The 576,716-nt window shown below is 44.1% G+C and overlaps 1 protein-coding gene across 7 annotated transcripts; it reads left to right on the top strand.

Annotated features, from left to right (window-relative positions):
* The first annotated feature begins 99,586 nt into the window (after positions 1-99,586).
* On the top strand, positions 99,587-569,735 carry GHR (growth hormone receptor). Of its 7 annotated transcripts, XM_077285649.1 has the most exons (18): positions 99,654-99,905; positions 151,480-151,559; positions 152,580-152,668; positions 238,962-239,033; positions 357,148-357,205; positions 416,801-416,881; positions 540,628-540,751; positions 540,866-541,023; positions 543,291-543,466; positions 548,789-548,948; positions 550,594-550,671; positions 551,920-552,043; positions 553,915-554,072; positions 556,581-556,759; positions 558,860-559,007; positions 559,188-559,278; positions 559,982-560,051; positions 562,250-569,734. In XM_077285649.1, the coding sequence occupies exons 6-18, from the start codon at positions 416,812-416,814 to the stop codon at positions 563,192-563,194; spliced, it is 2,481 nt and encodes an 826-aa protein (XP_077141764.1). In that variant the 5' UTR covers positions 99,654-99,905; positions 151,480-151,559; positions 152,580-152,668; positions 238,962-239,033; positions 357,148-357,205; positions 416,801-416,811; the 3' UTR covers positions 563,195-569,734. The 7 variants fall into 7 exon arrangements, with proteins under 7 accessions (XP_077141756.1, XP_077141739.1, XP_077141764.1 ...); XM_077285641.1 differs by lacking the exon at positions 152,580-152,668 and having other exon boundaries at positions 99,587-99,905; XM_077285624.1 differs by lacking the exons at positions 152,580-152,668; positions 357,148-357,205 and having other exon boundaries at positions 99,628-99,905; positions 562,250-569,735.
* The last annotated feature ends 6,981 nt before the right edge of the window (positions 569,736-576,716 follow it).

Below are 576,716 nucleotides of genomic sequence, written 5' to 3'. Positions count from 1 at the left end.
AGTACCGGGCCCCAACTGGCGGTGTTAGAGCCCAGGGTCAGCAGGAGGAGGAGCAGGAGGAGGAGCAGGGAGAGGGGAGTGTAGGCCGAAGCCTGCACTGGCGGCAGCTTTGGGTCTGTTGTGCCTGCGTGGCGGTCGCAGGACACGTTGCCGGCTACACAGCAGGGGAACAGCTGGCGGTGCTGAACCCCACTGACACATTGGCGAGGTGTTTGGCTCTGTGCAGCCAGCACTTCCGGACAGCAACTAGCGTTGTTGGAGCCCGGGCTCTGCCGGTGGAGCAGAGTGTAGGCCGAAGCCTAATTGAACCGATTTCAAAGGTAACCTTTAACCCCCCCTCAGGGGTTACAAACTAGAAGAGCCACAGCTTATGCAGCAGTAGTGCCGCACAAGTCAAAGGTTGCTCTTTTAATTTTTCTCCTTGCACACGCCGAATGAAACACGTATAACATTTAGCCCTTTATACAGTCAAACTGTGTTGGAGGCGTGAGTTCCCTTCGTAATGAGACGCAGCACAGCTGACAAAAATGCCACCTTGGTGCTTTGCGCGGCCTCCTGAGGTTCGTTATTTGTTGCACAGGAGTCTGCGCTGTCGTGTTATCCCTTGGCCTTGCGCTGTTAGCGCTGCCCGTCCTCTGACAACATTTGATGTCGGCCGGTGCGATTCGCGATGACCATGAATCCCAGCCCCGCAGTGTCTTAACATTGTTAAAACACTGCGGGGCTGGGATTCATGGCCTGGCGCAGTACATATGTTCGCCTCTCGCTTGGGTTCTTACACCTGCTTCAGACTATGCGGCGTCAGCTGATCCCTTATCGCATGCCACGGCCATGAAGCCGCACAGTCCGAAGAAGGCGGAAGGAGATGAGGGATAGGCGAAGAAATGCACCGTTCATGCCCGTCAATCACACCCTCGCAGTCAAAATAAATAAGACACCGAGGGGCGTTGTGTGGGGCAAGGCGGCGGCAGAGGCGCAGCCAGCCAAACAATGAGGCCAGAAGACGGGCAGCGCTACCAAGGAGCTTGTTGCGTGTCAATACAAAGGAAAATCACACCTGAGGGACGTTTTAATGGTCCCAGAGGACTCATTTTAGACGTGTTCAGTTCCCCATGGGCAAGGAGAATAAGTTTCCGAGCCACCTTGCACACATGCAGCATTACTGCTGTACAAGGTGGCTGTAAAACATAGAAACACCTGGGGGAGGGGGGACAGGTTCCCTTCAATTTCAGTTCTTGTGTCTGCGTGGCTGTCGCAGGACACGTTGCCGGCTACACAGCAGGGGAACAGCTGGCGGTGCTGGACCCCACTGACACATTGGCTGGTGTTTTTCTCTGTGCAGCTAGCAGTACCGGGCCCCAACTGGCAGTGTTAGAGCCCAGGGTCAGCAGGAGGAGGAGCAGGGGGAGGGGAGTGTAGGCCGAAGCCTGCACTGGCGGCAGTTTTAGGTCTGTTGTGCCTGCGTGGCGGTCGCAGGACACGTTGCCGGCTACACAGCAGGGGAACAGCTGGCGGTGCTGAACCCCACTGACACATTGGCGAGGTGTTTGGCTCTGTGCAGCCAGCACTTCCGGACAGCAACTAGCGTTGTTGGAGCCCGGGCTCTGCCGGTGCAGCAGAGTGTAGGCCGAAGCCTAATTGAACCGATTTCAAAGGTAACCTTTAACCCCCCCCTCAGGGGTTACAAACTAGAAGAGCCACAGCTTATGCAGCAGTAGTGCCGCACAAGTCAAAGGTTGCTCTTTTAATTTTTCTCCTTGCACACGCCGAATGAAACACATATAACATTTAGCCCTTTATACAGTCAAACTGTGTTGGAGGCGCGAGTTCCCTTCGTAATGAGACGCAGCACAGATGTCAAGAATCCCACCTTGGTGCTGGGTGCAGCCTCCTGAGCGTTGTTATTTGCTGTACAGGAGTCTGCGCTGTCGTGTTATCCCTTGGCCTAGCGCTGTTAGCGCTGCCCATCTTCTGACATCATTTAATGTCGGCCGGTGCGGTTCGCGATGACCATGAATCCCAGCCCCGCAGTGTCTTAACATTGTTCTTTACAGTGTTTCACACTGCGGGGCTGGGATTCATGGCCTGGCGCAGTACATATGTTCGCCTCTCGAACTCGGGTCCTTACACCCGCTTCAGACTGTGCGGCGTCAGCTGATCCCTTATCGCATGCCACGGCCATGAAGCCGCACAGTCTGAAGAAGGCGGAAGGAGATGAGTGACAACAGGCGAAGATATGCACTGCTCATGCCCATCAATCACACCCTCACAGTCCAAATAAATAAGACACCGAGGGGCGTTGTGTGGGTCAGGGCGGCCGCAGAGGCGCAGGCAGCCAAACAATGATGCCAGGAGACGGGCAGCGCTACCAAGGGGGTTGCAGCGTGTCATTACAAAGGAAAGTCACACCTCCGGGACGGTTAAATGGTCACACAGAGGACACATTTTAGACGTGTTTTCAGTTCCACATGTGCGAGGAGAATACGTTTATGAGCCACCTTGCACACATGCAGCATTACTGCTGTACAAGGTGGCTGGAAAACACACAAACACCTGGGGGTGGGGCGACAGGATCCCTTCAATTTCAGTTCTTGTGTCTGCGTGGCTTTTGCAGGACACGATGCCGGCTACACAGCAGGGGAACAGCTGGCGGTGCTGAACCCCACTGACACATTGGCTGGTGTTTTTCTCTGTGCAGCTAGCAGTACCGGGCCCAAACTGGCGGTGTTAGAGCCCAGGGTCAGCAGGAGGAGAGGGAGCAGAGTGTAGGCCGAAGCCTGCACTGGCGGCAGCTTTGGGTCTGTTGTGCCTGCGTGGCTGTTGCAGGACACGTTGCCGGCTGCACAGCAGGGGAACAGCTGGCGTTGCTGAACCCCACTGACACTTTGGCTGGTGTTTTCCTCTGTGCAGCTAGCAGTACCGGGCACCAACTGGCGGTGTTAGAGCCCAGGCTCTGCAGGGGGAGCAGAGTGTAGGCCGAAGCCTAATTGAACCAATTTTAAAGTTAACCTTTAACCCCCCCTCAGGTGTTACAAACTAGAAGAGCCACGCCTTATGCAGCAGTAGTGCTGCACAAGTCAAAGGTTGCTCTTTTAATTTTTCTCCTTGCACACGCTGAAAGGGACACGTATAACATTTAGGCCCTTACACAGTCAAACTGATTTTGAGGCGTGAGTTCCCTTCGTAAAGAGACGCAGTACAGCTGGCAAAAATGCCACCTTGGTGCTTGGCGCGGCCTCCTGAGCATCGTTATTTGCTGCACAGGAGTCTGCGCTGTCGTGTTATCCCTTGGCCTTGCGCTGTTAGCGCTGCCCATCCTCTGACATCATGTAATGTCGGCCGTTGCGGTTTGCGATGACCATGAATCCCAGCCCCGCAGTGTCTTAACATTGTTAAAACACTGCGGGGCTGGGATTCATGGCCTGGCGCAGTACATATGTTCGCCTCTCGCTTGGGTTCTTACACCCGCTTCAGACTATGCGGCGTCAGCTGATCCCTTATCGCATGCCACGGCCATGAAGACGCACAGTCCGAAGAAGGCGGAAGGAGATGAGGGACAGGCGAAGAAATGCACCGTTCATGCCCATCAATCACACCCTCGCAGTCCAAATAAATAAGACACCGAGGGGCGTTGTGTGGGGCAAGGCGGCCGCAGAGGCGCAGGCAGCCAAACAATGATGCCGGAAGACGGGCAGCGCTACCAAGGAGCTTGTTGCGTGTCAATACAAAGGAAAATCACACCTGAGGGACGTTTTAATGGTCGCAGAGGACTCATTTTAGACGTGTTCAGTTCAACATGGGCAAGGAGAATAAGTTTCTGAGCCACCTTGCACACATGCAGCATTACTGTCGTACAAGGTGGCTGTAAAACGTAGAAACACCTGGGGGAGGGGGGACAGGTTCCCTTCAATTTCAGTTCTTGTGTCTGCGTGGCTGTTGCAGGACACGTTGCTGGCTGCACAGCAGGGGAACAGCTGGCGGTGCTGAACCCCACTGACACATTGGCTGGTGTTTTTCTCTGTGCAGCTAGCACATCTGGGCCCCAACTGGCGGTGTTAGAGCCCAGGGTCAGCAGGAGGAGGAGAGGGAGCAGAGTGTAGGCCGAAGCCTGCACTGGAGCAAGTTGAAAGGGAACCTTTAACCCCCCCCCAGGCGTTTGTAGCTGAAAGAGCCATCGTGTACAGCAGTAATGCTGGAAAAGGTAAACTTAGCTCTTTTAATTATGGTCCTTGCACATGCTGAACCTAACACTTATGAAAAGTGTCCCCTCCTACCGTGATACCGTCCGGTAGGTGGAACTTTCCTTTGTGATGTGACGCAGCACAGCCGTCATTCTTACCCCCTTGTCGCCGTGCGCCACCTCCTCAGCGTTGTTTGAATCAGTCCCGGAGCCTGCGCTGTTAGGTTAGCCCTTGGCCATGCACACATTTTGCGCTGCCCGTCTTCTGACATCATTTGGTGTCAGACTGGCTGCGCCTGTGCGGCTGCGCTGGCCGAGATCCCGCCTCGCAGTGTCGTTTAATGTAATCCCACCGCGGGCCTGGGGGGGGGGGACAGGTTCCCTTAAATTTAACTTGTTGTGCCTGCGTGGCGGTCGCAGTACACGTTGCCGTATACACAGCAGGGGAACAGCTGGCGGTGCTGAACCCCACTAACACATTGGCGAGGTGTTTGGCTCTGTGCGTACAGCACTTCTGGACAGCAACTAGCGGTGTTGGAGCCCAGGGACAGGAGGAGGAGGAGGAGGAGGTGGAGGAAATAGGAGGGATTGCCACACACACAGCAGGGGAACAGCTGACGTTACTGAACCCCAATAACAGAGGAGGGACTGTCGGGACTGTGCGTACAGCACTACCAGGCAACAACTAGCGGTGTTGGAGCCCAGGGACAGGAGGGGGAGGTGGAGGAGATAGGAGGGATTGCCACACACACAGCAGGGGAACAGCTGACGTTACTGAACCCCAATAACAGAGGAGGGACTGTCGGGACTGTGCGTACAGCACTACCAGGCAACAACTAGCGGTTGGAGCCCAGGGACAGGAGGGGGAGGTGGAGGAGATAGGAGGGATTGCCACACACACAGCAGGGGAACAGCTGACGTTACTGAACCCCAGTAACAGAGGAGGGACTGTCGGGACTGTGCGTACAGCACTACCAGGCAACAACTAGCGGTGTTGGAGCCCAGGGACAGGATGGGGAGGTGGAGGAGATAGGAGGGATTGCCACACACACAGCAGGGGAACAGCTGACGTTACTGAACCCCAATAACAGAGGAGGGACTGTTGGGACTGTGCGTACAGCACTAACAGGCAACAACTAGCGGTGTTGGAGCCCAGGGACAGAAGGGGGAGGTGGAGGAGATAGGAGGGATTGCCACACACACAGCAGGGGAACAGCTGACGTTACTGTACCCCAATAACAGAGGAGGGACTGTCGGGACTGTGCGTACAGCACTAACAGGCAACAACTAGCGGTGTTGGAGCCCAGGGACAGAAGGGGGAGGTGGAGGAGATAGGAGGGATTGCCACACACACAGCAGGGGAACAGCTGACGTTACTGAACCCCAATAACAGAGGAGGGACTGTCGGGACTGTGCGTACAGCACTTCTGGACAGCAACTAGCGGTGTTGGAGCCCAGGGACAGGAGGGGGAGGTGGAGGAGATAGGAGGGATTGCCACACACACAGCAGGGGAACAGCTGACGTTACTGAACCCCAATAACAGAGGAGGGACTGTCGGGACTGTGCGTACAGCACTACCAGGCAACAACTAGCGGTGTTGGAGCCCAGGGACAGGATGGGGAGGTGGAGGAGATAGGAGGGATTGCCACACACACAGCAGGGGAACAGCTGACGTTACTGAACCCCAATAACAGAGGAGGGACTGTTGGGACTGTGCGTACAGCACTAACAGGCAACAACTAGCGGTGTTGGAGCCCAGGGACAGAAGGGGGAGGTGGAGGAGATAGGAGGGATTGCCACACACACAGCAGGGGAACAGCTGACGTTACTGTACCCCAATAACAGAGGAGGGACTGTCGGGACTGTGCGTACAGCACTAACAGGCAACAACTAGCGGTGTTGGAGCCCAGGGACAGAAGGGGGAGGTGGAGGAGATAGGAGGGATTGCCACACACACAGCAGGGGAACAGCTGACTTTACTGAACCCCAATAACAGAGGAGGGACTGTCGGGACTGTGCGTACAGCACTTCTGGACGGCAACTAGCGGTGTTGGAGCCCAGGGACAGGAGGGGGAGGTGGAGGAGATAGGAGGGATTGCCACACACACAGCAGGGGAACAGCTGACGTTACTGAACCCCAATAACAGAGGAGGGACTGTCGGGACTGTGCGTACAGCACTACCAGGCAACAACTAGCGGTGTTGGAGCCCAGGGACAGGAGGAGGAGGAGGAGGTGGAGGAGATAGGAGGGATTGCCACACACACAGCAGGGGAACAGCTGACGTTACTGTACCCCAATAACAGAGGAGCGACTGTTGACTGTGCGTACAGCACTACCAGGCAACAACTAGCGGTGTTGGAGCCCAGGGACAGCAGGAGAAGCAGAGGAACACAATGTAGGCCGAAGCCTGATTGGAGAAAGGGAACCTTTAACCCCCCCCCCCCCAAGGCGTTTGTAGCTGAAAGAGCCACCTTGTGCAGCAGTAATGCTGCACAAGGAAAAGGTAGCTATTTTTGTTTAGCTCCTTGCACACGCAGAACTTAACACACTTATAAAATGTGTCCACTGATACCGTAAAACCGTCCCGGAGGTGGGACTTTCCTTCGTAATATGACGCAGCACAGCTGTCATTCCTACCCCCTTGGCGCCGTGCCCCGGCTCCTCAGCGTTGTTTAAATCTGTCCCGGAGCCTGCGCTGTTATGTTATCCCTTGGCCAGGCACACTTAGCGCTGCCCATCTTCTGACATCATTTGGTGTCAGGCTGGCTTCGCCTGTGCGGCTGCACTGGCAGAGAGCACGCCTCGCAGTGTCGTCTAATGTAATCCCACCGCGGGCCTGGGATCCGTGGCCATGCGCAGTGCATATCCTCGTCTCTCACTCCCCTCCCTACGGCTTCTTCAGACTGTGCGGCCTCACGGCCGTGGCATGCTATTAGGGATCAGCTGACGGCGCACAGTCTGAAGAAGGCGTAGGGAGATGAGTGAGAGGCGGAGGTTCAGATATGCACTGCGCATGTCCACGGATCTCAGGCCCCCAGTGGGATGAAATCAGAAGACAATGCGAGGCGGGCTCTCGGCCAGCGCAGCCGCACAGGCGCAGCCAGCCTGACACCAAATGATGTCAGAAGATGGGCAGCGCTAAGTGTGCCTGGCCAAGGGATAACATAACAGCGCAGGCTCCGGGACAGATTTAAACAACGCTGAGGAGCCGGGGCACGGCGCCAAGGGGGTAGGAATGACAGCTGTGCTGCGTCATATTACGAAGGAAAGTCCCACCTCCGGGACGGTTTTACGGTATCAGTGGACACATTTTATAAGTGTGTTAAGTTCTGCGTGTGCAAGGAGCTAAACAAAAATAGCTACCTTTTCCTTGTGCAGCATTACTGCTGCACAAGGTGGCTCTTTCAGTAACAAACGCCTTGGGGGGGGGGACAGGTTCCCTTACATTTCAGTTGTTGTGTCTGCGTGGCGGTCGCAGGACACATTGCCAGCTACACAGCTGGGGATCAGCTGACATTACTGAAACCCAATAACACTGGGTCGTATGTTTTGACTGTGCAGACGGCACTTCTGAGCCTCAACTGGCGGTGTTGGAGCCCAGGAATTTAAGTTCAGGTGGTAGAAAGATGAACACAACAGGAGACCTGGATAACGTAGACAGTCACCTAATTATTTAATCAGGAAGAGGAGTGGCAAATTCCTGCGAGATCCAGGCCTTGTTCATTTTCAGGAAAGTAAGCCGGTCAACGTTATCGGAGGATAGTCGCATGCGACGGTCAGTTAGTACACCACCTGTAGCACTAAAGACGCGTTCCGATAATACACTAGCCGCAGGGCAAGCCAGCACCTCCAATGCATACTGGCTTAGCTCTGGCCATGTATCCAGCTTTGAGACCCAAAACTTGAAAGGTGAAGAGCCGTCTGGGAGAACAGCAAGAGGGCAAGACATGTAGTCTGTCACCATCTGACGGAACCGTTGCCTCCTGCTGACTGGAGCCGTCTGTGATGGTGTTGACTTTTGTGGCGGGCACAGAAAACTGTGCCACAGTTGGGCCATACTGCTCTTGCCTTGGGCAGAGGCACTGCTTCTGCTCCCTCTTTGTGCAGAGCCTCCACCACTGCCTGGACGCACTGAGCTGCTTTGTAATGCACTAGCAGCACTTCTCTCACTTGGAATGGAGAAGATGATGGAATTCACCAGTGTGTCTTGGTACTCCCGCATTTTTCGCTCCCGGTTCAACGGTGTGATGAGGCTTTCTACGTTGTCCCGGTAGCGAGGATCGAGGAGGGTGAACACCCAATATTCAGACATGTTGAGAATGTGGGCGACGTGGCGGTCGTTTCTCAGGCACTGCAGCATGTAATCCACCATGTGCTGCAGACTGCCAACTGCCCAAGAAACGCTGTCCCCTGCTGGAGGCGTGATCCCTGCCCGCTCGTCATCACCCCACCCTCGCTGTACACACTGAGTACTGGACAATTCTGTAACTCCCTCCTCTGGACGGATGTCTTCCTCCTCCATTGACTCCTCCTCATCCTCCTCACAAACTGTCCCCTGCCTACGCGTTTGTGAGGAACCACGTGGCGCTGACTGTCCAGAAGATGATGGAAATGGTGAATCCTCATCCTCCACCTCTTCCACAACATCATCCCTTAGCGCTTGCAGTGATTTTTCAAGCAGGCAGATAAGGGGGACAGTCATGCTGACTAGTGCATCATCTGCACTCGCCATCCGCGTGGAATAATCAAAGGGACGCAAAACCTGGCAGACGTCATTCATAGTGGCCCACTCTGTGGTTGTGAAGTCTGAACGGCGCTGAGTGCGACTTCTTTGCGCCTGATGCAGCTGGTACTCCATTACAGCTTGCTGCTGCTCACACAACCGCTCCAACATATGTAACGTGGAATTCCACCTGGTAGGTAGGTCACATATGATGCGATGTTCCGGCAGGCGGTGTCGGCGCTGCAGAGCCGCAATGCGCGCTTTTGTCGTGGTGGAACGCCGCAAGTGAGCACACTCTAGGCGGACCTTGTGCAGCAGTGCATCAAGATCCGGATAGTCCCTCAAAAAACTCTGCACGACCAAATTGAGCACATGTGCCAGACAAGGGATGTGAGTGAGGTTGCCGAGGCCCAGAGCTGCCACCAGATTTCGGCCATTATCACACACTACCATGCCTGGCTGGAGATTCGCTGGCACAAACCACACATCGCTCTCCTGCTTGATGGCATTCCAGAGCTCCTGCGCTGTGTGGCTTCGATTCCCCAAAGAAATTAATTTCAAGACGGCCTGTTGACGTTTGGCCACGGCTGTGCTCATGTCGGTCGTAACAGGTAAACGTTCATCACGGGTCCATGTGGAGGTGGACTGTGACGGCTCCTGCAGCGATGATTCTGAGGAACTGGTGTAAGAGGAGGAGTCAATGCGTACAGAATGGATTCCTGCAATCCTTGGAGTGGGCAGGACACGTCCTGCGCCACTCGCACGGTCTGTACCCGGCTCAACGACATTAACCCAATGGGCAGTGAGGGAAAGGTATCGCCCCTGTCCATGTTGACTGGTCCACGCATCGGTGGTGAGGTGGACCTTGCTACTGACGGCGTTCAGTAGCGCGTGTTTTATGTGTCCCTCCACATGCTTGTGCAGGGCAGGGACGGCTTGCCTGCTGAAATAAAAGTGGCTGGGCACATTGTACTGTGGGACTGCCAATGACATCAAGTCACGGAAGCTGTCAGTCTCCACCAGCCTGAATGACAGCATTTCCAGTGACAGAAGTTTGGCAATGCCTGCAGTCAGAGCCTGTGCTCGCGGGTGGTTTGCCGAGAAAGGCCGCCTTTTCTCCCATGCCTGTACTAGTGATGGCTGTACACTGGGCTGGGAGTGTGTGGATGACTGGGAAAGTGGTGCTGCGGGTGGAATTACAGCGGGTCTCTGGACAACAGGGCCAGAGGTTCTTCCACGGCGATCCTGGGAGGAAGCCGAACCAGCTGCGTGTGAGCTGGAGGAAGAGGCAACACGAGCTGAAGAGGTGGTAGCTGCCGCTGCTGGTTGCTGCCGCTGCTGGTTGGCCTAGCTCTTCAGTGTGTTTTTCTAACAACGCCGCGTGCCTGTTGCGCACATGTTTCCACATGTTGGAGGTATTGAGGCTGCTGACATTTCGACCTCTTTTGACTTTCTGATGACACACCTTGCATTTGACATAGCAAATGTCATCTGCAACTGTGTCAAAAAAGGCCCAGGCACTGCAAGTCTTGGGAGCGCCCTTTTTGGCTTTTGGAAGAGACATGCTCCTAACGGGTGCCAAAGCGGAGGCTGCAGGATCCGCAGTCTTCCCCCTCCCTCTCCCTCTTTGGGCCGTACGGGGAATCTCTTCCTCAGAGCTGCTCCCACCACCTTCCTGTCCCTCACGCCAAGATGGGTCAAGGACCTCATCATCTACACTACCCTCTGCCCCCAACTGCTCCTCCTGGGTACTCAGCAGCAGAGCACGCACCAGTAAGTGGCACCTGAGTGTCATCATCAGCGGATGCGGCCTGCGATGTGGTGACCGGAGGCACTGGCCCACCCGCCTCTTCAGAGGAAGAGAGAAAAAGCTGTTGGGCATCACTGCACCCTGCCTCTTCTTCCATTTCTCCAATGCTGCTTGGCTGGCCCCCTGTTTCCAAGCCAAGAGATTCAGAGAGCAGAAGTAGAGACGGCTCCTGTCCTGGGCTCTCTGTCTGCCTGGGCAATTTGGCAGGTGGTGAAGAGACAGATGGCTGCTCTCCAGTGCTCTGTGTCTGAGAGGATGTGGCACTAATTGAAGTTGATGCATTAGCTGCCATCCATCCGACAACGGCTTCAATTTGGTCTTCACGCAGCAGCGGTGTACGGCGCTCTGCGACAAAGCTACGCATGAATGACTGTTCCCTGGTGAAAGTGGGTGCTGATGAGTCACCGGTGCCCGCAGCAGGCACAGAATCCCCACGTCCCCTCCCTGCTCCGCGCCCACGCCCACGTGCCTTACTCACTGCCTTCTTCATCTTGGTTGACTGATAAAGATAAGCAGAAAAGTACTAACGGCTTTGTGTGCTTATTCCTGAACAACTCCTAACAGGTATAAGAAACACTAATTTTCTAAAGTGTGGACTACACTTTAATATGAGCTAATGTGGCCTACACAAATGTAAAGTGGTGTCACTGGTGTGTTTGGTGAACTTTATTATTTTTTTATTTTTTGGGGGCTGAACTGACAACAGAGAGAGCTGCAGTCACACGGAGACCGTGCAGACAGCCGTAAACGGCGCTGCAAGGCCCAAAAACCCTCCTCTACGTTATCCTATGTAGTGTTTTTCCACAAATTAGCTGGAGACGGGTGGAAAGACACTAATAGGATTTTTTTGAAAAAATTAGCAGCAGACTACACTACTTAAAAGAAAAGGAAAATTGATTTTACGGTATGACGCAGTGAAGAACCCTGGGCTGGAGACAACCAGGCTATGGCTGCTCACAGACTACAGGGCGAGCTGCAGTCACACGGAGACCGTGCAGACAGCCGTAAACGGCGCTGCAAGGCCCAAAAACCCTCCTCTACGTTATCCTATGTAGTGTTTTTCCACAAATTAGCTGGAGACGGGTGGAAAGACACTAATAGGATTTTATTGATAAAATTAGCAGCAGACTACACTACTTAAAAGAAAAGGAAAATTGATTTTACGGTATGACGCAGTGAAGAACCCTGGGCTGGAGACAACCAGGCTATGGCTGCTCACAGACTACAGGGCGAGCTGCAGTCACACGGAGACCGTGCAGACAGCCGTAAACGGCGCTGCAAGGCCCAAAAACCCTCCTCTACGTTATCCTATGTAGTGTTTTTCCACAAATTAGCTGGAGACGGGTGGAAAGACACTAATAGGATTTTTTTGAAAAAATTAGCAGCAGACTACACTACTTAAAAGAAAAGGAAAATTGATTTTACGGTATGACGCAGTGAAGAACCCTGGGCTGGAGACAACCAGGCTATGGCTGCTCACAGACTACAGGGCGAGCTGCAGTCACACGGAGACCGTGCAGACAGCCGTAAACGGCGCTGCAAGGCCCAAAAACCCTCCTCTACGTTATCCTATGTAGTGTTTTTCCACAAATTAGCTGGAGACGGGTGGAAAGACACTAATAGGATTTTTTTGAAAAAATTAGCAGCAGACTACACTACTTAAAAGAAAAGGAAAATTGATTTTACGGTATGACGCAGTGAAGAACCCTGGGCTGGAGACAACCAGGCTATGGCTGCTCACAGACTACAGGGCGAGCTGCAGTCACACGGAGACCGTGCAGACAGCCGTAAACGGCGCTGCAAGGCCCAAAAACCCTCCTCTACGTTATCCTATGTAGTGTTTTTCCACAAATTAGCTGGAGACGGGTGGAAAGACACTAATAGGATTTTATTGATAAAATTAGCAGCAGACTACACTACTTAAAAGAAAAGGAAAATTGATTTTACGGTATGACGCAGTGAAGAACCCTGGGCTGGAGACAACCAGGCTATGGCTGCTCACAGACTACAGGGCGAGCTGCAGTCACACGGAGACCGTGCAGACAGCCGTAAACGGCGCTGCAAGGCCCAAAAACCCTCCTCTACGTTATCCTATGTAGTGTTTTTCCACAAATTAGCTGGAGACGGGTGGAAAGACACTAATAGGATTTTTTTGAAAAAATTAGCAGCAGACTACACTACTTAAAAGAAAAGGAAAATTGATTTTACGGTATGACGCAGTGAAGAACCCTGAGCTGGAGACAACCAGGCTATGGCTGCTCACAGACTACAGGGCGAGCTGCAGTCACACGGAGACCGTGCAGACAGCCGTAAACGGCGCTGCAAGGCCCAAAAACCCTCCTCTACGTTATCCTATGTAGTGTTTTTCCACAAATTAGCTGGAGACGGGTGGAAAGACACTAATAGGATTTTATTGATAAAATTAGCAGCAGACTACACTACTTGAAAAAAAAAAAAAAAAAAGAACAGTATGAGGCAATGAACCACCCTCCCTGAACTGAATACAACCAGCTATGGATGGCCTATGTGGCTGCACTCAGACTAGAGAGTGGGCTGCACTCACACACACACACACACACACACACACACACAGACCTTGCAGATCGCTGTGAAAACAGCGCTGCAAGGCAAAAGCAAGGTGAATAGTAGGTGAACGCAGCGGTTGCTAAATTAGCCTTGGAAAAGCACAAAGAAGCAAATCGCTATCTCTAAACTGGCCCTCAGTCAGCAAACAGCGTCCTGTCACTAACTGAATTCACAGCAAAGTGATCGCAAAATGGCACCAGCGACTTTTAAACTGCATCATGACATCATTTCAGCAGCCAATCACAGCCTTGCCAGTAGTTTCATGCCCTCCATGCTGAACAGGATGTGCCCACACTTGGAATCAGTCTCATTGGCTGATTTCGTGCAGTTTGAATCTGGGAACTTCCGATTCCGGTATCCGATACGCGGCAAGTATCGGAATCCCGGTATCGGAATTCCGATACCGCAAGTATCGGCCGATACCCGATACTTGCGGTATCGGAATGCTCAACACTAGTGATAAGGCATCTTCCCAGATTTTTCAATCTGATACTGGCGATGCAGTTCCTCCATTACTTGCCTCAGAATACAGGCACCTTGATCAGAGTGGAGTGGATTCTCTTCGGGCAGCCATAGACTTGAATGAAATTCTTGCAGATAGCATGTGCTGCTGATTCTGCAGTTTGGTCACGGGTCGGAGTCACAGCGGTGAACTTAGTGAAGTGGTCTGTCATTACTAGACAATGCTCATACCCTTGGTGGGCCGTACCTATCATCAGATAATCTATCATCAGCACTTCGAGAGGAGCAGAAGTCATGATGGTCTGTGTGGGGGCTCTCTGCTCTGGAGGCTTTGGAAATTTGCAGCTTCTACATTGCTGACAGACCTCTTCCACTATGGCTTTCAGGCGAAGTTGGTAAACTAGCTTTTGCAGCCACTGAAAAGTCTTCTCTTGACCGAAGTGGGCTCCTCTCTCGTGTGCTTCTGTGGCCACCTTAGGCAGCAGCACTTTGGGGATCACCACCTGCCAGGTGACACCCAGTTCCCTTTGTAACTGACTCTTCTGGTACAATAGTCCATTCTTCAGTTGAAGCCTTTCCCACTGTCGCAGGATATGCAGAGTCCCGGGGGACAGGGCGTCTCTCTCTTTTTGACTGGGGTGTGGTTTCAGAGTTACCCACTGTCTCAGTTGATGGAGTTCCCCACTTCTTGTTGTAACCGGACCCACTCATCATGGGATTGTCCCAGTATGCATTCCCGAGTCACTGTCTGTACCTGTTCTTGCGCAGCTGCCAACGTCCTGGCAGAATCTCAGAACTCAGGGACCTCTTCAGATTCCAGCTCTTCGTCATGATTGGGCCCAGGCTTTCTGTGCGTCAGTCTGGATAAGGCATCGGTGTGAGTATTCTCAGCTCCTCTCTTGTAAGTGGTTTTATATAGAAACTTCGGCATACAAGCCAACCAGAGCTGCTCCAGGGCCCCGAGTATTACATTTTCCAGATGGGCCAAGAGGTTATTATCGGTGTGCACCAGGACTTCAGAGCCAGACAAGTTCTCTGCAAGCTTCTCAGTCATTGCCTACTCCATTGCCAACAGCTCCAGCTTAAACGAACTGTAATTGTCCGGATTCCATTCAGAGTCATGTAAGGACCGGCTTGCGTAGGCAATTACCCATTCTGTTGCATCTTGAATCTGAGACATCACAGCTCCGAGTCCATGCAGGCTTCCATCAGTGTGGAGAATAAAGGGCTGGGAGAAGTCTGCATAGGCAAATACTGCCTCAGTCAAAGCCATCTTCAAGGCTCGAAACGCTTTCTCCTGGCGTTCTCCCCATGAAATAGTCCTGTTCTTTGCACCAAATGGCACCCTTTCAACAGTTCCAGCAACGGTTTCACAATGCAAGTGAAGTTCTTTACGAATCGCCGATAATACCCGGTGAGCCCCAGGAAGGCCCGTACATCTTTCACAGTTTTTGGGGTAGGCCAATCCTGTACTGTGGAAATCTTCTCACGGGTCGGTCTCACCCCCTCTGCAGAGACGACATGTCCCAAGTACTCAATCTGGGTGTGAAATAAATGGCACTTCTGAGGCTTCACTTTCAAACGTGTCTCTGAAGGGGGATCAGCACCTGTTCCAGTCTTTGCAGGTGTTCCTCGAACGTGTCGGCATACACAATTACATCATCCAGATAGATCAGAGGGGCCTCAAAGTTTAACTCACCTAGACACCTCTCCATAAGTTGTTGAAACCTACTAGGAGAGTTAGCCAGGCCAAACGGCATATGGTTGAATTTGTACAGCCCCATCGGTAGTATAAAAGCCATCTTAACTCGGTCATGCTCGGACATAGGTACTTGCCAATAGCCACTTGCCAGATCCAGCGATGAGAAGATTTCATGCTTCCCAGAGCAGACAACGATTCCTCAATCCTCGGTAGGGGATATGTCATGAATCCCCAATGGCTAGGGATAGCACAGGATAAGCAAAGTAAAATAAATATTGGACGAGCTCTAGGGTGATGGAACCTGGGCTGACCGCTGCCCTACGTGTTGTGAATTTATCTTTTTGGCTCCCTCTAGTGGTTACTAGTGATTTGACTCTGGGAATGTCTGTCATCCCTTGTATGCTCACCTGGGTCGTTAGGTCAGGGGTGTTTCTATATAAGCTCCCTGGACCTTCAGTTCAATGCCTGGCAACGTTGTAATCAGAGCTAATCTGTTGTGCTCTTGTCTACTGATCCTGGTTCCTGCTAAATTAAGCTAAGTCTGCTTTCTTGCTTTTTGCTATTTGTTTTTGTTTGCATTTTTGTCCAGCTTGTACATTATCTGTATCCTAACCTTGCTGGAAGCTCTGGGGAGGCTGGAGTTCTCCCCCCGGGCCGTTAGACGGTTCGGGGGTTCTTGAATCTACAGTGTGGATTTTTGTTAGGGTTTTTGTTGACCATATAAGTTATCTTACTACATTCTGCTATTAGTAAGTGGGCCTCTCTTTGCTAAACCTAGTTCATCTCTGTGTTTGTCATTTCCTCTTACCTCACCGTTATTATTTGTGGGGGGCTTGTATCCTACTTTTGGGGTCTATTCTCTGGAGGCAAGAGAGGTCTTTGTTTTCCTCTTCTAGGGGTAGTTAGTCCTCCGGCTGGCGCGAGACATCTAGCGACCAACGTAGGCATGTTCCCCGGCTACTTCTAGTGTTGGCGTTAGGAGTAGATATATGGTCAACCCAGTTACCACTGCCCTATGAGCTGGATTTTTGTACGTCGCAGACTTACTTGTTCCTCTGAGACCCTAGCCATTGGGGTCATAACAGTTTGCCAGGCCCGTATTAAATGTTAAATGCATTGCAGAAGCGGGATTATAAGAAAGAAAGTTCTGAGTTTTTTTTTCTCTCTCTCATTTTTTTTTTTCTTTTCCCCTTTACCTCTGAGTGGCTTGTGTTTGCTGCAGACATGAATGTCCAGACCTTGATTACAAGTGTGGACCAGCTTGCTGCTCGTGTGCAGGGCATACAAGATTATGTTATCAGAAATCCTATGTCAGAACCTAAGATACCGATTCCTGAACCGTTTTCCGGAGACCGATTTAAATTTAGAAATTTCAGGAATAATTGTAAATTGTTTTTGTCCCTGAGACCCTGTTCATCTGGAGACTCCGCTCAGCAAGTAAAAATTGTTATTTCTTTTTTACGGGGCGACCCTCAGGATTGGGCCTTCTCGCTGGCGCCAGGAGATCTGGCATTGGCTGACATTGATGCGTTTTTTCTGGCGCTCGGTTTGCTTTATGAGGAACCCAATCTTGAGATTCAGGCAGAAAAAGCCTTGCTGGCGATGTCTCAGGGCCAGGACGAGGCTGAAGTGTATTGCCAAAAATTTCGGAAATGGTCCGTGCTGACCCAGTGGAACGAGCGTGCATTGGCTGCAAATTTTAGAAATGGCCTTTCTGAAGCCATTAAGAATGTGATGGTGGGTTTTCCCATTCCCACAGGTCTGAATGATTCTATGGCCCTGGCTATTCAAATCGACCGGCGGTTGCGGGAGCTCAAAACCGCAAATTCCCTCATGGTGTTGTCTGAACAGGCACCTGATTTAATGCAATGTGATAGAATCCTGACTAGAAATGAGCGGAAAATTCATAGACGCCAGAATGGCTTGTGTTACTACTGTGGTGATTCTACACATGTTATCTCAGCATGCTCTAAACGTCTTACTAAGGTTGTTAGTCCGGTCGCCATTGGTAATTTGCAACCTAAATTTATTCTATCTGTAACTTTGATTTGCTCACTGTCATCGTATCCTGTCATGGCGTTTGTGGACTCAGGTGCTGCCCTGAGCCTTATGGATCTGTCATTTGCCAAGCGCTGCGGATTTGTTCTTGAGCCATTGGAAAATCCTATCCCTCTTAGGGGTATTGATTCTACGCCATTGGCAAAAAATAAACCGCAGTTTTGGACACAGGTTACCATGTGCATGACTCCCGAACATCGGGAGGTAATACGTTTTCTTGTTCTGCATAAAATGCATGATTTGGTTGTTTTGGGTTTGCCATGGTTACAGACCCACAATCCAGTCTTGGACTGGAAGGCTATGTCAGTGTCAAGTTGGGGCTGCCATGGAATTCATGGAGATTCCCTGCCCTTGTCTATTGCTTCTTCTACGCCTTCGGAAGTTCCGGCGTATTTGTCTGATTATCAGGATGTCTTCAGCGAGTCTAAGTCCAGTGCACTGCCTCCTCATAGGGAATGTGACTGTGCAATAGATTTGATTCCTGGCAGTAAGTTTCCTAAGGGGAGACTGTTTAATCTGTCGGTACCTGAACATACCGCGATGCGTTCATATATCAAGGAGTCTCTTGAGAAGGGGCATATCCGTCCTTCTTCTTCCCCTCTTGGTGCGGGATTCTTTTTTGTGGCCAAAAAGGACGGATCTTTGAGGCCTTGTATTGACTATCGGCTTTTAAATAAGATCACTGTCAAATTTCAGTATCCTTTGCCGCTGTTGTCGGATTTGTTTGCCTGGATTAAAGGTGCCAAGTGGTTCACCAAGATAGACCTTCGTGGTGCGTACAACCTTGTGCGCATTAGGCAGGGCGATGAATGGAAAACCGCATTCAATACGCCCGAAGGTCATTTTGAGTACTTGGTGATGCCATTTGGGCTCTCTAATGCACCTTCAGTTTTTCAGTCCTTCATGCATGACATTTTCCGGAAGTATCTGGATAAATTTTTGATTGTTTATCTGGATGATATTCTGTTTTTTTCTGATGATTGGGACTCGCATGTGGAGCAGGTCAGGATGGTTTTTGAGATTCTGCGTGAAAATTCTTTGTTTGTAAAAGGCTCAAAGTGTCTCTTTGGTGTACAGAAGGTCCCCTTTTTGGGGTTCATTTTTTCCCCTTCTGCTGTGCAGATGGATCCAGTCAAGGTCCGAGCTATTCATGATTGGACTCAACCCTCGTCAGTTAAGAGTCTTCAGAAGTTCTTGGGTTTTGCTAACTTCTACCGTCGTTTTATCGCAAATTTCTCTAGCGTTGTTAAACCGCTGACGGATATGACCAAGAAAGGCTCTGATGTAGCTAACTGGGCTCCTGCTGCCGTGGAGGCTTTCCAGGAGTTGAAATGCCGGTTTACTTCGGCGCCTGTTTTGTGCCAGCCTGACGTCTCACTTCCCTTTCAGGTTGAGGTGGATGCTTTGGAGATTGGGGCAGGGGCCGTTTTGTCGCAGAGAGGCCCTGGTTGCTCTACTATGAGACCTTGTGCCTTTTTCTCTAGGAAGTTTTCGCCGGCAGAGCGAAATTATGATGTGGGCAATCGAGAGTTGTTGGCCATGAAGTGGGCATTTGAGGAGTGGCGTCATTGGCTCGAGGGTGCTAAGCATCGTGTGGTGGTCTTGACTGATCACAAAAATCTGATGTATCTCGAGTCTGCTAAACGCCTGAATCCTAGACAGGCCCGCTGGTCATTGTTTTTCTCCCGTTTTGACTTTGTGGTCTCGTATTTACCAGGTTCTAAGAATGTGAAGGCCGATGCTCTGTCTAGGAGCTTTGTGCCTGATGCTCCTGGAGTCGCTGAACCTGTGGGTATTCTTAAGGAAGGAGTTATCGTGTCTGCTATTTCTCCAGATCTGCGACGTGTGTTACAGAGATTTCAGGCTGGTAGGCCTGACTCTTGTCCACCTGACAGATTGTTTGTGCCTGCTAGATGGACCAGCAGAGTCATTTCCGAGGTTCATTCCTCGGTGTTGGCAGGGCACCCGGGAATTTTTGGCACCAGAGATCTGGTGGCCAGGTCCTTTTGGTGGCCTTCCTTGTCAAGGGATGTGCGGTCATTTGTGCAGTCCTGTGGTACTTGTGCTCGAGCTAAGCCTTGCTGCTCTCGTGCCAGCGGGTTGCTCTTGCCCTTGCCTGTCCCGAAGAGACCTTGGACACACATCTCTATGGATTTCATTTCTGATCTTCCGGTGTCTCAGGGCATGTCTGTCATCTGGGTGATATGTGATCGTTTCTCCAAGATGGTCCATTTGGTTCCTTTGCCTAAGCTGCCCTCCTCTTCTGATCTGGTTCCTGTGTTCTTCCAGAACGTGGTTCGTTTGCACGGCATTCCTGAGAATATTGTGTCGGACAGAGGATCCCAGTTTGTTTCCAGGTTCTGGCGATCCTTTTGTGGTAGGATGGGCATTGAGTTGTCGTTTTCATCCGCTTTCCATCCCCAGACTAAGGGACAAACGGAGCGAACTAATCAGACTCTGGAGGCTTATTTGAGGTGTTTTGTCTCTTCTGATCAGGATGATTGGGTGACCTTCTTGCCGTTGGCTGAATTTGCCCTTAATAATCGGGCTAGTTCCGCCACCTTGGTTTCGCCATTTTTCTGCAACTCTGGTTTCCATCCTCGTTTTTCCTCGGGACATGTGGAGCCTTCTGACTGTCCTGGGGTGGATTCCGTGGTGGATAGGTTGCAGCGGATCTGGAGTCATGTGGTGGACAACTTGAAGTTGTCACAGGAGAAGGCTCAGCGTTTTGCCAACCGCCGCCGCGGTGTGGGTCCCCGACTTCGCGTTGGGGATTTGGTATGGCTGTCTTCTCGATTTGTTCCTATGAAGGTCTCCTCTCCCAAATTTAAGCCTCGCTTCATTGGTCCTTACAAGATATTGGAAATCATTAATCCTGTATCCTTTCGCCTGGATCTTCCGGTGTCGTTTGCCATCCACAACGTATTTCATAGGTCCTTGTTGCGGCGGTACGTTGTGCCTGTGGTTCCTTCTGCTGAGCCTCCTGCCCCGGTGTTGGTTGAGGGCGAGTTGGAGTACGTGGTGGAGAAGATCTTAGATTCTCGTCTCTCCAGGCGGAGGCTTCAGTACCTGGTCAAGTGGAAGGGCTATGGTCAGGAGGATAATTCCTGGGTGGTCGCCTCTGATGTGCATGCGGCCGATTTGGTTTGTGCTTTTCACACCGCTCATCCTGATCGCCCTGGTGGTCTTGGTGAGGGTTCGGTGACCCCTCACTAAGGGGGGGGTACTGTTGTGAATTTATCTTTTTGGCTCCCTCTAGTGGTTACTAGTGATTTGACTCTGGGAATGTCTGTCATCCCTTGTATGCTCACCTGGGTCGTTAGGTCAGGGGTGTTGCTATATAAGCTCCCTGGACCTTCAGTTCAATGCCTGGCAACGTTGTAATCAGAGCTAATCTGTTGTGCTCTTGTCTACTGATCCTGGTTCCTGCTAAATTAAGCTAAGTCTGCTTTCTTGCTTTTTGCTATTTGTTTTTGTTTGCATTTTTGTCCAGCTTGTACATTATCTGTATCCTAACCTTGCTGGAAGCTCTGGGGAGGCTGGAGTTCTCCCCCCGGGCCGTTAGACGGTTCGGGGGTTCTTGAATCTACAGTGTGGATTTTTGTTAGGGTTTTTGTTGACCATATAAGTTATCTTACTACATTCTGCTATTAGTAAGTGGGCCTCTCTTTGCTAAACCTAGTTCATCTCTGTGTTTGTCATTTCCTCTTACCTCACCGTTATTATTTGTGGGGGGCTTGTATCCTACTTTTGGGGTCTATTCTCTGGAGGCAAGAGAGGTCTTTGTTTTCCTCTTCTAGGGGTAGTTAGTCCTCCGGCTGGCGCGAGACATCTAGCGACCAACGTAGGCATGTTCCCCGGCTACTTCTAGTGTTGGCGTTAGGAGTAGATATATGGTCAACCCAGTTACCACTGCCCTATGAGCTGGATTTTTGTACGTCGCAGACTTACTTGTTCCTCTGAGACCCTAGCCATTGGGGTCATAACACCTACGCCTGACAAACGCAACTAGAGATAGCCAGGGAGCGTGCCTACGTTGGTTCTAGACGCCACGCACCAGCCTAAGAGCTAACTAGTACTGCAGAGAAAACAAAGACCTCACTTGCCTCCAGAGGAATTAACCCCAAAGGTATAGTTGCCCCCCACATGTATTGACAGTGAAATGAGAGGAAGGCACACACATAGAGATGATGTATATAGCTTTAGCAAATAGAGGCCCGCTGAAAACTAGAAAGCAGAATGACACAAAAGGGGACTGAGCGGTCAGCAAAAAACCCTAATCAAAAAAACCATCCTGAGATTACAAGAACCCATGTGCCAACTCATGGCACATGGGGAGAACCTCAGTCCACTAGAGCAACCAGCTAACAAAGAGACATTCTAAGCAAGCTGGACAAAAAACCAAACAACTGAAAATCAGCACTTAGCTTATCCTGAAAGATCTGGGAGCAGGTAGGCAGGAACCAAACAGAGCACATCTGAACACATTGATAGCCGGCAAGGGAAATGACAGAAAGGCCAGGTAAAATAGGAAACACCCAGCCTCTGATGGACAGATGGAAACCAAAGGCCGCAACCCACCAAAGTCACCCAGTACCAGCAGTAACCACCAGAGGGAGCCCGCAAACAGAATCCACAACAAGGATATGAATCTCGCACAGTGCAGGCATTCAGTTTGCGGTAGTCCACATAGAAGCATAGAGTTCCATCTTTCTTTCACACAAGCACAATGGGAGCAGCCCACGGGCACTGACTCTCCCGTATAACTCCATTCTGCAGCATCTGGGTCAGCATCGCCTTCACCTTTTGGTACAATTGCGGTGGAATTTGTCGGTATTATAGGCATGGCATTTCCAGTTGGTATCTCGTGGGTGATTGCCTTAGTACAGCTGAAATTGTCCTCATGATGTGCGAGAACATCCTGATATCGCCCTAAGAGAACTTCTACCTGCTGGACCTGCTGTGGAGTGAGTTCTGTTAATTCAGCCTGCATTTGCTCCAGAATATGCATCCCTCTCACAGTTGATGAGGTTCTGTGTTATGACCCCAATGGCGAGGGTCTCAGAGGAACGTGGAAGTCTGCAGAATACAAAAATCCAGCTCATAGGGCAGTGGTAACTGGGTTGACCATATATCTACTCCTAACGCCAACACTAGAAGTAGCCGGGGATCATTCCTACGTTGATTCTAGATGACACGCGCCAGCCGGAGAATCTAGCTACCCCTAGTAGAGGAAAACAAAGACCTTTCTTGCCTCCAGAGAAGGGAACCCCAAAGCTGGATAGAAGCCCCCCACAAATAATGACGGTGAGGTAAGAGGAAATGACAAACACAGAAATGAACCAGGTTTAGCACAGAGAGGCCCGCTTACTGATAGCAGAATAAAGAAAGGTAACTTATATGGTCAACAAAAACCCTATCAAAATCCACACTGGAAATTCAAGAACCCCCGAACCGTCTAACGGTCCGGGGGGAGAACACCAGCCCCCTAGAGCTTCCAGCAAAGGTCAGGATATAGATATGGAACAAGCTGGACAAAAATACAAAACCAAAACAAATAGCAAAAAGCAAAAGGCAGACTTAGCTGATATAACTGGAACCAGGATCAGTAGACAAGAGCACAGCAGACTAGCTCTGATAACTACGTTGCCAGGCATTGAACTGAAGGTCCAGGGAGCTTATATAGCAACACCCCTAACTAACGACCCAGGTGCGGATAAAAGGAATGACAGAAAAACCAGAGTCAAAAAACTAGTAACCACTAGAGGGAGCAAAAAGCAAATTCACAACAGTACCCCCCCCTTAGTGAGGGGTCACCGAACCCTCACCACGACCACCAGGGCGATCAGGATGAGCGGCATGAAAGGCACGAACTAAATCGGCCGCATGAACATCAGAGGCGACCACCCAGGAATTATCCTCCTGACCATAGCCCTTCCACTTGACCAGGTACTGAAGCCTCCGCCTGGAGAGGCGAGAATCCAAGATCTTCTCCACCACGTACTCCAACTCGCCCTCAACCAACACCGGAGCAGGAGGCTCAGCAGAAGGAACTACAGGCACAATGTACCGCCGCAACAAGGACCTATGAAATACATTGTGAATAGCAAACGACACAGGAAGATCCAGACGAAAAGATACAGGATTAAGGATTTCCAATATCTTGTAAGGCCCAATAAAACGAGGTTTAAATTTGGGAGAGGAGACCTTCATAGGAACAAAGCGGGAAGAAAGCCATACCAAATCCCCAACGCGTAGTCGGGGACCCACACCGCGACGGCGGTTGGCAAAGCGCTGAGCCTTCTCCTGTGACAACTTCAAGTTGTCCACCACATGATTCCAGATCTGCTGCAACCTATCCACCACAGAATCCACCCCAGGACAGTCAGAAGGCTCCACATGACCCGAAGAAAAGCGAGGATGGAAACCAGAGTTGCAGAAAAAAGGCGAAACCAAGGTGGCGGAACTAGCCCGATTATTAAGGGCAAACTCAGCCAACGGCAAGAATGTCACCCAATCGTCCTTTTTTGCCACAAAAAAGAATCCCGCACCAAGAGGGGAAGAAGACAGACGAATATGTCCTTTCTCCAGAGACTCCTTGATATATGAACGCATAGCGGTATGTTCAGGTACCGACAGATTAAACAGTCTTCCCTTAGGAAATTTACTGCCCGGGATCAAATCTATAGCACAGTCACAGTCCCTATGAAGAGGCAGTGCACTGGACTCAGACTCACTGAAGACATCCTGATAATCAGACAAATACTCCGGAACTTCCGAAGGCGTAGAAGAAGCAATAGACACAGGCAGGGAATCCCCATGAATACCACGACAGCCCCAACTTGAGACTGACATAGCCTTCCAGTCCAGGACTGGATTATGGGTCTGTAACCATGGCAGCCCCAAAACAACCAAATCATGCATTTTATGCAAAACCAGGAAACGTATCACCTCGCGGTGTTCAGGAGTCATGCACATGGTAACCTGTGTCCAATACTGCGGTTTATTTGCTGCCAATGGTGTAGCATCAATACCCCTAAGAGGAATAGGATTTTCTAATGGTTCAAGAGTAAAACCACAGCGCTTAGCAAATGAGAGATCCATGAGACTCAGGGCAGCACCTGAATCTACAAACGCCATGACAGGATAAGATGACAGTGAGCAAATCAAAGTTACAGACAGAATAAATTTAGGTTGCAAATTACCAACGGTGACAGGACTAACAACCTTAGCTATACGTTTAGAGCATGCTGAGATAACATGTGTAGAATCACCACAGTAGTAGCACAAGCCATTCTGGCGTCTATGAATTTTCCGCTCATTTCTAGTCAGGATTCTATCACATTGCATTAAATCAGGTGTCTGTTCAGACAACACCATGAGGGAATTTGCGGTTTTGCGCTCCCGCAACCGCCGGTCAATTTGAATAGCCAATGCCATAGTATCATTCAGACCTGTGGGAATGGGAAAACCCACCATAACATTCTTAATGGCTTCAGAAAGGCCATTTCTAAAATTAGCGGCCAGTGCACACTCGTTCCAATGTGTCAGCACGGACCATTTCCGAAATTTTTGGCAATACACTTCAGCCTCGTCCTGCCCCTGAGACATAGCCAGCAAGGCCTTTTCTGCCTGAATCTCAAGATTGGGTTCCTCATAAAGTAAACCGAGCGCCAGAAAAAACGCATCAAGATCAGCCAATGCCGGATCTCCTGGCGCCAGCGAAAAAGCCCAATCCTGAGGGTCGCCCCGTAAGAACGAAATAACAATTTTTACTTGCTGAGCAGAATCTCCAGATGAACAGGGTCTCAGGGACAAAAACAATTTACAATTATTCACGAAATTCCTAAACTTAAACCTGTCTCCGGAAAACAGTTCAGGAATCGGTATTTTAGGTTCTGACCTAGGATTTTTGATAACATAGTCTTGTATGCCCTGCACACGAGTAGCCAGCTGGTCCACACTTGTAATCAAGGTCTGGACATTCATGTCTGCAGCAAGCATAGCCACTCTGAGGTAAAGGGGAAAAAGAAAAAAAAAAAAAAAAACTCAGAATCTTCTTTCTTATAATCCCTCTTCTGCAATGCATTAAACATTTAATACTGGCCTGGCAAACTGTTATGACCCCAATGGCGAGGGTCTCAGAGGAACGTGGAAGTCTGCAGAATACAAAAATCCAGCTCATAGGGCAGTGGTAACTGGGTTGACCATATATCTACTCCTAACGCCAACACTAGAAGTAGCCGGGGATCATTCCTACGTTGATTCTAGATGACACGCGCCAGCCGGAGAATCTAGCTACCCCTAGTAGAGGAAAACAAAGACCTTTCTTGCCTCCAGAGAAGGGAACCCCAAAGCTGGATAGAAGCCCCCCACAAATAATGACGGTGAGGTAAGAGGAAATGACAAACACAGAAATGAACCAGGTTTAGCACAGAGAGGCCCGCTTACTGATAGCAGAATAAAGAAAGGTAACTTATATGGTCAACAAAAACCCTATCAAAATCCACACTGGAAATTCAAGAACCCCCGAACCGTCTAACGGTCCGGGGGGAGAACACCAGCCCCCTAGAGCTTCCAGCAAAGGTCAGGATATAGATATGGAACAAGCTGGACAAAAATACAAAACCAAAACAAATAGCAAAAAGCAAAAGGCAGACTTAGCTGATATAACTGGAACCAGGATCAGTAGACAAGAGCACAGCAGACTAGCTCTGATAACTACGTTGCCAGGCATTGAACTGAAGGTCCAGGGAGCTTATATAGCAACACCCCTAACTAACGACCCAGGTGCGGATAAAAGGAATGACAGAAAAACCAGAGTCAAAAAACTAGTAACCACTAGAGGGAGCAAAAAGCAAATTCACAACAGTTCTGGCACCGAAGACATGTCTACAGCCATGTTCCATGGATCTCCCTGTTTCACCTTCAACTGTACGGCTTGTGGTGGTATCAGCTCCTCCGGCATGCTCAGAATTTGTGTAACTTCACTCCGGAGTGGGAGCATGAGTTTGACTTCTCCCAGATTAACACATAGCACTGGGACCGTCCTGTCATGCACAATAGCTAACATCTGCGCAACAAGGAGCCTTGGGGGTAATTGCTCCATACAAGCTGGCTCTATCTGGATCTCAACTCCTTCCATAGATGTACAAGCTCGGATGGATAGAGTAAGCATGGTTTGCCCTGGTGGTAGAACCAGATTGGCTGCAGCTGGGACAATCACTTTTCTCAAAATCTTCCAGTCACTAGAGGTTTCCTGTGCTTGGGCCGTACGAATTAACTGCTGGAATACTCTCCTTTGGGGAGGGTGAGGGCTCCACTGATTTAGGAACACATCAGGGGACTCACTGATGAGTAGACTTCTGAATTCCTTCAATATATTCATTCCTAGAGTGACAGCATGTCCATTACCTGCATCTCCGGCAGTCCGCACTACTCCCTTTTGACCCAGATCTTTACCACATATGGTGATTTGCATCCAGACCACCCCTGCAACCGAGATGGGTAAGTGAATAGCAGCCATCAACTTTATCACCGGGACCCACTCAAACGGCATTGCTTCAGGGAAATGTCGTCGGAAGTACGTTTCAGGCATCGTGGTCACCTGTGAGCCGGTGTCAACCAAGCATCGGACGGCCCGACCATCAATCTCGGCCAAGATGAGAGGGCATGTGGAAACTACATTTTTGGGATGTCTGATTCTCCCTCTTGTCTGTTCATGCTCCAGGCGGCATCCCCCAGCCTCGAAGCCTCCTAGTTTACCGGACTGCGCCGCAGAGGTCGGCTTCGTCGTATACAACCCCAAGCCAAATGTCCAAGCTCACCACATTTATAGCATGTAGGGATTTCTTCTCTGTGGGGCATTCTTACTTCGTGACAAGTTTCAGGTCCAGTTCTACCCCTTGGTGAGGTGGATGTTGTGGGTTTCTTCTAGGAATCAGCTAATTCTTCTCATATGCCCTGGATTTCTTTCTGCAACTCTTCCATCCATCTCGGTTCGGTGGCCATTGTGACAGATATCTCCCAGCTCCGGACCTTCCCCATCGAGACTGTCACCCCCTGCTCGCGTGTACGTGCTTCACTCCCCACTTCAGAAAAGGTCATGCGTGGATTTACCCGCAAGCACTCACATAAGGCCTGTTTCAGCATTATGTCTCGCAAGCCTGTCACCAACTGGTCTCCCAATACTATGTCAGTAGACCCTATGCCCACACCATCTTTTCTAGTTATGGCAGTGTGAGTCTCCTGTAGTGCGTTCATGTACTGGGTCACCATCTCCCTGACCCTTTGCACCCGGCAAGATAAACGCATGAGTAATTCCCCTACATCCGTGGGGTCTCCGTGGGTTTCTTCCAGCATCTGCAATTATTAAAAGTGTTGAGGAGGGCGTAGTATAACAAAATCCCTCTCCTCTCCATCTATAGCCATCATGGCAATCTCCGCCTTTAATGCAGTAGTCTTGGGGTGCATCCTCATCATTCCCCGAATTTGCTCAGTCAAGCTCCATAGCATTGTGTTGCTCCCAATAAACTTCAGGAAGTTACTTAACATTACCCCCAGTGATGTGCTGAACCTGGGCCCCCCATACTGACTGTTGCAGCCTCCGTGCTGTTGGACTGCATCCTGCATCAAGTATGAGCAGATTGCAGGATGCAGTAAAGGACAGGAGGCAGAGCAAGGGTTAAAGTTAACTTTACTGATACAGGGAGGTAAAAGTAGAGGCAGGGGCATGGCAGGTGATAGGAACACAATAGGTGTGCTGGGGGAGGTAATGAGGGCAAAAATATAACAACTGTTCATTAAGGGTAAACTTATCAATCTGACTGCTTCCTGACTGCAGAGTCTTAAGTTCTAATGGTGGTGCCCACGTGGTTGGCACTTGAAGAATCCGGTGTCATTCTGCAGGTGTTGATGATCTGGTTTCTGGCGATGGCAATGGTTACTTGACATCTTGCACGGGATCCTGGGTCCAGGATGTGGGATGAGAGTAAAGAGCGGTCTCCAATACTGCTGTGGCTTAACGAAGCTCAGCAGAAATAGGCGGGTGAAAAAGGGAACATTTCACGGTAAGTCACCCGGGGTTTCTTAGGTGTCACGCGCGTAATTTACTGGCACATAACGTCGGGTACCTGGAGTAGTGGGAGCCGAAGGGCAAAATACAGTTCTCTAGTCACAGTGTCTGTAAGTGACAAAAGGGATAATATAGCGTGGGCCTGCGCTGCTACGGTGCTCAGAGGATGGAGCACCAAACTTCCCCTGCTGCATGCTGCATGCTCCCGTCAAGTCTCCTCTCCTTTTCGCACGCTCTCTTTTTTTATCCTAGCTCTGCGCCGCAGAGGTCGGCTTCGTCGTATACAACCCCAAGCCAAATGTCCAAGCTCACCACAGTTATAGCATGTAGGGATTTCTTCTCTGTGGGGCATTCTTACTTCGTGACAAGTTTCAGGTCCAGTTCTACCCCTTGGTGAGGTGGATGTTGTGGGTTTCTTCTAGGAATCAGCTAATTCTTCTCATATGCCCTGGATTTCTTTCTGCAACTCTTCCATCCATCTCGGTTCGGTGGCCATTGTGACAGATATCTCCCAGCTCCGGTCCTTCCCCATCGAGACTGTCACCCCCTGCTCGCGTGTACGTGCTTCACTCCCCACTTCAGAAAAGGTCATGCGTGGATTTACCCGCAAGCACTCACATAAGGCCTGTTTCAGCATTATGTCTCGCAAGCCTGTCACCAACTGGTCTCCCAATACTATGTCAGTAGACCCTATGCCCACACCATCTTTTCTAGTTATGGCAGTGTGAGTCTCCTGTAGTGCGTTCATGTACTGGGTCACCATCTCCCTGACCCTTTGCACCCGGCAAGATAAACGCATGAGTAATTCCCCTACATCCGTGGGGTCTCCGTGGGTTTCTTCCAGCATCTGCAATTATTAAAAGTGTTGAGGAGGGCGTAGTATAACAAAATCCCTCTCCTCTCCATCTATAGCCATCATGGCAATCTCCGCCTTTAATGCAGTAGTCTTGGGGTGCATCCTCATCATTCCCCGAATTTGCTCAGTCAAGCTCCATAGCATTGTGTTGCTCCCAATAAACTTCAGGAAGTTACTTAACATTACCCCCAGTGATGTGCTGGACCTGGGCCCCCCATACTGACTGTTGCAGCCTCCGTGCTGTTGGACTGCATCCTGCATCAAGTATGAGCAGATTGCAGGATGCAGTAAAGGACAGGAGGCAGAGCAAGGGTTAAAGTTAACTTTACTGATACAGGGAGGGAAAAGTAGAGGCAGGGGCATGGCAGGTGATAGGAACACAATAGGTGTGCTGGGGGAGGTAATGAGGGCAAAAATATAACAACTGTTCATTAAGGGTAAACTTATCAATCTGACTGCTTCCTGACTGCAGAGTCTTAAGTTCTAATGGTGGTGCCCACGTGGTTGGCACTTGAAGAATCCGGTGTCATTCTGCAGGTGTTGATGATCTGGTTTCTGGCGATGGCAATGGTTACTTGACATCTTGCACGGGATCCTGGGTCCAGGATGTGGGATGAGAGTAAAGAGCGGTCTCCAATACTGCTGTGGCTTAACGAAGCTCAGCAGAAATAGGCGGGTGAAAAAGGGAACATTTCACGGTAAGTCACCCGGGGTTTCTTAGGTGTCACGCGCGTAATTTACTGGCACATAACGTCGGGTACCTGGAGTAGTGGGAGCCGAAGGGCAAAATACAGTTCTCTAGTCACAGTGTCTGTAAGTGACAAAAGGGATAATATAGCGTGGGCCTGCGCTGCTACGGTGCTCAGAGGATGGAGCACCAAACTTCCCCTGCTGCATGCTGCATGCTCCCGTCAAGTCTCCTCTCCTTTTCGCACGCTCTCTTTTTTTATCCTAGCTACGCCCCCTGCTATCCAGTGTAAAGGTCGGTCCGGGTCTGTAAGCTTTCTGCCAGACAACAAAGGTGACAGTCCAAAGAGTTCCGGACCTGACGTTAGAAAGGTACCCCCGGTCCGGTGCCTCTTCTTACAGGTATACTGCTGCTGTAAGCTAAAAACAAAAGTCCTTTGCAAGGCTACATATTTTCTTTTCCCTATTAATACCACAAAATTTGCAAGCATATATTATATGCCTAATTTAAAAAAGCACAAGGCGTGGGGTAAGGGACAGGAAAATTTACATGCTGCTGATGGTGCACGCAAGGGCCGAGGCCGTGGGCCAGGTGAAACTATGCGTGCTGCGGGAACACAACAAACACGCTCATTATTATTGTTTATTATTATTTATTTACAGTGGGGCAAAAAAGTATTTAGTCAGTCAGCAATAGTGCAAGTTCCACCACTTAAAAAGATGAGAGGCGTCTGTAATTTACATCATAGGTAGACCTCAACTATGGGAGACAAACTGAGAAAAAAAAATCCAGAAAATCCCACTGTCAATAGTACCATTAAGGAGAAGGAGGTCTTGGGAAGACTGGAGATTACGTGAGGGAAGATATTGAGAGATTAGTACGGAAATATATGGAGGAGAAAGGTTATGGATGGCCTTGTAGGTCAGTGTGAGTAGTTTAAACTGGATACGCTGGGAAATTGGGAGCCAATCAAGGGATTTGCAAAGAGGGGAAGCAGGAGTGTAGCAAGGAGAGAGATTAATTAGTCGGGCAGCAGAGTTAAGGACGGACTAGAGGGGTGCGAAAGTGTTAGAGGGTAGCCCACAAAGGAGGATGTTGCAGTAGTCGAGGCGAGAGATGATTAGGGCATGCACAAGCATTTTGGTAGAGTGAGGGTTGCGGAAAGGATGGATTCTGGAATTATTTTTGAGTTGGAGGCGACAGGAGGTGGCGAGAGCTTGGATGTGCGGTTTAAAGGACAGGACAGAGTCAAAGGTTACTTCGAGGCAGCGGATTACCTGGACAGGGGAGAGTGTGAATTCATTTATTGTGATAGATAGATCAGGTAGGGAAGATGTGCGAGATGGTGGAAAGATAATTAGTTCGGTTTTGTCCACATTGAGTTTGAGGAAGCAAGACGAGAAGAAGGAGGATATGACTGATAGACACTCTGGGATTCTGGAGAGCAGAGAGGTGACATCTGGGCCAGAGAGGTATTGGAAGCCATAGGACTTTATAAGTTGTCCCAGGCCAAGGGTATAGATTGAGAAGAGAAGTGGTCCTAGAACAGAGCCTTGAGGGGCACCAACAGAGAGGGGGCGAGATGAGGAGGTAGTATGGGAGTAGGAAACGCTAAATGTGCAGTTGGTAAGGTATGAGGAGATCCAGGATAGGGCGAGGTCTTTGACACCAAAGGAAGAGAGGATCTGTAGTAGGAAGCAGTGGTCAACTGTGTCAAAGGCAGAGGACAGGTCTAGATGGAGTAGTATAGAGAATTGTCTGTTAGCTTTGGCTGTAAGTAAGTCGTTCGTAAGTTTGGTCAGGGCAGTCTCAGTGGAATGGTGGGGACAGAAGCCAGAGTGTAGGCTGTCGAAGAGATAGTTAGATGCAAGGTTAGAGGAAAGTTCAGCGTGGACATGCTATTCAAGTAGTTTGGAAGCAAATGGGAGCAAAGATATGGGGCGATAGCTGGACATAGCGCTCGGGTCAAGGGAAGGCTTTTTGAGGATAGGTGTGATTGTGGCATGTTTGAAAGCAGAGGGGAAGGTACCAGAAGTTAGTGATAGATTGAAGAGATGGGTTAGGGATGGGATTAGTGTAGTGGTGAGGTTGAGGAGGAGGTGGGATGTGATGGGGTCAAGTGAACAAGTGGTGAGGTGTGATTTGGAGAGATGAGCAAGCTGTCCTTCAGTCATTTTGGGAATGGAAGTTATGGGGTTAGGGCAATGGTCAGGCATCCAAAGGGGTGTGGTGGTTGGATAAAAAAGACTTGCCTTGTTTGGTTTATCTTATTTTTGAAGTGTGTGGCAAAGTCCTCAGCAAAGATTAAGGAAGTCGGAGGGGGCAGTGGTGGGTGGAGGAGGGAGTTAAAGGTGTTGAACAACTGTTTGGGGTTGTGGGACAAAAAGAACATAGGAGGGATGTGAAATAGGCCTGTTTAGCAGAGGTGACAGCTGATTTGAATGAGAGTGTTGCTTGTTTGAGTGAAGTGAAATCATCTTGTGAATGCGTTTTCTTCCAACACCATTCTGCAATTTTGGATACTTGCCGAAGCTTTTTAGTGATTTTATTGTGCCAGGGTTGTCTATTGATTCGTCGCACTCTGTGTTGTGAATTCCGTTCTTGGGCTCTCTCCGGTGGTTGTAAATGGCATTTTTGTGAATTCTGCCCTTGGACTCCCTCCGGTGGTTTTGAGTGGAACTGCTGCTCCTTCGGTTTGGCATTAGCAGCTGCTTCCACTGATCGTCTCTCCTGGCTCTGCTATTTAGCCTGGCTCTAGTGTTATGGACCTGGTGGTTAGGAGCACCCGGAATGACCTGATGGTTAAACTATCACACAAGACAAGCTCTGGGAAGTGGGAGCTCTGCTGACCGCAAGCCTAATCCTATCACACACAACTAGAAATAGCCGTGGAACGTACCTAACTGCCTAGACGCCTCTTCACAGCCTAAGAGCTAACTACCCCTAAAGATAGGAAATAAAGCCTACCTTGCCTCAGAGAAATTCCCCCAAAGGAAAAGGCAGCCCCCCACAAATATTGACTGTGAGTTAAGATGAAAGTCACAAACATAAGAATGAAACAGGTTTCAGCAAAGGAGGCCAGACTTCACTAAACAGACTGAGGATAGAAAAGGTATCTTTGCGGTCAGCACAAAACACTACAAAAAGCCACGCAGAGTGTGCAAAAAGACCCCCGCACTGACTCACGGTGCGGAGGTGCCACTCTGCATCCCAGAGCTTCCAGCTAGCATGGCAATATCATGATAGCAAGCTGGACAAGAAAACAAAGATCAGCAAATAAACTAGCAGGGACTTAGCTTCTGCTGGAGTAGACAGGTCCTCAGAAAGATCCAAGAGAGATCTGAACCAGTACTAGAACATTGACAGCTGGCATCAAGTAACGATCTGAGTGGAGTTAAATAGAGCAGCCAGCCTAGGACTAAACGAGGTCAGCTGAGGAAGGAACCTCAGAACCAGCAGCTCCACTCACAGCCACCAGAGGGAGTCCATGGACAGAACTCGCCAAAGTACCATTTATGACCACAGGAGGGAGTTCGAGAACAGAATTCACAACAGTACCCCCCCCTTGAGGAGGGGTCACCGAACCCTCACCAGAGCCCCCAGGCCGATCAGGACGAGCCAAATGAAAGGCACGAACTAGATCGGCAGCATGAACATCAGAGGCAACAACCCAGGAATTATCTTCCTGACCATAACCCTTCCACTTGACCAGGTACTGAAGTTTCCGTCTCGAAATACGAGAATCTAAAATCTTCACCACCACATACTCCAACTCCCCCTCAACCAACACCGGGGCAGGAGGGTCAACGGAGGGAACCATAGGCGCCACATATCTCCGCAACAACGACCTATGGAACACATTATGGATGGCAACAGAAGCTGGAAGGGCCAAACGAAATGACACAGGATTGAGAATTTCAGAAATCTTATAAGGACCAATGAAACGAGGCTTAAACTTAGGAGAAGAAACCTTCATAGGAACATAACGAGACGACAACCAAACCAAATCTCCAACACGAAGTCGGGGACCAACACAGCGACGGCGGTTAGCGAAACGTTGAGCCTTCTCCTGGGACAATGTCAAATTGTCCACTATGTGAGTCCAAATTTGCTGTAACCTGTCCACCACAGAATCTACACCAGGACAGTCCGAAGGCTCAACCTGCCCTGAAGAAAAACGAGGATGGAAACCAGAATTACAGATAAAAGGCGAAACCAAAGTAGCCGAGCTGGCCCGATTATTAAGGGCGAACTCAGCCAAAGGCAAGAAGGACACCCAATCATCCTGATCAGCAGAAACAAAGCATCTCAGATATGTTTCCAAAGTCTGATTGGTTCGTTCGGTTTGGCCATTTGTCTGAGGATGGAAAGCTGAAGAAAAAGACAAATCAATGCCCATCTTAGCACAAAAGGACCGCCAAAACTTTGAAACAAACTGGGAACCTCTGTCCGACACGATGTTCTCCGGAATGCCATGCAAACGAACCACATGCTGGAAAAATAATGGAACCAAATCAGAGGAGGAAGGCAATTTAGGCAAGGGTACCAAATGGACAATCTTAGAGAAGCGATCACAAACCACCCAGATGACCGACATCCTTTGAGAGACAGGGAGATCTGAAATAAAATCCATGGAAATATGCGTCCAGGGCCTTTTCGGGACCGGCAAGGGCAAAAGCAACCCACTGGCACGAGAACAGCAGGGCTTAGCCTGAGCACAAGTCCCACAGGACTGCACAAAAGAACGCACATCCCGTGACAAGGAAGGCCACCAAAAGGATCTAGCCACCAAATCTCTGGTACCAAAGATTCCAGGATGACCAGCCAACACCGAACAATGAACCTCAGAGATAACTCTACTAGTCCATCTATCAGGGACAAACAATTTCTCCGCTGGACAACGGTCAGGTCTATCAGCCTGAAACTCCTGCAGCACCCGCCGCAAATCAGGGGAGATGGCAGACAAAAATACCCCCTCTTTGAGAATACCAACCGGCTCAGGAACTCCCGGAGAATCAGGCACGAAACTCCTTGAAAGGGCATCAGCCTTCACATTATTAGAACCCGGAAGGTATGAAACCACAAAATCGAAACGGGAGAAAAACAGCGACCATCGAGCCTGTCTAGGATTCAACCGCTTGGCAGACTCGAGATAAGTCAGATTCTTGTGATCCGTTAAGACCACCACGCGATGCTTGGCTCCTTCAAGCCAATGTCGCCACTCCTCAAATGCCCACTTCATAGCCAACAACTCTCGATTGCCCACATCATAATTGCGCTCAGCAGGCGAAAACTTTCTAGAAAAGAAAGCACATGGTTTCATCACCGAGCCATCAGAACTTCTTTGAGATAAAACAGCCCCTGCTCCAATCTCAGAAGCATCAACCTCGACCTGAAACGGGAGCGAAACATCTGGCTGACACAACACAGGGGCAGAAGAAAAATGACGCTTCAACTCCTGAAAAGCCTCAACGGCCGCAGAGGACCAATTGACCACATCAGCACCTTTCTTGGTCAAATCAGTCAATGGTTTAACAACACTAGAAAAAATAGCGATGAAGCGACGGTAAAAATTAGCAAAGCCCAGGAATTTCTGAAGGCTCTTCACAGAAGTAGGCTGAGTCCAATCATAAATGGCCTGAAATTTAACAGGGTCCATCTCGATAGTAGAAGGGGAAAAAATGAAGCCCAAAAATGAAACCTTCTGAACTCCAAAGAGACATTTAGACCCCTTCACAAACAAGGAATTAGCACGAAGGACCTGGAACACCATTCTAACCTGCTTCACATGAGACTCCCAATCATCCGAAAAGACCAAAATATCATCCAAATATACAATCATGAATCTATCCAGGTACTTTCGGAAGATGTCATGCATAAAGGACTGAAACACAGATGGAGCATTAGAAAGCCCGAATGGCATCACCAGGTACTCAAAATGGCCCTCGGGCGTATTAAATGCTGTTTTCCATTCATTGCCCTGCTTAATACGCACAAGATTATACGCCCCTCGAAGATCTATCTTGGTGAACCAACTAGCCCCCTTAATCCGAGCAAACAAATCAGACAGTAGCGGCAAAGGGTACTGAAATTTAACCGTGATTTTATTGAGAAGGCGGTAATCTATACAAGGTCTCAGAGAACCATCCTTCTTGGCCACAAAAAAGAACCCTGCTCCCAACGGTGATGACGACGGGCGAATATGCCCTTTCTCCAAGGACTCCTTTATATAACTCCGCATAGCGGCATGCTCTGGCACAGACAAATTGAACAGTCGGCCCTTAGGAAACTTACTACCAGGAATCAAATTAATAGCACAATCACAATCCCTATGAGGAGGTAGGGCACTGGATTTGGGCTCATCAAATACATCCCGGTAATCCGACAAAAACTCAGGGACTTCAGAAGGAGTGGAAGACGAAATTGACAACAATGGAACATCCCCATGTACCCCTTGACAACCCCAACTGGACACAGACATTGATTTCCAATCCAATACTGGATTATGGACCTGCAGCCATGGCAAACCCAAAACAACCACATCATGCAGATTATGCAACACCAAAAATCGAATATCTTCCTGATGTGCAGGAGCCATGCACATGGTCAATTGAGTCCAGTACTGAGGCTTATTCTTGGCCAAAGGCGTAGCATCAATTCCTCTCAATGGAATAGGATACTGCAAGGGCTCCAAGAAAAAACCACAGCGCCTGGCAAACTTCAAGTCCATCAAATTCAGGGCAGCGCCTGAATCCACAAATGCCAAAACAGAATAGGACGACAAAGAGCAAATCAGAGTAACGGACAAAAGAAATTTAGGCTGTACCGTACCAATGGTGGCAGACCTAGCGAACCGCTTAGTGCGCCTAGGACAATCAGAGATAGCATGAGTGGAGTCACCACAGTAAAAACACAGCCCATTCTGACATCTGTGTTCTTGCCATTCAGCTCTGGTCAAAGTCCTATCACATTGCAAAGGCTCAGACCTCTGCTCAGAAGATACCGCCAAATGGTGCACAGCTTTGCGCTCACGCAAGCGTCGATCGATCTGAATGGCCAAGGACATAGACTCATTCAGACCAGCAGGCGTGGGAAATCCCACCATAACATCCTTAAGGGCTTCAGAAAGACCCTTTCTGAAAATTGCCGCCAGGGCACACTCATTCCACTGAGTAAGCACAGACCACTTTCTAAACTTCTGACAATATACCTCCGCTTCATCCTGACCCTGACGCAAAGCCAGCAAGATTTTCTCTGCCTGATCCACTGAATTCGGTTCATCATAAAGCAATCCAAGCGCCAGAAAAAACTCATCCACATTACGCAATGCAGGATCTCCTGGCGCAAGGGAAAATGCCCAGTCTTGAGGGTCGCCACGTAACAAAGAAATAATGATTTTTACTTGCTGAATGGGGTCACCAGAGGAGCGGGGTTTCAAAGCAAGAAACAGTCTACAATTATTTTTGAAATTCAGGAACTTAGATCTATCCCCAGAAAACAAATCAGGAATTGGAATTCTAGGCTCTAACATAGGATTCTGAACTACATAATCTTGAATGCTTTGTACCCTAGCAGTGAGTTGATCCATACAAGAGGACAGACCTTGAATGTCCATATCTACACCTGTGTCCTGAACCACCCAGAGATTAAGGGGAAAAGAAAGACAAAACACACTGCAGAGAAAAAAAAATGGTCTCAGAACTTCTCTTATCCCTCTATTGAGATGCATTAACACTTTTTGGCCAGCTGTACTGTTATGGACCTGGTGGTTAGGAGCACCCGGAATGACCTGATGGTTAAACTATCACACAGGACAAGCTCTGGGAAGTGGGAGCTCTGCTGACCGCAAGCCTAATCCTATCACACACAACTAGAAATAGCCGTGGAACGTACCTAACTCTGCCTAGACGCCTCTTCACAGCCTAAGAGCTAACTACCCCTAAAGATAGGAAATAAAGCCTACCTTGCCTCAGAGAAATTCCCCCAAAGGAAAAGGCAGCCCCCCACAAATATTGACTGTGAGTTAAGATGAAAGTCACAAACATTAGAATGAAACAGGTTTCAGCAAAGGAGGCCAGACTTCACTGAGGATAGAAAAGGTATCTTTGCGGTCAGCACAAAACACTACAAAAAGCCACGCAGAGTGTGCAAAAAGACCCCCGCACCGACTCACGGTGCGGAGGTGCCACTCTGCATCCCAGAGCTTCCAGCTAGCAAGGCAATATCATGATAGCAAGCTGGACAAGAAAACAAAGATCAGCAAATAAACTAGCAGGGACTTAGCTTCTGCTGGAGTAGACAGGTCCTCAGAAAGATCCAAGAGAGATCTGAACCAGTACTAGAACATTGACAGCTGGCATCAAGTAACGATCTGAGTGGAGTTAAATAGAGCAGCCAGCCTAGGACTAAACGAGGCCAGCTGAGGAAGGAACCTCAGAACCAGCAGCTCCACTCACAGCCACCAGAGGGAGTCCATGGACAGAACTCGCCGAAGTACCATTCATGACCACAGGAGGGAGTTCGAGAACAGAATTCACAACACTCTAGTCTCCAGCCAGTGCCAGCTGTCAATGTTTCTTGGTTGGATTCAGATCTCTCCTTGGAATTCTCTGATAGCTTGTCCATTTCAGCAAAGATAAGTCATTGCTTTTCTTTTGGTTGTCCACTTGCTGTGGACTTAATCGTTCAGCTCATGTTATGTTTTTTCTTGTCCAGATTGTCAGTATGATATATTCAATTTAGCTGGAAGCTCTGGGGAAGCAGATTTGCCCCTCCACACCCTGAGTCGGTGTGGAGATTTTTTGTAAACTCTGTGTGGATTTTTAGCTTTTAATACTGACCGCACAGTATCCTTTTCTATCCTGTGTATCTAGTTAGAATTGGCCTCCTTTGCTAAATCTTGTTTTCATTCTGTGTATGTCATTTCCCTCTCCACTCACAGTCAATATTTCTAGGGGGCTATCTTTCCTTTGGGGTTTTCTCTGAGGCAAGATAGCTTTCTGTTTCCATCTTTAGGGGTAGTTAGCTCTCATGCTGTGACGAGGTGTCTAGGGAGTGACAGGAACATCCCACGGCTACTTCTAGTGTTGGTGTTAGGATTAGGAACTGCGGTCAGTACAGATACCACCTCCTCAGAGCTCGTCCCATGTTGCTCCTTAACCACCAGGTCATAACAGTACAGCTGGCCAGCAATGTGTTGAATGCATCTCAAAAGAGGGAAAAAAAAAGTTCTGAGTCATTTTTTTTTTTCTTTGCAGTCTGTTTTGTCTTTTTTTTTCCCTTAATCTCTGGGTGGTTCAGAATTCTGGCCCTGACATGGATGTTCAGGGTTTGTTCTCTCGTGTGGATCAACTCGCTGCAAGGGTACAGAGTATCCAAGATTGTGCTGTTCAGACTCCGGTATTAGAGTCTAGAATTCCTATTCCTGATTTGTTTTTTGGGGATAGATCCAAATTTTTGAACTTTAAAAATAACTGCAGATTGTTTTTTGCTTTGAGACCCTGTTCCTCTGGTGACCCCATTCAGCAGGTGAAGATTGTCATTTCTCTGCTGCGTGGAGACCCTCAGGACTGGGCATTCTCCCTTGAGTCAGGGGATCCTGCATTGCTCAATGTAGACGCATTTTTTCAAGCGCTCGGATTGCTGTATGACGAACCTAATTCTGTGGATCAGGCAGAAAAAACCTTGCTGGCTCTGTGTCAGGGTCAGGAAGCGGCAGAAGTATACTGCCAGAAATTTAAAAAGTGGTCTGTGCTCACAAAATGGAATGAGTATGCCCTGGCAGCAATTTTCAGAAAGGGTCTTTCTGAAGCCCTTAAAGATGTTATGGTGGGGTTCCCCACACCTGCTGGTTTGAACGAATCAATGTCTCTGGCCATTCAGATTGATCGGCGCCTGCGCGAGCGCAAGGTGGTGCACCATATGGCAGTGTCCTCTGAGCAGAGTCCTGAGCCTATGCAATGTGATAGGATTTTGACTAGAGCAGAGCGGCAGGAATTCAGACATCAGAAAGGGCTGTGTTTTTACTGTGGTGATTCTGCTCATGCTATTTCTGATTGCCCTAAGCGTACTAAGAGGGTCACTAGGTCTGTTACCATTAGTACTGTACAGCCTAAATTTCTCTTGTCTGTTACCCTGATTTGCTCATTATCGTCCTTTTCTGTTGTGGCATTTGTGGATTCAGGCGCTGCCCTGAACTTAATGGACTTAGAGTTCACCAGACGCTGTGGTTTTTCCTTGCAGCCTTTGCAGAGCCCTATTCCCGTAAGGGGGATTGATGCTACACCATTGGCCAAGAATAAACCTCAGTACTGGACACAGTTGACCATGTACATGGCTCCAGCACATCAGGAAGATTGTCGTTTTCTGGTGTTGCATAATTTGCATGATGTTGTTGTGCTGGGTTTTCCATGGTTACAGGTACATAATCCAGTGCTGGATTGGAAATCTATGTCTGTGACTAGTTGGGGTTGTCAAGGAATACATAGTGATGTTCCTTTGATGTCAATTTCCTCTTCCCCCTCTTCTGAAGTTCCTGAGTTTTTGTCGGATTTCCAGGATGTATTTGATGAGCCCAAGTCCAGCTCCCTTCCTCCTCATAGGGACTGCGATTGTGCTATTAACTTGATTCCTGGCTGTAAGTTCCCTAAGGGCCGACTTTTCAATCTGTCTGTGCCAGAGCATGCCGCCATGCGGAGTTATGTTAAGGAGTCTTTGGAGAAGGGGCATATTCGCCCGTCTTCGTCACCGTTGGGAGCGGGATTCTTTTTTGTTGCCAAGAAGGATGGCTCCTTGAGACCTTGTATAGATTATCGCCTTCTCAATAAGATCACGGTCAAATTCCAATACCGTTTACCTTTGCTTTCTGATTTGTTTGCTCGGATTAAGGGGGCTAGTTGGTTTACTAAGACTGACCTTCGAGGGGCGTATAATCTTGTTCGTATTAAACAGGGTGACGAATGGAAAACAGCATTTAATACGCCCGAAGGCCATTTTGAATACCTTGTGATGCCATTCGGGCTCTCTAATGCTCCATCTGTGTTTCAGTCCTTTATGCATGATATCTTCCGGAATTATCTTGATAAATTCATGATTGTATATTTGGATGATATTTTGGTTTTTTCCGATGATTGGGAGTCTCATGTGAAACAGGTCAGGATGGTATTTCAGATCCTTCCTGCTAACGCTTTGTTTGTGAAGGGGTCTAAGTGCCTTTTTGGAGTTCAGAAGGTTTCTTTTTTGGGTTTCATTTTTTCTCCCTCGGCTATTGAAATGGATCCTGTTAAGGTCCAGGCCATTCATGATTGGATTCAACCCACATCTGTGAAGAGCCTTCAGAAATTTTTGGGCTTTGCTAATTTTTATCGCCGTTTCATTGCTAACTTTTCCAGTGTGTTTAAGCCCCTGACCGATTTGACGAAGAAAGGCGCTGATGTGATGAATTGGTCCTCTGCAGCTGTTGAGGCCTTTCAGGAGCTTAAACGTCGTTTTACTTCTGCCCCTGTGTTGCGTCAGCCGGATGTTTCTCTTCCTTTTCAGGTTGAGGTTGACACTTCTGAGATTGGGGCAGGGGCCGTTTTGTCTCAGAGAAGTTCTGATGGTTCTTTGATGAAACCGTGTGCCTTCTTCTCCAGAAAGTTTTCGCCTGCTGAGCGTAATTATGATGTCGGTAATCGGGAGTTGTTGGCTATGAAGTGGGCATTCGAGGAGTGGCGTCATTGGCTTGAGGGAGCCAAGCATCGCGTTGTGGTCTTGACCGATCATATGAATCTGATTTACCTTGAGTCTGCCAAGCGGTTGAATCCTAGACAAGCTCGATGGTCCCTGTTTTTCTCCCGTTTTGATTTTGTGGTCTCGTATCTTCCGGGATCTAAGAATGTGAAGGCTGATGCCCTTTCTAGGAGTTTTTTGCCTGATTCTCCGGGAGTCCTTGAGCCGGTTGGTATTCTCAAGGAGGGGGTGATTCTTTCTGCCATCTCCCCTGATTTGCGGCGGGTGCTTCGGGAGTTTCAGGCTGATAAACCTGACCGCTGTCCAGTGGGGAAACTGTTTGTTCCTGATAGATGGTAGTAAGGTAATTTCTGAGGTTCATTGTTCAGTGTTGGCTGGTCATCCTGGGATTTTTGGTACCAGAGATTTGGTTGCTAGGTCCTTTTGTTGGCCTTCCTTGTCGCGGGATGTGCGTTCTTTTGTGCAGTCCTGTGGGACTTGTGCCCGGGCCAAGCCTTGCTGTTCCCGTGCTAGTGGGTTGCTTTTGCCTTTGCCGGTCCCTGAGAGGCCCTGGACGCATATTTCCATGGATTTTATTTCGGATCTTCCTGTTTCCCAGAAGATGTCTGTTATCTGGGTGGTTTGTGACCGGTTTTCTAAGATGGTCCATTTGGTACTTTTGCCTAAGTTGCCTTCCTCCTCTGATTTGGTTCCATTATTTTTTCAGCATGTGGTTCGTTTGCATGGCATTCCGGAGAATATTGTGTCTGACAGAGGTTCCCAGTTTGTTTCTAGGTTTTGGCGGTCCTTTTGTGCTAGAATGGGCATTGATTTGTCTTTTTCTTCAGCATTTCTCGCTTTATTGGTCCTTATAAGATTTCTGAAATTATCAATCCGGTATCTTTTCGTTTGGCCCTTCCAGCTTCTTTTTCCATTCATAATGTTTTCCATAGATCTTTGTTGCGGAGATATGTGGTGCCCGTGGTTCCCTCTGTTGATCCTCCTGCTCCGGTGTTGGTTGAGGGGGAGTTGGAATATGTGGTGGAGAAGATTTTGGATTCTCGTTTTTCGAGGCGGAATCTTCAGTATCTGGTCAAGTGGAAGGGTTATGGCCAGGAGGATAATTCTTAGGTTGTTGCCTCCGATGTCCATGCTGCCGATTTGCTTCGGGCTTTTTACTTGGCTCGTCCTGATCGGCCTGGGGGCTCTGGTGAGGGTTCGGTGACCCCTCCTCAAGGGGGGGTACTGTTGTGAATTCCGTTCTTGGGCTCCCTCCGGTGATTGTAAATGGCATTTTTGTGAATTCTGCCCTTGGGCTCCCTCCGGTGGTTTTGAGTGGAACTGCTGCTCCTTGGGTTTGGCATTAGCAGCTGCTTCCACTGATCGTCTCTCCTGGCTCTGCTATTTAGCCTGGCTCTAGTCTCCAGCCAGTGCCAGCTGTCAATGTTTCTTGGTTGGATTCAGATCTCTCCTTGGAGTTCTCTGATAGCTTGTCCATTTCAGCAAAGATAAGTCATTGCTTTTCTTTTGGTTGTCCACTTGCTGTGGACTTAGTCGTTCAGCTCATGTTATGTTTTTTCTTGTCCAGCTTGACAGTATGATATATTCAACTTAGCTGGAAGCTCTGGGGAAGCAGATTTGCCCCTCCACACCCTGAGTCGGTGTTGAGATTTTTTGTAAACTCTGTGTGGATTTTTAGCTTTTAATACTGACCGCACAGTATCCTTTTCTATCCTGTGTATCTAGTTAGAATTGGCCTCCTTTGCTAAATCTTGTTTTCATTCTGTGTATGTCATTTCCCTCTCCACTCACAGTCAATATTTGTGGGGGGCTATCTTTCCTTTGGGGTTTTCTCTGAGGCAAGATAGCTTTCTGTTTCCATCTTTAGGGGTAGTTAGTTCTCAGGCTGTGACGAGATATCTAGGGAGTGACAGGAACATCCCACGGCTACTTCTAGTGTTGGTGTTAGGATTAGGAACTGCGGTCAGTACAGATACCACCTCCTCAGAGCTCGTCCCATGTTGCTCCTTAACCACCAGGTCATAACACTCTGCTTTGCATGACAGGGGCGACCGAGTCGATGGCTGAAGCGAGAGTGGCATTTTAGAAACTTGTGGTAGTGTCTGTGTCATGGAGTGAAGCTATGGAGGACAGTGGCTGAATAGAGTCAGAGTGTGCGAGGGTCTAGATGTGTGAGGTTTCTGAGGGGGTGCGCATGTTGCTGGACATGGGTGACAGGTGTGGAGGACAGTGATGAGAAAGTGAGCAGATGGTGGATGGTGGCTCATCCATGAGATGTAGCTTCCTGTCCCACTTTGCAGAGGTTTACAGGATACCACTCTTAAAGCCAGAAAAGTGCAATCAGGTGGTCAGTTAAATGGCAAGATAATGCTTCCAGTATGTTTCCCAGCACTGCCTGTCTTCCACATGATCCAGTCTCACTATCCAGGAGTCTGGACCACAGAATCCTCACCCTGATCCTCTTTCCTCCCACCATGGCGAGTCCCAGGAGACAAGTGTTTCCACACTCGGACACTCAGAGGAGCTCTTTACATTTCCATTTATTGATTCTGGTCTCTTGCCAGAGAGACATGAGGAGATCATGCGTAGTGATGCCCAAATATTTGAGCAGTCATGGTCAGAAGAAGCTGATGGTGGGGAACAGCAATTAGTGTTTCAAGAGGTAGATGATGAAACATAGTTGCCAACAAGTGATGTTATTAAGTCAATAAGTCAGGAGGACCAGAGTATTGGAGTGGAAGATGAGGTGGTGAATGGTGAAGTCACTGACCCAATATGGGAAGGCGCCATGCAGAGCGAGGACAGCAGAGGGGGAGGAATCCACAGCACTGCAATAGGCAGGAAGAGGCAGTTGGGTGGCCAGAGTGTGAAGGCGGGTGTCACGGGGTTACCGCAATTGAGCAGAGTCAGAAGACCACATCATCTGGTCTCTCCTTCTACGCTGAGAAGAACATAGTAACATATTAACATAGTTAGCAAGGCCGAAAAAAGACATTTGTCCATACAATTCAGCCTACAGTATATTCCGTCACAATATATCCCCAGATCTACGTCCTTCTAAAGTTCCTAATCACTGTAAGATTCAATATTGTTACACTCCAGGAAGACATCCAGGCCTCTCTTGAACCCCTCGACTGAGTTCTCCATCACCACCTCCTCAGCCAAGGAATTCTAGATTCTCACTGCCCTAACAGTAACTATCTTAAGAAGCACTTCTCCAGTGTATTAAACGTGTTTGTTTCTTCCAGCAGAACAGGCATTAATTGGCCATGTTAGAAAACTCCTACATTCAGCTGTGGTCAGTTAGCCACTACGTTTCCCTATAAAATTTGGGCTCGATTACCAAGTCATCGTCAGAGTTAACAATAGCTACATTGATCTTGGAGTGGGAGAAGCTGGTGTTGTGAAGGAGAGTTGGAGGAGTTTATTAGCAATGGTTGCCTGGTTTGTACGCTTGGAAATTCCTTATCCTTTCCCGTTTTCCTTTCTTCCCCCTCCCTAGACAGCTCTTTTATATGTGAGTGTATATTTTGTGTGTGTGGAGTTTTCATTTTACCCTTGTCTCTCTGTCTGTCAGGTTGGTGTACTGCAGTACTGTCATGATCCAGGCAGGGTTTTGTTTTTTTCTTTCCTTTCCCGATCTGATCATGTCAGGGGTTAACTTCCCTGCCTCGTTCCCATGTCTGGTCTGCTATATCTTGGTGCTGCTACATGTGTGCAGTGCCAGTTATATTGCTTGCCTTCGGCATGCTAGCTGGCTCTGGTGAGTTCCTGATCTGTCCTGCTGCACTTTTCTGACCCGACTCGTGCCTGTTTACCTTCCACCTACCCGTTCCTGCCCTTTTTACCTTGTGTGTTTGGATTCCCCGGTATTGACTTTTGCTTGACTCTGACCTGATTTTGCCTCTCCCCTCTGGTATATCTGTTACTGACTGGTACTGATCTTTTGCTCTCGTCTGACTTTGCTTCGTGGTTTTCCCATGATACTGCGTTATCTCCTGGTCTTGACAAGGCTCTCTGACTACTCCGCTGCCTCCTAGTAGTAGCTTCGCTGTATTACTGTGCGTTTGCTTCATAGCAGGAATTTCAGCTCACTCTCCACCCTATTGCCATATAGTGGAGTCTGTGTTACTCTGCATTAACCCTCAGTACTACAGCGTGACAGGTACACAGTAGTGTCTCTCTTCCCCGGGTAGGGAAAGGGGACAAAGGGCTGTTATGGGAGATAAGGCAAGAGCGGAGGCCCCGGCATCTTTGCCATCTGAAGTATCCCGTGGAACAGGACGAGCTAGTGCGCCCCCTAGTTTTAGGGCCAGGAAAGCTGCCACCTGGTCCAAGGTCACTCGTAAGTTGAATCATGACATTAACTCTGACATCAATCAATTTTTCAGATCCATGATGGATTCTATCACGGCTCTGACAGGGCAGTTGCAGCAGCTCAATCTAGAGTTTGCGGTGTTAGGTGTCAAGTTCCCGCCGCTGCACATGGGGAATTTCAAACCATCTCCACTGCGGTCTCCCATTCTCCTCCAGCCGCAGTGGAGCCTGCTCAGCAGAGACTTCGGTCCCAGCATCTGGCTCAAGCTGATACTATGCGGCTGGTCACTGCTGTCCTTCCAGGCTCAGCCATTGTAACCAGTACTGATCAGCAGCGAGCATTCGTCCCTGGGACTAAGTCCTGCTTTTCTTCTTCTGAGCATGCCCAAGGGACAACCTCTCATTGGAGGTCAGGGGTCACATGCTCAGGTCCTGTAGCAGCTCCTATTGGACAACTAGGAAGGTCCTGGAGAGCTTCCGCTATAAAAGGTTTGCATGGCCGCAAGGCCATGCGCTAGTATAAACTTATTAACGTGTGTGTGGATGTATGCCTGTCGATGGATGAAAGCTCCGAATCATTCCCATCCCTAGTGTTGTTGACTGTTCACGAATGGCGGAAGCTACCTAGCACCTGACAGTGCTATTCCGCACAGCTAGCACACGATACAGCGTCTGATAGCAGTGACCGCCAGTGCGGCGCCGTGCGCTAATAGAGCACTTTCATGGCCCAAGTCTGGGTGGTTAGTGGCGTCCGCCAGAGCGGCACTGCACGCACTCTTGTGCATTAAATTACTATTTTCTGTTAATCTCTGACACCCCAGTAGCGGTGTCGAGTGCAAGAGGTCTAGAGGAACTCTTTCCCTGAGTCTTGGGACAGAGTTCTATGACTCTTTTCTTGCGCTCTTTGTGCGGTACCGCGGCCCTGTGATGCAACAGGGTTCGCTTCCTTCATACCGGGTGAAGCTAACCCGTTTGTGTATCCACATTATACCGCCATATAGTCTGTCATTACTCAGCAGCAGGTTCCATCTCTGCACGGTGGACCCTGGGCTGCGAATGCACCTTATACCATCCTTCTAATTATTTGGTGCATTCCGCTAGCCCTAACAGGCGGATTTAAGCACGGTGGTTTCACAGCACCCTATTACATCTGGTGTGGGGATATCGCTCTCCAGTAAAACCTTTGTGGAGCCCAAGGTCACGTTACCGGACAGGTTCGCTGGAGGGTGTGAAAAGTTTGTTGTGTTCCATGAGGCCTGCAAACTTTATTTCAGGTTGCATTCAGTATCCTCAGGTATAGAGGAGAATTGTAATATCGCTCCTCCAGGGGGACTCACAAGCATTGGCATTTTCTCTCCCGTCTGACTTACAGTCACTTCTGATGGTAGAGGGATTTTTTCAGGCTCTGGGGCTGGTGTATGATGACCCTGATCGGGTCACCCTGGCTGAGTCCTCTCTACGCCAACTCCATCAAGGAGACCGCCTGCTGAAGGAATATTGCTCTGAATTTTCAAGGTGGGCCACGGACACTAGGTGAAATGACCCGGCCCTCTATAGTCAGTTCTGTGAGGGCCTCTTAGGGAGAGTAAGAAATGTTTTAGCTCTCTATGAGACTTCTGACTCCCTTAAGGTAGCCATGTCTCTGGCGATCTGGGTTGATCCCCATCTTCATCAGAGACATAGAGTCACCTCTGGGGGTGGGAGGTCCAGGTTTGAGAGTGGTCCGTCCTGAGCCAACTGTGGAACCCATGCAGGTGGGTGTGATGTCTCAACCTGGCAAATTGACGGTTGTCCAGTGTAGAGGAGGTGTGTGTTTTTGTTGTGGCAAAAAGGGTCATTTTGTGTGCACATGTCCTTCACGACTTCAATTTAAGCAACCGCTGGAAAACTAGTAGGCCCGGGTTGCTTGGAGGTTTGTAACCCGGATGAAATTGTTACCTTGGCGGGTAAGACTAATTTTTTTTAACTTGCTACATTACAGGTGGGTGGAAATAAGGTGGATGGTTCCACCTTCCTGGACAGTGGAGCGGGTTTAATTTGGTCGATGCAAGGTTCGTCCGGGACCAAGGCCTAGTCCCACATACATTGTCCAGACCTATACCAATTATTGCTATAGACTCCACCCCACTAAAACAAGGGCACTTTATGCAGGTGGTCCGTGACTTACAGCTATAGGCGGGTGCCATACACACTGAAGTGTTAAACTGTTAAATGCTTGAGGGCTTGCCCTCACCTTGGTACTGGGACTTCCTTGGCTTGCTCTGCACAACTGGTGATCGATTAGCAGATGCAGGAGGTGACTTACGATCATAAAGGAAAATGTGCTAATAAAAACTAAGAAAATAAAACAGATTAAAAGGATTTCTTTATTCAAATAATTAATAATAAATAGTAACATAGTAACATAGTTAGCAAGTTCGAAAAAATTCATTTGTCCATCCAGTTCAGCCTATATTCCATCAGAATAGATCCCCAGGTCTACGTCTTTCTAAAGAAACTAGTAACTGTAAGATACAATATTGTTAAGCTCCAGGAAGACATCCAGGCCTCTCCTGAACTCCTCGACTGAGTTCGCCATCACCACCTCCTCAGGCAAGGAATTCCAGATTCTCACTGACCTAACAGTAAAGAATACTCTTCTTTGTTGGTGTATAAACCTTCTCTCCTCCAGACTCAGAGAATGCCTCCTTTATAGTATTATAAATAATAATATCAGCTGAATCAAGTAATGGCGCACGTTTTTCAAAAAATATATGATATTAAGCCCATAATAAGGACATATAATTTTGCAAAAATGCCCAACAAGAAGATTCCAAAATATAATGTATATATAAAAAAACAGAAGATATACTGTATATTGCTCAGAAAATGCAGGACTTTCAATATGAATCAACAAAGTCTTATATTTTCAACCCAGAAACCTAAGGTAGATGATAAGGTAAGTCTATTCACCCAATGTCACTAGCAGTGGCAGCTTATGCGGGATATTGTGTCTAAACATTTGCCAATTTTAACCCCTTAGTGACGGAGTCAATTTGCAGCCTAATGACCAGGTCAATTTTTACAATTCTGACCACTGTCACTTTATGAGGTTGTAACTCTGGAACGCTTTAAAGGATCAAGCTGATTCAGAGAGTGTTTTTTCGTGACATATTGTCCTTCATGTTAGTTAAAAAAATTTCAATATTACTTGTGTTTATTTATGAAAAAAATAGAAAAATGGCAAAAATTTTGCAATTTTCAAACTTTGAATTTTTATGTCCTTAAATCAGAGCGATATGTCACACAAAATAGTTAATAAATAACATTTCCTACATGTCTACTTTATATCAGTACAATTTTGGAAACAATTTTTTTTTTTAGGAGGTTGTAAGGGTTAAAAGTTGAAAAGCGATTTCTCATTTTTACAACAAAATTTTCAAAACCATTTTTTTAGAGACCATCTCACATTTAAAGTCACTTTGAGGGGTGTACATGACAGAAAATACCCAAAAGTGACACCATTCTAAAAACTGCACACCTCAAGGTGCGCAAAACCACATTTAAGAAGTTTATTAACCCTTTACGTGCTTAACAGAAACTGAAGCAATGTGGTAGGAAAAAATTAACATTTAACTTTTTTTTTACAAACATTTTACTTCAGAACCATTTTTTTTAATTTTCAAGTGTAAAAAGAGAAAATGAACCACAGAATGTGTTGTGCAATTTCTCCTGAATACGCCGATACCCCATATGTGGGGGTAAACCACTGTTTGGGCGCACGGCACAGCTTGGAAGAGAAGGAGTGCCGTTTGACATTTTCAATGCAGAATTGTCTGGAATTGAGATCGGATGCCATGTCGCGTTTGGAGAGCCCCGTATGTGCCTAACCAGTGGAAACCCCCACAAGTGAAACCATTTTGGAAACTAGACCCCTTTAAGAACTTATCTAGATGTGTGGTGAGCACTTTGGATTCAAAAGTGCTTCACAGAAGTTTATAATGCAGAGCCGTGAAAATAAGAAAAACATTTTTTTTCCACAAAAATTATTTTTTATCCCGCAATCTTTTATTTTAACAAGGATAACAAGAGAAATTAAACCACAAAATATGTTGTGCAATTTGTCCTGACTACGCCGATACCCCATATTTGGGGGGGAACCACTGTTTGGGCACACGTCGGGGCTCGGAAGGGAAGTAGTGATGTTTTGGAATGCAGACTTTGATGGAATGGTCTTCGGGCTTCATGGTGCGTTTGCAGAGCCCTTGAGGTGCCTAAACAGTAGAAACCCCACACAAGTGACCCCATTTTGGAAACTAGACTCCCCCAAAGAGCTGATCTAAATGTGTGGTGAGCACTTTGAACGCCCAAGTGCTTCACAGAAGTTTATAATGCAGAGCTGTGAAAATATATTTTTTTTTTTCTTCACAAAAATGATTTTTTAGCCACCAATTTTTTATTATCACAAGTGTAACAGGAGAAATTGGACCTCAAAAGTTGTTGTCCAATTTTTCCGGAGTATGCTGATGCCCCATATGTGGGGATAAACCACTGTTTGGGCACATGGCAGAGCTCAGAAGGGAGGGAGCACCATTTGACTTTTTGAATGCAAAATTAGGCGGAATCAGTGGTGGAGCCATGTCACGTTTGGACACCCCTTGATGTACCTAAACAGTGGAAACTCCCCAATTCTAACTCCAACCCTAACCCCAACACACCCCTAACCCTAATCCCAACCCTAACCATAACCCTAATCACAACCCTATCCCCAACACACCCCTAACCCTAATCTCAACCCTAACCATAACCCTAATCACTACCCTAAACCCAACACACCCCTAACCCTAATCCCAACCCTAAACATAACCCTAATCAAAACCCTATCCCCAACACACCCATAACTCTAATCCCAACCTTAACCATAACCCTAACCACAAACCTAACCCTAACCCAACCCTAATCCCAACCCACTCCTAACCCTGATCCCAACCCTAACCCTAATCCCAAACCTAACCCTAATCCCAACCCAAACCCTAATCCCAACCCTAACCCTAATCTCAACTCTAACCCTAATCCAAACCCTAATCCCAACCCTAACCCACATCCCAACTCTAACCCTAACTTTAGCCCCAACCCTAACCCTAACTTTAGCCCAACTCACTTTAGCCCAACTGTAACCCTAATTGGAAAATGGAAATAAATACATTTTCTTTGTTTTATTATTCTTCCCTAACTAAGGGGTTGATAATTGGGGGTTATATTTACTATTTTGTTTTATTTTGATCACTGTGATAGGGTCTATCACAGTGACCAAAATGAACCAATAGGAAAAATCTTCCTATTGTTGCCAGCCGGCAGATCTCGGTGGGCGCACTGTGCATGTGCCTGCCATTTTCTTCCTGGAAAAAGATGGCGGTACCCATGTGGGGGGAAGCAAGAGGGCCGAGAAGCACCAGGAGGTATCGGGGGATCAGAGACCCTATTTCTCGCACATCAGAGGAGAGAGAAATTAAATTGCACATTGGACTTTTTTTTTGCGGTCACCGTTATACGGTTAATAATGGCGATTACGAAACCGGGTCATGTTCTTTGGGGTCTCGGCTACCCCTGGCAGCCAAGACCCCAGAGAAAATCTGACTCTGGGGGGGCACTATACACTTTTTCCACAGCGCTGTTAATTAACGGTGCTGTGGTTTAAGTACCCTTAACTACAGCCGTTAAAAGGCGTATCAGCAGTCGTTAAGGGGTTAACCAATGATCCCACTTTAAAGCAATATCTTCCCAGAAAACCAAGTATTACGGCCCGATGAGCACCTGATTTGCAGGACCATTTGGTTAAAAGTTTACCCTGTCAATAATCAATCCACTTTATTCTCCATGCTCATACCTAAACCAATCTCTCGTTGGGGATGTTTTTGCGGTAATTGTATTGCCTGTTCAAATATTGAACATGCCACTACATTCTGTGCATCTGATAACAAATCATTTAAAATTACCCTATCACTTGCACTACTAAGGCAGTGATTTATCATGCTACTTGTCCTTGCTCCAAAATTTATTTTGGACTAACTATAAGACCTTTGAAACTTCGAGTACATGACCATATGAGGGATATTATTGCTGCAGAGAAAGACATGATTATTGAACAACTTAAAGGGAACCTGTCACCCCCAAAATCGAAGATGAGCTAAGTCCACCAGCATCAGGGGCTTATCTACAGCATTCTGTAATGCGCCAGAGCCGCAGCGTGAATACAAGAAGATGATGTCATCGTAAGAATATGGGAGGCCCCCGACCCGAATGTGACACCCATCGGGCCGGACCGCAGTGGGACCGCCCTTGGGTGAGTATAATCTAACCTCTTTTTCTCATCTTTCAGGATACATCGGGGGCTTATCTACAGCATTACAGAATGCTGTAGATAAGCCCCTGATGCCGATGGGCTTAGCTCATCTTTGATTTTTGGTGTGACAGGTTCCCTTTAAGCCTATTCCTATACATTTTAAAATTTACCATAATTGTGATCCATCCGGCCTAAGAGTTATTGGGATTGATCGTATTGCAACTGATTTACGTGGCGGTAATGTTAGTTGTCTCTTAGCGCAAAAGGACGCCAGATGGATCTGGACTTTGTGCACATTGCAACCTCTGAGTCTTAATGAGACACTTAATTACTCATGTTTTCTCTGATCATCTTAGTATCTAGTTTTCAATATTTTTTTGCTTTTGATATTTGATTGTTTTATTAAATTAATGATGTATTAATATTTATATTTTACTGTTTAGAATTCAAAGTTTATTACGTGTTGCCATAATATCTATATACCCAATTAATAGGATGGATGCATTTTCATGTAGTAAGGAACCTCACCTTTAATACATTTTTGCGGCCTGCATTGTGTTCACATATTAATATACACACGTGGTTAAAATTGTTTGTACCCCTCATTTAATGACAGAAAAACCCACAATGGTAACAAAAATAACTTGAATCTGACAAATGTAATAATAAAATAAAAATGTATGAAAATAAACAATTGAAAGTCAGACATTGCTTTTCGACCAGGCTTCCATAGAGTTTTTTTTTTTAAATAAAACTCATGAGATAGGCCTGGACAGAAATGATGGTACCCTAAACTTAATATTTTGTTGCACGACCTTTTGGGACAATCACTGCAATCAAACGATTCGTGTAACTGTCAATGAGACTTCTGCACCTCTCGATAGGTATTTTGGCCGACTCCTCAAGAGCAAACTGCTCCAGTTGTCTCGTGTTTGAAGGTTGTCTTTTCCAGACTGCATGTATCAGCTCTTTCCAAAGATGCTCAATAGGATTTAGGTCAGGGCTCATAGAAGGCCACTTCAGAATAGTCCAATGTTTTCCTCTTAGGGTATGTGTCCACGTTCAGGATTGCATCAGGATTTGATCAGGATTTGACGCAAGTAAAATCTGCCCCAAATCTGCACCTGAGGTCACTGGCAGGTCATCTGCGTTTTTCATGAGTTTTTTTACGCGTTTTTGACGCGTTTGTCATGCGTTTTTTGACGCTTTTTTTCAAGGGGATTTGTGTGTTTTTGTAAGCTCAATAAAGATATACCAAAAGAAAAAGGGTGATGTCATTTCTTGCCCAACCTCTTCATTTACATACTCCATTGAAGAATAATGTTCACACACACAGACAGATAGATGATAGATAACAGATAGATCGATAGATAGATAATAGATGATAGATAGATGATAGATGATAGATATGGGATAGATAGATAATATATAAATAATAGATAGATCTATCTATCTATCTATTGTATCTATTATCTATCTAGAAATATATCTATCGATAGATATATCTATAGATAGCTATATATATACATCGATAGATAGATAATAGATAGATAGATAGATAGATAGATAGATAGATAGATAGATAGATAATACCAAGCCCGATGTTTAGTATATCTATGTATCTATGAATATACCTATCTATAAATATATCTATAGATAGATTATCCATCTATCTATATAATCATCTAAGGGGTACTTCCGTCTGTTTGTCTGTCTGTCTTTCTGTCTGTAACGGAAATCCAGAGTCGCTGATTGGCGAACTGGCCCCTCCCTACTCCCCATCCCGGACCAACATTTTTACTATTGATGCTGGCTATGCAGCATCAATAGTAAAAAGATATAATGGTAAAAGTAATAAAAAAAAAAAAAGTCATGCTTTTCTGACCTTCCGTTACCGCCACAGCTTTCCCGCTCCTCCCGATGCTCTCGGCAGCTTTCGTTCCCAGAGATGCATTGCAAAATTACTCTGGCAAAGACCGCTAAGTCATCTGGGTAATTTTGCAATGCATCTCTGGGAACGGAAGCTGCCGGCCGAATCGCAAGGAGCGGGACAGCTTCGGTGGATGACAGAACGTGAGTATATAACTATTTTTTATTTTCATTCTTTTTGTGGGCTGTGTTATTTACTACGTGGATGCTATATACTACGTGGCTGTGCTATATACTGCGTTGGCTGTGCTATATACTACGTGGCTGTGTTATATACTACGTGGGCTGTGCTATATACTGCATGGGCTGTGTTATATACTACATTGCTGTGCAATATACTACATGGGCTGTGCTATATACTACGTGGCTGTGCTATCTACTGCGTGGGCTGTGCTATATTCTACGTGGGCTGTGTTATATACTACATCGCTGTGCTATATACTACGTGACTGTGCTATTTACTACATGGCTGTGCTATATACTATGTGGATGCTATATACTACGTGGCTGTGCTTTCTGGTGCGTGGGCTGTGTTATATACTATATGGGCTGTGTTATATACTACATTGCTGTGCTATATACTACGTGGCTGTGCTATATACTACGTGGCTGTGCTATATACTACGTGGCTGCTATATACTACTTGGCTGCGCTATCTACTGTGTTGGCTGTGCTATATACTACGTGGCTGTGTTATATACTACGTGGGCTGTGCAATATACTACATCGCTGTGCTATATACTACGTGGCTGTGCTATCTACTGCATGGGCTGTGCTATAATATACTACGTGGGCTGTGTTATATACTACATCGCTGTGCTATATACTACGTGGCTGTACTATATACTATGTGGCTGCTTTATACTACGTGGCTGTGCTATTTACTGCGTGGGCTTTGTTATATACTACGTGGGCTGTGTATATACTACGTGGCTGTTATATACTATATAGCTGCTATATTCTACGTGGCTGCGCTATCTACTCTGTTGGCTGTGCTATATACTACGTGGCTGTGTTATATACTATGTGGCTGCTATATACTACACAGCTGCTATATACTACGTTGCTGCGCTATCTACTGTGTTGGCTGTGCTATATACTATGTGGCTGTGTTATATATTATGTGGGCTGTGCTATATACTACATTGCTGTGCTATATACTACGTGGCTGTGCTATATACTATGTGGCTGTGCTATATACTACACGGCCGGCCGCTACCAATTAGCGATATTGGCATGGAATTTAACCCCCACTCACAGCGCGACGTACGTACATGCATACATATTCAAGAATACCCAATGCGTTAGAATCGAGCCACCATCTAGTATATACAGTATATAATCGTCTAAGGGTCTGTTTCTCTGACTGGCACGACCAATCAGCGACAGGTGCAGTCCGGCCGTGAATTGGCGCAGGATTTAAACCACGCTTCGCTGATTGCTCACGCCCGGCCGGCCGCGACCGATCAGCGATATTGCAGCGGGATTTAAACACCACTTCGTAAATAAACTACATACATATTCTAGAATACCCGATGCGTTAAAATGGGGCCACCATCTAGTAGATATGTAATAGCAAGGCCGATGTTTATGAATGAATGTTTAATTTAAAAAAAAATGGGAAAAAAAATGGCGTGGGCTCCCGCCAATTTTCTGCACCACAGGGGGAAAGCCGACAGCTGGAGGCCAATATTTGTAGCCTGGGAAGGGGGTAATGCCCATGGCCCCTCTCTAGGCTATGAATATCAGACCGCAGCTGTCTGCGTAGCCTTTACTGGCTATAAAAATAGGGGGACCCCCCAAAAAAGATGTGTGGTCCCCCTATATTTTATAGCCAGAAAGGCTACGCAGACAGCTGCAGGCTGATATTCATAGCCTAGAGAGGGGCCATGGTTATTGGCCCCCCTGGCTACAAATACAAGCCCCCAGCCGCCCCAGAAATGGCGCATCTGTAAGATGCGCCAATTCCGGCACTTAGCCCCTCTCTTCCCACTCCCGTGTAGCGGTGGGATATGGGGTAATAAGGGGTTAATGTCACCTTGCTATTGTAAGGTGACATTAAGCCGGGTTAATAATGGAGAGGCATCAATAAGACGCTTATCCATTATTAATCCTAGAGTAGTGAAAGAGGAAAAAAACAAAATAAAGACACAGCTTGAAAAAAGTATTTTAATATTCTTAATTTAACCATACTTACCATACTCGATCACCTGCAAAAAATTAAAAATAATCAACCGTATACTACCTGTCTGCCATAGTCCAATTAATAACGAGTGTCCCACGACGATCTCCCCTATAGAACAGTGACATCGGGTGATGTCACTGCTCTATAGGACCTCCAGTGACACTGACAGGAGACAATGGCTCCTGCTGTGTATCACTGAGGTTACCTCAGTTCAGGGTCTCACTTTATGGCATTGCTGCATGGGAACTTTCTCACACAGCAGTGCCACAAGTCAGACTAAGGACTATTTTTTACAGTGGCGGAGGAATAAAATACGGAAGGATAACTTCCGTCATTGTATTCCTGGAGCCCCTGGAGAGCGGTCGCATCAGCTGATGCTGCTGCTCTCCATGGGAGATCGTCGTGGGACACTCGTTTTAATTGGATTTCTGCAGATCAGGGAGTATAGTGTTTGTTTATTATTTTAATATTTTTTACAGGTGACACTGGCTTCGGGGATCAACGTGACAAGTGATGGAGAGTATGTACTCTATGTTTAATGTACTGTATGTCTATATGTATGTACTGTATGTATGTGTTGTATGGTGTATGTTGCATGTTGTATAGTGCATGTCGCATGTTGTCACATGTCGCATGTTGTCGCATGTTGCATGTCGCATGTCACATATTGCATATTGCATGTCGCATGTTGTCGCATGTTGCATGTTGTCATATGTTGCATGTCGCATGTCATCGCATGTTGCATGTCGCATGTCGTCGCATGTCGCATGTTGCATGTCGCATGTTGCATGTGGTCGAATGTTGCATTTCGAATGTTACATGTTGCATGTTATCGCATGTCGCGTGTTGTCGCATGGCGCATGTTGTATGTTGTATGTTACATGGTGCATGTTGTCACATGTTGCATGTTGCATGTTGTCGCATGTTGCATGTCACATGTTGTCGCATGTCGTTGCATGTCGCATGTTGTCGCATGTTGTATGTTGCATGTTGTCGCATGTCGCATGTTGTTGCATGTCGCATGTTGTCAAATGGTGCATGTCACATGTTGCATGTCACATGTTCCATTTTGTCGCATGTTGCATGTCACGTGTTGCATGTTGTTGCATGTTGCATGTTGTCGCATGTTGTTGCATGGTGTATGTTGCAAGGTGTATGGTGTATGTTGTGTGTTGTATGTTGTGTGTTGTGTGTTGTATGTGCACACAGTGTAGACAAGTCCAGCTCTGCTACATCTGGATGCCTGACATCCAGATGTAGCAGAGCCGGTAGATGATCGCCGGAGATAACTCTCCAGCGATCACCTACACTACAGCGTTCTCACAAACAGCTGATCAGCTGTTTGCAAGAACCAGACTACTGACCGGAGATAACTCCCGGTCACGTGCACGGCAGTTCTCGCGATAACATAAGTTATTGCGAGAACTGCAGTGGACGAGGGACTTCTGGCGGCAGGACAGGTGAGCCGGCAGACATGCGTAGTAAGCTGCGTGTACACAGTTTCTACGCATGTGACTAATCATTAGATGTGATTTTATCACATCTAATGATAGTCTATGGTAAATGTACGGCGCGGCGACGGAGCGTCGCCGCATTGTAAACAGACATGCTGAGTTCTGAAAAGATGCGCCGCATGTCAGTTTACGTGGGTCTGCCGCCTGCGTGTTTTACTGCATAGTGGAGACAGGATTTCATGAAATGCCCCCCACTATGCTGTAACATCTGGACGCTGCGTGTTTGACGCTGCGGCTCTACGCATCGTCAAACACGCAGTGTTTCCTGAACATGGAAACATACCCTTAGGGTATGTTTCCACGTTCAGGATTGCATCAGGATTTGATCCGGATTTGACACAGGTAAAATTTGCACCAAATCTGCACCTGAGGTCACTGGAAGGTCACCTGTGTTTTTCATGCGTTTTTTGATGCGTTTTTCATGTGTTTTTTCATTCGGATTTGTATGTGTTTTTGTAAGCTCAATAAAGATATACAAAAAAAAGGGTGATGTCATTTCTTGTCCAACCTCTTCATTTACATACTCCATTGAAGAATAATGTTTACACACGCAGACAGATAGATGATAGATAGATAGATAGATAGATAGATAGATGATAGATATGGGATAGATAGATAATAAATAGATAATAGATAGATCTATCGTATCTATCGTATCTATTATCTATCTATAAATATTTATGTCGATAGATATATCTATAGATAGCTAGATACATATATCGATAGATAGATAATAGAGAGATAAATAGATAGATGATAGATAGATAATACCAAGCCTGATGTTTAGTATATCTATGTATCTATAGATATATCTGGATTGCCCCCGTAGGGCAGTGGGGTACTCTGTACCAGGTCCTTCGGTTCTCAAGGGGGATGTCACGGTGGCTGCCCTGGTCCGTGGCCCTCGGGAGGTCCGTTGTAAAAAGGGAGAGGTCTATAAAGGGATAATGTTCATGATGACATCACCTGTGGTATTCGGTCAGGGTGACCGACGCTGCTTTAAGGGGTCCGCTGGGGTGATGTTATGGCAGCTAGATGGTATACCTTCCCACAGGTGAAGTATGTCCCCAGGGCTTTCCAGTGTGTAGATGGTGAATGGTGTAAGGCACAGTGAAGAACGAGGACACAAGATTGCAGTCTCTTTACCTTTACTTAAGGTTTCAGCATCCACAGTCCAGAGCACCAGATCACAGGGCAGGCAGAGTCCGGCTGGTTTGGAGGCAAATCTAGAGTCCCCTTATACAGGTGGAAATCAGTAGCTTTCCTCTAGCGCCTGGGTGTTGTAGTACCTTACTGCTGAGCCTCTCATAAGGTCCTCACAACTGTTGTAGATGTTCTAGATGTTATGTCTCTTTCTCTGTCCCCAGATGGATAGGAAAAACCCATATGACTGATGGCCTGAGGCTTTTTACAGGGACTCTAGCACGACCCGGCCCCACAAGTTGCCACCGTGCCTCCTGGCTATAGGGCGGATCAGTAACTTGGAATTAGCTGTCCTGCCGGTCTCTGGAGCAAGGCATTGAGACTGTTGCTCCCTCGGTTTCCCGGCTACCGGATCCTGCGCCTCAGAAGGAGGCAGCCTTTGCAGGGCAGAACTCCTTCTGGTTTCCTCTCCTTTTGCTATGACTTCGTTTCTCACTCTCTACAATACAGTTCTCTGTTTGTGTCTCTTTCTTAGGATGCTGCCACACGTGGGGCAGGCGCAGCTCCGTGGCCTTCTGTCTAGGCCTCTGACAGGCTCCCACCCCTGTCAGGGACCAACTCTGTCAGCAACTACTCGATGTTCCTCCTTCCTCTGTGTCTGCCTGACAGGAACTGACTAACTTCCTATCCTGGCCACCAGTTTTACCTAACTGTGAAGAGTGCCCTAATAAATAGGAGCATAGCAGGGGGGGTGGACTGGAGTGTGAAATGTGTTGCATGTTTGTGATACCTGGTAAAGAGATCTCCTTTATTGCCTTCAAACATAACATCACTCCCCCCTAGAGGAGAATGATATTACTGCAATGACCAGGACCCTGGGGCGCTGCATATCTATCTATAAATATATCTATAGATAGATTATCCATCTATCTATATAATCATCTAAGGGGTACTTCCGTCTGTTTGTCTGTCTGTCTTTCTGTCTGTAACGGAAATCCTGAGTCGCTGATTTGTCGTAGCCGGCAGGCCGAGAGCAATCAGCGACAGGCTTAGTCCGGCCACGAATTGGCCCCTCCCTACTCTCCTCCAGTCAGTGCCCCCTCCCTACTCCCCTCCAGTCAGCGCCAGTGTGTTGCCCCATTCTGGACCAACTTTTTACTATTGATGCTGGCTATGTAGCATCAATAGTAAAAAGATATAATGTTAAAAATAATAAAAATAATAAAAAATCATGCTATTCTGACCTTACGTCGCCTCCGCAGCTTTCCCGCTCCTCCCGATGCTCTCGGCAGCTTCCGTTCCCCTCGCGAGACCGCTAAGTCATCTGGGTAATTTTGCAATGCATCTCTGGGAACGGAAGCTGCCGGCTGCATCGCGAGGAGCGGGACAGCTTCGGTGGATGACGGAAGGTGAGTATATAACAATTTTTTATTTTACTTCTTTTTTTCACAGGGATATGGTGCCCACAGTGCTGTATACTACGTGTGTTGTGTTATATACTACGTGGGCTGTGCTCTATACTATGTGGCCTGTGTTATATACTACGTGGGCTGTGTTATATACTACGTGGGCTGTGTTATATATTACTTGGCTGCTATATACTACGTGGCTGTGCTATCTACTACGTGGCTGTGTTATATACTACGTGGGCTGTGCTATATACTACATCACTGTGCTATATACTACTTGGCTGTGCTATATACTACGTGGCTGCTATATACTACATGGCTGTACTATCTATGGCGTGGGCTGTGCTATATACTACCTGGCTGTGTTATATACTTCGTGGGCTGTGCTATATACTACATCGTTGTGCTATATACTACCTGGCTGCTATATACTACATGGCTAAGCTATATACTACGTGGCCGGCCGCAACCAGTCAGCGATATTGGCGCGGAATTTAACCCCCACTCACAGCGCGACATACATACATACATATTCTAGAATACCCAATGCTTTAGAATTAAGCCACCATCTAGTATATATATAATCGTCTAAGGGTCTGTTTGTCTGTAAGGGAAATCCAGCATCGCTGATTGGTCGAGGGCGGCTGGTGCAACCAATCAGCGACAGGTGCAGTCTGGCCGCGAATTGGCGCGGGATTTAAACCACGCTTCGCTGATTGCTCACGCCCGGCCGGCCGCGACCAATCAGCGATATTGCAGCAGGATTTAAACACCACTTCGTAAATAAACTACATACATATTCTAGAATACCCGTTAGAATCGGGCCACCATCTAGTAGATATGTAATAGCAAGGCCGATGTTTATGAATGAACGTTTAATTAAAAAAAAAAAACGGGAAAAAAATTGTGTGGGCTCCCGCGCAATTTTCTGCTCCAGAGTGGGAAAGCCGATGGCCGGGGGCCTAGGAAGGGGGTAATACCCACGGCCCCTCTCTAAGAATATCAGCCCACAGCTGTCTGCGTAGCCTTTACTGGCTATTAAATTAGGGGGACCCTAAAACAAATGACGCGGGGTCCCCCTATTTTTTATAGCCAGAAAGGCTATGCAGACAGCTGCGGGCTAATATTCATAGCCTAGCGAGGGGCCATGGTTATTGCCCCCCCCCCCCCGGCTACAAACACCAGCCCCCAGCCACCCCAGAAATGGCGCATCTGTAAGATGCGCCAATTCCACCACTTAGCCCATCTCTTCCCACTCCCCTATAGTGGTGGGATATGGGGTAATAAGGGGTTAATGTCACCTTGCTAATGTAAGGTGACATTAAGCCCGGTTAGTAATGGAGAGGCGTCAATAAAACGCCTATCCATTACTAATCCTATAGTAGTGAAAGGGTTAAAAAAAAAGACAGCCAGAAAAAAAGTATTTTAATATTCTTAATTTCACCATACTTACCATACTCGATCGCCTGCAAAAAATGTAAAATAATAAACCAACCGTATACTACCTTTCCTTTCCTAGTCCCATTAATAACGAGTGTCCCACGACGATCTCCCCTATAGAACAGTGACATCAGGTGATGTCACTGCTCTATAGGACCTTCAGTGACACACTGACAGGAGACAATGGCTCCTGCAGTGCATCACTGAAGAGGTTACCTGAGTTCAGGATCTCGCTTTATGGCAAAGCTGCGTGGGAATTTTCCCACACAGCAGTGCCACAAGTGAGAGTAGGGACTATTTCTCACAGGTGGAGGAATACATTGCTGAAGGATACCTTCCGTCATTGTATTCCTGGAGCCCCTGGAGAGCGATCACATCAGCTGATGTGGCTGCTCTCCACAGGAGATCGTCGTGGGACACTCGTTTTAATTGGATTTCTGCAGATCAGGGAGTATATTGTTTGATTATTATTTAAATATTTTTTACAGGTGACAATGGCTTCGGGGATCAAGATGACAAGGTGATGGTGAGTATGTACTCTATGTTGTATGTACTGTATGTCTATATGTATGTACTGTATGTCTATATGTATGTTGTATGTAGTGTATGTATGTGTTGTATGGTGTATGTTGTATGTACTGTATGTTGCATGTTGTATGTTGCATGTTGTGTATGCTGGGCATTGATTTGTCTTTTTCTTCCGCATTTCATCCTCAGACAAATGGCCAGACCGAGCGAACTAATCAGACTTTGGAAACTTATTTGAGATGCTTTGTGTCTGCTGATCAGGATGATTGGGTGGCTTTCTTGCCATTGGCCGAGTTTGCCCTTAATAATCGGGCTAGTTCGGCTACCTTGGTTTCGCCCTTCTTTTGTAATTTTGGTTTTCATCCTCGTTTTTCTTCGGGGCAAGTTGAACCTTCTGATTGTCCTGGTGTGGATTCTGTGGTTGACAGGTTGCAGCAGATTTGGGCTCATGTGGTGGACAATTTGGTGTTGTCTCAGGAGGAGGCTCAGCGTTTTGCTAACCGTCGTCGGTGTGTTGGTTCCCGGCTTCAGGTTGGGGATTTGGTCTGGTTGTCTTCCCATCATGTTCCTATGAAGGTTTCTTCCCCTAAGTTTAAGCCTCGGTTTATTGGTCCTTATAGGGTTTCTGAGATTATCAATCCTGTGTCCTTTCGTTTGGCCCTTCCGGCCTCTTTTGCCATCCATAATGTTTTCCATAGATCTTTATTACGGAAATATGTGGTGCCCGTTGTTCCCTCGGTTGATCCTCCTGCTCCTGTGTTGGTTGATGGGGAGTTGGAGTATGTGGTTGAGAAGATTTTGGATTCTCGCTTTTCGAGGCGGAGGCTTCAGTACCTTGTCAAATGGAAGGGTTATGGCCAGGAGGATAATTCTTGGGTTTTTGCCTCTGATGTCCATGCTGCTGATTTGGTCCGTGCCTTTCATCTGGCTCGTCCTGATCGGCCTGGGGGCTCTGGTGAGGGTTCGGTGACCCCTCTTCAAGGGGGGGTACTGTTGTGAATTCTGCTCTTGGGCTCCCTCCAGTGGTTGTTGGTGGTAGTGCAGTTGTCTTGGGGTTGTAATCCTGGGCAGGTGTTTCTGCTGATTTCAGCTCTATTAGGTATTTAGGTGTGCAGGATCCATGAGTCCTCGCCAGTTGTCCATTGTACTTGGAGGGATTGCTTCTCTCTCTGGCTCCTCATGCCCTGCTGCCAATTCAGCTAAGATAAGTGTCTGTTTTTTTGTCTCTGTGCACACATGCAGTGTTCTTTGCAATTCAGTGCAATTCATTGTGTTTTTGTCCAGCTTAGACTTTGTTTGGATTTTTCAGTCATGCTGGATTCTCAGGAGATGCAGATATACTTTCTATGTCTTTAGTTAGATGTAGTATATTTGTATTATCTTCTGTGGATATTTTTAGGATTTTAATACTGACCGCTTAGAATTCTGTCCTATCCTTTTCTGTTTAGCTAGAAGTGCCTCTTTTGCTAAATCCTGTTTTTCTGCCTGCGTGTGTTTTTCCTCTTATACTCACAGTCAATATTTGTGGGGGGCTGCCTATCCTCTGGGGTTCTGCTCTGAGGCAAGATAGAATTCCCATTTCCATCTATAGGGGTATTTAGTCCTCCGGCTGTGTCGAGGTGTCTAGGACGTGTTAGGTACATCCCACGGCTACTTCTAGTTGTGGTGTTAGTTTAGGGTTTGCGGTCAGTACAGGTACCACCTACTCCTGAGAAAGTCTCTCATGCGGCTCCAAGGTCACCGGATCATAACAGTACAACTGGCCAACAATGAGTTAAATGCGTCTCAGAAGAAGGGAAGAAAGAGCCATTTTTTTTTCTGTAGCCTGCTTTGTCTTTTCTTCCGTCTTTTCCTCTGGGTGACTGAGGAGTCTTGTGCTAGCATGGATGTTCAGGGATTAGTTTCTCGTATAGACCAGTTTGCTGCTGGGGTACAGGGTATTTCTGATTATATTGTTCAGACTCCGCTTTTAGAGCCTAGGATTCCTACTCCTGATTTGTTTTTTGGGGACAGGTCCAAATTTTTGAGTTTTAAAAACAATTGTAAACTGTTTTTTGCTCTGAAGCCTCGTTCCTCTGGTGATCCCATTCAGCAGGTTAAAATTGTCATCTCCCTGCTGCGTGGCGACCCTCAGGATTGGGCATTTTCCCTGGAATCTGGGAATCCGGCCTTGCATAATGTAGATGCCTTTTTTCAGGCTCTAGGATTATTATATGATGAACCAAATTCTGTGGATCAAGCGGAGAAGACCTTGTTGGCCCTGTCTCAGGGTCAAGAAGCGGCAGAATTGTATTGTCAGAAATTTAGAAAATGGTCTGTGCTGACTAAATGGAATGAGGATGCTTTGGCGGCAATTTTCAGAAAGGGTCTTTCTGAATCTGTTAAAGATGTTATGGTGGGGTTTCCCATGCCTGTTGGTCTGAGTGATTCTATGTCTCTGGCCATTCAGATTGATCGGCGCTTGCGGGAGCGCAGAACTGTGCGCGCTGTGGCGTTGTCCTCAGAGCAGATGCCTGAGCCTATGCAGTGTGATGGGATTCTGTCTAGAACGGAACAACAAGGATTCAGACGTCAGAATAGGTTGTGTTTTTATTGTGGCGATGCTTCTCATGTCATTTCAGTCTGCCCAAAGCGTACAAAGAGAATCGCTAGTTCTGTTACCATCGGAACTGTACAACCTAAATTTCTGTTATCTGTGATCTTGATCTGCTCATTGTCGTCATTTTCTGTCATGGCGTTTGTGGACTCGGGCGCTGCTTTGAATTTAATGGACTTTGAATTTGCCAGGCGTTGTGGTTTCCCCTTGCAGTCTTTGCAGAACCCTATTCCTTTAAGGGGCATTGATGCTACACCTTTGGCTAAAAATAAACCCCAGTTTTGGACACAGGTGACCATGTGCATGGCGCCAGCCCATCAGGAAGATTGTCGTTTTCTGGTGTTGCATAATTTGCATGATGCTATTGTGCTGGGCTTTCCATGGTTGCAGATACATAATCCTGTGTTGGATTGGAAGTCTATGTCTGTGACCAGTTGGGGTTGTCAGGGGGTTCATAATGACGTTCCTGTGATGTCAATCTCCTCTTCCTCCTCTTCTGAAGTTCCAGAGTTTTTGTCTGATTTTCAGGATGTATTCGATGAGCCCAAGTCCAGTTCCCTTCCACCGCATAGGGACTGTGATTGTGCTATTGACTTGATTCCAGGCTGTAAGTTTCCTAAGGGTCGACTTTTCAACCTGTCTGTGCGGGAACATACCGCCATGCGGAGTTATGTTAAGGAGTCTTTGGAGAAAGGGCATATTCGGCCATCTTCTTCACCATTGGGAGCGGGATTTTTTTTTGTTGCTAAGAAGGATGGCTCCTTGAGACCCTGTATTGATTATCGCCTCTTGAATAAGATCACGGTCAAGTTTCAATACCCTTTACCTTTGCTTTCCGATTTGTTTGCCAGGATTAAGGGGGCTAGTTGGTTTACTAAAATTGACCTTCGGGGGGCATATAATCTTGTTCGTATTAAGCAGGGTGACGAATGGAAAACTGCGTTTAATACGCCCGAAGGCCATTTTGAATACCTTGTAATGCCATTCGGGCTCTCTAATGCTCCATCTGTTTTTCAGTCCTTCATGCATGATATCTTCCGGAATTATCTTGATAAATTCATGATTGTATATTTGGATGACATCTTAATTTTTTCCGATGATTGGGAGTCTCATGTGAAACAGGTCAGGATGGTATTTCAGATCCTTCGTGATAATGCTCTGTTTGTGAAGGGGTCTAAGTGTCTCTTTGGAGTGCAGAAGGTTTCTTTTTTGGGCTTCATTTTTTCTCCCTCATCTATAGAGATGGATCCGGTTAAGGTTCAGGCCATTCATGATTGGATTCAGCCCACATCTGTGAAGAGCCTTCAGAAATTTTTGGTCTTTGCTAATTTTTATCGCCGTTTCATTGCTAACTTCTCCAGTGTGGTTAAACCCCTGACCGATTTGACGAAGAAAGGCGCTGATGTAACGAATTGGTCCCCTGTGGCTGTCTCTGCCTTTCAGGAGCTTAAATGCCGATTTACTTCTGCCCCAGTGTTGCGTTAGCCAGATGATTCTCTTCCGTTTCAGGTTGAGGTTGACGCTTCTGAGATTGGGGCAGGGGCCCTTTTGTCTCAGAGGAATTCTGATGGTTCCTTGATGAAACCGTGTGCCTTCTTTTCCCGTAAGTTTTCGCCTGCTGAACGCAATTATGATGTCGGCAATTGGGAGTTGTTGGCTATGAAGTGAGCGTTTGAGGAATGGCGACATTGGCTTGAGGGAGCCAAGCACCGTATTGTGGTCTTGACCGATCATAAAAATCTGATTTACCTCGAATCTGCCAAACGGCTGAATCCTAGACAGGCTCGATGGTCCCTGTTTTTCTCCCGTTTTGATTTCGTGGTCTCGTATCTTCCGGGTTCTAAGAATGTTAAGGCTGATGCCCTCTCTAGGAGTTTTTTGCCTGATTCTCTTGAGGTATTGGAGCCGGTCGGCATTCTGAAGGAAGGGGTGGTCCTTTCTGCCATTTCCCCTGATTTGCGACGGGTTCTGCAGGAATTTCAGGCTGACAAACCTGACCGCTGTCCAGTGGGGAAACTGTTTGTTCCTGATGGATGGACTAGTAGAGTGATTTCTGAGGTTCATTGTTCTGTGTTGGCTGGCCATCCTGGTATTTTTAGTACCAGAGATTTGGTTGGTAGGTCCTTTTGGTGGCCTTCTTTGTCGCGTGATGTGCGTTCTTTTGTGCAGTCCTGTGGGACTTGTGCGCGGGCCAAGCCTTGTTGTTCCCATGCTAGTGGGTTGCTTTTGCCTTTGTCGGTCCCTGAGAGGCCCTGGACGCATATTTCTATGGATTTTATTTCAGATCTTCCAGTTTCCCAGAGGATGTCGGTTATCTGGGTGGTTTGTGACCGGTTTTCTAAGATGGTTCATTTGGTGCCTTTGCCTAAATTGCCTTCCTCTTCTGATTTGGTTCCGTTGTTTTTTCAGCATGTGGTTCATTTGCACGGTATTCCGGAGAATATTGTGTCCGACAGAGGTTCCCAGTTTGTTTCTAGGTTTTGGCGGGCCTTTTGTGCTAGGCTGGGCATTGATTTGTCTTTTTCTTCCGCATTTCATCCTCAGACAAATGGCCAGACCGAGCGAACTAATCAGACTTTGGAAACTTATTTGAGATGCTTTGTGTCTGCTGATCAGGATGATTGGGTGGCTTTCTTGCCATTGGCCGAGTTTGCCCTTAATAATCGGGCTAGTTCGGCTACCTTGGTTTCGCCCTTCTTTTGTAATTTTGGTTTTCATCCTCGTTTTTCTTCGGGGCAAGTTGAACCTTCTGATTGTCCTGGTGTGGATTCTGTGGTTGACAGGTTGCAGCAGATTTGGGCTCATGTGGTGGACAATTTGGTGTTGTCTCAGGAGGAGGCTCAGCGTTTTGCTAACCGTCGTCGGTGTGTTGGTTCCCGGCTTCAGGTTGGGGATTTGGTCTGGTTGTCTTCCCATCATGTTCCTATGAAGGTTTCTTCCCCTAAGTTTAAGCCTCGGTTTATTGGTCCTTATAGGGTTTCTGAGATTATCAATCCTGTGTCCTTTCGTTTGGCCCTTCCGGCCTCTTTTGCCATCCATAATGTTTTCCATAGATCTTTATTACGGAAATATGTGGTGCCCGTTGTTCCCTCGGTTGATCCTCCTGCTCCTGTGTTGGTTGATGGGGAGTTGGAGTATGTGGTTGAGAAGATTTTGGATTCTCGCTTTTCGAGGCGGAGGCTTCAGTACCTTGTCAAATGGAAGGGTTATGGCCAGGAGGATAATTCTTGGGTTTTTGCCTCTGATGTCCATGCTGCTGATTTGGTCCGTGCCTTTCATCTGGCTCGTCCTGATCGGCCTGGGGGCTCTGGTGAGGGTTCGGTGACCCCTCTTCAAGGGGGGGTACTGTTGTGAATTCTGCTCTTGGGCTCCCTCCAGTGGTTGTTGGTGGTAGTGCAGTTGTCTTGGGGTTGTAATCCTGGGCAGGTGTTTCTGCTGATTTCAGCTCTATTAGGTATTTAGGTGTGCAGGATCCATGAGTCCTCGCCAGTTGTCCATTGTACTTGGAGGGATTGCTTCTCTCTCTGGCTCCTCATGCCCTGCTGCCAATTCAGCTAAGATAAGTGTCTGTTTTTTTGTCTCTGTGCACACATGCAGTGTTCTTTGCAATTCAGTGCAATTCATTGTGTTTTTGTCCAGCTTAGACTTTGTTTGGATTTTTCAGTCATGCTGGATTCTCAGGAGATGCAGATATACTTTCTATGTCTTTAGTTAGATGTAGTTTATTTGTATTATCTTCTGTGGATATTTTTAGGATTTTAATACTGACCGCTTAGAATTCTGTCCTATCCTTTTCTGTTTAGCTAGAAGTGCCTCTTTTGCTAAATCCTGTTTTTCTGCCTGCGTGTGTTTTTCCTCTTATACTCACAGTCAATATTTGTGGGGGGCTGCCTATCCTATGGGGTTCTGCTCTGAGGCAAGATAGAATTCCCATTTCCATCTATAGGGGTATTTAGTCCTCCGGCTGTGTCGAGGTGTCTAGGACGTGTTAGGTACATTCCACGGCTACTTCTAGTTGTGGTGTTAGTTTAGGGTTTGCAGTCAGTACAGGTACCACCTACTCCTGAGAAAGTCTCTCATGCGGCTTCAAGGTCACCGGATCATAACAGTGGAGATGGGATTTCATGAAACCCCCTCCACTATGCTGTAACATTTGGACGCTGCATGTTTGACGATGTGGCTCTACGCAGCCCCAGAACATAACAGAGCCTCCTCAATGTTTCACAGTAGGGACAGTGTTCTTTTCTTGTTATGCTTCATTTTTCCATCTGTGAACATAGACCTCATGCGTCTTGCCAAAAAGCTCAATTTTTGTCTCATCTGTCCATAGGACATTCTCTTAGAAGCTTTGTGGCTTGTTAACATGAAGTTTGGCAAATTCCAGTCTGGCTTTTTCATGATTTTTTTCAACAATGGTGCCCTCCTTGGTCGTTTCCCATGTAGTCCACTTTGGCTCAGACAACGACGGATGGAGCGATCTGACACTGATGTTCCGTGAGCTTGAAGTTCACCTTTAGGCTATGTGCACGCGTTCAGGATTTTTCGTGGTTTTTTTTTTGTTTTTTTGGTGGTTTTCCGCTGCAAAAACGCTTAAAAAACGCTTACATTAAGCATCCCATTATTATTATTATTATTTATTATTATAGCGCCATTTATTCCATGGCGCTTTACATATGAGGAGGGGTATACATAATAAAAACAAGTACAATAATCTTGAACAATACAAGTCACAACTGGTACAGGAGGAGAGAAGACCCTGCCTGTGAGGGCTCACAATCTACAAGGGATGGGTGAGGATAGAGTAGGTGAGGATAGAGCTGTTCGTGCAGTGGTTTGGTCGATCGGTGGTTACTGCAGGTTGTAGGCTTGCCGGAAGAGGTAGGTCTTCAGGTTCTTTTTGAAGGTTTCAATGGTAGGCGAGAGTCTGATATGTTGTGGTAGAGAGTTCCAGAGTAGGGGTGATGTGCGAGAAAAATCTTGTATGCGATGTGGGAAGAGGAGATAAGAGGGGAGTAGAGAAGGAGATCTTGTGAGGAATGGAGGTTGCGTGCAGGAAAGTACCAGGAGACGAGGTCACAGATGTATGGAGGAGACAGGTTGTGGATGGTTTTGTATGCCATGGTTAGGCTTTTGTACTGGAGTCTCTAAGTAATAGGGAGCCAGTGAAGGGATTGACAGAGGGGAGAGGCTGGGGAATAGCGGGGGGACAGGTGGATTAGTTGGGCAGCTGAGTTTAGAATAGATTGGAGGGGTGCGAGAGTGTTAGAGGGGAGGCCACAGAGCAGGAGGTTACAGTAGTCGAGGTGGGAGATGATGAGGGCATGGACTAAGGTTTTTGCAGATTCTTGGTTTAGGAATGTAAGGATCCGTGAAATATTTTTGAGTTGAAGGCCGCAGGAAGTGGAAAGGGCTTGGATATGCGGTTTGAAGGAGAGATCAGTGTCAAGGATTACCTCGAGACAGCGAGCTTGTGGGACAGGGGAGAGTGGGCAGCTGTTTACTGTAATGGATAGGTTCATTGGGGGGGTCGCGTGAGATGGGGAAAGATGATGAATTCTGTTTTGTCCATATTAAGTTTTAGAAATCTAGCGGAGATGAAGGATGAAATAGCGGATAGACATTGTGGGATTCTGGTTAGTAGGGTGGTGATATCTGGTCCAGAGATGTAGATCTGTGTGTCGTCAGCATAGAGATGATACTGAAAACCATCATCCCATTTTCCGTGAAAAAAAAAACACATTGTGGAAAAAACGCAGCATGTTCATTAATTTTGCAGAAAATCTGCAGCTTTGCCGCTATATTATTGCATTGAGAACCTCTGGAAAAAAAAGCGAAAAATCCATGAAAAAAAGGCGCAAAAAAGTGAAAAAAAAGCGATTTTGTTCACTCTTCTTTTATTTTTTATCTTCTTAATTTTTATATACTTGTGATGCACAAATAGGGAATATAGCCTGTAAAGAATATACTGGGGGTCACTATTATATATCTGATAGATTTTTGTATTATTTGTATCCCTGTCTGAATACGCGTACATATTTATTAATTATTTTTATTATGCTACCTCTACCTAATAAAGGCATTTTAAATTGATTTTCTGCTTGTGATACACTCTTTGGCTGTTTATGTCTTCGGTTGGTGTGGTTGGTCTCTTACCTTAGTGTTTAATCACTGCTTTTCACAGAACACCGCGACTATTATAATTTAGATATACATATACACTCACTGGCCACTTTATTAGGTACACCATGCTAGTAACGGGTTGGACCCCTTTTGCCTTCAGAACTGCCTCAATTCTTCGTGGCATAGATTCAACAAGGTGCTGGAAGCATTCCTCAGAGATTTTGGTCCATATTGACATGATGGCATCACACAGTTGCCGCAGATTTGTCGGCTGCACATCCCTGATGCGAATCTCCCGTTCCACCACATCCCAAAGATTTCATGTTGTTTACGCCAAATTCTGACCCTACCATCCGAATGTCGCAGCAGAAATCGAGACTCATCAGACCAAGCAACGTTTTTCCAATCTTCTACTGTCCAATTTCGATGAGCTTGTGCAAATTGTAGCCTCAGTTTCCTGTTCTTAGCTGAAAGGAGTGGTACCCGGTGTGGTCTTCTGCTGCTGTAGCCCATCTGCCTCAAAGTTCGACGCACTGTGCGTTCAGAGATGCTCTTAGGCCTACCTTGGTTGTAACGGGTGGCGATTTGAGTCACTGTTGCCTTTCTATCAGCTCGAACCAGTCTGCCCATTCTCCTCTGACCTCTGGCATCAACAAGGCATTTCCGCCCACAGAACTGCCGCTCACTGGATTTTTTTTCTTTTTCGGACCATTCTCTGTAAACCCTAGAGATGGTTGTGCATGAAAATCCCAGTAGATCAGCAGTTTCTGAAATACTCAGACCAGCCCTTCTGGCACCAACAACCATGCCACGTTCAAAGGCACTCAAATCACCTTTCTTCCCCATACTGATGCTCGGTTTGAACTGCAGGAGATTGTCTTGACCATGTCTACATGCCTAAATGCACTGAGTTGCCGCCATGTGATTGGCTGATTAGAAATTAAGTGTTAACAAGAAGTTGGACAGGTGTACCTAATAAAGTGGCCAGTGAGTGTATATCTACTATATAATTGTCTAAAGGTCACTTCCGTCTGTCCTTCTGTCTGTAACGGTTATTCGTTCGCTGATTGGTCTCGCCAGCTGCCTGTCATGGCTGCCGCGACCAATCAGCGACGCGCACAGTCCGGAAGAAAATGGCCGCTCCTTACTCCCCGCACTCACTGCCCGGCGCCCGCATACTCCCCTCCGCTCACCGCTCACACAGGGTTAATGCCGGCAGTAACGGACCGCGTTATGCCGCGGGTAAAGCACTCCGTTACCGCTGCTATTAACCCTGCGTGACTAAGTTTTTTTTACTATTGACGCAGCCTATGCAGCGCCAATAGTAAAAACATCTAATGTTAAAAATAATAAAAAAAATAAAAAAACGATTATATACTCACCTACGCCGCCTTTCCCGCTCCTCGCGATGCAACCGGCACGTTCCGGTGGCACGGATCGTCTGGCAGAAGGACCTGCCGTGACGTCACGGTCATGTGACCGCGACGTCATCACAAGTCCTGCGCGCCTGCGCGGAAAGGACCTGCCGTGATGTCACGGTCATGTGACCGCTACACGGTCATGTGAGCGCGACGTCATGACAGGTCCTGCACGACAAGGACCTGCCGTGACGTCACGGTCATGTCACGGTCACGTGACCGCGACGTCATCACACCCTGGGACTGGAAGATGCCGCCTGCACCCCACACAGGCGACAGAGCTACAACGCGCCTGCGGAAGGTGAGTATATGTTTATTTTTTATTTTTTTAACCTGTGTCATACGTGGCTGGGCAATATACTACATAGCTGGGCAATATACTACATGGGCTGTGCAATATACTACGTGGCTCTGTGCTTTATACTACGTCACTGGGCAATATACTATGTGGCTCTGCTGTATACTACGTCACTGAGCAATATACTACGTCACTGGGCAATATACTACGTCACTGGGCAACATACTACGTCACTGGGCAATATACTACGATACTACGTCACTGGGCAATATACTATGTGGCTCTGCTGTATACTATGTGGCTGGGCAATATACTACGTGGCTGGGCAATATACTACGTGGCTGGGCAATATACTACGTGGCTGGGCAATATACTACGTGGCTGGGCAATATACTATGTGGCTGGGCAATATACTACATGGCTGGGCAATCTACTACGTAGCTGGGCAATATACTACGTGGACATACATATTCTAGAATACCTGATGCGTTAGAATCGGGCAGCCATCTAGTATATATATATATATATATATATATATATATATATATATATATATATATACAGGTCCTTCTCAAAAAATTAGCATATAGTGTTAAATTTCATTATTTACCATAATGTAATGATTACAATTAAACTTTCATATACTATAGATTCATTATCCACCAACTGAAATTTGTCAGGTCTTTTATTGTTTTAATACTGATGATTTTGGCATACAACTCCTGATAACCCAAAAAAAATGTCTCAATAAATTAGCATATCAAGAAAAGTTTCTCTAAATGACCTATTACCCTAATCTTCTGAATCAACTAATTAACTCTAAACACATGCAAAAGATACCTGAGGCTTTTAAAAACTCCCTGCCTGGTTCATTACTCAAAACCCCCATCATGGGTAAGACTAGCGACCTGACAGATGTCAAGAAGGCCATCATTGACACCCTCAAGCAAGAGGGTAAGACCCAGAAAGAAATTTCTCAACAAATAGGCTGTTCCCAGAGTGCTGTATCAAGGCACCTCAATGGTAAGTCTGTTGGAAGGAAACAATGTGGCAGAAAACGCTGTACAACGAGAAGAGGTGACCGGAACCTGAGGAAGCAGTGGACTGAGTCTGGTGTGGAAACATCCAGAGCCACCGTGCACAGGCGTGTGCAGGAAATGGGCTACAGGTGCCGCATTCCCCAGGTAAAGCCACTTTTGAACCATAAACAGCGGCAGAAGCGCCTGACCTGGGCTACAGAGAAGCAGCACTGGACTGTTGCTAAGTGGTCCCAAGTACTTTTTTCTGATGAAAGCAAATTTTGCATGTCATTCGGAAATCAAGGTGCCAGAGTCTGGAGGAAGACTGGGGAGAAGGAAATGCCAAAATGCCTGAAGTCCAGTGTCAAGTACCCACAGTCAGTGATGGTGTGGGGTGCCATGTCAGCTGCTGGTGTTGGTCCACTGTGTTTCATCAAGGGCAGGGTCAATGCAGCTAGCTATCAGGAGATTTTGGAGCACTTCATGCTTCCATCGGCTGAAATGCTTTATGGAGATGAAGATTTCATTTTTCAGCACGACCTGGCACCTGCTCACAGTGCCAAAACCACTGGTAAATGGTTTACTGACCATGGTATTACTGTGCTCAATTGGCCTGCCAACTCTCCTGACCTGAACCCCATAGAGAATCTGTGGGATATTGTGAAGAGAAAGTTGAGAGACGCAAGACCCAACACTCTGGATGAGCTTAAGGCCGCTATTGAAGCATCCTGGGCCTCCATAACATCTCAGCAGTGTCACAGGCTGATTGCCTCCATGCCACGCCGCATTGAAGCAGTCATTTGTGCCAAAGGATTCCCGACCAAGTATTGAGTGCATAACTGAACATTATTATTTGATGGTTTTTTTGTTTGGTATTAAAAAACACTTTTATTTGATTGGTCAGGTGAAATATGCTAATTTATTGAGACAGGTTTTTTGGGTTATCAGGAGTTGTATGCCAAAATCATCAGTATTAAAACAATAAAAGACCTGACAAATTTCAGTTGGTGGATAATGAATCTATAGTATATGAAAGTTTAATTGTAATCATTACATTATGGTAAATAATGAAATTTAACACTATATGCTAATTTTTTGAGAAGGACCTGTATATATATATATATATAAACATTTTATTGTTCGTGGCGTTTTAACGTGTATCAGAGAGCGGCAGACAGAGTTCGTGTCAGAGTGCAGCAAGCAGAGTTCGTATAAGAGTGCAGCAGGCAGAGTTTGTATCACAGTGCCGCAGGCAGGGTCTGCATCAAAGTGCAGCAGGCAGAATCTGCACCAGAATGCAGCAGGCGGGATTTGCACCAGAGTACAGCAGGCAGGATTTGCACCACAGTGCAGAAAGCAGGATTTGCACCAGAGTGCAGAAGGCAGGATTTGCACCAGAGTGCAGCAGGCAGGATTTGCACCAGAGTGCAGCAGGGACTGGTATGCAACCTTACACAACATAGACTGCAAAACAGGAAGGTTGCTCAGGCACCTTCCCAGTGGGGAGGAAGCATTATATACATACTGCCCCACAGCCATTGGCTGGGGAGAAATAGCAAGTGCATGTGCTGGCCCTTTAAGAGGGCAGGAGCATGGACGCAAGTGCTCTAAAGACATGGCTAGAGGCCCGACTGGAAGTTTTGCTGGAAGCATGCAGAGCACGAGAAAGGGGTGAACCGACCGCAGCGGTGAGTGAAGTGACACATTGGAGGTCCTGCCTGTCAGAGCAGGGATCCGGCGTGGTGCTAACAAGGGTTGCATGAGCAGTCAGATTCAGGAGAAGGTCTGAGCTGTGAGGAAGAACTGTGACCAGCGCCAGTAGAAGACCATAACTAGTGCCACTAGAAAACCATAAGTGGCGCATGTAGAAGACCGTGAGCAGACCTGAACCAGGCGTGGGAGACTATCCGGCTGTAGCAGAGGATCAATATAATTTAAATCGTCTGTCACGGCACTCCTTATATTAAGTCTATCTGGTGCTCAGAGAAGGGATGCCAACCCCTATATCCAGTATAAAAGAAAAAAATCCGGCACTCAGAATTTCATGCAATTATATTTATTTGATGATCCCAAAAGTCAATTTGTAACGTTTCGGTCTATTCGACCTTCATCAGACATATAAATGCAGCAACAGAAAAAGACCGACAAGAGGAACATGTGACTCCTTCAGGAGTTCGCATATGAATAAAGTGGTCCAGATACTGTTATCCGCCCGAAGCGGCGTGTGATATGTCTGCATGTAGCAGAGGATCATTCCTGTGGGCTTTTACTTCCAGCGTAGATGTACTATACAGAGTATGTGCTGGGGCCGTGCTTAAGGGAACCAGCACACTGTATACCCATGGATTTGCATATCTAGGACTTTCGGTCTTGCAGGAAATATTGGTGACCCCCCGCTAGGACCAATGTAATGATCTGAGGTGTTTATGAGACTATGACAGAGAACGGGCCTATTACTTATACTGTATGTATATATATATATATATATATATATATATATATATATATATATATATATATATCAGTGAGACACATATATATATATATATATATATATATGCTGTATATATATTTAATACAGCGCTAGATAGCACAAAAACCAGTAATTCAATTGCCAGCTTTTGCTGACTCCTTACCAAACCCGACAGGATATGAGACATGGTTTACATACAGAAAACCATTTCATATTCGTTATATTTTTACATACATTTTTACATTTTACATTTTCCTCACTAATAATGTTAGTAGTTTGTGTGTGCAAAATTTGGGAGCTCTAGGTGTTAAAATAAAGGGTTAAATCACGGGGAAAAAACTGTCCTGGGCTCCTGCGCAATTTTCTCCGCCAGAGTGGGAAAGCCAGTGACTGAGGGTAGATATTAATAGCCTAGAGAGGGACCATGGTTATTGGCTCCCCCTGGCTAAAAACATCTGCCCCCAGCCACCCCAGAAAAGGCAAATCTGTAAGATGATCCTATTCTGTCACTTAGCCATTCTCTTCCCACTCACGAGTAGCGGTGGGATATGGGGTAATAAGGGGTTAATGTCACCTTGCTATTGTAAGGTGACATTAAGCCTGGTTAATAATGGAGAGGTGTCAATAAGACACATATCCATTATTAATTCAATCGTAATAAAGGGTTAAAAATACACACACATTATGAATAAAGTATTTTAATGAAGTAAATAAACATATGGGTTTTAACCCCTTCATGACCCAGCCTATTTTGACCTTAATGACCTGGCCGTTTTTTGCAATTCTGACCAGTGTCCCTTTATGAGGTAATAACTCAGGAACGCTTCAACGGATCCTAGCGGTTCTGAGATTGTTTTTTGTGACATATTGGGCTTCATGTTAGTGGTAAATTTAGGTTGATAATTTTTGCGTTTATTTGTGAAAAAATTGAAATTTGTCAAAAATTTTGAAAATTTTGCAATTTTCAAATGTTGAATTTTTATTCTGATAAATGAGAGAGTTATGAGACACAAAATAGTTAATAAATAGCATTACCCACATGTCTACTTTACATCAGCACAATTTTGGAAACAAAATTTTTTTTTGCTAGGAAGTCATAAGGGTTAAAATTTGACCAGCGATTTCTCATTTTTACAACAAAATTTACAAAACCATTTTTTTAGGGACCACCTCATATTTGAAGTCAATTTGAGGGGTCTATATGGCTGAAAATACCCAAAAGTGACACCATTCTAAAAACTGCACCCCTCAAGGTACTCAAAACCACATTCAAGAAGTTTATTAACCCTTCAGGTGCTTCACAGCAGCAGAAGCAACATGGAAGGAAAAAATGAACATTTAACTTTTTAGTCACAAAAATGATCTTTTAGCAACAATTTTTTTATTTTCCCAAGGGTAAAAAAAGAAACTTGACCCCAAAAGTTATTGTACAATTTGTCCTGAGTATGCTGATATCCCATATGTGGAGGGGAACCACTGTTTGGGCGCACGACAGGGCTCGGAAGGGAAGGAGCGCCATTTGACTTTTTCAATGAAAAATTGGTTCCAATCTTTAGCGGACACCATGTCGCATTTGGAAAGCCCCTGTGTGCCTAAACATTGGAGCTCCCCACAAGTGACCCCATTTTGGAAACTAGACCCCCAAGGAACTTATCTAGATGCATAGTGAGCACTTTGAACCCCCCAGGTGCTTCACAAATTGATCCGTAAAAATGAAAAAGTACTTTTTTTTCACAAAAAAATTATTTTAGCCTCAATTTTTTCATTTTCACATGGGCAACAGGATAAAATGGATCCTAAAATTTGTTGGGCAATTTCTCCAGAGTACACTTATACCTCATATGTGGTCACAAACCACTGTTTGTGCACACGAGAAGGCTCGGCAGGGAAGGAGCGCCATTTGACTTTTGAATGAAAAATTAGCTCCAATCGTTAGCGGACACCATTTCGCGTTTGGAGAGCCCCTGTGTGCCTAAACATTGGAGCTCCCCCACATGTGACCCCATTTTGGAAACAAGACCCCCCAAGGAACTTATCTAGATGCATAGTGAGCACTTTGAACCCCCAGGTGCTTCACAAATTGATCCGTAAAAATGAAAAAGTACTTTTTTATTCACAAAACAAATTTTTAGCCTCAATTTGTTCATTTCCACATGGAAAACAGGATAAAATGGATCCTAAAATTTATTGGGCAATTTCTCCTGAGTACACTGATACCTCACATGTGGAGGTAAACCACTGTTTGGGCACACGGCAGGGCTCGGAAGAAAAGGAGCGCCATTTGACTTTTTGAATGAAAAATTAGCTCCAATCGTTAGCAGACACCATGTCGCGTTTGGAGAGCCCCTGTGTGCCTAAACATTGGAGCTCCCCCACATGTGACCCCATTTTGGAAACTAGACCTCCCATGGAAGTAATCTAGATGTGCGGTGACCACTTTAAACCCCCAAGTGCTTCACAGAAGTTTATAACGCAGAGCCTTGAAAATAAAAAATCATTTTTCTTTCCTCAAAAATTATTTTTTAGCCCGCAATTTTTTATTTTCACAAGAGTAACAGGAGAAATTGGACCCCAAAAGTAGTTGTCCAGTTTGTCCTGAGTACGCTGATACCCCATATGTGGGGGGGAACTACTGTTTGGGCACACGTCGGGGCTCGGAAGGGAAGTAGTAACGTTTTGGAATGCAGACTTTGATGGAATGGTTTGCGGGCATCACATTGCGTTTGCGGAGCCCCTGATGTGCCTAAACAGTAGAAACCCCCCATAAGTGACCCCATTTTGGAAACTAGACCCCCCAAGGAACTTATCTAGATATGTGGTGAGCACTTTGAACCCCCAAGTGCTTCACAGAAGTTTACAACGCAGAGCCGTGAAAATAAAAAATCATTTTTCTTTCCTCAAAAATGATGTTTTAGCAAGCAATTTTTTATTTTCACAAGGGTAACAGGAGAAATTGGACCCCAATAGCTGTTGCCCAGTTTGTCCTGAGTGCACTGATGCCCCATATGTGGGGGTAAACTACTGTTTGGGCACACATCTGAGCTCTGAAGGGAAGTAATGACTTTTGAAATGCAGACTTTGATGGAATGGTCTGTCGGCGTCACGTTGCATTTGCAGAGCCCCTGATGTGCCTAAACAGTAGAAACCCCCCATAAGTGACCCCATTTTGGAATCTAGACCCCCCAAGGAACTTATCTAGATATGTGGTGGGCACTTTGAACCCCCAAGTGCTTCACAGAAGTTTACAACGCAGAGCCGTGAAAATAAAAAATCATTTTTCTTTCCTCAAAAATGATGTTTTAGCAAGCAATTTTTTATTTTCCCAAGGGTAACAGGAGAAATTTGACCCCAATAGTTGTTTCCCAGTTTGTCCTGAGTATGCTGGTACCCCATATGTGGGGGTAAACCACTGTTTGGGCACACGTCAGGGCTTGGAAGGGAGGGAGCACCATTTGACTTTTTGAACGCAAGATTGGCTGGAATCAATGGTGGCACCATGTTGCGTTTGGAGACCCCTGATGCGCCTAAACAGTGGAAACCCCTCAATTCTAACCCCAACACACCCCTAACCCTCATCCCAACTCTAGCCATAACCCTAATCACAACCCTAACCCCAACACACCCCTAACTACAACACTAACCCCAACACACCCCTAACCCTAATCCCAACCCTATCCCTAATCCTAACCCTAATCCCAACCCTAACCACAACTTTAACCCCAACACACCCCTAACCCTAACCATAACCCTAACCACAAGCCTAATCTTAACCCTATTTCCAACCCTAGCCCAAATTCCAACCCTAACTCTAATTCCAACCCTAACCCTAAGGCTATGAGCCCACGTTGCGGATTCGTGTGAGATTTTTCCGCACCATTTTTGAAAAATCCGCAGGTAAAAGGCGCTGCATTTTACCTGCGGGTTTACCGCGGATTTCCAGTGTTTTTTTGTGTGGATTACACCTGCGGATTCTTATTTTGGAACAGGTGTAAAACGCTGCGGAATCCGCACAAAGAATTGACATGCTGTGGAAAATACAACGCAGCGTTTCTGTGCGGTATTTTCCACACCATGGGTACTGCGGATTTGGTTTTCCATAGGTTTACATGGTACTGTAAACCTGATGGAACACTGCTACGAATCCGCAGAGGCCAATCCGCTGCGGATCCGCAGCCAAATCCGCACCGTGTGCACATAGCCTAATTCTAACCCTAGCTCTAACCCTAGCCCTAATCCTAGCCCTAACCCTAACCCTAGGCCTAGCCCTAACCCTAACCCTAACCCTAACCCTAACCCTAGTTCTAGCCCTAACCCTAGTTCTAACCCTAACCCTAGTGGAAAAATAAAAGAAAATATATTTTCTTTATTTTATTATTGTCCCTACCTATGGGGGTGATAAAGGGGGGGGGTTATTTACTATTTTTTTTATTTTGATCACTGTGATAGGTTTTATCACAGTGATCAAAATGTACCTGGAACGAATCTGCCGGCCGGCCGATTCGGCGGGCGCACTGCGTATGCGCCCGCCATTTTGGAAGATGGCGGCGCCCATGGAGAAGATGGACGGACATCGGGAGGCTCGGTAAGTATGAGTGGGGGAGATCGAAGCACAGTGGGGGGATCGGAGCACGGAGGGTGGGATCGGAGCACGGGGGAGCAAACAGGAGGACGGGGAAGCGGACAGGACGACGGAGGGGAGTGGAGCACCGGATGGAGGACTGGGGAGGAGATTGGTGGCGGTGGGGGGGGCAGATCAGAGTTTCCAGCCATGGCCGATGATATTGCAGCATAGGCCATGGCTGGATTGTAATATTTCCCCAGTTTCCATAGGTGAAATATTACAAATTGTTCTGATTGGCTGTTTCACTTTCAACAGCCAATCAGAGCGATCGGAGCCACGAGGGGGTGAAGCCACCCCCCCTGGGCTGAAGTACCACTCCCCCTGTCCCTGCAGATCGGGTGAAATTGGAGTTAACCCTTTCACCCGATCTGCAGGGACGCGATCATTCCATGACGCCACATAGGCGTCACAGGTCGGATTGGCACCGACTTTCATGCTGCCTACGTGGCGTCAAAGGTCGGGAAGGGGTTAATATCTTTATTGTATGCTTAATCCACCTATAGACCCTCGTTCTTCTGAAAAAAAGGAAAATAAAAAAGCAACAATGTCCCATACCTGTCCGCCGTACAGTCATTACCACGCTGTAAATCCATCTGAAGGGGTTAAATACATTTACAACACGGAGCCTGCTAATGCAGCCGCTCCAGGCTGTATAAGACAGGGGAATGAATAGAATGCAGGGAAGCTTCGGTGACTTGCGGTGCCATCACCGAAGCTGCGCCCCCTGGTGGCATAAACTCATATGAACTGTAGCGTGAGAAAATATTCAGAAAAATTCCCACGCTACAGTTCATATGAGTGTATGCCACAACAACACATTATTAATAGATAACATTTCCAACATGTCTACTTTACATCAATACAATTCATGAAGCATCATTTTTTTTCTTAGGAAGTTATAAGGGTCAAAAGTTGACCAGCGATTTCTAATTTTTTCAACAACAATCGCAAAACCATTTTTTTTAGGGACCACATCTGTTGTGAATTCCGTTCTCGGGCTCCCTCCTGTGGTCATGAGTGGTACTGTGTGAGTTTGTTCTTGGGCTCCCTCTGGTGGCCTTTAGCCTGGTCTTGGCTGGGCTCAGCTGTTTCATCTCCTGCTAGGCTGGGCCTATTTAACTCACCTGGACCTTTATTTGTCGCCTGCTGTCGGTGTATTCAGTCCTGATCCTGTGCTCTCCTGAATATTCCTTGTGACCAGTCTCCTGCTATGAGAAGCTAAGTTTGCTTGTTCAGTTTCTCATTATTTCCTTGAAAACGTTTCTCATTATATAATGAGTTCAGCCCAGCTTGCTTTTATGTGATTTTTTGCTTGCTGGTTAGTTCTGGGGTGCAGAGTGCGCCTCTCACATCGTGAGTCGGTGTGGGGGTTCTTGTATTCTCTGCGTGGTTTACTTTTGATAGTTTTTGTACTGACCGCACAGACACCTATCTATTTTCTGCCTATCTAGTATTAGCGGGCCTCATTTGCTAAATCTGTTTCATCTCTACGTTTGTGTTTTCCCCTTGACTCACCGTTATTATTTGTGGGGGGCTATCTAAAACTTTGGGGTACATTTCTCTGAGGCAAGTGAGGTCTTGCTTTCTCTCTAGGGGTAGTCAGTTTCTCAGGCTGTGACGAGACGTCTAGGTTTTCAGGTAACGTTCCACAGCTGCCTTTAGTGTGTTTGGATAGGATCAGGATTGCGGTCAGTATAGCTTCCACATCCCCAGAACTTGTCCTATATACTCAGGGTATATTTGTCAGGTCAGTTTGAGATCCTACCACCAGGATCATAACAGTACAGCAGGCCCGAAAGTGTTAATGCAGCTAAAGAGGGAGAAGAGAAATCTTAAGGTCATTTTTTTTTTTTTTCCCCTCTGCACTGAGTTTTGCCTCTCTCCTCCCCTTAATCTCTGGGTGGTTCTGTATGCAGCTACTAATATGGACATTCAGAGTCTGTCTTCTAGTGTGGATCATCTCACTGCAAGGGTACAGGGCATACAGGATTATGTAGTCCGCAGTCCTATGTCAGAGCCTAAAATACCTATTCCTGAGCTGTTTTCCGGAGATAGATCTAGGTTTTTGAACTTTAAGAATAATTGTAAGTTATTTCTTTCTCTGAGACCTCGCTCATCTGGCGACTCTGTTCAGCAAGTCAAAATTGTTATTTCTTTGTTGCGGGGTGACCCTCAAGATTGGGCATTCTCTTTGGCGCCAGGAGATCCGTCACTGCTAAATGTTGATGCGTTTTTTCTGGCGCTTGGAGTGCTTTATGAGGAACCAAATCTGGTAGACCAAGCAGAGAAGGTTTTGCTGGCTCTCTCTCAGGGTCGGGATGAAGCAGAGGTTTATTGTCAGAAGTTTAGGAAGTGGTCAGTGCTCACTCAGTGGAATGAGTGCGCCCTGGTGGCGATTTTCAGAAAGGGTCTTTCTGAAGCCCTTAAAGATGTTATGGTGGGGTTCCCCACGCCGGCGGGTCTGAATGAGTCAATGTCTTTGGCCATTCAGATTAATCGGCGTTTGCGGGAGCGCAAACCTGTGCACCCTCTGGCGGTATTTTCTGAGCAGAAACCTGAGCCTATGCAATGTGACAGGATTCTGACCAGAGTTGAACGGCAAAACCACAGACGTCAGAATGGGTTGTGCTTTTACTGTGGTGATTCTGCTCATGTTATCTCAGCATGCTCTAAGCGCACAAAAAGGGTTGCCAAGTTTGTCACCATTGCTACTGTACAACCTAAATTCATTTTGTCTGTTACTTTGATTTGCTCTCTGTCATCCTACCCAGTTATGGCTTTTGTGGATTCAGGTGCTGCCCTGAATTTGATGGATTTGTCATTTGCCAGGCGCTGTGGTTTTATCTTGGAGCCTTTACAATTCCCTATTCCGCTAAAGGGAATTGATGCTACACCATTGGCCAAGAATAAACCTCAGTACTGGACTCAATTGACCATGCGCATGGCTCCTGTACATCAGGAGGTAATTCGCTTTCTGGTGCTACATAATTTGCATGATGTTGTCGTGTTGGGTCTGCCATGGCTGCAGGCTCATAATCCAGTCCTGGATTGGAAAGCAATGTCTGTGTCAAGTTGAGGGTGCCAGGGCATTCATGGCGATGCTCCTTTGGTGTCAATTGCTTCTTCTACTCCTTCTGAAGTCCCTGAATTTTTGTCGGACTACCAGGATGTATTTGATGAGCCCAAATCCAGTGCCCTACCTCCTCATAGGGATTGTGATTGTGCCATAAATCTGATTCCTGGTAGTAAGTTCCCTAAGGGACGACTTTTTAATTTGTCTGTACCAGAACATACCGCTATGCGGAGTTATATAAAGGAGTCCTTGGAGAAGGGGCATATTCGCCCGTCCTCGTCCCCTTTGGGTGCGGGGTTCTTTTTTGTGGCCAAGAAGGATGGTTCTCTGAGACCCTGTATAGATTATCGCCTTCTAAATAACATCACGGTCAAATTTCAGTATCCCTTGCCACTGTTGTCCGATCTGTTTGCCCGGATTAGGGGGGCCAGTTGGTTCACCAAGATAGATCTTCGTGGAGCGTATAATCTTGTGCGCATAAAGCAGGGCGATGAATGGAAAACAGCATTTAATACGCCCGAAGGCCATTTTGAGTACTTGGTGATGCCTTTTGGGCTTTCTAATGCCCCCTCTGTGTTTCAGTCCTTCATGCACGATATCTTCCGAGAGTACCTGGATAGATTTATGATTGTGTACCTGGATGATATTTTGGTCTTTTCTGATGATTGGGAGTCTCATGTGAAGCAGGTCAGGATGGTATTTCAGGTCCTGCGTGCCAATGCCTTGTTTGTGAAGGGCTCTAAATGTCTCTTCGGAGTCCAGAAGGTTTCCTTTTTGGGCTTTATTTTTTCTCCTTCTACTATCGAGATGGATCCAGTCAAGGTTCAGGCTATTCATGACTGGACTCAACCTACATCTGTGAAGAGTCTTCAGAAGTTCTTGGGTTTTGCTAATTTTTACCGTCGCTTCATCACTAATTTTTCTAGTGTGGTGAAGCCTTTGACGGATTTGACCAAGAAGGGTTCTGATGTGACGAATTGGTCTCCTGCGGCCGTGGAGGCCTTTCAGGAGTTGAAACGTCGGTTTTCTTTGGCTCCTGTCTTGCACCAGCCCGATGTCTCTCTTCCCTTTCAGGTCGAGGTTGATGCTTCAGAGATTGGAGCAGGGGCTGTTTTGTCGCAGAGAAGCTCTGATGGCTCTGTGATGAGACCATGTGCTTTCTTTTCAAGAAAGTTTTTGCCTGCCGAGCGGAATTATGATGTTGGTAATCGAGAGTTGTTGGCAATGAAGTGGGCATTTGAGGAGTGGCGACATTGGCTTGAGGGAGCCAAGCATCGTGTGGTGGTCTTGACGGATCACAAGAATTTGACTTATCTCGAGTCTGCCAAATGGTTGAATCCGAGACAGGCTCGATGGTCGCTGTTTTTCTCTCGTTTCAATTTCGTGGTTTCATATCTTCCGGGTTCGAAAAACGTGAAGGCTGATGCCCTTTCTAGGAGTTTTGTACCTGACTCCCCGGAAGTTTCTGAACCGACTGGTGTTCTCAAAGAGGGAGTGATTTTGTCTCGGTGTTATGACGGGTGTTGCAGGAGTTTCAGGCCAATAGACCTGACCTTTGTCCACCGGAGAGACTGTTTGTCCCAGACAGATGGACCAGTAGAGTTATTTCCGAGGTTCATTCTTCGGTGTTGGCGGGTCATCCTGGGATTTTTGGTACCAGGGATTTGGTGGCGAGATCCTTTTGGTGGCCTTCCTTGTCGCGGGATGTGCGTTCCTTTGTGCAGTCCTGTGGGATTTGTGCTCGGGCCAAGCCTTCGTGTTCTCGTGCCAGTGGATTGCTTCTGCCTTTGCCTGTCCCGAAGAGGCCTTGGACGCATATTTCCATGGATTTTATTTCGGATCTTCCTGTCTCTCAGAAGATGTCTGTCATCTGGGTGGTTTGTGATCGTTTTTCCAAAATGGTCCATTTGGTACCCTTGCCTAAGTTGCCTTCCTCCTCCGATTTGGTGCCATTGTTTTTTCAGAATGTGGTTCGTTTACATGGTATTCCGGAGAACATTGTGTCCGACAGAGGATCCCAGTTTGTGTCCAGATTTTGGCGATCCTTTTGTGCTAAGATGGGCATTGAATTGTCTTTTTCGTCAGCCTTCCATCCTCAGACGAATGGTCAAACCGAACGAACTAATCAGACCTTGGAAACTTATTTGAGATGTTTTGTTTCTGCTGACCAGGATGATTGGGTGACCTTTTTGCCATTGGCTGAGTTCGCCCTCAATAATCGGGCTAGTTCTGCTACTTTGGTTTTACCTTTCTTTTGCAATTCTGGTTTTCATCCTCGTTTCTCCTCGGGTCAGGTTGAGTCTTCTGACTGTCCTGGGGTGGATTCTGTGGTGGATAGGTTGCAGCAGATTTGGAACCATGTGGTGGATAATTTGACTTTGTCCCAAGAGAAGGCTCAGCGCTTTGCTAACCGCCGTCGCTGTGTGGGTCCCGACTTCGTGTGGGGGATTTGGTATGGTTGTCTTCTCGTTATGTCCCGATGAAGGTTTCCTCTCCTAAGTTCAAGCCTCGTTTCATCAGTCCTTATAAGATTTTGGAAATCCTCAACCCTGTGTCTTTTCGTTTGGACCTCCCAACATCGTTTGCCATTCATAATGTGTTCCATAGGTCATTGTTGCGGAGATATGTGGTGCCTGTGGTCCCTTCTGTTGATCCTCCTGCTCCGGTCTTGGTCAAGGGGGAGTTGGAATATGTGGTGGAGAAGATCTTGGATTCTCGTATTTCGAGACGGAGGCTTCAGTACTTAGTGAAATGGAAGGGTTATGGTCAGGAGGATAATTCCTGGGTTGTCGCCTCTGATGTCCATGCGGCCGATTTGGTTCGTGCCTTTCATTTGGCTCGTCCTGATCGGCCTGGGAGCTCTGTTGAGGGTTCAGTGACCCCTCCTCAAGGGGGGGTACTGTTGTGAATTCCGTTCTCGGGCTCCCTCCTGTGGTCATGAGTGGTACTGTGTGAGTTTGTTCTTGGGCTCCCTCTGGTGGCCTTTAGCGATATGGCTGGTCTTGGCTGGGCTCAGCTGTTTCATCTCCTGCTAGGCTGGGCCTATTTAACTCACCTGGACCTTTATTTGTCGCCTGCTGTCGGTGTATTCAGTCCTGATCCTGTGCTCTCCTGAATATTCCTTGTGACCAGTCTCCTGCTATGAGAAGCTAAGTTTGCTTGTTCAGTTTCTCATTATTTCCTTGAAAACGTTTCTCATTATATAATGAGTTCAGTCCAGCTTGCTTTTATGTGATTTTTTGCTTGCTGGTTAGTTCTGGGGTGCAGAGTGCACCTCTCACATCGTGAGTCAGTGTGGGGGTTCTTGTATTCTCTGCATGGTTTACTTTTGATAGTTTTTGTACTGACCGCACGGACACCTATCTATTTTCTGCCTATCTAGTATTAGCGGGCCTCATTTGCTAAATCTGTTTCATCTCTACGTTTGTGTTTTCCCCTTGACTCACCGTTATTATTTGTGGGGGGCTATCTAAAACTTTGGGGTACATTTCTCTGAGGCAAGTGAGGTCTTTGCTTTCTCTCTAGGGGTAGTCAGTTTCTCAGGCTGTGACGAGACGTCTAGGTTTTCAGGTAACGTTCCACAGCTGCCTTTAGTGTGTTTGGATAGGATCAGGATTGCGGTCAGTATAGCTTCCACATCCCCAGAACTTGTCCTATATACTCAGGGTATATTTGTCAGGTCAGTTTGAGAGCCTACCACCAGGATCATAACACACATCATATTTGAAGCGACTTTGAGGGGCATATATGACAGTAAATACCCAAAAGTGACACCATTCTAAAAACTGCACCTCTCAAGGTACTCCAAACCACATTCAAGAAGTTTATTAATGTGGCACCCCAGGGGTCCGGGTACCACAGTGGTATTGCCTTCCTTTCAGGGAGGGTGATGCCATGCTTGGAAACGAGGAGGATCCCTTTGACAGGTAACCTGTACATGCAACATGTTCTGTCTCAGGCCAGAGGGCAGAGCTCTAAACCCGGTTTCAGGGGAGCTTCCCTAGAGATATATTCTGGCTTGGAGGAGGGGTTAGTTAGATTGTGTGAGACAGTGAAGGAGGAAGGAGCTTAGGAGAAGTGAGGAGCTGGAGGGGAGCGGCAACTGGACTCCCTCCACGCTGAAGCGCAGAGACCGGACACTGGGAGTCCGAGGCTGTGTGGGACTTCATTCCTCACAGCAAAAACCGGAGTGCAGGAGATTGAAAGTTACTTGCCTACATCTACCCCCTGAGGTACAGCAACATACAGAGCCCAGAGTCATAATAGAGGCACCTGTAAAATGGCTCGTGTTGCCTACCATGCGGGTACCATCCCAGGACAGAGAGTGAGAGAGGACCTTGAAATAAGCCATAGGCACCAAGGGACTATAATACAGCACAGAGTGGAAGGCTCCCAATCTGACCTGGCAAGGGGAATTCTAATCGTTGTCAGGCTGCCTGGACCCCACCATCACCTGTTGCCGCTACCCTGGACTGTGGCTGTAATCCACCAGTAAACAGGTAAACAGACTGCTGCAGTGCCATCACCCCCAGTGGACCCCTTTAAGCAGCGTCGGCCACCACTGGCCGAGTACCACAGGTGGCGTCACGAACGTTCTTATTCCTAAGAACCCCTTTTGAGACCTTTCCTTTAATTTGGACGCCCAGGGCCACTGCCACTGTGACCACCCGTTTAATGATGACCAGACCCGGTACCGAGTACCCCTAGGCCCTAGCGGGGGAGCTCCATTAACCCTTTATGTTCTTCACAGGAATTTTTCGAATGTGGAAGGAAAAAAGAAACATTTACTTTTCTTTCACAAAAAATTTCTTTAGACCTATTTCTTTTATTTTCACATGGGTAACAGGAGAAAATGGACCACACAATTTGTTGTGCAATTTATCCTGAGAACGGCAATACCCCATATGTGGGGGAAGTCTACTGTTTGGGCATACGGCAGGACTCAGAAAGGAAGGAGCACCATTTCACTTTTTGAATGTAAAATTTGCTGGCATAATTAGCGGACACCATATCATGTTTAGAGAGCCCCTGATGTGCTTAACAGTGGAAACCCTGAACAAGTGACACCATTTTGGAAACTAGACCCCTTAGAGAACTTATCTAGATGTGTATTGAGTACCTTGAACCCACAGGTGCTTCACGAAAGTTTATAACGTTTAGCTGTGAGAAAAAAAAATCTAATTTTTCCCAGATAAATCTTTTTTAGCTCCAAATTTTGCATTTTCATAAAGGTAAAGGGAGAAATTGCTCTATATAATTTGTTGTACAAATTCTCCTGAGTGCACAGATACCCAATATGTGGAAGAAAACAATTGTTTGGGTGTACGGCAAGACTTGGAAGCGAAGGAGCGCCATTTGACTTTTTGAATGTAAAACTTACTGGAATAATTAGCGGATGCCATGTTGCGTTTGGAGATCCCCTGATGTGCCTAAACAGTGGAAATCCCCCACAAGTGACACCATTTTGGAAACTAGACCCCTTAGGGACCTTATCTAGATGTGTATTGAGTACCTTGAACCCACAGGTTCTTCACAGAAGTTTATAACATTAAGCCGTGAAAAGAAAAAAAAACTTTCCCCAAAAAATCTTTTTAGCTTCAAATTTTGTATTTTGACAAGGGTAACAGGAGAAAATGGATTCTAAATATTGTTATGCAATTTCTCCTGAGTTCACCGATAGCCCATATGTTGTCAAAGTCTACTTTTGAGGCACAGTGCAAAACTCAGAAGGGAAGAAACGCCATATTACAGTGCAGATTTTGCTGCACTTGTTTGAGGGTGCCATGTTACATTGGCAGAGCCCCTGAGGTTCCAATACAGTAGAACCCCCGATGGATCTATTCACTATAATGAGGCAGCAGAGTTACTCTGGACTCCGTCTGGCCTCTGTCCCGCCTAGTCCTTCTATTCAGAAGTGCACAAAACTGTGGCCGATGGCACTTTTATGCAATCCTAAAAAGAAGGACACCGTCGGATCACAGGTCAGATGGCTTCCACAGTGCATCCATAATTTTTCCATATTTTGGCTGACAGAGTCATGTGATGGCTTGTTTTTTGCGGGACGAGTTGACATTTTTATTGGTATCATTTTCAGGCACATGACTTTTTTTGATAGCTTTCTATTCCAATTTTTGAGAGACAGAATGAACAAAAACTAGCAATTCAGGAATTTCTTTTTTTTATACTATTCTGTGTGTAGTAAAGTTGGTAAGGCAGCTTTATTCTTTGGGTCAGTACGATTACAGCAATACCCAATATATGTAGTTTTTTATGTTTTGCCGCTTTTAGAAAATAAAACTTTTTTATACAAAAAACTAATTCTTTTTGTTTTTGTATCCCTTTATTCTAAGAGCTATAACTTTTTTATTTTTCCGTTGATAGAGCTGTATCATTTGTCTTTTTGATTGCGTTTTATTGCACTTTTTGTTTGGCAGTATGATAATAAATAAAGCTTTGTGTTTTGCCTCTTTTTTTGTTTTATTTTACGGTGTTCACTGAACCGGTTAACTAGATGGACAGTTTTATTTAGTTGGACTGAGGTTTTTCAGTTTTTCTTTTGATAGTAAATATTTTCTTAAGTTGAATGGAGTAAGCATGCGAGCAAAATTCTCCCCGTCTCTAGCAAATATAGTAACGTACCATTAGTAAGAATGTCATATTTACAGTGATGAAAATAATTACAGTCATAATATAATATGGCATGGTCGTTTCATAGATGACCTCCTCTTTATATGGGGGGAACCCAGGATGAAGGTGCTAAATTCACTAATCATATTAATAACGATCATTTCAATTTAAAATTCACTTCAATATGTCATGACTCATGAAACAAATATACATTTTTTGGATCTAAATCTTATAGGAGATAAAAATGATGAAAGAATAATGATATCTGCATATAAATAACCAACAGCACGTAATTCCATACTTACAGCAACATCGTGTCACCCACCACACATTATAAATAACATTCCATATGGAGAATTAATTAGAACTAAACGAAATTGCTCCATAGAACAAACATTTAACATAGAATAAGAAAATACTTGCTCTAGACTGAAAAATAGAGGTTATCCCATACGGTCACTGAACAAAGCCAAAAAACTTGTTTCTGATTATGGATAGAAGGGATTTTTTGACTGATAAAAAAAGAAAATTACCACAAGATAATAATAATATTACATTTTCTACTAATTATAGTTTACAATACCAGGAAATAGTTAATATTATAAAGAAATATATACCAATGTTGAACCAAGATGACAAACTCAGAGAAATCAAAAAAACTACATTCGCCTTGTAACAAAAAAAGCACCCACATTGGGATCAATGTTATCCCCCAGTTTATTTTCCAGTCAGATGGAACAAACATCTAAAAACAAAAGATTAATAGATTATAAAGGGTTCTTTAAATGCGGAGCAAATCGCTGCACAACATGTAAACATGCGATGAAAGCAAAAGAATTCAGTTCTTTTCATAATTCATCAATTTATCAAATCGAGGACTTTATAAATTGTAACACAGCCTATATTGTATACGTCATAGAATGCACCCAATGTAAACTGCAGTATATGGGATGCACAGGTTGTCCTTTAAAAACCCGCATTCGCCGCCATCTCTCCGACGCCACTAATACCGCATCCAAGCATTTTGCCAGGGAACATAAGGGAAATACCACATTTTTTAAATGTTATGGTATAGAGAAGGTTTATAAACCTCACAGTGGAGGCAATTATATAAAAAAAAGCTATTAAATAGAGAATCCTATTGGATCTACAGTATATGCTAAACACCCGAGTTCCATATGGCTTAAATGCGAGACATTTCCCCTTGTTTTTCAATTTCTTCTGACAACCATTTTGGTTCGCAAATTCGCAGCCTTGTAGCGTTATTGTTGTGGTTTATTACAATTGTATTTTTGTTTGTTTGTTTTTCTATACTTTTAATATTTTTGGAAAATATTTACCCTTTTTTCCTTTCCTGTTATATTATTGAAATTTTCTAAATAAAGAATATATACAAAAAAAAAATGCGAGGCATGATCTAATTACTCAATATTAATTATTTACATTGTCGGAAATATGCCTTCGGTCTCTTAATCATGTATAAAATGTATATAATGTTATGTTTATGTTGTTTTTAACTATGTATATGCATTGTATATGGGCAGGTGGAATTGATTGTATGCAAATGTCCACCAATGAAAGTCTCAGAGGTTACTACTTAATTGTAATACCTTGCTTCTAATGCAGATCAAAACTAAGACCATCAGGTCGAAACGCGTAGATCGTCATTAGGTTCTATAGCCAGTGTGAACTGAGTGATGGATACTATATATATGGATACTAGATGGTGGCCCGATTCTAACGCATCGGGTATTCTAGAATATGTATGTAGTTTATTTATGAAGATTTCAGAATAATGCAATGAATACACAGGATTTGGCTGACCGGGCGCGACCAATTAGCGAAGCGTGGTTCAAATCCCGCGCCAATTCACGGCCGGACTGCATCTGTCGCTGATTGTTCGCGATCAGCCGGGTGCGACCAATCAGTGAAGCCAGGGCCAGCTCCAGGTTTTTGAGGGCCCAGGGCGAAAGAGTCTCAGAGGCCACATAGGATATAACACAGCCCACGTAGTATATAGAACAGCCACGTAGTATATAGCACAGCCATGTAGTATATAGCACAGCTATGTAGTATATAGCACAGCCACGTAGTATATTGCACAGCCACATAGTATATAGCACAGCCACGTAGTATATTGCACAGCCACGTAGTATATAGCACAGCCCACGCAGTATATAACACAGTCCATGCAGTATATAGCATGGCCCACATAGTATATAGCACAGCCACGTAGTATATAACACAGCTACGTAGTATATAGCACAGCCCACATAGCATATAACACAGCCCACGTAGTATATAGCACAGCCACGTAGTATATAGCACAGCCACGTAGTATATAACACAGCCCATGCAGTATATAACACAACCCACGTAGTATATAGCACAGCCACGTAGTATATGACACAGCTACATAGTATATAGCACAGCCCATGTAGCATATAACACAGCCCACGTAGTATATAGCACAGCCACATAGTATATAGCACAGCCACATAGTATATAGCACAGCCCACATAGTATATAACACAGCTACGTAGTATATAGCACAGCCCATGTAGCATATAACACAGCCCACATAGTATATAGCACAGCTACGTAGTATATAGCACAGCCATGTAGTATACAGCACTGCCCACGCAGTATATAACACAGCCCACACAGTATATAGCACAGCCCATGTAATATATAGCACAGCCCATGGAGTATATAACACAGCCGACGCAGTATATAAAACAGCCCACGCAGTATATAACACAGCCCACGTAGTATATAACACAGGTACGTAGTATATAGCACAGCCACGTAGTATATTGCAGCCACGTAGTATATAGTACAGCCCATGTAGCATATAACACAGCCCATGTAGTATATAGCACAGCCACATAGTATATAGCACAGCCATGTAGTATATAGCACAGCCACATAGTATATAGCACAGCTACATAGTATATAACACAGCCGCTTAGTATATAGCACAGCCACATAGTATATTGCACAGCCACGTAGTATATAGCACAGCTACGTAGTATATAGCACAGCCCACGCAGTATATAACACAGCACATGTAGTATATAGCACAGCCTACGTAGTATATAACAGCCCACATAGTATATAACACAACCCACGTAGTATATAACACAGCCCACGTGGTATATAGCAATGTGGGCACCATATCCCTGTTAAAAAAATGATTAAAATAAAAAATAGCTATATACTCACCTTCCAGCGGCCCCCGGATCCAGCCCAGGCATTTAGCGATGCTCCCCGCAACGCTCCGTACCCAGTAATGCCTTGCGGCAATAACCCATGATGAAGTACCGGTCTCGTGAGACCGCTACGTCATCTGGGGTCATTGCCGCAATGCATTCTTGGGACCAGAGCATCGTGAGGAGCAGGATAGGCTGCCACGGATGCCGGAAGGGGAGACTATAATGATTTTTTGTATTATTATTATTTTTAACATTATATATGTTGGTCACACTTACAGAGTTAATGGCAGCATTAACGGACTGCATTACACCGCGTTATGCCATGGTGTAATGCAGTCCGTTTAACGGACTGCTAAAACGCTATGTGGGCACTGACTGGAGGGGAGTATGGAGGGGGCACTGACTGGAGGGGAGTAAGGAGGGGCCAACTCGCGGCCGGACTGTGCCTGTCGCTGATTGGGATTTGGGATTTCCGTGACCGACAAAGAGACAGACAGACAAACAGACGGAAGTGGACCTTAGACGATTATATATAAAGATATTTTTAATTTATTTTCATTAAAAGTTATTTTTTACCTTCACCACTCGCTAGACATACCTGCTTTTCTGTTGGATTCATTGTGTCTACTTCACCCTGGTCCATGCAAGGTGTTTGGTGATCACACAGGAGGTCAAGATAAAAGACATGGTGAGATGATTTTTTTTTTGTCTACTTAGTAGTGTTGAGCGATACCTTCCGATATTCGAAAGTATCGGTATCAGATTGGATCGGCCGATACCGGCAAAATATCGGATCTCGCCGATACCGATACCCGATACCAATACAAGTCAATGGGACACAAATATCGGAAGGTATCCTGGATGGTTCCCAGTGTCTGAAGGAGAGGAAACTCTCCTTCAGGCCCTGGGATCCATATTCATGTAAAAAATAAAGAATAAATATAAAAAATATGGATATACTCACCCCTCCGGCGGACCCTGGACCTTAGCGATGTAACCGGCAGCCTCCGTTCCTAAGAATGCAGTGAGTGTAGGACCTGCGATGATGTCGCGGCTTGTGATTGGTCGCATGAGCGGTCACATGAGCGGTCACGCGACCAATCACAAGCCGCGACGTCATCGAAGGTCCTTCACTCTGCATTCTTAGGAACGGAGGCTGCCGGTTCCATCGCTAAGGTCCAGGGTCCGCCGGAGGGGTGAGTATATTTTTTATTTTTATTCTTTATTTTTTACATGAATATGCATCCCAGGGCCTGAAGGAGAGTCTCCTCTCCTCCAGACCCTGGGAACCATACACTGGGAACTTCCGATTCCGATTTCCGATATCACAAAAATATCGGAACTCGGTATCGGAATTCCGATACAGCAAATATCGGCCGATACCCGATACTTGCGGTATCGGAATGCTCAACACTACTACTTAGTTTTATAGAACGGGTTGTTACGGACGAGGCAATGCCAAATATGTGTATTTTTATTATTTATTAATTTGCATAAATAAATGTATTTATTTGAAAAATATTTGTTTATTTTTTTCTTTATTTGAGGATTTAAAAAAATATATTTTTACACTTTCTAATTTTTTGTTTTTACTTTTTTACGTTGTCCAAGGATGGGACATCATTGTATTACATCAGATCGCTGATCTGAGGTTCTGCAATGCATCTGCACTGCAGAACATCGGAGGAGTGACTGACAGGCAGGGAAGGAGGCATCTCAGGTCCAGCTCTGAGCAGGCACTGCGAAGCCACCTTCTCTGAAGGATTCCATGGCCATCTTGCAGCCGGGGTCTCCATGGAGACCATCAGCACAACGTGATCGCAAAGCATTGTCCTGATGGGAGCGCGCAGGGAGCCCACTCCCTGCATGATGCTCCTCGATGTTGCTGTCACTAGTGGGTTAAATGCCCATAATCAGAGTTAGCACCAATCGTGGCTATGGCTGCAGGGTGTCAGCTCTCACATAGAGCTGACACCCACACCCGATAGCCGCTGCGGTGTGACCTTCTGCTCACCAGGCCCCAGGGTATAATAAATTAGTTTGTGTCGGTGTGTCGACATAAGCAGCACACATCGCAGTGAGCCTTCCTAAAGCTGTGAGGATCAGCTGCACAGCTTCAAGGAAGTCCATCTGCTTCTTCTGTGACATGATAATGACAGCGCGTATGAATAAATATGAATGGAGCCTTATACCAATTTTGATTTTTGGGAGGCAGAATGAACAAATAAACAGCAATATAGGTACTGTTCAAAAAATATATATTTTTCGTCATTCATTCTACAGTATAAGTGATAAGGGAATCTTATTCTTCAGGTCAGTACGATTACAGCAATACTAGACTTATATATGGTTCAAAGCTTTTTTATTTATTTTTCTACTTTTACACTTTAAAAATGCTTTTTTAAAATTTTTTTATTTACATCGCCATATTTTGAGATCTATAACTATGCTTTTTGGTATACAAAAAAACTGACCAGCATTTCCTAAGTGTGAATATGTTGAAGCTACCAAACTGCATTATATAGAAAAAAGAAAGCACAGCAGCACTATGTATAAGTTTAGGCCATGTGAAAATACAGAAAAACATTAAAAACATAATATAGATTTTACTACTCAAAAAAAAATGTTCTACATTTTTTTTAAACTTACGGAAATGAATGAAAATGAAGGTTCTTAGCGCATAAATTCCGTAAGTTTAAAAAACAAATTAGAATTTGTTTTTTTTTTTGAGAAGTAAAATCTAGATTATATGTTTTCAATGTTTTCCTGTGTTTTCTCATGGCTTAAACTTATACATAGCGCTGCTGTGCATTCTTTTTTCTATATAGATCTGTATATAGGCCATTTTTTTGGGGGGTGAATTATCATTTTCCATGAGACAATTTTTACTTGCATGGCTTTTTACTGATGCCTGATCACATTTTATTTAACATTCCGCGTGTTGGTCTGATAAAAAATAGTTTTTTCCCATGTTTTTCATTTTTTTTATGGCTTTGACTGTAGGGGTTAAATAATGGGACAGTTTTATAGTTTGGATCACTCCAGAAGCAGTAATATCAAATATGGATACTTTTTGCTTTAAGACCGTTTTTCGGTCTTTATTCTTGGGGTTTTGCACACATTCATTTAAACGCTTTTTCACTTTGTCCTTTTATGGGACTTAAACATTCAGTAGTCCAATTACTGGCCTCATGCACTGGAATACTATTGTAAACTAATGTATGGCTGGTGTAGATTTCTGGGCTATACATTTCTGCTTCATATCTGAAAAAATACTTTCATTATAAGTTTGACTTTGGTTTTAAGAAACACATATCTGTTTTTATAGTTAGCTGTTTCAAGGGTTTTTTATGTACATTGTATAGGAAATTGTATAAATAACATTTTTAAAAAATATTTATGAGTTTGTTTTTCATTTTTGTGATGAGCTTTTTCTTTACATATTTATGGTAAATCCTGCCAAGGTGAATCTTAAAGACATCATGTGCACATAACATTTCGATCTGTTCACACAGTATTTTTTTTTGTTGAGTTTTTGGAGCAGAAACTTTCTAAAATCCTCCTCAAACTCTTAGTGTTTGTTTAATTTCTATTCCAAAAACTTCGAAAAAGATTCAGTTGGACTTGCCCTAATTTAGTGCTGTCTGCCGACCCCAACATTGGGGTTTCTGTCAGAATCCTCGAAATTTGTCGATTTACGTGAATGAGCCGTTGGAGTCACTGTGGACAGTGTCTGGCCTCCATACTGGCAGTATTCATCTTTTTCATTCAAGAACAAAAAACTTGTCAAACCCTGATTTTCTGCATACTGAAAAAGCCAAATACTGCCTGGACGGAGGCCAGACAGTGTCCACAGTGACTCTTTTCGCTTTATTAAAGTGAATGGTTCCTTCGGGATTCTGTTTTCCGTCAAAATGCAACTTTCACGTGATTCTGACAGAAACTCCAAAGTAGTGCTCGGTACAGTATTAACACTGTGTAAGTGTGAACCTAGCCTTAAGGAGATATCCGGTATAAACAAGCTCTCACCTCTCTGTAGTATAGGTGATAACGTGTTGATGAGTGGGGGTCTGACCAGTGAGTAAGAACATGGAATCAAAACAGGACACTTTTTTCACTGTAAGGGCTCGCTCACACTTGTGAAGAAATTAGATAAGTCTATGGGTGCTTGTGAAACATTGGCTATTACCCTAGTGCAGTGCGATTCCCGCAGACACCGGCAATAGAGGAGATGGAAAAACTACTTTCTCTGTCTCCTCCGCAGCTGAGCTCTGATTCTTACATGCGAGAGGATCGGAGCACAGAGCATTGACACTTGGCTCCCGCTGGGTCATTAGCATATCGCACCGGATGCTATATGACTTTAGGCTACACTCACACTGGTGTACAACACAGGCGAGTGCTAGCTGATGTTTCATTGGATAGCATTCGGCCCAATGTTATACTATAGGGGAGTGCAGATTTGCAGGGGGGGGGTTTATGCCAATTCGGCATGAGAAAACAATGGCAGCATTCTGCGTGTGCATCTGATAATCGATCACACACACCCATACAAGTCTCTGGGTGCATGTGAAACATCGGACTGCAGTATAATGTCAGCTCACACAATGGAGAAGATGAGAAATGACATTTTCCGCCTTCTCCGCGGCTATGCTGTGCTTCTCTCATAGGAGAGAATCGGACGACACGAAGGCGACACTCGGAACAAGCTGTAACATAGTCTGATCTGAGTGACATTACCATAATCGGCCCGATTCTCTCACGTGAGAGAATCTACTGCTATGTTACCCCGACCATAGGCCACGTTCAATATTCGGTCAGTATTTTACCTCAGAATTTGTAAACCAAAACCAGTAGTGAAACAATCAGAGGAAAAATCTAATAGAAACACGTCACCAGTGTCACCACTTCTGGATTTATCACCCACTCCTGGTTTTGTCTTACAAATACTGAGGTAAAAAAAACTCGCCGAATACTCTATCAGCTCTAATGGACTGCTGATATATGTTTTTGAGCCAGACAACCCCTTTTATATGGCTTTTCTTCCGATAACCGTCATGAAGTGGTTCTGTCAAATCAAGCTTTCACATTATTAGAATTTTGCTCCAAATTCATCACACATCTTGCAACATTTTGATAAACTTGGCATAATGTTCACTGACTAAGAAAAAAAAGCACACACCAAAAAAGTGACTTCGAAAAGTATATGTAATCAGAGAATTTCTTAACCCTTACCATCCCTTCACTGTGAGAGTAAGGGGCTGTCACATTCCTTATGTGATCATACACAGCATACGTCGCTTTACCTGCGTAATTATTTGTGCCTATGTGGTAAACTGAAAATTAAAAGTACCAAGTCATCTCCTGCTCATATCTATTAGTAATAATCAATAACTAATTTATTGCACTGAGTGAAGAGTGTGCTTCAGGGTGCAGTACCTAATACTTTCCTCTAGAGGGAGCCTGGAAGTTCCTTGGAAAGTGACACGCACCAGGCTCCTGCTTCCCCACTAGTACCGGGCAGCAGCAGCAGCAGCAGCAGCCAGCGCTGGCAACAAGGAGCTGATCCCTGTAGCCTCACCCTGCTCCGAGGAGCCCACATGACCAAGGGGACCTGGATCTGGTCTGTGCCATTGCCTGACAGTGTGCAGGGGAGCCCAGCTGCAGGGACACGTCCCATCTGACAGCTGACACCAGGGGAGAGGAGCTTGTTGATCAGAGCACAGCTGCCCTGCAAAATGGACTGATCTCCAGTGCAACCAGTACGTCAGTGCTGCTCCATGCATGGTATGTTGGCTGAGGGGCATGCTGGGGTCAGGGCAGGCTGGCAGAGGGGCACTGGTGATGTTATGTGGAGCCTGTGTATGGGGGGCTGTGCTGGGTCTGGGATCTACAGTACCCTATGATAGTAATCCTGGCACTGGATCTCATCCTGCAAAACTTTTCTTCCTGGCACCAGGAGATCTGGTAAGTGCATGCAGGCATCAGTGCCCAAAGTCTCCCAGCACTCAGCAAACTTTTCTCCATGTTCTGTGCCTTGTTACAAAGTATCTCTGTTACATTCAATATTTATCCAACATGTATAAATGGACAGTTATCATGTGCATAGCACTAACATATTCCGCAGCGCAGTACACAGAGTGTATTCACTCACATACAATGTCCATAACTTTATATCAGAGCAATGTCATTGGCGTTCGGGTATCCAATCAGTATGATATACGAATGTGGGAGGAAACCGGAGAATCCCCGGGGAAATCTGGGAAAACATGGGAACAGGAATCGTGATGGTTTATATGCCGCAAATTCTAGTGATATCCTACTTTTGGAATGGTTTATGGTTTGACAAATTTACTGTATACACCCTTTACATATCTCAAATGTGTATAATATAAATATATTTATTTTTAGCTGTACATACACATATATATATATATATATATACATATATATATATCATTTTCTTAAATATATTTTAATATATATATATATGTATATATATATGTATGTATGTATGTATATATATATGTATGTATGTATGTATGTATGTGTATATATATATATATATATATATATATATATATAATTATTTTTTTTATTGACCAAGTGTCAGTTTTATACTTGTTTGGGCTATGTTCACATGTTGCGTTTTTTTTTGTTTGTTTGTTTTTTGCAAGCAAAACCTCTCTTAACAGTAAAGAAGAAACCTCAAAAAAGGAGGTTTTGCTGAGTTTTCGCCGCTTTTTTTTTGTGACATTTTTTCAGCGTTTTTGCTCTATTTTTTTTTTTTTTTTTACTGCATTTTTGTCTCTTGTGCATATTGATAATGTTTAGTTCATAAAAATAATCTGATTCAACTTCATCAGGTTTTGGCACCAAAAAGAGCAGTAAAACCTGATACCTGCGTTTTTTGCATCACTCATCGCTTTCAATGGTGTGAAAAACTCTGCAAAAATTCTAAAAGAAGTGACATGCTGCATTTTATAAAAACACACCTTATTGACAAAACGGTCAGAAAAAAAACTAGGTTTGTGCATGAGATTTCAGTACTTTGCTGGTACTGTGTAATGCAGCTGAAAAATTGCATTAATAATGCAGCAAAAACGCAATATGTGAACATTAGCCTAATTCAGACAAGGAGGAAGAAAAAGTAAATGTGATTTTTTTTATTTTTTTTTTTACTTCTTTACCTGTAAAAACATGAAAGAGAAAAATAATGCTGAATGTTCCATGTATACTGCGTCATTTGTCAAATGTGTTCAGGATGTATCCAGGCAGAATTGTGAATGTGTATATGACTGTGTGCACGATATGGTGGCAGCACCATGATATATAATTTGTGCTCATAAGCTGAGGCCATATACTGTGCACATGTCACCAATGCAATGACTAAAGTGTTAGTAGTAGTTTTGGTAGTAGCATTAAAGGGATCAACCCTCGTCCCCACCCCCAAGGGCCCATTCAGACTTCAGTTTTTCTTGTACGAGTTCTATCTGTGTTTTTCACGGTGAGCACTCGAACCTACGATGGTCAATGGGGCTGCTGCCATGTCCAATTTTTTTTGTCCTCAGAAACTGAGACATGTATAGTTTGAGCCAAGGCTCGGATCAAAATCAACAATGTAAGATTATGTGTATGTGAAAAAAAAATTGCATACCATCACAAAGTAAGTACAACCTTTTTTTTTCCCTATGTGCGAGAAAAACTGAAGACACTCCGACCACACTGTGATCAAAGTAATCCGACCGTTTTTCTTGTACACGGAAAATACTGACATCTGAATGAGTCCTCGGCCATCTATGTGGGCATGCCAATCATAGAAAGATGAATAAAATGATACTTGGATATCTGCAATCTAATGTCTTATTTCAGAGAAATCCAAATTGTTCTTTATATGTAAATTAGCTGTTAAGATCTATGGGCCGGACATAGTTCTCACTGTGAATCTGCCTCCAGAGCTTATTGTAAATGAAATGAGGCATTGCCAGTGAGAGACATGTAGATCAGGAGAGCAGACTGTCAGTCATTACTTGTCTCACTCTGGTAACATCTTTCATTTACAATAAGCTCTGAAGGGAGATTTATGTCCCTCCCAAAGATCTTAACAGCTCATTTACATATTACAAGAAACACTGATTTCTCTCTAATAAAACGTCAGATCTCAGACAATAATTTATCATTTTATTCAGCTTTCTATTACCAATATGCCTGTATAGACCGCATAGGGGGTTTGATCCTACTGATAGAATCTGTTTAAATACTGTCCATTCATCCAAAAGGCCAACCATGTAATATATGGAGATGCTGGCTGAAGTCTATGACATTGTATAATAGGGTTCTCATTGTAAAAAAAGCAGAGTGAAAACCAACATGACAATTATTTCGGAGCAGTTGTTGGGATGGTAAATTTGCCTGGTCATCTTGTGGCTTCCATAGAGCTATACAACTAGACATAATAGCCATTCTGGAGACTGGAAAAGTTTGATAAGATGTTTTGTAGTAGTTGCATGGCTGGCATGAGGGGCAGACAAACCAGACTTTTGCCTAGGACCCCCACTGCCCCAGAGGCTCCAAGCCAGTGGCGTGCTGCTAATAGCAGCACATCACAAGGCCGCTATGGGGTCTGAGAGACAGGGGGGCTCGGTGACAACAATGGCATCACCCCCCACATCGCGCTTTGATCTGTATCAGCATCATACATGCCGATACAGTTGAAAGCAATGATGGAGGAGAGCGCGTCTGACACTCTCTCTTCCATCATTCCCCCTCTGCTTCTGACACAGCAGGCGCGATGACGTCACTTCATCGCGTGCCACACTGTCGGGCAGTGGAGCTGCTAAGTAGACGTGCTGCAGAGATCGGAGCAGCGGGGGAGTGGCGAGTATTGTATTTATTTTTTTAAATCAGTGAGTACGTGTTGGACATAATACTAGAGGGACATTGGGTGTGCAATGTACTCTATGGTGGCTGCATTATACTCTATGGTGGCTGCATTATACTGTATGGAGGACTATGGGGTGCATTATACAATATGGAGGACTATAGTGGTGCATTATACTATATGGAGGCGTATGGAGAGAGCATTATACTATATGGAGGACTATGGGGTCTGCATGATATATTTTGAACTATGGGGAGTAAATTATACTGTATGGAGGACTATGGGGTGCATTATACTATATGGAGAAGTAAGGAGAGTGCATTATACTATATGCAGGACTATGGGGGCTGCATTATATTATATTTTGAACTATGGGGAGTGCATTATACTGTATGGAGGACTATGGGGAGTGCATTATACTGTATGGAGGACTATGGGGAGTGCATTATACTGTATGGAGGAATATGGGGAGTGTATTATACTGTCGGGACCACACTCAGTCGGAGCAGCCTTTGGAAGTGGGGAATCACCAGAAATAATACACAAGACACATCTCGTATAGTATATCACTGGGAAGTCTCTGAAGCACGCCTGCCTTCAAGGTGCTATCCCCTCTTTATATAGTTGTACAGGTAGTTTCAGTGGTTATACAAGTTTTGCTTGTTTAAACAAAGAGAGAAAAGAGAAGACAAAAGAAAACAGTTTCGGCTATGTGATAGTTTCACAACAAACAAAACAGTACAGTTTCGCCTAAGTGGCAGTTTCACAAACAAAAAATAGGATTTCACACTATGGCTAAAATGTCCTTGAATGGACAGGTCAATATTGATCACAAATTCTTTTTGGTTCATTGAGGTAACCATTTTTGTTCCGCTCTTCACAATCCCCCCTTTGACATATTCCATTCAAAACCTTGTCATATAGACGATTATTTTAGTCATTCTTTTTGTGATAAAAAAAAACAAAACAAAAAAAAAAAAACTTTATATTCTCGCATCCATTACACAAAATTTATTTGTGCATACCGAGATACCCTTGAATACAACCTTGAATAATACATATATAATTACAATAACTATAACTGTATGTATTAGGCTTTGCATAATCCCGGTAACCCACCCACCGATCCCCCTGAACCAATTGGCCGGGTTAAGAAAAGAAAAGGTATCTGACCACCAGCTATCCTTATTTTGGTCTAGAAAAGGTATACTTGTGGCTGATACTGGTGAATGGGTACAGATCCAACAATCTGCCAGGGGTTGCGTATTATTTAACAAATCATGCACTAATTTTCTATGATGTTGTACGAATCTATTGTTCAAAGGGGCTAGAGAATTCAATCTTTCCCATGCCTCCGTTGAGCTTAACATTATTAACATCAATATCATGAGTCTTATACTGCTTTTTTGCAATGGCTTGCATGTATCCATGATGCCTTTCCTTCAAGCTTGACTGCTGTTGGAGTTGTTAACAGGACTTGGAAAGGTCCGTCAAATCTCGGTTCCAGAGTCTTTCTGGTGTGTCTTTTCACGTAGATTTGATCACCAGGTTCCAACTTGTGGCCTCCTTCGAGATTTTCTGGATCTGGAAGGGAAGCAAAAACTTGCGAATGCACTTTAGTTAAACGTTTTTGTAATTCTTGTACATAAGCAGTTAAAGTCTCAGTATTCAACATTAGTTGTTGTGGAAAATAACAACCCAAATTTGCTGCTCTACCAAAAAGAATCTCATGTGGTGACAGCTTAGCCTTCCCCCTTGGGGTGTTTCGGATGGAATACAGGGCAAGTGGTAGACACTCGGTCCAAGGCTTTCCTGTTTCTGCCATGGCCTTCTGGATTTTTAATTTTATTGTTCCATTTAATCTTTCCACTTTACCTGAACTCTGTGGGTGATACGGAGTGTGAAACTGGTTTTCTACTCCCAACATTTTCATAACATTCTGGAATATTTCTCCAGTAAAATGGGTACCCCTATCTGACTCGATCACCTCAGGCATGCCGTAACGGGGTATCAGTTCATGTGCTATTTTAATGGCAGTAGTTTTTGCTGAGGCTTTACGAACTGGATAAGCCTCTGGCCACCCTGAGAACATGTCCACACACACAAGCACATATTCGTATCCATTGTACCTAGGAAGCTGGATGTAGTCGATCTGGAGTCTTTGAAAGGGATACAGTGGTCTTACATGATGCTTGGTTGGGGTTTCAATGGTCTGACCTGGATTGTGTGCCAGGCATATAGCGCATGCAGCACACATGTTCCGAGCAAAATTACCAAAGCCTGGAGCCAACCACCTTTCTTTTACCTTGAGCGTCATACCGTTTGCCGATACATGCATAGGTAGGTGGAGGTCACTCGCCACTGCGGGGTACCAGGCTCTGGGTAAACACAACAAAGTTCCTTTTTTCCATAATCCTTGCTGATCTTCTGCCCCTTTTTTCTGCCACTGCCCTCTTTCTTCGTCGTCTACCTGTTTCTGAGCTTCCTTCAATCTCTCCTCATCATCTTCAGAGCTATCTAGTGTGTGGGCATGATGTAAGGGTTTACGTGCTGCCTGTTTTGCTGCTTTGTCGGCTTTATCATTACCCCTGGCTTCCTCGGTGTCGAGTCTCACATGTGCAGCTACCTTTATCACCGCTATTTCTTTAGTTTCTTGTGCTGCCTCCAGAATCTGTCTAATGAGGGAGGCATGTTTAACAGGTTGGCCTGAAGCAGTCATATAACCTCTGGCTCTCCATATTACGCCAAAATCGAAAATAATGCCATGTGCATATCTAGAATCAGTGTATATGTTTGCTGTCTGATCTTTGGCTATTTTTAGAGCTTCAACTAATGCCGTAAGTTCTGCTTCTTGTGCAGACTGATTAGCAGGGAGAGGTTCTGCTTTCAGCACTTCATGCTGAGTTACTACCGCATAACCTGTATGAAATTGTCCATTCATATCTGCATATCTACTGCCATCTATGAAAAGTTCAAATGTAGCATTACAGAGTGGCTTGTCACGTACATTACGTAAGCCCTGAGTCTCTTGTTCCATTAATTGTACACAATCATGCATTGACTCTGATGGGTCAAAGGAGTTGGAGAGTGCAGTTTCCTCAGGTATGGTACCCCCCTCAGACTCTAAAGGGAGCAAAGACGCGAGATTAAGAGTCTGAACCCTGGCAAAGGAAATGTTGGGCGGCAGTAGTAGGGAACATTGGAGACGGAGGTGTCTGGCCATTGAAATATGTTTAGGTTGGACCTGGTTAAGAATGCCATGTACATCATGAGTGGTCTGAACTAGAAGTGGGTGATCAAGAACAATCTCAGAAGCTTTATCTAATAACAGTGAAATTGCGGCTACTACTCTTACACAAGAAGGTGCGGCTCTAGCTACAGGGTCCAGATGAGCTGATATGTATGCCACAGGTCTCTGTTTGTTTCCATGTTTTTGTGTGAGCACCCCTGTAGCATGTGAGGATATCTCAGCTGCCATCAATTGAAAAGGTTTAGTGTAGTCTGGGAGTCCCAGAGCCGGAGCTGATACCAGTGCTGTTTTCAAAGAGGAAAATGACTGTTTAGCCTCTTCACTGAGTGAATATGGTGTGTTGGCAATACAGTCATATAAAGACTGCATGAGTTGACTTGCATGTATGATCCACTGTCTACAGTGTGAAACAATACCCAGGAAAGCACGCAGCTGTTTGTGATTCCTGGGTTCAAGCATGTTACGTATGGCTTCCGTACGTTGAGGTGTGAGGTGTCTGATGCCCTGTGATATGCAGTGACCTAAGAACACGACTGTTTGTTGACAAGCCTGGAGTTTCTGTCTATTTACTTTACAGCCTTCTTGCGCTAGGAAAATTAAGAAATTAACAGTTGAGGTAACTGCCGTCTGCTCATCAGGGCAACAAATAAGTAAGTCATCTACATACTGTAGAATGACTACTCCTGGTTCTGGGGTGAAATTTTTTAGCACGGTCTGCATTGCTTCAGAGTACAAAGTTGGTGAGTGTACCATACCTTGTGGCAATCTTGTCCATGCTAATTGTTTACCCTTGAATGTAAAGGCAAACAAATGCCAACAGTTCTTATGTAGTGGCACAGAAAAAATGCGTTTGATAAGTCAATTACCGTAAAATATGCAGCAGTGCTGGGAATTTGAGACAGTAAGGTATGAGGATTCGGTACCACAGGGGTGACCGGTGCCAAAACCTTATTGATTTCCCGTAGGTCGTGCACCATGCGATATTTCACCATAGTTTCTTTGGAGGAAACTTTCTTTTTAACAGGATATAAGGGTGTATTGGCGGGTGACCTGATTTCTACCAAAACACCTTGTAACACATAATCCTGAATTTGCTGAGAAATCGCCAGTTCTTGCTGGGCGCTGATGGGGTATTGCCTAAGCTGAGGTAAAATGGTTCCCGGGGCAGTTTCTAACAGTATAGGAGCTACTGATAAGAATCCTACATCAGTGTTTCCTTTTGCCCATAGGCTGTCAGGAACCCGAGACAAGTCAATTTTTGCTTGTTGAGTGCAAATTTCGGGAAAATCCTCCATTGCCTGTATTCTAACATATTGTTCCAGAGTTTCTGCATCTTCATGGATGGTCAGCATAACTGTGCCATTTTCTCTAAAATGGATGTTTGCGTGCATTTTACTTAAGACATCAGTACCCAGCAAGCAGGTAGGTGCACCTTTAGCAAATAAAAATTTGGATACAAAGGTTTTAGGGCCAAAGCTCACATTTAAAGGTTTTGTAAAAGGCAACGCCTGAATTTTACCATCATACCCTTCTGCATATGTTACCTTTGAGGATATATTGTCAGGATATGGTAAAAAGTCTTGATTTAAAATGGAGGATGTTGCTCCCGTATCTATCAGAAAAGGTACATTTTTACCCTCAACCTCAACTTGTATTATTGGTCTTCTAGAAGGAAGAGACCTGCATAACCTTCAGTCATTCTGAGCTGTCTGTTTGATCAGGCGCTGGGTTATTTATCCTATTTTTGGGTACAAAGGTTCCTGAATCTATATCTGCTTTTCTCTTCCTACATTCCCTTTGGAAATGTCCTGGCTTCTTACAGTAATGACAAGTAAACTTTTGATTAGCAGAGCCAGTATTAGGGTATGTGCACACGTTGCGGATTTCTTGCAGAAATTTCCTGAAGAAAACCGGAAATTTTCTGCAAGAAATCCGCATTTTTTTTTTTTGCGGTTTTTTTCCGTTTTTTTCGCGTTTTTTTAGCATTCAAGCGTAATTAGCTTGCAGAATGCTAAAGTTTTCCAAGCGATCTGTAGCATCGCTTGGAAAACTGACTGACAGGTTGGTCACACTTGTGAAACATAGCGTTTGACAAGTGTGACCAACTTTTTACTATAGATGCAGCTTATGCAGCATCTATAGTAAAAGATAGAATGTTTAAAAATAATAAAAAAAATACAAAAAAAGGTTATACTCACCCAGACATCTCCTCACCGGCGTCCGTTCCTCTTCCTATAGCTGGTCTGTGCGCGCAGGACCTTCCGTGACGTCACGGTCACGTGAGCGGTCACATGACCGCTCACGACCAATCACAGGACAGTGACGTCATCGGCAAGGTCCTTCACCGCACATCAGCTACAGGAACCGAAGCGACAGCATGCAGTGGAGGCGGGAAGACATCGAGGGTGAGTATAGGACTATTTTTTATTTTAATTCTTATTTTTTGACCACTTATATGGTGCCCAGTGCGTGGAGGAGAGTCTCCTCTCCTCCACCCTGGGTACCAACCGCACATAATCTGCTTACTTCCCGCATCGTGGGCACAGCCCCCTGCGGGAAGTAAGCAGATCAATGGACCCCTAGGTGTGCGGAATCCCCTGCAATTCCGCATTTTAATGAACATGTTGCTTTTTTTTCCGCGATGCGATTTTTTCGCGGAAAAAAAGGCTACATTTGCACAAAAAATGCGGAATACACTTAAAATAATGGGAGGCATATGTAAGCGTTTTTTTCGCGTTTTTATCACGTTTTTATAGCGAAAAAACGCGAAAAAAACGCAAAAAATACTTAACGTGTGCACATGGCCTTAGCCTGTGCAATTCTTACTGGCTTAGAATTTTCTCTTAAGTCCATTTCTATCCCTACAGCTTTCTGTCTAGCCAGGTGTGGGTCTTCCAAGGTTCTCCAATCAGGGGTTGCGGCCTTAAGCTTTTCCTTCACTTTTGGAGACAATACATCTATAAAGGTTTTTGTAACTAACCTCATCATTCCTGAAGCGGTTAGATCCATGCCTTCATCTCTGAAATTATTTTCTACACTTAGATAATATTCGTCTACTGATTGTCCAGATTTCTGAGCCACCACTCCCGTTGTTCCTCTCTGCCTCTGTTTTTCCCTCATGAAGACCATTAAGTGATCTATAAATTGCGTACCTGATTCTCTCGTTTGTAAGGCACCATCTCCTGCCTGGGGCCTATGTACCTGTAGATTTGCTAATAGCTCCTGGAAGAGTCCAGGAGTCATTTTCATTCTACATAATTCTTCTCCATCTGCCCAAACTCCAGCGTGAGTCTGCATAATTTGCTGTATATATTGTGCAAATCTAACTGGACACTGGGTGGGATCTGGTGCGTTATGCAAGAGAGACATGCCTTCAGCGGGGGACCAAGGGAAATATTGTAGAGTTTGGTGATATCTAGTTCCCATTACTCCGTCAGCACCAGGTTCCCTAAAGGGTCTTGGTACTACCCTAACAGGGGCAAGTACAGCGCCATGTCTAGGTGTACCACAGGCTAGGCAATCATTTCTCCAGTCTGGATTTTGTTGTCCACAGTGCGGACATACCCATCCTCCTGGTCCGGCTAAACTTTGAGGTGGTGTTTGGAGAAAAGATGGGGCATGTGGGTTAAGGTATGGGGGTGGGGTGTTCTTATATTCCACATTTTGTTTTTCTCCATAGCCTGCGGGTCTAATACACCACTTTTTATTCTGTTGATTATATGTCCATCCCTCTTTTTCTGCTACCCTAGAGACATCAATCAACGCTTGGATCTGATCTATCCATTTCTTGTCATTTCTTGTCTCTGATTATGCCTTTTTTTCTTTCCTGAATTCCTTCCCATTTTTTCCTACTAAAGGCTTCTGCCTTAGTAACTCCAAACTTACTAAAAATCTTTCTCAGCCCCTTAGTGGCATCTTCACCACTTCTCTCCTTTATGATAGTATAGATATCTAATTCTTCTGGTTCCGACTTTGTTTGCTTATTCCCCATTTTCTTATCCTGAGCTTTTTTCTTTTCTTGCCCTAGGTGGCGTTTGGGTATGAGAATACCTCGTTACCTTCTTCCTAAGGAGCTAGGATGTTTAACGGCTTCTGCGTACCGTGCTGATGTAAGAAAAATCCTGATTCCTACACCTATAGCAAACAACACAAATGCAACCAGACAGAGGATCAAAATACAACGTATCTTGTCCCAGGCTAATTTATCTGTCCTGGGCTCATACTATCATACACTTATCCGTCACCAGGTTTTCGTCAAAGACAGGATCAGAGATTGAACATAGGCGCGGAGGTCTCCCCGAAAGGACGCAACCACGTTGCCCAGTGGGACAGTTACTTCTTCTGTTTCAACACCCTGGGCGGCTTATAGGGCTATTCCCAACTTCCACACACCTTCTATTCACATTCACTCTCATTCAATGCCGTACTCCGTGAGGTGGTCAATTCCTAAGTAGTAGTAGAACCCGAGCTATAGGTATCCTCCTCTACTAGAACTACCCGCTAAAGGACACGACACAGAAAATCTTACGGACAGTGCAGGGCAGATATAAGAGATCTAACAGTGTCTCTTACCTGGCCAGGTTTTTATTCATCTGCCGTCCATTATCCCAGATTCTCTTTTCGTTCGTATTCTGCCGGTGTTCTTGAAGGAGTACACAGACCTCGGGTCCCTGTTCAGGCGCCAGGAAATGTCGGGACCACACTCAGTCGGAGCAGCCTTTGGAAGTGGGGAATCACCAGAAATAATACACAAGACACGTCTCGTATAGTATATCACTGGGAAGTCTCTGAAGCACGCCTGCCTTCAAGGTGCTATCCCCTCTTTATATAGTTGTACAGGTAGTTTCAGTGGTTATACAAGTTTTGCTTGTTTAAACAAAGAGAAAAGAGAAGACAAAAGAAAACAGTTTCGGCTATGTGATAGTTTCACAACAAACAAAACAGTACAGTTTCGCCTAAGTGGCAGTTTCACAAACAAAAAATAGGATTTCACACTATGGCTAAAATGTCCTTGAATGGACAGGTCAATATTGATCACAAATTCTTTTTGGTTCATTGAGGTAACCATTTTTGTTCCGCTCTTCACAATACTGTATGGAGGACTATGGGGAGTGCATTATGCTGTATGGAGGACTATGGGGTGTGCATTATACTGTATGGAGGACTATGGGGAGTGCATTATACTGTATGGAGGACTATGGGATGTGCATTATGCTATATGGAGGACTATGGGGATTGCATTTTTTTATATGGAGTACTATGGGGATTGCATTTTTTTTATATGGAGGAATATGGGGAGTGTATTACATTATATGGAAGACTGTGGGGAGTGTATTATACTGTATGGAGGAATATGGGGAGTGTATTATACTGTATGGAGGAATATGGGGAGTGTATTATACTGTATGGAGGACTATGGAGAGTGCATTATGCTGTATGGAGGACTATGGGGAGTGCATTATACTGTATGGAGGACTATGGGGAGTGCATTATACTGTATGGAGGACTATGGGAGTGCATTATACTGTATGGAGGACTATGGGGAGTGTATTACACTATATGGAAGACTGTGGGGCATATTATGTTATATGGAGGACTATGGGGCACATTATACTAAACAAGCAAAATGCTGCCTATTCATCAGGTAATTGGATTGTTTATGCCAGAACAAAAATTATTTTTCTCAGCAGCACATCTCCCATTGAAAACTGTGGATGTGCTGCTGACAACATGACACTGTATGGGGACACATTGATCTATTAGTGATTGTTCTGTGCCCATTATTCTTCCTCAGTCGGTGTAAAGAAGCCGAGAAACAAGTGTAGAACTACGGTACTTCAATTTTGTCTATCACACCCGTTTAAGGATCTGGCCTCTGCGCATCTAAATACATCCGAAATATTTCTGTGTGATGGTGCTATATGTCAGCATTTGGGGCCCCGCTTTAAATTTTTGCCCAGGGCCCCACTTTGTCTAAAACCTTCCCTGAGTAGTTGGAACCAGTAACTGACATAACGTATAAATGGCTGGATGGAAGTTTGGGCAACTTTATGAATAATAATGAGGGCCCCCCTAGTAGGGCCACATGTAGGAGGAGGTTGTCATCAGCTCGCCCTTGTTTCTCTGGTTTGCTTGTTATTACGTGTATCTGTAGTTTGGCTTTCAGTCTAGATGATTAGTACAGATGTTTCACAATGTGTTGGATTGCAGTCTTAGTAGCTCCGTATCTCCAGATCAGATGTGACAGCCAGACGTCTCTATATAACGATATAGTGAGTTCTGCCATCAGCTGGGTCCGCTATCACATGTGTCAGTGGAGCAGTGATTGACACGGGGTCAGGTTTAATACCTTGTGTGTGCTGAAAGGTGCTCTCTGTTCTTGGCCGATACCCTATGTTGTCCTGGCGTCTTATAACTTGTAGCTATCTTCATGGTGGGAGCAAAGGTCAAGTGAGATATTATATATGCAGACGTAGCAGAGCAACTGTTAAGCGACAGATATAGATTTATGAGGAATAGCGCAGAAAAGACATTTTATGGTAATTGTGATTTCTGACTAGTTGTGCTAATTAATAAATCCAGAGTGATAAATGCAGCATTGCCGTCTGTATGTGCACTGTGCACATACACTGCAGAGTCTGGTTCACATGGCCAGCAATTATTTCCATTTCATTATGGGATTGAAAAAATGAATATAAAACATCCCAGTACAGAACACATTCACGGCAATAGGCACGGAAGTGTAATGTAATCTAGTTATGTTTGTCTCCTTTACAGCTGCCATATGTATTTTTAGCTGGATCATAAAAGGTAGTCTTCATAATTTTTTTTTGTCAGCACCCCCGCGCCCAATAATTACCCCGCCCCCTAAAAAAAACAAAACAGAGATCCCAATAAGTAAGGGGTCCCACATCTACCTCCAGAGCAGGTGGAATTGTGCATCATGACCAGCTAATAGACTGCAATGGGCCCTTATAGTGTTCTTGCACAGGGCCCCTCTCTGCATGTCCTCCCCCGCTCCTAAGTATCCCGTACATATCACATTTGATAATTGACAGATTGCTCTAAATTACATAATCATTTAACTGTCCCTTGTGATAGCTGCGGAAATTGTGATTTATAGAATGGTAGTTTGTGAAAATAAACATACTGTATGTATCTATGACTGAGGCACTTATGGGGGACGCACGTCTACAGGGTCACATCTGCAGCTTATGGGGGACATCTGTAGCTGTACTAGAATTGTCTCAGTGTATAAAAAATCATTAAACATACATAAAATCTATGCAATCATCTTAATAATGGAGCCAGCATTCGGATCTTCACAATAACCGTAGCATGTAAACTATTCGATCAAGTTTTTTCTGTACAGATGGTCATACTAACACGTATTGCAGCAGGTAGAGAGAAATAATGCTCTTACTAAAGCCACTTGGAATTCTCAACATTTACAATACCTCTTTTTTGGCCCCCATACAGTATGATGCCCCCAAAATGCCTGTCATCTCACACAGCATGATATCCCCCACACAGAATGTACCCCCATGGCACACCACAGTGTGTTGACCTGAGAGAAGTACTTTATGATGCACCAACATCACATGATGCCCCCACAGTACTGAAATACAGTATGATGTTTCCACATTGACCCAAACACAGTATGATGTCCCCCCAGTGACACCCAAAATAGAATGATGTCCCCACATTGGCCCAAACACAGTATGAAGTCCCCACATTAACCCAAACACAGTACGATGTCCCCACATTGGTCCAAACACAGTATGATGTCCCCACATTAACCCAAACACAGTACGATGTCCCCACATTGGTCCAAACACAGTATGATGTCCCCACATTGGCCCAAACACAGTATGATGTCCCCGCATTGGCCCAAACACAGTATGATGTCCCCGCATTGGCCAAACACAGTATGATGTTCCCGTATTGGCCCAAACACAGTATGATGTTCCCGCATTGGCCCAAAAACAGTATGATGTCCCCGCATTGGCCCAAACACAGTATGATGTCCCCGCATTGGCCCAAACACAGTATGATGTCCCCGCATTGGCCCAAACACTGTATGATGTCCCCGCATTTGCCCAAACACTGTATGATGTCCCCGCATTGGCCCAAACACTGTATGATGTCCCCGCATTGGCCCAAACACTGTATGATGTCCCCGCATTGGCCCAAACACTGTATGATGTCCCCGCATTGGCCCAAACACAGTATGATGTCCCCGCATTGGCCAAACACAGTATGATGTTCCCGTATTGGCCCAAACACAGTATGATGTTCCCGCATTGGCCCAAAAACAGTATGATGTCCCCGCATTGGCCCAAACACAGTATGATGTCCCCGCATTGGCCCAAACACAGTATGATGTCCCCGCATTGGCCCAAACACTGTATGATGTCCCCGCATTGGCCAAACACAGTATGATGTTCCCGTATTGGCCCAAACACAGTATGATGTTCCCGCATTGGCCCAAAAACAGTATGATGTCCCCGCATTGGCCCAAACACAGTATGATGTCCCCGCATTGGCCCAAACACAGTATGATGTCCCCGCATTGGCCCAAACACTGTATGATGTCCCCGCATTTGCCCAAACACTGTATGATGTCCCCGCATTGGCCCAAACACTGTATGATGTCCCCGCATTGGCCCAAACACTGTATGATGTCCCCGCATTGGCCCAAACACTGTATGATGTCCCCGCATTGGCCCAAACACTGTATGATGTCCCCGCATTGGCCCAAACACTGTATGATGCCCCCGCATTGGCCCAAACACTGTATGATGCCCCCGCATTGGCCCAAACACTGTATGATGTCCCCACATTGGCCCAAACACTGTATGATGTCCCCACATTGGTCCAAACACTGTATGATGTCCCCACATTGACCTGTTGGAGCGCAATGTAAGCGTGAAACGATCGTCGTCTGTATTTGCTCCACTGTTTTATCTGCCTGCTGTTGGTATGATGATGCCACAATATAGGATTTTGTTGCACGGGACAGTATGTGCCAATCCGTTTTCTTTTCTATGGACAAACAGAATAGGTAGGATTTTTAGATATTTTTTAAGCTGGATCTACCAAACTTTAATTTTGTCTTCATTTGCAGCACATAAGAAAAAAACTGAAAAATTAAGCATAAACCACAAATCCTATGTTTGTCTAACCCACAAGGGGTGTTTAATCATGGGCTGTGATTAAGAACCCCCAGAGAGTTTGAAACGCATAGACATTTAACTGTGACTGTCTCATTCACAAAGTGTGCATGTCTATGTCATAGCCTTCTTCATAGTCTATGATTAAGAACCCATGATGGTTTTTGAAAAGCATAGGCTATGTGTTTCTTTTTTAACTTTCCATTTTTGCTATGTTCTTTTAATGAAGAAGTAAAAGTATGATTTTTATTTTTTATATATTTTTAGAGATGGATCTACAACACACACATTCTGAATTTTATCTGGTCTATGTGGGTCACTGCAAGTTGGGAACAATGTTAAGTGCCATAGGTCACGCTTCCAAAACTGACTCTTTCACAAATATTTCCTAAAAACAAATCTAAGTGAGGGACCGATGAAAGAAAGAATAAATTCTATTTACAGTGAGAAGTAACCAAATCTTTACCTACTAAGCATATTTACAACCCTCCACAGAACGCCAAAATTTGACAACATCCACTAGGTGACAGAGAAGTGGGAAAGGAAGGGTGCATTTACTTTATCAAAGTGCTTCATTGAAACAGTTTCAAGGAGAGGAGGAGGATGGGCTGCAGGGAAATATATCTGCTAGGTTAAGACTGTGTTCACATGTCCAGTGTCATCCGTTTGTAATGGATTCTGTATCCTTGAGTGAAAGTGTGTGGTGAGTGACCTTCCAAAAAGTTCTCTTTACTAATGAGGGCCCCCCTTGTTTGTTATTTTTTCCAAATAGGTGAGGTCTAGGAAAGCTGTTACTTACAAAGCAAAAAAATAAAGAATGTGCACTTTGCAAATCCCTGTTACCATCCATTTCTCAGAAAAGTATGTGCATGTCTTGGATTCAGAAGACAATCTGTGAGGAGGACTCTGATTTTGCTTTAAATCTAAAATCAATCATTTAAAGCAGAGGTTAAAGATTCCATCAAAACCCTGATGCAGAAAAGTGCAAAGAAGGAGAAAAGGAAGCCTAGGCAACTATCGCTGGATTCAGACGAATTTAGAGTAGTGGACTATTCAGGGTCCTCCTTCTCCTCTTCATCATTTGAGGATGATGTCCGTGGTAGACCATGCTTTCTTGTGAGAGACATGAACAGATTAATTATAGCAATAAGGACCACCATGGGGCTTGTAGAAACAAAAGACCCTAAATCAATTGAGGATATTTTGTTCGGAGGCCTGGAACATATAAGGAAGCAGGCATTCCCGGTAAACTTGTAGAATAAAAACTCATTAGGGAACAGTGCAAGAGATCTGGTAGCAAGGCCTCATTGGCCTTATCTCTGAAGTGAAAATATCCACTTGAGGAGGCTACCTCATTCTGGGACAAAAGGGTGAAGTTTGATGTAGCTGTAGCTAAATCTCAAAAAAATTACTCTGCCCTTTGAAAATTTGGGTATTCTTAGGGATCAGTTAGATAGGAAGGCAGATAGCTACCTTAAAGGCACCTGGGAGACATGAGCAGGCGCTTTGAGAACTGCCATAGCAGGGACTTGTGCTGAAACATCTATGATAATCTGGCTAAAGCAAATGGAGGAGCAACTTAGAGACAATGTCCCTAGGGAAAGGATCCTGTCTAATCTACACTTAGTACAGGGGGCAGCAGCCTTGGCAGACTCAATGATGTTGGCAGCAAGATCTGCAGGGCTCTCTAAGGGTACCATCACACAGTGAAATTTCCATCGCTGCGACGGCACGATTCGTGACGTCGCAGCGTCGTATGATTATCACTCCAGCGTCGTAGACTGCGGTCACACTTTGCAATTACGGCGCTGGAGCGATGCCGAAGTCCCCGGGTAACCAGGGTAAACATCGGGTTACTAAGCGCAGGGCCGCGCTTAGTAACCCGATGTTTACCCTGGTTACCAGCGTTAACGTAAAAAAAACAAACAGTACATACTCACATTCCGGTGTCTGTCCCCGGCGTTCTGCTTCTCTCCACTGTGTAAGCGCCATAGCCGGAAAGCAGAGCGGTGACGTCACCGCGTCACCGCTGTGCTCGCTTTCCAGCCGGCAGGCGCTCACACAGTGCAGAGAAGCTGAGACGCCGGAGGACTGACACCGGAATGTAAGTATGTACTGTTTGTTTTTTTTACGTTTACGCTTGTAACCAGGGTAAACATCGGGTTACTAAGCGCGGCCCTGCGCTTAGTTACCCGATGTTTACCCTGGTTACAATCGAACACATCGCTGGATCGCTGTCACACACAACGATCCAGCGATGTCAGCGGGTGATCAAGCGACGAAAGAAAGTTCCAAACGATGTGCTACGACGTACGATTCTCAGCAGGGTCCCTGATCGCTGCTGCGTGTCAGACACTGCGATATCGTAACGATATCGCTAGAACGTCATGAATCGTACCGTCGTAGCGATGGAAATTTCACTGTGTGACGGTACCCTAACTCATTGTAATTAAAAATACTAGCCAGGCGATGATCAGTCAAACTGCAGACTATGCTTCATTCCCTGCAGAGAATTCCTCCTTGGCTAAACTTTATACGATATCCAGAAGAAAGCATGGGGGACAAAAAAGTCTGGGTTCCACAGTTTGCAGGTGATCACTTTCAGGAGTAGATCCTTTCGGAGGAAAAAATACATCAAAAGAAAGTCTGCCAAAAGTAAGGACAATTGGAGAAGAGAAGGAGTCCCAGATTCATGTTTGGAGGTCCCTCCTCAGAGGAAAATAAGAACTCCCAGTGACGCCATCATCCAGGTGGGAGGAAGGTTCTGCTCTTTTATTCCAGTCTGGGACAGAATTTCATCCAGCAGCTGGATATTAAATGTAATTAATGATGGCTTGAAGCTGGAGTTTCACTCAACCCCCCCGGGGGTCCCTTATAATAACACTTGTCAGAAGGTCACGCAAAGAACAGTTGGTCTTGGAAAAGGAAGTTCAGACTCTGGTCCAGAAGGAAGTCCTTGTAGAGATCCCCAAGGAAGAAGAAGACAGGAGATTCTTCTCCACCCCACTCTCTTGATTAAAAAAAAACAGATGGAACCTTCAGTACAATTATCAATTTAAAAAGACTAAATTGTTTTTTGGCTCATCGTCCCTTCAAGATTAAATCAATAAGGACCGCCATAAGACTCCTATTTCCAGATTGCTACATGGTGGTATTGGATCTGAAGAATGCATACTACCGTCTGTTGATTCACATAGTCCATCTTAAATATCTAAGAATGACTCTACTTATGAGAGGGATGCTAAAACATTGTCAATTCAGAGCTCTACCTTTCGGACTCTCTATGGCACCAAGGGTGTTTACAAAAATTGTGGCAGATATGATGCATCATATTTGGGAACAGGAGATGCTGATCATTCCATATCTGGACAAATTTTTTATTTTATGAGGTCAGAAGAGCGCTGCAACACCTAGCTTCTAAGAGTCAGAACTATCTTAGCAGAGCTGGGATGGCTGTTAAATCTGGAGAAATCAAAATTCGAACCATTAAAAGTACAAACCTTTCTAGGTTCCATACTGGACTCAACAACCCAGATGTTTTCTTCCAGTAAAAAAAGAGCACGTTGCCCATGGTTCCAAAAATTTGATTACACACGGAGCTGAAGCATGTATGCAGTTGATTTTGTCAACGCGTTTCAAGGTTTCCAATCCTCTTCATCATGACCAAACAACAATGATATAATTTTTTATGGTCCAGCTCCATTCCTGGCGACCTTAGTGGGAATTGTTGAGAGGGTGAAAACAATTAGTAGGGCATTTGCAAGCAAGAACAAATCTTTCCTCGATCTGTCAGGAGTCCCCTGGGTAACTCGAATGAGCAATAACAGATGCAAATATGACTGGATGTGGGGAAGATCTAAGAGTGTGTAGTCCAGGGTGTGTGGATGAACCAGGAAGGAAAGGTTTCCTCCGATATGAGAAACCTGTTAACCGTGAGAATGGTATTAGAGTAGTTTCTCCTTATACTTCAGGGCTGTCATGTTCGGATATTGCCAGACAACAGAGTGATGGTGGCATATTAAAACAAATAGGGGGGGACGAGATCTCGCTCCTTAATGAAGACAACAGGGGGCATTTTCTACATAGTATAACAACACCTCTATTCCCTGATGGCACTTCACATAAGGGGAAGGAAAATGACAAGGCAGATTTCCTGAGTCAAAACCAGATAAGCCAGGGGGAATGGTCCTTGAAGCCACGCAGTGTTCAAGCAGGTTGTAGATCTGAGGGGGGTCCCGGAAATAGACCTGTTCGCCAACAGGGGGAACAGGAAAGTGGACAAGTTATGCTTTCTAGTCCCAAGAGAGGAGCCTTATGCAGTGGATGCTTTTCAAATATCATAGGGGCCCGGCCTAGTCCATGCTTTTCCTCCCATGAAGATCTGGCAAAGGTGATATTATTAGCTCTATTCTGGCAGAAGAGGCCATGGTTTTATTGGATCCTGAGATCCTGATGAAGGTTCCGGATCTGCTCTTTCAGGGCCTAGTTTGTTGCCCTCAGGTTTCAGGTCTCCATTTAACGACCTGAATTTTGAGAAGAAATTGTTGACTGGTCAGGGATTTTCCCAGGGTTTAGTGTCTACCCTTTTGAAAAGCAGAAAGTCTGTAACCACTAAGATATATGGTAGAACATGGTAGAAGTTTCTACCTAATTCAGGGGAGAAACTAGGTGGAGAAGTCCCAATAAAATCTATAATACAATTTCTCCAAAAAGGGTTAGAGCTGGGGTTGCCCACCAGCACCCTTAAGGTTCAGGTTTTGGCTTTGGAGGTGCCTTACAATATGTAATCTGGCAACCATTGGTTGGATTGTGCAATTTATTAGATCTTGTCATAGATCTACATCAATCTCTATTCCAAAACCCCATTTGAGCCCTTACAGGAAGCCTCCATCAAGAATCTCACCCTTAAGGTCGTAACACCCATAACATTGACATCAACTCGTAGGGTCAGTGATATTCAAGCCTTGTCGGTAAATACTCCATTCATTAAGATAGAGGGGTCTTGAGACCTGACCCAGCCTACCTACCAAAGGTGGCTAAAATATTCCATAGGACTCAGGAAATTGTTTTTTCCTCTTTTGTAGTACACCAAAAATTCCCAAAGAAGAACAGTTCCATACACTAGATGTTAGAAGAGCCTTAATTAAATATATAGAAATAACTAAATAGTCGTCTTACACCAAACCATGGCGCATATGAATTTGTGGACCCACTGTGCCACAGGGTCAGGCCTGCCCAGGAAGGGGCAGAGTTAAGTGGCTACTTGGTGTTCACTGGAGTTCCTAATGATGGAGACGGAATGGGCTGCAGGTAGTCTAGCCAGGTGCCACTCCACTCCAGGACAGAGCCCAGTACTGCAGCTGCTGACCCCAGGGGTCAGGTATGCTGACATTGATTAGGGCTAGGGCAATGTTCAGACACACTGATCTAGGATACTCAAACAGGAAAACGGAGCAGGGTACTATGTTCAGGCTCCTGAACCAGGGGATGAGGTTCAGGCCCTGGCCTCTCCAGGACCAGGGAACAAGGTTCATGCACTGGCTTCTCCAGGACCATGGGACGAAGGAAGGGGGCAAGGTTCAGGCACTGGCCGCTCTGGGACCAGGGGATGAGGTCCAGGCACTGGACGCTCTGGGACCAAGGGACGAGGTTCAGGCACTAGCCACTCTGGGACCAGGGGACGAGGTTCAGGCACTGGCCGCTCTGGGACCAGGGGATGAGGTTCGGGCACTGGCCGCTCTGGGACTGGGGATGAGATTCAGGCACTGGCTGCTCCAGAACCAGGAGATGAGGTTCATGCTCTGGTCGCTCCGGGACCAGGGGGCGAGGTTAATGCTCTGTCCGCTCCAGGACCAGGGGATGAGGTTCAGTCACCTGCTGCTCTGGGACCAGGGGACGAGGTTCAGTCACCTGCCGCTCTGGGACCAGGGGACGAGGTTCAGGCACCTGCCGCTCTGGGACCAGGGGACGAGGTTCAGTCACCTGCCGCTCTGGGACCAGGGGACGAGGTTCAGGCACCTGCCATTCTGGGACCAGGGAACGAGGTACAGGCAATGGCTGCTCTGGGACCAGGGGATGAGGTTCAGGCACCTGCCGCTCTGGGACGAGGGGACGAGTTTCAGGCAGCGGCCGATTCGGACCAGAGGACAAGGTTCGGGCATTGGCTGCTTCAGGACCAGGGGACTTCGGATACAAGACTGGCCACACCGGAACCAGGGGACTTCAGATACAAGACTGGAAACACCGGAACCAGGGAACTTCAGATACAAGACTGGCCACACCGGAACCAGGGGACTTCAGATACAAGACTGGCCACATTTGGACCAGGGGACTTCGGATACAGGGCCATCCACACCGAGACCAGGGATATAGGTTCAGGACACTGGCGACACCGGGACCTGGGGACCCCACAACTCACTAGCAGCACATCTTACTCACTAATTACTTTAAACATTGCTTGGCGACTCCCTAAGAGAGAGGGAGACTTTTGTATAAGATGCCTCCCAGCTATTGGCTGGGAAATATCTTGCAGGTGTATTACTTACACTAAATACCTCTCAGCTACCCTCTGAGAGCATTTAGTATACGTACACGCTGCCCCTTTAAGAACAGGGGAGCATGAGCAATAGGTGAGCCGCCGGGAGCTGCGCCGCGCACACAAACTGAAAGCAGGGGGAAGAGGACACCATGCAGGGGCGCTGGTAGCAGCTCCACAGGTGGAGAAAAAAGCAATGGTTGTTTGTGTCCTTTTAGGGGGCTAGGAAGGGGATTAAAGTCTCAAAGGGCACCTTAGCAAGGTGGATTAGGGAGACCATCAGTATAGGTTATTCGGCCAGTAGTGTGACAATACCAGAAGGCTTTAAACCTCCTTTGACTTGAGTAATTGCGATTTCTTAGAAAAATCAGAGCAGGCCATTGACCAGATCTGTAAGGCAGCACCCTTCTTTAGACACTACAGGCTGAACTTATCCTCCATAACTGAACTTTTGGTAGGAGAGTTCTACAAGCAGTGGTCCCTCTCTAAGATGGATTGTTGTTCTACATAAATCTCTCAGGTGGTGCTGTCATGGGTGATGAGAAAATCTAAGTTACTTTCCAGTAATGGGATTTTCCAGAGCCCATGACGGCAGCCTTATATGTGGTGATAATTTGGTGTAGGTATGTACTGATGATTGTTAGGAGGGCCTCTCATTCTCTGTAATCCAACTGATGCTTAGGACAGGTGCCGCCCTTTTATTTCAGTGTGTTTCCTGTCCTGGATGGGTCGATCTTCTCCCAGGTGGTGCTCTAGGTTTTTTTCTTTGTATGCAGCATAAAATGAGGTGCAGAGAATGTTTCAAATCTGCGTCAGTTTGCGTCAGTTTGAGAACGAGGCAATTTCTCTTGTGGGTATGCTGAGTTTTATGTGTGTATTTTGCCCACAGAATTGCATTTAATGGCAAAAATTTGCAGGTAAAAAAACGCATATGCAGAGACACATCAAAAACACATTTAATCTACATATAACTGGATCAATTAATTTTTGTCAAAGCCAAATACCCAGAAGTAGAAAATAACAAAGTATCTTTATGTACAACATTTCATACCAAAAAGAGACATAAACCACAGTGTCAAAAATGTGATAAAAGCACATGTAAAAAAACCCACTAAAAAATGCAATGAAAAAAACGCAAGTAAGTTAATTTACTTAATAGGTGCAGAAGTTCTGCAGCATCAAAAACTCACCAAATAGACATTGTGGGAACTAATGGTTCTGTGCTCAACACAATTATACAGGCCCATCCTCAGAGTGGCAGGTTGCACAGCTGCAGCATTTCCATGGTCCCATTTTTAATGACTGCTTATCCCTCTAGGGACATTTCCTTCTACAGCTGTTTCCATAACATATATTCATGTCATATCTATAGCATTAGGGACCGGCTCTCTTCACCTCTGACAGTTGGAGCTCGTGTTCTTCCCATCAATCAAGGGATGAAATAGCAATAATAATCCTTAGGCCACGTTCACACGTTCAGTATTTGGTTAGTATTTTACATCAATATTTGTAATAAAAAAATCAGGAACGGAAATATCAGAGGACAAGTATAATAGAAACACGTCACCACTTCTGCATTTATCACCCACTCCTGATTTTGGCTTACAAATACTGATGTAAAATACTGACCACATACTGATCGTGTGACTTGGCCTTTAAGTAAAAGGTTCTCTCTTGCATATACTGCCCACGGCCCCAATTTGTCTTTGGGTCCAGACCACCATTTATAGTTGCTTGCCTTTCTGCCTTTTTATTGAATATGTCCAGCTTGTGATGGGAATTGCTGAATGTGCGGATTGCTGATAAGAAAGGATCTTGTGGACTCCTGTTTTATGTCTTTTCAACATGATAGTTTGGATTTGGTAGTTTGGTGCGCACTGCGCAATATTGGCTCAGACTTTCCATAAATGTTTTTTATTACTTCATATACACACTGGCAGGCGCGACGCTGACCGTGCAGAGTGCTCCATCTGTGAGCAGATCTGAACTCGCTTCTCTTATAGAAGTGTTTTGTTTTTTTTCTAAAGTGAACACTGTTGTCTTTGAGAGTCTGTATTTTCCAGTTGCGCTTATCGTGAAATCTATCTGACAGGTTGCAGTTTTTCTAAGACGTCGTCGATTCATGTGAGCACAAAGCTTTTCTGTTTGCATTGACTCCTGTGTAGTCGAGCCAGGTTAGTGCTGAAATTCCAATGGATTTACAGTTGTTCTGACCCTGGAACCTAAGGCACCGAGCGGTCCGAGCTCCAGCAGAACTGAGCCCTGCACAGCATTGTCACTCATTTTCTGCAGCTCCCGTTGCTAACCAAGGATTTGAACACATTCTCAGTTGCATTAAAAAAAAAAGAACCTCTTACGGATGCTGCATTTTTGTTCTGGATGTTGTTTTCACCTCATTCCAATAACCGTATTATTATCCTGTTAACTTATGGGATAAGTTCATGTTTTTAAAATATTTACATGTTAAATTAATTCCACAGGTCGTTAGGATTGCATTAATTCCAAATATGTATTTTTTACAGAAAACTTATTCTTTCACCATGATGACAACTATTGACTGTTCCATCTAAGCGATTAAATGTCTGTGGCATCTAAGTGGTTGACTTCTGCTTCTTCCGTTCACAGCTTTTGTGTCAGTATGTAGGCTGTGAGTACTTCCCACTTGTGATTTGGGATGTTTGGAGTTAAAATATATTTATCAAAATGTGAATCTTCCATTTACATTGAAGAAGCATGGACCCCATGTGCCCTAAATGTGGGTCTGTCCTTTGCTCTCTGTATGGTCCACCAAGAAAAAAAAGGGAAGACCGCTTAGAGAGTACTGCGTGTACGAAGCTTTGTTCAGTCAGTTTTTTGACGAATTTCAACTTCAGCTTTTGTCACTAATTTATTTCATTAAACCTTACAGCAAACACAGCAGCTTTTTGAAATGCTAGTGTAGGCAATTTCCAGAATGTGACATGCAACCAAGCACCTAAACCCCTTTTCACTGGTTTTATTCCCTTCTAGCCCTGGTTTCTCACCCCCTCTGAATGTGTGTCCATTTCGATAATGAAGTATGCTGGCTCCATGCAGGTATAATCTTTAGGGAGTGCCGTTTTCTGAGAGGTTTTGGAGGTTTCTATAGAGCTACAGGGATTTACCAACTTCTCCCAAAGTTTAGGAAGTCTCCTTTTTACTAGGAGCCTCCTGGACATACTGTGAGATTTTTTAAGCATGATTTGGAGGCAGATGTTTGTTCTGTAAAACCTTCGGTAAGAGAAAGTCTATCCCTGAATGGTCCAATGTCCTTTTCTAACAGGTGGAAATAATCAGTGCATGACCCCTCCCTAGAGGAACCAGATGGTTACTAAACAAAAGAAACTGGACAAAAGGAAGAAACAATATTTTTATTGGTGGTGACGCCTAGCATCAAAATGAGGGCTTTTTTTTGCTACTATGTCCACTCTCCTATATGTACAACACTGGTTCAACTGTTCAAGATCTGACTTACAATAAGGCCTCATTCAGACGTCCATGTTGTACACACATGCTCTGTCTGTGTTTTTCATGGATACAACACATACCCATTATAGTCTGTGGGGCTGTTCACGTGTACGTGTTTGTCATGGACAGTGTGTCCATTCAAAACTCAAGATACATGCTTTTTTTCTGGCAGAATGGATGACAAGGGTAAATACAAGTCTATGGATCAATGAAAAACATGTACAGTACACGGATGGCATCCATGTGCTGTCTAGAAACAACCAGAGGAAAACCCCAAAGGATGGAGTAAACAAAGACCACCAATCAAGAATCTAAACTAAAAATCACTTTTTAATTAACATATTAAATATTCATCATCAATAAAGATGGAAACTAAGTAGGTCTACTTAGGAGAAAGAGAGAAGGGGGAACATCACAATCCAATGCAGAACATATGATGGAAAACAGCAAACACGGTACAAGTCAGTTTCACTCTATACATCAATCTCAGTAGATAGAAGCAAATCCTATATGTCAATGCCAGATATAAACCACAGATTTATCAAATAGTATGGATTAGGAGAGAGACGGAAGTCTAAAGTGACATGTGCTGTTTAGTATCCAATGTAGTGGTTACCCATAAGTGAGGGAGAATTGGATGAGCCCACCACAGTTACCCTAAGAGCGTTGCTTTCAACGATGATTAATTCTCAAGGGAAGGTGCGGGTTGTGGTTAATGGATAAGTATAAGGGAAGCTTTGTTATTTATTTATCCATACGTGAAAAACATTGACCAAACACTGATGAGATATGCACCAATTTTTTTTTACGTATGGGAAAAACACTGACTTCTGAATGAGGTTTAAGCCTTTTAACTCTTTCCTGTAAAAACCAACAGAGCAGAGAATGCAGAGCAATGCTAAATGGGTGCCATATGGGTTGTGACTTGGGATCATTCGTGCACATTATTTTCAATTTAAAGTTATCAGCTGCCGTCAGCAATCCATGAAAACAATAATAGCATTAATGTATAAACTTTGCTGTGGCAACGCTGCTAGACTCTGCTGTAATGTGATAAAATGCCTTTGCATTGCTATAGTTTCCTGTCTGCAGCTATTTGACAGATTCTCATGGCCTGGACTCAAGCAAGAGCTTGGAATTCCACAAACTCCATACACTAAAAGTCATTTACAGCTGGCAATGATCTTTAAAGATTTTGGACCTTATGGACACTCTAGATCACATATTATAGGGACCCATTGGACAATAATCTGCAAGTGCTGGGTATTCAGTTATTAAAAATTGAAAAATTATGCTTTTGGTTTGCATCAAGGTTTCTGTGTGTGGAGATATGTTTTGGATTGTTTTTTTATAGTTTGTTTTTCTATGTCCTATATTTGTGAGACCTCATTATCTGATGTGTGTTGTTGTCTCTTTTCATGAGTTTCTAGTTTGGTATTGTCTATTATCTCTTTAGATTCAAGGGTTTATATATTTTTATGACAGTGCAGCACTAATGACATGTCCAGCTCAGGCTTCAGGTGTGGTTTACTAAGTATGACATAAAAAAGTAGTTATTTAACAAGATTGGGGAGAAAGAAGAAACATAGTAGGATTTTGCTTGTTTCCCACAATACCTGTAGTGTATCCAGAGGTTACAATACAGCTCTGCCCCTACTTCCAGTATACCACCGGTCACATAAGAGAAGTGTGATCATAGCACAAGTAGAATTTACACTTCTGGTGTGATTGAGCCCTGTATATGATGAATAGGCAGACAATAGAATGGTATTTAACAGGGAGAAATGCAAGATTCTACATCTGGGCAAGAAAAATGAAAATTACATTTACAGAATTGGAGGAATAGAACTAAGCAACAGCACATGTGATAAAGACTTGGGTATACTAATAAATCACAGACAGCACATGAGTCAACAGTGTGATGCAGCAACAAAAGGCAAATACAGTTCTATGATACATTAAGAGAAGCACAGAGTTTAGATCACATGAAGTAATTACCCCCTCCTCCTTAGTCTGAAATATCTGGAATAATGTGGCCAGTTCTGGGGACCACATTTTAAAAAAGATATTGAAAAACTGGAGCAAGTTCAGAGAACATCTACCAGGACTGCAAGGACTGCAAAGTATGTCCTGCGAGGAACGGTTAAAGGGAACCTGTCACCCCCAAAATCGAAGATGAGCTAAGCCCACCAGCATCAGGGGCTTATCTACAGCATTTTGTAATGCTGTAGATAAGCCCCCAATGTATCCTGAAAGATGAGAAAAAGAGGTTAGATTATACTCTCCTGGGCGGGCGGTCCGATCAATTGGGAATCGCGGTCCAGTCCGGGACTTCCCATCTTCATAGGATGACGTCCTCTTCTTGTCTTCACGCTGCCGCTCTGGCTCCGGCATACTTTGTCTGCCCTGTTGAGGGCAGAGCAAAGTACTGCAGTGCGCAGGCGCCGGGCCTCTCTGACCTTTCCCGGCGCCTGCGCACTGCAGTACTTTGCTCTGCCCTCAACAGGGCAGACAAAGTACGCCTGCGTCGGAGCCTCAGCCTGCAGACAAGAAGAGGACGTCATCGTAAGAAGATGGGAGGCACTGGACCGGACCGCGACTCCCATCGCATCGGACCGACCCCCCAGGTGAGTATAATCTAACCTTATTTTCTCGTCTTTCAGGATACATCGGGGGCTTATCTACCTACAGCATTACAGAATGCTGTAGATAAGCCCGTGATGCCGGTGGGCTTAGCTCATCTTCGATTTTGGGGGGTGACAGGTTCCCTTTAAGGGATCTGGGAATGTTTAGTTGCAAAAAAGAAGGCTAAGAGGAGACTTAATATCTGTCTACAAATATCTGAATGGATGTCACAGTGTAGAGGTAACATCCTTGTTCTTATTTGCACGTGGAAACACGAGAAGCAATGAAATGAAACTGAAAGGTAGAAGATACAGATTAGATATTAGAAAAAAAAATTTTTTGACAGTTAGGGTGATCAATGAGTGGAACACTCTGCCACAAGGTGGTGAGTTCTACTTCAGTGGAGGCTCGACAGACATCTGTCTGAGATGGCTTAGAGAATCCTGCATTGAGCAAGGCGTTGGACAGGATGACCCTGGAGGTCCCTTCCAACTCTAACATTCTATGATTTACAGCGCAGATCATATCCATGTTTTCAAATAGCTCATCATTGAGCATTATTCTTCTGGCTTATTACAGTAAACGATTATTCCTACGGATGGTATAAATCTATTCTCAGTGATTTGTGGCTGTCAGATGAGAGCTCTGCGAACTGCCTGTCACCACCTGTGGCTCCTCTTTTGATTATCCAGCCTGGTGAAATTTTATATGTGCGTGACAGCACAGCAATGACATTACGCAAAGCCGGCTAATCAAAAGAGGAGCAAGGGATGCCATCAGGTAAGAGGCAGGTCGCAGATCTCCCATCCGGGGGCCACAGGTTACAGATGTGGCAGGGTGACCGTCTCTTGCAAATCGATTGACACCATCTCCAGAACGTAATAACTTAATAATTAGACCACCTATTCGAGAGGATCAGTGGGTTCAGACTATTGTAACCTTCACTAATTCTATGAGTAGGACTCAAAAATGCCATAATGGAGAATGGAGCAGTTGCAGCATATGTTAGCCATCTGCATTCATTCTCTGTACTCAATGTTTTTTCCGGCAGTCTTGTAGAGAATAAATGGAACCGTGGCTCACATGCTTCGCCATCAACATATTTAGACTTGGCATTTAAAGACACCATTAAAGGGATTGGTGGGGGCTCCAGCAGTTGGACCCCCATAGGTCCACAAGTTGTCACCTTTTCATTGGATAGGTTTTTAATGATGGGAATAACCCTTTTGCTGTACGGCAATAGTTGTCAGCCATAAAAAGATTAGCTCAGTCCTTAAGAGGCAGTTTACTAGACAAAACAAATATGGCACTGGGCACAATTGCCCACCGCACCTATGTGCAAATGCACCCTTGGTAAGAAGCCATAATGGCCTGTGATAAATAATTGGCTGTTAGTTGGTGTCCAAATATTGATTTATTGTATTTAAAGGTAATTATTTTCCATGGTTTATGATGGCTTTCAGCAGAAAACATTGATGGTCAGTTACCGCTTCATCTTGAGAGCTGCAGTTCAGTTCCTAAAAAGACTTAACTTTATTATCCCCAATCTTAACCAAAGAGCTATATCAGCTAAAGGGATTTGTGTATGTTTTTATAAAAAGTTACATTAATCTCGTATTAATCTTTTCCTAACCTCTTCTTTATTAAAAGTTAATGGAAGTTGTATAGTTATTTGTACCATTGTAAGGGTATATGCACACTGGGTGTTTTTTCTGCTTTTTTTTCTGCAGCCAAACCTGATTTCTTGGCAGGAAGAAGCTGCGGCAAAAATGCATGTTTTGTTGCATTTTTTTCATGCATTTTGGGGGCTAACTTGTGTCTCCTTGTATATGCTAATAAAGTTCAGTGCCACCAGAGAAAAAAAAATACTTCCTGTAGAAACATACCCCTAGATCCTTTGAAAAGCTGGCAATTCATCTGCCACGTACAGTAAAAGATTGGTGAGATCCCCTGGGAACGCAGCGTCAGTAACGTCAGCGGTAGTCACTGAAGCTGCACTCACAGCAGCTCATTCACCAGTGGTTCTCAGCCTGGACGGTTATTGGCATCTTGGACGGTCTTGGCATCGTCAAGGTTGAAAACTGTTTTGTCTCCCAGACATGGATTGCAGCGTGGGACAGAACGATGGAGAGGTGAGGGATTATTGTTGTTTTTTATTTCTGTTTTATTACAGGAGACGAGGGCTTCGGAGGAATTAGGCGTTAGGTAAGTATAACTGTGTTTGTTATTTTTAATTAAAAAATTAAAGTGTGTTTTGTTTTATTTCTAATGAAAGACTTTATTCTGGCTGTGTCTTTGTTTACCATGTGACGTATTTTTCGGACTATAAGATGCACTTTTTCCTAAAAAAAAATTTTTGGAAAATGGGGGTGCGTCTAATAGTCAGAATATATTTACCAGTAGCATGGCGGTAGCAAGAGTCGGGATTTTGCGGTGGTCCGGCGCTGCAGGGCGATGATCACACTCCCTTCCCAGGCTGGTGCTTCACTATTCGGCGGTACTCAGTGGTGTGGGGGCTCCGCCGATATTTTGTGAAAACCCGGAGCCCCCGTAACACCATTGCTGTGATGGGTGGCCTACGGGAAAATGGCCACCGGATGATTTCACTGCCGTTCAAAAGCGGTGTTCAGGCCCCCTCATTAAAGTGAATAGGGTTCCGTTCCGCTGCTCAGTGTCCCTGCTGGATGACAGGCTGTATGGTCGCATCATGCAGCCATGCAGCCTGCCATCTAGATGTAGCAAAGCTGATTGTGAGGTCACATCCTGCTGTCCTTGACTTTTCTGCAGCAAATACGCTGCATGTGGCTGCAGTGGTCATGCGGCTGACAGGGAACTCAAGGCTGAAAGAGGAGAAACGGTTCTGGTCCGGGAGTATAGATATTTTTTTAATTTATGCAGTTACCCGGGGTTTCCAACCGTCCAGAAATTCCAGGACAGTCCATAAAAATTATGTAATTTTATAGAAGCTGAAGAAACTTCTGCAAGTTATTTTGCCTGTAATTATCATAATTTTACAGATTACAGTGACTGCAGCTGATGTAATCACATCAGAATTATGGACTGTAGACACAGATCACTCATAATCCTAATGATTTATTATGGTTTTCAAATGAGTTCGTAAAAAATACTGTCCATGATTTTTTTTAAAAGTTGTCCAGAAAAAATTAAGTCAAGTTGGCAACCCTGGCAGTACCTTGGTGTCATTAATTAGATTTAACGGTTGTCCAGCAGTTGACAATTCCTTTAAGTGATCTTACTAGGATCCAGGGTATCCTATTTAATATGAAAATGTAAAGGACTGGAAACATACTGGAAAAATTAATAATTTTAGGAATCATTTTTTCTCCACACATGCCTTTGATCATTGTGGGCAAAGAGGTCTATTTTAAACTCATCGGTCCACAGGACTTGTTTAAAAAAATCCACAAGCTTGTTTAGATGTTCTTTTGCATACTTCTGACTGAATTTTATGGTGAGGAAGATGCAGGAGAGGTTTTCTTCTGATGGCTCTTCCATGAAGGCCATATTTGTGCAGATGTCTCTGAACAGTAGAACAATGTACCACAACTCCAGAGTCTGCTAAATCTTTCTGAAGGTCTTTTTCAGTCAAGCAGTGCTTCTAATTTGCTTCTCTAGCAACCGTATGATCAGCCCTTTTACTTGGTCTTCCAGACCTTATCTTGACTTCCACTGTTCATGTAAAGTGCCATCTTCTAATTACATTTTCTTATAGCTTTCTCTTGCTTTGTGGGCCTCCACCATTTTCATTTTCAGAGTGCTAGGCAGTTGCATAGAAGAACCCTTGGCTGCTATTTTTTGGCCTAAGGTTAGAAGACGCTGGGTTTTTATAAAGCTGAGAAATTTGCATTACCTGGCCATAACCCTAACAGGCTAATTAAGGTCTGTAACCTTAGTCAAAGTTATCTGAGCACACAAATCTCCAAGGGTGTCCAAACACTGGCCCATTTTTCTTTTTATAATTTTTAACAAGAAAAAAAATGACTATATATATATTTTTTGCCTGATACAAAGGAAATTTTTAGAACCCTTTTAGAGATAGTTTCATCTTCAACTTGCCTAACCGTTCACAGTGACAGCAGTTTTGACCAGAGGTGCCCAAACTTTTACATACCACTGTATATTTGCCAATTCAGGTTGTTATTGCTCTTTCCCTTCACGTTGTTTAATGACTATATGAAACCATGGTCACAGATACAGTTACCTAAGAACCTGTACTTATCCGAAAATTAGATTATATTACTCTTCCATAAATCACTAGCAGTCTGCTACACTCTGTGCTGTTACACAAGAGATAAAAGGAAAAAATATGAAATATCAGTACTGAAATAGATTACAGTCCTGAATGCAAGCAATGTAGATGCCGAATTATCATTAAGGGAAGAGTCATTTGGCATTTCATCCAGACTTTTTATGTCATAAATAAATATATTCATTGCCTTGGTCATAATATATTATGACCGATACAAAAAAGCAATTTCAGCAAATACATACCACATTGTCATGTATCTTATTAGGCACTGATGTTGACTTTTTTTTTTTTAATTATCTTCAATATGTTCAGAACTCTCCTCAGGTCCTAATAAATGAATAAAACAATAAAGAGAAGAGTAGGAGGAGGGGGATGCAGCTGCATGTTCTCCGTTTTCTATGGAAAATACTGTTTGTCTTCAGGACTCTCGTCCAGTTATAAAAAAAAAAGGCTTGCCTTTCTTAAATGGGTTGTCCACTACTTGGACAACTCCTTCTCACTCATGATGTTTCTCTGAAGTAAAATAATAATGCTTATCCTCACCTCCACCACCACTCCAGTTGTGTCAGCACCGGCTTCCCAGTTATGTCACGTGACTGCTGCGCTCAATCAGCCACCACTTCACTGACCCCTCATTTGGATGTAACTGATGCTTTCTCCGGATGTTTGATTTGTCCAAAGGGGCGGTCAGTTAAGTGGTCCCTGATTGGCAACAGGGATTGCATTACATAACAATGCTACACAAGCTCCAGGAGAGCCAGTGTTAACGTAAATGGAACGATGCCGGCACCAGAGATGAGTGTAGCTGTTATTATTTACTATTTTACTTGGAGAAAACAGTGATTGAGAAATGGTTTTCCGAGTAGTAAACAACCCCCTTTTACCTCCAGAGGCACTGAGGTACGTCTCTTTTAAATAAAGTGGAAGCTGTTATTGTCAATCGGGTTCTCGCTCATATTTTCTGAGCAATTACAAGCTTTATAGTATGGTGATTGAAGTGAGTTTATTTGACTAAAACAGAATTTTGGGGGAAAATTTGGCACAGCCGGCAAATTCAAATTTCAAAAGATCCACCGATCTTTAATAAAGGCCCCTTGGGAGATGGTAAAGTAAAATTTTAGATTACATTATGTGATCTTGCTGTAATTAACTTTTTGGAGAACACACATGCCAAACATCACTGTCTTTTTGGTGTGACGCCAATTACTGCTCAGCACATTTGCCAAAATTGCGATGAGATCCTGATGGAATTTTAAACCAAATGGCTTCTATAAATGAAGTGTTCTTGAGTTGGTTCTGCCATAGTGAAGCTACTATATGTGAATCCTTAACCTGCTAGGAGAAGATGCTTAAAATTTGCAGTTATGATTTATGACTTTCAGCATCAATTTAACATTTGTGACACCCGCTGTTTATTTCAGAACCATAATTTTTTCACATGTTGCCCTGCTCTATAAAATGACATAGTCCTGGAAATTTAGATTTTTAAATCCAGATTATAGGCATTATCATTTAATATCAAAGCCATGATTGTCATGGTATTTTCTCCTATGTAGGTGTGGAGACACGGGGGGATGGGTCAGTAGGTGCTCTCATTCACTAGCCTGGGGCTGCATGGACCAGGGCCCATTCCACCGAACGCCAGTTCTCTTTTCCTTTGGGTATAATACTAATCAGACAACACAGATTGTGGGTAAAACAGTGTGACATTATTTTATTGAACCACAAAACAGACAATAGCATATACAGTAATTCCAGCAAAATACACAAGATGGTGCAAAATTACACAGTCTCACTCTTCCGCTGACTTGCCGAGATTAGAGTAGCTGCGATTTCGGGTCTTCCATGGCCTACTACTCCCACCTGTGACACCCACAGAGAGGAGTTAACGAAAAGCTTAGGAACCTGACAGTCCATTGAGGCATGTTGCTAGGTGACTGGATAGTCACAGCCTGGCTTCTCTGAACCTCTCCATGGAGCCAGGTGACCAGTGGGTCCCAATCCTGGCTTCCCCAAATGTATCCATGGGGCTTAAGTGACTGGTGGATCCAAATCCCGGCTTCCCCAAATGTAACCATGGGTTCAGTGATGGTCAGTGAAGCGGATCTGTATTGTTTCAACTTGGTCCGTGGTCCCCTAAGCTGACATCCTGTAGAATGTGAAATCTGTGTCCCTCATGATGGAGCAATGATGTCCTGGGTGCTGTCCTGTAGAGTGTTCCTGATTGTGGTTTTGTAAAGAGTCTCTGATCCTCTTGGAAGGATAGAGAATCCCTTTTTCTACCCACTTATGTGGTTCAGGTCATCATCTACAGGTCAGGGGGAAGAAGGGATGAGTTTAACTCTTTGTTTGAGTATTTAATTAATCTGCAGAGTTTGTCCTTCTTTGTTTTGCAGGTCAACAATCTAGCTAGCCTGGGCAGTGTGTAATCAACATATTAACAAACATCTATTGTTCAATTACTTTGTGACACTGTCATCCAAGATAAACACAATATCCTACAATAAACATCAACTCATAAGTCAACGTTAAAGGCTCATACAAACAATAGTCTGTGTTTCTTGACCAACCAAAGAAAAACACACACAAATACAATAGTCAACATAAAGTTAATATTGTATGTTTGTCGGCCTACTGAATTTATATCTGGATAATTTAAGATTAAATGCTGTATTGTCACAGTAGGTTTTTCTGAATGGGCACTTAAAAATTAAATAACAAAATCTGTATCACATGTGAAATGACACTGTACGGTGCAATATCAAATCTTTCATTTGGAATGCAACTAAATAAGCATGAAAATTATACAAATGTTCTTTGACACAAAGCGGAAAAACAAGTATTTCAACCACATAACAGGCTTTGATCCACCCTGCTTCGTTAAAAAAAACAAAAACATCTAAGTGACATCTCGCACACAATGTCACTACTGCAGTCTATAAGTGGCCACTCAAGTGATGATCAAAACCAGGCTTGGACTGGCCCACAGGAGAACAGGCGATTCTCCCAGTAGGCTCCCTGTGATCCTCCCACAACTCTATATGAGCAATGTTTAGCACAATATACAATGCATTTTATTCTCTATGTCCAAACAAAGTCACCATCTCAAGGTTCATTTAACAAACTACCCAGTGCATTATTATGTAGAAGCATAGGTACATTTTTAAATTAGTATAATGTCATATTTGCATGAAGCCAAACAGTGGGATCCCAAAAGCCATTTTTACTAATGGGCCCTTGGAATCCCAGTCTGACACTAATCTGATTGAAGGCATGTAACATTATGAACTGGGACCCAAAGAATGGTACAAATGTTCTATTGACAAATATTTTTTTTATTAATTTTTACAGTTATGTGTATTCCCTTCTGAATACATATTGCTAAGGATATGCCTTCATTTAAAGGAAAACTCAGGTCCCCTAAAGCTCTCAAGCATAGGTAAATAGTGCTTTTCCACTATTACAACAAAGTCCTTTATGAACCAACCAAGCTCTTATATCTTATAAAAAAAGAAGGCAGTGTAGGTAAACTAATCAAATTTGTAGTTGATGCAAAGCTGGGAGGGATAGCTAACACTAGAGAAGACACAGAGAGGATTCAGAAGGATCTAGATAAGCTTGATAAATGGTCAGCGACCAACAAAATGGTATTTAACAGGGAGAAATGCTAGATTCTACATTTGGGCCTCATACTGTGTCCAGTTCTGGGCACCACATTTTAAAAAATACATAAAAAACTAGAGCAAGTTCCGAGAAGAGCTACTAGGATGGTGAGCGGACTGCAAAGTATGTCCTATTTGGAAATGTTAACAGATCTGGGATGGTTTAGCTTTCAAAAAAGAAGGCTAAGAGGAGACTTAATAGCTTTGTACAATTATTTGGAGGGCTCTCACACTGTAAAGAGATCATCCTTATTCTCATTTGTTCATGGAAACATGAGAAACAATAGAATGAAACTGAAAGGCAGAAGATAGATTAGATATTAGAAATACTTTTTGACAGTGAGGGTGATCAATGAGTGGAACAGGCTGCCACGAGAGGTGGTGAATTCTCCTTCAATGGAAATCTTCAAGGAGAGGTTGGACAGACATCTGTCTGAGATGGTTAATGAATCCTGCTTTGAGCAGGGGGTTGGACACTATAGCCCTGGAGGTCCCGTTCAACTTTAACATTCTATAATTCTATTCCACCTATGCGCGAGATTTCCAGTAGCTTGAGAATGATCCTTGGGGTCTAAGCTCTATGACCCTTATTATTCCTGAGAATTAAGAGTTTGCAGCTTTGCTTCAGGGCTATGTCCTATTCAGTCTTTTCTCTGCACAGTGGTGCATGCATATCTAAGCTACTGCAATGCCCTGCACATGTGGTAAGTGACATAGCAAATCAGAAGAACTATGCTACATTTCTAATTTGAGGTATTTATAATATTGTTATTATTACATCTACTGCATATTGGAATAGGATCTTGGAGATGGGAAAACCGGTTAACTCTTACCTTGCACCATTTCTTAAACTCGACAGAAGGGTTAAATCTTGGCAGTAAACATACAACCAACTTGACTCATGCACGCGTCCATTACACAAGTGTCTTTATTGTGTTTATTTTCTCTTGATCTTTTTGTCCGGACTGGAATGTCTCCTTTTGAAGTTGGCAGATTTATATTAATCCTAAACTGCCCTCATAATTATTCTGTTTCTCATATCTGATGCTTACATCTTTCGTAAAATTTATTTGCAATAAGTCTTAGGCTATGTGCACTCAGAAGTTTTTTTGAGGTGGTCAAGAACAACAAGTTTTCTAGAGAGAAATGCTTCAGGAAACTCCCAATCTTTGGGGAACTTTTGGAGGATTTTTTTTTTTCTGATGCGGCTTGGAAAACTGTTTTTTAGGTGTTTTGGAGAAGTTTTTTTTTCCCAAAGATTTTTTTTTTCCCTTTAGACTCTTTCAGTTGGACAGCTCCTGGTTTGCAACAGATTCAGGAAAGAGTGATATACATTTCTTCTTTTCCCACCAGGCGTTTTTCAAAACCTGAACCTACGAATATCAAAGGGGTTTTATAATAGAAATAAATAGGAAAAGCCTTTCAAGCGTGTTTTAGGTGAGGGTTTTTTTTTTTGGGATGGACAAGCTTCCAAAAACTCTAAAAGAAAAAATATACAGGCATTAGAACTAAATCGGTTCTCTTGGTTTGTTTTTTATCCAAATTTGTATGTAAGTTGGAACAAGACCAGAACAACAACAACAAAAACCCTAACACTCACCTCATTGTAGACCTTTCTGGGAGCCCTGCTGCTCGCTGTCCGGTCTTCTTTCTACAGTCGTGTCGCTTCTCCGGTTGAATATAGACCAAGACTTTCGGCCGTGTCGTAAAGTCATGATGTACATTGTGACATCACGACATGGTGACCTTTACAATACGCAGTCACCTCCGAGGTCTGAACACAGCACAAATTCCCGGCCTATAGTGAAGAGGCTGGAGAAGCAGCGCACAATGGTGGAAAGAAGAGGGCAAGAAAGCAGGGCGGCCGGAGAGGTGAGCGATGAGGTATTGGTTTTGTTGTTTTTGATTTTTCTGTCTTACATTTGAAACCATTAGTCGTGTGGAAGTAGGTAAGTTGGGGACTTGCTAGTTCACTGAATTTCTATGTTGAGAAAGAACATGATGGTGATTCGCTTATTATATAGCAAATAATGCCTTCGAGGAATGAGGTACTTTGGTGGCAAATTTATAAATGTTTGTACATTTTAAATTTTAAAGCAAAGGAATCACCTTTTATAAGAAGTTCATTGACATCGGGCGCACGGTAATATTTCTGATAGCAGCAGCAGAGTATTGATGTATCTCACAAAATCACTGCCGCTTCTGAAGCAAGGGGTTTATATAACCTAAATCTGCGCATAGAAGATGGAGCTTTACTACTTATTGACATAGTAGTACAATGTATGAGTGAAATCTCAACACATCCATTCAACTTAGAATTACAGGTTCTAACATGATGTAGTCTTATAAGGCCAGAAGAAGTAGTGGGTGTCTTAGCCTTCAATGTAACGCAAAAGCTTAAAACAATCACATAAAATAAGCATCAGCAAAATCTCACACCTCGCAGCAGAAAATGGGACATCATTGCCAAGAAATGTAAATCATGCCCCCTTCCCCTTAACCATATATGTTAAGCACCCTGGAATGTATGGATTGATGACATTCATCTAGACGAGCTTGTACATCCAAGTCAGGGTGCACGTATATGGAGCGAGCTCCGGAACTGAACCCGCTCCATACGGGGCAGGTGCTGGCAAGCTTTCATCACTGCTGTTTTACTATTTAGGTGCCACTGTCAATCATTGACAGCAGAATTTAATTGGTCTGGTTGCAAGTGAGCTCATGCTATGACAGCCGGGGACCTACTGAAGTCCACTGTCCCTGCCATGTGGCATGTGGTTAGGCTTCATAGGGGAATGTCAATTTCACTACATACGGCAAAGCTAAATTATTGCAGTGTATTCTAAAAGCAGTCAAACAATCAAATCAAGGACTAAAAAAAATGGAGAGAAAAATGAATGTTTCAAGAAAAAGTTACAAAGTAAAATATATAAAAGTTTAAGCTGCTCTATTTCTAAAACAAATAAATAAATGAATGAAACATAGTTGGTATTGCTGCAAATGTAAAAATTGATACCATGACAAAATATATAAAATAAATCAACCTTTTTGGAAAGGCAAACCAAATAAAGAAAAATAATCGAAATCGAAATGACAGATTTGATATATGTACCCTAATTAATATAAACGATCATTCACGGCACAAAAAATTAAGCCCCCACAGAGCTCAATCAATGGGAAACTTAAAAACATTTTAGAAAACGACAGCACAAACCAATTATATATATTTTTTGATTTTTTACAAATTTCTGATTTTTTTTTTAACAACAAAAGAAACTGCATGAGAAAAGCGCAAATAGGGTCTTATCCGATATACAGCTCTGTCAAAAATTAAGAGACCACTGCAAAATGTTCAGTTTGCTTGATTTTTCTCTTTATAGGTATACGTTTGAGTAAAATATAAATTTTTCATTTATTCTATAAACGTCTGACAACATGTCTCCGAATTTCCAAGCAATACATTTTGTTTGTTTTTTTCTGAAAAGGAGAAATGGTCAAAATTACAAAAACAAAACAAAACAGTGCTTTGAGACCTCAAATAATGCAAAGAAAACAAGTTCATAATCATTTAGAAACAACAATACTAATGATTTAACTCAGGAAGAGTTCAGAAATCAATATTTTGTGGAATAACCATGATTCTTAATCACAGCTTTCACGCGTCTTGGCATGCTTTCCACCAGTCTTTCACACTGTTTCTGGCACAAAAATGTCAGCAGTTCTTCTTTGTTTGATGGCTTGTGACTATCCATCATCCTCTTGATTACATTCCAGAGGTTCTCAATGGGGTTCAGGTCTGGAGATTGGGCTGCCCATGACAGGGGTTTGATGTGGTGGTCTCTTAATTTTTGCCAGAGCTGTAGATTCAAAATCTGTTTCTCATATAGTGCTCACCTGGTGCTTCTTTTCATTAAGACATACAAGTGCAATCAAATTATCAGCTGCCGCAGATCCATGGGTCAACAAGTGACAATGTCAGGGGCAGTGAAATAGGAAATTTGTGGATATCTTCCATTCAGATAGGAATCCAGATGTATTGGGGACAAGGAATGGTGGTTTTATTCTACGCGTTTTGAAGTCTACATGACTTTTTCCTCAGGAAATACATATGGTTATTTCCTGAGGAAGAAGTCATATAGACTTCCAAACGCATAGAATAAAACCACCATTCCTTGTCTCCAATACGTCTGGATTCCTATTTATTCATCAGCGCTGAAGATATCCACAAATTTCCTATTTCACTGAATTTTTTTAAGTTGATAAAAGTTTGGAATTGCCATCACCCTACTTACCTTTAAGAACAAGTACCACTGATACATAACTTAAATACAGATACTAGGGGAAATAACCCTCTACATTTGGACAAAAATCCTGTAAGGAGGACACTCCGAAATTATTTAACCTACAACAGAATGTGGAGTACACAGTCCCATACACAACTATGAAGGATTTGTAACACAGTTTTATTAATAAATATAGATTACATCATCATTAGATAAATATAAACAGACTGACAAAACAAGGTACATAGGTGGTGCAAATACATACAGACACAAACCAATGTAGTAACACTGGGGGATATAACGGTATCCTCACACAATCCTCCTAAGCAAAGTGCTAAGTGCAAAAGGAAGGTGCCAATAAGTATAAGGCCAATTCCCTCCACATACTGAAATGACTATATAGCGTCCCCCCAAACCTCTACTATAAAGGAGGGGGAGGTGGGAAGGAGGAATATACCGCTAGTCTTACCCATACGTATGTGCCGGTGGTGTGTCTCCAGCAGCCCCAACCCTGCACAATGAATGCCGTAAAAAAAAGAAACCCAAAAATCTGTGGTGGAATTGAGGGGTTTTAAGACAGCATTTCAAACCCTTTTTTTTTTTTTTTTTTTGCATCACATTATATGGTAAAATGAATGGTGTCATTCAAAACTACAAGTCATCCCACCAAAAGCAAGCCCTCATACGGCTGTCAACAGAACAGTTAAAAAGCTATTATGGCTCTTGGAAGGAGGAAAAAATGACAGCATAAAATTGAAAAATGGCGATGTCCACATATTTGGCTCTATTAAAATAAAAACACTTATACTCACCCCTGGTGCTGTTCCAGCGGTATTGGCACTCGCAATCCTGGGGCTCACGTGAGGTTGTTACGTCACACCAGCCCTGCACCCAACCATTTTCGGTGTATTGAACATCAACAGGAAGTCAGGCCTGTGACTGACCGCTTACTTGCTCTTGATTTTCATTTGTCCAAAGGCTGGGACAGTGACGTCGGCACAATTTTGGTGCAGAGCTCGTGTTACGTAACAACCTCATGTGATCACCAAGAACATAAGTGCCACCACTGCTGAAACGGTGCTGGCATCAGGGGTGAGTATGTGTTTCTATTTTAACGGGGCCAAACATGAGGAATGAGAGAGGTTGTCCAAGTAGTGGACAACCCCTTTAATCCTGAATTTTTATACATACATATAAATGTATTTATTTACTGTTACTAATCAATGTAGTTTCACAGCACTTTACAGTCCTCACCAATCACCATCACTGTCCCCACTGGGGCTCAAAACCTGATCGGTTTGTCTTTGGAATGTGGGAGGAAACCCACGCAAACAAAGGGAGAACATACAAACTCCTTGCAGATGTCTTCCTTGATGGGATTTTAACCCAGGACCTCAGGCCTGCAAGGCTACAGTACTTAACCACTGAGCCACCGTGTTGTCTTGAATGGGTTTAGCAAAGTAATCAATGTAATTTAGCTGTATACCTAGATTCATAGCTTGTAGCTCCAGCAGCCCTTTGTAAAATCGAAAATTGTTATAGGGTTAGAAGTAGTAGACGCACTCAAGCTCCTTTAGCCTTTTGTTAAAGACCTATTTGAGTTGCTTATCTTTGGCAGCCTTAAACACGGAGCAAAATTGGAATTACTCTTTGAGAAAAAATAATCCTTTAGCTCATAAAAAGAAAAAGGAAACAAAAACTCAATATCCAGCTAAGCATGTGATACAAAGCACAACTTAACAGAATACGTGATATGTTATCTTGTAAGCATAAAAATGTGTTCCATCAAATCAAGCGTAGTCGTGTAAATAAAGACAAATTGTGTTTTCACTGGAGGCGGCAATTTCATGAATGGCCCCTATTGTGAGGAGTGAAACTTTCAGACCGTATGGTTAATCACTTTGATATACATATTTCACGTCACTTCATACACATTAGATTTTTCTCTATGAATTGTGCATGACGGCAGAAAACAGTGAAGTCTGTAAACATCTGTATTAAAATAAACTACTTAAAAAAAAAAAAAAAAAAAAAGCATCTGGTATAAGCTTTACATTTTTTACACTAAAAGTTTATATCTACAGGGTGGGCCATTTATATGGATACACCTAAATAAAATGGGAGTGGTTGGTGACATCAACTTCCTGTATGTGGCATATTAGTATATGGGGGGGGGAAACTTTTCAAGATGGGTGGCGGCCATTTTGAAGTCGGCCATTTTGGCTCCAACTTTATTTTTTCTAATGGGAAGAGGGTCATGTGGCACATTAAACTCATTGAGAATTTCACAAGAAAAACAATGATGTGCTTGGTTTTAATGTAACTTTATTCTTTCATGAGTTATTTACAAGTTTCTGACCACTTATAAAATGTGTTCAAAGTGCTGCCCATTGTGTTGGATTGTCAATGCAACCCTCTTCTCCCACTCTTGACACACTGATAGCAACATTGCAGAAGAAATGCTAGCACAGGCTTCCAGTATGCGTTGTTTCAGATGCTGCACATCTCGTATCTTCACAGCAAAGACAATTGCCTTCAGATGACCCCAAAGATAAAACTCTAAGGGGGTCAGATCAGGAGACCTTGGTGGCCATTCAACTGGCCCATGATGACCAATCCACTTTCCAGTACGATTCTGCAGATACCAAACATACAGTTAATTTTTCAATTTTAAGCGTTGAAAAAAATCGGATATTTGTAAAAAAAAAAAATAAAAAAAAAATTTACTAATCGTTTTCCAAGACTCGTAACCTTTTTCGTTTTTGGTTTCTGGTGTGAGGACCTATTTTTTGCAACTTGAGCTGACATTTTTGATACCATTTTGGGGTGGATACAATGTTTGCAGTTGCCTGTTATACTGTGTAGCGATGTCCCAAAAAAATAATTCTGAGTTTAGATTTATTTATTTTTTTTACTCATTATGCCATTCACCAATTGGGTTAGTTTATTTTATATTTTGATAGAGCGGACTTTTAGGAACGTAGTGATAACAAATATGTGCAATTTTTTTATTGTTTTAACTGTATTTTTAATGGTGAAAAATTGGTGATTTGAACCTTTTTTATATTTTAATTTTTTTATGTTTGTAAAAAAATGTTTTTTTTTTCATTTTTTCACTTTCTACTCTTATTTGTCCCCTTAGGGGACTTGAACCTGCGATCATTCTATTGCCTGTACTATACACAGCAATACCACAATGCAATGCATAGCAAAAATCACAGTCTCATATGAAAGTCATTTACAGGCTGACTTTCATAGGACTACTGTAATGACGGACACGGAGGTCTTCAACAGACGCCAGACTGTCATGTCAACCCATCGGTGCCTTGCGATCGCATCAGGAAGATGATGACTGAACAACAAAAGGCATCATCTGCCGGGAATGATGCAAGCTTGGCTTGTGAGCCTGTATCAAAGTCAAGGAGCCAACATATGACATAGCAGTACGTCGTCGGTGTTAAAGAAGACCTGTTTTCTTCTATGTCCGTTTTAGTAAGTAATTGTATTACCCATAAAATAGCAATTTTGCATCATTATTTCATTAGAGCTGTACATTATTAATCTGTCATTCATCTGTCATTACCAAAAGAAATGTATGAATTAACTGAGATTGGGCAGTCAACAATTGTGGGTGTGTCCTTTCACGGTGTGACACTGACCAATCAGTGCTAATCTTATAAGACTGTGCATACACACACACACACACACACACACACACACACACACACACTCACACTTTGACAATGGGAATGGTAGCCACAAGTCTACTTATTTTTACGTTTCTAAGTGTTATAACAGAGGAATGGCATAACAAGGAGTTTCGAGAAAAGGTTCATCAGAATTAAAATTTTATGAGAAATACAAATATTTACTAAAACAGTCATGTCTAGAGACCTCACAAGTCCCCTTTAAGGGGAGATTTTGCCACTGTATTTTGAAATAAATTTGGATCTCAGTTCATCAAGACTACAATTTACACGTGGAATCAGATGTTTCCGGTTCATTAGGAGACGTGTTCCTCTTAATGAATCAGGAGCGCCTGACAAGCGTCACTCTCCTCCATGCATCTCACCACAAATGTTACTTCGGTTAGAAATTGGAATGAGATTTCTGGTGTAAGAAATTCCACAGATCGTGATGAAGTGGCGTCACGCTCGAGTCCCTACCAAATGTTACCCATTTTGACAATGCTAGGGAAAACCAGTGTAAAAATGGCAAAAGTTGACATTTTCGTAACTTTTCAAAGCTTTTGCCACCAGTTTTCTGACTTTAAAGCTCTGATGAATCGGGACCCTGATTGCTAAGGAATTGCTATGTCCGTAGCAACCAGATGATTATTCTAACCAGTAATATTATTTTTTATGCTTTCTTTTATAGCACCTATATATGTTGTTCACTGAACATTGTTAATTTCTTTTGTATGTTTTGTAATGGAAAAGAATTAACCACTGAATATAATGCGTCATCTCAAATACAGTGACCACGGACCACGTGGATCTTAATTTGCAGAACAGAATAAATAGCCCTCAGTGTAGATAATTATGGCATCTGCCACCAGTTACCACGATCAAAACCATCAATCACGGTAAGGAACGGAGGCAAATCATGCCGCAGATTACAGTCATGTTACTATACATATATTTCCAGGTATCATTTACGTCTATAGGCTTTATTTCCCTGCATTGCTTCTTGTACTTTGCAGTGATAAGCCATAGACTTTGGAGTATTTTCGCTCAGTCACCTGTCAGCATTGCGTGTCGTTTCTGGCAGTCGTACAGGAATCCTAACATGATCATATGTGAGATATGACTTCACATGAGGGTCATTTGTGTAAAATGTCTGCAGAGCTTTGTGATTAAGCTGAAATAACTCACCCATTGTGGTAATTATCCCTACACAGCAGGCTTTGTTCCTGTTTTATACTACATACCAGGGGTGGACAATTAATTTTCTAAAGGAGCCACCTGAGAGACCATGACTATTATAAGGGTTGAACCAACAGGCCAAACGTATTTCTGCTTATTTTTATTATTATATATTCATTTTTATCACTTAATATTGAACACAATTAAGTATTGTGACTCGCTACTTCTGCAAGTGCATGTTCTGATAGGGCATCTTGTAACATGTATTCAGTAGCAGCTAATTAATATCATATAGCTTACTGCTTTTTATAAAATTTATAAGAAGCAGTAAATTATACTTCTCCTGTTATTCAGTCCCTGTATCGCTATCAACTGTTCCAGCCACACAATATGTCTCCAGTGCCCCCCACACAGTATGATCCCCCTCACACAATATGAAGACTTATTCACACAACACAGTGTGATGCCCCCACATTCAATATGATAGACCTTATAGATCCCCGCACACAGTATAATGCCCCCTCACACAATATGATGCCCCATTCACCGCAACACAGTGTGATGCTGTAACACAGGTACATCGATGCAGTGACACAGACGCACAGAGCAAGGGTTAAACAATTATTCACTTTAGTGAATAAAGTGAATAATGGTACCAAATGGTCCTACTTCTGGCGCCAGTGAGCGGTCACCGGTTTTGCCCGCAGAGCCCCTAGTTCATCTAACTGCGGAGCTGAAGAATGAAGCTCTCCTCAATATTCCAATCGGTGTATGTGCCTCTGAGCAGCCACCGTCACCTGGATATCTGCACCGCAACGCTCTGCCTGGCGCGGGTCTCTCTGCACGCCTGCTGGTACTTGTGAATCTTTATTGTGACCGTCCTAGATCTGTGCTCGGCGTGCTCTGACCTGCACACTCGGCGACGCTCCCCGGGTCCTTACTGCACCCGACCCTTATCTCTGCCGCTCGGCCTATCGCTGCTCGCGATGCAGCGCAGGTCCTCTCTCACTCAGCCCTCCAGCGTGAAGCCCTTCTCTTTTCCCGCGCAAACCTCCTTATACTCTTCTGACTCACCACGCCTCCTCTCTGCAGGTCATGGGTCTCCTCTGTCCTCAATTTCTTCCCCCCCCCCCCCCCCACAACAGGAGGCTCGGCCCCAGCAGTTCCAGACTCGGCACTTCAGCAGCACTTGCAGCCTGGTTTTCTCCTCTACAATTCCCCCACACTCAATATGATAGACCCTATAGTATGATGGCCAAACAGCCACACACAGCGTATATTAGACCCCACAGTCCCCTACAGACAGATTGGTGGACCCCACAGCCTCCCACAACTTGTGATGGTATGATGGACCCCACAGCCCCTCACTCAGTATGATGGAAACCACAGCCCCCACACAGTATTATGTTGCCATAGCCCCTCACAAGCAGTATCATATCCTCTGCATTCCACATACAGTATTACGACTCCACATCCCCAACACAATATGTTGTCCCCACATTGCATGATGTCCGCCAGTATGACATTCCAACAGTTTCCCTCTCAAGTATTAACTGACAAAAAATAAATACGGTAAATAAAACTGCAAATCTAGCAAAATGGAAGAGCAGGGAAGATATCAAACACTCGCTCCATTCGTAGTCTTTGAGGCTGCCAGAAAATGCCAAGTGCAGCACTCTCAGCCTCATAGTGAATGAATGAATGATGCAGCAGTCAAGCAGATCCTTTCTCTGATCCTTTCTGATGAGGATAAAATTAATTAAGGGAAGAGGGGGGGCATCAAAAGTTTTATCTACATTGCATATTGCACATTCAAGGGTGAATGTGTTACTAGTGTTTGACCACCGCTGAGCTGGTATTGACCTATTCTAAAGCTAGAGCATTAATATCATATCCTAAGGAAAGGTCCATCATCAATATCTAAGGGCCCTAAAAAACATATTAAACTAATGTCAGCTGGACCCGCTGATTTCGACAGATGCAGCCAACACTTTAATGTGTATGAGGGCGCCGGCCGACTGATGGTCGACAGAGATGTCCATGGCTCATGTCCACTTTCTTACTAATGATTGCATAGTGCCCCTAAGACAAGCTGCCAGCCATTGTCATCAGCAGCTTTCTTTTAGAAAACACAGGACCGCTTGATTGAGTGAGTGCTCCTGTGTATAGGAGTGTGCTGAGATGGTAATGCATCGTTTGGCTGACAGCCATCTAATGTATATGGCCAGCATAAGTCCTGGACAACTCCCTTAACTCTTAATGATCTTGATGAATGACAGTAATCAGAGAGCCTAAAACCTGTAAAGAATTTACACTGTAAATGTAGCTGTTCTTAAACTAACCTACAAGAAAGATATCACGACACCGAACTTTAACTCTTACAAAATCTATTAAATTTGTATTGTAAGGTGGCAAGTTACACTGTTGTGCGCCAGGATATTTTTGTCATTTTAAGAATGACTACATCTGTATTTGAGAAAAAAGTATGGAGACACTGCACATTGCAGCTATAGAAATTATGACTTTTCATTCCACAACCTCAATTACAAAAAAAAGTTGGGACGCTGTGTAAATGAACAGAAAACAAGAATGCAATGATTTGTAAATTTCTGACAACCATAATTTATTCACAACAGAACATAGGACACAGATCAGAAGGAGAAAGTCGGACAGTTTTCTATTTGATAGGAAAACAATAACTTATTTAAAAATTGATGTCAATACATGTAAAAAAAAAAAAAAAAAAGTTGGGACAGAGTTAACAAAAGGCTGGAAAAGTGGTAGTAATGAAAAACAGCTAGAAGGTCTATTTTAATCTGTCATATAACTGCATAATAAAGAGCGTGTTAGAGAGGCAGAGTCTCTCCGAAGCAAAGATGGTCAGAGGGTCACCAAATTGTGGACATCTGTGAGAGGTTTGTGCTCTTATGGAGTCAGCAGAGCATTGGTACAAAAAGATTGATAGTATGGTGGCGCTAAAGTGGCAGTTAGGTCCAATAAAGCATTGTATGGCACTTTAACATTAGGGGATTATGGTGCAGAACCGAACAATGTCCGTGGTACAGCAATTTGAACCGTTCGAGATAAAAACAATCAATTTTCAACATTCTAAATAAAAAGGTATTTGATTTTTATTACTGTATCCTTACTAATTCCAGTGTCAGAGCACCAACATAACCTTTTATTGCTTTAGCGTGAGCGTTGGTGACTTTTATGCCCTCTGCTCCTCAGCACCCGACTACCTCGCTCTGTAGCTTTACATGGTCTCTATTTCAAATCTGAATTGCTGCGGTTCCTTCCACTTTACGATAATATCACTCACTATTGATGGTGGAGTATTTGGGAAGGAAGACATATCCCAAACTGACATCCTATTAGATCACCATACTAAAATTCAGTGAGATCTGTAGCACAAGGCTTTCTTTCAAAAATGTTGGTAAAAACAGACTGCATTGTGGATAGTCGGATTATATACACAGGGGCCAGAAACAAAAGGCATCTTTGCTTTTCTTAGGCTTTAGTTAATGCTGTTCGAAGAGGTTATTCCAATTTCATCAAGTATATGTTTTGCATAATGAAAAGTTATAAAGCTTTTTAATAGACACTATATGGACAAGACAACTTTGGACAAATCTCTTATTATCATTGAATCATCACGGAGTTCAACTTTTTTATATTCTTTATTTGCCACAAGATCTGACATTTATCTTCGAATAAATTTGCATGTGTTGGACTTGCTGCAGAATTTTCTTACTACAATGCAAATAGATAACTCTCGTATGAAAATTCGCAGCATGATCTGAATTCCCTGCAGATGTATTCTATTTGTTAATGAGTGTTTGAATATTGCATAGTCCCATTTTAACGTGTTATTAAAGAAGCCCTCCCATTATTTTTTTTAAAGCACCCCTCCTGAGGTTTTTTTAATCGTAGCGCTGCAGTGGTGCCACTAATCTAAGTTCCCTGCCCCTAGTTTTGTCCCTAGCAGCCCACATCGTCAGCTCTTCCCCGTGGTGCTCCAGTCTTGCACCGTCTTCTTGGGACCACATGTTCTGACTGACCGGAAGTCAAAGGTAATGCTCTGGCCTTATTCTGGCTCTCACAGAGTTGTGATTGTCGAATCACAAAGAAAACACTGAAGAGACCCGACCAGTCACCAACTGCTGGAGATCGACCATAACAGATAAACGTGGCATCTGATAAGTGTAATACTAGGGGCAGGGAACTTAGATCAGTAATACCACTCCAGTGCTGCAATAAAAAAAAATGCTGGACTGGTGCTTTCATAAATCTGTGTACATTTTTGTGTAGTGTGTACTCTCCTAAAGCGATCTTCTCTGGGATCCAGCGCCGTTCTGCTCCTCTTTTCAGTGACATCACGGCTCTTCACACTCTTCAGATCACTCTATTCTCTATGCATCAGCCAGAAGTCTCTTTTACCATATAAGCCTTTGGGACCTCTTTCTGACACTCCAAAGACTTACATTGTAAAAGTCAATGACCGTTCTCGCAGACCTGGAGAGTCTGCAGAGCAGGAATGTCACTCAGAAGAGGAGCGGAACATCGCCGGATCCCGGCATCAAAGCTAGGAGGGATAGCTAACATTAGAGAAGACAGAGAAAGGATTCAGAAGGATCTAGATAAGCTTGAACAATGGGCAACGACCAATAGAATAGCATTTATCAGGGAGAAATGCAAGATTCCACATCTAGACCTCATCTGGAATACTGTGTCCAGTTCTGGGCACCACATTTTAAAAAAATACATAAAAAACTGGAGCAAGTTCAGAGAACAGCTACCAGTATGGTGAGCGGACTGCAAACTATGTCCTATGAGGAATGGTTAAGGGATCTGGGAATGTTTAGTTTGAAAAAAAGAAGGCTAAGAGGAGACTTAATAGCTGTCTACAAATATCTGAAGGGCTGTCACAGTGTAGAGGGATCATCCTTATTCTCATTTGTACATGGAACACAAGAAGCAATGGAATGAAACTGAAAAGGAGAAGATACAGATTAGAAAAACTTTTTGACAGGGTGATCAATGAGTGGAACAGGCTGCCACGAGAGGTGGTGAGTTCTCCTTCAATAGAAGTCTTCAAACAGAGACTGGATGGACAGTCATCTGTCTGAGATGGTTTAGTGAATTCGGTATTGAGCAGGGGGTTGGACACAATGGCCCTGGAGGTCCCTCCCAATTCTAACATTCTATGGTTCTATGATTTTATGAATTAATACACTAACGCACTCACATTACACTGCATTCACATATACACAGATGTACATTAAAAAATCTTCATGGGAGGGTTTCTTTAATTACTTGAGATTATCAATACTTAATCTCCTAAAAAAAAAAATAATAATAACAAACGGGTACCTGTACATGGGTATGATTTGCCAGCAGCAAATCTGCAGTATTTCGCCACAAATCTGTGGCAAAAACTGCAAAACATGGCGGCAAATTTGCAATATAATCCAAAATGCAAAGGGTCAAATCCCTGATGATTTCCGCACAAAAAATTAACACTGCGGTTTTCAACATTTGCATTGCATGTCAGTTTCTGTGCAAAAAAATATCAGTAATGTGGAGATTCTAGTACTAAAATCTCATATACTGACAGTAGGTTATAATTTAGAAAACAGATTTTTTTTTTTTTTGCATGCGAATCCTCATGGAAAATCCTCAGAAAATGCTCAGTCACCATGTGTATTTGCTAGTGATGACCAAACGTGCTCGGATAAGGTGTTATCTGACCATGCTCGGGTGCCAACCGAGAGACTTCGGCGTACTCGGATAATATGTTTGAGTCCCCGCGGCCATAACACATGCAGTCCCAGGAACTCAAACATACTATCCAAGCATGCCCAAGGTACTTGGATAACACCCGAGCATGCTCGGATAACACGATATTCGAGCACGTTCGCTCATCACTAGTATTTGCTTTAATCGCCATTATTAAGAGCTAGAATGGCTAATACTTGATTGCTACAGCCAGTGGTTGTCAGTAGGCGAATGTAAAGCTGGCGGTTATGTAATTTTCTACATTTCCCATGGTTTTGCTGCATTATTTCCTCCAGACTCTCTGGTGTTACATTTCTGTAGCCACTCTCTTCAGTCTGGACAGCTTTATCTTTAGGCTGTGTGAGTTGCATATAAATAATGTAAAACATTCGAATTCTAAATGTAGCTCAGTTTCACTTACTGTAAACTATTATGTCTGTGCATGGCTGGAAAAATCTGTTGCCATGTAAGAAGTCCATTCACAAATCTCTCATCATAGACTTTCCAGCCATTTGAAGCATGTGAACTAAGTCCAGTTATTCCTGTTTTTCAGAATACACACTGGTGTGAAGTTGTCTTTAGCAAATACATAAATGACAACAGCGAGCGCCTACGACAGGACTTGTGGCCACGGTAAGTCGCTCAGTTGTACCTTTGCAAGACGCTAAGAAATATGGCATTTGCTTTATTCATGCCAGTACAGTTTTATGCCGGGTGCCAGTAACAACTCAGTCTTCCGTCCTTCCTCCTGTTCTTTGCTCTGTGCTAGTGACGCCTTTGTTTTGAGGTTGTTTTGTGAGACATCATCTGGCCTGTCGATAAATATTTGCTCACTGTCAGGCCCCTGCAGCAGTGACAAGAATGTTCTCAAGGTGCTTGGTATTTGCAGAGGTTTGTTTTTTTAATTATTTTTTCATATGTTCTTGGCCTTTTCTCTGACTTTGATTATCACTCACTTTGACTTATCCAGTTCCACCTGCTACAACATCATTCGCCTACTTTGGTGATCTCAAATGGATGTAAATGCCATCCGTTTTTGCGGAAAGTATGGGGCGTATTGGCCCATCGGAGCACAATAGGATCTTTTGTTGGGCCCATAATCCAGCACAACAGCCAAATTTAAAGGTGACTTTGACATTAACTTCTTCACCCCGAAGCCTGTTTGCTCCTGCCTGACCAGGCCAATTTTTACAATTCTGACCAGGCCAATTTTTACAATTCTGACCAGGCCAATTTTTACAATTCTGACCAGGCCAATTTTTACAATTCTGACCACTGTCAATTTATGAGGTAATGACTCTGGAATGCTTCAAGGGATCCCACTGATTCTGAGAATGTTTTCTCGTGACATATTGTACTTCATGATACAGTAGTGGTAAAATTTCTTTGATATGGCTTGCATTTATTTGTGGAAAAAACTGGAGATTTGGTGAAAATGTTGACAATTTCACAATTTTCTAATTTTAATTTTTATGCCCTTAAATCAGTCATATCTCTCAACATAATTATTAAATAACATTTCCCACATGTCTACTTTACAACAGCACAATTTTTGAAACATAACTTTTTTTTGTTAGGAAGTTATAAGGGTTAAAAGTTAACCAGCGATTTCTCATTTTTACTACAAAGTTTTCAAAACCATTTTTTTTTTAGGTACCACCTCACATTTGAAGTGGCTTTGAGGGCCCTATATGACAGAAAACACCCCAAAGTGACACCATTCTAAAAACTGCACCCTCAAGGTACTCAAAACCACATTCAAGAAGTTTATTAACCCTTCCGGTGCGTCACAAGAATTTTTGGAATGTGTAAGAAAAATTCAGAAAAAATTTCCTATAGGCCTATTTTTTACTTTCACAAGGGTAGCAGGAGACAGTGGACAATACATTTTGTTATGCAATTTATCCTGAGCATGCTGATACCCCATACTTGGGAGAAATCTACTGTTTGGGCACACATATAATAACAAAATCAGGCAACATATTAGATACACACGGAGAGGGGAAGAGACGACAAGCACTAAATAGTGCAAGGAAACCCCCCACCGAAGAGAGAAACCAACTCCATAACAGTCAATGGAAAAAGGAGAAAACTGGGAGCATACGGATATTTAAGTAATAAAAAAGGCTTTATGAAATAGTATATAGTTAACACGCTTAGTAGCGAAATACAAAAAACACAAAGCATACATGAATATATACATTATACAAGGATGTTTTTAAAAAGAGAAGTGGGTAACCCCCGGTGTGCGCTTGCCAGGAAACCATTATACATGGCTATGTTATATGAAGGCAGCTGCTACAAACACCTATGTCGCTATAATAGCAATACACATGCCATGTGGCATGTGATAGAAAATTGAAGAGCTGGAGGAGCAGCGCTTACCCGTAGAAGGCACCAAGCAGAGCACACCGGTTGGGGTCCACAGAACGCGACCCCCGACGCGCGTTTCGCCCGCAAACAGAAGGCTTTTTCAAGGGAAAACGACATAGGTGTTTTCCCAAATAAATCTCTTTTTAGCTCAAAACTTAGCATTTTCATTAAGATAAAAGGAGAAATTTCTGCATACAGTTTGTTGTGCAATTTATCCTGAGTGTGCAGATACCCAGTATGTGGAGAAAAACAACTGTTTGGGTGCACGGCAAGGCTTGGAAGGGATCGAGTATAAACGAAGATTTTCAGCCCATTTCTTTAGGCTGAAAGTGCTCCTCTCGGCTTATACTCGAGTCATTGTCCGAGGGGGTGTGGCGGCTGTCACGTCATACTCACCTACTCCTGGCGCGGTCCCTGCATCTCCGATGATCTCTGGGCGCCTGTAGCTCTTCCTGTGTTCACCGCTTATTAAAGTAATTAATATGGACGCAACTTCACTCCCATAGGGGTGGGGCGAATATTAACATAGTAACATAGTAACATAGTTAGTAAGGCCGAAAAAAGACATTTGTCCATCCAGTTCAGCCTATATTCCATCATAATAAATCCCCAGATCTACGTCCTTCTACAGAACCTAATAATTGTATGATACAATATTGTTCTGCTCCAGGAAGACATCCAGGCCTCTCTTGAACCCCTCGACTGAGTTCGCCCTCACCACCTCCTCAGGCAAGCAATTCCAGATTCTCACTGCCCTAACAGTAAAGAATCCTCTTCTATGTTGGTGGAAAAACCTTCTCTCCTCCAGACGCAAAGAATGCCCCCTTGTGCCCGTCACCTTCCTTGGTATAAACAGATCCTCAGCAAGATATTTGTATTGTCCCCTTATATACTTATACATGGTTATTAGATCGCCCCTCAGTCGTCTTTTTTCTAGACTAAATAATCCTAATTTCACTAATCTATCTGGGTATTGTAGTTCTCCCATCCCCTTTATTAACTTTGTTGCCCTCCTTTGTACTCTCTCTAGTTCCATTATATCCTTCCTTAATTACTTTAATTTAATGAGCGGTACCAGTGACCGCTGAACACCGGAACAAGCTGCCGGTGCCGAGACCATATGTCAGTGAGAAGCAGGGACCGCACCAGGAGGGTGAGCATTGCGATATTCACCTGGCCCCGTTCCACCGCTGGGCGCCGCTCCGTCTTCCGCGTCCTCTGGGTGTGACTTTCAGGTCAGAGGGCACAATGACATTGTGATGTGTCAGGGGCCTGAGCGACGAGAGGTGGGTATGCCTTTTTTTTTTTTTATCGCAGCAACAGCATATGGGGCATATCACTCTATGGAGCATCTTATTGGGCCATAATCAACCTTTATGCCACATTGTATGGGGCAAATGTTTATATAGAGCATCTTATGGGGCCGTAATCAACCTTTGTGCATCATTATATGGAGCAAATGTTTCTATGGAGCATCTTATGGGGACATTATTAACCTTTGTGCAGTATTATATGAGGCATATTTTAAAATGGAGCATCTTATTGGGCCATAATCAACCTTTATGCAGCATTGTATGGGGCAAATGTTTCTATGGAGCATTTTATGGGGCCATAATCAACCTATGTGCAGCATTATATATTTTTTGTGTGGAGCATCTTATGGGGCCCATCATGAACTGTGTGGAGCATTATATGGGGCTCCTGATTCAATATGGATATTCAAAAACACTTAACCTACTATCTATTTTTATTTTTGAAATTTACCAGTAGCTGCTGCATTTCCTACCCTAAGCTTATACTCGAGGCATTACGTTTTCCCAGTTTTTTGTGGCAAAATTAGGGGTCTCTGCTTATACTCTGCTTTGTTTATACTCGAGTATATACGGTACTTTTGAGGCACATTGCAAAGCTCAGAACTGATATAGCGCCATATTACAGTGCATGTCACATTGGCAGAGCCCCTGAGGTGCCAGAACAGCAGAACCCTCCATAAATGACCCCATTTTACAAACTAAACCTCTCAATAAATTCATCTAGGGTTGCAGTGATTATATTGACAACACAGGTGTGTAACAGAATTTGATATCATTGGGCAGTGATGAAAAAATAATTTACATTTTTACCACCAAAATTGTGTTGGCCCCAAATTTTGCATTTTCATACTGGGAAAACGTTAAAAATGGCACCAAAATGTGTCCCACAATTTCTGCTGAATGTATTGTATGTAATTCCACATATGTGGCTGTACATTACTGCTTAGCCATACAGAGAGACTGTGGAGGGACGGAGCGCAATTTGCCTCCTGGAGTGCAGATTTTCCTAGAATAGTTTGCTGACTCCATGTACAGAGCCCCTAAGTGCTAGAAAATCAGATTCCCCCTTCAAGTGACCCCATTTTGGAAATTATACCCCTTTGGGAATTTACAGATGTAGTGACGATTTTGACTCCATGGATGTTTTCCAGAAACAGGCAGCAGTGGATGTTGCTGAGTGGAAATTGCAAACTGCAATTGTAGTGACCGGAACGCTGTAGTGACCAGTACTTAGCAGGCATCAGTACGTTATGCACAGCCCGTGCTTCTGGAGGCACACATTAGTAAAATTGGTGGGCTCTCATCACTACATAAATGCCAAACATGTGGGCACTAAATGTTGTTTAGGCACACTAGGGCTCAGATTTGGAATTGGGAGTGGATAATTTGCTGAATTTCTTTTGGGGGCGAGGAGCCATTTCACTTTTCCAGAGCCTTTGTGCTACCAGTAACGTGGAAGCCCCCTATATTTCCAGTAACAGGTGACGGACCTGAGTGAGTGCTTGCTTTTTGTGGATTGAGTTGGAGCTTTTATCGGGAACATTTTATATAACATTTATCACATTTATCCGGCGCTGTACGCTGAGCACTTACATCGGGGTTTCCATCTAAATCTCCAAGTGAGGCAGCAAAATTACTCTGGACTCTGTCTGGCCTCTGTTCAGTGGTGTCCTTTCAGAAGTGCACAAAACTGTGGCCATCGGCACTTTTATGCAATCCTAAAACGATGGACACCGCCGGATCACAGATCCTATGGCACCCACAGTGCCTCCATCTGCCTCATTACAGGGAATCTTCCGCCAGAGGTTCCATCTAAATCAAATATTTCAGAGATTTAAACCGAAATCCCGGTGTAAGCACTCAGCGTAGAGCGCAGGATAAATGTGCGCCGAGACTTACTGTGATCTTTGGGAGGCAAAATGAAAAAATCAACAGCATGTGAAGAATTAGTTTTATTCATTTTTTACACCATTCCTCTTGCAGTATACCGTATATAATCGTGTATATTTTTCTTGTGCTGAAAATGCCCTCCTTGGCTTATACATGAGTCAATTGTCCTAGAAAGACAGCGGGGGAGGAGCGGTGGGTGACAGAGGCAGGAGCCGGCGGCTGTGGCTAAAGCCTGTGCTGCTGCTAAAGAGAAGTGAATATTCATTTCTCTTACAGCGCGCACAATGACACCCACAGCCGCCAGCTTCCAGAAGACATCCTAATCACCCTCTTGAGCATCCTCGGAGCATCTCATTGGTCCGGGCGCCCTTGCAGCATCTTGTTGGTTCCGGCACTTGCAGCTCTTCCTGTGCAGAGCGATCACATGGGCACACTCATTAAGCTAATGAATATGCACACATGACCACTCCCATAGGCGTGGAGGGAATATTCATTACCTTAATGAGCGGGGCCACGAGATTGCTCTGCACTGGAAGAGCTGCAGTCACCAGAACCAATGAGATGCTTCGAGGGGGCAGGGACCAACGAGATGCTGCGAGGGCGCGTGGAAGGTGAGTAGGATTATTTTTCTTAATACGAACCATTCATATAAGGATAGGGGATAAAGAGCCATGCATACCAGGACAGTGATGGGGGAACCATGCATACCAGGACAGCAATGGGGGAACCATGCATGCCAGGACAGGACGGGGGAGCCATGCATACCAGGACAGGAAGGGGGAGCCATGCATACCAGGACAGGAAGGGGGAGCCATGCATACCAGGACAGGAAGGGGGAGCCATGCATACCAGGACAGGGATGAGGGGACAATGCATATCTGGCTTATATTCGAGTCAATAAGCTTACCCAGTTTTCCGTGGCAAAATTAGGTTCCTTGGCTTATACTCGGGTCGGCTTATAGTCGAGTATATGCGGTTAGTGATTAGGCGACTTTATTTTTTGGGTCAGTGCGATTACAGAGATACCAGATTTATATTGTGCTTTTATGTTTTTCTCTGCTGTCACACACTTAAAGACGATTTTTATTGCGAAAACTAGCTTTTGCATCACCACATTTTGAGAGCTATCATTTTTCCATGTTTTAGCCAACAGAGTCATGTTATGGCTTGTGTTTTGTGAAATGAGCTGATGTTTTTATTGGTACCATTTTTGGGCACATGACATTGCTGAGGGTTGTCAGCTCTCACACAGTGCTGACACACACACACGATCGCCGCGGCGCTCAGCGTGAGGCCGCGCAGTTGTGCTGCCGTACATGTACTGCTCTTTTCGGGAACGCAGCTCTCGCAAAGCAGTACATGCACGGCGCATGTCGGGAAGGGGTAATCATTTAGCTCTAGTCTATTTGTATCAGTACCCTATGTACACACCAAGCTCACATGCAGCCGGTATTAATGGCACAGATTACAATGCCACAAGAGAAAAGTTGGAATCTTGAATCATGTTGCAAATTGCATTTAGGGAAAATGCGAATGAATGATGAAATTAAGAATGTAGTCTAAAACGTAATTGAATTTTTCTTAAATAAAGTAACCAATAACATAAGTAAAAACCTCTTTTTCCATGTCAAATGTGTCCATAGTCTTGAGGAACCTCAGTCTAGGATTGGATGCGAGCTTCCTTAAATTATCTCTGATCATTTCAGTCAACATAAACTTTAAGACTATGTTCATACTTTGCGTTTTTGATGCTTTTTTTCCGCAGACAAAACCTGCTCTGCTTCAAATAATCTGGTTTTGCTTTGTTTTTACTGCATTTTTTAATGCTTTTTTTATGTGTTTTTGTCATGCTGCATTTGTCTCTTGTGCATACTGATAAAGTTTAGTGCACAAAAAAAATCTGGTTCTATTTCATCAGGTTTCAGCACCAAAACGCATTAAAAACTGATACCTGCGTTTTTTCCGTGTTTTTTTTTCACAGATCGATGCTTTCAATGGGTGAAATACGCATCAAAAACACTGAAAAAAGTGACATGCTTTATTCTGCAGAACCCAAAGTTTTGCACAAAATACTGAAGGATAAAAATAACAAGCTATGTGCATGAGATTTCTGAAATTTCATAGACTGGTACTGTAAACCGCAGGTGAAAATTTGTATTAAAAAAAACATAAAAAATCAGCTGAAAAAACCAACGTGTGAACATAGCCTAATGGGAGGGTGTTTGTGGGGCAAAAAAATATGTTAAAGGAGCTGTTTATGGTGTGAAGATGGGAACGGGAAGTGGAGACCACCCAAGACCTGGTAAGTGTTGGAACACGAACTGGAGTTGGTTGACCAGAGAGTGAATTACTTATTTTAGTCACTTTTACCTCTTTTACATATATTTTTACTATTTTAACCCTTTTATCCCTGAAGGTGGTTTGCACGTTAATGCCCCGGGCCAATTTTTACAATTCTGACCACTGTCATTTTATGAGGTTACAATTCTGGAATGCTTCAACGGATCCCGGTAATTCTGAGTTTATTTTTTCATGACATATTGTACTTCATGATAGCAGTAAAATTTATTCGATATGACTTGCGTTTATTTGTGGAAAAAATGGGAATTTGGCAAAAAATTTGAAAATTTCGCAATTTTTCAAATTTGAATTTTCATGCCCTTAAATCAGAGATATGTCACACAAAAAAATTAATAAATAATATTTCTCATATGTCTACATCAGCACAATTTTGGAACCAACATTGTTTTTTGGTTAGGAAGTTATAAGAGTTAAAAGTTGTCCAGCGGATTTTTTTTTCATTATTATTTTTCCAGCAAAATTTACAAAACCATTTTTTTTCAGTGACCACGTCACATTTGAAGTCACTTTGAGGGTCTAGATGAAAGAAGATACTCAAAAGTGACACCATTCTAAAAACTGCACTCTCCTCAAAACCACATTCAAGAAGTTTATTAACCCTTTAGGTGCTTTACAGGAATTTTTTTGATTAAAAAAAAATTAACATTTACTTTTTTTCACAAAAAATTGTTTTCAGATCCAAATTTTTTTTATTTTGACAAGGGTAACAGGAATAAATGGACTCCAAAATTTGTTGTGTAATTTCTTCCGAGCATGCCAATACCCCATATGAGGGAGAAAACCACTGTTTGGGCACACGGCAGGGCTCGGAAGGGAAGGCACGCCATTTGACTTTTTGAATGCAAAATTTGCTGGAACAATTGGCGGATGCCATGTCGCGTTTGGAGAGCCCCTGATGTGCCTAAAAAATTTAAATCTTTAAATCCCCCACAAGTGACACTATTTTGGAAACTAGACCTCTCAGGGAACTGATCTAGATGTGTGGTGAGCACATTGAACCCTCAGGTGCTTCACAGAAGTTTATAACGTTGAGCCGTAAAAATAAAAAAATTCAAATTTTCCCCACAAATATTTTTTAGCACAAAATATTGCATTTTCATAAGGGTAACAAGAGAAATTGCACCAAGCAATTTGTCGTGTAATTTCTCCTGAGCATGCTGATACCCCACATGAGGGAGAAAACCACTGTTTGGGCACACCGCAGGGCTCTGAAGGGAAGGAGCGCCATTTGACTTTTTGAATATAAAATTTGCTGGAACAATTGGCGGACGCCATGTCGCGTTTGGAGAGCAACAATATCTTTTGATCTTTTTAATATAATTTTTGCGTTTAAAAAAAAAAAAAATATATATATATATATATATATATATATATATATATATATATATATATACATACACAGTGTATGTGTATATATATATATATATATATATATATATATATACATACATTTATTTTTTATAAATGTTTTACTTTATCTTAACTTTTTTACTTCATTCCACTACGTGACTATCATTTTTTACAGGCTGATTGTTTCTACAGCATGGGATGCAGCAGCATCCCCATGCTGCAGAAACTGTCAGCGCTGCACTGACAGACAAACTTGCTCATCATGCACTGCACATGATCAGCAAGTTTCCTAGCTCTGGTGATCCTGATGTCATCATGGCAACATTGGGTCACCATGTGGAACTTTCTAAGGGGGGTCTCCGATCCAAAGGTAGAGGGGCTGTCAACCCTCTGCCGGCTCCCGGAATGCTGCGATCTCATTCGAAAGCAGCATTTCGGGAGTTAAAGTCCCAGGACCGGTGCGTGACCACTCCTGGCACTTAGTGCCGGGTGTCAGCTGTCAGAATCGGCTAACACCCAGCAGCGATCGCCCAAATGAAATAATCGATCCCTGGTCAAATGGGCCCAGATCACATGGACAGATTATTCCGTCTAATGTCAGAAATGGGTTAAATAACCCCAGACAGTCCTAAGTAAATAACACACGTAGGAAATATTCCGCATGTACTAGTGGTATGTCTTGACAGGTATATATTATATAGGAATTGAGGTCTGAGTGAAAATTACATAGAAAACAGCTGTCTGGTGTTACAGAATAAGGGTAATGTAGCACATGGAAATAGTGAGGTCAGGTTTAGATATGTTGGGAGGGAAGATGAGGTGCTCAGTTTAAGAAATATGACAGCTGACAGACAATATAGACCTATTCGGTAGTAGAAGTATCATCAGATTACATTTCACTAGTCAGTACATTCTTCTTGAAACGTGAAAAGCTTCTAAGAATTTTTCAAATTGTTATTTGTATGAAGCTGAATTATCATGAAAGATCTGTCCAGACTGTTGAACTCAAAGAGCATTTTTTATGCTTGAGACTATATCTGTTCCTATGACTAGGTATGTGCAGTATGAAGACCATTAAGATGATTTATAGGTGAACTGTTAGAGGTATTCGCCTATAAATTACTTTTTGCATATCGCCCCTTTCATCTGCTGTGCGCCTCCTTTACTAGAGTACTCATACATTACGGTCACTTTTGTGGTGTAAATTTTGATAACTTTCCCGGCTGCACTCAGGCATGGCCCTTACAAGGTAAGCTTTACCCACTTTTGGACCCTTTTAGTGATTTTACTTGAGAAGACGGTCGAAAAAAGCACGGTTGTACAGCCAAATTGGTTCAGAGAAAAAAACAGTTGAACTTCACTAATTTTGTGGTGCTGAAAATGAATCTAAAGCTTACATTTGCTGATTGTCTCTAATTTTCAAGATCCCGAGATGGTTGTAATTACATTTGACACCTTTCATGCAGGCTTCTAGAAAAATTGCGGCTTTATTATTTCATCATCTTTATTGTATTGTTAGTAGCTCGTCTATTACATCATCTATTTAGTCTCTTGAGCCTTCAGTATTCTATCATCTTAGGGTGACCAATTCAAAAATGCCAACTCCGCTCCAAAGAAGTAATCGAGATTACGGTTGCATCGCCTACTTTTATAATTGTTCTCTGTGTAAGGTATTCAGTTTTATTATTATTATTATTATTTATTTATATAGCACCATTAATTCCATGGTGCTGTAGATGAGAAAAGGGGTTACATACAGCGTTATAGATATCGTTAACAGTAAACAGGTTTACAGTGACAGACTGGTACAGAGGGGAGAGGACCCTGTCCTTGCGGACTTACATTCTTCGGGATAAGTTTTAGGATTTCTTAGCTTAGTTTCTTAGCATATTGACGTGTGTCTATATGTTTTTACAGATATTTCTTGTTCTTTCATTGACATTTCATTTTTGCTCTATATATGTGGAGAAGTCACTTTTGGGTCACAATGGTGAAACTTGATTACCATGATAAGGGAAGCATACAACCTGTAGAATAGGAGATCTGCTCAAGAGTTGAGCTCCACACATATGCTGCAATAGTAACATAGTAACATAGTTAGTAAGGCCGAAAAAAGACATTTGTCCATCCAGTTCAGCCTATATTCCATCATAATAAATCCCCAGATCTACGTCCTTCTACAGAACCTAATAATTGTAAGATACAATATTGTTACGTTCCAGAAAGACATCCAGGCCTCTCTTGAACCCCTCGACTGAGTTCGCCATCACCACCTCCTCAGGCAAGCAATTCCAGATTCTCACTGCCCTAACAGTAAAGAATAGATGAGTGTAACTGTGGTCGGAGCTGATCGATTGCTCCGACACCCAAGGGTTAAATGTATTTGATCCCCATGTATGTGATAAAGGTATTGTACCCACTGGGGCTACAGTTAGCTGGGATGGTTAACTGTAATGGCTGGCCCAGTTTGGGAGGGGGATCTGAGTACTAGTGGCAAGTGCAGTAAGTGACAGTCAGTGTGAGGGCAGGAGTGAGTAACACAGCAGGTCTGAGGCTGCTTGGGTCAGAGCCTAATACTCGGGCAGTGGGTTTCTGCAAATGCGCTTCTGTATTATTCCATCTAAATGGTCTGGGGGAACCTCGAGATGGACATCGGGGGCCAGAGTCACACTCAGCTTGTAAAGCTATGGGGAAAGATGGACTCTGACTACATGGGGAGGAAGATATTGCAATCCGGATAAACTGCTAGAGGTGAGGAAGATTCCCTAGGGCTAGGAAAGCCAGCAAGAGGGACATGCCACTTATACCAATAACCAGGGGTGCAGTTGAATCCGGTACCCGTGGGAAAGATGGCAACCTGTTGGGCCTTATCCTTTGCATCTGCTTGCAAATACTGTACAGACTGTCAGTCAAAAAGTAAAAGTTTGGTTTTTATGAACCATCTGTCTCCTGGTTTTATTGCTGCCCTGGTTCCAGAAGATGGATTCCTGGAGCTTGAAGATGCCTCCAGGCCAGAAAAAATTGAAAGCACTAGGTACTCAACAGCACACCAGGACTGAGACACACCTTGTCTGTAGGATGCCAGAGCGTGTGGGGACTGAAGCTTGCCTACGACTACCTTGCTTGAGCATCTTACATGTGCATCACAACTTACCCAGGGGTTGCATGGGAAGAGGCAAACTGTTCATTTAGCAGTCCCAATGATCTGGAGAGGGCGAACCGATTACAATACCAATTGCTATTTCTTCATCAGAGGTGTCAAACTGCATTCCTCGAGGGCCGCCAACAGGTCATGTTTTCAGGATTTCCTTGTATTGCACAGGTGATAATTTAATCACCTGCACAGAATGATTCCAGCACCTTGTGGAATGCTAAGGAAATCCTGAAAACATGACCTGTTGGCGGCCCTCGAGGAATGCAGTTTGACACCTCTGTTCTTCATGATGCCTGCTATTAGGAAAGGTGTATCAAGGAAGAAGAAATGGACTTTACAGAATTCACACACACCATCTGCAATACGCTCAGTACCACATACAGAAAAAGTACCAGTTCCAAAAGCACCAGAAACATTATCAGTCAAGTCATGTAAGGAAAAATAGGGCACTTGGTGCCATGAAGCATCTTCCTCTCACAACCCAGACTTTCTGCCAGCAACCTCAACTGAACCCCACCTTATAAAACAAGGTGAACTGAACGATCTTGTTAGAGATTTGGATCTGCCCAAGAGTAAGACTGAGATCTAATGGTTCCAGGCTACAGCAGTGGAATCTCCTAGTTGGCGATGTTCGAATTTCTTTGTTCCGCAACCATGATAAAGTTCTACTCCAAAGCTTCTTAGTAGAGGGTGATCTTGTGGCATGCAACAACTTAAACAGTTTAATCAAAGCTCTGAAGATAAGTCATAATCCATAGGAATGCAGACTCTTCATTGATTCGTCCAAAACAAGACATCTTATTGCATAATAGCAATTCGCTACCTTCAATTCCAGTTGGTTATGTAGTACTCATGAAAGAAACCTCAGACAACATGGAACAGCTGTTGAGGTGCCTGAACTATGACCAACAATTGTGGCTGCTCTCTGGTAACCTATAGATGTTTACTCTCTAACTTGGTCTCCAGAGTGAATACACAAAGTGCTGCTTTCTGTGTGAGTGAAGTGGTCATACAGGAGAACATCACTACAGTAAAAGAGACTGGTCTCTACTACATTCACTTCAGCCAGAGAGTAAAAATGTCCTGCATCCAGCACTTGTTGACTTACATAAAATTTTACCACCATTGCATATCAAGTTGGGACTGATGAAGAACTTTGTAATGGTAATGGATAAAAATACAAAAGCATTCATTTATCTCATTGCTAAATTTCCAAGGTTGAGTGAAGCAAAAAAAAAGGAAGGAGTCTTTATTGGACATCAGGATCGTAAGCGTCTTCAAGATGAGGAGTTTCTCCATTTGTTGCAGGGCAAGGAAAAGGCTGCATGGGTAGCATTCAAATTAGTGGTAACTACGTTTTTGTGAAACTCGAGGAAATAATTGTGAAGAGTTGATGGAAAATTTCCTCAAAACATATACAGTAAGGATCTTTGCTGTAACATGTCCTTAAAGATTAATTTCTTATATTCGCATCTAGACTTTGTTCCACCAAACTGTGGAGCAGTGACCGACAAGCACAGTGAGAGATTTCACCAAGATACTGCAGCTATGAAGAAAATATATCAAGGAAAATGGAATCCATCAATGCTTGCAGATTACTGTTGGACAATTGTAAGGGATGATCTGAATGCAGGAGTACAAGAGACAAACAAAAAAGAGTTGACACTGATTGAGGACCAAATTTTGTAGTGCAATTTCTGGAACTGTTTATAATTCGCAATAGTGTTTAGACATGTTTTAGTTATTTACGTTGTTTATTGTTTTGTAGCAAAATATTCTTCATCTTTATATTTGCAAAAATACTAAAGTTTCAAAGTACTGAAACTTTTATGCATTAATTATATGTAGCAGTAAAAGGAGAACTCTTTGATATAGAAACAAGAGCCAACCAAAAATTTTCATTTTCAGATTTGAATTCAGGTGGTAAAAATCATTAAGAAATAGCTAATTTATAACTGAACTTGGCAAGTTTTGAAAGTATGTAGAACACTGTAGTTGAAGAATCTGGGATGAATTGTATGAGAAAGTTGTGACAAAGGGAAAATTAAAAAGTGATGACTTCTGAAAGAAAAATCTGTGTCCTTGAATGATACAGTATGGAGAGCTTCGGGAACAATTTTTTTCTATTTTTGTATTACTGTTTCATTAAAAAGTTTGCTTTGTACAACCTCTGTGTATTACTTTACATGGCAGACTTCAGACTTAGTTATAGAGTACATGGCAGCTTATTTTTGCTTCCTGCACCATGAACAGAATAAATCAATGACTGTCGTATTATTGTAAGGGTACCGTCACACAGTGAAATTTTCATCGCTACGACGGCACGATTCGTGACGTTCTAGCGATATCGTTACGATATCGTTGTGTCTGACACGCTACTGCGATCCAGAACCCCGCTGAGAATCGTACGTCGTAGCACATCGTTTGAAACTTTCTTTCGTCGTCTAGTGTCCCGCTGTGGCGGCATGATTGCATTGTGTGACACAGGTTGTATACGATGTGCGCACAGTAACCAACGGCTTCTACATCGCAAATACGTCATGAAATTATCGCTCCAGCGCCGTGTATTGCAACGTGTGACCGCAGTCTACGACGCTGGAGCGATAATCATACGACGCTGCAACGTCACGAATCGTGCCGTCGTAGCGATGAAAATGTCACTGTGTGACGGTACCCTAACTTGTATGACGGTACCCTAACTTGTATGACTTACTCCGCAATATAAGTGTTTCACATACCTTTTTAAAAGGCAGCCGAGATCCACACAACTTGGATAACTAATCCAAGAGGCTGTACCACGCTCCATTCCCCTTGACTGACATATATTCCCTGGAAGGCTTTTCAAAATATGTTTTCTCGGAAACATAGGTATGTCATGACTCTGTGTGGGCTGGTTCTGGTTCCTTCATGGTCAGGTCTGGGTTAAATTTAGTCCGCCTCTTTGGTTCTGGGGCGGCTGTTTAATGCTGGTAGTTCCTGGGTTCTGAGTCAGTTATACTTCCATCTACTCGATTTCAGATTCCTGACCCTTGGTTATTCCAATGTAATCGTTGTGCCTCTGTGCGTGTGTGCCTTGCTGTGTATGACCCGGTTTGCCCTTTAACTACTGCCCCTGTTTTCTGCTTTGGTACTTCTCTGTCATGGCTTTCTGACCCCCTGGCTTGTCTCTGACTAATCTGCTGTTTTGCCCCTTGGTACCTCTCTCCCGTCTGGCTCCCAACCCTCGGCATGTCCTTTGACTACGTCTCTGTCTTAGTTCTCGGTGTCCTGCATTTTTTGGTAGACCCTCTGTTCTTGCACGGTAGCTCTGCCCCCATCGTCCCTGCAGTGATCACATGACCTGCCTTGTTCAGGTCCTGTGTGCACAGTGTGCCTCATTCCTTACTCTCCCTGAGCTCGCGCTAGCACCACCTTAGGCTGCCTCTCTACGACACCAGGCAGCATCATTACAACATGGCTGCAATAACACAGCCAGTTTTTGATTTATGCAAAATGCATAATGCATTTGTTCGGACAGCAAGAATCACCCGTTGAGTTCCCTTTAAAGGGGTTTTCCACTACATTTATTTTAATGGCATAATATTTTGGATAGTTGGCACTCAGAATAGGTAATCAGTATAAGATCAGTGGTGGTGGTCCGGCATCTACACATCAGCTGTTAACACTCCATTGCACTGTTTAGGGGCCGCTTCCAGATACTGCCCATCAGTAACTGGTTTAGCAGATTACTTACAGCATGCGTCCCCATAACGAATAAGCCGAGACTAATATCTCGAGCCCATGTCCATAGCTATTGTACTATTTAACTTGAGTAAATTCACTGTGGCTTGGAGTTGTAGCTACATTTTTCCTGCATAACCGCACTTAATTCATGTTCCCTCCATTCTGGAGGGATTATTAGATATGGTTTGTGTTCTGTGCCCAGTTCCAACTATCTGAAAGAGCTCTGTCAAGCAGAAATATTATATTTTCCATGGTTAGAAGTGGAATCAAATCTTTTCTATGTACTTCAGATCTCATCTAGTAACTTTGCTCAATCATGTTGCAAATTGCCATACATCTGGTAATTTTAAGTACTTAGTTATAGTAAATTGGATGCCAAATGGAGAAACTTTTGTTAACAGTCAGCAGGATTCAGTTGTCGCAATTAGATTTTACCTCTCCATTGTGATATTCGGTGGGAACGCTAATAGTTGTCCCACAAACTGTTACTAGACATGAAAAAAAGCCTGAATTTATCATTTTTTTTCTATCTGGAAATTCTACAGTAAAGCAATAACATTTAATGGTATCTACTTCTGAAATTGAACTAGTATCTTATTAATTTAATGCGAATATATTTCTTCAGAAAAAGGCCTACTATTAAAAAGCTATTAAGCTGTCCTGTGTGAGTATATGAGGAATTACATCATTTCTAGCCATTATGTGAATTACATCGTGCATTCTCACCAGTTTTCCCCTTCGCATGCTATATCTGTATTTTGCATGACTAAGGGATTTATGTATTACGTAAATATTACGGATCTTCAAAACTTCATATATTACTTGGATATTATCCCTCTGAACCTTCCCTTACCCGTATATATGGCCCATGCCCATTGACTCCCTTCCACCCCTCTATTCCCAGAAAAAGGAGGATTCATACGTGGTGGAAAAAGGCCACAATAGCAGCCACCATTTATTAAAATCAAATTACAACATTGACTTTTTAAAACGGCCTTTACCATACTTTATAATAACATCTGTAAATACAAATATATATATATATATATATATATATATATATATATATATATATATATATATATATATATATATATATATATATATATATGATAACGAATAGCAAGGATTCCTGGCAGCAGTTTTTTCCTTAATTGGCCTCTCATTATGCATTTGGTGTTCCAAAACACCTTTGCCCTAGGCCTCTTCCACCTGGCCCAAAGGACACAAAACTAAAATTGAGATGCACTATTAACCTAAACTCCTGAGACCCGTACATACCACTGGGAAGCACGATACCATAGTTATGATGCTGCACACATTATAATCTCCATTTTTCATTAACGGTTGTCTCCAATGACCCTTACGCTGCCCTCACCTGAACATTATCACTAGTGGTCCACAAGAAGCATAGGTTGGCAAGGCGGGTCTATCACTTTCTCTGCCTGCCACACCATGAACTCAGATTGACACTACTCTTGCCTATATGCCTACTATGCCCCCCCCACTTAGCCAGGTGCCATGACTTCCCTAGTTACACTGTAGACTGTTCAATAACTTCACCAATAAACTCAGCAACTGAAATTGTATGACCACTTTTACTTTTCATTGATCCAAATCAGTTTGAGCTCATATTGTGTAATTTTGTGTAATATGGAGCGGTGCTCTGGATATTGCCACAGAATAGAATGTGACGTGTTCAGCTTGTTCTAGTCTTGAGTTCAGACATCCAATAGCACAGTTTGACACTGATTTCCTAGACCGGCCATGGGCCAAGGCTTTTCAGTTCTCGTCGGGAGACTCACGGTCTGTACTCGGACCATGAAGGATGGACGTCTGAATTCATTGATTCATTAAACTTGCATTCATTAATATACCTTGTGCAGTTAAGCATATTCAGTTCACCGGTGAGGACTTTGTCCTGACGTTATCTCTACTTCCTGGTTAGCAAACAAAGATACACAGCTGTATAACTTGTTTGTACTATGCTTTGTATAGGAGACAAAACTGGGCCGTCAGTTATCCCAATTATATAGCAAGAGCGACACTAGCCAAGTGATAAGTAGGCAGAATAGCTCCATGTGATGGGCATGCCACATGCCATGTTTCTACCATGTGCCTTGGGCCTGAGTCTTGTCAGAGTTGTAGGTTATATCCCTCATTAAAATTCCCAACAAACTGAAAAGTCCCTATATATTGAGGGTAGGTGCACACGGTCAGTAATTGGCAGTGGCACCGCTTTGGACGCAGCACATGTCCTCTGCATCCAAAGCGCTGGTGGCTTTTGAACGCAGGTGATTCAACATGTGGTCACTGAACCGTGCAGAATCACCGTGTCCAATACTTTCTATGGGTGATATTTATCTTATGGAGGCTCTCGTCTCCGCAAGATAAATAGACATGCTGCGGTCTGGAAAGACAAGTAGCATGTCCGTCTCCGCAGGTGATCCACTGGCGTCGGTGCACGCATAGTGGACATGGGATTTCTTGAAATCCCATACACTATACTGTAACATCTGGACTCTGTGGGTTGGACGCTGCGGAAGTACGCACTGTCCAACCCGCAGCGTTTACTGACCGTGTGCACCTACCTTAAGAGTTCTAGGGACTTGTCCTGTAAATGAAATGAAAAGATAATTTAAAAAAATCTACTTTGTCAAAATTGGCCTGTTTTTTTTTTTTTTTTTGTAGCTTATTTTATTCCTGCTGTTCTCCCTGAGTTTGTCATTTCTTGTTTTATTAAAATCTTCCATACAATTCCAGATATATGGGCCTTACTATGTAATATTGTATTTACTTAGGGGGGTGTGGCTCACGGGATGACTTTTGGCTACGCTGTTTTATTGCCCCCGTGAGCAATGCCCGCTTGGCCAAAACCCCCCATAAAAATTTGTACTAAATAAAAAGGTTTATATTTTTAGATTCATATATTAGGTTTCAATAAAACAAAAAAATTGCATACTCAGGGGAGCAGCGAGAATAAAATAAGGTGAAAAAATGGCCAATTTTAACCTTGTGGCAGATCTTCTTTAACCCCTTTCACACCTTAGACGTTTAGTTACGTCTAAGGTAAACTTCCCCTGTTTTTCTGCGAGCTTCGGCGGTGATCCGTCATCTTTACCAGCACATGTCAGCTGACTTGAACAGCCGAAATGGTTGTCATTGCAGGATTGCTATGTCCGCCTCCCAGCGGTCGGCACTCATAGCAAATGAGCATTTTGGCTACATAGAGCAGGGCTGAAGCCCTGCTCTGTGAAGCACACATGATTGGATGATCGCAGCTTCTAGTCTCCCATGAAGACTATTGAAGCAAGTGAAAAGTTAAACAAAAAAAGTTTTTAAAAATATTAATGCTAATTATGCAACTTGTCTCTTCAGAGAGGAAGAGAGGTAAAACTCTAGTGCCACCTATTGGACGGCAGCAATCCTACAAGTCAATGTTGACCCTCTAACGAGCATTGTCACATGACTTAGGATAATGGTTTGGCTATTATCCTAAGTCATGTGACAAGGCTCGTTAGAGGGTCAACATTGGCTTGTAGGATTGCTACTTCCAATAGGTGGCACTAGAGTTCTAGCTCTCTTCCTCTCTGAAGAGACAAGTTGCATAATTAGCATATTACCCAGAGGAGCATTGCGGCTTTAAGTCTCCTCAACTCGGCTTGCTAAGCATGTCGATCTCCACAAGGAGAAACGATACTTCTTGGATAAAAATCTAAATAAAATGTAACAGTTCAAATCACCCCGTTCAAAATAAAACAATGATAAAAAATACACATATTTGGTATCGCCCATTCAAAATCACCCAATCTATCAATACATGAAAAAGAATTAATCCAATCGGTAAACGGAGTAGCAAAAAAAGAAATCCAAACACCAGAATTACATTTTTCTGGTCGCCGCAACATTGCATTAAAATGCAGTAAAGGACGATCAAAAGATTGTATCTCCACCAAAATGGTATCAATAAAAATATCAGCTTGGCACACAAAAAATAAGCCCTCACCAAGCCCTAGAGAACGAAAAATGGAGACGCTACGTGTCTCAGAAAATTGCGACCTTTCTTTTTTTTTTAAAGAACCTTTGGATTTTTTTTCACTACTTAAATAAAAAATAATCTACGGTATAAATGTTTGGTGTCTACGAACTCGTAATGACATGGAGAATCATAACAGGTCTGTTTCAGCATTTAGTGAACATGGTAAAATAGCAAAACAAAAAACATTTGTGCATTTGCACTTTTTTTGCAATTTCACCGCACTTTGAATTTTTTCCACATTTTTCAGTACACTATATGACAAAACCAATGATGATGTTCAAAAGTACAACTCATCCCACAAAACCACAAAAAACAAGCCCTCACATGGCCATATTGACTGAATTTTTTTTTTAAAATGGCTCTGGGAGGAAGGGGAGCAAAAAAATGGAAAATCAAAAACGGAAAAACCCAAGGTCGCGAAGGGGATAAATAAAAACACATTTATCAATAATAAATTATTTTTGTACAATTTTTTCAACATTTTTTGTATTAAATGTATCAATATTTTGGGCAATTTTACAATTGGCAGAAATTGAGACTGAAGAGAAAGATGTCATTTGTTCACCACCGCTCAAATGCCAGAATTTTGTGCAAAAATGGTAAACTTTTTAAAAAGTCCTGATTTCGTAAAAACATGGACCCACCTAAGCCACAACGAAGAAGATGAAAACTAGTGTGTAAACAATTGTAAATAAAAGAAAACCTAGCGCAGATCAGTGATAAATATAGAACACTTACAAATCGAAAAGGTATAGTGAAGATTGGACCAAAAATAGGAACAAGTCTAGTAATAATTGTGTCCCCATGGTTCTTACCAAGGTTTTGGGCCTTAATCTGAGTCATGTTTGCTTTCTTGGAAATTGTTCTGTTCCATGTGTTTTACATTGTGTGAAAAGTACAGTGTATATATATATATATATATATATATATATATATATATATATATATATATATATATATATATATATATATATATATATATATATATATATATATACATATATATATAGTGACATGTATGTATATACAGTATGTGGGAGTAATATGGTTCTTTCTTCATGATCCCCGATTGGGTTCCTCTGGCATGTTAATATATTACTTTTTTTATAGTACACAGTGGAGTGAAGCTGCTAGACGGGGTATGATTTACTCTAAGGACTAATAACTTACTAATTGACTACTTGAGTTAGTAGTGGTTCTGCGAATGGTACTAAGAAAGGTTCTTGTGCTACACACAGTTTACTCTCAGTTGTAGCTTGATTCATAAAATGTTCATTTTAATAAGAAGATTGTACACACATTCTAGAATTGATTTCAAAGTAAATAGACCATCCACATCAGATCTAAGGTATTATTGTTTGCATTGTGAAATTGGTTGACATATTGTTTCAACCCCTTATGATCCACTTCTTGGTCACTTTCCAATAAGGCATTTTCCCACAATTCAAGTCAATGTGATATTGGTCATAATGCCTAGATTGGACCCATCTGCCACAGCAAGAGCATACATGATGGCTCATCTATGTCGTATGTATGCCCCAATAGAGCAGATTGTTGGGGGCTGTCTTCATAAGACAACACCTTATCCACTTTCCCCACGTCCATCGTACATGTCGGATGCAGGAGCCTCAGCCTCTACACACACAGCGGGTGCCGGTTGTGTAGGATAGTAGCACAGATTGGCTCATGTACCTCCAAACCGGATGTACTAAGGATCACATTCTTCTTCTGATGCTGTACTGCTAAGTCACACATTGTGAAGAGGTAGAAGGTTTGTGGATGTAATCCGCGCTGCCAATTAAAATGCAACACAACCACAATTATCATACATACATGTGGTTGTGTTCCTGAGGGAGATGTCACTTGAACTTCGAAACGCGTTAAAATAAAAACCACTTTCCTTCATTTGGATATCTTTGGTCCTGCATTTTAATCGGCAGCGCGGATTACATCGACAAACCTTCTACCTTTTCACATCTTATACGGTCACCTACGGACCCGTGGATCTGCTGCAGCTGATATTCTCAAAGAGATCTATGTCATTGCGTTAGATCTATCAGGTTAGTGCAATTTTAATAGGTCGCTTATTTTATCCATCGGATAAGACCCTATGTGCTCTGATTTCTTCTACAGTTACGTTCTAAGTCACACATTGTGTAATGACGCCGTGCTGAATATTTGCTTTGCCTTCAGTAAAAAAAAAAATGACAAGACACAAGGTAGCGAGCATTTTTAGGGCACTTGACTTTCTTTGCTTATGACAAGAGAGTGTTACATTTCTACTTCCGTCAAAATAAATAGCTGTGAAGTTGCACTGTGCGCTCCATCAGGATTGCAGGCTGTAGCCCTGGGCAGGAATTCTTTTTTATCCTACCAGGTAATAGTTCCTAGATTGGAGCGACTGCGTACAGAATGAGTGCTGGTGATTTCTTGCTGTGGTGCAAATGTGACACTTCACGATGTGGTCTCCATGAATAAATGCAGCGTAGTACAAGGCGGCGCATCTACGAATGCTTCACCTCTCCTGGGATCTGTGTATGTGACATGTGCTTGGCATGTATTCGGTTTGGGAACTTCACAGAACATAATTGATTCTTGCTTCACAGTCTTCCATTCCGAGTATCTAAATTTGACATCCGGTTACTCAAGGGCATGACCGTCAGCTTGGCCATTTCCACTGGGAATACATTTGGACAGACCTTTGCACAGTTATTGTTCTACTATTTCATGGAACATATTTTCTTGGAAGTGAAAGCACAAGTGTGAGGATAAACTGACAGTCACCAGCCCTGCCAAAAAAAAAAATGTGTGTGCATGTTCGGAATCTGGTCTATTAGTCTATACCCATCATAACTAGTAATAAAATAAACATTTCCAATTTCAATGGTAAATGAACTTTTAAAGAGATTGTCCTGTGATTACATATCTGTGAGATCAGGTGGAACAGAAGTTTTATTTTTTACAATCGTCCTGTGTAGATTTCGCTCTTCTGTAATTGATCACTCCGATCTTTGACTGCAAAAGTCATGTACCGAAATCTCATAACTAGGGTTGAGCGACTTTTGCTTTTTTAGGATCGAGTTGGGTTTTGTGAAACCCTACCTTCTCGAAAGTCGGATCGCGTGAAATCGGCCGATTCTACTGTAAAGTCGGGTTCCGGACCGGAACACGAAACCCAATGCAAGTCAATGTGGATTATTCTCTCTCTCTCTCCTCCGTGCAAAGCATATGTTGTGTTTGACTGCGGAAATCACTGCAGCCCAAACGGTAATATGGCTCTATGACGCCGCAGAAACCAGTCCGGGACCTATGTCATCACGCTGCCCACACTCCTTAATTGGCTGAAAAAATGGCGGGGAAGGCGTCATACAAAACGCGCCTTTGGCGCCAAGATCGCCGACCATGTGGCCGATCCCACGCTGGAGTCGGGTCGGGTTTCACGAAACCCGACTTTGCCAAAAGTCGGCGACTTTTGAAAATGAACGATCCGTTTCGCTCAACCCTACTCATAACAATCAGTGGCCGCAGCAGTCAAGTGTCATGCTCTACTGGCCTCACTGCTAGAGATTGGCAGATCAATCCACAGGGGATCAAGTTCGAGTATAAGTTCCTGGAATTCACTGGTTTCATGCAAATTAAAAGTTTTTGAGATTCAATTCTAGGTTTGTAAAAAAAAAAAAATGTGCCAGACACCATGTGCCACACAGATGAAGCATTAGAGAAGGGGCTAATGTCATTTTTCATTATCTTGCGAGCTTCCCCATAATGCCCTGCAGCTTTGACATCTAGCGGACTATCATACCTTGTACAGTAGTGGTCAGAACCTGGGACATCTGAGTCCTGTGTTTCCCAGTGGAGCACAATTTGTATGTTAGAGATATTTTCCATCTCCAGAGTCGTTGGGTAAGTCTCTCTGCAGAGTGTAAGCTCTTATGGGCAGTCGGGTTCTGTCTCCTCTGTAGAGTACAAGTTATGGTCATCGGGGGGGGTCCTCTCCTTCTCTACCGTAGAGTGGGAGCAATTACAAGCTTTCCAATATCGACATTTGTGCCAATTTGCCGCAAAATAGTTTTTGTTTTTTTTTGTTTTTAAATTTAGCAAAACAGAATTTCTAAATATCCACATATCTCTATTCACTGCTTATTGCTGTGCCATATTGCCAGTAATATATGCCTTCATTGCACCCACATAGTGACTGCAGCCATTACATGTGGGCTGCTAAGGGGGAGCATCAGTACATGAGCATTAGATTGGTGGGAGTCTGAAAAGATAAGTCTTTTCTGTTCTGTTATTCAAGAATCCCTTGATAATGCCTTTATGGAAGCACTCCTCTTCCCATCAGAGTTTTTATCATCTTAATATATTACAATCATCATATTATACAGCCTTTCTGCCCAGCTTATTCTTCTCTTTTATTTTATCTGTAGAAACAGGAGGTTTCCTGTCCCTGCATATATCATTCCCCTCTTCAACTCCTGACCCAGCTGCTACCGCACATCCCCCCTGTTATTGACTTTTCCAGTGACTGATGACTTGTGCAGGGACAATTGACCTCCTGTTTCTACATAGAGCTTAGGAGGATTCAGCTAGTCTGTTTTTAGTCACGTAATGTCATAGACCCAATGGAGAAAAGAGAATAATTAATTGTGTAGAAGGTCAAAATTAGCAATTGTAAGTACACAGTGCTTTTTAATATGACAATTGCAGTATATTAAGAGGAAAATAATTGTCGGAAGTGCTTCTTTAAGGGTTAGTTCCAAAATGGAAAGTTATATAGGGGAATAACTTACTGTTAGCTACAAGTCTGTTGTGATCCGGTGGTAGGATCACCAAACTGACCTGATAGGTAAACCTGAATAGTAGGACAAGCTCCGGGGATGTGGGAACTATACCGACCGCAATCCTGATCCTATCCACACACACTAAAGGCAGCCATGGAGCGTTTCCTAAAAACCTAGACGCCTCTTCACAGCCTGAGAAACTAACTACCCCTAGAGAGAAAGCAAGCCTCACTTGCTTCAGAGAAATAACCCCAAAGTTTAGGCAGCCCCCACAAATAATAACGGTGAGTTAAGGGGAAAATACAAACGTAGGAATGAAAAACAGGTTTAAGCAAATGAGGCCCGCTAACACTAAATAGACAGAAGATAGCAGGGATCTGTGCGGTCGGTACAAAAACTATCAAAAACTATCCATGCAGAAAGTACAAGAACCCCCACACCGACTCACGATGTGAGGGGCGCACTTTGCTTCCCAGAGCTTCCAGCAAGCGAAAAATCACATATAAGCAAGCTGGACTGAACACATCATATACTGAGAAACATTTTCAAGGAAACAATGAGCAAAAAGAACTAGCAAGACTTAGCTTCTCAGAAATAGACAGGTCACCAGGAAAATCCAGGAGAGGTCAGAACCAGTACTGAATACAACGACAGCAGGCAACAAATAAAGGTCCAGGTGGAGTTAAATAGGAACCAGCATAGCAGGAAATGAGGCAGCTGAGCCCAGCTCCAGACCCGCAGTATTGCTAAAGGCCACCAGAGGGAGCCCAGACGGAATTCACAACACAAGTCCAACTGGGAGCCTCTCCAGCCCCCAATAACTGAAGTTTGGAACCATGAAAATATGACTCCTGATCCAATTATTGACTTTGGGATTGGCGGAGAAAGCCTAGTACTGCGCTCTGCTTGTTCAGGAGTCTCCTAGATTATGCATGGATAGGAGGCCAAGTATGCACCTTTGATCCATTCAATATGAGGTTCTGCAGAGCCCTGTTCTCCGGGTTCTGATCACACGTTCGAGATTGCAGGTGGTCCCAGCAGTTAGACCACCGGTGGTCAGCAAGTTATCTCTTTCATTTAGATTGGGGATAAAAAAAAAAAAAAATTTAAACCTTACATTGCAATTAAGTAGTCTTCACCTATTGCTATTTACTTTCATCTTCAATCTCCTTTTTTTGGTTTTCATCTTGTTTTTTAATGCATTGTTCCCCTGAGCAATATAATTTATGGTTCATGGAATCAAAATGTTACAAAAGACATGTTGAATTGTTATATACACTGTGTGCAGATCTATTAGGCAAGTTGTATTTTGATCACAGATACGTTTTATACATGTTGTCCTACTCCAAGCTGTTCAGGCTTGAGAGCCAACTACCAATTAAGTAAATCAGGTGATGAGCATCTCTGTAATGAGGAGGGGTGTTGTCTAATGACATCAAAACCTTAAATAAGGTGTGCTTAATTATTAGGCCACTTCCTTTCTTTTGGCAAAATGGGTCAGAAGTGAGATTTGACCGGCTCTGAAAAGTCCAAAATTGTGAGATGTCTTGCAGAGGGATGCAGCAGTCTTGAAATTGCCAAACTTTTGAAGCGTGATCACCGAATCACCGAATCATGCGTTTCATGGCAAATAGCCAACAGGGTTGCAAGAAGCGTGCAAAAGGTGCAAAATAACTGCCCATGAATTGAGGAAAATCAAGCGTGAAGCTGCCAAGATGCCATTTGCCACCAGTTTTGCCATATTTCAGAGCTGCAACGTTACTAGAGTAACAAAAAGCACAAGGTGTGTGATTCTCAGGGACATGGCCAAGGTAAGGAAGGCTGAAAAACGACCACCTTTGAACAAGAAACATAAGATAAAACGTCAAGACTGAGCCAAGAAATATCTTAAGACTGACTTTTCAAAGGTTTTATGGACTGATGAAATGAGAGTAACTCTTAATGGGCCATAGGCTGGATCAGTAAAGGGCAGAGAGCTCCACTCTGTCTCAGACGCCAGCAAGGTGGAGGTGGGGGACTGGTATGGCCTGGTATCATCAAAGATGAACTTGTGGGACCTTTTCTGGTTGAGGATAGAGTGAAGCTCAACTCCCAGACCTACTGCCAGTTTCTGGAAGACAACTTCTTCAAGCAGTGGTCCAGGAAGAAGTCGGTATCATTCAAGAAAAACATGATTTTCATGCAGGACCATGCTCCATCACATGCCTCCAACTACTCCACAGCGTGGCTGACCAGTAAAGGTCTCAAAGAAGAAAAAATAATGACATGGCCCCCTTGTTCACCTGATCTGAACCCCGTAGAGAACCTGTGGTCCCTCATAAAATGTGAGATCTACAGGGAGGGAAAACAGTGCACCTCTCGGAACAGTGTCTGGGAGGCTGTGGTGGCTTCTGCACGCAATGTTGATCGTAAACAGATCAAGCAACTTTTTGGGGGTTTTGTTTTTGCATGTCAGAAATGTAAATTTCTAAATTTTGTGCAGTGATATTGGTTTACCTGGTGAAAATAAACAAGTGAGATGGGATTATATTTGGTTTTTAGTAAGTTGCCTAATAATTCTGCACAGTAATAGTTACCTGCACGAACAGATATCCTCCTAAGATAGCCAAATCTAAAAAAAAACCACTCCAACTTCCAAAGATATTAAGCTTTGATATTTATGAGTCTTTGGGGTTAATTGAAAACATAGTTGTTGATCAATAATAAAAATAATCCTCTAAAATACAACTTGCCTAATAATTCTGCACACAGTGTATTGTTCTCGAATGTGTAAGACGCGGATACATAGATGGAGGAAACTAAGTGCAGCGAGACTGTTAAACAGGAGACATCAGAACAGGAAAAAGCATAGGGGTAAAGTAGAGAGAAGGCTGGAAGTAAACGGGGTAGCGTTACCCATAAAATCTCATTCTAGTAAAGGATATAACGTGTATGGGGGATTCCGACCCAACTATTGACTACATTAAGTAAGCAGGAGCTGGTATAGGAGCAGTTACAGACATTACAGCATGCATATGGTAAACTTTATTTTCATGTCATCATTTGATGCAATATGCCCAGGAACACCCACAACATCTGCTAGAGCCACCCACTTTTTGACACATTTGCATAAGCAGGTTCATCATTGATATGCTTTTTGCTAGACCATCCTGAGAACGGTTGGGAAGTAGGTAACCTCATGTGTAAAAGTATTAATCCATCTTCATAGGAGGATATTGTCAGATACTGCTTGTAATTACAGGCAATTTTGCATTTTGCTGCATGTTAGAATTTTCAGTCATTCTTGAGATATTAGCCCTTTTATTTTTTTTTACTGTTTGTTGCCTTGAAGACCGTACATTGTCACTAGATAGCAGAACATGCGCAGTGCTTCCAAGCTGTTTTCTGTCGAGCACTGTTCTGAAGCTGGCCAGGATCGCTGCAGTATGCTGTTGCCTTTAATCCTAGCCAGCTTTAGCACAGTGTTTACAATCAGCAGCAGTGGTCGGTCTCCTAGGCAACCAGCTGTAAGCAAAAGATAAGTGTTAATATCTCAAGAATGGTTGGAAATTTTAACAAGCAATAAATTGAAAAAGTGATCTCTTCATATAGTGCTTGGATTATTATAGGGTCCGTCTAGGTTTTTTTTTTTAGTGTCAGTTTTCAGAACGGAAAAATCTTGCAGCATCGCCTTAATTTGAAATGCTCTTTGTAGTGGGGTTTCTGATTTATGATGTTATGACATACGGGATCAGTAGGATATGCTAAAACGTTTGAACAGATCGTTTTTATTTTTATTTACTTTGCTTACTTATAAAGCACAATCATATTCCACAAACATCTTGGTCATCACTGTCCCCATTGGGGCTCACAATCTATAGTCCCTCTCACTATGGCTTTGGATTGGAGGAAGAAAACGGAGAACCTGGAGGAAACCCATCACCGCTAACCACTGAGCCACCGTTCTGCCCAGCGATGAGACAAGTCATTTAGTCACCTGAACTTTTAACACATACATAGTTCCTGATTCATCACCCCAGACTTGAAGAAGAGTGTACTGGAGTAAAATGCGCCAAATTAATCTTTCAAGTACCATGCGCAAGTATGAAATGTGCGGGACTTCATTTTTTACATAATTTTTGACACTTTCAAAGTGTAATTCATGAAGAATTTGCCTCTTCACACTCTTTTTCAAACAACCAAATGTTCTGGTATTTTTGCACATCTACAAGTTGCACAGAAATGTTGTGACGCCAGAATTCTGCCAGAAAGAATCGGAACCATAGTCCCTTCCTTCTGTTCCCCTGCCCTCTCCCCTATCCATGAAGTGTTGTGGTTTTACGTCACCCTCCATTTTACTCCACCCTCCGTTATTTTACGTAAGGTACAACAACAATCATCTGGAAGTGTGTTTAGGAATTCGTTTCTAGGTCAACTGCGGAAAATGAATCGCGTCATGTTTCTCTGTGGCGGATGCTTAGTCAGGCATTGCCGGCTCTGGCATCTGACATTTCACTTTCTGAAGCTTGTAAGGCAGCCTTGACGCACCAACGAACAGCTGAGTTATGAGATGGTCAGAACAGAAATGATCTAGAACAGAAGCATCTAATCAATAGTGAGCTGTAAATATTTCATGGAGATTAATAGCCGCAGTACAGACATAGAAGTAAATGGTTATATACCACATGCGAATCGTTTCCTGACAATTCCATCATTATTTCATGTAACAAATATGAATTAAAGGGCGCTTGCTGGGATTTTAATATTGACTGTATATTTTTAGGATAGGCCTTCTTTAAGGGATTATTCGGTCCAAGACCCCCTCTGATAAGCCATTGGTTGCTATGATAGTTGCCAGATGTAAACACTTTAAACAGCTGAAAAGCACGTAACCATTCAATATGTAGCGGCTGCTGGCGGGTACTGCAGAGCAGCCTTTATATTTTCATTACTTGGCAGAGGGCGCTACACACTGAACAAAGCTGCTCCTCAAAGTATTTTCATTCAGTGGTCGCCTAAGCTTGCAACAGCCGATCAGTTAGGGTACCCGGTCTCAAACTACGGATAGGTCATCGATTTGTTTGATCTAAGTATATTTATATTTATTTTATACATTTGTTTTCATGTTATATACATTAAAACAATGCTGTTCTATCTTGACAATGCCTCTAAAGGGTTAAGACATCAACTCTGTTTGGGAAGAAATCAAGGACAGTCCAACGCAGGGGTTAAAACTTCCAATCTTTATTTCCATATTCCGTATATAAAACAAAAACTCCATAGGAAAATAGTGTTGTCACGCAGTGGCTTGGGACTATTAGCGCTAATCAGGTCAATAGAACTATGGGCGCCCTAGTCTATCCCTGTCCCCTGGATTACTTCTGAAGGTGGAGACGCCAAGTTCATGTGCCTTGCTATGCTCCTATGTCGACCCTTATCTGTCCCCTCCCCCACCCAGGGAGATGGGAAGTTGGTGTGTATAGCATAACACTAACCAGACAAACAAGTGAAGACAGACCGGGATAAATTAAAATAACTATCATGCAAAAATACACACACCAAACAGAGTGAAATACAGGGGACTTAAAGGAAGGAGAAACCAAATAAGAGTGGATGAGGATGTGTACCCATACAAAACTCCAAGCAACAGTCTCCTGAACAAATCTCCAAATGCCAACTCCAACCATGAACTACAACTCCAACTCAAAACCAGGCAGAAAGAACTAACACTGGCAATTCCTAAATTCCAGTGGTGAGCATACATAGCAGTTGGGGAGTGTCCAACGCTAAACTGCTGAGATAATCCAGGTAGGAAAGTTCCTGGAGCTTCAACTGAACAGATTAACCCTTGCACTGCCAGCAAGGAAAAAACCTGCACTGTTTAATAAGATGGTGAAGTGCTTCTAACCAGTGCAGGAGTTCGAGGAACGAGATGCCGCAATCTTCTGGCTCCTCTCTGTCACGGTATCCCCGTGATCGGTGTTTTGTACACTACATTTCAAGCTGACACATATCAGTCTCTGGATGGATCTGAAACTTGTCAGATAGGAGTATAGTGTGCTAAATACCATTTCCACATGGAGGTTTTTTTATTGAATATGGAAACAAAGCTTGGATGTTTTATCCCTTGCACTGGATTATCCTTGACTTTTCCTATGATGCCTGCAAGCACCCGAGTGCTCTGATTTGCTCTACAAGTCATGTGGAGATGAGCTGGTAATTACTCCGATAAGCATTGCAGCGCAGGTGAGATTGCTTCAGTCCAATTAAAAAAAAAAAAGAAAAGAAACCATGATATCAATAAAAAGTGATACATCATCAATCCCCCATTACTTCTATTATAATGCTTCCCATGCCCCTGGCAGTTCTCCACTCAACATTCTAGTCTTTCTTGACTCCGTATCCTCCTTTGTTAACTTCCTGGCACTATAAAGTGTCAGGATAAAACCCTTGCAAGCCAAATGTACATACTTTTCAACACGTCACAACTGTGCTGTCTGGCCTTGCTCTAAGGTCATGGTTACATATAGCAAAGTTACTGTTGATTCACAAGCTTATCTGAGACTTAGGCTGTGTGCACACAATGCATTTTTCAGGCAGGCTTTTTCAAGAAGAAGACTGTAGGAAACACTGGCATTTTTTTCGCTATAGTGTCTTCTTTTTAGCACTTTTTTTGTAGTTTTTTGAGCACTACGTTTTTGACACCTTTGTTACTGACATTTTTTGGAAAAAATATTTCAGTGAGCAATAAGTAATCCGCCATCATTTTGTAAAGCAAATATGCTGGCAAAACTCTCAAAAAGACCTCTTTTTTTTGAGCATATTTTGAGCCTTCCCGTTGACTTCTATTATAAAGTATAGAGCAACTTCAGAGCAGAAAATGCCAGAAGAATGGTCAGTTCAATTCTTTTAACTACTTGGCATGGTAATAAGTAAGCGGATTCAACAGCGCAGACAATGAGGCGACAGTGTCACTTAAACCAACAACTATTTATTTAATTAACACAATTATAGGTGTGCCTTAGGCACAATATCGGGATAGCACAAACGGTGAAAATGAAACAAGTTAAGTTACAATACAATAATTCAGATGAGCAGGATATTGACACAATGCTATGTACACACTATCGTTCTATTATTACCATTGAATAACTGTTATCATGATGCCATAGTCCTAATACCCCAACCAGGGCCGTTTCTTCAACAGGGCGGGCAGGGCGGCCACACGGGGCGCCGTGGGGCCGGGGGGCGCAGGAGAGGCCTCGGGCCCCGGTGGTCCCCTGCCCGCTGCTGCTGCTGTTTAAGGGCTGTCAGGGGCGCGGATGCCGCGCTCAGTGCTGAGCGCGGGCGCGCCCTGCCCGAACTCAGCTGCAAATCTGACAGCTGAGCGGTCAGATCATCGCCTCGCGTCGCCGCGCCCCCCCCCCCGCACCGCACATAATGGTTGCGGCCACCTCGGCGCCGCCACTCACCTCCGCTCCGCGCTGGATGAACAGCGAGAATGAACAGCCAGGATGAGGCAGCTCGGCCACTCCCACACTGATAGCAGGGGCGCCGCGCTCTCGGCTGAGCACGGGCGCTCCCTGAGACAGTGATCAAAGAGCTAAGCACACACACTATCACTGTCAGACTAGGCTGCCTGGCTGTTGCCAATTTCAATGCTGGACAGGACAGGCTGCAGTCTAGTCTGACAGTGGTAGCAGTATAGCAAAAATGCCCACCCCCTGCCTATGGATTAGTCCTTCCCTTCCCAGCAGCCCCATTTAGCAGTCTGAGCGCGCTCAGACTCAGAGGGCAGAGGGCACTGACACACTGAACAGGTGAGGGGGTCTGAGGGATGGGATGGGTTGGGCTAGCCTTTTTTTTTGGATGGGGACCCCCACACCTGCCCCCCCCCCCAACCACCCTTGGGGCATGCTGATTTGGCATGCCCCACAGCATGAAACCCGGGAGGGGGCCCAGCTGACTTACCTCATCTTTGGCAGTCTGGTGGCATCCTCACCCAGCGCACTCTTTGCACCAGACAAACATTTCAACATTCTGCTTGTATGATTGCATAACATAAAATGATATCTTTTACTGTCAAATTTTTGTCTTTTCTTTTTAAAGACCAGTTATAATGCCACCTCCTAAGCCTTCAGGAGCACAATTTCGAAAAAGAAAGCAAAAAAAGAAGAGTGAAGATGCAAAAGGTGCAAAATTAATGGCAATGTACTTGCAGACAGAAAGTGCAGTACCACACCCAGGATATGTTTCTTCAGAAACGGAACCACAAGGTTCAGGCTCTCAAAGTCTGAGCTACTTTTCACATGAAGAACGTGATCCCAAATCTGGAGATGAACATCACAAATCAAGAATGATGTCTTCAACACTGGAGTCTGAAACATCTTGTTCAATAAATACATCTGAAAATGAGCAGACTGCACCTAAACCTGCAGAGGCTGTTACAGCTGTGTCATCGCATGAGTCTGGAAGTACAAATGATGTTCTTTCTACAGACATTTCCGAAGATAACTCAGAGTGTTCAAATAAGGATGTCTTTACCTATAAAGATATAGCATTGTGGCCAAAACCAATCAAGGGTCAAGTAAAAGACCATATTGTCCTCCAAGGACCACAACCTCTGCCTGCCTCTGATTTCATATACCCCAGGGACAATGAAAAGCGTCATTTTTCCTCATTTTATGGATTCCTTGTGCTGCCAAATCGAGAGAAGGTACCCAGACGATGGCTACAATATTCTGTTTCTGCAGACAGAGTGTACTGCTTCTGCTGTAAGTTGTTTGATCACAATCCAAAATCCAAGCTTGGGACTATAGGCATCAGCAACTGGGCACATATTGGGGAATACCTATCTACACATGAATTGTCTGCTGCACATGTAAATTCACGTCATGCATGGATTGATGCACAGAATAATCTTAAAAAAAATACAGGAATTGATAAAGATTTGCAAACCCAGATTACACAGGAACATAACCGCTGGCGAGAAGTGTTGGAAAGAGTTATGGCAGTAACTGTATACCTGGCAACCAATAATTTAGCTTTTCGAGGATCGTCAAATACATTGTTTACACCAAATAATGGACATTTCCTTGGGCTTATAGAGCTTCTTGGAAAATTTGAACCAGTAATGAGAGATCATTTAAAACGAATTACTTCCCAGGAAATCCATACACATTACTGTGGAAATTTAATTCAAAATGAAATTATCTGCTTGATGGCCTCTCAGGTGAAGAAATGTATTCTAGAAAAAGCCAAAAGATCTAAGTATTTTTCAATAATGTTGGACTGCACACAAGATGCAGGTCACACTGAACAGTTGTCATACACCTTAAGATTTGTTGATATAGATGATGATCACGTAGCAATAAAGGAACATTTTATTGGCTATCGTCCTGCTACTGATACATCTGGGGAAAGTCTCGCCAATCTCCTTTTAGAAGAGATTAGTAAATGTGACCTGGACATGAACAATTGTCGAGGACAAGGATATGACAATGGTGCCAACATGATAGGCATGCAAAAAGGAGTTCAGGCTAGAATCTTAAAAAAATATCCTCGGGCATTTTTTAACCCCTGTGGATGCCATAGTTTAAACTTGGTTATAGGTGACGCTTCCAAATCATCGGTAAAATCTGTAAATCTGTTCGGTGTGTTACAAAGGCTTTATAACCTGTTTGCATCATCTTCTAAACGATGGTGTATAATAAGTGAACATGTGAAGCATCTTACGCTGAAGAAGGTATGTGCTACTCGTTGGGAATGCCGTGTTGAAAGCTTAAAGGCAGTACGCTATCAATATCCGGAAATTCACGAGGCTCTCCTAGATTTGGAGCAAAAGGTTGATGATCCCACTCTTGCTTCTGAAGCAAAGTCACTGTCAGTGATGTTGGAAGACTTTGCCTTTCTAATCACACTGGTAGTATGGTATGACCTTTTATTTCAGGTACAAATCGTAAGTAAATCTATGCAGTCAAAAAATATGGAGATGACTCGATGCAACGATTTGTTGAAGAAGTGTACCATATTTGTAAAAGAATATCGTGATTCTGGCTATGAATCTGCAAAGACCGTGGCCACTGAAATGGCTACAGACTTGGGCATCGAAGCTAAATTTACAATAAATAAAAGGCCCAGTAAAAAAAAAAAATTGTTTGACTATGAAAGTCAGGATGAGTTAATTACAGATGCAGAGCAACATTTTAAGATTTCTGTTTTCTACCCTCTTGTAGATAACATGGTTGCATCACTGGAGAGGCGTTTCTCACAACTGTCTGAGCATAATAAATGTTGGGGCTTTCTATACAACATTAAAGATTTGCCAGAAAAAGAACAACTTAAAAATATGTGCAAATCGTTGGAAAATATGCTAAGCCATACTGCAGAGGTAGACAAACTACAATGTGACATTGACGGCAATGAATTGCTGGAAGAATTAAAACATATTCAGCCAATGATTTCAAATTCTTCTATAACACCACTGGAGGTTTTGAAGCACATAAATTACACGCACTCTCATGACCTGTTTAAAAACATATGGATTGCCATGAGGATATTACTAACTATTCCGATTACAGTTGCAAGCAGTGAGAGAAGCTTTAGCAAACTGAAGCTGATAAAAACATATCTTCGTACCACAATGACAGATGAGAGGTTATCATCTCTTGCTATTTTATCAATAGAAAATGAACTGGCAGAAAAGCTGAATTATTCGGAAGCTATTAATGCTTTTGCAGCGGCTAAATCTAGAAGAGTCAGTTTCTCATAAATCTGCAACCTACAATTTTTAGGATCTGTTTCCAAAATAATTAATAGATATTATTTACCTACAACTTTGTTCTCACCGTTAATAATTAGCATACTTGTCCCTTTTCCCCAAGTTCTATATAAGTTAAAGGCAAATTATAATTTATTAAAAAAAGGGAAGATACAAGCCTGCTCTCTATTTATTACTCAAGCCCACAAAAATAATGTTTATTATTTTCGGTGCCGGGGGGGGGGGGGGGGGGGGAGAAATTTCCTACTCTCGCCCTGTGTCATTTTTGGGCTAGAAACTGCCCTGACCCCAACCTAAAGGGCATCACTGCCACTACTGAACCCGTCATCGTTGTCACACAGACTCTAATTGGATCACCAATACTACCTGCTAGGCTGCAAGTCACACATTGGTGAGTTACTCGGTACACTCGTCACACTGGCCGCCTTTGTTCCCTGAAGTACGGCCCCGGTTCCACTTTGCACCGTACATCTACACTCTACTGCTGCCTAGTGGTCTCTCGCTTGGCTCTGACCCTTCTCACATGGCCCTACTTTCCTGGTTCTGGTCTCTCTCAGGTCTTTACTGGGGTCTGGTCTCTCACAGGTCTTCATTCGGATTTGGTCTCTCTTGGGTCTTTACTCTGGTCCGGTCTCTTTCGGGTCTTCACTCAGGTCTGGTCTCTCTCGTAATAGCAGCTATAAGCCAGTTCGCTGTACCGCACGCCCTTCCTACTACAGGTTCAAGTGCCAACGCCTCCCCTTCACTGCCCTTCTGGGCCTTTTATAATTCCTAGCTAAGACACCGCTATCTTTTAACCTGGTGGAAACATGCATGTCAAGACACACAGCATTGTATCTTAATTAATCAGACGACTATTTTCAGCAAGACTATTTCTTAACAAGAAGAAAAGAATATTATCTATATGTTGACTCTTTTTGTAGGGTGAATATTTACCTCCAATATTATCTCCTACAGTTTATTTTCTGTTATCTTTGCAAAACACTAATGGATGGCCACCACTGAACAATTATGTTTGCTGATATGTTAATTAGATGCATTGTCCTTGTCTGTCAGTTTGTTTGCATTCAAACAGAGGAGAAAAAGTCATACAAATAGTTTAAATAATCGAGTAATGCTACTTGATCTCATCACCATTCTTCCCCTTATCTGTGATGCTAGACTGTATAAAGAGACTCAGAGACAGAGAGATGGAGAAAGAGACAGCCATAGAGATTCTGCCAAGACATCCATACATTCAAATGACCAGAGACAGGACAGCAGCCATTTTACATCATGGCTTCATCATGAGGGACATTGATCTATCATTCTACAGGAAACAACCTATGGATTTTCGGCCCTGGTTGGTAGAATACAGATCTGCTCCATTGACCATCGCTGAACTATGGATACGTTTGGAGAAGCCAGGTTGTGGTCCTCAGATCATCTGGCATTGTACCTTGTATGGACTCAATGGACTATCATCTTTTTACGCTTGTTGTTACAGCCTTTCTGTATGTGTGTGCCACAGGTGGAGTAACCCTGGAAGATGAAGCCAGGTTGTGATCCTCAGATCAACTGGCCTTGTATGCTGTCATCTTCTTGCGCTTGTCGTTACCTGCTCTCTGTGTGAGTGCCACAGGTGGGCTAGCGACCCTGGAAGATCTAAAGTCACAGCTGCTATTATCCCGGCACCCGCCAACACCCCTGTGTCTCCACAAAGCATATAGTTCACATGGTGCTGTTTTTGTCGCTTGTAAAATTAAGCAGCATGTCCATTCTTCAGGTATTTCTGCTTTGAAAAAAAAAAATACGCACCACATTTGCCTACGGAATGAATGAAACAAAAAAAAGTATCTTCACAAAAACAAACCGCATCAAAATTTACACCAACATGATACACCAAAATGATATGGCTTTTTCATCCTGAAAAAAGTAGATACGATCTCAACAAATCTCATTTACATGTTGCAGAATTTTTTTTGCATAAATTGACATAATGTGATTTTTTTTTTTAAATCATCAGTCAATCAATTCTTTCTGTAAAAATTAATTCTATTGCAGACTATATGCAATGCATTAAAAATTAAGGGCTTTTTACTCATCGAATTGCACTCTGACCAATGTTAAGCTGAATCACTGCTCAACTGCAATTTTTTTTTTCTCACCTCAAATCGGTCTGAGAAAAAAATCGCAACATACTGAGATTGTATGTGTACCTCAGACGAAATTCGCCAATGCAAGTCAATGGGTGCAATTAAAAGATCGCACGGCACTCTGACCATGTGAGTGCCATCCGATTTTTGCACACCCATGTCCTTGAAAACCCGACATTTCATCTGCCACGTACAGTAAAATCACAGCGTGACAAGTCAGAAAGGAAAATATAGAATAGATATATACATATTGCACAGATGGATATAAAGATGTCAATGAAATATATAATTAGTACTGTACTTGTATTTAGCTATATGATTAATTTTCTAAAAAAAAATGGTGTGTCATCCTCCAAAATTTTATTAACCAGCATGGGTAATACTCATGTAGCTTCCCAGGCTATTAACATCAGCTCACAGCTATATACTTAGCCTTTACTGGTTATTAAAATGGGGGACTCCGAAAATTAAAAACATGGGTTCCCCCCTATCTACTATATAATTGTCTAAGGGTCACTTCCGTCTGTCTGTCTGTCTGTCACGGATATTCATTGGTCGCGGCCTCTGTCTGTCATAGAATCCAAGTTGCTGATTGGTCGTGGCAAAACGCCCACGACCATTGCCACGACCAATCAGCGACGCGCACAGTCCGGAAGAAAATGGCCGCTCCTTACTCCCCGCACTCACTGCCCGGCGCCCGCATACACCCCTCCGGTCACTGATCACACAGGGTTAATGCCGGCGGTAATGGACCGCGTTATGCCGCGGGTAACGCACTCCGTTACCGCTGCTATTAACCCTGTGTGACCAAGTTTTTTACTATTGACGCAGCCTATGCAGCGTCAATAGTAAAAACATCTAATGTTAAAAATAATAAAAAAAATTTAAAATGATTATATACTCACCTACGCCGCCTTTCCCGCTCCTCGCGATGCAAGCGGCACGTTCCGGTGGCAAGGATGGTCTGGCAGAAGGACCTGCCATGACGTCACGGTCATGTGACCGCGACATCATCACAAGTCCTGTGCGCCTGCGTGGAAAGGACCTGCCGTGATGTCACGGTCATGTGACTGCTACAGTCATGTGACCGCGACGTCAGCACAGGTCCTGCGCGACAAGGACCTGCCATGACGTCACGGTCATGTGACCGCGACACGGTCACGTGACCGCGACGTCATCACACCCTGGGACCGGAAGCTGCCGCCTGCACCCCACGCAGGCGACAGAGCTACAACGCGCCTGCGGAAGGTGAGTATGTTTATTTTTTATTTTTTTAACCTGTGTCATACGTGGCTGGGCAATATACTACGTAGGTGGGCAATATACTACATGGGCTGTGCAATATACTACGTGGCTCTGTGCTGTATACTACTTCACTGGGCAATATACTACTTGGCTGGGCAATATACTACGTGGCTTTGTGCTGTATACTACGTCACTGGGCAATATACTACGTCACTGGGCAATATGCTACGTAACTGGGCAATATACTATGTGGCTCTGTGCTGTATACTACGTCGCAGGGCAATATACAGTGTAACTGGGCAATATACTATGTAACTGGGCAATATACTACGTAACTGGGCAATATACTACGTGACTGGGCAATATACTACGTCACTGGGCAATATACTACGTGGCTGGGCAATATACTACGTGTACATACATATTCTAGAATACCCGATGCGTTAGAATCGGGCCACCATCTAGTAATTAATAACCAGCAAAGGCTAGCAAAACCGCTGCAGGTTGATATTAATAGGTTAGGAAGGGGCCATGGGTTTTGGCCCCTTTCCAGACTAAAAACATTACTACTGTTATGCCCAGTCTATTGAAGCACATCTCCTCTTTAAAATATTTAAAATAATAAATTGACATCATCCTCACCTGCCCCCAACATGAAGATAATTCTCTGATGCCCATGTCACCTGTAAAAGAGTAAAAAAATAAATAAATAAATAAACAACCATATTCCTCACCTTTTCGACGGGAAGATATTCAGTTTGTCCCAGGACGCATATAGCTCTGCTACATCTAGATGGCAGGCTGAATTGTTGCATGATGCGACAATACAGCCTACCATCCAGGAGAGAGACTGAGCTGCGTGTGCTTGAACTTCGCTCAGTTTTATCACATCACTGCGAGTCACTGAGCTGCACAAGCGCACAAAGCTCAGTGTGTCTCATGGATGGCAGGCTGTCGCCCAATTTCCCTCAGAAACACAGAGACGTTTCTGAATTAGTGATAAGCGAACGTGCTCAGATAATGTGTTATCGGGTGTTTTTCAAGCATAGCATGCTTGGGTGTTATTCGAGTATCTTGGGTGTGCTGGAATAATATTTTATTATGGAGCTGCATGTTTTACTGCTGATAGACAGCTGCAACACATGCGGGTATTGCCTAACACAGACAATCCCAGCATGTGTTGCTGCTGTCTAAATGTATGTGCACAAGTTGCGGATTTTACTGCGGATCCGCAGCGGTTTTGACTCTGCGAATTCAAAGCTGTTTTCCATGAGTTTACAGTACCATGTAAACCTATGGAAAACAAAATCCGCAGTGCACATGCTGCGGAAAAAAACGTGCGGAACCGCTGCGTTGTTTATTCTGCAGCATGTTCATTTTTTGTGCAGATTCCGCAGCGGTTTACACCTGCTCCATAATAGGAATCCACAGGTGTAAAAACGCAGGTGGAAGCCACATAAAATCCGCGGTAACGCCGCAGGTAAAACGCAGTGCTTTTTATCTGCGGATTTCTCAAAACAGGTGCGGAAAAATCCGCAGAGATTCCAACTACGTGTGCACATACCCTAACATTCCCGAATCATTCAGCTGCAAGGACTCAAAACATATTTCTCAGTCGCCCATGACAGCACTACCAGAGAGAGGGGATCCGCCCTTCAGGGACAGGAAACCTATAGGATAAAAGGTCGGTACCTCTCTCCTGCGTCAGTTTTGGTTTCCTGTCCCTGACAGGGAACCCTCTAGGATCGGTACCTGAGCCCGGAGCCGGCCAGTCGATCTATGATGGCGGGGAGGCCCCTGTCACGGCTGGTGCGGTGTCCGATGCCGCCACTGCTGGGACCGAGGGGTCTGCAGAGTGCGCGGAGGGAAGCGCGGCCGCCTCCCCGGATTGAGGTAGGGGCTTCAGGGACCCGGGGTGCTGCAACATCTTCATGCCGCAACAAGCATGTCCTGATTCGGGGCGGGTGCACGCGCACGGTGTGCGAGGTGCACCAAGATGGCCGCCGCCCCGGTCTAGTGCATTTCCACTTCCGGGTCCCAGGCAGCGCGCGCATGCGCAGATGGGGATCAGCGCTTCCCGATGACGCAGCCCTGGAGGAGGGGGTGGATTGGCGCCAATTTCCTTTTAAAATATCGCTGTGGAGAGTTTCCCTTGCTGCATGCACTCCCAATAATGGAGGACAGCGATTAGCAGCTCCAGCCGCCGCAGCCATTACAGCCGCAGCAGCAGCGTCACCACCAGCGCAAGCCGGATGCGCAAAGGAAGAGATCCTCTACCGACACCCGCAGTACTCTCTCCAGCAGCCATTCCACGCCGCAGAGTAAAGTCTCCACTATGTTTAACCAGCCGACACCACCGACAACGGATCTCATACAGGATCCTATACCTCCTCCAGAACCGGTACCTGTGGCTGCACAAGATGGGTGAGTGATCTTTTTGAAAGTTCACCAAATAATTAGGGTCCCCTTTTCCGTTTATTTTTAGGCAAGAAAAAGAACGGAGAAAACTAAGCATAGGTCGTGTCCCCTGTGCAAAAAACCCTTGTCGCAAACCTGGGATAAGAAATTGTGTGATTCATGTATAAGACAAGTCCTTTGTGAGGAAACCCCTAGTTTCGCCTCTGAATTGCTATCTGTAATTAGATCAGAGGTAGAAACAGCATTTAAATCCCTTAAAGGGGAAGGGGTCAAAGAGAAAACACCTATACCCTATTCCCACTCCGATTCCTCTAGTTCTGAAGATGGAAATTCAGACAGACGAGGATCCTCCTCCTCCTCGGATTCTGAGAGAGGAGGTCGCCACTGCTTCCCTTTAAATGAAGTCGATGCCCTTGTGAAGGCTGTAAGATCGACCATGGGGGTCCTGGATCCCCGTCCTGACAAGACTGTACAGGACATCATGTTTGGAGAATTAGGTCAAAAAAAGCATTGAGTCTTTCCTCTTAACGAAAATGTTCAAGCCTTAATTAAAAAAAAGTGGAAGAAACCAGAAAGAAAAAACTCATCCGTGCCCTCCCTTAAAAGGAAATATCCCTTCGAGGAAGAGGCTTCTACGTCATGGGATAAAGCCCCTAAACTTGACATAGCAGTAGCTAAGGCCTCAAAAAAATTTGCGTTGCCCTTTGAGGACATGGGAACTCTGAAGGATCCCCTTGATAAAAGAGCCGATACCTTCCTTAAGGGGGCCTGGGAATCGGCAGGGGGATGTTTAAGGCCTGCAATAGCAGCCGCGTGTACTTCTAGATCTCTAATGATTTGGATAGATAACTTAGAGAAACAACTAAGAGACGGGGTATCTAGGTGTAAAGTGATAGAATCGATTCCCATGATTAGAGGAGAGGCAGCCTTTTTGGCAGACTCGTCAGCCGATTCTATTAAACTCACTTCCAAATCGGCAGCTTTATCTAATGCAGCTCGTAGGACGCTATGGCTAAAAAGATGTCCAGGCGACCTACAGACTAAACAAAAACTTTGTTCAATTCAATGTGAGGGAAAATTTTGTTTGGAGAGACCCTGGATGACATTTTATAAAAAGCCGGAGATAAGAAAAAAGGATTCCCTAACCTGGCCACACCATTTGTTAAGCGGCCCTTTCGGAACAGGAAGTTTTTCCGGAGACGTCCCCCAAGGGAACAGAACAGATGGGATAATGGGAAAAGGAGAGATAGGGGGTTCCTCTTTGGTAATTACCCAAGAGATAAAAAGACCCCTAAGTGACACCTCCCCCAGGGTGGGAGGGAGATTATCTCAATACCTTCCGGCCTGGGAAAAAATCTCAACCAGCACTTGGGTTTTGAACTTGGTAAAAATGGGACTTCAGATAAACTTTACTTCCCTTCCTCCCCAAAACTATGTGGTCACCCCACTAAAATCCTCACCTCAGCAACAACAGGCATTGGAACAAGAAATTTCAAAGCTCATAAACAAAGACGTCATTCAAGAAGTTCCCCTGCTGGAAAGAGGGACAGGGTTTTTTTCCCCACTGTTTCTGGTTACAAAACCGGATGGTTCCTTCCGCACAATAATAAACTTGCGGAAGCTAAACAGTTATGTAAAGAACCAAAGTTTCAAAATGGAATCAATAAAATCAACAATCAAAAACCCGTTTCCAAATTGCTTCATGATAGTGTTGGATCTCAGCGACGTGTATTATCACGTCTCCATCCACAAAAACTCCCAGAAATACCTCAGACTAGCAGTGGTCATGGGAGGAGAAATAAGGGAATACCAGTACAAAGCCCTTCCCTTTGGCATTTCAGTGGCACCCCGCATGTTTACCAAATTGATAGCGGAAATGATGGCCCATCTAAGAGAAAAAGACATTTTAATAGTACCATACTTGGACGACTTTCTAATTGTCAGTAATAAAGCCCAACACTGTCGCCAACAATGCGACAGAGTAATAGAAACTCTGACAGAGTTAGGCTGGCTTATAAATCTCCAAAAATCAAAACTAGAACCGACCAGGGTTCAAGAGTGTTTGGGTCTAACTTTGGACTCGATAACACAGGAATGTCGTCTTCCAGACCAGAAAAAAAAAAAAAAAATTAATCTTGTCTCAAGAGCTTGCTCAAGCCCTCATATGACCTTGAGAGGGGCGATGTCACTACTGGGGTCCCTTTCTGCCTGCCTCCTAGCAATCCAGTGGGCACAAATTTACACGAGAAATCTCCAGTGGGATATTCTGAGGAATCAGATCACACTAGAGGGACATCTAGGAGGACATATGACACTAAATTCAGACACTATTCGTTCCCTAATCTGGTGGTTGGATTCCAACAACCTATCAAAATGGGTTCCTTGGGTAATAGACATATCTCGGATAGTTACCACGGATGCCAGTCCCACGGGGTGGGGAGCTCACCTGGGCAACAGTATCACTCAGGGAGTCTGGACAGGTCAAGAATACGGAGCATCCTAAAACCAAAAAGAACTTTGGGCGGTGAGCCATGCTCTATCATACTTCCTTCACAGCCTGCAGGGGCATCATGTCCAAGTTTTCTCGGACAATCAGGTAGTGGTAGCCTACTTGAACCACCAGGGGGGGACCAGATCTCGAGCCCTAATGAAGGCCACTTCCCAAATCTTCACTTTAGCAGAAAACAACTTTCTATCCCTCTCTGCGCTACATATAAAGGGGGTAGAAAACCAAAAAGCAGATTTCTTAAGCCGTACCCACTTAAAACGGGGAATGGACACTAAATCAAAGCATCTTCAATCAGATCAAGAAACTATGGGGGTCCCTGTAATAGACCTTTTTGCCAGTGTAGAGAACAGGAAAGTAAAAGAATTCTGTTCTCTAGACCCCAGAGCCCCCTGACGAAGGGTTCCGAAACGCGCGTGGGGCGGACACCGGGACTCTGCAGCTGCCAGACACAAGACCTTGGGGTGATGTATTTATCTATTATTCTTCTGCCCTACTAATGCCTCGCTTTGTGTTCATATTAATGCTACACTAATGGATATGTTATATCGTGTTATTACTTCATGGCTGTGGGTTGTTTCATAGATGGGCCTTTGAGCCATTGGTCATTTTAACCCTGTTGGTAACAATTGACCCTTAAAGGTACATGGTGATACCAAAAACCTATTTGCTTTGGGTCAGCAGCTGCCCTCTCCGGGTGTCTCTATCTGCTACTTGTTTTTAAGATACTATTTGGGTGACTGTGTTGTCACCATTGCCTCCTGATATTTGCACTTTAATAAAGCAATTTTATATAAAGACATAAAGTTATCCTTTTGGATTTTTTCCTTTCTCTTTGCTCCCAGAAAACAACTTTCTATCCCTCTCTGCGCTACATATAAAGGGGGTAGAAAACCAAAAAGCAGATTTCTTAAGCCGTACCCACTTAAAACAGGGGGAATGGACACTAAATCAAAGCATCTTCAATCAGATCAAGAAACTATGGGGGTCCCTGTAATAGACCTTTTTGCCAGTGTAGAGAACAGGAAAGTAAAAGAATTCTGTTCTCTAGACCCCAGAGGGGCCCTCGGGCACTGGATGCATTCACGATTCTTTGGACTCAGGGTCTCGCATATGCCTTTACCCCTTATATACTCATTCCGGCAGTTCTGTGGAAAATCAGACAGGACAGGGCGAGTCTCTTCCTAAAAGCCCCTTTCTGGCCCAAAAGGACCTGGTTTTCCTGGCTGAGGATGCTGTCGGTCACCGATCCCTGGGTTCTCCCATATCTTCCGGACCTCCTATCGCAGGGACCGGTGTTCCACCCTCAGTCAGAGAGACTCCACTTGACAGCGTGGAATTTGAGAGGTCACTACTAAAAGCAAGGGATTTTTCGGATAAACTAGTGTCCACACTATTGAAAAGTAGGAAAACAGTAACAACTAAAATCTACGGCAAAGCCTGGAAAAAAATTCTGTCCACCTCTGGGGTAAAATTAAAACATGGGGTCCCAGTGGCTAAAATATTAGAATTCCTACAAAAAGGCTTAGATCTAGGCCTCTCGGTAAGCACTTTAAAAGTGCAAATAGCGGCTTTAGGGGCATTATACAGTGAGAATATAGCCGCTAATCCATGGGTAACAAGGTTTATTAAAGCCACTGTAAGATCTAAACCCATAAACATGAAAAAACTACCAACATGGGACTTAAACTTAGTCTTGTCAGCTCTAACAGAGCCCCCGTTTGAGCCCGTAGATTCGATACCACTTAAAACCTTATCACTTAAAACGGCCCTTCTCACAGCCTTAACATCTGCCCGTAGAATAAGTGATCTCCAGGCCCTATCTGCAAATCCTCCCTTCACGCAAATCATGGATGATAGGGTAATACCGAAAACAGACCCTGCTTATCTACCCAAGGTTGCGTCCAATTTTCACAGGTCCCAGGAGATAATCCTTCCTTCCTTCTGTCCAGACCCTAAAAATAAGAAAGAGGAAAAATTCCACACATTAGATGTGAGAAGGTGTCTAGTACAATACTTAGAATCCACCCAGCGGCATAGGAAGGAAGGGTCTCTCTTTATCTGTTTTCAGGGACCCAGGAAAGGACTCGAAGCCTCCAAAAGCACTATAGCACGTTGGGTAACAGATGCGATAGCCTTGGCGTATTCGTCCACTGGAAACACAGTTCCTGAGGGACTCAAAGCGCACTCTACAAGAGCTATGGTGACCTCCTGGGCCGAAAGGTCGGAGGTATCAATAGACAAAATCTGTAAGGCGGCCACCTGGTCATCACCTTAAACCTTTTTTAGACACTATCGCTTAGACCTAGCTTCTTCGTCTGACTTAACCTTCGGTAGAAGGGTCTTGCAGGCTGTGGTCCCTCCCTAAGCAATAATCTCTGCAATTCTCTCTGGTAGTGCTGTCATGAGCGACTGAGAAAGCATAGTTACTTACCGATAACGGTATTTCTCAGAGCCCATGACAGCACCTGCTTATTCCCCCCACTTATCACGTGTACGGCGAGCACTTAATTATATGAAATGTGTATTTTTATTATATACACGGTGTAATCCTATTAAGCAATATGTTAAAATTGTATATTTTCCTGTTGTCACTAACCTGGAGAACCTCCGATGCTCTGTAAACCAAACTGACGCAGGAGAGAGGTACCGTCCTTTTATCCTATAGGTTTCCTGTCCCTGAAGGGCGGATCCCCTCTCTCTCGTAGTGCTGTCATGGGCTCTGAGAAATACCGTTATCGGTAAGTAACTATGCTTTTCCGAGCACGTCCAAGATGCTCGGATAACACATTATCTGAGCACGTTCGCTCATGACTATTCTGCACATCTATTCCTTACATTTTCCACCAATTTTATTTTTTGCATGTTTAAAAAAAAAAAAATTAAATCTCTACATAATCTACGGTGATGTGATCGTAGCGTAAGTAGATTTAATTTTCCACATATACACGTGGTCAAAATTGTTGGTATCCCTCTTTTAATGACAGAAAAACCCACAGTGGTCACAGTAATAACTTGAATCTGACAAAAGTAATAATGAATAAAATAAAAAATCTGTGAAAATAAACAAATTAAAGTCAGACATTGCTTTTCAACCATGCATCCACAGAATTTAAAAAAATAAAATAAAACTCATGAAATAGGCCTGGACAGGAATGACGGTACCCTTAACTTAATATTTTGTTGCACAACCTTTTGAGGCAATCACTGTAATCAAACGATTCCCGTAAGGCCGGGGTCACACTAGACCGTAATACGGACGAGTCCTATGCGATAAAAAATCGCATAGCACTCGGCCCAATGTTAATCTATGGTTCAGCTCCCATCATCCGATATTTTCTCCACCGTATTTCGGATCCGAGGGAACTCGCAGCAGGCTGCGATTGTCAGCGTATCTCGGCCGAGACTCGCCAATGCAAGTCTATGGGTGCGAGAAAAAATCGGATTACACACGGACCATGCGTGTGCATTGCGAGAAATACGCGGCGGTGTTCTATAGAAAAGCCGGTAATTCAATTGCCGGCTTTGCATTTCTCCTTCACAAACCCGACAGGATATGAGACATGGTTTACATACAGTAAACCATCTCATATCCCCCTTTTTTTTGCATATTCCACACTACTAATGTTAGTAGTGTGTATGTGCAAAATTTGGGCACTGTAGCTGCTAAAATAAAGGGTTAAATGGCGGAAAAAATTGGCGTGGGCTCCCGCGCAATTTTCTCCGCCAGAGTGGTAAAGCCAGTGACTGAGGGCAGATATTAATAGCCAGGAGAGGGTCCATGGTTATTGGCCCCCCTGGCTACAAACATCTGCCCCCAGCCACCCCAGAAAAGGCCCATCTGAAAGATGCGCCTATTCTGGCACTTGGCCACTCTCTTCCCACTCCCTGTAGCGGTGGGATATGGGGTAATGAAGGGTTAATGTCACCTTGCTATTGGAAGGTGACATTAAGCCAGATTAATAATGGAGAGGCGTCAATTATGACACCTATCCATTATTAATCCAATTGTTTGAAAGGGTTAAAACACACACACACACATGATTTAAAAGTATTTTAATGAAATAAACACACAGGTTGTTTTAATAATTTATTGCTCTCTCAATCCATTTTCAGACCCTCGCTTGGCAAAACAATAAACACACAAGATACATACCTTCTGATGTCAGATCACGTCCAACGAGGTAATCCATCTGGAGGGGTTAACTAATATTACAGGCACGAGCTGCGATAAACCACTCGCTCGTGCCTGTAATCCCCGGGTGCTGAAAGGAAAGCAGTGATCTATACTTACATTGAGTCGCGGTGATGCGCCCCTGCTGGATGTTCTCATGAACTGCAGCCTGGGAACTTTTTCCCACGCTCCAGGTCATATGAGGACATCCACCAGGGGGCGCATCACCGCGACTGAAGGAAATGTAGGTCAATGACCTATAGTTACCTTCAGTCGCGGTGATGCGCCCCCTGGTGGATGTCCTCATATGACCTGGAGCGTGGGAAAAAGTTCCCAGGCTGCAGTTCATGAGAACATCCAGCAGGGGCGCATCACCGCGACTCAATGTAAGTACAGATCCAGCTTTCCTTTCAGCACCCGGGGGTTACAGGCACGAGCGAGTGGTTTATCGCAGCTCGTGCCTGTAATATTAGTTAACCCCTTCAGATGGATTACCTCGTTGGACGTGATCTGACATCAGAAGGTATGTATCTTGTGTGTTTATTGTTTTGCCAAGCGAGGGTCTGAAAATGGATTGAGAGAGCAATAAATTTATAAAGAATGTTATGGTGGGGTTCCCCACGCCTGCGAGTCTGAATGAGTCAATGGCTTTGGCCATTCAGATTGATCGGCGTTTGCGGGAGCGCAAACCTGCGCACCATCTGGCGGTGTTTTCTGAACAGAAACCTGAGTCTATGCAATGTGATAGGATTCTGACCAGAATTGAACGGCAAAATCATAGACGTCAGAATGGGTTGTGCTTTTACTGTGGTGATTCAGCTCATGTTATCTCAGCATGCTCTAAGCGCACAAAAAACTTTGCTAGATCTGTCACCATTGGTACTATACAGCCTAAATTCATTTTGTCTGTTACTTTGATTTGCTCTCTGTCATCCTACTCAGTTATGGCTTTTGTAGATTCAGGTGCCGCCCTGAATCTGATGGATTTGTCATTTGCCAAGCGCTGTGGTTTTATCCTTGAGCCATTACAGTTCCCTATTCCATTGAAGGGAATTGATGCTACACCATTGGCCAAGAATAAACCTCAATACTGGACTCAAGTGACCATGTGTATGACTCCTGCACATCAGGAGGTGATTCGCTTTCTTGTGTTATATAATTTGCATGACGTTGTCGTGTTGGGTCTGCCATGGTTGCAGGCTCATAATCCAGTCCTGGATTGGAAAGCTATGTCTGTGTTGAGTTGGGGTTGCCAGGGAATTCATAGCGATGCTCCCTTGGTATCAATTGCTTCCTCTACTCCTTCTGAAGTCCCTGAGTTTTTGTCGGACTACCAGGATGTATTTGATGAGCCCAAATCCATGAACTGCAGCCTGGGAACTTTTTCCCACGCTCCAGGTCATATGAGGACATCCACCAGGGGGCGCATCACCGCGACTGAAGGAAATGTAGGTCAATGACCTATAGTTACCTTCAGTCGCGGTGATGCGCCCCCTGGTGGATGTCCTCATATGACCTGGAGCGTGGGAAAAAGTTCCCAGGCTGCAGTTCATGAGAACATCCAGCAGGGGCGCATCACCGCGACTCAATGTAAGTACAGATCCAGCTTTCCTTTCAGCACCCGGGGGTTACAGGCACGAGCGAGTGGTTTATCGCAGCTCGTGCCTGTAATATTAGTTAACCCCTTCAGATGGATTACCTCGTTGGACGTGATCTGACATCAGAAGGTATGTATCTTGTGTGTTTATTGTTTTGCCAAGCGAGGGTCTGAAAATGGATTGAGAGAGCAATAAATTATTAAAACAACCGCTGTGTTTATTTCATTAAAATCCTTTTTAATAATGTGTGTGTGTGTGTGTGTTTTTTAACCCTTTCAGACAATTGGATTAATAATGGATAGGTGTCATAATTGACGCCTCTCCATTATTAATCTGGCTTAATGTCACCTTCCAATAGCAAGGTGGCATTAACCCTTCATTACCCCATATCCCACCGCTACAGGGAGTGGGAAGAGAGTGGCCAAGTGCCAGAATAGGCGCATCTTCCAGATGTGCCTTTTCTGGGGTGGCTGGGGGCAGATGTTTGTAGCCACGGGGGGGGCAATAACCATGGACCCTCTCCTGGCTATTAATATCTGCCGTCAGTCACTGGCTTTACCATTCTGGCGGAGAAAATTGCGCGGGAGCCCACGCCAATTTTTTCCGCCATTTAACCCTTTATTTTAGCAGCTACAGCGGCCAAATTTTGCACATACACACTACTAACATTAGTAGTGTGGAATATGCAAAAAAAAAGGGGATATGAGATGGTTTACTGTATGTAAACCATGTCTCATATCATGTCGGGTTTGTGCAGGAGAAATGAAAAGCCAGCAATTGAATTACCGGCTTTTCACAGATATCGCGCTGAATGAAATATAAATACAGAATATATATATATGTGTCTCAATGACATATATATATATATATATACTGTATATATGTTTTCCCGAACATTTGAGCACATAAATCCATTAGATGTCGGTTTTGCAAGCTTGCGAGAAAATCTCGGCATACGGATGCCATACGGATGTCACACGGATGTCACACGGATCATTTGATGCGAGGAAATCGCATCCTCGCACTGCACACGGATCACTGTTTTTGAAACATTTGTGCGATTCTCGGCCGTGAAAAACGGACCGTTTTTTTATACGTTAAGTGTGTCCCCGGCCTAACTGTTAATGAGACTTCTGCACCTCTCGACAGGTATTTTGGCCCACTCCTCAAGAGCAAACTGCTCCAGTTGTCTCGTGTTTGAAGGTTGCCTTTTCTAAATGGCATATTTCAGCTCTTTCCAAAGATGCTCAATGGGATTTAGGTCAGAGCTCATAGAAGACCACTTCAGAATAATAAGCATATAGACAAGAAAAATGTATAATGAACAAAGTAGAAAACTTTATTGGTAACAAAAACAACAAATACAAATATAATCATTAAAAAGTTGCCAATTGTGCTTGAAAAAGAGTCAAACAGATTTAGGTGGCACCACCCTGGGCCGGAAAGTCTAGAAATAACAACTAAATGGCATTGAGTAACAGCGCTGAGTTAAATGTCTATACCAAATCCAAGTTGAATAGACCGGGACACTGATTTCCATAACATTAAGTAAAAAAATAGAATCATATAGCATGCCCGTGTAGATTCAGCAGATAGTAATGAAGAGAAGCACCGAAACTGCCAGAAAAGGTTAACAAAACCCCTAAAAATATGTGGAAACAACTTACCTAAGCCCAGATGATGGTGCCACTTCCCCGACGAAGGTACGCTGCCGAAACGCGCGTAGGGGAAGTGGCACCATCCAGACGAAGGCACTAGAACAAGCTATCTTATACATCTCGCGTCCCATTTTTTAAGGATACTAATCTGGTTTCACTTCAGAATAGTCTGTTTTCCTCTTAGCCATTCTTGATTTTTTTAGCTGTGTGTTTTGGGTCATTATCCTGTTGCAAGACCCATGACCTGCGACTGAGACCAAGCTTTCTGACACTGGGCAGCACATTTGTCTCTAGAATCCCTTGATAGTCTTGAGATTTCTTTGTACCCTGCACAGATTCTAGACACCCTATGCCAGATGCTTCAAAGCAGCCCCAGAACATAACAGAGCCTCCTCCATGTTTCACAGTAGGGACAGTGTTCTTACCTTGATATGCTTCATTTTTCCGTCTGTGTACATAGCGCTGATGTGCCTTGCCAAAAAGTTCCATTTTTGTCTCATCTGTCCATAGGACATTCTCCCAGAAGCTTTGTGGCTTGTCAACATGTAGTTTGGCAAATTCCAGTCTGGCTTTTTTATGTTTTTTTTTTTTCAACAATGGTGTCATCCTTCGTCGTCTTCCATGAAATCCACTTTGGCTCATACAACAAAGGATGGTGCGATCTGACACCGATGTTCCTTGAGCAATAAGTTCACCTTTAATCTGTTTAGAAGTTTTTCTGGGCTCTTTTGTTACCATTCGTATTTTCCGTCTCTTTGATTTGTCATCAATTTTCCTCCTGCGGCCACTTCCAGGGAGGTTGGCTACAGTCCCATGGATCTTAAATTTCTGAATAATATGTGCAGCTATAGTTACAGGAACATCAAGCTGCTTGGAGATGGTCTTATAACTTTTACCTTTAACATGTTTGTCTATAATTTTCTTTCTAATCTCTGTTGTGAACTCTGTTTCTGGGCTCCCTCCTGTGGTCATGAGTGGTACTGTGTGAGTTCTCTCTTTGGGCTCCTCCTGGTGGCTCTTTTTGTTATTTTGCAGGTTTCTGGCAGGATCAGCTGTCTCGTCATCTGCTAGTTAGGTTTCCTATATAATCCACCTGGTCCTTCATTCCTTGCATGTTGCCGTTGTATTCAGTGCTATTCTGATTGCTCCTGTCTACATCCGTTATCAGTCTCTCCAAGAGAAGCTAAGTTCTGTTTGCTTATTTTTGCTCATCTGTGTTCAAGATGTTTCCTAGTATATGATGAGTTTTTGTCCAGCTTGCTAATATGTGATTTCCCTGCTTGCTGGTGCTCTGGGGTGCTGAGTTGCTCCCCCCACATCGTTAGTTGGTGTGGGGGTTCCCGCATTCTCTGCGTGGATGTTTTTGCATAGGGTTTTTTACTGACCGCACAGATCCCTTGCTATTTTCTGCTATCTAGCGTTAGCGGGCCTCATTTGCTTAACCTGTTTCATCTCTGCGTTTGTCTTTTCCTCTTAACTCACCGTTATTATTTGTGGGGGGCATCTATATCTCTGGGGGATTTCTCTGAGGCAAGTGAGGTCTTTACTTTCTCTTTAGGGGTAGTCAGTTTCTCAGGCCATGAAGAGACGTCTAGGATTTCAGGAAACGTTCCACGGCTGCCTATAGTGTGTGCGGTTAGGATCAGGTTTGCGGTTAGTCCAGTTACCACATCCCCAGAGCTCGTCCTATTATTTTCTACTTAGCTGGTTAGATTTGTGATCCTAAGCCACTAGGATCATAACAAATCTCCTGAGACAACTCTTTCCTTCGCTCCCTCTGGTCCATGTTCAGTGTGATACATACCATGTCACCAAACAGCACAGTGAGTATCTGTAGCCCTATATACAGGCCACTCACTGATTCCAAGATTGTAGACACCTGTGATACTAGTTAGCCACACCTTGATTTAACATGTCCCTTTTGTCACATTATTTTCAGGGGTACCATCATTTCTGTCCAGGCCTATTTCATTATTATTATTTTTTTTCAATTATGTGGAAGCATGGTTGAAAAGCAATGTCTGACTTTCATTTGTTCATTTTCATACATATTTTATTTATTATTACTTTTGTCAGATTCAAGTTATTTCTGTGACCATTGTGGGTTTTTCTGTCATTAAACGAGGGGTACCAACAATTTTGATCACGTGTGTAGAAGAACTGTAGCTGAATGTGTGCCAGAACTTTTGAACGAGGCCTGGTATTAAATATTTGCAGATTTGTACCAGCTGACAGTTAGCATGCCATTTTGGGCAGCGCTCCAGCTAAAATAAAACACTTTTCATTTGATAAAGACATTAAATGAAGTGTATAATAATAAATACTGTATGGCGTTGGCCTGATGTGCAGTCTCCTTTGTGGTCAGTGCTACAATATAATTGCAGTCTTATACGATCTTTGGCGAGTTCTCGACTAAGCGGTTGACATTCTCAGGATGTAACATTGCTCTATATTATACCCACTATACCGTATATCGCAAATATATCCATACTAAGTGACGTGGTGGCTGCTTTCTCACTGTATGTTCTATACTTGTTAATAACTTGTTACACGTGGGTTCAGAGCCCTTTGAAAACAGAATGTTATGATGTCGATAATATGAATTGTGCTACTTTATTTGCATCTCAGGGAGAAAAATCATAATAGGTGATGAACACTAATTGCAGAGCTAACATCACTCCTTACAGTGTCTTATAGTATTTAATTGACAGAAAAACTTAGAAAAATAAAGAAATTTATATCAATTTGTTACCCTTTTTCCCCATTCTGGTCGGCATCTGACAACCAGTGAGTGAAAAGGTGACAGCACATACAGCAGTTCTCTCCATTCATGGCTATGGGAGTTCTAAATACAACTAAGAGCATTTGCTCAGCTATATTCAGAACTCTTTAGCAATGAATGGTGGGAACTGGTGCATGCGATGCAAACGTTTCACTGATTGGTGGTGAGGTGCCAGCCATGACAAAGGATCGGTGGATCATGGTCAGGAGTTAGGTACATGATACATGAGCAAAAAAGATTCACATTACCCAAATCCAACCTCCGGTCTGGTCGTCTGTTGCAGTCAGACATCACTTCTGTAGCCGGCATCCTCAGATTGGTGTTTAGGTATCTCTCTTGCCGTTTCTGTACCTATCTTCTGTAACATTTTAGGAAAAAGGCTGCATATTATCTAACAGTACGTACTTTATACTTTATTTTGTATTTCTTGATTTATTTTACTCACTCTGGGATCTTTCTTTTTTCAGCACAGTTTTCTTTTGATAGGTAATTCACAATCTGTCCTGCCCTCCGCTTCTTTAGAAGGAACGTGACGCACTCAATGGCCTTTCAGGCAGCATAGGTCTGAGTTGCCATTGTCTAGTTTGTGGCCAGCTCATGCAGGAAGCACTAGGGACTGCGTAGTCAGGATCTCTAGTCTGTACAGGAACTGGCAGGGTCAGTTGCAGTTTTTAGCTTTATCTCATGTGAGTTGCTACTCTAGCATAACACCTTGACTCTTGCAAGTCACTAAGTTGTTTGCAACATTGACGTGTGTCATGACACAAAGTCATGATTTTTACACAGGATAAGCAAGGCCGAGGATGGTCACAAAAGTGAATTTTTTGGCAGTTTGCTACGAAGTAAAAAGTATACAAATTATCTGGAACTATGTTACTAGTGCCACCTTCTTGGTTCAACCGCTCTTTAAGTCAGTGTCCAAACATTAATCAAGCCTTACTCTACCAAAACAGGAAGGCAGCCACTGGTGACGGGAGTAATACCCTCCCTGTCTGGAAGTCTGGACAGATTAGTAACAGGTAAAAACATATGCTAGACCCGCCTTTCAAGAAGAACTGCATTGCTAACAGATAAGACAGTGGGGACTGGCTAAATGGTTAAAAAAGGTGTTTGAGTGAGTGGAATGACAACCAGGGTTTTCTTACGTAGTCTCCTTATTAGGCAACCCAGTTTGATCTCTACTATGAGAATTACTTTCTTCTGTGCATTGAGTTGTATACCACTGTTCAAATTCAGAAAATGCCTAAGCATAGATGATTAAAGGGTTTGTTTTTGTAATGGACAACCCTTTATTAATGTGCCCAGGTATATTGGCTTTTAATTAGATTTCCTAGAAGGAAACAGCTAAAGGGTTGTCTCACAAGAGCCTTATCCATAGAATATGCCTTATATGTCTGATTGATGTCTGGGACTCGTACCTATCTCCAGAACTAGGTGAAAATTAGGGAAAGGGGAAAGAGGAGTAGTCAGCTCACCATAACTTCACCGTAGCCAACGGAACTTTGTTTGGATAGTCGTTCTCTGCACGGAGCTGCCCTGGTCCGGGGCGTAGTGCAACGAGAACAAGGCAGGAAGGGATATCTCCAGCGTACGAATCTTTGGTAAGACTTAACCGGTTATTTCCAATAGTTATGAAAAACATTACACCGGCATACCTCTGGCTGGCCCAAGCTACGCATTTTAACAGTTTGTCTTAATCATGGTAAAGACAAAAATTGTCGAAACACGTCAGTTTGTCTTGGGCCAGCCAGAGGTATGCCGGTGTAATGTTTTTCATAACTATTGGATATAACCGGCTAAGGCTACGTTCACATTTGCGTTGTGCGCCGCAGCGTCGGGCGCTGCAGCGTCGCCGCATGCGTCATGCACCCCTATATTTAACATGGGGGCGCATGGAAATGCGTTTTGTTGCGTTTTGTGACGCATGCGTCTTTTTGGGCGCACGCTCAGGGCGCAGAGAACGCAGCAAGTTGCATTTTTTTACGTCCAAAATCATGCAAAAAAGGACGCATGCGTCACAAAACAATGCGTTTTGCATGCGTTTTGCATGCGTTGTGCGTTGCGTCACCGATGCAACACACAACAACGCAAATGTGAACATAACCTTAGTCTTATGCAAGATTCGTACTCTGGAGATATCCCTTACTGCCTTTCTCTCTATCTCCAGAGCTGCGGTCCCAGTGTGTGGAGAGGCAGCGATCAATGATTGAAGATATGGCGTCCCATGCACTGACACTATCCTGTTATTATTATGAATGGTGAGTATTTAGGAAAAATTTCGATACTCATCTTCCAAATTGGTACCGCTCCTCCGTACAAAGTGCTGGGCTCATTAATAAAGGGTTTTCCAATAGAGGACAACCCATTTTAACTTGTGATTAGGAATTTTTGTTCAGTACATACATATAGAACAATTTCAATTTTTCTGCGCAGCTTTATTTTAGAACCTCTCTCTACGCAATATGTTGATTGCTAAATTGTTGGCTATACAAGGTGGGCTATGACAACCAGTCCATTGTTTCCGATGTGTGGTTTGTAGAGAATGACGCTTATGTGGTCGCATTCATCAGAGCTATCTTACAGTAGAACTGTCTTCGCTGCCGAAAGCAAGCAGTCAGAGCGCAGCTTTCATTGTATTACAGTGTTCTTCAACTCCAGTCCTCAAGACCCACCAACAGGCCAAGTTTTCAGGATTTCCATATGTGACGGAGTTAATGCTGAAGCAGGTGATGAAATTATCACCTGTGAAATACTAAGAGATCCTGAAAACTTGACCTGTTGGTGGGTCTTGAGGACCGGAGTTGAGAAACACTGTTGTGTTAGAAACATTGTAAGGGTACGTGCCTACAATCAGGAATAGTAGCGGTTTGGACGCAGCGTATTTTCGCTGCACCCAAAACGCTGCGTTGTACATTATGCACTTGTCTTTTAGAACTATGCGGATTTAGCGCATCTAATGACAGTCTATTCAGGAAACGTACGAAGAAGAGACGAGCATCTCCGCTGCAGAAATTGACATGCTGCGGCTCGGAGAAGAAAGAAACAAAGTGGGCATGGGATTTCTATAAATCCCATGCAAGGAACTTGTAATGTAATGTTTTGGAAAATACACTCCGTTCAAAACGCTACTATTCCTGATCGTGGGCACATACCCTAATAAATATGGCCCAATGTATCCTTCCCTGCTGGTCGTGTGGTTCTCTCTCTGTGGAGAGTGCTGTGTTGTGGGCTGTGTCCACACTTACTCCAATCTTAGATACCTCGGGATCTGTATATACAGGTCCTTCTCAAAAAATTAGCATATAGTGTTAAATTTCATTATTTACCATAATGTAATGATTACAATTAAACTTTCATATATTATAGATTCATTATCCACCAACTGAAATTTGTCAGGTCTTTTATTGTTTTAATACTGATGATTTTGGCCTACAACTCCTGATAACCCAAAAAACCTGTCTCAATAAATTAGCATATTTCAACCGTCCAATCAAATAAAAGTGTTTTTTAATAACAAACAAAAAAACCATCAAATAATAATGTTCAGTTATGCACTCAATACTTGGTCGGGAATCCTTTGGCAGAAATGACTGCTTCAATGCGGCGTGGCATGGAGGCAATCAGCCTGTGACACTGCTGAGATGTTATGGAGGCCCAGGATGCTTCAATAGCGGCCTTAAGCTCATCCAGAGTGTTGGGTCTTGCGTCTCTCAACTTTCTCTTCACAATATCCCACAGATTCTCTATGGGGTTCAGGTCAGGAGAGTTGGCAGGCCAATTGAGCACAGTAATACCATGGTCAGTAAACCATTTACTAGTGGTTTTGGCACTGTGAGCAGGTGCCAGGAAGCATGAAGTGCTCCAAAATCTCCTGATAGCTAGCTGCATTGACCCTGCCCTTGATGAAACACAGTGGACCAACACCAGCAGCTGACATGGCACCCCACACCATCACTGACTGGGTACTTGACACTGGACTTCAGGCATTTTGGCATTTCCTTCTCCCCAGTCTTCCTCCAGACTCTGGCACCTTGATTTCCGAATGACATGCAAAATTTGCTTTCATCAGAAAAAAGTACTTGGGACCACTTAGCAACAGTCCAGTGCTGCTTCTCTGTAGCCCAGGTCAGGCGCTTCTGCCGCTGTTTATGGTTCAAAAGTGGCTTTACCTGGGGAATGCGGCACCTGTAGCCCATTTCCTGCACACGCCTGTGCACGGTGGCTCTGGATGTTTCCACACCAGACTCAGTCCACTGCTTCCTCAGGTTCCCCAAGGTCTGGAATCGGTCCTTCTCCACAATCTTCCTCAGGGTCCGGTCACCTCTTCTCGTTGTACAGCGTTTTCTGCCACATTGTTTCCTTCCAACAGACTTACCATTGAGGTGCCTTGATACAGCACTCTGGGAACAGCCTATTTGTTGAGAAATTTCTTTCTGGGTCTTACCCTCTTGCTTGAGGGTGTCAATGATGGCCTTCTTGACATCTGTCAGGTCGCTAGTCTTACCCATGATGGGGGTTTTGAGTAATGAACCAGGCAGGGAGTTTTTAAAAGCCTCAGGTATCTTTTGCATGTGTTTAGAGTTAATTAGTTGATTCAGAAGATTAGGGTAATAGGTCGTTTAGAGAACCTTTTCTTGATATGCTAATTTATTGAGACAGCTTTTTTGGGTTATCAGGAGTTGTAGGCCAAAATCATCAGTATTAAAACAATAAAAGACCTGACAAATTTCAGTTGGTGGATAATGAATCTATAATATATGAAAGTTTAATTGTAATCATTACATTATGGTAAATAATGAAATTTAACACTATATGCTAATTTTTTGAGAAGGACCTGTATGGTCTGGCTAAGGTTGAGCAAAATGTCTAAGTGATATATGCATGTGTTTATCAAGGGGGTAAAACATGCTGCATGGTCATAGCCACATTGCAAAATCTTGGATGAACATAATGTTCCTCTCTTTCCACATTTTACAGCTCACTTGCCAGTTGGCACCGATACCAATTCTGCCATATTGTGTAGAACAGAAAAGTATGATGCAAGAACCAGAAGAAGAAAATAGTGAATAACAAAGACAATGAGCCCAAGGATTACACAGCTAGAAACATCAGAATCTGTTCTGATCCAATGATTTGGGTTTGGGAATATAGAGTTTTGAAAAAATGAATCCTTAAGAGCGATCTTATTACAACATAGAAATAAATAAAAGAACAGTACAGAGATCTATATGATGATCTTTTTACATCTAGGCCTGTGATGACAAGGGGACAACCTTTACTTCTAGAGGAAAGAAGGTTCAATCATCATCACAGACACAGATTTTTAACTGTAAGAGCAATGAGACTATGGAGCTCTCTGTCGTATGATGTTACAATGAGTGATTCACTAAAAAAGTTCAATAGGGCTTGAGCGTCTTTCTTGATCAATATAATATTACAGGTTATGAGTACTAGTTTCTGTGTTGGGACGTTGATCGAGGGAAGTAGTCTGATTGCCGTATGTGGAACTGGGAGGGATTTTTTTACTCTAATATAGGGCAATTATCATCTGCCTCATGGGGTTTTGCCTCCCTATTGTTCACCATGTTAAGCTATAGTTTGAACTTTACCTTTAACATTCAAAGGAATCTGTCAGTAGGAGTAACCATCCTAAGCTATCTACTGTATATGGGCATGTAGGTCATAGGAAACTGAATAAAACAATACCTTGATATTTGCGATCTTATGTCTTTTTACAGAGAAATTAACATTTTTCTTAATATGTAAATGAGTTGTTAAGATCTATGGGCTGAACATAGATCTTCCTAAGAAACTGCCTCCAGAGGTTATTTTAATTGAAAGGGGAAGTTACCAGTGTGAGACATACAGATCAGGAGAGCAGACTGTCAGTATTTACGTGTCTCACACTGATAACGTCTTTCAATTAAAATATGCCCTGGGGCCAGATCCATCATAGAGATCAATGTCTGGCCCATAGATCTAAACAGCTAATTTACATATTAAGAATAATGTGGATTACACTGGAATAAGACATCAAATCGCAAAAATCAAGGTATCATTTTATTCAGCTTTCCATGAAATACATGACCATGTAGATGGCTTGGGAGGGTTGAACCTACTGATACATTCCCTTTAAAACTATGATCTACTCTGAAGTTTGCCTACTCTCTCATAATTCTAATAGCTGAATCACAGGCGATCACCTGAATTCTGTGACTGGATGAAACTCTGCCAATATTTATAAATAGTTGCTTTGTTGGCACTCTGAGATTACTGTGATGGCACTGCCAATGGAGGCATGGGCAAGTTCTTACAAATAACCTCTTACAAGGAGGCTAGCGCGGCTTAGACTTGTACCAGTACTAGTAAGCGTGGCCTCTGTTACCTTCTTAGCAATCAGAGATCAGTTGCAATATAAATGTCACGTCTCTTTTACAGTGTAGTTGGTACCTGACCTGGATTTCCCGCTATACCTGGGCCAAAATTTGCATAAACCGTGCCAAAAGTAGGTATTCTAGGACATTACCAGGAGGGGCAGAGGTGTTTCCAGACTGGCTAGGCCGATGCTTAAACGTCCCTAGAAATGTTGTCAAGTATGAGACAGCCACCTCACGTCGGTGTTTTTCTCTTTTTATTATTCCCAACTCTTGATAATAACAAAGGAAAATTTGAATGAAAACTGTTGAACCTTGTACTCCATGTTATTGCTGATAATATGTTGTGTGGAATATCTCATTATGTTTTTCTTTAGTTCCTGAGATAAACTCAATTACAAAACAAAAGGTCAGATTAGTATTGAAGCGACACCCTAATCTAGTGCCCTTAAATACCCAGCATTACACATTAAACTGCTGAAGGCTATGTGAGGCCTTGATAATTTTGTATATAGATATACAGTTAGATACAGAATTATTTGGACAGTGACACAAGTTTTGGCATTTTAGCTGTTTGCTAAAACGTATTTAAGATAAAATTATACAACCAATATGAGCGTAAAGTATAGAAGCTTTAATTTGAGGGTATTCACATTCTAAATGGAGTAAGGTTATAGTAAATATAGCTCTTTAATATGTAGCTGCCTCTTTTTAAAGTAATTGGACAATTATCTAAAAAGCTCTTATTCTCTCAGTAATCTATCATCAGTTAAGCAGGTAAAAATCCTGGAGCTGATTCTATAGTTGCATTTTTGAAGCTGTTGCTGTGAACCCACAACATATGGTCAAAGTAGCTCTGAATGGAAGAGAAACAGAACATTATTAGACTGAACAAAATGAAGAAATCCATCAGTGAAATAGCAGAAATGTTAGGAGTGGTCAAAAAAAGAGTGCACTGTTGACCTTGGCAATTCAGAGACCTGGATGTCCATGGAAGACAACAGTAGTGGATGATCACAGAATCCTTACCATTTCCATGGTGAAGACATCCACCAAAGTGACGAACACTCTTCAGGAAGTAGATGTTTCAGTACTTAAGTCTATCGTAAAGAGAAGACTTCATGAGAGCAAATACAGAGGGTTCACTACAAGGTGCAAACCATTAATCAGCCTTAAAAATAGAAAGAAACCAGTTATAGAAAAGCGTTCTTTGGACAGATGAAACTAAGATCAACCTGTACCAGAATCATTGGAAGAAGAAAGTATGGAAAAGGCTTAGAACTGCTCATGATTCAAAACACCACATTTTCTGGAAAACATGGTGGAGGCAGTGTGATGGCATGGGCATGCATGGCTTCCAGTGGCCCTAGGTCACTAGTGTTTTTTGGTGATGTGAGTAAAGATAGAAGCAGTCGAATGAATTCTGAAGTGTACTAGTCGATATGTACTGGTCGATACATTCTGCTCAGATTCAACCAAATGCAGCAAGCTTGAATGGACAATGATCCAAATCATACTGCGAAAGCAACCCAGGAGTTAAGGCAAAGAAGTGGAATATTCTGGAATCACCAAGTCAATCGCCTGATCTCGGCCTCATCGAGCAGCATCTCACATGCTTGTTTCAAGGCAGAACTTAAGGCAGAAGTCAGCTGCAGTAAAGGCCGGCAAAGCATCACAAAGGAAGAAACCCAGAGTTTGGTAACGTCCATGGCTTCCAGACTTCAGGCTCTCAATGCCTGCAAAGGATTCTCTACAAAGTATTAAAACTGAATATTTTATTTCTCGTAAAGTTAATTTGTCCAATTACATTTGAGCCCCTGAAATCAGGAAACTTTGTAGAATTATGGTTGTAATTCCTAAACGTTTCACACGATATTTTTCTTCAACCACTTTAATTAAACTTGAAAATCTACACTTCAATTGCATCTCAGTTGTTTCATTTAAAATAAAAAATTAGTGTCATGCAGAGCTGAAATCACAGCGATTCAGTCACTGTCCAAATGTTTGTGGACCCAACTGTAATGCGTCTTACAAGCAAACATACTATATACACATGTATGTATGACTCAAAAACCGTTAAAGGCTTATTCCCCTAAAAAATGTGTGGGAGTACTGTGGGGGACTCATGTGGGCATCATACTGTGTGGTGTGGCTGCTGTGTGGACATCATTGTGTGGGGGCATTATACTATGTGGGGGCTCTATGGATAATCATACTGTATGTGTATTGGTGCACTGTGAGAGCATCCTTCGGGAATGATACTTTGTGAAGGAGAATTGTGTGGATGCTCAAGGGCCATTAAAGGGGTATTAAACTATGTGTGGGATCATTAAGGGGCACAATTCCTGTGGAAGGGTTTAGCTGTAGGTATAGCATTTCTTTAGAGTGATGGACAAGACTCGTTAGACCTCTTTTTCTAATTTAATATATTTCACCTTGCAGGAAAATGGTCAGGTCTTCTTGACTCCTGAATTCTCTCAGTAAACTGATAAGCCACATCTAGTAATTGGAGAGTTAGGTGGAAGGCAGGGTAACGCTCTTGGGCCCTCGGTAAACACCTGCTGTGAGACCTGGCCATGCTGCAGCAAAGGAGAAAGCCTGGATCTAACTTTCAGTATTAAACTACAGATGGAATTGTGTGATATCGGCAGCTGGCATCTTTTTTCCTCTTTTTTTTTTTGTATCCAGAATCTGGGAATAGTGGCAGCTGCTGAAAGGGAAGTCGTTCCATTTCTGTCTACACCCAACTACCACATGAAGAAGGAGGAAAGCTACTTAATAATGAATTCCTGTTTGACACAAGCATCCACTACCAGTATGCAGGGCTCACAGAGGCTGTGATGTATTGTGTTTCTGTAGCGGTGATACAGTCTAAGGATATCCGAATCAATCCACAGTTTCCGACACTTGTAGTAAATTTGACCCGCACAACTAGGAGTCATGGAGCCTCTTTGTGCTGCAATAAGAAATGCACTTTGGATTTTCATCATACATGGAATAAAGACCAACCATTAGATATTTCTTTAGCTTTTACTGACCTTGGCATTTGCATTTTTATCTGTTGACTGTTTTGCAACAGTAGATTGCTTGCAGTACAAGACCGCGTAAGGCCACATCTTAGACTCTGTTCACATCATGTGTGAGACCTCTTTAGGGCTCCATTCAACTGAAAGCAGTCAAGAGTGTCATTACGGCCCCTATTGAGCAGGTATGTGTAGATATACTTTCTATTTCTGTATCAAATAGAATAGTTGACTTCACTTTTTTTTCCCTGTAGGGTGAACCCCCAACGTGGGAGTATGTGGGCGTTGTATGGCATTGGTTACATGTGTGGTGGCATACATCACAGTCCATCATCGCAAGTAGCGTATACACTACCGTTGAAAAGTTTAGGGTCACCCAGACAATTTTGTGTTTTCCAATTGAATGGGGTCAATTCTCCTTCATCATTTTTTCTGTCAAAGTGGCACTGCTGTACAGGGAGCATCTCCGTTCCCATACATAGGGATGTGTTGCACTTCCATACACGGCAGATAGATGGCAGTGCTGCTGTGCAGGGGAAAAAATGCTGCTGCCCCTGTTCTTTTGCAAGGTAATGACAATCAGACCCCTTCTGATCAGTAAGTAAAATACCATTATGTTTAATGTTGGGGGATCTCCTTTAGGCTGGAGTCACACGGAACGTATTAAAAAATCATTCCTTTTTACAGCGATGACAATCGCAGAAATGCTCCCTGATCCGTATGTCATCCGTGTGCAGCGCGAGGCTGCGACTCTGTCGCATGTAAGCATCCGTGTGAAATCCGTATGGCGAAATTTTCTCGCCGGCTTGCAAAATGGACATATAATGGATCCATGGGCTCAAATATTCGTGAAAACATATATACAGTATAGATAGATAGATATACAGTACAGACCAAAAGTTTGGACACACCTTCTCATTTAAAGATTTTTCTGTATTTTCATGACTATGAAAATTGTACATTCACACTGAAGGCATCAAAACTATGAATTATGTGGAATTATATACTTAACAAAAAAGTGTGAAACAACTGAAATTATGTCTTATATTCTAGGTTCTTCAAAGTAGCCACCTTTTTGCTTTGATGACTGCTTTGCACACTCTTGGCATTCTCTTGTTGAGCTTCAAGAAGTAGTCACCGGGAATGGTTTTCACTTCACAGGTGTACCCTGTCAGGTTTAATAAGTGGGATTTCTTGCCTTATAAATGGGGTTGGGACCATCAGTTGTGTTGTGCAGGAGTCTGGTGGATACACAGCTGATAGTCCTGCTGAATAGACTGTTAGAATTTGTCTTATGGCAAGAAAAAAGCAAATAAGTAAGGAAAAACGTGTGGCCATCATTACTTTAAGAAATGAAGGTCAGTCAGTCCGAAAAATTGGGAAAACTTTGAATGTGTCCCCAAGTGCAGTGGCAAAAACCATCAAGCGCTACAAAGAAACTGGCTCACATGAGAACCGCCCCAGGAATGGAAGACCAAGAGTCACCTCTGCTTCTGAGGATAAGTTTATCTGAGTCATCAGCCTCAGAAATCGCAGGTTAACAGCAGCTCAGATTAGAGACCAGGTCAATGCCACACAGAGTTCTAGCAGCAGACACATCTCTACAACAACTGTTAAGAGGAGACTTTGTGCAGCAGGCCTTCATGGTAAAATAGCTGCTAGGAAACCACTGCTAAGGACAGGCAACAAGCAGAAGAGACTTGTTTGGGCTAAAGAACACAAGGAATGGACATTAGACTAGTGGAAATCTTTGCTTTGGTCTGATGAGTCCAAATTTGAGATCTTTTTGGTTCCAACCACCGTGTCTTTATGCAATGCAAAAAAGGTGAACGGATGGACTCTGCATGCCTGGTTCCCACCGTGAAGCATGGAGGAGGTGTGATGGTGTGGGGGTGCTTTGCTGGTGACACTGTTGGGGATTTATTCAAAATTGAAGGCATACTGAACCAGCATGGCTACCACAGCATCTTGCAGCAGCATGCTATTCCTACCGGTTTGCGTTTAGTTGGACCATCATTTATTTTTCAACAGGACAATGACCCCAAACACACCTCCACGCTGTGTAAGGGCTATTTGACCAAGAAGGAGAGTGATGGGGTGCTACGCCAGATGACATGGCCACCGCAGTCACAAGAATTGAACCCAATCGAGATGGTTTGGGGTGAGCTGAACCGCAGAGTGAAGGTAAAAGGGCCTACAAGTGCTAAGCATCTCTGGGAACTCCTTCAAGATTGTTGGAAGACCATTCCCGGTGACTACCTCTTGAAGCTCAAGAGAATGCCAAGAGTGTGCAAAGCAGTCATCAAAGCAAAAGGTGGCTACTTTGAAGAACCTAGAATATAAGACATATTTTCAGTTGTTTCACACTTTTTTGTTAAGTATATAATTTCACATGTGTTAATTCATAGTTTTGATGCCTTCAGTGTGAATGTACAATTTTCTTAGTCATGAAAATACAGAAAAATCTTTAAATGAGAAGGTGTGTTGTTGTGAATTTGGATTCTGGGCTTCCCCGGTGGCCGCTTGTGGAATTGGACTTGTCATCCTCTTTCCTGTTTCACCTGGTTCCATCAGTAGTGGGTGTCGCTATTTAAGCTCATTTCTCTGGTGGTTTCTTGCCGGTCAACAATGTTATCTGATGCCTCTCAGTGCTTGTTCCTGCTTCTAGACTACTACTAGATAAGTTGGACTTTTGTCCTTGTTTTGTTTTGCCTATTTGTTCCAGTTCACAGCTGAAGTTTTGTTACTGTGTCTGGAAAGCTCTCGTTGATCAGGGATTGCTACTCTGGCGTTATGAGTTAATGCCAGAGTTTAAGGTAATCTCTGGATGGTGTTTTGTTAGTGTTTTTCTGCTGACCATGAAAGTATACTATCTGTCTTCTGCTATCTAGTAAGCGGACCTCAAATTTGCTAAGACTATTTTCCTGCTGCGTTTGTTGTTTCATCTGAACTCACCGTCATTATATGTGGGGGGCTACTGTCTTCTTTGGAATATTTCTCTAGAGGTGAGCCAGGTCTTATATTTCCCTCTGCTAGCTATTTAGGTCTTAGGCCAGAGCTGGGCATCTAGCGATAAATAGGAAATGCTACCTGGCTATTTCTAGTTGCGCGGCAGGCTTAGTTCATGGTCAGTTTAGTTCCATCTTCCGAGAGCTTGTCCCTCTATAGGCTTGCTATGATCTCTGCCTGCAGAGATCATGACAGTTTGACCGGCCCGTAAAGTGTTAAAGACCCAGGTTGAGAAAGGAGAGTTATAAGAAGTCTGCTGGAATTTTTTTTTTTTTTTTTTTTTTTTTCCTCCAGTCTGCCTTGCTGCAGTCTTTTTTCTCTCTCTCCTCCTAATCTCTGTATGGCTCTGTGTGCACCTGACAATAATGGATCTCCAGAGTGTAACTGCGGGTTTGAATAATCTCATCACGAAAGTACAAAATTTACAAGATTTTGTGGTACATGCTCCGGTATCTGAGCCGAGAATTCCTTTGCCGGAGTTCTTCACAGGGAATAGAGCTAGCTTCCAGAATTTCCGAAATAATTGTAAGCTTTATTTGTCCCTGAAGTCTCGTTCAGCTGGAGACCCTGCTCAGCAGGTTAGGATTGTGATTTCCTTGCTCAGGGGTGACCCTCAAGATTGGGCCTTCTCATTGCCAGCAGGGGATCCTGCGTTACGCGATGTGGATGCGTTTTTTCTGGCCTTGGGCTCGCTTTATGAGGAACCTCATTTGGAACTTCAGGCAGAAAAAACTTTGATGGCACTATCTCAGGGGCAAGACGAAGCTGAAGTTTTCTGCCAAAAATTCCGTAAATGGTCTGTGCTTACTCAGTGGAATGAGTGCGCCTTGGCGGCAACTTTCAGAGAAGGTCTCTCTGATGCCGTTAAGGATGTTATGGTGGGGTTCCCTGTGCCTGCAGGTCTGAATGAGTCCATGACAATGGCTATTCAGATTGATAGGCGTCTGCGGGAGCGCAAACCGGTGCACCATCTGGCGGTGTCTATGGAAAAGACGCCAGAAAGTATGCAGTGTGATAGAATTCTGTCCAGGAGCGAGCGACAGAATTTTAGACGGAAGAATGGATTGTGTTTCTATTGTGGGGATTCTACTCATGTTATATCAGCATGCTCTAGGCGTACAAAGAAGCTTGATAAGTCTGTTTCCATTGGCACCATTCAGTCTAAGTTTATTTTGTCTGTAACCCTGATTTGCTCTTTGTCATCCATTGCCACGGACGCCTATGTTGACTCTGGCGCCGCTCTGAGTCTTATGGATTGGTCCTTTGCCAATCGTTGTGGTTTTGATTTAGAGCCTTTGGAGACTCTTATTCCTCTGAAGGGGATTGACTCCACCCCATTGGCTAATAATAAACCACAATACTGGACACAAGTAACCATGCGTATCAATCCGGATCACCAGGAGATTATTCGTTTCCTGGTGCTGTATAATTTACATGACGATTTGGTACTGGGATTGCCATGGTTGCAGTCTCACAACCCAGTCTTGGACTGGAGAGCAATGTCTGTGTTGAGCTGGGGATGTAAGGGTATTCATGGGGACTTACCTTTGGTCTCTATTTCGTCGTCCATTCCCTCTGAAGTCCCTGAGTTCCTCTCTGATTATCAAGACGTCTTTGACGAACCCAAGCTTGGGTCGTTACCTCCGCACCGTGAGTGCGATTGTGCCATAGATTTGATACCGGGTTGTAAATATCCAAAGGGTCGTTTGTTTAATCTGTCTGTGCCGGAACATGCTGCTATGCGGGAATATATAAAGGAGTCTTTGGAAAAGGGACATATTCGTCCATCTTCTTCTCCCTTGGGAGCTGGGTTTTTCTTTGTCTCAAAAAAAGACGGCTCTTTGAGACCATGTATTGATTATCGGCTTCTGAATAAGATCACTGTTAAGTATCAATACCCATTGCCATTGCTTACTGATTTGTTTGCTCGTATAGAGGGTGCTAAGTGGTTCTCTAAAATTGATCTTCGTGGGGCGTATAATTTGGTGCGGATCAGGCAGGGGGATGAGTGGAAGACCGCATTTAATACGCCCGAGGGCCACTTTGAGTATTTGGTCATGCCTTTTGGTCTTTCTAATGCCCCTTCAGTTTTCCAGTCTTTTATGCATGATATTTTCCGCGATTTTCTGGATAAATTTATGATAATATATCTGGATGATATTCTGATTTTTTCTGATGACTGGGACTCTCATGTCCAGCAGGTCAGGAGAGTTTTTCAGGTTCTGCGGTCTAATTCTTTATGTGTGAAGGGGTCTAAGTGCGTTTTTGGGGTCCAGAAAATTTCCTTTTTGGGGTATATTTTTTCTCCCTCTTCCATTGAGATGGATCCCGTCAAGGTGCAAGCTATTTGTGACTGGACTCAGCCCTCCTCTCTTAAGGGTCTTCAGAGATTTTTGGGCTTTGCCAACTTTTACCGCCGATTTATTGCTGGTTTTTCGGATGTCGTTAAACCACTGACTGATTTGACCAGACAAGGCGCTGATGTTGCTAATTGGTCTCCTCATGCTGTAGAGGCCTTTCAGGAGCTTAAGCGCCGTTTTGCCTCTGCCCCTGTGTTGCGTCAGCCTGATGTGAATCTGCCTTTTCAGGTTGAGGTTGACGCTTCGGAGATCGGAGCTGGGGCAGTGTTGTCGCAGAAAGGTTCCGACTGCTCCGTCATTAGGCCTTGTGCCTTCTTTTCTCGCAAATTTTCGCCCGCAGAGCGGAATTATGATGTTGGGAATCGGGAGCTTTTGGCCATGAAGTGGGCGTTTGAGGAGTGGCGCCATTGGCTCGAGGGGGCTAGGCATCAGGTGGTGGTATTGACTGACCACAAAAATTTGATTTATCTTGAGACTGCCAGACGCCTGAATCCTAGACAGGCGCGCTGGTCTTTATTTTTTTCTCGCTTTAATTTTGTGGTGTCATACCTACCGGGTTCTAAGAATGTTAAGGCAGATGCCCTTTCTAGGAGTTTTGACCCGGACTCTCCTGGTAATTCTGAACCCACAGGTATCCTTAGGGAGGGAGTAATTTTGTCGGCCGTTTCTCCTGATCTGCGGCGGTCCTTGCAAGAGTTTCAGGCGGATAGACCGGATCGTTGTCCGCCTGATAGACTGTTTGTTCCGGATGATTGGACCAGCAGAGTCATCTCTGAGGTACATTCTTCTGCATTGGCAGGTCATCCCGGAATTTTTGGTACCAGGGATTTGGTGGCAAGATCCTTCTGGTGGCCTTCCCTGTCACGAGATGTGCGAGTCTTTGTGCAGTCATGTGACGTTTGTGCTCGGGCCAAGTCTTGTAGTTCTCGGGCTAGCGGACTGCTGTTGCCCTTGCCTATTCCTAAGAGGCCTTGGACACACATCTCGATGGATTTTATTTCAGATCTGCCTGTTTCCCAGAAGATGTCTGTCATCTGGGTGGTCTGTGACCGTTTCTCTAAAATGGTCCATTTGGTTCCCCTGCCCAAGTTGCCTTCTTCTTCTGAGTTGGTTCCTCTGTTTTTTCAGAATGTTGTCCGATTGCACGGTATTCCTGAGAATATTGTTTCTGACAGAGGTACCCAATTTGTGTCTAGATTTTGGCGGGCATTCTGTGCTAGGATGGGCATAGATTTGTCTTTTTCATCTGCTTTTCACCCTCAGACTAATGGCCAGACCGAGCGGACTAATCAGACCCTGGAGACATATCTGAGGTGTTTTGTCTCTGCTGACCAGGATGATTGGGTTGCTTTTTTGCCATTGGCAGAGTTCGCCCTCAATAATCGGGCCAGCTCTTCCACCTTGGTGTCCCCGTTTTTCTGTAATTCGGGGTTTCACCCTCGATTTTCCTCCGGTCAGGTGGAATCCTCGGATTGTCCTGGAGTGGATGCGGTGGTGGAGAGATTGCATCACATCTGGGGGCAGGTTATGGACAATTTGAAGTTGTCCCAGGAGAAGACTCAGCGTTTTGCCAACCGTCATCGTCGTGTTGGTTCTCGGCTTTGTGTTGGAGATTTGGTGTGGTTGTCTTCTCGTTTTGTCCCTATGAGGGTCTCTTCTCCTAAGTTTAAACCTCGGTTCATCGGCCCTTATAGAATATTGGAGATTCTTAATCCTGTTTCTTTCCGTTTGGACCTCCCTGCGTCCTTTTCCATTCATAACGTTTTTCATCGGTCGTTATTGCGCAGGTATGAGGTACCTGTTGTACCTTCAGTTGAGCCTCCTGCTCCGGTGTTGGTTGAGGGTGAGTTGGAGTACGTTGTGGAGAAAATTTTGGACTCTCGTGTTTCCAGACGGAGACTCCAGTATCTGGTCAACTGGAAGGGTTACGGCCAGGAGGATAATTCTTGGGTCAATGCATCTGATGTTCATGCTTCTGATCTTGTTCGTGCCTTCCATAGGGCTCATCCTGGTCGCCCTGGTGGATCTGGTGAGGGTTCGGTGCCCCCTCCTTGAGGGGGGGGTACTGTTGTGAATTTGGATTCTGGGCTTCCCCGGTGGCCGCTTGTGGAATTGGACTTGTCATCCTCTTTCCTGTTTCACCTGGTTCCATCAGTAGTGGGTGTCGCTATTTAAGCTCATTTCTCTGGTGGTTTCTTGCCGGTCAACAATGTTATCTGATGCCTCTCAGTGCTTGTTCCTGCTTCTAGACAACTACTAGATAAGTTGGACTTTTGTCCATGTTTTGTTTTGCCTATTTGTTCCAGTTCACAGCTGAAGTTTTGTTACTGTGTCTGGAAAGCTCTCGTTGATCAGGGATTGCTACTCTGGCGTTATGAGTTAATGCCAGAGTTTAAGGTAATCTCTGGATGGTGTTTTGTTAGTGTTTTTCTGCTGACCATGAAAGTATACTATCTGTCTTCTGCTATCTAGTAAGCGGACCTCAAATTTGCTAAGACTATTTTCCTGCTGCGTTTGTTGTTTCATCTGAACTCACCGTCATTATATGTGGGGGGCTACTGTCTTCTTTGGAATATTTCTCTAGAGGTGAGCCAGGTCTTATATTTCCCTCTGCTAGCTATTTAGGTCTTAGGCCAGAGCTGGGCATCTAGCGATAAATAGGAAATGCTACCTGGCTATTTCTAGTTGCGCGGCAGGCTTAGTTCATGGTCAGTTTAGTTCCATCTTCCGAGAGCTTGTCCCTCTATAGGCTTGCTATGATCTCTGCCTGCAGAGATCATGACAGTGTGTCCAAACTTTTGGCTCAGTGTTGTGAATTCTGCTTTTGGGCTCCCTCCGGTGGTTGTAGGTGGTAATGCAGTTGCCCCTGAGTTGCAGTCTTGGTCAGGTGTATCTGCTGATTGCAGTTCTGACTGGGGTATTTAGGCGTGCAGGATTCATTAGTCCTTGCCAGTTGTCAATTGTTTTTGGGAGGTGTAGGACCTCTGCCTGGTTCCTCCTGCCTTTCTGCCAAATCAGCAAAGATAAGTGTCTGGTTTTTTTTTCCTGTGGCACACATGTTGTGTGCTTCACAATTCAGTGCTATTCTTTGCGTTTTCTTGTCCAGCTTAGATTGTGTCAGTGTTTTCTCAGTCTTGCTGGATTCTCTGGAGTGGCAGATATACATTCCATGTCTTTAGTTAGATTGTGGAACTTTTTGTATTATCTGCTGTGGATATTTTTGGAAGGGTTTTAATACTGACCGCGTAGTAATCTGTCCTATCCTTTCCTATTTAGCTAGAGTGGCCTCTTTTGCTAAATCCTGTTTTCTACCTGCGTGTGTCTATTCCTCTCCTACTCACGTCATTATTCGTGGGGGGCTGCCTATCCTTTGGGGGTCTGCTCTGAGGCAAGCTAGCATTCCTATTTCGATCTATAGGGGTATTTAGTCCTCCGGCTGTGTCGAGGTGTCTAGGGTATGTTAGGCACACCCCACGGCTACTTCTAGTTGCGGTGTTAGTTCAGGATTTGCGGTCAGTACAGGTTCCACCGACTCCAGAGAAAGTTTCATGCGGCTCCAAGGTCACCAGATCATAACAGTACAACTGGCCAATAATGAGTTAAATGCATCTCAGAAGAAGGGAAGAAAGGCGTTGAGCCATTTTTTTTCTGCAGTCTGTTTTGGGTTTTTTTCCCTCTTTATTTATGGGTGGCTGAGGAGTCTTGTGCCAGCATGGATGTTCAGGAATTAGCTTCTCGTGTAGACCAGCTTGCTGCTAGGGTACAGGATATTTCTGATTATATTGTTCAGACTCCTGCTTTGGAGCCGAAGATTCCTACTCCTGATTTGTTTTTTGGTGATAGGTCCAAATTTTGGGGTTTTAAAAATAATTATAAACTGTTTTTGCTCTGAGACTGCGATCCTCCGGTGATTCCATTCAGCAGGTTAAAATTGTCATCTCCCTGCTGCGTGGCGATCCACAGGATTGGGCATTTTCCCTGGAATCTGGGAATCCGGCCTTGCTTAATGTAGATTCCTTTTTTCAGGCTTTAGGATTATTATATGATGAACCTAATTCTGTGGATCAAGCGGAGAAAACCTTGTTGGCCCTGTCTCAGGGTCAAGAGGCGGCAGAATTGTATTGTCAGAAATTTAGAAAATGGTCTGTGTTGACTAAATGGAATGATTATGCTTTGGCGGCTATTTTCAGAAAGGGTCTTTCTGAATCCGTTAAAGATGTTATGGTGGGGTTTCCCATGCCTTCCAGTCTGAGTGATTCTATGTCTCTGGCCATTCAGATTGATCGGAGCTTGCGGGAGCGTCAAACTGTGCACGCTGTGGCGTCGTCCTTAGAGCAAAGTCATTATGGCGACGCTTCTCATGTCATTTCAGTCTGCCCTAAGCGGACAAAAAGGATCGCTAGTTCATTTACTATCAGTACTGTACAACCTAAATTTTCTGTTATCGGTGTCCTTGATCTGCTCATTGTCTTCATTTTCTGTCATGGCGTTTGTGGATTCAGGCGCCGCCTTGAACTTAATGGATTTTGAGTTTGCCAGGTTCTGGTTTTCCCTTGCAGCCTTTGCAGAACCCTATTCCTTTAAAGGGGATTGATGCTACACCTTTGGCTAAAAATATGCCTCAGTTTTGGACACAGGTGACCATGCACATGGCGCCAGCCCATCAGGAAGATTGTCGATTTCTGGTGTTGCATAATTTGCATGATGTTATCGTGCTGGGTTTCCCGTGGTTGCAGGTACATAATCCTGTGTTGGATTGGAAGTCTATGTCTGTGACTAGTTGGGGGTGTCAGGGGGTTCATAATGACGTTCCTTTGATGTCAATCTCCTCTTCTTCCTCTTCTGAAATTCCAGAGTTTTTGTCTGATTTTCAGGATGTATTCGATGAGCCCAAGTCCAGTTCCCTTCCACCGCACAGGGACTGTGATTGTGCGATTGACTTGATTCCAGGCAGTAAGTTTCCTAAGGGTCGACTTTTCAGCCTGTCTGTGCCTGAACATACCGCCATGCGGAGTTATGTTAAGGAGTCTTTGGAGAAAGGGCATATTCGGCCATCTTCTTCACCGTTGGGAGCAGGTTTTTTTTTTGTTGCTAAGAAGGATGGCTCCTTGAGACCTTGTATTGATTATCGCCTCTTGAATAAGATCATGGTCAAGTTTCAATACCCTTTACCTTTGCTTTCCGATTTGTTTGCTAGGATTAAGGGGGCTAGTTGGTTTACTAAGATTGACCTTCGGGGGGCATATAATCTTGTTCGTATTAAACAGGGTGATGAATGGAAAACTGCGTTTAATACGCCTGAGGGCCATTTTGAATACCTTGTGATGCCATTCGGGCTCACTAACGCTCCATCTGTTTTTCAATCCTTCATGCATGATATCTTCCAGACTTATATTGATAAATTCTTGATATATTTGGACGATATTTAGATTTTTTCCGATGATTGGAAGTCTCATGTGGAACAGGTCAGGATGGTATTTCAGATCCTTCGTGACAATGCTTTGTTTGTGAAGGGGTCTAAGTGTCTCTTTGGGGTGCAGAAGGTTTCTTTTTTGGGCTTTATTTTTTCTCCCTCATCTATGGAGATGGATCCGGTTAAGGTTCAGGCCATTCATGATTGGATTCAACCCACATCCGTGAAGAGCCTTCAGAAATTTTGGGGTTTTGCAAATGTTTATCGCCGTTTCATTGCTAACTTCTCCAGCGTGGTTAAACCCTTGACTGATTTGACGAAAAAAGGCGCTGATGTGGCGAATTGGTCCTCTGCGGCTGTCTCTGCCTTTCAGGAGCTTAAACGCCGATTTACTTCTGCCCCGGTGTTGCGCCAACCAGATGTTTTCCTTCCGTTTCAGGTTGAGATTGATGCTTCTGAGATTGGGGCAGGGGCCGTTTTGTCTCAGAGGGATTCTGTTGGTTCTTTGATGAAACCGTGTGCCTTCTTCTCCCGCAAGTTTTCGCCTGCTGAACACAATTATGATGTCGGCAATCGGGAGTTGTTGGCTATGAAGTGGGCATTTGAGGAGTGGCGACATTGGCTTGAGGGAGCTAAGCACCGTATTGTGGTCCTGACCGATCATAAGAATTTGATTTACCTTGAGTCTGCCAAACGGCTGAGTCCTAGACAGGCTCGATGGTCCTTGTTTTCTTCCCGTTTTGATTTCGTGGTTTCGTATCTTCCGGGTTCTAAGAATATTAAGGCTGATGCCCTTTCTAGGAGTTTTTTGCCTGATTCTCCTGAGGCTCTTGAACCGGTCGGTATTCTGAAAGAAGGGGTGGTCCTTTCTGCCATTTCCCCTGATTTACGGCGGGTTCTTCAGGAATTTCAGGCTGATAGACCTGACCACTGTCCTGTGGGGAAATTTTGTTCCTGACAGATGGACTAGTAGAGTGATTTCTGAGGTTCACTGTTCTGTGTTGGCTGGTCATCCTGGTATTTTTGGTACCAGAGATTTGGTTGGTAGGTCCTTTTGGTGGCCTTCGTTGTCACGTGATGTGCGTTCTTTTGTGCAGTCCTGTGGGACTTGTGCGCGTGCCAAGCCTTGTTGTTCCCGTGCTAGTGGGTTACTTTTGCCATTGCCGGTCCCTGAGAGGCCCTGGACGCATATTTCTATGGATTTTATTTCTGATCTTCCGGTTTCCCAGAGGATGTCGGTTATCTGGGTTGTTTGTGACCGGTTTTCTAAGATGGTTCATTTGGTGCCTTTGCCTAAATTGCCTTCCTCTTCAGAGTTGGTTCCGTTGTTTTTTCAGCATGTGGTTCGTTTGCATGGTATTCCGGAGAATATTGTGTCCGACAGAGGTTCCCAGTTTTGGCGGGCCTTTTGTACTAGGATGGGCATTGATTTGTCTTTTTCTTCTGCATTTCATCCTCAGACAAATGGCCAGACCAAGCAAACTAATCAGACTTTGGAGACTTATTTGAGATGCTTTGTGTCTGCCGATCAGGATGATTGGGTAGCCTTTTTGCCATTGGCCGAGTTTGCCCTTAATAATCGGGCTAGTTCGGCTACTTTGGTTTTGCCTTTTTTTTGTAATTTTGGTTTTCATCCTCGTTTTTCTTCTGGGCAGGTTGAGCCTTCTGACTGTCCTGGTGTGGATTCTGCGGGTGACAGGTTGCAGCAGATTTGGGCTCATGTGGTGGACAATTTGGTGTTGTCTCAGGAGGAGGCTCAACGTTTTGCTAACCGTCGTCGGTGTGTTGGTTCCCGGCTTTGGGTTGGGGATTTGGTTTGGTTGTCTTCCCGTCATGTTCCTATGAAGGTCTCTTCCCCTAAGTTTAAGCCTCGGTTTATTGGTCCTTATAGGATTTCTGAGATTATTAATCCGGTGTCTTTTCGATTGGCGCTTCCGGCCTCTTTTGCTATCCATAATGTCTTCCATAGATCTTTATTGCGGAAATATGTGGTGCCCGTTGTTCCCTCTGTTGATCCTCCGGCCCCTGTTTTGGTTGATGGGGAGTTGGAGTATGTGGTTGAGAAGATTTTGGATTCTCGTTTTTCGAGGCGGAGGCTTCAGTACCTTGTCAAATGGAAGGGTTATTGCCAGGAGGATAATTCTTGGGTTTTTGCTTCTGATGTCCATGCTGCTGATTTGGTTCATGCTTTTCATCTGGCTCGTCCTGATTGGCCTGGGGGCTCTGATGAGGGTTCGGTGACCCCTCCTCAAGGGGGGGGGTACTGTTGTGAATTCTGCTTTTGGTCTCCCTCCGGTAGTTGTAGGTGGTAATGCAGTTGCCCCTGAGTTGCAGTCTTGGTCAGGTGTATCTGCTGATTGCAGTTCTGACTGGGGTATTTAGGCGTGCAGGATTCATTAGTCCTTGCCAGTTGTCAATTGTTTTTGGGAGGTGTAGGACCTCTGCCTGGTTCCTCCTGCCTTTCTGCCAAATCAGCAAAGATAAGTGCCTGTTTTTTTTTTCCTGTGGCACACATGTTGTGTGCTTCACAATTCAGTGCTATTCTTTGCGTTTTCTTGTCCAGCTTAGATTGTGTCAGTGTTTTCTCAGTCTTGCTGGATTCTCTGGAGTGGCAGATATACATTCCATGTCTTTAGTTAGATTGTGGAACTTTTTGTATTATCTGCTGTGGATATTTTTGGAAGGGTTTTAATACTGACCGCGTAGTAATCTGTCCTATCCTTTCCTATTTAGCTAGAGTGGCCTCTTTTGCTAAATCCTGTTTTCTACCTGCGTGTGTCTATTCCTCTCCTACTCACAGTCATTATTCGTGGGGGCTGCCTATCCTTTGGGGGTCTGCTCTGAGGCAAGCTAGCATTCCTATTTCCATCTATAGGGGTATTTAGTCCTCCGGCTGTGTCGAGGTGTCTAGGGTATGTTAGGCACACCCCACGGCTACTTCTAGTTGCGGTGTTAGTTCAGGATTTGCGGTCAGTACAGGTTCCACCGACTCCAGAGAAAGTTTCATGCGGCTCCAAGGTCACCAGATCATAACAGCTCTGTGCACACGATGCGGATTTTGCTGTGGATCCGCAGCGGATCCGCAGCAGTTTCCCATGAGTTTACAGTACAATGTAAACCTATGGGAAACCGAAAACGCTGTGCCCATGCTGTGGAAAAAAACACGCGGAAACGCAGCGGTTTACATTCCGCAGCATGTCAATTCTTTGTGCGGAATCCGCAGCGGTTTTAAACCTGCTCCATAATAGAAAACCGCAGGTGTAAAACTGCAGTGGAATCCGCACAAAAACTGCGGTAAATCCACAGGAAAAACGCAATGTTTTTGCCCTGCGGATTTATCAAATCCTCTGCGGAAAAATCCGCAGTGGACCATTCTACGTGTGCACATACCCTTATTTTTTTGAGCTGTGTATATACTGTATATATGTGTCAGTGAGACACATAAATCTCTGTGTTCACCATCTCATTAATTACATTTACATTTGACCAGCTTGATTTTCCTGAAATTGCCTGCGCCCCCGACAAGCACTGTACGAAAATTTTGCACGGGCCAATATTTATTAATGAATGTGCAACAACGAGGGGTAGAGTGGGAAACAAATGACCAAAGAGGGGACACTGAACCAGGGGATGACACAAATTTCAAAGTAATGTGGTAACATGCGAAAAATTTATAAAGAAATAGTTGGATGGCAAAATTAATATAGCCAAAGCAATCACCAGCCACATATATATAAATATATATAAATACCACAAATGAGAGGAAAATAATGGTTTAGCAAATTTGTTCACATAGAGAGGTAAATACCAAATATACCTAAATAAAGTGCCAGTGCAGAGACAAAAGTGACCGAAGCAGACACATCATAATCAAAAAGGAGGTAGGCAAAAATATGTGCTGCAGACTTAAATAAGTCCCCAATATGGCCAATTGGTATTTACCTGTTTGTGAGTATAGGAGGGCGCATGTTACCACATTACTTTGTAATTTGCGTCGTCCCCTGTTTCAGTGCTCCCTCTTATGGTATTTTGATTCCCACTCTACCCCACGTTGTTGCACATTCTTTAATAAATATTATACATTCCGCAGCATGTCAATTCTTTGTGCGGAATCCGCAGCGGTTTTACACCTGCTCCATAATAGAAAACCGCAGGTGTAAAACTGCAGTGGAATCCGCACAAAAACCGCGGTAAATCCACAGGAAAAACGCAATGTTTTTGCCCTGCGGATTTATCAAATCCTCTGCGGAAAAATCCGCAGTGGACCATTCTACGTGTGCACATACCCTTATTTTTTTGAGCTGTGTATATACTGTATATATGTCAGTGAGACACATAAATCTCTGTGTTCACCATCTCATTAAATACATTTACATTTGACCAGCTTGATTTTCCTGAAATTGCCTGTGCCCCCGACAAGCACTGTACGAAAATTTTGCACGGGCCAATATTTATTAATGAATGTGCAACAACGAGGGGTAGAGTGGGAAACAAATGACCAAAGAGGGGACACTGAACCAGGGGATGACACAAATTTCAAAGTAATGTGGTAACATGCGAAAAATTTATAAAGAAATAGTTGGATGGCAAAATTAATATAGCCAAAGCAATCACCAGCCGCATATATATAAATATATATAAATACCACAAATGAGAGGAAAATAATGGTTTAGCAAATTTGTTCACATAGAGAGGTAAATACCAAATATACCTAAATAAAGTGCCAGTGCAGAGACAAAAGTGACCGAAGCAGACACATCATAATCAAAAAGGAGGTAGGCAAAAATATGTGCTGCAGACTTAAATAAGTCCCCAATATGGCCAATTGGTATTTACCTGTTTGTGAGTATAGGAGGGCGCATGTTACCACATTACTTTGTAATTTGCGTCGTCCCCTGTTTCAGTGCTCCCTCTTACGGTATTTTGATTCCCACTCTACCCCACGTTGTTGCACATTCTTTAATAAATATTATATAGTAAATCATGGGACACTGTTTCGTTTTTTTCTTTGTTTATTAGCATTTCCAAGAGGTATAGCCGAGAAATAGTAGAACCTAGGGTGCAACCGGTGCTCCAGAAATATTATTTAATGGGGAATGCAATTACGGTACTTACAAAACGGGCATATTAGGAGAACTGATACATTATCTTGAAAGATGATATATCACTTCTTCATTAAAATGTTCAGGAAGGTTTATTAGACCTTCATAAATCGCTCAGCATAAGTAAACAAAAGATAGCCTTTTCTGACTCAATGTTAAAAAACCTAAAGTAAACAGTCCATGTATATAGTATTGTGAGTTCGCCCACTCAGGTCAGTGTTCTTCAGCAAATACACTGGAGGCCTCCACACCTCCAGTCACAGACACTGAATGAGACACTTGGTTTCCATTTTATCTGCCAAACCATGCCCTCGGGGTGGGGATATGTGAGCAGTCATTCCCACCCGTCTCTTTTGACTGCTCATAAAACCTGGCCCAGTGAAGCCCTATTAACTCTCTCAGCACTATACATTCTGGAGCATGCTTTGCCGGGTTTACATCACCGAAGCTACCAACCTCGATGAAACATATCTCCCCTCAAGGACCTGAGGGGAGACCTGTTTTTACGACAATGCACAGCATTGCCAGGCCTTCATTATCAAGTGCAGTGCAGTGATGAAGCTAAAAAGAATACATCCAGCTTCACTTCATTGCTCCACTGGCCATTCCTAAGATGGCGCAGTCAATGGAGGGGATGTCAGTCACATCTATCTATGATTATAGCATCGGAAATGGACTAGTTTAGATTAACTACGTCCACCCAGATTAGTACTTCCTAATTAGCATACAGTGAGCGGTACATTAAAAGTTATTTTAGCACAGAAGTGAATATTTGCTTCGGACATGTAGGAATAGAGCTATTTGGGGGGCCTAAATAAGGGGTCCGATTCCTAAAATGTCCTTTCTTAATATCTGTAATTAATTACATCCAAAGTACTTGTAATTAGCTTTATTATAGACTCCTTTCAAACAAATTTTAAGAGGAAATTAAGTAAAATAATATTAGGGATTAGCAGGATAGGGAGAAATTCTGTATTTTTCTGTATTTTGTAACAAAGCTAATTACAACACTGCTTATGGTGTAAAAATAGATATCTAGAAGGTCATTTTAGGTATCAGGCCATCACTTTAAAGAACTTGGCAGCTTCCCTTTCATATTAGATGGCAAGTTATATCCAGAAAACACTACTTATGCTTATGATTTGCATCTATTCATCAAAAAAGTTTGATTTTGACTAAACAAACTTATACAATGTATGTTATTAGTCACACTTTGACCTAAAGAGTGAATAAATAAGCTAAAGAGATTGCCTGGCCTTATACTCTGTTACTGCAGATTTGTGTATCTCCACATCACCCGCATTGTCTGAAGCGGGCGATCATATGACCGCAAGTATGCGATTTGTATACTTCCAGCCACATTCCAACTAGACATGTCCTGCTTCGCTCAGTTCACTTGCATTGAGTGAAGCTGCTCACGACTAGTTGGCATGTGCCCGCATTTATGCAAATCATTTACTTGCATTCATGCACCTGACGCTCCCGGTATTGAAGAATCCTCACAGTGCGCAATATGAAGATTCACAGGTTAAAGTGACTGCAGACTTGTAATTTAAGGCTCAACAACTCCTTTAACAAATCTTCAAGCACAATCTTCTTGCGTTAGATAAGGTCTAGTTTACTGGTTCACTGCTCTGTAGATAATAAGAAAATATTTTAATAATGCTACATATAACTCATAGACTGAAATAAACATTTATAGTGACTGTAAACGTAATCTTGACTGGTAATATTGCAATTAAGACAGACCTCCTGCTGATGGCAGGACAAACACCTGAGGTCTTCTTGACCTGAAGGAGAATGGGAAAAAAAATCACAGGGCTGAAGATAAATAAGTCAAGGATTCTATAGGAACTAAAGTTCAATTCAAATGAAAAAAAAATGTAGATATGGTTAAAAAGAACACAATTTCCTCCTGTTTTAGTGTGAATTTGCAAAATCAAAAATTTAAATGTTAAAAAAAAATGTTTACGTTACTTCTAATAAAACAAAAAAAAAAAGAGGAAAATTGTCTTTTCCAAAGGATTCAAGTTTTAAAATGGCTTGTATACTACCGGACTACACCATTTGAAAGTACGCAGTGTACCTTCTCTCTGCTTTTGTGCGATATGTTCCCTGGTGATTTTGCAGTCTATCATTAGCCACTGATGGGCTGCAACCTTCACAGTTCAGCACACTACTCTGTAAAGTGTAATGTGGCCAGATTTTACTTTTTAATTTACCATAATTTCAGACTGAGTGGCTTTTTCAAGAGTCAAGTTAACAATGAACCAGAGCCAGCATGGTTTTGAAGCAAACAAGTCATGCCAGACTAATCTAATTTCTTTCTATGATGGAATCACTGACTGGGTGGATAAGGGAAATGCGATAGATATACTATATCTCAACTTCAGCAAAGCATTTGGTAAAGTTTCTCATACTATCCTTATTGAAAAAATTACCAAGTATGGGATTAACAAGGCTACGTTTAGGTGGATTCAGTGATCGTACTCAAAGAGTGGTAATAAATGGTTGCACATCCAATTGGAAGAGTTTTTCAAGTGGGGTACCACATGGCTCTATCCTGGCCCCAGTGTTGTTTAACATTTTTATAAATGAAGTAGATAAAGTTACTGAAGATAAACTGATCAAATTTGCAAACAGTGCAAAGCTATGAGGGATAGCTAAAGGTACCATCACATTTAGCGATGCTGCAGCGATCTAGACAACGATCCCGATCGCTGCAGCGTCGCTGTGTGGTCGCTGGAGAGCTGTCACACAGACAGCTCTCCAGCGACCAACTATGAGAAGTCCCCTGGTAGCCAGGGTAAACATCGGGTTACTAAGCGCAGGGCCGTGCTTAGTAACCCGATGTTTACCCTGGTTACCAGCGTAAACGTAAAAAAAACAAACACTACATACTTACATTTCAGTGTCTGTCCCCCGGCGTTCTGCTTCCTTGCACTGTCAGCGCCGGCCAGCCGTAAAGCAGAGCGGTGACGTCACCGCTGTGCTTTACGGCCAGCCGGCGCTCACAGCCAGTGCAGGAAAGCACAGCGCCGGGGGACAGACACCGGAATGTAAGTATGTACTGTTTGTTTGTTTTTTACGTTTACGCTGGTAACCAGGGTAAACATCGGGTTACTAAGCGCGGCCCTGCGCTTAGTAACCCGATGTTTACCCTGGTTACCAGTGAAGACATCGCTGGATCGGCGTCACACACGCCGACTCAGCGATGTCTGCGGGAGTCCAGCGATGAAATAAAGTTCTGGACTTTCTGCTCCGACCAACGATGGCACAGCAGGATCCTGATCACTGCTGCCTGTCAAACTGAACGATATCGCTATCCAGGACGCTGCAACGTCACGGATCGCTAGCGATATCGTTCTGTGTGAAGGTACCTTAACACTAGAGAAGACCGAGAAAGGATTCAGAAGGATCTAGATAATCTTGAACAATGACAGCGACTAATAGAATGTTATTTAACAGGAAGAAATGCAAGATTCTACACTTGGGGGAAAAAAAATTGAAAATAACATCTACAGAATGGGAGGAAGAGAACTAAGCAACAGCACGTATGAAAAAGACTTGGTATACTAACAGATCAGACTCCACATGAGTCAAGAGTATAATGCAGCAGCAAAAAAGGAAAACACAGTTCTAGAATGTATTAAGAGAAGTATAGAGTCTAGATTACGTGAAGTATTTATCCCCCTCTACTCCTCCTTGGTCAGGCCTCATCTGGAATACTGTGTCCAGTTCTGGGCACCACATTTAAAAAAAAAAGACATTGAAAAATAGGAGCAAGTTCAGAGAAGATCTACCAGGATGGTGAGCGGAATGCGAACTAGGTCCCACGAGGAACGGTTAAACGATCTGTGAATGTTTATCCTGAAAAAAAGAAGGCTAAGAGGAGACTTAATAACTGTCTACAAATATCTGAAGGGCTGTCACAGTGTAGAGGGATCATCCTTATTCTCATTTGCACATAGAAATAGAAGAAGCAATGGAATGAAACTGAAAGAGAGAAGATACATCTTAGATATCAGAAATACATTTTTGACAGTGATGGTAATTACTAATGAGCGATTATATTCATTGCTCTGGTTTTCCCGAGCACGCTTGGGTGGTCTCCGAGTATTTATGACTGCTCGGAGATTTAGTTTTCGTTGCATCAGTTGCATGATTTACAGCTGATAGGCACCTTGAATACATGTGGGGATTCCCTAGCAACCAGGCAACCCCTACATGTCCTCAGACTGGCTAGAAGCCGTAAATCATGCAGCTGCGTCAACAAAAACTAAATCTCCGAGCAGTTACAAATACTCGGAGACCACCCGAGTGTGCTTGGGAAAACCCGAGCAACAAGTACACTCACTCATCACTAATTGTAATCAATGAGTGGAACAGGCTGCCACGAGAGGTGGTGAGTTATTTTTCAATGGAAGTCTTCAAACAGAGGCTGGACAGACATCTGTCTGAGATGGTTTAGTGAATCCTGCATTGAGCAATGGGTTGGACACTGACCCTGGCCATCCCTTCTCACTCTTCTAACATTCTATATAATTACTCCACTCAGATCACAGAAATTACCATAGTGCTCTCATCAGATCCAGTCACAGAGCTGCGGCAGTGACTGACTACATCTAGCAGTGAGTACAAGTTACTGGACAAAATTACCACCGCAGTGCTGGTGCCCAGAGCTCATTAGTAATTACATAACGGCTCAGCACAGATCACAGTAAATACGTGACATATGGAAATTGTAACCCATTGTAAAATGTTGGGCCACAAGAAAATGGTGCCTAGCTTTCCCCTGTTGTGTCCAGCACATAATCGATACGGCCACAGAATAGGAGATGGGATCAGATGCCAACACTGTCAATATGGCCTGGGACAGCTGAATTTGTGTTGTGCAAGACATGTTGCTCAAGACAGAGTTGATCCTATGAGTCTGTAGTATTCTATTGATACTTACCCACTAGAATATATTTTATACACTGTAGATATAATCTAGGTAAATGAAAGGAAACAACTGAATATATGTATTGATGGATATATACAGCATTGCTAGATTTAACTCCTGTGTTATCAGGTTAGAGGAAATCCCCTCCTTGGCTTTCAAAGTCTTTGTAGACATAGAGACTCAACTTGGCTTACAACTGAAGTGGTTCCTATAGTGAATTGCTACGGGCACTTTCTTGATGTGTAGTAACGCTGATAAATAACCTCAGGTATCTGCTGCAAAAAACTGAAAAATAGAGAACACTCTGCACTGCTGTCCACCTAAGGCCATCAATTGTGCTCATGTGTGGAAACCTGTACTAAGAGATGTATGACACAAAGCTCTGGAGGAACTTGTATGATGGCAGTACGTGCGTGTGAATGTCGACTTATTAGCTTCGGGTATTAACAGAGTCTTGATATGCACAGCTGAGTGTAACATTATGAGATTTATGAGCGATATAGGAATCAGCATGCCCATACTGTATATTCTTGCTCTGGGGCTCTGTAGGTGATCAGATGCAATGGGCCCTAGTTTTAGGAACCCATAGGCTACATTGTGTGGATGCTCACTTATAACCTCTTTATGACTGCACGGTGGTGTGCTCAGGATAAAAATAATTATTTAACTATTCTAATGGACATTTGGTTTTCATATTCTACCTCACGGTGCACCTAAAATATGTATGCCTGACATACTGCAGACATGAACTTTTGCCCATTGCATAAACTCCTGATACTTTCCTTAAGAGCTCACCCATACCAGCATGGTCCTGTAATAGGACACTATCATTATAACAAGTCTATTTGTCAGACTTCTTCCCTCCTACATATTCCATTATGTCCGATCAGTGGTAAAATTGAAAAGTGGAAGGAACTGCAGCAACTCAGCCACAGTTAGAGTAGGTTCACCGAGTTCAGAAAAGTCACCAACGCTCTTGTGACTCCATAATTGCACATTCCGAACCTCTTCTGGTATTATCATCAGCACAAACACTGTGCACATTGAGCTTCATGGCTTGGGTTTCGCAGGCCAGCCTTACATCACCAAGGACAATATAAAGCATCGGAGTAATGTAAATACTGGACTCTTGAGCAGTGGAAACGTGTTCTATGGAGTGATCGATCACATGCCTCATTCTGGCCTCCTAATGGACAAGTCTGCGTTTGGTGAATGCATGGAGAGCATTACCTGCCTGACTGCATTGCGCCAGCTGTAAAATTTGTTGTAGGAGAAATTATGTTATAGTATTGTTTTTCGGAGATTGACCTCAAGAGAAATCTTAAAGCTTCAGCATACCACGACAGCTGTATGCATCCAACTCCGTGGAACAGCTTGGGGAAGGATTTTTTTCTGTTTCAGCATGACTGCCCCAGTGCGCAATGCAAAGTCTATAGACACATGGTTGGGGGAGTTTGGTGTGGAAGAACATGACTGTCCACACAAAGCCTTAATCTCAACCACAATGAGGACCTTTGAGATGAACTAGAATGAAGATCGTGAACCAGGACCTCTCTCATCCAACATCAGTGTCTGCCCTCAAAAAAGCTTTTCGGGATGAATGGGCTGAAGTTCCTGCTGACATCTCCAAAATCTTCAAGGAAGCTTTTCCAGAGGAGTGGAAACAGTTATAGATAAAAATGGGGGACCTTCTCCATAGTAATGCCTATGGATTTAGAAAGGGATGTTAGGTGTAAGTCGCCTGTGTCCAAATACTTAAATAATATAGTGTATGTCCATGAAATGAATGTGCACCATGGGTGGAGGAGGAAGGAGTGAGGGAAACAGGTGCAGGCATTTGGGTCAGGCCTGATATATAACACTACTCTTTGATATCCTCAACTGCATGGCATATAAAGAAGCAAGGGAGGCTTGGTGGAGAAGGCATGTTGTTATCCTGTACGTCACTGGAAGTCAAAAACTACCTTCCTGTCTACACTTGAGGGCTTATAGTGGACTGGTAGTCAAGCTCTTACCATGTGACACAGAAAGGGGTTCAAAATGCATATCTGCAACTAAGATCAGATGAAATAAATTCCGTAGCCAAAATATTGGTGAGTTTGGGTGCTATTTTTCTGTGCTACAATTATTCACGTCCACAAAAGGGTACTTGCCCATTAGGCCTCTTTCACACTTCCATCTTTTTCCTCCCGTCGAAATCCGTCGAGTTTTGAAAAAACAGGATCCTGCAAAATTTTCTGCAGGATCCTGTTTTTTCCCATACACTTGTATTAGCGACGGATTGTGACAGATGACCATCCGTTTCATCCGTCGTGCACTGGATCCGTCGTAAAATAGCGGTCCGTCGTCTTGAAAAAACGTTCAATGAAATGTTTTTTGTCAGTGTCGGAAAAATGTGCAACGATGCATCCTGGGCATATGTCGTTGGCTTTAATGGCAGCCTATGGACGAAGGATGCGTCGTTGCCTGTGAAAAGCAGGAATCCAGCGAAGTATTGCGTTTTTCTATTCTGAGCATGCCTGGAAGGATTTTCTATTGTGAATATATCGTTGCACAGCTGAAAAGTGGTGCACAAGTGAGAGCCCAACCCGTGAATAGTATAAATATATAACTTGGCACTCAACTTTTGTTTAATTTGAAGATTTTTAATGCAGTCCATCAAAAATAAACAACGTTTCGGTCCTCACCAGACCTTCATCAGGAACGTTGCTATGGTGGGAGTAACCACTGTGTACTTGCGAGTACTATAGCGGGTCCGTGACCGTGTATAGAGCCGAAAACTCCCAGGTAAGGCAAAATGTCACCGTATTACTTTATAATGTGTCCAGAGGAACTGACACAACAAGCGGTGGATGCCGCGTTGGAGAGATCGTCACGCCGCCCACTGAATCCTTGGGGCCTTATAGCGTACATCTATACTCCCTAACAGATGGCTGGTGGGAGTGTACCCACTATTACACATGGAGGGAGCGTCTTCACCCAGGCACCAGATCTCTACCAGTTCCTCGGGACACATTATAAAGTAATACGGTGACATTTTGCTTTACCTGGGAGTTTTCGGCTCTATGCACGGTCACGGACCCGCTATAGTACTCGCAAGTACACAGTGGTTATTCCCACCATAGCAACGTTCCTGATGAAGGTCCGGTGAGGACCGAAACGTTGTTTATTTTTGCTGGAAGGATTTTCTAGTCTGGGGACAAACTCTCTCTCTCTCTCGTCCCCGGAACCTTCCTTCTACACTATAAAAATTCAGGCGGTGCATCCACCGAAATACTGGAAACGTTGCATACGTTTTAACACTATTTTCTCAACGTCCATCGCTACGTCTCGGCGGCGCATTAGGACGGGACACTGCCAACGTAAGTGTGAAAGAAGCTTTAGACCCAACAGTGCATTAAGACTTCCGTGATCACTTTATTCATATGTATCTCAGTTTTGCATGTGTATTAACAGTACAACCAAGAATATCAAACACATCCATTATCCTACAATGCCATTTTACTTACGTTGTCACTTAACGTTTGTTTATTTGATTTTTCCCTTGTAGATTCTGAGTCTGTTCTTCAAAAACTTCCCTCCATGTCTCCTGGAACCAAGTGTAGAATCCAGACAACTGGAGGTAGGGTACATGACTAATAATGTACAAATTTATGGTTTATTGAAATGTATTACATAAGCTCATGCTATATTTACTTATTATTTATTATGCTCGCTTATATAACGCCAACATATAGCATAATGCTTTACAAACATTATCACTGCTGTCACTATTGAGGGTCACAATTTAAATTCCGTATCAATATGTCTTTGGAATGTGGGAGGAAACCAGAGATCCCAGAGGAACCAACGCAAACATGGGGTGTACTTACAAAATCTTTGCAGATGTTGTCTTTGGTAGGATTTGAACCCAGAGCGGCAAAGCAAAAGTTCTAACCACTGAGCCACCATGCTGTCAACGATAGGTCCAATACAAACCATTTATTTATCAAGAATGCCTTTGGATGAAGTATGCAGACACTGAAGTCTATTATAGGGCAACTAAACTGGAAAAAAATTAGATACGTTATGGCCTGTTTTTTAATTTGTTTGATCAGTGTTGATGTGGCCACTGAGACTCCCACTGAAAGCTCAAGAAAAATGCACAGCTTATCCTCATACATACACAAAGCAGTCTACTGCTCAGTAGAAAGGCTGGCCATACACATTGTTTTGGCCATATGATGCTTTGGCTGGTCATTGACCGACAACCATCTCAGCTGACTACTCCATAGACACAGGAGCGCTCGCTTGGCTGAGTGCTGCGGTCTTTCTCCCACATGAGAAAGCTGCCTACTGACATGTTGGCAAAATCGGACATGCTCGATAGACATCTCTCCTGACCACCAGTCGGCCGGTGCCTGCATACACGTTATACCTTCTGCCGAACCCTTCGATATTGTCTAATGTGTATGGGGTCCTAAAGTCACTTGGTTGGAATATTGCTCTGCTCAAACTCAAGGATAAACTGATCTCTTCAGGTTTTATCTTTAATCATTAAGCCAAGTTCAGACTGCCATATAGAAAACCAGGCCAGTAGCGTCCGGAAGAGGGGCAGCCTTCTGTTAGGAAAGCATCCCTTCTCCTAGAGAGTTAGGCAGAGAAGTGTGTGATAAATCCGAAATAGTGGTGGGCTGCACTTTCAGTCTATTTATAAATGTTTTTCATTACTTGTGTCATATCTGCTGTGAGGGTAGTGATCATAATACCCATAATGTACCCCTTTGGTAGGGTGAGGGTCCCAATAAGCTGATCCCATGTATATGTGGATCGCCCCCCAAGGGCCGTGGGGTACTCGGTACCAGGTCCTGCGGTTCACAGGGGGATGTCACGGTGGCTGACCCAGTCCATGGCCCTGGGACGTCCGTATAGAAGGGGAAAGGTCTTTAGAGAGATAGAGTTTATGTTCGTGATGCCACCTGTGGTATTCGGTCAGGGTGACCGACGCTGCTTTAAGGGGTCCGCTGGGGTGATGTTATGGCAGCTAGATGGTATACCTTCCCACAGGTGAAGTATGTCCCCAGGGCTTCCCGGTGTATAGATGGTGAATGATGAATGGCGCAGAGAAGAATGAGGACACAAGGTTGCAGTCTCTACCTTTACTGAAGATTCAGCATCCACAGTCCAGGGCACCAGATCACAGGGCAGGCAGAGTCCGGCCGGTTTGGAGGCAAGTGCAGAGTCCCCTTGTCCAGGTGGAAATCAGTAGCCTTCCCTTGCGCTGCAGTGGTGTAGTCCCTTACTGCCTATGGCTTCACATAAGGGTCTCACAGATGTGGTGTTTCGCTCTCTCTGTCCCCCATATAGAATAGGACAAAACCCGTATGACTGGTGACTTCAGCCTGTTTTTAGGGTCTCTTAGATAAACCGGCTCTGTAGGTGTCACCATGCCTCCTGGGTGTAGGTGCGGACAGGTAACCTGCAATCAGCTGTCCTGCCGGTCTATGAAATAAGGCGTAGAGGTCCTTACTCCCTCGATGTTCCGGCTACCGGGATTTCACGCCTCAGAAGGAGGCAGCCTGAGCAGGGCTGGTCCCCTTCTGGTATCCTCTCCTTTGCTTTGACTTCCTTCACCCTCGCTGCAATACAATTCTGCCTTTCAATGTCTCTTTCTGGGAGCTGCAGCTCTGAGGGCGTGCACAGCTCCGTTAACCTTCTGTCCTCCTCAGACTACTGTCTGGAACTCACTAACTTTCCCTACAGACTACCAGTTATATATATATGGAGAATGACCTAATAAATAGGAGCAGAAGCTCCCCCTGGTGGCCTGGAGTGTGAATGTGTTGCATGTTTGTGATACCTGGATGCAGTTATCTTCCCTTGCCTCCAAATGTAGCATCACTCTCCCCGAGAGGAAAGCAATACCACTGCAACGACCAGGACCCTGGGGCGCCGCACTTGTCATAAGTATGGGACACGCGGAACGCAGTGAACCGAGCAGGTCGGGCATGGGTGGAATTAGCCTTCTTGTTGTCACATGGGGGGGCATGCCCGATGCAGTGGAATAAGCACACCTCTGTGGGTGTGCAGGGGTTAACGCAGGTAGTACTGTCCCCTCGCCTCTATGGTATTTGGTGGTGTTCCCCATGGTGTTGGTGCGGTGGAGGGAGACAGGAGAGTCAGCAGGCAGTTTTACAGTAAGCCAGGTTAAATGTACTTAACCCCTTCACGACCTTGGGATTTTCCATTTTTGCGTTTTCGTTTTTTGCTCCCCTTCTTCCCAGAGCCATAACTTTTTTATTTTTACGTCAATATGGCCATGTGAGGGATTGTTTTTTTGTGGGATTAGTTGTACTTTTGAATGACTCCATTGGTTTTACCAGTTATAGGATGTTTCGCCCCCAGCAGTTCGCCCCCGGGTACATCCTGTTCGTGACGCCAAGTTGAGTTGCCCGCCAGGGCAGTGGGGTACTCTGTACCGGGTCCAGTACTTGACGGGGACTTCATGGTGGCTGCGACCCGGTCCGTGGCCCTGGGCACTCAAATAAAAGGGAAAAGTCTTTTAAGGGTTTGGTGAATAAAGTATGTGTTCGTGATGCCATCTGTTGTATTCGGTCAGTAGGGACCGACGCTTCTTAAAGGGGTCCTCTGGGGTGATGGTATGGCAGCTGGATGGTATAACTTCCCACAGGTGAAGTAAATGTACCTGGGGGCGAACTGCTGTGGGCGAAACATCCAAATCCCCGTTTTACCATATAGTGTATCGGAAAATGGGAAAATAATTCCAAGTGCTGTGAAACTGCAAAAAAAATTGCAATTCCACAATTATTTTTACCATGTTAACTAAATGCTAAAACTGACCTGCCGTTATGATTCGATCATTACGAGTTTTCAGGTACCAAATATGTACAGGGTCTTTTTTATTTAACTGATGAAAAAAAAATCCAAGTTTTGTATGAAAAAAAAAAAAAGAAAAAAAAAATAATTTTCCGAGACCCATAGCATCTCCATTTTTCAGGATCTGGAACTTGGTGAGGGCCTATTTTTCATTCCGAGCTGATGGTTTTTATTGATTCCACTTTGGGGTAGATATGATTTTTTGATTGCTTGTTATTGCATTTTATTGCAGTGTTGCGGTGAAGAAAATGTAATTCTGGCGCTTCTGTTTTTTTTCTTGTTACGCCATTTACTGATCGGATTAATTTTTTTAACATTTTGATAGATCGGGCATTAAACACGGCGATACCAAATATGTGTAGTTTTTTTATTGTTTTATTTTGAATGGGACAAAAGAGTGGTGATTTCAACTTTTATATATTTTTTAAATATTTTTAAAAACTTTTTTGTACTTTTCACTTGCTTCAATACTCTCCTTAGGAGACTTGAAGCTGCGATCTTCTGATCACTTGTGCTACACAGAGCAGAGCTTCAGCCCTGCTTTGTGTAGCAGAAATCATCATCTCCTATGAGCTAGTGACGTTTATCTGGCGGAGCTAGTGATGTTCATCTGGTTAAATGCCGCTGTCAGAGATTGACAGTTGCATTTAACATGTTAACAGCTGCAGGTGGATCCCGAATCCACCTGCGGCTGTTAGGGGCACATGACAGCTGATCAGAAAACATTCGGGGTCAGCGCAGGAGCCCGCATGAAATGCTGGGACACGACCTATGACATACCTATACGTCATAGGTTGTAAAGAGGTTAAACAGCAGCCATAGATGGTATTACATGTTTCAGATGACCAAAGTTCCAAAAGATAGGCACATGGCGGCAGATACAGGAAACAGGAAATATGAGGCGTGATAAACAGCGAGTGCAGTCTGAGCCTAACCTGCTGTCCAAGCAGACATAATCGAGTTTTCTCCATCACATTGGGGTGGCGTTCCCCAGAGGACCCCAAAATCCCTGCTCCATCTAACCTTCATTATTTTGGAAGATGTTTGTATTCCCAGCTACAATATGGGGGTCTACCCTCTGGGCCCATACTCCTCCTGTCTCCACAGTGTGCAGTCTCCATTAGGCCACTTGTGCTCTGGAAGACCAGGGAATTTGATCTTCCCCTCGGTTGTTAGTCCTTGGGCTATCCTACTTGTTTTCTTTAGGTTAGTCCATCACCATACGGCCCACTGGAACGGGGGAATAACTCACCTACATATTTTCTGGCTGTTCACTGACTATCCTAGCTCATCTCCAGCTGATCTCCAAGTCTATTCTAAAATTGCCGCATTCTCTACACTATAAAAAAAAGTATAGTAACGTGCTAACTCTGGGGTATTACAAGTGTCAGAGGTGAGAAGATCCTTTTATATACCGTATATACTCGAGTATAAGTCGACCCGAGTATAAGCCGAGGCACCTAATTTTGCCACGAAAAACTGAGAAAACGTATTGACTCGAGTATAAGCCGGGCATACATTGTCCCCTCATCCCTGTCCTTGTATCCATGGCTCCCCATCCTCGTCCTTGTAAGCATGGCTCCCCGACCCTGTCCTTATATGCATGGATCCCTGTCCCTGTCCTTGTATGCATGGCTCCACATCCCTGTATGCATGGCTCCTTATCCCCTATCTTTGTATGCATGGTTCCTATAAAAAAACAAACACATCCTACTTAATTTCCCTGCGCGCCCTCGCTGCATCTCTTTCCAGCGCCAGCAGCTCTTCCTGCCAAGAGGTCACGTGTCCCCACTCATTAAAGTAATGAATATTCACTCCATGCCTATGGGAGTGGAGAGGGGTGAATATTCATTACCTTAATGAGTGGGGGACTAGTGATCGCTCGGCCGGAAGAGCTGCTAATGCCGGAACGAGGGCGCACAGGGAAAGTAAGTAGGATGTGTGCTGGAAGTCGGCAGCTGTAACTGTGCATGCTATAAGAGAAATGAATATTCACTGCCAGCGCAGTGAATATTCATTTCTCTTTAGCAGTGGGCACAGTTGCAGCCACTGGCTCCTGCCTCTGTGACCCGCTGCTCCGATGCTCACCCTCCCCCGCCGTCTTTCTGGGACAATGACTCGTGTATAAGTCGAAGAGTGCGTTTTCAGCACAAAAAAAATGTGCTGAGAAACTCTGCATATACACGAGTATATACGGTATGTACCCTGAGTGGATATACTGCGTATGTGGCAGAAATACAATTTGCATTGAACACATATCCAGGTATATTGTGATGAAATGTATAATATAATTCTTCTATCTCGCTATTACTACATTACATTCTACATACTGCATTACACCAGCCATTTACCATTACCCTCATATGTTATTAAATAAAACTGTATCATTACTAAGACTGACGAGAGTGATTGTGACTTGTATTCTGTGTGGATTTCCAATTTGTGACATCACCCCTGCATTGCTACAAAATACCAGGGATTGTCTGTCCTCTGTCTCTAACATCATACCCTCCATCTATCTAACACTCAATCTGTCGGAAACTGAACTCCTTGTGTTTCCTCCCTCTACTACCCTTCCCAAACCCAATATTGCAATTTCCATGTGTGGTTCTACAATAACTCCAAAACAGCACCCTCAGTGTCTTGGGGTTATATTTGACTCAGATCTTTCCTTCATTCCCCATATCTGATCACTCGCTTGTGTCACCTACACCTCAAAAACATCTCTAGAATCCAACCTTGTCTCACCTTTGACTCTGCAAAAACTCTTAAGGTACTTTCACACTAAACGATTTACCAACGATCACGAGCAGCGATACGACCTGGCCGTGATCGTTGGTAAGTCGTTGTGTGGTCGCTGGGGAGCTGTCACACAGACAGCTCTCTCCAGCGACCAACGATCAGGGGAACGACTTCGGCATCGTTGAAACTGTCTTCAACGATGCCGAAGTCCCCCTGCAGCACCCGGGTACCCAGGGTAAACATCGGGTTACTAAGTGCAGGGCCGCGCTTAGTAACCCGATATTTACCCTGGTTACCATTGTAATAGTACAAAAAAAAAAAACATTACATACTCACATTCTGATGTCTGTCACGTCCCCCGCCGGCGTCCACAGGGTTAAAACTGCTTTTAGCAGGAGCGCTTGCTAATGCTGCGCTGCTGCCGAGAGCTTCCTGCACTGAATGTGTCAGTGCCGGCAGTAACAGCTGTGACGTCACCGCTGTGCTCTGCTTTACGGCCGGCGCTGACACAGTCAGTGCAGGAAGCTCTTGGCAGCAGCGCAGCATTAGCAAGCGCTCCTGCCGAAAGCAGTTTTAACCCTGTGGACGCCGGGGGATGTGACAGACATCAGAATGTGAGTATGTACTGTTTTTTTTTTTTTTACTTTTACAATGGTAACCAGGGTAAATATCGGGTTACTGAGTGCGGCCCTGCACTTAGTAACCCGATGTTTACCCTGGTTACAAGTGAACACATCGCTGGCAGCGGGTGATCAGCGACGAAATAAAGTTCTGGACTTCTAGCTCCAACCAGCGATATCACAGCAGGATCCTGATCGCTGCTGCGTGTCAAACACAACGAGATCGCTATCCAGGACGCTGCAACTTCACGGATCGCTGTCGTTCTCGTTGGAAAGTTTCTCAATGTGAAGGTACCTTTACTGTTGCTCTAATTCATTCTCATCTGGACTATTGCAACTCTCTACTGATTGGTCTCCCTCTTCCTAAACTCTCCCCTCTCCAACTGATATACCAATGCCTCTACCCTGTGCCAGCCGTTGCACCGATGCCTCTATCCTGTGCCAGCCATTGCACTGGTTGCCCATCCACTACAGAGTACAATAGAAACGTATCACTCTCACCCACAAAGCTCTCCAAAATTCTACACTGCTGTTCAACTCTTCCCTAAACTCTGTCTATCATCGTACCTGTGCCCTCCGTTCTGTTAATGACCTAAGACTAACATCCTCAATAATACGAACCTGCCACTCCGATCTCCAAGACGTCTCGCCTGCTGCGCCACTGCTCTGGAATTCACTATCCTGGGAAATTTTGATTCATTTCCCAATACCCACAGCGCCCTAAAAATGCACTTCTTTAGACTGGTCTATGACCTCAACTTATGTAACTATTCCTATTTTGCCTATACAGCATTATCTTCCAAATCTGGTCCCGTGTAGCATCTGTTCACACCCCCTACATGCACTTAATAGCCATCTGTGTCCGTACACATACTGGCTGGTGACTGGTTCATACAGCGTTATGTGAACACCCTATTTATTATATTGATGGCTGGACTGTACAATATAAGCACCATTACCATATACCCTTCGTGTCCCCCATGTTTCTTCATAGATTGAAAGCTTTCGAGCAGGGCCCTCAGTGCTCTTGGTATGTGTTGAATTTTGTGTTTATTCTGTACACGTCGCCTCTGAATTGTAAAGGGATGTGGAAAATGTTGGCGCTATAGAAATAACAATGATTAAAATTATTAATTCTTATGCCGAATGCCATATAAGGTTTCATTTATCAAAACTGTGCAGCAGTGATGCCCGCAGCAACCAATCAAAGCTCAGCTTTCATGTTTTAAACTGCTTTTAAAAACTGAAAGCTGAGCTGTGATTGGTTGCGACGGGCAACAAATATAGTTTTAATGAATGAGTCGTAAGACTGTGTGCATCATCCTCACGGTTACCTAGTAAATACCTAAGATGCTCATTCCTTTAGGCAGAAGTAGGGTTAAGAGAGAAGATTACGTGCAGATGTACAGTAGCAGTTAGCATTATATTAAGCAAGGCGTCTCCAAGGTCTAATAAAATGGTCGCAGTATTAAATATAACAGGCTGGAAAGCTTTTCTCTCTTTTTTATCATAAATACTTGACTGCTGCACACCCACAATCCTGAGTTACTGCCACTTACTCAGCACTTGTGAATAATGGCGCTGGCTGTGCAGTACAATGTCATCCCGACGGCCTAATATCTGGGTGTAATCAGTATATAGCTGTATATAGGCTAGTAGCTTATTTCGTGGCTCCCATAAGTTGTGTCAATCATTTAAGGGCACAAATGGAATGCTGGACATTGCAAGGATCTTCTAACAATCATTTTCCAGTGGCCTTAAAACAGTGGCGCAATGTTAGTACCCAGGGACAAGGCAGTTATTGCACACCCTAACATAGTAATGATGTCCCTTGAGGGCCCCCAGAAAACAAATAATGCCCTTTAGTAAGTATTAATACCCCATTAGTGCCCCCTTAATACAAATAATGTGCCCCTGAATACCCTCTTAAACCAAAAAATGCCCCCTCTGAGCGCAAACTGTGCTCCCTCCCACAAAGAATAGTTTATGCTCAGCTACTCCGAGCGATTGAGCATAACACACTGGACACTGACATCGTATAGGAGGCCATAGGCCCGTGTCTACAGACTCCGTGTCGGACTGGGGTGCCAAGGACCCATCAGTAACCAACTGCAGGGCCCCACTTCTCGGCTACATGCAAATGTGACATTATCCTCAGTCGTTAATTAATTATCCTCATTATTAAATTCCGCCTGTGTCTGTACATAGTGATTGTGGCAAGTACTGCTCATATAAGATGGTGGTGGCCCAGTCCTGCACAGGGGCGCACCGGAGGATTCTCCTGTTCTCCTGTGGGCCAGTCCAAGTCTGTCTGCAGCGCCCCAGAGTCCTGGTCGTTGCAGTACTGTGGCTCCGCCACTAAGGGGAGCTATGGTACGTCTGATGGCACTGAAGGAGTTCATCTGAGCAGGTATCACAGACACCAATACATTTCACCGCCGGGCCTCCAGGGGGAGCTAAGGGTTCTATTTACTAGGCCACTCTCCACACACTGGTAAAACTGGGGGTCAGGCAGGAAGTTAGGCAGAAAGCTGACTGGGTTGGAGCCAGGCAACACCCTGTGGCAGAGGGTGTTGCAGGAGAAGATTCGGTAGGGTCTCTGTCAGGGGTGGGATCCTGACAGAGGCTTGGCAAACTGAGAGAACGTAACGGGACCGTGCCTGCTCAGTATAGCGGCGGTGCCCAAGGAAGGACTAGAAGCGAGATAGATTGTGCTGAGTGAGAAACGAGATCAAAGCAACAAGGAGAATACCAGTAGGGGTCGTGCTGTAAGATCAAGGCAACATCCTACTGAGGCGCAAACAACCGGTGGCCGGAACGCCGAAGGAAGTATTTCTATATACAGCTTCAGGCAATACTTCGAACCTACGGCAGGACAGTCAGTCTCAGGCGGGCTGTCTCACCTAAATCACCTATGCAGTCTTGGGGGGGCAACTTGTGGAGAGGGGCGACTCTAGGGTCCCGGAAGAGCTCCGAGCCTACCCGTCAAACGGGTGCCGTCCTAACCGTAACATCAGGGAGGGACGGAGGATTAGCAGAACATCATCTAATCGTGTTGTGAGGGAACTTAAGAAACAGACACAACAGTTGTGGGGACTTTCCGTAAGCACAGCAGGGAAGGACCGCAACACATAGCGCTAGAAGGAAGGCACAGATTTCCACCTGTAAGGAGAACTCTGGAGGTGCCATTGGACCGGTCGGACTTGCGCAGCCTGGTTATCCGGATTCCGGACTGAGGACCCAGAGATCTTCAGTAAAGAGGTAAAGAGACTGCAACCTGGTGTCCTCGTTATTTATTGCACCGCACCACTACCATCATCCATCATATCTATCACTGTACGCCCCTCGGCAGGGTCACAGACCGGGCCTAGCCACCGTGACAACCCCAGAGCAGAGACTCAGAGGCCCGGTACCGGGTATCCCTCGGCCCTGCGGCAGTGGGGGCGCTACAACTTGGCGTCACGAACAGGATCTACTTAAGCCTGAAGAATCAGGTCATGTGTGCCTTGGAACTGTGGTTTACTGTGCTTGGACTGTACTTTATTGCAAAGACTGTGGATTGTCACTTGCCGCCAAAAATTCGCGCCAAAACCGCCGCCATTACAGCGCTAAGGAGAGCGCAGGAGAAGAAGAAGGGCGTGGAAGTGGGCGTGAACAAGCTGAAGAGCGCGAAAGACAATGGCCGCCCAGTCTAAATATCTCGGCCCCTTGAGGACGTGTCCGTCAGCAGCCGAGATCCGCCTCCTGATCCTCAATGGTGGGCAGAGACAGAGAAAACGAAACCGCCCACGAAGGAGAGAGCGGGAAAAGGACCAGGAAGAAGAAGTCAGCGACATGGAGGACGCCATGGCGAGCCGCCCGGAGCCGGAGCGTGGGGTCGGAGCAGAGGACTCCCCCAGCCACCCGGAGGGGCACCGCAACCAGGCCTCCACCGCTGATGCTGAATTCCTGCAGGCCGGAGTGGACGAGCTCAGCGCCCGACCCCGGCGGACACAGCTGAGTACTGAGGCCGGGTGGAAGAAGGCCATCATCAGGAGCCTCACCAGACATCTGTCGGCAGCCTCATCTGGTCCGGAGCAGGAAAGAAGTCCCAGCGCTCCGAAGCTGGAAAGCAAGGCCCTGCAGGAAAGGGGTATGCTGCGAGCAGAGATGACAACGTCGCAGCACAAGGCCCCGCAACCAGCGTTCCAGACCCCAGCGGAGGCAAAGCAGACCGGCACCGGAGGAACCGCATCTGAAGCAGGTATGAAGGACGACCCTGCCCTGACGACCGACACCCCTCCAGTGACTGCTAGTGCCACAGCTGCTGACTCCGTTCCAGTGACTGATCTTGCAGCAGCCGCTACCTCTGCTGCAGCAAATGCCCATACTCAAGCTGCGCAGACCTCCATCGCTGCGCATGATTTAACCATACATGAAAGACGGATTAACGGCGTTTGTCCAGCACTGGGTGTAACCCTGGACCTCACTTTTCCCAGGTCGAGAAGGGTTAAGTGCCAGGTACAGCCCTGGAAGCCATCCAACTAAACCTCAGAAACCTGAAACTGTAAATAGTTAACTGTTTGTTTCCTGCTGTTTTGCTGCCTTAAACCCGACTAGAGTTATTCTTAAAGGGATCCCTTTGTTTACCCGGGATCCCTATTGCTTTTTATTTTTGCTTTCACTTTCATTTTTGCTTTTTGTTCCACAATGTTATAAAAACTGCTGAATCATGAACAGTGCATGATACAAACTGCTTGTAAATAGTTTGCACCTTCTTAAAGGTGCTCCCTGCTGGTTTTACTTAAAGAAGGACTCTTTGCGAAGATACCGCACCGGAGCCTTTGATGAGTATGGACTGGTAGCCTGAGAAGATATGCTACCTCATAAAGACTTGGTCCCCTCTTAAAGGGGATGTCTATCTGTGTACTTATGAGTAATACTGCCTTAGAACAGTAAAGTGATAACGATGCCTTGAAAGAAAATGATAATGTTTACATGTAAAAGTTATATGTATTGAACTAGTTAATTGTAAAAGAATGCTGATAATGTTTCCCGAAGGAAAGTGAAAGTTAGAAGAAAGATGCAGTGGGCCCGTAGGGGTAGACGTAGTGTCCTGCATAGTTGCTAGTAAGAAAGTAATGATGGAAGTTAATGCTTTAAGAAAATGTTGATAACGTTGATAGAAAATGAGGATAGAAGGTAAACCCTGAGTCCTCCTAGGAGCCATATAGAGATGGCTCAGTGCTCTTAAAATTGAAAGTAATGTTATGTTCTATACTGTGTATAGTAGTTGAAAAGACAGAAGGCTCGGGCTGAAAGGAGCGGTCCTGTAAGAAAGGAGAGGCAGTAGGTCTGGTGCAGTTAGGACAGGCGGTCCTGCAGATTTAAAGAAGGAGAATGAAAAAGTTAAATTGCCTTATAATGTGATTATAAGAGGGTCTTTAGCGGATATTGAGCGTATGTCCTTAAAGGCGATGTTAAATTATTGTTCAAGAGTTTGTACTAAGTAGAATACCCGGTTGGGTAAGAAAAGTTACTTATAGCATGTTGCTATGATATTTAACCATGTTTGTAACGTTCAAGTGTCCTCACCTCCCATAAAGGGAAGCTCTGTTCAAGTATACGTATTGTTATTTGCACTCAACAAATTGTATGTCTTTTTGCTAATCTGTATTGTTGTTTTTCTTCCCAGTCCCGGAGTACTGGATTTAACCGGGGGGGAGTGCAGCGCCCCAGAGTCCTGGTCGTTGCAGTACTGTGGCTCCGCCACTAAGGGGAGCTATGGTACGTCTGATGGCACTGAAGGAGTTCATCTGAGCAGGTATCACAGACACCAATACATTTCACCGCCGGGCCTCCAGGGGGAGCTAAGGGTTCTATTTACCATGCCACTCTCCACACACTGGTAAAACTGGGGGTCAGGCAGGAAGTTAGGCAGAAAGCTGACTGGGTTGGAGCCAGGCAACACCCTGTGGCAGAGGGTGTTGCAGGAGAAGATTTGGTAGGGTCTCTGTCAGGGGTGGGATCCTGACAGAGGCTTGGCAAACTGAGAGAACGTAACGGGACCGTGCCTGCTCAGTATAGCGGCGGTGCCCAAGGAAGGACTAGAAGCGAGATAGATTGTGCTGAGTGAGAAACGAGATCAAAGCAACAAGGAGAATACCAGTAGGGGTCGTGCTGTAAGATCAAGGCAACATCCTACTGAGGCGCAAACAACCGGTGGCTGGAACGCCGAAGGAAGTATTTCTATATACAGCTTCAGGCAATACTTCGAACCTACGGCAGGACAGTCAGTCTCAGGCGGGCTGTCTCACCTAAATCACCTATGCAGTCTTGGGGGGCAACTTGTGGAGAGGGGCGACTCTAGGGTCCCGGAAGAGCTCCGAGCCTACCCGTCAAACGGGTGCCGTCCTAACCGTAACATCAGGGAGGGACGGAGGATTAGCAGAACATCATCTAATCGTGTTGTGAGGGAACTTAAGAAACAGACACAACAGTTGTGGGGACTTTCCGTAAGCACAGCAGGGAAGGACCGCAACACATAGCGCTAGAAGGAAGGCACAGATTTCCACCTGTAAGGAGAACTCTGGAGGTGCCATTGGACCGGCCGGACTTGCGCAGCCTGGTTATCCGGATTCCAGACTGAGGACCCAGAGATCTTCAGTAAAGAGGTAAAGAGACTGCAACCTGGTGTCCTCGTTATTTATTGCACCGCACCACCACCACTACCATCATCCATCATATCTATCACTGTACGCCCCTCGGCAGGGTCACGGACCGGGCCTAGCCACCGTGACAACCCCAGAGCAGAGACTCAGAGGCCCGGTACCGGGTATCCCTCGGCCCTGCGGCAGTGGGGGCGCTACATGTCTACAGTATAGAGAGTGGTGGGAATATGGCTCTCGGATCTATCTCAGTATCCACCATGATGCTGATTCACTTCTAGGCTGCATTCACCCAGACATCCAGGACACCTGATCGATCTTCAGCGCTTGTGAAGCTGCTGCAACTTCTTTTTTTCTCTGTAGAAATTTTGCGTCCCTCAGAATTTAGCAGTCTGGTGAATCGTTCCTGGAGCCTTTTCCCCATGTTATGCCGCCACCTGTATGAATATGTTTTACCCACCACATACAGGTCTAAAGATGTAAGACATTTGTATATCAATGATGCTATATTTATTATCTATGTATGTGCTAACTCTCACTGTACTGGAGACTCGACCTGGTATCTGTCGGCCTACCCAAATGTTCACTTTCCAGACACTCTGGCTACTTACTTGCACTCTCCTCTTTAACGCTATCTTTCCCTCTCCATCATCCACTGTTGCCTAATACTAATCATCCAAATCAGGAAATGCTTGGTTCATGTCGCACTGAATGTAAAGTTCTCAGAAAAAAGTCATAAAGATGAGTCGCCCGCCAGGGCCGTGGGGTACTCGGTCCAGGTCCGGTACTTAAAGGGGATGTCACGGTGGCGGTGACCCAGTCCGTGGCCCTGAGTTCTCAAGTAAAAGGGGAACAGTCTTTAAAGGGATATGTAAGGTGGTGAAAGTTTGTGATGCCACTTGTGGTGCTCAGTCAGGGGTGACCAACGCTGCTTAAAGGAGTCCTCTGGGGTGATGTCACTGCAGGAAAGATGGTGATGATTCCCACAGGTGAAGCGGGGTCCCTAGGGCTCCCGATGTGAGTGGCCAGAGTGGTGTAGTGCCAGAATAAACAGAGGACACAGGTTTGCAGTCTTTGTACCTGGTTTACTGAAGATGTCAGGCAGCCACAGTCCAGGGCACCAGATCACAGGTACTGGCAGGGTCCGGCCGGCTTTGAAGCTAGTTCAGAGTCCACTCTACCAGATGGAGTTAGGAGCCTTCCTACTAGCGCTATAGCATAGTCCCTTGTTGCCTATGGCTTCTGGCAAGGTCCACACTGTTCTCTCTGTCCTCTAAAGGTGGGACACTAACCCGTATGACAGGTGGCTCAAGCCTTTTTATAGGGTCTCTATCATGACCCATGCTCTATGCGCCACTGTGTCTCCAGGTGTCAGGGCGGACAGGTGACGTGTTGTCTAGCTGTCTTGCCTGTTTCTGCTGTAAGTCTTGGAGTCCCTTACAACCTCGGTCTCCGGCTACCGGGGTCTGTGCTCTGTAGGGAGGTAGCCCAGTCGCAGCTGTCCTCCCCAGTTCTTACTCGCCTGTGCTCCACTTCTCCTACACGCACTCTACAAATTGTTCGGCTTTCTGTTCTATCTCTTTTTTTCAGGAGCTGCAGCATCCTCGTTGCTGCACGGCCCCTCTCTCATACGTTCTGCCTCAGACTGCTCCAGTCTGCTGTCTGGCACTCACTGACTGTGCTCTGTCCCTCTGACAGACTGACTTTCCCTCCGGACCAGAATATGTATATAGGGGAGCCACCCATAAGCAGGATCAGAGCTCCCCCTTCTGGCCTGGAGTGTGAACATGTATGCTTGTGTGTACCAAATAGAGAAGATCCTCCCTCGCTTCCAAGCGTAACATCACTCTCCCCGCGAGGAAAGCAATGTCACTGTAACAACCAGAAACCTGGGGTGTCACAAAGAGGTTCTGTGGCAGCTTGTATTTGCTTTTCTTTTTAATAAACGATAAATGACACCTGTGGTTACTCGTGGAGCTGCACGTTACCCAATTTCTTTACAAACATTCTCTTTGCTAGGGGATATGTAAACCATTTTTCTGTGTGACTGGAGGTACGTGGTAAGGCTTCTATGCCGACTAGCAGGAATGAATTAAGGTTCCTGTCTGAGTCTTGGACGTTAGCTGTGATTTTTATTATAATGTAGTATTGATCTTAAAGCACACGAGGCAGCAGCTTCTAGATTCCTCCGAGTCTGAGCACAGCCAACATTTGCTCCTTTCTTCATAGGATGTAAAGCTAATGATTGTTGTGGAGAGCAGGTGCAGGACATCTATAAAGGTGTCAGAACTTCTGAGCCCTCCAGATCTTTACCAATCTAATAATGTGTCTTGTAGGCTCTCCTAGTCAATAGATAAGGACGTAAAGGTCCCTGAAGACAGTGAGCATTATGAGATTGAGATCAAGACCTGCAAATCCTCAGAGGACACATTTAATAACAATTGAGATTTCTAAGGTTTTCAGGGTCTCACAGATTAGGAAAATGGCAAAATACAAGATTAACCCCCTCCTGATGTGGGGACATATTAGATCATACTTCGGGTTCAGCTGTATGGAGCAGGTTAAGGAACTGAGCCAGGATCATACTCAGCCAGTGTCGGCTGTGTTATACTGCAGCATTTAAATGGGCCAAATGCATGGAGCCATCAGTTCAAAGCCCATAGCCATCTTTTGAGAAGATTGTGAAGAGATGATGGGTTGCCAGGTCACTTGGGTGCCTTCCTAAACACCCCCGTGACAGCCATCTAGGTGTCCAGCCTGTGGATCAAAAAATGTTTTAAGCAATCTAGATCAAATAAAAAGATAAATAAAATTGTTAATTTACGTAAGGAATGGATGCGCCTCGCTAAACCCTACGTATGCTGCCCTGGAATGGATCCTGAGAACAGTAAGGGCTCGTGTTTTTGCCACTTTTCTTCAGAGCATTGGTACAACAAAAAAACCGCAGCATTTTATATTACTAAGGTGAGTGAGGTTTCTGAAATCTCATGCAGACGCTGCTAATTATTTCATTGCAAATTTGAAGCCGCTTCAATGTCAATTCTTAAAGTGTTTTTTGCAGTGTTTTTCACCCATTGTAGTGGGGAAAATATGCATCAAAAAGTGCATGCAAAAAGATTGCAAAATTGGTGCCAAGAGACACATTTTTACTGTTAAGAGACACATTTTTTAGTGTAGAAAATTCTGCTGCAAATATATAACATGTGCACAAACCCTTAATGCTATGTGCTCACGATCAGGATATCCCAACGTATTTTCGCTATATCCAAAACGCTGCATTCTAATCACGCAGGTAAATCCACATCTGTTCATTGAACCCTGCGGATTTGCCGCATATAATGAATTTCCTTGGGTGAGACTACGCGTCTCTGCTGCAGGTAATTGACATGCTGTGGCTCATAAACCTGCACCGCAGATGAGTTTATGTAGCGTAAAATAGACGCACAGTGGGCATGGGATTTCTATAAACCGCCCTTCCTATGTACGCAGAACGATTGGTAATACAATTGTGGTGTGCACATAGACAGTCATTGTTCTCGGCAGCACATGTCCTGTTTACACAGCACAATGCACTGCCGAGAACAATGATTTTTAATGATTTTTAAGTTTGACAATCTATTCACCCAATAAGCGATTAGCTCTGTTTGTTCATCGGGTGAGCCGCAGATTGCTTACACTGGAAAGAATAGGGAAATGAGTGTTCTTAGGAATGCCTGTTGCCGATGTGTATAGGGGTGTGCTCACTTTTGTTGCCAGTGGTTTAGAATATGGTTTATATATTGAAGACTATGGAGGCTGCATTATATTATATATGGAGGACTATGGGGTGCATTATATTAGATGGAGGACTATAGGATGCATTATACTATATGGAAGATTATGGGCTGTACATTATACTATATGGAGGAATATGGGGAGGTGCGTTATATATGAAGGAAAATGGAAGGTGTATTATATTATATGGAGGACTATGGGGTGCATTATACTCTACGGGGAATGCATTATATAGGAGGACTTTGGGGTGCATTATAATCTATGGGGGATGCATTATGTATGGAGGACTATGGTGTGCATTATATTAGATGGAGGACTATAGGATGCATTATACTATATGGAAGATTATGGGCTGTACATTATACTATATGGAGGAATATGGGGAGGTGCGTTATATATGAAGGAATATGGAAGGTGTATTATATTATATGGAGGACTATTGGGTGCACTATACTTTATGGAAGGTGCATTGTATTATATGGAGGACGATGGGGTGCATTACTATGGCATGTAAAAGGCCTAAAGTTAAAAATGACACATTTCCTTTGTAATTTTTCACATTTTAAAAATTACAAAAAGGAAAATGGGCTGATGCAAAAGGTTGGGCACCCTTGGAGATTTGTTTGCTCATATAAGTTTGACCAAGGTTTCAGACCTTAATTAACCTGTTGGGTTATGGCTTGTTCACTATCATCATTAGGAAAGGCCAGGTGATGCAAGGCAGCTAAGATGTTTTTTAACTTTTTGTCCAGGCAGCGGCAGGAAGCCATACAGTATATGAAGATATTTTATAAAAGTGAATTAGCACAGAATATTGGTCCTAAAAAAAGTGTCCAATATGATTGACTTTTCTCATACCCGAATTTCCTTCTTTGTAGAGCATTGAATATTCAGTAGAACACACTGAGGTTTTGCAGCCTGATTTCGTCTTTGATGCGCGGTTATGAATCTTCTGCTGTGTTGCTGATGTGATAACAGAAAGTTTGATTTTTAGTCGCGCTCATTGTAACCTTAGGAGGCGTCTAGTTTGAGAATTTTTAATAAGAAAGAATCTTATCTTTTGGATTATCCAAGGGTCGTGAAGCTTTAATTATGATTTATCTTTTTTCCCTGCCATATCCCTTCTACCATATAAGACCCTGTTCCAGGAGAAGGTTACAATCTGATTCTTCTATCCCTGAGGGGCACAAAGGTCAATTTAATATATGACCGCAATAAAAAAAAGTTGGATTGGCTTTCTGTAATAAAGGGATCGCGGTGAGTGTGATGTTTTAGAATAAAATGTTTACAAAAGTATAATTTATTCTGGCAATCTATTGCAGAACGTCCAACTATTCTAGAGTAAGACAAGTTCAGAGACAAAACAGCAGAGATAATGGATTAAGGAAGTCAGAAGGAACTCGACACTCAGTTGTCAATTGCCTATAAGGTCCAAGGATAAACCTTGTGACGTTTCGATCATCTCTTGTGACCTTCTTCAGACATGGAATTGCAGATGGATTGGTTCTATGTCAGTCTTTGCACTTGTGGGGAGGCACGTGTAATACTAATGGCACCAGTAGTCTTGGCCTCCCAAAAATGGGTTAAACATAGCAGCAAACGCAAAAATATGTCTTATATTATGGGTGGGGGATATGTAAAATGTCTCTTCAGAGAGGAGTAGAACTCTAGGGCCAACTATAGGAAGCAGCGATCCTAAAAGTCAATATCGACTGATATTTACTTTATTTTTTTTTAAAAAAAGGAAAAAACGTGATTTCTTATTATGTTTTTCAAGAAAATTTCTGCTCAAACCGGACACACCAGACATTTATTTCTTAATTTTGTGTTCGGCAATCCTGACTTTTCATTCTCTAGATGTGCATCCTACAGAGCTGTGGTTACAGTTGCGCTGAGCCTTGTATATGAAGTTCGGGGAATCATGGTTGATAAAACTTTTTATCATATTCTCTATTGTTTCATCAATTGAAAAAAAAAAAGTGTTGTCTTTATAAAAAGTAGCAGCCATGTTTTATTGGAGGTATTACCTGCGGCCGTAAATAAAGATGATGATGGGAAATTACTTGACACCTTTTAGTTTTGCATCACTGTAAATACTTATTAAAATAAGTGATGTATTTCTTTGAAATTGTTCCTGTATGTCATTGAAAAAATGAATGATGGTGATTGTTTCATACGATGAGTGATTAGCAACAATTCTCACTGTCAATCTCACATCCACTTTTAGTATCCTCTTATTGCTAATCTTGTGATTAGATCTCTAAACGCCACTTCAAAATCTACGTTGTCAATGTAGGGGCTGTGACTCTGATTCCAGTGATGTGTCACTTGCTGGCCTGCATGCTTTCATTTTGCTTTCTCTGCAGCAGACCTAGCAGTGCTCGCAATACTGAGCTCTGTATAGCCACGCCCACATCACTGATTGGCAGCTTTCTGTGTGGGGTGTGGTTTTTCCGAGCAGTTGACTAGAAGGCACCAGACACCTAGTCCTCTAGTGATAATCTCTCGCTGATAAAACACTAATTTTACTGAAACAGGAACACACAGGCCAGTAAGTGAAACATTGCTGGAATCAGGCTTTCAGCCCCTACGTCACAATGCCCTCAAACCCTACTGACAGGCTCCCTGTAATTGTGTGACATAGTATGGCATGTAATATGGTTTTACCTGCTTGAGGTTTACAATAGAGCCTGGTGATGACTTTTTCAGTGGTTATGTCTCCTCTCAAACTGATCTCAAGAAATTGGATTTGATCATTACTGGTATACTCCGTGAATTTTAGATGTAGAGCATTGTCATTCATATAAAACATGAGTGTATCAATGCGTACTACATCATGATCCTGTACTGTCACCAAATTGTCTATGTAGCGCCCATAACCAGCGGATGCATTGTATGAATAATTTTCTTTGGGAGACGATAAAAAGTTTCTTCTACTAACCCATTAAAAAATTTGCAAGGGTGGGGGAGAATTTCGACAATATTGGGTCTCCTTCCTCTCAAAAATAATACTGTCCATCAAAACAAGAGAAATTCTGATTCATTTGATATCTATACACGCTATTATATTATATTCTGGAAAATGGCCACCGTAGGCAACACATGTGCAGGTTGAGATCTCGGGAGCCATTTTTCCGAAGCCTACCGCAGTGAAATCAATGGGAAGGGGACTCTGCTCACCGCTGACCCTTTATAAAATCCCAGGGCCCTCAGCCGCGCACCACCAGGAAACCCCCTCCTCCCAGCACGGGGCCTGCAGCATCGCCCCACTCCTGATGCCGCTGGCCTCCTGCAGCAGTGACTCTGCCTCCTGTGACCGAGCTCCACTGCAGAAGCCCACTGGTAAGCTACTGTGAAATGGGACTATAAGATGCACCACCATTTTATTACGAAAAAAAATCCTATTTTCCTCCCAAAATTTGGTCTTTGGTCTTCTGGTCCGATGCTTCTTATAGTCCGTAAAATACGGTGGTTTGGAATATGCAGCCGAAATAACCTCAATCGCATGTTGGACAAACAGTATTTTCTGTACATCAGAGACATTTATTTTGCCTAAGGTTTCATTTTATTTATTTGTCCATGTAGTTAATTAAAATAGCACTTCAGGGGTGACAAAGTCCTCAAGACTTTGTTATATTTTTTATTTCTTATTATACTCCTTACTTCTGCCCAGTGTCGATTTCGACCAATCGGTGATTTTCTTTCACATTTTGCTTTTTTTTTTTTAAATTGTCAAGTTAAATGTGGTGAACTCAGTGTGTCCGTTTTTATCATCAGTGTCATCCGTGTGTCCGTTTTTATCATCAGTGTCATCCGTGTGTCCGTTTTTACCATCAGTGTCATTCGTCTGTCCGTTTTTACCATCAATGTCATCTGTGTGTCCATTTTTACCATCAGTGTGTCATCCGTATGTCCGTTTTTACCATCGGTGTCATCCGTGTGTCCGTTTTTATCATCAGTGTCATTCGTCTGTCCGTTTTTACCATCAGTCTCATCCGTGTATCCGATTTTACCATCAGTGTCATCCGTGTATCCGTTTTTACCATCAGTGTCATCCGTGTGTCCGTTTTTATCATGTGTCATCCATGTCCGTTTTTACCATCAGTGTCATCCGTGTCCGTTTTTACCATCAGTGTCATCCGTGTGTCCATTTTTACCATCAGTGTCATCCGTGTCCGTTTTTACCATCAGTGTCATCCGTGTGTCCGTTTTTACCATCAGTGTCATCCGTGTATCCGTTTTTACCATCAGTGTCATCCGTGCATCTGTTTTTACCATCAGTGTCATCCGTGTGTCCGTTTTTATAATCAGTGTCATCCGTGTGTCCGTTTTTACCATTATTGTCATCCGTGTGTCCGTTTTTATCATCCGTGTCACCCGTATGTCCATTTTTACCATCAGTGTCATCCGTGTGACCGTTTTTACCATCAGTGTCATCCATGTGTCCATTTTTACCATCAGAATCATCCATGCATCTGTTTTTAATCAGTGTCATCCGTGCATCTGTTTTTACCATCATTGTCACCCGTGTGTCCGTTTTTACCATCAGTGTCATCCATGTGTCTGTTTTTACCATCAGTGTCATCCGTGCATCTGTTTTTACCATCCATGTCATCAGTGTTTTTCTGCTATGGATAAAGAGTGAAATAAAAAACCAAGATTGTCTGATACTTTACAATGTTAAACACGAACGGCACACGGACTGTACACTGACGTGTTTTTCACAGACCTTGAGACGGAAAAAAACAGACGTGTATCAGTGTTTTTTTGCACGGTAAAAACAAGGACATGTTTATAGCACCATAGGTTATAATGGACATCTAGGAAAAAACAAAAACTACAAGTACTGGAAACACTGACATGTGAAGGGGGCCTAATAGAGACCCTGACATTTGTAAAAAAAAATAAATAAATAAGTTCCAGGATTACTGCAATTAGCTTTGGTGATTAAATTACAGCCTGATCTTACTCCTTTGATAAACTGTTGGCTAATATTTGCATCTTCTTATTGTGCAAATAAATTTAATTTATCTAACACCAAATGAACTTTCCATGACCACTGCTGGTATTTTTCCCAAAGTAAACATAAAATTACAGCAAACATTTGCAAATGATATAGGCAAAAATTAGAATGGCCAAGTAAACAATCAAAACAAAAGCAAACATCAAACTAAAAAAGATCAAGGATTTTGGAAAATTCATCATAAATTGAGCCCACTAACCTTTGTACAGACTAAAATAACCCGTTGTCTTGTCAGCATAGTTTATAACCTTTCTTTGCTGCCTTTGAAAAAGAAGCAGCCATGAAATATTCATGTTTTAGTTCATTTCTATGCCTTTGTCGTCATGTGAGGCAGCAGTAGCACTCTGGTAGTAATGAGCCATCGTATCATGTAAAGCTAGGAGCTGCCTGGGTGACCAGCAATTGTATATTTGTGACTGATTATTTGTGTACTAGATGGAGGCCCGATGCTATCGCATCGGGAGGACGGTAATGTCGCGATGGGGGCAGGCTTTGCAGCCTTTAGAATCTCTCCCTCCATGTTCTCACCCACCTATCCACTCTCTCTTTCCCCATGTGCTGTTTTTGTCCCAGCGATGCTGTTGCTCTACAAGAGTCTCATTTGCCCGATGTTGTCTTCGGCGTTGTGCCTTTGCTGCTTTCCTTTCATTGTCATTGGCGTACTTTTTATGAGGAGCCATGTTGGTGTTGATATTTGCTTTTTAAAGAGTTTTTCCCATAAACGAAAGTCCATTTTAAAAATGATCTGTGTCTGACCGTGTACAGAACATACCACATCTCCTGAGCAGGGGAGGAAGCAAAAGACAATACTGACATTACAGCAGGAGATCGCAGAGGATACATTTTGTGAGGTAAAATATTGTTTAGAAACAGTCAGTGAAATATTTTACCTGACAAAAGAAATCCACTGTGATCCCCTGCTGTAATGTCAGTATTGTCTTTTGCTTCCTCCCCTGCCCAGGAGAATGTGGTATGCTCCGTACACGGTCAGACACAGACAATTTTTAAAATGAACTTTTGTTTGTGGGAAAACCCCTTTAATGTGACAGGCTTCCTCTGCCTGTAAACATGTCGCGCATCTGCCGCCGGGATCAGCCGAATGAGTGTCTGTAGAGTGCCAGAGCGAGTGAGATCAGCAACCTACCAACGACTACCTCGCTTGGGCACTTTACTTTTGTACTGAAGCATTCACCGCTCTTTTGGTATGCTGTATAGTATGCTACCCCTCCAAATTACACCGACTTGTTTAGGTCTCTTCCAGATTTATAAAAATGCAAACAGTCAAGTGAATTTGTGAAAAAGGGCAAGAATAATTATAGTTTGCTATTGAAAGGCTGCTATTTTATTACCACATAGTAAGGAATCTGTCACCATTTTTTGCTATGTAATCTGATAGCAGCATGACGAAGAGACCAAGAACCTAATTCCAGCAATGTATCATTTACTGGATTGCCTGCTGTCATTTTCATACAATCGCTGTTTCCACTGCTGAATATCTAGCAGTGCTCAAATGCTGAGCCCTGTCATGTGGTATCTGAACTGCAAACAGGCTGTTATAGACCAGGAGGAGCTCATGAATTTTTAATTAATTTCCACAGCGCTTTACAGACAACATTACTGTCCCCATTGGGGCTCATAATCTAAATTCCTTATGAGTATGTCTTTGGAGTGTGGGAGGAAACACACGCAAACACAGGGACAACATACAAGCTCCTTGTCCTTGGTGGGATTTGAATTCGGGACCCCAGCTCTCTAAAGCAACAGTGCTAACCACTGAGCCACCGTGCTGCCCTACTGATTGATATGCATTTTTGTGCGAAAAGGTTCAGTATAAACTGATTATTATATTGCTGTTAATCAATAAGTAAGGACCGCCCACTGGACTCTTGTATACAAGCACCATGGATTTCAATGTATAAAATACAAGTTAGGGCTCGCTCACACTAGCGAGTAGCCAGCATATAACTTGGACGAGTCCTATCTAATGTTTCATTGGATTGCACTCAGTCCAGTGTTATACTATGGGGCAATGTCGACTAGCGTTTATTTTTTCTTGCCGAGTCAGCATGAGGAAAAAAATTGTTGGCGGCTGCACTTGGCAGCGTATATCGGATGAAGCGCACCCATACAAGTCTAAGGGTGCATGCAAAACATCGTCATCCGAGTGCAGTCCGATATACTCTGACTTGCAGAATGGAGAAGATGGAGAAATTAAATTCTTCATCTTCTCCGCACCTGTGATCCGATTCTCGCATGCGAGAGAATCAGATCACAATCTGTTACTCTGATCACGTTCACAGCAGAGTTTGAGCCGAGCATCATTTGCATCTAGCATCCAAATTTCTCCCATGAGAGGATCATTACATGCTACTCGCCAGTGTGAACGAGCCCTTCTGCTGAATCTTTTCCAACAATCCTATACTATGTAAACAGTTTCTCCTTCTCTATACCGTGCTGTCCACAACATGAACTACATCGACAGCATGAAAGGTTCCCTTTAAGTATATACATCTCCAGACACAGTATTCGAGAATTGCAGCATAGGTGTGGAGAAGATGGAGAAGTTATTTTCTCCATCTTCTCCATTGCCTCTGTGAATGTACATGTTAGTGTACTAGATAGATGTTTGGAGTCCCGGCTCCCCAGTCAAGGATTATGTTGCTGATGTTTTCTGTATTGCTTCTCCTGTGGTTTGTTTGCGTGTTCCCCTTCCCAGCACTCTTCCCATCCAGGATCTGGGGAGTTTCAAGTATACAGAAGATCTTTTGGGGTTCTTTTCTTTTTCTTCCATCTTTCATGTATGACTGTGTGAACACGTCTTTAGCCCTGTGTCTCACCCTCTGTGTGCACTACGTTCCGTAGTTGTTTTGGGTGTCACTGCATATACTTGAGGGTGTAGTCAAGGACACCCAGAGTAGTTGATGTTGAGTGGGGGCGCCATTGCGTAATTTTAGCCGGCCAACCTGCGCGATCAGGCCGGGACAAATCAGGGTCAGGTTAGGGATTTGTCTTGTCTGGGTTGGAACCTGTGGTGTCCAGGTTTAGTAACTCCCCTGGCGTGTTCGTCCCTGTGTGAGTGTTAGGGCTCAGTGATAACATTGGCTCCTAAATCATATCCAGTTTTAGGGGGATACTGCATAGGGATGGGAATTTACAATGATTTTCTAAACCTGCATCGTTGCATTGAGATCTTTACTTGCCTCTCAGCCTGTATGGTGGTGATGGATGAGTCTTCAGGTCCATTGTATATGACGAATCCGCAGAAATGTCAGTAATTCAGTGGATTACGTCATCGGGCAAAAAGGCAGCATTTAAGGAACCTCAAATCCTTTCCTTGCTGGTAATCTCTAATAAACGTGAAAATTGAGATCCCTCTAACGATCCTCTCACTTTAATATATGTGAGACAGCTGGGCTTGTAAAGACATCTGCAGAACGGATCACGTGGCCATGGCGAGTAATTAGAGCCTAGCAAAAAGCAGCAGCAAGAAGCTGCTATGTCAGAATCAACATGATAGCTCATAAAATGGATTATGTGCAGAGCCTTCGCTGCAGACGGAAGCATTTTTCTGTTGGATTACTATCGCAATGAGGAATCGCCATAAATACAAGCCTATTAGGTTTGTTCATGGGTTATACAGACACCGGTCTCTCAGGATCAGCATTTCTCAATCAACATTCATTGCTTGCACAATAATACCCCTTAGGGTATGTGCACATGATGATTTTTTTTTTTTTTTGGTGTGAACAATGAGCAGAAACTCCAGATTTTTGAGGAGTTTTGCATTTTTGAAGCATAATTGGAGAGTTCACGCTCAATTTATGATCCAAAAAGAAACCTAAAAAAACAATCATTCACTTTCCCTTAACGCATGTTCACACGTTGTGTTTTTGCCACATTTCTCCCATGCAGTTTTAAAGCAAAAAATGCCGCATTTCACTGCCCCAGCAAAGTGATGGAGATCTCTGAAATCTCACGCACACATTGCATATTTTTTCCTTGCAGATTTGAAGCAATTTCATATCTGCAGATTGTCAATGGCTGCATTTTTCAGCCATTCTAATGAAGAGGAAAAGATGCATTAAAAAAAAACAGAAGGAAAAGCACACTTTTATGCAGTGTTTTTCCTGCCAAGAGACAAATTTTGCTGTAGAAATCTCTAGATCTAAGTGCAGTGCTTAAAAATTGTAATGCTGCTGTCAATCATTGACCGCAGTATTTAAATGCCGGTGATGAGCAGCCATCATTCCCTACCACGACAAGATGGCAGGGGTCCGATAGCTTTCTATTACAGTTGGGTGCATTCTTAAAGGAAACCTATCATGTAAAAAAAAACCTGCAGACAAGCAGATTAATAGCGTTCTAAGGCCTTGTGTCCACTGCACTGAAAGCCCGGCAACTGGGAGGAAATAACCTTTATTCCTTCCAGCAGCCTTGGGCTTTCAGTCATTGAGATGCAGCTTCTGTCACCGTTCAGTACATAGTGAGTGGCGGCTGTAACCTGGCCCCAGCACTGACTGAAGGTTAACTGTGTACTGATGTACTGCTGAGCCGGCTGTCAGTCAGTGCCGTGATGCGGTTACAGCTTCACTCACTATGTGCTGATTGGTGACTGAAGCCGTGCCAGCTACGCCCCTATGACTGAAAGCCAGAAGCTGCTGGTAGGAATAAAGTTAATTTCCTCCCAGTACCTGGGCTTTCAGTACGGTGGCTGTATAGATTTAAAGAACTATTAACCTTCAGAGTAACTCCATATTTGCAGGTTAATAGCATTTTGGAACATGACAGGTTCCCTTTAAGGTTTCTATTCCTGTCATCTTAATGCTCCTGTGATTTGTACTATATTCTGTAATACTGAAATACTGTAGTATATACAGGGTGTGCGATTTAAATGGATACACCTAAATAAAATGGGAATGGTTGGTGATATCAACTTCCTGTTTGTGGCACATTAGTATATGGGAGGGGGAAAACTTTTCAAGATGGGTGGTGACCATGGTGGCCATTTTGAAGTCAGCTATTTTGGATCCAACTTTATTTTTTCCAAAGGGAAGAGGGTCATGTGACACATCAACCTTATTGAGAATTTCACAAGAAAAGCAATGGTGTGCTTGGTTTTAACATAACTTTATTCTTTCATGAGTTATTTACAAGTTTCTGACCACTTATAAAATGTGTTCAAAGTGCTGTCCATTGTGTTAGATTGTCAATGCAACCCTCTTCTCCCACTCTTGACACACCGCAGAAGAAATGCTAGCACAGGCTTCCAGTATCCATTGTTTCAGATGCTGCACATCTCGTATCTTCACAGCATAGACAATTGACATCAGATGACCCCAAACATACAAGTCCAAAGGGGTCAGATCGGGAGACCTTGGTGGCCATTCAACTGGTCCACGACGACCAATCCACTTTCCAAGAAACTGTTCATGTAGGAATGCTCGGACCTGACACCCATAATAAGTTTGATGTCTCACATGACCGTCTTCCCATTGGAAAAAAATAGATTCAAAATGGCTGACTTCAAAATGGCCGCCATGGTCACCACCCATATTGAAACGTTTTCCGCCTCCCATATACTAATGTGCTCCAAACAGGAAGTTAATATCGCCAACCATTCCCATTTTATTTAGATGTATTCATATAAATGGCCCACTGTGTATTACAATAGATCAGTCACAGGTTCAAATGTCCTAAGGGAACTAAAAATAAAAATGTTAAAAATAAAAAAAAAAGTACCGTATGTGTTTAAAAACTCTCATTCAGCCCATCTAAAAATAAAGATGATAAAGAAATTTAAAGGAAGAAATGAAAGCAAAAGCACGAAAACAAAAAAAGGCCAGGTCCTGAAGGGGTTAAAAAACCATGGCTGCTCCATTTGACCTTACCCTTAATTGCATGTGTCTGTAAATAGGCTTCCAACCCATTCTTGAATACTGATATAGGTTCATGTGAGTGAGACGCTGATTCTGCCCTTACATGATCCAATGCCACCTGTGACTACACTACAGTATGTACTTTTTTTTAATTTAAATTAGAGCATATTTCTTCAGAAAAGTTAATAGCAGCCATGTTTATTACTAGTGGACCTTAAATTGTGTCACCTGGTCACAGCTTCTTCACGTGATTGAAGAGTCCCTGACCTTTCTCCTACACTCCACCCTTCACGTTTCCTAGAGTTTGATCCTTCATGTCAGGGGTTACAATAAAACCCGATCTGCAGTCCATCCTTTTTTCTCAGGAATGTTCCATCAACAAGGGTGATGTGTATGTGCACGTTTTCATAAATCCTACTTTTTTGGGGGGGAGTATTTTATACCAGATTTATTCAAGTATTGCAGGAGAGGTCATTTATAACTGATTGCCAGATTCACTTTCTATATATGTGCGAAGTCTGTACAAATAAAATGGTACTAAAGCTGACAAATGGTAGCAGGCATAGAGAGGCATGATAGATGATGAGGGGAGTACGACCTGTGAAGTACAGATGCCATCAGTCAGTTACTGTCACATTCCCTGGCTTATTTAATAAAGCGTGTAAAGCCTCGGCGTGAACATGTGAATTAGCACCTACTACAAAATAGATGGAAGTGTACAGAACAGTCAATTTCCCAATGCCATATTGGCAGAAATTAGGTAACCTTGATCCTGTACCCAGAATAGTAAGTGTGTGTGTGTGTGTGTATATGTGTGTGTGTGTGTGTGTGTGTGTATATGTGTGTGTGTGTGTGTGTGTATATGTGTGTGTGTGTGTGTGTGTGTGTGTGTGTGTGTGTGTATATATATGTATGTGTATATATATATATATATATATATATATATATATATATATATATATATATATGTGTGTATATATATATATAATGTATAATCACACTGCTCAAAAAAATAATGGGAACACTAAAATACACCATCCTAGATATCTCTGAGTGAAATATTCCAGTTGCAAATTTTTATTCATTGCATAGCGGAATGTGTTCAGAACAATAAAATGTAACAATTATCAATGTAAATCAAAATGAATATCACATGGAGGTCTGGATTTGGAATGATACTCAAAATCAAAGTGGAACATCAAATTACAGGCTGATCCAACTAAATTGGAAATGCCTCATGACAAGGAAAAGATGCTCAGTATTGTGTGTGGCCTCCACGTGCCTGTATGACCTCCCTACTGTACAATGCCTGGGCATGCTCCTGATGAGGCGGCGGATGGTCTCCTGAGGGATCTCCTCCCAGACCTGCACTAAAGCATCCACCAACTCCTGGACAGTCTGTGGTGCAACGTGACGTTGGTAGATGGAGCGAGACATGATGTCCCAGATGTGCTCAATCGGATTCAGATCTGGGGAACAGGCGGGCCAGTCCATAGCTTCAATGCCTTCATCTTGCAGGAACTGCTGACACACACTAGCCACAAGAGGTCTGGCATTGTCCTGCATTAGGAGGAACCCAGGGCCAACCGCACCAGCATATGGTCTCACAAGGGGTCTTAGGATCACATCTTGGTACCTAATGGCAGTCAGGCTACCTCTGGCGAGCACATGGAGGGCTGTGCGGCCCTCCAAAGAAATGCCACCCCACACCATTATTGACCCACTGCCAAACCGGTCACACTGAAGGATGTTGCAGGCAGCAGATCACTCTCCACGGCATCACCAGACTCTGTCACATCTGTCACATGTGCTCAGTGTGAACCTGCTTTCATCTGTGAAGAGCACAGGCTGTCAGTGGCGAATTTGCCAATCCTCATGTTCTGTGGCAAATGCAAAGCGTCCTGGACGGTGTTGGGCTGTGAGCACAACCCCCATCTGTGCACATCGGGCACTCAGACCATCCTCATGGAGTCATTTTCTAACCGTTTGTGCAAACACATGCATATTTGTGGCCTGCTGGAGGTCATTTTGCAGGGCTCTGGCAGTGCTCCTCCTGTTCCTCATTGCACAAAGGCAGCGGTAGCGGTCCTGCTGCTGGGTTGTTGCCCTCCTACGGCCTCCTCCACGTCTCCTGGTGTACTGGTCTGTCTCCTGGTAGCACTTTCAGCCTCTGGACACTATGCTGACAGACACAGCAAACCTTGCCACAGCTCGCATTGATGTGCCATCCTGGATAAGCTGCACTACCTGAGCCACTTGTGTGGGTTGTAGAGTCCGTCTCATGCTGCAACAAGTGTGAAACCACAATTGTGGTCCCCACCTGCGGAACCACTCCTTTATTGAGTGTGTCTTGATAATTGCCAATAATTTCCATCTGTTGTCTATTCCATTTGCACAACATCATGTGAAATTGATTGTCAAACAGTGTTGCTTCCTAAGTGGAAAGTTTGATTTCTCAGAAGTTTGATTTACTTGGAGTTATATTCTGTTATTTAGGTGTTCCCTTTATTTTTTTAAGTGTCTCTCTCTCTCTCTCTCTCTCTCTCTTTATATATATATATATATATATATATATATATATATATATATATATATATATATATATATACACTCACCGGCCACTTTATTAGGTACACCATGCTAGTAACGGGTTGGACCCCTTTTGCCTTCAGAACTGCCTCAATTCTTCGTGGCATAGATTCAACAAGGTGCTGGAAGCATTCCTCAGAGATTTTGGTCCATATTGACATGATGGCATCACACAGTTGCCGCAGATTTGTCGGCTGCACATCCCAAAGATGCTCCATACAAGGCAGGATGGATCCATGCTTTCATGTTGTTTACGCCAAATTCTGACCCTACCATCCGAATGTCGCAGCAGAAATCGAGACTCATCAGACCAAGCAACGTTTTTCCAATCTTCTACTGTCCAATTTCGATGAGCTTGTACAAATTGTAGCCTCAGTTTCCTGTTCTTAGCTGAAAGGAGTGGTACCCGGTGTGGTCTTCTGCTGCTGTAGCCCATCTGCCTCAAAGTTCGACGCACTGTGCGTTCAGAGATGCTCTTAGGCCTACCTTGGTTGTAACGGGTGGCGATTTGAGTCACTGTTGCCTTTCTATCAGCTCGAACCAGTCTGCCCATTCTCCTCTGACCTCTGGCATCAACAAGGCATTTCCGCCCACAGAACTGCCGCTCACTGGATTTTTTTTCTTTTTCGGACCATTCTCTGTAAACCCTAGAGATGGTTGTGCGTGAAAATCCCAGTAGATCAGCAGTTTCTGAAATACTCAGACCAGCCCTTCTGGCACCAACAACCATGCCACGTTCAAAGGCACTCAAATCACCTTTCTTCCCTATACTGATGCTCGGTTTGAACTGCAGGAGATTGTCTTGACCATGTCTACATGCCTAAATGCACTGAGTTGCCGCCATGTGATTGGCTGATTAGAAATTAAGTGTTAACAAGAAGTTGGACAGGTGTACCTAATAAAGTGGCCAGTGAGTGTATATACTGTATATTATTGAATAAACGTCTGCATTTGGCCAACTACACCAAATGTTGACATCTGTATATACACTACTCAAAAAAATAAATTGACCTAGCTGTGTGGCATGGCGCATTGTCCTGCTGAAAAAAACAGTCCTCAGAGTTTGGGAACATTGCCTTAGCAGAAGGAATCAACAGTTTTTTTTTCCAGGATAACCTTGTATGCGGCTTGATTCATACGTCCTTCGCAAAGAATAACCTGCCCAATTCCAGCCTTTCTGAAGCATCCTCAGATCATTACCGATCCTCCACCAAATTTCACAATGGATGCAAGATAACGTGGCTTGTACGCCTCTCCAAGTCTCCTTTTAACCGTTAGACGACCAGGTGTTGATCTGGGGATGCTTCAACCAGGCTGGAATTGGGTAGGTTCTTCTTTACGAAGGATGTATGAATGAAGCCGCATACCAGGTTATCCTTGAAAAACAGTTGATTCCTTCTGCTCAGGCAATGCGCCATGCCACACAGCTAGGTCAATCAAGATGTGGATGAAGGACCACCACATCAAATCCCTGTCATGGGCAGCCCAATCTTCAGACCTGAACCCCATTGAAAACCTCTGGAATGTAATCAAGAGGATGATGGATAGTCACAAGCCATCAAACAAAGAAAAACTGCTTACATTTTTGTACTAGGAATGGCATAAGGTCACCCAAAAGCAGGGTGAAAGACTGGTGGAAAGCATGCCAAGACGCATGAAAGCTGTGATTAAAAATCATGGTTATTCCACAAAATATTGATTTCTGAACTGTTCCTGAGTTAAAACATTAGTATTGTTGTTTCTAAATGATTATGAACTTGTTTTTTTTTCCAGTATTTGAGGTCTGCAAGCAATGCATTTTTTTTGTTATTTTCACCATTTCTCATTTTCAGAAAATAAATACAAAATGTATTGCTTGGAAATTCGGAGACAAGTTGTCTGTAGTTTATAGAATAAAAGAACAGTTTACATTTTACTCAAAAATATACCTATGAAGAGAAAAATCAGAGAAAATGAACATTTTGCAGTGGTCTCTTAATTTTTGCCAGAGCTGTGTGTATATATATATATATATATATATATATATATATGCATTGTAACTATACAATTTAGTTCATTTTTAAAATATCCATAGTAATTATCAATTTAGAATAGTATTTGATCTGTGAAAGTGGCTCTGTCACCAGATTTTCCAATACAATGGGCATTCATTATTAAAGGGAATCTTTCACCATGAAGTGCAGTCTAATCTATTGGCATAGAGCAGGGGGAGCTGAGCAGATTGATATATAGTTTAGTGAGAAAAGATTCAGTATAACTTGTGTTTTCATCATTTAAACCTCTGTTCTTTCTAAGATCTTCAGTCAAGTGGGCGGTCACATCAGTGACTGACAGCCTTCCTTGTATAAGTGTGCATACAGAGAATAGCTGTCAGTCACTGATAGGACCGCCCACTGGATAAAAAAAACACCAGAAAGAGAGAAGGCTTAAATGATGAAAACACAGAATGTAATGAATCTTTTCTTATAAAACTATACTGTATAATAAATCTGCTCTATAACATGATGCAGATTGCCTTGCATTTTCAAGGTGTACGTTTCCTTTTTTAGACCTGATGAATCCAGTGTACCTGATTTAAAAATCTGTTTCATAATGTCTGTGTAATCCTTTTTCCATCCACTCACTTATCATCATTGACCGCTCCTCAGCGTCCCTCCTCCCTGCTGAGATCTCACACTACTTAGTACAAGCTGCATCTGTGAGTCACTGGGTGGCCAGGGACTGGATACAATTAGCTCATGGCCTATTTCATTCTATAGCTGGACTAGAATGCTCATCTTTCTATAAGATTTATACAGCCATTCTGATATGGATTTTCACAGTAAGTAAATACTCTCATCAGGACCAATTTAACAATGTATGCAGTTTATATTATGAAATCTAGTGGCAAATCTTCTTTAAAGGGAACCTGTTAAATTATACATGTAGTCCGATCTGTGGACAGCATAGTATAGAGCAGGAGAAGATGAGCAGAATGATATATAGGGTTGTTGGAAAAGATTCTGTAAACATTGTATTTTATTTATTGAATTCCCTGGTGTTAGTATGTATGAGTCCAGTGGGCGGACCTACTAAGTGATTGACAGTCTTCCCTGTATGACAGTGGATGCAGAGATAGCTGTCAATAACTGAGTAGGACCGTCCACTGGACTCATACATACTAACACCAGGGAATTCAATGAGTAAAAGATAGCTGTATGTCACCTGCATCGGCGCTGGGAAAAGCCGGCTGAGGGCGGTACTGGACTAGTCTGGTCTCTGCCTATGGTCCCTGGCTGGATCTTACAACTATATTACTAATTTATAACTTGCCACTATTTTATATATAAAATTTAGAAAAAAAGAAATATGCCGCAAAAAACTGAACAAATGACAAAGCTAGGAAAATAATCGTCAGCATTTTCCAGGGGCATCTTCTGCTTCAAAAACTATGCCAGTATGCCAGAATTAACTGGGTAGAAGGGCAAAATGAGCAATTGTAAGTACACAGTGCTGTATAATATGATGATTGCGATATATTAAGAAGATAAACATTTTCATGGGTGGAGGAATGCTTCTTTAAAGGTGTAGTCTTTTTTTGCTCCATTTTTAAAACTGAGCCGAAACTCCCAAGTTTAGAAGAGTTTTGAATTTTTGAGAAGGATTTTCAGGGTTTTCGCTCAGGTTCTGCTTCAAAAAGTTCAGTGTGAAAACAACACTAGGGATATGTACAAAAAAAGTGGTTTTTATTTCAGGCGGACTTCACCTAAAAGATGTTGTGTGCACATGACCTTGAGTTTTTTATGTGACTTTTGATCCGTATCCTCTTCAAAGCCCATGTTATGAAAACTCTATGTGAACATACCCTTTGCACAAATACAACCAGGTTTTGAATAGAAATCCATTTCAGGAATCCATGTGGTTTTTGAAAGGGTTTTCAGATCTAAAGCAGTTTTTGAAGATATTTTTTTGCGTGATTTTGAAGATGTTTTTGATGCATTCTATTACGTGGGGGATTGTTTGCTGTATTTTAACCTGTTTCATGCAAATTCAAAAATTTGTCTGAATATAACTCACAAAAATCTCCCTGTATGAGCAGCAATGTGGTTTTACATTTAAATCAACAGAAAGAGTTTTTAAAGAGCGTTTGAAGTGTAATTTGATGTGGATTCACTTAAAAAAAAACTTTGCGTGTAGCACTTCTTTCCTTACTCCCTTGAACCATCTTGCTCATCCAAGAAAGATATTCTGTGATTCTTCCCGATCTATCATCCCTAGATGTTGGAAATATTCCATAACCCCTGATACCAGAGAATGGATAGATGATCTAAACCATTTCGAACAAATGGAATATCTTATGTCACATGATTATGACAGCTGGGATTTGGATGCCAGAATCTGGTTTCTATGGTCATCTTCTAAAGACAGTCCTCGATTTAAAGAAGCGATCCACTACTAGGACAACTGTTATGATCCTAGTGGCTTAGGATCACAAATCTAACCAGCTAAGTAGAAAATAATAGGACGAGCTCTGGGGATGTGGTAACTGGACTAACCGCAAACCTGATCCTAACCGCACACACTATAGGCAGCCGTGGAACGTTTCCTGAAATCCTAGACGTCTCTTCACGGCCTGAGAAACTGACTACCCCTAAAGAGAAAGTAAAGACCTCACTTGCCACAGAGAAATCCCCCAGAGATATAGAAGCCCCCCACAAATAATAACGGTGAGTTAAGAGGAAAAGACAAATGCAGAGATGAAACAGGTTAAGCAAATGAGGCCCGCTAACGCTAGATAGCAGAAAATAGCAAGGGATCTGTGCGGTCAGTAAAAAACCCTATGCAAAAATATCCACGCAGAGAATGCGAGAACCCCCACACCAACTAACGATGTGGGGGGAGCAACTCAGCACCCCAGAGCACCAGCAAGCAGGGAAATCACATATTAGCAAGCTGGACAAAAACTCATCATATACTAGGAAACATCTTGAACACAGATGAGCAAAAATAAGCAAACAGAACTTAGCTTCTCTTGGAGAGACTGATAACGGATGTAGACAGGAGCAATCAGAATAGCACTGAATACAACGGCAACAGGCAAGGAATGAAGGACCAGGTGGATTAAATAGGAAACCTAACTAGCAGATGACGAGACAGCTGATCCTGCCAGAAACCTGCAAAATAACAAAAAGAGCCACCAGGAGGAGCCCAAAGAGAGAACTCACACAGTACCACTCATGACCAAAGGAGGGAGCCCGGAAACAGAGTTCACAACAGACAACCCCTTCTTGAGCTAATGTTTTCCCCCAATAAAATAATAAAACTATACTCACCTCCCGTGCTGGCGCTGATCCTGCGTTGTGGGCACTCGCTCTCCCGCTGCTCTCGTGCGTTTTTTTTTGTGGTGCCCGGCCCCCTATCAGCGCTGCCTCACTGTCTCCGCCTTCGTACAAATTGAACATGAAGGGGAGGTCCGGGCTGCGACTGATCCCTGACTTCGTCTTCATGTTCAATCTGTACGAAGGTGGAGACTGTGACACAAGCCCTGAATTGGCGCCGGGCACCACATGTCACAAGAGCTTCGGGACCGTGAGTGCTGACACCGCTGGTAGGGCGCCAGCATAGGAGGTGGGTATTTTTTTTTCATTTTATCAGTGCCAAACATTTAGTTCAAGAAGGGGTTTTCCTGGTAGTGGAAAACGCCTTTGTCATGGCTCTCTTAACTGTTTTCTCTAAGGGTATGTTCCCACAGTCAGTAAGCACTGCGGGAAGGACGCTGCGTCTAACCCGCAGGGTCCAGATGTTACAGCATAGTGGATGAAATTTCAAGAAATCCCATGTCCACTATGCATACACCGATGCCTGCGGATGACCCGCGGAGACAAACATGCGGCGCGTCTCTCCAGACCGCACCATGTCAATTTATCTTACTAAGACGCGAGTCTCTGCAAGATTAATTTCATTCGTCCAATGTATTGGACGCAGTGATTCCACACGGTTCAATGAACACATGTGGAATCTGGCAGCGCTTTGGACAGAGCGGACATGTGCTGCGTCCAAAGCGCTGCTGATTACTGACCGTGGGAACATACCCTAAATTATATGGGGGTTTTTTAGACCTCCTTGGTCAAATTACCGTAGCTCTCACTCCCTCACCCTACCCCCTTCTTGTCCCTTATATCTGTCCTGTTTATTCTCCCACCTTCTCGATCTTCTTTCTCTTTTTCGGTCACTTTTCTTCTTTTAAATATCATATCAATCCACATTTAAGTTTAAACTCATTCTGAAATCTCAATTTGTACAAAAGGTCAGTCCCCATTATGGATTGAAAGCAATAGTTTATTCTGTAAGATGTTTTCCTATGTTCATGATATTGTGTGTGCATTGTGTAAGTTGAACATTTCTTTTGATCATATGACTGTATTTTATACTTACACTTATCACCCAAAATCTAATAAAAACGTTCTTCGACAAAAGAAAAAACACCCTTCGTAAGCAACCCCTTTTAATGATATGTATCCTTGCAACAGTATGTAGCTCAACTTTCATTGCACACAGTGTAGCTTGGATATTGTGAAACTTATGTAATATCATTATTAAGTTTAAATTGTGAACTCCGTAGACAACAAATTGAAGTTTGTGAATAATGACACCAAAGAAAACACCTGGAAAAAGTGTTAAGAACTTTAATTTTCAAAGTTCAGCGTTGTGGAATTGCACATAACTATAGTCTGGTAAAAATAGATGTTCTGACAATGAAAAACAAATTTAATTAAAAAAAAACCAATGACATAAGGCAGTAGAAAGAACACACATTTAGGAATAAACACATTACCACGAAAGGAAATGTGAGTGTAAGCATTGAAAGTTCCAAGGGAATAAATCGGGGTAGGAGTAGACATTGCTTAAGTATTAGTAATACATTTCCCAACATCGAAACTGTAGCACCAAGGAGACGTAGTGGTGCAGTTATGGAAATCACAGGATAGACTTGCTAATGATATGCAAATGAGGAAAAAAATGGAAATAACATTTTAAAAACATCTAGATTTTTACAGTATCAGGTATGAGCCCCGTGCAGAGAAGTATGAGCGCTTTCCACTGGTTTCATGGTTGAAACGGAATGTTACATACCAAGCCCAAAGTGTCAGTGTCCACACAAAATATCAGGGGGCTTTTGCATGACATTAGGCTTCAGACAGTCATCCAGTTACAGGTGTTCCATGGACTCCACCACTCTCATTTGTCTTGGATGCAATGATAGCTGGAGATTGGTCTGGAGACCACGTGAGCAACACCATGAAGAAGCCTTTATGAAGGATCATCATACTGATTCTACTCTCGGGATTATGGTATGTGGTGGCATCATGTACGATAGCCAGACCCCTCTAGTCTTTATTCCAGGCATGCAACTGCTCGGCATTACATTGGTTTGGTTGTGGAACCAGTGGTATGGCCATTTTTCCAAAATGTCCAAGGAGACCTTGTTCAACACAACAAAGCCAGCCCACATGTTGCTCGTGTTACTGAGATCAGCCTGCGTGGCTTAAAAGTGCAGCCATAACCTGCAGCTGGTCTGGACTTTTTCTCCCATCAATTAAATATCAGTGGTCAAAAACTGCAAAGGTCGCTGCCATCAGCGGGTCTTGATTTGCATACCCAAATGCATTCAGCGTGGCAGAACATTTCTCAGACAACCATTAATAATAACCTCACTAATAGCATGAAAAGTCATTGAAGTGCATGTATAATGAATAAATCGGGATGCATTGAGAATTTTATTTCCATTTGTTATCATTTGCTTATCATTAAGCCCTTTCCGACATTGGGCGTAATAATACGCCGATGTCGGACACCCTCCCATTGATATGGGCTTCGGCGCTGAGCCCACCTCTTTTCTGGCACATGTCAGCTGTTTTAAAATCACTACCCTCACACGGATGTTAACCCATTAGATGCCTCTGTCAACCTCTGACAGCGGCATTTAACAAACACTTCCAGCAAGTGCATCGGAAATCCGTCCATCGGTGACCCCCGTCACGTGATCGCGGGTCACCGATGGGTTGGCATGACAACCAGAGATCTCCTGCCAATGGTCGGCGCTCATAGCAAGTGAGGTATTCTGCTACATACAGGCGACCTGATCATCGCCTGTATATAGCAGAGCCAGTCAGGTTATGGCAGCTTCTAGTCTCCCAAGGAGACTATTGAAGCATGCCAAAAGCAAAAAAAAAAAAGTTTTTAAAAATATAAAGAAAATAAAAAATCTATAAAAGTTCAAATCACCCCCCTTTCACCCCATTCAAAATAAAACAATAAAAAAAATCAAACATACACATATTTGGTATCCCTGCTTTCAGAATCGCCCAACCTATCAATAAAAAAATGATTAATCTGATCGCTAAACGGCGTAGCGAGAAAAAAGTCAAAACTCCAGAATTATATTTTTTTGGTGGCCGAGACATTGCATTAACGGGCGATCAAAAGAACATATCTGCACCAAAATGGTAACATTAAAAATGTCAGCTCGGAACGCAAAAAATAAGCCCTTACCCAACCAGAGATCACGAAAATGGAGACGTTACGGTTATCGGAAAATGGCGCAATTTTTTTTTAGCAAAGTTTGGATTTTGTTTTCACCACTTAGATAAGAAATAACCTAGACATGTTTGGTGTCTATGAACTCGTAATGACCTGGAGAATCATAATGGCAGGTCAGTTTTAGCATTTAGTGAACCTAGCAAAAAAGCAAAACAAAAAACAACTGTGTGATTGCACTTTTTTGCAATTTCACCGTACTTTCACCGCACAGGAATTTGTTTCCCGTTTTCCAGTACAAGATGTGTTAAAAAGAATGGAGTTGTTCAAAAGTACCACTCGTCCCGCAAAAAACAAGCCCTCACATGGCCATATTGACTGAAAAACAAAAAAGTTATGGCTCTGGGAAGAAGGGGAGCAAAAAACGAAAACGCAAAAACGAAAAATACCTCAGGTCATGAAGGGGTTAAAGTGAACTTGTTAGCTGACACATGTTGTCCAATCCATGGGCAGTATGTATCCGATACTGGCTGTATGATCTCATCCAGGCATGTTTGACTCTGTAATGCTGCGGCGAGTCAGAGAAAACCATACTTTAAAACCCGCCGGGTTGTGCTGATGACTTGTCAAACAAATGGGGGTCCCTGCTGGCTTCTCCTTACCCTCTGCCCTGGATTGACAGATCTCTGCGTTCGCATGTAAGGAGAGATGTTTCAATCCAGGGCAGTAGGTGGGGAGATGACGGCGGGGATCTGCCTGTCCGACAAGTCTCCAGCACAACTTGGTCCCCGCGGCTTCTAAAGAATGTTTTTCTCTGAAATGCTCCAGCTTCTCAGCGTCACACATACCTGACTGTGTTCATACAGGCAGTGCCTGATAAAGTGAACCAGGGACTGCATGTAACATGTCTTTCGATTCTGTGAGTTCCGTGATTCAGCAGCTTTACCATCTTAGTGCTATCAATGTTGAGGGGTGCATTTGTGGTGCTATATTATCCACATATGCCAAGATTTCACACAGATGCCAGTTTTATTTTACAACCCAAATTCTATGCAAGTTGGGATTCCGTGTAAAATGTAAAGAAAACCAGAATAAAATAATGTAAAAATCTCTTACAGCCTCGTATTTTATTCACAGCAGAACATAGCACAGAACAGAAGATGTAAATTAGACACTTTTTCCTACTTTTATGCCATTAGGGTTGTATCTGTTCATGCTCCTATCTGTTTTTCCAGGATAGCAAAATCGTTCTTCATTGTAAACAGCAATAAAATTGTCTTGGTAAAAATGATTGGTTACACAACCATGAATGTGCCTCTATTAGGGGCAAAGTCATAGGTGACAGGCACTGAGCGCTGAACTTTTTCCCTATAGTTTAACAATGAGCTTCCACATAACCCACAGTTTAGTAGAGCTGTGACATGATCATCGTTGGGCCCTGGTCGAGTATTTTGTGATACGTAGAGCTTTTTGGCTAGATCGACTTCCAAGTACAGTGGCATGTAAAAGTTTGGGCACCCCTGGTCAAAATTACAGTTATTGTGAATAGTTAAGCAAGTGTCATCCTTAACTTTAGGCCTTTTAGAGATTATGTAATCTCCAATTTGCTTAACTGTTCACAAGAACAGTCATTTTGAGCAGGGGTGCCCAAACTTTTACATGCCACTGTATACCATTACCTGGCATTGCAAAACGAATTATTTGTAAATTTATAAGAGTTTAATGATAAAGTTACTTTATTGCTTTCTATTGCATTAACCCTTATCAGATTACACAATGCTAATATTACATATTACAGAATTTAATAGAGTCATCATCAGTACTCTGGTCATACCCAATGTGTAATAAAACCTCATTCCCTGCATGGCACTTGCCGAATAGCTGAGTCACTCGGAAGGAGATTTTGCTCGCTAATGCTTTGTGTACTCAGACAGTAGTAGTTCTTGGCGGGATGACAGGATGCATTGTAGAAAAGTATTGCTTAGGGCTAAGAATTAACTCCGAGTGAAGAACGGAAATGTCATGGAGTAAAACGGCCATATGATATCGTAACTGAGATAAACATTCGGTATAATGAGCGGCTTTTCATGGTGGATCAGGAATAAGCTTGGTAATAATGGCAATATTATTATTCGGTTCTGGGTCTTATTTATGGACGGTGTCGGGGATCATGTCTCGGCTCTAGTTAAGCAAGTTATCAACTTAGTTTTTTGAAGTTTTCGATTATAAGACTTAACAGGCGTTTGGTTATTCCCAAAATCGTAAGTTATCCTCTATCCACTAGAGGTTATTTATTGATCCCTGGGGTCCGAGTGCTGGGACCTCCAGCGATTCTGACAATGTGGCTTTGGAACCCGGGAACCAGTTCTACAAAGGTTCATATTGAAAGGAGCGCAAGATTCAAGAGTAGGGTTGAGCGACTTTTGCTTTTTTAGGATCGAGTCTCGAAAGTCGGATCGTGTGAAATCGGCCGATTATTGTGAAAAGTCGGGGGGCCGACCGAAACACGAAACCCAATGCAAGTCAATGGGGATTTTTTTTTTTTTCTCTCTCTCTCTCTCTCTCTCTCCTCTGTCCCTGCAAAATTTGTGTTTCACTGTGGGAATCGCTATATCCCAAACGTTAAGATGGCGCTTTTACCCCTTGTGACGCCGCACAAAGCGAGCCGGAACCCATGTCATCACGCTGCACACACTCCTTCATTGGCTGAAAAAAATGGCAGGGAAAGCGTCATACGAAACGCGACTTTGGCACGAAAATCGCCGACCGTGTGGCCGATCCCACGCTGGGGTCGGGTCGGGTTTCACGAAACCCGACTTTGCCAAAATTCAGCGACTTTTGAAAATGACCGATCCGTTTCGCTCAACCCTATTCAAGACTGATCTCTGCAGGGCCTTTGGCAGGTAATGCAAGGATAAATTCTGATTTTGGGAATAACCCTTTGAAGAGGACGTATACCGTATTTTCCGGATTATAAGGCGCACATAAAATGTTGAGAATTTCTCAGAAATAGAAAGTGCGCCTTATAATCCAGTGCGCCTTATATATGAACCAAGAGAGAGGTTCATACAGGATCCTTTACCTCTATCGTGGGCGGCAGGGGTCGGCGGCGGCATACCACAGCACCACCACTATTGGTATATATAAGACCAACTGGCTGCGGGCCCGAAGTGAAAGTGAAAGTACAAATAAAGTGCACGCTTATATTACGCCCCTAATTGGCACCTGGTTCCACAGCACAATCTAGCTCCAACAGTATTAAAGGGAACCTGTCACCCCGTTTTTTCAGATTGAGCTATAAATACTGTTAAATAGGGCCTGCGCTGTGCGTTACTATAGTGTATGTAGTGTACCCTGATTCCCCACCTATGCTGAGAAATACATTACCAAAGTCGCTGTTTTCGCCTGTCAATCAGGCTGGTCTGGTCAGATGGGTGTGTTCACAGCGCTCTTTTCTTCCCCAGCTTTCCGTTGGTGGCGTAGTGGTGTGCGCATGTCCAAGTTCCGAATTCCCTGCGCCCACGTGAAGACACAGCGCGCGATCTGCGCTGTCATCCCTTTCATCGGTGGGGGCGGCCATCTTCCTGGGGCCGCGCGTGCGCAGAAGAGTGCTCTGCAGCGTGTCTGCTGCACGGGGCTTCAGGAAGATGGCCGCGGGATGCCGCGCGTGCGCACAAGAGATCGCGGCGGCCATCTTTCCAAAGCCGAGTTTGCATCTCGGCTTTGGGAAGATGGCCGCCGCGATCTCTTCTGCGCACGCGCGGCATCCCGCGGCCATCTTCCTGAAGCCCCGTGCAGCAGACACGCTGCAGAGTTGATGAGGCTGGCGTGCAGGGGTCCCGTGACGTTCCTATACAGCAGGTGGGGCGGAAGAGCTTTGGCCGCAGGGTGGATGTGACCGGCGTGCAGGGTTGCTGTGATACTTACAGCTCTGTGCGCAGGATCCTTGCAATATATCTGTGCTTTAGCGTTAACTATATCCACTACCCCAAAAAATGCCTCCTGTTAAGAGACATGCTTATGATGCAGGTTTCAAGCTTAAAGCTATAAGTTATGCAGTAGAGCATGGAAATAGGGCAGCTGCAAGAGAATTCAACATTAATGAATCCATGGTGCGTAAGTGGAGAAAACAAGAAGATGCCCTCCGCCAAGTAAAGAAGACCAAACTGTGTTTCCGAGGAAACAAAGCAAGGTGGCCACAGTTGGAGGACAAAATAGAACAGTGGGTTATGGAACAGAGAAACGCAGGTAGAAGCGTCTCCACTGTCTCTATTCGACTCAAAGCCACTGCTTTAGCACGTGACATGGAGATCAAGGACTTTCGAGGAGGTCCTTCATGGTGCTTTCGTTTCATGAAAAGGCGTCATCTCTCCATTCGCACCAGAACTACTGTGTGCCAGCAATTACCAAAGGATTATGAAGAGAAGCTGGCCATTTTCCGCACCTACTGCATAACCAAGATAAATGAAAAGAATATCCAGCCAGAACACATTATTAACATGGATGAGGTTCCCCTCACTTTCGATATCCCCGTAAACCGTACTGTTGAGAAAACAGGGACCAGTACAATATCTATACGTACCACAGGAAATGAGAAGTCATCTTTCACTGTAGTTCTCGCTTGTCAGGCTAATGGCCAGAAACTACCACCCATGGTAATTTTCAAGAGGAAGACTTTGCCTAAAGAAAATTTTCCTGCTGGTGTCATCATTAAGGCTAACCCAAAGGGCTGGATGGATGAGGAGAAGATGAGTGAGTGGCTGAGGGAGGTCTACGTCAAGAGACCGGGTGGCTTTTTTCACAAATCCCCATCCCTATTGGTCTGTGACTCGATGCGCGCCCACGTGACCGATACTGTCAAAGCCCAAGTGAAGAAAACTAATTCGGAGCTTGCTGTCATCCCTGGTGGATTAACCAAAGTGCTCCAGCCGCTAGATATCAGCATCAACAGGTCATTTAAAGTTAAATTGCGAGCTGCATGGGAGCATTGGATGACAGAAGGTGACCACACATTCACCAACACAGGGAGGCAACGCCGTGCGAGTTATGCCACTATGTGCCAGTGGATCGTGGATGCCTGGAAGAATGTATCAGTCTCCAGTGTCATCCGAGCTTTCAGGAAGGCTGGAATCACCACTGAAGAGCCTAGCAGCAGCAGCGAGACCGACTCGGATAATGAAGAGGAGGACCCCATGCTTGATTCCGAAATCGCCCAACTGTTCAACTCCGACACTGAAGATGACGGATTTGATGGATTTCTGGTGGAGGAATGAACTGAAAAAGTACGGTAAACGTTTTGATTTGCAATTACAGCTGAACCAGTTTCAAGTTATTGTTAAAAAGTGTAATAAATCTTGACTTGCAGTCTGAGCAATGGTTTATTTAACGGTAATGTGCTGCGCCTTATAATCCAGTGCGCCTTATATATGAAACAAAATTGCTTATGAGGCGCTCATAGAAAGTGCGCCTTATAATCCGGTGCGCCTTATAATCCGGAAAATACGGTAACTTTCTGAAAAAAAACATGAAATAAAAGGAGAGCAAAATATAAAACTTTTCTCAAATTTATATTAGTAGGGAAACTTAAAAAGAAATCTATGTAGGTGGAGTCTAGTGATTCCAGATGTTTTCAGCTGATTCATCAATTGTGACTTAAAATTTGGCACAGTTTCATTCCAGTCTTCCCCTAGTGTTTTTTCTTTTTTCATTATTTCACGCCCACAATTTGGGACATTTTGTATTTTTGGCTCCAAAAGTTCAAGACGGGGACAAAAAAGTTCTTATTTTGACTTTGCGTCAAATTCATGAATCTTGTGCGCCATTTTGATGAATTTGGTGCCACAATCTGCAACTAATATCACAAGACAAAAAAGGAAAGTAAATTAAGAAACCTGTCAGTGATGAATTGGAGCTTATTTTGGATCAGATTTGGAGTGCTGCAGATTTTCTTTGAATAGCCCAGTTTTTTTTTTTTTTTACTAGTACGACCCTTTTCTACAGGCTGCGTTAGAAACAGAACAGAATGTAGAAACAAAACTGAGGAACAGATCGACAGAGTAGCTATTTCTATGCACCGCAGCTGGGTTGGATGGGTGGATAAATATAAAGAACGAGCCAAGGATTATGTTAGTAAGAGGTTTTGAGTAGATCGGAAAATTGGCAGATGATGAAAAATGATTAGTGCTTGTTACCATCAAATTCCAAGTTGATCCGCCTTCCCTGTCATTGACTGTGTGACTGTGTGACAGGCTTAGATTTATGTTTTGCTGAGTACACTTTACTGGATTATAAATTACACATTACAAATCCAAGATCTTACAAACGAATCCAAGAACAGCACATCCATTGAAGCATATGGAACATATCAAGCACAGAACCTAATCCACACATATTCTATGTTCTGCTATGAGCACATATGATATTTTGCTTCTAGAGATGACCAGAACGCTTCACAAAACCCTGTACACGGTCCAGGTCTCTGGCCATGGACAGGAGCAGAGCAAATTCCTTGACTGCAGTATTGTAGAAGCTTCCTCCAACTGACCCCCTTCTATATCAACCCCACCCTTTTACAACCCTGCCCCGCTCCCATGGAACACCTACTTTTCCCCAAATGAACACTCATAACACCTTTTCCTTTGGATAAATTGGCCAAATCAGCCTTTTATTAACAATCATTACAATAAATAACTTTTTGTAAGGTTCTCGGAGCATCAAAACCTGGTGGAAAACAGTAAATAATAACTAACCATCCAGCATTACCCCCAGCCGTGACCACAGGCTTGGTGGCAACTTTGTTGCCGGAAAAACCTTTTCCATAACATTGACTCCTAGGGACCCTGTAGAGTCCCAAAAATGCAAACAAAGAGGAGATTACCATCCACCTGATGTCCAACCCCCCACCACAAGTTTGCACCACACCAACTCCAAGAACCTCCTCACCACCGCTCGCCGAAATGACCCAATGGCATCATCATCCAACATTTTGACATTTTACCTTACTTGAACCCTTAAATTAAATGGCGGGACCTTTGCTCTTGATGCCTCATGCCGATTGTTAGCCCCTTAAACCTTACTCAACTATAACCATCCCTCACCTTATTATCCAACCACTCTAAACTTTTGACCCCACAGAACCCACTCTTCCACCCATATTTATTTTTTAACCCCTGCTTGCCCTACAAACTAAATCATGGGTCACTCTGCCCATGGCATTGCTGAGGGTAAAGTTTATCCTGTCTTTCGGGGATCCCAAGCTCATCTTATATTTTATTAAGTTGGTATGACGTCATCTGTGCAGAGGATGGCGCGCAGATGACATCACACCATCCCAGCAGAACAAACGCCACTCCGAGGAACTTAGAAGGTCGGGAAATTCGTGCCGCTCCTATCTACGGCCAGAGAGCGTAGACTCAGATCGGGGTTCAGCCCATCTCTATTTGCTTCATCCATTTCGTGACCATAGTGACAAGGCCACATTTTTCAAATATGACCAGTGTCACTATATGTGGCAATAAATTTGGAATGTTTCGACATATCCCAGCAATATTCAGATTGTTTTTTTTTTTTTATTGTGACACATTTTACTTTGTTAACTCTAAATTCAGGTCGATGCGTTTTACATGTACAGGTCCTTCTCAAAAAATTAGCATATAGTGTTAAATTTCATTATTTACCATAATGTAATGATTACAATTAAACTTTCATATATTATAGATTCATTATCCACCAACTGAAATTTGTCAGGTCTTTTATTGTTTTAATACTGATGATTTTGGCATACAACTCCTGATAACCCAAAAAACCTGTCTCAATAAATTAGCATATTTCACCCGTCCAATCAAATAAAAGTGTTTTTTAATAACAAACAAAAAAACCATCAAATAATAATGTTCAGTTATGCACTCAATACTTGGTCGGGAATCCTTTGGCAGAAATGACTGCTTCAATGCGGCGTGGCATGGAGGCAATCAGCCTGTGACACTGCTGAGATGTTATGGAGGCCCAGGATGCTTCAATAGCGGCCTTAAGCTCATCCAGAGTGTTGGGTCTTGCGTCTCTCAACTTTCTCTTCACAATATCCCACAGATTCTCTATGGGGTTCAGGTCAGGAGAGTTGGCAGGCCAATTGAGCACAGTAATACCATGGTCAGTAAACCATTTACCAGTGGTTTTGGCACTGTGAGCAGGTGCCAGGTCGTGCTGAAAAATGAAATCTTCATCTCCATAAAGCATTTCGGCATTTCCCCAGGTCAAGCCACTTTTGAACCATAAACAGCGGCAGAAGCGCCTGACCTGGGCTACAGAGAAGCAGCACTGGACTGTTGCTAAGTGGTCCCAAGTACTTTTTTCTGATGAAAGCAAATTTTGCATGTCATTCGGAAATCAAGGTGCCAGAGTCTGGAGGAAGACTGGGGAGAAGGAAATGCCAAAATGCCTGAAGTCCAGTGTCAAGTATCCACAGTCAGTGATGGTGTGGGGTGCCATGTCAGCTGCTGGTGTTGGTCCACTGTGTTTCATCAAGGGCAGGGTCAATGCAGCTAGCTATCAGGAGATTTTGGAGCACTTCATGCTTCCCTCGGCTGAAATGCTTTATGGAGATGAAGATTTCATTTTTCAGCACGACCTGGCACCTGCTCACAGTGCCAAAACCACTGGTAAATGGTTTACTGACCATGGTATTACTGTGCTCAATTGGCCTGCCAACTCTCCTGACCTGAACCCCATAGAGAATCTGTGGGATATTGTGAAGAGAAAGTTGAGAGCCGCAAGACCCAACACTCTGGATGAGCTAAGGCCGCTATTGAAGCATCCTGGGCCTCCATAACATCTCAGCAGTGTCACAGGCTGATTGCCTCCATGCCACGCCGCATTGAAGCAGTCATTTCTGCCAAAGGATTCCCGACCAAGTATTGAGTGCATAACTGAACATTATTATTTGATGGTTTTTTTGTTTGTTATTAAAAAACACTTTTATTTGATTGGACGGGTGAAATATGCTAATTTATTGAGACAGGTTTTTTGGGTTATCAGGAGTTGTATGCCAAAATCATCAGTATTAAAACAATAAAAGACCTGACAAATTTCAGTTGGTGGATAATGAAGCTATAATATATGAAAGTTTAATTGTAATCATTACATTATGGTAAATAATGAAATTTTACACTATATGCTAATTTTTTGAGAAGGACCTGTATCTATAAAAAATATCAGAAATTTGACAATAAATAACATTTCCATCATGTTGGCTTTTCATCAGCACGTTTGTAAAATGTTATTTTCTCTTGTTAGGATGTTTAGAAGGTTTGAAAATATAGTAGGAATTTTTCATTTTTTTTTTCAATTAAATTTACAAAGCTTATTTTTTTTAGGGACCTATTTGAAGTGACTGTGAGGGGCCTACATATTGGAAAAACCCCCAAAGTGACACCATTTTAAAGATCGGCACCCCTCAACATACTCAAAACTGCTGTTAGGTAGTTTATTAACCCTTCAGTTGTTTTTCATGAAATTCGTGCAATATGGCTTGATAAGAATGAAAAATGTTTTTTTTACCACTTAGAGGTTGCTAACTTTTGAACAGGCCGCCATAGCCGGCAGACTTTAAGATCATTATTTGGCCGTGAATTGCCATGGCAAACATCAGGGTCGCACAATCATGATCTCAGGGTGCTGATGGGGTTAAAGAGGAAGCCCACATGCCCTGTTAACCTTCTAGATGCTGTAGTCACTATTAACAGCAGAATCTAAGGGGTAAATGACAATGGTCGGTGCCAACACCGACTATAGCTGATTCATCAAGGTAACATCTATACTGTACAGCTGACAGCACCTGGATTTTCATCCATCGGGGGCGCTAATCACTTATATGTCAGGTCAGTAAAAAGATGTATTGGTGGTCACTTAAGTTGTAAGCCAAACCCCATTATCGGTGTGAGATCAGCGCAAAATCTGTGGCCAATTTCTTATTTTGCCCCCAGTAGTAAGGCAAATGCACAGTGGTTGTTGTGGTAGGATATCTCTTTTAAAGGGACTCTGTCACCTGAATTTGGAGGGAACAATTTTCAGCCATAGGGGCGGGGTTTTCGGGTGTTTGATTCACCCTTTCCTTACCCGCTGGCTGCAATATTGGATTGAAGTTCATTCTCTGTCCTCCATAGTACACGCCTGCGTAAGGCAAGATTGCCTTAAGTGACCATTAGACAATTATATAGTAGATATATGTATATATATAAACATATACATACAGTATATATAGTGGAAGGTCGGCCCACTCAGCTGCTTCCTGAGGTAGACACGGGAATACTTTATATTAAAGTCTCTGGTTGGTTTATTTCTTCATAATCCATAAAGCCAAAAATAGTAATACAAAAACAGCCTTTCTGATAGAAATGAAAACATAAAAAGTCCATATAAATGTCCTTCCCAGTATGGCTCCAGCCTTCTGGAACAAACACACTGCAACTCCCACTGAAGCTTCAGCCTGGAGGCTTCCTTCCTTCAAACAGACCAGACAAAAAAAACCAGTTGCTGGACATTTTAGGCTGCTTTCACACTAGCGTCGGTACGGGCCCGTCGCAGTGCATCAGGCCGACGCATGCTGTGAAATAAATGCCTGACGTGGGCAGCGGCAGCAGTCTTTGACATGTAACTTTTTTTGTGCCGACGGTCCGCCAAAACACGACGCAACCGTCGCACGACGGTTGTGACGTGTGGTGATGCGTCAGTAATGTAAGTCTATGGGGAAAAAACGCATCCTGCAGACAACTTTGCAGGATGCGTTTTTTCTCCTGAACGATGCATTGCAACGTATTGCAAACGACGCTAGTGTGAGAGTAGCCTAACTCCCTCTAACCACATCCTTGAGGTGGAGATACGGTGAGTAGGCGTCCCACCCATCTCTTACACCTACTCATGTTGGCATGCTTAGCATGTCAGTCTCCGCAAGGAGAAACGATACTTCTTGCATATCAGTCAGACGCCAAACCAGAATTCCACTTTGCACTGACGAGGGGCAGTACCCCAAAACACAGTGTCTGAAAATTGAGATTCTGGTTTGGTTTTTATCCTAAGTCAACAAACATTGACTTTTAGGATTGCTACTTCCAATAGATGGCACTAGAGTTCTAGTTCTCTTCCTCTCTGAAGAGGCAATTTGCATATTTCCCAGAGGAGCATTGCGGCTTTAAGTCTCCTCACCTCGACATGCTTAACATGTCACTCTCTGCAAGAAAAAACAATACTTCTTAGATACCTACTCACAACAAAACCCAGACCCTGGTAACTGCTGATTTACTCTCAGAACAAATGCTGGAGGGAAACTTACCGGTTTCACATCACGCAGGATAACAACCTTTGTGACATATATATGTATGCACATTCTATAATTCTTTCCATAAATCTTCAGTTGTAAGCAATTAAAGAGTAATAATCACCTTCATTTTTATTTCATAAATCAGTAGTACATACGAAAATGAGTAACTATATATAGGTGCTTCTCACAAAATTAGAATATCATCAAAAAGTTAATTTATTTAAGTTTTTCAATACAAAGAGAGAAACTCATATATTATTTAGTCACTACAAACAGTGTTATCTATTGCAAGTGTTTATTTCTGTTAATGTTGATGATTATGGCTCACAGCCAATGAAAACCCAGAAGTCATTATCTCAGAAAATTAGAATATGTTATAACACCAGCTTGAAAAATGATTATAAAATCAGAAATCTTGGCCTACTGAACTGTATGTTCAGTAAATACACTCAATACTTGGTCGGGGCTCCTTTTGCATCAATTACCGAATCAGTGCTGCGTGGCAAGGAGGCGATCAGCCAGTGGAACTGCTGAGGTGTTATGGAAGCCCAGGTTGCTCTGGTAGCAGCCTTCAGCTTGTCTGCATTGTTGGGTCTGGTGTCTCTCATCTTCCTATTGACAATACCCCATAGATTCTCTATGGGGTTGAGGTCAGGTGAGTTTGCTGGCCAATCAAGCACCGTGATACTGTTGTTTTTAAACCAGGTATTGGTACTTTTGGCAGTGTGGACAGGTGCCAAGTCCTGCTGGAGAATGAAATTTCCATCTACAAAAAGCTTGTCGTCAGAAGGAAGCGTGAACTGCTCTAAAATTTCCTTGTAGATGGCTGTGCTGACTTTTGTCTTGATAAAACACAGTTGACCTACACTAGCAGATGACATGGCTCCCCAAACCATCACTGATTGTGGAAACTTCACACTAGACCTCAGACAGCTTGGATTGTGGCCTCTCCACTCTTCCTCCAGACTCTGGGACTTTGATTTCCAAATGAAAGGCAACATTTACTTTCATCTGAAAACACCTTGGACCACTGAGCAACAGTCCCGTTCTTTTTCCCCTTGGCCCAGGTAAGACGCTCCTGGCTTTGTCTATTGGTCATGAGTGGCTTGACACAAGGAATGTGACACTTGTAGCCCATGTCCTGGATACGTCTGTGTGTGGTGGCTCTTGAAGCAATGACTCCAGCAGAAGTCCACTCCTTGTGAATCTCCCCTAAATTTTTGAATGGCCTTTTCTTAATAATCGTTTCAAGGCTGCGGTTATCCCGGTTGCTTGTGCACCTTTTTCTACCACACTTTTTTCTTCCACTCAACTGTCCATTAATATGCTTAGATACAGCACTCTGTGAACAGCCAGCTTCTTTAGCAATGACCTTTTGCGGCTTATCCTCCTTGTGGAGTGTGTCAATGACTGCCTTCTGGACATCTGTCATGTCAGCAGTCTTCCCCATGATTGTGGAGCCTACTGAAACAGACTAAGGGAACTTTTTAAACGCGTAGGAAGCCTTTGCACATGTTTTTTGTTAATTATTCTAATTTACTGAGATAATGACTTTTGGGTTTTCATTGGCTGTAAGCCATTATCATCAACATTAACAGAAATAAACACGTGAAATAGATCACTCATTTTGCAATGACTCTATATAATTTATGAGTTACACTTTTTGTATTGAAGAACTGAAATAAATTAACTTTTTGGTGGCATTCTAATTTTGTGAGAAGCACATGTATATAATCAGAACTACAAATTGGTAATGTCAATAATATGACTTCTATTTTCTTAAACCTATAAGCGCCATACAATTATTAAGCTATTTTATAACTTCAAGTCCCAATAATTTGTTTCCCAGATGCTGTCAGAGAATATGTAATCTCCTTATGGAAATGTAATACTGACATTTTGAGTGACTATTGATTGCCTTGTTGTGAATTCCAGCTGTTTTTACAATGGCCGTAGTGTAATGGTGAAGTATAGGCAGGAGGCACATAAATCACACATGATGGGAAATAACATCAGTGCAAATATTTATGTGTTACGGGAGTTTGAAATCTGCATCCTTGACACAGAGGTCTTAAAATGCAAAATGGTCACTGTACCCAAATATACATCACATAGGATGGCGGTCAGCGCATTACACAATGAATCAGAATAAATGAAATTTGACAATCCATTTTGGATGTGCCCCTTTCAACCCTGTGTGGTCTGGATATCGGTTTTCAAAAACTACCGCAGTGATGCTATCCACATGTAATGCTGATGGATGTGGACCCACTGCGCCACGGGCCGGGCTTACCATGGAGGGGCGTGGCTACATAACTACTGGGTATTCACTGGCGCCTCTGATGGTGAGGATAGGCTGGGCTGAAGGTAGTCACCGGGTACCACTCCAGGGCTTGGACTTCCCTGGCTATTAAAATGTGTTGTTTTCTGAAACGCTGCTGTATTTCGGAGTTAAATATATATGGCTTATATCATACAGACAGTGACTGATACATGTTGCCTTGGATCACGGGTCACACATCAGCTGTCAGGTTCCCTTTAATTTAAAAAAAAGTGTGTTTTTATTATCTTTATAACAATGTCAGAAAAAGGAACAAAGTGACCTTCAAGCTCCAAGCAATGTAGCCACTAAGGAAGTAAATGAACAACATGCAATCACAGGAGTCCTTCATGTAGGTCTAGAAAATTACATACCTTCAATTGCTTGAGAACAGGAATAACTAGAAAACAAAACAAAACCTTCTTTCAGGGTCTATGAGAATGTATGAAGATCAATGTTCTATTACTCACTTACATGGGGGACATAATTACATGTCTGAAAGCACGGTGACTTCCGAGCTGACCACATCTGGTTGCATTTAAAGGGCCACTCAATCTAAACTGTCTCACCTTATATACATCGTTACCATCTGTTACCAACATGACGCAAGTCATGTAGAGATCACAAAGTAACCACAAGGAGCCAATTTGTCTCTATATAGTTTGTGCATATGTTTCCTGTGGTTTTATGGTTTCGTGTCGTGGGACATATATTGCCTCTGTCAGGCGCTCTTCATGGGATCCCTACAAAAAGCTGACCATTTTGTAGTTTGTCAATATTCATTGGCGTAGATATGTGAGGATTAAATGCTTCTTGTGATTTCCAGCTGCTTGTCAAAAGTTTATGGTCAGAGACAGTGGTTGAAATCCCTACTGATCGGGAAAATACAGAGTCAGAAGCACTAAAGTCTCCAATGCCCCCAAACTTAGAACTCATTTGAACCCTTGTTCTCCAATTTCTTTTTTATTTTGCACTAGTGCCAATCACAGTGCCCTTATGAGTGATTGTTTTATTTTCGTCAACTTTCATCAACTACTTGGGCAACCCCTTCTCAATCTTCACATCTAGCCCCGTTAAAAAACAAAACACCTATGACCTCCCGTGTCAGCGCCATTCCAGAAGGGTTGGCACTTGTGTTCTCGGTCCTCACTTGAGATGGTTACGTCATGTGAGCCCTGCACCCATTCAGCGCCGGTGTCACTTTCCCTACCTTCGGACAAATTGAACATCAAGAGGAAGTCAGAGTGCAGCCACAGCCTTGGCTTCCTGTTGATGTTCAATAGTTCCGAAGTCGGGACAGTGACCCCCAACCCTGATTGGGTGCAGTTATATCACGTGATGTAACTTCCTTACATGAGCCCCAGGAACAAGAGCACTGACACTGCTGGAATGGCGTCGGCACCAAAGGTGAGGCTAAATGTTTTTAATTTAACGGGACCAAACAGGAATGAGAAGGGTTTGTCCTAGTAGTGGACAAGCCATTTGTTCTAGATGTGTACAGGATCTGAGACGTGAATCGGCACCTTGAGATGTGACTTGACTCAATTGTTGCAGTAAAAGAAATTCTTGGTATAACCAATCACTGTGATGATGAAGTAGGACATCAGTACTAGTAGCACCCATGATTCAGACCGTAAAGGCCAAAACCAGATTTCTGTTTTACTAGTCAGACGTAAAATTGGAGAATAAGTCCAAACCATACTGCCACTGCGATTCTTCAACCGGTAAGGTTCTGTAAAAAGGCAACTGTGCCAAGAAATGTGCACCAGGACTCGTCGTACTCATGTACAAAACCAATTTTAGGGGACCTAACGCCCTTTCTTTGGGTACATTTGTGTAGTAAATAGATTTACCAATATCTCAGGCTCAATGTTTGCAATTCTTGTATTTTAGCAAGACACGTTGAACCAGTTCACTGAACCGGACTGCGAACGTTTCTGGTGAAATGCTTGTTTGCTTTACAAAATCTTCCTGTCTGTTGAAGTTGGCCCAACACCACGTATGTGTTTACCTCAAACTTCTGGAGAACTTTTTTTTTTTTTTCCAGATTTTTTAGATCCTTTTTTTTCAGAGATGTTAGTACATGGATTAGACCTTTATAAATGCTGAGGTTTCAGGAGGTAGAAAGCAGGAAGCGGATTTTTGGCAAATTCACAGCTGTGTTCTTATTTAGATGGGTGAGTTTTGTGTAAGGAATTTTTATTTTGCCTGTAAATTAATATTAGAATGAATTATATAGTTACTGCAAGTATAGGAACATATATGAACATATAGAGTACAGGGGATGATCTGGCCATGACATCTGTCCATTGAACTAGCAAGGTTTACAAAAATGCAGTTTTTGTTTGGTGGCAGCTTGAAAGTCAAGGACAGGGCGTTCTCAGAGAATGACTCAAACCTTTACAATCTCTTATTTTTACAGGCAATATGACTTGTTGATATTTAAGCTATAAGGTTGTATTCCAGGCTTACCGAATAAAACATGAAAAGTTGTACTCTTTTCTAATAAACTTTCAAATCCTAATTTTTTCATGATTTCTTCAGACAATAAAATGGGCATCTTCATTGTCTACATTCAAAGGCTGAAAATGTATCAGGTGTTCAGGTGTTGATTACACTGGTGCTGGCATGGTGTACTGAACATTTAGCTATAAGGACAGTGTCTATTAAGGGAGTCCGTCACCAGGTTTTTTCTCTGGAGTCTTGGAGCACCATGATCTAGGGGTGGATGCCATGATTTCAGCCATGTGTCTGAATACAATCAGTATTTTATCAGCAGGATATTATCACTCCATAACAACTGGCCTCCTGGTCTAAACATCCCCCCACTGATTAGCAGCTTTCTGCCAATATAGTGTACACAAAAAGCTACCAGTCAGTGGTGTGGGCGGGGTTACACACAGGGCTCAGCATTCTTTACTCAGAAAGCTACCAGTCAGTGGTGTGGGCGGGGTTATACACAGGGCTCAGCATTCTTTACTCAGAAAGCTACCAATCAGTGGTGTGGGCAGGATTATACACAGAGCTCAGCATTCTGTACACAGAAAGCTACCAATCAGTGGTGTGGGCAGGATTATACACAGAGCTCAGCATTCTTTACTCAGAAAGCTACCAATCAGTGGTGTGGGCAGGATTATACACAGAGCTCAGCATTCTGTACACAGAAAGCTACCAATCAGTGGTGTGGGCGGGATTATACACAGGGCTCAGCGTTCTGTACTCAGAAAGCTACCAGTCAGTGGTGTGGGCGGGATTATACACAGGGCTCAGCATTCTGTACTCAGAAAGCTACCAATCAGTGGTGTGGGCAGGATTATACACAGAGCTCAGCATTCTGTACACAGAAAGCTACCAATCAGTGGTGTGGGCAGGGTTATGCACAGAGCTCAGCATTCTGTACTCAGAAAGCTACCAATCAGTGGTGTGGGCGGGGTTATACACAGAGCTCAGCATTCTGTACTCAGAAAGCTACCAGTCAGTGGTGTGGGCGGGATTATACACAGGGCTCAGCATTCTGTACTCAGAAAGCTACCAATCAGTGGTGTGGGCGGGATTATACACAGGGCTCAGCATTCTGTACTCAGAAAGCTACCAGTCAGTGGTGTGGGCGGGGTTATGCACAGAGCTCAGCATTCTGTACTCAGAAAGCTACCAGTCAGTGGTGTGGGCGGGATTATACACAGGGCTCAGCATTCTGTACTCAGAAAGCTACCAATCAGTGGTGTGGGCGGGATTATACACAGGGCTCAGCATTCTGTACTCAGAAAGCTACCAGTCAGTGGTGTGGGCGGGGTTATGCACAGAGCTCAGCATTCTGTACTCAGAAAGCTACCAGTCAGTGGTGTGGGTGGGATTATACACAGGGCTCAGCATTCTGTACTCAGAAAGCTACCAATCAGTGGTGTGGGCGGGATTATACACAGGGCTCAGCATTCTGTACTCAGAAAGCTACCAATCAGTGGTGTGGGCGGGGTTATGCACAGGGCTCAGCATTCTGTACTCAGAAAGCTACCAATCAGTGGTGTGGGCAGGATTATGCACAGGGCTCAGCATTCTGTACTCAGACAGCTACCAGTCAGTGGTGTGGGCGGGGTTATACACAGAGCTCAGCATTCTGTACTCAGAAAGCTACCAGTCAGTGGTGTGGGCAGGATTATACACAGGGCTCAGCATTCTGTACTCAGAAAGCTGGAAAAGGAAGGAGATCCAGCTCAACGATGTAGTGAAAAAATCCGTAACTTTATTCACTTCGATTCATATGGGTGCTTTGTCACCAGAAACGCGTTGATCTTGTTTTTATTCTTATTGCTTGCTGATGTTTTATCCTTCACATCATATAAATCGAAGTGAATAAAGTTACGGATTTTTTCACTACATCGTTGAGCTGGATCTCCTTCCTTTTCCTGTTTGTTCACGCCTTGACACAGCGGTTCCGTGCTCCGAGTCTCCAGGGATGTCGATTATGGTGAGCTGGACCTTGTTTTGCTCTACTCAGAAAGCTACCAGTCAGTGGTGTGGGCGGGGTTATGCACAGGGCTCAGCCTTCTGTACTCAGAAAGCTACCAGTCAGTGGTGTGGGCGGGATTATACACAGGGCTCAGCATTCTGTACTCAGAAAGCTACCAATCAGTGGTGTGAGCGGGATTATACACAGGGCTCAGCATTCTGTACTCAGAAAGCTACCAGTCAGTGGTGTGGGCGGGATTATACACAGGGCTCAGCATTCTGTACTCAGAAAGCTACCAGTCAGTGGTGTGGGCGGGGTTATGCACAGGGCTCAGCATTCTGTACTCAGAAAGCTACCAGTCAGTGGTGTGGGCGGGATTATACACAGGGCTCAGCATTCTGTACTCAGAAAGCTACCAGTCAGTGGTGTGGGCGGGATTATACACAGGGCTCAGCATTCTGTACTCAGAAAGCTACCAGTCAGTGGTGTGGGCGGGGTTATGCACAGGGCTCAGCATTCTGTACTCAGAAAGCTACCAGTCAGTGGTGTGGGCGGGATTATACACAGGGCTCAGCATTCTGTACTCAGAAAGCTACCAGTCAGTGGTGTGGGCGGGATTATACACAGGGCTCAGCATTCTGTACTCAGAAAGCTACCAATCAGTGGTGTGGGCGGGGTTATGGACAGGGCTCAGCATTCTGTACTCAGAAAGCTACCAGTCAGTGGTGTGGGCGGGGTTATACACAGAGCTCAGCATTCTGTACTCAGAAAGCTACCAATCAGTGGTGTGGGCGGGGTTATACACAGGGCTCAGCATTCTGTACTCAGAAAGCTACCAATCAGTGGTGTGGGCGGGGTTATACACAGGGCTTAGCATTCTGTACTCAGAAAGCGACCAATCAGTTGTGTGGGCAGGGTTATACACAGGGCTTAGCATTCTGTACTCAGAAAGCTACCAATCAGTGGTGTGGGCGGGGTTATACACAGGGCTTAGCATTCTGTACTCAGAAAGCTACCAGTCAGTGGTGTGGGCGGGATTATACACAGGGCTCAGCATTCTGTACTCAGAAAGCTACCAATCAGTGGTGTGGGCGGGGTTATACACAGAGCTCAGCATTCTGTACTCAGAAAGCTACCAGTCAGTGGTGTGGGCGGGGTTATACACAGGGCTCAGCATTCTGTACTCAGAAAGCTACCAGTCAGTGGTGTGGGCGGGATTATACACAGGGCTCAGCATTCTGTACTCAGAAAGCTACCAATCAGTGGAGTGGGGGCGGGGTTATGCACAGGGCTCAGCATTCTGTACTCAGAAAGCTACCAGTCAGTGGTGTGGGTGGGGTTATGCACAGGGCTCAGCCTTCTGTACTCAGAAAGCTACCAGTCAGTGGTGTGGGCGGGGTTATGGACAGGGCTCAGCATTCTGTACTCAGAAAGCTACCAGTCAGTGGTGTGGGCAGGGTTATGCACAGGGCTCAGCCTTCTGTACTCAGAAAGCTACCAGTCAGTGGTGTGGGCGGGATTATACACAGGGCTCAGCATTCTGTACTCAGAAAGCTACCAATCAGTGGTGTGGGCGGGGTTATGGACAGGGCTCAGCATTCTGTACTCAGAAAGCTACCAGTCAGTGGTGTGGGCGGGGTTATACACAGAGCTCAGCATTCTGTACTCAGAAAGCTACCAATCAGTGGTGTGGGCGGGGTTATACACAGGGCTCAGCATTCTGTACTCAGAAAGCTACCAATCAGTGGTGTGGGCGGGGTTATACACAGGGCTTAGCATTCTGTACTCAGAAAGCTACCAATCAGTGGTGTGGGCGGGGTTATACACAGGGCTCAGCATTCTGTACTCAGAAAGCTACCAGTCAGTGGTGTGGGCGGGATTATACACAGGGCTCAGCATTCTGTACTCAGAAAGCTACCAATCAGTGGAGTGGGGGCGGGGTTATGCACAGGGCTCAGCATTCTGTACTCAGAAAGCTACAAGTCAGTGATGTGGGCGGGGTTATACACAGGGCTCAGCATTCTGTACTCAGAAAGCTACCAATCAGTGGAGTGGGGGCGGGGTTATGCACAGGGCTCAGCATTCTGTACTCAGAAAGCTACCAATCAGTGGTGTGGGTGGGGTTATACACAGTGCTCAGCATTCTGTACTCATAAAGCTACCAATCAGTGGTGTGGGTGGGGTTATACACAGGGCTCAGCATTCTGTACTCAGAAAGTTACCAATCAGTGGTGTGGGCGGGGTTATACACAGGGCTCAGCATTCTGTACGCAAAGCTACCAATCAGTGGTGTGGGCGGGGTTATAAACAGGGCTCAGCATTCTGTACTCAAAGCTACCAATCAGTGGTGTGGGCGGGATTATACACAGGGCTCAGCATTCTGTACTCAGAAAGCTACCAATCAGTGGTGTGGGCGGGGTTATGGACAGGGCTCAGCATTCTGTACTCAGAAAGCTACCAGTCAGTGGTGTGGGCGGGGTTATACACAGAGCTCAGCATTCTGTACTCAGAAAGCTACCAATCAGTAGTGTGGGCGGGGTTATACACAGGGCTCAGCATTCTGTACTCAGAAAGCTACCAATCAGTGGTGTGGGCGGGGTTATACACAGGGCTTAGCATTCTGTACTCAGAAAGCGACCAATCAGTTGTGTGGGCAGGGTTATACACAGGGCTCAGCATTCTGTACTCAGAAAGCTACCAATCAGTGGTGTGGGCGGGATTATACACAGGGCTTAGCATTCTGTACTCAGAAAGCGACCAATCAGTTGTGTGGGCAGGGTTATACACAGGGCTTAGCATTCTGTACTCAGAAAGCTACCAATCAGTGGTGAGGGCGGGGTTATACACAGGGCTTAGCATTCTGTACTCAGAAAGCTACCAGTCAGTGGTGTGGGCGGGATTATACACAGGGCTCAGCATTCTGTACTCAGAAAGCTACCAATCAGTGGTGTGGGCGGGGTTATACACAGAGCTCAGCATTCTGTACTCAGAAAGCTACCAGTCAGTGGTGTGGGCGGGGTTATACACAGGGCTCAGCATTCTGTACTCAGAAAGCTACCAGTCAGTGGTGTGGGCAGGATTATACACAGGGCTCAGCATTCTGTACTCAGAAAGCTACCAATCAGTGGAGTGGGGGCGGGGTTATGCACAGGGCTCAGCATTCTGTACTCAGAAAGCTACCAGTCAGTGGTGTGGGTGGGGTTATGCACAGGGCTCAGCCTTCTGTACTCAGAAAGCTACCAGTCAGTGGTGTGGGCGGGGTTATGGACAGGGCTCAGCATTCTGTACTCAGAAAGCTACCAGTCAGTGGTGTGGGCAGGGTTATGCACAGGGCTCAGCCTTCTGTACTCAGAAAGCTACCAGTCAGTGGTGTGGGCGGGATTATACACAGGGCTCAGCATTCTGTACTCAGAAAGCTACCAATCAGTGGTGTGGGCGGGGTTATGGACAGGGCTCAGCATTCTGTACTCAGAAAGCTACCAGTCAGTGGTGTGGGCGGGGTTATACACAGAGCTCAGCATTCTGTACTCAGAAAGCTACCAATCAGTGGTGTGGGCGGGGTTATACACAGGGCTCAGCATTCTGTACTCAGAAAGCTACCAATCAGTGGTGTGGGCGGGGTTATACACAGGGCTTAGCATTCTGTACTCAGAAAGCTACCAATCAGTGGTGTGGGCGGGGTTATACACAGGGCTCAGCATTCTGTACTCAGAAAGCTACCAGTCAGTGGTGTGGGCGGGATTATACACAGGGCTCAGCATTCTGTACTCAGAAAGCTACCAATCAGTGGAGTGGGGGCGGGGTTATGCACAGGGCTCAGCATTCTGTACTCAGAAAGCTACCAGTCAGTGATGTGGGCGGGGTTATACACAGGGCTCAGCATTCTGTACTCAGAAAGCTACCAATCAGTGGAGTGGGGGCGGGGTTATGCACAGGGCTCAGCATTCTGTTCTCAGAAAGCTACCAATCAGTGGTGTGGGTGGGGTTATACACAGTGCTCAGCATTCTGTACTCATAAAGCTACCAATCAGTGGTGTGGGTGGGGTTATACACAGGGCTCAGCATTCTGTACTCAGAAAGTTACCAATCAGTGGTGTGGGCGGGGTTATACACAGGGCTCAGCATTCTGTACGCAAAGCTACCAATCAGTGGTGTGGGCGGGGTTATAAACAGGGCTCAGCATTCTGTACTCAAAGCTACCAATCAGTGGTGTGGGCGGGATTATACACAGGGCTCAGCATTCTGTACTCAGAAAGCTACCAATCAGTGGTGTGGGCGGGGTTATACACAGGGCTCAGCATTCTGAACTCAGAAAGCTACCAGTCAGTGGTGTGGGCGGGATTATACACAGGGCTCAGCATTCTGTACTCAGAAAGCTACCAATCAGTGGTGTGGGCGGGATTATACACAGGGCTCAGCATTCTGTACTCAGAAAGCTACCAGTCAGTGGTGTGGGCGGGATTATACACAGGGCTCAGCATTCTGTACTCAGAAAGCTACCAGTCAGTGGTGTGGGCGGGGTTATGCACAGGGCTCAGCATTCTGTACTCAGAAAGCTACCAGTCAGTGGTGTGGGCGGGATTATACACAGGGCTCAGCATTCTGTACTCAGAAAGCTACCAATCAGTGGTGTGGGCGGGGTTATGGACAGGGCTCAGCATTCTGTACTCAGAAAGCTACCAGTCAGTGGTGTGGGCGGGGTTATACACAGAGCTCAGCATTCTGTACTCAGAAAGCTACCAATCAGTGGTGTGGGCGGGGTTATACACAGGGCTCAGCATTCTGTACTCAGAAAGCTACCAATCAGTGGTGTGGGCGGGGTTATACACAGGGCTTAGCATTCTGTACTCAGAAAGCGACCAATCAGTTGTGTGGGCAGGGTTATAAACAGGGCTCAGCATTCTGTACTCAGAAAGCTACCAATCAGTGGTGTGGGCGGGGTTATACACAGGGCTTAGCATTCTGTACTCAGAAAGCTACCAATCAGTGGTGTGGACGGGGTTATACACAGGGCTTAGTATTCTGTACTCAGAAAGCTACCAGTCAGTGGTGTGGGCGGGATTATACACAGGGCTCAGCATTCTGTACTCAGAAAGCTACCAATCAGTGGTGTGGGCGGGGTTATACACAGAGCTCAGCATTCTGTACTCAGAAAGCTACCAGTCAGTGGTGTGGGCGGGGTTATACACAGGGCTCAGCATTCTGTACTCAGAAAGCTACCAGTCAGTGGTGTGGGCGGGATTATACACAGGGCTCAGCATTCTGTACTCAGAAAGCTACCAATCAGTGGAGTGGGGGCGGGGTTATGCACAGGGCTCAGCATTCTGTACTCAGAAAGCTACCAGTCAGTGGTGTGGGTGGGGTTATGCACAGGGCTCAGCCTTCTGTACTCAGAAAGCTACCAGTCAGTGGTGTGGGCGGGGTTATGGACAGGGCTCAGCATTCTGTACTCAGAAAGCTACCAGTCAGTGGTGTGGGCAGGGTTATGCACAGGGCTCAGCCTTCTGTACTCAGAAAGCTACCAGTCAGTGGTGTGGGCGGGATTATACACAGGGCTCAGCATTCTGTACTCAGAAAGCTACCAATCAGTGGTGTGGGCGGGGTTATGGACAGGGCTCAGCATTCTGTACTCAGAAAGCTACCAGTCAGTGGTGTGGGCGGGGTTATACACAGAGCTCAGCATTCTGTACTCAGAAAGCTACCAATCAGTGGTGTGGGCGGGGTTATACACAGGGCTCAGCATTCTGTACTCAGAAAGCTACCAATCAGTGGTGTGGGCGGGGTTATACACAGGGCTTAGCATTCTGTACTCAGAAAGCTACCAATCAGTGGTGTGGGCGGGGTTATACACAGGGCTCAGCATTCTGTACTCAGAAAGCTACCAGTCAGTGGTGTGGGCGGGATTATACACAGGGCTCAGCATTCTGTACTCAGAAAGCTACCAATCAGTGGAGTGGGGGCGGGGTTATGCACAGGGCTCAGCATTCTGTACTCAGAAAGCTACCAGTCAGTGATGTGGGCGGGGTTATACACAGGGCTCAGTATTCTGTACTCAGAAAGCTACCAATCAGTGGAGTGGGGGCGGGGTTATGCACAGGGCTCAGCATTCTGTACTCAGAAAGCTACCAATCAGTGGTGTGGGCGGGGTTATACACAGTGCTCAGCATTCTGTACTCATAAAGCTACCAATCAGTGGTGTGGGCGGGGTTATACACAGGGCTCAGCATTCTGTACGCAAAGCTACCAATCAGTGGTGTGGGCGGGGTTATAAACAGGGCTCAGCATTCTGTACTCAAAGCTACCAATCAGTGGTGTGGGCGGGATTATACACAGGGCTCAGCATTCTGTACTCAGAAAGCTACCAATCAGTGGTGTGGGCGGGGTTATACACAGGGCTCAGCATTCTGAACTCAGAAAGCTACCAGTCAGTGGTGTGGGCGGGATTATACACAGGGCTCAGCATTCTGTACTCAGAAAGCTACCAATCAGTGGTGTGGGCGGGATTATACACAGGGCTCAGCATTCTGTACTCAGAAAGCTACCAGTCAGTGGTGTGGGCGGGATTATACACAGGGCTCAGCATTCTGTACTCAGAAAGCTACCAGTCAGTGGTGTGGGCGGGGTTATGCACAGGGCTCAGCATTCTGTACTCAGAAAGCTACCAGTCAGTGGTGTGGGCGGGATTATACACAGGGCTCAGCATTCTGTACTCAGAAAGCTACCAATCAGTGGTGTGGGCGGGGTTATAGACAGGGCTCAGCATTCTGTACTCAGAAAGCTACCAGTCAGTGGTGTGGGCGGGGTTATACACAGAGCTCAGCATTCTGTACTCAGAAAGCTACCAATCAGTGGTGTGGGCGGGGTTATACACAGGGCTCAGCATTCTGTACTCAGAAAGCTACCAATCAGTGGTGTGGGCGGGGTTATACACAGGGCTTAGCATTCTGTACTCAGAAAGCGACCAATCAGTTGTGTGGGCAGGGTTATACACAGGGCTCAGCATTCTGTACTCAGAAAGCTACCAATCAGTGGTGTGGGCGGGATTATACACAGGGCTTAGCATTCTGTACTCAGAAAGCTACCAATTAGTGGTGTGGGCGGGGTTATACACAGGGCTTAGCATTCTGTACTCAGAAAGCTACCAGTCAGTGGTGTGGGCGGGATTATACACAGGGCTCAGCATTCTGTACTCAGAAAGCTACCAATCAGTGGTGTGGGCGGGGTTATACACAGAGCTCAGCATTCTGTACTCAGAAAGCTACCAGTCAGTGGTGTGGGTGGGGTTATGCACAGGGCTCAGCCTTCTGTACTCAGAAAGCTACCAATCAGTGGTGTGGGCGGGGTTATACACAGAGCTCAGCATTCTGTACTCAGAAAGCTACCAGTCAGTGGTGTGGGTGGGGTTATGCACAGGGCTCAGCCTTCTGTACTCAGAAAGCTACCAATCAGTGGTGTGGGCGGGGTTATGGACAGGGCTCAGCATTCTGTACTCAGAAAGCTACCAGTCAGTGGTGTGGGCGGGGTTATACACAGAGCTCAGCATTCTGTACTCAGAAAGCTACCAATCAGTGGTGTGGGCGGGGTTATACACAGGGCTCAGCATTCTGTACTCAGAAAGCTACCAATCAGTGGTGTGGGCGGGGTTATACACAGGGCTTAGTATTCTGTACTCAGAAAGCTACCAATCAGTGGTGTGGGCGGGGTTATACACAGGGCTCAGCATTCTGTACTCAGAAAGCTACCAGTCAGTGGTGTGGGTGGGATTATACACAGGGCTCAGCATTCTGTACTCAGAAAGCTACCAATCAGTGGAGTGGGGGCGGGGTTATGCACAGGGCTCAGCATTCTGTACTCAGAAAGCTACCAGTCAGTGATGTGGGCGGGGTTATACACAGGGCTCAGCATTCTGTACTCAGAAAGCTACCAATCAGTGGAGTGGGGGCGGGGTTATGCACAGGGCTCAGCATTCTGTTCTCAGAAAGCTACCAATCAGTGGTGTGGGTGGGGTTATACACAGTGCTCAGCATTCTGTACTCATAAAGCTACCAATCAGTGGTGTGGGTGGGGTTATACACAGGGCTCAGCATTCTGTACTCAGAAAGTTACCAATCAGTGGTGTGGGCGGGGTTATACACAGGGCTCAGCATTCTGTACGCAAAGCTACCAATCAGTGGTGTGGGCGGGGTTATAAACAGGGCTCAGCATTCTGTACTCAAAGCTACCAATCAGTGGTGTGGGCGGGATTATACACAGGGCTCAGCATTCTGTACTCAGAAAGCTACCAATCAGTGGTGTGGGCGGGGTTATGGACAGGGCTCAGCATTCTGTACTCAGAAAGCTACCAGTCAGTGGTGTGGGCGGGGTTATACACAGAGCTCAGCATTCTGTACTCAGAAAGCTACCAATCAGTGGTGTGGGCGGGGTTATACACAGGGCTCAGCATTCTGTACTCAGAAAGCTACCAATCAGTGGTGTGGGCGGGGTTATACACAGGGCTTAGCATTCTGTACTCAGAAAGCGACCAATCAGTTGTGTGGGCAGGGTTATACACAGGGCTCAGCATTCTGTACTCAGAAAGCTACCAATCAGTGGTGTGGGCGGGATTATACACAGGGCTTAGCATTCTGTACTCAGAAAGCGACCAATCAGTTGTGTGGGCAGGGTTATACACAGGGCTTAGCATTCTGTACTCAGAAAGCTACCAATCAGTGGTGTGGGCGGGGTTATACACAGGGCTTAGCATTCTGTACTCAGAAAGCTACCAGTCAGTGGTGTGGGCGGGATTATACACAGGGCTCAGCATTCTGTACTCAGAAAGCTACCAATCAGTGGTGTGGGCGGGGTTATACACAGAGCTCAGCATTCTGTACTCAGAAAGCTACCAGTCAGTGGTGTGGGCGGGGTTATACACAGGGCTCAGCATTCTGTACTCAGAAAGCTACCAGTCAGTGGTGTGGGCGGGATTATACAGAGGGCTCAGCATTCTGTACTCAGAAAGCTACCAATCAGTGGAGTGGGGGCGGGGTTATGCACAGGGCTCAGCATTCTGTACTCAGAAAGCTACCAGTCAGTGGTGTGGGTGGGGTTATGCACAGGGCTCAGCCTTCTGTACTCAGAAAGCTACCAGTCAGTGGTGTGGGCGGGGTTATGGACAGGGCTCAGCATTCTGTACTCAGAAAGCTACCAGTCAGTGGTGTGGGCAGGGTTATGCACAGGGCTCAGCCTTCTGTACTCAGAAAGCTACCAGTCAGTGGTGTGGGCGGGATTATACACAGGGCTCAGCATTCTGTACTCAGAAAGCTACCAATCAGTGGTGTTGGCGGGGTTATGGACAGGGCTCAGCATTCTGTACTCAGAAAGCTACCAGTCAGTGGTGTGGGCGGGGTTATACACAGAGCTCAGCATTCTGTACTCAGAAAGCTACCAATCAGTGGTGTGGGCGGGGTTATACACAGGGCTCAGCATTCTGTACTCAGAAAGCTACCAATCAGTGGTGTGGGCGGGGTTATACACAGGGCTTAGCATTCTGTACTCAGAAAGCTACCAATCAGTGGTGTGGGCGGGTTTATACACAGGGCTCAGCATTCTGTACTCAGAAAGCTACCAGTCAGTGGTGTGGGCGGGATTATACACAGGGCTCAGCATTCTGTACTCAGAAAGCTACCAATCAGTGGAGTGGGGGCGGGGTTATGCACAGGGCTCAGCATTCTGTACTCAGAAAGCTACCAGTCAGTGATGTGGGCGGGGTTATACACAGGGCTCAGCATTCTGTACTCAGAAAGCTACCAATCAGTGGAGTGGGGGCGGGGTTATGCACAGGGCTCAGCATTCTGTACTCAGAAAGCTACCAATCAGTGGTGTGGGTGGGGTTATACACAGTGCTCAGCATTCTGTACTCATAAAGCTACCAATCAGTGGTGTGGGTGGGGTTATACACAGGGCTCAGCATTCTGTACTCAGAAAGTTACCAATCAGTGGTGTGGGCGGGGTTATACACAGGGCTCAGCATTCTGTACGCAAAGCTACCAATCAGTGGTGTGGGCGGGGTTATAAACAGGGCTCAGCATTCTGTACTCAAAGCTACCAATCAGTGGTGTGGGCGGGATTATACACAGGGCTCAGCATTCTGTACTCAGAAAGCTACCAATCAGTGGTGTGGGCGGGGTTATACACAGGGCTCAGCATTCTGAACTCAGAAAGCTACCAGTCAGTGGTGTGGGCGGGATTATACACAGGGCTCAGCATTCTGTACTCAGAAAGCTACCCATCAGTGGTGTGGGCGGGATTATACACAGGGCTCAGCATTCTGTACTCAGAAAGCTACCAGTCAGTGGTGTGGACGGGGTTATACACAGGGCTTAGCATTCTGTACTCAGAAAGCTACCAGTCAGTGGTGTGGGCGGGATTATACACAGGGCTCAGCATTCTGTACTCAGAAAGCTACCAATCAGTGGTGTGGGCGGGGTTATACACAGAGCTCAGCATTCTGTACTCAGAAAGCTACCAGTCAGTGGTGTGGGCGGGGTTATACACAGGGCTCAGCATTCTGTACTCAGAAAGCTACCAGTCAGTGGTGTGGGCGGGATTATACACAGGGCTCAGCATTCTGTACTCAGAAAGCTACCAATCAGTGGAGTGGGGGCGGGGTTATGCACAGGGCTCAGCATTCTGTACTCAGAAAGCTACCAGTCAGTGGTGTGGGTGGGGTTATGCACAGGGCTCAGCCTTCTGTACTCAGAAAGCTACCAGTCAGTGGTGTGGGCGGGGTTATGGACAGGGCTCAGCATTCTGTACTCAGAAAGCTACCAGTCAGTGGTGTGGGCAGGGTTATGCACAGGGCTCAGCCTTCTGTACTCAGAAAGCTACCAGTCAGTGGTGTGGGCGGGATTATACACAGGGCTCAGCATTCTGTACTCAGAAAGCTACCAATCAGTGGTGTGGGCGGGGTTATGGACAGGGCTCAGCATTCTGTACTCAGAAAGCTACCAGTCAGTGGTGTGGGCGGGGTTATACACAGAGCTCAGCATTCTGTACTCAGAAAGCTACCAATCAGTGGTGTGGGCGGGGTTATACACAGGGCTCAGCATTCTGTACTCAGAAAGCTACCAATCAGTGGTGTGGGCGGGGTTATACACAGGGCTTAGCATTCTGTACTCAGAAAGCTACCAATCAGTGGTGTGGGCGGGGTTATACACAGGGCTCAGCATTCTGTACTCAGAAAGCTACCAGTCAGTGGTGTGGGCGGGGTTATACACAGGGCTCAGCATTCTGTACTCAGAAAGCTACCAATCAGTGGTGTGGGCGGGGTTATACACAGGGCTTAGCATTCTGTACTCAGAAAGCTACCAATCAGTGGTGTGGGCGGGGTTATACACAGGGCTCAGCATTCTGTACTCAGAAAGCTACCAGTCAGTGGTGTGGGCGGGATTATGCACAGGGCTCAGCATTCTGTACTCAGAAAGCTACCAGTCAGTGATGTGGGCGGGGTTATACACAGGGCTCAGCATTCTGTACTCAGAAAGCTACCAATCAGTGGAGTGGGGGCGGGGTTATGCACAGGGCTCAGCATTCTGTACTCAGAAAGCTACCAATCAGTGGTGTGGGCGGGGTTATACACAGGGCTCAGCATTCTGTACGCAAAGCTACCAATCAGTGGTGTGGGCGGGGTTATAAACAGGGCTCAGCATTCTGTACTCAGAAAGCTACCAGTCAGTGATGTGGGCGGGGTTATACACAGGGCTCAGCATTCTGTACTCAGAAAGCTACCAATCAGTGGAGTGGGGGCGGGGTTATGCACAGGGCTCAGCATTCTGTACTCAGAAAGCTACCAATCAGTGGTGTGGGCGGGGTTATACACAGGGCTCAGCATTCTGTACGCAAAGCTACCAATCAGTGGTGTGGGCGGGGTTATAAACAGGGCTCAGCATTCTGTACTCAAAGCTACCAATCAGTGGTGTGGGCGGGATTATACACAGGGCTCAGCATTCTGTACTCAGAAAGCTACCAATCAGTGGTGTGGGCGGGGTTATACACAGGGCTCAGCATTCTGAACTCAGAAAGCTACCAGTCAGTGGTGTGGGCGGGATTATACACAGGGCTCAGCATTCTGTACTCAGAAAGCTACCAATCAGTGGTGTGGGCGGGATTATACACAGGGCTCAGCATTCTGTACTCAGAAAGCTACCAGTCAGTGGTGTGGGCGGGATTATACACAGGGCTCAGCATTCTGTACTCAGAAAGCTACCAGTCAGTGGTGTGGGCGGGGTTATGCACAGGGCTCAGCATTCTGTACTCAGAAAGCTACCAGTCAGTGGTGTGGGCGGGATTATACACAGGGCTCAGCATTCTGTACTCAGAAAGCTACCAATCAGTGGTGTGGGCGGGGTTATAGACAGGGCTCAGCATTCTGTACTCAGAAAGCTACCAGTCAGTGGTGTGGGCGGGGTTATACACAGAGCTCAGCATTCTGTACTCAGAAAGCTACCAATCAGTGGTGTGGGCGGGGTTATACACAGGGCTCAGCATTCTGTACTCAGAAAGCTACCAATCAGTGGTGTGGGCGGGGTTATACACAGGGCTTAGCATTCTGTACTCAGAAAGCGACCAATCAGTTGTGTGGGCAGGGTTATACACAGGGCTCAGCATTCTGTACTCAGAAAGCTACCAATCAGTGGTGTGGGCGGGATTATACACAGGGCTTAGCATTCTGTACTCAGAAAGCGACCAATCAGTTGTGTGGGCAGGGTTATACACAGGGCTTAGCATTCTGTACTCAGAAAGCTACCAATCAGTGGTGTGGGCGGGGTTATACACAGGGCTTAGCATTCTGTACTCAGAAAGCTACCAGTCAGTGGTGTGGGCGGGATTATACACAGGGCTCAGCATTCTGTACTCAGAAAGCTACCAATCAGTGGTGTGGGCGGGGTTATACACAGAGCTCAGCATTCTGTACTCAGAAAGCTACCAGTCAGTGGTGTGGGTGGGGTTATGCACAGGGCTCAGCCTTCTGTACTCAGAAAGCTACCAATCAGTGGTGTGGGCGGGGTTATACACAGGGCTCAGCATTCTGTACTCAGAAAGCTACCAGTCAGTGGTGTGGGCGGGATTATACACAGGGCTCAGCATTCTGTACTCAGAAAGCTACCAATCAGTGGAGTGGGGGCGGGGTTATGCACAGGGCTCAGCATTCTGTACTCAGAAAGCTACCAGTCAGTGGTGTGGGCGGGATTATACACAGGGCTCAGCATTCTGTACTCAGAAAGCTACCAATCAGTGGTGTGGGCGGGGTTATGGACAGGGCTCAGCATTCTGTACTCAGAAAGCTACCAGTCAGTGGTGTGGGCGGGGTTATACACAGAGCTCAGCATTCTGTACTCAGAAAGCTACCAATCAGTGGTGTGGGCGGGGTTATACACAGGGCTCAGCATTCTGTACTCAGAAAGCTACCAATCAGTGGTGTGGGCGGGGTTATACACAGGGCTTAGCATTCTGTACTCAGAAAGCGACCAATCAGTTGTGTGGGCAGGGTTATACACAGGGCTCAGCATTCTGTACTCAGAAAGCTACCAATCAGTGGTGTGGGCGGGATTATACACAGGGCTTAGCATTCTGTACTCAGAAAGCGACCAATCAGTTGTGTGGGCAGGGTTATACACAGGGCTTAGCATTCTGTACTCAGAAAGCTACCAGTCAGTGGTGTGGGTGGGGTTATGCACAGGGCTCAGCCTTCTGTACTCAGAAAGCTACCAATCAGTGGTGTGGGCGGGGTTATACACAGAGCTCAGCATTCTGTACTCAGAAAGCTACCAGTCAGTGGTGTGGGTGGGGTTATGCACAGGGCTCAGCCTTCTGTACTCAGAAAGCTACCAATCAGTGGTGTGGGCGGGGTTGTACACAGGGCTCAGCATTCTGTACTCAGAAAGCTACCAGTCAGTGGTGTGGGCGGGATTATACACAGGGCTCAGCATTCTGTACTCAGAAAGCTACCAATCAGTGGAGTGGGGGCGGGGTTATGCACAGGGCTCAGCATTCTGTACTCAGAAAGCTACCAGTCAGTGATGTGGGCGGGGTTATACACAGGGCTCGGCATTCTGTACTCAGAAAGCTACCAATCAGTGGAGTGGGGGCGGGGTTATGCACAGGGCTCAGCATTCTGTACTCAGAAAGCTACCAATCAGTGGTGTGGGCGGGGTTATACACAGTGCTCAGCATTCTGTACTCATAAAGCTACCAATCAGTGGTGTGGGCGGGGTTATACACAGGGCTCAGCATTCTGTACGCAAAGCTACCAATCAGTGGTGTGGGCGGGGTTATAAACAGGGCTCAGCATTCTGTACTCAAAGCTACCAATCAGTGGTGTGGGCGGGATTATACACAGGGCTCAGCATTCTGTACTCAGAAAGCTACCAATCAGTGGTGTGGGCGGGGTTATACACAGGGCTCAGCATTCTGAACTCAGAAAGCTACCAGTCAGTGGTGTGGGCGGGATTATACACTGGGCTCAGCATTCTGTACTCAGAAAGCTACCAATCAGTGGTGTGGGCGGGATTATACACAGGGCTCAGCATTCTGTACTCAGAAAGCTACCAGTCAGTGGTGTGGGCGGGATTATACACAGGGCTCAGCATTCTGTACTCAGAAAGCTACCACTCAGTGGTGTGGGCGGGGTTATGCACAGGGCTCAGCATTCTGTACTCAGAAAGCTACCAGTCAGTGGTGTGGGCGGGATTATACACAGGGCTCAGCATTCTGTACTCAGAAAGCTACCAATCAGTGGTGTGGGCGGGGTTATGGACAGGGCTCAGCATTCTGTACTCAGAAAGCTACCAGTCAGTGGTGTGGGCGGGGTTATACACAGAGCTCAGCATTCTGTACTCAGAAAGCTACCAATCAGTGGTGTGGGCGGGGTTATACACAGGGCTCAGCATTCTGTACTCAGAAAGCTACCAATCAGTGGTGTGGGCGGGATTATACACAGGGCTTAGCATTCTGTACTCAGAAAGCGACCAATCAGTTGTGTGGGCAGGGTTATACACAGGGCTTAGCATTCTGTACTCAGAAAGCTACCAATCAGTGGTGTGGGCGGGGTTATACACAGGGCTTAGCATTCTGTACTCAGAAAGCTACCAGTCAGTGGTGTGGGCGGGATTATACACAGGGCTCAGCATTCTGTACTCAGAAAGCTACCAATCAGTGGTGTGGGCGGGGTTATACACAGAGCTCAGCATTCTGTACTCAGAAAGCTACCAGTCAGTGGTGTGGGCGGGGTTATACACAGGGCTCAGCATTCTGTACTCAGAAAGCTACCAGTCAGTGGTGTGGGCGGGATTATACACAGGGCTCAGCATTCTGTACTCAGAAAGCTACCAATCAGTGGAGTGGGGGCGGGGTTATGCACAGGGCTCAGCATTCTGTACTCAGAAAGCTACCAGTCAGTGGTGTGGGTGGGGTTATGCACAGGGCTCAGCCTTCTGTACTCAGAAAGCTACCAGTCAGTGGTGTGGGCGGGGTTATGGACAGGGCTCAGCATTCTGTACTCAGAAAGCTACCAGTCAGTGGTGTGGGCAGGGTTATGCACAGGGCTCAGCCTTCTGTACTCAGAAAGCTACCAGTCAGTGGTGTGGGCGGGATTATACACAGGGCTCAGCATTCTGTACTCAGAAAGCTACCAATCAGTGGTGTGGGCGGGGTTATGGACAGGGCTCAGCATTCTGTACTCAGAAAGCTACCAGTCAGTGGTGTGGGCGGGGTTATACACAGAGCTCAGCATTCTGTACTCAGAAAGCTACCAATCAGTGGTGTGGGCGGGGTTATACACAGGGCTCAGCATTCTGTACTCAGAAAGCTACCAATCAGTGGTGTGGGCGGGGTTATACACAGGGCTTAGCATTCTGTACTCAGAAAGCTACCAATCAGTGGTGTGGGCGGGGTTATACACAGGGCTCAGCATTCTGTACTCAGAAAGCTACCAATCAGTGGAGTGGGGGCGGGGTTATGCACAGGGCTCAGCATTCTGTACTCAGAAAGTTACCAATTAGTGGTGTGGGCGGGGTTATACACAGGGCTCAGCATTCTGTACGCAAAGCTACCAATCAGTGGTGTGGGCGGGGTTATAAACAGGGCTCAGCATTCTGTACTCAAAGCTACCAATCAGTGGTGTGGGCGGGATTATACACAGGGCTCAGCATTCTGTACTCAGAAAGCTACCAGTCAGTGGTGTGGGCGGGATTATACACAGGGCTCAGCATTCTGTACTCAGAAAGCTACCAATCAGTGGTGTGGGCGGGGTTATACACAGGGCTCAGCATTCTGTACTCAGAAAGCTACCAGTCAGTGGTGTGGGCGGGATTATACACAGGGCTCAGCATTCTGTACTCAGAAAGCTACCAATCAGTGGAGTGGGGGCGGGGTTATGCACAGGGCTCAGCATTCTGTACTCAGAAAGCTACCAATCAGTGGTGTGGGCGGGGTTATACACAGGGCTCAGCATTCTGTACGCAAAGCTACCAATCAGTGGTGTGGGCAGGGTTATAAACAGGGCTCAGCATTCTGTACTCAGAAAGCTACCAATCAGTGGTGTGGGCGGGGTTATACACAGGGCTCAGCATTCTGTACTCAGAAAGCTACCAATCAGTGGTGTGGGCGGGGTTATACACAGGGCTTAGCATTCTGTACTCAGAAAGCTACCAATCAGTGGTGTGGGCGGGGTTATACACAGGGCTCAGCATTCTGTACTCAGAAAGCTACCAGTCAGTGGTGTGGGCGGGATTATACACAGGGCTCAGCATTCTGTACTCAGAAAGCTACCAATCAGTGGAGTGGGGGCGGGGTTATGCACAGGGCTCAGCATTCTGTACTCAGAAAGCTACCAGTCAGTGATGTGGGCGGGGTTATACACAGGGCTCAGCATTCTGTACTCAGAAAGCTACCAATCAGTGGAGTGGGGGCGGGGTTATGCACAGGGCTCAGCATTCTGTACTCAGAAAGCTACCAATCAGTGGTGTGGGTGGGGTTATACACAGTGCTCAGCATTCTGTACTCATAAAGCTACCAATCAGTGGTGTGGGTGGGGTTATACACAGGGCTCAGCATTCTGTACTCAGAAAGTTACCAATCAGTGGTGTGGGCGGGGTTATACACAGGGCTCAGCATTCTGTACGCAAAGCTACCAATCAGTGGTGTGGGCGGGGTTATAAACAGGGCTCAGCATTCTGTACTCAAAGCTACCAATCAGTGGTGTGGGCGGGATTATACACAGGGCTCAGCATTCTGTACTCAGAAAGCTACCAATCAGTGGTGTGGGCGGGGTTATACACAGGGCTCAGCATTCTGAACTCAGAAAGCTACCAGTCAGTGGTGTGGGCGGGATTATACACAGGGCTCAGCATTCTGTACTCAGAAAGCTACCCATCAGTGGTGTGGGCGGGATTATACACAGGGCTCAGCATTCTGTACTCAGAAAGCTACCAGTCAGTGGTGTGGGCGGGATTATACACAGGGCTCAGCATTCTGTACTCAGAAAGCTACCAGTCAGTGGTGTGGGCGGGGTTATGCACAGGGCTCAGCATTCTGTACTCAGAAAGCTACCAGTCAGTGGTGTGGGCGGGATTATACACAGGGCTCAGCATTCTGTACTCAGAAAGCTACCAATCAGTGGTGTGGGCGGGGTTATGGACAGGGCTCAGCATTCTGTACTCAGAAAGCTACCAGTCAGTGGTGTGGGCGGGGTTATACACAGAGCTCAGCATTCTGTACTCAGAAAGCTACCAATCAGTGGTGTGGGCGGGGTTATACACAGGGCTCAGCATTCTGTACTCAGAAAGCTACCAATCAGTGGTGTGGGCGGGGTTATACACAGGGCTTAGCATTCTGTACTCAGAAAGCGACCAATCAGTTGTGTGGGCAGGGTTATACACAGGGCTCAGCATTCTGTACTCAGAAAGCTACCAATCAGTGGTGTGGGCGGGGTTATACACAGGGCTTAGCATTCTGTACTCAGAAAGCTACCAATCAGTGGTGTGGACGGGGTTATACACAGGGCTTAGCATTCTGTACTCAGAAAGCTACCAGTCAGTGGTGTGGGCGGGATTATACACAGGGCTCAGCATTCTGTACTCAGAAAGCTACCAATCAGTGGTGTGGGCGGGGTTATACACAGAGCTCAGCATTCTGTACTCAGAAAGCTACCAGTCAGTGGTGTGGGCGGGGTTATACACAGGGCTCAGCATTCTGTACTCAGAAAGCTACCAGTCAGTGGTGTGGGCGGGATTATACACAGGGCTCAGCATTCTGTACTCAGAAAGCTACCAATCAGTGGAGTGGGGGCGGGGTTATGCACAGGGCTCAGCATTCTGTACTCAGAAAGCTACCAGTCAGTGGTGTGGGTGGGGTTATGCACAGGGCTCAGCCTTCTGTACTCAGAAAGCTACCAGTCAGTGGTGTGGGCGGGGTTATGGACAGGGCTCAGCATTCTGTACTCAGAAAGCTACCAGTCAGTGGTGTGGGCAGGGTTATGCACAGGGCTCAGCCTTCTGTACTCAGAAAGCTACCAGTCAGTGGTGTGGGCGGGATTATACACAGGGCTCAGCATTCTGTACTCAGAAAGCTACCAATCAGTGGTGTGGGCGGGGTTATGGACAGGGCTCAGCATTCTGTACTCAGAAAGCTACCAGTCAGTGGTGTGGGCGGGGTTATACACAGAGCTCAGCATTCTGTACTCAGAAAGCTACCAATCAGTGGTGTGGGCGGGGTTATACACAGGGCTCAGCATTCTGTACTCAGAAAGCTACCAATCAGTGGTGTGGGCGGGGTTATACACAGGGCTTAGCATTCTGTACTCAGAAAGCTACCAATCAGTGGTGTGGGCGGGGTTATACACAGGGCTCAGCATTCTGTACTCAGAAAGCTACCAGTCAGTGGTGTGGGCGGGGTTATACACAGGGCTCAGCATTCTGTACTCAGAAAGCTACCAATCAGTGGTGTGGGCGGGGTTATACACAGGGCTTAGCATTCTGTACTCAGAAAGCTACCAATCAGTGGTGTGGGCGGGGTTATACACAGGGCTCAGCATTCTGTACTCAGAAAGCTACCAGTCAGTGGTGTGGGCGGGATTATGCACAGGGCTCAGCATTCTGTACTCAGAAAGCTACCAGTCAGTGATGTGGGCGGGGTTATACACAGGGCTCAGCATTCTGTACTCAGAAAGCTACCAATCAGTGGAGTGGGGGCGGGGTTATGCACAGGGCTCAGCATTCTGTACTCAGAAAGCTACCAATCAGTGGTGTGGGCGGGGTTATACACAGGGCTCAGCATTCTGTACGCAAAGCTACCAATCAGTGGTGTGGGCGGGGTTATAAACAGGGCTCAGCATTCTGTACTCAGAAAGCTACCAGTCAGTGATGTGGGCGGGGTTATACACAGGGCTCAGCATTCTGTACTCAGAAAGCTACCAATCAGTGGAGTGGGGGCGGGGTTATGCACAGGGCTCAGCATTCTGTACTCAGAAAGCTACCAATCAGTGGTGTGGGCGGGGTTATACACAGGGCTCAGCATTCTGTACGCAAAGCTACCAATCAGTGGTGTGGGCGGGGTTATAAACAGGGCTCAGCATTCTGTACTCAAAGCTACCAATCAGTGGTGTGGGCGGGATTATACACAGGGCTCAGCATTCTGTACTCAGAAAGCTACCAATCAGTGGTGTGGGCGGGGTTATACACAGGGCTCAGCATTCTGAACTCAGAAAGCTACCAGTCAGTGGTGTGGGCGGGATTATACACAGGGCTCAGCATTCTGTACTCAGAAAGCTACCAATCAGTGGTGTGGGCGGGATTATACACAGGGCTTAGCATTCTGTACTCAGAAAGCGACCAATCAGTTGTGTGGGCAGGGTTATACACAGGGCTTAGCATTCTGTACTCAGAAAGCTACCAGTCAGTGGTGTGGGTGGGGTTATGCACAGGGCTCAGCCTTCTGTACTCAGAAAGCTACCAATCAGTGGTGTGGGCGGGGTTATACACAGAGCTCAGCATTCTGTACTCAGAAAGCTACCAGTCAGTGGTGTGGGTGGGGTTATGCACAGGGCTCAGCCTTCTGTACTCAGAAAGCTACCAATCAGTGGTGTGGGCGGGGTTGTACACAGGGCTCAGCATTCTGTACTCAGAAAGCTACCAGTCAGTGGTGTGGGCGGGATTATACACAGGGCTCAGCATTCTGTACTCAGAAAGCTACCAATCAGTGGAGTGGGGGCGGGGTTATGCACAGGGCTCAGCATTCTGTACTCAGAAAGCTACCAGTCAGTGATGTGGGCGGGGTTATACACAGGGCTCGGCATTCTGTACTCAGAAAGCTACCAATCAGTGGAGTGGGGGCGGGGTTATGCACAGGGCTCAGCATTCTGTACTCAGAAAGCTACCAATCAGTGGTGTGGGCGGGGTTATACACAGTGCTCAGCATTCTGTACTCATAAAGCTACCAATCAGTGGTGTGGGCGGGGTTATACACAGGGCTCAGCATTCTGTACGCAAAGCTACCAATCAGTGGTGTGGGCGGGGTTATAAACAGGGCTCAGCATTCTGTACTCAAAGCTACCAATCAGTGGTGTGGGCGGGATTATACACAGGGCTCAGCATTCTGTACTCAGAAAGCTACCAATCAGTGGTGTGGGCGGGGTTATACACAGGGCTCAGCATTCTGAACTCAGAAAGCTACCAGTCAGTGGTGTGGGCGGGATTATACACTGGGCTCAGCATTCTGTACTCAGAAAGCTACCACTCAGTGGTGTGGGCGGGATTATACACAGGGCTCAGCATTCTGTACTCAGAAAGCTACCAGTCAGTGGTGTGGGCGGGATTATACACAGGGCTCAGCATTCTGTACTCAGAAAGCTACCACTCAGTGGTGTGGGCGGGGTTATGCACAGGGCTCAGCATTCTGTACTCAGAAAGCTACCAGTCAGTGGTGTGGGCGGGATTATACACAGGGCTCAGCATTCTGTACTCAGAAAGCTACCAATCAGTGGTGTGGGCGGGGTTATGGACAGGGCTCAGCATTCTGTACTCAGAAAGCTACCAGTCAGTGGTGTGGGCGGGGTTATACACAGAGCTCAGCATTCTGTACTCAGAAAGCTACCAATCAGTGGTGTGGGCGGGGTTATACACAGGGCTCAGCATTCTGTACTCAGAAAGCTACCAATCAGTGGTGTGGGCGGGATTATACACAGGGCTTAGCATTCTGTACTCAGAAAGCGACCAATCAGTTGTGTGGGCAGGGTTATACACAGGGCTTAGCATTCTGTACTCAGAAAGCTACCAATCAGTGGTGTGGGCGGGGTTATACACAGGGCTTAGCATTCTGTACTCAGAAAGCTACCAGTCAGTGGTGTGGGCGGGATTATACACAGGGCTCAGCATTCTGTACTCAGAAAGCTACCAATCAGTGGTGTGGGCGGGGTTATACACAGAGCTCAGCATTCTGTACTCAGAAAGCTACCAGTCAGTGGTGTGGGCGGGGTTATACACAGGGCTCAGCATTCTGTACTCAGAAAGCTACCAGTCAGTGGTGTGGGCGGGATTATACACAGGGCTCAGCATTCTGTACTCAGAAAGCTACCAATCAGTGGAGTGGGGGCGGGGTTATGCACAGGGCTCAGCATTCTGTACTCAGAAAGCTACCAGTCAGTGGTGTGGGTGGGGTTATGCACAGGGCTCAGCCTTCTGTACTCAGAAAGCTACCAGTCAGTGGTGTGGGCGGGGTTATGGACAGGGCTCAGCATTCTGTACTCAGAAAGCTACCAGTCAGTGGTGTGGGCAGGGTTATGCACAGGGCTCAGCCTTCTGTACTCAGAAAGCTACCAGTCAGTGGTGTGGGCGGGATTATACACAGGGCTCAGCATTCTGTACTCAGAAAGCTACCAATCAGTGGTGTGGGCGGGGTTATGGACAGGGCTCAGCATTCTGTACTCAGAAAGCTACCAGTCAGTGGTGTGGGCGGGGTTATACACAGAGCTCAGCATTCTGTACTCAGAAAGCTACCAATCAGTGGTGTGGGCGGGGTTATACACAGGGCTCAGCATTCTGTACTCAGAAAGCTACCAATCAGTGGTGTGGGCGGGGTTATACACAGGGCTTAGCATTCTGTACTCAGAAAGCTACCAATCAGTGGTGTGGGCGGGGTTATACACAGGGCTCAGCATTCTGTACTCAGAAAGCTACCAATCAGTGGAGTGGGGGCGGGGTTATGCACAGGGCTCAGCATTCTGTACTCAGAAAGTTACCAATTAGTGGTGTGGGCGGGGTTATACACAGGGCTCAGCATTCTGTACGCAAAGCTACCAATCAGTGGTGTGGGCGGGGTTATAAACAGGGCTCAGCATTCTGTACTCAAAGCTACCAATCAGTGGTGTGGGCGGGATTATACACAGGGCTCAGCATTCTGTACTCAGAAAGCTACCAGTCAGTGGTGTGGGCGGGATTATACACAGGGCTCAGCATTCTGTACTCAGAAAGCTACCAATCAGTGGTGTGGGCGGGGTTATACACAGGGCTCAGCATTCTGTACTCAGAAAGCTACCAGTCAGTGGTGTGGGCGGGATTATACACAGGGCTCAGCATTCTGTACTCAGAAAGCTACCAATCAGTGGAGTGGGGGCGGGGTTATGCACAGGGCTCAGCATTCTGTACTCAGAAAGCTACCAATCAGTGGTGTGGGCGGGGTTATACACAGGGCTCAGCATTCTGTACGCAAAGCTACCAATCAGTGGTGTGGGCAGGGTTATAAACAGGGCTCAGCATTCTGTACTCAAAGCTACCAATCAGTGGTGTGGGCGGGATTATACACAGGGCTCAGCATTCTGTACTCAGAAAGCTACCAATCAGTGGTGTGGGCGGGGTTATACACAGGGCTCAGCATTCTGAACTCAGAAAGCTACCAGTCAGTGGTGTGGGCAGGATTATACACAGGGCTCAGCATTCTGTACTCAGAAAGCTACCAATCAGTGGTGTGGGCGGGATTATACACAGGGCTCAGCATTCTGTACTCAGAAAGCTACCAGTCAGTGGTGTGGGCGGGATTATACACAGGGCTCAGCATTCTGTACTCAGAAAGCTACCAGTCAGTGGTGTGGGCGGGGTTATGCACAGGGCTCAGCATTCTGTACTCAGAAAGCTACCAGTCAGTGGTGTGGGCGGGATTATACACAGGGCTCAGCATTCTGTACTCAGAAAGCTACCAATCAGTGGTGTGGGCGGGGTTATGGACAGGGCTCAGCATTCTGTACTCAGAAAGCTACCAGTCAGTGGTGTGGGCGGGGTTATACACAGAGCTCAGCATTCTGTACTCAGAAAGCTACCAATCAGTGGTGTGGGCGGGGTTATACACAGGGCTCAGCATTCTGTACTCAGAAAGCTACCAATCAGTGGTGTGGGCGGGGTTATACACAGGGCTTAGCATTCTGTACTCAGAAAGCGACCAATCAGTTGTGTGGGCAGGGTTATACACAGGGCTCAGCATTCTGTACTCAGAAAGCTACCAATCAGTGGTGTGGGCGGGATTATACACAGGGCTTAGCATTCTGTACTCAGAAAGCGACCAATCAGTTGTGTGGGCAGGGTTATACACAGGGCTTAGCATTCTGTACTCAGAAAGCTACCAATCAGTGGTGTGGGCGGGGTTATACACAGGGCTTAGCATTCTGTACTCAGAAAGCTACCAATCAGTGGTGTGGGCGGGATTATACACAGGGCTCAGCATTCTGTACTCAGAAAGCTACCAATCAGTGGTGTGGGCGGGGTTATACACAGAGCTCAGCATTCTGTACTCAGAAAGCTACCAGTCAGTGGTGTGGGCGGGGTTATACACAGGGCTCAGCATTCTGTACTCAGAAAGCTACCAGTCAGTGGTGTGGGCGGGATTATACACAGGGCTCAGCATTCTGTACTCAGAAAGCTACCAATCAGTGGAGTGGGGGCGGGGTTATGCACAGGGCTCAGCATTCTGTACTCAGAAAGCTACAAGTCAGTGGTGTGGGTGGGGTTATGCACAGGGCTCAGCCTTCTGTACTCAGAAAGCTACCAGTCAGTGGTGTGGGCGGGGTTATGGACAGGGCTCAGCATTCTGTACTCAGAAAGCTACCAGTCAGTGATGTGGGCAGGGTTATGCACAGGGCTCAGCCTTCTGTACTCAGAAAGCTACCAGTCAGTGGTGTGGGCGGGATTATACACAGGGCTCAGCATTCTGTACTCAGAAAGCTACCAATCAGTGGTGTGGGCGGGGTTATGGACAGGGCTCAGCATTCTGTACTCAGAAAGCTACCAGTCAGTGGTGTGGGCGGGGTTATACACAGAGCTCAGCATTCTGTACTCAGAAAGCTACCAATCAGTGGTGTGGGCGGGGTTATACACAGGGCTCAGCATTCTGTACTCAGAAAGCTACCAATCAGTGGTGTGGGCGGGGTTATACACAGGGCTTAGCATTCTGTACTCAGAAAGCTACCAATCAGTGGTGTGGGCGGGGTTATACACAGGGCTCAGCATTCTGTACTCAGAAAGCTACCAGTCAGTGGTGTGGGCGGGATTATACACAGGGCTCAGCATTCTGTACTCAGAAAGCTACCGATCAGTGGAGTGGGGGCGGGGTTATGCACAGGGCTCAGCATTCTGTACTCAGAAAGCTACCAGTCAGTGATGTGGGCGGGGTTATACACAGGGCTCAGCATTCTGTACTCAGAAAGCTACCAATCAGTGGAGTGGGGGCGGGGTTATGCACAGGGCTCAGCATTCTGTACTCAGAAAGCTACCAATCAGTGGTGTGGGCAGGGTTATACACAGTGCTCAGCATTCTGTACTCAGAAAGTTACCAATCAGTGGTGTGGGCGGGGTTATACACAGGGCTCAGCATTCTGTACGCAAAGCTACCAATCAGTGGTGTGGGCGGGGTTATAAACAGGGCTCAGCATTCTGTACTCAAAGCTACCAATCAGTGGTGTGGGCGGGATTATACACAGGGCTCAGCATTCTGTACTCAGAAAGCTACCAATCAGTGGTGTGGGCGGGGTTATACACAGGGCTCAGCATTCTGAACTCAGAAAGCTACCAATCAGTGGTGTGGGCGGGGTTATACACAGGGCTCAGCATTCTGTACTCAAAGCTACCAATCAGTGGTGTGGGTGGGATTATACACAGGGCTCAGCATTCTGTACTCAGAAAGCTACCAATCAGTGGTGTGGGCGGGGTTATACACAGGGCTCAGCATTCTGAACTCAGAAAGCTACCAATCAGTGGTGTGGGCGGGGTTATACACAGCGCTCAGCATTCTGTACTCAGAAAGTTACTAATCAGTGGTGTGGGCGGGGTTATACACAGGGCTCAGCATTCTGTACTCAGAAAGCTACCAATCAGTGGTGTGGGCGGGGTTATACACAGGGCTCAGCATTCTGAACTCAGAAAGCTACCAATCAGTGGTGTGGGCGGGGTTATACACAGGGCTCAGCATTTTGAGCTCTGCTAGATGTGCAGCAGATAAAACTATGAGTATCTAACAGTAAACTATGTAACACATAGCTGGAATCAGAATCTCTGTCCCTATATCCATGCTGCTTTTGGATTACATAGCAAAACCTGGTGCCCAATTCTGTTTAACCAATGGCCATAAGTAGCCCACAGTTCTTGGTTAGTTAGAGGACTTTTTAAAGGTTCACTCTAGGTACTATTATTGAAAAGATCTTTCAGCTTGAATGGTTACTCCACTACTTCTATATTGATGACCTATCATTTTAATAGGTCATCAGATGGGGGTCCAACACCCCTAACAATCAGCTGTTCTCAGTGCCCCTGGCGGCTGGATGTTAGCATTTGGATAGGGGCAGAGCTGCAATTCCTGGTTGATGGAGCTGTGCTGTCCACCGCCGCATCTGCTAGCATTCAGCTGCTATTAGCACAGAGAATAGCTGATTGATGGGTGATGAACCCCGTCTGAACTGATATTGATGACCTATAATAAGCATAGGTCATTAATATAAAACTGGTGCAACCCTTTCATATGATTTATTATGCTTGCCAATTTAAGGGCAGCATATCGCAACTACTGGACTACTCTTCGGAAAATGACTCCTTATATTGATCCAGTTGGCTACTGGAAGCCCTGAATGAATGCGCTGGACACATTGATTAGTGCAGGGTGAGGTGCGGGAACTCTCTCTTTTTGAAGCACCAGACTCCTAGATTGTATGGCTGGGGTAACCTTTCAGCACTCCTAGTTGCCAATTAGCCAGGGAACTTGCCTCGGAATCAGGGTTCTTTACAGTTCCAGAGGTTTTTTCCCTTTTGACTGAATGGCGTGGCATGTGCAGTCTTCAACAGAAAGGTATCCTGATGACTAACATGACCAGTGAATTCCAAGATTTGGAGGAAACGTTCTCCTAGAGAAGACCACTGAGCTAGTGTATGGAGACTTAAAGGGCAGGTAATGCTTCTTGGGAAAATTGTATGTAAATTAGCTCTCTTTAAAGACAAAAGAAAACTAATTCCATTTTGGCACCTATTGAATGTGGTTATTCTATAAGTCAATGTCTAACACTTGAGACACACGACTTATAGAAAATAATCTAATGTGGCAAAATATCTAAGTAAAGGAATCTCATGCGCAGACAGCCGATTCAAGGTCCTTGTTCCTCTTCAGTGAAGTATAGGCTCCTCGTGTGGGTGAAAGACCTTGCACAAAAATCTATGGGGTATGGTTTCTCTTGTGTAGACCATTACGTTGGTGTATGGAGACACACAGTACATGCACATATACACAAATGTAGGGAAAGAAAAACTTAATGGGAGGGCTTCCTTAATTTCTTGAGTAGAGAATGTCTCTTTGAAATTTGGTATAACAATTCACCTTGTGGAGATTGACATGCCAATGTAAGGAGGCTTATTCACTATGCAATGCTCCTCTGGGAAAATAAATATGCAAACTACCTCTCCAGAGAGCAAGAGGACTAGCACTCTATAGCACCACCTGTTGGAAGTAGCGATCCTACATGCCACTATTGAACCTTTAAAGAGCCTTGCAATATGACTTAGGATAAAAGCCAAATCAGAATCTCAATTTGCAGACACAGTGTTTCGGAGTATTGCCCCTCATCAGTGCAAAGTATGAGAATTGATTTGGCTAGGTGAGAGGATCTGGACTGAGGTCTAAGGGGTAACGTTTCTCCTTGTGGAGATTGACATACAGTACAGACCAAAAGTTTGGACACACCTTCTCATTTAAAGATGTTTCTGTATTTTCATGACTATGAAAATTGTACTTTCACACTGAAGGCATCAAAACTATGAATTAACACATGTGGAATTATATACTTAACAAAAAAGTGTGAAACAACTGAAATTATGTCTTGTATTCTAGGTTCTTCAAAGTAGCCACCTTTTTGCTTTGATGACCGCTTGGAAAACTCTTGGCATTCTCTTGATGAGCTTCAAGAGGTAGTCACCGGGAATAGTCTTCCAACAATCTTGAAGGAGTTCCCAGAGATGCTTAGTACTTGTTGGCCTTTTTGCCTTCACTCTGCAGTCCAGCTCACCCCAAACCATCTCGATTGGGTTCAGGTCTGGTGACTGTGGAGGCCAGGTCATCTGGCGTAGCACCCCATCACTCTCCTTCTTGGTCAAATAGCCCTTACACAGCCTGGAGGTGTGTTTGGGGTCACTGTCCTGTTGAAAAATAAATGATGGTCCAACTAAACGCAAACTGGATGGAATAGCATGCCGCTGCAAGATGCTGTGGTAGCCATGCTGGTTCAGTATGCCTTCAATTTTGAATAAATCCCCAACAGTGTCACCAGCAAAGCACCCCGACACCATCACACCTCCTCCATGCTTCACGGTGGGAACCAGGCATGTAGAGTCCATCCGTTCACCTTTTCTGCGTCGCACCAAGACACGGTGGTTGGAACCAAAGATATCAAATTTGGACTCATCAGACCAAAGCACAGATTTACACTGGTCTAATGTCCATTCCTTGACCATTCTTTAGCCCAAACAAGTCTCTTCTGCTTGTTGCCTGTCCTTAGTAGTGGTTTCCTAGCAGCTATTTTACCATGAAGGCCTGCTGCACAAAGTCTCCTCTTAACAGTTGTTGTAGAGATGTGTCTGCTGCTAGAACTCTGTGTGGCATTGACCTGGTCTCTAATCTGAGCTGCTGTTAACCTGCGATTTCTGAGGCTGGTGACTCGGATAAACTTATCCTCAGAAGCAGAGGTGACTCTTGGTCTTCCTTTCCTGGGGCGGTCCTTATGTGAGCCAGTATCTCTGTAGCGCTTGATGGTTTTTGCCACTGCACTTGGGGACACTTTCAAAGTTTTCCCAATTTTTTCGGACTGACTGACCTTCATTACTTGAAGTAATGATGGCCACTCGTTTTTCTTTACTTAGCTGCTTTTTTCTTGCCATAATACAAATTCTAACAGTCTATTCAGTAGGACTATCAGCTGTGTATCCACCAGACTTCTGCACAACACAACTGATGGTCCCAACCCCATTTATAAGGCAAGAAATCCCACTTATTAAACCTGACAGGGCACACCTGTGAAGTGAAAACCATTCCCGGTGACTACCTCTTAAAGCTCATCAAGAGAATGCCAAGAGTGTGCAAAGCAGTCATCAAAGCAAAAGGTGGCTACTTTGAAGAACCTAGAATATTAGACATCATTTCAGTTGTTTCACACTTTTTTGTTAAGTATATAATTCTACATGTGTTAATTCATAGTTTTGATGCCTTCAGTGTGAATGTACAATTTTCATAGTCATGAAAATACAGAAAAATTTTTAAATGAGAAGGTGTGTCCAAACTTTTGGTCTCTACTGTACCTGCCCAGGCATGCCAATCTAAGAAGGCTTATTCTGTTAAATTAAATATGCAAATTGCCTCTTCAAAGAGGAAGAGGACTAGGACTCTATAGCGGCTCTGGCATGTATGTCAGTCTCAACAAGGAGAAAGATTGCCCCTTAGACCTCAGTCCAGAGCCTTCTCTCCTAGCCAAATCAGTTCTCATACTTTTTACTGACAAGGGGCAATACCTCAAAACACCGTGTGTGCAAATTGAAATTCTGTTTTGGCTTTAAATCTGTCATATTGAAAGACTCGTTAAAGGGTCAATAGTGACCTGTAGGATCGCTACTTCCAACAGGTGGCACTTTAAAGTTCTAGTCCTCTTCCTTTCTGAAGAGGCAATTTGCATATCTGGGTAATTCAGGATAGGCCTAAAGACCTGATGAGCCACGGCGGCCGGTGGTATATACGTGTCAACTCACGTGGGTATTATTTGGGTATAGCTTGTATTCTTTAGCCATTTATAGTTTTTGCAGTAACTGGAGGTAGCCTTATAGAGCAAACCCTCCTTGTTTAATTGTTATTTTTTACGATGTCTAGTTGTTAATTCTCCAAGTTCTTCTGATTTATGGGCTTTTTTCATAGAGCTTTAGTTTCCGTTACTCTCACTGTATATAGTGATGTTGGCCTGCCACAGAGCAGACGGTCAGTGGGCACAGTCATGGCAACACAGGCATTCACCTTAGGTTACCCTCTGTGCCAGACAGTTATCAGATAAGACAAGTCTGTCCACTAATCGTTTTCTATGCCAGGTACAAGGCAATGTAATACCTGCTTGTTCAGTATCACCTGCACTGTTGAGCAAGGTACACAGAAAGCACTTACATAATAAAGTGTAATGGGTTTGGTTTGGCAGAATTATTTTTTTAATACACTTATTGTGAAAGCTACATACCTTTTGAATGCTAAATACAAATGATGGATGGATATTGAGAAGCTTTGTATCCAATAAAAACCAATGCATCCAAATAGGCAAACGGGTGCCCAACATTTTTTTTGTCCTGTGTTGTTATACTGAACCATTCCTAAGGGACGCAAAAAAAGTAGTGCTTAAATAAATACAACACCAGAAGCATTGCTACATGTGTACAAGAACAGAACCACCATCAGTACATGAATGCAGAACCACAGTTGGTACATGAATACAGTTCCAAAACCACAATCAGTACCAAAAGCATTACTCTGCAATATAAGCTTGTGTGCATGCAGAGTGTAGTCGCATGTTCATACTGGCCACTAAACAGACAAAACCTAAGATAAAAACAAAATGAGCAAATACCCTGCAATAAATAATAAATAGCACTAGTGCATGAAAATAATATAGGGTACTTGGTTAACATAATAACATAACAAAAAAATGTAAATGCCATCCCACCGCATCACGGTTTGTTTCAGTTTATGCAGGTTGTGCAAATAAGGGAATCGCCTGCCTTTTCTTTGAGCTGGATATTATGTTTGTATAGCTCCTAATTGCTGGGTGTCCATTAGTCGGGGCCTCTGTCCTTCTCAGCCCTTATTCACATTTATGCCATTAGAGACTTGGTAAGGTTTTAAAACTAGAGGTTAGACCATCCCAAATAGAATCATATCCATAATATTCCCCACACTGCCTCTTATTAGAATATCCCCCCCACACTGCCCTTCTCCCTATAATATCCCCCCACACTGTCCTTCTTCATAATATCCCCTAATACAGTATTGCCCAACACCAAAAAGGGCAACTAATATCACTGCCCTCTTTCTATGATATCTCCCCACACTGCCCCACTCCATAATTTCCCAACACATTACCCCTTTCTACAATATTTCCCCCACACTGCCCTTCTTCCTATAATATCCCCTCACACTGCTCCTCTCCATAATTTCCAAACACAATGCCTCTTTCTGTAATATCCCCTCACACTGCCCCTCTCCATAATATCCCCTCACACTGCCCCTCTCCATAATATCCCCTCACACTGCCCCTCTCCATAATATCCCCTCACACTGCCCCTCTCCATAATATTCCCTCACACTGCCCCTCTCCATAATATCCCCTAACACTGCGCCTCTCCATAATATCCCCTCACACTGCCCCTCTCCATAATATCCCCTCACACTGCCCCTCTCCATAATATCCCAACACAATGCCTTTCTTCAATATTCCCTCACACCGCCCTTCTTCATAATATCCCCTCACACTGCCCCTCTCCATAATATCCCCTCACACTGCCCCTCTCCATAATATCCCAACACAATGCCTTTCTTTAATATTCCCTCACACCGCCCTTCTTCATAATATCCCCTCACACTGCCCCTCTCCATAATATCCCCTCACACTGCCCCTCTCCATTATATCCCAACACAATGCCTTTAATATTCCCTCACACCTCCCTTCTTCATAATATCACCTCACACTGCCCCTCTCCATAATATCCCCTCACACTGCCCCTCTCCATTATATCCCAACACAATGCCTTTAATATTCCCTCACACCTCCCTTCTTCATAATATAACCCCACACTGCCCTTCTTCATAATATAACCCCACACTGCCCTTCTTCATAATATAACCTCACACTGCCCCACACCAAAAATGGCAACTAATATCACAAGACAAAAAAAGTAAAGTGACTTAGAAAAAGAACGCAAGCGGTGACTTGGGGCCCATATATCTAACATAAAAAGTATAGAAGCAACTTGGTGGTTAGTCATGAAAGAAATGCACTAATTTGTGTTTTCAGTTTCCATGCAGAGCCCGGTGCATCCATGGTTAGGGGGTACAAAGTCTGAGTAGTCCAATTCTGCAGACATGAGTTACTCCCTTCCCTTTTGCCTTCTCCCTTACTGTCGATAGATGAGCAAGAAGAAGGGCCGTGGTATTAGGTAAAATCATTTTTGGGGTTCCTGGATTTGAACAAGGGTCTTTTTTTCCTAGTGCCACTCTTGCCCACAGGCTGTGTGTGGTATTACAGCTTCGCCTCGTCCAAGGGAGGAACTTGCGTTATTCTTAGCCTCTTGTCAGCTTTCTGTATGTGATTTATGCGTATAATGTTTGCACTCATTGCTTTATGTCAAGGTCAATACTTAGTACACAGGGCGCTCGGAGTCTATGTACAGTGCAGGACTAGTGTTCCCTGAAGAACATTCACTCCCTGACATTTGCACTAGATTCTTACACAGTACACAAAAAAGAGGTAAGAAACCAGAGTTTTACTATTACCGATCTTCACTTTTCTCTTTGCAAATAATGGAAGTATAATAAATAGATTATATATGTGCACTTCTTTCTCTCATCTATATTAGATGACATAATGCATAAATGCAGCATAATAAATGTGTAAAGTTTAGCACGCAGGCAGAAAAATGTCTTTTATAACGCTTGCATTAACATCATGGCTTCTAATATAACCAGTACGGATGTGTCCAATCTTAACTTAGATTCTAATTTACTCATAATACAAATACAGGTTGCAGTTCCCATCGCAACCACTTGGTGGCCACACAGACACATATAGCATAGACATCTCCCGACAGAGTATCATGAAATCCTGAAATCGGGCAATCTCTGGATATGTCGAACTTAGGGGAAAGATATGGGAGGAAACGTCTGTATAATGGATCAATTTTGTTAAGATGGATCCTAGTAAACCACCACAAAATCCGAGAAGGAAAAACTAAATTGCAAAAAAAATGTCTCCAAGGATCAACAAGTTTAATAAAATATATAGTTCATAATGAATGTTTTAATGTTGCAACATGACCCCATTAATAGGAACCTGTCATGTGCAAAACTGCTATTTACCTGCAGATATAGGGTCTGGAGGATATATAGCAATCGCTGATTGCTTCTTGTGAGTGTTGGTAACCAATATTTTGCTGGTGTCAAAGATTAGTAGAAAAAGTCACATACAAAAATATTGATTGTGTTTTAATTGATTTTAGTAAAAAAAAAGCAATGTTATACTGTAATTTTTCAGTGGGCACCCAAATATCCTATTAAACTTAAATTAAAATATCATAATTCTGCCTCCACTAGGGGGAGCACATGAGCTATTGGTAATGATTTAAGCTCCCCCTAGTGGTGGTAGAGTACATTTTTTCTGTATCCATATGTGGGAGATTTGGAGAGGTGTAAAAAGAAAATCAGCGTTCCAAATGCCATAAATATGTATTAATATATCAGATTTTAGACCATTTAATATTAATGAATGGTGTCTAAGGGAGGACCTTCACTTTGGGGAACAATCGGTGCACATGGATTTGAGACTGGCTGTGAGCTAGTGTAATTGTGCCATTAGACATAGGGGGGACGCCGCAGACAGAAATCGGGTGATAAGTGGGCTCATCTGACAGTTCATAGTAATAGTGATATGAGACTCCGGTCCTAGTTCTGCAGCGGCTGCAGAATCAAATGCAATGCTATATTAGGTCCATAAATAAGGATATTATTAGAGGAGCAGTCGTCCTGTTTTTCTTCACGCGCTTATAGATGAGCAGCATGTAAGCTCTGCCCCAGGAATCTATGGGATATAAGGAACCATCCTGATGATGAGGCCCCAGGGGAGATGTTCCGAAAACTTGAGTGACAAGTGTAAGGTCAGAGCTTCATGTCCTGATCCTTACCAGCCAGCCATTTTGTTTTATGAAGGTACAGGGCTGAAATCCACTGGATATCTTCTTCCCTATCCCCATGATAAAACTTCCTGTCCTGCCCATGGATGTTTATGTAGCTAGAGATACGTTTAGCATATCCACGCTCCATTCTTAATTATTTGCAACCAATCTGTATGCTAACTTTATTGAGGTATCATACTTTTCATAAAACTGCCAGAGAATAGAAGTTACGTCATGGGGGCGCTGTATTTTGGGTCAGTTTAGAAATGGAATAACATAATTAAAAAGAATCTGTCACCAAGTTTTTGCTATCCCAATCTCAAGCAGCATGATGTAGAGGCGTAGACCCTGATTCCCGTGATGTATCACTTACAGAGCTGCGTTCTGTAGTTTTGATAAAATCTCTGTTTTATCTGGTGCAGATTTCCCAGGTCTCTTAATGCTGAGCTCTGAATAACCCCGCCCACACCACTGATTGGCAGCTTTCTGCCTATGCACAGTGTACACAGAAAGCTGCCAATCAGTGGTGGGGGTGGGGGTTATACAAAGCTCGTGAATATGGAGGACTACCTGGCAGCGGGTTTACTAGTCCTCTAAGGATAATCTCCTGCTGCTAAAACATGGATTTTATTAAATCTGTAGCAAGTAGCCTAGTAAGTAGCAGATCACTGGAATGAGGGTCTCTGTCTCCATATTATGCTGCTCTCAGATTAGTTGGCAAAATCTTTTGACAGATTTCCCTTTAAAAGTCAGGAAGAAAAACTTTCAGCTTTCAACTCCTTCTACTGTTTCCTACACCCCGATTCCTTCACAAGGGCTTTTATATCATTATTAGTAATAACAAAAAGCGTTTGTCCTGCTCAACTCACTTTCATATTAAGAGGTTAATGTGGAAGGTGTCGTCAGGTCTACTGATACCTTTACGAATGCGTGAGCAATCAGCGGATATCCTGCAACTGTCCTACACAGGCATCCCAGGAGGTATATCTGAATGCTGGACTTATCAGTCCACAGGGGAGAGGTTCGCTGGTTTAGTAGCAAGAATTAAGGGGCCTTTATGATGCAACATAAAAGTGCTTTTAAAAATGCTCATTTCACAATTATCTTACTATGTAAACAGGCAAAATGCTCGTTCATCAGGTGAACTGATCTTTTGTGCAGCACCAAGGATCATTTTCCCTAGCATCACATAGTCTTGTGTAAGCAGAACTTACACTGCCAAGAACAATGGCACCCTATGTGTAGTATAGATCTAGTGTAGCTTGGTCAGTGCGCATAGTTTACTTTGGTCTGCCTATTTAAACAGGCATTCAAACGACCGCCGATTAGTGAAACTTTACCGATTGGAAGTTGTATTGTGCAGCCAATGACAGTCAGACTTTTAGGCTAATTGTGCTAAGCTAAATTACATGCAGAAACAAAGTTTGTTTCCTTTGCTTTTCTGATAGTAGGAACAGTCACAACGGTCATTGAGATAAGCGGAAGTGAAAGTGTCGGCACAGGACCACCAGGGCTCAAATCACATATGAACGGTCACGTGACGATTGCCAAGACTGTGGAAAATATTGGGAGTTTTAACAATGACCAAAGTAAACACTGTTATGAAACAAGTCAAAAGTGGCCAGTTTGTGCTCAAATTTTGTTTTCTCTGGTCCCCTGACTGTGCTCTTTAATTCTTTTTTTTTTTCTTAAATCCATGATATGGTGCTAGAGATATTAGCCTTTTTATGCACTGCTAAATTTTCTAGTCTTTACCAAAGGGGCGTGGATCACAGGATTTCCCATCTTTAGGCTGCTCTGTATTATTACCTTCTGTGCAGCCTAAAGACATGCCCCCAGGGAACCCTGTGAGCAACACCTCCCGGGGAAGCCTGTGAGCAAAGTCCCTCAGGTAAGCCTGTGAGCAACACCCCCCCCCCCCCCCAGTGAAGCCTGTGTGCAATGTCCCCCAGGGAACCCTGTGAGCGACGCCTCCTGGGGAATCCTATGAGCAACACCCCCCTGGGAAACCCTGTGAGCAACTCCCCCCCCCCCCCCAGGGAACCCTGTGAGCGATGCCCCCCCGGGGAAGCCTGTAACACCCCCCAGGGAACTCTGTGAGTAACGCCCTGCAGGGAACCCTGTGATTAACGCCCCGCAGGGAACCCTGTGAGCAACACCCTACAGGGAACTTTGTGAGCAACTCCCCCCCCAGGGAACCCTGTGAGCAACACCCCCCAGGGAACCCTGTGAGCAACACCCCCCAGGGAAGCCTGTGAGCAACACGCCCCCTTGGGGAACCCTGTGAGCAACGCCCCCCGAGGGAACCCTGTGAGCAACTCCCCTCAGGGAAGCCTAAGAGCAACTCCCCCTTGGAAACAATCAGAAACATTTGCATCAAATAAAAATCTTCTATCTCCAGAACCTTATGACAGAATGAAAAAAACCTGAATACTCAGGAGCTGCAGGAATAAAAGAAGATCACAAAATTGTCTACTTTTCACCTTGTGACCGGTCTTTTTTATAAAGAAAAAAGAAAAAGTTTCGGTAGACCCTTCTCATCCTCGCTCATCTTTCTGTCACTTCAGAAATACCTTTAGCGAAGGATCGGCTTGTGTGAAGTGTTACAGAACACAGGATAATGAATAAAAGCTCTTCTCTTATGAAATAATTTCATGCTTACGAAATCCAGGCTCAAATTACGGTAGATAAGGGAAGACGGGATGTTTTGCCAGAATGAGGGGGAAGCGGCAGAATCATTCAAAGCAGTTTGTTTTCATATTTTTTCAGCCAAAGCCAGATCTATCGTCCAGAGGTCTGTGCCGCGATACCCTGCAGGAGATCAGACACTGACAGGGTTGCTACTGAGTTATGTGCAAAGATGCAGAAAGTGGGAGGAAGAAAACTTGTGCTAGAACAGATACTTTCTGATAAAAAATAAGAACATCTAAAGGGTTCTATGCGTGCCAGTCTAATTGGGTAGAGATGGTGGATGGCATTTATCAGTGGCGGACACTGACAGCTTTGGGCCCCTGTGCAAGAAATGTGTCTGGGCCCCCCTCCCTGCCCAGCATCATACCTCCCAAATTTTGAAGATGGGAAAGAGGGAAAAAGTGTGCGTCGCGCAACGCGCGCCGCGGCAAATTTTAGGCCACGCCTCTGGCCACAACCATTCATAACTAGTCACACCCATATCCACGTCCCAACCACATCCATTTAGCACTGCTGATCACACTGTTTTATAAAGAATAATTATAAACAAAAAAATATGGCCACACAGTGTTCCATACTGTATATTGGCTGCACATGATGCTCCATACTGTATAATGGCCGCACATGATGCTCCATAGTGTTAAAAAGTTTAAAATGGGGCCCCAAATGCTAGCATATTGCACATCATACAGAAGCATTTCGGTTGTATTTACCTGCGCTGATCTCAGGCCGCTTAACGAGTGTGATCGACAATACTGAAGTCATGGACGCTTGTTTCCCAGCCTCTTTCCACCATCTGAGAAAGAATGAAGGGGACAGAACGATCACTAATAGATCATTACAGATCACCATACAGCATCATGTTATCAGCAGCACATCTACAGTTTATACCGGCGATGTGCTGCTGAGAACAAGGATTTTTATTACAGCATAAACAATCCAATCACCCAATGAATATGCAGCATTTTGCTTGTTTAGTATAATACACCCCATAGTCCTCCATATAGTATTATACACTTCCCATAGTCCTCCATATAGTATTATACACTTCCCATAGTCCTCCATATAGTATTATACACTTCCCATAGTCCTCCATATAGTATACAGCACTGACCACAGTAGTATACAGCACTGACCACAGTAGTGTACAGCAGAGCCCACAGTAGTGTACAGCACAGGCCACAGTAGTGTACAGCAGAGCCCACAGTAGTATACAACAGAGCCCACAGTAGTATACAGCAGAGCCCACAGTAGTATACAGCAGAGCCCACAGTAGTATACAGCACAGCCCACAGTAACAGCACAGGGCTCAGTAGTATACAGCACTGCCCACAGTAGTATACAGCAGAACCCACAATAGTATACAGCATGCCCATCCCCCCTTCCCTCCCCTCCCCTCTCCTCTCCTGAGAATGGCCCCACAGTCCAGTAAAAAAAAACAAAAAAACACAAGCTCCTCACCTCTCCACACGTGCCCGCGCTGCTCCCTGCTCCTGTGTCAGTGGCTGCCGCTGCTCTGCCTGGGACACAGTGAGTGCGCGTGCACCCGCTGTGTCAGAGGCAGAGCGGGTAATGATGGGAGAGGGGGCGTCGTCAGGTGACGCTCTCTCCTCCATCATTGCATTGAACTGTACCGGCAGACGCCGGTATAGTTCAATGCGGCGGGGGAGTCGGCGCTGGCGGCAGGCGGGCCCCCCTGCCTCACAGGGGCCCCATAGCGGCTGCGTGACTTGCCGCTAGATGGGGGCCCCTGGAGGAGTGGGGGCCCCAGGCAGCTGCCTGCCCCTAACGCCGGCCCTGCCTGCAAGGGCCCCCCTCCACCTCCGGGCCCCGGTGCGGCTGCACCGGTTGAACCGGCGGTAGGTCCGCCCCTGGCATTTATACATGTTGACAGCTTTGCCATATATGTGAGGGGGCTGAAATAATTTTACCAAGTTGGTTCCAAAAGTTACAGCTCCTCCTTCTGCTCTGTTTTAGAGAACATTGGCCAGATTATAAGGGACGATGCCAAGTGAATAAGATGCTGACTTTGTCTGTTCAAGGATATTGTGCCAAGTACTGCTCACATAAGAGGGTGGTGGCCCACTCCTGCATAGGGACCCACTGGAGGATTGTCCTCTTCTCCTGTGGGCCAGTCCAAGCCTGCTTCTTTCTAATCTGGAGCATCTGTTTAGTGGTGTGCCCCTCGCTGCAACTCCTACTCCAGTCAAGGACTGTAGTTTGAATTCTGGCATAGGGAACGCCATAGCTTATCATGAAATAGATAATCTGTGGCATCATACCTTCGTTGCGCTCCTGTCCCTCATTTCTGGTTAAACTGATTTGATGAATCAGGGCCTGTATCTTCTTAATGGGATTCACCTTTTATCAAAAGTCACCAATGGGAGACCATCCTGATAAAAGAAGCCCCAGAATCCGCCCCCTCGTCTCCAGCTTTGACTCTCCGCTAGTTTCTACCAAATTGGAAATGGTGATGTACTGACTACCAGTCACCTGACACTGGTACCAATCAGTGGCCACAGGAGCAACGGGGCTTGAGCGGTGGGTGGGCTTTCAGGGTAATAATGGCTTCTTTATCAGGGTGCCTTCCCATTGGTAAGACTTTTAAAGGGATTTCATTGGCTTCTGGAACATCCAATAAGCAGCTAATACATCATCAGACCATATAAACCCCTGCAACCAAAGCCAAATTAATGAGTTACCATGTATTATATGTATTATACAGCCAACCAGAGTCTGCAAGGAAGGATCAGAAGGGTCTACCAAAAGGGGAACAGGGGTACTCTACTCTGTTACGACCTTTCCAACCATCTTTACTATTTCATATAATGAACCTCAAATTAAGCTATGTACACCCAAAAATGTGTGTATCCCAATGTAGAGTCCTTGTTTTGAACTACCTCCTTTGCTGTCATGGGCATTTAAATTTGCCATAAATTGGAAGTAGCCACAGTATAAGCCGATGTGACTAATCGGCTATTCCGTATGACGTAGGATGCTTAGTGTAATTAGAGGCCCAGATTGATCTTCTCATTCATGACGAAATGTGGCGTACCTTATTCTATCAATTTCACTCCAGTCTATGAATGGAGTGAGATCTGTAGTGAGGTGCACATCACTTTTAAGATGTGACTCCTACTGAATCAGGCACGTTTGACTCCACCGCGCCCCCTTCTCGAGACCGGTGTGATCAATGCTGGTCTTGATGAATCAGGACCATAGTCTTCTCCAGATGGCAGACATCTTTTTTCAAGGTGTTTGCCACTTATTATTTATATAAAAAATTCTAAATCTAAAATTAATTACTAAATTGACCAAATTAAATATAATTACAGAAAAAAGTCCTTAAAGTTGCTTTTATTCTGTCACCTCACCCTTCCCAAAAGATGCAATAAAAAGCAATCAAAATGTCACATGTACACCAAAATGGTAAAAATAAAAATGAAAGCTAATCAAGCAAAAAAACCTGTCCTCACACAGCTCCATAAACCGAAAAATATAAAAGGTACGGATCTCAGAAAATGGCAATGCAGACCAAAAATGTGTTTACAAAGTTTGGAATTTTTAAGAAAAAAAAAAACTTTTAGTATCCACATAGTCATACTGACCTGAAGGATGTTGTGGATGGATTATTTTTATTGCACAAAGAACATAGTAAAAATGAAAACCTAAAAACAATGGAGGAATTTAAACCACTTAAAATTTTTGTCACCTGTTTTCCAGTGCCCTGCCTGGGAAATATGAGATTCAGAACAACAACTTGTCCTTCAAGACACAAGCCGTAGGGCCACAGTGGGTTTTATCAGTCTATTATAAGGTTTTGTATCTTGGAACATTGGGTTGGAAAAAAAAAATTAAAGCACAAAGATGTAAAATCGCCCGATCATTAGGGGGTTAAGTTAGAGACACTTCACCGAAATTGAAACGTTCCTTAAAATGTTTAAGAGCAATATTAAATATTAAGACAGAAAAGACAATGAGGAATTCATTGGTTCATTCCACAGATGGAGTCAATATTCTGTTGGTGTCTCTTGAGTGATTGCATCCTGAGAAAATCTGAACTTACCACTGGAGTTGCAAATATTTTGGACGCTGAAACTTCATTTCTGTTTTTAATTTTTTAGTAAGTCGAGACAAATCAAACCTGATATGGAGCCACACCAACACATTCCCATATTTGTCTATTTCGAGGAGGCCCCTTTGACTAAGCAGCATGGGGGCCGCCTCCTGTTGGCTTTGCCTATTAATCTGCTTGCGTCATGATATTTGTCATTTTGACACATTATATCCCCTGCTACTAAAACTATGTGTATTACTGCATAAAATCAAAGGTAGCAAAAGATAAATAAGGAAGGTAATACGGTGTGAAATCTAAGGACCTCAGTATTTATGGTGGGGCATCGGAGGCAGCAGGGAGAAGTACTGGGGGTTCTCCTCTCTAAGTATCTCTGGTACGTTGGCAGCTGGTTGTCATCAATCTGTCACATCTCACAATGCTGGACCTCTATCCTAGAATTCTCTGCAAAAGTACGTAACCAAGAATTATAGGGTCCTGCTGGTAGCTATGAAGCTTGATTTATAGAGAGTTGGGAAGCTGGATTGCAACATGGAGATGTGGTATTTATAGCCTGGAAGCTGAGAGCCCTGTATGAGCCAATGTTTTTCTGTAGGTAGTCGTGCTATATGGATGCCAGTTGTCTGCGGCAGTCATGGCTGGATAATCAGTAACCTCAAATAATTGCTCTGAAAGGAACGCTTCTATCTCCGGTATTGTCCTGATTTGATCAGTACTAGTTCAGGAGGCAATCTGCAGCTAATTAAAGTTATTTTCCAGGACTTTAGTGGTATGGTAAGACGATGTGGTGTTGGAGGTCAAAGTACCGATCACCCATGGCAGGCAAAGAGTCACACAATTGTGAAACGAAAAGAAATGGTGATTGTGATGAGTGGAGTTTTAGCTGCATACGGCCAGGCTTACTGCCATGGCTCCATCTGGCCATACACAATACACGATCAGCTGATTGAAGAGGCATCTTGGCACCTGATTAGGTACCAGGTACAACTCATTGCAGCTCGGTCCTGGTCTAAGCAGAACTACAATACCAGGCACAGACACTAAAAATAAAAGGAATCAAATTAATAAGGCAGCACACTGTAGCACCAAAACTTGCAAACATGAAATCTGAAAATTGAATTGCATTACTGCACTAGAAATAAGAAAAATTGAGAAAGCTTAAAGCATAAATTGGCCAATTCATGTGTACCTGGTAGCCACGAAAAGGCATTCCTAGTTTACCAGGACCTGACAATGCCTTTCCTCTCTGAGAATAAAGTCTTCATCTGAATGGGAACCTAATGTGAGTCCTCTCTTAGACTAAAATCTCTCTCTCTCTGTGGAGGGGTAGTGGTCCTGCTGTGATTAAAAACACCTGTGGCTAAAAGGAGGAGTGCTCAGTCTGAAGGCTAGGTCAATTTTTTTAAATTTGTATTCATTAGCCTTCTGACTGAGCACTCCGCCTTTTAGCCAGTGCTAATCACTGCACATCCAGGTGCTTGGACCCCAACTATTATCTGTACTTTGATGGAGGATGCAGCAGGATGAACATAAAGGGATTGTCTGAGATTTTTAAAAAAGCTCCCGAATAGCAAGAATTGTGATAAAAAAAACCTTGTAAATACCAGCACTGCTGCTCCTGCTTGTGTTTACATGTACATGGAGACGGAGTTTACCCACAGATTGCCTATAATCTACTCCAAAAATGTGCAAATTCATGCTTGCTCATTGCAAACTCAAAAGCACAGACATGGGAAATTGTTTGCAAACCTTTTTGTATCTTTCTCCACCACTGGTTTTAGACTGATATATGAAATGACAGACTAAGTAACTCTGCCCCATTGCTTCTTGGGGAGAATATGTCTGTTACACAGCGCCACACCTGCCCACAGGTTCTGTGTGGTATTACAGCCCAGCTGCATTCCCCTCACTGAAGCAAAGCTACAGACACAAGTCATGGACAGATGTGACCTCCCAAATGTTCATAAGCAAGCTCAATAATTGGATGCAGTGGTGATTTGAGCTGTCAACGTCATGTCACCATTGCATCCAAAACACAGAGACCGGAGCAGCTGGGGCTAGACCCGGGATGAGTGAGTACTTACTCTACTTGTTATGTTACATATATTAAAGTGTTTGGGGTTCACTTTTCTTAAAGTGGAAAACTGCTTTAATAAATTTCAAGTTTTGCTTGTAGTGGAGTAACTTCCATCAGCTATTATGGTTTTACACTTCATGTCTTTGTGCCTCCTTTTTCCTTTAAAAGGAACCTGTCATGTTCTCAAAATGCTATTAACTTGCAAATATGGGGTTAATGTGCAGGTCGATAGTGTTCTGAAGCCAGGTAGCCAAAGCACTGAAAGTGCAACTACTGGGAGGATATAAAGTTTATTCCTCCTGGCAGCCTCTGGCTTTCAGTCATACGGCTCCAGCACTGCTCTGTACATAGTGAGAGGCGGCTGTAACTGCACCCCGGTGCTGTCAACCAGCTCTACAATGCATCAATACAGAGCAGGCTGTGAGTCAGTGTCGTGGTGCGATTACAGCCGCCGCTCACTGTGCACTGAGTGGTACTGAAGCCATAATGGCCGTATCTCTATGACTGAAAGCCAGAGGCTGCTGGGTGGAATAAAGTTAATGTACTCTCAGTAGTCGGGCTTTCAGTGGAGAAGCCTCACGGCTTCAGAACGCTATGAACCTGCACCTTAACCCTATATCTGCAGATTAATAGTGTTTTTTCTCTTTGAAACAAAAATGAATCACAAATCAGGGCCGTGGGATACTCGGTACCGGGTCCGTTACTTAAAGGGATGTGTCATGGCGGCAGCGACCCGGTCCCTGGCCTTGGGCGCCCATGTTAAAGGGATAGTCTTTAAAGGGATTTGTAAAATAATAAATGTTCGTGACGCCACCTGTGGTATTCGGTCAGAGGTGACCAACGCTGCTAAAAGGGGTCCTCTGGGGTGATGTTATGGCGGCCAGATGGTATAACTTCCCACAGGTGAAGTAAGTCCCCAGGGCTCCTGGTGAATAGATGGAAGATGGTGAGTGCCGGCAAATAAAGAATGGAGGACACAGGTTTGCAGTTTCTTTACCTGGTTTACTGATGGTAGCAGGCACCGGGTCACAGGTACAGGCAGGGTTAGGCCAGCTTGGAAGCGAGTTCAGAGTCCCCTTTAACCAGGTGGAGATGAAAGCCTTCCTCTTAGCATGGTGGTATTGTAGTCCCTTACTGCCTAAGGCTTCTGGCAAGGTCCTCCCAGTTCTCTCTGTCCCCCTTTAGGTAGGACTCAAACCCGTATGACAGGTGACTCGAGCCTTTTTACAGGGTCTCTATCATGACCGGGGCTCTGTGTCACTGTGTCTCCTGGGTGTTAGGGTAGACAAGTTACATGTAGTCTAGCTGTCCTACCGGTTTCTGCTGTGCCTCCTAGAGTATGACACAACCTCAGTCTTCCGCTTACCGGTATCTGCGCTTTGTCAGGGAGGTAGCCCAGTTGCTGCTATTCTCCCTTGTTGTCACTCTCCTGTGCATCCCTCTCCGGCACGTTTGCTACAGGCTGTTCTTCCTTCTGTATCTCGCTATATAGGAGCTGCAGCATTTCAGGCTACATGGCCCCTCACTCGTCCTGCCTCAGGCTGCTCCCGTCTGCTGTCTGGCACCAACTGTCATCTCTTCCCAACTGCCTAGCAAATGACTCCTCCTCCCGACCAGAGAGAGCAGCTCTCCCCTGAAGTCGGGTGTAGAGCTCCCTCTTCTGGTCTGGAGTCAGAATGGTGTTGCATGTGCTGATTACCTGTCAAGAGGAATCCTTCATCACTTCCAAGCGTGACATCACTCTCCCCATGAGGAAAGCAATGCCACTGTGACAACCAGGACCCTGGGGCGTCACACCAGCACCCACTGAGAGAGGGGATCTGCCCCTAGGAACAGAAAACCTACAGAGAGATAAAAGGGGTGGTCCCCCTCGCTCCCGCAGTTGGTTTCCTGTTCCCAGGGAACCTGTGGAGAGAAAAGGATACCTGGGCTGTGATGCCGCTTGTGCGGTTGCTGTAAGAACAGCAGAGGCTCTAGCACCAGAAGCAGAGTCGGGGGTTTCTTGAAGTGGTTTCCCCCCTTAGTTGACAGGACACCGTGAGGCCAGGATCCGGGAGCTGCCCTGGCTCACGGAGAGAGCACGGCAGGATGGGTCGTCGCTTGCCCGCGGCTGCACATAAAGTTTGCAGGTAACAGCATTAAGGCGCACCGCCGAGGTGATTTACCTGCGTGTGTGCAGAGTCCCAAGAAGTGCTCTCACCAGGAAGTCATCAGTTAAACTTCCGGGAGGTACCGAGGGAGGATGCGCAGAGTCACGCAGAGCCGCGCAGGTGCGCACAGCACGTGCGCAACCCGTAAGTGGTAACCACTTCCGGGGGAGAAAAAAAATGGTGATTCCGGCGTTTGGGGGGTAAATAGCATAAAAACACCGGCTAGAGTGCCACCAGTGTGCATTATGGCATCCCCAAAGCAGACCGCTGTACTCCCTTTAGAGACTACAGCAGCGTCGGCACATAGCAACCGCAGAAGCGGCAGTGGATGCTCTAAACAGAGCTGATCTTCGGCCAAAGGTGGAAAAGACAAAAGATCTGATTGGTCCGCATCGCAGCCTGTGCCTTCACCTCCGCAACCGGTACCATGTTGAAAAAAGCTTCACTGGGTGAGTGTTATCATTCCACCTATTAAGCTGGTAGTCCCATTCTTTCTGTATACCGAGGCAAAAAGAACAGAAAAATCTAAACTTAAACAATGCGCCCTGTGGTCCCAACCCCTTCCGGACAACTACCCCAAAAGAATGTGCCAAATATGCATGGAACATACCATATGGGAAGAGTCCTCTATAAGGACCGAGGACATCAGATTAATGATTAGGGAAGAATTGCAGGCCTTGAGAGGTACAAGTATTGTCACAGAAATAAGGTCCAATCAGGAGTATGACTCCCCGAGGTTGGAACATTCCCTAGATATCGATGATAGAAGTTCATATTCCTCCCGAGAAGCCCCTTCTTCAGAGGGAGAACAATATTCATGTTTTCCAATCGAGAGTATCGACAACCTTGTAAGGTCAGTTCGGAAGACAATGGGTCTTACGGACACTAAAGATCCCAAGACTCCTCAAGATATCATGTTCGCTGGACTTTCTGAAAGAAAGAGATGAGTATTCCCAGTATTACCTTCAGATTTGAAGATAAGACCCATTAAATCTGATCTACCGGTGGGTGGCAGACTATCTTTTTTCTGCCAACAATGGAGAGGGATAACATCTAACTCATGGGCCATTAGCCTTATAACATCCGGCTTAAAATTTAAAATTTGCCCGGATCCCTCCAGACCCCTTCCTATTGACTTCTCTAACCTCCCAATCTCAGCAGGGGGCTTTGGAGCTGGAAATAAGAAGTCTATTATCCAAACGGGTATTAGTAGAAGTTCCGGCATACCAAATGGGGAAGGGGTTCTATTCCCCTCTTTTTCTGGTATCTAAACCAGATGGTTCATATAGGACTATAATTAATCTGAGAAAACTGAATGTCTTTTTAGAAAACCAAACCTTCAAAATGGAGTCCATCCGATCAACCATAAAACTTTTGTTTCCCAGGTGTTTTATGTCAGTCTTCGACCTCAAAGATGCATACTACCATCTACCAATATGTATTGAGCATCAACAATATCTCTGCGTAGCGGTCATGTTGGAAGGTCAAGTCTGTCACTTCCAATACACAGCAATGCCCTTCGGACTGTCCGTGGCTCCCAGAGTCTTCACCAAATTGATGTCAGAGGTGATGTCATATTTAAGATTGAAAGACACTCTTATAATCCCATACTTAGTACTACTGGTGGTAGGAAATTCAGCTTCACAGTGTCAGCAACGTCTACTTAATGTAATCTCATCTTTACAGGATTTAGGATGGTTAATCAATTGGGAAAAGTCAAGACTGTGGCCGATAACCTGCCAAACATTCCTGGGCCTTCTTCTAGACTCCGTAAGTCAGAGGTGCTTTCTCCCAGAAGCAAAACAACTAACAATAATTAATAAAATGGTGTCGGTAGTCAACAACCCCACGATATCCCTTAGACAGGGTATGTCTCTTCTTGGTTCTTTAACATCATGTATCCCAGCAGTCCCATGGGCTCAGTTCCATACTAGACAACTACAAAAAAACATTCTACAAGAAGAAGGGAGGCTACAGGGTCATTTAGAGGGTCTTATGTCCCTATCAGCAGAAGTAGTTGAATCTCTGACCTGGTGGTTAGAACCAGATCATTTGTTAGGGGGGTTCCATGGGTAATTGAACCCTCAAAAATATTTTTCGCAGACGCCAGTCCTTGGGGGTGGGGAGCTCACCTAGGAGAACAGATAGTTCAGGGGCGATGGTCTATTAGTGAAGCAAGTGACTCAGCAAACGTAAGGGAATTAAAAGCCATATACCATACTATGCGTAAATTTCTTCCACAGTTGCAATGGACCCACACAAGGGTGCTATCAGACAACATGACATCCGTGGCGTATATAAATCGTCAAGGAGGAACGAGATCAGGAACTCTCATGTCTATTGCGGACAAGATCCTTACAATGTCAGAAAAACATCTCCTATCCTTATCAGCTCTGCACGTCAGGGGAGTAAACAACTCCAGAGCAGATTTCCTCAGCCGCCAGACCATGCACCAAGGAGAATGGGTACTCAACCATGGCATTTTCAAAATGATAACGGAAATGTGGGGCATACCAGAAATAGACCTTTTTGCAACAAGGAAAACAGACCAGTTGAAAGGTTCACTTCATTATGTATGAAGGACAATCCAGATGTCATCGGCTCCCTTCAAGCCCCATGGACCTTTCATCAGGCATATGCATTTCCTCTGGTGATAATCTTGTCGGTAGTCATCATGAAGATAAGGGAGGAAAGGGCGAACGTGATTCTAATAGCCCCGTTTTGGCCCAAGAGACCTTGGTTTTCCTGGCTCAGAGCCATGTCAATCTCAGACCCGTGGATTCTTCCAGGGGGATCAAGATCTGCTGTCTCAAGGGCTCCTCTACCACCCTCACGTGAAGGGCTTGCAACTGACAGCCTGGAATTTGAAAGGAAATTACTAAGACTAAGAGGTTTTTCAGAGAAACTAATTGATACCCTTTTACAAAGCAGGAAAGAAACTACCACAAAAATTTGTGTAAGGGTATGGAGAAAATTTCTTGAATTCCATTCAGCAGGCCTTTCCACAGAAGTACCCATTCATGCTATTTTAGAGTCCCTGCAGAAGGTGCATGAGTTAGGTCTTTCGGTCAACACGTTAAAAGTACAAATCTCTGCCCTAGGAGCCTTATATGGTTACAACGTTGCAGGAAACAAATGGGTAGATCGCTTCGTTTCAGCATGTCAAAGGGCGGAACTAGTGCATATTCCCCAAATACCACCTTGGGATCTCAACTTAGTGTTAGACGCTTTGACAGAAGCCCCATTTGAACCACTACACTCAGCCCCGATGAAATACGTTTCCTTCAAAACAGCCCTATTAGTGGCCTTAGTGTCAGTAAGAAGGGTAAGTGACATTTAGGCATTGTCAATAAATCCCCCCCCTTTCTATCAATATTTCAAGATAGAATAGTCCTGAAGACAGACCCTTCTTACCTGCCTAAAGTATCCACTAGATTCCATAGGTCGCAAGAAATGATCCTTCACTCGTTTTATGATAACCCCACAAGTCAGGAAGGAGAATGATTTCACACACTGGATGTAAGAAGGGCCATAATAACATATCTAGATAGAACTAGACCCTGGAAGAAGAGCAGGGCTCTCTTTGTTTATTCCAGGGCTACAAGAAGGGATCTGGAACCACGAAAAGTACATTATCTCGGTGGATTAGAGACGCAATTAGTCTGGCATACTCAACAAAAGAGGAGAATTCGCCTCAAGGCGTGAAAGCGCATTCCGCTCGAGCTGTAGCATCATCCTGGGCTGAAAGAGCTGATGTCCCCATCGAACTCATATGTAAGGCAGCAACTTGGTCTTCACCTTCCACCTTTTACAGTCACTACAGACTGGACTTATCTCCCTCTACCGATTTATTTTTTGGTAGATCAATTCTTGACACGGCGGGTCCCCCCAGGTGATTTGTCTCTGGAAATCTCTCACTGGGTGCTGTCGTGGCGAAGAGAAAAAAAACTGATTGTGGGACCGAGGGGGACCGCCCCTTTTATCTCTCCGTAGGTTTCCTGTTCCTAGGGGCAGATCCCCTCTCTCAGTGGGTGCTGTCGTGGACTGTATAAAAGAGCATTACCGGTAAGTAATCCTTTTTTTTACATCACAGGTCCCCTTTAATGATCATTTATTTACTTTAAGGCCCGTCTGATACACATCTGTTCAGTAGATTATCATCATATTTTATGGGTAATTTTGCATTTTACTTGAGGGCGCACACACTCAGGATGGATGAATTCCAATCCATTGCGAATTAATACTTCTAGCTTTGCAGAAATGGCTAATGAAATATGTACATATCTTAAATTCCTGTGTGTGCATTATTCAGATAAGAAGCTGAGAAATCATCGGCCGTACGGCTTCAAACCATTTTCTGTGACTGTACAATACAAAGTGCATTATGTAGGAGAGTCGTACACCGTACATGACATCAGATTGCACATGTGTCCTTCCTTACCTTTGCTCTCGGCTCTACATATCTCTAGGTGACTAGTGCAAGATGCAAAGCTTTAAAAAAGAAATGTGCAATTTGCGATATTCTGTTGGGAGATATCTATTCTTTATTTATATGTGGACTCCAAGTGGTTGTGACCTGAACTGCACCCTGTTTCTGGTTTTCATAATATGTCGTGATAATGTATTTAGTTTCTAACGTGGGAAGTTCTTGTGCTGACCTTCAGAAGAGGCAAAACAGCTAAATTGTGTTATAAACACGGGCTGTTTACTTTCTTTGAAATTCTTCAACTTTCTAAACCATGCAGGGTACGTTACCTTCCATGGCGGAATAGACCAGACTTAAAGTCAACCTGGTTTACATAGTATGGGCCTATATTTTGAATTAAAACAATGATCTAGAGGAGAATGCAGTGTTACTGGTGAGGCTGAAGCCCTCCATGGTCTGGTCCGCAGCTCTCGCCTGACTTTCCCTTTCACAAGAACACTCTTTCTACTGAGCACTCCTTTATTCTGTGTGAGGTAGCCAAACATCTCTTGTGGTGACATTTCTAAGGCAGAATAAAAAAATTGTTAGTCCAAATTAGAACATGCCGGATCCTTAACTTCCCCGATAATCATCTGTATGGTCGCCAAATGCAATTGACTGTCGATATCGGTGAATTCGGACGACGTTAATTTAATTTGTTTAGGTGGCTTTATAGTATCACATTTTTAACATAAAAGCACTAAAGGGTCTTCAAGGTGTTTCTAAACCAATAATATTTTCCGATGGCTGAAAGTGTGATGATATTTTATTGTAGCCAATGCCACCAATCGCTGTGTCGGCATTGTGGTCAACAATCAAGAGCATCAGTAACGTGCCCCTGCAATAACAATGGGCTCCTAAATAACAATGGGCTCCTAAATAACAATGGGCTCCTAAAATGTGGCTCTGGTGCTGCCAATGGTATATTAGTGAATGTTCCATAGGATGCCTGCTCTGAGAGGATATGGCGCCTTATCGAGACACCGTGTGGAATGACTTCAAACGGCAGTGACTGTGTGCCGTCTACAGGCTCCTGACCAATGTTATAGCAGACTATAGAGAAGCCTCCTTTGCTACAGGCTGGTGTAAACCAAGAGTTTGTGAGCAGCTGGATCTAATAAGTAGCACTGGAAATTTTGATTACCCACCATTGACAAGTTAGTAGTTGCAGAGCACACCTAAGCGCAGGCTGTCAGGGCAGGCATGTAGTTGTAGATATGCAACAGCTGGGAAGCTGCAGGTAGAAGACATTTCTACAGCTTCACAAGTAAAATCCTTTTCTACAAATATAGGATATGTGTAGCAACAGTTTTTGCTGCTGTTTAGTTGTAGGGAGATGGATCAGGCTAGTAGTATCTCTCGCGTGTCCGGGCCGGAACTGTCGGGGCTGTCACCAATGTTGCCGGGGGAAGGACTTTCTGAATGGAGCAGGTCTAGGCACCTGACTGTTGGGGGCGGGTCTGATATAAAAGACACTGAGTGCGGGAAAACAGGGCTTTTGGCGGGTACCCAGCGTGAGCGACAAGAAAAGGTTGACTCCCTCTCCAACTGACAGGCCTGCGTTGCACCCTTCCTTCCCCCTCTCATACAGACTGTGCATCTCCAGAGATCATCTCCCCGTTACTCTCTCACCTCTACAGTACTAACCGAGTGGTACCGCTGACATCTGCCGACACTCTATGCAGCACTGATCCTACGGGCACGCAGTTTGTAATAGTGAGACTTCGATCTCCACTCCGGGACTTTGTATACCATTAGCGGTGTTTCAGACCTCCCCTCGGACAGCACCTCATTCCTGGACCACGAGAACATGTGTAGGAAGACCAGGATACGCAGTACTTTACTTTCCTCCAGGACCGGCTCAGAGGCTTCTCGCGTCATCTACGGCGCCATCGTGGAATTTTCCAGCCTCCATCATCCAGGAACCAGAGACTGATAAATTAACTCGTTATTTGACCCTCTGTTATTACTTTATTACCGTTTACACATTGTGTGCCTATTTACCTTCACCCCCTACTCCCTGCGTGGAGTGTCGACTGTTGTGATAAATATATATAAAAAACCCGTTAACTCTTGCTCTGCCTCCTGCTCATCACTGCATCCCATGTTCCTGCTAGAACCTTACATAGTGATGAGTGAACGTGCTTGGATAAGGTGTTATCGGAGCATTCTCGGGTGCTAACCGAGTGTCTTCGGCGTGCTCGAATAATATGTTCAATGTCATGATCTCCATGGCCAGAGAACTAGCATAAGCCTCTATAGGAACAAGCTCTTGGAAGATGTAACTGTACTGACCATGAACTAAACCTACCGCATCATCTAGAAGTAGCCAGGTAGCATGTCCTACTTTTTATCCCTATATGCCCAGCGCCGGCCGGAGAACTAAATAATGCTAGCAGAGGGAAATATAAGACCTGACTCACCTCTAGAGAAATGCCCAAAAGGAGACAGAAGCCCCCCACATATATTGGCGGTGATATGAGATGAAACAACAAACGCAGCAGGAAAATAGTTTTAGCAAATTTGAGGTCCGCTTTCTAGATAGCAGAAGACAGAAAGCATACTTTCATGGTCAGTAGAAAACCCTAACAAAACACATCCAGAAATTACTTTAGGACTCTGGCATTAACTCATAATACCAGAGTGGCAATTCCTGATCAACAAGAGCTTTCCAGACACAGTAACGAAACTGCAGCTGTGAACTGGAACCAAAATACAAAAACAAAACATGGACGAATGTCCAACTTATCTAGTAGATGTCTGGGAGCAGGAACAAGCACAGAGAGGCTTCTGATAACATTGTTGACCGGCAAGCATCTAACAGAGAAGCCAGGTTATATAGCGACACCCAGATCTAATCAGAACAGGTGAACAGGGAAGATGATGTCACAAGTTCAATTCCACCAGTAGCCACCGGGGGAGCCCAGAATCCAAATTCACAACAGTACCCCCCCCTCAAGGAGGGGGCACCGAACCCTCACCAGAACCACCAGGGCGATCAGGATGGGCCCTATGAAAGGCACGAACCAGATCAGAGGCATGAACATCAGATGCAGTGACCCAAGAATTATCCTCCTGGCCGTATCCCTTCCACTTGACCAGATACTGGAGTCTCCGTCTGGAAACACGGGAGTCTAGGATTTTTTCCACAACGTACTCCAACTCACCCTCAACCAACACCGGAGCAGGAGGCTCAACGGAAGGCACAACCGGTGCCTCATACCTGCGCAATAACGACCGATGAAAAACGTTATGAATAGAAAAGGATGCAGGGAGGTCCAAACGGAAGGAAACAGGGTTAAGAATCTCCAATATTTTATACGGACCGATGAACCGAGGCTTAAACTTAGGAGATGAGACCCTCATAGGGACAAAACGAGAAGACAACCACACCAAATCTCCAACACAAAGCCGAGGACCAACACGACGGTGACGGTTGGCAAAAAGCTGAGTCTTCTCCTGGGACAACTTTAAATTGTCCATCACCTGCCCCCAGATATGATGCAATCTCTCCACCACCGCATCCACTCCAGGACAATCCGAGGATTCCATCTGACCGGAGGAAAATCGAGGATGGAACCCCGAATTACAGAAAAACGGGGAAACCAAGGTGGCAGAGCTGGCCCGATTATTGAGGGCGAACTCCGCCAATGGCAAAAAAGCAACCCAATCATCCTGGTCAGCAGACACAAAACACCTCAGATATGTCTCCAGGGTCTGATTAGTCCGCTCGGTCTGGCCATTAGTCTGAGGGTGAAAAGCAGACGAAAAAGACAAATCTATGCCCATCCTAGCACAAAATGCCCGCCAAAATCTAGACACAAATTGGGTTCCTCTGTCAGAAACGATATTCTCAGGAATACCATGCAAACGAACAACATTTTGAAAAAACAGGGGCACCAACTCGGAAGAAGAAGGCAATTTGGGCAGGGGAACCAAATGAACCATCTTAGAAAAACGGTCACACACCACCCAGATGACAGACATCTTCTGAGAAACAGGCAGATCTGAAATAAAATCCATCGAGATGTGTGTCCAAGGCCTCTTAGGAATAGGCAAGGGCAACAATAATCCACTAGCCCGAGAACAACAAGGCTTGGCCCGAGCACAAACGTCACAAGACTGCACAAAGCCTCGCACATCTCGTGACAGGGAAGGCCACCAGAAGAATCTTGCCACCAAATCCCTGGTACCAAAAATTCCAGGATGACCTGCCAACGCAGAAGAATGCACCTCAGAGATGACTTTACTGGTCCAATCATCAGGAACAAACAGCCTATCAGGCGGACAACGATCCGGTCTATCCGCCTGAAACTCCTGCAAGGCCCGCCGCAGGTCTGGAGAAACAGCTGACAAGATAACTCCCTCCTTAAGAATACCTGTGGGGTCAGAGTTGCCAGGTGAATCAGGCTCAAAACTCCTAGAAAGGGCATCCGCCTTAACATTCTTAGAACCTGGTAGGTACGATACCACAAAATTAAACCGAGAAAAAAATAATGACCAGCGCGCCTGTCTAGGATTCAGGCGCCTGGCGGTCTCAAGATAAATCAAATTTTTGTGGTCAGTCAATACCACCACCTGATGTCTGGCCCCCTCGAGCCAATGGCGCCACTCCTCAAACGCCCACTTCATGGCCAAAAGCTCCCGATTCCCAACATCATAATTCCGCTCAGCGGGCGAAAATTTACGGGAAAAGAAGGCACAAGGCCTCATCACGGCGCAGTCAGAACTTTTCTGCGACAACACTGCCCCAGCTCCGATCTCAGAAGCGTCGACCTCAACCTGAAAAAGAAGAGTCACATCAGGCTGACGCAACACAGGGGCAGAAGAAAAACGGCGCTTAAGCTCCTGAAAGGCCTCCACAGCATCAGGGGACCAATTAGCAACATCAGCACCCTGTCTAGTCAAATCGGTCAATGGCTTAACGACATCCGAAAAACCAGAAATAAATCGACGATAAAAGTTGGCAAAGCCCAAAAATTTCTGAAGACTTTTAAGAGAAGAGGGCTGCGTCCAATCACAAATAGCTTGAACCTTGACAGGATCCATCTCAATGGAAGAGGGAGAAAAAATATATCCCAAAAAGGAAATTCTCTGAACCCCAAAAACGCACTTAGAACCCTTGACACACAGAGAATTAGACCGCAAAACCTGAAAAACCCTCTTAACTTGCCGGACATGAGAGTCCCAGTCATCCGAAAAAATCAGAATATCATCCAGATACACTATCATAAATTTATCCAAAAAATCGCGGAAAATATCATGCATAAAGGACTGGAAGACTGAAGGGGCATTAGAAAGACCAAAAGGCATCACCAAATACTCAAAGTGGCCCTCGGGCGTATTAAATGCGGTTTTCCACTCATCCCCCTGCCTGATCCGCACCAAATTATACGCCCCACGGAGATCAATCTTAGAGAACCACTTGGCCCCCTTTATGCGAGCAAACAAATCAGTCAGCAACGGCAATGGGTATTGATATTTAACCGTGATTTTATTCAAAAGCCGATAATCAATACATGGTCTCAAAGAGCCGTCTTTTTTTGACACAAAGAAAAAACCGGCTCCTAAGGGAGATGACGATGGACGAATATGTCCCTTTTCCAAGGACTCCTTTATATATTCTCGCATAGCAGTATGTTCAGGCACAGACAGATTAAATAAACGACCCTTTGGGTATTTACTACCCGGAATTAAATCTATAGCACAATCGCACTCACGGTGCGGAGGTAGTGAACCCAGCTTGGGTTCTTCAAAGACGTCACGATAATCAGACAGGAACTCAGGGATTTCAGAGGGAATAGATGATGAAATGGACACCAAAGGTACGTCCCCATGAGTCCCCTTACATCCCCAGCTCAACACAGACATAGCTCTCCAGTCAAGGACTGGGTTGTGAGACTGCAGCCATGGCAATCCCAGCACCAAATCCTCATGTAGATTATACAGCACTAGAAAACGAATAGTCTCCTGGTGATCCGGATTAATACACATAGTCACTTGTGTCCAGTATTGTGGTTTATTATTAGCCAATGGGGTGGAGTCAATCCCCTTCAGAGGAATAAAAGTTTCCAAAGGCTCTAAATCATACCCACAACGATTGGCAAAGGACCAATCCATAAGACTCAAAGCGGCGCCAGAGTCGATATAGGCGTCAGTAGTAATAGATGACAAAGAGCAAATCAGGGTAACAGACAAAATAAATTTAGACTGTAAAGTGCCAATGGAAACGGATTTATCAAGCTTTTTAGTACGCTTAGAGCACGCTGATATAACATGAGTAGAATCCCCACAATAGAAACACAACCCATTTTTCCGTCTAAAATTCTGCCGCTCGCTTCTGGACAGAATTCTATCACACTGCATGCTTTCTGGCGTCTTCTCAGTGGACACCGCCAGATGGTGCACAGGTTTGCGCTCCCGCAGACGCCTATCGATCTGAATGGCCATTGTCATGGACTCATTCAGACCCGCAGGCACAGGGAACCCCACCATAACATCCTTAATGGCATCAGAGAGACCCTCTCTGAAAGTAGCCGCCAAGGCACACTCATTCCACTGAGTAAGCACAGACCATTTACGGAATCTTTGGCAGTAAATTTCAGCTTCATCTTGCCCCTGCGATAGGGACATCAAAGTTTTTTCTGCCTGAAGTTCCAAATGAGGTTCCTCATACAGCAAGCCCAAGGCCAAAAAAAACGCATCCACATTGCGCAACGCAGGATCCCCTGGTGCCAATGCAAAAGCCCAGTCTTGAGGGTCGCCGCGGAGCAAGGAAATCACAATCCCAACCTGCTGTGCAGAGTCTCCAGCAGAACGAGATTTCAGGGACAAAAATAGCTTACAATTATTTCTAAAATTCTGAAAGCTAGATCTATTCCCTGAGAAGAATTCCGGCAAAGGAATTCTCGGCTCAGATACCGGAGCATGAATAATAAAATCTTGCAAATTTTGTACTTTCGTGGTGAGATTATTCAAACCTGCAGTTACACTCTGAAGATCCATTATTAACAGGTGAACACAAAGCCATTCAAAGATTATAAGGAGAGAGAAAAAAAAGAAAGACTGCAGCATAGACAGACTGGCAAGTGATCCAATTAAGAGCACAGAGGAAAAAAAAAAAAAAAAAAAACTCTCAGCAGACTTCTTATTTCTCTCCTTTCTCAGCCAAGGATTTTAACCCTTTTTAGGCCGGTCAAACTGTCATGATCTCCATGGCCAGAGAACTAGCATAAGCCTCTATAGGAACAAGCTCTTGGAAGATGTAACTGTACTGACCATGAACTAAACCTACCGCATCATCTAGAAGTAGCCAGGTAGCATGTCCTACTTTTTATCCCTATATGCCCAGCGCCGGCCGGAGAACTAAATAATGCTAGCAGAGGGAAATATAAGACCTGACTCACCTCTAGAGAAATGCCCAAAAGGAGACAGAAGCCCCCCACATATATTGGCGGTGATATGAGATGAAACAACAAACGCAGCAGGAAAATAGTTTTAGCAAATTTGAGGTCCGCTTTCTAGATAGCAGAAGACAGAAAGCATACTTTCATGGTCAGTAGAAAACCCTAACAAAACACATCCAGAAATTACTTAAGGACTCTGGCATTAACTCATAATACCAGAGTGGCAATTCCTGATCAACAAGAGCTTTCCAGACACAGTAACGAAACTGCAGCTGTGAACTGGAACCAAAATACAAAAACAAAACATGGACGAATGTCCAACTTATCTAGTAGATGTCTGGGAGCAGGAACAAGCACAGAGAGGCTTCTGATAACATTGTTGACCGGCAAGCATCTAACAGAGAAGCCAGGTTATATAGCGACACCCAGATCTAATCAGAACAGGTGAACAGGGAAGATGATGTCACAAGTTCAATTCCACCAGTAGCCACCGGGGGAGCCCAGAATCCAAATTCACAACAGTTCAAGTCCCTGCACCTGCATGTCTCGTGGCTGTTCAACAGCCGCAACACATGCATGGATTGTGTCATGACTCTGTTGTTGGGTATCCTGGGACCAGGGGCTCCTTCCCTGTCCCTAACGCTAGGAGTGCCCTAGCTCGCCCTGTTCCCCGGACTACTTCTGATGGTGAAGATGCCAGGGCCACATACCTTGCCTAAGCTCTGGAATCCGCCCTCAGTCTGTACTCTTCCCCCACCCAGGAAAGAGGGAAATAGTAGTGTACCGTGATACACCAATCAGACTAGCAATGTAATACGAACAGGGATAAAGTAAAATACCAATAATACAAATATAGACACACAAACAACAGAGGTAATCACAGGGGAATGGAGGACATGGAAAAACCAAAGTAGGGGAAGAAGGGGATTAGCACACATCCAAAACCTCGCAACTGTTTCAGATAAATCCCTCAAACAACTACAACAAGCCATGAACCCCTAACCATACAGCATGAAACTAGCTCTGGCAATGAGTTCTTGCCAGGGCCCAGAATATATAGGAGATGGAAGTGGCTAATAGTGAACAGCTGAGCCTTAATGCAGGAAAGCTTCCAGTAACTCTCAACTGAGCAGATTAACCTCTGCACTGCGAAAAGAAACCTGCACCGTTTAATATGAAGGTGAAGTGCTTCTAATCGGTTCAGGAGTAGAAGAAATCAGATGCTGTGATCTTCTGGCCCCTCTGTGTGGTGGTAAACCTGTGACAGATTGCCTGTTTGTTAGACAATCCATGCATGTATTGTGGCTGTCTAATAGCTGCAAGACATTCAGGAGCGCGGACCTGAACATATTATTCGAGCACACCAAAGACACTCAGCACCGTAGCGTGCTCGGATAACACCTTATCCAAGCACATTCGCGCATCACTACTGCAGTTACTTATACTGAGTACCAGGGATTAAGTCCAGCAGTTAGGATCCTAAGTTTTTCAAGTAATAACTTGATAATGAAAACATTGAAATCTTTTCTATCCCATGAAATTCTGAGTCAGCAATTTACAGTGTACACTACTCTGACCAGGAGAAATGGAAGTGAAAATGTAATAACACCGTCCCGCTCTTTACACCCCGTGCAGTGAATGTTGATGCCGGCTTTACAGCTGTTCACTTTAAGGAGCTTTGTGGGAGGAAATATTGAAATGCTAGTGTTAAGCCTTCACTTATACTATCTGATTAATTCCCTATTTGCTCTTACTAAACTTAGGGAAATATTATAACAGCTTTCATAGCTTGAACCTGTCTAATCGCTGTTTAATCACTTTTTATCTGTCTGTGCATGTGTATAATTACAGTGTACATGCATATCAAAGGACATTCTGATTTTGACACCTTTTATCAAGATATTAAAACTTAAGGATGTTGTCGAGGGCTTTGTTTTTAGGCACATAGTAATTAAAAAAAAGGGTTGCTTTGTCAATAGGGTGTTACTGCTGGCGTCATGCTGATTGACTGCCGGCGGTCTGCAGTTAGGCAGCGGGGAGACAGCTGTCTATCAGCATGACGTCAGCAGGCACTTACCATCATGAGAGTGGAGTGTAAAAGTAGCCTCTGTCAACGTGATTTCAATGGAAGCCACTGAATCTCCAGCAGGAGCAGTCTGTGACCGCTAAATGCCAACGGAGATCGGCACCGGGCACAAAAGGCTGCTAGGTAGCAATTATCTGTTAGTTCTTAAGCACATTGTAATATTGTATAAAAAAAGTAGTCCTGGATAAACCCCTTTAAGTGTGCATGTCATTTCAGGTGACTGTCCAGAATAAGATGTATTCTGTGTGAACACGAAGACTAACACTATTTCTAGCTAAGATATGACTTGTACCCTGCATTTTCATCAGTTTTCTCTGTGCTGGTTGTATATCTAAGTTGTATTTGTCTCCAAGCTAGTGGGTAGATTAACTGCTGTGATTTCTCCCATACACAACACGTACAGACCTGAGGGGTTTTTGCTTGCCTTTGTCTATGTATTAGAAGCAGAAGCATGGAAAACCTAAATCAGGACTGGGCAGTGTAGCTGTTAATCCAGCACTAGGTGAGAAGAAAGACACTTACTAGAAAAAGTTATCAGAGTTCTATGAGTGTCTGCTCTCCCTCTCTCTTGTTCACGCTGATTCCCTTCCTCTCATCCTCTCTCATAGAATTCAATAGGTAGCTGTAATCCAACATCATAGTGAGTTAGTAGTCTGTCTTGAGCGTGACAGATTTTTGCAGTTTTTCATAGTGAATAATGAGGTTAGTTCCTTGACCCCCGAGACTGCAAATACGGTAAATAAAGTCCCATGAAACCATATTTTTCACTTATTGAAACGGAAGAAGCTACGGGGAAACGTGCGTTGGGGTGAGGGGGAAGCGCAGTCTATCCTGTCCAAGTGCACCTGCTTCTTCACCAGCTTTAGATATTGTACCTGGAATATTTTCTTCTACTTAGGCTCTCTATTATATACATGTAAACGCATACATATCTTTGTCTGCGCTTGCCTGGGGTATTTTCTGTCATCTTGCTTGATATACTAGCATTACATTAATCATTATTGGACTGATCATATGGACCTCCTTATGCCTTTGACATTTTTCACAGATCCCATACATTGCGCAAGCTGACTAGCTATAAGAGTCTATTTTCATTTATTCTCTAGCAGGCCTTAGCACTTTTATACTTGCCTCATATTTACAGATTGACTGGTTCTTCCCCCTTCTGGGCACTCCGATTTTGAGAATTGTATTATATATATATATGTTATTTTAATCTTTATCAATAAAATATGGTTTTCTATTTGAGTTTTGACCACCATAAGAGTCTCCAGTTAATTCATTTTGTTTGCTAGACTTCTTGCATTTGCCAGCAGACATTTAATATTATTAGCACATTTGTTACTCCTACTCATCTCCCTGCTTTCCTTACATAACCCAGCCCCCTCCTCTAAATCCTTATTTACCCCTACTGCCTCCCTCTGTCTGTCTACTCTATTTATCCCCTTAATAGTCGTCATATGTCTCTTTGCTGTGAGTTTTTGCTATATGGCACATATGGCACCCATGTGATAATAATATATCCTTTGTTAGTCCGTTTATAGAACAGTGACCTGCTGCTAACCTCAGGCTCTACAGACATGTGCATGTGAAAAAAAAATTCATGCTATGGTTTTAAAATTGTGATAATGCAGGAGATACCGGCCACAGCTGGATACTAAACGGGGCGCGAGCGATGGTCTTACTGCTGAATAGATTACTGTTAAAAGGGTTTAGAAACCCATCTCTAAAAATCAAATCTCAAAAGCTAAATGCTGATGGTCTTCATCTGAATCTCTACAAAGAACAGTGGCTTGCTCTGTAGGACCGAAAAGCGTAGCTATTTACATTAGAACCATGTAATGCTTCATTTTTCCTGTGGGGGTGCTGCAGGGGAACTAAACACTCACTGCAGGTTGTTGCCACGGATAACCAATGAGGATACCAGTAGCAGGCCACCCTTTCAACAACTTGTCGTCAACGGATCATTCTAAAAAGGATTTTTCAAAGTGAACAACATCTTTAGGTTCTGCACAGTGCACACACCCAGCTATGTTCTGTTCGGATATCCTGGATCATTCTCATATTTACTGCAGATTGTATTTCCATAACGCAGAACTAGTGAGATGTTACCAAGAATACAAAATCTGGAGTCCAAAGGGTCGATTCATCGAGATTAGTGATTTCTACGCCAGTGATGATCCAGGGTGCGATGGAATAAGATTCACCAAATTAATCTTTCAGTAGCCATGCACCGGCATCAGGTGTATACTCCAGTCACTGACTGGAGCACAGTTTTGTTACAATTTGTCATAAATGGGCCAGGACCCTTCCAACCACTTTTCAAAAAGTTGTCTAAGTTGGCGTAAAAACAAGAAAAGTCTCCAGAAGGCCCTTAAGTTAATAGTCAAATCCTATTTACCCATATGTCCGTACATACTATGCTTCCATATTGCAACTTTCTGTGGGGCAAATGTGTGCAAATCCATTTGTTTTTTGGCATAAGCTTTATGTGTATAATATATATGTAATTATGAGTTTCTGTTTTCATTATATACAAGAAGATGTGATGATGTATTTTTGTGCTTAATCTTCCAGGACAGTGATCCCCATTCAGCCAGACTTATCCAGACACAATTATCAGACTGCATGTAGGGTAAGGATCGTCCTGTACTTCTGTTATACCATATGTATGCCATAATATTGTCCTGCTCGCAACTTCTTTATACGATGAAAATAATCCTCAAACCGATCAACTGATTAGTGGGTTAAAGAGAATCATTAAAATCAAACCCCAAAACCGCGCACATGGACATTAAAGTCTTTGCGATGTAAAACCATTGACGCCGTTATATTCTTGATCTGTTGCTGCATTCCTGAGAAATTTGTGTTTTAATTCATATGCAAATAAGGCATTAAGTACTCTGGGCGTGGCAGAGCACTTAGTAAGTTTCTGCCTCCCCAGGTTGTTCGTCTGCCCAGGACCAGCAGCTTTAGCTTGATGGATAGCTTAGTGTCAGTCACTGGATACACACAGTGTGGACAGGACCTAAGAATAGACAGTATTGCTAAATATGCCCTGCCATCTGTGCTTGCACCATCAGGAATCTAGCACAGCAGGCCCAATATGTTACATTGGAGGAGGCTGAGCGACGTCTGCTCTCATTCCCCTCTAGTAACGACCATCTTGTGTTCTTGATATTTTATTTGTTGGTTGCCAAGTACTTATTTAATTCTGTCTGTTTTCTGTTGATTTTTACACTTCGGCAGATTTTACCCAAACTGACTAAATAATAAAATAAATTAATAGCAACCAATCACAGAGCATCTTTTAGTTGTCATAGTAGTTAAAAAATGAAAGCTGTTCTCTGATTGGTGACAATGGCTATGGGCAACACAGACATTTTTTTTTATAACTGAGGCCCAAATATCCTGACATATTTTTAAAGGGATCATCCTGGCAGAATGAACAGCTCACCAGTGCCTTGAAGCTGTATAAAATAAACTACAGGACACTCGCCTTTCTACATCCTCCTGGATCCAGTGCTGCCTGTTATGTGGCCTGTGCCTACAAAGCAAGAAGAAACTGCACCATTCCACCAGCAACATGACATTGGGTATTCGTGATGCCCGTGAGTTCCCTTAAACCGATCATTAACTCTAAACCCCTCTAAAACCTTCCCCAAAACACTCGTTTTAACCCATACCCCAATGACTACTCATCAAACGTTTATTTGGATAAATTGGCCACAGCAGCCTTTTATTAACATTCAAACATAACAGTTTAATTGCTTAACATTAAACCCCAGGGAAGGCGGTCCTCGAAGCCCCAACAAGTAACCAACTCATGTCAAATCTCCATTATTTGGCCTCCAGGTCGTGTTTCTGCCTCTAGCCGCTAGGCACCAGCTCAGAGACACTTAAAAAACTCGCCCGGCCAATATCCGCCAGAATCCCACGGCCCCAGTTATCTCAGTCGTATAACCACCAATTTCCTTTCCATTTTAAACCACACCAGGGGGAGTCCAGGATCCTAAAATCCCCCCCCCCCCCACTCCAAGACATCATTTCTTAGCACCACCAACTTCGAGGACCTCTTCCCCCCGCCACCAGCATAAATGTTCCGACCCCTCAAACATTTATGTCCCGCCACACCAGCAGCCCCTTCTCGATGCCCTCTTGCACTGCTAAGCACCACAAGTCCAAACCAATGGCATTCAAGTGGATACCATCTTTCCTACAATACTCGCCCGTTCCAAACTCTAAATCCACATGGCGAACCACTAGAGCCCCATTCCTAACCATAAAACGGGAAACCGCCCTATTAACCTTTATTCTCGCCCTGTTTAGACCTTGCACTGATCGCGCCCCATACCACACCTTTCTGGGAACGATATCGGACCAGATCACCAGCAAACGCGTAAACATAGCCCACAGCCTCAAAACATCGAACTTGATGTCATTAATCAACTCCCTACATGGGCGCTTTCCCAGATCATTGCCCCCCAGATGGATCACCAACAAATCCGGCGCCCGGTCCAAACGACTAAACTTGTGAAACTCGGGCAACAGCTGCTTCCAAGACATTCCGCGTTTCCCACTCCATCGTATGATTGCCGATGTCTTCTCCACACCCAGCTGCCTCCCTTCTGGACGCACTATCCCGATAAAATTACCCCCGAATCAAACACCCTTCAGACCAAGGATGGGCGAATGTATGACCGGAACCTCGAGGATTCCCAATGGCCGATCCTTTGCACCACCTCCTCACCTAAACCCCGTCTAGCTGCCTCCGTCGCTGCCCCTATTCTAAATGAATGCCCTGAAAAATTCTCAGCCGAGATACCCCCTTGCGTCAGGCAGTGCTTAAATACCGTAATGAACTGATACCGAGATAAGAACGAACCATCCTCATGCAATAGCAATGGCTCGTCATCCGAAAACTAACCCCTTGGAAATTGCTTAAAACATAATAAAGGGCATAGCGGAGAACCAGCTACCTCAAAAAGAACAATCCTACAACCTTTTCCCACCACATCCGTCTTTGAATGACGCAACCAGATCACCAACTTGTTCCCGTGCATAACCACATCACGGCCCAGCAACCCCCCTTTACTTTGCCTTGAGGGGCTGACCAGCTCACCCAACCGAAATGCTCCAAAGAACGCCAAGGAAAATGCTAGTTTGAACAGGATAACCTCCGATTGATTGGAACAAACCTTCGACAATTGCTCGCCCAAAGTCAATAAAATGTCATAAGACACAGGGCATCTCCCATCCAAAATCTTCCAACCTTTTCACCACCCCTTCATCACCTGAAAGACCATAAATAATTTGGTTACATCACGTAACCCTCTAAACTTAAAGCCAAATGCCAAACCGGACAGGAAATGATTAACTTTCGAGACCGACCACCCTGAATCCCATTTATGCCCAAGGAGCAACAGCAATTTTTCTTCATCCGTCGCCCCCATCCCCATCGACGACTCCCAATCCTCCCAAGTGCTCCATGCCTTAACGTAGTGTGACCAAGTCCCTGTCGCTAGGGATCTAGATAATAACCCTCTTACTGCCCCAGCGGAAGATTCCACAAGTCCTCTGGGCTGGCCACTCGTAAGAGATCCACCACTTGAGGCACCACATCCGGAACCCGATCCCACTGCGAACAAGAAAGAGCATCAGGAACCAGAAAATTATTATCCGGCCGAAATTCAGCCGTGACCCATAAGTTACACTGTAAACCTATCCACACCAAATGCTGCAATACTTTCAGCAACGCTGGATCCGACGATGACAGTGAATTTATGGCTCTCGCGGCCCCCTCCATTCTGCAACCAAAACAAATCTTCGTGTTACGAACCTCTGCTCCCCACAAAGATAACGCAACCGGAAACACCGAACACAGCAACTGATTAGAAGATAAACCTTTCTCAACCCATAATGGCGTCCATTGACATGCCAGCCAACTCTCCTTGAAAAGCAACCGAAAACCCCACTCACCAACCGGACCGATCATGAAGCCCAAGTCCTCCGCCGGCACCACTGGTGCAATCCATAACGACTTGCCATTGTATGAGTCCAGGAAAAGCAACCATACTTTCAAGTCATCTTTCGCAGCCTTCCGAAGTCTAGTAAAATGTGACGGTGCCCGAACCCCTACCGTAGCCAAAGACAACCTACGACAAAAAGCCCTGCCCATCGGCATGATCCGGCACGCAAAATTCAATTTCCCCAGCAACGATTGAATTTCGCGCAACGTTACCTTCTTCAGCCCATTAACTCTCCTCACTTCCATTCTCATGCCAATCAACTTGTCTTCAGGCAACCGACATTCCATTGCAACCATATCAATCTCGATGCCCAAAAAACTGAGTGATGTTACCGGACCCACTGTCTTGTCCACTGCTAATGGAACACTGAACTTCTTTGACACTCCCTCCATCGAATGAAGCAAAATCGAACAGTCTGCGGAGTGCGCTGAACCAACAAACAAGACGTCATCTAGATAATGGATGCAGGACCAAAGTCCAGAAACATCCTTCACCGTCCACTCCAAAAATGTGCTGAACATCTCAAAATCCGCACAAGACAGCGAACACCCCATCGGCAGGCAACGATCAACGTAGGAACCCCCGTTCCAGAAACACCCTAGCAAATGCAAACTATCAGGATTGACAGGTAGCAAACGAAACGCAGCCTCGATATCTGTTTTTGCCAACAATGCTCCCTGCCCACAGTGTCTTACCCAATCCATAACCGTGTCGAATGACATATATAGAACGGAACACAGTTGCGGGTCAATGCCATGACGTGTGGGGTACGCTTGATTCACAGGCCTCTGATAATTTACTCTCCCTACCAAGTTCACTTATCCATACCAACTCCCACACCATATTAACATTATTTTATAAACCCCTTCCCCCAAAAAATGACATTACACCTGATTTTGGATTAAATACCATCGAAACCTTCAAAAAGAATCTGAAGACCCACCTCTTCCGACAAGCCTACAACCTGCAGTAACCACCGATCGACCAAACCGCTGCATGACCAGCTCTACCCTCACCTACTGTATTCTCACCCATCCCTTGTAGATTGTGAGCCTTCGCGGGCAGGGTCCTCTCTCCTACTGTACCAGTTATGACTTGTATTGTTCAAGATTATTGTACTTGTTATTACGTATACCCCTCCTCACTTGTAAAGCGCCATGGAATAAATGGCGCTATAACAATAAATAATAATAATAATAATAAAATGGCCACAGCAGCCTTTTATTAACATAAAAATACAAAAATTAAACAATAACCCAAACTAGGAAGGGGTGGTCCTCGAAGCCACAAATTAGTATTTCCAATGTTCCTATTAACTATTCCTTTTTGGCCTCCTGGCTTAATCTTACCCCCAGCCGCGAAGCACCAGCTCGGAGGCAACTAATGACCAGCCCGGCCAAAAAAACAACCAATACCAAGTCCCATAATTATCCGTTCCACCAAATGATCAGCCACATCCACTCCTAAAGTACTCCGGGGGAGTCCAGGACCAATATAGATCCCCCCCCTTCCAAACCACCATCGCCCTCTCCACCAACTTCGAGAACCTCCCTCCCCCGCCTTACTGCTATGACAAAATTCACATATTTCAAATGACCGAAAAACATTAATAACGTTAACAAGCCTTATACCTAAAATTCCCAAGCTTTAATTACCAACCCAAAATTAAGGGAGGGTGGGTGGGAGCTTCGTACGCTGGCAGACTGGCCTGTAAAAGAAGGCTCCAGCAGTCTGGGTGACGTGTCCTCTTTTGGCGGTTTATCTGTTAACCGCCCGTGCAAGCTCTCAGCCCCCACCTCCTCTTCTCCACCCCCTTTCTAAGTCCTCCCCCCTCCTCTATTCAAAAAACTCCTCACAGCCCATTTAACCCCACAGTGCCCATTAACCCCTGTGGCCCTGATGTTCCCATGCGACCCCGTCATGGCGGCCTCCCTTGATGTCCCGGGGGGCCCAGTACGGCCTTTCTTGACGTGTGGGGTACGCTTGATTCACAGGCCTCTGATAATTTACTCTCCCTACCAAGTTCACTTATCCATACCAACTCCCACACCATATTAACATTATTTTATAAACCCCTTCCCCCAAAAAATGACATTTCACCTGATTTTGGATTAAATGGCCACAGCAGCCTTTTATTAACATAAAAATACAAAAATTAAACAATAACCCAAACTAGGAAGGGGTGGTCCTCGAAGCCACAAATTAGTATTTCCAATGTTCCTATTAACTATTCCTTTTTGGCCTCCAGGCTTAATCTTACCCCCAGCCGCGAAGCACCAGCTCGGAGGCAACTAATGACCAGCCCGGCCAAAAAACTAACCAATACCAAGTCCCATAATTATCCGTTCCACCAAATGATCAGCCACATCCACTCCTAAAGTACTCCAGGGGAGTCCAGGACCAATATAGATCCCCCCCCCTTCCAAACCACCATCGCCCTCTCCACCAACTTCGAGGACCTCCCTCCCCCGCCACCAGCATAAATGTTCTGTCACCTCAAACATTTATGTCCCTCCAAACTCTGAGGCCAGTTTCTATGCCCTCCTGTATGGCTAAGCACCACATGTCAGTCCCTACCGCATTTAGGTGCACCCCATCTGATCTCCAATATTCCCCTTTTCCCGACTCTAAGTTAACGTGACGTACCACCACTGCCCCATTTCGTGCCATGAAGCGTGAAACGGCCCTGTTTACTTTTATTCTTGCCTTGTTTATTCCTTCCATCGACCTTGCACCGCGCCACACCTTCCGAGGAACAATGTCCGACCATATAACCATCAATCTTGGAAATGATGCCCACAATCGTAACATGTCAAATTTTACGTCCTTTATCAGTTCACGGCAAGGCCTTTTCCCTAAATCGTTCCCGCCCAAATGGATTACCACCAGATCCGGAGCCCGATCTAGACGCACAAATCGGTGGAATTCCGGCAGGAATTGATTCCAAACCATATCGCGCTTCCCGATCCAACGCAACGTCACGGAATCTCTCTGAAAGCCCAGTTGACGCCCGTCAGGCCGAACTTCCGCCCTAAGTGCTGCCCAGAACACGAAAGAATGGCCTAAAATCCAGACCAAACGGGGTGTGCCGCCTGAAATAAACAACGAAACGTAAGTAAGAAAACTTCGTACAAGACATAAAATATTATGTTATTACACTAAGTTTGTGCGAATATACGATCTGAATCTAATTGATTCCCAACGTCCGATTCTCTTAACCACATCTTCCCCCAAACCTCTCTTTGCCGCCTCCATCGCAGCCCCAATCCTAAATGAATGCCCACTGTAATCCTTAGGCGGCACACCCCCAGCTGCCAGACAACGCTTGAACACAGCAATAAACTGGAAACGCGATAAAAAGGTACCATCCTCATGTATCAAAAAGGGGTTGGATAACACACCATCACGTCTAATGAAATTATTTGCACACAACACCGGACACATGATAGAACCTGGAACTGCAAACAAGGCTATTTTACAGCCTTTTCCGCAAACATCAGTCTTAGAAGACCGTAACAATATCTCAACCCTATTACCAAACACGTTGATATCATCCCTCCGAAGTCCCCCTCCCTTATGTTTGGAGGGGCTAACCAACTCCCCGAGGCGAAAAGCACCAAAAAAGGCCAATGCAAATGCTACCCTGAAAAGGTCGATCTCCCATTGTGAAACACAAATCATAGACAACTGTGCACCTAAAATCAATAACACCTCATATGAAACTGGGCATCTTAAATCCTCAACTTTCCAACCTTTTCTCCAACCTTTTAACGCTTGACAAACCAAAAACGATTTTGTGACATCTCTGAAACCCCGAGCCTTAAAACCAAAAGCAAGTCCTGCTAGCATCTTGTTCAATTTAGAAACAGACCAACCCTTTTCTTTTAAGTGTCCAATCAACAAAAGCAATCTGGGTTCATCTTGCAAACGCTCCCCTAAATAACCTTTCCAATCCTCCCAAACACCCCAAGCATGATCATATTGCTTCAATGACCTATCAGATAGGGAGTTTGCCCATAAACCTTCTAAAGCCTGCCAGGAAGATTCCACAAGTCCGCCGGACATTCCATGCCTGTTGATTCCGCTTGAGGCACCAGCTCTCGAAAACGGTCCTCCTGGAGATGAGAAAGAGCATCAATAACTGAGTTACTCATCAATGACCTGACTTCAGCCACAATCCACAAGTTAAGCGATAACCCCAAGAGAACCAAATGCTGCAAGATTTTAACCACTAAAGGAGAATCCGCTGACAACGAATTCAACACCCTCGCCTCACTTTCCGACCTGCATGGGAAGCGTATCTTCTTATTCTTGATAGTCTCGCCCCATAGCGACACAGCCACTAAAATGGGAAACAGGTAAGTCAACACCCGATTTGCTGTCCAACCTTGCTCTCTCCAGGACGCAGGCCATTCCGCCATCAACCAAGCTCCTTGAAAAAACAAACCGAAACCGCGTCCGTCTGTAACTGTGATAAAAAGACCCAAAGCATCAGCATCTATCACCGGCTCGATCCAGATGGACTTGCCATTGTAATCCTCTAAAAATCGCGCCCAAACTGCCAAATCATCTCGCAACTCTTTCTTCAATCTAATAAAATGAACGGGAGATTTTACACCTGCCGTTGCCAGCGATAGCCTCCTGCAAAATGCCCGGCCCATCGGCATGATCCGGCAGGCAAAATTTAACTTGCCTAACAACGACTGCACCTCACGTAATCTCAATTTCTTAGCCATGTGAGCCTTGGACACTTCATCTCGCAACGCGCCAACTTTTTCTTCTGGCAATCTACAAACCATTTCCATCGTGTCTATTTCAATGCCTAAAAAACTTAAAACTGTCACAGGGCCCACTGTCTTATCCGCCGCTAATGGGACACCAAAACTCTTAGAAACTTTTTCCATTGAATGCAATAGTATTGAACAATCTGCCGTCTGAGCCGCACCTATGAATAAAAAGTCGTCAAGATAATGTATGCATGAATTCAAACCTGATACGTCTTTTATCACCCACTCCAAAAAAGTGCTGAAGGTCTCAAAATACGCACAAGATAGGGAACATCCCATCGGAAGACAACGGTCAACAAAATAACCTCCCTTCCAATAACATCCTAGCAAACGCATACTGTCAGGATGAACAGGTAAAAGACGGAAAGCTGCCTCAATATCTGTCTTTGCCAACTTGGCACCTTGACCGCATACCTGGACCCAATGCATAGCTGCATCAAAAGACGTATACACAACTGAACACAATTCTGGATCTATACCATCATTTACAGACGATCCCTTAGGAAATGACAGGTGATGTATCATCCTAAATTTATTGGGTTCCTTCTTAGGGACTATACCTAGAGGTGAAACTCTTAAATCACGCATAGGGGGACAAGCAAACGGGCCTGCCATCCTGCCCAAACTGACCTCCTTTTCTAACTTCTCCGACACCACCTCTGGAAATTGCCGCGCAGACTTTAAATTCTTTTTAGACAAATTAGCTGCCGAGTTAACTGACGGGATACGAAAACCATCCCTGAAACCTTCTTCCAACAATCTCGCAGCTGTCCTATCTGGGTACCTACTTAGATAGTGTACCATCTCTCCCAGCCGAATTGGCGTCACCCCTTTTCTCAGATCCCTCACCTCCTCTCTGTCTGCTTCCCCTGAAACACTTGGCTGATCCATGTGCTCCTCCGCAAACTGTACACTCGTGTTTAAACTTACACTTTGCGCCAAATCTGCAGACCCCTTCATTAAATGCGAAACACAAACCTTTTTGCATAGCCGTTGAGTGCCCTGATTATAACCCCCGGTGCTCCCGGGAAAGGACTGGGTGCTACGTACAGCTCTGGATGGGACCATTACCCGCATCCACAGAGTGATATCCTTATGGTCCCACCGAATGTTAGGCCTAACTGCCTTCCTCTGACGAAACTGTTCGTCATATCTCAACCACCCCTGCCTGCCATAAACACGGTAAGCCTCGCCTATAGCGTCCATATAACAAAATAATCCCGAACAATTTTCAGGAGCCTTTTCGCCTATGACGCTGGCCAAAATGGCAAATGCCTGCAGCCAATTTGTGAAAGTTCTCGGAATCAATCTATATCTTCTCCTTTCCTCGTCCTCTTTCTTAGATTCATCCCTCCTAACTCTATCTAAGTTAAAACGTTCCAAAGGCAACAGAGAAAAAATCTCCACATACTCCCCTTTCCATATTTTCTCCCTAACCTCACTTTTAAGATGAGCTCCCAAAGGCCCTTCAAAACACACATATACCTCCCCTCTTGCTGTATCATCTAACCTCACAGTATCCTCCTTCTCCTTTTCAGTATCTCCAGCCTGGCTAGTCACTGACGCTGCAGCGGATGAAATGGCCACCCCGGCCCCACTGCTTTCATTCCTTAAACTTTCTGCTGGTAAATCCCTAGCCTGCACGTTCGATAACTCACCCAAACCGCCAGAACTCCTACCCATACATCCCAGCCATGCAGTGGATGGGAGGGAAACTGACTGACCCCCCCCCCCCCCAGACCCCACAGAAGGGCTAAATCCCTCAAACCGTGCATAAGCATATTCAATCCCCCACTAACCCCCCCTGAAACTGCATCCTGACTACCACTCCCCAGGGAGGTTAACAAAGGGGGGTAAGATAAAAATGAGGTGTTCTCACCAAGCTGCCCGGGGGCTGTGGACCCGGCAGCCGACAATCCGGAATCCCGATGCTGCCTCTCCTCCTCAGTTCTCCTGTTATGGTCCGAAGAGCCCTGGACCATGTTGGATGTGCTCTGAGACGGTCTCCTAGGCGTTCCAGGTGGATCGACGGAAGCCCGTGCTGGGGATTGAGATCCTGTAGTGTCCAGGGACTGGCGCCGGTGATGGTCCCTGCTTGTGGAAACGGGGGATGGGGCCCTCGCAACGTCCGACGACGGCCCAGGTACACGCGCCATACTCGTCCCCCTGCTGCCTTGCGATGTAGCTTGTGAAGCTGCTCTGCTGAGGCCAGCTGACAGCCGCCCGCGTTGAACCCCCCGCTGAGGCACCTGCGGAGCAGGCCCTCGTACAGGGTCTCTCCTGCCTGTCACACGCTGAGCCGGCTCACCTAATCCAGTGAACCCGGCCGTTCCTGCTCCTGTCACCCTGCGAGGTCTGGATGTTGAGGAGGAGGCCGACACCTCCCCCTGTTGCAGGCCCCGCCGTGTGGCTGGATTCCTCCCAGCTCGCCCTCGGGACCCAGCACTCCCGCGGCGCGCGCTGCTAGCTGGAGAGTCCCCGGAGGGGCTCCTAACTCGGCGTCGGGCCCGGGGGGGACATCGGGACTTAGGCGTGCCGGCGGCCGTGACCGCCGCAGCCGGCGCCCACCGCTGGGGACCTGGGGAGATCCACTCGCCACCCCCTGTAGAAGGCTGCTCACATTTTGTTGCAGCCACGCAGTCCCCTGCGTGCTGGCTGCGTCACGAAGGCTCTGCAGGAGCGCTTCCACCTCCATGATGTCAGAAAAACCGGAGCTTCGTACGCTGGCAGACTGGCCTGTAAAAGAAGGCTCCAGCAGTCTGGGTGACGTGTCCTCTTTTGGCGGTTTATCTGTTAACCGCCCGTGCAAGCTCTCAGCCCCCACCTCCTCTTCTCCACCCCCTTTCTAAGTCCTCCCCCCTCCTCTATTCAAAAAACTCCTCACAGCCCATTTAACCCCACAGTGCCCATTAACCCCTGTGGCCCTGATGTTCCCATGCGACCCCGTCATGGCGGCCTCCCTTGAAGTCCCGGGGGGCCCAGTACGGCCTTTCTTCATTAACAGATAAACCTTTTGGGAACAAAAGGTGGTAAATCAACCTAAATTTATTAGCCTCCTTTTTGGGGACTACCCCCAATGGGGAAACTCTCAAATTCTTAACAGGGAGAGACTGAAATGGAACAGCCATCCTCCCCAGAGCCACTTCCTTACTCAGTTTCTCAGTAACTACCTCAGGGAATTCATAAGCCGATTTTAAATTCTTCGTTGACAACTGCACCTTAACGTCCACAAAAGGAATCGAGAAACCATCCCTAAAACCATTCCGTAAAGTCAACGCCGCTTCTCTGTCCGGGTATCTACTTAGAAACCGCTCCATCTCTGCCAGACGCACTTGCGTCACTCCTTTTGTCAAACCCGTCTGACCCTTTTTGCTTTCCTCCTCTAAAACATCTCGCTGCCCCGTGATTACCTCCGCATGATGAACATTCGTGCTTAAATTTACATTTTGACCCAAATCTACAAGCCCCTTCTGCATGACCACCGAGTGCCCTGACTGTCCTGAACCCCCGGTGCCCCCGAGAAATGACTGAGATCCCTGACCCGACCTAACTGGTGCCGTCACTCTCATCCAATAGAGAAATATCTTTATGATCCCAATGGATATTTGGACGTACCACCTTGCCGGAATTGCTCGTCGTATGTAAACCACCACTGATCCCCATAAACCCTGTATGCCTCCCCAATGATGTCCAAGTAACAGAACAAGGGGGCACAAGTTTCCGGTGATTTTTCCCCTATAACACTGGCAAAAATTGCAAAGGCCTGTAGCCAGTTAGAGAAAGTACGTGGGATCAACCTGAACCTTCTCTTCTCCTCGTTCTCTTTTTTGGAATCGTCCCTACGAGCTTTATCCAGATTGAAACGCTCTAATGGGAGCAGCGAAAATATCTCGACTTACTCCCCTTTCCATATTTTTTCTTTTACCTCGAGTTTCAGATGAGCCCCTAAAGGCCCCTCGAAACAAACGTATACCTCCCCTTTCGCCGAATCATCTACCCGTACCGAATCATCCCTATCCTTCTCCCCGCTCTCCGGTGCCGTGGATACCTGCTGCGACACCTCACTGCCTCCTGCTGATGGCACTCCAGTAACCATCGGGGCCCCCTGCGAGGTACTTTGTCCTGACCTAAAAGATTCCCTGACCCCGTCAGCCTCTAGAACACCTTTATCCCGAATGTTACCCAGCCAAGCCGATAGTGGCGACGGTTCACTCTGGCCACCCCTCGTCTCCCAAAGCTGAAACAAATCACTCAAACCTTGCATTAAAATACCCGCGCCAAAACAAACCCCCTCTACAGAAACCTCCCCTCTCCCCGATCAATATTAGGAGCTAGAGATGGCAATAATGAAGGAAAAGGAAAAACAACACTCTCACCTAGCTGCCTGGGTGCTGTGTTCCCAGCAGCCGTCAATCCGGCATCCAGACATGATCCCCCCCATTTGCGATCTTCCTTGGTGATGCGGGCTTGCGGTTCCAGGCGCCTCCACGTGCCAATCCTGGGAAAACGTTGCGCCTGCGGGTTCCATGGAGCTGTCCCGGTCTGCAGTCGGGCCCCTTGGCGGTTCGGGGCACACAGCGGGTCGAAACTGCATAGCCGACCTGACCCTGTGAACCTCGTCGCCCCCCTTTGCTCCATCCCCCTCGCCACTTCCACTGCCCAAACATCACCCGAACGTCCTCCCTCCCAGCTGGATCCCCTGGGGTCTGGAGGGGCTGCAGCGCCAGAGGGGCCGCACGTAATCTCTGCAGCAGCAGCCAGCGAGTGGGCGGAGCTATGGTGGCGCCCATCACTAACCGCTCTGCGCTCTGGGGCCTGTGCTGTTGCCGCCTGCAGGTCACCTACACCACGCCGAGCGGAGGCCCGGATGGATGGGCCCCCCGCCGCTCCTGTACCTGGCTCCTTCTCCAACGCTGTGCCCGGTAAGTGGGCGGATCTCCCCCGCCGTGATAGAGATGGAGGCGCCTGCCGAGCAGGCCCCCGCCCGGTCCTCCGTGCTGTACTAAGCTGCTGAGCCGGGCCCATTCCCGGCTGGGCTTCCGCCGCTCCCCTGTCTGGCTCCTGGGTAGCACAAGTTGATCCGGACAAAGGGGAGGCCGACACCTCCCCCCGCTGCAGGCCCCGCCAAGATGTAGGATTCCTGCCGGCTGCCTGGCACCGCGCGCTGGGATTGCGGCCTGCTGCATCAGCCGGAGGGTCCCCGGAGGGGCTCCTCATTCGGCGCCGGGCCCGGGGAGTAACCTATGGGCTCAGGCGCTCCGGAGGCCGAGACCTCTGAGGCCGGCGGCCCTCAGTTAGTGGCTGAGACGGTCCAGTTCCCCCATCGGGTAGCAGGCCTTGCAAAGACGCCTGCAACCAGCCTGCGCCCCTGGTTCTAGCCGCATCCCTCAGATGCTGCAAAATCGCCTCGACCTCCATAGCTTGTTCCGCTGCTACGAGGGCACCAAAATGGTTGCTCCTCTAAGATGGGTGCCCCCATCACCCCCTTATGCCCACCTACTTTCCCTCTAAACCAATCCGTGAGCCCCGATTCGAATCTAATCACCTCATCACTTTAACCCCCTCCCTTCTGTTCACTCCCTATAGGCCCACTCAACCCTGTCATGCTGTCCTCCCTTAAAGGCCTGCGGCCCAGTACGTCCTCACTGGACCGATGCAGCCTGTGATTGCCTGCAGTGGTCAAGTGCATTTTGATGAAGAGCTGCTGACCGCTGCAGACAATTACAGGCTGCATTGGTCCCGCTGCTGGTGTAACAGCGATGACTCCTCTTCCTTCACAAGTACAGGCCTGCTCTGGATCCAGGTGGGTATCTGTAGGTGAGTGTCATTTAGTTTATTTGTTTACTGCTCCCTCCAAATCACTGGTGAACTTTTCATTTTGCCCAAACAAACCTTTAAATAGAAGAGTTACTAAAAAAGACTAGACGGAAGGAGACCCATGAGAAGATCAAAATAAGCCCCCTTCTGGACAGAGGGGCATGATCACTGATTCGCCACCTTACCCCTTATTTAACCTTTGGTTTAACATAGACATAGAATACTTTCATAAATAGAAGTGTTAGCTGTTTTATTTTTATCCATAAAAATGAAAAGTGAATGAAAAAATGTAAATCAAACTAATATTTGGTGTGACCGCCCTTTACCCTAAAACCAGCAACAATTCTAGGGACATTTGCACATAGTTTGTAATGAACTTGGCAGGGCTGTTGTTTCTAACATCTCCGAGAACAAGCCACTGATCTTCTGTGAATGTGGGGTTGCTCAAATACTTTTATTTCTTCATTTACGCCCAGTCAGAATTGGTTTTAATGGAAAAACTTGTGACCAAAAACCATACATTCAACACGGCAACAAGGCCTAGTGATTCAATTATGCACGAAAACATTAGACTTGGTATACACAAAAATGGCAGCTGGTTCTCTGGACTGATTGATGAGTCAAAAAGTGAAATATTTGGCTGTAACAGAAGGCAGCTTGTTGCTGGAGAGCGACACAATAATAAGTGTCTGCAGGCAACATGGTGGAGGGTCCTTACAAGTTTGGGACTGCATTTCATCACATGGAGCTTGAGCTTTGGTCAAGTAGTGTCTTCAGTGCTAAAAAAAAACAGGTAGATACTTATCCATCAAACAATACCATCAGAGAAGCCTAAAATTTGCTTTAAATTTATTGTGCAGCAGGACAATGACCCGAAACATACAACCAATGTCATGAGGAACAATCTTCAACATAAAGAAAGGCAAGGAGTACTGGAAGTGATAATATGGCCCCCACAAACATCTCAACATTATTGAGTCTATCTGGGATCACATGAAAATGCAAGAGGATTTGTACAATCGACATCTATGAAAGATTTGTGGTTGGTTCTCCAAAGTGTTTGGAACAACCTCCCTGTCGATTTCTTGTTTGCAAGTTTACTGTGTAAGTTAAGTTTTAGGGCCTCCCTAGGCTCCAGAGTTCTGATGAAACTGCAACCCCTGCACCCATTATAGGTACAACAATCCTGCTTTACAAGCTGAAAATAGTCAGACTACTGTATTATCCCTGTTAGAGCAGCAAGCTGTGAAAGTAGGTGCATTAATGACCCAAAGGGTAAGGAGAAGGGCTCTAACTTGGAGAACTACGGTACTTAATTTCAGAAAACTAAAGTTCTATTATAGTGTCCTCTCTAGGGGTTGGATCACTTGTGGCAGGTCTGAATACACCTCAATACACCTCTTTGTCACTCATGTGACATAGAGTGTAACTTGATCAGCCATATATACTGTATGTGTCCTGGAGATATTTCTCTGAGATGGTTAGGAATGACAATGATGTGTGGCTCTGAGTCATTGTTTGCATGTTACCTTGAACCACCTGCTGCACAAAAATCTCCTACTAGTTATACTTTATTATGGTGCTAAAATTCACATTTCTATGGTGCTAAAGATTAACTAATGTACCTTCTAATATCACACCTCTTATCTAAAGCACACAAGCTATTAGTAATAAACATTCAAGAACAACTTGGCAATGGCGGTGCCGTACAGATATCTGCAGACAGGAAACGTCGAGGAGGGTATAAAGGAAAAATTCTGATTCTACATTATCGTACTTTACACATTGAATTGAGAAATCGCTTTATTTCAGCAGTGCTCTGACATTCATTGCCAAGTTTACACCCTCTATGGGGGTGATGTAAATGGAAAACTGCATCAGTGATGTGAAGACCCCAATATTGTCCTTCAGCAGGGCTGTGGAGACGGAGTCGTGGAGTCGGAGCCCATTTTGGTGGAGTCGGTGTCATGGAAATTGAGGAGTCGAAGTCGGAAGTTTGGCTTACCGACTCCACAACCCTGGCAGGGTGGTGGAGTTGTGGAGTCAGAGCCCATTTTGGTGGATTCGGAGTTGGAGTCGGTGTCATAGAAATTGAGGAATCTGAGTCAGAGGTTTGGCTTACCGACTCCATATCCTTGGCAGGGCTGTGAAGTCAGAGTCGTGGAGTGGGAGCCCATTTTGGTGGAATCAGAGTTGGAGTCGGTGTCATGAAAATTGAGGAGTTGGAGGTTTGGCTTACCGACTACACAGCCCTGTCCTTCAGGACCTGTTCTTAGAACAGAAGGAGCTGATAAAATGTTGTAGTTCAATAATGGGCGTCTATCACAGAGGATGGATGTCCTCTCCCCTGACATGCTGTATTGGCTGATTGAATACTTGTTAGCTTTGTAGTATCTTTTTTGCTTGGAATTGGAGAATGTTGGATGTGGAGTAATTTAATATTCTGTTCAGTCATTCATTGGTTAATTTGGCTTCTTCTCATCAATGTCCACTTCAAATATTCTTTGAATAGTCTCCCTATTATGGTACTTTCAATGGTATATCCACTTTGCAGCTCATACTTCATGTTTTTGGAGAGGTTTTTTATTTCTGATGTGATTTGGAAAACCTCACCAACAAAATAAAGAAGTAACATGTCACTTCTTTGATGCGGATTCCTGGTGAAATCAAGTTGAAACTTGACTCTGTCACGTCAAAATGCTGCCACACACTCTGGGGAAAAAATTGCATCAAAAACGTCTTGAAAACTTTTTTCAAAGAGTGTTTGAAGCTGTTTGATATGTATTTTGAAACAGATGTGCTTACAAATCTACATCATAAAACGCTATGTGAGCATACCCCAAAACCCCTTTAAAAACGTCAGGAAAAGAAGAACGTATCTTAAACCCCCCAAAGGACGCAACTTTGTTTGGAGTGGATTTCTCTTGAAAAACCCAGATTTTTCTGTATCCAAAAAACACTATATGTGAACCTACACTTAAACTCTGTGCATGTTCCATAAATCTGAATGTTAATGGAAATTAACTCTACAGAATTTCCAATGTGTTGTGTGCCCAAAAAATCAGGGCTGAATTATAGCACGGGCCTCCATGGTCCACCACCCTGTCATCCTCAGGATCTAACGTCATTGCTGGTGTCATGTGGTGTCATTTAGATTCTGTATAGTGTGTATAGTAGTCTTGTTTTATCACTGTTAGAATGTGTTATTTCTTCACCACTGTATGGAGGTATTATGTTAGCACTCTAGGATGGTATCATGTAGGCACCATAGGGTGCTGTATTTAGATTTGGGGCCTATGTTTGGCACATGTCAGACAAAGCTCACAGCGTACATGACAAATATATCTATAGGGCTCCATTCACACAGTGGAGATGAAAAGACTGTCTTTGTGGTGTCCGTCAGGCAGTTATATGTAGGAATATCTGGTATTTTTCACGGTACGACATATAATGCTCTGGGTACTTTTCTAATATAATCAGAGCCTGTTAGACATGTATCTCGCACCATGACTATACCGTGCAGCCCTCCGTCGGAGGAGTTCATCATGATATATAAATCCAAGGTAGGCTGGGAACGTGAACAGAGCCTTTCTCTATATTTCCCTTCTCTATATGTCCCTTCTTTCCTTCAGATCGCGGCTTCCTCCTACGTGTTTAGGTTGGGGCCTCCACAGAGGCTGATCTAGCCCTGTCCTTAATATACAACATGCGCTGTACAAATAATGTCCCACCAGACGACGGCAGGGAAATGGGTGACATTTAACATCTTGAAATGAGTAAATGAGCATCTTGGATTCGTCTGAAGAAGACATGATGTTTCTCAAGATCAGTAAGAAGCATGGAAACAAACACATTCTATGCAGATTTTCAATGTTCAGAGTGTCTCTTGTTTTTTATTTTTTTCTGTCAGGTCACTGTGTTACACCAGATATAAGAACGTATTGAAACACCACCACAATGGGGTTATAGTCCTATATAATGCCTGTCCATTTACAGTTAAAGTGAATGGAAACTCAAATCCTCAGCACATTTTCAGGAAGAAAGAACCGTGTTCTCCGTGGAAATTGATGAAACTGGGATCAATTACAACCTTTTATGCATCAAGCTCGCTGTTTACCTATAGAACCTGTAATTTATGTTGTGTGCCCTGTAATGAGGTCGTTTCGAGGAAATATATGACAGCGGTACTGTACAGGTCGCAGCTAAGTGGCTGGTCGTGAGTGCAAAATCCTAATGCATCTGCTCAAGTAGTCAATTATCTGATGTTTTCTGCTTCAGCTACATAAGAGCAAAAGGCACAGTACAGTATATTATTGAAAGAGAAAGATAAAGAATCATCACAATGGGTGACTTTTCTGAAATCTTCATCGTTGCATACCAAGAAAGTAGACCCCTACCTACCCAAGTTTTTGCTCTTTCTGGGCCGAGAATCCCTTCATTCATTTATATTTTTTCAAAACTGCAAGTCAGAAGAGCCTTCAGGAGAATATCCAAGAAGGAAGCAGGTCACAAACTAGTAGGAACATGAGAAATATGAAATGCACTACAAAAACTATACATTTTGGGTGGGGGATAGTGGCATTTTTTCACACTTTTGCTGCATCTCTTAGATTTCTGGATTCTCTAAAAGCATGCTTTTATAAAAAATAAAAAAATACTGCGTGAAGCCAACCTTTGTTAGTGTGTGTGCACACATTGGCTTTATGATGCTGGCATATAGGGTTTCCTAGGTGAAGCCACTTCAGGAAAGGTGGTCTTTTTCCTGAAGCAGTTTTGACATCGTTTTTCGGCACGTCAGCTTTTTTTTCTATAGTATAATTAATGGATGACCTCTTGGCAAATCATAGAATGATAATTGGAAGGGACCTCCAGGATCATCGTGTCCAACCCCCTGCTCAATCCAGGATTCACTAAACCATCTCAGACAGATGTCTGTCCAGCCGCTGTTTGAAGATTTCCATTGAAAGAGAACTCACCACCTGTTGTGGCAGCCTGTTCCACTCATTGATCACCCTCACTGTCAAAAAGTTTTTTTTTCTAATATCTAATCCATATCTTCTCCCTTACAGTTTCATTCCATTTCTTCTCATGTATCCATGTGCAAGTGAGAATAATAATGATCCCTCTTGACTGTGACATCCCTTCAGATATTTGTAGACAGTTTCCTCTTAGCCTTTTTTGCAAGCTAAACATTCCCTAATCCTTTAGCCTTTCCTAGTAGGACATAGTTTGCAGTCTGCTCACCATCTCGGTAGCTCTTCTCTGAACTTGCCCTAATTTTTCAATGTCTTTTTTAAAATGTGGTGCCCAGAACTGGACACAGTATTCCAGATGAGGTCTGACCAAGGAGGATTAGAGGGGGATAATTATTTCATGTGATCTAGACTTCATGCTTCTCTTAATACTTTCTAGAACAAACAACTGATCACTTATCACCTGGCGACAGATTCTCTTTAAAAATGGATTCACTTCAAAATCCACTTCGACTATTCTAAAAGTACTTGAAACTGTTTGTGATATGGAATTTAAAGCGAATCCGCTTTAGAATCCACGCCAGAAAAATGTGTGAATATTCCCCAAGGGTGTGTTCATACTGCATTTTTTTCTGACAGTCAAAAAAAGTTAATTTTCTATTAAATCACTTCTTTTCTCTTGAGTTTTCTAAAACTGAATGATTTTTAAATGTTTTTGTTTAGGTTATTTTTCAGGTTTTATTGGGCATCTTTTTTTTTTATTTTACTGAAATGTTCCAGATATTTGTTCATTAAACAATTACACTATTTTTTTTTTTTAAACAAATACTGTAATAAAATACTAAAAAAAACTGTGGAAAAAGATGCAATATGAACATACATTGGAAAGTTTTAGCATGAGAACAATTCTGGGTTCTTCAGCCTTCAAAGGGTTAACAGAGAGCTTTTCTGCCTATGTCATCATTTTCCTATTCAGGATCTGTTATTCACTAAAAATCAGTGGTGTTTGGTTTCCAGTGTTTTTTTTTTTTTACGTCTAAATACATAGACATTACAAATGAACTCTTGTACCTTTCCATGCAAATGTAAGAAAATCATCAAATTTCCAATCTTCTTTTTTTCTGTCCAGTATATCGGTTTAAAACCTGCAAGATGATTGCTTCTAAAAATGCAAGTGTATGCCCAGTGACCTCCAATAATGACCTGATTCCAAAGAGTCTCTCTGTAATCCAAAAGGAGACGTAGCAGTTAGTGTTTCATTTCCCTGCATTGCCCCCACAGGGGAAATTAGGTATTGCACAGTTCTTATTTAACTGGTGAACTGTGTGGACATCCAGTGAAACTATTTAAGGGCGATCTCTGCTCTGATTAATAGTTTTATATTCTGTTCTTTTATTTTGGAGCAGAATTCTCTAATTTGCCATTACTGACTGGGTTTCAATAGCTGACGGCCCCTTTAATTCACATGTACGCTTATTAACCAGTTGTTTTCTTTGCTTAACAGCATCTAAAATGCATTTAAAATAATAAAAAAAGCAACTTTGCAAAAATAGTTCAATAAAATACTATGTAAATCTTTATGTCCTAAAGAGAGTTTGCCAGCACAAAGTTCAAACCAAGCACAAGCGCTTCTTGCACCCTTGGTGTGGCTGAGCAGTTCATGACACCTTCCCACCTTGTTCTATTTACTCCATATTCTTCATTCTGGATTGACATCTCTGGCTTTAAAGGAGTCAGAAGAGGGCAGACATAGATGGATATCTTTAGTTTTTTTGCAGCCTTTTGATTTGATAATGCCTAATTTAGAGTCGATTCCATAAGGATTGGCTTCAAAGAAGTGACACACACATTTCTTTTTTTCACAATGCTTTTTTAAACTATCATGGCATGGTTTCAATCCGGTGACTTGTTGCTTCATGGTCAGTTGTTACATCTGCTGGGATGTTGCCCCGTTCTTCCCTGTCCAAGTGCTGATTGTTCCTATTGTCCATATTCTCCCTTCTTGGTTTGCTCCACTCCAGGTTTTTCCATTTTCCCGTTTTGGTTTTCCCGATCATATTCTGGGTTGGGCTTTAGATATTATGACTTCACTGCGCTTCCTTGCTGGCTATACTTGTAGGTGGATTTATGCTAATGAGTTCCAGCCCTTCTACTAGGCGCACATTATTATTATTATTATTATTATTTATTTATATAGCACCATTAATTCCATGGTGCTGTACATGAGAAAGGGGTTACTTACAGGGTTATAGATATCATTTACAGTAAACAGGTTTACAGTGACACACTGGTACAGAGGGGAGAGGACCCTGTCCTTGCGGACTTACATTCTATGGGATAGTGGGGAAGAGACAGAAGGTAGGGGTGAGGCGGCGGTGGCTCTGGCGGTGGTGAGGCGGTGGCTCAGTTATTGTAGGCTGTAGGCTTTCCTGAAGAGATGGGTTTTCAGGTTCCGTCTGAAGGATCCGAGGGTGGTGGATAATCGGACGTGTTGAGGCATGGAATTCCAGAGGATGGGGGATATTCGGGAGAAATCTTGGAGGCGATTGTGTGAGGAACGAATAAGTGTGGAGGAGAGTAGGAGGTCTTGGGATGAACGAAGATTACGTGAGGGAAGATACTGGGAGATTAGTTCAGAGATATAGGGAGGGGACAGGTTGTGGATGGCTTTGTAGATCAGTGTTAGTAGTTTGAACTGGATTCGTTGGGGGATTGGGAGCCAGTGGAGGGATTTGCAGAGGGGAGAAGCAGGGGAGTAGCGAGGAGAGAGATGGATTAGGCGGGCAGCAGAGTTGAGGACAGACTGGAGTGGTGCAAGAGAGTTAGCGGGGAGGCCACAGAGGCGGGTGTTGCAGTAATCGAGGCGGGAGATGATGAGAGCATGCACAAGAGTTTTGGTAGATTGTGGGCCGAGGAAGGGACGGATTCTGGCAATATTTTTGAGTTGGAGGCGACAGGAGGTGGCAAGAGCTTGGACATCATTTGTATTCTTGCTAAGTGTCGGTTTGTCTACCTTCCCATCACCTTTTCCTTTGACCACAGTTAGGGTTCTGGAAGGTTATTCTTTTTTCATTTATTTTTGGTTCTCCTTATTTTTCCATCTCTAGTTTTATGAACGTGATTTAAGTTTTCTCGCCCTAGGTCTTAGTGTCCACCCTCACACTTTCCTCTCCCCTTGTTAGAAACTACTGGAAAAAAAACAATACAAGGTGGAGCCCCGATCAATTGCAAACCCCAAAAAATAGACCCCTAAAATATAACTTTTAATTAATCTTGTTAAAACTCTGAAAAATACCTAAAATTAGTTTATGGTGTGTATTTGATTATGTACCAAGTCTGTAAGGGTCACCAAAGTATTGACAGGACGAAGTACAAGGGAACTATCAAACCCTAGAATTCCCTAAGCAATACCAGATGATCCATGTCTCATGTGGATTAATAAATCCAAACACCATATAACATCCAGGATACAAAATGGTTATTACTTATCATATGTAAGAAGCCTTAATTCCAATGAATCTTTGTCTGTTTGGATATATCTCTCCCATGTTTTCTCTGTACATATCAGACATGGATCTTCTGATCATGAGGCTGGTGATGTACATGAGATAAATGTTAGGATGCATTTTTATATATATTTATATATATTCCCTGATCCCTTAAAACTTTTGTGTATACTGCGATGACAAGGGATTATTCCTCTTTGGTTTAATATAGGCAGGGATCTGCTGATAAGATACGGTTGATATTTATATATGCACCCAGGGTTTATATATATGTGTATTTTACTTCCTGCGCTGCAGGTGTTTAATAGAGCCCTGAGGGATATTTGACGTGGAGTTGGGGCACCATTTCGCAAACATTAGAGTGTCAATCTTCACTGACAGGTAGGCACACCTTCGGGAATTCTAGGGTTTGATAGCTCCCTTGCACTGCATCCTTTCAATTTTTTGGTGACCCTTACAGATTTTGTATATACGCAAGTACACACCTTACACTAATTTTAGCTATTTTTGAGAGTTTTATCATAATTAAAAGTTATATCTTAGGGGTCTCTTTTTTCTCTCCCCTTATTAGCAGTATGTAGCAGCCTCCCATCTGATTCCTCAGGTATAAGAAACCCCTCGATGGCCTTTTAGGGAGTCAGGTCTGAGATGGTGTTTACAGTTGTGAGGCCAGGACTTGTCTAGTCTGCACAGGGACCAGTAGTTTGTGTGTGCGGCTTCTCTCTATAATAGGTCTTCCTTATGCCGTTTACCCTTATGTGAGTGTGTCACGTTCACAACACTAAGTCTAAATCAACTCCTCGTATGAATAGCAAAGTGCATTTCCTATTGATAGGAAGAGTTTTACAAGTGGTTTTTAAAAAGGATTTTTGCTGCAGATCCTCTCCAAATAACTGCTTAAAAAAACTCCATGTGATAAAAAAAAGAACCTCCATATACCAAGTTATGTGGGAGGAGAACGTTGCCCATTCTCTTAATGCTAGTAGGGGACAAAATGGTGGCATGTAGGGATCTGAATATAGGATAGAGCTTGAGCTGTGGCTACTATCAAAATGCATATTTATGGCACTGTGTCATGTAAGCCTCTATATCAAATAAAGTTTGTACTTCCAAGTTGTTGTTTTTTTTATTATTATTCTGTTCCCAGAATAGAAAATGTTCCCTGCTATTAATGGTGTTGTCTGATTGCCAACCCAGACTAAAAGCACACCGAAGCATCCTGATAACACTGATTACTGAATACATTTCTTTAATTATAACAAGTCCTTCTTTTAATCACATTGAAGTGAATGTCAATAGATTTTTTACAGAAAAAAAACCACCACGTTATGGCTGTTTGTAATGACTTAGTAAATATGTCCCTGTTAAAATTGCCATTATGGTGGATAAAGAAAAAAAGTTCTAAAACAGAGTGTGCCACTAATCAAGAGTCATATTCTCGGAGCTGGTGTAGGGAAGAGTCAGAGTGTCCTGGCTCTTAGGACACCTGTTTTGCATTGATACATCCCACTTGCTAACTGGGCTAATGGCCAGAGCATCATCGTGGATACCCCATTTGGGACCACCTTCTAAGAGCCAGATTGATACATGAAGATATTTGGCCTTGTACTTCTTGATCACCAGGATTTAGAGGAGCCAAATACACTTGATCGTTTTATTGCCAGGTTGTGACTTGCCAGATCGCTCCAGTATTTTCTGTGTGAGCCCGAAGTCGCTACTCAATGTAAGTCTTATGAGAGCCAGAGCTAGGCCTGGACGGGCCTCTCATAGACTTCCACTGAGAGCTTGTGACCGTTATCTCTGACTACCGGTCAATCAGACGTTGCTGTCACTAGATGGCCGATCTGGACTGGAGCGGCGCCGGTAGAGCTGAAGATGGCTACTGATTATAACGCAGGGAACGTAGATTAGTAGCACCACTCCAGCGCTGAAATAGTGTTTTAAACCGCCTCATATGACTGTAATTATTTCTATATATTTTTATATCTTTCTTTTTTGAATATTCTGTACATAATTGTTGACATCTATTTATCCAAGTTTTTATATCTTCAATATCTACAGTGTGAAACAACTTTTTCTAGTGCCACCCAGATAGTTAAGTTGTAATCTCGGATAACAAGAATTGTTCTACTTGTCATCACAAGACTATTGTGTCTGGATTTACTGTAATTTGTGTTTCTTGTTATTGGTTTATGTTTCATGGTCTTTTATACCTCAGTGAACATTCCAAAGTTTTGCCGTGCTTCCTGACTGCCCCGCCCCAGTAAACTTTCAGGAAGTTTGGAAGCTGGAGATAACAGTGTCAGTCCTGATATTTGTAGTGTTAGCACAAGGGTAGAGTATACTGTGACAAAATAATAAAATCACATCCTGTCACTTAAGTGGCATACATGGTCAGAAACATATACATCATAGTGAATTATTAGTGGCTCAGTGCTTAGCACTGTTGCGTTGCAGCACTGGGGTTCTTCTGGGTTCCCACCAAGAACAATGTCTACAAGGAGTTTGTATGTTCTCCCCTTGTTTTGGGTGGGTTTCCTCTGGGTTCTCCTGTTTCCTCCCACACTCCAAAGACGTACTGATAGGGAATCTAGATTGTGAGCCCCAATGGGGACAGCGATGATAATGTATGAGGAATATGTCATACTATATATAAATAGTGAGTATAGGAAAAGTTGCATTACTGTCAGTCGGTGCTGGAGGCGCAGTTACAGCCGCCACTCTCTAAACATGGAGCAGTGACTGAACCCCCGCCGGCGCCGCCCCTGTGACTGAACGCTGCCGGGAAAAAGAGAATTAATATCCTCCCGGGAATGGGCGTCTAAGGGTATGTGCAGATGTTCACTGTCTGGCAGCGCTTTGGACGCCGCACATGTCCACTACATCCAAGGCGCTGCCGGCTTTGGAACGTAGGTGATTCGCATATGTTCATTGAACCGTGCAGAATCACCGCGTCCAATACATTGGTACGGGTGACCTTGAAAAATTGATATGCTGCGGTCTGGAAAGATGTGCCGCATGTCCGTCTCCGCACGGAAGCTACGGGCATCTCTGGATGCATAGTGGAGATGGGATTTCTCGAAATCCCATCCACTATGCTGTAACATCTGGATGCTGCAGATGTACGCAACATCCAACCCACAGCGTTTACTGACCATGGAAACGTACCCTCAATGCGGATGTTGGGCAGGTTCAAAATGCTATTAACGTACAGGTTAACCCCATATATGCAGGATAACGTGTTTTTTTCACGTGACAGGTTCCCTTTAAACTGGTTTTTCAAGATCTGATTTTTTCATCTCTTAGGCTTGCCGTATGTAAAATTAATAAAATCAGCTGTACTTACCCTCCAGCTGCTGTCACCGGCAGCAGTAACGGGGGCCGGCGCTGGGGAAGGGGAATTTAAGTGAGGCAGACTTTAATAATCTTACATAGTGGAAGGGGTGAAAAAATTTGAAGACTGAAAAAACTTATCAGTGGCTATGACAGGGCCATTTGTAATGGAAGGGTCCACTAATACACACAAGGGCATAGCCACTAAGTGTATGCAGGTTGCCCAGTGGCTACCAGTAGGTGACCAAAGCCCTCTCAATGACAGTCAAGAATTGTTTGAAAACTCAAGGTGTTGAAGAGACGCGGGAGTATTAACCCGGGGGTGTCAGAACTCACTGGGGGTGAAATCCCACTGTGTACTTGTACATTCACATGTATTTCATTCACTCCCTTTTGTCCACATACACCTGTTTGAAATCTTTGGAATTCTGCTGATATTCAGGTCGAAATTCATACTTTAATTCTAGGCTCTCTGTGGGTTCACTATATCTTAGTTTGTTAGTTTCTGTTAAGGTGTAACATCTTTTCTGCTACCTGTCCCTTTTGTTCCTGCTTTGGCCACTAGCCGGTGCTGAACCTTTGTTGCAGGTGAGGCTTAACCTCGTCAGTCTTGTTTAATTCCTGGGACTTTTGGTGTCGCTAGATCAGGGAGCTATGGAATTAATTGTCTGGTTTTTGATTACTCTTCCTGAGAGTCTTTGGCGGTTCTGCCTGCTATTTAAAACCCTTGGTATCTGACTTCCACTGCCAGTTAATTAGTTTTTGCTATTTCGTTAGTTTTTTTTTTTTTCTGATGCCTCCTGTTTTCTGATCTTGGCGTGAATTTTGACCATCCTCTTGTTTAACGATTCTATTTCTGACGTAATCTCTTGGCTAAGATCTTGCTTGGTGATACTTCCTGCCTGTGATTTGCTACTCCAGACGACATCCCTTCCATGGAAGCAATCCACTGGACTCCATTATAAGACCATATTTTTGTACAGATTTTAAAGGGTAAAGCTTGGGGTTCCTCTGGAGTCTGTCAGACAGAGTGGCTTACCCCAAGTCTGTCCAAGGAAGGCTGTTTGAGTCTTGTCTCGAGGACTTTTTTTTTAGGTTGGTGTGCAGCTATGAACTGTACTTCTTGGAGATCTTGGGAGGTGTATTGCCATCAAGTTCTTTACCCAGTTGCACACCTAAATTTCCCTTCTGGGAGTGCCAAACCTCAACTTTGGAACCTGGTGGATACTTGGGTGGCAGGTAAAAGCCAGTAGAAAGTGTACCTATGCTCGGAGAAAGGAGGCCATAAGTCTCCAAGCCTTGCAAGGCTTTTAGCTCAGAGGGTTGAAATAGGGCCCTTTCCTTTTAGAGAGGGTTTTCAGTACATCAGAAGTGATTAAATGCATTACTAAACCTACTCAGTATTGAATGTAGATAATTGCTGTATTGAACTTTTAAAATTGTGGCTAAAGGTGAATCTACGCTCTTGGTGAGTGCTTACATTTTGGCCCTTGTGAGCTGAGCTCTGCGGTCATATCATAAAGCTGTTTATGTTCTTTTAAGTGTGTGTATAAGAGAAATCTGTCTGACAACCTGTCAAATGAATGGCAAAGTTCCAAAACAGACAAGATTACAGAAGTACCAAACCATGGTCAAACATCGGGAACGCTTTTTAATAAACTTTTAAACCATTAAAATGTATAATTTGCGGAAATTTTTTTTAAGTCCTTTTTCTTTTTTGTCTGGTGGTATTTTTCTATTTGGATTTTGTGCAAAATCAAAACTGCTCTTTATTATGGTCTTTAAACATTTTTTGTGACTGTTTAGAGCTAATGGTAATGTGTTCTAATAAAATGTAAAATTAATTTCAGAAATTGTCAGACGTACTCTGTGATGGGCCGCAGGTTGAGTTCAATAAGTGTTTGCTCCGGCCAAGTGACTTCAGTCTACCAGAATCAGGAAGCTGAAAAAACAGAAAAAAAACCCACTAGAAACTAGATAAAAAAAAGTCACAAGTTCAAGAATGAATCAAACACTAAGGCTGCGATTCATCAAAGTAATTTTGCGAGAAATGTAGCATAAATTGCTTTGAAAAATTGCAAAAATTGTGCGCAACTCAGAGTTGTACAAAATTTGTGCCAATTTTTTAAGTTTTCAGTTTTACCCTGCTCTGGTAAAATGGTCAAAAATGGGGCAGTACATGGGCGTGACGCCACAGCTCATCTAATTCATGAGGATCTGTGGTGTTACTTAGGGACTGGAGTAATATTTATGGCATGGTGCACGTCACTTGTCAGATTCTTCTGATTCATTAAGAGGCACGTTCCAGAAGTGGGGCGTACATGTACTATGTAATGATAGCATGTTCTGTAGATATAGCCACAAATGTGTAATTGTTTCCGTTTATGGTAGAGTGGAGCAAAAATATTTGCTCTGCCCTGGTCTGGTGTCCAGTCCTCCATGGCAGATGAAGAAGGGCAGTCTTCACTTCTGTGCCAGCATCCTCGGACTGGCATCCTAGACACCTCACGCACTTACAAGGCCTTGCTGCCACCACTTGAAGCCTAGGTACTAGTCTCGATGTCGTGAGGGCAAGTAAATGCAAGACGCGCCATGATACTTGGCCGATGATGCCAGGCACAAAAGTGAAGGCTATCATGGAGGACCAGACTAGACAATGAAGCAGGGCAGTGTGAATCTTATTGCTCAACTCTACCCAGTAGTCAAATTTAGCAATGGTTTCTATGGTTTGATAAGAATCTGCCTGTCGTGTTTCATACATTTGCTTCATACGTGGCAACATATTCCAGAAGTATTTCAGAATTGGATATTTGTGGCCCATTCAGAGCAAAGTCTTCAGCTGGTTGGTTTTGCTGTGACTTCTAGGACTACAATAGCTGTAAGGCCTCAACCTCTCCTCCTGATGTGGAAATGCTATTGACAGAAGGCGGGGTGAGGTCATTCTATAGGGGGGGTGTAGGAGAGAACAGCAAACCAGCCAGGGAAGACCGGGACCGTATAGGAAACTCCCTGGTCATTGTACAGAACTGACCTGGCGCCCCCTGCTGGTCTGGTCATGTGCTCCTAATCATATGAGGAAAGGAAACAACAGACAAATAATGCAGCTATGCTAAATCAAAGATTGTCCTCACACGTCACATTTTATGGAGGAAGACAAGGCTGCAAAAAAAAAACCTCAGCAACTAAAAGCACACACAGCCGAATGCCTTGCACAGTGTCATTATCGATGACAGTATTTGCTCACCGAGGCCAAGGGGCATGCACTGTTTGGTTAAATCCCTGCTCTTTAGTACTTGGGATAAAACGCAGATGACAGAAAACATTGTAGGAGAGATACTGAATGGCTGGGGAATATAACTACTGGGATTCCTGGACTCGGAACTGGCTGTGATCTCAGGTTATATTTTATGTGATTTTTTTATATAGCGGAGGCTTTTCCTCCTGAACCTAAACATTGAGAAGTCTATTTCTTCATAAATATCCCTGCGGGCTGAGCTCAGGTTACCGAATCTGGAGAGGAGCATGGAAAGTGAGCGGCATTTATCTCCATGCATTAGGAATTATAGACGGAAAGAGCTCACTGGTGTCTGCTCCCAATTAAGGCAGTTTACTTTTTCTATCATTTTTTTAAATTAAATAAGTGAAGGGAAAGGATGTTTTGAAATTGGCTATTATGTAATTCTTATGTAAAGGGAGACGTCTTGTTTTGAGTTTTTACTCATTAAATTATAGAGTTTATATATACACTCTATGTAGTACATGTATGTGTGTGTGTATATGTACAGTATATACACACACACACATCCATACATGTACGACAATTTTGAGTTTTTACTGATCGTAAAGCATTTATATCTGTAACATATACATACACATATATATATATATATATACATATATATATGTGTATATATATATGTATGTATATGTTACAGATATAAATGCTTTAAGATCAGTAAAAACTCAAAACTTAGGTCTAAGGGGTAATATTTCTCCTTGTGGAGAGTAACAAGCCAAGCCTGGCATGTCAGAGTGAGGAGACTACTAAGCCATGCATGCTCCTCTGGGAAATTAAAATATGCAATGAAGACAATTTGAATATTTAAGCAAGACTTAGGAAATTTTTGTAATTATTCATGTTTTTTTTTATTTTAATATATATCTACTATATAATTGTCTAAGGTGTACTTCCGTCTTTTTCTGTCCTTCTGTCTGCAACTTCCGTCACGGAAATCCCGCATCACTGATTGGTCTCGCTAGCTGCCTGTTCTGGGTGCCGCGACCAATCAGCAACAGGCACACGAGAATTAGTCCCTCCCTACTCCCATCCAGTCAGTGCCCGGCGCCCGCTCTATACTCCCCTCCAGTCAGCGCTGACAAAGGGTTAATGACAGCATTAACGGACCGCGTTATGCCGCGGGTAACGCACTCCGTTAACGCTGCTATTAACCCTGTGTGACCAACTTTTTACTATTGATGCTGCCTATGCAGCATCAATAGTAAAAATATCTAATGTTAAAAATAATAAAACAACAAAAAACCTGCTATTCTCACCTTCCGTCGAGGCGCGCACGGCTGCTGCCATCTTCCATTCCCAGAGATGCATTGCGAAATTACCCAGAAGACTTAGCGGTCTCGCTAAGTATAGAACTATTTTTTATTTTAATTATTTTTTAAACAGGGATATGGTGCCCACACTGCTAAATACTGCGTTTGCTGCGTTATATACTACATGAGCTGCTATATACTACGTGGGCTGTGTTATATACTGTGTGGGCTGCGTTATATACTACATCGCTGCTATATACTGCGTGGGCAGTGTTATATACTATGTGGGCAATGTTATATACTGCGTGGGCTATGTTACATACTGCGTGGGCTGCGTTATATACTACATGGGCTGCTATATACTAAGTGGGCTGTGTTATATGCTGCATGGGCTGTGTTATATACTACATGGCTGCTATATACTACGTGGGCTGCGTTATATACTACATGGCTGCTATATACTACGTGGGCTGTGTTATATACTGCATGGGCTGTGTTATATACTGCATGGGCTGTGTTATATACTGCGTGGGCTGCGTTATATACTATATGGCTGCTATATACTACGTGGCCTGTGTTATATACTGCGTGGCCTGCTTTATATACTACATGGGTGCTATATACTACATGGGCTGTGTTATATACTATGTGGGCAATGTTATATACTGCGTGGGCTGTGTTATATACTACGTGCCCTGTGTTATATACTGCGTGGGCTGCGTTATATACTACATGGCTGCTATATACTGTGTGGGCTGTGTTACATACTACATGGCTGCTATATACTACGTGGGCTGTGTTATATAGTGCGTGGCTGGCTGGTTGGCTGCTATATTCTACGTGGGAATGTTATATACTACGTTGGCAGTGTTATATACTGCGTGGCCACTGTTATATACTGCATGGCCTGTATTAACACATCGGGTATTCTACAATATGTAGTGGCCTGTGCTATATACTATGTGGCTGCTATATACATACATACGTACATATTCTAGAATACCCGATGCGTTAGAATCGGGCCACCATCTAGTATATAGATATATATATATACTAGATGGTGGCCCGATTCTAACGCATCGGGTATTCTAGAATATGCATGTCCACGTAGTATATTGCCCAGTCACGTAGCATATTGCCCAGCCATGTAGTATGTTGCCCAGTGATGTAGCATATTGCCCAGTGACGTAGTATATTGCCCAGTGACATAGTATATTGCCCAGTGACGTAGTATACAGCACAGAGCTACGTAGTATATTGCCCAGTTACGTAGTATATTGCCCAGTGACATAGTATATTGCCCAGTTACGTAGTATATTGCCCAGCCACGTAGTATATTGCCCAGTGACGTAGTATATTGCCCAGTGACATAGTATATTGCCCAGCCACGTAGTATATTGCCCAGTTACGTAGTATATTGCCCAGTTACGTAGTATATTGCCCAGTTACGTAGTATATTGCCCAGTTATGTAGTATATTGCACAGCGACGTAGTATACAGCACAGAGCCACGTAGTATATTGCCCAGCCACGTAATATATTGCCCAGCCACGTAGTATATTGCCCAGCCACGTATGTCACAGGTTAAAAAATAAACATATACTCACCTTCCGAGGGCCCATTGTAGTTCTGTCACCTGTGTGCGGTGCAGGCGGCAGCTTCTGGTCCCAGGGTGTGATGACGTCGCGGTCACATGACCGTGACATCATGGCAGGTCCTTCTCGCGCAGGTGCGCAGGGCCTGTGATGACGTAGTGGTCACATGACCGTGACGTCATGGCAGGTCCTTGTCGCATACCATCCTTAGCACCGGAACCTGCCGCTTGTATGGACTGGTCACCGGAGCATCGCGAGGAGCGGGAAAGGCAGCGGAAGGTGAGTATATAATGATGTTATTTTTTTATTATTTTTAACATTAGATCTTTTTACTATTGACGCTGCATAGGCAGCCTCAATAGTAAAAACTTGGTCACACAGGGTTAATAGCGGCGGTAACGGAGTGAGTTACCCGCGGCATAACGCGGTCCGTTACTGCCGGCATTAACCCTGTGTGAGCAGTGACTGGAGGAGAGTATGGAGCGGGCGCCGGGCACTGACTGCAGGGGAGTAGGGAGGGACTAATCGGACTGTGGCCGTCGCTGATTGGTCGCAGCAGCCATGACAGGCAGCTGGCGAGACCAATCAGCGTCTTGGATTCCATGACAGACAGAGGCCGCGACCAATGAATATCCGTGACAGACAGACAGACAGACGGACGGAAGTGACCCTTAGACAATTATATATATAGATATTTATTATGCTATTTCATCTTTTGTAAACTTCTCCTTCCACAACATTGCGACATTCTAAAATATTCCCTAGGGATTCTGTGAGACTGAAGGGTAATTACATATTAATGAGTCACTGCTTCCTATCAGGGTATTTAAAACTACAGTCTATTTAGCTATTTCTCACCAAGGTCCAATTTTGCGAAAGATGGGTGACAACCAATATGGTCACCCTCGTCAGGCCCAAACACACATGAACTCTCGAGAGTTGGTTGCAAATTATGATGATGCAAGCAAATTATGATGATGCAAGCAAAAGTAGATGGGCCCCGTTGATTATTATGGACAGGGGCGGACATGGAGAGAAGTGGGTCCCTGTATATGGTCCCTTTGCAGTCTAATAGCTCATCATAATTCCCCCGTTATGTGTCTGTGACGTATGCTGCTTTGGAGGTGGAAGTGTGCCTCCTTACCTCTTGAGCCCCAGCTGCACATGAGAAACCAATAAGTATATCCGTCTGATCTTAGTCATACATCCGTTTTTAGAACAGAAGAATAAGCGCAACATATAGAACTTTGTTTTCTGTTCTAAAACAACTGACATGTACCGGAAACCCAGACGGACCCCATAATAGTCAATGGACTCCTCAGCTCCGATTCGCATCAGTTAGCAAATGGGTCTGATTTGGTCATAAATTCCATTTGTCTGTTCCCAAATGGACATGAGAACTGAGCCTTAATATGCAAGGATTTCAATTTGAAACTCCTGGGGCCCAAATGCAAAAACAGGTCCCCAAGCCACGTACCATTTTATCTAGTAGAGAGATCTTCTGGTCCGAAGCACCGCGACATGGGGGCCCGCATTACAATCCAGTGGGTAACCTTCAACGTACGGATTAAAAAAAGTTACCCATCTTCACAAAAGACCTAAAATTTACTGGACTTGCCCCAAATGCCCAAAAAATGAGAACATGGCATGTAGACAATTTATTGTAAATTCTATATATTAGAGCATATCCATTAAAGCTAGAAATTTCATTTGTTTATCATAGCAGTTTTTTTTTTTTTTTTTTTACAAAAACCCTTCTATAATGTGCATCAGGTCTCACAGACTGCAAAGTGTTGTGGAATTTGAGTCCATTTTGCCAAAATAAAAACTGGCAGAAGAAACCATCCATACAAATGGCAGTGTGAGTAAAACCTCATGTATAACAATAAATAGAAACAAGTTTTTTTTTTTTTTTAGCAAAATTGCCAAACTTTCTGATGTTTCCAATAAACCAATCAAAGAAGAATATTTTAAATATCTCAACACAAAATGTCACTTTTAGGTAAAATTCCCAGGATGATTTTTTTTCTGTGAATTTTTGACGCTGCGCATTTTCACTGCTATATTTATAGAAATCATGCCCTCTTTCCTTTTTTAATGCTATGTAAACTGACCTACGGTGGGTGCCATTTTTAAATCCACAATATGGCAGTTTTTTTAAAGGGTATGTTCAGTTTTATGTTCTGATTTTCTCCAAAGAACTGCATTAGATGTGGAACATTCGTAGGTTAAAAAAAAACAAAAAAAACTAATTTTTAGTGAGTTTCTGCTGGGCAAAATGCTGGGGTATGCACTCATAAACACATTTAACATAATTTACCTAATAGGTGCAGAAATGCTGCACAAAATTTGCAACATCCAAAACTCACCAAACTATCATTGTGGGAACATAGTTTTACTGCCTACTGCGGTCTCAGAATGATTTGACCCCCTAATAAAATCCTCATAAGAGCACACTTTCGCAAATCAGGTCTTTTCTCATGCTCACATGATGTAAGTGATATGGATTATTAGTTACATCAAATACCTGGACTGGCTAGGGGTTTGACTGTGACTTTTGATTGCATGTTAGAAATATGTCTAAGCCAAAAGAGTGGTCCAAAAAGTTGAGTGAGACCACTACCTTGCACAAAAAAGGAAAAGGATATGAAAAGATAGCAAAGCATTGTATTTTCCTAGAGATACAAATGGAAGAACAGTCTGCCAGTTGTGGTTAGACTACACGGTCATGACAGAAACAGGAGGCCATCGACGGCTGGCACCAGATTCCTGTGGCAAGGGTTGGTGGCAGCAAGTACTGAGGTTTCAGTTTGTACAGTAGGTCACATACTAAACACTGAAAGTCTCCATGCTTGAGCTTCACGATGTCCCCCTCTAATGACCCCAAAGCACCAGAAAAGACAACTCCTATATGGTCAGAACTATATAAATGAGCCACAGAAGATTTTTTTTTCTGTGGAGCGATTAAACAAAACTGAAACTTTTCAAAACTTTGGATCAGTGATATGTCCATATGAGATGGAATGAAGCATATGCTGAAATGAACACCCTGCCTGCAGTTAAGCGTGTCGTGAACTTGGTGTTGGCTGACTGATGCCTGCAATAAAGCATGCTGGTGGCTAGTTGATGCCCAATGTGAAGCATGATGGTGGCTCAATGATGCCTGCAGTGAAGCATTGTTATGATTCAGTGACGCCTGTAGTAAAGCATGCTGGTGGCTTTGTGGTGCCTGCAGTGAAGCATTGTAGTGGCTCGGTGATGCCTGCAGTAAAGCATGTGGTTGGCTCGGTGATGTCTGCAGTGAAGTATGGTGGTGTTTCAGTGAATCCTGCAGTGAATGGCAACGGCTCATTGACATTCTAGAGCTGCTTTGCTTACTCTGGCAAGGGAAACCTGCAGGGTATAAAGGGCAAGATGGATTAAATCAATTATCAGGAAATCTTTGGAGAAAACCTCATACCTTCAGAGAGATAGCTGAATCTTGCTTGTCATTGGACCTTACGACAGACCCGACCATCTCTCATAGCTACCCGCAACCCGGTCTCCGGTGCAACAAACAAACCTCTTAGTGCTTTCATGCACTAGAGAAAATACTTGGGGTAACATCACAGAGACAAGCCATCTCTGCGACGCATACCTCCCAGCGACTACGTGGCCATTAGCCTCCTTACAATATATATATATGTGTATATATATATATATATATATATATATATATATATATATATATATATATATATAATATATATATAATAGATGGTGAATACAAAAGTGAGCGTTGACATAGTAAAAAGGAATCTGGCACACAATCGGCATATTTTCAAGATTAGCAGGTATATTAGACAATTAGAGCATGTAAAAAAGTACAGACCTCCCACCAGGAGCATGCTCCCGACACATGTTTCGCCAGTGGCTTTTATGAGGGAAGTGGCTGTGATTGTTAGGGTATGTGCACACGTCCGGATTTCTTGCAGAAAATTCCTGAAGAAAACCGGAAATTTTCTGTAAGAAATCCGCATTTTTTTTTTGCGTTTTTTTTAGCATTCTGCAAGCGTAATTAGCTTGCAGAATGCTAAAGTTTTCCAAGCGATCTGTAGCATCGCTTGGAAAACTGACTGACAGGTTGGTCACACTTGTCAAACAGTGTTTGACAAGTGTGACCAACTTTTTACTATAGATGCAGCTTATGCAGCATCTATAGTAAAAGATAGAATGTTTAAAAATAATAATAAAAAAAAAAAATGGTTATACTCACCTGCAGGCGTCCGTTCCTATAGATGCCGGTGTGGTTCAGGACCTACCATGACGTCGCGGTCACGTGAGCGGTCACATGACCGGTCTCGACCAATCACAAGACCGCGACGTCATCGCAGGTCCTTCACCGCACACCAGCTATAGAAACCGAAGCGGCAGCATGCAGCGGAGAGGCGGGAAGACATCAAAGGTGAGTATAGGACTATTTTTTATTTTAATTCTTTTTTTTGACCAATTATACGGTGCCCAGTCCGTGGAGGAGAGTCTCCTCTCCTCCACCCTGGGTACCAACCGCATATAATCTGCTTACTTCCCGCATGGTGTGCACAGCCCCGTAAGCAGATCAATGCACTCCTAGGTGTGCGGAATCCCCGCAATTCCGCATTTTTAATGAACATGTTGCTTTTTTTTCCGCGATGCGATTTTTCCGCGGAAAAAATCGCAACATTTGCACAGAAAATGCGGAATACCCTGTAAATAATAGGAGGCATATGTAAGCGTTTTTTTCGCGTTTTTATCACGTTTTTATAGCAAAAAAAGCGAAAAATCCTGAACGTGTGCACATGGCCTTAGGACAAGGTGTTTATTCAGTGATCGGCCAGTCACTAGGAGGAATATAATTAAACTAGATTGTGGCCCGATTCTAACGCATCGGGTATTCTAGAATATGCATGTCCCCGTAGTATATGGACAATGATGATTCCAGAATTCGCGGCAGACTGTGCCCGTCGCTGATTGGTCGAGGCAACCTTTATGACATCATCGTCGCCATGGCAACCATTATGACATCTACGTCGATACTGTGCCCGTCGCTGATTGGTCGAGGCGAATTCGCGGCAGACTGTGCCCGTCGCTGATTGGTCGAGGCAACCTTTATGACATCATCGTCGCCATGCTGTGCCCGTCGCCTGGCGGCCTCGACCAATCAGAGACGCGGGATTTCCAGGACAGACAGACAGAAAAACCCTTAGGCTATGTTCACACGATCCTTTTTTTGCTGCTGTTCCGTAGCGCTTTTCAGGCTGCAGATCCGCATCCTTTTTCCATGCAGGGTACAGTACAATGTTACCCTATGGAAAACAAAATCCGCTGTGCCCACTATCCTTTTTTTCTCAGGCAAATCCGCGCGGATTTGTCTGCAGAAAAAAAGAAGTACCATGTCACTTCTTTCTGTGGATTCGGCTCCTGTTTTCAACAGGCACCAATAGGAAAGTGCTGTTGAAAACCCGCAGAGGAATCTGCAGAAGAAACTGCAGGAAAATCAGCAGTGCAGTTTTGCACTGCGGGTTTTCCAAATCAGGACCTGAAAAAAAAAGGATAAAAAAAAGGATCGTGTGAACATGGCCTTAGACAATTATATACAGTATATAGATGACAGAAGCCATTTACCCTATGTGGGGAATGAGGTCCAGTGGATATCTGCATCCAGGGACTTGACTCAGACCGAGCGCGTATTCTGGACCGGATATGACGCGGCACCGGAAGTGCCTTGCGCTCCCTTGTGGGATGCAAATGGTATGACAGGGTCCGGAAGTGTAAGCTGCTCCATAGTTGAGCGCAAGTGCCGGGAATATTATTATTTCTCATACAAGAAAAGCTGCATAAATAAATCTTAATGTTGCATATAGGTAAAATCATACATAAATTATAGGAATGTGAAAGGATGGATGTGCACACATATAAATAGATAGCCAAAAAAACCTTGTGTATTACATTATATAGAAGAAATCCATAAGGATAGTGACCGTGTACTGTATTGTATGGTGAATAAACCTATAGGGTGTGTTACCTATATATGGTGTGTGAGAGGGGCAAAATGAGGAACATATAGGAGAGAGTGCCAATATTATTGATAGAAAATCTATCTAGTAAAGGGATATAATAAATAAAAAAAATAATATAAATAATTGTGCACAGGAGGTGATAGCATGCAGCATTACATATGTGTTGAACATTTTTCAAAAAACTAATTTGCAAGAGGGTTGAATAATGTTGATTGCAGCTACATTTCAAAGTGTCGTTTTGTGCGTTCAGTGTAGATGGATGTTGCTGAATGCTGTGTTATTGGGTACTGCGCCTTTAAAGAAGCAAACCATTGCATTCTTCTTCTACCCAGCTTTGCGTATCCCCTTCCTCCCACCACTTGCACAGCGGCGATCTGATGCGGTGCATCACAATGCCTCTCCTTTCTTGTCGTCGGGAGTCACGCTGCCCATTAGTCCATAGTGGCATTGAATACTGTAATGTGTGAGTCCAATATAAACACAGTGTAGATGTAATCGTTGATACAGACTATGTTAATCTTTCCTTGAAAGCTGTGCTGTGACTCACCGAACGGAATCATTGCCGCTCGTAAACTCGTTTTATTGGCACAATGAAATGTATCTGTTAACATCCAGTCGCTTACCGGCAGCTGTAAAGAGATGTAAAGCGTCGTGCAGTGTTCTGGGGACTGCATGCCATCTATACGTTAGTAGGTTTTTATGTTTATTAGTTTTGTGTACTAATAGCTCCAACTTTCTAAAAAAAATAAATAATAATGTTGTGAAATGCATCATCAAATGTGATGGCAAGAATGGTACCAAGTTCATAAAAATGCGGATCTGCAGAGATTAAATTGGTGCAATCTGGACCTAATACTGAAAAAATGTTCCCCATGCTGAAACCCACCCTGTAATAACGTACTCTCTTTTGGCCCATATCATGTAATAATGCCCCTCATCCTGGCCCCAATACGGTAGTAGTGTTCCCTATATTGACCCCCATTCTGTATTAATGTCCCCCATCCTGTATTAATGTCCCCCATCCTGTATTAATGTCCCCCATCCTGGATCCAATCCTGTAATAAAGTACTCTGTTTTTGCCCCTATACTGTAATAATGTCCCTCATCCTGGCCCATTTAATAATGTCCCTCATCCTAGCCCCCATAATAATGTCCCCCATACCAGCCCCCATAATAATGTCCCCCATTCTAGCCCCCATAATAATGTCCCTCATCCTGGCCCCATAATAATGTCCCCCATCCTAGTCCCCATAATAATGTCCCCATCCTGGCCCCCATAATAATGTTTCCCATCCTAGCCCCCATAATAATGTCCCCATCCTGGCCCCCATAATATTGTTCCTCATCCTAGCCCCCATAATAATTTCCATCGTCCTGACCCCTTTAATAATGTCCCTCATCCTGGCCCATTTAATAATGTCCCTCATCTTAGCCCCGTAATAATGTCCCCCATCTAACCCCCATATAATAATGTCCCCATCCTGGCCCCCATAATAATGTTCCCCATCCTAGCCCCCATAATAATGTCCCCATCCTGGCCTCCATAATATTGTCCCTCATTCTAGCCCCCATAATAATGTCCCCATCCTAGCCCCCATAATAATGTCCCCATCCTGGCCCCCATAAACATGTCCCTCATCCTGGCCCCCATAATAATGTCCCCATCCTGGCCCCCATAATAATGTCCCCAATCCTAGCCCGCATAATAATGTCCCCATCCTGGCCCCCATAATAATGTCCCCATCCTGGCCCCCATAATAATGTCCCTCATCCTATCCCCCGTAATAATGTCCCCATCTTGGCCCTCATAATAATGTCCCCAATCCTAGCCCCCATAATAATGTCCCCATCCTGGCCCCCATAATAATGTCCCTCGTTCTGGCCCCTTTCTTTATAGGGAACCTGTCACCCCCAAAATCGAAGATGAGCTAAGCCCACCGGCATCAGGGGCTTATCTACAGCTACCTGTCTCCAATGGCCCAATCACAGTCGTACGCTCTACGACCACGATCGTTATGGCCCTGAGCGGCTCTGACCCTGTACTTGCTTCACACACTCGCTGCCATTATAGTCTCTAAGCCTTTCAGATTTACTGATTTATTGGGATTCTTTTTTTTTTAAATAAACCAACTTTGCATTAGCTATGTATACAGCTTCTATGCAGACACATGTGACTCTATTGTTATCGACTGAAGACAAACCATATGTGTAGTCATATATTGCAATTATGGGTTGCTTTCTGTTAATTACCCTTTGGCTAAAGTACAAATAGTAGTCAAATGGAACACAAACGTAGAGTAACAGATGACTGCAGGGTCAGACTACACGCAGGACTTATTTGTAGTCTGTAACCATGGAGACACATAAGTCTGTTTAGGAGCTGTATAACACAAAAGTAATTTTGTCAAGACTGTTTGCATAACTTTTTATTGTTGATGCATTAGAACAAGAAAAAAGTGTTTTTATTGCATTCTGCTTTTTCGTCACCTACTTGATTCGTTTTGAAGCTTTAGCTCAGATTTCTCAAATTCTCATTTGCATATTTTAGTTTTTCTCCTTTGTAGCTGTGTTAATGGCTGGCATTTCAGCTTTGAAATGGTGTTGATAAAGAGAGTTAAGTGAGAAAAACAACCCATCGCCTGTTGTTGGGCAGCAAACATTTTCTTATGCAAGAAAACACCTATACCATGTACCCATATGCATTAGGCTATGAAACAAATGCAAGACAAATATCTGAGATTAAACTTAATTTTTATTAATAAATCTAAAAAATATATATATATATATATATATATATATATATATGGACAATATTAGTAAAGTGAAAAAATGAGATCACAACAATACAGACAAATAGGATGGGAAAACACCTTGATAAAATGAACATCCAGCAATTCCTATCCCAATCCAATAGAAGGCAGTAAAACCTCAAGATCAAAACTAAATAAAACTTTATGTACTGTCAAGGAGAAACCATATAGCAAATAGAGTAAAGGTACCGTCACATTAAGCGACGCTGCAGCGATAGCGACAACGATGCCGATCGCTGCAGCGTCGCTGTTTGATCGCTGGAGAGCTGTCACACAGACCGCTCTCCAGCGACCAACGATGCCGAGGTCCCCGGGTAACCAGGGTAAACATCGGGTTGCTAAGCGCAGGGCCGCGCTTAGTAACCCGATGTTTACCCTGGTTACCAGCGTAAAAGTAAAAAAAACAAACAGTACATACTCACCCAGCGTCCCCCAGCGTCTGCTTCCTGACACTGACTGAGCTCCGGCCCTAACAGCAGAGCGGCTTTCACTTTCACTTTAGGGCCGGCGCTCAGTCAGTGTCAGGAAGCAGACGCTGGGGGAGGTATGACGCTGGGTGAGCATGTACTGTTTGTTTTTTTTACTTTTACGCTGGTAACCAGGGTAAACATCGGGTTACTAAGCGCGGCCCTGCGCTTGGTAACCCGATGTTTACCCTGGTTACCAGTGTAAAACATCGCTGGTATCGTTGCTTTTGGTGTCAAACACAACGATACACGGCGATCGGACGACCAAATAAAGTTCTGGACTTTATTCAGCGACCAGCGACATCACAGCAGGATCCTGATCGCTGCTGCGTGTCAAACTAAACGATATCGCTAGCGAGGACGCTGCAACGTCACGGATCGCTAGCGATATCGTTTAGTGTGACGGTACCTTAATAATGTAAAGCCAAGGGATATAAGGCACCAATCACCCTTCACACTGTTATGCTAGTGTAGTAATTCACTTGGAAAAATAGGTAATACAATAAAACCTGCAATTGACCCTGCCGGCTATACTAGAGAGCCTGTTCAGACTAGAGTTCCTGACCACAGTCGTTAGTGGTTACTGCATGAGCTGAGACAGCCCTAACCTCAGGCTAGATGATGGCATCTCAGACCTATGCTGTCTAAAGAACCGGAGGGCAGAGCAGAGTGCAAATTACGTATAGAAGGGAAAGTGTGCTGAAATAGAAAAAGATCCCAGAGTGAGTAAACAAACCATGAAATACAAAATAAAGGATAAAATCTGTACTGTTAGAAAATAAACTGTATACTTCTTAACAAGAAACATAAGATAGGTGCAGAGTAAAGAACAAAAAAAGCAGATAGATAAACCCTAGCTGGTCTTTCACTTACTGGCTTAAACTTCAGCAGTATGGCTGGATATCCAAATGAGACTATCACCAGCGGAAACGCCAGCATGGGAAAGTATATAAAGCTGCACCCAAAGGGTGATAGGGCAGACAACTGAGTAAATGAAAACACTTGTTACTCTAAAGAGACAACAAAGACGACCACAAAGCACAGGCTCAGGGGTTTGAACCCAGACGCATGACAAAACATATGTTTATAAACCTCCTAAAAAGGCTGATAACACAATCAAACAAGTAGTAGATACCCCTTGAATAAGCACTAAAACAAGTGTGACCAAAAGTAGTAGTCAAAGTGGGATTAGGTGGAACAAGGGGGAGTCGAGGACCCGACTTACCAAGTCTCTACACTAATGTCATCCATGTATTTTATTTTAGGTGCATTTCTATAGATGCGGTTTTATCTCAGATACTTGTCTTTAACTTCTTTCTTTTTTATATAATAAGTATTAAAAAATGCTTTTCTGCTTATGTAAAAGCTGTCATGAGGCAAGGAGAGAGGAATGCGGGATGGATTTCGTTAAAAAATATAGCTCTTATATAAAAGAAATACATCTGTGCATCTCTTTAATTGTGCGGACGGAAAAATCTATTCTTGTATTACCTATTACCAGGCAGACGCTCTTAATGGTTCTTCATTCTCTCGCTAGATTATTCTAAATGGACTGCAAAGTTAATAAAAAATCAAAAAGTAAATATAATTCAGTCTTCTTTGACGGGAAGCTGAATAATAATGTTCTTCAGAGCATTATTATGGTGGGCAATGGTATGCCGATGTCTGTCATTATCTGCCATTTATAAGAAATTATAGAATGTGGTGTATTCTTTTTTTTTTTTTTTTTTTTTTTTACTTCAACCAGATGTATTTGCTTCCAGTTCAATCAAAGACATACCAAAATATTTCTGGAGCGCCCCCGTAGGGCTATGGGGTACTCGGTACCTGGTCCTTCGGTTCTCGAAGGGGATCTCACGGTGGCTGACCCGGTCCGTGGCCCTAGGGATGTCCGTTGTAAATGGGGGGAAGGTCTTTAAAGGGATAATGTTCGTGACGCCACCTGTGGTATTTGGTCAGGGTGACCGACGCTGCTTAGGGGTCCGCTGGGGTGATGTTATGGCAGCTAGATGGTGTACCTTCCCACAGGCGAAGTGTATCCCCAGGGCTTCCCAGAGTGTAGATGGTGGAAGAACGAGGACACAAGGGTGCAGTCTCTTTACCTTTACTGAAGGCTTCAGCGTCCACAGTCCAGAGCACCAGACCACAGGGTAAGCAGAGTCCGGCCGGTCTGAAGGCAAATCCAGAGTCCCCCTTATCCAGGTGGAAATCAATAGCCTTCCTCTAGCGCCTGAGTGTTGTAGTCCCTTCCTGCTGAGCTTCTCGGTAAGGTCCTCATAACTGATGTTGCTTTCTAGATGTTCTGTCTCTTTCTCTCTGTCCCTCTGATGGATAGGATAGGACAAACCCGTATGACTGATGGCCTGAGGCTTTTTACAGGAACGCTATCACACCCCGGCCTCCACAGTGGCCACCGTGCCTCCTGGGTATAAGGTCGGGCAACTAATATGGAACTAGCTGTCCTGCCGGTCTCTGGAGCCAGGCTTGGAGACAATGACTCCCTCGGTGTTCCGGCTACCGGCTTCTGTGCCTCAGAAGGAGGCAACATTTTACAGAGCAGAACTCCTTCTGGTTTCCTCTCCTTTTGCTGTGACTTTTTCTCACTCTCTGCAACGCAAATCCCTTCAATGTCTCTTTCTTAGGATGCTGCCGCATGTGGGGCAGGCGCAGCTCCGTGGCCTTCTGTCTTGGCCTCTGACAGGATCCCACCCCTGTCAGGGACCCACTACCTGAGCGGAGCCCAGATAGCAGCTCACTGGGTGAAGCCCAGCTCACTTCTGCCTGACTTCCTGTCCAGACTGCCAGTTTTACCTAATTGTGAGGAGTGCCCTAATAGATAGGAGCATAGCTCCCCCTGGCGGCCTGGAGTGTGAAGTGTTTTGTGTGGTTTGTGATACCTGGTAAAGTGATCTCCTTTAGTGCCTTCAGACGTAATATCACTCCCCTTGGTGGAAGAAAGACATTACTGCAACGACCAGGACTCTGGGGTGCTGCATTTCAGCTTGCCATGTAACCTGATGGCCATTTTTTTAAGAAGCAAGATTGGAAGTGTTTCTGCGATCTTCGGAATACGACACAATTAGTGGTATAAAAAATTGTAGGTTTGAGAGTCCACCAACTTCTTCTTCAGGACAACCAAACACATTTTTTGTGCATTCATCTACATAATTGAACATTGGGCATTTAATTGTATGAACATGGGATCTAAGTGGTAAAGTTTCTCCTTGTGGAGAGTGACAAACCAGGCCTGACATTCCAGTATGAGGAGACTTAAATGCCTTGCATGCTCCTCTGGAAAATTGAATATGCAAATTGTCTCTTCAGATGGGAAGAGGACTTGAACTCTAGTGCCACCTAATGGAAGTGGCAATCCTACAAGTCAATATCGAACCACTAATGAGTCTTGCAATATGACTTAGGATATAAGCCAAACCAGAATCCCAATTTGCAGACACGGTGTTTCAGGGTATTGCCCCTCGTCAGTGCAAAGTATGAGATTTGGCTAGGTGAGAGGCTAAGACTGGGATCTAAGGGATAAGTTTTAAAGTACGCTCATCAATAAGATAAGAGTTTCTATTTTTATTTTTGTGAATGAGAGGAGAGTTACACAAACCCGAATCTATTTACCATGTCTATGCACTTTTCCTGGGTACAAACCCTTTAATCTTGGTGAAAACCACTCATCTCTACTCAAGGTAAAGCCAAGTAGAACACACAGCCAGGTGACACCATGGAGGAGAACTGCACATGGTATCAAAAATCCCATCTGGGGTTGATTGCTCCTTTTCTATAGGTGCTGATGACAACCTTCGGATGGTGAAGTAGATTTTCCTGTTGATTTGTTGCACAATTCGCTAATCAATTTGGCATTATCAGCTATTTTAGTCTCAGTACTCTACTGGTTAAAAAAAAAGTTCACTTATCCATACCTGCCAGCATATGAAGCCCCGTGCGCTGGATGATTTAATCCTTTCATCTGAGACCTCCCTTAAAACTTGTCCGGCATCAGTAGCAGGGTGACTGCAGGCTGATGAATTGTGACAGTGTGTACGTGAAAAACTTTTCACCGGTATGTTTCGTGTGGGTGAGTGGTAACGTGACCACGTGAGGGATATAGCATACTTGCAGTCATGAGTCAACTAGACTGTCCTCTCCAAGAACATTGAGAAGCGCAATATAATGATACCTTGACATCTACGATCAAATGGCTTATTCCAGAAAAACTCTGAAAATCTTCCTCCAGACCTTAATGTAAATTAAAGAGGGAGCTACCAATGTGAGAAATGTAGATCAGGAGAGCAGACTGTCGGTCAGTACATGTCTCACACTGGTAACTCTCCCTTTCATATAAAATAAGCTCTGGAGGCCGATTCTCAGGGAAAGCTATGTCCGGCCCATAAATCTTTAAAGCTCAAGGACATGTTACGAAAAATATGGATTTCTTGAATATGTCATCAAATCACAGATATCTTATTCAGCTTCCTATGCCCAAATAGATGGATCCAGTTAACACATTCCTTTTAAGAAAAAAACCATTTTTATGCAAATCAAAATCCACCCCAACCTTTTTGTGATTTTGAAATCATGACATAACTGCATATGACCAAATTGCCACCTCTAATAATCACATTAAAGCTTTACTAGTGAAGGCCACCTAGAGAATGGTCAGGTCGCCTTAGTAATATTTATTTAGCGTTCCTCAGGCATGTTGCGGAGCTTTTTTACCTGAAAATGACAACGTGAGCACATATCCAAAGGGAGGGTCCCCATTGTTATCCAACTGACCGTACTGTGAAATCTTTTATTTTTGTGCAAAAGTGCTGCCTACAGGAATTAGTGGTAGGTGGCTTTTTTTTACATTTCCATGGACATGTTCAAGCGGATTTTTTTCAAGTGGATTTTAAAGTGGATCCGCTAGAAAATCCACATCAAAGCGTATTTAAAGACTTTTTTTGGCCAGATTTTCAAGTGGATCTGCCTCAAAATCCATGTCAGAAACCTCCTTGTGAACATACCGTTACACTACCTCAGTATTATTTGTACTGCATGTGATTACCGCAGTCTCTAAATGACCACAGATTTACTGGCTGCAAACTTTTACTGCAAGATAATAAGCTTGATATAATAAGATTTAGCTTTAATCCTGAAAAGTAACGTTTAATTGGTCTATTTATTGCTTTGGCACATGACGAGGAAAATCATTTGTGCAATACCTCCCTGCTCTTACCGTAATTTACAGTCACTTGTCACCCAAAAATATTGGTGTCTGGAATGAAGAAATTATGTATCTTCTAATGTGCAGAATCATTTGCTGTATTAATAAAGGAAGCTAAGAAAGTAATAATGCAGACGTCTGTGAATCGGTGCGATCTCGGATTGGCAGTGGCTCAAGTGTCACAGCTCCATATATTTCGATGAGGCTGTCCCATTTTGTTTAGGATACCCGCGGCCATTCCGTGCATTAGCGGTCCATGCTCGGATCGATTTGCATAGACGCCCGCTTTAGCCCTAATGGATAGGTGAAGCCGCAGAGTTTTTTTTGTCAATGTGCTAGTTCGCATGGATGTGTTTACACATGGACCTATGGGCGGCATGTAAAGATCGCAGCATGCCCGACTTTGGATCGTATTCTGGATAAGGCTCGCCCATTATCAGCCAGAGGGTGCGTAAAAAACGGATCGCATTGGGTTACCATCTGTCATGCTTTTTTATGGATACCTTAAAGTTTCAAAGATTGGAACCTGTATTTGTCTTTTTATAATATTCAGTATTAGATTGTCCATGTAAAAAATTGATGTACAAAACAGAAATTTGAATTGAACATGGATGTAAAAAATGGACACACGGATGGAAAAATCTTCATTTTTCCTGGACTTAGAAAGGCCGATTTCAGCCCCTATGACACGGTCTGTTCTTTGAGAAGGATAAAGGTAACATCTAGTTGTCACTCATACAATTCCAGAAGGAATAGTAGAGGAACCGCATTCAATAATAGTTGTAATATTTTTTTTACTGGATGTGAGGGCAGTTTAGAGAGTTTTTCGATTTTTATTTTTTACGTCCTCTGGATCAGCACAACAGGAACGTGCCCTCGGCTAATGTTGCCGTGTTCTACCTTTTAATCATTATTATGTAACTTATTTGTTCGACTGTAAATACAGTAAAACAGCAGAATGTTCATTTTATTGCTGCTGTAAATCATCGGCAGTTTTTTCTTCTGGCCTCATAACAGAGACTGCTGTTTCTAGCTCCTCTATGAAAGCTGTAGTAGAAGGGATAAATCTGTTATCAAGTTCACCTTTGCTGTCCATTTTTCATAATAAATTTTGATGGTTGCCTGATAACGCCGGATTCCTGTATTTGGAGGCCGAAGAATATAATCATTGCGCATGCAATCCATCAATTTTCTTCTGTGGGATAAAATGTAATGGAAGACTAGGTATGGGCATCTTCACTAATGTTGTATTCCATACAGTTGTCAAATATCTTTTTTTTATGCAATGAAAGGTCTTGAAATGTTCACCCTGTTCGCCAGGCCTAATGTTAGACTCACTCTTCTTATTCTGGACAGAAAAGTTTTCAGCAGTCTCATTATCATCACAGGATTACACTGTAAGGTAACACCTTTATACTCCGTAGATAACACAGGAACCACTAATCACATTAGATGATGTCACAGGTTGTCTGCTCCTCTTCCCACCACAATGACCTTTTGTCAGATCAAAACATGCCCAGAAAAATACTTCTAAGTTAATCGGTCAGAGTCAGTCTTTTGCTGCTTTTTGTCCATGTAGCTGCAGAAAAGAACAGGAAGTTTGAGTCTAGTATTAGGCTTAGTGACCAGTGGGAACATTGAAAGTTTTCAATTTGTTTTAATATAGACCATGATATGACCATATATGTCTAATTACCAGGTTCCAACGCTAGGACCCCCACTATTAGTGAGATGGTTGGTCAGGCATGTGGTCTGCTTTTCCATTCAAAGGTCATTGGACTGACAGAAATAGCCCAGCGCTGAGCTTGGCTGTCTTGAACAGACTTTTAGTGGAGCGTCAGCACCTGTGCTTCACCATCACTCCAATTGACCACTTGCAGGTCTGCCTTTCCATTTCATCTATGGTGGGATATGGCCATCTTATCTTGAGAAATAACAAATATTTCTTTGTAACCTTAAAGGAAAAAAAATGAGATTTGCCTCTCTTGTGATATCAATAATGTTGGATATGGATGCGGTTCTCGTGCGTGGGCGACACTACTAAATCATGACAGTGTTTGTTACTCGCTGTCCCAAATGAGTAATTGACTGGATACATACTATGCTGATAATACTTAACCTATCCTAACGGGGTATAATAGATGATCAATATCAGATTGGTAGGAGTCCGACACACAGCACCACAGTGATCAGCTGTTATAATCTCTGGTGACAGACGCATGTAAACACACTGAACGGAGCTACAATGCCCAGCCACATTAAATATGGCTGCCAGGTACTGCAAATCAGTACCTGAGGGCTGCAGAACAGCTCCTATGGTCCTTCTCCAGTGATTGCTGTCTTTGTATTATGTGTCCAAAGTAGGCAAGTCGTAACTTGGTGATGCTTGCTTGAATTTACATGTCTGGCTTGATTTATTCCAAAATTGATTTATTTGTTCTTCTTACCATCAATGGTATTGATAACATCCTTCAACAGCACCATATTTCGAAGGTACGAGCAGTGTTTTCAATGGCAGTGACCACGCGCCGTTGGTTCACCATTCATATCGGGAGATTTTCCCGCTGTACACATTAAACACTTACAGTATACATTTCAGTAGACTGAATGACAGAACTACTTTGGTAAATATTTATCTATATATATAATTGTCTAAGGGTTTTTCCGTCTGTCTGTCTGTCTGTCCAGGAAATCCCGCGTCTCTGATTGGTCGAGGCCGCCAGGCCTCGACCAATCAGCGACGGGCACAGCATGGCGATGATGATGTCATAATAGAAATCCCGAGTCTCGACCAATCAGCGACGGGCACAGTATCAACGTAGATGTCATAATGGTTGCCATGGCGATGATGATGTCATAAAGGTTGCCTTGACCAATCAGCGACGGGCACAGTCTGCCGCGAATTCTGGAATCATCATTGTCCATATACTACGGGGACATGCATATTCTAGAATACCCGATGCGTTAGAATCGGGCCACAATCTAGTATATATATATACAGCTCTGGCAAAAATTAAGGGACCACCACATCAAAACCCTGTCATGGCAGCCCAATCTCCAGACCTGAATGTGATCAAGAGGATGATGGATAGTCACAAGCCATCAAACATAGAAGAACTGCTTACATTTTTGTGCCAGAAGCAGTGTGAAAGACTGGTGGAAAGCATGTCAAGACGCATGAAAGCTGTGATTAAAAAACTAAATATTGATTTCTGAACTCTTCCTGAGTTAAAACATTAGTATTGTTGTTTCGAAATGATTATGAACTTGTTTTCTTTGCATTATTTTGACAATTTTTCTTTGTCAGAAAAAAAATACTAAATTTATTGCTTGGAAATTCAGAGACATGTTGTCAGAAGTTTATAGAATAACATAACAATTTACATTTTACTCAAAAATATACCTATAAAGAGAAAAATCAGACAAACTGAACGTTTTGCAGTGGTCTCTTAATTTTTGCCAGAGCTGTGTATATGTGTGTGTATGTATATATATATATATATATATATATATATATATATATATATCTATAATATAACGCTGGGAGCGTCACTCTGTCCGAAGCCTCTATAGACTGCGCAAGCGCCGGCGCAGTCTGGACCGCACAGAGCGACGCTCCCAGGAGATCGCGGTATGCGTAAGCGCTGAACGCACACCGCGATCTCCACCGGACAAGCAGGGACGAGCCAGGAGGCGGAGGGTGAGTATACTTACCTGACCCGTTCCACCGACGCGCTTCCGGGCCGTGACTGTCCCCCTGCTCCCGGAATCGGCGCCTGCGCAGTCCGCGCTTTCCGGCGCCATTTTCTTGAAGACACATTGCAGTGTCTTCAAGAAAATGGCGCCGGAAAGCGCGGACTGCGCAGGCGCCGACTCCGTGAGCAGGACCAAGAAAATGGCCGCACCCAGCACAGCCGCCGCGCCCAGCACAGCCACGCACAGCCGCCGCACCCAGCACAGCCGACCATAGCCGCCCACAGCCACGCACAGCCGCCGCACCCAGCACAGCTGCCCACAGACACGCACAGCCACCCATAGCCACGCACAGCCGCCGCACCCAGCACAGCCGACCACAGCCACGCACAGCCGCCGCACCCAGCACAGCCGCCCACAGCCACGCACAGCCGCACCCAGCACAGCCACGCACAGCCGCCGCACCCAGCACAGCTGCCCACAGCCACGCACAGCCACCCATAGCCACGCACAGCCGCCGCACCCAGCACAGCCATGCACAGCCGCCGCACCCAGCACAGCCGACCACAGCCGCCGCACCCAGCACAGCCGCCCACAGCCACGCACAGCCACGCACAGCCGCCGCACCCAGCACAGCCGCCCACAGCCACGTACAGCCACCCATAGCAACACACAGCCGCCGCACCCAGCACAGCCGCTGCACCCAGCACAGCCGCCCACAGCCACGCACAGCCCACAGCCACGCACAGCCGCCGCACCCAGCACAGCCACCCACAGCCGCCGCACCCAGCACAGCCGCCGCACCCAGCACATCCGCCGCACCCAGCACAGCCGCCCACAGCCACGTACAGCCACCCATAGCCACACACAGCCGCCGCACCCAGCACAGCCGCCGCACCCAGCACAGCCGCCGCACCCAGCACAGCCGCCCACAGCCGCCGCACCCAGCACAGCCACCCACAGCCGCCGCACCCAGCACAGCCGCCGCACCCAGCACATCCGCCGCACCCAGCACAGCCGCCCACAGCCACGCACAGCCCACAGCCACGCACAGCCGCCGCACCCAGCACAGCCACCCACAGCCGCCGCACCCAGCACAGCCGCCGCACCCAGCACAGCCGCCGCACCCAGCACAGCCATGCACAGCCGCCACAGCCACGCACAGCCGCCTACAGCCATGCACAGCCTCCCACAGCCACGCACAGCCGCCCACAGCCACGGACAGCCGCCGCACCCAGCACAGCCGCCCACAGCCACGCACAGCCGCCGCACCCAGCACAGCCGACCACAGCCACGCACAGCCGCCGCACCCAGCACAGCCGCCCACAGCCACGCACAGCCGCCGCACCCAGCACAGCCACGCACAGCCCACAGCCACGCACAGCCGCCGCACCCAGCACAGCCACCCACAGCCGCCGCACCCAGCACATCCGCCGCACCCAGCACAGCCATGCACAGCCGCCTACAGCCACGCACAGCCGCCTACAGCCACGCACAGCCTCGCACAGCCGCCCACAGCCACGGACAGCCGCCGCACCCAGCACAGCCGCCCACAGCCACGCACAGCCACCCATAGCCACGCACAGCCGCCGCACCCAGCACAGCCGACCACAGCCACGCACAGCCGCCGCACCCAGCACAGCCGCCCACAGCCACGCACAGCCGCCGCACCCAGCACAGCCGCCCACAGCCACGCACAGCCGCACCCAGCACAGCCGACCACAGCCACGCACAGCCGCCGCACCCAGCACAGCCGCCCACAGCCACGTACAGCCACCCATAGCCACGCACAGCCGCCGCACCCAGCACAGCCGCCCACAGCCACGCACAGCCACGCACAGCCGCCGCACCCAGCACAGCCACCCACAGCCGCCGCACCCAGCACAGCCGCCGCACCCAGCACAGCCATGCACAGCCGCCACAGCCATGCACAGCCGCCTACAGCCACGCACAGCCTCCCACAGCCACGCACAGCCGCCCACAGCCACGGACAGCCGCCGCACCCAGCACAGCCGCCACACCCAGCACAGCCGCCCACAGCCACGCACAGCCGCCCAACCCAGCACAGCCACGCACAGCCGCCGCACCCAGCACAGCCGCCCACAGCCACGCACAACCGCTGCACCCAGCACAGCCACCCACAGCCGCCGCACCCAGCACAGCCGCCGCACCCAGCACATCCGCCGCACCCAGCACAGCCGCCGCACCCAGCACAGCCGCCGCACCCAGCACAGCCACGCACAGCCGCCACAGCCATGCACAGCCTCCGCACCCAGCACAGCCACGCACAGCCGCCTACAGCCACGGACAGCCGCTGCACCCAGCACAGCCACCGCACCCAGCACAGCCGCCGCACCCAGCACAGCCGCCCACAGCCGCCGCACCCAGCACAGCCTCCCACAGCCGCCTACAGCCACGCACAGCCGCTGCACCCAGCACAGCCGCTGCACCCAGCACAGCCACCGCACCCAGCACAGCCGTCCACAGCTGCCGCTCCCAGCACAGCCGCCCGCACCCAGCACAGCCACGTCACATACAGCCGCCCGCACTCAGCACAGCCACATACAGCCGCCCGCACTCAGCACAGCCGCCCGCACTGATGGGGGCGCAGGATGGAGCAGCACGTGATAGGATGGGGGCGCAGGATGGGAGCACATGACAGGATGGGGATGAGGATGGAGCAGCACATGACACGGTGGAGCAGCACATGACAGGATGAGGGCGCAGGATGGAGCAGCACATGACACGGTGGAGCAGCACATGACAGGATGGGGATGCAGGATGGAGCAGCACATGACACGGTGGAGCAGCACATGACAGGATGGGGGCGCAGGATGGAGCAGCACATGACACGGTGGAGCAGCACATGACAGGATGGGGGCGCAGGATGGAGCAGCATATGACAGGATAGGAGCAGCACATACCAGGATGGAGACCATATTCCAATATAAATGCTCGCCACCCGGGCGTAGAACGGGTTCAATAGCTAGTATATATATATACAGTACAGACCAAAAGTTTGGACACACCTTCTCATTTAAAGATTTTTCTGTATTTTCATGACTATGAAAATTGTAAATTCACACTGAAGGCATCAAAACTATGAATTAACACATGTGGAATTATATACTTAACAAAAAAGTGTGAAACAACTGAAATGATGTCTTATATTCTAGGTTCTTCAAAGTAGCCACCTTTTGCTTTCATGACTGCTTTGCACACTCTTGGCATTCTCTTGATGAACTTCAAGAGGTAGTCATCGGGAATGGTTTTCACTTCACAGGTGTGCCCTGTCAGGTTTAATAAGTGGGATTTCTTGCCTTATAAATGGGGTTGGGACCATCAGTTGTGTTGTGCAGAAGTCTGGTGGATACACAGCTGATAGTCCTACTGAATAGACTGTTAGAATTTGTATCATGGCAAGAAAAAAGCAGCTAAGTAAAGAAAAACGAGTGGCCATCATTACTTCAAGAAATGAAGATCAGTCAGTCCGAAAAATTGGGAAAACTTTGAAAGTGTCCCCAAGTGCAGTGGCAAAAACCATCAAGCGCTACAAAGAAACTGTCTCACATGAGGACCGCCCCAGGAAAGGAAGACCAAGAGTCACCTCTGCTTCTGAGGATAAGTTTATCCGAGTCACCAGCCTCAGAAATCGCAGGTTAACAGCAGCTCAGATTAGAGACCAGGTCAATGCCACACAGAGTTCTAGCAGCAGACACATTTCTACAACAACTGTTAAGAGGAGACTTTGTGCAGCAGGCCTTCATGGTAAAATAGCTGCTAGGAAACCACTGCTAAGGACAGGCAACAAGTAGAAAAGACTTGTTTGGGCTAAAGAACACAAGGAATGGACATTGGACCAGTGGAAATCTGTGCTTTGGTCTGATGAGTCCAATTTTGAGATCTTTGGTTCCAACCACTGTGTCTTTGTGCGACGCAGAAAAGGTGAACGGATGGACTCTACATGCCTGGTTCCCACCATGAAGCATGGAGGAGGAGGTGTGATGGTGTGGGGGTGCTTTGCTGGTGACACTGTTGGGGATTTATTCAAAATTGAAGGCATACTGAACCAGCATGACTGCCACAACATCTTGCTGCGGCATGCTATTCCATCCGGTTTGCGTTTAGTTGGACCATCATTTATTTTTCAACAGGACAATGACCCCAAACACACCTCCAGGCTGTGTAAGGGCTATTCGACCAAGAAGGAGAGTGATGGGGTGCTACGCCAGATGACCTGGCCTCCACAGTCACCAGACCTGAACCCAATCGAGATGGTTTGGGGTGAGCTGGACCGCAGAGTGAAGGCAAAAGGGCCAACAAGTGCTAAGCGTCTCTGGGAACTCCTTCAAGATTGTTGGAAGACCATTACCGGAGATTACCACTTGAAGCTCATCAAGAGAATGCAAAGAGTGTGCAAAGCAGTCATCAAAGGAAAAGGTGGCTACTTTGAAGAACCTAGAATATAAGACATATTTTCAGTTGTTTCACACTTTTTTGTTAAGTATATAATTCCACATGTGTTAATTCATAGTTTTGATGCCTTCAGTGTGAATGTACAATTTTCATAGTCATGAAAATACAGAAAAATCTTTAAATGAGAAGGTGTGTCCAAACTTTTGGTCTGTACTGTATATAATCATAATCATCCCCTTACTGGTGTCTGGTAAAGCTGGAACTTATCCCCGTGATTGATGGAACAATATATCTGGCATGTTTCTGTCTCTCCTTTCACTCGGCTTGCTGTACATGACAGGTTCATGCGACACGTCACGAGTTACCCTTTTTTTTAATTTGCTATCACCATGGCAACATCCAACACATGAGACGTGTTGTTTATCATGTAATAGCCGTCTATCATGAAAGAAACGCAGTCCTGAGCACTGATATCACATTATATCATAAGATGACAGGAACTTGTAAAGAGAGCAGGTATCGAGTATAATGTGTATATGTAATGAGTCTGAAGGACGTGTACTGAGATTCCGAGAAGGCCTGTCATTGAGGAAAACAACATGGAGGTCACCATCCTGTCATTAATAGAGATTCCAGGCACCAGTGCCAATTAGTTAGAGGCACAGGAGCTGTCAGAGGATAATCATCTGTAGAATTGGACTCTAGAGAGTTCCCTTCCCACACAGTAATGACCTCCCGTGGATATCATGTCCACTCATTACCCAAGTGACACTGTACATGTTCAGGAAAAATATTTACTGGTTCAAAACCCGGTACATAGCAATCTGACATCAATGGAGTCAACCTAAGAAAATATAGATGGAGTGTCATGACAGCCGGGGGGTTTTCCGAAGACCCCTGTGCCTGTCATCACTATACCCCTGAGAATGCCAGCCCGTGGTCGGCGTTCATAGATCATATTTTTTTCAATAAATGGCAGTGCTGAAGCCGTGTTATGTGTAGCAAAAGTGATCAATAGATCGCAGCTTCAGTTCTCCTAATAGGACTATTGAACACAGTAAAAAAAAAAAAATTTAAATATGAAAAAAAAACACAAAAGTTCAAATCACCTCCCTTTTGCCCCATTAAGAATAAAATAATAATAATAAAAAATACACATGCGTTGTATTCAGAAATGTATGGTCTATCAAAATATCAAGTGAGCTAGTCTAATAGGTAAACGGGGTAACAAGAAAAAAATTAAAAATGGCAGAATTACTTTTTTTGGTCGCTGCAACATTGCAATAAAATGACATTAGAGATGATCGAAAGCTTCGTATTTACACCAAAATGGTATCAATAAAAATGTCAGATCAAGCAGCAAAAAATAAGCCCTCGCCCAGCCCCAGAACCTGAAAAATGGAGACGCTAAAGGTCTCGGAAAATGGCGACAAAAGAAAAAAACTCGTTTTCATTCAAATTTGTGAATTTTTTTTCACCACTTAAATAAAAAAGAACCTATACATATTTGGTCTCTGCATACTCGTACTGACCTGTGGAATCATATTGCCAGGTCAATTTACCATAAAGTGAACATGGTATATAAAATCCCCAAAAAACAATTGCAGAATTGCATTTTTTTGCACTTTCACTCCACTTGGATTGTTTTGCCCATTTTCCTGTACACTATGTGGTAAAATCAATGGTGTCATTCAAAAGTACAAATCATCCCGCAAAAAAACAAGCCCTCATATATCTATATTGATAGAAATATAAAAAAAAGTTATGGCTCTTGGAAGAAGGGGAGAAAAAACCCAAAAGCGGACTGCAAACAGAGATTTCACATACTGCACTCCAAATGAAACAAGTGGTCATATCTATGCAGTGGAGTAATGCAGCAAAAGTAATAAAACAATAGAATTAGAGCAGTTCAAGGATTTTTTTACAATGAATTTAACTCCATTTTTTTCGCAAGTGGCAGGTCCTCTTTAATGCAAGCACTGCCTTAGTAATGTCACACTGACCTCAAAATATAAATCTATGGGTTATGGGATGGTAACTGTTCTTCCATGCTGTGCTGTCATGCACTATCGTTACAGTTTTGTTAGCATTTTTATGGCTTTATCGCTGTTTATTATTTTCTCTAGCTACATTCAAAGTTAAAAACTGCTGCATTCCCTTCCTTGGCTTTTATACAGGCTAGGATTGTCCATTCTGACCTGGCTGGGCTATGTTATGTAATGTGAATGCTGGAAAGAATTATAAGAAATCCAGGATCATGTGAACTTTTTCTGACTGATGCAATTTTTTGCACTGTATAAAAAGGTGCAATTTTTGCACGATGTAAAATGTTCAAATTCCGCGGATTCAGTGAATTTTTTAAAGTTTGTCATGAATTCGATGCACATCAGATCTCTCATGTCTAATATAGCCCCTATGGGAATAACCCTTTAAGCAAGCACCAATCTCCTATCATTAATAAACCTACATTATAATTAGAAATCTGCCCGTGTAAACTTGTCGTTAGTTAGGACAATGTAGTATGCTTACCTGCAGTCCCATGTAAAGCTACTAATAAAACGTCTTCATGATATCACACTGATTTTTACAAAATGACGAACAGTCCTGCTACACGTCATGTTACTGCTTCGTTGTGTCTCCTTCTGTCCTCGAAGTTCCTCTGTTCTCCTCTTTTAAATTTCATAATTTCTAAACCCAATTATTATTCCATAAGTTACTAAGTACAGATCACAGAGATACAGGACAATGTATGAATCGTCGTGTCGGCCCTTTCTCCCTAATCATTTCATCACAGTGTTATCTTTAATATGCGTTTTCATATTATATTAAGTAAGATGATTTATAAAAGCTCCATACGAGGAGAATATAATGACAATGTGCAGTAACTGTGGGCCGAGCCCTGATTATTACGATCAGTCAACATGAAGGTAATAATGCATCACTGCAAGTGGCGAATATTTCTTGGGCTGTCTTCTCTGAAGCATGAGGTTTGTGTGCCGTGTTATAAAACCTGAGGAATAGTGTGTCGCGGAATTCTGGCAGCAGTGAAATCATGCTGCTAACTGCGGCATTTCGTTGTACCGATCATTTAGCTAAAATAGTAATTAGGTGAAAAGAAAAATTACCAGAAAGAATGTAAATCTCAATACAACCAGTATTACAGGAAAACTTTTTGGAGCTATAAGTTGCATTTACACAGAAAGATAATCATCACAGGCTTTCGCAATACTGCTTGTTTCACAATTATCCTTCAGTGTAAACCGGCGGACGGTCACTACCAAAATGCTAATTCATTGGGTGAAATGATAAAAGATTATCACTCTCGGAGGGGCATCGCCCTCTTTAAAGAACACTCAGACTGCCGAGAACTATGGCAGCCTATGCGCACTGAGTGATCAAGTAAAGTCTTACTCCGGTCTGTCTATGTAACAGGCTATTAAACGATTCGTCAATTAGTGTCACCGATTGTTCCATGTAGACTGAACGTATTACATTGGTAGTGGAGTTGGTGCGAAGCGAAGGAGAATTTGCAACACCATTGTTGCGCCAGACTAGTTAACCAAAAGAAGAGCCACGGATGCCACCAGGTGAAATGTTATCCGTAGGGCTACCATTCAGTGGCTACAGATTACTGACGTGGCTGGACCAGGTTCTGTGAATCGATTTGCATCCTCTCTAACTGATAGGTATAAGACAAGTTCACACTCTCTGCAAAATATAGGGCCCACACTCCCTATGACCGATAGTCAAACGTACTCATACATGGTGCTTCGGCACACTGCGATTAATGAGGACGTGAGCTCCACTATTGCGGTATGCGTTAAAAACCATGGTCCCAATCACTTATGTTCACAGTTCCCAATGTAGCAATGTATACTACAAGTAAAATAGGGCCCACACACCAGTGCTCACCAATCTTACCTACACATCCGCCCTAGACGAGGGTTTAATTGTGAGCTTCGCCTGGTTTTCTTTCACTCCTCCTTTAAGGTGAGGTCTGGTTTGGCACATGGAGATGTAGAACGTTGGTTACATTACATTTTTGCTGACTTCACTTCCTCTGGACATCACTTACACTTCCTTCTTGTGTAATTGACAATCAGAGGAAGTGAGGGAGCAGCAGCAACAGTTCACACCCTTTTCGTATGTTTTGTTTCGTCCAAAGGAAGTCAGAGTGAAGTGGCCAGCGGCTGCTGACTGGCTACAGGGCTCCCGTGACATAAAAATGTCACGGGAGCCCCTCCGCTGACTTTGCTTGAACGGTGCTGGCATTGAGATGAATATAGGCTGTTCTAGTATAGTAGTTGAAAACGGATTGTTGTTGTAGAGGACAACCCCTCTAAGAATGGATGAAACTCGAATAGAATGCTAAGGTGCAAAGTAGGTCTTTAGTGGTTCATCGGTTTTACATGGATCCCTATACACTTCAGCGTCTGATCTGCAAAACGGATGAGAATAGACTAGCTCTAAATCTTGCAGACCTCTTAAAAAAGACAGCATTATGACATATCAATCGGAAGTGTGAATGGAGCCTAAGTAGGATATTTTTACAGTATAAGCTTCTGTGGTCCTGCACTCTGCAGACAGCGGGAAAATCAATCTTGTTTTTTTATCCAATTATAAATAATTTTTAAAGATTAATTATAAACATAGATTATATTTTTGGGGAATATTTCAAGGTACTGACTGTATTTGTAAAGATGTGTATTTTTTGACAAACCCATAAGCCAAACTGTACGGCCACAGCACACCCACACTGCTGAGGTTTAGTTGCTGTCTGGCCTGGTTTTTTTTCTAAGCTTGGCATCGTGTCCAAAAAGTAAGCAAATGAGAAAACTTTCCTGTATACTCCTTTTGCCTCTTCCTTTCTGTATTAGATGCCAGTTTAGCAGAGCATCAAAAATGCTCCTCTTCATCACAACCCTGGGGCTGCAGTCCGCGAAGACATTTTAATATATCACCATCATGCTTTCATGTCTTTATAAGCCTCTTCTTTCATTGCAGCTCACACAGGCATGGCTCTTTGGCTACTCTTGGCATCGCTGGCACTAGTCTCTCCAGGTCTCTCCCTTTCTGCAAGTGAAGGTAAGTTGTGCCATTTCTGTGATTTCATGGTCTGTCCTGATGTCATCATCTGTGCTGGTGTATAGGATTCCTTTTGATTCTTGGTTCACATGTGGACACCAAGTGTGAAAGGTGTGCCTATTATGGCATCTGCCCAGAAAAATCATTTATTGTATCATTCGTTGTTAAAAAAAAAAAAAAAAAAAGATTTTTTTTTGTTCTAATTTTTTTAAAAAATTAAAAAATAGAAAATTGCCAACAGAACTTACCGTATGTTTAATTGTATAAAAACTCAAAGCTCTTGTGTTATGTTTTGCATTTTTGTGTATTTTCAATTTTGTCAACTTCACAATAAATGCCGTTCTGTTCTCCTGTGGGCCAATCCAAGCCTACCAATGAACCTTTATAAAGTAGATATGACCAAACTACAATGACCCTTTATAAAGTAGATATGACCAAACTACCAATGACCCTTTATAAAGTAGGTATGACCAAACTGAGCATATAGAAAAGGGGTTGTTTTGTATGTTTATGAGGGGGAGTAAAAAATGATCCGCATTCCGTCTATACAATTTACCGTACTTTAATCAGCTTTCAGAGAAGGCAAAAACATAATTTTTCAACAAATTTCTCTCTGCTTTTCAATCCACTTTGTCCATCTCTAAACAAGCCTTCACATTGCTTCATTAAAAAGCATTGTAGGCAAATGTCTGAGCTATGAATGCACCGCTGTCTTTGCTTCTTCACCAGACGTGAATCTTCGTCCTCGTTGGGCATCTTTCAGGGACATAATCCACTGTCAGTTGTCCAATAGAATCAATTCATGCGTATGCTCAAAGTTGTCATCAGTCGTAGATGTAAACGGGCGTCCACCGCCTTATTGTGACACTTGTGTGACCTTCCTTGAACTTCTCCATCCATTCATACACACTTCACCTTCTCCATACTGAAAACACTAATAAGATAGACGTTTTAATATAACCAGAGTGCGGAACCTTTTTACTCACCCTAGTATGATGTCCAATTGTTATTAACTACTCTATACTGTAGCTTCTTTAGAGTCTGCAGTATTTTGGTGGTGGCTGGTTTCCTATTGAAGGAGCTTGCAAGCTCTCTGCTATTGAGCCTTCAAGAACTTCTCTGAAGCTGGCAAGATCAACTGGTTGGCAAAGGTTCTACTGCTCTCCTCTGATGCTGCAGAGGCAAATCTTCCTCATATAGCAAAATCAGAGAATGCAGAGTCTGGACCAGTGGCTCAGGCATGCCCCTGGTCTGAGTGGTCAATAATCATGAGCACACTGTTCCCCCCCCAGCAGACAGGATGCCAGTAGGCCAGGGATAGGTGTACTCCTGAAGACGACAGCACTGAAGAATTTAAAATGGACAGTAGGATTGTTTTCATAAATGAGATCCAGCACGTGTTCGGTGACACATGGTGGACCTCATTTATGAAAACGATCCTTCTAAGAGCTCAGCTTCTTTAGACCCTAATGTAAAAAGCTGAAAAATAGGATATTAGTATGTGCAGAAGACCACTCAGTCATTAATTTTGAAGACACCGTAGAAGCCGCGATCCCAGTGACCCTCAGTGAAATGAAAATTCCAAACTATAAACAGCCATCAGTTTCCATTTTCACAGATGTTAAACCTTTCAAGTAGTAGTTGTTGGATGCTCACTAGGTCTTACTCATATATCTTCTTCTCCTCTTTTTTATTTTTTTTTCATCAGTATTACTATTTGGAAAAATATATATATTTCCAGAGCACTGAATCAAAACTGCTGGTGGAGGGTTATAAATATGAGATTTTTCAGAATATTTTACTTCCTCATTGTAGAACTTTATGTATGAAAAAGAAATATCACCATGATATCCCAAACATCACCCTTCTATAAGATTGCTATCCTGCGAAGGGATGTCAGAGGGTTACATTCTGTATGTCTGCACCGTAGCGGTGGAGGATCTCTGTAAGGGGGACAGATCACAGAAGCTGTGGCTGCCGGCCAGCGCTGAGGGCACATATATCCATTTAGAATAGTATATTGTGCATACGCCAAGGTGATGAAAATACAATTAGACGGAATTATTTGTTTAGGATTTTTGTGTGATTCCCATACACAAATAAACCTATTCAAGACACATATAGACTTTGGGGAACTTTTTTTTAGTACATGTATTTTAGACTTAAAGGGAATTTTGTTAGCAGGATTTTGCTTTGTAAGCTGAAAACAGCATGCTGTAAGGGTTAAAACATAGATTCCAGGTATTATTCTTTTATAAAGCCCCATGGTTTGGTTTGCTTGCAGTGGTTATTTTGGCACCAGGAGCTTATCATTGCTATCTTTGGTAGGCACCATGCTGTCTATGGACATTGTATATGCAGAGCCTTGCGGGGGTGTGGTTAGCTGTGATGTGGGTGGGGTTAACGGTGGTGTGGGCGGGGTTAGCTTTCTCAGCTCTGCTTCATTCTAAATCTAAAACCTCTGATTGTGTCAGAACGGCTGCACCCAGTAATCTAAGTGATACATCGTTGGATTCAGCTTCTCTTTGCCTACATTATGCTGCTCTCATATGAGATAGCAAAAACTTCCTGACAGATTCCCTTTAAAATAAATGTTACAATTGCAAAAAAAAATAATTCTTTGTTCCACTGTCGATTGCTGTCTGTAGAATGAGTACATTGAGAATGGGTGAGCTTATTTGGATGGGATAGTTTTTCATTCTTTGTCTTGCTTTTTCTGGGCTACTCTCAGCTAATCTTTGACCACATCAAAGTTCAGCTGAACGTCGATGTTGTTTGTGGACTGGTCATAAATTAGCAGAAGAGTTCAGAAAAAGCCAAAAAGTGGGCGGGGCCTCAATCCACACAGCTGTACAGAGTAAAGGCGTGGCCATCTAGTGGGCGTGACCTCATTTCATACACTTGTGTGCAGTGAGGCCACACCCACTAGATGGACTCGCACGGGAGTATACATTTCACATATATCACCGCTGTTCCCGGCTCAAAAACCGTCCAATCCTCTTAGCGCACAGTGCGTGCACTGGGGTAGATTCATAATTCTGCAGTCACACAGAGTGACTACAGACTTTTCATTTTGGACTGGACAGCCCCTTTAAGGTCTCATTATAGCTTAAAAAGAACGTTGTGTTGTACTCAGAAATTAAATAGCAACCAAGGATGTTCCTACCAGATATCAACATAATAACAAAAGACAAACCAAAGTCAAAAAGTACTAAACAACACAAAATTAAAAGCAGACATTTTAATACACTAATTATTTCTAGAAGGATATAAAGATGTATCCCGTACTCTGCTGCATATTCTAAAATACACTTGACAGCCCAGCATGGGGGAAGGATGACTTAGACCAAATTGCTAATCCTTCAGATTTATCTGTCATCAGGGCAGCCCTCCAGGACCACTAGATGGCTGTGATGAATGGAAACCCCATCTGAGTGTTGAGACAAACTGGAGGAATAATACGATATGTGGAATTCCGCCCTCGACTGCTCCTGGCATCCAATCATGATTATATGTGAAAAATAAAAAAGTTTAAAAATACCTGAATGTTTCGGACACCACAGCGAGTAAAACTGTGTTATCCTGAAAGCACAATCGCATGGTTAATGTGCACTTTCATCCTTTTTGTAGATTTACTTGAGCGAGAAGAAAAAAAAGTCCTCCACCAAGATGCCGCCGTCCGCCCCTGCGCAACAGCAGCTATCGGTTCTCTATACAAACTTATAGGTGCTACTGCGCAGGCGCGGACGGCCCTATTTACAAATTCCCTTTTTATTTTTTCCTTGCTCAAGTAAATCTGCAAAAGGGATAAAAGTGCACATTAACCATTAACCGATTATGCTGCAGCGCAAGTGTCACGGCCGGCACCTGGCCGCAGAAGCATTTTTTTTTTTAATTCAGTAAGTGATGGTATTCATTATGCAAACTAGGGGGCGGGTCAGTGAGGGATCAGTGACCTGTCAACAGTCTGCAGTATGAATACCTAATCAGAGAACCACATACATGAGCCCCGCTGTTGTGGATTCTGTTTGCGGGCTCCCTCTGGTGGTTACTGCTGGTACTGGGTGACTTTGGTGGGTTGCGGCCTTTGGTTTCCATCTGTCCATCAGAGGCTGGGTGTTTCCTATTTTACCTGGCCTTTCTGTCATTTCCCTTGCCGGCTATCAATGTGTTCAGATGTGCTCTGTTTGGTTCCTGCCTACCTGCTCCCAGATCTTTCAGGATAAGCTAAGTGCTGATTTTCAGTTGTTTGGTTTTTTGTCCAGCTTGCTTAGAATGTCTCTTTGTTAGCTGGTTGCTCTAGTGGACTGAGGTTCTCCCCATGTGCCATGAGTTGGCACATGGGTTCTTGTAATCTCAGGATGGTTTTTTTGATTAGGGTTTTTTGCTGACCGCTCAGTCCCCTTTTGTGTCATTCTGCTTTCTAGTTTTCAGCGGGCCTCTATTTGCTAAAGCTATATACATCATCTCTATGTGTGTGCCTTCCTCTCATTTCACCGTCAATACATGTGGGGGGCAACTATATCTTTGGGGTTAATTCCTCTGGAGGCAAGTGAGGTCTTTGTTTTCTCTGCAGTACTAGTTAGCTCTTAGGCTGGTGCGTGGCGTCTAGAACCAACGTAGGCACGCTCCCTGGCTATCTCTAGTTGCGTTTGTCAGGCGTAGGGCAGCGGTCAGCCCAGGTTCCATCACCCTAGAGCTCGTCCGATATTTATTAGCTTTGCTTATCCTGTGCTATCCCTAGCCATTGGGGATTCATGACAGTATAGCCGGCCCACAAAGTGTTAATTGTTTGGGCTGAAGCAGGAGAAAAAGAAGTGTTCAAGGGAATTTTTTTTTTTTTTTCCTTCAGAGTTTTGCTGCCTAGCCCTTAATTGCTGTCTAGCGGCTTCTTACCTCCTCTTAACCCTTGAATGGCTCTGATCTTAGCTGTTTATCATGGATGTCCAGAGTTTGGCTTCCAGCCTGAGTAATCTCGCGGCAAAGGTTCAAAACATACAGGATTTCGTTGTTCACACTCCCATGTCTGAACCTAGAATTCCTATTCCAGAGTTTTTTTCTGGAGATAGATCTACCTTCCTGAATTTCAGGAACAATTGTAAATTGTTTCTCTCTTTGAAATCTCGCTCCTCTGGAGACCCTGCTCAACAGGTCAAGATTGTTATATCGTTCCTACGGGGCGACCCTCAGAATTGGGCATTTGCATTGGCACCAGGGGATCCTGCATTGCTCAGTGTGGATGCGTTTTTTCTGGCATTGGGATTGCTCTATGAGGAACCTAACCTAGAGATTCAGGCTGAAAAGGCTTTATTAGCCCTCTCTCAGGGGCATGATGAAGCGGAAATATATTGTCAGAAATTTCGGAAATGGTCGGTGCTTACTCAGTGGAATGAGTGCGCCCTGGCTGCAAACTTCAGAAATGGTCTTTCTGAGGCCATTAAGGATATTATGGTGGGGTTCCCTGCGCCTACAGGTCTGAATGAGTCTATGGCTATGGCCATTCAGATTGATCGGCGTTTACGGGAGCGCAAACCCGTGCACCAGTTGGCGGTGTCTTCTGAACAGGCACCTGAGACTATGCAATGTGATAGAATTCAGTCCAGAAGTGAACGGCAAAATTATAGGCGGAAAAATGGTTTGTGTTTTTATTGTGGTGATTCAGCTCATGTTATATCAGCATGCTCTAAACGCACAAAAAGGGTTGATAAATCTTTTGCCATTGATACTCTGCAGTCTAAGTTCATTTTGTCTGTGACTCTGATTTTTTCACTGTCTTCCATTTCCATCGATGCCTATGTGGATTCAGGCTCTGCCCTGAGTCTTATGGATTGGTCATTTGCTAAACGCTGTGGTTTTAGTCTAGAGCCTCTGGAAGTTCCTATTCCTCTGAAAGGAATTGATTCTACACCATTGGCTATGAATAAACCGCAGTATTGGACACAAGTGACCATGCGCATGACTCCCGTTCATCAGGAGGTGATTCGCTTCCTTGTACTGTATAATTTACATGATGTACTAGTGCTTGGTCTGCCATGGTTACAAACTCATAATCCTGTCCTGGACTGGAAAACAATGTCTGTGCTAAGCTGGGGATGTCAGGGGGTTCATGATGATGCACCTCCGATTTCTATCGCTTCATCTACTCCTTCGGAGATCCCTGCGTTTTTGTCGGATTATAGGGATGTTTTTGAGGAGCCTAAGCTCAATTCGCTCCCTCCCCATAGAGAGTGTGACTGTGCTATAGAATTGATTCCTGGCAGTAAGTTCCCTAAGGGTCGTTTATTTAATCTGTCACTGCCAGAGCATACTGCTATGCGGAATTATATTAAGGAGTCCTTGGAAAAGGGACATATTCGTCCATCTTCGTCCCCTCTGGGAGCAGGTTTTTTTTTCGTGGCAAAAAAAGATGGTTCCCTGAGGCCTTGTATAGATTATCGCCTTCTGAATAAGATTACAGTCAAATACCAGTATCCATTGCCATTATTTACTGATTTGTTTGCTCGCATTAAGGGGGCTAGGTGGTTCACTAAAATAGATCTTCGTGGTGCGTATAATCTGGTGCGGATAAAACAGGGTGATGAGTGGAAAACCGCATTTAATACGCCTGAGGGCCATTTTGAGTATTTGGTAATGCCTTTTGGACTCTCCAATGCTCCGTCAGTCTTTCAGTCCTTTATGCACAATATTTTCCGTGAATATCTGGATAAGTTTATGATTGTGTATTTGGATGATATTTTGGTGTTTTCTGATGACTGGGAGTCTCATGTTCTACAGGTCAGGAAGGTGTTTCCGGTTTTGCGGGCCAATTCTCTGTTTGTGAAGGGCTCAAAGTGTCTCTTCGGAGTCCAGAAGATTTCTTTTTTGGGGTACATTTTTTCTCCTTCTACTATTGAGATGGATCCCGTTAAGGTTCAGGCTATTTGTGACTGGACACAACCTACATCTGTTAAGAGCCTTCAGAAGTTCTTGGGGTTTGCTAATTTTTATCGTCGGTTCATTGCTAATTTTTCCAGTATTGTTAAACCTTTGACTGATTTGACTAAAAAGGGGGCTGATGTTGCTGATTGGTCTCCTGCGGCCGTGGGGGCCTTTCGGGAACTTAAGCGCCGGTTTTCTTCTGCTCCTGTGTTGTGTCAACCAGATGTTTCACTTCCTTTCCAGGTGGAGGTTGATGCTTCCGAGATTGGAGCGGGGGCGGTTTTGTCACAGAGAAGTTCTAATGGCTCGGTGATGAAGCCATGTGCTTTCTTCTCTAGAAAATTCTCGCCCGCCGAGCGCAATTATGATGTGGGTAATCGGGAGCTTTTGGCCATGAAGTGGGCATTTGAGGAGTGGCGTCATTGGCTTGAGGGTGCTAAACATCGCGTGGTGGTCTTGACTGATCACAAGAATCTCATTTACCTTGAGTCTGCCAGGCGTTTGAATCCTAGACAGGCTCGTTGGTCGTTATTTTTTTCTCGTTTCAATTTCGTGGTTTCATACCTGCCAGGTTCAAAGAATGTGAAGGCAGATGCTCTTTCCAGGAGTTTTGTGCCTGACTCTCCTGGAGACACTGGGCCTGCTGGTATCCTTAGGGATGGGGTAATATTGTCCGCCGTATCCCCAGACTTGCGACGCGCATTACAGGAGTTTCAGGTGGATAAACCGGATCGATGTCCACCAGAAAGACTGTTTGTTCCGGATGATTGGACCAGTAGAGTCATCTCCGAGGTCCATTCTTCTGTGTTGGCTGGTCATCCTGGAATATTTGGTACAAGAGACTTGGTGGCCAGGTCTTTTTGGTGGCCTTCCTTGTCTAGGGATGTGCGTAATTTTGTGCAGTCTTGTGAGGTGTGTGCTCGAGCTAAGCCTTGCTGTTCACGGGCTAGTGGGTTGTTGTTATCCTTGCCCATCCCGAAGAGGCCTTGGACGCACGTTTCCATGGATTTTATTTCTGATCTCCCGGTTTCACAGAAAATGTCCGTTATCTGGGTTGTGTGTGACCGCTTTTCTAAGATGGTTCATTTGGTGCCCTTGCCTAAGTTGCCTTCCTCCTCTGAGTTGGTTCCTTTGTTTTTTCAGAACGTGGTTCGTTTGCATGGGATTCCGGAGAATATCGTTTCTGACAGGGGATCCCAGTTTGTGTCTAGATTTTGGCGGACGTTTTGTGCCAAGATGGGCATTGATTTGTCTTTCTCGTCTGCATTCCATCCTCAGACGAATGGCCAGACGGAGCGAACTAATCAGACCTTGGAAACTTATTTGAGGTGTTTTGTTTCTGCTGATCAGGATGACTGGGTTGCTTTTTTGCCACTGGCCGAATTTGCTCTTAATAATCGGGCTAGTTCGGCCACGTTGGTCTCTCCTTTTTTTTGTAATTCGGGGTAATCCTCGTTTTTCCTCTGGTCAGGTGGAGTCTTCGGATTGTCCTGGAGTGGACGTGGTGGTGGACAGGCTACATCACATTTGGAATCAGGTGGTGGACAATTTGAAGTTATCTCAGGAGAAGACTCAGCAGTTTGCTAATCGCCGTCGCCGCGTGGGTCCCCGACTTCTTGTTGGGGACTTGGTGTGGTTGTCTTCTCGTTTTGTCCCTATGAAGGTCTCTTCTCCTAAGTTCAAGCCTCGGTTCATCGGTCCTTATAGGATCTCGGAGATTCTTAACCCTGTATCCTTCCGTTTGGATCTCCCAGCATCGTTCGCTATTCATAATGTGTTCCATCGGTCGTTGTTGCGGAGGTATGAGGTGCCTGTTTTTCCTTCGGTCGAGCCTCCTGCTCCGGTGCTGGTGGAGGGAGAATTGGAGTATGTTGTTGAAAAGATCTTGGATTCTCGTGTTTCCAGACGCAAACTCCAGTATTTGGTTAAGTGGAAGGGTTATGGTCAGGAGGACAATTCCTGGGTGGTCGCCTCCGATGTTCATGCGACTGATTTGGTCCGCGCCTTCCATATAGCTCACCCTGATCGCCCTGGGGGTTCTCGTGAGGGTTCGGTGACCCCTCCTCAAGGGGGGTGGGTACTGTTGTGGATTCTGTTTGCGGGCTCCCTCTGGTGGTTACTGCTGGTACTGGGTGACTTTGGTGGGTTGCGGCCTTTGGTTTCCATCTGTCCATCAGAGGCTGGGTGTTTCCTATTTTACCTGGCCTTTCTGTCATTTCCCTTGCCGGCTATCAATGTGTTCAGATGTGCTCTGTTTGGTTCCTGCCTACCTACTCCCAGATCTTTCAGGATAAGCTAAGTGCTGATTTTCAGTTGTTTGGTTTTTTGTCCAGCTTGCTTAGAATGTCTCTTTGTTAGCTGGTTGCTCTAGTGGACTGAGGTTCTCCCCATGTGCCATGAGTTGGCACATGGGTTCTTGTAATCTCAGGATGGTTTTTTTGATTAGGGTTTTTTGCTGACCGCTCAGTCCCCTTTTGTGTCATTCTGCTTTCTAGTTTTCAGCGGGCCTCTATTTGCTAAAGCTATATACATCATCTCTATGTGTGTGCCTTCCTCTCATTTCACCGTCAATACATGTGGGGGGCAACTATATCTTTGGGGTTAATTCCTCTGGAGGCAAGTGAGGTCTTTGTTTTCTCTGCAGTACTAGTTAGCTCTTAGGCTGGTGCGTGGCGTCTAGAACCAACGTAGGCACGCTCCCTGGCTATCTCTAGTTGCGTTTGTCAGGCGTAGGGCAGCGGTCAGCCCAGGTTCCATCACCCTAAAGCTCGTCCGATATTTATTAGCTTTGCTTATCCTGTGCTATCCCTAGCCATTGGGGATTCATGACACCCTGCCTTAGGACACGGGCATATCATTAACACAAAACTAAAAATAAAGATTAAGAAACATCCACAAGATGGATTTCATTACCCAGGTATCACTGTAATCAGTATAACATCGCCGACCTGACACTGTGTTTAGGTTACTGTGCATAACCCTGCTGACAGTTTCCCTTTAAAAAGTGGCTTTTGAAGAGGATTTTATGGCCCAAAAACCATATCTTCAATCCTTCAAGGCAATTATCCTCTTTTACCAAACTTTTCTATACAGCATTGCTTTAAATGGACTCTGTCCCCTGAATTCGGAGGGAACAATTTTCAGCCATAGGGGCGGGGTTTTCAGGTGTTTGATTCACCCTTTCCTTACCCGCTGGCTGCATGCTTGCTGCAATATTGGATTGAAGTTCATTCTCTGTCCTCCGTAGTACATGCCTGCACAAGGCAATCATGCCTTGTGCAGGCGTGTACTATGGAGGACAAAGAATGAACTTCAATCCAATATTGCAGCCAGCGGGTAAGGAAAGGGTGAATCAAACACCCGAAAACCCCGCCTCTATGGCTGAAAATTGTTCCCTCCAAATTCAGGTGACAGAGTCCCTTTAAGAGTTAAGTGAGGTTGCCCTAGTTTAAAGGAATATGTGTGAAATTAAATGCCTGCGCTCTGCACTCCCTCCACAATCCGTATCTTTTCCTCCCTTCTGTGGGCAGTGCACTCAGGGATCTTCTGCACACTCAGCAAACAGTTTAAAACACAGGGGCAATATAGGAAGGTGAAACCAAACAGGAGAGGATGAGGATGTGCAAAAAAATCTCCTAAACAATCTCCAAACACCAACTCCAACCATGAATTTCACCTGCAACTCCAGAACTAGGCAGTAAGAACTAACACTGGCAATCCCTAAGTACCAGTGGCAAGCATATATAGCAGAGGGGAGTGGCCAACACTGAACAGCTGAGACAATCCACCTTGGAGAGCTCCAGGAGATCAACTGAACTGATTAACCCTTATACTGCCAGCAAGGAAAAAAGTTCTAATCAGTGTAGGAGTTTGTGAAACCAGGCGCCGTCATCTTCTGGCCCCTCTCTGTGGTGGTATTCCCGTAATATCTGTCATTCAGAGACCGGAGGAAGGTGAGGAGCTGGAGAATCACTGACCAGGAGGAGAAGACCCAGTGCACAGTCCAGCCCCTCTGCACTGAAATCTAATTAGTAGAGAACTGCTAATGGTGGTTGAAGTAGAACAGCAAAGCGGATTTATTTACCAACTGTATCAATGTAATCAGTATTACAGCACAATTATCTTTACTTTACATTACAAAATCATTCTCTTAAAAGAGTTGCCAATATTTTTTTCTTACAAAGCATGGTATCTATATGTCTGTTGTTACTATAAAATAGAAGCCCAACATAAATTGTATTTTTTGTATCTTTGTGGGGGGTATTTCTTCATCTTCTTTTGGCAATTTCTGCAACACATCTGAATTGACAGTCCTATTATTACCTGCTAAAAATATATTTGCCAGCAGCACCCTGCTCCTGCTCAGTGCTGCAGACCCCTCCCCTGCTTTCCTCTGTGCATTTGGATAGAGATAGGAACATCTTAATATGGGCAATTTATATTTATATGGATGAAGTGACCATTGATGGCTTGAACGTAATGACTGTGACCCACTCTTGACCAATATTTATTACGATTTACAAACTCCACATTTCATTGGTGACCCATGGGAATTTTCCAAACATGATGCTTTCTTCCTGTATATTGCTATTGATCTTTGTTACAAACCGGTTGTAAGGGGACTGAGTATGCTATAAAAGGTTCTGGGGTCTGTTTTACTAGAGAGGATCAAAGGTGCATCTGTTTTTCATGAATTAGACATTAGATGTAAATGCAGCTGCTATAAGTGGGATGCTCATTGTAACATAGCTGAACTGTGCTACAACCCGGCTGTCAATTGTTTTTTTTAGACAGGGTCATTAGGTGCATCTTAGCATGTCCAACCAACATTATTAGAACTTTTGAGGGATAGATCCATTGGCCACATATAAGGAGATGGTAAGGAAAGCCCTAGTTTTCATCATAGCTACAAGTTAGTACAGATTTAAAGTCCTGAGAACTGATCTCTAAAGAGTAGGAAGCCTATTACGAGTCCCATTTTTCAGAATAATTAATGGATTTTTTTTAATACGCAGTAAATAATGATATGGAAAAAAATTCTAAAAAATATAAATATATTTAAACAAGTTATTTTCTAATGTCATGTCCCCCAACTACGGGTAACGACTGAAAAATTACTTTCTGGATGCATCTCAGTATGACAGTATTTCTTAAAAAGATTTTAATACTTGATTAGCATCAATTTGAATATGAATCAATAGCCTCGATTACGCTACAGATGAAACCTCTTCTGACCATGGCAGCTAAGCAGGATGAACATGAATTAGCTGGCAGACAACATAGGAATGTAGTATTTGTCATGCTGCCTACATCCGTTCGTTGTCATGTTTTAATAATATTTTTGAGTTTTTCATAGGTAACAGATGGGTATCAAATGGCGGTCATTGAGTTGGTCCTGTAATAAAAGCAAAATTCATATTACAAGAAATGTATCTTCGGAGGATTGTTTCTGTGCTTTGTCATGCTTATTATGTGCCCTTTTAACAGGGAACATCGAGCTGAAGCGTCCTTTTCATGTCTGTCATGCCTTTTTACCATTACGACACATATAATGACAGTTGTCCGATTACAAAGAACAGCGTCTTTCGTGTTCTTTTCACCACAGTTGGATGGTTTTTGATGCTGATTTGAAGGGAAATAATTTGCTCGGATTGTTTTCTGGGCTCCTTGCTCCTATGATCAGAGCTGACTGATGATAGACGTAGGGGCTACAGGAGCGATTGCTGGAGGGGTCAGACGTACATAAAAGAAATGTCTGGGGTTGTAACTGCTGCAAGGTACCAACAATGTTAGGGCAGGCTGGGAGGTATCATTCTGCAGCACTCGTGGGCCACTGGCCAGGGAAGAAATAGACAACTTCACCAGCACCGTCATTAGAACAAAGAATAATCACAGCATGGTATAATATAGTGAATAAGAAGTAAATACACAAATACAACTAAAAACATTCTTTAAGTATAATCAGATAATGAAATATTATTTAAATAATGCTTGTGTTTTCACACAAGCTACTGAAGCATACAGAAAAGGCTGAGATTTCCTTTATTCTGTAGCTCACTCCATGCTTTGCTGTGCAGACTGGGGCAGAGTCAGCAGAGAGCAGGAGATTTAAGAGTGGTCTGAAGTTAAACTACATTTAATTCTAAATCACTATTTAGTGCCATATTCTAAGCTATTTTCTATTATATTTGTATTAAAAATTCCCTAATGTACCCTAACTGCAGTATTTTTTTCCCCTATTTCCTGTGTGATGACGCTTCATTTGAAAATCCCAATGCATGCTGGGCTACTCAAATGAAGCCTCATCAGAGCAGGGGGCAGAGGCTGCAGTCACTGTCACATCCCCTGTCTATTCCCTGAAATGAAGCCTTATCAGAACAGGGAGCAGAAGCTGTGGTCACTGTCACAGTCTCTGCCCCCTACAAATAAAGCCTCATCAGAGCAGGGGGCAGAGGCTGCTGTCACTATCACATTCTTTGTCAATTCCCTGAAGCGAAACCTTATCAGAGCAGGGGGCAGAAGCTGCGGTCACTGTCACATCCACTGCCCTTTCCCTGAAAAAAAACACCACATCAGAACAAGAGGCAGAGGCTACGGTCACTGTCACATCCCCTGCCCTCTCACTGAAATGAAGCCTCATTTGGGCGGGGGGGCAGAGGCTACGGTCACTGTCACATCCCCTGCCCTCTCACTGAAATGAGGCCTCTTTTGGGCGGGGGGGGCTTGCAGAGGCTACGGTCACTGTCACATCCCCTGCCTATTCCCTGAGACAAAGCCTCATCAGAACAGGGAGCAGAAGCTGCGGTCACTGTCACAGCCTCTGACCCCTCCGAGACAAAGCCTCATCAGTGACTCTAGTTTCAGGGGCTGTGTTTGTCCCTGTTGTGCCCCTTCCTGTGAGCTGTGCAATGTGCGATCTGCGAGTGGTGTCAGAATATCCGGCATGCAGAGTACTAGCGCCGACTAGGTGGTCGGAAAAAAAATTGTACATGGCCCCATAAAATAACATTGGTGCAAGTGCGATCCGATGTTGCCTGAAAATACGGCCATGTGCACGAGCCCTTAGAGGGTCTCCTACTCTCCTCTAGTTCTCTTAGGCAACGTTCCCATGATGTGTAGATGGTGAGTTTTTGATGTTGCTTTATCTCTGCACCTACTAGGTGAATTATATTATTTGCATTTTTTCTTCACTGCATTTTTTTGAGTGAGTTTGTTTTTATCATGTTTTTCACGCAAAAAAAATGTTTTTAACTGTGGGTTTTTCTGTACCTAATGCAATTCTATGGCAGAACTTAACATATTGCTGATTTCAAAACTGCATTACAGATCAGTTTACGCTTGCCAGAAAAAAAAACACAGTGGGCATGTGATTTCTATAAATCCTATCCACTTCTCTGGAACTGTAAGACTCTGTGTTTTTTTTTTCTTTTTTTTTATGTGTAGCAAAAACACACTATCAAAAACTCATCGTGGGAACGTAACCTCACATTTCCTGTGATTTCTACTTTTTGCAGAAAAATGTAATCACTGTCGGGGGGCTTCTAAACTTAGTGCAGACATTTAGACAAAGAGCCAAGTTGCAGGAATACTACAGGGGCCACTTTGGGCTCTTGGATACTTTTTAGGCCACGTTGGGTCTCTTGTTCCATAGTTCCATAGTTGTATTGTCTAAACATAACGGTTGTTGATTCAGTTGCTGCATTGGCTCCGACCTTGGTGACTGACCCTTTGTAATGGTGATTTCCTCATAACATGGATTGTTCATGATGAAAATATATGCGGCTAAGTTAGTTGACTGTGTCATGAGAGACTATGCTTCTGGCCAAACATACTGCCAGCTTAGTTTTTTGGGGAAGTATTTATTTACAGCAATGCTAGATAGATTTATAGGGAAGAAAAAACACCCCTATGATAATTGATAGGATAACATCATTTTATTACCTGATTGTGGAAAATTGTATCAGGGTAACTAACGGCATAAAAAACTGAAATGTTTAAAGGAACCTGTCACCTGATTCATGCTGCCCAACCCGAGAGCAGGATGAATGAGAGCCGGGCCCCATGATTGCAGCCAGATCTATTCTTCTCTAAAACGCTCCAGCGATTCAAAGAAAATATACTTTAAAGGTCCCAGCACTGCTAGAGGTGATTTAACAGGTCTCTTGCCATGGGAGAAACTTGGCGATCCACTCTAGCAGCGCATGTCTCTTGCCATGGGAGAAACTTGGCAATCCACTCTAGCAGCACAGGTATCTTGCCATGGGAGAAACTTGGCGATCCGCTCTAGCAGCGCATGTCTCTTGCCATAGGAGAAACTTGGCAATCCACTCTAGCAGCGCATGTCTCTTGCCATGGGAGAAACTTGGCAATCCACTCTAGCAGCGCATGTCTCTTGCCATGGGAGAAACTTGGCAATCTACTCTAGCAGCGCATGTCTCTTGCCGTAGGAGAAACTTGGCAATCCACTCTAGCAGCACATGTCTCTTACCATAGGAGAAACTTGGCAATCCACTCTAGCAGCGCATGTCTCTTGCCATGGGAGAAACTTGGCAATCCACTCTAGCAGCACATGTGTCTTACCATAGGAGAAACTTGGCAATACGCTCTAGCAGCGCATGTCTCTTGCCATAGGAGAAACTTGGCAATCCACTCTAGCAGCGCATGTCTCTTGCCATGGGAGAAACTTGGCAATCTACTCTAGCAGCGCATGTCTCTTGCCGTAGGAGAAACTTGGCAATCCACTCTAGCAGCACATGTCTCTTACCATAGGAGAAACTTGGCAATCCACTCTAGCAGCGCATGTCTCTTGCCATGGGAGAAACTTGGCAATCCACTCTAGCAGCACATGTGTCTTACCATAGGAGAAACTTGGCAATACGCTCTAGCAGCGCATGTCTCTTGCCATGGGAGAAACTTGGCGATCCACTCTAGCAGCACATGTCTCTTGCCGTAGGAGAAACTTGGCAATCCACTCTAGCAGCGCATGTCTCTTGCCATGGGAGAAACTTGGCAATCCACTCTAGCAGCACATGTGTCTTACCATAGGAGAAACTTGGCAATACGCTCTAGCAGCGCATGTCTCTTGCCATGGGAGAAACTTGGCGATCCACTCTAGCAGCACATGTCTCTTGCCGTAGGAGAAACTTGGCAATCCACTTTAGCAGCACATGTCTCTTGCAATAGGAGAAACTTGGCAATCCACTCTAGCAGCGCTGGGAGAAGCCGGCCAAGGGCAGAGCCGACTAGTCTGTTCTTTTTGTATGGTCCAAGGCCAGATCTTTAAAGTATATCATCTCCGAAAGGTCGAAGTGTTTCAAAAAGAGAAGTATACCTGACCGCAATCGTCCTACAAGGCTCTGATTCATACTTCCCACAGTTTGGGCAGCATGAATTAGGTGACAGGTTCCCTTAACTTCTATCTTGAATCTCATAAAACCCACAGATACAAGGTCAAAAGTAAACATATAGTCAAAGATGCAAATATGGACCCAGATTAGGTCACCTCCCATTGGATATGGGAACCTGGTTAGGACTAATCTCCTAGAATACATTAGTAAGAACCAGGTAGGGGGATAACACACTCGGGTTTATTTCTGAGAATGGATGAGTTGCAGACATGAACCAGGACCAGGCAATATCCGACTTTGATTCTTGCACTCTGTGAACAAATGTTGACGTGTCTTCAAAGAACACTAACGCTTGTGCTATGTGTGAATAAAAGTAAGCAATATAGTCACATTAGGAGAGAATGTGGACAAGAAATCCGTCCTGCCTGAGTTACTATTATTAATCAAACCCTTAAAGAAATATCCAAACTGTTTTGTTTGTTTTTAAATAGATCACAAAATCATGGTTTGATTAATTTTTCATACATCTTCATACTGATCACTGCATTAGTTTTCTAACACAGAGCTTGAATTTGGTTGTAAGAATTAAAGTACAGAATTCCAGCTGTCAGCAGCCACCACCAGGGGGCGCTTTGGAGCTTCGTGCATACAGTGTATTCTTAGAACTCAATAGTAGAACAGTAGACAGTAAACTCCTAAGAGTCACACAGTGGCAGCGGCAGTACAGCTAGGATTTTGAGATCTTTATATGGTATCTAAAATACCTAGCAGAAAATAAAAATATCAGAAATGTTCAACCAACCATACAGCAGATGTGAAGAAATTGGCTAACGAAGACATGATGCGAGTGCCAGAGTATCACTGACTTGAAGACACTTAAGACAGGATCTGAAGATTCATGTTGTCTATCTACACCTCGGATGTCCTTTTCCCCCTCTAGACGGCAGGTTGAGTTTAATGTAGAGCATGGCCATTAATCCGCATTATAATGGGACACAGACAGACGACAGGTACGCAGCTCCGTCTGTGATGCATCTTGAGACCTCAACACATCTGCTTTCCACTCTCTGGTTGATCTAATGTACGACTTTTTCCAACTATTCTTTATGAAGAAAGTGTTAATCTGCTCATTTCTGACCATCGGAAGCTTATCGAGCTCCATCTGTTGAAAGGAAATCAGGAAATTCCTTTTAGAATGTATTGGCAATTACTTGTATCTGAAAACTCGTCCTCCCGTACACCGCAGGGTATTCAAGACCCTCATCTATCAGTTTTAATGGAGAGCTACAAAGAGAACCTCGCGCCCTGGAGGACTCTCATGTTCACAGACTTTCTATCGATATTAATCAGAAATAATATTTTATTTCTCCTGTGGTGGTTCTGTAGGGAAATCAATCACTTGCTGCTAAGTTCCTTCAGCTGGTCCCAGCAGTTGGAGACAGGCATAGTGCACCCTTAGAATAATACGGGATTTCCAAACTTCACAACCCCTTTAAGTACCAATTCTCTAAATTAGGGGATTATTTTTGTAAGTGTTCCTTAATACTATTGGAAAGTGATGATTCACAGTAAATGTAGGGTTAAAGTACACAACATTTGTGATTATTTTTTTTAGTGTTTCCAGGACTCTGTTCATATTGTATAATTAATTTTTATGTAAAAATAAGATCTGCATAATATGAATTATTCCCAATAATCACCCTGGGTAAATAGCGTGGAGCTGGCCTGCCCTCGTGTGCTGCGCTGTATATTTAGACCCTGAGCTAGCCAGTTTGGGTCAGATGAGGACAGAGACAGAATAATCTAGGAATGGGTCCAAGAAAATGGAACAACTTAAAAGCTCCAAACTAAGCTCCAAAACCAGTCTCTCTGTAGTGGAAAAGCAACATAACACATTGAGGTTTGCTCCTTTTTTCTTCCCTTGTTTCTTGGACATTTCCAGCTACTTTATTTTTGCACACAGTAGTTTTAAGGGCAGATCTTTATGTCTTAAAGGGAACCTGTCATGTGAAAAAAAAAACGCTATTAACTTGCAGATATGGGGTTAATTAGCAGGATAATCACATTCTGTAGCTGCACTAAAAGGCCGGCTACTGGGAGGAAATTAATATTAATTCTCCCGGCAGACTTTGGCTTTCAGTCATAGAGGCATGGCTTAAGTCACCTATCAGAACATAATGAGTGGCGGCTGTAACCACGTCCCCAGCACTGACTGGCAGCCGGCTCAGCAGTCTATCGGTACAGAGACAGATGTCAGACACAGTTTTAGCTACCACTCAGGGCCGGTTTTAGACAAAGAGGGGCCCTGGTCAAAAGTTTAAAGCAAGGCCCCAAATGCTAATATATTGCACCATCACACAGAAACATTTTGGGTGAATTTACATGCGCTGAGTTCAGGCTGTTACACGAGTGTGATCGACAATATTGAAGTCATTCTACACTTGTTTCCCAATCTCTTTACAACAGCTGAAGAAGAATGATGGGAACAGAACAATCACTAATAGATCAATCTGTCCATATATAGTATCATGTTATCAGTAGCACATCTGCAGTTTACACCGGCGATGTGCTGCTGAGAACAATGATTTTTGTACCGGCATAAGCAGTCCAATCACTGATTGAATAGGCAGCATTTTGCTTGTTTAGTATAATACACCCCATAGCCCTTCACACAGAATAATACACCCCATAGTCCTCCATATAGTATAATGCGGGCCCTATAGTATAATGTGCCCCATGGTCCCCATATAGTAAAATGCACACCCCATAGTCCTCCACGTAGTATAATGCACGCCATAGTCCTCCACCTAGTTTAATACACCCCATAGTCTGTTATGACCCCAATGGCGAGGGTCTCAGAGGAACGTGGAAGTCTGCAGAATACAAAAATCCAGCTCATAGGGCAGTGGTAACTGGGTTGACCATATATCTACTCCTAACGCCAACACTAGAAGTAGCCGGGGATCATTCCTACGTTGATTCTAGATGACACGCGCCAGCCGGAGAATCTAGCTACCCCTAGTAGAGGAAAACAAAGACCTTTCTTGCCTCCAGAGAAGGGGACCCCAAAGCTGAATAGAAGCCCCCCACAAATAATGACGGTGAGGTAAGAGGAAATGACAAACACAGAAATGAACCAGGTTTAGCACAGAGAGGCCCGCTTACTGATAGCAGAATAAAGAAAGGTAACTTATATGGTCAACAAAAACCCTATCAAAATCCACACTGGAAATTCAAGAACCCCCGAACCGTCTAACGGTCCGGGGGGAGAACACCAGCCCCCTAGAGCTTCCAGCAAAGGTCAGGATATAGATTTGGAACAAGCTGGACAAAAATACAAAACCAAAACAAATAGCAAAAAGCAAAAGGCAGACTTAGCTGATATAACTGGAACCAGGATCAGTAGACAAGAGCACAGCAGACTAGCTCTGATAACTACGTTGCCAGGCATTGAACTGAAGGTCCAGGGAGCTTATATAGCAACACCCCTAACTAACGACCCAGGTGCGGATAAAAGGAAAGACAGAAAAACCAGAGTCAAAAAACTAGTAACCACTAGAGGGAGCAAAAAGCAAATTCACAACAGTACCCCCCCCCCTTAGTGAGGGGTCACCGAACCCTCACCACGACCACCAGGGCGATCAGGATGAGCGGCATGAAAGGCACGAACTAAATCGGCCGCATGAACATCAGAGGCGACCACCCAGGAATTATCCTCCTGACCATAGCCCTTCCACTTGACCAGGTACTGAAGCCTCCGCCTGGAGAGGCGAGAATCCAACATCTTCTCCACCACGTACTCCAACTCGCCCTCAACCAACACCGGAGCAGGAGGCTCAGCAGAAGGAACTACAGGCACAATGTACCGCCGCAACAAGGACCTATGAAATACATTGTGAATAGCAAACGACACAGGAAGATCCAGACGAAAAGATACAGGATTAAGGATTTCCAATATCTTGTAAGGCCCAATAAAACGAGGTTTAAATTTGGGAGAGGAGACCTTCATAGGAACAAAGCGGGAAGAAAGCCACACCAAATCCCCAACGCGTAGTCGGGGACCCACACCGCGGCGGCGGTTGGCAAAGCGCTGAGCCTTCTCCTGTGACAACTTCAAGTTGTCCACCACATGATTCCAGATCTGCTGCAACCTATCCACCACAGAATCCACCCCAGGACAGTCAGAAGGCTCCACATGACCCGAAGAAAAGCGAGGATGGAAACCAGAGTTGCAGAAAAAAGGCGAAACCAAGGTGGCGGAACTAGCCCGATTATTAAGGGCAAACTCAGCCAACGGCAAGAATGTCACCCAATCGTCCTGATCAGCAGAGACAAAACACCTCAAATAAGCCTCCAAAGTCTGATTGGTTCGCTCCGTCTGTCCATTAGTCTGAGGATGGAAAGCAGACGAAAACGACAAATCAATGCCCATCCTACTACAAAAGGATCGCCAGAACCTGGAAACGAACTGGGATCCTCTGTCTGACACAATATTCTCAGGGATGCCGTGCAAACGAACCACGTTCTGGAAAAACACAGGAACCAGATCGGAAGAGGAAGGCAGCTTAGGCAAAGGAACCAAATGGACCATCTTGGAGAAGCGATCACATATCACCCAGATAACGGACATGCCCTGAGATAGCGGAAGATCAGAAATGAAATCCATGGAGATATGTGTCCAAGGTCTCTTCGGGACAGGCAAGGGCAAGAGCAAACCGCTGGCACGAGAACAGCAAGGCTTAGCTCGAGCACAAGTCCCACAGGACTGCACAAATGACCGCACATCTCTTGACAAGGAAGGCCACCAAAAGGACCTGGCCACCAGATCTCTGGTGCCAAAAATTCCCGGGTGACCTGCCAACACCGAGGAATGAACCTCGGAAATGACTCTGCTGGTCCACTTATCCGGAACAAACAGTCTGTCAGGTGGACAAGACTCAGGCCTATCAGCCTGAAATCTCTGCAACACACGTCGCAGATCCGGAGAAATAGCTGACAAGATAACTCCATCTTTAAGAATACCAACAGGATCAGCGACTCCAGGAGCATCAGGCACAAAGCTCCTAGAAAGAGCATCGGCCTTCACATTCTTTGAACCTGGTAAATACGAGACAACAAAATCAAAGCGGGAGAAAAACAATGACCAGCGGGCCTGTCTCGGATTAAGGCGTTTAGCAGACTCGAGATACATCAGATTTTTGTGATCAGTCAAGACCACCACACGATGCTTAGCACCCTCGAGCCAATGACGCCACTCCTCAAATGCCCATTTCATGGCCAACAACTCCCGATTGCCCACATCATAATTTCGCTCGGCAGGCGAAAACTTCCTAGAGAAAAAGGCACAAGGTTTCATAACAGAGCAACCAGGGCCTCTCTGCGACAAAACGGCCCCTGCCCCAATCTCCGAAGCATCCACCTCAACCTGAAAGGGAAGTGAGACGTCAGGCTGGCACAAAACAGGCGCCGAAGTAAACCGGCGTTTCAACTCCTGGAAAGCCTCCACGGCAGCAGGAGCCCAGTTAGCTACATCGGAGCCCTTCTTGGTCATATCCGTCAAAGGTTTCACAATGCTAGAAAAATTAGCGATAAAACGACGGTAGAAGTTAGCGAAGCCCAAGAACTTCTGAAGACTCTTAACTGACGAGGGCTGAGTCCAATCAAGAATAGCTCGGACCTTGACTGGGTCCATCTCCACAGCAGAAGGGGAAAAAATGAACCCCAAAAAGGGAACCTTCTGTACACCAAAGAGACACTTTGAGCCCTTGACAAACAAAGAATTTTCACGCAAAATTTTAACCCCTTCACCCCCAAGGGTGGTTTGCACGTTAATGACCGGGCCAATTTTTACAATTCTGACCACTGTCCCTTTATGAGGCTATAACTCTGGAACGCTTTGACGGATCTTGGCGATTCTGACATTGTTTTCTCGTGACATATTGTACTTCATGTTAGTGGTAAAATTTATTCGATATAACTTGCGTTTATTTGTGAAAAAAATGGAAATTTGGCGAAAATTATGAAAATTTTGCAATTTTCCAACTTTGAATTTTTATGCCCTTAAATCACAGACATATGTCACGCAAAATACTTAATAAGTAACATTTCCCACATGTCTACTTTACATCAGTACAATTTTGGAACCAAAATTTTTTTTTGTGACGGAGTTATAAGGGTTAAAAGTTGACCAGCAATTTCTCATTTTTACAACACCATTTTTTTTTAGGGACCACATCTCATTTGAAGTCATTTTGAGGGGTCTATATGATAGAAAATACTCAAGTGTGACACCATTCTAAAAACTGCACCCCTCAAGGTGCTCAAAACCACATTCAAGAAGTTTATTAACCCTTCAGGTGTTTCACAGGAATTTTTGGAATGTTTAAATAAAAATGAACATTTAACTTTTTTTCACACAAAATTTATTTCAGCTCCAATTTGTTTTATTTTACCAAGGGTAACAGGAGAAAATGGACCCCCAAAGTTGTTGTATAATTTGTCCTGAGTACGCTGATACCCCATATGTGGGGGTAAACCATTGTTTGGGCGCATGGCAGAGCTTGGAAGGGAAGGAGCGCCATTTGACTTTTCAATGCAAAATTGACTGGGATTGAGATGGGACGCCATGTTGCGTTTGGAGAGCCCCTGATGTGCCTAAACATTGAAACTCCCTACAAGTGACACCATTTTGGAAAGTAGACCCCCTAAGGAACTTATCTAGATGTGTGGTGAGCACTTTGACCCACCAAGTGCTTCACAGAAGTTTATAATGCAGAGCCGTAAAAATAAAAAATCATATTTTTTCACAAAAATGATCTTTTCGCCCCCAATTTTTTATTTTCCCAAGGGTAAGAGAAGAAATTGGACCCCAAAAAATGTTGTGCAATTTGTCCTGAGTACGCTGATACCCCATATGTGGGTGTAAACCATTGTTTGGGCGCATGGCAGAGCTTGGAAGGGAAGGAGCGCCATTTGACTTTTCAATGCAAAATTGACTGGAATTGAGATGGGACGCCATGTTGCGTTTGGAGAGCCCCTGATGTGCCTAAACATTGAAACTCCCTACAAGTGACACCATTTTGGAAAGTAGACCCCCTAAGGAACTTATCTAGATGTGTGGTGAGCACTTTGACCCACCAAGTGCTTCACAGAAGTTTATAATGCAGAGCCGTAAAAATAAAAAATCATATTTTTTCACAAAAATGATCTTTTCGCCCCCAATTTTTTATTTTCCCAAGGGTAAGAGAAGAAATTGGACCGCAAAAAATGTTGTGCAATTTGTCCTGAGTACGCTGATACCCCATATGTGGGTGTAAACCATTGTTTGGGCGCATGGCAGAGCTTGGAAGGGAAGGAGCGCCATTTGACTTTTCAATGCAAAATTGACTGGAATTGAGATGGGACGCCATGTTGCGTTTGGAGAGCCCCTGATGTGCCTAAACATTGAAACTCCCTACAAGTGACACCATTTTGGAAAGTAGACCCCCTAAGGAACTTATCTAGATGTGTGGTGAGCACTTTGACCCACCAAGTGCTTCACAGAAGTTTATAATGCAGAGCCGTAAAAATAAAAAATCATATTTTTTCACACAAATGATCTTTTCGCCCCCAATTTTTTATTTTCCCAAGGGTAAGAGAAGAAATTGGACCGCAAAAAATGTTGTGCAATTTGTCCTGAGTACGCTGATACCCCATATGTGGGTGTAAACCATTGTTTGGGCGCATGGCAGAGCTTGGAAGGGAAGGAGCGCCATTTGACTTTTCAATGCAAAATTGACTGGAATTGAGATGGGACGCCATGTTGCGTTTGGAGAGCCCCTGATGTGCCTAAACATTGAAACTCCCTACAAGTGACACCATTTTGGAAAGTAGACCCCCTAAGGAACTTATCTAGATGTGTTTTGAGAGCTTTGAACCCCCAAGTGTTTCACTACAGATTATAACGCAGAGCCGTGAAAATAATTTTTTTTTTTTTTTCTCAAAAATGATTTTTTAGCCCCCAGCTTTGTATTTTTACAAGGGTAACAGAATAAATTGGACCCCAAAATTTGTTTTCCAATTTGTCCTGAGTACGCTGATACCCCATATGTGGGGGGGAACCACTGTTTGGGCGCATGACAGAGCTCGGAAGGGAAGGAGCGCCATTTGGAATGCAGACTTAAATGGATTGGTCAGCAGCCGTCACGTTGCATTTGCAGAGCCCCTGATGTACCCAAACAGTACAAACCCCCCACAAGTGACCCCATATTGGAAACTAGACCTCCCAAGGAACTTATCTAGATGTGTTTTGAGAACTTTGAACCCCCAAGTGTTTCACTAAAGTTTATAGCGCAAATCCGTGAAAATAAAAATTCTTTTTTTTTTTCACAAAAATGATTTTTTAGCCCCCAGTTTTGTATTTTCACAAGGGTAACAGGATAAATTGGACCCCAAAAGTTGTTGTCCAATTTGTCCTGAGTACGCTGATACCCCATATGTGGGGGGGAACCACTGTTTGGGTGCATGACAGAGCTCGGAAGGGAAGGAGCACCATTTGGAATGCAGCCTTAAATGGATTGGTCTGCAGGCGTCACGTTGCATTTGCAGAGCCCCTGATGTACCCAAACAGTACAAACCCCCCACAAGTGACCCCATATTGGAAACTAGACCTCCCAAGGAACTTATCTAGATGTGTTGTGAGAACTTTGAACCCCCAAGTGTTTCACTACAGTTTATAACGCAGAGCCGTGAAAATAAAACATCTTTTTTTTCCCACAAAAATGATTTTTAGCCCCCCAAATTTTTATTTTCCTAAGGATAACAAGAGAGCTTGGACCCCAGAAGTTGTTGTTCAATTTGTCCCGAGTACGCTGATAACACATATGTTGGGGTAAACCCCTTTTTGGGCGCACGGGAGAGCTCGGAAGGGAAGGAGCACTGTTTTACTTTTTCAACGCAGAATTGGCTGGAATTGAGATTGGACGCCATGTCGCGCTTGGAGAGCCCCTGATGTGCCTGGACAGTGGAAACTCCCCAATTCTACCTGAAACCCTAACCCAAACACACCCCTAACCCTAATCCCAACGGTAACCCTAACCACACCCCTAGCCCTGACACACCCATAATTCTAATCCCAACCCTAATCCAAACGTAAATGTAATCCAAACCCTAACCCTAACTTTAGCCCCAACCTTAACTTTAGCCCCAACCCTAACTTTAGCCCCAACCCTAACTTTACCTCCAACCCTAGCCCTAACCCTACCCCTACCCCTAACCCTAAACGTGACTGAAATACGTGGCACTGAAATACGTGGCACTGAAATACGTGGCACTGAAATACGTGGCACTGAAATACGTGGCACTGAAATACGTGGCACTTAAATACGTGGCACTTAAATACGTGGCACTGAAATATGTGATACGTGGCACTTAAATACGTGGCACTGAAACACGTGGCACTGAAACACGTGGCACTGAAATATGTGATACGTTGCCCTGAAATACATGGCACTGAAATACATGGCACTGAAATACGTGGCACTGAAATATGTGGCACTGAAATACGTGGCACTGAAATACGTGGCACTGAAATACGTGGCACTGAAATACGTGGCACTATGACTGTCAGAAAATGTTCATTAAACGGTTAGGGGTGAGGTTAGGGGTAGAGTTAGGGTTAGGGTTTGGATCCCTTTATCACAGTGATGGTGGTGGGTGGCTTTTCAGTGTGTTTTCTGTTTTTTTTTTCGATAAAAATGCATGCGTTTTTAACGCAAACAAACGCATGTGCTTAAAAACGCAAGAAAATACTGCAGGTTGTATTTCTGAAAATTAACGCATGCAGAAAAAAACCGCATGCGTTTGAAAACGCGACCAAACGTGTACAAAAAAAACGCATGCGTTTTCAATGTTAAATATAGGGAAAAAACGCATGCGTTTTTTTGTGCAAAAAACGCTGCAGACAAAAACGCAAGTGTGAAACCAGCGACGCTTTTTATAGCAAAAAAGTTTTTGCGTCTCCACATTTTGAGAGCTATAATTTTTCCACATTTTGCTCCACAGAGTCATGTGAGGTCTTGTTTTTTGCGGGACGAGTTGACGTTTTTATTGGTAACATTTTCGGACACGTGACCGTTTTTGATCGCTTTTTATTCCGATTTTTGTGAGGCAGAATGACCAAAAACCAGCAATTCCTGAATTTCTTTTGGGAGAGGCGTTTATACCGTTCCGCGTTTGGTAAAATTGATAAAGCAGTTTTATTCTTCGGGTCAGTACGATTACAGCGATATCTCATTTATATCATTTTTTTATGTTTTGGCGCTTTTATACGATAAAAACTATTTTATAGAAAAAATAATTATTTTGGTATCGCTTTATTCTCAGGACTATAACTTTTTTATTTTTTTGCTGATGATGCTGTGTGGCGGCTTGTTTTTTGCAGGACAAGATGACGTTTTCAGTGGTACCATGGTTATTTATATATGTCTTTTTGATCGCGTGTTATTCCACTTTTTGTTCGGCGGTATGGTAATAAAGCGTTGTTTTTTGCCTCGTTTTTTTTTTTTTTTTCTTACGGTGTTTACTGAAGGGGTTAACTAGTGGGGCAGTTTTATAGGTGGGGTCGTTACGGACGCGGCGATACTAAACATGTGTACTTTTATTGTTTTATTTATTTATTTAGATAAAGAAATGTATTTATGGGAATAATATTTTTTTTTTTTTTTCATTATTTTGGAATATTTTTTTTAATTTTTTTTTACACATTTGGAATTTTTTTTTTTTACTTTTTTACTTTGCCCCAGGGGGGGACAATACAGATCGGTGATCTGTCAGTTTGCATAGCACTCTGACAGATCACCGATCTGCGAGAGGTGCAGGCTGCTTCACAGTGCCTGCTCTGAGCAGGCGTCTGTGAAGCCACCTCCCTCCCTGCAGGACCCGGATCCGCGGCCATCTTGGATTCGGGTCTGGAGCAGGCAGGGAGGGAGGTAAGACCCTCGCAGCAACGCGATCACATCGCGTTGCTGCGGGGGGCTCAGGGAAGCCCGCAGGGAGCCCCCTCCCTGCGCGATGCTTCCCTGCACCGCCGGCACATCGCGATCATGTTTGATCGCGGTGTGCCGGGGGTTAATGTGCCGGGAGCGGTCCGTGACCGCTCCTGGCACATAGTGCCGGATGTCAGCTGCGATATGCAGCCGACACCCGGCCCGCGATCGGCCGCGCTCCCCCCGTGAGCGCGGCCGATCGGCTATGACGTACTATCCCGTCGGCGGTCATGGGGGCCCACCCCACCTCGACGGGATAGTACGTCGGATGTCAGGAAGGGGTTAAAGACCAACCTGACCTGCTCCACATGCGAATCCCAATTATCAGAAAAAAACAAAATATCATCCAGATAAACAATCAAAAATCTATCCAGATACTTCCGGAAAATGTCATGCATAAAGGACTGAAAAACTGAAGGCGCATTGGAGAGCCCAAAAGGCATCACCAAGTACTCAAAATGACCTTCGGGCGTATTGAATGCGGTTTTCCATTCATCACCTTGCTTAATGCGCACAAGGTTGTACGCACCACGAAGGTCTATCTTGGTGAACCACTTGGCACCCTTAATCCGGGCAAACAAGTCAGACAACAGCGGTAAAGGATACTGAAATTTGACAGTGATCTTATTTAAAAGCCGATAATCAATACAAGGTCTCAAAGATCCGTCCTTTTTTGCCACAAAAAAGAATCCCGCACCAAGAGGGGAAGAAGACGGACGAATATGTCCTTTTTCCAGAGACTCCTTGATATATGAACGCATAGCGGTATGTTCAGGTACCGACAGATTAAACAGTCTTCCCTTAGGAAATTTACTGCCTGGGATCAAATCTATAGCACAGTCACAGTCCCTATGAGGAGGCAGTGCACTGGACTCAGACTCACTGAAGACATCCTGATAATCAGACAAATACTCCGGAACTTCCGAAGGCGTAGAAGAAGCAATAGACACAGGCAGGGAATCCTCATGAATACCACGACAGCCCCAACTTGAGACTGACATAGCCTTCCAGTCCAGGACTGGATTATGGGTCTGTAACCATGGCAGCCCTAAAACGACCAAATCATGCATTTTATGTAAAACCAGGAAACGTATCACCTCGCGGTGTTCAGGAGTCATGCACATGGTAACCTGAGTCCAATACTGCGGTTTATTTGCTGCCAATGGTGTAGCATCAATACCCCTAAGAGGAATAGGATTTTCTAATGGTTCAAGAGTAAAACCACAGCGCTTAGCAAATGAGAGATCCATGAGACTCAGGGCAGCACCTGAATCTACAAACGCCATGACAGGATAAGATGACAGTGAGCAAATCAAAGTTACAGACAGAATAAATTTAGGTTGCAAATTACCAACGGTGACAGGACTAACAACCTTAGCTATACGTTTAGAGCATGCTGAGATAACATGTGTAGAATCACCACAGTAGTAGCACAAGCCATTCCGGCGTCTATGAATTTTCCGCTCATTTCTAGTCAGGATTCTATCACATTGCATTAAATCAGGTGTCTGTTCAGACAACACCATGAGGGAATTTGCGGTTTTTCTATCACATTGCACCGAATTAGGTGTCTGTTCAGACAACACCATGAGGGAATTTGCGGTTTTGCGCTCCCGCAACCGCCGGTCAATTTGAATAGCCAGTGCCATAGTATCATTCAGACCTGTGGGAATGGGAAAACCCACCATAACATTCTTAACTTGCTGAGCAGAATCTCCTGATGAACAGGGTCTCAGGGACAAAAACAATTTACAATTATTCACGAAATTCCTAAACTTAACCCCTTCACCCCCGGAGCTTTTTCCGTTTTTCCGTTTTCGTTTTTCGCTCCCCTCCTTCCCAGAGCCATAACTTTTTTATTTTTCTGTCAATTTGGCCATGTGAGGGCTTATTTTTTGCGGGACGAGTTGTACTTTTGAACGACATCATTGGTTTTACCATGTCTTGTACTAGAAAACGGGAAAAAAATTCCAAGTGCAGTGAAATTGCAAAAAAAGTGCAATCCCACACTTGTTTTTTGCTTGCCTATTTTGCTAGGTTCACTAAATGCTAAAACTGACCTGCCATTATGATTCTCCAGGTCAGTACGAGTTCATAGACACCTAACATGACTAGGTTCTTTTTTACCTAAGTGGTGAAAAAAAATTCCAAACTTTGCAAAAAAGTAAATAAATAAAATTGCGCCATTTTCCGATACCCGTAGCGTCTCCATTTTTCGTGATCTGGGGTCGGGTGAGGGCTTATTTTTTGCGTGCCGAGCTGGCATTTTTAATGATAGCATTTTGGTGCAGATACGTTCTTTTGATCGCCCGTTATTGCATTTTAATGCAATGTCGTGGCGACCAAAAAAACGTAAATCTGGCGTTTCGATTTTTTTTTTCATTACGCCGTTTAGCGATCAGGTTAATGCTTTTTTTTTATTGATAGATCGGGCGATTCTGAACGCGGCGATACCAAATATGTGTAGGTTGGGTTTTTTTTTTATTGATTTATTTTGATTGGGGCGAAAGGGGGGTGATTTAAACTTTTATATTTTTTTTATTTTTTTCACATTTTTTTTTACTTTTTTTTTTTACTTTTACCATGCTTCTATAGCCTCCATGGGAGGCTAGAAGCAGGCACAGCCCGATCGGCTCTGCTACATAACAGCGATCATCAGATCGCTGTTATGTAGCTAAAATGCAGGTGTGCTGTGAGCGCCGACCACAGGGGGGCGCTCATAGCCACCGGCAATCAGTAACCATAGAGGTCTCCAGGACCTCTATGGTTACCTTCCTGACTCATCGCCGACCCCCGATCATGTGACGGGGGTCGGCGATGCGCTCATATCCGGCCGCACGGCCGGATGCGGTAGTTAAATGCCGCTGTCTGAGTTTGACAGCGGCATTTAACTAGTTAATAGCGGCGGGTGATCGCGATTTCACCCGCCGCTATTGCGCGCACATGTCAGCTGTAAAAAACAGCTGACATGTCGCGACTTTGATGTGCGCTCACCGCCGGAGCGCACATCAAAGCGGGGGTCCCGACATGTGACGTACTATTCCGTCACATGTCGGGAAGGGGTTAAACCTGTCTCCGGAAAACAGTTCAGGAATCGGTATTTTAGGTTCTGACCTAGGATTTCTGATAACATAGTCTTGTATGCCCTGCACACGAGTAGCCAGCTGGTCCACACTTGTAATCAAGGTCTGGACATTCATGTCTGCAGCAAGCATAGCCACTCTGAGGTAAAGGGGAAGGAGAAAAAAAAAAACTCAGAATCTTCTTTCTTATAATCCCTCTTCTGCAATGCATTAAACATTTAATACTGGCCTGGCAAACTGTTATGACCCCAATGGCGAGGGTCTCGGAGGAACGTGGAAGTCTGCAGAATACAAAAATCCAGCTCATAGGGCAGTGGTAACTGGGTTGACCATATATCTACTCCTAACGCCAACACTAGAAGTAGCCGGGGATCATTCCTACGTTGATTCTAGATGACACGCGCCAGCCGGAGAATCTAGCTACCCCTAGTAGAGGAAAACAAAGACCTTTCTTGCCTCCAGAGAAGGGGACCCCAAAGCTGGATAGAAGCCCCCCACAAATAATGACGGTGAGGTAAGAGGAAATGACAAACACAGAAATGAACCAGGTTTAGCACAGAGAGGCCCGCTTACTGATAGCAGAATAAAGAAAGGTAACCTATATGGTCAACAAAAACCCTATCAAAATCCACACTGGAAATTCAAGAACCCCCGAACCGTCTAACGGTCCGGGGGGAGAACACCAGCCCCCTAGAGCTTCCAGCAAAGGTCAGGATATAGATTTGGAACAAGCTGGACAAAAATACAAAACCAAAACAAATAGCAAAAAGCAAAAGGCAGACTTAGCTGATATAACTGGAACCAGGATCAGTAGACAAGAGCACAGCAGACTAGCTCTGATAACTACGTTGCCAGGCATTGAACTGAAGGTCCAGGGAGCTTATATAGCAACACCCCTAACTAACGACCCAGGTGCGGATAAAAGGAAAGACAGAAAAACCAGAGTCAAAAAAACTAGTAACCACTAGAGGGAGCAAAAAGCAAATTCACAACAATAGTCCTCCATATTGTATAATGCACGCCCCATTGTATAATGTGCCCCATAGTCCTCCATATAGTATAATGCACCCCATAGTCCTCCACATAGTATAATGCACCTCATAGTATAATGCACCTCATAGTCCTCCACATAGTATAATGCACCCCATGGTCCTCCATCTAGTATAGTGAACACCTTATAGTCCTCCATATTGTATAATGCACGTTCATAGTATAATGCACTCCCCATATCCCTCCATATAGTATAACACACACCCCATAGTCCTCCACATAGTATAATGCACACCATAGTCCTCCATATTGTATAATGCACACTCCATAGAATAGAAATTGTCAACCAATACTACAAATTTTTTAAAAAAGTAACTTAAAAAATATACAGCAGCTGCCTCTTTCAGGACAGGAAACCTCAGCACAATTGAAAGTAACTATTGTTAGAAATGTTGATTTTCTTACCCTCTACTGGGTGTCTCCTTTTTATCTAACTTAATGTCCACTGCCTGTTGTCAAGTGTAATCCATCTCTAGCTGCAGAGATGGATAACACAGAGTAAGGGCATGTCTTTGTCTCTCTGCTCTTGATCTCCTGTCTGTGAAACTACATACAGACATAACAGAGAGGATGGCTTTCAGTTCAGGGCAGGCAAGCCATTTGATAACTGTTGAAGAACTGTATGCTGGGAAGTGAGGGAAAAATAAGTTCCTGAACCGATAGTGCTGACAGAATGCTGATAAAGAGAGAATCATCTCATCTGCTCTAAAAGAGTGAATAGTAAGTTACAGAGCATAGGAATCAGACTCTTCCTGGGCCTATTAGACTAGTGCATGAACAAAATTAAGTTTTATCTGGTTGTTGGGGAAGAGGGAAGTAGTAACTTGTTTTTCTATAGCTTGTGTGTTGAAAAGACAGGTATGCTTTAGTGCTTGGCTTCAAAACTTAGAGAATCTGTCAGTAGGATCAAGCCTCCTGAGCCGTCTATATCACATGCAGGTCATAGAAAGTTATCTGTTATCCATTGTCTTATTCCAGATAAATCCACATTTTTCTTATACGTAAATGAGCTGTAACGATCAATGGGCCGGACTTAGATCTGCCTCATTTAAAATGAAAGGGGGCGTTACCAGTGCGAGATAATGACTGACAGTCTGCTCTCCTGTCCTACATGTCTCACACTGGTAAAGTAATGCTTCATTTCATTTAAAATAAGCTCTGGAGGCAGCTGCTCGGGGAGATCTATGTCCGGCCCACTGATCTTAACATCTCATTTACATATTAACAAAACTGTGGATTTCTTTTTAATGAGACATCAGATCGCAGATATTAAGCTATCATTTTATTCAACTTTCTATGACCTACGTGCCCATATAGACGGCTTAGGAGGGTTGAGACTACTGACAGATTCCCTTTAAGTGTTTCTGTAACAGCACTAGCTATTATTTTACTGCCCTCCATGGGCAAGATATGGATCTGGTAGGAGATTTTCTCATCTGCCTGCAGTGTTACTTTATCTCCTCCCCTCCAGCTTCATCAATAACATTATCACATGAGTTTTCGGCTCGCTGCCCAGACAATATATGCAGCCTTGCTTCTCTGGACGACCCTTTCCCTTGATCTGAAGTTGTTGTATTCCTGCTTTGTCAATAGGGTTCAATGAGAGTCACATGTGCAGTAACACGGAGCCGGCGAGTGCCGCAGATCATGTAACACATAATAAGAGCATTACATCAGAAGGTGGAAAACGGTGTAAAAAGACCTTGAAAAACAGCAACACACGAAAGAGAAATAATCATTCTGGTTAACAGTAAGATATATACTGTACGTGTAATGAAAAGATCTCAGTGACCTGAAACATTCTTGTTTACAAATAGAAATCACATCAGTCTCGAGAACGGGACCGGTCACATGTTGTGCTCAGTGAGTAAATGCACTCAGTGGATAAATAATCAGATTTCCGAAATATATAAAAATGAATTCCAAGCACCTCTTCAACAGTGGCTAGAGCCAGGGCCCCGATCTCGAGATTTAGGCAGGTCCCATTGGAGGGACCCACGTCTAGTTATGGCATATGTTGAAAATATGCTACAGTGGTACAGGATCCTTGTATTGGGCAGTGACACCTTTTCATATTGCTGATCAGTGGGATTCCTGGGGCTCAGATAAATCGTCCATCAGTGATTTAATCCATGAAGCCCCTATAAAGCGAATCTGTCAGCAGGTTTTTGCTATCTAAACTGAAGACAGCATGAGGTTGAGGTTAAAACACTGAACTCAATGATGTGTCACATGTCTGGCTGTGTGCTGTTGTTTAGTTAGACTGAAGGATTAATTACCTGGTGATTAACATTGCTGTGACTATCAGGCAAGTGAGCAGTCGTCTGACTCCGCCCCCTTCTATGATAAGGAGCTCGCTGTCTATAGACTATGTACATATAGAGCCTGGTATGGGCAGGGGTTAGCTTTCTCAGCTCTGCTACACTGTAAATGTTAAAGCTCTGATTGTGTCAGAACGGCTGCACACAGTAATCTAAGTGATACATCACTGGATTCAGCTTCTCTTTGCCTACATCATGCCATCATCATGCTCTCAGATGAGATTGCAAAAATCTGGTGACAGACTCCCTTTAATACTTCCTTATATGTAAGGGTGTATCCTGCTTCCTCGGCAGAATAAACGTCAGGAAAGCTTCTAGCGCATTCTATAAGTTGATGTGGTTTTTTTACTTGAATCAGGTCCTTTTGGACTTTTTGGCCGGAATAAGTCTGGATTTGTTCCTTGTTGTCCATATGTTGTTGTTTGGTTTTTTTTACATTAAGTGGCATTTGTGTAACATCTCCGGGATTTACAGCTGCAGCGGTACTTTTGCCTTAAATTGGGTTATATCAAGTTTGGAAGTTATCTCCTATCCATAAGTTAGGAGATAACATCCCATTTGATGGACCTTCGACTGCTTAGACCACCATCCATACTGACAATGTGAATGGATAGGTGATCGATTAAGTGCATCTCAGATCCCTTAATTTTCTATGGGACTGCTGCAGGTAGCCGAGCCCAGGATTGTAGGAAGCCCAATGGTCGGTAATCCAGCAATTGGGAGCTCCCATATCTTGAGGATAGGGGCATAGGGAATAACTTCCAAACTAGGTATAATCTCTTTAAGGCCAGATTTATGTGTACAGAAATTATAAATTTTTTCTGCTGCGGTTTTTGCTGGTTAACGCACCATAAGATCTGGTGTTTACATCATAATAGCAATAGGGCTTTACTCAGCTTGTTGGGCTTTTTTGTTACTTTTTTGCGCATTATCCCCTTTTTATGCATTTTTACCAGGACTGTGGAGTTGGAATCAGACTCGGTGTCCATTTTGTTGGAGTCGGTATAAAATGGATCGACTCCTAAAATATATCATAAATTGGGTTCAGTAGTTCAATGCAGGATGTGCTGTAAATTTTTTCCTAAGAATTTGGGAAAAATATGAAATGTCCTATACATGTCTGTTCTGTCCCTGATCGAAGGATCTCCGCTTTTAGTTGAGATGAATCTGTGCTGTACTTTATGCACATGCTCAGTAGTGAGGCAGGGCTGCACTTTATGTACATGCTCAGTAGTGAGGCAGGGCTGCACTTTATGTACATGCTCAGTAGTGAGGCAGGGCTGCACTTTATGTACAAGCTCAGTAGTGAGGCAGGGCTGTACTTTATCTACATGCTCAGTAATGAGGCAGCGCTGCAACTTATGTACATGCTCAGTAGTGAGGCAGGGCTGCACTTTATGTACATACTCAGTACTGAGGCAGTGATGCTCTTTATGTACATGCTCAGTAGTGAGGCAGTGCTGCGCTTTATGTACATGCTCAGTAGCGAGACAGTGCTGTGCTTTTATGTACATGCTCAGTAGTGAGGCAGTGATGCTCTTTATGTACATGCTCAGTAGTGAGGCAGTGCTGCACTTTATGTACATGCTCAGTAGTGAGGCAGTGATGCTCTTTATGTACATGTTCAGTAGTGAGCCAGTGCTGCTCTTTATGTACATGTTCAGTAGTGAGGCAGGGCTGCACTTCATGTATATGCTCAGTAGTGAGGCAGTGATGCTCTTTATGTACATGTTCAGTAGTGAGGCAGTGATGCTCTTTATGTACATGCTCAGTAGTGAGGCAGTGCTGCTCTTTATGTACATTCTCAGTATTGAGGCAGTGCTGCTCTCTATGTACATGCTTAGCAGTTAGACAGTGCTGTGGAGTCAAAGTCGAGAGTCAGGGAAATTGAGGAGTCGGAGGTTCGGCTTACCGACTCCACAGCCCTGATTTTTAGTTTAGATTTGACTCAGAGTTTTTTTAAATGCATTTCTTTGTGCTGAAACACTACGATTCTACACTTAAAATTACTATTTTCCATGCATTTTTTAGGCTTCCCATATAAGTCTATAGAGAATAAAATACGCACAGATCGGCAGCATCTCTGAACACACAGTAGGTGTGAGTTTTCAAGAAATCATGTTCACTTTTTTGAACTGTTAAACACACAAACATGGGAACATGGCCTAAAAACTCCAGAACCCCAATTGAAACCTGACGTATTCTAATATACGTCACCAGGATCCTTGAAAATGTACAGTGATCTAGAAGTAGAAGCCCGGAAGGTAGTGTGAACATAGCCATAGTTTTCATTGATAGGTATGATTTTTGATAATCTTGTCTCAATTTGCGCTTAGTCCAATGTGTAGTTAAGAATGAATTACGACGACAGACGATGAGCCGATGCTTTTTTATTTATGAAGCCGACCGGTTTAATATTTGCAGATTGTGTGCATCCATTGCAGTTATTTCCAGGATATATATAGTTATAATTAGCTAATTTCAGACACTTCTCCGCCGAGCTGCGCAACAAATGAAGACTGATAGGACTGGGAACGTATTGTGGTTTTGTTTCAGTGCTCATTGCTTTGTTATAATAATAGGATAGAAAATAATGGTGAATAAGGCATCAAGAAAAATAATGAGAGGCAAATAGCGCATTTCTACAAGCCGTGGATTCTAATAATGTCCCCAGAAATATTAACTTATGGCTTCAGCGTCATACATAATACATTTTCTTGCCGCACGTGTTCATGGACAGACACTAGATGAATTAATTCGACTTTTCTTCAATCTTCTCTTGTGAAAATTTAGGGAAAAAAGAACGTGAGACCATGGCAGAAAGCATGAGGGGTTGGCACTAGGAACAATATTGCAGAATCTGCATGGTGGCTCAGTGGGTAGCACTGTTGCTTTGCATGCATCGTTGGCTTCTTGGGTTCTCGCCAAGAACAACATCTGCAAGGAGTTTGTATGTTCTCCCCATGTTTGCGTGGGTTTCCTCCGGGTTCTCTAGTTTCCTCCCACATTCCCAAGACCTACTGATAGGGAATTTAGAATGTAAACCCCAATGGGGATGGTGATGATGTCTGTAAACAGAGTTGTCAACTTTATTTTTTATTGTTTCTGGACAGCTTTTCAAAAAATTTCAGACAATTTTTTTTTCGGACACAGATGACCATAGTAAATAATGAAAATAAGTGACAGATATCTGCAGACCATAAATCCTATAGGAAAACATTAGCTGTGTTCACTGTAAAAGGGTGATAAATACAGACATAATAATCTGTACCAGCTTAAAAAAAAAAATCACGGAAAGTGAAAAAAAGCGCCCTATTTTTACAGACTGTGCAGGAATATCTTGGTGGTTGGCAACCCTGTCTGTAAAGCACTGTGGCATATGATGGCGCTATATAAGCGAGTGAATTCAATAAGAAAAAATAATAAATGAGCAAGAGAGAGGCTTCTTTTAGACATCCATTTTTTTTCTTATTCTGCCAGAAACAGAGTAATTGTCATCAGTCTTTGGTCCGTCTTTTCCATTCTGACCATCACGGAGTCTCTCGTGTGTAACAAATAAATAAAAAGTTTGCAAATCTTTTCCTATCCATGACAGTGGTGGAAACGTAGAGCTCACAGATTGCAGCCATGTCTATCTGTGATTTTCACAGACCCCTATGGGTGATTTTGATTTGTGGCTCAGATGAAAAACTGCTGAATTTTAGGGTACATATTACAATTGTAAGAGCAAGACCACTGTAATGGCTGTACATAATAATACAGAGTCCTTCTGCTGTCTTTCAAGTCTTTGGTAATGTATAATAAGGGTTGGTGGCGTTTAAAGGGATTCGCGGGCAGCGTGGATCAGGCACTGGCTGTATGAGCTTAGCCAAGTATTTTTGACCTTGAAACGTTATAGCGTTTCAGATTTAAAAAAACAAAAATAAAACATGCTTTAAAAACTCATGGACCGAGCCACACGGGAGACTAGTCAGGTGGGTAAAATGACAAGTTAAAGGGGCTATCTAGTAACCAAGCTACCAACTACCACCCTGATTTGCCGTGCGACGATCACCTGACGCTCATGGTGGCGATTCTCTCACTGTCCCGTTTGCTGGTTCTACAACTATGTTTTCTTGTTGTCATTCAAGAAACCGGTCTACAGGCGCAGTTTATTTAAAAAACAAACAAAAACGTTTTACTCACCCTCCCTTGGTCCAGCGCTGAGTCCGCTGCTTTTAGTCTCTGTAATTGTCTGCAGTGCTGATGTCATACCGACAGCGCTGCAGCCAATCAATGAGCTCAGTTATTTGTGCTGTCTACTCAGACAGAAAGGCTGAGCTCAGTGATTGGCAGCTACACTGTCAGTGTGATAAAATCAGGCATCAGGAACAACAGCGGAGGCTCAGTACTGGACCAGGGGAGGTTGAGTGAAGCATAGTTAAAAAAAAAAAAAAACTGCGCATGGAGATGGTTTTTAGAAAACCCATTTGAAGCTGAAATGTTAACATTAGTAACAGTATTAATTGGTCCAGTAGTAAGGGGTCCAGTAGAAAGGGGCCCAGTATAAAGGGGTCCAATGGTAAGGGGTCCAGTAGTAAGGGGCCCAGTATTAAGGGGTCCAGTAGTAAGGGGTCCAGTAGTAAGGGGCCCAGTATAAAGGGGTCCAATTGTAAGGGGCCCTGTATTAAGGGGTCCAGTAGTAAGGGGCCCAGTATAAAGGGGTCCAATGGTAAGGGGTCCAGTAGTAAGGGGTTCAGTAGTAAGGGGTCCAGTAGTAAGGGGTCCAGTAGTAAAGAGTCCAGTAGTAAGGGGCCCATTATTAAGGGGTCCAGTAGTAAGGGGCCCAGTAGTAAGGGGCCCATTATTAAGGGGTCCAGTAGTAAGGGGCCCAGTATAAAGGGGTCCAATGGTAAGGGGTCCGGTAGTAAGGGGTCCAGTAGTAAGGGGCCCAGTATTAAGGGGTCCAGTAGTAAGGGGCCCTGTATTAAGGGGTCCTGTAGTAAGGGGCCCAGTAGTAAAGAGTCCAGTAGTAAGGGGCCCAGTATAAAGGGGTCCAATGGTAAGGGGTCCAGTAGTAAGGGGCCCAGTAGTAAGGGGTCCAGTAGTAAGGGGTCCAGTAGTAAGGGGTCCAGTAGTAAATAGTCCAGTAGTAAGGGGCCCATTATTAAGGGGTCCAGTAGTAAGGGGCCCATTATTAAGGGGTCCAGTAGTAAGGGGCCCAGTATAAAGGGGTCCAATGGTAAGGGGTCCGGTAGTAAGGGGTCTGGTAGTAAGGGGCACAGTATTAAGGGGCCCTGTATTAAGGGGCCCTGTATTAAGGGGCCCTGTAGTAAGGGGCCCAGTATTAAGGGGTCCAGTAGTAAGGGCCTAGTATAAAGGGGCCCAGTATTAAGGGGTCCAATATTAAGGGGTCCTGTAGTAAGGGGCCCAGTATTAAGGGGTCCAGTAGTAAGGGCCTAGTATAAAGGGGCCCAGTATTAAGGGGTCCAATATTAAGGGGCCCATTGCAACATTCAAAGGAGCTTACAGCTGCCTCCTGGTCCTGCTTCTTAAATTGCTTGTATGTCATAGCTCACAATTACTGGTAGATTGTTACCTGCGATGATTGGTGTCTGCAAGTCTTCCCTCCCAATGTATTAATGTGTTTGTGCTAAACCTGGGTTTAGGTTTGCTACGAATTAGCAATTCTTTAAAATATTGAGAAACAACCAGAAATGACCTTTCTTCCAGCTTGTGCTTTCCATCCTTATGTTATTTTTTAAGCAAATCTCTCTTTAGTTTGGGAAATTCCTCAGTTATGTCAGCGTGAAAATCACTTTTCACCCCATTCCAGAAAAGAACTTGGCTTTTCACAGTTGTGTCCAGTAACAAGCAGTTGAAGAATAGTTTCAGTTAAAGGTCAGGTCTGTTTATGTAGGAATCAATAGCACATGTGAATATAAGGAGCTTTGTCATGTATCTTAGCAAAAATATATACTTTTTTCTCCACTTATGAGCCACTTCTTTCCTGCCTCCTGAACTTACATCCACTCTGCAACAGCTGAAATACATCTTGGTTAAAGCAAGACTGGCTGACAGGCAGAAGGAGCGAGGAGCATGGAGAGCCGCAGATGCAGGAAAAGACACAGATCCATGCTGAAGCTTCTCTGCTGAATAATGTCTAAACCCAGATCTGGATTCACAGCTACACAGCTAACAACTGATGTAAATTGTTCTCCGTGCTGCGGCCGCTTCTCCTGTTTGTGTGCTGTGCTACCAAAAGAAAAAAGAGCAGGAATCCTTATCTCTGTGTGTTTTGTGTATGGGAGACATTAAAGCAGCCTGTCTCCAACCACGAGTTCAGAGATAACTTAAAATTTGAGAAAAAGTCTGCAGAGGAGCAAACTGGTGAAAATTGCAGGACGTGAGTCCTCTAATGACCAGGGATTAGTGATATTTCTTATGTAAGGCCAGCGTCGCACTGACCGTATGAAAAGTCGGTCCGATTTACATCTGAAAGCACTGTTACTTCTATCCGTTGGCAATGCGATTTTAACATGAGCTTTTACATACAGCAATTCTTTGTCATTTACACATTGTTTTCAAAGGAAATATTCTTTAAAACATAAACATATACAGCTCTGGCAAAAATTAAGAGACCACCACATCAAAACCCTGTCATGGGCAGCCCAATCACCAGACCTGAACCCCATTAAAAACCTCTGAAATGTAATCAAGAGGATGATGGATAGTCACAAGCCATCAAACAAAGAAGAACTGCTCACATTTTTGCGCCAGAAACAGTGTGAAAGACTGGTGGAAAGCATGCCAAGACGCGTGAAAGCTGTGATTAAAATTCATGGTTATTCCACAAAATATCGATTTCTGAACTCTTCCTGAGTTAAAACATTAGTATTGTTGTTTCTAATGATTATGAACTTGTTTTCTTTGTATTATTTGATGTCTGAAAGCACTGTTGTTGTTGTTGTTTTTTTTATTTTGACCATTTTTCTTTGTCAGAAAAAAAAATACTAAATTTATTGCTTGGAAATTTGGAGACATGTTGTCAGAAGTTTATAGAATAAAAAAAAACAATTTATATTTTACTCAAAAATATACCTATAAATAGAAAAATTAGACAAACTGAACATTTTGCAGTGGTCTCTTAATTTTTGCCAGACATCACGTGATTAAAAACAGATGAGCTGAACCCTTCTAAGCTCTGTGTGGAAACAGGAGGTCAATTTTCCCTGCACGAGTCATCACTGCAAAAGTCCCTGTCAGGAAACGGGGGAGCAGCTGGGTCCGGAGGAGAAGAGGGAGATGACTCATGCAGGGAAACGATACTTTATGTTTCTATACAGAGCAGAGAAAAGAGAAGAATTAGCTGGGTAGAAAGGCAAAATGAGCAATTGTAAGTACACAGTGCTGTATAATACGATGAATGCAATATATTAAGGGGATAAAAACTCTTGGAGGGAGGAGGAGGTGGAGTGCTTCTTTAAGGAGTTATGTAATCACTACTGAAGCAGGTGCTGCCTTGGAATAAAGCGCACTATGAAACGACGTATAAATAGCAATCATGTATTGGTTTCATGGTAACAATCTTTCCATTACAGCTTCATGTGGCGCAGGATGCACAGTTAGTGCATGCCTTCTCCTAGCAAAACTAATCTCCTGCTCCAAGGTCAACAGGAGCGGCTGCTTAAATAGGTCACACATGGTTCCCACATGTCTCTTGACCCAAGGCCATAAAGATTAGTATGTCTTACACTGCGGGTCTGACGGAGGTCATCGTCCAGCCACACTAGATACTAACAAATTATGAGCTTTATAAAGTACATGGGAAAGACAGAGATGATGAGGCTGCCGGCCGCAGACACTTGTGCAATGCGTCACTCGGGTTAATGATGTACGGCTACGACTTGGAGTATTTAATGATTGAGACAAACCAATATGGCTGCCATTAAAGGCCCCGTCCTCCTTCTCTAAGGGTTGTCCTACCGTGTGAGAAACTTTTTTTTTTTTGTTTTAGTAATTTTTGCCCACTTTATAATGCCATGTATTGTGAACACAATGATGCCATATCCAGCTCACCAAATAATGCTCAAATAATGTGTGCAACCCATACTCCCTTATAAGGCTGTGTGCACACGTTCCGGATTTTTCGCTATAAAAACGCAATAAAACCTCGAAAAAATGCATCCATTAATCATCCTATTAATAGAATGGAATCCGCAATTTTTGTACATATGTTGCGTTTTATTCCACAAAAAAAAAACGCATCGCGGAAAAAAACGCAGCATGTTCATTAATTTTGCAGATTTTTTGCAGATTTCCTGCTATTTAATGCATTGGAAAGCTCCGGAAAAAAACGCGAAAAATCCACACTAACGCGCAAAAAACGCATGCGGATTTCCTGTGAAAAAAGTCCGGTTTTGTTAAGGAAATTTCTGCAAATAATCCTGACGTGTGCACATAGCCTTATACTGCCATATAGTAGTGCATATGAATTCCTCCCTTTTACACCAATACTACTGTACTTATTGCTAAATAATATTGGTGGTTTTAATCTACCGCTAGTCGGAGCCCTGGGCAGTTGCCTAGGTCGCTATTTCCTAAAACCAGCCTTTGTGTCTGTAGATATTTTGCACCATCCTTGGGGTTAATACATGCACTCACATTGCACTTCAATACATCTGTTCCCTTTTTCCATAAGTGAGTAGACATGAGCCTGGATTATATAGTCGTCCGTCATGCTCTCATAAAACAGCTCCACATGCTGAGAGTCTGCGGGTGGGCGGCAGGTTGCTGTCAGCAGGGCTTTTCCGGGTGGAATGGTTGCACCAATCATAATAATCATGTCCCTGATTTTGTATAAGGAGGGTCACCCTGTCCACCTGTTATTACAGAAATCTGGGTATTATGGAAGTAAAATGCACGGATTCATTAGTGCATATTAAGCTCTTGTCTGCCCTTATCTCACAGTCAGTTTACCGTGTCTGCTTCACACATACATGCGATCCAACCCATTGTGTGACCGCATTCACACCTTTAAATGACCGGCTACGGTATCCATTATGTGACTGTAGCCTACGGTATCCATTATATGACTGTAGCCTACGGTATCCATTATGTGACTGTAGCCTACGGTATCCATTATATGACTGTATCCTACAGTATCCATTATATGACTGTAGCCTACGGTATCCATTATATGACTGTAGCCTACAGTATCCATTATGTGACTGTAGCCTACGGTATCCATTATGTGACTGTAGCCTACGGTATCCATTATGTGACTGTAGCCTACGGTATCCATTATGTGACTGTAGCCTACGGTATCCATTATATGACTGTAGCCTACGGTATCCATTGTATGACTGTAGCCTACGGTATCCATTGTATGACTGTAGCCTACGGTATCCATTATGTGACTGTAGCCTACGGTATCCATTATGTGACTGTAGCCTACGGTATCCATTATATGACTGTAGCCTACGGTATCCATTATATGACTGTAGCCTACGGTATCCATTATGTGACTGTAGCCTACGGTATCCATTATGTGACTGTAGCCTACGGTATCCATTATATGACTGTAGCCTACGGTATCCATTGTATGACTGTAGCCTACGGTATCCATTGTATGACTGTAGCCTACGGTATCCATTATGTGACTGTAGCCTACGGTATCCATTATGTGACTGTAGCCTACGGTATCCATTATGTGACTGTATCCTACAGTATCCATTATGTGACTGTAGCCTACGGTATCCATTATATGACTGTAGCCTACGGTATCCATTATGTGACTGTAGCCTACGGTATCCATTATATGACTGTAGCCTACGGTATCCATTGTATGACTGTAGCCTACGGTATCCATTGTATGACTGTAGCCTACGGTATCCATTATGTGACTGTAGCCTACGGTATCCATTATGTGACTGTAGCCTACGGTATCCATTATGTGACTGTAGCCTACGGTATCCATTATGTGACTGTAGCCTACGGTATCCATTATGTGACTGTAGCCTACGGTATCCATTATGTGACTGTAGCCTACGGTATCCATTATATGACTGTAGCCTACGGTATCCATTATATGACTGTAGCCTACAGTATCCATTATATGACTGTAGCCTACGGTATCCATTATGTGACTGTATCCTACGTTATCCATTATGTGACTGTAGCCTACAGTATCCATTATGTGACTGTATCCTACAGTATCCATTATGTGACTGTATCCTACGGTATCCATTATGTGACTGTAGCCTACGGTATCCATTATATGACTGTAGCCTACGGTATCCATTATATGACTGTAGCCTATGGTATCCATTATGTGACTGTATCCTACGGTATCCATTATGTGACTGTATCCTACAGTATCCATTATGTGACTGTAGCCTACAGTATCCATTATGTGACTGTATCCTATGGTATCCATTATGTGACTGTATCCTACGGTATCCATTATGTGACTGTAGCCTACGGTATCCATTATGTGACTGTAGCCTACGGTATCCATTATGTGACTGTATCCTACGGTATCCATTATGTGACTGTATCCTACGGTATCCATTATGTGACTGTATCCTACGGTATCCATTATGTGACTGTAGCCTACGGTATCCATTATGTGACTGTATCCTACAGTATCCATTATGGGACTGTAGCCTACGGTATCCATTATGTGACTGTATCCTACAGTATCCATTATGTGACTGTATCCTACAGTATCCATTATGTGACTGTATCCTACGGTATCCATTATGTGACTGTAGCCTACGGTATCCATTATGTGACTGTAGCCTACAGTATCCATTATGTGACTGTAGCCTACGGTATCCATTGTATCATTCACTGTAGCCTACGGTATTCACTTTATGACTGTATCCATTGATTTATTGGTGGACTATGCCATCAGTGGAGTGACTGGACAGTAGTCTAGATCAATGATTCTGAAACGGAGATGTATGATTTACAATGAGGCACCCCTAGTTATTGGCAAGGTACAGCTGGGGATGCGGTTTTGACAGTGATCATGACCTGCACAGGCCTTTCTTTGGTGGCAGCAAACTCTGGTTTAGTAACCAATAATTGACTTAATAAGATTGCACACAGTTCAGGAGTCGATTGAGGATAAATGAAGCAGTATTTTACATTTTCCATGAACTTGCACTATAGGTAGTAAAGCCTAGACATCAACTAGATCTTTCTGGTGATGCACAGGAATCATCTTGAGTCATCTAGTAAGGCCCAAGAATGAAAAGTTTGAGAACTCTGGTCTAGAGTACAAACTTTGTTAGCCATTGGTACCCCAAACCTACATCTGGAACACTGTATTTTTTTGTACACCCTTGCTGGGTCCAATGGGCAACCTCAAGAAACGAAAAACTCCCTACTGCCGTAATGTTTATTCTGCAGCAAAATGCGCTGTGTGCCATGTATAACACTAGTGTCCTTGAATTGTTTTTGACTTCTGCTCCTTTAATAACCTTCAGCCACCAGGGTTTGACAAATTTATTTGTGCAAAGAGGAACTTCTCCTCTGCTATTACAGGGATATTGATTCCATTACCTTGAATTTATTCAGCTTTTCACCATAGCCTTTAAATTTATTAAGCATAACCTAGAGCCTGCGGTTCAGTGGGGTATTAATGGCTGTTTGGTGTATGGCATTTTTGCTGAGCTCTTGTTTTATTGTACGATCCATCTTGACATAATAAGGAACATAAATTAAAGGTTCACATCTTCTGTGCAGATGGCCTCCTCGGTCCTCGTAAATCGAGATTTGTACACAGAGCTACTTCCCTGAGCTGGCAGCAAATCACACTGGACTTGTCCCTGCAAAGCTTTATTTTCTATTTATCCAAGTTAAATATTGATCTTCCGATACTTCTTGAGGCAGTGATAGTTCTTGTTAGGTAGTCCATCAACTCCTTACCAGCAGTCAGTCTTGGATATCTCTTCTTCCAGACATTTCTGCATCTGCAATTCCGTTCTGAATGGAGTTACTTGAGTTGTTTTTCACTGTGTTTTTGAGTGCATTGTTTTACATGTGCAAAAACTCTTACTGTCACTCTCTGGACTATTGCAATTCTCTACTGTTCGGTCTCGCTTTTGCTAAACTTTCTCTTCTGCAATCCATCCTTTATGTGGCAGCCGAGATCATATTTCTGTCCAGCTGCTACAGCGATGCCTCCACCTTTTGCCAGTCATGGCACTGGTTACCCATCCTTTACAGAATACAATACAAATTCACTGCTCTCACCCACAAAGCTCCCCACAGTTCTAAAGCTCCATGCATCTCTTCCCCCATCTTTACCACCCTACCGGTACTCTCCGTTCTGCAACTGATCTAGGATTAACATGGCATAAACCGAACCTCCCACTTCCATCTCCAAGACTTCTCTCGTGCTGCGCCAATTTTCTGGAATGCATTACCTTAAAAGATCCAATTAATCTCATCATCTTTGATTCCGAGCTTTCATTCACCCCCCACATCCGATCATTGGCTCGCTCTTCTTATCTGCATCTCAAAAACATTTCTAGAATTCGCCCTTTTCTTACTTTCGACTCTGCAAAAACTCTTACTGTCTCACTTATTCATTCTCGTCTGGACTATTGTAACTCTCTACTAATCGGCCTCCCTCTTACCAAACTCTCCCCGCTCCAATCTGTCCTGAATGCTGCTGCCAGGATCATATTCCTCACCAACCGTTACACCGATGCCTCTACCCTGTGCCAGTCATTACACTGGCTACCCATCCACTCCAGAATCCAGTACAAAACTACTACCCTCATCCACAAAGCACTCCATGGCTCAGCACCACCCTACATCTCCTCTCTGGTCTCAGTCTACCACCCTACCCGTGCCCTCCGCTCCGCTAATTACCTCAGGTTAGCATCCTCAATAATCAGAACCTCCCATTTCCGTCTCCAAGACTTTACACGTGCTGCGCCGATTCTTTGGAATGCACTACCCAGGTTAATACGATTAATCCCCAATCCCCACAGTTTTAAGCGTGCCCTAAAAACGCATTTGTTCAGACTGGCCTACCGCCTCAACACACTAACCTAACTATCCCTGTCTGGCCTATTAAAAAAAAAAAAAACATAATCAGGTTCCTCGCATCATGTTCTCATACACTTTATGCAGTTAATAGCCTCTGTGTCTGTACTGTTACATACTTAGGCAGTTAACTGGTTCATGCAGCTTTACATGAACACCCGAGCCTTACACTATGGCTGGTCCAAATAATTAAAGCAACTGTTACCATCCACCTCTCGTGTCTCCCCTTTTCCTCGTAGTTTGTAAGCTTGCGAGCAGGGCCCTCATTCCTCCTGGTATCTGTTTTGAACTGTGATTTCTGTTATGCTGTAATGTCTATTGTCTGTACAAGTCCCCTCTATAAGTTGTAAAGCGCTGCGGAATATGTTGGCGCTTTATAAATAAAAATTATTATTATTATTAATTAATACCTAGCCCCCATCTATTTTAAGCATGTTTTTAAAAACACATCTCTTTAGACAGGACTATTCCCTCAATTCACTATTCAAACTTTTTCCTGTTCGCCCTTATAATTTTTCCTCTGAATCTGGTCCCTCCTTTCATCCGTCTCCACATCCTCCATGTGTCCAATAGCACTTGGTAACCGTACTTGGACAGATACGGGCTGGTGATCTAATCATGCAGCTTTATACCATAACCCCTATTTTTTATGATGGCATGACCTTACGTGACAAGCGTGTCCTACCTATTGTGTCCCCTCTCTCCCCATTTCTTCATAGATTGTAATCTTGTGATCACGACCCTCAGTCCCCCTGTAACTGTTGAACTATGTATCCCTCGGTGAGGTGTTTATTGTCTGTACATGTTCCTACTCCATTGTAAAGTGGTGAAGAATGTGTTGCAATCAGTTCCGATGAAGGTCTGAATAAAAGACCGAAAACGTTCATCTTTTTGATTGCACCAATAACCAATAAATTGACTTTATTTCACCGTTCATCAATTTGAGTGCCAAGTTTTTTACAGTGCTAAATACATCACACAGCATGTTGCGTTTTTTTTGCAGATTTAAACCAATTCCAGATATTTTCCTGCTGTTCTGAAATTATGAGAAAATTTACTGTTGCAAAATTCCTTCTAGATAAGTTTCAAAACGGAGACAGATACTGGAAGAGTAACAACCATCAGGCCAAATAAATGAAGATTTTTTTTTTTATGTAACTATTTCGGTAACTTTCTGTGGGTTTAAAGTAAATAGGACAAGTGGTGTAAAGTGAAGACTTCTGCGTAGCTTCTCGGCATCAGTAGCAGTGGCGATAAATAAGAAGTCTGACGGAAGCTGGGATTCAGCTCTCTACAGCATATATTTGTTTGCACAATTTGCAAATAAAATATAGTCTCCGTTTCAATGAAATCCCACAGGTTGCAGAGTAGGGAAGATAAATCAGCTCACCAATGCACAGAAAGAAATGCTGAAAAAAATCTCCTTATTAAAGGTGCAGCGATTCCTCCAGGCTGATGTCCTCGAATCGGCGGATAAACATATAAGGAAGAAATTGTAATCCAGCACCATAGAAAAATTAACGCTCCAATTTATGAAAAAATTTCCGTAAGAAATATTTAAACCTTACGCATTTTGGACTGTTGAAAGTAAAGACTCGAAACGCGTAGGTTTTAATTATACTTTTTCATTCCCCTCTTTTAATCTTACCTTTTTTAAATGGGATTTTGTGGGTACATTTAGATGTTTCTATTGCGCTGGATTATTTATTTTCATTATGCTGGATTTTTTCCTTATATGTGTTTAACTCCTTGTTAGTGAAGTAGAGGTGGGCGTTGAAGGGAATGATTTTACAAAGATGCAGTGCATAAATATCTAAGATCACACCATGGATGTGGAATCTTTGTACTCCAATATCCCACACCAGGATGGATTAAATGCCTGCAAATTCTTCCTGGAAAACACAGGGACTGATGCAAATTTTGTGGTGAAAGTTATAAAATTCATCCTCTCCCACAATTACATTGGTTTTGACAAGAAGATCTATCTACAGGAGAACTGTACAGCAATGGGAAGTAAAATGGCCCCACAGTATGCAAATCTTTTCATGGCCAAGCTTGAAAGCGACTTTTTGTCCTCATGTCCCATCAGGCCTCTGGCGTACTACCGCTACATTGATGACATTTTAATCATCTGGACAGAGTCTGAGCCACAGCTAAAGACGTTCCATGAACAGTTTAATCAATTTCACCCTACCATCAACTTGACACTCAACTACTCCTGTACTGAAATTAACTTTTTGGACACCATCATTAAGCTGCAGAACAATAAAATAGAGACATCCCTGTATCAGAAGCCAGTCGACAGCCCAACATACCTTAAATGGGACAGTTTCCATCCAAGACACATAAAAAACTCTATTGTCTACAGCCAAGCCATCAGATACAATCGTATATGTTCCAACCCAATGGATAGGGATGAACACCTTGGTCACCTCAGAAAGACCTTTTTGAATCAGGGCTACCATCCAAGAACAATTGAAAATCAGATCACAAGAGCCACCAGAATATCAAGGAATCACCTGCTACATTACAAAGCTAAAGAAGAAAATAACCGGGTACCTCTAGTAGTTACCTGCAATCCAAATCTGGAGGCGCTAAGGGGAGCTGTTTTAGGGAACCCCCAAATCTAAGAAGCATCATTGTCAGAAGCTCCCTGTCCTCTCCAAAAGCTGCAGGTACCTTTCCTTGCAATCAGAAAAAAATGTAAAACCTGTCCATTTATAATGACCACGGACAAGATAAAGATCCCCAATACACATCAGGACTACAAGATCCCAGGTACTTTCAGCTGCATCACTTCTAATGTGGTGTACCTAATTATTTGTACTAAGTGTCCAAATGGGGGTCTGTATGTGGGGGAGACAGGGCAGAAACTGAGAACAAGGATGAACGCTCACCGCCATACAATAAGAGAAAAAAGAATGGATCTACCTGTGGCAATACATTTCTGTCTCCCAAATCATAACATTATGGACATGAAATTACTTGTACTTAAAGGTAACTTCAAATCGCAGAAAGACAGGAGAGTCTGGGAATATAAACTGATGACGACCTTTGACACTCTAACTGCAGGAATGAATGTATCGCATGGATTTATGTCTTTTTACATTAACTAAGGAACTTGCCCATCAGACCATGTGGGGTCATCACAACAGAGACCCTAATCACAGGACAAGAATTGGCCCAATATTTATGGACGTAACTGTTTATCACCCATGGTAATTCTGCTTCATGTCACCTGGCTTATCCATGGTTTTTTTCCCCTCCTTTTTTTTTTTTTCTCTATACTATGTTGTGCATAAATATGTGATTCTTCAGAATTTGTTTTAGTCTTTGCCTGATGAAGAGACGTATGTAGTCTCGAAAGCTTGCAATTTGTTACCATCTTTTCAGTTAGCCATTAAAAGGTATCAACCACTGAGGACTCTCAATTCTAAATATTTTTCTATCTACTGGCTAACACGGTACCAAGATATATTTCTTTCCTGTATTAAGATCACACCGACATTTTTCTTTTTTCCTTTGGGGGTATTCTTTCTAAGGTTTAATTTTATAAATTATTTGGTCAGGCAATTTTTTATAGCCATTTGCTTTTTGGGGGATAAACACTGCTTGAAAATAATATATCACCTATCCATGGGATATAAGATAACTTGGGATGGGAGTCACCCCCACTATTCTCAAGAACGGGACTCTGAAATACCCCACTCACCCCAACAGAACGGAGCAGTGAACACACAATACTGTTCATTCTCTATGGAACTGATAGCTAAGTCCTGTTCTCTGGTATCTCTGGCAGTCTAATAGACAAGTAATAGAAAGATGATGTCCATACGCGCCTGCTCTATTTTGACAGAGTACTTCCGATTGCAGTTTTGGGAATGGTAGCGACCTATTCTTGCACCCACCAAAGGTTATCAAGTTATCACCTGTCTGCAGGTATCTTTAAGGTTTCTAGAAATTTGTATTTTTTCAACCTTGTAACTATATATGTGTAATAGTGTGACCAGGTCGGTCAAGCGTTTTCCCTTTAATAAGGAAAAGGTTATTACTTCTGTATAGAAAAATGTGTTGTCAAGATAGAAAGTGTAAGATAGTGCTTTATTGTGTATTGTATTGCATGGAATAAAGGGACAGTATAAGGAATAGGACATAAGTTAAGTGTTAGATACACATAGAATTGGGTAGTGCAATGGAGGGCACAATATCTCAGGACGGTAAATAGGTTTAGTATAGGAACAGTTACGGCTTTAGGAGACTTCACCCCACTTGGGGGGTAGGAGCAGTTAAAAGAGTAGGAGACTTCCTGGATTGGGGAAGCTGGGGAGGGATATGGAAATTAAGAGTTATAGATTAGAGAAGAGTGATCCGAGCAGGAGTTCAGAGCCATAGAAATGAAGATCACGTGGGATGCAAAACAGAGAAAAAGCAGCATGAGAATGGCTGCAATGAGTTTCTGTGGACCATCCCGAAACATCTCAGGCCTACGGTCTAAATTAGGTATGGAAGAGCCAACCTTATTCTCTTCCTTCAAGGGGAAGCCCGAAAGGGAAATACAAACAGAAATTGGGTCAGGATTCTGGGAATCTGTGGAGCCAGGCAAAACATCCCAGGGGCAAGATGTGCCAGCTAAAAGAGGGATAGCGCAGGCTGAAGGAACTGTTACCGCCTTAACATATTGGGCTGTATCTGAGACTAAGACTGAACTTGATCTGCTGAGTAAAGTTGAGCTGCTTAAAAAAGACAGTGTCTGCTGTTAACTGTACGGCTGCATCCAGATCTGGAATCGCGGAGCTAGCGGAGTCTTCTGGACAAAAAGTGAATGTTATCGAATTTACACAGAGTACACGACAGACTGGACACTATTTACTTGTGGGCTGCCAGGGTGTGAGAACACAGCAGCCCCTCGCCCATGACTAACACTCTAGTCCTCGTTGGCGGCTTCTTGAGTCCCCTTGTCTCCTGATGCATGTTATTGTATACAGAAGTTCATCCAGAGGTGTGATCAGTCATTTTACATGCTCATTAGATAAACAGTAATTTTACTACTTCTGAATACACAGCCCTCTCTTATTAAATACATTTTTAATCAGCTATGCTGCTCTCATTATACACACAAATTACCACTGATTCTCTGAGCGTGACACTTCTAATAAAGACAAAACCTGACCAAGACCCCATCAGCGGCCTGAAAAATAAAACATAATTTCCTGTTATAATGGAATAAATGTATTCATGCAAGAACGGGTTGTTCGGGCCGATTTGCAGATTGTATTTACATGATTGTAGATAACAGCAATTAATGCAGAGAGCGATGTCAAGTCCACGACAAGAGGCTTTATTTATATCTTCCACGATACTTTTACATTTCGCATATTTCCGTACAATTTGTTACCCTGAACAAAAAGTCAGAGCTGAATGAGTCGGAGTAATTGGGGATAATTTTCTGCCATCAGATAGTTTGAAAAGACTTTTTTTTTTTCTTTGATAACGAGTCTGCTTCAGACTTAAGTGGAAATCATTGAGTTTTATTGTGGTTCAGTAATGGATGCATATATTCATAGTATAAAAGGATAAATACATTATTATTGACGTCAAGTGTTAGCTATTATACCACCGGCTTCCCACTTATTTGCGCTGCTCATCAAAGTTGCTTTAAACAAAGTTTTACCGAGTGGGAAATGATGTATCTAAATTACTGTTGATTTTTATGAAGCCCATTTATGAGCTAAACCTTTCAGAATATTGCTTGATCCTGCCAATTACATGAGTTATAAGAAGGAAGGACACTGACCGGATGAATCCTACCCTCAGTGAAAGGTCCTGAAGTTCCAGCTTTTCGTACCATATGGTGAAAACCACTTTTTACTACCTAATTTAACAGATGTAATCATTTTTTGTATCTGATTTTAGTGTTTTATATAGAATATTGGTCTGATTCTCTTAGTAATATCTTACTCCCTGGCACATTCGCAGAATACCTAAGCATAAATATCAATTTGTCTGATTAACTAATGATTAATGTATTGTACCTTCAAGTATTAAAAGGGTCCCAAGACAATTTAGCACCAACTGTATCCATCGGAATGACGATAAATGTTTTGCTGCTGGGGTCCGGCTGTTGACATAATTGACAATTCTGAGACCAAGGAAAGAACTCCCCCTATGTAAATGGAACAGTAGTGAGCACGTGCAACCACCTCTGTAGGCGGAGAATGGAGAAGTGGTTGCACATGCTCACCACCACTCCATTCACAATGGGGACTTCGTTACACCCCATTCTGAGGATGGTTGAGGGTTTCAGTAGTTGGACCCCTCAACAGTCATACATTTATCATATATCCTGTGAATAGCTGATCTATGGGACTTCCCTTAAAATTGTCAAGAGTACTAAAGGGGTTGTCCGGACACTAGTATTTGATGACCTATCTACAGGATTGGTCATTAATAGAAGATCAGTTGGGTCTGACACCTGGTGCTCCCACCAATCAGCTGTTTTTTGTTCCTGCAGAGGTGAAATATAAACATTTTCAGCTCCACTAAAAGTATATCAGACGTTACTTTTTTGGCAGAGAAGCTGTGCAGCAGTAGCCAGTGGTCGCTACACTTTAGAGCTTCATACAAAGTGTTTACATCCGGCTGGAGCAGCAAAAGAGCCGATCAGTGGGTCTACTGGGTGTCAGACTCCCACTGATGGGCTGCTGATGACCTATGCCATAGATAGGGCATCAACTACCTATGTCTGGACAACCCCTTTAAAGTATTACCTAGCTGAGCTTCAGAGGGATTTCAAGGGATTATTTTAATACTTCTGTTTATACTCCTTTTCTGTGAGAGCCCAAACTGCGCAAAACCTGCTGATCACTGAAGTGGCGACAGCAAAAAGTAACCTTTTTTTGCTTTTTTTTTTGGAAGGTTGGCCATTGATCTCTTTGTCGTCTATTGATTACATTGGGCAGTTCAATGTAGTACACCTTTGTGCATAACACAAAAAAAAGGTGGAAACAAACATAATTCATAATAGGTACATCATGGCAGACAACCTGCTTCTTTTCCAATAATTAGGGTGGGAAGGGAAGGGGTAACATGGGGAATCGGGGGAAAAAAAGGAATAGACAGCCAAACATACATTTCAGAAATACACATATTTTGGCTTAGCTTAATATTTCAGCCCCTAAAATCAAAACAGGTGACAACCTGCTTCTTGACAGTTTCCATAACTGAATTTTATTCTCAGAAGACATAAATATTTCCAATAGGTGGCACTAGAGTTCAAGTCTTCTTCCTCTCTGAAGAGGCAATTTGCATTTTTTAAATTCCCAGAAGAGCATTGCATGGCCTATAAGTCTCCTGACACTGGCATATCAGGCATGTCACTCTCCAGAAGGAGAAATATTACCCTTTGGAGTCCAGTCAGAGGCCTCTCATACGGCCAAACCTGATCTCTTGCTTTGCACTGAGGAGAGGTACACACCCGAAACACGTGTCTGCTAATTGAGATTGTGGTTGGTTTCTTTCCTAGGTCATGTGACAAGACTCATTAAAGGGTCGATATTAACTATATTAGGATTGCTACTTCCAATAGGTGGCGCTAGAGTTCCTGTCCTCTTCCTTTCTGAAGAGACAAGATACTAATGTGTGCTTTTGTAAGGCAGGCAATGGCGTCTTCTAATATAGATGATATAAACATGTTTAGAGAAAGGGGGGAATACTACATACCAAACAATATCACGGTGCTACTTCCCATTAATGTGGTCATGAAAGCTGGTAAAAATAAATGCATAATTATGTAGAAAAAACTTCTTCCCTTCTAGTTTTCATTTTTACTTCCAAACCTGGCTACAGGGTCCAGCTGTTTGCAGCTGTCCTGCCTGAGAGACTGAGTGACCTCACATCATTGTATCAATTACTGGATAAACACCACGCCAGGACTGGATCCCATTAGATGTAATATAACCATCTTCCAACTTGTTGCACAGTATGAATGCTAGATTGGAAATTTCCAAACTCCATCTGTCAGTGGACAAGAACCGTCAAGTGGACAATTTTAAGACGAAGAAAAACCATCTTGTAAAAATCTGTCATATCACAAATAGAGTAAAAAATTACAGGAGTAGGGACGAGGTTACCGAGGACTGATAAATAGGATGGGAATATTGCAAAGAAGGAAGCAAAACAGATTACGTGTGGGTTTATTTTTGCCCAGTGGGGAGATTGATACAAAAAAAATGGGGGCCTGGACGTTTCACTTTGGTAGTGAAAGAGTTAACTTGAAGCTCCCTTCTGGCCTAAGGTATTGAAAGGGTTAGTCTTATATTCCATGATGGTCACTCTAGGGTAGAGAAGAGGTCAATGAGAAATTGAGGTTGCTCCCTGGAATCACATCCCACTTAGGAACGTAGGCTCGGAGCTACTGCCAACTTTTTCTTTCCGTAAAACTATCCTCCCCTTCCTGACTCTACCCTTTCCCTTCCCCTGGAGCCTGTGTTATTCACTCCTTTCCCTTACAAACTACCTGGTGTGTAATTTATTTTCTATCAACAACCTATGTGATCTTTCCGCTTTAAAATCTTGAATGCTTTACCCCCCTTTTCACGTTATGATCTGACCTATACAACCTCCTCCTCCTTCCTGCTGCTATTTCTAGCACCGGGAGAAGAAAGTAGTGTGCATTAGCAGTCGACCGACACAGCCAAAAGCAGTTTACTTAAAAAATCTGTGGCACAAGCAACAGAACAGTCAGCTAAGTAAAGGAGTTACATACTGCGCAGCAGCAAAATGGTAGGACAATTTTAAGAAAAACTAGAAGACACGGAGTCCGTGAGGCACATATCACCAAGATATTTTCTAGTAGAATGGTTGTAGAAGAGAATTCACAAATTACAGTTCATCTAGTAGATTATCTACTCATCCTGCTATATGAAATCATATGGAGGCACATTACGGCTGTAACGTAGTCATATGCAAGAGTTTTCTTACTGTTGCTTTGAGAATATCACTAGGCACAATGTATTAATCACCAGGGTAACAGGAGGTGTTGTGGTTGTATTTCATAAGCTTATCAAACCTGTTCTGTGGACGTCCTTTATACTTCATTTAACGTCACAAGCCCATTGAAGTACAGTTTCCAACCAGTCGAGAGTTTCTGAATAAGCTATAGTTGATATTGTACTGAAATCATCATCCATCTGGTCCAATGTAGCTTTCCATGACCGAGACATCATTACACGTCTGCTCTATGAGGCATTCTATTTTCCTCCTGTAGCCTGTTCTTCTTCTGTTTTCCATGGTTACTGTATTTGACTTTGCATCTGTAATTTATTGGATATGGCTTTGTTTTAAACTAGCGTGAGCATCATGACATTGGTTTCTTCTTGGCTATTTGTAGCAATGGCTCTGTCTCATTTACATTGAATTATGTGTGATGTTAGTGATTTGTTGGATATCGTCATTGGTGCTTTTTCTCTATTTTAATGTTCTAGTTCTAAACAACTTCTAACAGACCATTGTTGTGCAATTATCTATCTTTTCTTCTATTTATTTAGCTGCCTATATGTCTATGTATCTACCTATCCCAAGGAAAACAACAAGTAAGAAAAAATGCAAACTACGTGCAATAACACAAAGGAATTATGGCACCTTTCAACTAATTATGATTATAATCATTCCAGTTCTCAGACATTTGTCAAGAGTGCTGTGATTTCTATGGTTAATCGTTTGTTAGTTCTTTCGTTTGTTAGTTCTTTCGTTTGTTAGTTCTTTCGTTTGTTAGTTCTTTCGTTCGTTAGTTCTTTTGTTCGTTTGCTAATTCTTTTGTTCGTTAGTTCTTTTGTTCGTTAGTTCTTTTGTTCGTTAGTTCTTTTGTTCGTTAGTTCTTTTGTTCATTAGTTCTTTTGTTTGTTTGTTCTTTCGTTTGTTTGTTTGTTCTTTCGTTTTTGAGTTATTTTGTTTGTTACTTCTTTAGTTCATTCGTTAGTTCTTTCGTTCTTTAGTTATTTTGTTCTTTAGTTCGTTAGTTCTTTTGTTTTTTAGTTCTTTTGATAGTAAGTTCTTTCGTTAGTTCTTTCTTTCGTTCGTTAGTTCTTTCGTTTGATAATTCTTTCAATTGGTAGTTCTTTTGTTCTGTTTAACTGTTGGTCAATCCTTGTTTATGGTAAAATATTAAATTCACCTGTCACACTCTCGCTCACTCTCTATCTTATCATATACAATAACAACCTAACGGTCTTGGAGAGTTTTCCTTTTGGGATCCGCTTCAAAGAGGTGTCATGCACTTTCTTTTTTCGATAAAGAGAAAAAGAGAAAGACCTCCTGTATATATGTGCACACTCACAATCTATAAGAAGTACAAAATTATTTTATTGATTCCTCTAATGAAGCTGCTCTAGATGCAGCGAAACGCATTGGGTTGGTAACCGGGCCTCTAGGTGGTTCACCTTCCATCTCCGCCTTCCACCTCTCTATACTTTATCTCTCTGGCATCCTTGCTCTCGCCTCAGGTGACTTCCACCACCATGTGTAGGTATACCTGTGAGGGGGGAACTCCTTAGGAACATGCCTTAAGACCATAGCTCTATGGTAGCCATTGGCTATCACCCATATTTTGAGATGGTTTTTCCACAAATATACAGATGGGTGAGATTATGATAGTGGCATGTTCCAATCCATTATCAGTTGTGCTGAATGATTGGATTCTCATTTGATTCCATTTTGCCAGAAATTATGCTTATATTATGATTATTGGTCTGTGTGTATTATATATTGCCATTTTGTTTGACATTGGACTATGTATTGAACATTACTATGTAGAGATATCACTATATGCAGTAGATCTTTTTGCATTATATTGGAGTGTTGTGGCCTGGTGTACCTCATTGTATATTTCTTTTAATTGTTTTTAATAATTTTGGTACTTGGTATATTGTGCCCATGAAAATCATTTTGTACTTATTATAGATTGCAAGTGTGCACATATATACAGGAGGTTTTTCTCTTTACCTCATTAGTATTTCTACCTGATGTGGCATCTCAACTTATATTGATTTTGGTTATTTTCTGAATTGTAGTGCGCCCTATTTTCATACTTGCACTTTCTTTTTTCCACCAGGTGTTTTTTTATTTTTTTAAATCTATTCAGTAAAAAAGTAAAAAAAAACACATCATATGAACAGCAAAATGGATTTGCCATAGAAATGAATAATTTAAGTTTTCCAAGTACTGTATTTTTCGGATTATAAGACTCTCAGGACTATAAGATGCACCCCAACTTTTGTGGAGAAAATGGTGGTGCTTCTTATAATCCATGTGTCTTATTGCTTACCGGGGGGGGTGGCTGCGGTGAAGCAGGGTCCCAGGGTCTCTGCTGGAGGAGGCAGGAGTGTGGTGATGCTGCAGGCTGGGATGACCGGGTGTTCTGATGTGTGGCACGCCGCTTCGGGTGTCCGGATATGCTGCTAGTGTCCGGTGCTGCTGCTTGTGTCTGGCGCTGCGGGGTGCCAAGCGGTGCAGCAGGGGTGTTCGGTGCTGGGACTCCAGGAAAATGGACGCCGGGGGGCGGCGCATGCGCAGATGGAGATCTCAACACCAAGATCTCAGCGGCCACCGCACAGGAAACCATGGAACTGCAGGGGCTCTGGCCTTTCACAAAATGTTGACAGAGCATCGGAGACACCCGCAGCAGCAATGGACACCCCCACAGCACCGTCGGACACCCCCACACCACCAGACACCCCCTCATCCCAGCCTGCAGCAGCGGTAGCGGTTACAGTTAAGCATGCCATCATACATCCATTACTTAAAAAACCATCCCTCGACCAAAACTGTGCCGCTAACTGTAGACCTGTCTCTAATCTTCCCTTCATCTCTAAACTCCTCGAACGCCTGGTTCACTCCCGTCTTATCCGCTATCTCTCAGATAACTCTCTTCTCGACCCTCTTCAATCTGGTTTCTGCTCTTTACACTCTACTGAAACTGCCCTCACTAAAGTCTCTAATGATCTACTAACAGCTACTCTAAATCTAATAGTCACTACTCCATGCTAATTCTCTTGGATCTCTCCGCAGCATTCGATACTGTGGATCATCAGCTCCTCACTATGCTCCACTCCATCGGCCTCAAGGACACCGTTCTCACCTGGTTCTCCTCCTATCTCTCTGACCGATCCTTCTTTGTGTCTTTTGCTGGCTCCTCCTCTCTCATCTTCCCCCTACTGTTGGGGTTCCTCAAGGATCATTTCTAGACCCCTCCTCTTCTTTTTGTATACTGCCCCTATTGGACAAACAATCAGTAGATTTGGTTTCCAGTACCATCTCTGTGCTGATGACACCCAATTATACACTTCTTCTCCTGATATCACACCTGCCTTTTTAGAAAACACCAGTGATTGTCTTACCGCTGTCTCCAACATCATGTCCTCCCTCTATCTGAAACTGAACCTGTCAAAAACTAAACTCCTTGTGTTTCCTCCCTCTACTAACCTACCTTTGCCTGACATTGCCCTCTCCGTGTGCGGTTCCACCATTACTCCACAGCAACATACCCGCTGTCTTGGGGTCATACTTGCTTCCGAGCTTTCATTGACCCCCCACATCCGATCACTGGCTCGCTTTTGTTATCTACACCTCAAAAACATTTCTAGAATTCGACCCTTTCTTACTTTCGACTCTGCAAAAACTCTTACTGTTTCTCTTATTCATTCTCGTCTGGACTATTGTAACTCTCTAGTAATCGGTCTCCCTCTTACCAAACTCTCCCCTCTCCAATCTGTCTTTAATGCTGCAGCCAGGATCATATTCCTCACCAATCGTTACACTGATGCCTCCACCTTGTGCCAGTCATTACACTGGTTACCCATCCACTCCAGAATCCAGTACAAACATATTACCCTCACCCACAAAACACTCTATGGATCAGCACCACCCTACATCTCCTCCCTCGTCTCAGCCTACCACCCTACCCGTGCCCTCTGTTCTGCTAATGACCTGAGGTTAGCATCCTCAATAATCAGAACCTCCCGCTCCCTTCTCCAAGACTTTACACGTGCTGCGCCGATTCTTTGGAATGCACTATCCAGGTTAATACAATTAATCCCCACAGTTTTAAGCGTGCCCTAAAAACGCATTTCTTCAGACTGGCCTACCGCCTCAACACATTAATCTAACTATCTCTGTGTGGCCCATTCAAATTTTTTTACAATAACCAGGTTCCTCGAATCATGTTCTCATACGTTTTATGCATTTAATAGCCCTCTTTGTCTGTACTGTTACATACTTAGGCCAATAACCGGTTCATGCATGGTTACATGAACACCCGATCCTTACACTATGGCTGGTCCGAACATCAAAAGCAATTGTTACCATCCACCTCTCATGTCTCCCCTTTTTCCTCATAGATTGAAAGCTTGCGAGCAGGGCCCTTATTCCTCTTGGTATCTGTTTTGATCGTTGAGATTATTGTTGTGCTGTATTGTCTGTACCCTCTAAAACTTAAAGTGCTGCGGAATATGCCAGCGCTATAGAAATAAAATTATTATTATTTATTATTATTACCGGTAAATTATATCCGCATTATAAGATGCACCCCCATTTTCCACCCAAATTTTGGGGAAAAAAGTGTGTCTTATAATCCGAAAAATACAGTACTTTTTAAGTAGGATTTTGGAGAGGTTCCATTCCAAAAACTCAAAAAATTCCTAGTGAACTCCGCCTTATTTTTCAGGTGGAAAACGGCACCACTGTGGTCGTCTGCGGTAGTGCAGCTCATTTGCATAGTAAACCATTAGAAAAAAAAGCGGACCTGACTTTTTTGTTTGTTTTAGTCTCAAATATTTAGTTCTGTTCATCTGATTATGAGGTCCAAATTAATAACGCATAACATTGTGTGTTTTGCACCTCGCCTGAGATGAGATGGTTATCGGCTTCAGTGTATTCTTAGTGCAGTATTTTTAAATGTGTCAACACAGTCGTGTCAGATCAAGATCTTCCATTCTAGCATCGGTCAGCCAGAGGTCAAACAAGCCCGGCTTTGTCGTTACTTAACCTGATTGCTAGTCAGCACCCTTCTAATATGTTCTGTTTCCTGATGTAAGTGCACAGCGGTTCCCATCACACAAAGGTCTCCTTGTAAGTTCTGTGTCTCGGTACGCTGCACAGTAATGTCTAATGTTTTGAATTAAATAAGAGGATCTCTTCTGCATGTGAGATGCGGGCAGTGATCTGGGATTGTGGTTCTCCTGCTGTTGTGAAACTACAGCACCCAACATGCCCTGACAGCTGCAAAAGCTGGAGCTGCACTGCTATAATCATATATATACTGTATACAATCAAAGCCGTGACCTGATCACTTAGGCTCTCTTCACACCATTGTCTTTCATTAATTACATATTCTGGTAAATCTCCCAGTGAATAATGAACACCTGTGTCCAATATGGAAACCGTGGAAAAGCCAGAAAATGCGGTGTAAGACCTGCAGTAACTGCTTCATCCAATGGCTGTCCTGCTGAATGTGATATCACAATAGTCACCAATGGAGTGTGGGGCGGTAAGTGTTTATTTAATGATGTTGGTGCTGTTGTTTCAGTGGACACTGACCTACTGCAGCCTTTACTCTTAAGGGTATGTGCAGATGTTCAGAAATTGGCAGCAGGAGATGTCCACTGCATCCAAAGCGCTGCCGTATATTGATCACAGGTGATTCCTCTGTGTTCACTGAACCGTGCGAATTCACCGCGTACATTGTACGGTGATATTTATGTTGCGGAGGCTCTTGTTTCAGCAAGATAAATAGACATGCTGCAGTCTGGAAAGACGTGCCACATATCCCACTCCGGATGCATAGTGGACATGGGATTTCTTGAAATCCCATCCACTATGCTGTAACATCTGGATGCTGCGGGTTGGACGCTGCACAAGTACGCAGCATCCAACTCGGAGCGTTTACCGCGTGCACCTACCATGACAGTTGTCTGCTCTGACGGAATATTGGTGAGCTGAAGCTGATTGATGTCCACTGATTAGTTGCAGTGGTCAACAATGTTTGTCACCACCAGGAACAACAGTGCCAACATTGCTGGAACAACGACGCTACGAGAGGTGTTTTTATTTTTGGGTTTGCACTAAAAGTATTAAGCTGGGGTTGTGTAGTAGTAGAAAACACCTTTATATTCTGCCACTGATGCCATGCCTCTGCGTCTAGCCTGCAGTACAAAGCCGATATATTATTGATGCTTAGGTTTCCTTTTTCAGTTGTTATTTTTGATGCACACTTGGAAAATCAAGAATTTTACATTTTAGGGTATGTCTGTAATATAGAAAATCACACTACACAAAGTAATTCTGGTTAGATCCTTCTGTTTCACTGGTGAAAAAAATGAGGATAAAATAGCAACATATACAATATACACTCTATATACAGAACTAGGAATGGTGTACATAGAGCAGATAGTGACTGCGGAACAAGCCTACACAAAATGCCCAGTGTGAACCCTGCCTTAGGAATGTGCGAGACAGAGAACAGAATCCAATGTTCAGTGACTAATGTGAGAGGCAGAATGTGACTCTGACACGGCCGGCGTGCAGGGTAAATATATGTGAGCCTGTGCATACCATACAGGAGGCCCGCACATCTGCTATGGGGCCCGTGGCAAGAGGGGGCCCAGGCCTGATGGCTTGTTTTACATACATTCATACATACATACTGTATATACATGTTGTTTTACATGCGTGTGTGTATATATATGTGTTTATATAATATAGTATATACAGCACATGCGTGGTTGATTTACACACACACACACACACACACACACACACACACACACACACACACACTTATTTTTTCTTTTTAGTTATTTTTTAGTTATAAGTAGCACTTCGGCTTGGTTTACACATTTGTACAGATTTTGCACTTCTTCATGCATATTTCCTACACTCGTCACCTTTGATAAAAATTATTTTTTACAACTAGCGTTTTATCAAACCATCACTTGCATTATACTCTGTTTTTGCACCAATCATCCATAACAACTGTGCCTATAATGACCACGCATTAATATCTTAGAACACTATTCCACATCTAAATTAATTATGGCTGTACAGTGTAGGATAGGCTATCCTGACTGTGAGAGGGGCTTGGGATTTAAGGGGGTTTTCCCACGAACAAAGATAATTGTAATCAATAGATCTTGGAAAAATAATTTTTAAAAATTGGACGTGTTAAAAAAAATGTTCCTGTGCTGAGATAATCTTATAACTGTGCCCCTGCTGTGTGCTGTGTAATGGCTGTATCTAACCGTGCAGGAACATGGTCTGATCATACCACAGCTCCTGGGCAGAGGACGAAGAAAAAAAGAGAATACAGAAAGGACAGCATGGCCAAGCAAGACAGCTGCATAGACATACATGTCGACGCGCTCTGGTCAAGAGAGCGCCGGCCAGTCCGAGCATTGCAATGCGATTGTCATCCATGTTTTACAGGTGCCTGAGTGACACATCTAGTGATACGACCACACCAGTTATTATCACATATAGATATAACATCTGAAAAGAATTTGTACCACTTGTCGGGATAGGGGAGACGTGTGGACTCGTACCTATACATTTTAGAGGAAAGTGCACTTTGAAAACTGACATAGATGAACTTGCAGATGTCACGGCGCTGCATACTTTCAGCTTGGAGAACCGGTTAATTATTTACCACTGTGCTATATATTGTTCAGTCTATAGTACAAATTGTTTTGTTTGCAATGTGGGACCTAAATGTCCCAGAATATATAGCCCAAAATGTTAATATTTAGCTCATATAAAGACTATTGGCTGCGAGAAGGTCTTGTCTGTAGTGCCCTCTAGGGATCAAAGGAGACTTGTTTTATTTTTTGCTCTATTACTTGACTTTACTCACACTACACTTATAGGGATCCTGTCTGGCATTTCAGGATTCCCAATTAAATTATAATACCAGTAGAATAGATGAGCAATTGGATTTCCGCTACCCTGGTCTGACATGCAGTCTGGTCCTCTGTTCCAGACGGTCTTCTCCCCTGCGCCTCATACACTCAGCCTGGCATCCTGGGCACCTCCTAGTGCTTACAATCCCCTTGGGCCTAAGAAGCACCAAAGGAGCCTGGATGCATTGCCAAGGATGCCGGGCATAGAAGAGAAGCCGCGTTGCTGCCACTGAGGACTAGACTGCAAGACGCCCTAGGTCAGCGCAAATCGAATTGCTCATCTCTACGGAATATGCTAATACAAGACCTGTTTACCCCTTCCTTCTTTGCCAGAAATGGATTATTGCTTTCTGAAAAAAAAATCAGCTTTGAATCCTTATCTAAATGAAGCAGCAAAGGCCCTGAGGGTGGCACAACTCCCAGCTAGTGCATTAATCCGGTGCATAATTCCCTGCCTGACGCCACCCCCACCTGCTTGATTTAGGCTGATAACAGTGATATGATGGCATTGAACAGAAGTTAATCATGTCCACTGGGGTGACACTAGATGGAGAATAAGACCTCATTCCAATCTCTGATTTTTCCACGTATGAGAAAAACACAGCGATTATTCTGACCAGACTTTGGTCCAGGTATCATCCAATTCTCTCATACATCCGCCCCCTGCATTTCATTCATTCCCCAGTCTTTTACAGCCGGCAGAGCTGGCATTAGCAGCGCTCCTGGTTGTAAATGGATTTAACCCCTTCAGATGGATTTACAGGATGGGACTTGACTGTACGGCGGACAGGTATGGGATATTGTTGCTTTTTTATTTAAAATTTATTACAGGAGAGCGAGGGCTTCGGTTGGATTGAGTAATGAAACCTCTGTGTTTCTTTATTTCATTAAAGTTCTTTTTTCTAAGTGTGTGTGTTTTATTAACTCTTTCACAACTGTAGATTTAGTAATGGATAGGTGTCTTATTAACATCTCTCCATTACTAAGCTGGCTTAATGTCACCTTACAATAGCAAGGTGACATTAACCCCTTATTACCCCATATGCCAATGCCACAGGGCAGTGGGAAGAACCGGGCAAAGATTCAGAATTGGTGCATCTAATAGATTGCAGGCAGTTGCGGGCTGCTGTTTTAAGGCTGGGGGGGTTCCATAGCCATGGCCCCTTACCAGCCTGAGAATAGCAGCCCGCACCTGTGAATTTTGCCGGGTTGGTTGGAAAATATAGGGGGGACCGCACGTCGGGTTTTCTTAGACCCCTTCTCCCCTGCTCGCGCTGCTTTCAGCCGAGCAGGGGAGAGTGGATGACAGCCGGCTTCAGCACCACAAGCAGGGGGAACAGCGCTTACAGTAGTGCTGTTTCTCCTGCGGCCGGCCATGCGCACGGAGGAGAGTGTACTTTGTTCTCCGTGTGCACGTGTGCGGGACGTATTAAGTTATGTGCTACCGGTAAAAAGCGGATATGTCTCCGTGTCTTGCACACGGACACACGGTCCGTGAAAACCCCCTGACATGTGCATAGACCCATTTATTTGAATGGGTCTACGTGTGTCAGTGTCTCCGGTACGTGAGAAAACTGTCACTACATGTACCGGAGGTACTGACGTGTGAAACCGGCCTTACAGAGGGCATCTTACCAAATTGTCCAGCAAATCTTAGATTTTGTAGGCTTCTATGTGCGATCTCTAGAGAAAACTAGGGAGGATATCCTGGGTTGTAGCATAAAGGTGGACCATAGACTGGAATAGATCCTGATAGTCTGTCTTGCAGATAAATAACCTGAGAAGAGGCTACCAGAAAAAAAACAGGAATGGAAAGAATATGATTTACCAAGCAGCAGAATATGAAAAATGAGAACAAAGCACCAACTTGGAAGAAAAGAAGTGAAAAGAAGTGGATTAGATGATTTTTTACCATCTGGTATGTAAGTCTGATCACAAAGAAGTAGGATCATACCTTCTGCTACACACTGCAGCTGGAAGAACTATTCAGAACTACATTGCAATACCCTGTGCACCCAGGTCTCTCCGCCAGTTCATGAATTCACGGAATGTATTTTTCTGACTATATGTTGACATATTTTTGATTTACGTGCAGTCGTGTCAGAGCTTGGTTCGTATGATGCAGTACAGCAGAGATTGCCCGTCTCTAAAACAACTTTCATTCTATAAAACAATGTACATGTATTGTAACATTTGCTTTTCTTTTTTTGCATAAAACCACAAAAGCCCTGGAATAGGCGGCTATGCTATAGCTGGCAAAGATGTAGAGCATGATATAAATTTCTCACTACTTATTACTTTTTCTTACAGACTTTCTCTAATATGTTCAAACCGTAAATGGGATGCCCACCTTTGGGGACTTTTTTTAAAACTGAAATACGTGCATTTGGGGCTAAAAAAATAATTAAGAATTTTGCATTTTTTTTTTTTGCTTTTACGGGCTTTTTCAAGTTTGATGTGGTCTGTGATCATAAATCAGCTGTGAGCAGCTCTGGAAAAGATAGATAAAAAAGTTACAAACTTCCTGTCAGACCATCAGTGTGGGCCGACTGAGGGAATCTCGGTTAACTCATTAAGCAGCCAGCAATAGAGAATGCATCTCAGAGGATATGGAGGGCAAACGGTGCAGAATTTTTAATGAAGCCCAAATACAAAAATTATTTTTAGATACAAAGAACTTGGCACTCCTTAGTACAAATGTAGTGTTTTTTGCATTGACAATCCAAAGAAAATCAAATGACAAAGCGCTTCACCCTAGCGAGGATTCGCATTTCTAGTAGTATCACAGTTTATCCATTATGGCCCCAAATCATTATTCACTTTGCGCCTGTCTTTCTTTTTTTTTCGAGTTTTGTGTGTTTTGACCTTTCTTACTACACCCAATTAATTATTCAGTTTGCTTCTTCTTTTTAAGTCTTTTGAATCCACTTTGTGGTTGGAATTAACAATTCCAGATGTTTTGTTTGATTCAACAATTGCAACGCTTGATGTTTTCTTGCATAGACAACCCAAAGAAAATCAAATGATGTTTCAGTCTATAAACAATTAGATCTTCATCATCAGAAATGAAAGGAAACATTTTTGCCTGATTCATCATATTTATTTTTTTTAAAAGCGAACCTGTCAAAGGATTTTGCTAAGTAAACTACAGGCATTATTATTTATTATTATAGTTCCATTTATTCCATGGCGCTTTACATGTGAGGAGGGGTATACATAATAAAAACAAGTACAATAATCTTAATAAATACAAATCATGACTGGTACATGAGGAGAAAGGACCCTGCCCGCGAGGGCTCACAATCTACAAGGGATGGGTGAGAATTAGTGTTGAGCGATACCGTCCGATACTTGAAAGTATCGGTATCGGAAAGTATCGGCCGATACCGGCAAAGTATCGGATCTAATCCGATACCGATACCCGATACCAATACAAGTCAATGGGACTCAAGTATTGGACGGTATTCCTGATGGTTCCCAGGGTCTGAAGGAGAGGAAACTCTCCTTCAGGCCCTGGGAACCATATTAATGTGTAAAATAAAGAATTAAAATAAAAAATATTGCTATACTCACCTCTCCGACGCAGCCTGGACCTTACCGAGGGAACCGGGAGCCTTCTTTGCTTAAAATGCACGCTTTTACTTCCTTCCGTGACGTCACGGCTTGTGATTGGTCGCGTGCCGCCCATGTGGCCGCGACGCGACCAATCACAGCAAGCCGTGACGTAATTTCAGGTCCTGAATGCAGAAATAGGCATCAGGACCTGAAATTACGTCACGGCTTGCTGTGATTGGTCGCGTCGCGGTCACATGGGCGGCACGCAACCAATCACAAGCCGTGACGTAATTTTAAAAATGCGCGCGTTTCCTGCCTCCCGTGACGTCACGGCTTGTGATTGGTCGCGTCGCCCATGTGACCGCGATGCGACCAATCACAAGCCGGAACGTAATTTTAAAATCCTGAATGCCTAGAATTAGGCATTGAGGACCTGAAAATTACATCACGGCTTGCTGTGATTGGTCGCGTCGCGGCCACATGGGCGGCACGCGACCAATCACAAGCCGTGACGTCACGGAAGGAAGTAAAAGCGCGCATTTTAAGCAAAGAAGGCTCCCGGTTCCCTCGGTAAGGTCCAGGCTGCGTCGGAGAGGTGAGTATAGCAATATTTTTTATTTTAATTCTTTGTTTTACACATTAATGTTGTTTCGATACCGATACCCGATACCACAAAAGTATCGGATCTCGGTATCGGAATTCCGATACCCGCAAGTATCGGCCGATACCCGATACTTGCGGTATCGGAATGCTCAACACTAGTGAGAGTACAGTTGGCAAGGGTAGAGCTGGTCGTGCAGTGAGTGGTTTGGTCTATCTGTGGTTACTGCAGGTTGTCGGCTTGTCGGAAGAGGTAGGTCTTCAGGTTCTTTTTGAAGGTTTCCACGGTAGACGAGAGTCTGATATGTTGGGGTAGAGAGTTCCAGAGTAGGGGTGATGCACGAGAGAAATCTTGTATGCGTTTGTGGGAGATAAGAGGGGAATATAGAAGAAGATCTTGTGAGGATCGGAGGTTGCGTGCAGGTAAGTACTTGGAGATGAGGTCACAGATGTATGGAGGAGACAGGTTGTGGATGGCTTTGTATGCCATGGTTAGGGTTTTGAACTGAAGTATTTGGGTAATGGGGAGCCAGTACAGGGATTGACAGAGGAGAGAGGCTGGGGAAATAGCAGGGGAACAGGTGGATTAGTTGGGCAGCAGAGTTTAGAATAGATTGGAGGGGTGCAAGAGTGTTAGAGGGGAGGCCACAGAGCAGGAGGTTGCAGTTGTCAAGGCGGGAGATGATGAGGGCATGGACTAGGGTTTGTGAAAATTCTTGGATGAGGAATGTACGGATCCGGGAAATATTTTTGAGTTGAAGTCGGCAGGAAGTGGAAAGGGCTTGGATATATGGTTTGAAGGAAAGATCAGTGTCAAGGACTACACTGAGGCAGCGAGCTTGTGTGACTGGGGACAGTGGGCAGCCATTTACTTTAATGGGTAGGTCTGTTGGGGGAGTCAAGTGAGATGAGGGAAAGATGATGAATTCTGTTTTGTGTTTTGTCCATATTAAGTTTTAGAAATCTAGTGGAGAGAAATGATGAAATAGTAGACAGACATTGTGGGATTCTGGTTAGTAGGGTGGTGATATCTGGTCCAGAGATGTAGATCTGTGTGTCGTCGGCATAGAGATGATACTGAAAGCCGTGAGATTCTATGAGCTGTCCCAGGCCGAAGGTGTAAATGGAGAAGAGCAGGTGCCCTAGGACTGAACCTTGCAGGACTCCGACAGGGTACGAGGTGAGGAGGTGGTGTTTGAGTGGGAGACGCCGAATGTCCGGTCTGTTAGGTATGACAAGATCCAGGATAGGTCCAAGTCTGTGATGCCAAGTGATGAGAGGGTCTGTAATAATAGGGAATGGTCCACTGTGTCAAAAAGGAGGACAGAGTAGTGTCGCTTGGCCTTGGCGGTTAATAGGTCACTGGTGACCTTAGTTAGGGCAGTTTCAGTGGAGTGATGTGACCGGAAGCCAGATTGTAAGTGGTCGAAGAGGGAGCTAGAAGAGAGGTGGGAGGACAGTTCAAGATGGATGTGTTCCAGTAGTTTTGAGGCATATGGGAGAAGTGACATAGGGCGATAACTAGATACAGAGGATGGGTCAAGAGAGGGCTTTTTGAGGATAGGTGTGATTGAGGCATGTTTAAAGCTTGAAGGGAAGACACCAGTTGTTAGTGATAGGTTGACTAGATGGGTTAAGGTTGGGATGAAGACTGTGGTGAGGTTTGGGATGAAGTGGGATGGGATCGGGTCAAGTGCACAGCTGGTGAGATGAATTGAGAGTACAGTGGAGAGTCGATCTTCTGTAATAGTGGAGAAGTTTGTTTTGGTTTTGGAGGAGGAAGGCTGGGCAATTAGGAGAAAGGGGTCTGGGGGTTGTTGACCAAAACTGTCTCTGATGTTATCAATCTTCTGCTTGAAAAATGAGGCAAAGTCTTGGGCTGAGATGAGTGGAGAGGGAGGGGGTGCTGGGGGACGGAGGAGAGAATTGAAAGTGTTGAATAACTGTTTAGGGTTGTGAGACAGGGAGGATATGAGAGATGAGAAGTAGGTTTGTTTTGCTGCAGCGAGTGAGGCCTTGAAAGTCGTGAGGGACTGTTTGAATGCAATGAAGTGCTCATTGGAGTGGGATCTTTTCCATCTCCGCTCATCAGCCCTGGAAGCTCGCCTCAGTTCTTTGGTCAGGCTGGTGTGCCAGGGCTGTCTGTTGATTTTGCGAGCTTTGGTATGTGTGAGAGGGGCAACCGATTCCAGAGCTACAGCTATTGTGGTGATATACAAAGCGGCAGGGGCATCCGCATTGTGTAGCGAACTTATGCCTGTAAGAGGGAGAAGGGATTCAGACAGTGAGTGTAGATTGAGGTGTTTAAGATTTCTGCGAGGGTGTGCAAGGTTGTGGGGTGGGGATTGTGGACAAAGTGTGGAGAGGGAAGAGAATGTAAGTAGGTTGTGGTCCGAAAGAGGGAGAGACGAGTTAGAGAGGTTAGACAGGGATCAGAGGCAGATGAAGATGAGGTCCAATGTGTGGCCATCTTTGTGAGTGGCTGTAGAAGACCATTGTGCGAGGTCAAAGGAGGAAGTGAGAGATAGAAGCTTAGTGGCAGCTGAGAGGGAAATTTCAATGGGGATGTTGAAGTCACCCATGATGATAGTGGGGATGTCCGCGGAAAGAAAATGAAGTAGCCAGGTGGTAAAGTGGTCAAAGAAGGTAGTGGCTGGCCCTGGGGGGCGGTAAATGACAGCCAGTTGGAGGTTGGAGGGGGAATAGATGCGCACAGAGTGCACCTCAAAGGAAGGGAGGTTAACAGAGGGTGGCAGTGGGATTAGGGTGAAGGAACAGTTATCCGACAGGAGAAAACCAACTCCTCCACCATGCTTGCTGCTGGGGCGGGGTGTGGGAAAGGTGGAATCCAACCATACGAGATTGCAGCAGGAGAGGCTGTATCAGAGGGGGTGAGCCAGGTTTTGGTGATGGCGAGGAAGGAAAGTTTGTGAGTAATGAAAAGATCATGGATGTAGGAAAGTTTGTTGCAGACAGATCGAGCGTTCCATAGTGCTCCTGTTAGTGGAACTGGGGAAGCAGGGGCTGGGTGAATAGGTATAAGGTTAAAGAGGTTACGGAAAGTTGTGATAGAGCGTGGATGGGAGGTAGAAATGACTGTGGGAATGTGGTGAGGAGGACCAGGATTTGGAGCAATATCACCAGCAGTGAGGAGCAGCAGAGAAAGTGTTAGCAGGTGGGAGCAGGAGAGGGCATGAGGGGACTGTCTGTGTTTGGAGACAGAGGATTGTATGTTGAGGAACAGTTCAGAGGAGGAGGTGAGATGGATGGGGAGGATTGAAGAAGAGATGAACAGTTCGTTACTAGGTGTAGAGATTAAGGGGGTTAGTAGAAAGTGAAGGATTATAGGGGTGAGAGTGAAAACAAACAGTAACATTGTTTACAGTGACTGTAACCAGTTACCTTCAGTTCCGTTCTGGTTCAGTTCTGGAATTAATTTTGAGCATTACACTTCTATGATACACTTATGTGATACACTGGGCACACAGATGTCTTGGCAGACATGCTATACAATATATGTGCAACAATGTGCATTCAGGAGAAGGGAGAGAGCCAGATGTATATGATCAAGGCAGAGTAAACAAGGTCATAAATAACATTGGGGATATTGCAGGGTTCAGTTGAAAAGCATACCAAGTTTTGTTACAGGCTGAGATAGGAAAGTTCAGTGGAAAAGCTGGATGACATAACAAGTTTTGTTACAGGCTGAGATAGGAAAGTTCAGTGGAAAAGCTGGATGACATACCAAGTTCTGTAACAGGCTGAGATAGGAAAGTTCAGTGGAAAAGCTGGATGACATAACAAGTTTTGTTACAGGCTGAGATAGGAAAGTTCACTGGAAAAGCTGGATGACATACCAAGTTTTGTTACAGGCTGAGATAGGAAAGTTGAGTGGAAAAGCTGGATGACACACCTGCAGGGAGAATAGATAAATATTCATGCTGATTAGAGTGCAATGATGTCAGATGGCAGGGTACAATCTCTATACTACATTCTGGAATTATTTCTGAGCATTACACTTCTATGATACACTTATGTGATACACTGGGCAGACTGGCATTCAGGCATTATCATGTTGCCGCTGTTACGCTGCTTAAAATGATACCTTGGGTGAAGAAATCAGTCTTGTGGTTCTTGTGTTATCAGTGTTAGAAGTTTTCAGTTAATGATATGCTCGCGCTCTGGGGTGGGACTGTAGGCAGTCTTATCTTGGTACTCTAGGTCAGAAAAAAACAAGGAAATACCTGCACACAGGCAGCTCCAATACATAAACATGTTATACATCATAGAGACAGAGAGAAAGACAGACAGTTTGTGCTTCAGGGCGGCCTGTGGGCAGGTCTTTCCTTGGTTTCTCTGGCTTAGAGCAGGAAGATAAGACTCTGTCTGCAGTCCCGTCCCGGAGCATGGACATATCATTAACTGAAAACTTCTAACACTGATTACACAAGAACCACAAGAAGGATTTCTTCACCCAAGGTATCATTTTAAGCAGCATAACAGCGGCAACCTGACACTACCTGTAGGTTGCTTAGCAAAATCTTGCTGACAGGTTTGCTTTAAATCACTTTTTTTTTGTCTTGTGGTATTAGTTGCCGTTTTTCGTGACAAATTCATCAACATTGGTGCAAAGTCAAAAAATGTGCTTTCTTCTTGTCTTAAATGGTTCTTGCTATATTTGGTGCCACAAAAATTTCTCCAAGGTTTTGCTGTACCCAGAAATACACCAGGTGGGGACTATAGTGAAGTGGTACCAAATTTAGAAACCCGAAATTGATGAACGAGGCGATAATATCTACAATTGCTAGACACCACCCAGAAAGCAGAAAAGAAATCCAAAATAAAACACGGGTGAGTACCTGTAAAATAGACTTAAATAAAGGCGAAAATAAAATGATGAATTGGGTGCAAAAAAACAGGCGCAAAAGAAATGATGAATCGGGGGTCATAATCTGCATGAAGCAGTGCCAAGTTCTTCATATCTATATAATTGGGCTGAAATCCTAATTGGCCTGCACTCATACAACTGAAGTGCTATGCATCATTTTATAAAAAATAGATATATTTTAGCCCAAAATACCCAAAGGTGGTCAACTTTTTAATATTCAGGGTTTTTGTGCTCCCTCCTGCACATCACCAAGGCAAAGTATTGTGGCAGACCATAGCAATGTCATCATGAGAAATCAAGGGTAGGAAGGAATAGGCAGCATACTGTGTATACGTCAATTTTATTATATTATGGACAGTTTCCTTATAAGTTTTCTTTATATTTGTAGTTATATTTTATATTGTAAAAGTTCAAACTTTCCTTATTGGAAACTGTATACAACACTGCCTCTTAGAGGTTAATGTAGACCCCATTGCCGTACCCAATGAAGCCACACAATTAAATCTGATTTATCTTTCTGTACATTATTTGCACAAACCTTCGGTCTTGAACACATGGCAGATTTAATCCAACATTTATTTATGTGGGCAGGAATCGGGATTGGCTCCACTATTATTCAGTACAACTATTCCTCATCTATTTACATGGAACAATAAGTAGCATGTTTCATATTCCTATGGAAGATTTATTTCTAGGTGACGCTAAAAATCTTCCGGAGATTTGTTCATTCATTTGAAGGGGGTTGCATAAACTCCCATTCATCTGCATGAGTTAGAATGGTCATGAAATGTTTGATTTCAGTATAGAATCAAGTCCGAAATCCACATCAAAGTCAATACATGTGAATGGGGCCTAAGGGCTAACTAAGGGGTACTCAAACTACTGTACAATAAAACTAAAGCAAAAAAATGCACAAGTGTTTTATTTTTAAATGTTGGAAGGAAAAGCTAGAATAATCTATGAAGAACTCAGGAACGACCCTGAAATTTGGGCTTTTTGTACAAAAATCTGTTGAAAGAAGAAACTCTCCCCAGTCATGTAACAATAGTTGATGCAGGGCTTGTAGTCGCCCTGAGGGTGTTGAGGGGGGACATCAGCATAGTTGCCAACCTTACCTTTTATTTTTTTGGAAAGTTGGAAGTTGGAAATTTTGCAATGGGGCCACAAAATTCAAGTTACACCACTGGCTCTCCCTCTAAGGCCTCTTTCACACTTCCATCGGAATGTGAACGTCGCAATGCGTCGTTCTGTGAAAAAAACGCATCCTGCAAAGTTGCCCGCAGGATGCGTTTTTTTCACATAGACTTGTATTACCGACACATCGCGACTTATGGACACACGTTCCATACGTCGTGCACTGGATGCGTCGGTATTTGGCGGCCCGTCACGAAAAAACGTTCAATGTAACGTTTTTTCGTCCGTCGAAACCGCCATTTCCGACCGCGCATGCGCGGCCGGAACTCCACCCCCTCCTCCCCGGAACTCACAATGGGCAGCGGATGCGTCTGAAAACTGCACAATTGTGCACAACGTCCGTCGGTATGTGGGGCTGACGGAAATGTGAAAGAGGCCTTAAGCGTAAAGCAGTAGATCAACTTCAGCAGCAGTTACTGAGACTGGCCGTTTTTTGAGGGGTTTTTTATAAGATCTATTTGTGTGCCATTTGATTTCCTCATGTTTCATTCTTTTTTAGTTATATGTTTGTTTTTTTCCATTCTCCTCTTATATTTATTGCTGTTAGGACAGAACACATCCTTGTGTGTGCCATCTGGGTGGGTGGTATGGTCAAACCGTGCAGAGCACATGCCAAGCTCCATCCTTTCTCATCTGTCAACACGTTGTAGATCATAACTGCGGCCACGTACCCAGAATGAGCAAAATTTTATGGAGTCAGATGTGGAAATATGTAATACTAACAAAGTGAATCTACAATGTATACACATCATCTCTACCACCAGATACTGGAGAGGGAGGGAGGCGGTCATTAAATTATAAATCTGTTATTGTGGTGACTGATAGCGTAATAAATAGGAAGCATACAATAATGTTTACAGCCCCATACATTATTGATTGTATGTAAAGTCTTGATTCATGAGTATGGGTAGCCTAGCAAATATAAGAATTGATCCCTCCCAATACAACTCCACTGCATACAGTGTTCTTCATTTTTGCTACCTCATAATTTTGTGTAAGAGGTTGCTCTGATGGGGACTCTCAGGCCGCAGAATTGTCTGTGGACCAATGAAGTAACTGGCTGACTTTACCTTAAGGTATACCATATCTTATGCTATGCTAAGTCATGTATATGGATATGTGCTGTTTCATGCCATTTTATTGCAGACTTTGCACTTTAGCATGTACCTATACTTCGTACATTGCCTTTAAGGCTGTGGGCACAAAGACGCAAGGTCAGATGCAATAGCGTTGCACTTGAACGGGCTCCATATTAGGTGGAGACAACAGGACATCTCATAGTGAGACAGGCAGGCAGTGATACATTGAGCTACTGTGTGGATTGGGTGATGCTGCCATAAATCAAGAGTAATTAAAAGGATCCGTATTTAGAATTGGGCCTACTGAAAAGAGTAACAACCCTGTGATCCGATATGGCGTTTCTGACCTCAATCTACACTGTGGGCTTGCAGCTCTTATTAAACATACAACATGAATCCCAAATGATGGAAAGGGAATAGTTCTCGAAGCCCCAAAAGTCTGGCAGGCAGACCAAATACATCATGGAATCATGGATGCTCAGGTCATATTACCTCTAGCCAATTCCACACCTGTTCAGAGTTGCCATGTAAAGGCCCCCTTTGTGCGGGTGGTCGACTACCCACCATGACAGAAATAAGTCCACCTAAGGGTCGAGAGCTTGCCATCCCCCCCCAACTATTGCTTATGAACTGTATTTCCAACTTTGAGGACCCCACCCTCTCCTATATTGCCTTGACAATGTCAACCATAATGCCACGATGACCAAAAACCGCCCATCTTGGTTCAACATAATGATCCCTGTTCTAAGTAACCAAATTAACTAAGACAAAAATAGCAAAAAGGGAGGGTCGATGAGAGGTTGTTGATTGTTTCTTGCTGGACCTGGTGTGACTGCCCATGCCCTAATGGTCCCACTTAGCCCCTACAATATCTGACCTTGTGGAAAGTGCCAAGTTGGCAATGCTCCTCAGGGAATGTAAATATGCAAATTGACTCTGTAGAGAGGAAGAGGACTAGCACTACACTATGTTCCAAATTATTATGCAAATGACATTTTTCTCGGATTTTCCTAAATGGTCAGTGCAAATGACAGTCAGTCTAATAAAAGTCATCACCCGTTAGAGTATACATCGAATTTTATTGAAGAAACCTCCCAATGATAACAGTATAATCTCCAAAATGAATAAAACTCAAAATGCACTGTTCCAAATTATTAGGCACAGTAGAATTTCTAAACTTTTGATATGTTTTAAAGAACTGAAAATGCTCATTTGTGGAATTTGCAGCATTAGGAGGTCACATTCACTGAACAAAAAAGCTATTTAACTCCAAAACATCCTAACAGGCCAAGTTACATGTTAACATAGGAACCCTTCATTGATATCACCTTCACAATTCTTGCATCCATTGAACTTGTGAGTTTTTGGAGAGTTTCTGCTTCTATTTCTTTGCATGAAGTCAGAATAGCCTCCCAGAGCTGCTGTTTTGATGTGAACTGCCTCCCACCCTCATAGATCTTTTGTTTGATGATACTCCAAAGGTTCTCTATAGGGTTGAGGTCAGGGGAAGATGGTGGCCACACCATGAGTTTATCTCCTTTTATGCCCATAGCAGCCAATTACTCAGAGGTATTCATTGTCATGCATGAAGATGATTTTGTTCCTGAAGGCACGTTTCTGCTTTTTAGACCATGGAAGAAAGTTGTCAGTCAGAAACTCTATTTACTTTGCTGAGGTCATTTTCACACCTTCAGGAACCTTAAAGGGCCCTACCAGCTGGTTCCCCATGATTCCAGCCCAAAACATGACTCCTCCACCTCCTTGGTGACGTTGCAGCCTTGATGGGACATGGTGGCCATCCACCAACCATCCACTACTCCATCCATCTGGACCATCCGGGGTTGCTCGACACTCATCAGTAAACAAGACTGTTTGAAAATTAGTCTTCATGTATGTCTGGGCCCAATGCAACCGTTTCTGCTTGTGAACACTGTTTAGGAGTGGCCGAATAGTAGGTTTATGCACCACAGCAAGCCTTTGAAGGATCCTACACCTTGAGGTTCGAGGAATTCCAGACACACCAGCAGCTTCAAATAACTGTTTGCTGCTTTGTAATGGTATTTTGGCAGCTGCTCTCTTAATCCAATGAATTTGTCTGCCAGAAAACTTCCTCATTATGCCTTTATTTGCATGAACTCTGTCTGTGCTCTGTTTCAGTCACAAATCTCATCAGAGTATGATGATCACTCTTAAGTTTTCGTGAAATATCTAATTTTTTCATACCTTGTCCAAGGCATTGCACTATTTAACACTTTTCAGCAGCAGAGAGATCCTTTTTATTTCCCATATTGCTTGAAACCTGTGACCTGCATAATAATGTGGAACATCATTTTTGAGTAGTTTTCCTTTAATTAGAATCACCTGGAAAACTAATTACACATGTGTTTAAGATTGATTTCAGTGATTCATTGAGCCCTGAGACACAATACCATCCACGAGTTTATTTGAAAAACAAAACAATTAAATCTTTAAGACACTTAAATCCAATTTGCATAATAATTTGGAACACAGTGTAGTGCTACCTTTTTGGGTACCAACCCTGAAAATTAGTATTGACCCTTTTATCAAGTCTTGCCACATGACTTAGGATAAGAAGCCAAAACAGAAACTCCATTCGCAGACGCATGTTTCAGGTTGTTTGTCCCTCATAAGTGCAAAGCAGGAGTCCTAGTTTGGCTGGATGAAAGGCCATTGACAAGTGGGTTTAAGCCATGCAGGCATGCCCTCTCAAGTGTCAATATTGACTTTTAGGATTGTTTCTTCCCATCCTCTTCTCTGAAGAAGCCCCATCCATTTTAGAGGAACTGACCCAAACCGCTCTGAAAATGCCAAAAGTCGCAAAATTTGCAACTTTTCAAAGCATTTCTCTCCAGATTTCTGGCATAATTGTTTTGATGATTCAAGGTCATTTTTTGTATTACAGACTTGACTAGCTCAGGTCCCAACACTATTTTCACACAAGCAAAGCTCCCTCTTCACTCACTTAGAGTAACAATTTGCTGCATTCTTTCTCAAGATTGGCGGGGCCCCTGTGGTCAGACCTCCTCCACTTTGGCTATGACTTGTCTAATTGATAATAAAATGTATAACATTACTTGAGTAAATATATTCCTAATTTTGTGGCTTTTATATTACATGTATATTTCAAGTACCCTTCTGTATTCCTGTTTAATTGAAGCCTCATGAAGGTAACACAAGGGAGTTCTTCCTACGCATTTCACATACTCATCATAGTAAAAATATTTTTGCACTTTTATAAGCAATTTTTCAACAATCATATTACCTGCTTTGGGAGAAAGGAAAATAATTGGACTATATTGTGGATTATATGTAATTTATTTTAATCTGTAGACTTTAAACTGTAGACTATAGAAGCCAGCTAAATCAATCCAGGGGCAAATTTACCTTTTTTTTTTTTTTTTTTTTTTTAAGTATTTCATTAAAGTTTGTTTTCGGAAGCCTCTTTCTGGTCACATGTCAAACCTTGTGTAACTATAAGAGTTATGTAAGTGAGTATCAAAAATACTACAGGACTGGAAAAAATAAGATTAATCACAGCAGAACACAGACACCAATGGTGACAATCTGTAATCTGTCTCAGGGCATTTTAGAAAAATTGCTATGATGGACATGGCTGTATATGAAAGGGAATCTGCCAGTAGGATCGACCGGCCTATATGGGCATGTAAATCTAAATCTGCAACTCTGTATTATTACAGAAAAAATCCACATTTTTATTAGTATGTAAATGAGCTGTTAAGATCTATGAGCCGGACGTAGATCTCCCTGAGAATCTGCCTGTAAACCTTATTTTAAAGCACCACTTCGGCGTTTTTTTTTTATTTTATTGCGCCACTGGAATGGTGCTTTAATTGTAATTCCCCTGTCCTCTGTCTCATACTCACCTAATGCCACCTTCATCTTCTTCCAGCGTCGTTCCCATCTGTCATGATCCGTTCCAGGATTTAATCCTGTCTGCCCTTTTTCCGGGCGGATCATGTCAAGGGTTAACTTTGCTCTGCCTCATTCTGGGTTCAAGTTTGCTATTTAGCTCCTAGGCATACTGCTGGCGGTGTCAGCTATAGTTCGGCCTTCGGCTTGTGAACCTGACTCTGGTAGCTCTTGATTTCTCCTGCTGTGATCCCTGACTTGCCCCGTGTCTGTTGACTCCCTCTGTCTGTCCTTTTCCCAGCGTCTCCCTGTTTGTCTGCTTGATTCTCTGGTTTCTTACTTGGCTTGTATTCTGACTGGCTTCTGCCTTCTGACTTTGTCTTATCCGCTCCTGACTGTTGCTGAACCTCCTGGCTTGTTCCTGACCATGTGTACTTCTGATCCTTTTAGTACTTCTGCCTCTGTTTTTTGACTTGGCTTGTCTGACCACTCTCTCGCCACTTGGTGGCACCTGTGCTGCTGCTCTGTGGTGCTTCTCTGTGTACGCAGTCTCACTTCCCTCTCAAGCTCCCTCTGGTGGAGGTTGCACTATACTGCACCGTAGCAGCATGACACCGTCCTTCTACGTCAAAAAGTAACCTGCCGGCAGCTCCAGTGTTTCATGGAGCGCGTCGTAGGTAACTTTTTAATACAAGTCTATGAAATTCTCTTTCTAGCTCTCATAGAATTGCATTGAGCTCTTGTGGCGTAATTTCTGACTTCCGGACAGTCAGAAGTTGCGGCACAAGATGACAGTGAGGGACCGGAGTGGCATTGGTAAAGTTGAAGCTGATGGAAGGTGAATATAAGAACATGGGCATGGGACTTACATGTAAAGAGCCACTCCAGCGCTGAAAAAAATCCAAATGCTGGAGTGGTGCTTTACATGAAAGAGGGCGTTAGCAGTGTGAGACATGTAATGACTGACACTCTGCTCTCCTGATCTATATGTCTCACACTGGTAATTCCCCCTTTCATTTAAAATAAACTTTGGAGACAGATTCTCAGGGAGATCTATGTCCCGCCCATAGATCTTAATGGATCATTTACATATTGAGGAAAACTTGGATTTCTTTAAAATAAAATACATCGTATCGCAGATCTCAAGGTATCATTTTATTTATTCAGCTTCCTATGACCTACATGGCCATATAGACAGCTTAGTGAGGGTTAATCCTACTGACAGATTGCCTTTAAGGCCATCACAGCCAGTTGTCCATTCACAGAATTAACAGGGCTTATTTTTATCAGCTGCTGCCTCATTTCTGATATTAACATTATATAGGGAGATTATATTATAATGCTCCAGTAAATTTACTTAATTGGTGATTTCACATCTGAGTCCCCCAGCATTCCTTGTCGTCTTAGAATCTGTTCTGTGCTTCATCTTTGCTCCAGACTGTTTACTGCATCACTTCATTGAGATTTCAATTAAGCTTTAAAGAAACTCGTCACCAGATTTAAAGCCAGGACATTTTGCTCTTATTTTGTTCCCCCTGCTCCCCTAAGTATTAAGTTTATTTTTATTTAGTTTTTAAATCCATCATACAGATCCACAGATATCGGCCATTTTACTGAGTGCTAATGTTTATGATCTTTACCAAGTAGGCAGTGCTTACGTGGTAATAATGTCGAGCAGCCTACATGCATATCCTAAGATGATCCTGTGAGCCATGCCCTTTTGCTAAAAATCATAAAAGGAGACAACTGAATAAAAAGGACCATGTCTCCAGGACTGTATGGCGGATTTAAAACAACAACAAAAAACAACAACCTGAATACTCGGGAGCAGTGTGAGTGAGCACAAAAGCTGGCCACTTTTGACTTGGTGGTGGGACCTCTTTAAAGAGTGTGTTTGATGACCCATTTGTCAACTGCTTCCAATGTATCAGTAAACCACAAGTATAGCCAGTTTTATAACTATAAAATCTCTGTGTGTAATACTTTACACCTACACTGAATTACACATTAAGTGGACAACCCGACAACCAATAGGAGCTTGGCGCTCATTATATTTAATCCGGCAGGTCAATGCTACTCTTGTACAGACGCTCCCGTTCCTTCTTTCTTTGACTGTTATGAAAGGTCCTTTAAGGACTAGACTTTTGGCTTTCGTACCATATGTGGAGCAACATATGCTGACAATTTAATAAAGAGATCTGATTTCCTCCATTTAAAGTAAACAGTGTCTGTAAATTCAGGAGACACAATGGCAAAGTGTATCAAACCCCCGACTGACTATACAGAAGCCGACTAAAAATGTAGCAGCACCGTGCACCACGATGTATGCAGACTCTGAATAGATGAAATATAAACAGCATTACTGCCACATAGACTATACTTATATTATTTAGGTACTTGGCACACAAATTGGCCAATTTATGTGGGCCACCACCCATGACAAGGCGTATCTTTATTGATGGGATCCTACTAGTGATATGGAGGCTTGCTTGGATAAGGTGTTATCAGAGCATGCTCATGCCCTAAACGAGTGTCATGCATGTCTGTGTGTCATGCATTTTTCTTGGATACATTTCAATTATAAAGATGTAAAGCTGTATTTTTCCTTCATTATTTATTAAATTGTTCATGTAAAAAATAGCATAATGCTCTGTTTAATTAGTGCTGGATCCTAATTTTATAATAGTGTAACAACTCACACGGGGAAAAAAGGTAAAACACTAAAAAAATGCAACTGACCCAGCCGATACTTGTACAGACTAGAGATTATGACCATGCATTTCCTAGAAGTTCCTACGGGGGCTGGAGTAGCCCTAACAACAGACTAAATGATGGCAGCTCGGACCTATGCTACCTGAAAGGCCATCGAGCAGAGGGTGATTTACCTTCAGAACGGAAGAAGTGCTGAGATAATAAGAGATCCCAGAGTGAGTTAAAACAAACCACAAAATAAAAAGATAAGGTATGTATTGCTAGAGAGTATGCCGCCTACTTCCTAAACGGGAAACAGAAGATAGGCGCAGGGTGAAAAGCATAATCAGCAGAGATATAAGCCCTAGCTGGTCTTTCACTGACTGGCTTAAACTACAGCAGTATGGCTAGATATCCAAATGAGACTATCACTAGCAGGTGGAAAGTATATACCTGAAAAGTGATTGGGCAGACAAATGAATAAATGAAAAGACCTGTGAACCTAATAAGACTAAAGCAAGGATAATAAAAGACAATAAGCACCCAGAGAAAAGATGTAGCTGCTGTGGCTCAGCGGATAGGGAAACCGACCACAAAGCACAGGCTTTAAGGTTTCGAACCCAGAGGCATGACACCTAGTTGCCCATTACACTTGTAGGCCTTGACACAGGAGGAGAGTTGGTTGTGTCATTTGAAGAAAATGTGGTTTAATACAGGAGCTGCCAGGTAAAGAAAACGATAATTCCACGGATATATGATGAACTTGACTTTATTAACAACTCTTTACGATGTTTCTCCAACTCCTTCATCAGGTCAGTTGGAGCCACTCCGAAACGCGTTGTCATTAAAGTCAAGTTCCTCATGTATTCTTTGAATGTTGTGCTGTGAACCTCTAAAGTTGAGCGGCTCTATTAAGCTATGATTTTTCGTCTTCTATTCCACTGATCTACTCATGGAGTATACATGGAGCGCCCCCGTTTATATTCTATTTCATTGTCTCAGGACAGGCAAGTCTGATATTGTAGGTTCTCATCAGCAAGAGTATGTCTCAACGTTGCTAATGTGCACACATAAATGAGCCTATTTGTGTTCTAAGTATCTCAATTCTATAGTCTACATGGCAGTAATGCAGTTCACCATTTATACAGGGTGGGCCATTTATATGAATACACCTGGGTGGACCATTTATAAAGTTGCATCCAAAATGGACGACTTCAAAATGGCCACCATGGTTACCATCCATCTTGAAGTCTTCCCCCTCCCATATACTAATGTGCCACAAACAGGAAGTTCACCAACTATTCCCATTTTATTTAGGTGTATCCATATACATGGCCGACCCAGGTGTATCCATATAAATGGCCCACCCTGTATATTCCATGCTTGCATGTATCTTGGTGCACCGAACGCTGCTGTATTCTTTAGTATGTATAAATTGCATTACTGCAGCTTCCACTGGTTCTCCCTTACTTCTTTCTGTTAGGAGCTGCTGATCAGATTTTTTTTCATCATTTTATATAATATCCCTATAAATGAAACATTTGCCTTGGTAGAAAGTGAGTGGCTGATGCAGCCGTCATTTGAGATAATACCGAAGGCCATATTGCTTCGTGATTTTATATGTCCCATGTTAACGCTTTTCTGTTTTTTCTCTACTAAAATGAAAAGCTTTTCCGTAGCCCTGGTGCCTACAACACGAACATCGTAAGATCACACAGCTCCTGTGTAAAACATTGAAATAATATTGACCCACTCGGCGCGAATGTGAACAGATTCCCATGGGCTGCTATCAAACACACCACACATGTATCATTCATTGCCCTGAATGGAAGCACAGACCCCTGGACCTACGGACAGCAGGAGAAATGAAATGTTTATCATGAATAGAAAGTGTGCAGACACTCGGGGGAAATATTGCGCATTTCATCCGTACCTGCCACGTCAGGTGTCTGGTAAGAACAGTACCATAAGCTTCTCTGTATTGCAGAGTGGTAAATTGAGGACTCATCCGGTGCCGTCACTTATATAGGGGTGCTGGTAAACTCTGGGCGGTGGTGGAGATGTTCTACATATAACCAAATTTCTTAGCTGGAAGTTGCAACAGTGCCACCTGCAGTCTCTAATGAGGTACTACAGCTTATGGAAAAGTCGTGTGCATAACTATCAAGCCAACATTTTCAGTATGTATTTCATCATATTTTAATTAGCATGGAAATCTCCAAAGAAAAAAGATTTGCTTTGTCCATGACAAGGAACTCCATGGCTCCTCGGCTAGTGCGGATCTCACGCCATTCTATTCAAATGATGCTGAAGGGAAGCCAATGTATCTTTAATGGAGATTTATGTGTTGCACGACATATCATCTCTCCCTTCGGGCCCATTAAAATCCTTGACCTTTGCATCCATTCATGTCCGATTTTACTTTCCAATAAATGATGCATAATTACTTCCCTCTCCGTCATTTAACCCTGCAGATGCCAACCCAGGCACATTGTGTGCAGGTCATATTTTATCCTCAGTGCGAAGTTGCTGTAAAATTCTCCAGGGCAGTTATGTGCGATTGTGCCAGGGCTTGTCTTCTACACTGCCAGTGGGTATAAAAGTCACTGGAGAACATGTTTATGTGACGGATAAATAAAGAGCCCGTGTGTCAGTGCATGTACGCTACATTATAGGGACAGGAGAAGAGGTAAATGCCCATGGTTTTCCACATCGATATCCCCGCACTCTCCCCCTCTGCCAGTTATTACGGTATATCTGCACCGCAGGGTGGTATGTTTGGACGCTATATACAGTGTACGCTACATTATAGGGACAGGAGAAGAGGTAAATGCCCATGGTTTTCCACATCGATATCCCAGCAATCTCCCCCTCTGCCAGTTATTACGGTATATCTGCACCTCGGGGTGGTATGTTTGGGCGCAATATACAGTGTACGCTACATTATAGGGACAGGAGACGAGGTAAATGCCCATGGTCTTCCACATCGATATCCCCGCACTCTCCCCCTCTGACAGTTATTACGGTATATCTGCACCTCGGGGTGGTATGTTTGGGCGCAATATACAGTGTACGCTACATTATAGGGACAGGAGACGAGGTAAATGCCCATGGTCTTCCACATCGATATCCCCGCACTCTCCCCCTCTGACAGTTATCATATCTGCACCGCGGGGTGGTATGTTTGGGCGCAATATACAGTGTTTTTTGTGCATTTCATCTTGTAGTACATTGCAGATGTGTAGAATGAAATCCCTTTAAGATGAATATCTGAAATTTCATTGAAAATTGGTTTAAGGGGTCGTCTTTTCAAACATGCCTAGTATGCATAATGCAGCTAACAAATTCAAGGAATGTAGCAGAAAATGCTATTTGCAGGCATGGGAAGTGGATTTTTTTTTTACAAATTTCGCTCAGTCTGTTTTCATAGTATAATAGTGGTAGGGGCTCGTTCAGACGTCCTTGCATGTCTGTCTGATCACGGACAGCAATGTATGGACTGTCCGAGGGTCTCCAGACCCAAGTGTCACAGCCTCATAGACATGTATGACGCTGTCGCGCTCGGATCAGGAGTCCGTGCATTGCGGTCCCGACAGAGTTGCATGGATGTCTGCATGCACCTCAAATCTTTCCATCAGCAGCTGGGGACAGCGTCATAAATAGATGGGACTCTTCCTTTATAGCCCTGGCCGCCTATTGCAAGGACTACACTGTGAGTCTGACCACTCAATACCATATTCTTAAGCACCGGACACAGACGACTGCATGCTACTCGCAGAGAGGGCAGCATTTCAGGGGTTAACACTTGTTCCTTTTTATATATTTCCTATTACATTGGTATACAGCTAATTTGTGTGATTATGCTGCGCTGGACATAATGGAGAGATGTAACTAACCATATATTATGTACATTGTGTACAATAGAAGTTCTCTTTTGTATTCTGGCAGGATTATATATAATCATGTGATGCCCTACACGGCTTCTTACCTCACACGCATCTGTATGTGGCTCTCATATGGGTCATGGTCCAGGCTCATTGTATGCTAGCAAGTTCTAGTTTCATTTACTTTTCCGTAATGTGCCCATACACTATGTTTATGGATTCATTTACAAGGCAGCACGATTAGTGAATGCAGGCAATGTCAGACAGTACAATGTTCCTCTTATGCAGCATCCATTAGTCCAGAAATATGTTTAGAACTGGTTTGGAGGCAGAATTGCAAAAATCCTTAAAAATGTAAGATCAAATTTTGGCCCCCTTTCATAATTTTGCAGTGACGAGCTGTGTGTTGTAAAAGATGGACTAGGTCTGAGGCTATGTGCACACCCTGCGGATTACTCAGCAGATTTTTCCGCACTGATTTTGGTAAATTCGCAGGAAAACTGCACTGCGGATTTACTGCGGATTTACCGCGGTTTTTCCGCGGTTTTTGTGCGGATTCCACCTGTGGTTTTACACCTGCGGATTCCTATTATGGAGCAGGTGTAAGCCGCTGCGGAATCTGCACAAAGAATTGACATGCTGCGGAATGTAAACCGCTGCGTTTCAAAGGCGTTTTTTTCCCCATGTGCACTGCAGATATTTTTCCATAGGTTTACATGGTACTGTAAACTCATGGAAAACTGCTGCGAATCCGCAGCTGCCAATCCGCAGCAAAATCCTCAGCGTGTGCACATAGCCTGAATGCGGGAGATAGAGAAAGCAAGTCAATTGTAAACTTGCTTGTTTTCATGCTGTTTAATTAATCAAAGCAATTTAAGACCTGGAGAACACCCATTTAAATCCATGAATTGTGGTAACCAGAAAGTTACGCAATGAATTTTTCGCAATTATATTGAATTGAGTTGCCATGTGTTTTCTTACATCATCCGTTATTGTATTTCTCCATTTTGCCGTACGCTGAACCTAAATGTCACTGCTCTGTTTAGCATATATCAATGAATGTTGGATGTGGACTGAATCTTATGGTCTACAATGCAACATATGTTCCTGGCTATGTTATCGATCTCCACTGGGTAAATAACATTCATTTTGAAATGACAACAATTTGCATCTTTGAGGAAGAGAAGATAACACCCATCTCACCACATGCTTTGTTGGCCCAGCAGTCTTCCTCCATTGTTATATAATACACCCTACTCAAGGCTTTAATTTTGCATCACCCATTATCACTATGAACGCGGATCTGTTAGAGATTTTGCATTGGGACCCATAATCTTGAGCTTACATCATGAGGCCAACCTCTGCATTATATGGGCCTGACAGCCTGATAAGTTCCACTGTCAATAAGAGGAGATGACATGGCCGCCTCTCAGCTTCCTTCTGTGCCAAAAATTAGCAGCATATACAGTACAGACCAAAGGTTTGGACACACCTTCTCATTTAAAGATTTTTCTGTATTTTCATGACTATGAAAATTGTACATTCACACTGAAGGCATCAAAACTATGAATTAACACATGTGGAATTATATACTTAACAAAAAAGTGTGAAACAACTGAAATTATGTCTTATATTCTAGGTTCTTCAAAGTAGCCACCTTTTGCTTTGATCACTGCTTTGTACACTCTTGGCATTCTCTTGACGAGCTTCAAGAGGTAGTCACCGGAAATGGTTTTCACTTCACAGGTGTGCCCTGTCAGGTTTAATAAGTGGGATTTCTTGCCTTATAAATGGTGTTGGGACCATCAGTTGTGTTGTGCAGAAGTCTGGTGGATACACAGCTGATAGTCCTACTGAATAGACTGTTAGAATTTGTATTATGGCAAGAAAAAAGCAGCTAAGTAAAGAAAAACGAGTGGCCATCATTACTTTAAGAAATGAAGGTCAGTCAGTCTGCAAAAATTGTGAAAACTTTGAAACTGTCCCCAAGTGCAGTGGCAAAAAGCATCAAGCGCTACAAAGAAACTGGCTCACATGAGGACCGCCCCAGGAAAGGAAGACCAAGAGTCACCTCTGCTTCTGAGGATAAGTTTATCAGAGTCACCAGCCTCAGAAATCGCAGGTTAACAGCAGCTCAGATTAGAGACCAGGTCAATGCCACACAGAGTTCTAGCAGCAGACACATCTCTACAAACTGTTAAGAGGAGACTTTGTGCAGCAGGCCTTCATGGTAAAATAGCTGCTAGGAAACCACTGCTAAGGACACGCAACAAGCAGAAGAGACTTTTTTGGGCTAAAGAACACAAGGAATGGACATTAGACCAGTGGAAATCTGTGCTTTGGTCTGATGAGTCCAAATTTGAGATCTTTGGTTCCAACCACCATGTCTTTGTGCAATGCAGAAAAGATGAATGGATGGACTCTACATGCCTGGTTCCCACCGTGAAGCATGGAGGAGGAGGTGTGATGGTGTGGGGGTGCTTTGCTGGTGACACTGTTGGGCATTTATTCAAAATTGAAGGCATACTGAACCAGCATGGCTACCACAGCATCTTGCAGCGGCATGCTATTCCATCCGGTTTGCGTTTAGTTGGACCATCATTTATTTTTCAACAGGACAATGACCCCAAACACACCTCCAGGCTGGGTAAGGGCTATTTGACCAAGAAGGAGAGTGATGGGGTGCTATGCCAGATGACCTGGCCTCCACAGTCACCAGACCTGGACCCAATCGAGATGGTTTGGGGTGAGCAGGACCGCAGAGTGAAGGCAAAAGGGCCAACAAGTGCTAAGCATCTCTGGGAACTCCTTCAAGATTGTTGGAAGACCATTTCCAGGTGAATACCTCTTGAATCTCATCAAGAGAATGCCAAGAGTGTGGAAAGCAGTCATCAAAGCAAAAGGTGGCTACTTTGAAGAACCTAGAATATAAGACATATTTTCAGTTGTTTCACACTTTTTTGTTAAGTATATAATTCCACATGTGTTAATTCATAGTGTTGATGCCTCCAGTGTGAATGTACAATTTTCATAGTCATGAAAATACAGAAAAATCTTTAAATAAGAAGGTGTGTCCAAACTTTTGGTCTGTACTGTAGTTTTACAGATAACCAGGAAAAATTGCTTATGGCATTTTACAAGTGCCCTATTACTCCTGACCTAGCAAGAAGAACTTCATCCAATAAATGTATTGTATATACATTTGTCATTGAAATCTATTTTTCAGTGCTAGCGAGCCTAAGATTAACATAAGCATACATCTAGTAAAACTGCCACAGCTCAAAAATAAAGCTATATGCCCAGCAAATGTTGCCAACCAGGCTCATTGAAAAAGGATATACAAGGCTCATTGAAAAAGGACTTACATAAAAATCATAATTATAAACACAAGTTGTAAAAAAAAACAACTAAAACTCACTTAATCTGTCATATCTCTGGCCGCCTCATTGCCCACCATTTAGACCTCTTCTTTATGCCATCGTATGCCACATCTTTGGCTTTTTCACCAGAGGCCTGCACTCCCAGTGACATCCAGGCCCTAGAAGCTACTGCGTGTTGTAAGGTCGCGGTAAACATCTTGACATCACAACATCGCAACCTTATGACATGCAGTGACCTCCAAGGCCTGGACAACGCAGGAAGTCCTGGCCTATAGTGAAGAGGCTGGAGATGTGGCGTGCAACAGCAGAAAGAAAAGAACCAGACAGCAAACAGCGGGACGGCTGGAGAAGTCAGCAATGAGGTGAGTATTATTTTTGGGGGGTTGACGCCCTGACCCAACTACAATTTTTACAAATTTGGGTTTTGAACAAACCTACAAAACCTTCTGTATCTAGTTTGTAACTCTGGAACTGTCTGAACTAGTCTCTGATATTGGTCCAACATAGACTCTTGGTCTTCCTGTCTTTTAATGCCCTTACCTACTGTAATGTCTCACCAGTCTAAAATTTTCCATCTCCATTAACAAAAAGACTTACAGACGGCAGACTTTTTATTAAAAAAAAACCAATGCAGTATATTCTCTTCACTGCACAAGAATTCTTCCCAAAATGTAATCATTGCAGGACTTTTAAAACCCCCCAACCCCAATCTGCCAAGGGTGATTCACAAAACCTCCAAGAAGCTCTGGGTCCCAGTAGTGTAGTACTAATAGTGTAACATTTATGGGTTTGTTCTGATCGAAGGTTCTCTGTCAGAGTCAGAAATATGAAGACTCAGTCCTGATACTACTTATAGTCCCTGAAAAATAAAGTCACCCACTCCAGCATTTCATCATGGTTTACTGTTGTGAATTCTGCTCTTGGGCTCCCTCTGGTGGTTGTAAGTGGTAGCGCTGCTGTCTCTGAATCGCAGCATTTATCAGGTGTGTTCACTTTTTGCAATTGTGACTGGGCTATTTAGTCTTGCTTCACTGCTGCACCCTTTAGTCAGTGCCAGTTGTCCATTGTTCCTGGAGGATTCACATCTCTGCCTGGTCTCTCCTGCTTTGCAGTTCATTTCAACAAAGATAAGTTCTGGCCTTGATTTTTTGCTGTCCACATGCTGTGGCCTTATTGTTCAGTTCTTTTCCATGTTTTTGTCTTGTCCAGCTTGGTCTGTATAAGGATTTGTTTAGCCAAGCTGGTATCTCTGGAGATGCAGATATACCCTCCATATCTTTAGTTAGCTGTGGAGATTTTGTATTTTCTGTGGTGGATATTTTCTAGTGTTTTAATACTGACTGCATAGTACTCTGTCCTATCCTTTCTATTTAGCTAGAAGTGGCCTCCTTTGCTAAATTCTGTTTTCAGTCTGTGTATGTTTTTTCCCTCTCCTCTCACAGTCAATATTTGTGGGGGGCTGTCTATCCTTTGGGGATTTTCTCTGAGGCAGGATAGATTTCCCTTTTCTATCTCTAGGGGTAATTAGTCCTCCGGCTGTGTCGAGATGTCTAGGGAGCGCTAGGTACATTCCACGGCTACTTCTAGTTGCGGTGTTAAGTTCAGGGTCTGCGGTCAGTACAGGTACCACCTTCTCCAGAGTACGTCTCATGCTGCTCTTAGGCCACCAGATCATAACAGTACAACTGGCCAACAATGAGTTAACTGCATCTCAGAAGAAGGAAAGTGCTGAGCCATTTTTTTTTCTGTAGTCTGTTGTGTTTTTTTTTTTTTTTTTCTTCCCTCTTTAACCTCTGGGTGGCTCAGGAGTTCGGCGCTGGTATGGATGTTCAGGGATTGGCTTCTCGTGTGGATCAACTTGCTGCTAGAGTACAGGGTATTTCCGATTATGTCGTTCAGACTCCGGTTTTAGAGCCTAGAATTCCAACTCCTGATTTGTTTTTTGGGGATAGGTCCAAATTTCTGAGCTTTAAAAATAACTGTAAACTGTTTTTTGCGCTGAAACCCCGTTCCTCTGGTGATCCCATCCAGCAGGTTAAAATTGTTATATCTCTGCTGCGTGGTGACCCCCAGGATTGGGCATTTGCCCTGGAACCTGGGAATCCGGCATTGTTTAATGTAGACACCTTTTTTCAGGCGCTTGGGTTATTGTATGACGAACCTAATTCAGTGGATCATGCTGAGAAGACCTTGTTGGCCCTGTCTCAGGGTCAAGAAGCGGCAGAATCATATTGCCAGAAGTTTAGAAAATGGTCTGTACTGACTAAATGGAATGAGGATGCCTTGGCGGCAATCTTCAGAAAGGGTCTTTCTGAATCCTTTAAAGATGTTATGGTGGGGTTCCCCACGCCTGCTGGTCTGAGTGATTCTATGTCTCTGGCCATTCAGATTGATCGGCGCTTGCGCGAGCGCAGAGTTGTGCACACTATGGCATTGTCTTCCGAGCGGAGTCCTGAGCCTATGCAGTGTGATAGGATTGTGTCTAGAGCTGAACGACAAGGATTCAGACGTCAAAATAGGTTGTGTTTTTACTGCGGCGATTCTGCTCATGTTATTTCTGATTGCCCTAAGCGTACCAAGAGAATCGCTAGTTCTGTTACCATCAGTACTGTACAACCTAAATTTCTGTTATCTGTGACCCTGATCTGCTCATTATTGTCATTTTCTGTCATGGCATTTGTGGATTCAGGCGCCGCTCTAAACTTAATGGACTTAGAATTTGCCAGACGTTGTGGTTTCCCCTTGCAGCCTTTGCAGAGTCCTATTCCTGTGAGGGGCATTGATGCTACACCGTTGGCTAAAAATAAACCTCAGTTTTGGACACAGCTGACCATGTGCATGGCGCCAGCCCATCAGGAAGATTGTCGTTTTCTGGTGTTGCATAATTTGCATGATGCTATTGTGCTGGGTTTCCCATGGTTACAGGTGCATAATCCGGTATTGGATTGAAAATCTATGTCTGTGACTAGTTGGGGTTGTCAGGGGGTCCATGGTGACGTTCCTTTGATGTCAATTGTCTCCTCCCCCTCTTCTGAAATTCCTGAGTTTTTGTCAGATTTCCAGGATGTATTCAATGAGCCCAAATCCAGTTCCCTTCCACCGCATAGGGACTGTGATTGTGCTATTGACTTGATTCCAGGCTGTAAGTTCCCTAAGGGCTGACTTTTAAACCTGTCTGTGCCAGAACATACCGCCATGCGGAGCTATGTTAAGGAGTCCTTGGAGAAGGGGCATATTCGGCCATCTTCTTCACCATTGGGAGCAGGTTTTTTTTTTGTTGCCAAAAAAGATGGCTCCTTGAGACCCTGTATTGATTATCGCCTCTTGAATAAGATCACGGTTAAATTCCAATACCCTTTGCCTTCTGATCTGTTTGCCAGGATTAAGGGGGCTAGTTGGTTTACTAAGATTGACCTTCGAGGGGCATATAATCTTGTTCGTATTAAGCAGGGTGACGAATGGAAAACTGCGTTTAATACGCCCGAAGGCCATTTTGAATACCTTGTGATGCCATTCGGACTCTCTAATGCTCCATCTGTGTTTCAGTCCTTCATGCATGATATATTTCGGAATTATCTTGATAAATTCATGATTGTATATTTGGATGATATTTTGATTTTTTCAGATGATTGGGAGTCTCATGTGAAACAAGTCAGGATGGTATTTCAGATCCTTCGTGATAATGCCTTGTTTGTGAAGGGGTCTAAGTGCCTCTTTGGAGTACAGAAGATTTCTTTTTTGGGCTTCATTTTTTCTCCCTCATCTATAGAAATGGATCCGGTTAAGGTTCAGGCCATTCATGATTGGATCCAGCCCACATCCGTGAAGAGCCTTCAGAAATTTTTGGGCTTTGCTAATTTTTATCGCCGTTTCATTGCCAACTTCTCCAGTGTGGTTAAACCCCTGACCGATTTGACGAAGAAAGGCGCTGATGTGACGAATTGGTCCTCTGCGGCTGTTTCTGCCTTTCAGGAGCTTAAACGCCGATTTACTTCTGCCCCTGTGTTGGGTCAGCCGGATGTTTCTCTTCCTTTTCAGGTTGAGGTTGACGCTTCTGAGATTGGGGCAGGGGCCGTTTTGTCTCATAGGAATTCTGATGGTTCCTTGATGAAACCGTGTGCCTTCTTTTCTCGAAAGTTTTCGCCTGCGGAACGCAATTATGATGTCAGCAATCGCGAGTTGTTGGCTATGAAGTGGGCCGATCATAAGAATCTGATTTATCTCGAGTCTGCCAAACGGCTGAATCCTAGACAGGCCCGATGGTCCCTGTTTTTCTCCCGTTTTGATTTTGTGGTCTCGTATCTTCCGGGTTCTAAGAATGTTAAGGCTGATGCCCTCTCTAGGAGCTTTTTGCCTGATTCTCCTGGGGTCCTTGAGCCGGACGGTATTTTGAAGGAAGGGGTGATTCTTTCTGCCATCTCCCCTGATTTACGACGGGTTCTTCAGGAATTTCAGGCTGATAAACCTGACCGCTGTCCAGTGGGGAAATTGTTTGTTCCTGACAGATGGACTAGTAAAGTGAATTCGGAGGTTCATTGTTCTGTGTTAGCTGGTCATTCTGGGATTTTTGGTACCAGAGATTTGGTTGGTAGGTCCTTTTGGTGGCCTTCTTTGTCACGGGATGTGCGTTCTTTTGTGCAGTCCTGTGGGACTTGTGCGCGGGCCAAGCCTTGCTGTTCCCGCGCTAGTGGGTTGCTTTTGCCTTTGCCGGTCCCTGAGAGGCCTTGGACGCATCTTTCTATGGATTTTATTTTGGATCTTCCGGTTTCCCAGAGGATGTCAGTTATCTGGGTGGTTTGTGACCGGTTTTCTAAGATGGTTCATTTGGCACCTTCGCCTAAGTTGCCTTCCTCTTCTGATTTGGTTCCGTTGTTTTTTCAGCATGTGGTTCGTTTGCATGGCATTCCGGAGAATATTGTGTCCGATAGAGGTTCCCAGTTTGTTTCTAGGTTTTGGCGGGCCTTTTGTGCTAGGCTGGGCATTGATTTGTCTTTTTCTTCCGCATTTCATCCTCAGACAAATGGCCAAACCGAGCGAACTAATCAGACTTTGGAAACTTATTTGAGATGCTTTGTGTCTGCTGATCAGGATGATTGGGTGGCTTTCTTGCCATTGGCCGAGTTTGCCCTTAATAATCGGGCTAGTTCTGCTACCTTGGTTTCACCCTTCTTTTGTAACTCTGGTTTTCATCCTCGTTTTTCTTCGGGGCAGGTTGAGCCTTCTGATTGTCCTGGGGTGGACTCTGTGGTTGACAGGTTGCAGCAAATTTGGGCTCATGTTGTTGACAATTTGGTGTTGTCTCAGGAGGGGGCTCAGCGTTTTGCTAACCGTCGTCGGTGTGTTGGTTCCCGGCTTCGGGTTGGGGATTTGGTCTGGTTGTCTTCCCGTCATGTTCCTATGAAGGTTTCTTCCCCTAAGTTTAAGCCTCGGTTTATTGGCCCTTATAGGATTTCTGAGATTATCAATCCAGTGTCTTTTCGTTTGGCCCTTCCAGCCTCTTTTTCCATCCATAATGTTTTTCATAGATCTTTGTTGTGGAAATATGTGGTGCCCGTTGTTCCCTCTGTTGATCCTCCTGCCACGGTGTTGATTGATGGGGAGTTGGAGTATGTGGTTGAGAAGATTTTGGATTCTCGTTTTTCGAGGCGGAAGCTTCAGTATCTTGTCAAATGGAAGGGTTATGGCCAGGAGGATAATTCTTGGGTTGTTGCCTCCGATGTTCATGCTGATGATTTGGTTCGTGCCTTTCATTTGGCTCGTCCAGATCGGCCTGGGGGCTCTGGTGAGGGTTCGGTGACCCCTCCTCAAGGGGGAGTACTGTTGTGAATTCTGCTCTTGGGCTCCCTCCGGTGGTTGTAAGTGGTAGCGCTGCTGTCTCTGAATCGCAGCATTTATCAGGTGTGTTCACTTTTTGCAATTGTGACTGGGCTATTTAGTCTTGCTTCACCCTTTAGTCAGTGCCAGTTGTCCATTGTTCCTGGAGGATTCACATCTCTGCCTGGTCTCTCCTGCTTTGCAGTTCATTTCAACAAAGATAAGTTCTGGCCTTGATTTTTTGCTGTCCACATGCTGTGGCCTTATTGTTCAGTTCTTTTCCATGTTTTTGTCTTGTCCAGCTTGGTCTGTATAAGGATTTGTTTAGCCAAGCTGGTATCTCTGGAGATGCAGATATACCCTTCATATCTTTAGTTAGCTGTGGAGATTTTGTATTTTCTGTGGTGGATATTTTCTAGTGTTTTAATACTGACCGCATAGTACTCTGTCCTATCCTTTCTATTTAGCTAGAAGTGGCCTCCTTTGCTAAATTCTGATTTCAGTCTGTGTATGTTTTTTCCCTCTCCTCTCACAGTCAATATTTGTGGGGGGCTCTCTATCCTTTGGGGATTTTCTCTGAGGCAAGATAGATTTCCCTTTTTTATCTCTAGGGGTAATTAGTCCTCCGGCTGTGTCGGGATGTCTAGGGAGCGCTAGGTACATTCCACGGCTACTTCTAGTTGCGGTGTTAAGTTCAGGGTCTGCGGTCAGTACAGGTACCACCTTCTCCAGAGTACGTCTCATGCTGCTCTTAGGCCACCAGATCATAACAGTTTACATTACAAGTCTGATCCTTCTGCTCTGCTCACAGACCTTGACAAAGCTGTCATCAGCCACTGTGCTGAAGGGCCATCTGATAAGTGGGCACAGTCGGTAACTAGAGAGCCAGAGTATCATCTCCTCTTCAGTTGCAGGCATTTAAATTGTACAAAATATCTGTGAAGATGGAGTTCATCCCCAAATGCTAGAAAGATATGATCAGAGTTGAAAAAAAGTTAACCCTTAAATCTTAGCAAGAAATGCGCAAGTACTGTTACTGCTAATAGGGCATAGAAGAGTTAGGGTGCCTTCACACATCCTTGTGAAATGTCTGAGTGCTGTCCGATTTTTTTATTGGACAGCACTCATACACATAGTCTCACAGATCCATTCACACATCTGTGAAATTTGACAGATCCTAGAATGAGATCAGGGGTAACCCGAAGAATGTCCTATAATGATCCAATGTTGAGGATCAGAATAAGATATACTCAGTGGTTCTGTATGCCGTACGGAGGAGAGGAAAAGGAAGTCAAGGTGAGGAGAATGAAGCCAAGTAAGGGAGAACAAAGCCAAGGAAGGGAGAATGAAGCCAAGGAAGGGAGAATGAAGCCAAGGTGGGTAGAATGAAGCCAAGGAAGGGAGAATGAAGCCAAGGAAGGGAGAATGAAGCCAAGGAAGGGAGAACAAAGCCAAGGAAGGGAGAATGAAGCCTAGGAAGGGAGAACAAAGCCAAGGTGGGGAGAATGAAGCCAAGGTGGGGAGAATGAAGCCAAGGTGGGGAGAATGAAGCCAAGGAAGGGAGAACAAAGCCAAAGTGGGTAGAATGAAGTCAAGGAAAGGAGAATGAAGGCAAGGTGGGGAGAATGAAGCCAAGGTGGGTAGAATGAAGCCAAGGAAGGGAGTATGAAGCCAAGGAAGGGAGAACAAAGCCAAGAAAGGGAGAACAAAGCCAAGGTGGGTAGAATGAAGCCAAGGAAGGGAGAATGAACACAATCCTGATGTCTGATTTGTCCGAAGAAAAGGAGATTGAAGCCAGCGCTGATTGGCCTCAGTGATCATGAGACATATCAATGTCATGGATGTGAGCCCTGGAAGAGCCATTGCCAATACTGCTGGAGCAGAGCTAGCATTGGAGGTGAGTATAAGGCCTTGTGCACACGCTCAGTATTTGGTCAGTGTTTTATATCCGTATTTATAAGCCAAAATCAGGAGTGGAACAATCAAAAAGTATAATAGAAACACGTCACCACTTCTGTATTTATCACCCACTCCTGGTTTTGGCTTACAAATACTGAGGTAAAATACTGACCAAATACTGAACGTGAACAAAGTGTTATTTTACTTTTGGGGGGAAATATACTGATTTTGATGCGGTTGTCGGATTAGTGGACAACCCCTTTAATTGATGCATTTTTACAAACAGCTCTGATAACTGTATATAAACAAGAAATATCCAATTATGGAAATTATGGAGCTTTATTAACATAATTGGCTTTAACAACATGAAATGACTTTAGACAGGATTAAAAAACGAGGTTGGGCTGCAAACAAGAGTTAATATGCAGGATTGAAAATTCAGATATAATTGATACAGGCGAGAAAGAATCAATTATAAAATGGACTCAATAATTACCAGCTTTGTATGTTAAGAATTAATAATTCTTGGTATAGAATAAATAACATAATGCTTATATAACAGGTAATTACAGCCTGAAGCCGCATAGAATATTAAGAGCAAAGGGAAGTGTGATGACAGTTGCCCGTATTTTATATACTTGTAATGAATACAATTATTGGGAGAAAATATGTAATAGCAATATATATATATACAGTATCAATAAAATACAGTTTGGAACAGCATAAAATATAAGGTGCATAGTGAAACCCATGGACAATATTAATGTAGAAGACATATAGAGTGAAGGTCACTGCCCCGGCATAATGGGGAGATCCTCGTGTTACCCGACCACGTACGCAGGAGCGCAGGGACAGTGTATATAGCCGGTGCTGTACATGTCTTTAGATCTAGTGGGTAACACACTGGTGTCTATAGACTATATACGACCTGTCCCGAGCTTCATTATATGTAATGTATGTTCTTTACATACCAGGGTGACAGCCCTGACAAGATACACCATTTTTTTTTTAAATAGTCCCAATTGCAAAACTTAAAGTAATGACGTATTAGTAAATAGAAGGATATTATCTTTGTAGGAAAATCCCCTTTAATTACAGTAAAGGCTTTTGATTGCACTCAGTAAATATGGCTTCTTGCTCGATAGTATACCTTCTAGCGGAGCGCTCACTGACAAGGAAGTGGCAACATCGCCACCGCCTGGCTAGTTGAAGAACTTTATTTTTCTATTGCACGTTTGTCACATTACAATGCTTTTTCAGTAGTGGATCATTTCATACTCTCCTGTGTCATTTTATGCACATTGGGCAGAAGTTGATATTTGAAGCCAGCCTGTGGTTTGGAGATGATGTCCAATTTTAATATTGACCTGATAGCACCCCGATGTCATAGTTGAGCTTATTGCTGTATTTTTCCACCACAGTCAGTGAGAAGGGATTTTGTGTATGAAGGTCAATAACTCATTGTTTACACAGCCAGTAAACAGTGAACTCCCTGAAATGAAGGGCCGAGCATTCTTTCCCTTTTCGGAATGTGTCCAGCTTGGAATTTTCTTGGCAGGGATCGTCTGGCTCATCTCTTGCCTTCTCCCTTCCTGTGTACAGCCTTCACAGCTTGGATAGAGACTTCTACTCTGCTGCTCTTTGCTGCCATTAGCTGAATACACTTTATATTGATGCAGTGGTTTGAAGGGTATTTTCTTTTTTACCTTTTTATTTTTCTAACATACAGTAATGCATTAGTTATAGTATACACTCACCGGCCACTTTATTAGGTACACCATGCTAGTAACGGGTTGGATCCCCTTTTGCCTTCAGAACTGCCTCAATTCTTCGTGGCATAGATTCAACAAGGTGCTGGAAGCATTCCTCAGAGATTTTGGTCCATATTGACATGATGGCATCACACAGTTGCCGCAGATTTGTCGGCTGCACATCCCAAAGATGCTCCATACAAGGCAGGATGGATCCATGCTTTCATGTTGTTTATGCCAAATTCTGACCCTACCATCCGAATGTCGCAGCAGAAATCGAGACTCATCAGACCAAGCAACGTTTTTCCAATCTTCTACTGTCCAATTTCGATGAGCTTGTACAAATTGTAGCCTCAGTTTCCTGTTCTTAGCTGAAAGGAGTGGTACCCGGTGTGGTCTTCTGCTGCTGTAGCCCATCTGCCTCAAAGTTCGACGCACTGTGCGTTCAGAGATGCTCTTAGGCCTACCTTGGTTGTAACGGGTGGCGATTTGAGTCACTGTTGCCTTTCTTTTTTTTTTTCCAAACTGTTTTTATTAAACATTTTCAATTAAACATTTTCAACATTAGCATATTAACATACAAACATAGGTACACGGAATTACCTCCCTCTTTCCGGTATTATAGAAGCCCATTATTAAAGACGGTAGCTATTTTAGCGTTCCAATTTGCAAATTAAAGGCAAAGTACCTCTCAATCAAGAAACATAAGGCTAAAAACATAGAATTCAACATGGAAATACAATACGAGTGGACTACCACTCTGTAACTAGATAACCCCAAATGGTGAGAGAGGGGAAGTTATAGCTGAAGAAAAAATGAAAAACAAAAAAGAGGGGGGAGGGGTCAACAAACAGACTAGGGAAAGTCGAAGGGAGGGGAGGGGGGGGGGGGACACATGGCTCCGCACTTCGCCCAATGTGTTATTTAGGAGACCACTCCGCTCACAAGGGTGTTCGGCCCGCTACCGCCTGTTCCAGGAACCATGTAGTTGTACAGAAGCATTGTTTGAGCCTCTGTTGTATATGCGTTGGAAGGATGGGTATAAGTGGCTGCCATAGTTCAAAAAAATTTTGGGTTTTTAGTTCTTTCTGAAGGGATGCTTCCACCCAATCCATCCTAAATAGGAAGGAGAGTTTGTCCAGGAAGATCCTCAGGGTGGGCACATTAGGTGCCAGCCAGGTTTGTAAAATCGTTTTCCGGGCCGAGGCCGAAATCATGTACAGGAATTTTCTACCATGAGTGGGGATCACAACCCCTTCATTAGTAATGTACCCGAAAAGAGCCCAGGCTGGGGTAAGAGCCACTCTATATGGTGTATGCGTATGAGTAAATACAAGTATGCGTTGCCAAAATTGTTGGATTTGTGAGCAAGCCCATAAACAGTGGAACATGTCTGCCTCGACCTCTCCACACCTGGAACAGATCGGACTCGGTATATTACCCATAAGAAAGTTGCGCCTTGGCGAGATATAGGATTTATGCATAATCTTCAACGCCATTTCCCAATAAGATGTAAACGGTGTAAATTTAAGCGTGTTCCTCAACATTTGTAAAATCAGAGTGGGTGTCAATGACGGGTCACTGAGCTGCCACTTCATTATTCCTGTGGAATGTTCTTCCCTCTCGGTCTCAGTTCTTAGGAATGTATAGTAGTCTGACACAAGCCTTTTCGTCAACTTGCATGTGGTAAGTTTAGTTATCAGCTTATCCTGCCAGTCATTATCACTGAAGCCACAAGTAAGGGTACCGTCACACAGTACCATTTTGATCGCTACGACGGTACGATTCGTGACGTTCTAGCGATATCGTTACGATATCGCAGTGTCTGACACGCAGCAGCGATCAGGGATCCTGCTGAGAATCGTACGTCGTAGCAGATCGTATGGAACTTTCTTTCGTCGCTTGATCACCCGCTGACATCGCTGGATCGTTGTGTGTGACAGCGATCCAGCGATGTGTTCGCTTGTAACCAGGGTAAACATCGGGTAACTAAGCGCAGGGCCGCGCTTAGTAACCCGATGTTTACCGTGGTTACCAGCGTAAACGTAAAAAAAACAAACAGTGCATACTTACATTCCGGTGTCTGTCCCCGGCGTCTCAGCTTCTCTGCACTGTGTGAGCGTCTGCCAGCCGGAAAGCGAGCACAGCGGTGACGTCTGACGTCACCGCTCTGCTTTCCGGCTATGGCGCTTACACAGTGGAGAGAAGCAGTTTGCCGGGGACAGACACCGGAATGTAAGTATGCACTGTTTGTTTTTTTTACGTTTACGCTGGTAACCAGGGTAAACATCGGGTTACTAAGCGTGGCCCTGCGCTTAGTTACCCGATGTTTACCCTGGTTACCGGGGACTTCGGCATCGCTCCAGCGCCGTGATTGCAACGTGTGACCGCAGTCTACGACGCTGGAGCGATAATCATACGATCGCTGCGACGTCACGGATCGTGCCGTCGTAGCGATTAAAATGGTACTGTGTGACGGTACCCTAACACTTGTCACATAGCTCTGTAGTTGCATGAAGTGGAAAGGGTGTGTATTGATGAAATCAAATAAAAGTGTCGCCTGGTTGAAGGTAAGGACCTTTTTGGAATGTACATCCACTATGTCTCCAACCCTGCCCAGGCCTAGTGTTTGCCAACCATGAAAAATGTGGTGTGCCCTCCCTGCCTGAAACCTAGAATTAGTACAAAACGTCTGTGCCAGTGATACCCGTGGTGATAGCCCTAATCTACGGCGTATGACAACCCAAGACCGCCAAATTGTTGTAAACAGAAAATTGGCTCTCAGCTCCTGGGGCATCAATGTGTAAGGCTCATGTAGTATGTTTACCAGTGACCTGCCTCCCATTAGTGATGTTTCAACCGCTAGAGCTGAGTATATAGAGGTACCCCTCAACCAGTCTCGGAGAATTCGCATATTTGCTGCCAGGTTATACAGCTTAATGTCTGGAAAATTCACTCCGCCACTGGTTCGGGTTTGTGTGAGGGTGTGGAATCCTATTCTGGGCCTCTTCCCTTGCCAGATAAATCTGCGAAACAGACGGTTAATATTATGTTCATCCACTGGTCTCAGATAAAATGGCAGGACATTGAATAGGTATAATAATCGGGGAAATGAGATCATTTTTATCAAATTTGCCCGGCCTATGAAGGACAAGGTAAACTTTTCCCATGCTGTCAACTCATCCTGTAATGAGGTGATGTATGTTTGCAGGTTAGTTTTGTAAAGTTTTGCCGGGTCTCTCGTGATCTGAACCCCCAGGTAAGTCAAGGAGTGAGTCTTCCAGCGCAAAGAGTGTTCCTGTGTCCAACGTGGTTCAGAAGGCCCAGAGAGCATCATTGCCTCAGATTTACCAACATTTATGGTGAAACCCACCAACGCTCCCTTCTGTTCTATTGTTCTAAGGAGCGGGCCCAGAGACTCCCGTGGGTTTGACAGGAAGATCAATAAGTCATCAGCAAAGGCCACAATCTTAATTTCTGTCGCCCCACATCGTATGCCCTCAAGACCCGTCCAGCCATGGAGATACTGTAAGAAAGGGTCCAAAGCCAGGTTGAACAATAAGGGCGATATCGGGCATCCCTGTCTCGCCCCTCTTTCCAAATTAATCTGAGGAGACATCAAGTTGTTCACCCAAAGTCTAGTAGCCGCGCCACGTTGAATATTCTGCAAAAATCCCAGAAAAGTCTCCCCAAAACCCCTGTAGCGCAATACTGTATTTAAAAATTTCCATGAGATCGAATCAAACGCTTTCTCCGCGTCAAGGCTGAGAAGCATTGTCCGGGGATAGTTTTGTTGTTTGGCCATAACCATAGCCGCTACCGCCAATCGGACCCCTAAGGTCGAGTGTCGCCCCCTCGTAAACCCCAACTGTGAGGGTGTCAATACCTGTGGCAGAAATACCTGCATTCTATTCACCAATATCTTAGCTAAAAGTTTATAGTCAACATTCATTAGTGAAATAGGGCGAAAGGAGCCCACATCAAGGGGATCTTTATTTGGTTTGGGTATAAGAATTGTGTGGGCCTCATGAAAGCCCTCCACCACCTCCCCTTTAAGATAAATGTCATTGAGTATATCCACTAGAATAGGGGTATTATACGGTTGCAAAAGCTTATAATATTCTATGGTCAGTCCATCAGGTCCCGGAGACTTATTATTGTGGAAAGATTTAATCGTCGATTGCACCTCCTCAATGGTTATCGGGGCAGACAAAAAATCTCTCTGCTCTGCTGTTAACTTTGTGGGCTCCACCGAGGAAATTAAGTCCCATGCACCCTGGGCGTCATACGGTCTCTCTTTATAAAGTGTGGTATAATATGTTATAAACGCCTGTTGTATCTCAAGTGGCGAGGTGACTAGACGGTTACTTTTGGGTTGTTGAATCTGCAGGATTGTGCGCTTGGAGGTATGCGGCTTAGTCAGGCGGGCCAGTAAACTACCCGTCTTCCCCCCCCATCTATGGTAATGATTTTTCGTGAACTCTATATTCCTGGTTGCTTGGGTGACAGTAAAAGCATCTAGCAGTTGTTTGGCGGAGAAGTAATTCTGTTTATTAATGTCTGTAGGGTCTCTCAAGTACGCCTGGTGCGTGGCTAGCAGGTCAGTGTGAAGAAGATTATACTTAGTTCTCCTTTCCTTTTTTTGGTGTATCATGTATGAAATGACATGGCCCCTCATGACGGCCTTAGACGTGCGCCACATCAGTGAGGTATCCGAAGATGAGGACATGTTATCGTCCAAGAAGTTGTTCCAATGGACCTGGAGGAACTGTTTGAAATCCTCTGAGTTAACCAAATAGGATGGAAACCTCCAGGGCGCCGAAGAGCCCCTCGAAGGCACCATCCCCAGTTGCAGTCTAATTGGTGCGTGGTCCGATATCATGATAGTCTCTATTGTGGTTTCTGATATCCTTTCAAATAGAGTCTCTGCTACTAGGAAGTAATCTATCCTAGAGTGGGTATCATGGACCCTCGAGTAGAATGTGTAATCCCTTTCCGTGGTATGAAGCACTCGCCACGGATCGCACAACCCAGTGTGCTGCATAATCTTTAAAATGATTAAAGTAGCTCGTTTGTCATGGGAAGCCGCGGAAGACCTGTCCAGGTGTGGAGCAAGGACAGCATTAAAGTCGCCGCCCACAATTAAATTATCTGTGCGCTTTGTCAGAATAAATTGATATAACTCTGAAAAGAAAGTAGTATTGGGATAATTTGGGGCATAGATATTCAATAGTGTGTATACTGTGTTTCCAATTTGGATCGCAAGATATAAAAACCGTCCCTCCGTGTCTGAATATTCATCAAGCAAGGTGTAAGGCAGAGAATTCCCCAGCAAAATCGCCACTCCGCGCGACTTGGAAACAAACGGCGCTGAATAGCAATGCTGAATCCAAGGTGCTTTCAAAGTGTTATCATCCCCTTGCCTCCAGTGAGTCTCCTGTAAGAAGACCACATCAGGCTTCAGCCTCTTTAGGTGCGTAAGGACCCGTTTACGTTTAATCGGGGAATTCAGGCCCGCCACATTCCAGGATACAAAAGCGTATGGCTGTGTGTTAAGTGGTATGTTACTCATCCTACCCCAGTCCTGGGCGTCTCAAAATGCTGAAAATCCTGCATCTGGATCCTGTGGTCCCTGTCCCAGCGAGCAGGACCCTCCAGGAAGTCGGTAAGGCGTACGGAGTCGTGTGCTGGTGGGGAGGGGAAGGGGAGTCCACACAAGGGTAAAAACAGCATAAGAACAAACCTATGATAGAAAAACATCAATTATAACATATAAAAGCATTAATTTGAAGTCGTGAGCATACAGGGTAGAACATTGCAATAATCTCAAGCTAGGTGTTTAACACCCAATAACTTCTCCTAGCCAGTGTCCTCTTGGCGAATGAGCCTAACCCCAGCCTCATCAGGATCTGTGTACACCGTAAAACGCCCATTTTCCAGCACTCTAAGTTTAGCAGGATATTGCAACTGGAACCTAATGTTGTGTTCCGCCAGATAGGAGCACACAGGCGTAAATAATTTTCTCTTGTCTGAGACCTGTTTTGAAAAGTCCTGAAAAATTAAGATCTTGAGACCTCGGACTGAGACATTGCGCTTTTGTCGATATGCTCTAAGGATTGCTTCCTTAGACACGTAGTGCAGGAATTTGGCTATTGCAGGTCTCGGTCTCTTATTGTCTGCTGGCATGGTGTCCCCTATACGGTGAGCCCTTTCAAGCAGTGGGGGGTATTGTGGAAAGGAAAGTTCCAGAGCTGCGGGCAAGTCCTTGGTCAGGAAAAGAGTAAGGTCCTCTCCTCTGATGGTTTCTGGGATACCCACAAATCGTAGATTATTTCTTCGGCTGCGATTTTCCAGATCATCATTGTGCTCCCTCAGTTGCTTAATTTCCTCCTGTTGCTGTGCAAGCATCTGATGGAGCTCTGCGGTTGATGTTTCACATGTCTGGGTGCGAGCCTCCAGGTTCCCCACTGTGTGCGATAGAGTCGTGACCTGCACCAGCACTGCTGTGATTGAGTCCCGTAATTCATCGAATTTCTTGTCAAACATGGGCATTAGAATACGTGAAACATCCAGAGCCAGAGTGTCGGCTTTGGTTTGCCCTAAGTTGTTCTGAGGGTGTACTTTAGCAGATTGCCCACTTGAGGGCGAGCCTGTACCTGCATGTTTAGGAGGTGATGGAGCAGGCTCAGCCATTGCTTTTGTCTTGTCCTTGCTGGTAAGATCTGTGTTTTTTTTTAGTGGTTTGGGTGCCATGTTATACACAGGTACTGTAAGAAACCTTTCCATTAGATTAGCAATATCAAAAAGATGAGGCTTATGAGGCGGCTTCGGAGAACTGTACGACCTTCTACCCCATGTCTCTACTCACGGAACTTCAAATCATTTAACAAAGGGTTACAAAACCTTCCATTGCGTGGATTATTACTGAGCTCGGAAGCACTTTCAGCTCCTTCTGGTGAGTCACATGCAGCCCTGTAACAGTCTCTGATCAGTGCAAGAAAGGTTGTGCAGCAACCAGTACCACAGGGGTTAACAGTTACTCTGTCAGACAGCGATCAAACAGCAGTCATGTAAGCAGCACTCCCCCAGCAGTAACTCCCGCAGGGATGAAGTTTATAATCACTCCTCTACACACAGCCCCCACCCCAGAGAATCTGCTCCATAGTGAGTCCTGTACGTGTGATAATCTTATCTCACTCCAGCCACAGACTAATAGCTGATGCGTTAGGTGACTTTCAGGCAGAGGGGGTTAACACAGTCTTCACTGCCCTGCACCGAGCAGCTCCCCTGTGAGAGGAGGGGGGAAAGGCCCCGTCTGTCCGTACACACTGCCCCTGCACAAACCTCCAAGTGACTCTCTCCTTTGTGCCTCCTTTAAGGTTAAGTCCTTGCTGGGGGGAGGAGGTGTTGCTGTCTCTCCGTGTGAGTCTGGGATCCCCGCAGAACAGACTCTCCCTCACCACAGTGATAGACGATGTAGGAGGGGGAGGGGGACAATGTGCTCACAGCCGCTGCAGCCCAAACAGTCCTCGGCAGGCATACAGCTCCAGGGAGAGGGCACTGTCAGGCTCCACTCCTACCTGTTTCCAGTTGCCAGGTAGTGCAGCATTTCATTCCGATGGTCGGGTCTTCCAGGCCCCTAAGATGGCGGCCGTCTGCACCCACGATGTCTGCTGTCTGCTTTCGGGCTCTTCCAGCCCTGTCTTCCGGGACAAACACACTGCTCCTGCTGCCCGATGGTGACCACAGCTCCTCAGCGTCTTCTCTCCCCTTTCTGTGGAGATGTGAAGCCAGATGGACATGGATTCTGGCACTGCATGCAGGAGCTCTGTTAAGATGCGGCCATTCAGATGCCCCGCCTCCCGGAAGTCCCCACTGTTGCCTTTCTATCAGCTCGAACCAGTCTGCCCATTCTCCTCTGACCTCTGGCATCAACAAGGCATTTCCGCCCACAGAACTGCCGCTCACTGGATTTTTTTTCTTTTTCGGACCATTCTCTGTAAACCCTAGAGATGGTTGTGCGTGAAATACTCAGACCAGCCCTTCTGGCACCAACAACCATGCCACGTTCAAAGGCACTCAAATCACCTTTCTTCCCCATACTGATGCTCGGTTTGAACTGCAGGAGATTGTCTTGACCATGTCTACATGCCTAAATGCACTGAGTTGCCGCCATGTGATTGGCTGATTAGAAATTAAGTGTTAACAAGAAGTTGGACAGGTGTACCTAATAAAGTGGCCAGTGAGTGTATACAGGAGCTTCTCACACAATTAGAATATCATCAAAAAGTGAATTTATTTCAGTTCTTCAATACAAAAAGTGAAACTCATATATTATATAGAGTCATTACAAACAGAGTGATCTATTTCAGGTGCTTATTTCTGTTAATGTTGAGGATTATGGCTTACAGCCAATGAAAACCCAACAGTCATTATCCCAGTAAATTAGAATACTTTATATTACTTAATACTTTATTATAATACTTTACCAGCATGAAAAATGAGTTTAATATCCGAAATGTTGGCCTACTGAAATGTATGTGCAGTAACTGCACTCAATACTTGGTTGGGGCTCCTTTGGCATCAATTACTGCATCAGTGCGGAGTGGCATGGTGGCGATCAGCCTGTGGCACTGCTGAGGGGTTATGGAAGCCCAGGTTGCTTTGATAGCAGCCTTCAGCTTGTCTGAATTGGGTTAGATTCTCTATGAGGTTAAGGTCAGGTGAGTTTGCTGCCAATCAAGCACAGTGATACTGTTGTTTTTAAACCAGGTATTGGTACTTTTGTACCAATATATATATCTACTTTGAGAAACTTTCTCATATGATCCAAAACATCGCCACTATGAGACATTAAATCATTTTCTATTTTTCTCATATTGGTGTGCTACCTCTATTTTTTAGATGTATTGGTCGAACCTGGGTGGCTTTGCAAGCTATTATCAATATTATATATTATCAATAATAATATTCTTTTTTCTTAATAAATGTTTTTTTGTAAATCCCTTGGTTGTGTAAGGTCCTCGTGTTCCTCGGCAATGAAAACATCAAGTGGTAAATTAAGGATGTTTCTAGGGTTTCTCTGTATTGAGAAAATGGTGCGATTGGCAATTCCTCTGTATGAAAAGCCCTGATATCTGTCACACCATCAGGAGTGTTTCCGGAGGTGTATGTGCTAGGAAAAGACCTGGAAGAGACAAAAAGCACAATAGGGTCTTATCTGGGTAGAACAGACTGTGCACTAGCGCGCTCACCTGATCGGGTCGAAAGAGATTTAAGCTGCTGCAGACCCAGGAGGAGAAATGAAAAGGCACTGGAAACGAAAGGGTTAAACTGCGCGGCCGTCGAAGGATGATGGAAAGACAGGAATCAATTTCTGCAGTTTATTGGTCGACGCGTTTCAAACTTCTTCATCAAGGATTACCGTGGTTTTGTCCTGATGAAGTTTAAGCCTTCGAAACGCGTCGACCAATAAACTGCAGAAATTGATTCCTGCCTTTCCATCATCCATCGACGGCAGCCCAGTTTAACCCATTTGTTTCCAGGGCCCTCAGAGGTATTTGTGTCACAGAGGCACACCATGCTGCCACCTTGGGGCTTTTCAGAGAGATGGGATACATCCCTGGTTTGTTCCATCCCATTTGCTAATTAGCTGAGAATCTGAGCGAAACCTCTCCCTACCCACTGTACAGACGAAGAACATTGTTATCAAGCAAACGGGAAAATAATTGGTCCGAGGATCATGAAAATAACATGGAGGCGGTAAATCTTAGCTATAATAGGGGGCCCGTTTCGATCTTTGCTATGAGTATCCTCAGGCTTGCATGTACTTTAATGGATATCACTACAAAACTTAGAATATTTAACATTTAAAAGTGTAGGACAGATGGGTGACAACTAGTGATGAGCGAGTGTACTCGTTGCTCGAGTGGTGTCCGAGCAGGGCCGCCATCAGGGCATGACAGGCATCACTGCTGTATGGGGCCCGGAGATGAGGAGCAAAAAGGGGGGCCCGCCGCCCGAGCACGCTGACAACCCGGTCCGCGCTCTGCTCGGGCCCCCTCTGACATTTTATTCATGCTGCTGCAGCTGCTGCGCTGCTATTGAGCCGATTAACTACCTGTGGGCTGGCGTCTCCGCGTCTGGCGTGTGTAAATGCAGGCTAAATGAGCGCTGTAGCTTTAAGGGGCCCGGTGCATCATGGGCGTGTGACGTCACACGCTGCCCTGCTCCACTTCCTCATACCAGAGCAGAGCAGCGTGCGGTGTGCCACGTGCCTGCTGCGGACGGCGGTGGAGCAGACGGCGGAGCAGAAGAGGCAGGCCGGCGGCAGCAGGGGACCACCGCACGATGAGAGGACCGAGGACGTGCAGGATGCTGGAGCTGCTCTGCAGACCGGACCAGACGAGTGGAGCCGGCGGCGGGCGAGCAGGGTTAGTACCGTCCGTCCGGACTCCGGATGCAAACAGGGCCCGGGGGTGAGGGCCCGGGGGTGAGGGCCCGGGGGGGGGGGGGGTTTATTTGCTGCCTGCCTGCACGGGGGTCTGATTCAAACAGGGCCCGGGGGGCCCCCACCCCCAAGCCCTGTTTGAATCAGACCCTCCATGCAGGCAGGCAGCAAATAAACCCCCCCCCCGGGCCCCCACCCCCAAGCCCTGTTTGAATCAGACCCTCCATGCAGGCAGGCAGCAAATAAACCCCCCCGGGCCCCCACCCCCGGGCCCTGTTTGAAGCAGACCCCCCGTGCAGGCAGGCAGCAAATAAACCCCCCCGGGCCCCCACCCCCGGGCCCTGTTTGAATCAGACCCCCCGTGCAGGCAGGCAGCAAATAAACCCCCCCGGGCCCCCACCCCCGGGCCCTGTTTGAATCAGACCCCCCGTGCAGGCAGGCAGCAAATAAACACCCCCGGGCCCTCACCCCCGGGCCCTCACCCCCGGGCCCTCACCCCCGGGCCCTGTTTGAATCCGACCCGTGGTGCAGGCTGAGGCAGGCAGCAAATAAACCCCCCCCCACCCCGGGCCCTGTTTGGGGGGGTCTATTTGCTGCCTGCCTGCACGGGGGGGGGGGGGGGGTCGGATTCAAACAGGGCCCGGGGGTGGGGAGGTTTGTTTGCTGCCTGCCTGCATGGATTCAAACAGGGCCCGGGGGGGGTTGGTTTGCTGCCTGCATGGATTCAATGAGGGGGGGGTTTGTTTGCTGCACATTCCAACAAGGCACAGGTGGAGGTGGTACACATATAAAGTATCCTTGCGTCCGTATCCTTGCGTCCCTGCTGGACACGGGGGCAGAGATGCTGGACACGGGGGCAGAGATGCTGGACACGGGGGCAGAGATGCTGGACACGGGGGCAGAGATGCTGGACACGGGGGCAGAGATGCTGGACACGGGGGCAGAGATGCTGGACACGGGGGCAGAGATGCTGGACACGGGGGCAGAGATGCTGGACACGGGGGCAGAGATGCTGGACACGGGGGCAGAGATGCTGGACACGGGGGCAGAGATGCTGGACACGGGGGCAGAGATGCTGGACACGGGGGCAGAGATGCTGGACACGGGGGCAGAGATGCTGGACACGGGGGCAGAGATGCTGGACACGGGGGCAGAGATGCTGGACACGGGGGCAGAGATGCTGGACACGGGGGCAGAGATGCTGGACACGGGGGCTATGAATGATGCTGGACACGGGGGCAGAGATGCTGGACACGGGGGCTATGAATGATGCTGGACACGGGGGCTATGAATGATGCTGGACACGGGGGCTATGAATGATGCTGGACACGGGGGCTATGAATGATGCTGGACACGGGGGCTATGAATGATGCTGGACACGGGGGCTATGAATGATGCTGGACACGGGGGCTATGAATGATGCTGGACACGGGGGCTATGAATGATGCTGGACACGGGGGCTATGAATGATGCTGGACACGGGGGCTATGAATGATGCTGGACACGGGCAGAATGGAGATATGGGGTATAACGAAAGACATGGGGGCATGATTGGAGACAGATCGTGCAGGATCATGGGGCAGGATGGATATGATGGAGACAGATGGGGCAGGATGGGGAGGTCATATGGGGCAGGATGGATACTCATGAGGGCAGGATGGGAGAACATATGGCTGACGCCAGGAATGAGACACACGGGGCCAGGATGGGGAATATTATTACCATAGGGACTAATTAAGGGATATTATTACTGCAGTGATGTATTTATTTTTTGAGGACACTGTTTTAAATGAGGGGGCGGTCCTGTTACTGTGTAGAGTGACACTATGTCGCCTCTTTTTCTTTATGCGGTGTAATGTAGAAGTTGGGAAAAATTAAGTAATGTGTTCTACAAGCGGAGCTCAAGATAACTCTGTTATTTCCTGCAGAGACGAGTCCTGGCTGGAAGACATGATGGCGGTCTGTGCTGGATGAAAGATGAAGGACTTCACCTAGAGACGTCACTGGTAAGTCAGTGTTACCTGTACACTGACACTATACACTGTATACTATATACAGAGCTCCTGTGTATAATTTCACTAGTGATCACTGTATTATCTGTACACAGACACTGCATACTAAGTACAGCTCTCCTGTGTATAATGGCACTTAGGCCGGGGTCACACTGGTGCGAGATACGGCCGAGTCTCGCTGGTTAAAAGCAAGCTGTGGCACCTGCACTCCGGAGCGGAGCGTGCAGCTGCATAGCAATACATGGAGCTGCACGCTCCGCTCCGGAGTGCCGGTGCCACAGCTTGCTTTTAACCAGCGAGACTCGTCCATATCTCGCACCAGTGTGTCTCCGGCCTTATGGTGATAGTGTGGTGCTTTTTTTTTTATTACTGATCAGAATTGTAGTATTCAGTCACTATGTGGTGGTAATATGTGGTCTGGACATGGTGTTGCGGTATTTGTCCCTTGTATGTGATATTATTCGATCACTGTGGTGGTAATATGCGGTCTGGTCATGGTGTAGCGGTATTTGTTCTTTGTATGTGATATTATTCGATCACTGTGGTGGTAATATGCGGTCTGGTCATGGTGTAGCGGTATTAGTTCTTTGTATGTGATATTATTCGATCACTGGTGGTAATATGTCATCTGGTCATGGTGTAGCGGTATTTGTTTTTTATGTGATATTATTGGTCATTTTAAAAATTGAAAAATAAATAAAAATATACCTAAATTGTTTTGCATATTTTAACAAATATTTAATAGGTTACAGCAGAGTAGGGCCTCACCAAAAGAGTCTACCGTGTTATGGTGGCGGCTTACAAAATCTTTTGGCCAAAACAAAAGCTGCCGGCTGTATGTGTGATCTGGTGATGGGAACTGTTAGGGTATGTGTCCACGTTAAGTAAACGCTGCGTGTTTGACGGTGCGTGGGGCCACAGCGTCAAACACGCAGCGTTCAGATGTTCCAGCATAGTGGAGGGGATTTTATGAAATCCCGTCTCCACTATGCGTGGTAACACGCACCCGGCGGCCCTGCGACTCCGGACATGCGGCGCTTCTTTTAAGATCGCAGCATGTCCGTGTTCCTTGCGGCAGCTGCGCCGCCGCAAGCTATAACACAGGGCCCTATGTGTGGGGTGCGATGATCCCGGATGTGTGCAATTAACACATCCGGCATCATCGCGTCACAGTAGGGGGAGGGGCTTAGCGCCGAGCGGGTTTGCCGCGCTGAGCGGGTTTGCCGCTCCGACGCAGCAACCGCTGGCCATCCTGAAGGTGGACACGTACCCTCAATGTGTGATTGGTGAGAAGTGGAGTTTTTCCAAGAGAGAGCGGTGGGACTGTGGACAGTTCGAGGGGTGGAGCGTGGAGGCGGGGCTGGGGTGGAGCCTGGGCGGAGTCTCAAGGGGGCCCCGAAAATGTTGCCAGTATGGGGCCCCGAAATTTCTAGTGGCAGCCCTGTGTCCGAGTATTTGTTAGTGTTCAGAGATTAAGTTTTCATCGCGGCAGCTGAATGATTTACAGCTATTAGCCAGCTTGATTACATGTGAGGATTCCCTAGCAACCAGGCAACCCCCACATGTACTCAGCCTGGCTAATAGCTGTAAATCATTCAGCTGCGGCGATGAAAACTAAATCTCCGAACACTAACAAATACTCGGAGATCACCCGAGCGTGCTGGGGAAAACCCGAGCAACGAGTATATTCGCTCATCACTAGTGACAACTCCTTAGTGGTCTTTTTATTTTTTAATGCTCTTAGAGGAAATCTGTCAGGAGAAAATGACTGCTCAAACAAAGCACAGGTGCTCAGTGTGGCTGAGGAATTCAGTGCTCCTTCTCATCTACTTATTTTCCGTCTGTCTCCATTTTTCTCTTTCTTGATTGACAGATCTGGCAAATCAGGAGCGAAAGCTGGAAAACAAGTAGGAAGATGCAATGAACTGAACTTCTTGGCCATGCCACTGTCTACCAAGCATCTGTGCTTGGTTTGAGCAGTCATTTGTATGACTTTGTATCAATTGTATGCTAAATTAAATTTTATCCAAACTTATTATTTTTATTATTATTTTTATTTACGTTTTAAAGAATTAGAAACATTTCAAATGAAAAAATAAAAAATAAATTAAATGCACAGTATTACAAAATAATGGCAAAGATCTGTGCCTATCCTGCTATAAAGAAAGTTGAAACTTAGTTTATTTACCGAAAATTGCCTAAAAATAAAACTAAAACAAATCAAGTGGCCAGAAACAATGTCATCAAACTTCTTTGGGGATTTTATTGATGCACATAAATCAGCCAAGATGTAAACAACACAAAGATATTGGAACTTTTTGGTAATTCTCGGAAACAATCTGCATTTCATTAGTTTCAGCATGCTTCGAAAATAAAATTGTTTGCAGGCTGCTTAATTAAAACTATTAGCAAATAAATGTCATTTAGTCATTTATTCATTTTATATTTACATTAGGAATTAATTTAACATCACAATAAAAAATGATATCATCCGCTGTGTCCATGGGAAATAGAATCCAGAAGCTCATTACTGGCAGAAAATAGACCTCATTTCACGATTCTCTGGGTTCAGACATCAGATTCTTCTCCGCTCTAGCTCAGAGCTAAAATGTATAGATAAGGGAAGCGGCCTTCTCCATTCTGCCATTGCATTCAATCATTTTTCTTTGCCTGACAGCTAAGCTCCCAGTACGTGAAGTCGGTTTATTAATTGCCTTATTGCACCAATGATTAAGAAATACGTTTGGGTTAAATCACACAAGACATCAATTCGAAAAAAAAAATGTCAAAGGTGTCTGGATGTCCCTCTTACATCCTTGCTTTGCACCACCCGGAGTCCCTTTGATTCCTTCTGAAAACGTCCCTAAAACCTATGGCATCCAGGGCAAGAATTCCGTTGGGCTTCCCTCCCCTATACTTCTATGGACAACTTAAGTGATCTAAGTAGTCATCATGTGATTTGCACACTTAGGCTATGTTCACACGTTTTTTTTTTAATGCAAATTTTGAGCTGCGTTTTACAGTACCAGCAAAGTCTATGAGATTTCAGAAATCTCATACACACATTTTTTTTTTTTTATCATCAGAATTTTGGGCTTTGCATGGTTTTTTGAACATAGAGCATGTCACTTCTTTCGGTGTTTTTTCAGCATTTTTCATCCATTGAAATGAATGGGTGGTGAGAAAACGCTGAAAGAATGCACCAAAAATGCAGCTATCAGGTGTTGCTGTGTTTTTGTGCCAAAACCTGATTCTATAGAATAGGACTTTTTTTTTTCCAACGCTAAACTTCATCAATGTGCACAAGAGACAGATCTAGCATGCCGCAAAAATATAAAAAAAAAAAAAATAGGAAAACATGCCTTTTTTTCTGCAGCTTCTTTCCTGCCAAGAGATCAGGTTTTTCTGCAGAAAACAAAATGCTGAAAAAACGCATAGTGTGAACGCAGGCTCAGTGGTTAGCATTGCAGCGCTGGAGTCCTGGGTTCAAATCCCACCAAGGACAACATCTGCAAGGAGTTTGTATGTTCTCCCCGTGTTTGTGTGGGTTTCCTCCGGGTACTCCGGTTTCCTCCCACATTCCAAAGACATACTGATAGGGAATGTAGATTGTGAGCCCCACACAGTGGACAGTGATGATGTCTGTAAAGCGCTGCGGAATATGATAGCGCTATATAAGCAAAGCATAAAAAAAGTACACTTAGGGTATGTGTCCACGGGCCGGATTACATCCGGATTAGCTGCGGATTGAATGCTGCGTTTCCTGATATGCGGCTCGTCTTTTTAGAATGCAGCATGTCTGTCGCCACAAGGTACATAATAGGGTCCTATGTATGGGGTCAGGCGATTCTGAATGTGGTCACTGAACACATCCGGAATGACCGCGCGTACAGAAGGGGCGGTGCTTTGGGTGGAGCGGGTTTTCCGCTCTGTCCAAAGCGCCGTCATTACGGACCGTGGACACGCACCTTACAGTCAAGTGCTGACTAGCTGCTCTTCATAATTCTCTCAATGTTCACTGAAATATGAGTATCTTACATGCTGCTAGGATTTGGCATACTACTGAGATGTATTTTATTATTGGGGCCCACACAGATGGCTGTATAACTTGTATGATGATCGCCTCGCACTGCACGGACTGGCCGGCACCTCTCGTGGTCAGGAGAGCAGATAGCCAGTACAAGGATTGTGCTGTGATCCTCGCACCAGTTATATGGCCGTCTGTCTGAGCCCAGTCTGTCTGAGGTGTTGTCCAGGTTTGGATGGTTTGGGTTGTCATTATGATTTAAAAAGAGAAAACACAGTAGTTTGGCAATAAATGGCTTCACCCAACCACTAACCATGAGTGGAGAAAAAGTTTTGGTGTTATCATTCATATTCTCTGAAAAAAGGCCAAGAATTCAAAAATTCTGCCGGGGTATGTAAACTTTTGAGCACAACTGTATGACCCAATTCTGGTATACATGGCCCCTTATTGGTATACATGGCCCCTTCCTGGAATGTATATCCCCAATCATGGTATATATGACCCCTTTTTGGTATATGTGTCCCAATTCTGTAAGTATGGTTTAATTAAGAATAATAGAGGAGTCTGTGTGTTTCTTTCAAATAAAGGACTTTATTCTGGCTGTGGCCTTATTTACCATACAAATATAGGATTGGTAATGGGTGGGTGTAATGGATATATGTTCGCCTTTTTGGTATATATCCCCCATCCTGGTATATATGTCTTCACCATTAATCATGTAATCCTCTGCTCTTTCTGGGATTTTCGGTCCGGTGGGCGGTCCTATCAGTGATTGACAGTTATCTCTGTCTTCACACTTATATAAAGCTGTCAGTCACTGTTAGGACCGCCCACTGGTCAAAAAATCCTCAAAAAAGCAGAGGACTAAATGGCTAAAACACAGAGAATACTGAATATTTTCTCACCAAACTATATATCACTCTGCTCAGCTTCCCCTGCCCTATAACATGGTGCCATAGATTGGACCGCATTTTACTGGTGACAGGTTCCCATTAAGACAACTTTTTCTCTAAAAAAAAAAAAAAAAAAAAAACCCCAAAACATGAATCCAAACTCTTGAAATCTGGACTGTAATCGCTATAGGGACCTTCAGAAAAATAGTAGTATTGCGTTAAATCAATGACCGATCATGTAATTTATGGGCATCTGGATTTGCTTAGATGGGAGTCACCATCTGCTCTGGTTCATAGAGGGAAACCGGAGCTTTCCTTTCTCGTTTTACCACCAGACTAGAACGAGAAGACACTGGATAACCAGATATATGCGAATAAGGGCTCACTGATTAAGAGTGCTGTGTAAGAAGTAGTCATTAACCTCTTCCTACTGTACATGGACATTCTCAAATGGTGTACTCCCATGCACCACTCCATAGTCTGTGCAATCAGATATGTGCAACCTCTGTTCACTTATTGCTTTACCAAGCGCCTATATGGCCGAAACATTGTATGCTCTAACTTAGGAAAGCAATTGCCTTGGATCTTTGACCCACTGTACACATACAACAGATACCCGAAGCACCCGTATAGATTGGGCTCAGATGCTGTCACCATAAATAGCTGCCGTTTAACTCCTTAGATGTCACTGTCACTTTCAGATGGCTTCATTTAAAAGGTTAGATCCGGCGGGTAGATCCACTTTCTTACCCATTAAAAAAAAAAAAAAGTGGATTTTTTTTAAAGCAATTAGGCTACGTTCACATTTGCGGTCCTCGCCGCAGCGTCGGGCGCCGCAGCGGCGCCGCATGCGTCATGCGCCCCTATATTTAACATGGGGGCGCATGGACATGCGGCGCACTTGCGTTTTGCGCCGCATGCGTCGCTGCGGCGCCCGCGTCGGTGCGCAGAGGACGCAGCTAGTTGCATTTTTGCTGCGTCCAAATTCAATGAAAAAAACGACGCATGCGGCGCAAAACGCAGCGTTGTGCATGCGTTTTGCTGCGTTTTTATTTGCGTTGTGCGTTGCGGCGCCGACGCTGCGGCGCACAACGCAAATGTGAACGTAGCCTAACATAAAAAGCAAGCTATGTAAAATTAGTCTTGTCATAATCACATTTACCTGTAGAATCAATACATTCCTAATTACAAGCAGCTTGCTACCCAATGCTTTGCTTATAGCTTACCTGTCATGCTCCTGGATTCTATCCCTTGCGTTTGTTTTCTGTGGTCAGCTTCTCTTTCTGCTGAATCAAAGGAGATACACCTTTTCTCTGGGTCTTTGAGTTCTGCTTTTCTGGGTGCAGTCTGCTTAGCTTAACACAGGTGTTTTCATTTGTGTGTCTATCACCTTTTGGGTGCAGCTTTATATTCTGTCCTCCTGCTGGCTTTTCCTGCTGGTGATAGATTTATTTGTATGTTCTGACACTCTGTTGATTTTGGAGCCAGTCTGTGAGGTTCCAGCTAAGTGTTTTCCCTTTTCTGATTCTTTGCTTTACTTTGCACCTTTCTTCTGTTTATCATAAGGCAGTAGGCTGTATATTTTGTTTTACAGTACTTGCTTTATTCTTTGTTTGGTATTTCGTTATTTACTTTACTCACTCTGGCATCTTTCTTTTGTTCAGCACACTCCTCTTCTTGTAGGTAATTTACACTCTGCTCTGCCCTCCGGTTCTTTAAGAGGAACATGAAGCAACTTGTCGGCCTTTTAGGCAGTTTAGGCCAGAGTTGCCATCTCCTAGTCTGTTGTAAGATCTATCTCCGCACCCGAAGGTACTACTAGCGATTGCAGGGTCAGGATATCTATTCTGTACAGGAACCGGCAGGGTCAATTGCAGTTTTCAGTTCATAACCTATTTTCCCGAGTGAGCTGCTACACAGTCATAGCTATACTAGGAGCTGTTAGGAGCACCATCGAGTTGAGGCGCCATGGCGTTATCTTAGGGTGCCAACTTCTGTGGTCAGGTTGGGATAGACAAGGGTCAAATGAGGGCTTTAGCCAGTGTGAACAGGGATTGGTCACGTTCCGGTATTTGTCTTCCTGGTTTTTACGCTACTGTGTGATTGTGCAGTCACATGTTATCCTAACATTGTCGGGGCAGCAGGGCCGCAGTTACCTCATCCGGCACACAAGGAACAATGTAAACACTAAAAAAAATCCTTGTTTACTCTGTACCAGTGCTGACATGATCATAAATCTAATTCATGAATGCCATGAAGCTTGTTGTGCAGATCGTTCAGCAATGAACCCACTGACCAGTATCCAGCACAGATAAGTGGGTCCATTCCTCTGTATCTGAGTGCCAAGCAATCAATATCCAGTATGGAATGTCAGACATTTATATGGGACTTTATTAATCACTCAGCTTGCTTTAATTTTATCCAGATTTTCCCTGTGGGAAACATTTTTTATTTTACCCGGAAAGAGCTTTTAACGTAGTGAAATATTGAATATAATGAGAGAATTGATTCCCCTATTTTCCTTATCAAATCTCCTAAATAGAGGTTACTAATGCATCCCACGGAGTATTGAAACAGCAAATTGAAAATCAGGTAAAATGTTTCCTCATCACCAACCTGGAGCATGAAACTCCTATATAATATTGTTATTTATCAACCATGTAATAATATGGCCCTATACATTATCCAGTAGGAGGATAAGGTCGCTTCTGAAGAGTTAATATGCACAAAGAGCTGCTTGTGAAGGGTTAATTTAACCCAGTCACCACCTTGGGTTTTTCCATTTTTGAGTTTCTGTTTTTTGCTCCCCTTCTTCTCAGAGCTGTAACTTTTTCATTTTTCCATGGCACTGTGAGGGCTTATTTTTGTAGGACGAGTTGTACTTTTGAACAGCACCATTTATTTTGCCATATATTGTACTGGAAAATGGGAAAAAAATTCCAAGGGTGGTGAAATTGCAAAAAAAGTGTTTTGCTTTTTTTATCCATTGCCTTGTTTTTTAATTTCTAAAACTGACCTGCCATTATGATTCTCCCAGGTCATTACGAGTTCGTAGACACCAAACATGTCAAGGTTATTTTTTATTTAAGTGGTGAAAATAAATCCAAAGTTTCTAAAACAAAAATTGCCATATTCCAAGACACGTAGCATCTCCATTTTTGTATGATCTGGGGCCGGGTGAGAGCTTATTTTGCTTGCTGAGCTGATATTTTTATTGATACCATTTTGCCTGTTATTGCATTTTAATACAATGTTGTGGCGACCAAAAAACTGTAATTCTGGCTATTTGATTTTTTTTTCTCATTACACCGTTTACACTGATCAGATGATTTATTTTTATATATTGATAGATTGAGCGATCCTTGCATACCCCGGCAGAATTTTTGCTTTCTTGGCTTTTTTTTTTCAGAGAATATGAATGATAACACCAAAACTTTTTCTCCACTCATAGTTAGTAGTAGGGTGAAGCCATTTATTGTCAAACTACTGTGTTTTCTCTTTTTAAATCATAATGACAACCCAAAATATCCAAATGACCCTGATCAAAAGTTCACATGCCCCATTTCTTAATACCGTGTATTGCCCCCTCTAACATCAATGACTGCTTGAAGTTTTTTTGTGTTAGTTGTGGATGAGGTTCTTTATTTTCTCAGATGTTAAAGCTGCCCACTCTTCCTGGCAAAAAGTCTCCAGTTCCTGTAAATTCCTGGGCTGTCTAGTATGAACTGCGTGCTTGAGATCTCCCCAGAGTGGCTCAATGATATTGAGGTCAGGAGACTGAGATGGCCACTCCAGAACCTTCACTTTGTTCTGCTGTAGCCAATGACAGGTCGCCTTGGCCTTGTGTTTTGGATCATTGTCATGTTGGAACATCCAAGTACGTCCCATGCGCAGCTTCCAGGCTGATGATTGCAAATTTGCCTCCAATATTTGCTGATAGCGTGCTGCATTCATCTTTTCTTCAACTTTGACAAAGTTTCCTGTGCCGTTGTAGCTCACACATCCCCAAAACATTAGCGATTCACTTCCGTGCTTTACAGTAGGAATGGTGTTCCTTACATTATAGGCATTGTTGGCCTGTCTCCAAATGTAATGTTTATGGTTATGGCCAAAAAGATCAATTTTGGTCTCATCACTCCAAATTACCTTGTTCCAGAAGTTTTGAGGCTTGTCTCTGTGCTGTTTTGCGTATTGTAGGCGAGATACTTTTGTGGCATTTGCACACTATTGGCTTTCTTCTGGCGACTCGACCATGCATCCCATTTTTCTTCAAGTGCCTCCTTATTGTGCATCTTGAAACAGTCACACCGCTAGTTTTCACGGAGTTCTGTATTTCAGCTAATGTTATTTGTGGATTTTTTCTTTGCATCCCGAACAATTTGTGGGTTTCCCTGCCAATTTTCCTGGCAGTTGTGGACGACATTTTTGTTGGTCTACCTGACCGTGGTTTTGTTTTTACAGAGCCCCTGATTTTCCATTTGTTAATCACAGTTTGAACGCAGCTGACTGGCATTATCAATTCCTTGGATATCTTTTTGTATCCCTTTCCTGTTTTATACAGTTCAGCTACCTTTTCCTGTAGATCCACTGACAATTCTTTTGCTTTCCCCATGACTCACAAACCAGAAATGTCAATGGCTGGATGAAGGATGCAAGAGTCTGTCTGGATCCCAGAAACTCACTCAGCTTTTATGCACACACACTGATTACAAGCATACAAGGTGAGGATGTTACCTTTAGTAGCCATTCAAACCCATTTGTGTCAACATCTGTGCAAGTTATCAGGCCAAAATCACCAGGGTATGTGAACTTTTGATCGGGGTCATTTGGATGTTTTGGGCTGTCCTTATGATTTAAAAAAAGAAAACACAGTAGTTTGACAATAAATGGCTTCACCCACTGACTAACCATGAGTGGAGAAAAAGTTTTGGTATTATCATTCATATTCTCTGGAAAAAGGCCAAGAAAGCAAAAATTCTGCCGGGGTATGTAAACTTTTGAGCACAACTGTATCTGTGACAGAGGTTTTATATTTTGGTCTCCTTTCACTCCATAAATTTTACCAGCAGGTGATCGGGCCTCTCAGAGCTTTGCTAAATATTTTTCTTCCCAGAGATTCTGGCCACGGTGCTATGTGAAAGTGTTTGTGTTGATCTCTTTTTACCAAAGAAAATCTGTTAAATCAAATTGAATTCAAATTTGTAAATGACTCACTAGACAAATAATTGTGTTCTCCAACTTTATGATTTGCTTGGCTACCTTCTCATTTCATGGATTATATGTGTGTGTGCTTCAAGAGAAGCTGTGACTTGATTTTTCTATCTGGAACCACTGCCGGGGCCTTATATTGCTGCGTTGCGATGCAATATTTTTCTCAAAATTTCCCAGTATAATTTTTGCATTTAGGCATGGTGTAGAAAATGTCAGTGCATGCTGTATTTGTGAATTTCCTCTGTATATTCATCCATACCATACCGGTAAACCTTCATGGGACCCCATGACCTTCCGGGATTGATTGAGGTTCCAACGGCCGGGTCATATCTTTTTGTTCCGGCACATGCTCCGTGCCCAGAAGAGTACGTTCCTCTTCCCTGCACTGGACGTGGTTTCCTTTTTTTAATTTAATTCACTTATTGTATTTTCTATAAGAAAGCATCAAAAACTGTTGCACCGTGATTTACCAAGTGGGCCAGAATTGATGCCCATGTATACCTAGACATAATGGCAAATTCACAATACCTGGCCCGGCCGCTGGGTCTCTTCACTTGAGCTAACTGCCTCACTGGCATATAAGAAGCAGTTGAGGTCAGGAGGCCCACCTGTTGGGTCCATGTTTTATCGATAGGTGAGTTCAGCCTAAAGTTTTTTGTAATCCTAATTACAAAGAGCTGTTAGTTATTATTTTGTCTTTGTTCACAGAATTGAACCCATATAAAAATCTATTTACGAATTGATTTTCCCAAAGAGTCAAACAATTCTGTGTTCTCACATTTACCATTAAATAAGTGTTCGCAAAACAGCTCTCAGCCTGGAGGATTTTCATGCAATCGGCAGAGAAGTTACATGGGGATAGCTGGATTTTAATAATGAAACACTTGGCTGTCACTTCGGAGGGGAACTTTCACTGCTTCCATAAAAACTGGAAGAAGGTATATTTGGCCTTTTTGTATAGAAACAAGGGCACACAAAAGCTGGAAACTGAAATGGTCATTGGTTGGACACTGCCCGGCACCTCCTGTAGGTGGCGCTCAAAGTGAAGAACTGTCATAGAATGCATTAAAGAGGAGCTGACACCTTGTCAAGTGTCTAGTTCTTGCTTTTTTATCCCAGCTACTGATTTTTTTTTTTACTCCATTATACGGTTATAGAGTTTTAAGCATTTTTTATTTAGTTCTCATTTTTATGTTTTTTTTTTTACCAGAATTGCCTCAGGATTTGTTTTTGTTTTTTTTGTTTTTTTTTAAAAAGGTCCTCCTTAAAGGGAACCTGTCAGCAAGATTGTGCACAGTAACCTACAGACAGTGTCAGGTCGACGCCATTACACTGATTACAATGATACCGTGGGTGATGAAATCCGTCTTGTGGTTTAATCTTTATTTTCAGTTTTTAGTTAATGATATGCTCGTGCTCCGGCGCGGCCTGTGGGGTCTTCTTGTAGTGCTCTGCTTAGGTAGCAAAGATTAAACAAAAACCACAAGACAGATTTCATCAACCAAGGTATCACTGTAATCAGTATAATGGCGCCAACCTGACACTGTGTGTAGGTTACTAAGAGCAATCCTGCTGACAGGTTCCCTTTAAATAGCTCAAGAAACAACCTCCCCCACAATACACTGTACACTGTAAAAATAGCACAATATTATCATAAAATGCTCTATATTACTAACATACAGTGACCATATAACAGACTCATACACAAAGTAATAACAGGTGTAAATAATACCTCCGTACTATTTATATTAAAGGGCTCTTCCTGACATTGAAAATTATTCCCAACAATTAAAGGTGATGACTTTCTGATCGGTGGGGGCCACCTGTTGAGACCCTGACCCATCTTGAGATTTGGGCCTGGAAATGTCACATTGGAATGAAGCAGTAACCACATTACTTTTGTAATGGAAAGGCCAGAGATAGCTGGGAACATGCATGGAATGGTGTCATGCATGAGTGGCCGCCACTCCAGTCTACCAGGGCAGAGCCCAGTTCTTGGGATCCGTGGAGGTTCTTGCAGTCACCCACCGATCAGAACGTTATCACCAGGTCCGTGGATAGGTGATAGCTTTCAGTCTTGGGAGTATCCTTACAGGATCTAGGCCATCTGAGGCAGAGTCTTCAGTACAGGTAGCGGATTTGCAGGGCATGATATATATTGTATACACCAAGGTCTTTTTGGGTTGACAGATTTCTCCAAGCTTACAATTAAAATCCAGCTTTAAACAAATCCATCAGCATCTGAGAGCATCATGATATAGGGGCTGAGACCCTGATTTCAGTGGTTTATTAGAAGGAGATTATCACTACAGGACCAGGTGTCTCGTGCTTCCTAGTCTTCCTGCTCTGTATAACCCCGCCCTCACCTCTGATTAGAAGCTTTCTGTCAATATACAGAAAGCTACGAATCAGTTTTGTGGGCGGGGTTATGCAGGGCACAGCATTCTGAGCACTGCTACATCTACAGCAGAGAAAACTGTGATTCTACCACAACTGCCACACCTAGTAAACTAAGTCATACATCGCTGGAATCAGGGTCTCTGTCTCTATAACAATTGGATGTCGGATTGCTTTAATTCTCAATGCTTTCAATTCTTATTTCTCCACACTATTTTTATTTTATCTCTGATGTCCTTATGTGCTGAGCGAATAGAACATATTTTAGTAACCAGCAGAAAATGTTGTAGATAAGGCAGAAGAAAGCTCTAGGAGCCCCTTGTGGCTGTTAAGTTGCTTATCTGGGTCTTGTAATTCCTGCACCTATTTGCTTCATTTTTAGTTTGTTTTTCAATTTTAGCTCCATCAGAATGGCCAAAAGCGATAAGATGCCGCTCGTCGGAGATGGAAACCTTCACCTGCTACTGGAATCACGGAGCTTTCAGCAATGGCACCGACCATATGAAGCTGCAGTATAGGACAAGGTATTGGGATTTACAGCTCTTGTGTTTTCTGTATTATTTCACATTATATTGTGTGTAATAGACCTGCGAGCTGTAATAGCAGCCAGAGGTTTGATAATATTTCCTCTTCCTAAGTGATACGAATTGGAGGGACTGTCCCGACAGCTCGTCTGGAGGAAAGAACAGCTGTTTTTTCAGTAAGGAACATGCGTCTGTACAGTCGGAATACTTTGTACGCCTTCGTAGTGAGAATGCAACGTCTCAGCTATATAACTTCACCATCGATGGGATTGGTAAGTGCTTACTACTTGTAATGCTTGTCCTAAGGGGAAATGGTTCACTTAAGATCAGCGGGGGTCCAACGGATGAAATTCCCACTGTATACAGGGACTTGTGTCACCAAATTTTATGGAATGGCGGTTACTTATGTGCTCTGCTACGCCATTTATTTTCCAGATCGCTGGGGGTCCAACCAACCCCTCTGATCCTGAGAATAGGCCTCCTGCCTGAATGAAGTTGAGGTAGACCATTCTCTATGTTTGAGACTGTCCGAGACAGCTACGACAGTCCCACGAAGATTGAGTAGAGCAGATGTTGTATGCTCAACCTGGGCTCCTCTTAGACGGGGCTCTTCAGAACTCTGTTCTCAGGGTCAGAAGGACCCCAAAACGATCAGGAATGTATCCCCTATCTTATGGATAGATTCTAAGCCTGGTACAAAACCCCTGAAGGAGTAGAACCTTATCGCTGGAGTTTTTGCTCCAAAACTGACCAAGGATGATAATCTCATGAAGTTTTTACGTTCTCTCTGTGTGAATGATTTTCTTCCGAGTACTCCATTTTCCTAGCATGCACCAAAAACAATATATAGATTGCGTCTCCCAATAGGGAGTGGGACTTCTGTGAGTGACAGTCTCTGTACAACCCTGCGGCATATGTTGAAAATATAGAGGCAAAATTAGTGAATTAATAAATAAATATCAGCCAGTTTTACCCAAAGGATATGTAATAAATGTCTAATATGTGGGTATTCCAACAATACGCAATATAATACAAGTGGATGGGGTTTTCAAGATCAGCTATGAGCTCTAACTGTTGCTGATTTCCATTTTCCAAACTGTCAGAAAAGGTAAGGGGTTGGAATATTTCTGCCAAAATGGCCTTGATTGGGAGTCTGTCACCAGGGTTTTGAAACTTTATCTGAGAGCAGTATAATGTAGAGAAAGAGACCCTGATTCCAGTGATGTATCACTTAGTTTACTGGGTGCAGCCGTACTTTTTTAGATGTTGCAGAATTCAGAAAGTTGCCCAACCCACACCACTGCTTTCTGTGTACATTGTATATTGACAGTAAACTGCTAATCAGTAGTGTGGCGGGGTAGGACCAGGAGGAACGAGGACAGCTAGTCTGACAGTGATAATCTGCAGATAACACTCCTTAAATGTAAACAACAGTACACAGCCTAATATGTGACATATCACTGAAATCAGTGTCTCAGCCCCTATCGCTTGCTGCCCTCGGAATACGTAATAAAACTTGCTGATGGATTCCCTCTAACCTAAGAGGTTAGTACATATAGTGAAGATAGAGTTCTTACCATCCAAGTTTACCCCTTTAATCACCAAATTCTCAGTCCTGTATCCCCACCAATGTTTTACCTTTACATATTTCACCAAAGATATTCTAAATACTTTACTATCTATTCATTGTGTGTTTTAAGATTTAGAATCATTGACCGGTTCACTATTTTTTATATGGCTTCTGAAAAGCTTCAAACAACTTATAAGCAATTCCTTATGTTTTCCACTTTGCAATGATCCTCTTTTGGCCTTGGAGCTAAGGCGATCATAGTGATCACCTACATTCTGGGAGAAGTATTTAATTTTTCTACAGCGCCACCACAGGGGAAATGAAGCATTGCACAAGAAGTGTTTTTTTAATAGCAGTTTTTCCTCTGATAAAAAAAGGTCCTGAATAGAGGAACTAGAATTAACTCAGGAATTTGACAATGAGCTATCTAACCAGTTAACCCATTAAAAACTACATTGGTAGCTACTTTGAATAGTTGTAATGATCACATCTGCATGTATTCATTCTGATCCAGCCAAGGTCTACAAGACAACAGTGCACATGACAGGAAATGGAGCAGTCGCTGTGATAAGGACGTTGCAATAGCACAGCCTCCAAATGATAAATTAAATTATAATTAGAGGAGGGGGGTATGTACCGGGGTGACCGAGAACTACTGAGAATATGCGGCACGCGTTATGAAAGGATTAGGATTCCAGTAAACCACAAGTGTCTTTGATCCTAAAGCTCGGTGGATGTTATAAAAACAAATCACTTCTGTTCTTGTTCAGTATGGTCTGGAAATTTTCCAAAACTGAAGAACAGTGTGTTCTTACATTGTATGAATACGGAAAATACAGCGTTAGTACCCCATGCCATGCTACAAAGGCACAAGCTGGATACGAGAGTCCATTATTACAATCCTCTGAAGTGTCTTCTGCGCTCCTGTACAGTTCTGATTCTCCGTACTCTGGTTTTGTTTTCTTTTAGTGGAACCAGATCCCCCGGTGTCTCTGAGCTGGTCTCTTCAGAACATCGGCGGGAGCGGGAATAATTCACTGCTGGACATCCACGTAACATGGGAGCCGCCTCCTTCATCCGCTGCAACGTTATTCCTGGAATATGAGGTGCAAATGAAAGCGGCAACAGAACAGCAGTGGAACTCGGTAAGGGATGAAATGTCATCGTACCTGAGAAAAGTTTCCTGGTTTATGTATTCAGAAGGGAATAATCTCAAAAATACGGATATACCGGCTTCCAACATGATACCTGAGGCCTCTTATTAACAGCATAGCGCCTCGGCACTATACTGGTGCCCATAACTGGCTGTAGAAATACAAGGTACAGCAATGGTACCTGCACACTTTGAGTGCGGCAAAATCTTGTGCTACAAACACCAGAATGTCGGCAGGAAAAACACTTGCATGGCTGAAAAACTCTGAAAAAATTGACATGCTGCAGTTTTGAAAAACACTTTGAAGGCTCGAAGCTGCAAGGAAAAAAAAAGCAACGTGTGCACGAGGTTTCAGAAATCTCATTCATTATGATGATACTGTAAAACGCTGTTTTTTTAACCCCTAGTGTAAAAAAATGCAGTGTGTGAAGAAGCCCTAAGGTTTTATGGATATTTTTCCATCTCTATGATTTGCCTTCACTTTAGCATAGATGGGGGTCTGAACTCGAAAACTGAACCATTAAGAAAACATAGGGGATGCAACGCCTTCATTCTCAGAATCATTAGGGTTCCCAAAGGTCAGACCCTTACTTTATGAGATAGAAAAGCTCATTTCAGTAGTTAGTTAATTGCAAGGATGTTCACTATAGAACATGTATTTTGATAAAAGGGTCTGGTAATGATCACAAGCCATCAGTTGTAGTTTATTCAGATTCAGTGCAGCACCACCACAGGGAAAGATAAAGCACCATTCCAGCGGTTTTTTATTTTATTTCAGCACTGGAGTGGCGCTGCTTATATAAGTTACCTGACCGAGTATTATACTCACCAGACGCCGTCTTCAGCTCTTCCCAGTGTTGCTCTTTTGTGTGACCACAACTTCTGACTGACCTGAAGTCAGAGGTAACGGTCACAAGCTCAGTGTAAGTCTATGAGATCCTCGTTATGGCCTCGTTCTGACTATCATTAATTTACACTGGGAAGTGACTTCCGGATCACCCAGCAAACACTGGAGCGATCCGACAGGTCACAACAAGCAGAAGATGACCGGAGCAGCACAGATTAAAGAAGGCAACGAAAGCTGGTAAGAATAATACTGAGGTCAGAGAGCGTAGATTATAAATGACAAGTGACTGGCACACTCTGGACGTGTTGTGATGCAAAAACGGGGTTTATTTTACATACTGTAACACAAACGTTTCGGTCGTAACTGGACCTTCATCAGTGTGCTAGATTGCTAGTATGTTGGGGGGACCCCAAAATGAAACAGGTTGCATCAGAAACAAAGAACTGGAGCTATATGAAATTCAGGTAGCCGTATATAAACCAAGGGGAGTATGTCCCAGGTGGTATTATCAGGGTGACGCCTGAAGGTATATATAGATCCCAGGGAGTAGAAGCAAACTGCAGATGCAGAGTAGTGTGTCACAGGTGACACTATCCGCCCGTAGGTATAAAGGCACGCGGTGTCACCGCTTGTTGTGGGCTAAGGGGGAAATGAGCGCTATCAGCCTGATGATTGGGATAAGCACGCGGTATCCACCGCAAGTGCAGGTCCAGTTACGACCGAAACGTTTGTGTTACAGTATGTAAAATAAACCCCGTTTTTGCATCACAACACGTCCAGAGTGTGCCAGTCACTTGTCATTTATATATTGAGGTTTGGGAACCTAGGACCGTGCACCTCCCTCCTTCGGCTGTGCTGCACATTTTCTGTATTAGAGAGCGTAGATTAGTGACACCATTGCAGCTGTAATAAAAAAAAAAACACTGCTTTAGTGGTTCTTTAATGAATTTTCTATTTAAAATAATGGTCTGTTCATGTAATGCACAGATGTACCAGGCCCTGCAGGATGAGCTGAGGTCTATTCATGGGACAGGTTGTGACAGGGCAGCAGCTTAACCTCACACATTGAGGAAGTGATTGCATATCCGAATGATATGCCATTCATTGCTATAATAGCAAAATTCCTTTAAATGTTGAGGCCAGGATGCACTAAGGGGATGTAGGGGCTGGGGCTGTATTGGTCACATGGGAGGGACCGCTGGCACTGGAGGCCAGGATGCACTAAGAGAACATAGGAGCTGGGGCTGTAGTGGGCACATGGGACTGACCACTGGCACAGGAGGCCAGGATGCACTAAGAGAACATAGGAGCTGGGGCTGTAGTGGGCACATGGGACTGACCACTGGCACTGGAGGCCAGGATGCACTAAGAGAACATAGGAGCTGGGGCTGTAGTGGGCACATGGGATGGACCACTGGCACTGGAGGCCAGGATGCACTAAGAGAACATAGGAGCTGGGGCTGTATTGGTCACATGGGAGGGACCGCTGGCACTGGAGGCCAGGATGCACTAAGAGAACATAGGTGCTGGGGCTGTATTGGTCACATGGGACAGACCGCTGGCACTGGAGGCCTGGATGCACTATGGGGATGTAGGAGCTGGGGCTATATTGGTCACATGGGACGGACCGCTGGCACTGGAGGCCAGGATGCACTAAGAGAACATAGGTGCTGGGGCTGTATTGGTCACATGGGACAGACCGCTGGCACTGGAGGCCAGGATGCACTATGGGGATGTAGGAGCTGGGGCTATATTGGTCACATGGGACGGACCGCTGGCACTGGAGGCCAGGATGCACTATGGGGATGTAGGAGCTGGGGCTGTAGTGGGCACATGGGATGGACCGCTGGCACTGGAGGCCAGGATGCACTAAGAGAACATAGGTGCTGGGGCTGTATTGGTCACATGGGACGGACCGCTGGCACTGGAGGCCAGGATGCACTAAGAGAACATAGGAGCTGGGGCTGTATTGGTCACATGGGAGGGACCGCTGGCACTGGAGGCCAGGATGCACTAAGAGAACATAGGTGCTGGGGCTGTATTGGTCACATGGGACAGACCGCTGGCACTGGAGGCCTGGATGCACTATGGGGATGTAGGAGCTGGGGCTATATTGGTCACATGGGACGGACCGCTGGCACTGGAGGCCAGGATGCACTAAGAGAACATAGGTGCTGGGGCTGTATTGGTCACATGGGACAGACCGCTGGCACTGGAGGCCTGGATGCACTATGGGGATGTAGGAGCTGGGGCTATATTGGTCACATGGGACGGACCGCTGGCACTGGAGGCCAGGATGCACTAAGAGAACATAGGTGCTGGGGCTGTATTGGTCACATGGGACAGACCGCTGGCACTGGAGGCCAGGATGCACTATGGGGATGTAGGAGCTGGGGCTATATTGGTCACATGGGACGGACCGCTGGCACTGGAGGCCAGGATGCACTATGGGGATGTAGGAGCTGGGGCTGTAGTGGGCACATGGGATGGACCGCTGGCACTGGAGGCCAGGATGCACTAAGAGAACATAGGTGCTGGGGCTGTATTGGTCACATGGGATGGACCGCTGGCACTGGAGGCCAGGATGCACTAAGAGAACATAGGAGCTGGGGCTGTATTGGTCACATGGGAGGGACCGCTGGCACTGGAGGCCAGGATGCACTAAGAGAACATAGGTGCTGGGGCTGTATTGGTCACATGGGACAGACCGCTGGCACTGGAGGCCTGGATGCACTATGGGGATGTAGGAGCTGGGGCTATATTGGTCACATGGGACGGACCGCTGGCACTGGAGGCCAGGATGCACTAAGAGAACATAGGTGCTGGGGCTGTATTGGTCACATGGGACAGACCGCTGGCACTGGAGGCCAGGATGCACTATGGGGATGTAGGAGCTGGGGCTGTAGTGGGCACATGGGATGGACCGCTGGCACTGGAGGCCAGGATGCACTAAGAGAACATAGGTGCTGGGGCTGTATTGGTCACATGGGATGGACCGCTGGCACTGGAGGCCAGGATGCACTAAGAGAACATAGGAGCTGGGGCTGTAGTGGGCACATGGGATGGACCGCTGGCACTGGAGGCCAGGATGCACTAAGAGAACATAGGTGCTGGGGCTGTATTGGTCACATGGGATGGACCGCTGGCACTGGAGGCCAGGATGCACTATGGGGATGTAGGGGCTGGGGCTGTATTGGTCACATGGGAGGGACCGCTGGCACTGGAGGCCAGGATGCACTAAGGGGAGGTAGGGGCTGGGGCTGTAGTGGGCACATGGGACGGACCGCTGGCACTGGAGGCCAGGATGCACTAAGGGGATGTAGGGGCTGGGGCTGTAGTGGGCACATGGGACGGACCGCTGGCACTGGAGGCCAGGATGCACTATGGGGATGTAGGGGCTGGGGCTGTATTGATCACATGGGATGCACTGCTGGCACTGGAGGCCAGGATGCACTAAGGGGAGGTAGGGGCTGGGGCTGTATTGGTCACATGGGAGGGACCGCTGGCACAGGAGGCCAGGATGCACTAAGGGGATGTAGGGGCTGGGGCTGTATTGATCACATGGGACGGACCGCTGGCACTGGAGGCCAGGATGCACTATGGGGATGTAGGGGCTGGGGCTGTAGTGGGCACATGGGACGGACCGCTGGCACTGGAGGCCAGGATGCACTAAGGGGATGTAGGGGCTGGGGCTGTATTGATCACATGGGATGCACTGCTGGCACTGGAGGCCAGGATGCACTATGGGGATGTAGGGGCTGGGGCTGTAGTGGACACATGGGACGGACCGCTGGCACTGGAGGCCAGGATGCACTAAGGGGACGTAGGGGCTGGGGCTGTAGTGTACACATGGGATGGACCGCTGGCACAGGAGGCCAGGATGCACCGTATCCTTAAAATACTCAGTCTGCAGGAAAATATGCAGCAAGATCCATCGCTGTTGACTTCCCTGAAGCTAGTTGTAGATTTCCTGCATCAAATATGCAATGTGTGAACTTACCCTTAATCTGTATGTACCAGGACATAGTTCCAATGTTTGTTCTCCAGGTTTATTTCCTGGATAAACAATCATGAAGGATCAGAGATGAGATCAGTAGAAGTTTCCTGGTAAAAATTTGTTGTTGAGCTGGTTGGTCATGGTACGGAATTAGAGCCGTAGTGTTGTAAATGATTTTGTCATGCGTAAACGTTATATTCCATTGACCTTTCTCTCTGGTTGTTCCCAATTTGCACTGACAATTCTATTGTCTGTCACTTGCAAAAATTCAAATAAAAAATGAAAAATAATTGTTCTGAACAACAACTAGGTCACACAATGGCCGGTGTGGATGCTTAGGTCTGTGGCCACGCACAACCACAGGGGGTGTCCTGTGCAGACATCGCCATGCTTACTACATACTTGAACGCAAAATGATCAGAAAGTGGCAATGGCTGCTATTTTTCTATAAATGCGATTGTTTCTTGCAGTACGATGTAGTGACCACCACCTATCTACCAGTGTATGGTCTGAAGGCTGAAAAAGAGTATTTGCTACGAGTCCGGTGCAGACTACATGGGAATGAGAAGTTTGGGGAATTCAGCGAGGAGCTTGTGATCCCAGTGTTTGTGTCAGTTCTGCAATCGAAGGGTGAGTGATAAGTGTAAATCTTATTAAAGTGCATGTAGCTATAAAATAATACATTTTATATTATAAGCCAATTTTGGGATACAAAACTAACAATACAGTGACAAATATGGCACCCACAGGCGTTGTCGTCGTGGTATCCCATGCACCTGAATTTGCTGTTCCTTGTGGGAACTGTCGTAGTGAAGGTGTACACTAGCCTCCCTGATGTACGTGCTAAATACAATGAAAATGGGACTAAGAGACAAGACCAATAAAGCTTTTAACCTAGTAGGCCGTGGTAAGACGCTTTAATTACGTTGGATTTCATGTGCCCATGGTAAGTGGTGTCAGAGTTGCTTGGCAGCCATTGACCTTTTCCCGTGTGCGCTGTCATCTATCTAATGCCTATGATCATCTTGACACATGGTTGATTATCTTCCTTCCTATGTGTCGGCTGGAGAAAGTAGCTGCTTTTTCCATGAAAATCACACTGCTATTAGGGTGGAATATGAAGTCTGCCCTGATTGTGAAATAAATCACTGATGCATTTAAGACTCCCTTAAAATGTGCATCGCTGTACTGTACTGAAAGACTCCAGGTTTGTTGCAACTTTTTCTATACTTTTTTTTGTATTGATGTTGAAAAATAAAATTTATTTAGTTATCAGTTTAGTTTAGTTGTTTGATTAAGGACTATTCTTACATACACTATTTTTCAGCTTTTTAAAAGGTAAGAAAAGCACAACTTTCAAATGTTTTTATAGGCTGTCAGCTGTTTTACTCCCCTCCCCCCACACTGACTGCTGTGAGATGAAAGATAAAGGTGTTTGTAATCGCAGTCAGTTCTGTTGTATTCCTCTACCCACCCACACTGACTGTGCTGAGATGAAATCTGGAGGTGATTGTAATTAAGCTCAGCTTTACTGTTTTCCACACAGTAGGTGCAGAAATCAAGGATGAGGGCAGGGCTGTTTATTGTTACATGGCTCACAAAGGAGAAAATGTGTTCTACTCACCTTTTTGGGAGTGTGCTCTTTTTACCCCTTTATTATGTCTCCTGTTTATGATTGGTTAACGTCTAGAAGGGGAAAAAGAACACCCCCCCCCCCCCCCCCCAGAGACAAATGTCTGGCATCACCCCCTTGGACTTATCAAATATGATAAGATACATTTTATAAGCTAATATCTACGTAACAAAGAGGAGAAATTAAAGAATAAAAACTACGGCTTACTCAGCTCTGCAGCGACTATTCCATGGTGTGGCCAGTTTAACATGCTCAAACCGGTGAAAGGTCCCCTTTAATAGAAAAATTGCAGACAAAATAGTATACAAGACTGAAATGTTTTTGACGGAGTTCAGATTATGATATAGTTCATCGCAGCAGGAGACAACTAATCTTGTAGAAGGCAGTGACCGCTTATTAGGACAGGGCTATATGAATTAAGGGCAGAACTATAATGTGATAAGGGGTGGACAAGTTAGATATGCCTTAGCGTAAAAAGAAAACAGTGGGACAAAAGTTAGAGTGGCATAGGACACTGTGGAAGAATATGTTGCTGTGAATGTGCATGTCAGCAGTCAAAGAGGAAATAAGGATTGAAATATGAAAAAGATATTAAGATCAAATAAGCTCTATAGGGTTAACAATATTTCCTTTTTTTTGTAGTGCACACCACCTCCGTCCCCAGAATCTCATCTGTCATCAACAACAGAGGGCCTGTACAGAAGGACGTGAAAAAAACATGTAATATTTCTCAGATAGCCGTAAAAATACTCAGTATTTGCAGTGTTATTTGTTAGACTAGGATGGTAATAACTTCATGCAAAAAATGTTCCCATTGATGCTTGGTACAATTTTGTGTATATACTGATTGCTGCTATTTTATTTTGTTCACCTATATCCGCACATACCAGTGTTTGTAACAAAAAATGTGGGACATTGAATCAGGAAATGCCTCCAAAATGGCCACATTCCCTTTTATTGGCTTATTTTTTGCCAAGCCTGTCCTTATTGCAGTCTGTGACACTGCACTGTCCGGGCAACATTGTGTGGATGTTAGCTCATATGCTATATCGCTGGCGGTGGGCCCCGTTGATAGCTGCACTTCTAGGCCATGTTTTTTTAGAGGGGTATTTCCAAAATCTACAGGAAAGGGGATAACTTACTGATCCTGAGAATTAATATCTGGAATTTCTAGAGCCTGGTATTAAATGGAGAAGAGGTGTGCATGGGCAGTCTCTGCTCTATTCATTGACTATGGAACTGACAAAGAAAGCCAAGTAACGTGCTCGTCTATATCTGGCAGTCCCATGGACAATGAATGGAGCGGGGGTCGAGTATGCACGCTTAAGCTCCATTTATGACTAGTACAGCCCCATTTTCAGGATCGCTTGGAGTCACAGCCCTTGAAGCTGCCATGATCAAGATATCCCCTGTCCTTCGATAGTGTATTACTTGCCATATTGGGAAAATCTCTTTAAGCAATCCGTGCACACCAAACTGACATAAGATCAGTAAGGTCTAATAGATAATTAGTAAATCAACCAATATGGCTTGCTCCAGAGTCGATTAAAAATGGAGAGTTGTCTTCTTCTGGACAATGTGTCAAGCCTGAGTTTCCTAGAGAATTCTCGGAAACCATAGTGGGCCAGTCTGACCGTGGATGGCTAGATCATTCATATTAATCTGGCAGACAATTGCCCGGCATTGGCCACTTTGAAGTTTGGTGATTGTATTGGCATTTCCGGGACAGAGAATGTGCCAAATTCATTAAGAGGCGTGCACGTCTTAATGAATTCTGTGCCTTGCACTCTATCAAGACGGGTGTAGCGCGAGCGGGCCCATTATGCTTTGATTTGACATGCTAGTCTGGAGATTGTGTTTGTTGAATAGCTCCATTCCACAAGGGCGACCACATTACTATATTGAAAATAAATTCAATCTTTATTTCAATTAATTAGTTTTTATATTGTTTTTCCTTTTTTTTCCTAGATCCTTCTGGATGGCCCACTATCACGCAGTGCCGCTCGCCACAGCAGGAGACATTCACATGTCATTGGACTTATGGAAATTTCTATAACTTATCTGGCTCACTGAGACTGCAGTACAAGAAACCGTACGCTGCTTTTAACTATTTTTTAAGGATTATTTTATCCGTTTTCAGATATTTAAAATTTTGCACACAAAGGACATCTTAGGGGTAATTTTACTTAAAGACGTACTCCTCCTCCTCCCCCATCAACATTTTTATCCTTTTAATATATTGCAGAATTATCTGGGTAGAAAGGCAAAATGAGCAATTGTAAGTACACAGTGCTATATAATATGATGACTGCAATATATTAAGAGGGTAAACATTTTGATGAGAGGAGGAGTGCTTCTTTAAATGCATATATTATTAGCTAAAAAATATTTTACAATATGGTTTCCACAAATTTTTAGCTGCTTGACTTCTACAGCCTTTGTGTATCACAATACATAGCAGACTGCAGAATGAGTTAAGAGAGAATCCTTCAATGACATTCATTTAATTGCAGGTTTATCTGTCTTCTTTTGAACTTAGCAATGATGATATTTGGTTATAAACATTTGTTTGGCCATAAATCAACTAAAAAGATCATTCAGGAGAAGAGAGATAAGGGATACAAACTTTATCATTAGTGATGGATTTAAACGTTAACTCATCCTGCAGTCTACTATTTACTGTGATACATAAAGGCTGTAGAAGCCAAATAGTCACAACAATTTAAATGAAACACAAGTGCAAAAAAATATTTTTTTCAATTAAAAAATGCATGCGATTAGGTAAAAAACTGCTCTCAAAGACGTTCATATCTTTACACCACTAATTTATGGCGGAATTAAAGATAAAGCAATTTCTTTTTGTAATTATATCATTGAAATCAGTGAAGCTGTCATGGAGATCTACATTCTACCTGTGACATAAAAGGCTCAGATTGACATAAAACAGATTGTCTGCAGGGCGGCTCTGAATTTATCTTAAAAAATATAAGTTTCTGTAATGATTCTGAAAAATAAAGCTGCGTACCATTAATAGAGCTACAAATTGTGTATACTTTCAAGTAAAAACATCTAAGCAAGTATTCTTTGAAAGGGAATCTGTCACCACATTTGAGCGATCTGACCTATTAATATGGGGATACAGGTTATAGACAGCTGAAACTAGTTATCCTTGTATGCCTCATGGATGATGCCATGAGCGCCGGAGATCACCGGGAGCAGACATTACAATGACTCTCCGGCGCCTGCGCTGAACAAAAGTGAAGCTAATGCCCATAGAAGGAACAGCGAAGAGGTGCGACCGCAGTCGGATTGCGCAGGTGCGGGATTTCCAGCCATCACAAGGACACCATGATGATGTGGGAGGAGAAAGATAGGATAATGAAGAGGAAGAGGCAGCGTAAGCGATAAAAGATGATTTTTACAGAACAAGGCATTATTCATGAGACACAGAGGTAGGACTATTTTCAGCAGTCTATAACCTGTATGCCCATATTAATAGGGCATACAGGTTATAGACTGCTGAAAATAGTCTTATTAGATCAGATCGCTCAGATGTGGTGACAGATTCCCTTTAAATACACATAAAAGGAGAAAAAACATACAAAGGTTAAAAGAACCTGGGAAGTAAGACGTGAAAGGGAATCTGTTAGCAGTGGAAGACTCCTTTACCAACTTGGCTTTTCCAGTCTCCTTGTTAAAGGTGCGAGTCCACTGTCCGTACTCAGCCTGCCCTAAATAGCACTGATAGGACTACTTCAGGCAGTGTCGTAAGTCACCCCTAACTGGTAACGCCCAGTTGTCAGTGTACGCATACATTACAAAGTTGTGCTCTAAGAAAAGCTCCAGTTTTTTTTATTTCATGGGACATTTACTAAAGCAGGCTGACAGGCTCCCATGTCACTTATGGTATCTCTAGTAAATTGATAGTTTATGACTTTTACATTTTCTTTTTCTCGTGTTTAGTGGCATAAATTGGACCGATTGTCCTGACAACGTGTCTGCCGGAGAAAATAGCTGCTACTTCAGTAAAGAGCACACCTCTATATGGGTGGGATATCTGGTCCGTCTTGTCAGTGAAAATATCACCTTTGATGAATATTCCTTTGCAGTCGACGATATCGGTGAGCATTAATATATAAACTCTTGGGTGTTCACTGGTAAGTTTTTATGGTTTCACGGAAGGTCAGTCTTCTGGAGAGATACTTTCTATACTGTACAAATACAGATGAAGATGGGAACTTTCTAACAGGTCACAATTTATTTTTTTTTTTAAAAAGGGAATCTGTCAAAAGGATTACACACCCCAAACTATAAGCTCATGTAACTCTTTCAAAGATAAGTACAGCAATACTTTTACATGGTCAGTCTGTTCTTCCATTACTGAGAAATCAATGCATGAATTAATATGCAAATGAGGCTTAAGGATTATGGTAGATCTGAAGCCTCTGTCACTCCAGCTCTATTCCCCACCCACTGCCAGCTCCTCCTTCGTGACTGAGCCTCTATGCTGTGAAAAATATTAAAATTTGAGAGTCCTCAGTGGCTGATACCTTTTAATGGCTAACTGAAAAGATGGTAACAAATAGCAAGTTTTCAAGACTACTCAATAGTCTGTTATTTGTTGCCATCTTTTTAGTTTGCCTGATAGAACAGTGTCAGCGCCTCTGCAGGAGTCCCCTTTCTCCTACCAGGAGAGATGCCGGCGTGTTCGCTTAATTGCCGGACCTCCCACAAAGTCTGTTTCATCCCAGGACCTACTCACAGCAAGCAGGTCTCCTGGGAATGTGCCCTACCTACCTCTTAAAGGGGCAGCACACGCGCTTCTGAAAACGTCTCCAGCCAATAGCAGGGAGATGCCTGATATTTAAGGCACCCTTCCCTATTGGGAAGTGCGGTAGCAACTTTAGTTATCAGTGTGTATCCTGCAACTTAGTTTTAAGGTCCCTGTACTAGTGATCCCTGAATCTGATCCTGTCCGTCCCATCTGCATCTGATCCTGCCCATCCTATCTGAACTTGATCCTGTCTGTCCTGCTGTAACCTGTTCCTGAGACCATCCTACCGCTACCCAATCCTGAGCCTGATCTGTCTTATCCGCACCTATACTGCTATCGTAACCTGTCCAGTCTGAACATGCACCTGTGATCCTACACCTGTGTCTGCCCTGTGTTCCTGAACCTATCCTGTCCATTCCTGATGCAGAAGTTGTTCTGTCCACCGGCCGTGCAGTGCAGTCCTGATCCTGAACCTGTTCGGTCTAAGCAGCCGCACGTCCTCTTGTTAATCAGTTCCTGCTTCCCTGCCCCATTGGGGGTCATCTCCTGAGGCTCTGGGCTCTGACCTGGGTAGCACCTGGCGTTCACCTGGGATGAAGTCTAACCTTAGTACCAGGAGCTCTAGTGAAGAACCAGGTGGTCACTTACTAACATCCCTCCAGGCTCATTATGGACTGTGGCACATTGGTTCCACCTGTGTAACATTGCCATCAAAATGTATCAACCACCGAGGTCTCTCAAATTTTAATATTTTTCTATCTATTGGCTAGCACGGTACAAAGATATATTTTTTCCTCTATGCTGTGTGACTTAAGGCAAAAGGAGCCATCAGAAAAGCAGGACAAGGCAGAGCTGAGTGGGGAATAGAGCTGGAGTGACCAAGACTTCAGATCTACCATAGTCCTTCAGCACATTTGAATATTAATTCTAACGCTGATTTCTCAGTAAGGGAGGAACGGACTGACCATGTAAAGGTATTGCTGGTCTTGTCTTTTAAAGAGCTACATGCACCTATAGATAGTGTTTGGGATGAAATCCAGATTCCCTCTAATTTTTTTTTTTGTAAAAGCAGTTACTGTGACTTATTAGAAGGGTCCTAACTTCATCTATATTTGTATAGTGTAAAAACTGTCTAAAATCTCACATCACGCTGAACAACCAACAAATTAAGATTTCTAAGGCTACTAGCTTATAGCCTATGTAAATAGATTGGGGTGGGAAGGAGGAAATCCTACTGACAGATTCCCTTTAAGCCCCCCTTCATGTAAAAAAAGCATCATAAATTTCGAGCATATTTATATTTAAAACACCATGTCAGCATTTTTTTTATTGCAGTGCTGCACTGGTGCTACTAACGTCTTGATATTATACTTAACACTTGCAGTCTTCAGCTCTTCCCAGTGCCGCTTTCACTGCCGTCTTGTGACTGCAACTTCTGACTGATCGAAAATCAAAAGTAACCGTCAGAAGTTCTCAATGTAAGTCTATGACAGCCGTAGACATGTCCTCCGCCTCTCCCAGCAAACACTGGAGTGATCCATCAGGTCACAAACTGCTGGAGACAGACCTATGCGGCGGTGATAAAAGGTGAAGACAGCGGCTGATGAGTATAAGACCAGGGTCAGGGAACTCAGATTAGAAGCACCACACAGAGCTACAATAAAAAACCCACTGGAGTGGTGCATGAAGTGTTTGTTTTTTACTTTTTCTTGTTTTATACTGTAAACTTTAATGGAATATCTGAAAAAAATCACCAATCAAAAATGCCTTGATAAATGCAAGTGATAGGTATTGCCGGGATGTGGGGGGAATTCTCTGCAGAATACTTATACACGCTTCCATTGTGTTTTGTCAGTGAGACCGGACCCTCCAATTGCGCTGAACTGGACGGTTCTCAACGTCAGTGCCACCCGATTACGCATGGATATTGAGCTAACGTGGGACCCTCCAGCGTCGGCAGATGTCAAAAGTGGATGGATAACACTGGAATACGAGATCCAACTAAAAGTGATCAATGAAACCCAGTGGAAGCCGGTAAGAATGGGTTCTTGTCTGTGTGCGTTTTATGGTGAGGATACCTGTAAGTAAAGTCTCTGTATTATGGGAGGGTACAAAGCCGCAAAAGGGCATCATGGACATAGCTGTACCGAGGCACATGGAGTCCCCGTGGCTGCATAGTACAGAGATGCAGAGGACTGCTGCTTGCCACCATACACGTTCTGGCAGGTGGAAACTTTAGTTTATTAAAATTCTCGCTTCTCTATAATTATTTTCTGTTCCTCTGTGTTTCACATGTACATCCACGACCCTCATGGGTGTAACTTTCTTAGAGAAAAAGTATTGGACATAGTATCTAGAATGTAAATCCTCTAGGGGGAGAATATCTGTGCAATAATGGTTACGTATAAATGAGGCAAAAATGTCCTTCATATGATAACTATATGACTAAGCTGTGATGGGACAGGCGCTTGTATGCAAGAAATCTGAAATAGGTTCAGGTGAAGACTAATATTCATACCAGCGTGTATGGGGCTGTGTTGTAGTTCTGTGCTCAGCGACTGTCCAGGAGCATCACTGTCCAGGAAAACACTCCGAGGGGCAACAGCACGTACATATTTCTGAGGATAGATGATAAATGTATCACGCTTGTCTGACCATTTGCCTGACGTCACCCAACATAGAGACTGTCATTCAAGCAGGGTAGATGATAAATGTATGGTCGCCTGCAGGTCAGTCCACTGGGGCCCTAAAAAAACATTGAGAAAAGCGCTCTCAAACCCTCGTTCTCAAGAGAAATCTTGGCACTAGAGATCATACATTTAGCATTCAGACCCTCTGCTCCAATACATCTATTATCTATTCTGCAGCTAAGTGTTATGGGAAACCCCTTTTAGCTCGAATTGCTGTTTCTTAATTCTGGAGATCATTGTTACACGGTATTCAGACCACCATTCTGTAATTGGTGACACTTACCATCATATCGAGAGGGGTGCCCAACCAGGTCCGATGGATCAGCTTTAATTAGCTGGCAAAATTGCTGGGACATCCACAGTTCCACAAGAAAAATTAAATAACGCATGGCACCATTTGACTTTGATTTGTGATCACCCAATGCTAGGTAACTCCGTTCCACCCAGAGGGAGAGAAATCAGTTTGTACAAACATCCATTTCTTGCCTGTAGAATATCCAACATCTTTACCGTTCTTACCGCAGCGAGTCCTCAGATGGAGATGGACTTTATCTCTGTATCCCTTTTGTTTCATGAGGTGACCATTATAGAAGATCTGTCGGCTAACCTGATGTGCTGGGGAAGCTTTCATAAGGACTTTCATATGATATTGTAGACGCTCTGCACAGAATTTCCAGTATTCATATACAGTATGTTCCCATAAATTGGTCACGTCCCTTTGTGCTCTCAGCTATCAATATTCTCATATGATGTCGGAAATGCTCATTTACCCGGAGTCCTTTCTAACTCTGGACATTGAGAAAAGATCACCATCGTCTCTAGAATTAGATGTTTGGGAATGCCTTCCTACCTAAGTGATTCCACCGGAAGCCATTTATTTAAATGAGTATTGGGGGGGTTCAGGTCCATAGACATCAGAGCTGCCCGACCGATTTTAGTATGAGTGCCAAATTTTGTGATTGTTGCAGTCGAATGGCCACATAAAATTTCAGTTGGTATTCTGATCTGAGACTTATATCTAAAGTACTATAAATGCCATAATCTAATAAGTGGGGGGTCGATTTCTGGAACTTCCACTATTGTAGACAAGGAGGGACTTCCGCTCTTGTCATTTTGACTTCTTTTTCCCTCGAGTGCATAATAAGGATTAATCACTCGAGAAAAAAGGAAGTCAAGATGACCATGAGAGTTCCTGAATACAGAAGAGTCTGAGATGGTTGGGGGATGCACAGATTGATATTGGGGGCTGCACAGATTGGTATTCGGGTGGCACAGAATGGCTTTGGAGGTGACATAGAATGGCATTGAAGGCCGCACAAAGTGGCTTCACGTGGCACCCAGGCCGCAGCATGTGGACCCCTGACATTTATGTAGCAGTATATTTTATATGAGTAAGTGCAAATAAGAGCAGCCTGATGATTACTCCATGGTTTGTGTTTTTCAGTATGATGTTGTGACCACCACATATTCACCCATCTACGGCCTGAAAATAGGGAAGGAGTATCTGATCAGAGTCCGATGCCGACAAAAAGGGAATGAGAACTTTGGAGAGTTCAGCGATGTGTTATTGGTTCCTGCTATAGCATCTATAGGTATGTAACAGCACATGTCATCCATCAAAACTGGACGATCCACATGGTCAAAAGAAAATAATAATAACCTCAAAGCTGGCATAATCTGCAGGGCTTTCCAGTCTCAAGAACAGTTAACATAAAGAAATGCCATAAATGAAAACCAATAATAGCTTCTATGATGTTGTGTTTTTCTTACAGATCCAGAATTTCCGTGGCCCCTTTTCCTTATCATTGGAATATTTGCAGTCCTGATGGTCTTGTCTTTTATTTTGTTCTGTAAAAAGAAAAGGTAATTTTATGGGATTTTTTAATTGACTTAATAAGAGCTGCCACAATGTAAAGGCCAATACATACATTGGGAGTGCGTACGAGTCAGATGCCTCTGATACATTAAGAAGTGCTCAGCTCTTAATGAATCAGGAGCGTCTGAAGAGCACCTACATCTGCCCCTCCACAAATCTTACTCTAGTCACTGACTGCAGTAAGATTTTTGGCATAAGAAACACCACTGTTCATCATGAATTAGAGGAGCTTTGGTGTCACTCCCCCGCTGTGCCCCCGTCCTGCCCCAGCTCCTCTCATTTTGGTGAAAACGCCAAAAGTCACAACATTTTAGCACATCTTTGAGTTGATCCAAGATTTTGCACCTTTTCCAAGCAGTTTACGCCAGAATTCTAGCAAACTTGTTTTGATGAATTGGCGCCATGTTCATACATACATACAGCAGACTGACATATTGGGAGTAAGCAGAGGGATAGGCGGTGACATTACATGAGGTTCTTGGTGTCTGAGGACGTCCCAAAGTCCCTCTGAGACATAAGACACCAGTATTATACCTTATGTGCCCCACGGTTGATGAGGTTCTTGTTACACATTTTTGCACTATTCTCTTATTTGTCGATTTTGACTTTGGAACAATTTATAAGTAAATAATTTCTTAGGAAATCTATTAAGTACCATATATTAACTTTGGCTCTTTCTATACAATGAAGGCTGAAGATGCTGATTTTTCCTCCAGTGCCTGTTCCAAAGATTAAAGGGATTGATCCTATTCTATTACAAGTAAGGACAGCATTTTGATTTTAATTAACTTTTAGTGAATCATTATTTAAGAAGAAATAATATTTAAAAAGTATTATTTGCAAAAAATGTGTTTTCATTATATGAACTGCAAAATGCTACTGATCGGTGGGGTGTCCGAGGATTTATACCCCATGTGACAAAGCTCTGTTGTGCAGCCTCGCAGGAACGTGCACGGCACTCAATAGTAAGTCTCCGCATCTATGCACCGCTCTCGCAGAGAGGTTTACAGACCCATAAATCCTCTACTGAGTCCATACACTACTCTGTGAATGTTCCCGGAGGAGCTGCATGTCTCAGAGCAGTGTTTGTGCGATCGGTAGAGGTCTAAAGACTCGGCCTCCCTTCCACTCCCACCACCAATCAGCGGCACTTTGCAGACCATATAATACAAAAAATCTTTTTAAAATTATAGGTACCCTTATGTTTGGTCTTTAAAGGGAACCTGTCACCATAGTTGGTGTGTGCGCAATGCAATCTTCAGTCGTGCACGCGCAGTATGCTTTGCCCAACTGCGGGCAAAGCCAAAAATCATTACTGCGCATGCGCCCACGCACTATATCCCGCAACACAGCAAAATACTTCCAGGACATAGTGCGCCAACTATGGAGCACACGTACTCTAATTCACTAACATATTGCAGACAACAGGAACGGTCGGGGTGGAGAAATGGAGATGAAACGCCGCCCATCGGACCGGTAAAAACTCATTTAAATATCCCGCCAATTTGCGGTGACAGGTTCCCTTTAATTAAACATGGTGGAAAAATAATATTTCCTACTTGATTTTGGGATGTCTAGCTATACCATTGGCAAATAGAAGAATGCCACAAATTTATCTATGCAAAGAAAAGCTGGAAAAACAATAGCTCAATAGGATATTATCTGATGTATAAGGGGGATCAGGGTGCTGGGAATTGCTCACCTGATGGAGTCGTGTGAAACACAACAAGTCAAACAGCTTGAAAATATTGGCTACTGCAGACCTGCAAGTTAATCTGAGGAGAAGAAACAATGAAGAGATGGGATTCACCGTGCTGCCGAAGCTACCAATAGATGAAACCAAGAGACCAAGGATATTTCTGTGTGGTTTGTCCTGAAAAAGAGGTTTGTTAACTTTGAAACACGTTGATATAAACCACGCATAAATCCCTGGTCTCCTGGTTTCTTCTACTGGCATCTTCGGCAGCGGAGGGAACCTCATATCTCCATTGTTTCTTCACCACAAATTTATTTACGGAAGACTCAAAGAGATAAATGTTTAATTGCATAGTCAAAAAGACATAAATAATATGGGATACTACCCTCTACTGTAACAACGAGGTCAAGCCACAAGCTGAGGTCTCCAAACTCCAATGTGATTTGTAATCTTCTTACATTTTCATAGTGGGATATATTCCATCTCTTACTGTTTAGTGGATAATATATGACTGCCGGGACCTCACCGATCCTGGGAATAAAGTCTGAATGGAGGAGTGCTGCAGTTTTCTGCACAGACAATGACTGATAACACCAATGTTGGGTCAAGAAACTGAAAGGGTTGCAGTTCTAAATCAGCACTATGACCCTTCCAAGCTCTAGATTGGTGAAGACCCAGCCAGCTAGACTTCCAACAATCAGAAAGTGATGGCTCATACCACTTTTATGACTTTGTTAGATGAAAATAAACTTTTATGTTGTGCTCAATTCACTATCCTTTTTGAGCCAAAGGATTAGGATTTCTTGATATATAACTCTGATTGATGCCGTTGACATACTGTAAGCCAATGAATAACTGTGCTATGGCCATCCTGTGGCATACAAATCCTATAGACTCCCGTGTTGAGTGCTGGATACCACACTGTGAAAAAAAATTTTTTTTACGGTACCTCTGTATAGAATAATGCAACAGGATGTTTAAAAAATTATACACCAACATACGCCATCCAAACAAAGGCCAAAAAGACACTCTTGGCCTCCGTTGGATGGATGAAGGCCTATGAGTCACATACGTTAAACCTGAAGTTTACCATCACTTACGACAGACATGTGCTGCATAGCTAAAAGTGCTTTTTCTGGAAATGGCACCATTTGAACCATTATTGTTTCATTAGCAGTAATGTAGAAAAGTATATTCGTAATGTTAGAAATCTGTTGTCACTTCACTTGAGTATTTATAGTGTGTTTCTGACTTTTAAACAGAAAGGAAAATTGGATGAAGTCAGCTCAATACTTGCCAGCCATGACAGCTACAAGCAACAGCTGTGCATGGATGATCCTTGGGTTGAATTTATTGAGCTTGACCTTGATGACCAAGAAGAGAAGAACGAAGGCACTGATACTGACCGGCTGTTGGCAGAAGAATACCCTAAGGCCCATAGTTGTCTGGGTGTTAAGGATGATGACTCTGGCCGGGCCAGCTGTTGTGAACCAGATATTCCTGAAACAGATTTTGGAAACCGCGATATAAACGATGAAACCTCAGATACTGGACAATGTCAGAATACAAAAGATAACCAAGCAGATCTCCTGTGCCTTAGTGAGAAATCAAATAAAGGAGATGTGCCTACAAGTTCCCAAATGCCAAATACAGAAAAGATGAGCACAAGACCGGACGAACATAACATTTGCCCATTACTTGATAATGAGATGAATGCCGCTACAACTCAACTAAGCAGCATCAGTTTGAAGCCAAGCATGGATTTTTATGCTCTTGTAAGTGATATTACACCAGCAGGAAGACTTCTCCTTTCACCAGGGCAGAGAATGAAGATGGAGAACGAAGACTGCTGTGAACCAGCCATCCAACATCCAAGAAACCTCAACGTGGACAATTCTTATGTATGTGATACCGCAGTGATGGCGTTCTGTCCTGTGAATTTCCCAGTAGAGGCCTCACAAAGTGTTCAGCAGAATCCTACCATGGATAGCTACTTCACCCCAGAAAGCCTTACAACTGCCACCATGATCTCTCATGCCACAGAAAAAGCCCAGAGTTACGAGACACCGGTGGCTGACTATACCTCTGTCCACATTGTAAACTCACCGCAAAACCTTGTGCTTAACACTACTGCTCCGCCAGGCAAGGGATTTCTACAACCATGCGGCTACATGTCCACAGATCAAGTGAACAAAGTGATGCCATAATACATTTTTATTTTGGAGTTGCAGAGCATGGGCTTGTAAGGTTCAACCAAAAAGAAAAAATACATTGCCTACAAGCTTTTTAATTGTGTTTATCTTGTAAAGCTTAAGCTAATATATTCAGTGTAAAAAATGCCAAAATGTTTATCAAATTATTTCATTTATGTAATGAATTGTAGCATAATGTAGTCTGTTTATAGCTACTTCTCAACCGTCACCTTGGGACACTATCCACATTGTATCCATCCATCCAACCTTTACGCGTCATCATTATTTAGGGTTGAATGTCTGCCTGATTCGAGTCATTATGTCGGATGTTACTTTTTACATTGAAAGAGTGAGTAAACTTGAGACCAGATCTAGTTTTTCAAAGGGTCTTTGGTGGATTGTAATCCTTTAAGACCTGATGTAGACATGCAGATTGTCACTATAGGTGAAAATAATGAAAATAGGCCCAAAATTATCTAGGGTTTGTCCAACATGTATGAAGTAGGTGACAGATTCATTAAAAACTCATTCAATTTCTCTTTCACTCGCTCTTTAGCCCTTTTCCTGTAATTAATTAACCAGGTCAAGGCAAAGTGGTTTGTTGGCAGCCAATGCTTCTTCAGCTCCGCCCATGAGGAACTTTCCTTAGATGCTCCTTCCAACTCAAGGGTATCTTGAAGCTGTAATGTTGGTTGTAGATGCTATAGAAGTTGAACTTAACCAAGTGAATTGTTTTTTCGAGCATAAGGGGGGCCTGAATTTCTTCATCATTGGTCCTACTCCACTGTCATATTGTAATTTAGACGGGTTGCCAGTGCAAACGTCTTGGGCTTTTTTGGGCTTGGCTCTTAAGCATCCAATAATGCAGCCAATCCAGTTGACAGCCCTATACACTACAGAGCCAACAAGCAACCCCTAATTGTTGTTGGCTAAGTATCCCATAGCATGCGAATGGGTTATTAATAAGACTACATGGTGGTAGACCTGGTTAGATAATGATGTTTGAGTTGATAAATTATAATCGTAAGCATGAATGAAATAACGCATGCTGTATTCAGCCATTCTGCCAGCATTGCTGGTTATACAATGTGACTCAGTGAATGCAAATCCCAAATGTTTTTTTACAGAGTATATTTTTACATCCAGAAGCCTGAAACATGAAATCACTGTGTGGTGTATATATACAGAATCTAAGGATTATATAAAAATTCATTGTATACAATATTTTCCTACAGTATTGAAAGATTTAATATGTGAAGCAGACCCTCGATATGCCTCTAATCTAGCGTGTAGCAATTTCGTGGCCCATTTTATTTCTCTCTGGGCAGCTTTCTTTTGGCCTGCCAGATATTGATTAACTCTTGTCATGATGCTAACCCTTAAGAAAATGTATAGAAATGTATTGTATAAAAGAAGAGGGGCAGGTCCACCTTTGCAACCATTTTATTCGCTCCGATTCATCTAAAATAAAAACTGATGCCAATTTTTAAATATCGTTGATGAAAAAAATCTCTTACCATTTTATGTATACAGCTCCACTGCAAACCTCGGTGTCGGCAGAGTTACAGACTAATTACAAACTCTGCGCTGTTTGATCCTGCAGACATGCTCCCTTCCACGTGTTGCCTCTTTTTTTTCTAGCTGAATGTAAATGGGATTATGACTGCAGGATACGACTACACACAGGGTTTGGTTCTGATTTCGTCCCTTTCCGGTTACTACATAGTCGTAAACTATGTGAACATTAACATTGATAACGTCGCCAAGTCATGTTCATTTTTCAGGTGGTTTAGTTTGGAAGCCGCCAGCTCTATATATTCTCGAAAGTGTATAGAACAAAGATTCTGGCTGCTCTGCTGCTGGAAAAACATCTGAGAAGACGTAAGCAAAGACCCTCCAGGAAATCAAAAGTCAGTGTCTTAAATATACTCTTAGGCTATGTGCAGACAGAGTTATTAAGGCTGTCCAATACGTTAAGGTTTTCAAGCAGAAACCACTTCAGGAGATGCTTCTTTTTTGGGAGTTTTTGCTGAAGGTGTTTTGATTGTTTTTTCCTGTAGTGTTCTTTGCAGTCTTTTGATTTGACAGTGCATAGTTTGGAGAGGCTTCCACTACAAAGAAGTCACATTTACTTTCCTTTTTCAATCTGGCGTTTTTCAAAACTTTTTCAAGAAAGGAAAAAAAACTTTTCATATGAATAGCAAAGTGAATTTCCTATAGACATGAATAGGAGGAGTTTTTTCCAAGCTTTTTTGAAATGTATTTAGGAAAGGGTCCGCTCCAATAAATTCTTTGTGCACAAAGCCTTAAACCTCACAACCAATAAATAGCTGAGCCGTGGCCACCAGGGCTGTGGAGTCAGTAAGCCAAACCTCCAACTCCCCAATTTCCATGACACCGATTCCAACTCCATCAAAATGTGCTCTGACTCTGACTCCACGACTCCGACTCCACCGCCCTTCCAGGGCTGTGGAGTCGGTAAGCCAAACCTCCGACGCTAACTCCTCAATTTCCATGACACCGACTCAGACTCCGACTCAACCAAAATGGGCTCTGACTACACAGCCCTGGTGGCCACTCTGTGAAATCCCAACCCAACCTTTAGATGCATCTTTAATATAGGATAGCCAATGCCATGACTGTTCAGTGCTATGGCCTCGGGCAGAATCAAGCAGCAGAGATTAGACTTAATTTTCTCCCTGCTCCTCAGCCTTGTGTTTCACACCAGCATATGTTTACGAGGGTATTTACTAGTACTTTAGAACCATGGCTTTAGTTACATGCATACTTTTCTCATGACTGGTTCCATTTACTATATTAAACTGGAATAATTAGTTCTTTTATTTGTACAGCTCTTCATAATGTTGTCGAGGGTATGAATCTCTTGAAGATAAAAATGGCTGATAAAAATTTTAAACAGAACAGGATGAGTCAAGTATATGAAGTCCTGGGGTAGGTCACACCCAACTAAGAAAAGCACACTTCTGTGAAATAAAAAAAATTGAAATGCTGACATTTACCTCAGAATACTGCGTTAGCTTCGATCTCTCACTTTTTATCTGAAAACTAAGGGGGGGTTACATCGCCCTAGGACTTTTACTTACAAGGAATTATAATGTATGTTTTAACCTTAAAGTATTCTTGTCCTTTAATAGAAATCTTGTAGAAAAGCATGGCTCACAACCAGCTAAATCCGTTTTAGTGTACATACCAGTCTAATATGTCCAGGAACTGTCTTTTTTAAGTAAACAGTTCCTCTTTATAAGCCTTCTGCCTTTACAAGAAGTGCAGGAGCTTCCTTTTCATCGCGTCCCTGTACTAATTGTTCCAGTCGTTGTCCAGTGGCTTGTCTGCTTTGAACTGTAGGCCCATCTCTCTGCTATGCCTGCATGTAGTGTGGCAGACAGGAGATCAGAAGCCGAGAGACAGACATACCGCACTTAATGTAGAGACACAAAGTCCTGCCTCTACTTCCTGTACAAAGATAGTCATTGCTCCACTTTTTGTAGATATAGTCCTGCCTCCATGTCCTGTAGAGAGATAAAGACCTTGCTCCACTTCCTGTAGAGAGATACAACCCTTGCTCCACTTCCTGTAGAGAGATACAACCCTTGCTCCACTTCCTGTAGAGATACAATCCTTGCTCCACTTCCTGTAGAGAGATACAACCCTTGCTCCACTTCCTGTAGAGAGATACAATCCTTGCTCCACTTCCTGTAGATATAGCCCTTCCTTTACTTACTGTAAAGAGATACAACCCTTGCTCCACTTCCTGTACAGAGATACAACCCTTGCTCCACTTCCTGTAGGGAGATACAACCCTTGCTCCACTTCCTGTACAGAGATACAACCCTTGCTCCACTTCCTGTAGGGAGATACAACCCTTGCTCCACTTCCTGTAGGGAGATACAATCCTTGCTCCACTTCCTGTAGGGAGATACAGCCCTTGCTCCACTTCCTGTAGAGAGATACAATCCTTGCTCCACTTCCTGTAGAGATACAGTCCTTGCTTCACTTCCTGTAGATATAGCCCTGCCTTTACTTACTGTAAAGACTTACAACCCTTGCTCTACTTCCTGTAGAGAGATACAACCCTTGCTCCTCTTCCTGTAGAGATACAATCATAGCTCCACTTCCTGTAGAGAGATACAGTCCTTGCTCCACTTCCTGTAGAGAGATGCAGTCCTTGCTCCACTTCCTGTAGATATAGCCCTTCCTTTACTAACCATAAAGAGATGAAGTCCTTGCTCCACTTCCTGTAGAAAATGTTCTGCCCTCACTTCCTGTAGAGAGACAAAGACTTGCCCCCATTTCCAAGAACTCTTTTTTATGTCTCTACTGATAGATGGATGACACTTGGCAACAGGCAGTGGAAAGCAAGTTAGCCATAAGGGAGCTATCAAGTGGTCACACTTTGGAGTGATTATTTCGGGTAAGACTAAATAATTATTAAAACGATTCCCAAATTATCTAATTATCATCAAATTATCATTCAAGTCAAGTTATTTGAAAGTACCATGACCATTTAAGTGTACGTTTCTATTAGCCATAATAGATATTATACAATATTAAAAATAAAACCTGATCGTTAGTGAACAGGGGAAAGACAACAAGTAGGGTGAAAGTTTTCACTACATAATAGGTTTATTATTTCTTTTTTTTCTATCTCCTGGGCCAAATATTGTTGCAGTATCTGACACTACAGTGGATATACAGGTTGTGTGTACTTTATGGCACACAGATGCACAGGTAATTCAGTTACATGTTTAATGTTGTTAAGTGATATCATTTCATGTAAAACAAAATTTATGAATGTTACTTTTTCCTTTCACATAGGGGAAAGGTTTTCAAAATGTGACATCAGTAGCAATAGGATGGTTTTGTACATGTATGATCTTAATTTAGGTTACTAGACAGCACAAACAAGTGTTAGTTAAAGTATGTTGTAGTGGTTAATGTGAACGGCAATGCAATGAAAAGACGGCGTATATTATGTTGTGGATAAGTAATATATAAGAAATATATGACGATATGGTTCTTCTACAATTCCCATCAGTATTCAGCTGTTCAGATTCAAAGCATGGCTGCCTCAGTGATCGTCTTCAGCAAAATATTGTGAAACATTAGATATTTGTTAATTTCTTTTAATTGTCTTTGAAAAGGAGTCGTGGTAGGGGGCAGATGGCTGCTCATCTCCACAGTCATTCATTAGGTTACGTGGAGGCCATGGTATGTAACATTGAAGCTCAATATTGATGACAGGACAATCCTGCAGCCAGGAGCTGAATATCTATAGAATATTTTAGTTGCTGTGTCATTAGAATAGCACTCCTCCTCCTCCTATCAAAATATTTATCCTCTTAATATACTGCAATCATCATGTTATACAGCACTGTCCATTTACAATTGCTTATTTTGCCTTTCTACCCAGCTTATTCTTCTCTTTGCTGTATGTAGAAATAGGAAGTTTCTTGTTGCAGCATTTATTATTCCACTATTCAACTCCTGACCCAGCTGCTCCCTTCTCCCCCCGCCAGGACTTTTTGCAGTGATTTATGACTTGTACAGGAAAAAATCTTATTAAATTGCAATGATCCTATTATATAGCACTGTGTACTTACAATTTCTCATTTTGTCTTTCTACCAAGATAATTCTCTTTTTCATTAGGTCTATGACATCACATAATTAAAAAGTGGCTACAATGAATACTTCTAAGCTCTATGTAGAAACAGGTGGTCAATTTACCCTGTACGACTAATGAGTTACTGCAAAACTCCCTGGCGGGAGTAGGAGTGAGCAGATTGGGCATGAATTGAAGCGGGAATAATAAATGCTACAGCAAGAAACTTCCTGTTTTTACATAGAGCAGAGAAAATAAAATAATTTACTGGGTAGAAAGGCAAAAGGAGCAATTGTAAGTACACAGTGCTATATAATATGATGAGTGCAGTATATTAAGAGGATAAAATCTGTGATGGGAGGAGGAGGGCTTCTTTAAAGAAGTGTTCCCATTAATTTTGAGTAAATGTGTATGTACTGTGTAGTGTCAGTCTGTTAATAAACTCACCTATCACCATCTGCTCCTCTTTTCAGTGACGTCTCTACGAATCACTGTATGCATTAGCTGGAAGTCTCTTTACAATGTAAGCCTATGAGGCCTTGCTATGAAGCTCCTTAGACTTGCATTGTAAAAACCACTTCGGGGTCAAACAGAGCGCAGTTTGACCCAGAGAGCCTGAAGAGTGGTGACGTCACTCAGAAGAGGAGCAGAACAATGCTAAATCCCAGAGAGCGCAGTGGTAGGTGAGTATATGATCACGCACAAACTCCACTACATATACATACAAAGATTTAGAGGAAAGAAAATTATGGCAGACTTTAAAAAGCCCTCCCATTAAGTTTTAAAGGGACTCTGTCACCTGAATTTGGCGGGAACAATTTTCAGCCATATGGGCGGGGTTTTCGGGTGTTTGATTCACCCTTTCCTTACCCGCTGGCTGCATGCTGGCTGCAATATTGGATTGAAGTTCATTCTCTGTCCTCCGTAGTACATGCCTGCACAAGGCAATCTTGCCTTACGCAGGCGTGTACTATGGAGGACAGAGAATGAACTTCAATCCAATATTGCAGGCAGCGGGTAAGGAAAGGGTGAATCAAACACCCGCTAACCCCGCCCCTATGGCTGAAAATTGTTGCCTCCAAATTCAGGTGACAGAGTCCCTTTAAGTGCACCTTTCATTTTGTTTGTTTTTGTACACTGGAAACCATATATGAATTTGCTAGTGCTTCAGAAAAATTATACATCCTAAGGCCTTAGCTATGAAGAACATTAGCGATATGATGGGATCCATTGATTTATTACCCCTTTAAAGAAAACCTGTCACTAGACTAGAACTGTCTAATTTTTTTATCTTGTTCTGTTCCTGCTGGTCCCACGAGTATTCTGTTTTGGTTTTTTTTGTCTTTCCAAGAGGGTGTGGCTTACAGATTATCTGTGGTCATGTAGTTAGACTGTTCTGAATAATTACTGACCAGTAGTAAAGACAATAAAAATGAGCGATTTGCACAAGCTAATTAAAATAGTCCACGACTCTCCAACCATATGGTAGATTTGGAAAAGAAATGGTGTACTCAGGAGAGCAGATCAAAAACTGTCCACTTTTAACCTGGTGACAGGTCCTCATTACATGGGTTGTCTGACTAACACAACTCCTTTCCATAAAGTCCCCTCACTTGAGACTCTCACGAAGAGCCAGGGTCAAAAGAGCTTTGAGGGGCTTATCCCATGTCCCCTAGAGCCAGGGTCAGGTGTATAGTCTTCAGACATGGTCAGGCCTTCAGTCTTAGACCATGGCTGGGCGCTCACTCCTTACCTTTACAAGAGTGAGCAATATACTCAAGAGAAACTACGCTTTAAAAATTAATTAGGGTACGTGGGGCCGCAATGTTCTTTTTACATTAGACATCCTGCAAATTAAGTGTATCCAGAACCTAATGATAGCCCATAAAATGGCAGCAGATGCTCTGACACTGGAACAAGATGGGAATTATATTTTATAAAGAATGTCAGGTGGAAAAAAAAAAAATTCAGATCATGAGACCGATGCTTCAATCGTACCGGATAGACTGGTGTTATTACCGTAAACTACGTCTGTAATTGAGGAGGACTGATAACCCAGCCAGCATTACAAATTACTTCTTTTAAAAAAAACCTATGTATGATATTTTTTTTTTTTTTGCCTTTTAAAGGTAGTAATGGTAACTAGCTACTAACTTGCTGCTAAATTTGTCTTAAAATGATATTATTTAGTGTTAATGGATGGTGAATACTATTCTTGCTGGACTTTAACGGACCTGTTTAATTGAAATGTCTGGGTGGCTGTCTCTTTGACTTTGCAACTTTTCTTTTAGAAATTATCATTAAAATTTTAAGTTACAGAGCAACGATAATCATGAATACGTAGTGTGATAAAAAATAAAAGCTGATAATGTGCCAAAACAGTCCTAAGGGCAGTACAGGACTGCTTAAAGTGTAATTGTATTTTTAAGGTCCATTTACACCTGGTAGTGCACAGCGTTAAATGACCACTGATCTGCAACATGTTGGCGGTCATTTGATTAGTCTGTTTGCGCAGGCGGACCCCGATTCTCAGGCGCACTGAACAATCAGTAATAGATCATTCAGTGCACATAGGCTGACCTTGTTCTCGGCAGCCCATGCACGATGGTCTTTTATTTACATCACGATGAATGTTCCATGGAACACTCGTTCATGAGGACAAAACTTTTCACATGCCATATCTACATGTCAGATGTTTTGATTAGTGAACATCCAGGTGCTAATACCTTGCTAAAAAAGAAGGGGCAGACGTGTACAATCAAGCGCTTCTCTACTTACAGTAAAACCGAGATCTGGCCTTCTCCCATCCACATCCTGCGCACTCCAGCGGTAGTGATTTACGATATTATGGATTAGCAGCCTAAAAAAGCCTATGTGGTGCTCGCCATGAAAGAGTCCAGTGGTAATAATGATGCAAGAAGAATGGGGCACTAACCGCTTTGCGTTATGATATCACTTTATTGCAATTCCATAAACAGAGATTGTGGAGACAATTGTGGCTAAAAGTCGTTTCGCTCGAGAATCACGCTTCGTCCGGCGTCACACTTGTGAGTGTGATGCAAGAAACTCGCGCATCAATACCCGGCACTCGGACCGGAGCATGCGGCTACATGTATTTCTATGCAGCCGCACACTCCGATCCCGAGTGCCGGCGGCAGTGCCAGGTATTGATGCGAGAGACTCGCATCTCACTTGCAAGTGTAACCCCGGCCTTCCTCTGAGCCTCAGAGGAAGCATGATTCTCACCCAAAACGGCTATTAGATTTTTTTCGAACACAATGAAGACAGACTCAAACACTTTCTATTAAGCCCATCTTCAGTAGATCAGCAAGCAAATGAAGTCTTCTGATCCTTCATTTTGTAAATCGGCAACGTCTTAGCACCTGATCAAAATTTTTGTGATGTGTCAAAAGTTTATTGGTGCGCTTGCACTTTTAAGCAATTGAAAACTGGATTGATCTTGACATCACTTTATGTTCATCACATCATTTGTTCCTGATTAATGACTCCCCCCATTAATTAAGATATTTTTATATTAATCTTAGATCTTTACTGTTAAAAGAGGCTTAGCTGGATTAAAATATGGATGGCCTGTTCTACAGATAGAATGGGGATCGGTGAAGGATTGCCTCAGGCTGAGCTCTAGTACCAGGCACAACCACATATGAATGAGCCAATGTGCCCGTATAAATGGCCCTTCATTCAGTGGTCCTGAAGGGTATCCGTAAGGGGAGGCCATCATTATTTTAGTCCCCACACATTTTTTTTTATAAAATATCATTGCAGGTAAGAACATTCATAAATTCTCCCCAGCTTAGCCATTAAGTACACATCAGATCATCACAGGAAATTTCCTAGGAAAGTTGACAAAATTAGTAAATTAAAGAGCAAAAAACAACCCCCATAATATTTCCATTGAACAGATCCTGATAGAAAGTATATATTTTATTATGACAAAGTCTGTTATGCTATGTAAGGTTTTTTAGCCAAAAAATAGTTAAATACCTCAATCAATTTCCAAATGTCAGTTTGGTACTTCTCTGGTTACACAAGCCATTATAAGTCATTACAATGTGTATTTCAATTTATATTTGATGTTTCTCATTACTGTTTCTGTGTTTTCTTTTTTTTTTTTCCTTCGGACTTTAAATAAATTTATTTTCTTGGAGGTTTATTATCTCAAGTGTTGTTTCTAATAAAATAATGGATATGAAAGGCTCTTGTCTTAAGTAACAAATGTATTATTTCCATTTTCTTATGTGATGTTACCTGCAGTTTTTCGATTTCACCTAGATGTTTGTTATATATAGTTGTTAAATATGGCTATATAGTAGGTATTTCAATCTAATCTTCTGCAGTGTTCATCCAGAGTATGGTACTGCAAGACCCAAGGCCACATTTTAGGGGAAACTTTCTAAGGTCAACTTCATACATCCAACGGTCACAGTTTAAGTACTAATTGATTGCAGCAGGTGTCTAACTAGAACTCAAAAGTCTCATTGAAGCTGTAGAGTTAGGCTACTTTCACACTGGCGTTTTCTGCAATACGTCGCAATGCGTCGTTTTGCCGAAAAAACGCATCCTGCAAAAGTGCTTGCAGGATGCGGGTTTTTTTGCATTGACTTACATTAGCGACGCATTTGCGACGCATTGCCACACGTCGCAACCGTCGTGCGACGGTTGCGCCGTGTTGTGGCGGACCGTCGGGACCAAAAAACGTTACATGTAACGTTTTTTGCTCCCGACGGTCCGCTTTTTCCGACCGCGCATGCGCGGCCGGAACTCCGCCCCCACCTCCACGCACTTCCCCGCACCTCACAATGGGGCAGCGGATGCGCTGGAAAAATGCATCCGCTGCCCCCGTTGTGCGGCGGAGACAGCGCTAGCGTCGGGGACCTCGGCCCGACGCACAGCGACGGGCCGAGCCCGACGCTAGTGTGAAAGAAGCCTTAGGGTCAGGAAACCCAAGGCCTGTCCGCTCTTGGATCATGAATGTTGGATATGTGAAGCCTGCCTAACTTAACACCTTACCGTTGTATTTAGGACCTTTCAAGTACAAAAAGTCATAGAAATTTGCATTCAAGGTGTTTTAGTGAAAGAATTGGTTTATCTATTTTGCTACTTATAAAAATTTGCTCGTTTCAAAATTAATGACTAACAACAGATATGTGAATGAGCATTTGTATCCACAAAATCACAGCAGGAGCGCGACTCTGACACATTGCCCTTCCCTTGCAACAATTGTCATAGAACTGGAATGGAAGTAAAGTCCCCCATAGACTTCGATGGCTGTTGGCCCAAAGTATGCTTCAGCCGACAGCCATATCGGCCCTCTCTCCCATACACTGGAGCACTCGCTTAGCCCGGAGCTCTAACACATAGAAAGAGATGTGTCAAACCTCAGTAGGCTATCTGATGGATTTGTAACATTTTTGCAGGACACTCAGCTAGAAATAGGACACTCTGCAGCAGCAAAACGGAAGGAAATTTTTAATGAATTTAGAAATTTGATTCATTCATTAAAATCTATATCCACCTTACCTTGTGTCTACAGATTCATCTTTAACCTGTAACAAGTCTGCATAGAGAAAATATGGCCTGTGGTTCCGCAGCCCTCCTTCTCTCCTTCCTACCTAGTAAGAGCACTGTTCTACATTGGACTGGCGTGCGCTTGGTTGCAGGACTGCCAGCATGAATTTCAGGACCACATACTGGCAAAGTTTCGGGCCCACTTGAGGCTTCACCCATGCTTCACCCATCGAAACTTCCATAATCCCACCGCTCTTGGAAAATCTCCACTTCTGTGCTCTATCCTCGTCAATCACACATTAACATTTCCCATTGAACACCATATCAAATACATCACCATCAGCTATTGTTTTGACCAAAAGATTTTTTAAGCCTGACACTCTACCCTATTACAAATTTCTTAAAATATCCTATACTCTTTTTAGGTGTATTTTTATTTATTTTTCTTTAAAGTAATGTGTCAGATACATTTTTTTAAAATGGTCAATAAATTAATAACACATACAAGAGAAAAATACCATCACACTATGACCAGATCGCATATTACCACCACATAGTGACAAATAATGCCACATACAAGGGACAAATACAGCCATACCATGACCAGACCATATATTACCATCACATGGTTACCAATAATACCACATACAAGTGAAGAATACTGCCACACCATGACCAGACCACATATTACCATCACATAGTGACCGACTTATACCACATACAAGGAACAAATACCACAACACCATGAACAGATCACATATTACCACCATATAGTGACCAAATAATAACACAAGGGACAAATACCATGACTAGTGATGAGAGAATATGTTCGGAAAAGATCATCAAATATAAATTCGGCACGAATATGGCACATTCGGATTTGTGATCGGAATTATGAGCAACATTTTATAAAATCAGTAAAAATCTGTAACATTCAGTAATAAGTGCGGGAAAATATTTGCGTTGCCACAAAAGTATTTTCAGCACTTTTGCAACGATAATGGTGGTGCATCATGAGCATTTTGCATGTGTTTAATGAGGGGAGGGGGTTTGCAGATCTCAGAGGCACGGCGTTCTTGTAAACTTTTTTTTCCCTAACTTCATGTGTGCACATTGTAGCTAGGCAATCAGGGTGCAGGAAACATCCACAACGTCCTGACACCACTGCTTGTGTCATTGGCTGCTGAAATCACATGTTCCTCTCCATATAAAGAGCGTACTTCTTTTTTTAGCGCCATTTTGACACTGTAACAGCTCAGAGAGGAGAGAGGCTGCTCCTGATGGTGGCAATGTTAGCAGCTAGATTTTAGCTAGTTAGCTAGGCGGTTGTATATCAGTCAGATAGTGTAGCTAGCTAGTGGCCAGTGTGGCTGTTAAAAATGCTGGAAGGTAAATTTTATTTTTTTGGGCCATTACTGAGGTCCACAGACAAAGTGTTATGACCCCAATGGCGAGGGTCTCAGAGGTACGTGGAAGTCTGCAGAATACAAAAATCCAGCTCATAGGGCAGTGGTAACTGGGTTGACCATATATCTACTCCTAACGCCAACACTAGAAGTAGCCGGGGATCATTCCTACGTTGATTCTAGATGACACGCTCCAGCCGGAGAATCTAGCTACCCCTAGTAGAGGAAAACAAAAGACCTTTCTTGCCTCCAGAGAAGGGGACCCCAAAGCTGGATAGAAGCCCCCCACAAATAATAACGGTGAGGTAAGAGGAAATGACAAACACAGAAATGAACCAGGTTTAGCACAGAGAGGCCCGCTTACTGATAGCAGAATAAAGAAAGGTAACTTATATGGTCAACAAAAACCCTATCAAAATCCACACTGGAAATTCAAGAACCCCCGAACCGTCTAACGGTCCGGGGGGAGAACACCAGCCCCCTAGAGCTTCCAGCAAAGGTCAGGATATAGATTTGGAACAAGCTGGACAAAAATACAAAACCAAAACAAATAGCAAAAAGCAAAAGGCAGACTTAGCTGATATAACTGGAACCAGGATCAGTAGACAAGAGCACAGCAGACTAGCTCTGATAACTACGTTGCCAGGCATTGAACTGAAGGTCTAGGGAGCTTATATAGCAACACCCCTAACTAACGACCCAGGTGCGGATAAAAGGAATGACAGAAAAACCAGAGTCAAAAAACTAGTAACCACTAGAGGGAGCAAAAAGCAAATTCACAACAGTACCCCCCCCTTAGTGAGGGGTCACCGAACCCTCACCACGACCACCAGGGCGATCAGGATGAGCGGCATGAAAGGCACGAACTAAATCGGCCGCATGAACATCAGAGGCGACCACCCAGGAATTATCCTCCTGACCATAGCCCTTCCACTTGACCAGGTACTGAAGCCTCCGCCTGGAGAGGCGAGAATCCAAGAT

This window comes from Ranitomeya variabilis, chromosome 1 (assembly GCF_051348905.1).
Source record: "Ranitomeya variabilis isolate aRanVar5 chromosome 1, aRanVar5.hap1, whole genome shotgun sequence".
In the NCBI taxonomy this organism is placed as follows: Eukaryota; Metazoa; Chordata; class Amphibia; order Anura; family Dendrobatidae; genus Ranitomeya; species Ranitomeya variabilis.
The sequence above is the reverse complement of the archived record's forward strand: the minus strand, read 5'-3'. Positions and strand labels throughout refer to the sequence as shown.

What these genes read in the sequence shown, in the direction of transcription:
- GHR (XM_077285624.1), top strand. Translation starts at nt 151,520, where the DNA reads ATGACAACAGCGAGCGCCTACGACAGGACTTGTGGCCACG. An exon ending in CTCCCTTTCTGCAAGTGAAG is followed by an intron (nt 416,882 to 540,627) that starts GTAAGTTGTGCC and finishes TTTCAATTTTAG; the next exon opens with CTCCATCAGAATGGCCAAAA. An exon ending in AGACTGCAGTACAAGAAACC is followed by an intron (nt 552,044 to 553,914) that starts GTACGCTGCTTT and finishes TCTCGTGTTTAG; the next exon opens with TGGCATAAATTGGACCGATT.